The 576,716-nt window shown below is 48.1% G+C and overlaps 2 protein-coding genes and 2 long non-coding RNA genes across 18 annotated transcripts; 2 read left to right on the top strand and 2 right to left on the bottom strand.

Moving 5' to 3' along the window:
- Positions 1–41,227: 41,227 nt before the first annotated feature.
- Positions 41,228–59,222, top strand: CCDC182 (coiled-coil domain containing 182). The gene is made up of 2 exons (XM_082371934.1): positions 41,228–51,077; positions 51,396–59,222. The coding sequence occupies exon 1, from the start codon at positions 43,872–43,874 to the stop codon at positions 44,331–44,333; it is 462 nt and encodes a 153-aa protein (XP_082228060.1). The 5' UTR covers positions 41,228–43,871; the 3' UTR covers positions 44,334–51,077; positions 51,396–59,222.
- Positions 59,223–96,704: 37,482 nt separating this feature from the next.
- Positions 96,705–488,491, bottom strand: MSI2 (musashi RNA binding protein 2). Of its 14 annotated transcripts, XR_014238421.1 has the most exons (16): positions 488,340–488,491; positions 487,992–488,032; positions 487,582–487,663; positions 486,786–486,870; positions 482,907–482,948; positions 352,324–352,416; positions 236,323–236,371; positions 171,847–171,929; positions 155,481–155,595; positions 146,161–146,235; positions 128,504–128,527; positions 127,127–127,189; positions 123,654–123,703; positions 105,728–105,882; positions 103,871–103,943; positions 101,104–101,171 (listed from the first exon to the last, which is right to left on the bottom strand). XR_014238421.1 is itself a non-coding variant. In XM_082371917.1 (15 exons), the coding sequence occupies exons 1-14, from the start codon at positions 488,399–488,401 to the stop codon at positions 105,775–105,777; spliced, it is 972 nt and encodes a 323-aa protein (XP_082228043.1). In that variant the 5' UTR covers positions 488,402–488,491; the 3' UTR covers positions 96,705–101,171; positions 105,728–105,774. The 14 variants fall into 14 exon arrangements, 13 of the variants coding, with proteins under 13 accessions (XP_082228043.1, XP_082228031.1, XP_082228040.1 ...); XM_082371917.1 differs by lacking the exon at positions 103,871–103,943 and having other exon boundaries at positions 96,705–101,171; XM_082371905.1 differs by lacking the exon at positions 123,654–123,703 and having other exon boundaries at positions 96,705–101,171; positions 105,728–105,936.
- On the bottom strand, positions 448,493–482,700 carry LOC309618354. Its single transcript, XR_014238435.1, has 3 exons — positions 481,421–482,700; positions 479,125–479,760; positions 448,493–456,743 (listed from the first exon to the last, which is right to left on the bottom strand). It is a non-coding gene; the product is annotated as an uncharacterized lncRNA (long non-coding RNA).
- Positions 488,492–488,715: 224 nt separating the features above from the next.
- Positions 488,716–497,991, top strand: LOC309618348. Of its 2 annotated transcripts, XR_014238428.1 has the most exons (3): positions 488,716–489,334; positions 490,078–490,180; positions 497,707–497,991. It is a non-coding gene; the product is annotated as an uncharacterized lncRNA (long non-coding RNA). The 2 variants fall into 2 exon arrangements; XR_014238429.1 differs by having other exon boundaries at positions 490,078–497,991.
- Positions 497,992–576,716: the final 78,725 nt, after the last annotated feature.

Raw genomic sequence — 576,716 nt, 5'->3', positions numbered from 1 at the left:
AATAAAGAAAAAAGACAGACAACCCAGTAGAAAAATGGACACAGGACTTGTACAGGAAATTTCTGAATAGTCAATAAATATATTAAAATGTCACCCTGGAAATGCAAATTAAAACTACAATGTGGTACCAATATACACCCATCAGAATGGCTAAAGTAGAAAAGATTGTATGTTGATCCTTTATTCAGTGACTTTGGTAAATTGTTTATTAATTTTAATCCTTCTTCTCTATATATTTTTGGATTTTCTATGTACTCAATTATGTTGCCTGTGAATAATGACATTATGCTTCATGTGTCTTGAAGCTCTGTTATTTGGTGTATAAATCTAGGGTTGGTCAAAAAGCTCGTTTGGATTTTTCATGTTCCAGAAAAGCCCGAACGAACTTTCTGGCCATGACAATATTTTATGAATATTATGTTCTCTTGATGAATTTACTCCTTTATCATTATAAAATGACGCTTCTCTTATCCCTACAAATATCCTTGCTCTGAAATACACTTTGATATTTTATAGCAACTCCTGCTTTCTTTTGCTTAGTGTTAGCAAAGTTTGACCTGGGTCTTTTTAAAAAAAATTTTTTCCATGTCCATCCTTATCATGATCATGTTTTCATCTACCTTCTTGAACATATTGAGTAATAGCTATTTTAGCACGCTGTCTACTAATTCTATCATCTGTGTCATTTCTGGATCTGTTTCTGGTACTTGGTTTTGCTCTTCACTCTGGACTGCATGTTCTTGCTTCTTTTCATGCTCAGTGATTTTTGAATTCTTCCCTCTACTGCGCCCAAATCTGGTTCCCCAACATTTCATCTGTTGATCTTAATTCTGTCCTTTAGAATTATTTAAATTCCAGATTACTGGTGCCTGTAGGACCTTTCCTCATAGCACTTCTCAACCTTTTAAATACCACATTTGACCAAGGTCTGCCTTCCTCACCAGACTCCCTCTATGGTGCAGATTCTAGAAATGATCATAGCCACCATTATATCCTAGTGGAGTGCACAGGCCTGGTACACCTGAGGTCCTTGATAAATATTTGTTGAATGAGTTAATGAATGAATGCTTGGCTTTGATGACTGGCACCCGTTAAGAACGTCATCTGCTACCTGTCCCAAATTTGGATTTTGTGGTTTCAGAGTTCAGAATTCAGCTCTTGTCTTGAGACATGACAATCATTCACAATTATAAGGACCTTATTTGGATCCTGATTCAAACAGACAAAAAAAGTATGATATAATCAGGAAAAATTAAACACTGCCTTGAATATTTGATGATTTTGAAGAATTATTGTTAACTTTTTTAGGTTGAGCATGGTGTAGTGACAATGGTTTTGAAGAGACTTTATCTTTTACAGATGAATTCTTTATGGATGAAATGATGTCACATTTCGAATTTGCTTCAAAATAATTGATGGAGAAGGAGGAGATGGTGGGAGTGCAGATGAAATAAGATTGACCATGAGTTAACAACTATTGAATCTGGGAAAAGGGTACATAGGGTTGATTATACTCTGAAATGTTTCCTTATAAGTTTGTTTTTAAAAAAATTCCAGCTCTTTGATTGGCTGAACAAAAGGTACATGAACAGAGGTGGGATGGGTGTTCAGGGTGGGAGGGATGTGGGCAGGGAGAAAGTCAGAGGGTTCAAAGACCCAGGACCCTCCAAGCCATGTGGAAGCTGCCAAACCAGGGGTGATTCTGACAAAGTGAGGGCCTTCTGAGGGCGGCACCCTTTTTGTTTATTTCCTTATGCATTTATTAACAAGTTCCTTTCACTTTCACAAATAGGACAGTCATAATTAAGAGGCAAGTCTTACAGGCTATCTCAAGCAGGATGCAAAAAAGTGCCCTTTAAGCAACAATCCCCCCTGCCAGGAGCCCACTCACCCTGGGGCCCCTGGGTGACTTGATGATTCTTCTTTGACCGAGGGTATCAGCCTTGGTCCTGTTCCAAACAGGAACTCAGAGCAGGGGCTCACATGGCACCGCTGGGGCTCCCTGTCTCATAACGGCCTAGTGATTCCCTGCCAGCAGCTGCTGGGAGGGGTCTTCTGAGTAATGTTGGGGGCCCAGCCCAGGTTCCTCCTGCTGCTCCTGGTACACAGGTCTTGGACTGTTTCCGCAGGCCTGAAGGGAATGATTTCTCATACTCAGACCCTCCTCCTTCTCCATTTCTGCCATTCCCCCATATCTGCAGGCTGCTAGCCTGAAACACAGAAGGTGGTACTTCTGCAGGATCTGACCAGGAGAATGCGGTGTTTCAGGCAAATCAGGTCACCCAGTGCAAGATTTTATCTTAACTTCTTCTGGGTCTTTTTTTGTAAGCAGGTCTATATTGCACTGTGTACACCATAATTGCTTCTGCCCCACCCAATATCCTCCCTGCTTGGAGGTGGAAGGTAAGGCAATGTGGGCATTTTGAGGGAGTAAAGATGCGTTAATATGCCTGGAGTGGCAGAATTTAACACCACTAACAATGGAATGAAAAAAATTCTGGAAAGATGGCTTCCATGTGAAGCTTTTCATTTAGATGGTAAGGCAAAAACTCTTGATGGGTTTTCTCACTTGAAGACCAATAATTATTTTCCATTTTAAAAATGAAACACTCCTTTAAAAACTCTTGGGGGAAAAAAACAGACAAAAAAAAAAAGGAAAAAATCTAGTCACGGTCCCATAACCAAATCACAAGCATAAATACATTTTTGTCTATTTTATTCCACTAGTTTTTAAAAAAAAATCCACAGTCCCCATCATTTTGTGATGATGGTCGAAAGTTTAGTCTACACAATTTTCTATGTAACTGTCATTTCCAAACTTGTTATAAAATGCTTCCATGTTATCATGTGCTTTTCATAAGAGGCATGCTGCCAGATGGTTCCTCCAGAAGATTTCTCTCACTCTTCCCCTGTAAATGGGCAGACGGGATGCTTCCGTTTTTGCTGTTTTGTTTTTGCTATTATAAATAACACCATAGCAAACATCTTTTTTTTTTTTTTTCCTGTATTTGGAGCAATTTCCTTAGGATCCAACCCCAGAAATGGGATTTCTGAGTCAAAGATGTTGAATATTTTTATGGTTCTTGAATCATTTAGCCAATTTGCTTTTCAAAGATTTTGCATGAAAAAAAAAAAAAAGAAGATTTTGCATGAATTTACACTCCCACAGGAGTCCTGATTTGAGTCTTTAAATCTGGAGTGACTTTGTCCCATATACCACACCTTCTAGAATAAATATTTTCCTGCTCAGATATAAACTTTAAAGGTTCTGACGCCTGTGACAATATCCCTGCCTATTTTAAGCCTTCTGGTTCTTTCTGAAAGACGCTGTGAAGCAGCCTCGTGTTGCATATATGCTTGTCGTCTGTCCTTGTCCTTCTCCCAGTCTCATCTTAGGCCACCAGTGGTCATTCTGCCCTTTCCTCCTCGGGGCAATTCCCTTATCTAAAGTTCCTGCAGCAATTCAGAAACCACCTGCCCATGCTGGACCCTGCCTGGGCCTTACTTCAGTCTGGGTCCATGCTGGTGATTCCCTAGTTTGCGTTTCTTCTAATGCTTCTCAGAGTCTATAGAGCAGGAGGAGGGGGTTAAGAGCTCACTCTTAATTCCCTGGTCAGCTAATTCACCATTCCTATCCCCCAAGGATAGGAAATGAAGTTGTTTTCAGGTTTTGCCAACTTCAACTCCACCCGGAAGGAGGAACACATCCCCTCACCACCCCCTGCTTATTTTGATACGAAGAGAGAAAGAAAAAAGAGAGATTAAAATATTTACAAGTATCTGATCTTCCCCATCTTTTGGAAGGCACATAACAGAGGCAAGCAGACAGACATCTGTGAGCATTTAGACAGCAGAAAACCAAACAGGCAGGTTTCAACCGGAGCCGTCAGGCGGTCGGCAGCACCCGCCTGCCCGCCTGTCCCGGGTATGAAGTTTCTGTCCTGATTATATTGTTTCGTTCTGCCCAAGGGAGAAGGAAAGTGGCCGTGGCTGCAGAATGAAGGGAATGCTGTGGGGCTGAGGGAGGGATCCTTAACTTTAATTCAACTTACTTTGACAATGAGTGAAAGTTGGGGCAAAAAGTTTCTCCAGGACAGAAATTTGGGCGTCTTGAAAATGCCAGAAAAATGAAACTGGAAAAAGATGTTAGACTGTGCATCGGTCTAGAGAAGAAGGTCCAAGAACATAGTGATGGCTCCTTGAGATAGAAAAGAGCACAGTGGTTCAGGGTAGGAGGTTGGGAGACCAGCGACGGTGATGTTGCTGCTACTGACAGTGACGATGGCAATGATAACGATGACGGTGGTGACTGTCGCTAACACTCCCTGAGTGCTCATTATGTCCCAGATCCTCCCAAAACCCTTTACGTCGATTAACTGTTTATTCCTCACTACAGACTTACGTGGAAATGACTATTATTGTCCCCATTTATGGATGAGGAAACTGAGGTACAGAATGGGTATGTGATGAGGCCTATAGGTTGGGTCTGTGCATAAACTGAAGACAATTAAATGGAGCCCGAAGGTGTGGGAGAGGAAGGAGGAAGGGCTGCCAAACCATCTTCCTGGCTGTCCAGTCATCCAGGCCCCAAACCTGGAAGCCTCCCTGGACTCGCGCCTCTGCCTCCCCTCCCGTTACTCCTGTGATCTCTCTTCCGTCCGGTCCATCCCGCAGCAGCAGCTCCACCTCCCACCCCTGCCCTGCCCGTGGCTTGCCTGCACTATTGCATTGACTTCCCAACTGATGAGCCACTTCAGCACCCCCCCGATCCACCTTTTATATCACCCCCTTCCCCAGCCTCCCCCACCCCCCACCCCCGCTCAGTAATCTTCCTCTAGGTTTCCTTGCACCTTGTAAAGCTCTATATTTAGTGTTTCACACATGAATGGTAATTGTCTTTTATATAGTTGTCTATACGGCCACAGGTTTGTTGAATGAAAGTATAAGGTCAAAGCCAAGGAGAGGGATTAAATTTGAAGCCAGAGAAGGTAAGCCAGTTGGCATTATCCAAAATGTTCATTTCTTTGAGTGTATCATTGGGACAATGAAGGACAGAGACTGATGACATGATACAGCAGAAGAAAATCCGGGGTGGATTATTTCACACGTTTGTCCCTGTTCTTAGGATGGAAAAAAGGGAAAAAAAAAGAAATCTAATTGACCAACCCAGAAGTGAAAGAGGCCATATTGTCTTAGAATCTTCGAGCCTTACATAATCAATATGTTTGAGACTGAGAAGACCAAGGTGTTATTGCTCCTGTTCTAGATAAAAGCCTCTCTAGGAGGTTACTGGTGACAGACAAAGCCCAGGGCTGTGAATCTATCTCTGGAATCAGGGCTGAGGTTAACCTTGGGTCTTTTGCCTCCTAATCACAGGGAGGGGTAGCTGGTGTGGACGAATTCATTTCTGCAGTCAACACATATTTACTGAGCAGCTATTATGTGCCAGCCACTGAACTAGGAAGTGGGGATATAGCAGTGAACAAAACAAAGTCCTTGCTCCATGGAGCTAGTATCTAGTTGGAGGAAACAGAAAACAGCTATTAAATTTATATGTCAAGTGGTGATAAAGGCAATGAATACATCAAAGTAAGGAGGAAGGGGTGGGTGGGGTTTCTGTCTTATTTAGAGTCATCGGGGAAGGCCTCTCTGCTAAGATGAGCAGGGGCTGAATGAACTGAGGGAAGGAGCTCTGTGGTGGCCTGGGGTCAGAGCCTTCCAGGGAGAGAGAACAGTAAGTGTAAAGGCCTTGAGGCAGAACCATGCTCCTCATACTCCAGCAATAGCCAAGAGGCCAGTGTGGTCCAAGTGAAGTGAACTCGGGGAAGGAGATGAAGTCAGAAGAGAAGCCAGGGGCATGGTCATGTGTAGCCCCGTGGACCATTGTCTTCTATTCTTAGTGAGGAGGGAGAACTTTAGAGAGTTTTCAGCAAAGGAGTGACATGATTTAACTTTTGTTATAAAGGACTCTGTCCGCTGCTATGTGGAAATATTTGGAGTAGAGACTGGGAGACCAGCCAGGAGATGATTGTGGCTTGGAATGGAGTTAGCAGGGGAGAATTCAAGAAGGGGTCAGATTCTGGATACATCTGGATACATTCAGAGGTGAAACGGACTGTATTTGCTGATGGATGAAAGAGAGACCACAAGGAGGGCCACAGTGTTTCTCCTGAGCAACTAAAAGCATGAAGTTGCCATTTATTCAGATGGGAAAGCGGGAGAAGAGGGGATCAAGGGTTCCACTTGGACATGTCAAGTTAGGTGACTACAGGACCTCCAGGTGGAGATGGTGAAGAGACCACTGGCTGTGCAGATCTGGAGTTCAGGGAGAGGGAACATAAAGATGGGCATCACCAGTGTATAGTAGTTAAAGCAAGGGGCTGGTAGCTGTCCCCTAGAAAGTAAGTGTAAATAAAGACACTGAGCCCAGGAAGCCCCAACATTTAGAGGCTGAGAAGATGAGCATCCAGCCAAAGACAACTGAGAAGGACTGGCCAGGGAGGTAGGAGAACCAGGGGTGGTGGAAGGAAGGAAGTGTTCCAAGGGGCAGGGAGTGGTCCATCAGCTATGGCAATGTTACTAATGGGCGGGGTGATGAGGATGGGCCACTTGTTGAGCCGTATGAGGGTCACTGGTGACCAGGACAAGGGCAGATAAAGTGGAGTGAGCGGTGGGCACAACACCTGATTGAGTGGGTTCAAGAGCTAACAGAAGGGAGAGGAAATAGAACCACTGAGCGCACTTCCAGAAGTTTGTCTATATCGGGAAGGAAAAATCTTGGGGGGAGGCTAGCTTCGGGGGGGATGTGGAGTCAGGTTTTTTTTCTCTATGGGAGATGTTTTAGCACGTCTGTAGTTAGTGGATATAATCCAGCCAGGAGGAAAAAATTGACAATGCAGGCCAGAGTCTCCCCAAACATAACTTTTTTCCTGTTTCTTTATTGCACAGCTTGGAGCGTTGATCAATGTGTTTAGTAATTGTTTGTGGTTGATGTTCCTGCGAATGTCTCTGGCATTTATTTCCCCTTTAGGCAAAGTTGTTTCCCTCAAATATGCCCATGGAGCTAGATCAGATCCATTTAATGATGAAAATGCTTTGAAACAAAACAAAACAAAACAAAACCCCCAAATCCCCTGGCTTTTGTCCATGGGATCTTGTCAGTTATTCTCTTATGACGTAGTTGTAGAGGTGTCAGCTGAATCAATAATAATAGTTACGGTTATTGAAAGCTATGTGCTTTACATTAATTATCTCCTTAAACATCTCTGTGATATACATACTATTGATTATCTCAGTTTAATGATGAAGGAACTGAAGTTTTAGAGGTTAAACCACATGTCCAGGGTCGGCAGGCAGTGTGTCGCCGCGCCAGGTTCTGAACCAGATCCCATACTCTTTTTTTTTTTTTTTTTTAATTTATTCATTTATTTATTTATTCATTCATTTATGGCTGTGCTGGGTCTTCGTTTCTGTGCAAGGGCTTTCTCTAGTTGCGGCAAGCGGGGGCCACTCTTCATCGCGGTGCACGGGCCTCTCACTATCGCGGCCTCTCTTGTTGCGGAGCACAGGCTCCAGACGCGCAGGCTCAGTAGTTGTGGCTCACGGGCCCAGTTGCTCCGCGGCATGTGGGATCCTCCCAGACCAGGGCTCGAACCCGTGTCCCCTGCATTGGCAGGCAGATTCTCAACCGCTGCGCCACCAGGGAAGCCCCAGATCCCCTACTCTTAATCACGCTGCCCTAGACAACTGCCGCCCAAGAGGGGCTGGTCCAGGCCTTGGCCGCTACAGGCGGACGTCGGTACAAAAAGCTGGCATCCTCCTGCCACGCCTACTGTGCAGCTCCCCGGATGACCCGCTCTGCCCGGATGCCGCCCTTCTCGGTGCTAACGCGCTCCGGGCTGTGCGACACCGGCTGGGCTCGGGCAGCAGGGGGCGCTCTCCCGTCACGAGAGGTGAACAAAACGGGCCACCGCTCCAGACTGCGGAGATGCGGAGAGGAAAACCCACCGTCCCCGACCAGCCGGGCTTTCCTCCTCCGCGGCTCCTTCACTGCTGCTGCTATACGCCATTTCACAGGATCAGGAAGAACCTCTTTGGGGAGATTCTTGAAAAACCTCTGCCCCGGTGAAGGGTCCTGGGGCAGGGGTGGGATGGAGGTGGGAGGTGCTGGCCCTTGGCTGGGCGGTGTTGATGTTAAAAGAGTGAGGGCAGAGAGAAGGGGACCAGCACGCTGAGGTCCTCAGCTCTGCCCTGGACTCCAGCTAATGGGTGTCTTGTCCAGCCTGGGGTGGTGTCCCTCTGATACTTGGCTGGCACTCAACAAATACCCTCTTTCTTTCCCAGGTTCCTTTCTGAGATCCCACCACCAGCACCGCTGAAGTATGAATTCCCAGTTGGGAAAGACAGATTGCCCTATCTGCAGGGATGCAACAAAGAAAGGGAGGCACCCTCCTGTGACTTTGAAGTGAATGTCACAGGAAGAAGGGTGACGAGGGAGCAGGTGCTGTTAACCCTTCCCCACCCTCCTCCGCCACGTCTCCAAGGACCCCACTGGCCATTTGCTGCCCTGGTGGCAGGGGAGGAGGAGCCAGACCAGGGGAGGGCCAGGATGAGAAAGGAAGCCATGTGGTGGGCGCCTGAGCCCTGGTGCGACCACAGCTGTCAGCTGCACGTGACAGCTCCTGCCCTGACCAGAGGCGCCCCAGACGCGGAGGGAGGTGGTGACACAGCTGCTCCCGCTGGGGGTGGCACTCCTCAGCCCCCTCTGGGACTCACGAGCCCAGACCAGGGAGCAGAGACGAGAGGGAGGAGGAGGAGGAACCGGACGCTCCCTTTTCGGAACGATTCCAGATTTGGCTTGGCCGCGTGGCCCCTTTCCCCCCACGCTTACTGATTAAGTCCGGCTTCCCTGGGGCAGCCGCTCCCCGGGACCCGCAGAAGCAGCTGTGGGTGGCAGGAAGCAAGCTGTGTCCTGGCATCGCCCCAGACACAAATCTAGCCCTTGATCTGGCAGCACTGGCTTTGTGCCCCGCCAACCTCACCCTAGCCTTCTGCCTCAGAATCAGGAAGCCACGCTTGGAGGGGCATAGAAAGCCCCTACCTGCAGATTCCTGGCGTCTCCCCTGTGGAAGTAGCCCATCGCAGAGCTGTTCTGACGTGTTTAGAGCTGCAAATATTCCACCCTGCACCAGCCAAGTACAGCTGTACTTTCTGTGGGCTAAACCTAAAGAAACACAAAAATCCAGTGTGCGACAGATAAGTATCAATTCCGACTGAAGAGAGAAACAGAGCAAGATGTAGAGGAAGCAGCTTCGTCTTTGAGGGGCTTGTAGTCTAGTTGAAGAGAGGAGATACAGACACGTGGGAAGTGCAGCACCAGGGAATGGGGTGAGCAACACTTCCAACCACAGTAGAAGAGATGTCACAGGTCCCTAGGTGATTAATTACCAAATGAATGGCTCTGACGGTAATTGCTCTCCTGGTCCAGGGGAGAGAGGGAGTGTTTCAGACCCTTGTGCTCAGGAAGGGCTGTGCTGGGGCAGTGGGGGGGGTGGGGGTGGGAGGTGGGGTGCAGGCCTGCATTATTCCAGTTGCTTCTTTTTTTTAAATAATGTGTTATTTTAATAAATAAATTTATTTATTTTATTTATTTATTTTTGTCTGCGTTGGGTCTTCGTTGCTGTGCACGGGCTTTCTCTAGTTGTGGCGAGCGGGGGCTACTCTTCCTTGTGGTGCACGGGCTTCTCATTGTGGTGGCTTCTCTTGTTGCAGAGCACGGGCTCTAGAGTGCAGGCTTCAGTATTTGTGGCACGTGGGTGTCAGTAGTTGTGGCTCGTGGGCTCTAGAGCGCAGGCTCAGTAGTTGTGGCGCACGGGCCTAGTTGCTCTGTGGCATGTGGGATCTTCCCGGACCAGGGATCAAACCCGTGTCCCCTGCGTTGGCAGGCGGATTCTTAAACACTGCGCCACCAGGGAAGCCCCTCGAGTTGCTTCTTGAAGGCTGAGTACATTGGATATTATTAGACGAATTCATGATTCTTTTTTGCTTTGGAAAAGGTACAGGACTAACCATCCTTTCTAGATTAGTACCTAAGTCCAGGGCACTGCCCCCTCACATCTTCAGGGTACCTAGAAAATGTAATTTGTTAAATAAGAATGATCTTTTATGAGCACCCACTATATGGCAATTGTTGCTTGGGACACATTAAAAAAAATTATTTGTGATGTTTACAACAACACTCATTGGAAGATCATCCCCTACCCTAATCTACAGACAAAGCAATTGGGGCCCAGAGTGTAGATCTCTTGCCCAAGGTCATGTAGCTAAGTCAGGGAAAGCTAGGATTTGAGGCCTGTTTCATCTGATTCCAAAGCGGGGGGATTGTAATTTGCAGGAGGGACCCAGGTTATAAATGTTTTCTGAGGGGTTTCCCGTATGGGTGCCTAATTTTCTGCCTTCCAGAAGACTTGGTCCCACCTAGAGGGGTGAGATAGGGAGGGTGGGAGGGAGACGCAAGAGGGAGGAGATATGGGGATATATGTATATGTATAGCTGATTCACTTTGTTATAAAGCAGAAACTAACACACCATAGTAAAGCAATTACACTCCAATAAAGATGTTAAAAAAAAGAAGAAGACCTGGTCCCTTGGAGCCCTCCTAAAACTGTGCATGGACTGAGGACTCAGCTTTGGTGTTATTTTCCTGTCTTTTTTTAGGATAAGGGCAGAGAGGCCCAAACAGATGTAGTTACCGCTGAGAGAAAACAGAACACTAGGAGGAGTGTGCCTGGGAGTCTCAGAACTGGGCAGAGGGTCTGAGCCAGAGGAAAACATCCAGAAGGCAGGGATCTCTGTGCCTTAGAGGCCCCTTGAAGGAAAACGAACAGGCCCTCCCCTTCCCCACCCGAGGTCTCCTGTCCATCCTCTGCCTCCCTCTCTGCTGGTACCCATGGAGGTGATGCTTGATGAGCGTGACTCCTCTTCCTGGAAGAAATGGAAACCTCAGCCCATGGAGTGGGAAGAGGCTTAAGCCCCCACCCACCAGGCCCTCAGCAGCAGAGGACGGGGCAGGGGAAGGTGGCATCTGGTTGAGCTGCATCCACAGGGCACGCTTTTGACCTGTCCGTTTGGTGGAGTGGAGTGTAAATCTCTCCCCTTCCTCTCCTTTGCTTTCCTGACTCTATAGAAGCGAGGTGATTAACTCCCACTTCCTCCCCTCTGCTCCCATGGAAGCTGATCCACTTGGCTCACAATGAACCTTTCAAAAGCCCCAGTAGCTTAAGATGATATACATGTCCCCATAATGAAAATAAAACCAACACGTTCTAGAATAAAAAGATATATATGTGAGCATAAAGAAGAGAAATGTGAATCATCCACTCCTCCAAAGACAACTACTCTGCCATTTGGGGATGCCCAGGTGGTAATGTTGATTTTTTTTTAATACAGCTGTGATGAAACTACACTCAAGTTTGTGTCCTATTCATTCAATTCCCATTTCCCCAAGTTACTTATAAACTCTTTGTGAACATCATTTTAATTACTATATGATATTCTATCATACAGCTGTATCATAATTTGTTTAACTCTGATATGACTGACTAAATGGCTCTAGCCTTTTGCTACTATAAGTCAGCTCACATTTGTGCATAAAGATTTTCGACATTTTAATTTATAGCCTTAGGATGGATTCCCAGAAGTGAAATTATGAGGCCAAGAATACGAGCACGTTTACGGCTCTTGATATATTTTGCCAAATTGATTTCCAAAAGTGCTATATTAATTTATACTTTATTAAGAATCTCTGAGTGTTAAACATGGCACACTCTTTCCAGCCGTCAATGTACTCTGTTAAAAATTAGTTTTTAACTACCCAAGTCTATTCTCCTCGTAAAACAAAATGTTACAGATCAGACTAATGTTGTCTTGGACCATATCCTCATTCTGCTCTTGCCCTGGTCTCCATGTAGGTACCCAGTTCTAGCTGTTGGCTTTGAGTTCTTCCAGGCCCATTTCTGTATCTTTACGTACATTGATTCAAAGTATATTTGATTATGTACACGTGCTGGTATCTTTACAAATATGTTTCTTTTCTCCTCCTAGGGTAGAGGTTGGCAAACTTTTTCTGGAAAAGTCCAGATAGTAAGAATTTTAGGCTTGTGGGGTATGTGTGTCTGTTGCAGCTACTCAGCTCTGCTGTCGTAATGCAAAAGCAACCACAGATGATATGGAAGATGAAATGCTATGTTGGCTCTGTACCAATAAAACTTTATTTATCAAAACAGTTGTTGGGCTGGATTTGGCCCACAGGCAGTAGTTTGCTGACCCCTGTTCTAGACTGTAAATTCCTTGGAGCAAGGGTCAGATGGATGCCCCAAGCCCCCAGAATGGGCTTATGCACGATTAGGGGCTTGACTCTGACTAGGTGGGGGGGCTGACATCTTTAATACTGAACTTAGGGCTCGAGATGCATAGAAAGGGTGGGGAGGCATCCTTTTGCCTGACTTCCTTGTATTCCCTGCACCTCTGCCCTACTAGTGGGAGGAGAGAGAGGCAAGTGAAGGGTGCCTTGAGTTCCTTCGGCCCTGGGAATGAGAAATTAAAGAGATGCATTTCAGAGTTTTCTACCCCCTCACTCTCAGCTGACCCCAAGCACAATTCCTTCTCTGTGGTCAGACAGGCAAGGTGCATACCAGGCAGGGTAACAGTCGGAGCATCAGTAATGTAACTACAGGCAGAGGAATAATAATACCCAGCGCTTCCCATGCACCAGAGCACTGTTGACTCCGAGTAATCAAACAATAATAGTATTACTAACGTACTACGGTTACTCCCATTATATACAGGAGGACAGAGAAAGACAAAGAGATTAGGTAACTTGCCGAGGCTCTCACAGCTGGAGCAAAGCATTTGAACTTGTGGCATCTGATTCCAGCACCTCCTCTATTGACCACTGCTCTGACCGTCTCTGTAGCAGACCCTCTATGCTCTCTCCATTCTAATCTTCCTTAGTATCAGGATCCTGGACAACATGTCCAGCTGACAAATGAGTTTCCAGTCTCCCTCGCAGCTACGTGTGGTCAATGGGATGTAAGTGGAAGCTCTTTGGCTATTTCTCTTTCCTGGTGCCTGGAATGCAAACATGATGCCTGGAGCTCCAGCAGCCGCAGTGAAGCTGCCTGGGGAAGCCATGTGCTGAGGATGGTGGAACAGAAGCCTAGAAGGAGCCTGGACGCTACCAGATCAGCTCTGGGCTGCGTCATTTTTGATGCTTTTTTTTTTTTTTTAATAACACGAGAGAAATATAAATCTCTATCTTGTTTAGGCCACATTGATCAGGTCTCTCTTACAGGAAGATAAATGCAGTTCCTAAGTGTTAAAGCCTCGGAGAAGAAACCAGAGCTGCTCTTATAACACACAAGAGATTTGCTAAGCAGAGTCCATCTGCCAGGATCCAAGCTTGTGTCTCGTACCCTGTCTCTCGGTCCCAGAGTCGTCAAATGCAGTGGAACCCAGTGATTGAAACACGTGCCAGGGACTGAACAGAAGTGGAACCCAGAAGGAGGGGGAGGGCAATGGGCTAAAAGGAGAAGAAAGAGCCTCAAGGGGGATGGAAAGGTTTTCCTTATCAGCTTTGAGAGGGTGGCCACAAAAAGCCAAGAGCTGAGGCTGGAGGCCTTGTGTCCTCTGAGGAGCTGGACCCAAAATTATCTGTGGACCCTGAAAAGATCAGATGATACACCATGAACCTGAAACAAAGGACCTTTGCTTATGTGTTACAGATCCACCTGGGTTGACTGACCGTCAGTAAGGCTGCTTGACAATGACTTGCACCCTCCTTCCTTTCCACTGTCCAGCACCCAAAAGCGAGGTTACCGTTTGGTGGAAATTAAGTCTAATCTGACCCAGCCTGAGGCCCACTTGAGGCACATGCATGCACTTTCCCATCACATGAACAACACGCAAAGTCCATATGTCACCAAACCTGTGAGGGCTTAGAGTGGTTCAGTAAGGCCGGCTACTCAGAGATGTGTTGCGGGATCAGGCTATCACCTTTAAAAGAACAGATTTGCATCTTTTATCACGTCTATGCTTTGGTCTTCCTGAGGGGGACCAGCATAGTCAAAGGAGAGATTCTCCAGTTGAAGAGCCTTGGGATTCCAGACAGCAAAGATAGAGCTGTTCCCTCAAATCATGGTTTTAGGATTCCATTGGGAGAGATCTACTTATCTCCCATTAATGTAAAAATGGCGACTTGGGGGACTTCCCTGGTGGTGCAGTGGTTAAGAATCCACCTGCCGATGCAGGAGACACGGGTTTGATCTCTGGTCCAGGAAGATCCCACATGCCATGGAGCAACTAAGCCTGTGTGCCACAACTACTGAACCTGCGCTCTAGAGCCTGCGAGCCACAACTACTGAGCACGCATGCCGCAACTACTGAAGGCCGTGCTCCTAGAGCCTGTGCTCTGCAACGAGAGAAGCCACCGCAATGAGAAAGCCATGCACCGCAACGAGGAGTAGCCCCTGCTTGCCGCAACTAGAGGAAGCCCGCGCCCAGCAATGAAGACCCAACACAGCCAAAAATTAAAAAAAAAAAAAGAAACTGTCAGATATTAAAAATTAAAAAAAAATGGAGGCTTGGTATCATCTGTGGGACCTCTGAGGCTCAGGAACTCAAGGCCAAGGAACTCATGGTCAAGGCCATCTGAGGCTAGGTGAAGGGGTGAGGGCATCAGTAAACCCATTCCGGGGGAGAACAAAGACTCGATGGAAGGTTTGGTTCCGAACTGAACCACACGGGAGGGGAATCCTCAGCAACGCCTTTGGGAGAGGCCTGCGCAGGGAGGTTGGTTGACCTTGAGAGAAAGTCCCTGCCAAGGTCACACACTCTGCCCTTGTCCTCTGACAAGTGCAGCACTTCCCAGATTCCCCCAGATGTCTCCCTATCAAGACCATCTGTAGAGTTCCCTCCAGTTGGCACCTCAGCTGCAGAGATAATGTAGGTATTTTCAGCCAGCCCGGAGCAGGAAAGATAAGGGAGGAAAGCTGGGCAAAACTTGATTGAGCGACCAAGATAAATATCCTGTACCGCAGGAAATCGAAATGCAAAAATAAGGATGGGGAGCAACTGAAATATTTAAAAAGATAGAGAAGGACGGCAGTCAGGGAGCGGCCTTCCCCCTTCATCGCCTGAGCTCCTGAATATTGCAAAAGATGATAGGGTGGAGAGAGTCCCAGAATAGAAACTAGCCATTAAGGGAGACAGAATGACAGGGTTTGACTCACAAATGGGATTATAATTAAGAACGGAGGAGAAATAAGAGGGGTTTGGGGTTTGATTCTTCGCCTCTGGTCTCACTTAGGTTATGTCTCAGAGAAAACGCTTCCCTGTGTTGTGGTTTCTGCCTCCAAGAGACCTTTCTCTTGTCCTTCCTCCCAGGATGTGTGAAGGGGGCAAGAGCTGCCGCATTCCTGGGTTATCAGCGTGAGGGGTGTATTGGTTAGAAGCAAGGCTTGGCTGCTGTAACCAAGAGACCCAGTGGTAATTGAGTGGCTTGTATAAGATAGGAGTTTACTTCTCTGTGATGTCACAGTTTGAGGTGAGACTTCCACACAGTTAGAGGGACCCAAGTTCCTGCCATCAGGCCTTGGTTCTGGCTACAGTGTTGAGGCTGGGCTACCATGGTTCCAGCCACAGGGAAGGGGAAAGAGAGCATAGTGAAGGCACATCCACACGCCAAGGTTCAGGCTTGGATGTGCGCCCCTCGGGAGTGGCTGGGGCGCTGGTGACAGCTGTGAGCACAGTCCCATCCATCTGGGGCCAGGACTACTCCCTTCTGGTGAATAGTCTGTCCCTCTACCAGCACAGGCAGGGTCTGGGGGCAGAAGCACTTCTCGGCGAAGGTGTGGTGGCATCTTTCCCCATCTCCTTGCAGGTGATCTGCCCACCCTCCTTCTTGCACCAACCTGGGGTGCAGGAGGCTGAAATGCTCGTTTCCACTTCTGAGTGGGAAGCATCATCTTTGCAGAAGGTCTCCCTCTCTTATCCTCCCAAACTGAGAGTAAAATCTAGGATGGAAGGAGCTCAAGTTAAACCATCAGCATCCAACAGGGGCAACTGTGTCTCCTGAATTGGGCTTTCAGGCTCAGGAGGGGAGTAGAGGTCCTCAGAGCACGGGCCCACTCCTTGCCATCAGCAGCAAGGGGGATGTCTCTTTCATGGGCAGGAGTGAGGCTAAGTGGTTCCATCCACCAGGCCCAGGCAGCTTGGAGCCGGCCTGCTCTTTCCCGAGGACAATTGCTGCATGAACAGGCCCAGGTAACACGTGTACTGAGCCCCACGGGCAACCTCTGCAGAGCCAGTGGCCTTGGATCAGTCTTCACAGTATCTTCTCCCCCATCTGCCGCCCCCTCGATCAATACATACACTCCATCGGGAGCTGGCCGCTGGGCAAGCCAGAGCTTACGGTTTCAGTAGTTCCCCCTCAAACGTAACCTAATTCCCCCCTCTATTTTTAAGGATAAAATCAATGCATAAAACACTTGAATGACTCAGAGGGCATGGAACTGCTTCTCTATTCTTCTTCTTTCCCATCATCATCCTGACATTTCTTTAAACAATAAAACTATTTTCTTTCTTTGGACATGAAACGTGGCCTTGGAGACCTTGACTTGTAGACAGAAGACCTGGGCGTCTTGGGGTTCATGAACAAGTCATTCTGGCTACAAAGAGTTCTCTCCTTGAGAGCTCTCTTCTAAGGAACCTGGGAGCAGGCTGAGTGTGCATTTCTAAGGAATTTGCCAAAAAGAATGTGCTTATGCTAAAAGAGTATTTTAATATTCTAAAATGCCAGCTATTCTGACCACACCCCTGGATCCCACGGTTCAGGGTGGCTTGCGTATACTCAGAGCTTGCCACTTTACTTGTCTTTGCTGAATTCTGTAGGCTTATTTAGACACAAAACCTCAGAGAAACCTACTTCCGCAAGAGCACATCTCATCTCCTTCCTCTCCTGGTCCATCTGGGCTCCCCTCTGGACACTTTCTCATCAATCTTAACACTTTGAAATTTAGAGGGCAAAGCTCTTTTCTTTCCTTTTAAAACACAGAATTTATTTTCACTCTCTAAGTCCAGCCTAGTTAAATATAAAAAAATGGAAAATATGGAATCACCAGGTGATGGAATGAGCTGGGTTTGGTGGGGTGAAAGCAGAAAGCAATTTTCTTCTTCCCCCACTGCCCCTGCACTGGCTCTGTGGATTCCTTTTCCTTTTCTTTTGCTTTTTGGATACTCCCAGGTATTAACGAGGAGTCTCATTTCTTCCGGTAATCAAATGTCAAGTCCAGGCTTATAGCAAACTCTCATGCAGCTGGTGACTTCTCCCCTCCCTAAGCTTGTCCTGTGGGCACAGAGTGGGGTCAGCCCCTTCTCTGTTTTCTCCCTGGCCCTTCTCCTCCCCCACTTGGTGGACCGCCTCTGCCTCACCAGTGTGGAAGAAGAATGGGGGAGAGGGCTAAGGGGCCAGCTAGGTCGTGATTGACTGGAACAGTTGTAAGCTGGTGTCCTTTGGGTATATCTTTTTTGGGTCCTTTGGAGACACCAGCTCCCCAGAGGCCAGATCCCCAGAACAAATGTCACATCTAAGAAAGCACCCCAAGGGCCAATGCTGGTACTCTGTGTGTAGGAATGCATCCAAAAAGGGGTTTTAGGTAGGGGGACAAGGTGATTGGCAAGCAGAGAAGCTGGGAACAGGCAAAGCAGAAGGGGTCTAGGTCAACATGGGAGACTGTTTCTGTTGGGGTTAAGGGTGGATTGTGTGGGCAAAACAGCTTCTTTTCAAGGGGCTAGGCTGGAATGGACAATATGTCGCTTTTCTCATGGACCCTAGATTCCAATGATAAATCTTGCCGATCAAGGTCATTGTCTTCACTGGTGTCATGGTTTTCATTATCATCATCATCAACAGCAGCATCCTAAACATGGGAGCAATGAGTTTCTTTGTGGAATTAGGAGACCCCTAGGGCGACCACCTGGATTACATTTGACTGTCCCTTACCCTCTTCCTCTTGCCTCCTAAGGAAGGAACGTTCTGGACCCTGACTACTCTGCAGTGTTTTCTCCTTAGAGGACAGAGTGGCAGGAGGGCCACTTTCCTATTAGTCTCCCAACGTGGGTGCAACCTCACACCTCTCCTCCACCTCCTTCTCCCTGTTAACAAGGGAGGAGATCCACACAGGAACTCAGCATGGCGTTGTTTATAAGACTAACTCACGTTCTGCTCTTTGTTAAAAAGGCAGAGGTGCCTCCCACTTGCATTGTCTTCTCAAAAATTTCAACTCACTTGATCAAGTCTATCAGGACCTCCGAAGCTTTGAACCTTAGGTAGCAGCACAACTCCAACTTTCCAGAGATATTTGGTGCTCTCAATTCAGATTTTTTCTTTCTTTTTCGCCCAGATCATCCAGTGGACAGAGTGGGGGTGGGTTAGGAAAGAGAGAGATCAATCTAAGATGTTGAGGCTGATGGCTAACGGCCTTTAGATCGCAAAGATTGGGTAAACAGACTTAGCACACTGATTCAACATATTAATTGTTTGTTAACCTTTGCCTAACCTTTAGGAAGCCTCTGAATGTGTGGATTTAAAACCCAGAGTACACTGGAGGTATTCCCATGGCACAGCCCACTTTTGCAAGGTGTTAAAACTCATTAATTTTTCCTGAAGCTGGGCAGGAAAGGGGGGCTTGGGGGAACAAAGCCTACCGAATAGAGAACTAATCAAGCAAATTAATGTATGCAGAAGGCTCTCTCCCAGGCTTGCAGAAATATCCATTTGTTACCTATATAAGCTATAATTACATAAAATGCGCAAGCGATCGCGAGATGGAGTGTGATTTAAGGGTTGAGAGAGCAAACATAATAACAATAGTGTAATACTAATAGCCATCATCACTCTAATAATGGTGGCCCTGGGCTAACGCCCTCATTTAGGGATCTCTGAGCATGTCAGCCACATTAATTAACTCTCTCGCTGTACGGCTGTGGGGGTTGCTCAGAGCCATCACCCCCTCTCCCTTCAGGTGGAGAGGAAGACAGAGTGCTGGGAAGAGGCTGTGGGGTCCCACTCCCCCCTCACTCCCTTGCCCCCAGTGCTGGGCAAGTTCCAAGCTGGAAGGGACCTGCCAGCCCAGTGGCAGGCCCTGGCCTTGGTTCTGTGAATCTTGGCTGAGAAGAATGGATCAGTGATGGTCTTCTAGTAACTGAGTCATTCAGCCATTCGACAAACACTCTTCGGGATAAGAGAAACTCTAAGAGGCCATCAGATCTGTCCTAAGGTCTGCAGCCTTCATACTTTCTCCAAAGACCCTTGCCTGCCCTGTCCTTGAAGCCCTGGAGGAACAGACTGCTGATCCTTTGGACCCCTGGGCATCTCAGTTGTGACATCTGAGGCTGTCTACTTCTCTTCCAATCTGAGTCCCACCCACTGCAATCTAATTTGTATGAGTCCATCCTCCCCAGATGACTTGGGGATGTAAGTCCTCCCTCCAAGGAAGGGAGTTGTATGAGTGCTTAAGACTGTTGTTTCCCCAAAGTTAACTGATATGTAACTAGTTATCATTGAACTGTTTTCACTGAAGATGGACCTCTGGAGTCTGCCCTGTGGGATCTGGCCTCCTGGTCTGTGTAAGAGACTCCAGAATCCTGTCCAGTCAGACATCCATCTTGTCGACAATCCCACTGTTCTGAATGAGCCGGACTAGAGCTTGGGCCACTTCCCTGTGCTGGTGGCACGAGCAGGCCCCTGCAGCCCCTTCCCCTGAAGAAGCATTTTCTTCCCTCCCCCTTGTGCTTGGCCTCTTCCTTCTGCACCTCCACCCACCACCTTCTTTAATCAGCTGCATAAAACCTGTGCAGCCGCTCTCTGGCTGTGTGACTTTGAGCATATTTCTTAGCCTCTTTCTGCCCCGGTCTTGTCTCCTGCAAAACGAAATGTCTGGACCAGATGACTTTCTAGGCTGCTTCCAGGACACAGATTCAGGGGAAGATAACACGTTCTTCCCAGCCTCACAAGGGTCTGCTGTAGTGGCCTCACTGCCTATGGCCTGCCTACTCCCTGCCCCTGGAAGTGAGGCCCCCGCCCTCTTCTGGACAGGGCGGTATGAAGATGCGGGGCTTCTGGGCTCGCACAGAGTCCTCAAAGCAAGCAGCGGCCCACAAGGCCTTCCGGACCAGGAGGCTGAGCAGCCCAGCCCAGCATCCTGCAAACGTCCCCACCCCGGCGTCTCTTCCCACCTTTCTGTCGACTAAGACCTCACTCCACATACCTGTGGAGACTGTACTCTTTGTACAGTCTTGGCTTTTGAGCTGCTCAGCCAGCACCCTGGGTCCCCTCAGGCCTCCCTGAGCAGTCTGGGTCCCTCTGAGGATGACCTTGACGAACAGAAATGATGGGGCGATATCAGCTTCTTAAAGCTCTGCCCTAACTCTTGGCTAGAAGCCAAAACAAACAGCAACAGCCAAGACTGAAAAACTAAAGAGAAAGCAAGAAGAATCCCACCTTACACACGCCACAGAAATGTCCTCTAACAAGTCATGGAAAATGCACCAGCTGGGAGAAAGGGAGCCAGGGGTTAGCTGTGGGAGCTTGGGCAAGTCAGTGGGCCTCCCTTCTTCGTGTTTCTCAGCCAGCTGACTGCAAAGGCTGCCTGCAGCTCCAAGGTCAAGTGGATAATGCAGGAAACTGCAGATTGCCTGCATGTAGCTGCCATTGGCGGAGGACATTCTGTGTGCCAGGCAGTTTGTGGAAGACTTGACTTGTGCCATTTCCCACAATGTGACAACTGCCCTGTTGGCAATAGGCACAATTAGCCTCCTCGATTTATAACCAGGGGCTCAGAGAGCAACTTTCCTTGAGTCACATGCTAGTAAGTGGCGGGGCAGGGATTTGTAGCTAGGCTCCCTGTGGTGGCCGTCTCTTAAATGCCGATTCACTTTGCATTGCTGTCTCAAGCTTGCAGTGTTCACTTGGGCTCAGAATGACCAAATAAAGGCTTGTGCTGCAGGTGGTGGCCTAGACGCAGAAAAAGAAGCAAACTCAGCAGTGTCCTTCCCTAGCAGAGCTCAAGGACTCACAGGGCTGGGTCCTCTGACTCAAGGAAGAGCCCCTTGCTGGCATTTGGAAGTTGCTCTTGCCCAGAGAGCTGGCCAGGCCTTCTTTAGGGCTGACACAGCCTCATACCCCCTGGGCTGCTTCTCTGCTCCTTCACGGGTTCTCTCTGTCCCGTGGTGTGGATGCAGCTCTTCGTGGCTCATTTGCATCCGTTCCTAAAGCTATGGGCTCACCCAGTGTCTGGCCTGGCCTTCTGTTGCTGGCTGCCCTCACATGAAGGTGCCTTCCACCCACCAAATTGCACGGATTTCTTTTCTGAGCTTCCTGGTCCATTCCACTAAGCTTGAAATGTGCTTAGTCCTAGTTGAGATGTGCTGTGAGAAGAAAATACACAGCAAATTTTTGCAGACTTAGTATGAAAAAGGAGAATATAAAATATCTCAATCGTTTTCTAGTAAACATTTTTTTCACTGAGTTATAATCGCCGTTACCACTGTATTAATCTTCGGTATACAACATAATGATTTGATATACATATTTATTGTGAGATGATCACCACAGTAAGTCTAGGTAACATCCATTACCACACAGAGTGACACATTTTTTTTCTTGTGATGAGAACTTTTAAGATCTATTCTCTTAGCAACTTTCAAATATACAGTTCACTATTGTTAATAGTAGACACTATCTATAGACTCGAAAAGGAAATAGTATTTTATATATGTTGGGCTAAATAAGATATATTAGTAAAATTAATTTCACCTGCATCTTTTTCCTTTTCATAGTGTGGCTACAATAAACAATCAATAATAAGACTAGAAAAAACTTTGATCTGAGCCAAATTGAGGACCACAGCCTGGAAGGCAGCTTCCCAGATTACTCTGGGAAACTGCTCCGGAGAAGCATGATTTTCAGCACTGTTTTGTATCTTGTCAGAACAAAGAACATTAAACAAGTCAGGGATACATTTCTTCAAGGTTTCAAAAAAAACAGACCAGCACGTACAGAGCAAGTCAGTATTGCCTTGGCACCTGGGAGGGAAGTCTTATCATCAAAGGAGGACCAGCACGGGCATCCCAGGAAGAGGGGCATTTAATCTGTATTTTTAACGTGGACATTATTTACTTCTGGTCAGTGTGCCTTTTTCTTTAATAATTAAAGCAGATATACAATGTATTTTTTTTTAAAATAAATTTATTTATTTATTTATTTATTTTTGGCTGTGTTGGGTCTTCGTTTCTGTGCGAGGGCTTTCTCTAGTTGCAGCAAGCGGGGGCCACTCTTCATCGCGGTGTGCGGGCCTCTCACTGTCGCGGCCTCTCTTGTTGAGGGGCACAGGCTCCAGACGTGCAGCCTCAGTAGTTGTGGCTCACGGGCCTAGTTGCTCCGCGGCATGTGGGATCTTCCCAGACCAGGGCTCGAACCCGTGTCCCCTGCATTGGCAGGCGGATTCTCAACCACTGCGCCACCAGGGAAGCCCTACAATGTATGTTTGATAGGCCACAAACAGGCTATTTTAGTTAGCATCAAATTCAAGTTAAGTGCAGAAGCCAGAATGACTTTCCTGTATCTTAATATGTGAACATTTCTTTATCACGACTAAATGATTTTAAATCACATGTATGCCTCTCACTGTACTTCTCTTGAACAGTGCTGGCCTAGAGACTCAGAGTCACATTCTGCCTGAGCCAGTTCTCTAGAAGAACTGTTGCCTTTTCTGGATCATTGCCTCTGAATACAGTGGCAATCCTAGGGGCTGCCGTGCATCTCTCTCCCCGTCCACTCCGAGGGGCCTGATGTGAGGAGAGCCAGGGACACACTTGTTTTCTTAGGGGTGAATCGTAGGACTTTCTCCCTGTATTTCACTCAGTCCTTCAACATACTTTTAATAAGCACAAACTATGAGAGTCAACTCCTTCTGTCTGCTCAGTTGATGGCTCTCATGGTGGCTTTTCCAAGATAATATTCTTTTGGGGACAGGAAGACACACTAAATGAGAGTGAAGCCCCTTGAGGACCGTGGACCTAAGTTGCCCTAAAAGCCCTTGAAAAGAGAGGTACCCTGGCTGTCACCTACTTCATCATTACCAAAGGCCAATGGGATCCCTTAGCTAACACTGGCCTGGGGACCCAGCCTTTCAACTCCTGTTGCATCGCTTGAGTTTGGAAGACAGGGGGCTAAGGAGAATCACTGAGACCTGTTGGCCCGGAGACAAAGAGGAAGTCGGTGAACCCTTTTTCCTCAGCTTGGCGATGTCCCCAGCTCCTGGAGACTTTGAGACTTTGCTCAAGAGGCAGTTTGGGCTCCTCTGTTGCTCTCTCCCATCAGAGAAACCTTTGGCTTATGACGCTAACGGCTACTCTCCATTGAGGCTGAGTATGTGACAGGAGCTGAGCTCTTTATGTGTATCTCATCTAAATCTTTCAACAACCCTGAGGGGTAGGTACTGTTACTACCTCCAGTCCCCAGTGGAGAAATGGGATACTTTGCCTGAAGGCAGACACCAAGAGAGAGGCATTGCTGGGACTCTGAAACATGCTTTAAAAACATTGATGTTTGTCAAATTTGTATTTTAATTTTTAAACTATGTGAGTAATACAGATGTTTGCATTATAAAAATTAAAAAGTGAAATGTTAAAGATCTCCTCCCCCACCATTCCTTTTGCCTAAACCCTCCCAAGGTAACCACTGTCTGCATTTACATACATATATTTGCTCATGCACCCACATTTCGGTATCTAGGGTTTTTAAAACAAACGTATATGCTATCATGCTTAGGCATTACTTTTTGACCAGTTCTTTTTTCCTCTTAACAAACAATGTCTTAAAGGTCTTTCCACGTCAGTAGGTATAGATTCCCTTCATTATTTTGAAATAACTGCAGAGTGTCCCATTGCACGGATGAACCACTGATTTCTCTAATGATGGACAGGTAAGGTTGTTTCTCAGGTTTTATGAACGGTGTTGCCATGAACACCCTATGCCTACCACCTTGCATACCTCAGTCATATTGCTGTAGGGTGGACTCCAGGCATTGCTGGGTATGGATATTAGCATTTTGATCAATAGTGACACATGGTTTTTGAAAAAGCCTCCGCGTTAGCGTGTCTGTTTCCCATCTTCACCAGAACTGTGCATCTCCCAGCTTTAGCATTTTCGTCTAATAGGCTCTTGCTAATATTCACTCTCTCTCCTGCCTCATTTTCCTGCCTTAGAAGAACCCTTGAAACGTCATACCTCAAATTTCCTGTTTTCCAGCCATGGTGACCATGCCATAGTCCTAGAGTGGGGTCTGGGTGACAAGGTTTCCCACCATGACATCTGGAGGCATCGCCAGCAGCCACTGTCTAATATTTATCGGGAGCCTGCTGTGTGCTGGGCCCACACAGCAACCCAGACCTTTGGGAAGAAAACATGCGGTGATTTGAAAGGCAGAGATTACTTAATAAAAAGTGACAGCCCCATCAGAAGCCACAGAAGTGCCACTGTTTCCCTGGGCATCTGTATGTTCCCGGTGAAGCAGGTGGGGTTGTGTCCCCCTCTGAGAAGCCCCATTAATACGGCAGCTGGTCTCCTACAGGACGTCTGCGACGGAGCTCATCATTTCTCCGTCTATGAGCAATTAAACTGCACCAGGAAGCCCTATATCTTTATATCACTCCCTAATGACTGGGGTGGGGTGGGGGGTATGGATACAAAGAGCTCACATCGTAGTTAATTGGCAAAGTTATAACCTTTCTTCAGAGGCTAAATGTCCAGTGCATTTCCCATTCCTCTCCCCTTGCTGAGGCCAGAAAACAACTGGCTTTGTCCCTGCTGCGCACTCCTGGAATTAAATGTCATTTGCAAAGGCCATAATTGCTTGAAGAGACGGTCGCTTCTTTTTGTCTTTCTCAGACTCTGATCCTTTTAACCCGGCCCACTCCCACTCCCACTCCCCCGCCCCGCAGACTTTTGTTTCCCGAGTCCCATCCCAGGGCCTGTCAGATTACATTTTTTATTGCATCTAAGACAAAAAGCCATCTGGAGCTCCTGGTCTCCACTGTCAGTGGGCTGCCGTTCCCAGGGTCTCCTGCCAGGCCCCCCGATTAAGAGTCACCCCCCCACCCCGGCCCTCTCTATTTTTCACCCCCTGCCTCCACCCCCTCCTCGGCTCCGGTGCCGGGGTCCCTCGGCTCTGCTACCTTGTCTTGGAGGAACAATGTGGGCTGTCAGCTTGCATTAAGCATACAGGGGAAAGCGCCACAATTTCAGGAGGCTAAAATCTTACAGATTCTTCATTTGCTTCTACGAGCCGGGAGTTTCCGCCCTCGTCGCTAATATACTTACTTTAGGCCTCAGCCATTCCTCTGCTTTCTTCTTAGCCCCAAACCCAAATAGAACGTTAGGGAAGAGCCTTTGTGAGGAAAAGAAGCCAAGGACGCAGCACGGAAACTCATCTCTCCTTGGTTCCAACAAACAGCCCAGCAGGCTGGGGGTGGAGGGGTGGAGGGGTGGGGGGATGAGAAGAAAGACTGTCCATCCCCCTCCCCAGCCGGGACAGGGCCCGGGAATTACATTCGTACTCTAGGACCCGTGTGTTGATCGTGCAGGGTTAGAACCCAGACCCAGGTGACCTGCAGTATCCCAGTGTGCAGGGAAGGGCCCCAAGTGGCATGCAGGAGCCTCTGCTTGTAAGGGTGTCCGCCAGGCAGAAGGAAGGCTTTGCCCTTAGGTGGGATGGGTTGCAGGCATGGCTGCTGGGATGCTCCCGTCAGAGCATCGAAGGCATCAGATGTGTTTGGGGAGGCCGTGAGGCCAGCAGGTAGGAGTTGGGTGTCGCACTTTCACGTCTGAGCTCTGTGCCATGGAAGCCATGAGGCCCCGGGCAACAGGCCTAACTTCTCAGTGTTCTCAGCTATGATGATAATCATTACTACCTCGTGGAGCTGATGTGAAGACTGGATGAGATGCTGGTGAGAGCTTTAAGCAACATGCTTAGCTCATAGTAGATGCTCGATCAACACCGGCTGTGCTCAGTCTTAGAGGGTTACGTACTACGTGATCCCTTTTTTTTTTTAATTTATTTTATTTTATTTTTTGTTTTTTTATTTTTGGCTGCGTTGGGTCTTCATTGCGGCGCGCGGGCTTTCTCTAGTTGTGACGAGCAGGGGCTTCTCTTTGTTGCGGTGCGCTGGCTTCTCTTTGAGGTGGCTTCTCTTGTTGCGGAGCACGGGCTCTAGGTGTGGTCTTCAGTAGTTGTGGCTCTCGGGCTCTAGAGTGCAGGCTCAGTAGTTGTGGCGCATGGGCTTAGTTGCTCCGTGGCATGTGGGATCTTCCCGGACCAGGGCTCGAACCCGTGTCCCCTGCACTGGCAGGCGGATTCTTAACCACTGCGCCACCAGGGAAGCCCCACGTGATCCCTTTTATATGACGTTCTTGAAAAGACAAAACTAGAGCAATGGAGAGCAGATCAGTGGTTGCCAGGGATAGGTTTGGGCAAGGGTGTGACTACGGAGGGGCAACTCCAGGTGGCTTTTGGGCTGAGGGAACTGATGTGTATCCTGATTGTGGTGTGGTTACACAAATTTACACATACCATCAAAATTCATACAAATACACACAGAAAAGTCAATTTTATTGCATGTTAATTTTTTAAAATAAGAAAAATAAAGTGATTAATGATATTGTCTAAAATAAATAAATAAATAAATAAAATTAACTACATAAAAAAACCAAAACAAAAACCACACTAGCTGCCCTGATTCTCTCTAGTTCAGGTTGCAGACTCCAGGCCCATCCTCTCTTGATTCCCACTTAGCGGTGGAATCAATCATCTTTGTACTCCTTGGGTAGATGGTCCTTTGTGGGAACTCTTCCCCAGAGCAAGAAAAATGAGCCAGAGGTCCACTGGGCTGCAGGGCATGTCCCCTCTGGCATGTGTTCTAAGGCCCAGCCCCTCATGCCCGGCCGGATGCTTAGGGAGGCACCTCCAGCTCCTTCCCCTCTGCAGATTGCTTCCGGATGGTGGAAAGTTGCAGAAAGGTCAATAAATCAAAAACAGCGTGCCTGAACCGACACTCAGCCGCTTCTCCAACTTCAGATCCCAGGTCAGCTCTGAGCAGGGTGGAAACTCAGTTAAACACATCCGCCACTGGCCTTTGGATCAGAAGCTCGGACAGAAGCATAAAGTATGAATGTGCTCACTGTTCTCTCCTCTCGTTTGACACGAACCTGAACGTGGCTGTGAGCTGATTCATCCAGCACTTACAAGGGTCTGCACACTAGCTGCTCTGGGAACGCCTGTCCACCGGGGACGGGGGACGGGGGACGCGTCCCTGGCTTCCTGGAAGCAGCAGCTCTGTTTCTGCAGGGAACGCTGTGAGGTGGAAGGGAGTGCCCAGCTCCCAGTGCCTGCATTTTCTGTTTAATTCTCACCAAGTGCTACGAAGTTGGTTTTATTTCACTCTCGAGTAACTGGAGATTCAGAGAGTTTTAGAAACTAGCTCACAGCCTTAGAGGAGTCAAGCTCTGTGTCCAAATCTCTGTCTCTTGCACCAAATACAGGTTCCACGCCACACCGGCGCGCCTAGCAGCCTTTAATTAATCACCTAATAAAGGCAGGCATGATAGCTGTCAAGTTCTGTCAGCAGTTAACGTGTTCAAGTGTTCAATTTTCACAGCTGATCAATGATCCTGACCGTAATGCTCAGTGTCTTTCCCCAAACACCGAAATTACTTTGAGCCTCACCCTCTCACTCATGATCACAAACTGCCCCCGGGAGCAATCCTTTTTAAAAATGAAGCTGGTTGCAAACTTGCAATGGACAAATAGGGCCTGAGTTGTCTCAGAAATCGCTCTGTGATGAACACGGGCTAGGGACTCTCTCTGGTGTTGACGCTGCTGACGTTGTTGAAGGATCTGGGAGCCTGAAGGCTCGGATGGCTTTGCTTTACAACCTTTTATAGGAGAAACTTTTCTTGTTTCCAATGAGGTCACAGTGGGAAACTAAAGTGGTCCGCCCAGGCCTAGGCAGGTGGGAAAATGAGCTGCACCTGTGGGAAGGCTTTTTTTTTTTTTTTTCCCCCTCCCGTGGGCCCCTTGCAGGAAATAAACTTTTCTCCATCCCTGTACCTCAGTTTTTTTGTATGACAAACTAGAATGGTTTCTATGGTTCCTTCCAGATTCAACGTCGTACAATGTTGTGTCTCAATATGAGGCACCTTTGAGGAGGAAATAAAATATGATGACATATAATGATAAATTTTTGAGCACTTGCCATGTGGCAGGCTCTGTTGTATGTCACTTTTAATCTTCACAGCAATCTCCTGAGGTAGGTATTGTTAGCAGTCTTTTGTTTTGTTTTTATCATTTTTGTTTTCTTTTATTGAAGTATAGTTAATTTACAATGTTGTGTTAGTTTCAAGTGTACAGCAAAGTGATTTAATTTTTTATATATATATATTCCTTTTCCGATTCTTCACCCTTATAGGTTATTACAAGATATTGAGCATAGTTCCCTGTACTATACAGTAGGTCCTTGTTGGTTATCTATTTTATATACAGTAGTGTTTATATGTTAATCCCAAACTCCTAATTTATCCCTTACCACCCTCCCACCAATCCCCTTTGGTAACCACAAGTTTGTTTTCTATGTCTGTGAGTCTATTTCTGTTTTGTAAATAAGCTCATTTGTATCTTTTTTTTTTTTTTTTGGCTGTGCCACGTGTCTTCCGGGATCTCAGTCTCCCGACGAGGGATTGCACCCAGGCCACAGCGGTCAAAGTGCCGAATCCTAACCACCAGACCACCATGGAACTCCCTGTATTATTTTTTTTAGATTCCACAAATAAGTGATATCATAGGATATTTGTCTTTCTCTGTCTGACTTACCTCGCTTAATATGATAATCTCTAGGTCCATCCACGTTGCTGCAAATGGCATTATTTCATTCTTTATGGCTGAGTAATATTCCATTGTGTGTGTGTGTATATATACACACACACACACACATATATATATATAATCTGTAGATGGACATTTAGGTTGCTTCCATGTCTTGGCTATTGTAAGCAGTGCTGCCATGAACATTGGGGTGCATATTTCTTTTTAAATTAGAGTTTTATCCAGAAGTGGGATTGCAGGATCATATGGCAACTCTATTTTTAGGTTTTCAAGAAACCTCCATACTGTTTTCCATAGTGGCTGCACCAGTTTACATTCCCACCAACAGTGTAGGAGGGTTCCTTTTTCTCGACACCCTCTCCAGCATTTATTATTTATAGACTTTTTAATGATGGTCATTCTGACTGGTGTGAGGTGATACCTCACTGTAGTTTTGATATGCATTTCTTTAATAATTAGTGATATTGAGCATTTTTTCATGTGCCTGTTGGCCATCTGTATGTCTTCTTTGGAGAAATGTCTATTTAGGTCTTCTGCCATATATCATTCTTATTTTTGAAAATGAAGAAACTGAAGCCCAGAGAAGTTGAGTAACTTGCCCAAGGTCACACAGCTAATACCTGGCAGAACCAGGATTTGAACCAGCTAATTTGGCTCCCAAGCCCCAGTTTTCTGCTGTGGTCAAGTAGATAATACATCCACTTGGCTCACAGCGTTCCCTGGCATCCTGCCCCAGACTTCTTCAGCACCCATGCAGAGAATGCCTCAAAGCTGTTTTTTTGTTTGTTTGTTTGTTTCTTCAGGTAGAAAAATTAAATGATATGGTATCAAAGGTAAAACAACAGTCACTTGGGACTTATCTGATTCAGTCCCTTCTCTGAGTTCAAGGTGAAGTTGTGAGATCTAGGCTCTCTTCTTAATTCCAATCACTTTTATTGCCCTTGAGCGAATGTACCTGCTAATCGGTCCCAAATGTGTTCATATATTCAAATTTGGAGCAGAGAGCACTGGTCTGGGAGTCTGAAGCACCAGGCTCTCGAGCTGGCTCCGCCTCTAACCAGCTGTGTGACCTCGGCAGATTAACAGCCTCTCTGGGCCTCACAATCCTTATTTGCACTGAGGCAAGTAGATTAGACCAGTGTCACAAATCCCAGGCATGGGGTCCAAACTGGACCACCGACAGGTTTTGTTTAGTATGCACAGTGATTGCCAACACTTAAAATAGGGAGTGTAAAAACCCAGGTCTCGGGCTTCCCTGGTGGCGCAGTGGTTGAGAGTCTGCCTGCCAATGCAGGGGACGTGGGTTCGAGCCCTGGTCTGGGAGGATCCCGCATGCCGCGGAGTGGCTGGGCCCGTGAGCCACAATTGCTGAGCCTGTGCGTCTGGAGCCTGTGCTCCGCAACAAGAGAGGCCGCGATAGTGAGAGGCCTGCGCACCGCGATGAAGAGTGGCCCCCACTTGCCACAACTGGGGAAAGCCCTCACACAGAAACGAAGACCCAACACAGCCATAGATAAATAAATAAATAAAAATTAAACTTAAAAAACAAAAAACAAAAAAAAAACCCAGGTCTCCAGAATCTCGTGAATAACTGGAAGATCTGATGGATTTGGACTTCTCTTCCTACAGGGCAACAATGAGTAGGGGTCGGGGCCTTGACACCCTTGGGCAAGCCTGTGTGCCCCCCACGTGGGCTTACACTGAGCGCACTTGCCTGGTTCACATTTCTTCTTGGTTCCTTGAGGCATCTGGGTTTGTAGCCCATGGGTTCCATGTTACCAAGGCCCTGGCCCATCTAACTTGATGTAGGTGTTTCATGTGCTCACCTGTTCTCTACATTTCAAAAGTGCTGGAAAGCACCCCCTTCCCTCACGACCCCTACAGCGGCCACTATGGGTGGGCTATGTAGCTACTGAGTGACTGAGTCTATCACAGAATTGCCACAGAGAAGGGGGAGCTGTGTGCTGGGTGCTGCGGCGCGCTGGTTGTTTCATCTCGTCTTGTTGCTGCTGTTGCCACTGGTAGGCAGAAAGTTAGGAGAAAGCTTGTAAGGCATGTTTTTTTCATTCTTTTTCATCACCAGGCCTCAACTTGAGCCTCCTCTGAAGGGGCACGGATGCCTGGGGAAAGGATGGACTCAAGTGTGGATTTCCAGAATCCCTTTTGGACACATCTCTGCCTGTTCCTTTTGACAAAGCCCTGGCTTTTCAGAGATTAATTGTTGTCAAAAGCAACTTATTTTCTAATCCTTTCAGGCTCCATTTAAAACCTTCTGCTTTATTTTACCTTTTTTGATAAAGTCGCTAAGGTTTAGTTTTTCTTTTTTTTATGGATTTGCCAATGATTGTCCAGTTTGACAAATTGGATTCTTAAAGCTGATTCTTTGAAGAAAAGGATGCAGTGTGACAGGACAAGAAAAAGCTCATCCTCAAATTAGGAGGATAAATAAAAAAATAAAAGCAGCTCCATTCTCTGGCTTCCCTGTGACTCAAAGGGTGTCTCGGCTGTCACTGATAATCTAATCTTGCTATGATAGGTGAGGAACAGGACAATGGTGACCCGGCCAGGCTGTGGGTGTGATAGGCCTCTGATTAATAGCACTGTCCAGTACGCCCCCAGCCCCCAGGAGGATGATTAATGGCATTTGACGTGAACTCTGACCTCCCCCGGCAAGAACAGAGGGAGAAAAGGGTGCTGCTCAGACAGGAGGGTGCGTCCTGCAGAGGCTGATTGATTCCTGAAGGCTTTGTTACTCTGAGGGTGTGTAGGGGTTGTGAGGGTGGCCCAGACACCCTGGCTGCCTGTTCCTGGCCTTTGGCAGCCTCCTTAGCCTAGCAACGTTCACACTTAGCATCTCTCCCGTGGACCAGACTTTTCATTGCCCCCGTGATGCTGCGTCTCAGAAACAATTCCCCGTGAAGCCTTGGCCGACCTCTACTGACCTGTCATTCCCAACCTGTGAGATCATTTTGACCCCTCCCTGACCCAAGTGCCATGAATCAAACCAAGGAGGTTTTCAAAGCCGGGCCTCTAAGCCTTCCTTGGGCTTTCTACTCTATCCTCTGTCCCCCGGATGGGCATAGGGTGTCTTGGAGCTGCTAGGCTTATGGCAAAAAAGTGTTTCTGTGGCTGGCGGGGAGCAGCTGAGATGCCCCAAGATAGAAACCAGAAGGAAGGGGGCGCTGTGTGAGGCGGGTATCCACCTGGCGTCAGGGCCCGGGAGGGGACAACCTGCTTGCCTCTGACGGCTCGACCTTGGCGGTTGTGGGGTCTTTGCTTAGCTCTCGAGGCTCACTCTCCAAGTCACTTCCCCTTATCAGCATGGCCATAAAGAGCCTTAAATATTTCTTTCTTCTTGTTGGCCTTTTCTGGCTTCACTGCTACCTCAACTACCATGTCCTTAGCAGCAACCCCACGTCATGGTCCTACCGAGAGGGACCATTCGGTGTCTAGACCTCAGTGGTAATAATGACCAAATGATTACAGCCAAGAGTAGTGTCGATCCTGAGGTCAACTGAGGGAGTGTCAGGCCAGTGACCACCCGTGAGACGGAGCGTGTCCACCTGTGGGTGTGAACAGGACCTGAAAGCCGGTAAAAGCTCACTCTTCCTGGGAGGCAGCCCTAGCTGTTGGCAGCCTGAGAACAGGGGTTGGACTTCTGACACCACTGGGAGTGGGAGACAGAGACACAGGGACCCCTGACTGGAGAGAGGCCAGGCAGGACTTTGATATAACCCTTACTCTCTGACCGCATGTTTCCAGGCCTCTGGAGGCCTTCCATGGACTAGACGTGGCTTTTAGAACCTCAGCTGATGAAACACACTCTCAGGCGTCCCCGGGGGGTGGTGGCCAACAGGTCAGTGTTGACAGTGCTGTGAATAGACCACACTGTGGAAGTCATGCCTGTGTTTAAATATTTTATGGCCTTTTGGCTTTATTCGATAAGTATGAGTGGGAGATGGACAGAAAGAAGCTACTGCTATGGGGTTCACAAACCTCATTCAACTGGGACAAAGGTGAGCGTTGGTCTGCATCTCTGGGCTGTGGCTCTTCAGCCTCAAAGAGATCGTGCATGCAGAGCCCCTGGGCCTGGCACGTGGAAGTACTACATTAATGGTGGGAATCATTATTTTATTTTATTTGTCAATTATTATTAATAATGTGATACTTCCTGGATAATCATTTGACAGTGTACTCCGTTGTGAAGAAGAATGACAGAATTCAGGAACGTATGTGAAATGCTGAAAAAAGTACTGTTGGAGGAAGAGTAATTAGGAATTTTATAATTTCTTTTTTAGCTGAGAAATGATCTCCTGCATAACATGAAGTCTCTTGTTCAGTTTCTGCCTGTTGGACTCTCACTGGGGTTTTGAGTAATTCATTATGTCAAGAAGTAGAGGGCCACCTGGAATATAAAAGGAGCAGAGCTTCCCTGGGGAAGGAGGAGAAGATGGACCAAGCAGAGCTCCCCTGGGGAAGGAGAAGAAGATGAGCTGCCTGGGCCTCCCCGGCTTCTCCTGGGCTGGCCGCCGTGCAATGTGATGTCTGATGAGTGCACGTTTGTGGAGGGTACAAATGCTCACCCGGGGTTACAGGATCAGAAATGTTGCTGTTCACTCTCCCTCCTTAACTGCCCGGCCTACCGAGTTCACTCCTGCCCTGGCTGGTCCTGACCACCAAGGACTTCCTCCCTCCCTCATCACCACATGGCTGTTTAATAACACAGGCCAGGGCTTCCCTGGTGGCGCAGTGGTTAAGAATCCGCCTGCCAATGCAGGGGACACGGGTTCGAGCCCTGGTCCTGGAAGATCCCACATGCCGCGGAGCAACTAAGCCCATGCGCCACAACTACTGAGCCTGTGCTCTAGAGCCCGTGAGCCACAACTACTGAGCCCACGTGCCACAACTACTGAAGCCCATGCGCCTAGGGCCTGTGCTCTGCAGCAAGAGTAGCCACCGCAATGAGAAGCCCATGCACTGCAGCGCGAGGAGTAACCCCCGCTCGCCGCAACTAGAGAAAAGCCCTCGTGCAGCAATGAAGACCCAACGCAGCCAAAAATAAATAAATAAATAAAATTAAAAAAAAAAAATAACACAGGCCAGTAAATCTGACCAAAGCTTTCCACTAATGCAAGACTAGGGAGAAAGGAGAAAAATCACAGGAGGTGAGAAGACTCACCGTTTCATTTTTCAAGCAGTAAAAAGGAAGCAGCTGTGACATGGGTTAAGTTTCAAAGTCTCATCCAGAAGTTTTCAGGTATTAGGGAGTCTCGGGTTAGCTCTTAAACGTTAAAGGTCGTCAGGATCATCTGGAGGGCTTGTTAAAACACAGACTTCTGGGCCACACCTCCCAGAGGGTCTGAGTCAGAAGGTCTGGGTGTGGCCTGAGAATCTACATTTCTAACAAGTGCCCAGGGGATGCTCATGGCTGCCAGTCTGAAGGCTGAGTATACTTTGAGAACCACTGGATTAGCTAGCTTGGTGGAGAGCATCAGAATGATTTGGGGGCTCTTGTTAAAAATACCAATTTCTAGACCCTTTGCAACAGTCATAATATGTTTGGCTGCAGTTAATAGAATACCAAACAACAGCTGTTTGAGCAAGAAAGACATTTAATCACACATCAAGTAGACCGGAGGTAGGTAATTTGAGTTTGGTGAAGTGACTCAGTGAAGTTATGAAAAATGGAGGCTCTTCTTATCTCATTGTTCATCCTCAGCTGAATTTTCATCCTTAGGTTTTGTGGCCTCATGATTGCTGAACGGCTGTCAGGGTTCCAGCCATCGTGTTTTCATGCAACTGCCTCCAAGGCAGAAGAAGGGACAGCCATCTCTCCCTATCCCTGTTTGTCTCTTTTAGATGTAATACCTTCCCATAACGCTTCTCTTTACAACTCACTGGTGCGAAGTGGGTCACAGGCCCACCTTAAATAAAGGACTTCCAACAGGAAATGGAAGTACCTAATGTAACCAGGTTCACCACCTGGGGCTGGTGAGGGCTTACCTTCCCTGAGCATGTTACTGCTTGATCAAAATAGGATTCTATGACCCAAGGAAGAAAGGAATGTTATTAGGTGGAGACTAACAGTATCTACCCCAGGGTGACTTGTCCCAAATTTCTCAGGACTGTCCTGTTTAAAACTCAAAGTCTGTCATGCCAGGGCAAATCAAGAGGATGGGTCACCCTAACTCCAGTTTCCAAGACCTTCTGAATTAGAATCTCTTGAGGGTGAGATCCAGACCTTAAAACTGATTTTTAACACTCTCCCAGGATGATTATTACATTTGCCAAAGTTTGAGAATCACTGGGCTTAAGTTTCCACGAAGCCCAAACAGGGGACTCAAGGTTGACATATTCCCGGTTAATCTCTGAGCAGGAGGAAATCCCGGATACAGGGATGCGGGTGTGACTTGAGACTGGGAACCCTCATGGGATCAGATTGAACCTCAAGCCTAGAGGGGTCTGGGATCTTCAAATTCCATCCCTAGCCCGCTTCTGTCCCTACCACTAGAAGGGATAGTCTAACTTAGAGGTCCCTGCCCTGGGTGGCCTTGAGCACTGCAGCCACCTCTGTCGGGCCCCTTATCACAAAGCCTGGGATGCTGGATTTGCTAGGTTGTCTCCACGGTGGATCCCAAGTTCTTAGGACAGAAACCCCATCTTAACCTTCTTCTGTCGTGGGCATCTGGTGCCATGCCAGCGCCTCTTAGTCATTCGATAAATGTGTGTTGAACGCATGAACGACTGAATGAGTGGGGATGCTGCACCCTTGAAATAATAGATCAACTCTGGCCGCTCTACGCCGAACCAACCCGTGTAACAGCCCAGTGCTGGGAGCCTAGAAACCTTCTCGCCTCAGCAGTGAGCGGGCAGGACCCTGGGTGGGGGTGAGGGTGAGGTCAAACTCTTCCCCGGTACCCTGGGTGACCGCATCCCATCTCCCTGGCCCAGGCTTCCGGGCTGCCATGGGAAGCGATGTGTGTCCCCACTGTGCGAGGCCCTGGGTACCTTTCTGATGGTTTGAGCTCATTACTCATCATTAGGAGTGCCGGTGTCTGGAGTTTCCCAGGTGATCAAAGCTTCTCTGTCTGAGCAGCCAGGCAGGCCCTGGTGTCTGTCACCAGTAATCCCCCGGCCTCGCCAGGCAGACAGTTAAGTAACCCAGGAAGGAGGGGATTTGGTTTTTAAGCCCACATAATTCAGCTTGACACCCCAACATGTAGGCAGCAGCTCTGGCTCTGTGCAGAGGAAGCGTCCCTGGTTAGACGGGTGGGGGACGCGGCAGGGGCAGCTGTCTTGGCTCGGGGTTGATTTAGCACCAGGGGGCGCCCTCCCTACCCTGCTCTCCCGGGGAGGGCTGCGGGTGGGAGGGAGAATCAGCCGCTCCCCAAGCACCGGCACCCATCACACCTCCTGAAGCTCTGTCTATTCTCCCCAGAGACTCGTCTCCAGATAGCACCCCTGCCTCTTGCTTCCCCAGAACAGGAGCTCCCACTGGGACTCTTTGTGGTCCCTGGTTTCTGGCTGGACTCAGGGTCCAATTTGCCTCCCCAGATCCCTCAACACTCCCCACAGTCTATGTGATGGCACAGAAAATGTGTCACAGGCCTGAACTCCAGAGTCAGACTGCAGCCACCATACTTGTGGAGGTTCTGACATTTTGGTAAATACCACAAATTCCTCCAATGATGGGGGAAAAAAAGCATGCTTAAAGCAATCGCATTTTCTGATTTTAAAAAAACGTTGGGATTCAATATTTTGGCCTATAATTTTTTTGATTTGACCTTTGTACAAAAAAATGTTTGCTCACCGCTGCCCTAAACAGTACAGACCACATTTCCTGTTAACCTAGAAGGCACTGTGAATGGACAAAACTTGAGGAGCTCATTAGTCTGGGAAATGGAAATGGAAAAGGGAACCCTCTTGCACTGTTGGTGGGAATGTAAACTGATGCAACCACTATGGAGAACAGTATGGAGGTTCCTTGAAAAACTAAAAATAGAACTACCATACAGCCCAGCAATCCCACTACTGGGCATATACCCTGAGAAAACCATAATTCAAAAAGAGACATGTACCACAACGTTCATTGCAGCTCTATTTACAATAGCCAGGACATGGAAGCAACCTAAGTGTCCATCGACAGATGAATGGATAAAGGAGATGTGGCACATATATACAATGGAATATTACTCAGTCATAAAAAGAAACGAAATTGAGTTATTTGTAGTGAGGTGGATGGACTTAGAGTCTGTCATACAGAGTGAAGTAAGTCAGAAGGAGAAAAACAAATGCCATATGCTAACACATATATATGGAATCTAAAAAAAAAAAAAAAAAAGGTTCTGAAGAACCTAGGAGCAGGACAGGAATAAAGACACAGACGTAGAGAATGGACTTGAGGACACGGGGAGGGGGAAGGGTAAGCTGGGACAAAGTGAGAGAGTGGCATGGACATATATCACTACCAGATGTAAAATAGTTAGCTAGTGGGAAGCAGCTGCATAGCACAGGGAGATCAGCTCGGTGCTTTGTGACCACCTAGAGGGGTGGGATGGGGAGGGTGGGAGGGAGATGCAAGAGGGAGGAGATATGGGGATATATGTATACGTATAGCTGATTCACTTTGTTATACAGCAGAAGCTAACACAACATTGTAAAGCAATTATACTCCAATAAAGATGTTAAAAAATAATAATAAATAAATAAATAAATGTCCAGGTAACAGCTTCACGATGGGTCATTTAAGAAAATTAGTGTTGAGAATGGGGATAGACTATTCCAACTGGGGTAATGCCGGGCCTTTCCCAGCATGCTCTTGGGGTCACTGTCCTGGGCCTGTGGACTGTGTGAGGTTCTCTTTCTTGCAGATGTTTTGCCCCAGCTAAATTCCATGCCTGGTGGAGGGGTAGATGGTGCAAGGCAAGACAGCACCACACCCAGCCTGCTTTGGAGGGCCCTCCTGGCGCGGTGCTAGCTTCCGGGGCTGGAGAAGGGCCAGCTCCACCGGCTTGGCCCGCCGGCACTGCTCATGTCCAAGGACCGCTCCTGTGTCTTCAGATCCACTCCCACCAGGATGTTTTGCATATTTTAATTAAAGTGCCGCCCTGGGCTGGCAGGGCCTCTGATGGATGGCGCCAGTCCGAGTTGCAGGGCTGCAGTGGTGTGAAACCTGGAATGTGGTGATGTGCTCCTGCTTTGGCTCCTACCTCCGGGGGCTGGTTCATTCGGGTTCCAGGAGGGGAGGCGAACTCAGCAGGCAGTGGGCAGGTGGCTGGCGCATCCAGGGGTGGCCAAGGCGGGGCTCAGGAACGGGAGGAGAGTTCAGGTAGGAAAGCGCCATGGACAGTTTCCGTGGACCAGCTTGCTGGTGGGCTGTGGATGAGCCCAATTCTTGTGGGCACTCCTCATCAGTGCCAAATTATGACAAATGGCTACGGGTACAAGTTGCTGGGTGGCAGCCGCTGCCTCTCGGAGCGAAGCAGGTATTTTTAGCACCGTGCCTTGGGGCTCTGGCTCTGGGTTAATTAATCACGGTGAACAGCACTGAGTTTGGTTCCTGATGCTGGTTCCACCCCCATCCCAGCCTTGTCCCCATTCCCCGGACTGCAATGCCAGCTGCAGAGGTGGCAGTCATGCACGGCTAGAGGAGCCCTTGACAGCCTCCCAGGGCACTGGGGACACCACCCCGTGCCCCTGCGGCTGGGGCCCTGTACCTCCCCCTCCTCTGCACCTCTTCCTGCTTCTCTCCAGTCATCCCAGCCTCTTTTAAATTCTTCTTGCTGTTCCTTTTGAACATCACCCCCAGGCACCCACATCCTCCCTGTCTCAGCCCAAATGTCCTCACCTTGCGAAGGCCCTCCCTGAGCATGCCTTCCCCTGCAGGCTCTCCATCACCTTGTCCTGTTTATTCCCTTCAGAGCACTTAGCACTGGCCAGGATCACCTTATTTCTTTTTTTTTTTTTTTTAATTTTATTTATTTATTTATTAATTTATGGCTGTGTTGAGTCTTCGTTTCTGTGCGAGGGCTTTCTCTATTTGCGGCAAGTGGGGGCCACTCTTCATCGCGGTGCGCGGGCCTCTCACTATCGCGGCCTCTCTTGTTGCGGAGCACAGGCTCCAGACGCACAGGCTCAGCAATTGTGGCTCACGGGCCCAGCCACTCCGCGGCATGCGGGATCCTCCCAGACCAGGGCTCGAACCCACGTCCCCTGCATTGGCAGGCAGATTCTCAACCACTGCGCCACCAGGGAAGCCCGACCTTATTTCTTGATGGCTCCACATTATTGTCTGTCTGCTTCCATTGAAATGCCAGTGGCTTGAGAACAGGGATCTTCTCTCTCTTGTTTGCTATCTTAAATCCCTGTTGCCTAGTTCTGCGTACACAGGGCGGGCACTCAGTGGGCGTCATTGAACACGCAACTGGATGGGTGGCAGGGGGATGGATGGGGCGAAGGCTGGAGGGAAGATCCTCTATGGGTTTGCATTTTAAGGTGCAATGTGTCAAGCTTGTTATTGTCAGCAGGGGCACATCTGGGGAGACACGGTTTGTATAGCAGCATCCTCACCCAGGCCAGCAGCGGGAGGCCCGAGCCCAGGGGATTCTGGGAAAGGAGTGTTGGAAATCGCTGCCCTCTCTGCTTTAGAAATGTCCAACCACATGCTCTTTGGTGTTTTTAGGAAATTTCTCTGAATTCTGTGTTGTTTTTTTTAAATAATTTTTTTCTTGGGGATGGGGACAAACAAGTTTTAAGGGACTTCTAGAAGACTCTTTGCACACTCTGCCTGAAAGCTGACATTGGTGGTTCATTTGGGGGAATTAAGCATGGTCCTTTCACTGTTTTCTCTTCAAATACAACTCCTCTTTGTGGAAGCCACAGCTGGTCGCCTACCCTCCCCATTCTTTTTTTTTTTTTTTTTTTTAAAGATTGATTGATTGATTGCTATGTTGGGTCTTCGTTTCTGTGCTAGGGCTTTCTCTAGTTGTGGCAAGCGGGGGCCATTCTTCATCGCGGTGCGCGGGCCTCTCACTATCGTGGCCTCTCTTGTTGCGGAGCACAGGCTCCAGACGCGCAGGCTCAGTAGTTGTGGCTCACGGGCCTAGTTGCTCCGTGGCATGTGGGATCCTCCCAGACCAGGGCTCGAACCCGTGTCCCCTGCATTAGCAGGCAGATTCTCAACCACTGCGCCAGCAGGGAAGCCCCTCCCCATTCTTGCTTGAGAATGGAACCCCAATTTGGTCCTTGTATTGGGAGGCCTCCGCTTTGGGGAGAGGACCCGTGATTAGTCTGAGCCAACTATGGGAACTCCAGTAGTGCTTGGGTTGGACCGGGGACTGTGAAAGTGGCTTTAACTAACAGGACATGCGAAGCATCGGCGGTTTCACCTCATTTTTAAACAGGTACATGAAGGGGTGCATCTGTGCCATATCCCTCTTCTGCATCCTAAAAAGGATGGAGATTTAGCTCACATGCAGGGGCAGAGGCATGGGGAGAGGCACATGACAGGGGTGGGGCGGGGGCACTGATGCATATGGCAGGGCCCAGCAGCATTGTGCCTGGACCCAGCGGTGACCACCCGGGAAATCCTGAGACATGCCGCTCCGGAGCCCCTCCACGCAGGTCGAATCTGATTCTCAGGGGTGGGGCTTGGATCTCCTCAGGGTTGATACCCTGCTTTCGTCCCCCCTTATTCTGAGACACTGCCGAAATAGACCAGGGGCAGGGAAACCCTCCCGACCGTGGCCCAGAGATACCTGGCTGGGAAACATCAGAGTTCCTTTCTTTTGACGCTGTGAAGGGGACAAATAGATTTGCCTTCTTACTTTCCGAGGATATACGGAAGGAAACTCTGAGGAAAGCACAGGGCTGGACTGTAAAACTTCTGGGAAGAGAGCATTCAGAGCACGTGCACATCCAGTTGCCCCTGCTGAGGGCTCCCTGAAGGTCCAGGGAACCCCAGGCCTGGGGTCTTCAGCTGACAGAGCGTGTATTTGCTCCCGACCTCTGCTGAGGTTCACTTGGAAACGCGGTCCTCCCTGGCCGGCTCTACATGTGGAGAAATGAACTGAGACCTCATTAAAAAGCACCAGGGAAATTGAACAATTGCTATCCTTTCTTAACGGCTACTACTTTTCTTTCATAGCACTGGTTATGGCTTCCACCATTCCCTGTGGGAGATGGACAGAAGAGGCAGATGACAAAGAGGCAGAGAATCTAAGTCAGAGAGAGAGAGAAAGAGAGAGAGACAAACAGAAAAACACTCAAAGAATACAGAAACAAGAAGACAGACACACATTCTTCCTGTCGTTGATTCAAGAAATATTTATTGAGAACCTACTGTGTGCCTGACCCGCACACCCCCCCCCCCCCCCCAATGAATGCACCAGCAGACCGCAGGCTGTTTACATCATCTTCCCAAACCCCATCTGGATCTTAGGTAGCAAATAAGGAGGGTGCTGTTTCCACTCAGGCCAGTAGGTGTCATTATGTCAGAGGAAAAGTCAGGGGAGCTGCAGGATTTGATGGCCACCTAAGAACAGAAATTCTCCTTCATCTAGTTTTCTGAGTGCCATTATGTGCAGGGCACCAGGCAGGGTACATAGGATGAGAAATGCACAGTCCCTGTTCTCATGGAATTTACTGTGCCATCGGGACGTGGAGGGACAAGGCCCTAGGTCACAAAATGAGGGGGAGGCAGTAAGAGCTTCCGGAAAAGTTTAAAGGAAAGACTGTGTGGATATTAGAGCATCAGAGACTTCACATTACGCCCTCTCACATTACAGCAGAGAATAGGCTCAGAGAGGGGAGGTGACTGACCTCTGGTCACACAGCAATTCCATACTCCAGATCTCCTGACTCCTAGAGCAGTGCTCTTTCCACCAACATTGTGTATCAATAACTGGTGTTGCCCGACCTTTGAGACTCAAAATTCCACCTTAGTTTAGCCATGAAGCTCCCTGCAAAATGCCCTCTGCCAGGCCCTCTAGATGGGCCGATCTGCCTGCTGGACAAGGCAGCTTCCCTCCTCACGTGTCCTGTGGTGCGGGAGTTGGCTCTCGACACAGGCTCATGAAGGCTCACCGCGAGCATCTCTGCTCAGAGACACCACCTTGGTAGCTTTTGAGCTAGATTCAACCAGCTGTGATGGGAGTCTTTACACCACGGAAATTAGCAACAGCCATAAATCAGAGCTGCTTCTTTTTTTTCCTCCCGGAGAGTTGCCCCCCACCTGCACACCACTGAATTAGTATCCCCACTTTACAGATAAGGAAACTGAGGCCCAGGGGGATGAGGCAATGTATAAAGAGACACAGCCTGTAGGTGGTAGAGCTGAGACCCAGCCCAGGTGGTTTGATGCTGGAGTGTTCAGAGATGGTACAGCCAATAGGACTGAGAGCCACTTGGGTGTGGAGGGGCCCGGGTTTCTCATGTGGGGCGCTGACGTGGGTGCTGCCCCAGGCTGGTCTCATCAACCTGATAGCAACACTGGAACGGGGACCATTTTGGGAGAAATGATAACTAGTCCAGCTTTGGGTGGATTGAATTTGAGGTACGTTGTTGGAGAGATGTTTAGATTTGGAGGCCAGGAGAGAAGTCTGGGCAAGAGATTGAGATCTGCAGGATGGAGGATTGTTCTTGAACAAACCAGTTTCCTTTCTTACAGTGAACAGGTCAGAAGTGGGAAGTTCACCCTTCTCTATGTTTTTTCTCATCTTTGTCAGCATTCAGGCAGGATCTGGCAGGGCAGGGATGACCACGCTCTCTGGCTCACACTCGTTCCCTGGTGCAGGTGCATAGTGAGTGCTCAGCAGGGACCTGCTGAATAAATGAATGAGCGGCCCGATTTTATCCTGCACATACCGAATCAGCTCTGCTGTGGACCATATATCAAAACCTGAGTACATTTCTTCTAAGATTATCGAGAATTCTGGCGTCATTATAGGAGTGTGGATTTGGAATCAGAAATTGCTTTTCTAGAGATTATCATATTAAGTGAAGTAAATTAGACAGAGAAGGACAGGTATCATATGATATCACTTATATGTGGAATCTAAAAAAATGATACAAATGAACTTATTTACAGAACAGTAATAGACTCACAGACACAGAAAACAAACTTATGGTTACCAAAGGGGATGGTGTGGAGGGGGGAGATAAATTAGGAGTTTGGGATTAACATATGCACATTATTATATATAAAATAGGAAAACAACAAGGACCTACTGTGTAGCACAAGCAACCATACTCAATATCTTATAATAACCTATAATGGAAAAGAATCTGAAAAAAAAAATATATGTATAATTGAATCACTTTGCTGTACAACTGAAACTAACATAACATTGTAAATTAACTATACTTCAATTCAAAAAGAAATTAGTTTTGTTGTTGTTGTTGTTTTTTAGCATTTTAGAGCTAGAAGTGAGATTACACATCATCTCTTACAATGTCCTTGCTTCACTGGTGAGGTACTGAAGCCCAGAGACCCTTCTGAGACCATCCAGGCCCCTTGCTGTGTGGGAGACCACCCGGCCTGGCCTTGCTCTGGCCAGTTTACTTTGGTGTGTCCCTCGGGACAAGGAATGATTGAGCTCTGGTTCTGGAAGGGCAATGAACTGATGGGAATCCACATCTCAGGGTGCACAACTAAATAGTTCTTGAGTAGATGAGCAGACGAAGCCCAGGATAACCAGCAAGGAGGTTACCATATGCAAATGAGTGGATTGTGGCTTTCCTCCTGGTTGGCCGGAGAGGCCCTGATGTCACAATATGCGGGGTTTCTCCACTCCAAAGGATTGTGTCTCTGGCCCAAAACAGATTCACTGACCTGGCTGGTCCCTAGCTCCCTCTCTTTGTCCAAAAGGAGGCGACACTATGGACCCCCTCTATCAGGCCGGCTCCATTCTCATGAAGGTGAACACCTTACAGGGGAAGAAGATGGTGGAGAGCGGCCTCCAATCTGGAGACTTCTCGTTCCCCCAGCCATGGCCCTCCTGCGCCCTGCCGCCAGCCCACCTGGAGATCCTGCAGCAGCAGGTGGCCGGGGTGCAACGGGAGCTGGAGGACTTCAAGAAGGAGGCACTGAGGGCCATCCATGACCTGGAAGACGCCCTCGGCGCGATGAACGGGGCGCTGGCGCAGCAGGAGGAGCAGGCGGCCCGCGTGAAGCAGCGGCTGCGGGAGGAGGAGGACCGGGGCATCGTGCGGAACAAGGTCCTCACCTTCCTGCTGCCCCGCGAGAAGCGGCTCCGGGAGCACTGCAGGCGGCTGGAGTGCCTGCTGCTGGGCCGGAGCTGCGAGGCGCTGGGCATCCCCCAGAAGATCCAGGCCAACTGAGGCCCCTACGGTAGAAGCCACGTTCCTCACCGAGCAGCCGAGTAGAAGATTCTTTTCGATAGAAGGACAGACCCTGAGTTTTGATCGATTTGCTCCCCTTCCCCATTTCCACTGCTTTCCTCCTACCTAAATAACACCTTGCTGAGAGGTGAAAAGACCCGGTGTGTTCTTTCGGTGAAGTTCCGTTCACCCGGCATCACCCAAGAAGGAGGCGCTCCAACACTCAGTCTTTGAATGACACCTGTAACTTTCACCTTTAACTCTTTTCCTGTTTGTAATGGTACTATTGCTCAAATGTATACCATGTTTTTTTAATCTTCTTAAACTGATGGCGTTGAACAGCTTTACCTTCTTTTAATGAGTCGAGGCTCTCGTGGCTTGTTACTTCATGCACGGTCTGCTGAAAGGGGTCGATCATCCGCCCGAGCACTGAGTGGCCTCAGACTACTTTTCTTTTGTGGTTCTCATCCTCGCCTAGTTGGCTTTTCTGCCTGCTTTCATGGTTAGACCGTCATATCTCCCTTTGCCACCTTTGCCCACCTCTACTTCCTCTCTGTTTGGTCTGCAGCCGGGCCAGTGAGATCCACAGAGGGAATTAGGCTCCGAGGGGTGGAGTCAGATGAGCTCAGTGCACTGATGAGGCAACACCTAGAAGGTGGGGCTCTAAAGCCATGAAGCTGATTTTCATGTCTGAGCTGGAATTGTTAGGATGCCCGGCCACTCATCAGGTGATGTACCCACACCATCCCAACTACTCCCACGGGCACCGTTAGAAGCAAGTGTTGTTTCCCTGTTGTGCAGGGTGGATAGCCGACCTCAGGAAGCTAAGTCCTTTCCCCAAGGTCTCCGTGCTTGAAAGTTCAAGTCCAGGTCACCTGTGCTTATTTGCTCTCCTGCTGCCCCCTTGGAACCATATCAGGCTGTCCGTGGACCTGTTCTTCTGGAGGGTTGGGATTGTCACATAGGTGAATTGGGTGCTCCTTAGCTGTCACTGTGCCTTTTGTTTTCAATAAGGCTTTCTGTTTCATCAAGTCATATTTTCTCTCTGGTCCCGCAAAACTCTGCCACACAGCAGTGATTCTCCCCCGAACAGCAGAAGGGAGTGCCTGGAGGCTAGGTCAGCACCTGAGCAGAGTGGGCCTCTGTCTTCCCAGGTCGGGACTTACAGCCTGGGCTGCACCCTCTGAGAGCCCAGCTCAGCTCCAGCCTCCCTCCTCTCTCTTTTACGGAATCTCTCCAAACAAGATTCGAACACCTGCAACGCCCAGGCTGAACTTCATGACCCATTCTTAATGGCGACATCCATCTATCAACCATCTACCCTGAAGGGCTGCATCCCTGCTGTAACTTTAGGTAGTTTCTACTTTGGAAGGTTTAGCTGAAGTGGTAACAATAATGTTAATACTAGTAAGATTATTACCACTACTACTAGTTTATAGTTATCAAGAACATGATATAGTCTAGGCACCAGGCTTGGCCCTTTGGAGGTGGGTACTAGTATAACCTTCACTTTAGGACTTTGAGAAAACCAAAACTCAGAGAGGCTAAGTAACTTGCCCCAGGTCACACATCTGATAAATGATAGAGTTGGTATTTGAACCTAGGAATGTCTAATGTCAGCAGCTGTGCTCTTAACCACTATGTATTATTTTTGGAAGCTAAATACTTCTTGAATAGATAAAATATGAGTGTACTGAAATTGGTGAGGTGAGCTTTGGGAGAAAGGATTGTTTTGGCAGTGGGGTCAGAGGGGGGCAGAATTCCTATACCCTTAAACCTTGTGGGATATGTGTGTGTGTGTGTGTGTGTGTGTGTGTGTTTACAAGTGTATCTGAGAAGGAAAGCTTGATTGGCCAACTATAATAAGAGGTTAAACAATCAGCTGCCCTATGCAGAGGAAAGTGGATCTAATGCTAATTCCTATGGATCTGAATCTCCTGCAAGTTCAGTTTGTAATCATCCTACTCAGAAATGACGGTGTTCATGGGAATTCTGAGAAGAGGGGGAGAAATGCTGCTCGTGATTGGTGCCCACCAAGCCACACCTGGAGCATCTGTGCTTAGGTCTGGCCCAACGTTTTAGAGGGTCCTAGACAGCCCGCAGTGCACCCCAGGCAATCCTGAAGAGGGGGCGTGATCGGAGGACCTGGGGACTTGGCTGAAGAGGTTTGAGAGGACACCTGATTGTGCCCTTCCAAACACAGGAAGGCCTGACGGTGTTTGGGGTTTGTGGGGCTAGTAAATGTCACCTCTCTTGTCCCTGGGAAGGAAGCAGGGAAGCAGTTGAGGGGTAGACACAGGAACCAGGCAAACGGAGACAAAATGTCACCTTTATCGCTGAGAAAGCCGCTTGAGAAGGTGGTTTAAACCCTGTGAGCCACGTGGGCTGGCCTAAGACCTCAGCCCTGAGCCTGATGCGGTCTCCAGGCACAGGTGCATGCAGATGTGGACATCTTCCTGCTACTGTAAGCCAGATAGTGTGACCTCTCTATGAAGAAATAGCTCAAGAAAGAGGAAGGGGAGAGCCGTGCAGGAGCTGACCTTCTTCCCAAATCCACCAACTCAGAAAGTTACTTCCTTTTCCTGGGGAGAGGAGAGGGTGAGGGGAAGGAGAGCCAGGAACACTGCTAGGGTGGAGGTCCCTCCATAATGAAAGAGGAATGGGAAATAATAGTCCCCCTCTTAACAGAAAAGGGTTAGACTGAAGCCATATTGTTCTATAGGGTGGCACTAGCGACAAAGGATGGATGCTGGCAGGAGGCCGATTTCAGCTCTATGTAAGACACAAAAATAACATTGGGTGCTTCCTATGTGTCTGTGCAGTAAAGGGTTGACTCAGCAGGTGTGGGATGTTCAAATCTTGCACATTTCAGGGAGAGATCTAACCCCCTGACCGACTCCTGGGAGATAACCTCTAAGCCCTTGTAATATGCTGCCTGATAAAAAGTGTGTCTGTTTGCCTGGGGCCTTGGGTCACGCCAGATTGTTTATGCTAACAACTGTGATTTTAGGTGGGGACCCTTGGCCAAGCTGTTTCAGTTTGACTTCTGTAGAGACCAGAAACTAAGTAACTAAGGTCAGCGGTGGAGGAGTGTTCCATGCCTAGAGATAAACACCGTAAAATACCTGGACACCAAGACAGGTGAGCTTCCCTGGTCGACACTACTTCATAGTGTTGTCACACATCATTGCTGGGGGATTAAGCATTGTCCACACAACTCCCTCCACTGGGAGAGGACAACTGGAAGCTCGTGCCTGGTCTCTCCTGAACTCTCCCCTGTGCTCCTCTGATCTTTGCTAATTAAGACTAATCTGCATGCTTTTGCTGTAATGAACCATAGTCATGCGCATAACAGCTTTTCTTAGTCTGTGAGTAGTTCTAGTGAATCACTGAACTTGAGGATGGTCTTGAGGACCCATGATGCAGCGTCAGATGCACTTGACATTTCATCCTTCTTATCCTCACAATAACCTTGTGAGCTAAGCACTATTATCCCCGTGACAGATGAGGAAACTGAGACATGGAGAGGTTAAGTAACTTGCCTAGGAGTACACAGCAAGACTCCAGCGTTCCCTCTCCTGACCACCACCCTACACCAAAGGAAGGGATTGGAGTCAAGGACTGGAAGGTCCCTTGGGGGTGGCCCCAAGGCCCTCCAATTCCAAGGAGGTGAGTCATCCTGGAGTGATGAGGAGGAGGAAGTGCTAGAGGAAGGGACAGGAATCTGGTGGATTTCCTCTTTAGGAGAGCTCAGGTGCGCATATGCCCAGGTTGGGTTAGACAGGTGTCCTACCTGGAGACCGGGTGAAAGCCTAGGTGTCCTTTCATGGTCTCCCTGCTGCAGGGCTTCACGCTTGCTTCTCCTCTATCAAGAGCTTTCAGCTGTAAGCCACAGGGTACCCATACTGACTTCTTTGAGGAGTCTATTTTTTTTACATAAAAGACATCTGAAGTAGATGGCTGGTTCAGTAACTCAACAATGACAGAGCTCTGGGTTGGCATCTCTGTGATCCTCTTTCTTCCCTCCCTCACGCTGCCCTTCGTGGTCACACAAGGATGGCTACAGGAATTCCAAAAATGTGTTATCACTCGATGACTACCAGGGCAGGAAAGAAGTGGCAGAACTTTCCTTGCGAGCCACCTTTTCATCAGAGAGGAAACCCTTTCCCAGAATCCCCCCAGCAGATTTTCTTTGACATCTCTTTGGCCGGTCTTGAGTCCCTTGCCCACCCTAAACCAATTATGAGCAAAGAAGAAAGTGATTGCCACAACTCAGCCCCTGGGCCTGGGCACCTCTGCTCCCCAAGATCCGAACCAAATCAAAGTCCACTGGTGGCACTGGCTCTGGGGGGGTGACCAACCCCAGTTTCCACACCTCAGTCTTACATCTTCAGCTTAATTGATAACAAGGGCCAGGAAGAAGAGAGCTCTGGGGACAGCATGGCTGGGCACAGTCGGACAGCGTGGCTGTCACATTGCTGCCGGAAGCATGGATTTAGGTCTGGGAACCGGGGAGACGGGCTGGATGGAGGTGTGAGTGACACTTCAGTGCTGTGGGTGTAAATCTGCCGCCTTCACTTACCCCACACTCACCTGCCCTGTACCCAGGTTTCCCCCTTGAAGTCAGAGGCTTAAGATGACCCAAAGAGTGCCAGGGAGGTTTTGCAATCTCTCAGTCCCTAAGACGGGCAACCACTGTTAGAGATCCTCATGTCACCGCCTAGGGTGACAAACTAGTCCTGTTTTAACTGGGACTGTCTCTGTTTGAAAACTGAAAGTCTCATATGCCAGGAACCCTCTCAGCCCTGGGCCAACTGGGTTAGTTGGTCACCTTGCGTTAGACATAAGCCACTGTGGGATGAGCCAGGCGAGGCTGTGGATGGGGTGAGGCACAGGAGGCCAGGGCAGGAAACAAAGATGGTGGTGACTGTCTCTGCCAGGTTGGTGCATCTTTGCTTCCTTTTTTAACCAGAGGCGGCAGCAGTCAAGCTTACCCTTGACTTCATTTCTCCTCCCGGCTCTCAGGTCCCTGCCCACCACCTCAAGTTAGCAAGGAGGTTTGAGAGCGAGGCCTTTTCTGAGCAACCTTTGAGATCCTTGTGAGGACAGTTGGGATTCCCGATTAGGCCGCATTTCCCTGTCCTAGTCCTGGAGCACAGAGCACTCCATGCTCGCTTAAAGAGCCCAGGGTCTGTGAGTGTCACCAAGAAGAGGCAGCTTTTTGCAGTTTTGGAAAACGGAGCTCCTCACTCCAGCTCTTCTTCAACAATAAAGTTGAGCAGCCCAGCTGCTCACTTTCTCTGAAATTCTAAAACAAACAGAAGACAAAATAACAGATGGTTTTCTCCCTGCCTATAGCTGCAGTTCTCAAAGGTCTTCTATGAGCTGCAACGCTCTGCTTGCTCCTCCTGAGCAGTCCCAGCAGTCAGAGGGCTGCTGAGATTTTAGACGCGTGGCTCCATCTTTAGGAAAACCCGTAGCAGGCAAGGGAGTCCTCCCCGGGACCCCAGGTCCTGTGTCGGCTGCAAGCTGAGACGCTTGGGTGAGCAGCAAGATGGCAGAGGTGCGGGAAAGCCAAACGCATAGCGCTTGGCTCGGAGAGGTTACCGACCTCAGCTGCCACGCTTCAGTCTTATCTTTTCTATTTACCTGACCCCAGAAGAGAGCTCTGCGGGACAACGTGGCTGGGCAGAGGTGGGCGGTACGGATGAGAAGCAAGAGTTTGGGTCTGGGAATTGACTTCGTGCTAAACGTAGAACGTTGCCTCCTGGTCTGATCCGATCCTCTTAGTAATTCCTGGAGTGGGAAGGGCTGCAAGCTGTGAACATCTTTCCTGACATTCGCCAGGTATCGATCTTCCCTTGTTTCCCCTGGAAAAACAGTTTGGTAGTGTTTCAACCTGTTGAGTTGGCACATAAACCAGTCATTGCACTCCTACAGATAGACCCAAGAGAAGTGAAAACGTATGGCCATACAAAACTTGTCCATGAATGTTCATAGTACTATTCATTATAGCCCCAAAGTGCCACAACACAAACGTCTATCAACTGATGAGTGGTTAAATAAAATGTGGTCTATCCATGTAACAGAATGTTGTTTGGCAATAAGAAAAAAGGAATGAAATACTAACCATGATGCAATATTATGCTTAGTGAAAGAAGCCAGTCACAAGAGGCCACATATTGTATGACATCATTTATATGAAATGTCCAGAAGAAACAAATCTATAGAGACAGAAAGCAGATCAGTGGGAGCCTGAGGCTGTGGGGTTGGAGGAATAGAGTGACTCCTCATGGGTATGAAGTTTCTTTTCGAAGTGACTAAAGTGCCCTAAAATTATTGTACACTTTAAATAGGTGAATTGTATGGGATGTGAATTATATATCAATAAAGCTGTTTAAAAAATAAAGTGCAAGTTCAAATACACAGTGGGAAGAAAAGAAGCAATGCTACCATTTATAGTTCAAATCCCCTTTAATATTGAGAGATATGAATCAAGACTGGACTTATTTTATTTATTTTATTTATTTTGTGTGTGTGTGTGTGGCGCATGGGCTTAGCTGCTCCGTGGCATGTGGGATCTTCCTGCACCAGGGCTCGAACCCGTGTCCCCTTCATTGGCCGGCGGATTCTCAGCCACTGCGCCACCAGGGAAGCCCTGGAATTATTTTAAATTGTTTTGAGTTTATGGACATTCTGGAGCCACATGGGTTCCCAAATTTATTTGGGTTATATATGTGAAAGGTGCCTGGGGCTTCCCTGGTGGCGCAGTGGTTGAGAGTCTGCCTGCTAGTGCAGGGGACACGGGTTCGAGCCCTGGTCTGGGAGGATCCCGCGTGCCGCGGAGCGACTAGGCCCGTGAGCCACAACTACTGAGCCTGCGCGTCTGGAGCCTGTGGTCCGCGGCGGGTGGGGCCGCGGTGGTGAGAGGCCCGCGCACCGCGATGAAGAGTGGCCCCCGCTTGCCGCAGCTGGAGAAGGCCCTCACACAGAAGCGGGGACCCAACACAGCCATAAATAAATAAAAATAAATAAATTAAAAAAAAAAAAAAAAAGCTAAAGGTGCCTGATTCAGAAACTGGCACATAACAGGTGTATCATAGATGATAACTGAATCAAAATGGCAAGTAAGGCACAAAAATGTTGTGATCAATGACCTTGATTGACCTGCACCATCTAAGAAGTCTCAGGAGTGTGGTAGCATATGTAAGACATTCTTTTGTGCCCAACTATATGCTTGATTCCCTTCTCATAGGAGATGGAACAGCTGGAAAGAGATCAAGTCGCAAGCCTCCCTCCCACCTGGAAGACATCTCTGATGGGGTAAAGGGCAGCATCAGGACCATGTTGCCCAAGGTGCTGTTGACAGCTGTCATGTGACTTGTCGTGTGATCTATCACATGACAGGAGGTGGTAAAGTGGTCTTGTGCTCTTCATATGTCTTGTCTCTGGCCTGCCCTCCAGAAGGCTTCACTCTGGTGAGATTTCTTGGTTGACGTCTTGCTCATCTCACCTCTTTCCTTTTGAATTCCTTTCAACAGCAGGAGAGGGTAGTGGACAGGCACGCAGGCTCTGCAGACAAACCAGCCTGGTTTTAATACCGACTCTGCCCCTCAGTTCTGTATGGCATAGGGATGTTCCTTTGCCCCTTGGAGTGCTGTCCAATAGAACTTACTGTGATGATGGAAATGTTTTCTAAGTCTGAGCTGTCAATATTGTTGTCACCAGCCATGACTGACTGGTAAGATTTAGGAACTGGATTTTAAATTTTATTTAATTTTAATCAGCCATATGTGGCCAGTGGCTACAGCCTCAAAGCCTGTTTCCCCATATCTCCCAATGGGATGATGACGTTACCTACCTACTTAGTGGGATTGTTGGGTGAATTAATGGAGGAAACGCAAGTATGGCAGGATAACTGACTGGGATTTTAATTACAATTTGACTCCCCATCCCACAGATGGGTTATGTTCTCTGCCTCAGGGACCCTTGTTTGTGGGGCCCCAAACAGATGTTGCCAGAAACTCAAAAGGGAACCTTGGCATTTGTGCTTGGAAGTGTAGAGCGTGGAGAGAAATCACGCTGCGTCAACTCAGAGTGCAAGGTGATGGAAGCAGGTGCTTCTGAGTGTGGAAGGTGGAGGAGGCCAGCTCCAAGGGAGAGGTCAGATTGAGACTCGGATTTGCTAGTCCACCCCGGCTGTCGGGGAGCTCGGGACCCCCGTCCTCAGGCTGCAGCTGGCTGAGTCTCTCTCTGTCTTCCTTGGGGTCACACTAATAAACACAAACAGGGGCTCCTTTAGGAGACAGCTGGCGTATTGTCGTTCAGGAAAGCAGTCAAGCCAAAGCTCACTGGGGCTGAGGTTTAAAACCAGGGTCCAAGCGGAAATACCACCTTCCTGGACCAGAACCAGTACTCAGAGGAGAGGTTGCAGAGTGTGAAGTTCAGAGCTTGGGAGCAATAGCCCCAGAAACAGAGCGTACTGGGAGTAAGCAGAAAAAGTTTTTGTAGTTCACCCTGGAGAGCCCGCAGGGTGGGGAGTCCTGCTGGCACAGAGTGGACACCTTGACCTTCAGATATCCATCCTCGTAGAAAATGTTCTCAAAGATGCTCTGATGACCTGGGGTGAGAGGGAGACCCAGAAGGCAGCCTTGTCCCTGAGACTCAGAAAAAGGAAAGAAGCTGGTTCTGGTGTCCTTGGCTTGTCTGTCACCATCCCGGATGTTTACCACTCCAGGAAGGGCATGGCCCCATTTTTGGATTTGACAGTTCTGGTGGAGTCAAACCTGTCTCTGCGAAATAAATGAGGTCTCTTCAGGGCAGATCAATATTTAATGTGGGGTTTTAAAAGACCGACTCAGGAAATGAGTTTAAAAGTGGAGAATTTGCCTTAGGTAGCAATTTCTGAAATACAGTGGTATCAGGGGACAGATTATTCAAACTCAAGCCATGGGTAATATAAAAACAGTTGAACAAGCTGAGTTCTGCTTCCTGTGCATCAGTGACTCTGAATCCCCCGGTTTTTTGTGTGCAACTCACAGAGGATTAGTGTCAAATTGGAAGAGACCATCTACTGTGAGAGCATCTACTCCAGGGACAGCCAACTCCCTGGACAGCTGCCTCCACCCTTACCTGTGGCAGACATCACTAATCAACCCCAGGCCTCTTTCTTCTTGAGTTGGATGCAGACTCATATTTTTTCCCTCAACACCACAATCTAGGCAGCCACCATCTATCAGTCAGAGTGCACCTGATGTGAAATTTATTTCCCATCTTTACCTAGTCCAAACTCCTCATTTAGCAGAGGGGAAGCTCAAGGTTACACAGTGAGTTAGTGGCTGATCTAGGAGAAGAGCCCAAGAGAGACTATTTTTCCCTACATGAATGCTTTAGGTGTTGGGGTTCCATCAGGGATCCTTTTATTGACCCTTTGTGAGCAACATGGGGCTTTCCTTGAACATCGTTGAATAGTAGGTTGTAGAGATAAAATTATAAAATTTCAGAGATAGAAAGCGGCTTAAAGATGCTCTCGGGACTTCCCTGGTGGCGCAGGGGTTAAGAATCCACCTGCCATCAAGGAATTCATGGAAAAGACTCTGACAAGTACAGGTTTCTGGTAACTGACTGTACTGCTGAACTGAATGAATAAGCATTTTCAGAACTCTAATGAAAAACTGATGAACTCATAAAAGTGCTAACAAAAGATCAAGATGAAAAAAAAATTAATTACATGGGATTGAGTGAACTGATGAGGATGATTATAATTTTTGTGACTTTCTGTTTGAATTAAAAAAAAAAAAAATCCACCTGCCAAAGCAGGGGACACGGGTTCGAGCCCTGGTCCAGGAAGATCCCACAGGCCACAGAGCAACTAAGCCCGTGCGCCACAACTACTGAGCCCGCGCTCTAGAGCCTGTGAGCCACAACTACTGAGCCCGAGTGCCACAACTACTGAAGCCCACACACCTAGAGCCTGTGCTCTGCAACAAGAGAAGCCTGTGCACCACAGCGAAGAGTAGCCCCCGCTCTCCTCAACTAGAGAAAGCCCATGTGCAGCAATAAAGACCCAACACAGCCAAAAATAAATAAATAAATAAATAAATAAATAAATAAATAGATTTATTAAAAAAAAAAAAAAAGATGCTCTCGTTCTGCTCGTTCCATCATGGGGAAATTAAAACTCAGAGAGGTCAAGTGACTTGCCTAGAGATGCACAGCTGGTTGCTCTTTCCTCTACATCTGTAATATAGCTCTTATTCTGAGGCCTTGGACAAATCACTCAAATGTTTGGGCCTCCATTTTCCTGCGAGAATCTCAGACTTGCAAAAGGTGTTTGTTTTAAGAAATGTGCAGAACCCATTTTTGATACAGTTTGATGTTTACATAGATACCCTCAGGTTTACCTTTCTAATAATATTTTGTTTGGCTGATGCAAAAATTGGTTTGCATGGCCTAAAAAAAAAAGTAACTGGGAATCTAGATTTGTGGTAGGCCACAGAAAGGTCTCTGAAAATCTTTTTAATGATTTTACAGCAGGAAATGATGGTTTCCAAGACAGGGAAGAAATATTCTCTTCCCAGGATGGAGACCCAGGGAGGTGGCTTTGCAGTTCGAGGTTTAACATAACATTCGTGGTCTCCGTTTCCTCATTCATAAAATGGCAATGATGATACCTGTCCTTTTCACATCAGAGGCAGATTGTAAAGCTCAAATGGAATAATGTCTGGGAAGGAGTTTTGAAAAGTAAGGGATTATGTGACAGGCCAAGGGGGTGGAGCTGGCAGATGGAGGTGAGGGTCTCAGGAGTGGGGGTGGGGAGAGTGGAAGAGAAATAAGACCCCACCTTGGCTTCAGAACTCTGGCAAGAATTTCCATGCCCTCATTACACTAGGTGCTCCTGTCAGATTTAAAACAACTTCTGCTTTACTGCCTGAGACACGATATTTCAGGAATGGCAGCCCAAAGAAATGCCACGTTTGAAAAAGGTTGCTTTCCTGAACTTGCCACTGGGTATTATGTTTATGTCACTGTTCTGTTATCCAACTTCAAAATATACATCATATTTATATTGCCTCTGCTGAGCATATATTTTTATTTTATTGCTTACCATGTGGGTGACATTTGGGTATTGAATGTCTGGAGAATTGGACCTGGTTGTTGTTTTTTTATTCTTCCTTTCGTAAGTGCTTGCTCTGATGTATTAATCTTTACAAAAGGAATGAGACAGGGACACATAAGCATTCGCACTCACACACACACACTGATCACATTGCCATTTTATCTCACTTTGCGGGTGCGTGGCTACGTTTATAAGAGCCGACAGATCTGAAATAGGTGTTCTGAACTGATTCGGGTGGGGAGTGATGAAGCCAGCAGCCTCCTGGGGAATTGGTTGAGGGAGGGAGGGAGAGAGAGCCTTTTGGCTCTGTTTGTGAAGGACACACCAGGCAAGAAGCATAGATGGAACCATTGTGAGTCTGAGCTGGAAGGGACCCTGGGGATATATTTATATGTCTATAAAAATACAGACATGTGTTTTATAGTTATTTTATATCTTATATCTCCGTATATCTATCCAGCACCTCACATAATTCCTGATCTTGGACTCAATAAATTGTTATTGAATTAAGGAACAAAAGAATAGTTATTTATTGAGGTTGGACTCTGTGCAAGACACTTTACATGCACTTTCTCTAAGCCTCCCAGCATCCTCACAAAGTAATTGCATTTTCTCCGTTTTAAAAATAAAGGAAACTGGGCTCCTCAAATAGTTAAACACAGAATTGTCATATGACCCAGAAATTCTACTTCTTTTTTGGGTATACACCCAAAGGAATTGAAAACAGATACTCAAAAAAACACACAAAAAACAAAAAACTTCAACATGAATGTCCTAGCAGCACTATTCACAATAACCAAAGGTGGAAAAAACTCACGTGCCCATCAGCGGATGAATGGATAAACAAATTGTGGTCTATCCACACAATGGAATATTATTCAGCTGTAAAAAAATAATGAAGTGCTGATACATGCTACAACACGGGTGAACCTCGAAAACATTATAAATCAAAAAAGCCAGACACAAGAGGTCACATATTCCATTCTATGAAATGTCCAGAATAGGGAAATCTATACAGACATAGAGCAGAGTAGTGGTTCCCAGGGGCTAGAGGCAGGGGTGAATGGGGAGTAACTCCTTAATGAATGTAGGTTTGGCAGGGGAGTAATTAAAATGTTTTGTAACTGGATAGAGGTGATGGTTGCACAAAACTGTGGATGTACTAAATGCCATTGAATTGTTCACTTAAAAATGGTTAATTTTATGTTATGTGAATTTCACCTCAATTTCTAAAAAAGGAAACTCAGCTTAGAGGGTATGGTAGCTGTATCACATTGTCAGCCCTAACTGCTCTCCTCCCTGTGTCCAGGCCATTTGCCCTCTAACTCGACAGGCCTCTTCCATTCTGACTTGGGCTCGACCAAATGATTCTTTGGCTGTGTGACAGCAGCAAACTTAAAGGAGAGGCTTGAAAAACCCACATGTGTTTCCACTCACTCTCTTGGATTTAAACACCAAGAGAACAATCCCGGACTAGCCTTCTGGAGGTGGAGGACGAGGGACCCTGCAGAGTAGAGCTGACTTATCCCAGCCCAGGCCACCCTACGGCAGGCAGCCCCCAGCGCACCTGCCCACTGCCTGCAGACGCACCAGCGACCTCAGCCAAGATTAGCCAAGCCTGGCTCACGTCAGGAAAACTGCCCAGGCTACTTGTAGATTCGTGAGAAATAACAGCTGATTGTTGTTTTAAGCTATTAAGTTTTGAAGTTTTACAGTGATAGCTAACTGCCACAGAGAGGTGACAGGACTTGCCTGAGGTCTCACATCTAGTATGAAAATGTAGAACTGGTTCCAAAGACTGGTTCTAAAGGCACTGCTCCACTCCACTGTCACCTTTATTTTACAAGTTAAGAAAATGAGACTCAGAAAGGTTGAGGGTCGGTGTCGAGAGAGTAAGAACACCTTGAGCATCAGCTGGGGGGTGGGGGGTGGGGGGTGAGAGTCATTCTTCCCTGTCCTTGGCAATGAAGGAACATCACATACAAACCCTCCCAGCCTTCCTCCAAACCCCAACACAATGTCACGGGAAGGTATTGAAATGCTGGTTTGGTTTCCAGTGTGTGTTTCACGTGGCGGCTCGGTGGCTTTCCATCAGTTTCTGCAAGGCTGCTGTCCTGCCCTGCACTGCCGTGGCCACTGCCTTGCTGGTGGAAGAGTGAGAAAGATAGCTTGTCTATGTGTTATTCTTCTCTCCTAAAGCATTGCCCAGGCGCCCTCATGACTCTTCAGGAGACTTAAATTTTGTGAAGCAGTGAGTTGCTAGGATGATGCTTTCTTGACCAGCTGTGGAAACAGGGTCCGGGGGAGGACCTGCCACTCACACAGGCCATACAGTTTCATGGGCCAGGATCAAGATTATTAATGTGGTGCTACTCCCAGACATCCCTTTCTTACCAAGAGGATGATGAAACTATCAGTTTCCTCTCACCCCCTGGAAAAAGGGTTCCTTGTTTCAGGAAGAGAGGCCATGCTGATCTGCACAGTCAAGTGCAAGGGGAGGCAGGGAGAGGAGAGGGGGAGGAGCTCATGGACTTGGGTGAAGGAAGAGCTTTCTCAGGGGGTCGGGTGTGTCACACCTGAGCTGTGGGCTAAGAAAGAAGTAGAAAGGAGGATGAATGGGATTTTGGTAGGTGCTGCTGGGGTCCATGGATGTGAGTCTGCTTTAATGAGTCGGCAATGGCATTTACTGTGCTCTGGGTCAGACAGTGCTCTGAGATTGAGCCACATGAACCCAAACTTTGTACAGGTTACATCCCGCATGGGGCCCAGCCCATTGTGAACTGGAGATGAGAAATGGGAATTCTATCTCCAGTTCATATCCTGGCCATCATCCTGGCCACCAGGGTTTGGAAAGAGGCTTAAGAATATGAGGATCGCCCTCCCACTGCCCGCTTATAGTCACTGGGGCCCTGCCTGTCCACAGGACTCTGTCTGTCCTCTCCTCACTGGTATTCCGAAGCTGAGATCTGAGGTCACCGGGCTCTTAGCAGTTGAGAGAGCTGAAAGAGCCTGGTTTGACCTTGGTGGGGAGGACTGAGCCCTGTGTTCCCTTCTTGCGATGGCTGCTGGGTCACTTTGAGGGTGGGGCTTCTCTGGTCTTAGTCTCTGAGTCTCACCAGCATGGGCGAAGGTCCACGCACACCCCAGGCTGAGCAGAGAAGCCAGAAGTGGGCGCAGAAAGCGCTTTCTCTTTCCTCATCATCATGTCACATATGCTCACCCGGTACCCAACGCCCACACTCCCTCCCCTAAACCTCACACCAGATCTCATACACGCATCAGTCCACATCTCATAGTACGGTCCACACGTGTACCGTGTACCCACACACACCACCAGTCGTACACCACATCAAAGCACAGGCTATACAGATGTACCATACAGCATGTGTCAAATATGCATCCCATCACCCACAAACCACACACACGGCACACCCACACTTCAACACGCTGCCCACAAATGACCCCCACACACGTACCACCTATGAGACACACCCATCACACCCCAAACACACCTCTCACCCCGCGCACACACTTTATACTCCTCCCACCCCGTGCCCCGCACCTACAGTCGCTATCTCTCCCCCACCGCACACACCATCTGCTGTATCCCGTGACACACCCACCCACCCTGTTCGCCTTCTCATTCTAACCAGGCCAGAAACCGAAAGGCATCTCTGTGGTCCTCTCCACGGCAGGAAGCCCCAGCAGGCAAGGTGAGGGTGGAATGCATGCAGGTGAGCAATCGCATGCTTAGGGCATCAGATAGGCACCTGGCTGCAGTGGAACACTTTATGAGCTTGTGGAATTTGTGAAACTTTATTTAAGTCAGATGATCCTCTTCTCCTCCCTGAAAAGTAAGGCCGTGGGTGCAGTGTTGAAGGGGTCACTGTATGGTCAGAGGACTGACAGGTAAGCAGGTTATGACAGAGCCTTTCCAGAGCTCTGGGGGCCCAGGGCTCGCCAGCCATGAGCATCTTCCTGGACAGACCTTGTGGAGACCCAGACACAGAGTGACCTGCATCTGTTCTGGGACGTGTACAGTAGCTCGACGGCCAGGATGCAAAGACAGGGCACTGACAGGTCAGCCTGCTAGGGAAGTTCAATTTCACGGGCGGAGCAAGGTAGTGACGGAGAGGTGGCCTCCACAGCTAAACACTAGGCTTTGACGACAGAGGGACCTGGGTGTGGGTCCTGGCCCTGCCACTCCGTGGTGTTGGGGATTTGGGCTTTTATTTAACTGCATCTCAGTTTCCTCATCTGAGAAGAGGGACAGCAGTAGTACCTACAGTAAAGCGTTGTTCTGAGGACCAAATCTAAATGAGATGACCCACACGCCTGGCACTTATTAAAGACTCCACGAATCTCAGCTGCCATTATCATTCTCACTATTAGTATCATTTTCTTTGGTGTCTGGTCCCTGAGGTGATGGGAGAGGATGAGACCCAAAGCTTAGCAGAGGGGTCAGCCTTGGAGGAGGAAAGAACAGGTGGGAAGGAGAAGAGAGAGGGGGAGGACAGAAGTTATGAGGTGGAGGAGAGGGAGGAGACACGAGAAAAATGGAACTGAGTTGGCGGGTATGGACTGATGGTTCTCAGCCCTGGCTCTTGCTAGAACCAGTGAGGAACTTTAAAAACACCCCCCGGCCCAGGCTGCACGCCAAGAACCCACGTGGGGCTGGGAGGGCCCAGGCACTGGTATTTGGGAGAGCAACCACGATGATTATAATGTGCAGTTAGGATCGAGAGCTCCTGGTGTAGTTTAAGGCTCCGTGTTGGCTTAAGGCGGTCAACCCCATGAAGCCTCTGGTGGGCATTCTCCATGTGTATTTTGGCCTAACATTTGACAGTGTCCTGCCCATGTTTCCCTCCCTGATCTAAGGGATCCATGGAGCAAACTCCAGCTACAGACCCATCCCGTCCCTGGGAGCCCTGTGTCCTTAAATGAGGCGGACTTTGCAGCTGGACAGGCTAAGGGGTGGTAAGTGGGAGCAGATAAGCTGCGTGGACTTGGCCTCCTGCACCTGAAGGTGACCTTGAGCAGGCACGTGACAGCTGGAGGCTTGGGGCCCCTGTGGCAGCGCATGGCCAGGGAAGGACCACAGAAGATGGACCCAGCGGGTACCACAGGTCTCACTCGCCACGCTGCCTGTTGTCCTGGAAGTTCGCCCGAGCTCCTCAGCCTTGGCCTCACCCACCTCACTTGCCGCCTCCCCTGGTCTCGCCTTCTGAGGTGAGTAACGCCGAACTCCCTCAGTCTCTCCGGCACGCTGCGCTGTTTCCCAGCTCCGTGCGTAGGTCACAGCCCTCAGGGCTGCTGAGTTCTCCATCCTCTCAGGCTCAGTCTTGCGGGAAGCCCTCCTGGACCAGCTCTCCTCCCTGGCCCCTGTGCTTCCATAACACCTTTTCTCACCTGCATCTCAGCCTTTTAAACCGTCTCACCTGTGGTGCTCTCATCGGACGATAGGCCCTTCGGAAGAAGTTTCTGGGTTACACTTATGACTTGGTATCCCTGGACCAGACACCTGTAGGCGCTCAGTTAAATTTGTGGAGAGGCAAGCAAGACACACACCTTGGAATGGACGCTGGCATTTGTGTTTTTCCCAAAGTGGTTCCCCCCGCTGCTTCCTGGGCTTGCACACTCTCCGTGGGTGAGAGAGGGGCTTTGGGGACAGCTGTGTGGGCTGCTGGGTGCTTCAGGGTCTCCTGCTTCCGCTCAAGGTGGAGAAGCAGCCCCGCTCTGTTCAGACCATCCAACTCTGCACCCCTTGGGATGCCCGGAAAAGCAACATGGCATCTCGGTGAGTCTACTCTTCCAGCTCACGCTGAATACCGAGCTCTACCCCGGGTGTGCAGCGTGTGGATAAGCCTGCTCTTCCGTCCCGCTGCCCTCCTCCTGCCCCCTCTCCTGTCCCCTTCCCTACAGCACCCCTCACCCCCGAAGCAGCAGTGGCCAGGGTTTGGACATATGAGAACCTGAAACCCGGGTTTGGCGCAAGGTGGGCAGAAGGAAGATGTCAGAGGCCTCGGTCTCCCTGCTGAAGGCCAAGGCTGACCCAGCTGCTCGCCCTGGCAGGGGTATGGTGTCCTTTGTCTCACTGACTGGTGGCCGAGGATGGTGGCTGATACTTACAACTCCCTCCTGCCACCTTACATGGGGGTCAAGAGGAGGGCTGGGTCTGGGCTCTGCCACTGTCATTGTGTGCCCTAGGGCAAGTCCCTTCTCCCATGTCAAAGGAGGGGGCGGGACCCCACGGTTTGAGATGCCATGACTCCCCGAGGAACTGGGACAAGTGTGCCCCCCCGTCCCGCAGGTGGCATCTGGCTGCCTTGCTCAGGGTCTGAGCTACTCCTCTGTGGTGAGTCACATGGCAGGGGAGCGGGCCGGCTGTGCTCCAGTCCCACGCTGGGACAGTCTTGATGGCGGGGACCGGTGAACCCCTAAAGGCTACCATCTCTCTACCTCCCTCTGTTTCCTGGGGTCTCCTCCATAGCCATGTGCGTGGAGTGGCAGAGTTCTGCTCAGAGTGGACAAAACTGCCCCTGTCTCTACCCCTGACCCTGAAGGTAGAGCAGCCTGGTCTGCAGCCCCTGGTGAGCTGCATCAGACTGGCATGTTCTGCTGGGTCTCCACCTTCTCCCGTGAGGCAGACGGTCGCGCACGACAGACCACGTCACTGCCCTAAGGCCCCAGGCCCGGGAGACTCTGCTTTCCCACCATATGACCCTGCCGGGCTCTTCCCAGCATCCCCCACGGCTCCTCCGAGAGCTCCTGCTTTGGGGACAAAGAGGCCGCAGTTCCTTCGGTCTGGCCAAGCTCAGGATGGCAGAGACAGGTGGTAGCCCCCCTCCTGCCTAAACAGATGCAGTCAAGCCTGTCTTTTTTTTTCGTAATCAATGCCCATGACAAATGGGTCTGCGGGGCAGGGAGCCTGCCCCAGGCATTCTGCACTTCAGTTGGGACAACGGAAAGAGCTGGATTCATTAAACTATAATGCACTATCTGAGCATATTTCCCAGTAACTGGATCCTGCAGAAAGGGGGCTGTCAGGACCTTCCCTCTCATTAGGGGAGGTGGCTTAGCCCTTCACCGCAAGCGCAGATGGAGTTGTTCCACAGCCTCCTGGTGTGGCCAGGAGCGGCTCCGTGTGCTCCACTGACCAGAGGGCGAGCGGGGCTCGGCGGTGACAAGGACGGGGTGGCAGCACGTGGTCTTTGCGGGAACATGTGGGTTTCGGCAAACCTTCGCCGCCAGCAGCAGTGTGACTCTGGTCCTCAGTTTCCTTGTCTGGAAAATGGAGTCTGTAACAACTTCCCTTCTGGGCAGTGAGGGATCAACAAGACAAAGAACACGAAACCCTGAGTCAATGCCGGGCAGAGAGAGGGCATTTCGTGAAAGGGGGCCAACACAGCGCAAGGCCTTTCTGTGCACATGGATGGGGAGGGGATAGGAAGCTGTCCCTCTGTCCTCACAACAAGCGACAAGCTGAACAAACCGAAAATCAGCAATGCTTCTTAGAGCCGGCACAGAATTGAGGTCACTGGGCAGACCGCTGCCCCTGAATTGGAAAGAGACAGGTGGACACAGAGAATCACAATTTAGCTACAGAAACCGCTGCGAGGGCCAGGGCTGGGGTAGGAAAACTCTAACTGTAGTTGGCAAATTGCTGGGGGCTCAGTGTGGACAAGCTGGAGAGATAAGAACTCCGGAGGGACCCCACGCTTTTGTGAGCTTTTCCTCTAGGAGCTCTAGCAAGTTCCTATAGTGAAGATTGGAGAAAGGCACCCTGCATCCCTGCTTCCTGAAGGGGGAGGGGAAAAGAAACTATTCTGAGACGCTTTGGAGGACTCTATTCTCAGCAAGTCCTGCCCTTGAGAGAAACCATTCAACCAGAGCCTAACCTGGGGGTTTTATCAGAGCCTGACACACCTGCGAGAAGGGAAAAACTCAACTTTAGCCCACTCTAGCCTTCCTGTCCCACCTAAGGGGGTGAAAAAAGACTGAGAAGTGCTTGTGAAGGTCACAGCCCGGGGGCATAGGTTCACTAAAAAACAGAGACCTGGTCCTGGGGCTACAGAACGCTTCCTCTCGCCCCACACCCGACCACCAGGCCCCTCAGGACCCAGACAAAAGCTCAGTCCCCTCCACCATCCTGACGCAGGGCTCTCAGGTCCATGTACAGATGAGGCCCACAGGGGTTAACGGGTCTGCCAAGGGCCTCCCAACTAGCAAAAGGGGAGGCAGGAATTGGATCCAGTCTTCTCATCCCTGGACCACAGTCCAACAAGGCACTTGCTCTTGCCCTGGAGCACCTTAACCTGAAATTCTTCTCCCTTCCCAAGCCGGGTGGACACCTTGGCCACACAGGTAATCCAAAGCAGCTGGCACCTGTGTGGCTCTAAGCCCCCTGTGGGGAAGCTAGGGGGCTTTGGGCACTGCTGTTGGAAAGAGGTCTGCGTGGTGCTCCCCTGGGTCACATAGGCTCCAGGGAGCTGAGGCCCTGTTCCAAACCCTGTAAGGGCCAAACCCTACTGCATTCTGGATGTCCAACTCGAGACCCAGGGGCCGAGAGATGTGAAGATCTCCCATGAAAGCACAGGGTCTCACAACTCAGCTTCCTGGAGCCAGGCCTGAGCCCACAGCCCCTCCCGCTGTCAGCACTTCATCAGGCCAACCTGGTGGGACAGATGTAAGGACACCCCTCCCCTGGGACCCAATGCCCACAGCTGATCCTGCCAGGGCTCAGGGACAGCCTTTCTCCATGATGTGGGAGATGACCTTTGTTGAGTGTTTCTGGAAACAATTTGTGTTTCCTGGCAGAGGTGAGGGGAAAGAACTCCAGATCTTCCATCTACTTATGTGGGGATGAGAGTAAGGAGAGAGCCTGGGGGTTAGGAGGACAGGCCCTGCTGCTGGGCAATCTGGATTCAGGTCCTGTTCCAGCTGTGTGACCTTGAACAAGCTCTCTAGTCTTGGTTTTTCCTTATGAAGAGTGAGAATAACAATGATAAACAATTCATGGGGACAGCTGTGCAGATCAAGGCGGGTGGTTGACAGAGCCTTAGGTCCTGGCACCAGGAGGTGATACACAAGTGTTAGTATTACTAGGGCTGGGACCCTTCTTTTCTGGGACATCATCAAATAGTCAGAGAAGAGTCCACGATAAAGCGATGCCCCTGGGTCTCCCTGTCTCACTGACTGTCTGCTGGGTGACATTGAGCCAGTCACTTGGCCTTGCTGGGATGAGCTTCTCCATCTGTGAGATGCCTGTCCCATCCCATCGCAGGAGTGAGCTCATTGGCCGGGCCCGGCGGGGGGCAGGGGAGCAGGCTGAGCCCTCGGGAGGCACCACACGGCCACAATTCAAGATATTGTGGTTTGTGAGCCTGAAATTTCCTGACAGACAGAATGAGCCATCTGAAGCGAGAGTTTCATTTCCGTTGCTGTCCGGCTCGGCCATCTCCTGGGGAAGGCGCGTGAGTGACAAGCTATAATTAAAGCCTCAGCTTCAGTCTGAGTGGGAGAAGGACAGTCTTTTGGTCAAGCCCATGGTGAGGACAGACCTTTCCACCTGCATGTCTCTGGGGCCTTCTCCCCGGTTGCTCTGTCTGTCTGCTGGAGCAGGCCGCCCCGTCCTCACGACCTTTACTGACCTGGCAGGAGTTCCCCACATTCTCGGGTTCATCTGCCCATCTGCCTGGTTCCCTGAGAAGCCTGTGGAGCCGTGGAGCCGCTCTGGAACCCTGCGGAGGCCTTTGTGTGGAGATCCGAGGGGGCCACCTGCCTGGGGAAGGGGCGCGTGGGCGACCAGCAGCGGGGACGGCAAGGCCTGGGTCTGGGGACAGGATTGCTCTCTCTGGGTCCTGTCTGTCTGCGGCCATGCCTTGTGCAGGGTGGGTGTGCCATTAGCCAGAGGGCTCCTGCTCCACCCAGAAGCCCCTGGCAGCCAGGGTGCCTGTCCAACCAGCCCTGCCTGCCCCTAGGTGCGTCTGGCCTGAGATTTCTTTTCCTCCGGGCACCTCCCCCTTGGCAGTGTTTTTCTCTCTCTCTGGACTCCTGATCTTTCATTTGTTCAACATGTTTTTATTAGGGACCTGCGCTATGCCCCCTGAAATACAGCATGAACAAGACAGACGCTTCCCCCAGCTTCTGGAGGGGAGAGAGCTCTCAGTGGACAGGGGAGGGCAGCTCAGGGCCCACCCAGAAGCCCCACACAAACCCAGATCTCCCCCGAGCCTGCTGGGTGACGGGAGCAGGGCTGTCTGCTCCCCACACGCAAGCACGCGGCTCTGTAGACGCGCTTCCTGCTCCGGGACCTACCCACGGAGCCCCACCTTCCGCCCAGGGAGAGAATTTTCTTCTCTCTCCCCAGCCTGGGCCAGACTGTCGAGGCCAATGGGTCATGATCCTATCCACGTTCTCCTCCCCAGGCCATCTTGACCGGTGGCCTGTTTCTTCTAGCTGTGATTTCTCTGGCTGTTCCTTCACAAGGAAACGGTTCCTGTTTTACACTGAGGGCCTGGGGTATCAAACAAGGAAGGCTGGGGAGGTGGCCCTGGCCTCCCTGCCTTGGGTATATTCTTTTCCTGCAGACTTATTTATTTGTTGCACATGTTCTCTTGTGCTTTTTTTCATGCATTTGTAGTCACCTCATGAAACCAGAGCGTCCTCCAAAAGCAGAAACTCTTCCTTCCACTTCTTTAGGGTCCCTTCCTGAATAGCACACGGGTTAGGGGACAAGTACCAGATGTGGGCTTGATTCTGCACCGAGTGGTCGCCAGCCCCGCTGGGTCCTCACCACCCACCCCACCTGCTCTCAGGAGCTGACAGCTACAAACCGCATCACCCTCTGGCCCGCTGTCTCATCCTTCGGTTCAGCCGTCGGAGACACTGCGGGGACACTTGGAGGGAGGGCTCAGGGCGCTTATTCGCCCAGCTCCCTCCTTGAAGGGCAGTGAGGGGCAGTGGCTGGTCACTGCTGCTGTCAGCACGTCCTGTTCCCTGGACCCCGCTCTCCCAAGACTCCAATAGCACAGGCCCCTAGAGGCCTAGGTGTGCCCACAGCTGCTGACATCAGTGTACAAGTTTCCTGGGGCTGCAGTAACAAAACAGCACAGACCAGGTGGCTTAAAACAATAGAAATGTATTCTCCCACATTTCTGGAGGCTAGAAGTTCAAAATTAAAGTGATGGCAGGGAGGAGCTCCTTCTGAAGCCCGTGGAGGAGAATCCGTTCTTCCCTCTTCCCGGCTTCTGGCGGCTGGTTGGCGACCTGGCGCTCCTCCGCACTCCTCGGCTCGCAGCGTATGCAGCACTTCAGTCTCTGCCTTCCTGGTCACAGGGCGTTGTCCCCTTACATCTCTGTGTCTCTCTTCTTCATATAAGGACAACTGTCACTTTGGATTAAGCCCACCCTTCTCCAGGGTAATCTCATCTTTGCTAATTACATCTGCAATGACCCTATTTCCAAATAAGGTCACATTCTGAGGTACTGGGGGCCAGGGCTTCAACAAATCATCTCTGAGGGACACAGTTCAACCCATAACACTCGGGGTTGCTTCCTAGTCCACTGTCGGTTCCCTTAGCTCTGCCCCTAGCCTGTTAAAGAATCCTTTCGTTGAACCTTCTTCATTTACCCCTTTGAGTGTGCGATTCCTGCTCTGAATTGGATCTTGGACCCTTAAGATCTGTGTGACCTTGGGCAAGACACTTAACCTCTCTGAGGTTCCTTCACTTCTAAAACGGAAATAATTTTCATACCTTCCCTACCTAATTCACTGAGTTGCTGAAAGCTCTTTGTAAACCAAAGAGGCCCATAGCACTGACGGGAATCATTATCATTCTGTGGGTGTTGCAAGGTACGGCTAGGAAAGGGCCATGTCTAGATTGTTCTCTTTAATCTGCACGGAACCTAGCACCACGTACCAATACATGCTGAATAAACGCTTCTTTTTTAAAATTAATTAATTAATTATATATTTTTGGCTGCGTTGGGTCTTCGTTGCTGCGCGCGGGCTTTCTCTAGTTGCGGCGAGTGGGAGCTACTCTTCGTTGCGGTGCACGTGCTTCTCATTGCGGTGGCTTCTCTTGTTGCGGAGCACAGGCTCTAGGCGCAAGGGCTTCAGTAGTTGTGGTATGCGGGCTCAATAGTTGTGGCGCTTGGGCTTAGTTGCTCTGCGGCATGTGGGATCTTCCCAGACCAGGGCTCGAACCCGTGTCCCCTGCATTGGCAGGCAGATTCTTAACCACTGCACCACCAGGGAAGTCCCAATAAACACTTCTTGATGTTGTTGATGACATATCTTGTGCATCCTGGCCTGGTGTTGAGAGGCTGAACACTGAACTGCTCCCTGGAATACAATTCATCCAGGGCCAGTTTCTTAGAGTCCTTTTGATTTGGACTTCAGCTGAACCCTGACATCATAGACTCCTCCGTCACCAGTCCTTGGAGAAGCCAGCATCTCGCTGAGTGGAGCCCTTACTTTTAGTGTGACAGCTATTTTTTCTGGGCCGCAGGGGAACAGAGATATTTTAAGATGAGTGTGTCAGCTGGGGTCAGTTTCCGCTCGGCTATCACTCGTGCTGTCAGGAGGAGAGCGGTCTCAGCTGTCCGGCGGGAGCCCATCAATCACTCCCGACAGTCCTTAATCAGACAAAGGAGCCCACACCATGGTGTTTCAGAGGGGGAGACTGTATTATTGTTCACACTCAACAAATAATTTTGGACAGGAGTTTTAAGCCCGCAAATAAGATCCCTTGTATCCTTCAAGCGTTTGGATCTTTAAGGTGTTGGATGGCCTTCCTCTCAGGTTTGAGTGTCTCCCATTTCTCTTTCAGCACAACCCTCCTCTTCTTTCCCAAAGCTACTTTCATTCATTCATTCATTCATTCATTCAACAAACATTCATTGAGACCTCTGTGTGCCAGGACTCTGCCGGGTGAAGGGGATAGTCCTGTAGAGGGGAGAGGCTTATAAGTGAAGAATTCCAAAGCCACGTGAGAAGCACTTGCGCTCAGGAGGTCCATCGTGCTGAGGAACCCGGAAGGAGGTGTGACCAGCTCTCCCGGGGTAGATGGAGAGCAAAGGCTCACAGGGAGAGCAGCTCAGCTGGGCTCCAAGGACTTCTGCAGGGGGATCGGCGAGCAAGGACATTCAAGAAGATGTGACAGCAAACTTATGGACTTGGAAGGGGACACTGGGGTTCTGAGTGGCTTGATAGGTGTGGCGTGGAGGGGAGAGGGGAGGTAGGCGAGGGTTTGACCCTGAAGAAGCTGATAAACTTGACAGGGTAGAAGCTCCACCAAGGCGAGCATCTTGTCTGCCTTGCTCGCCTCTGTTTCCCCTGCACCTAGAACAGTGCCTGCACATGGGAGACATCCAGTAAATACTCACTGAATAAAGGAAGGAAATGAGAGTGCCTGGCAAGGAGGCTGATGCTGAACCAGTCCCTCCGTTACCCCACCTTGATCTCACCATTCTGCAGGGTAAACATCCACCAAGAGTCCCATCAGCCATTCACTAAAATTCATTTTTCTCTGGCTGGTACTCAAGACCTTACTTATTCTATCTCCCATCACCTTCTGCAACTGTGTATTCTAAGAAGGGAGTTGGTAAACCATGGACAGCCGGCCAAATCTGGCCCACCGCCTGCTTTTGTAAATACTTTTTATTGAAACACAGCCGTGCGCATTGGTTTGCATATTGTCTGTGGCTGCTTTCCCTCTACAAGGCAGAGCTGAGCAATTGCAACAGTGACCTTATGGCCCGCAAAACTGAAAATGTTTACTATTTGACCCTTTATAAGGAAAGTTTGTGGATACCTGTGCTAAGTCTTTGGCCCTAGCACCTTGAACACAGCAGATGCTCAATACATAGCTGTTGAATGAATGAATGAATAAGGGAGCGAAGGACTAGTTTACTGAGTGAGCTCACCCTGGCACGGTCACCCTGTCCTTTGGCTGACACCCTGCCCTGCACGTTGTTGTCACCTCCCAGGCCTGGGCACAGCACCACCTGGGGATCTTTCAGCAAGATAGAGCGGAAGGGGCAGGCTGGATGCGTCCCTCCAAGCCACTCTCGTGCACGCGGCCAGGACAGACGATCCCAGGGGCTTCATTCAGATGTGATTGCTGCGGAAGGCTCCAGGGCCAGGGCAGCCATGAAGTGATGGGAAAGGCTGGGGTATTGTTCAGGACTCTGAGTTACGGCTGAGCTTAGGAAAACAGGGACCCTATCAGGGAGGAAGCAGAGGGCAGTTTCCAGCTCTGAAGAAATGCAGGACGTGGGGCAAATCCAGAGTAGAGGAGGCCATGACTCCCTTTCCCTCTGCCCATCACTCCCTCATCTCTGCTCTAGAGTCCACCTGCTTCTTTCTCTCCTTTGGCAGACAGGCTTGCTTCACATGGCAGGGCCACCACTAGTCCTAGGTTCCAGCTTTCCTGTTTTGTAATCCAAAGGCAGGGGTCTCTCCGCATAAACTCTATTAGAACAGTTTTGGGGAAGGACCCTGACTGGTCAGATTGGGGTCACAGGTGCCCATCCCTGAGCCAATCCCTGTAGAGGCTGGAGTGTTCTGATTGGCCAGGCCTGGGTCACATGCTCATCCTCCAACTGTGGGTGGGATCTATTATCAAAGGAAAGGGGCTGGTGCAAGCAAGCTAGGAAGCAAAACAGATGTTCATCAGCAGGTAGCAGTGCCCCAGCAAGTGACGCAGAGTCCTGCCTGCAGAGCTGGGGCACCAACAGAGGGAGGAAGTGCCTTAGAAACAAGCAGAAGCCCTGCGAAGTCGGCAGACAAGGTCAGCTTCCTATCAGCAGCTCCAGTGACATTGCTGTATTCTAGAACCTGGAGCTGGAGTTGCCTAACTCTCTCCTGCTTCCAGTTAGGATTGGTCCTGGGAACAGAGGGAGGACTGAGCCTGCAGGCCTGGAAGAACCAATGGGCTTGGCTGAATGTGTGGGTGGGTGGGTGGCGGAGGGGATGTTGCAGGAGCTGGGAACCAGGCCAGGTTGGGAACAGATCCTGCCACTCATCAAGCCCAGCTCACATCTCCTTCCTCCAAGCCGCCCTCTCTGACCTTCCTCCCTGGAAAGGCTCTGCTCCACTTCTGACCTCCCACAGAGCACTGGTTCTTTTTCCCCGCTGGGTACTTACAATTCCCTGCCCTAGATTGTTCACTGGCTCGCTGTCAGGGTCTCACTCCAACTGGAGAGAGAAGATACCAGACACTTGGTCTTCTACTTGTTTATTTCCCTGGAAGGCTCTAGCACTACCCCATGTGCATAACGTAGAATCCAAGAATTTTGGATTTGGAAGGAACCCTGGTCAGCTGTTCTGACCTGCCACCCAGTGAGGACGTCTCTCCCTGACCTCTCTGTCTGGCAGCTACTTCCACACTGTTTGGGCACCTCCGGCGATGGGGAGCTCTCTCTTCTACCAGACACATGTCCCATGGAGGACAACTCTGAGTCCACCAAACTGGTATCTGCCTCTGGTTCTGGCTCTGCATCCTGAAGGATCTCAGAAAAAAATCAAGTTGCTTTTCTAAATTGTAGGCTTTCAGATATTTGAAGAACATTATGTTACTTTCCTCCCATGGCTTTTCTCCAGGCAAACTCCCCAAGTCGCTGTCATTTTTGTCAGCATCACACTCCAAATGTGATCTTGCTAGGGCCCATAGAGGGGGACTTACCTGGTCTCATGCATTCATCAGGATACTTATAGGTAGGACACAACAGAAAACCCAAACAGAAGGGGCTTGAACAATTAGGGAAATTGGTTATCTCCTCAGGAGAAGTGCCAAGGTGGGCTGGTTTTGAATAGCTCAATGCCTCAATAGTCATTAATGACTGCCGGCATTTCCATTTCTCCACCTTATATCCTCCACATTTGGCTGGTCCTCTAATGCCAGTTTCCTCAAGGTGCCCAGAGGGCTGCTACAGTTCCAGGCCTCACATGCTAACAACTCTAAGAGGCAGAAGAGGGACAGGAGCAGCTATTTCTAGGGATTCTTTTTAAGAAAGAGGAAAACTTGGGAATTCCCTGGCAGTCCAGTGGTTAAGACTCCCCGCTTCCACTGCAGGGGGCCCGGGTTCAATCCCTGGTCGGGGAACTAGGATCCCACAAGCCACGTGGCACAGCCCAAAATAAAAGAGGAAAACTTTACCAAACACTCCCCCATTTTCCAAACCAAAACTGATAAGGAGAAAGGAATCTGTGATTAGTTCAGATTAATCAAGATTTACCCCCTGGGGCAGGGAAAGGATAAAGCATTAGCTCTGGAGATAGGAAGACCTGAATTCAAATTCTGTCTCCATCACTTTGTAGCTTATTTCCAGCAGCTTACTATGAATCACTTAATAGCTTGATATGAACCATTCAATCACTTAATAACATTACCAATCCTCAGTTTCCTCATCTGTTAAATGGGATAGTGCCTGCCCCATAGAAATGTATGCGAGCATTTAAAGCGTTGAGTACAGTTCCTGGTACACCAGTAAAGGCTATTTCCTTTTCTTTCTTCCTTCCCTTGACCTGACCACTAACCATGCTATGCTGGCCCCTACCTAGCTGTCTTTTCTGCTTTTAAGCCCTGTTTCTCACATCTGATATTTATGAAACCTTTATTTTTTTAAAACCTAAATGCAGGAATTTACATTTATCCCTTTTACATGTTTTCAGCCCATTATTTCAACCTGTCAAGATATTTTTGAATCTCGATTCTGCCATTCTTTCTATTAACAATCCCTTTGGTTTTGTGTCAACTGCAAATTTGATAAGCGCATTTTCTGTTCTGCTTCATCCAAGTTGCTGAGGAAGGGGCTGAGGCGGACAAGGTCAAGGGCTGAGCCTTGGGGTATTGTTGGAGATGTCTGCCGGCTGGCACCAGGGCCCCATAGCTGTTTTTGCAGCGCCCGTGCCGGCAGGCAGGCCACACTCCGCCTTCTTGTTCAGGACCTCAGAGGCTTTGACGGATGTCTTCCTTGAGTCACCACACCATGCCCTTTGTCAGTGGCACCCCTGGCCCCGATCCGTGTCCCCTCAGAATAGGAATTCAGTCGGGCATGCCTCATCTTTGATGAACTCACGCCGGCTCCTAGGGATTGTTTTTGCCTTTTCTGTGAGTCCTCACACTTAGGAATTTGCCAGGGATCGTTATCAGACTTGCCAGCCTGTTGTTACTGGCATTTAATGTTTTGTTTTGTTCGAAAAATCAGGACATGGGCTGACTCTCAATAGTCCGGCATTTCTTCACTCTATAATCCCTCAAAACGCCTGCTGGGGTTCTGTACTTAAACCTGAGGCTCTTGTTAAGGAACAATGTGTCTAGAGATCTGAGCCTCCTGAGAGACCAGAGCCACTCTGGCTTTACACAGGTTGGGGCCAATTTTCTCTCTTCCCTCCCCTCCCCTCCCCTCCCCTCCCCTCCCCCTCCTTCCCTCCCTCCCTCCCTTCCTCTCTTTCTCTTCTTTTTTTCATTCTTTCTCCTTTCTTTCTCTACCTTCCTTTCTTTCTTTTTCTCCCTCTCCCCCACTTTTTATTTCTTGAAATAAAAATGTTTAGATTTTTTCCAATATAATATCGTAAATACATATTCTTTGTTAGAGCATTGGGAAAATATCCACCTCCAAGACACCACCCGGTTTACAATTTAGTGTACTCTCTTCCCATTTTCTAGGCATAGTCTGTTTTAGTTAGTTGTAAATATATGATAATATAGTTCAAATATATCTTATAAATATTCTGAAATATATGACAGTTTTTCTAATGTAAAGGTAATACGTGAAAAAGTAGAACATGTTCATAATAGAAAACGTGGACTATGTAAGCAGGTTTGAGTCCTGTTATTTTGTTTTTTACTTAACATGCATGTTAACATGCATGTTTTTTACTCAGCATGCATTTTCCAGGATTTTACAAACTCTGGAGGGGTTTTGATGACTTTGTAAGAGTCCATAGGTTAGATGCTCCCTAGGTGCTTAAATAGTCTACCCCGTCCTCCTTCAACTCGTTTTCAGTTTTTCATTAAACACCGCTGAACTGAACATCTTTGCACACACCCCCTTTTCTCCATTTCTGATTACTTTCTTTACACAGAATTCCAGGAATGAGTCAATTCTCTCTTAACTGTGTTTGTCAGACCTTTTGGGTCTGAATACCCTCCTCTATGATAGGAGCAAAATAGAAAGTTGAGATGTTCTGCTTTCTCCTTACCGACCAGTCCCATCACGCCATCTGCTCTGGGTGGCAGATTCTTCTCGCTCCCGATGAAGCTCATGTGGGTAATATATTTTACATGTTGTCAAGCTTCCCGACTGGAGTCTTCCCTCGTCCTACTGATTTTATCCTCTACGAAGACCAGTCTAAATATTAAATAGGTCTTGTGAAGGCAGACTCCGTCCTTTACCTGTTCATTGCCAAAATTCTTTTGCCAGAGGAATTTCAAAAGAAATTTTCAAAGGATAACAAAAATCTCACAGAGGTTTCCAGAGAAGGCTTGGGGAGATGAAAGATAATTGGAGGCCTCTCTAGCTCTGGATTTTGTCACCTTAGGGTAAGTGTACGCCTTTCTGTGATTCCAACTCCCTCAAGGCCGACACTTCTGACAGCTAGGCTAGGCCCCGCCCTTGGCAACTCCATCAAGAAAGGGCTGAAATTTTACTCTCTGTTCCTACAAGTTTGGCTTTTTAAAATTCTGCATATGTGATATCACACAGTACTTGTCTTTCTCTGACTTGTTTCACTTAGCATAATGCCTTCAAGATCCATCCATGTTGTTGCAAATGGCAGGATTTCCTTCTTTCTTATGTCTGAATATTATATGTATATATATATATATATATATCTCCATATATATAATATATGTATCTCACATCTTCTTTATCGGGTGTTGGTGGAAATGGGGACACGTTGGTCAAAGAGCATAAACTTCCAGTTAGAAGATGAATAAGTTCTGGGGATCTAATGTACAACATGGTGATTATAGTTAACAATATTGTACTATATACTTGGAAGCTGCTAAGAGAGTAGACCTTAAATGCTCTCACCACAAAAGAAAAATCTTAATTATGTGACATGATGGAAGTATTAGCCAGCACTACGGTGGTAATCATACTGCCATACACAAGTGTATCAAATCAACACATTGTACACCTTAAAATTACACAATGTTATATGTCAATTGTATCTCAGCAAAGCTGGGAGAAAAAGAAAGGGCTGAAATTATTTGCTCTTCCGCTTTAGGATAGAATCATAGGATAGCGAAGAGTGGTCAGGAGAACCCTCCTGGCGGAGCTGGTCCAGACCACCTCGGTGACGGGGAAGACACAGCTCAGCTGCGGAGTGTGTGGGCAGGAGCGGAGCAAGAGTTCTGTCCACGGGCCAGGGCAACCTGTCCCAAATGAACTGGGCTCCCCCGGCGCTGACCGCCATCGGGACATTGCCTGTGTCATCCTCAGCCAGATTTTGGGCGCTGCCTGCCAGACTGTTCTCCCTCCAAAGGCACCTACACCTGGATTTGTCCTTCCTGCACCACATCCCTCCACAGGTCAGGTCTAGTTCTTCGTTCCCAAGGGTCTAAGCTCTGCTTCTGTTAGCTGTGCCAGGCTCAAAAGTTCTAAGAAAAGACATGTCTTACACTGCCACGTATGAGGAGTGGGGGTGAGGGGGTGGGAGGAGATTGGATGGGAAGAAGGGTTTTGAGGAGCCTTGAGTCAATGATTTGGAAAACTAGGGAGCCATCCAGGTCTCAGGACATAGGTCAGTGAACGCGTTAGCGAGGAGGAGACTCTCACCACATAAGGCATCTTGGTGTAGTGGAAAAAGTCCCCGGAGAAGGAGCCAAAACATCCGGGGTGTTAGTGTCCGCCCTGAGCTCAGCAGCTGTGTGACCTGAGGCAAGTCACAGAAAAAGGGACCGGGCCTAGACATGTGGCCCTCAATCTCTTAGAGGTTCAAGACTCCCAGCGATCACTCCTCGTATTTCTATTATCCATTGCTCGAGAAGAAATGACTATGACTTTGGGAAAGTTGCAGGTGTGGGCTTTGCTGGAGGGCTGTCACTTATGTCAACCTCTTGGAAGTATCTAAAGGGAAGACTCAGGGTCCTGGGTCTGAGGAAACTCTAGAAAGCCTCTCTTCTCCTGCTTCTTCCCATTCTCCCCCAAAGACTGTAAGAAAAAGGATAAGAGGATGGGGGTGGGTATGAGGGGAGAGGGGGTGGGGATGAGGGGATGGGGGATGAGAAGATGAGGGGATGGGGAAAGGGGGGATGAGGGATGGGGGATGGGGGTGATGAGGATGGGGATGAGGATGAAGGGTTGGGATGAGGAGCTTGGCTATGTATGTGGTAGAGTCGTGTTGTCTGTCCTCTTTACCCTCCTCCTTTTTTCCCACCCTCATGCATGGGGTAGGTTGTTTTTGATACAATCCATCAAAGTTATGCTATGCAAGGTGGTCAGTGTTGGCCCAGAAAGGTGGTTGTCTTGTAGCTGCTCCCCTCTAAGGACATGAGGGTCCCCCAGCCTCTCCCACTCCCATGGGATTCAGGAGAACATCTCCCCAGCTTCAACCTCAAGGAGCAAAGACCATATGTAGCTGGTTTCCTAGGGGAAGGCAGACGGAAGAAAGGAAAGAGGGAAGGGAGAAGTAGCAGACTCTCAGGCCCCCATGTGAGGCTCCCCCCAAGCCCCAGGGCTCAGGAAGGAGACCGTGGCACCCTCCCGTGGACTCTCAGTGTGTTCGTAGATCAGTTACCAGCGAGACCGAGTTCTTCCTGGCTGTGCCTGGGTGTCCAGATGGCTCCCAGATGGGACAGAGGCACAGTATTCCCTTGGAAAATGGAGAAGTAGGGAAGGCCAACAGATCTCGGTGGGGCTGCAGTGTAGGGAAGACTCAGGAAGAGGGGCAGATGAAAGGGAAGGGAGGACACGGACAGAGGTCTATAGAAGAACAGGGGTGGAAAACCCCTGACCGTGAGGATGGCCAAGCATGGGGTGGTGGGTGGGAAGCCACAGGTCCCACCTGGATTGTCACCTAGGTTCTGCCAGTCACCGTCTACATGACTTCAGACACATCCTTCCTTTCTCCCAGCCTCAGTTTCCTCACTTATGAAATAAGGAGACGCAGAGATGAGGAAGGTGGCCCTACCAATCCGCAAAGCTCCCTTCCACTCTTGGGGTCTCCCATGCCTGACGGTCTCCTCTCTACATGGCCTCTGGGGACAGCCCCCAAACCTCACCAGACCAGCAGGGGCAGCCTTGGGACCAGCGCCTCATTTCCTCGATGTAACTACCCATTACACAGAGCCGCTCTCTACCAAGCTGGGCCTCTGGCAGCTTTATTATAAGTTTATTACATGCTAATTCAAGCAAATAAATTTGCCCCAGCTGTGAAGCAGAAGAGATTAATAACCTCAACGATTACTTTGCTGCTTTGATGAGTTTCTTGAGCAGAGTATATTTAGGAAGAGCAACTAGATTAGTCAAAACCCCCTTTTATTAGTAGTGACACTGTGCAAACGACTTTATATGACTGGAATACCAACTACTTAACTCCCTGACCTTCGTATTCAGATAAACACATCTTATTATAGCAACACGCATCCACACATGGTGGCAACTGCTGGCCGAGGACCCTGCACTGGGAGCTGGCACGCAGACTTCATTTGGGCAGGGGGACAGCCTCCAGGTAGATATCCCCCTTTACCTGTCTTCACCCTTGGACTGGCTCAGGGACACAGGGAATGCTCTGGATGTCCCAGGGCTTAGAAGAATCAGTTCTCAAATGAGTGGAAATGATTTGCCCAAAGTCACAGTGAATTAGCCACGTGGGCTCTACAGCTCTGCCACCTGGATCTCCGCTCCAAAATCAGTTTTGCAGCAAGAGGCTGGGTTGGCCTCTGGTGGAAACTGTGAAGGTGACCAAATAAATTCCAGGGACGCTCTGACCCCTCACTGCTACCCAGGTATATGGGGTCTTTATTTGACTCCATCTTAGCCCTCTTCCTCCGTGAAGCCTTATGATGCTTGGGAATCTCACTTCCCCAGGTTCAGAGAACAAAGGATAGAAGAGGCATTTAACCAGCGATGCTGGCATCTCCTGCCAGGGAAGGGAAAGAGTGCCCCTTATGTTGATCCCCAGCTGCCCAACAAACCCAGCACAAGGTCCCATCCCTGAATTCCAATGAGCCCATGAAGGAGGCACTACCCTTGGGTTTTTCTAGATGAAGACACCAGACAGATTAAGCCACTTGCCCTGAAATGCCCTTCCCCCCACTTGTCTACTTGGAAAATACCCACTGGTCTTTCCCGATTCAACACACTTGTCACCTCCTTTGTGAAGCTTCTTTGTCCACTCCTCCCTCCACCCTGTCTCCAGCAGCACTGATTGCAATGGATGGTGCCAATTTGCTTACGATTTGTCTCTGTTATTTGATTGCTTCTTAAGAGCAAGCACTGGGTCTCTATCTTCATGTCTTGCGATCCTGGCAGAGGGCCTGGTTGGTACCAAGTGCTCAACCAACACTGACAAAGACTTGAAATTGTTCTGGATAATCTTGGTCCTATGCGTACTCTATGCAATGCCATCTGTCCCATGTCTGACCCTGACTGGCAATTTGGAAAAAAAATAGCCGTAGTTCCCTGATACTATTTAACAAAAATTGTAGGTGTAAAAGAAAAAAACATAATATAGAAAAGAACTACAGAAAAAAAGGTGAACATGTATCTCAAGTATAGAAACAAAGGCAGAATTCATAAAAGATAGATTTGACTATGTAAAAATTCAGATTTTTTCCATAAGCAAAGTGTAGGTTCCTTTCCCATATTGTGTCTGCCTGTATTCCTGGTTAGCCACTTGGTTTCATCCCAAACTTTGAACAGTATTATCAGGGTGAAAAATTTGCTGGCAGAAATGCTTGGATTATATGATGCCTTATCATTTGGAGGATGTAGCAGGGACAGGTCCCCCAGTATTTCAATCTGTACTTCTTTCCTTAGTAATGGAGCTCCAAAATTTTCAGCAAAATATTACATCTCTCAGTTTTCCACGCAGCTAACTGGTCAGTGGGATATAAACGGAAGTTGTGTGTGCAGCCTCCAGGTCCTGCCCTTGATGAGGAGTGGCCTCCTCTCCCCCTTTCCCCTTCTTGCTGGCTGGCACGAGACAGGCTCTGGGCAGCCAACAAATTGCAAGATGGGAGCCATGTGTGGAGGGTTCTGGAGCAACAAGGTGAAAGGAGCACCACAGAGCCATCACATCAGCCCCAGAGAGCTTACTGACACTGTTAAGTGCAAAGTCTACATTATTGCTATTTCAGGGTCTTTGTTATAGCATCAAGCCTCTATTCTAATTATAGAACACTTTCATATGAATAACTGAGAATTGGCCAGAGTCTTGATATCACAGAACCTCAAGATTCTGGTGCCTACACTTCTCTGAGCATGTTTAGGAGCCGCTCTAATTTTAATAGCTTGGAAGTTGAAGATTTTTTTAGGATAACTTGTTTTGTGAATGTGACTCTGGAGCCTCGTAAATATTTTTTACAACTATAAAAAAAATTTTTTTTAACTAATCCATGAAAATTGGAAAAAAGCAATCTATTTATATTATTTTTTAAGATTATTTTCCATTATTGGTTATTATGAGATATTGAATATTGTTCCCTGTTTTATATAGTAAATCCTTGTTGCTTATCTATTTTATAAATAGTAGTGTGTATCTGTTAATCCCAAATTTCTAATTTATCTCTCCCCCTTTTCCCCTCTGGTAACCATAAATTTGTTTTTTATGTCTGTGAGTCTGTTTTTGTTTTGTAAACAGATTCATTTGTATTATTTTTTAGATTCCACATATGTGATATCATATACTATTTGTCTTTGTCTGACTTACTTCATTTAGTATGATATTCAATAGATCCATCCATGTTGCTGCAAATGGCAATATTTCATTCTTTTTTTATGGCTGAGTAATATTCCATTATAAATATATACCACATCTTCTTTATCCATTCATCTGTTGACGGACACTTAGGTTCCCCCAAAAAGCAATCTAAATTGTGAGAACAGAATGAAAGAAAGGAAACTGTGTATTGATTTGGTATGGTAGCATAATTACAAAGAGAGGAACTACGTCAAGTGACTTAAGGACAAATTAATCTGATTATCATCCCAGGGTGGGGTGTATCTTAACAAAAATAACTGCAAAAAATTCTTAAATTGTTTATCAATATGCATTTTACTGATGATAGTGCTGGTATCTTCATCTGAGACTGTTGGGTGTATATTGTGAGATAAGGAAGTGAGTCATTATGCTGATTTTGTTGGGAATTGGGATGTTCAGTGTGAAAGAAAGGATTATACTATCCAAGACTGATAAGGCTAAATAAAAGCCCTGTAATCCTGAATCTGGACTGGACATATCAATATGAATTTAGGAAGTATGTCATTATTTTCTAACCGTGTCTGTGCTCTGTTCATTTTCTATCCGTCACAAGGGCCTCGGAAAAACAGCCAACCCAGTAGCAGTGAACACCCCTACAGACCAGATTATGGTCTCTAAATAGTATTGCTCCCAAAAATGGGGATCCAGGCTTTTTGGAGAAATGACAGATTCTAGTTCTGGGGCACAAAATGTACAAGCTGAATCTGGAACATCTTGTCACATGAAAAATTACTAAGTAGTAGCAATTTGAAGAGGCTCCTCCTTGCCAATGGTGGGACAATGTGATCATCAGTAAAAATAACAAGTGCAATGAATTGGAGCTTACCATATTTGGTCCTATGGACACTATGCAAAGCCACCTGTCCCACGTCTGACCCTACTGATAGGCAATTTGAAAACAATTAAGATGCATTTCAATCCATGAGTTCAGAATAAAATCTAAAAAGAGAAGAAAAAGAAAAACCACTCGTTGATTACTCTTGGAAGATGTTAGGGAACCTATTAGTTTTTTTGAAAACTGGCAAATACAGAGAGAGAATCAAGCATTTACCTACCTTTCCTATATGAACTACAAGGTAAACTTATGGTTGATGAGGGGGAGGGATAAATTAGGAGCTTGGGATTAACATACACACACTACTATATACAAAACAGATAACCAAAAAGGATCTACTGTATAGCACAGGGAATGCTACACAATATTCTGTAATAACCTATATGGGAAAAGAATCTGAAAAAGCATGAATATATGTATATTTATAACTGAATCACTTTGCTGTACACCTGAAACTAACAAAGCATTGTAAATCAACTATACTCCAATAAAATTTAAAAAAATATATTGTTGATGAGAAGTATCTCTTCATATGAGTGAGAAATAGAATTAAAATACTATCATTTTGCAACCCTAAATGAAATTATGGATAGCCAGATATCATGTGCTACCTGATGAAACACTACCTATGAAGTTTTATTGCCAAAAAACTGGACCTGAATTTTATCAGATGTCTAGATCTAACTATCCATTTCTTGTGAAGGAGGAGGAAAAACATATTGAAGGACACTGTGGGGATGCAATCAGTGAAATCCCAGCTGCGAAAATCCTATAGAACCAAGAACCCATTCTTTTCAATAAGCAAGGTAGGTGCTTGTGTGGGGGTAGGGTGGTGGGAGGGGCCTTGGCACTGGTGACATCAGTCCAGCCCAGGTGTCAGAGACTGAGCAGGTAAGAATGGTGTCCCTGTGGTGGGTATCAGAGGCCAAGCAGGGTGAAGGGAGCCTCTCTGTGGCATGACACAGGGTTTAGAGTCCAGGTGAGGAGGTGTCTGCATTGGTGCGTGATGGGTTTTCAGAGCCTGGGAGTGAGTGGGAGGCGGCAACAGCCCCGCGCGGGTGTCAGAGCCGAATCAGGGTGAGGAGTGTCCTCATGGCTGGGGCATCGCGGGAGCAGGGGGAGGTGGGAGTGTGGAGTGTGGTAAGAGGTGTTGGAGCCCCAGGGGGCAGAAAAGGGCATCTACATGGTGGGGGAGGGACAGCGGAGGCCTCATGGGGGCTTTTTTTTTTTTTTAAGTGGGCATATCCCTTGATCTCTCTTTTTTTTTTAATTAATTAATTTATTTATTTTTTATATTTATTTTTTGACAGTGTTGGGTCTTCGTTTCTGTGTGAGGGCTTTCTCTAGTTGGGGCGAGCGGGGGCCACTCTTCATCGCGGTGCGCGGGCCTCTCACTATTGCGGCCTCTCTCGTTGCGGAGCACAGGCTCCAGATTCGCAGGCTCAGTAGTTGTGGCTCACGGGCCTAGTTGCTCTGCGGCATGTGGGATCTTCCCAGACCAGGGCTCGAACCCATGTCCCCTGCATTGGCAGGCAGATTCTCAACCACCGTGCCACCAGGGAAGCCCCTCATGGGGGCTTTGAAAGCCAAAGCAGGGTAAGGAGAATGCCCGTGGTGGGGGTGAGGTGGGGTGGTGATCACGAAAGTGATAGGAGATTGGTTATGCATGTGAATTCATTCAATAAGTGAATGTGTCCAGGATAATGCGAACCTGGTACCCTCACTGTCAGAGTGAGAAATATGGAAATGCGGAAGAGAGAATAATGAGAATCAACTGGATTGGAATTAGAGGTGTTAGTGTGAATTCAAGTTTTTCAATACATAGCTAGATAAATATGGATATAAATATAGATGTAAAAGGGGGTATGAATGTGTATAAATACATATACCTGTGAGTGTATTTGTGTGAGTGTGTGTGTGTGTATACTTTAGCTTTGTCTACTGAGGGCGCCTAAGAGAAGCCATATTCTGATACCACTGAGCACACCTAGTGCCCATATCCTGATTTGTAAATACCAGCCTCCACTCAAAAGAGCCAGAACTCTGGAGAAATGGATGATTCTCGGGCCGGGGCAGGAGACAGTATAAGATGATCTTAGAATATCTTGTGCTAGAAAACAAGAAAGTGTTCAAAAACCAATGAGGACATGTCAAAAGGTGCAGAAGCCAACTTGAGGGGCTTCTGCTGGGACTCAAATCAGGGAAAATTTGAGTATAAAAGTAAATAATAACTAATTATAACCTTTAGATAAGAATCCCTGAATCTATACCGATATAAATAAATTTCCTGTAGAGTAGAATACCAACTAATAAATATAGATGGAGAGATGGGATTAGAAAATCACCATTTGGCTACCTCCATAGTGACAATTAACTCAACCAAGAAGCATTAGCTGATGCCAAACTTAGTGAGTGAAAGTTTGATGTGGAATGGATATGTACATAGTCTCAAAGTACCTCCCACCCAAAATAGTTAATTACAAAGAAAAAAGAGTAAGTTTAGGGACTTCCTTGGTGGTCCAGGGGGTAAGTCTCCGTGCTCCCAGTGCTGGGGACCGGGGTTCAATCCCTGGTCAGGGAATTAGATCCCGCATGCATGCCGCAACTAAGAGTTTGCATGCCGCAACTAAGATCCTGTGTGCCACAACTAAGACCCGGTGCAGCCAAAAATAAATAAGTAAATATTAAAAAAAAAAAAAAAGGAATAAGTTTACTGGGGAATAACCTGGCAGTCCCAACCCCTATCAAGTGATCAAAGCTAGTATTTGTCCTGGTAACAGGACAAATAGAAATTGTGTGCCACCTGATAGAATACACTAGAAAACCTAGTGCTACTTAATGTGAAATTCTTCTTAAAAGGCATCGCCTAAAACCAATCATGAAGAAACGTCGGAAAACCCAAATTGAGGGACTCTGCAAAATAACTTGCCCATAATCTTTGAAAGTGTCAAGGTCATGACGGAGACCAGTGAAACATGACACAGGCAATGTGTGATTCTAGATTCATCTTTTGCAATAAAGGACATTACTGGTAAAACTTGGATTGTCTGGTAGAAATGAATTGATGTTAATCTCCTAATTCAATGGTTGTATGTGATTATGTAGGAGAGTGTCACTGTGGCAGGAAATATGTGCTACAGTACTGTGTGTATGTGTGTAAGTACAGGGGGCATTGCTAGTGGTGACGGGACATGATGTCAGCCGCTCATTCTCGTGTGGTTAAAGGGAAAAAGCTCTTCGTACTATTCTTGCAAAATATTTTTGTGAGTTTGAAATTATTTTAAGAGTAAAAAAATATCTTTAGCATTCAAAAAAAGAAAGCTGTTCATGATAGCTCAAAAGTGGAAACAACGCAGATGTCCACCATTGGATGAGTGGATAAAATAAAATGTGGTGTATCCATACAGTGGAATATCATTTGGCAATAAAAACGAATGAAGTACTGACACGCATTATAACATGAATGGACTTGGAAAACATTATGCTAAGTGGAAGAAGCCAGTCACAAAAGACCATATATTGTATGATTCGGTTTATAGGAAATGTCCGGAATAGACAAATATATAGAGACAGAAAATAGATTAGTGGTAGCCAGGGGATGGAGGGAGGGTGTAGGTGGGAGTGACTGCTAATGGGTGTGAGGTCTCTTTTTGGGGTGATGAAAATGTTGTAAAATTGATCGTGGTGATCATTGCACAACTCTGTGAAGACGCTAAAATACCATTGAATTATATGCTTTAAATTAAATGGGTTAATTGGATGGTGTATGAATTATGTCTCAGTAAAACTGTTACCGCCCAAAAGGGGAAAAAAGCAAACTGCATAGGCATGATTTACCAATATATAAATTCCAATGTAATCTTAATCTGGTGAGATTTGTTTGGGAAAAAATATGAACCTTCTACCAAATTCAGTTCAATTCAACATGTTTTTGTGGCGCACCTACTGAACAATGGAGTGTTTTTTTGGATTTATTTATTTATTTAAAGAATTTATTTATTTGGCCGCACTGCGAGGCATGTGGGAACTTAGTTTCCTGACCAGGGATCGAACCCGTGCCCCATGCAGTGGGAGCGAGGAGTCTTAACCACTGGACCACCAGGGAAGTCCCAAGTAGAGTTTTTAAAAGGTATCGATAGAAAGTGGCCAGGCTCTGTGCTAGAGCTTGAGACTCAGAAGTAGAAGACACGTGCCATCGATGCCTTCCTGGAGCTCAGGTCAGCCGTTCCACTGTCGTTGGCTCACTGCTGTCGCGGAAGGGAGCACAGGGGCTGTGGGAACCCAGGAGAGGGGCACTCCATCCGTTCCTCCTAGAAGGCTTCCTGGAGGCCAGCACTTAGAGCTGAGTGGAGAGAGGGCTGGGGAGGGGTGAGTCAGGTGGAAGAGGGCACTGCAGAGAGAGGATGCTGCAGGCAGAGTCGCAACCTGAGCCACAGGACGCAGAACAGGCCCTGCACGGGGTGACTGGGAAAGTGTAAGGGGTTAGGTGGGAGGAGTGGGCAGATGGGCAGGTGGGCAGAATGGAGGCCATTAGGTGCCAAGGTAAAGGGAGGCCCTGAGTGGACAGAACCCCTTGTGGGCAGAATGACAACGATAGAGGTCGTTCGCAGCTTCCAGAAGGCTAACGGGAGCAGGGAATTAAGAGACAATAGTCAGTGCCCATCAGAGCAGAGGAGCAGGCCACTTTTCCCCAGACTGTCTGTCCCTTTATGGGTTAACTGGCCCCCTGCCGGGCTTCCAGGCTGTAAGGCTTCTCTGTCACTGTGGATCACTCCACAGAATTGGTCTCGCCATCGGTTCCCTGGAGCCTGACTGTCACTTGATTCCCCTGGAAGCCAGCTGCTGTGCGCGTGGGGCGGGGAGGGAGAGCAGGGCTGAAGGGATGGAGCTCCTTGGTGCGGAGCTCACGTCCGCTTCGTGCACCAGATGGAGGTGCCAGCCCCCCCTCCTGCCCCCCACCTTGAACAGAAGACAGGCTCCGAGGCCAAGTTGGCTCACCTTGGAGGCTCCTGGGAGGGGGGAGGGGGAGAGGCAAATGAAGGAGCCCTTTGATTCTTTGCAGGAGCCCAGCTCAAAGGGTCCCGGGTCAGGAGTTGGGGTGGAGGAGAGGGTGCAGTGGGGCAGGAAGAGTTTGTTTCCATTCAGTGGAAGATTCTGAAAAATATTTACACCAAAGCCTGTGGGCTATAGAAAAGCCTACCCTAGTTCTGATATAGTTGGTGGCATGATTTCCATTTCACAGAAGGAGCAGCTGAGGGGGTGCTGGGAGGTTAAGTAACTTGCCCAAGGCCGCAAAACTGGCTTTAGACCCAGCAGTGGCTGGTTCTAAAGCCCGCGTGGTACAGGATATAGGACAGGACAGTTTCAAAGATTCTCCCAACTATGCAGAACCAAGAAAGGGTCGCAGGCATGAAAGCCATCAGAGGGCCCTGAAGGCAGCAGGAGACGCTTCAGAGCAGTGGGCCTGAGCTCCATCTCTACGAGTGGGCTAAACGGACAGATGGTCCATCCATCCATCCACTCCACATATTTTACTTAGGGCCTACCACGTGTTCTGAACTGTTCCCAGCAGGGCTGCACCCTTGCAGGTTTCCAGGTGTTGGGACACAAAAATAAGTTGTGGAATTGCCTGGAGGCTGGGAGGGAAACGGATGTGTAACCTACATGCAGGGGTAGAAATGAGCACTGCCCTCAATGAGAGGACACCCGAGGGTGGCGGGGGGCAGGCCTTGCAGTGAGGCAGGCATTGCCTTGCGGAATTTACTCCCATCCTGGTCTCGCAGGGCTGCACACCTGGCGTCGCCAGCACCCTGAATGGACCTTTCTCTGCTCACACGCCGAGCCCTCAAGTGGAGGGACAGCTCCCGAGGGCCAGCTCATTGACATCATCCAGGACTACCTGGGAGGCCAGGTTATAACCAGAAGGTTGCTTGGCACTTGTTCAATCAGAGCAAGGCGGGCTGGTGGGAGCAAATGTTTAACTGTGACAACTAAGAGAGGTTGGTGCGCCTGTCTCTCTGCAGGATGAGAATCCTAGAAATCCGTGGGCTCAGAGCCCTGCATCTGCTGCCACCTTGCAGATGTCCTGCCCGTGGCTGCAACACTTGAAGTTTATAGTGTAAGACTTCCTCTCCCCACGAGATGAACTGTGGCCCCGAGACTCTCTTTGGGTCTCTGCTTTCATGGCTAAATGATGCGTCTCTCTGCCCACCTCCCATTTCTAGTTGAACTCCTCTGGAGAGATCTTGATTCCCTCATTGGCCAGGAAGGCCTTACAGTAACTCATCTTCATAGCAACACGCCCCATAACCACCTCATCGAATGACCAATTCACCAAACTTACTGAATTTACCCATTTATACACATCCTTTGCTTCTTTTAGATATGGTCCTTACTGCAATTTTTGGTGAAAGAAAGTTGTTCCACACCTAGACTACCCCCCTTATATAAAAAATTGCCTCCTTTAGCCTGAAAGAAAGTCCTCAAATAATACCATTATGTACATATATGCTTTCAAAAACCTTCAATAAAATGCTCAATTTATAAAGGAGAAATGTAAGGTAAGTGATTTATAATAAATAATGTATTTTTATATGGAAATATTTGGGAATGACTATGGCAGAGGATGTAATGAAGTGGTCAAACGCTCTGACACGAGCAGTCACCGTGAATGTGACGCTGTAAGTGCAGCCTGACTGAGGGCCGTGGCCATCGATGACTTGATTCTCTGAATTGGTGAATCACTTGGTAAAGTTCTGAATGAAGCAAAGCTTGCTCTCCTCTTCATTGCATGGTAGTTGCCTTCCTGCCAAAGTGGTGTATTGAAATTGTGCAAAACATACTTTGAGCTGATTGTCAAATAAAAGGAGACAAAAGACCCAGATAATTATAGATTGGTTTCTCATTTACATGGATATCCTGGTGGACCCTTCGAGGCCACACCCACATTGTGTGAGACCCAGGACAAGTCATCCGCATGCGGGATTGTCCTACACATCGTGGCATCCACAGCTCTGGCCCTGTTCTCTAAGTGTCAGCAGTGCCCTCCCAACATTGTGACCACGAAGATATCCCACAAATTTCCCAAATGCCAACTCTGAGAACCTCTTGGAGGGCATGGGTGGGGGGCAATAAATGTTTGAGGGGCAGTGACACAGTCAGGCTTATAGTGTTGCAGGGTATACCCACTCTGGCAGCTATTGAGGGGTGGGTGAGACAGGGGAGGACACCAGTGGCTATTGCAGTAGCACAAGTGAGAGGTCAGCATGGGGAGGGCATCGGGGGCAGGTGCCCAATCTGCAGCAGAGCCTGGTACACACTGTGGGTCCTGAAGTCCTCCAACACGCGCTCAGACCACGGATAGGTGTTAGAGTTAGGAGCAGGGGTAGGATTTGGGCTCTGGTAAAAAAAGAAATTCACTTTGGCCTGCAATCCCCAGAGCTGGGACCACTGGGTCCTTTGGTAATGGAGCCCTTAGCTGTCACCTGCCCCCAGATCCCCACACGGGCTGCCTTACAGCTCTAGCCCCAGCTTGGTTACACAGTCTCACTTCCCAGGCCTGGCTCCTGTGGAGGAAAAGAGGATGCCAAACGGAGGTAAATGCAGCTGCCCTTCCGACTCAGACCTGGAGCAATTCATTTCTTAGTCCTTAGGGCTGCAGGAGCTGCCCCATCATCCTGCTCCTGCCCCAGCAATGGAACACCTTCATTTCCTCCCGTGTCTAGATTAGTGAGAGGTGAGGGCAGAGGTGATGAGCTCAAGTAGTTCTTGGGCTGAATTCCCAGACTGGCCCTGCACCATCTGTGTGACCCTGCTGCTGGGACTCTCCTCTGGGCGCACGAAGAGGAGGGTCTCTGGTCCCAAATGGCACAGCTTTAAAGCCCTTAAAAAGCCAGACCTTCTTGCTCCTGAATTCTTGCCCCTATTTCCACTCGGAGGGTGTATTCAAGGAAATATCCACAGTCAAAACTTATCAAAAGGCAATTTAAATCTTTCCAGAAGTGTTTCAAAAAATTCCAAATGATGATTCTATTTAAATATTCGAGAGAGAGAGAGAAGGCGTGCATGGCGGGCTTCTTAGATCTTATAGCAACCAAATGAAGGAGGTGCTGTTGTCCCATTTCTTACACACACACACATGCACACACCTCACAATCACAATCATGGCTCTCTCCTTTCTCCTTTTTTTTTTTAAATAAATTTATTTATTTTTGGCTGTGTTGGGTTTTCATTGCTGCACGCGGGCTTTCTCTAGTTGTGGCGAGCAGGGGCTACTCTTCGTTGCGGTGAGCGGGCTTCTCATTGCAGTTGCTTCTCTTGTTGTGGAGTACGGGCTCTAGGCACGCGGGCTCAGTAGTTGTGGCACACGGGCTTAGTTGCTCCACAACATGTGGGATCTTCCCGGACCAGGGCTCGAACACATGTCCCCTGCATTGGCAGGTGGATTCTTAACCACTGAGCCATCTGGGAAGCCCTCCTTTCTCTTTCTAAACCCAGCTCTTGTGGGCTCTGGTCTTTCTCCTCCCCACCCCTCACCTTACACATCTGTTCATTTTTCTTTTATCTGTTGAAGGGGATCCTGTCTTGGGCTCTCGGTCCTTTCTTGGGCAGGACAGTTTTCCCCTCACTCCTAATCCACACAACTGAGACCTAAACTGGCAAAGACCCAATGTTCCTGGGCTGGTGTGGGAGCGGGCAGGAGCTTGGGAGCAAGGTTGACTTTTCATAGTGTCACATGTTGACCGTGGCAGTGTCAACTTTAGTGGAGTTAGACTTCCTATGAGCCCACGCTTCCACAGCCCCCCGACACACACAGTCATTCCTGCGCTCTCACAGAAATAGCCACATGCACTGTTTTGCATAATCCCCTTCACCTAATTCTTTTATGGGCACTTTCATACTTCTTCAGTATCAAGTTCTGATATTCATAGCCATGACTCTGATTAGTGCAAGACGTCAAAGCACCTTAAATTATGCTCAGGATAGTTTCAGCATTAAGCGTAGCTGAGCTAATTCAGATTCTCTGAAAATTGGCAATATGATAAATTGCAACCTTACACAAGCCAGAGTATTCAGATTAGACACACCTAAAAGCTCAGCAGAGCTAGGCCACTCTGACGAGGCTGTGAGTCCACAGGAACCCATAAACACACAGGTAGGAAGCAGAGCTGGAGCCCCAAGCAGCCAAACGCTGTCACTACCCCGTAAATCTCCCAGATATTCAAATAGCCGTTAACGTTTGCCGACGTTGTAAGTGATGCTCTCATAATCACTGCCATCTATCTGGGCTTGGCCATGGACAGGGTCATTTGGTTAATGCAAGATTCCATCTTCATTGCTCTGTAACTAGTTTTTAATCAGCGATGATTGCTGAGCTGGGATGCTGTGGGCCAGCTCGCCTGATCTTTCCTCAGAGAGTGCCTGTCGATATGTCACAGCAATTAACCAGAGACCTGCGGGAGGGGTGGCGAGGGCAGCAGGAAAGCCAGGCCGCTTGGTGCAGCCACAAGCCTCTTCCTCTCCTCTTCCCTGATCCCCATCCACCTTTGGAGGGTTGGTGGAGGGCTTTGGCAGATGAGGGACGCCCCCAAAGAGGCATCTATTCCAACTGTTGCTTTTGACTTGCCCAACAGTTTAATCTCCCAGGAGGTAGAGGAAATGATGAGTGGTCTAGCCACTCTGTAATCAATTCTGACCATCAAAGAAAAATTGGCCGACTGGAAGTGATAAGAATCTGGGAGAAAGGGTCTTTACAATATTGTAGGCTGTAATAGCAGAGGCAGGGAAGGCTTAGCTTACTTCTAAGGGAAGGCAGAGTACAAAACATTCAGAAAATAATATATAATCATTTCTCCATATTACAATACCCTGAAAGGGAAGATGATGTGAGATGATGGGAAAGCTACTAAAAATGCACTTCTGGTTGGGTAATCTCATTGATCCTGATGAGGAAGACATGGGGAATATCCCTCAAGATCCCAGTGATGGCTGAACAAGTTTTCCAAAAAGACTAAACACCACATTTTTAGCAGCAGTGTATAGCAGCAATATAAAAAGTACCCTTTATTTTACAGCAGTAGGTATATAGCTCCTTGCATTTTCTGTCAGATTAATGAGTGTACCTTTAATTTTTATTTCCCATTTTATTTGTGATTTTGAGCACGTTTTCATATGCTTCATATGTTGAGCCATTTGGTGGCTCGTCTGCAAATCACCTATTCCCATCCTTTGCCCATTTATCTATTGGGTTGCCTTTGTCTTGTCAATTCATAAGTGCTCTGTGTGTATTAACCTTTGTCCTCTACATTCATTACAAATGTTTTTTCCCCAAATCTATCACTGGTCTATTTAAGTTTCTTTGTGATATACAAAGTATAAGTTTTCTTTTAGTTCTAAAGGTTTTTATAATATATTTTCTTTTATGGCTTTTGGGCTTCTGATTTTAAGTTAAAAACTCCTAGATTATGCATGAATGGTGTAGATTTTCTTGCAAGAATTTTTTTTTTAAGTTTTACATTTAAATCCTTAATCCATCTGGAATTTACTTTTATGAATAATGTATGTTGGAAGTCAACTTCTATTTTTCTCTCGTTGAAAAGCCAGTTATGGTTGTACTCTATATTAAGTAATCTACCCTTTTTCAACAGAATTAAACTACTCATTACATTTATCATACACTATTAAATTCTTCTATATACCAAGATCTATTTCTGGATTATTTATTCTGTTCCACTTATCTATTTGACTTTTTCTATACCTTTGGCACACTGACGAGAATAAAGTGACTGAGGGTAAGCCTTGACATCTAGTAATACAGGTAACATTATTATCCTTTTTAATACTTTTCTTGCAATTTGGGGGTCATTTATTATTTTATGTAACTTAAAGATTTATTTAAACAAGTTAAAAAATTCTGTGAGAGTTTTTAGAATTGTGTTTTAAATACAGTATATATAAAATCTGGGAGCACTGATGTTTTATAATTAGATCTCTCCATTTAAGAATGTGATCTTTCCATTTTTTCAGATCTTGTTTTAAAGCTTTTAATAATATTTTATAATTTGCTTATTATAGATCATATACTTTTTTTATATAGTTTATCCCTAAATATGTTTTCCTATTTCCAATACCAGATACTTATTACTGGATAGGAGTTCAACTGATTTTTGTATATTTATCTTCTATCCAGTCACCTTACCAAAGTTTTACACCAATTTCAGTAGCAATTTTTATGTTTGTTTTTTTTGTTACTGGAATCTCTTCAATTTCTAGGAATATAGTCATATCTTTATCTTTTCCTCCTAATGTTTATATGATTTATTTTATTATCTTATTGCTTTCTCTAGAACCTCTAAGATAATATTAAATATTAATAGAGATAGCAGCTCCTCTACAAGGGTCTTATTTCAATTGAAATTGGTTTTGTGTTTCACTGCTGAGGATAATTGCTGTTGGGTTTGGTAAATAGTCTTTATTATGTTGTATGTAATTGCTTTCTGTTTCAACTTTCCAAGGTTTTATTAGTAATAGCTGTTGTATCTTCAAATACTCTGTGAGCATCTACTGTTATGATCATATATTTTTTTCTCCTTTAGTTTGCCAATGTAACAGATCATGTTGATAGCTTTCCTGATATTGAAATATCTTGCAACCTTGAAATAAATCCTACTTGGTCATACTATATTATACTCTTGATACATTGCTGGATTTTCTTTGCTAACGTTGTATTTAGAAGTTTTGCATCTGAGCTCATAAGTCTGTAGATGTATTTTTGGTCTTATTTCTATATTGGGTTTTGACATCAAATCTATGTTAGCAAAGGAGAGCTTTCCATATTTTAAAAATCATCTTAAATAGTTTAAATAGCATTGGAATTATCAGTTAGATAAAACCCATTTGTAAACCCATTTGTACCCAGTCCATATTTCAATATTAGATCTTTAATTACTTTTTCAATATCTTTTGTGGTAATAAATTTATTTCGGCTTTCTATATCTCACCAGTTTCAGTAATTTATATTTGCTAGGAAATTTTCTAATTCCTCGAAATTTTTAGATTTGTTGCCATTAAGTATTCTTTTCTCTCTGTTACTTGTGGTTGTCTCCTTTCTTGTTCCTTGTATTTTTGCTCTTTCCTCTCTTATTTAGGGTGATTTGTCTATTTTATTAGTGTTTGGAAAAATCCAACTTTTGGATTTATTTATCCCTTTGATGACTTTATTGTTTTCTATTTTACAGCTTTCAGCTTCTATCAGTTGCAACCTTCTAGTTTCTTAGGTGCTGTTTTGCTACTTTAGGATGAATAATAAGTTCCTTCACTGAAAAATATACAATTTTTCCATTGAAGGCATTTAAAGCTATGCATTTTCCTCTGAGTCACCTTTTGCTGTATGTTATAGGTTCATGTATAATGTGTGCTTTTTGTTGCTTTCTAGACAGTTTGTATTTTTTAAAATTTTCCTCTTTGATCCAAGAATGTACAGAAATGTTTCTTGATTACTGTGCAGTTATAATGGTTATAGCCACACTTTGTTTCTAATTTACTGGATTATGATAATGGAATGTAGACTACAAAATTACTACTTGTTTAAGTTAATTAACATTAGTATTAATATTAATAATAATTATTAACAATTAATTAAAAATAACAGTAATTATTATTTTGGCCAAGTATTGGATTGATTTTTGTATATAGGGATATACAACAAAAAATGTACATTCTCTTTTTAAAGATGCTATATAGGTCATCAGATTTTTTACTAATTGCATTATTCAATTCCTCTCTGTCTTTATTTTTGTCTATTAAAAATGTCTGGTTCTGAGAAAGATGTACTAAAATCTCTATAATTATAGTTTAATTTTTATCAAGTTCTTTTTGCAATTCTGGTTTCTGATTTAATGTTTAGTGCTTCTGGTAACTGAGGCACAGAGTTTATCACCTCTGTATTCTTTCTGTTGTTGTTGTTGTTTTTGTTTGTTTTTTTGGCCGCACTGTATGGCTTGTGGGATCCTAGTTCCCCTACCAGGGATTGAACCCGGGCCCCTTGGCAGTGAAGACCTGGAGTCCTAACCACTGGACTGCCAGGGAATTCCCTATTTTATTTTTTAAAATAAATTTACTTATTTATTTATTTATTTATTTATGTATTTATTGTTGGCTGCATTTCTTTGTTGCTGTGCGTGGGCTTTCTCTAGTTGCAGTGAGCGGGGGCTACTCTTCCTTGTGGTGTGCGGGCTTCTCATTGTGGTGGCTTCTCTTGTTTTGGAGCTCGGTCTCTAGGCGTGCAGGCTTCAGTAGTTGTGGCACGTGGGCTCAGTAGTTGAGGCTCATGGGCTCTAGAGCGCAGGCTCAGTAGTTGTGGCACACGGGCTTAGTTGCTCTGCGACATGTGGGATCTTCCCGGACCAGGGCTTGAACCCGTGTCCACTGCATTGGCAGGCGGATTCTTAACCACTGTGCCACCAAGGAAGTCCCCCCTATATTCTTTTAATAGAGTGTTTTTGTCATTACAGAATATTCTTTTGAGTGCTTTTAATGTTAATACCACTCTGTCTGATATTGACATTTCAATACTTGCCCTTTTTTGTTTACATTTGCCTTTCTCTTTGCTACTCCTTTGTTTTCAGCTTTTTTTTAATCATGTGAGTTTCTATAACAACACATTACTGGATTTTGCTTTTCTAAACACATCTCTCTGTTTTGTAATGGTAGAAAATTCAACCCATTCTCATTTATTAGATAATGATGGATTCCCTGATCAAATTCCTTACTTTGCTTATTATGCTTATATTTATCTTAACAACACTGTTGTTTCTTCTTTTTCTTTTTCCAAGTTTTTGCTGATTTGTATTCTTTTTTTCTTATAAATTTATTTATTTATTTTTGGCTGCACTGGGTCTTTGTTGCTGTGCACGGGCTTTCTCTAGTTGCGGCGAGGGGGGCTGCTCTTCGTTGGGGTGTGCAGGCTTCTCATTGTGGTGGCTTCTCTTGTTGCGGGCCCTAGAGTGCGTGGGCTTCAGTAGTTGTGGCACATGGACTCAGTAGTTGTGGCTCGTGGGGGTCTACAGCACAGGCTCAGTAGTTGCTGCGCACGGGCTTAGTTGCCCCGTGGCATGTGGGATCTTCCCGGATCAGGGCTCGAACCCGTGTCTCCTGCACTGGCAGGTGGATTCTTAACCACTGTGCCACCAGGGAAGTCCTGATTTGTTTTCTATTCTGTATTTTTACTATTCTTCCCTGAAAGTTTGGTTTTCTCTGTGATCGATATTTTTCTGCCTCTTTTGGGGTACCTTTCGTTGGCTCAGGTGGGCACTTAGAGGGGCCCCCTCCCCCACCCCACCCCCAACAAGACACACTCAACACCGATACTGACATTTGTTACTAGGCTTGCACCCAGGGGCAGGATGTCCTGGGTTCTCAGTTCTGCCATTCAGCAATAGTGTGACCATAGCCAAGTTACCTACCCTCCTTGAACAGGAAAACAAGACAGGCAGTGGTGCTCCTGTTGCCCATTCTCTCCTTAGGCTTCTGGGCTAGGTTTGGGCCTTACCTTTCTCAGAGCTGAGCAATCAAGAGGAGGAGATGGAGAAAATGACCTTTTTCATGTCTTTGGCCCACTCCTCTCAGAATTCTAGGAAGGAAGTTCTCAAACTCTCACTGGTCTTTCACTTCTGTGGGACAGCAGGGTTATACTTTCCTCTCCTGTCCTCAGTGTAACGAAACACAGCACAGTGCTGAGGCTTTGCCTGTGGACATACAAGAGGTGGGCCAGGAACCCAATTCTCCTACCTCTGGCCTTAAATAAAGAGGGGAATCTTCCATCTTCTGCTCTCAGCCCTTTGCGTAGCAGAAATGCCCATATGATAAAGCTGGAATAATCAGGAGACAGGAAATTGGAAGAGGGACCCACAGAGGACATGCCCTGGGGAGTATGGCTTTACCCAAGGTCTTGAGGAAGCAGCTGCAGGCCTATACTTCATCCCTTACAAACCGCCTTAAAAGCCAAGAAACCCTCTGGTTCAGATCATGCCTTGACTGCTACCGCCAGGTCTTGGGACTTGCCCTCAACGAACTGTGTCTCAATTCTTTTGTTTTCTCCCAACGATTTGATAGAGTGGGAAGGTGGGAAGTATCGTATACCATCTAGTTCTACACCTTTAATTTTGTGATTCTACAAAATTTTTTTCCATTAGGCAAAACTTTGAACTCCTTGAGGGCAAAAGCCGGGCTCCTATACCCCTTCAATCCCTACTCAAGAGTCACGGAAGTTGGTTTGATGCCGTCTCCTGCAGGCTGCTGGTAACTAGCTGAGACCAGCCACCCGGAAGGCCACCCACCTCCTTCTGCACACTGCCACCATCTGGGTCCTGCGAACTCACAGACCATGGCGCTTATTTCCTGCTCACCCACGGGTTCTGAGGTACTCTCCGCCTGTTCTTCCACTGCAATACTCTCTTAACGCTTCATAAAAATAGTTGCACAATAGAAAAGAATATATATATAACTGAGTCACTTTGCCGTACAGCAGAAACTAACATTGTAAATCAACTACACTTCAATGAAGTCAAAATAAAAATAATCACCACACACACACACAAAAAAGGTCCACAAGCTCCCTGGGGACAGGGAAAGGGCTTCTTCTCTGCTGGAGGCCCTGTGATCAGTGTTCTTGCTGAGGGTTGAGAGGAGGGAGGTGTGACTGGTGACACCCTCTCCAAACCAATCAACAGCTGCCCCCCCCCCCACCCAGCCCTCTTCCACATGTGAAAGAACACCAAACAACTCTGTTCAAAACAGTTTATTTTATTTTATTTTTTTTTTGTCAGACAAACACATTGATTTCTGGACCACAGTAGAGGATGGAAACCTTTCACAAACTTATTTATTTGAAAATACAAATATAAAATTATACTTTCCACATCTGTGATGTGAGAGACTGCCATCCACATAGTAATTTTTTACAACAGGGCTTTAAGAAAGCCACACACAAAGACCTGAAAGATGCTTGAGATATATATATATAGATACATATATATGTATATATATAAAAAAAATACTCACTACCAAAGTTGTCATCAGTTTCATACTAAAGTATAAAAGTAAGGGTGAGGTCAGCCACAGTGCTAGGGAAAGTTTTATTTAGATACATTGATGTACACATGAAACGCTTAGACTTGCATCCTATTACATATGGAATTCCGAGTTTACAATACACCATGAACGGCAGATTGGCTAGCCCACGCTACTCAAGAGGACACTCACAGATTCCACACAGGATGGTACAGTATGTACAGAATACAGTAGCAGAGAGCCTTCTGGAAGGCTCTGGAACTTTTGTCTCTCAGTCCCCATCCCCCTCCCCCCCACACGCCCCTGCCTCCTGGAAACAAACTCTTGTCCGAGACAATACATTCTGATTATTTGATAGCCAAGTGTTTGGATTAAGGTTGCTTCCCCAGAGGGGTGGGTTCTATGTATATATTTTTGTTTTAGTTTACTTACTTTTTTTTTTTTTTTTGGTTAAAAAAAAAAAAGAAAGAAAAAGAAAACAAACATATACAGTATTAAAGTATTGCTTAACGTACAGCATCTCCTTGTGTAGTGTCGTTACCCAGGACTGGGCTGAGCTGACTTCTGCTTCTTTTCTGTTTGGAGTGGGGGATGGGGGAAGCCTGCCAGCGTCTCTCTTCCATGTGCTTGCCTGCATCTGTCCCTCTGCTCCCCAGCCCCCCACCCTGCTTCAGCCTTCCTTGGAAGGTAGCCTGGCTTGTGAAGCACATTCGAGAAAGAAAAAAACTCTTCCCTCCCCCACCCAACCCCCCAGCTTCCCTCTGTCCCTGCGCGCCACTCCCAACTGATAAAGAGAAGTATGTTAGTGTTTCTTTTGTAAACAATTTCATATGCAATATAATACAGAAAGCATGGCTGACCTTCAATAAAAAAAATATAGTAAACTATATTGCTTTATTCTTGATTATGCTGCAGTGAGTGAATGGCAGAATGAAGCAGTGTGGTGGGGTGGTGGCTAAGTCCCTAGCCCTCGTTTGCACTAAAGATCAAAATAGGTTTTGCTCTTCTATTTGGAACCAAAAAAAGAAAAAAACATTTTTTTTTAAAATCCCCAAATGAAAAAGAACCAAAAAAAAAAAAAAAAAAAAGCCCAAGAAACAAAACAAAATCGAAAACAAAAACTGAACACCTTTCAGGTCATTAGAACCAACAATTACCCAATGATTTTTATACTAGTCTAGCAAGATGTGTGTAACATTCACTGGCTGTGAATTGCTGTGCAGTGAAACATTAAATTGACAGCAATAGAGCCATGCTACCTTAAAGTCCAAGCTACGAGTTCAAATTAAGATGAAGGTTATGAAGGATAGGAACATAAAGGCCTGTTGGGACTTCGTTTGAATCAAGCCGATGAGCGACTGGGATAGAGAGCGAGGCTGTTTGGTTTTCCCAGTGGGTGTGAGGAAGGCCACAAGCCAGGTGGGCGGAAGCTCCTGGAGAGGAGACCCGGAACTTGGTCACCCCCGTCAGCTCCACGTCCAGGTAGAACCAGGAATGGGTCCAGGAGCTTACGCAACTCACTCGCCTCTGTGTGGGAGGAGAGGAGTTTGGGGGCCCCAGGCAGATGGATCTAGAAGCCAGAAAGTCACCCGGTGGCTACTTTATGATTCCGGGGAAAAGCCATCAGCCAAGAGGGTTTCTCCCCCAGGGAAGGTGAAAGGTGGTTCCCATGTTCGCCACTGAGCTTAACTGAAACAAAGACAAGGCTGAACGTCAGTGCTAAAATAATTTACAAAAATCTTCCAAAATGGACTTCTAGATGAGTGGGGTACTAACGTGAACCTTAACCTAGGTAGCCACATTAAAACATATCAGATTTCCACGAGATTTGTGCTATGGGCTACTGGGTCTCTTCAAAAGGTATTATAAACATCTAAAACATATTCACACAGATTATCAATTTCTTCTGAGCATTCTTAAAAAAATATTTTTTCTCTTAGTAAAATCATTTTAATATACCATGCCTTCCTCTTTTAAAAAATAAATTAAAAAAATCCAGTTTTGCATATCTAGCGTTAGCATTTAAGGTAGTATGGCACACCCCTTCACAGTTGGGGGGGTGGGGTGGGAATCTACAAAACGCCGTAGAGTCTGCCGGCATCTGAACATCGTGAGACCTTGGGTTAGTTGAAACGACATCAGATCAGCAAAAATAAAATTAAAACTTGAAATTGAAAAAAAAAAAATGAAAGGAAAAAACTGCCCCCAAATTATTAGCATTTTTTTTCATAAATAAGAGAAAGTTCTATCCTTACTGGTCCTAAATCTGAATAACTATGTCTAATTTTTTTAAACCTTAATTACCTTATACCTATCAATATGTACTAGAAGAAAGAGGAGAAAAAAAGTCACTACACTAGTACCAGGACAGCACGCTTACAAGATAGCCATTTTATACATTATTAACAGACAATGATCAACAAAGAGTCTTCTATGAGGTGATGGGGGATGCAGAGAAAGGAAGGGTAGTACAGTACATCATCAACATGGACAAAATAGTAATTAAATTCCCTAGTCTAGACACTGAATTTCTGGGAATTTATTGTCTCTTTTTTTTTTCTTGTTTTTTTGTTTTTTTTTAAATAAAACTTCTATTTTGTTATTTTATTACTTGAACAAGTTTTGATGTTTTAAAAGCGCCCAGCATTTTACTTAACCTGGTTGTTTGGAAATAAAAAAAGAAAGAAGGAAAAACAAACAAAAAAAAACCCCTCACCAAACAACCTAACATTTTATTGGAAAAAACAAAGAACGTGATTTTCTTTTTTTAAAAAAATGTTGCTGTTTAATTAGAATTGAAAAAGGCTTTTTTTCTTTCTTTCTGAGTTAGCATTTTGGAGCCTTTTGCTTGAAGATGCTTTTACCCTACCATGTCTGTGAATGTCTACATTAGTCTACTTTGTTAGTAAAATTTATAAAAATAGGAGTGCAGCAGCTCTTTATAATAAATGTCGCATTCAGTGTCTCATACTGGCTGTGCCTTAAGTACCAAATTTATAAACGTAACAATTTAAAAAATATTAATAAAACGTCAATATCACATTTTAAAAAAGAAAAAAATATATATCCACACTACAATATGTTTTAATGCCATCTATTGAGTTGTACTTCTATAGTTGCTGTTGCCGACCTATTACCAACATTAAAAAAAAGTTAAATTAAAAAATATCCTTCATCATAAGTATCTTTCCCCATCTGAGGACCATATATTATAACAGCCAAATGTTAAACATGTGCAAACAGGAAACGGTCAGTTTTTCCCACCAGTCACAGTGCAGCGATGTTTATACTTTTTATTTTTTTAAATTCTGTTTACATCTACAATAAATTAAAAAAAAAATTCTTCCATAGCCTCTCTGGTGATACTTGCAGCACTGAGGTATTAAAAAAAAAAAAAAAAAAAAAAAAAAACCAAAACAAAACCGAAAGGTTGCTTTCCTAATTGGTAAATAGAAAGTGAATGGAGAAAAGGTTTCATTCATGCAGGCTTATCCGCTCCTGGCCCGCGGGCCCCCAGAGCTGGGGGCGGATGGGGAACAGGGGGAGAAGAGAGGCAAAGTGTCCTAGGGACCTTTGGAGGTGCTGAAATGATTGGACAATAGAAAATGATCAAATATTTAAAAATTAAGACTGAAAAAGAATGTCCCCCCACCCCTCCCCACCCAAGCCAAACAGGTGTGCTTTGAAACATTAAATATGTTAAATATTAAAATTGTAGCTTTGTTTTTAAAAAACGTCTTGGGAAAAGCAGTTTTTCATATTTTAAATAAAAATCTAACTAGACAGTAACGTTGGAAGCTGTGCACAGACGAGAGGTTAATATGCTGGTATGACACTAATACAGTTCTTAGGTCTATCACACAGACAAGAGGACCTAACCAGTGTTCTAACTTGTCGCGGGGTCGGCCTGGCAGCTGGGTGTTCTTCCGTCTCAGTCACTGACTTGGTTCTTGTTCCTCCCCTAATCCATCCACAGACCATCAAACTGCCGGGGACCGACTCCCTCACAAAAATATTTTTGATTCTCTCTTTCTTAATAGTTTCTATGTAGTTAATGGAATTGTATTTACAACATTTCTTTTTTTTAGAATTCACAACTGCAAAAAACCTTATAATATCACCTCTTTCAACAGAAAAAAAGCACTTATAGAAAAGGAGGACACTCAAAACACCGGTCGTCCTTACCTTATTGCCGAAAATAGATATACTTAGGTTAACAAAGAGACAGCACAAAAAAGAACCGCTATAGCCTGTTAATTAGCCTACGACATCTCACTTCTTATACAACGCAAAGTAGAAAGTCGACGCCCACCTCCCCGCTCCACATTTCACAACCTCGCTTCTGTGTGTGCTCAAATTCCACCTGAAAATTCATACAGTCTCAGAATTGGTACCAAAATATTGAGAGTAATATTACCATCTCAGCATCCTTGAAAAGTGAGAACAGAATTAAAACAAGCAAAAAAAAAATTTTTTTTAAGAAAAAAATAATACCTTAATATAACAATTATACTATGGTTAGCTTTTAACTAGATATTAAAGCTATATGACTACTGCACTAAGTCAAAATCACTACCAAATGTGATCTGAAGAGATTTAAAAGGAGAAGGGGGAAGAGAGAAGTGGGAGGGAAACCATCAAGAAAAACAAAAACAAAACAAAACCAAAATCATGGGATATATACACATTTAAAAGCTGTTGTCTTATATTACAGCAGATTCATGAGATGATGAGATGTAGTCAACCCTCGATCCGAAGTGAGCCATCTCTGGTTGGGATGGGGACTGAGGCTGGTGGGGGAACAGGTCTGATGACATCACCTAAACAAAGGGCCACTCAGAAACTTCGCCCAGTCTTGCCTGGACATCCAGGTATGCTCTGCAGGGTACAGAAGGTCGAGGGTGTCGTGTCCAGAAGAGAACAAAAAGTGGGGGTGGGAGGAGAAAGAAGAAATGTCAGGCAAGCATACCATTTACTCCAACTTTTTATTTTTTTCCTATTTCTTTTTTTTTTTTTAACATCCTTATTGGAGTATAATTGCTTTACAATGTTGTCTTAGTTTCTGCTGTACAAAAAAGTGAATCAGCTATATGTATACATATATCCCCATATCCCCTCCCTCTTGCGTCTCCCTCCCTCCCACCCTCCCTATCCCACCCCTCTAGGGGGTCACAAAGCACCGAGCTGATCTCCCTGTGCGATGCGGCTGCTTCCCACTAGCTATCTATTTTATGTTTGGTAGTGTATATATGTCGATGCTACTCTGTCACTTCGTCCCAGCTTAACTAGAGCTTTCAAAGTATGGCTACACTGGGCTACTGAGGACATTTGGAAATGGCCAGGCTAAGCGCTGACTGGGGTCACAGCCTGAGCTGTGACATCGGAGCCACACTTGCTGCTGGGGAGAGGGCAGCTCTGCAGCTCACTTTGCTGGCTTACTAGTTTGCTGATTCGATACGCTACTGTAGAATTCTTGAGGTAATGGTGGGAAATGGGGTCAGCAGATGTGGTCATGCTGGGTTTTCAGGTGGAATGGTGAATTGCACAGTGACTAGCGACTAGCCTTTTCTGGTTAAGCTTCTGTTTTCAAAGCTTAATGTTTAAAAACTTCTGTCTTTATGAGATACCCATCAATGACTGTCAATAACTGAAAATGCTAATTTCTACTAAAAAAAATCATATTACATACCAAAGACTCAAGGTCAGGACACATAAAAACATTCACAACAAATAACCAGCTTTGGTTCTAGGAAATAAAAACAGGCCCGGGATTCACAGACTTGCCAATCAAATCTCCCTGAATTGACTGTGAGCCTGGGCCCCTCCTTCATGGATGGTACTAAATGTCTGAGGGTCACCTGTGTTGGGGACAAACTGTGTGTTTTGGTGCGGCCATGTGACTCAATTGGCCCACTTAATCATTTTGGAGGGGGCAGGTGGTTACCTCCACTCTCGTCTATTCCATCCTTCTGAGTCCTAAAGGTGGATGAGGGAGGCTGCGCTGGGGGCAGCCTCGGCCCTCCCCCGACCCCCATGGAAACGCTGCAGAGGCCTTGGAGGGTGTGGGGAGGAGGTGGGAGGAGACCTACACCACCCTCCACTTCCAGGGGAGGGAGGGAAGAAGCGCTGGCAGTTGTTCAATCCCCTCATCAACTGATTCTACAAAGGGCTGGAGCCACTTTCCATCCCCAACGTTCTTGGGTACATCAGTCTGCCTTGCTCTCAGAGGAATCTTAGTTCCCTTGGGGCCCCCAGACCCAGCTTAATTAGTCGTGAGTAGCTCTCCTTCACACTGTTAGTGGCCTCTGGCTCCGGCCGGCCAGCGACGGCTGGGTCAGTGCTGGAAGGGAAGTGTAGGCGAGGGGTGGGGAGAATTCACACACGGGGTTTATTTGGTTAAGAGAGGCAGTTGCGTTAGTTGAGGTGATTCCTTAGCAGCAATATTAGAGAAATTCAAGAGATTTATGGAGCTCAGCTCCACCTGGTCCCCCAGCTGGGCCCCACCCTACTGAGTCCTGGCTGGCTCAGGGGCCTGAAGCAACCCTCTACAAGAGGGGCATCCTGCTGACTGCAAACCAAAGTGGCAAATCCATCGCCGGCCTTGCTTCTGTTACGTCCCAGCTCCTGGAGTGAAAGGCGCTTATGCCCCAGCTGGGATTCTATGAGTGGGACCCATTCCCAGGCCTTGGCTGTCGCCCTCTCTCTTCCAAAGAAACAGACTCACATCTCAAGACCTCAGACTAACTCGCTAACACGGGTCACGTTTAGCTTTCACGAGAGAACCCCTCTTCCTCCTTGGTGCTGTTCCGGAGAATGACGGATACTCATTTTCAATGAGAACGTGGCAAGAGGCTCCCTCGCTAACTGCCCCAACCTCCCCTCTCCTCCACTCCACCCCTTCCATATCCCCATCAAAGTGATTTAAAAAATGTTTAATTAACTTGAGCTCAGTTTAAAAGGTTAGGAAACTGGCAGGGATCCAAATCCATGTAACGCAGGTGATGTCATTAATTTAATTTGCTTTTCGTGCGGTAATCTGGATAATTACTCAGTAGTTACTGGCAAAAATGTTTTCTTTTCACTAAAAGATGGAGTCTGGCTGTTTGACTGCATGAACCCCACTGGCTGAGCCCAGCGAGCTCTGGGGAGCTGAAAGGGCCCAGCAACCCACAAGGCCAGCTCGCAGGATCCTGCCCGCCTTTCCATCCCCAGGCCTGGCAGAAGCCCAGCGGTTCCCTGCCTCCGTCCCCCTGGGACGGGCACAGCACAAAATCTCCTTCCAGTTTCCCATACTCTTGATGGTATTTCAAGACAGAGAAAGATGAGGGGTGGGAAAGATAAAGAAAAGGAATCAAAAGAATCAAAGAAAAAAAGTGGGGTCATGCTTTAAGCTGGAGGAGGGATGAGAGATTAAAAGACTGGATTTTTTTGCCCCCCACCCCCCTGAAAAGGGGTCCAGAAAGAGGAAGGAGAGATGTGGACGTGAGGAGACCAGGGCCGTGCGTACTTGCATGCCCAGGGCGCATACATGTACGGACAGGCCCAGCGGGCGAGACACGTGGCAGAGAAGGTAATACCTCAGAGTGAGATGGCAACGAAAGCACCTGCTCAATGGTATCCATTTGTAAAGGCCGTTGCAATCAAAGGTCCCTAAAATTGCACAATTGTTAAGGTCATCAGCACACTATACATGGGAACAGATTGTCATATTCTGGGAAAGGAAATTATCTCTAGGACTAGACTGTGGTTGCCAGCATGAATATGTAATTCTGAGACACCGTGCCATGAGGGGCCAGAATGACATCCTTCCCAGCCCCGACTCCCCACCCCCGGCCTGTCCGCTCACCCAGGGGAAAATTGAGAGCCAGATTCACAGGGGCGGGTGGGTGATAGGAAAGCGGGGCTTGCGCCGAAAATGATGAGCGCTGTTGCCCTGAGCCCCAGAGAGCAAAGATAACAGTGACTCTGTCCACAGTCCCAACGGCTCCAGCTGGGGAGAAAGCAAGGCCCGTGCAGACCAAACGTGACTTGATGTGCTTATTTCAGAAACCGTCACAGCACACAGGTCAGAGACCGAGGTTTTCACAAACAAATAGGGTCTGTGTTTCCGGGCACTGACAACGGAAATGAGCTGTGTTCTACGTGGTGACAGACGGTCTCCCAAATTGATGCAGCTCTAAGCTGAATAATACTACTCTGGATTTGGTACTACAGCTGATCCGAGGGTATTTGACTCATCAAACTACTGCCTTAAGTGATATTGGCTCGGGAGTGGAATTGAACAAGGACCCGGACCATGCAGGCCAGGGATGGCAGAAGTGTGTGAATGTGTGTGTGTGTGTGTGTGTGTGTGTGAGAGAGAGCGTGTGTGCATGCATGAGAGTGTGCACACGTGTGTTTGGGGTGGGGATGGAGGACTTCTAACACCAGGGTCAGGGACGGGCTGCCCTGGTGCCCAGACCGTCTGCCCTTGTTCTGTTCTCCCCAGCACAGCTTGGGAGGCAGGGCTCTCCCGACAGGGACATGACCTGGGACAGCAGACACTCCCAACTCAGCTCAAAATCAAACTGCCTCCAAGATGGGGAGGTTGGCCGATTTTCTGTTTTCCAAATGGAAGGGACAAGCGAGTAAGTGGGCTCAGGCACATTCATGCTCACACACACTGCGAGGGGGAAGAACAATACAATCTGAAAACAGCATGCAAATCTGTTAAGCAAATTTCCATTGCCTGGATTAGTCAGATTATAGAACCACAGAGCATTACAAATATCAAATGCATCTGGCCTTCGGGGGCAGGCGCAGCTAAAGAACGCAAGTGGGAACTTACTTGGAACCTGGAAACTGTAAGAAACATTAGCGGAGGAAACCTCCTGGGACAGGGCTTGCACCCCATGCTATGTCCCAGGCCCCGGCGCTGCCTCTGGACCTTGGGCGGTGACTCTCCCGACTAAGCTGCTACCCTGTGGGGCCGGATCTGTAGCTCCAAGGTCCCAGCGCACATGAGTCTCCAGGAGGCCGGGATCGAGGAGAGGGGGCTGATACTGAGGCCCTACTGTGAGCCAGCAGCTGACATATCCTGTTTCCATTTATTCTCTCACAATCTTTTGAGGGAGGAACACTTATATTCGTTTGGCAGCCAGGGAAGCAGCGGATTATATACGTGGCTCAAGGTTGCATGGGCTGAACGTGCTGGAGTGGTGATCTGAACCTGACCTGCCCACACTCCCTCCACTCACCCACGGCTGCACACCGTGCCTGACCCACAGGTGCTCAGGCAGCACCTAAGCGAAGAAGCTTCAGCCCTGGATGGCTGACATGATGTGGATGGGGACCCGCTGCCCTCTCCTGGCCTCCCACCTCTGGGCTTTTCTGGCACACCCGCCCCGGGAGGCCACAGGAGATGGGCAAGAAGGCAGGGGCAGGAAGGTACTTACAGCTATGCCGTGGCCGAAGCCTGAGCCCGGCTGTGGGCTGGCCGCACTTATGTAATTCCCCACTCCGGAGTCCTGGCTGGCAGGGCCGTAGAGATCGGCGACAGGTCCTGGGCTGTTGGCCCCCGGGAAGCCTCCGGGCCGCGCCGGGTTGGAGCCTGCCGGGGAAGCGGGCGCGCCAAAATTCGGTTGAGCACTGTAGCTATTCAGGACTGGTGTGCAGAGAATAGAGCTGGGTATGAGGCCAGAAGCCAGGCATGCACCGGTCATTACAAGCCAAACACTCCAGAAAAACAGCTGAGGCCCAACTTCTAACACTGAACCAAGGCCATGCGAAAACATCAGCAGGGACTCAAGAATACTCAGCCCAGGCTACTACTAAGAAGCTCGGAGCTCCAAAAATAGAGAGAATAAAAAAACAATCATTCAACACACTACGGCAACCAACCGGAGGTGCTTCACTGCCCACCAAATTATCACAATAGAAATAGAGATATATATGGAAGAGAGAGAGAGAAAGAGTTTTTTTTTTTTTTTCACATCTGAATTGATGCTCATGCAGTCTTGTCTAGATCTGGGCACGTTGAGACAGCATTCACATCCCATGCAAACTACAAAGGAACTAGTTTTAGACTACACATTGTGTTAATATTGATATTAAAATGTGACAGGAAACAAAGCAATTTGTGTCCAGGAAAAAAAAAAATCTTCGGGGAGGGGATTTTTGATTTGCTTTTTCTTTCACTTTTTCTTTTTTTGTTTGTTTTTGGATCCATTAAATGACAAATTTGTTTTAAACAAAAAAAAAGACAAAAAAGATCTTCAGCGCCCCTCCCCCACCAACCCCCTCCCCCCTCCCCACTGGCTACTCCCTCCCTTCCCACCCCTCCCATTTATATCCCTGTATGAAAGTCATCAATACTGAACGTGGTCGGAGGATGGGATATGTCATGGAAAATTTGGGCATCTTAACATAACCGTAATGATGGTGGCAGAGGGTTCCCTTCTGGGGTGGAGAGCAGGGGATGGAGGGAGGGGATGGGGTGGGGATGGCGAATCTGGAGGCTCTGGGGCCGAAGCTGAGTGAATGCCAATGATTCTACGGGACACCCACACACTCACCTCCTGCAGTAGAAGGAAAGGGGGGATTTAAACTTTTTTTTTTCCTTTCGTTTTAAAAAAAAAAAGACAAAGAAGTATGAATCCAGAGCATACTGACTGAACCAATTTATCACTAAAGCATATCTGACCGAAATGTCTGCTTTCTGTTGGTTATCTTCAGATATAGACTCCAGACAGGAAAAGAGCTAGGAATGTACCTTCGCTACAGAGAGATGGGACTTCACACCCACAGAACCTGAGAGTGGCAGTGCGGAGGGGGCAGTGGGAGGAGACACTGCCTCGGGCTCCCTCCCTTAGCCTCCCCCAAATTCCATCATTCCCTCCCCAGCAAGGGCCACAGCCTGTCAACCAGGTTAATTGTGTCTCATCTTCATTTCCCCTTAGTAGCTTAAACTTTTTCTTTTCCCTAATGGAAAAAAAAAAAATTTTTTTTTTAACTGTAAAAATAAGTTCTCATTGATTTTTAAAGCTCAAGGTGAGTCTGGGGCTGGCCAGCTCTGGGCTACAGCTAACCCATCTCACAGAACCAGACAATCTGGGTTCCACGCATTTCCATGGCTCCCAGGGGCTGCTCCTCACAACAGTCTTCTCCCTCCTGCCCCCCTCGGCACTTCCCTCTGCCCTGTGGCCACCCGCCCTCAGTGGCAGAAGGGAAGAACATCTGCAAGTCTGCTCTGGGCCATGGCCTTGCCCCGTGGACCTGTGGTTGGAGCCCCTCACTTCTGGGCGGGGCGCTTGAAGAGCCAGATGTGGATTGATTTCTACCCACTTGTCGCCGGGATGGGAAGAGACCGAAGATGCCCTCCAGCCAGGCTGGTGGGAGACTGGGACGGGACACGAAGATGCAAAGGAGAGCAAGCCAAGCTGGGCCTGGCCCTCGACTCAGCAGAGAAAAGGCAAGCTGCTACCTTGGGATGCCCTCTAGGGCAGGAGGCCCCAAGGTCAGGCCCCTTGGAAGCTGTGCTGAGAAAGGAAGAAACTGGCCGATGGAAAGAACAGGTTAAAGAGAATAAAAATCACAGAGGCTTCGAGCAAGTGAATTGCTGATTTGGGAAGGCACTGGCAGACAAAAGGGATGGGATTTTTGAATACAGAAGATTAAATTTGCAGATAACATTTGGCCTTGCTCACTCAAGGAGGCTAGCAGCAAGCTGCGATATTCAAAAGGCAGCATTATCTTGGTCTCACACACTTTCTTCCTCCGGGCTAGGGAAAACTGAGGGAGCTCAGACAGTGGACTCCTGGCTCACCCAGGCAGCTGACCCAGCTCCTATGCCAAGTAACCAACAAAGTATCTAGCCGGCTCTGTTTCAGGGTGGAGAGCAGGGGTGTGGGCAGTGGGGCCACAGTGGAAGATAGGAAGACTTTTTGACTTCTTTCTCCTGTGGCCAGATGAGGCTCCAGGAGGACAGTGGGCAAGCCCGCCTATCTAGAAGCCAGGGAGAAGGGAGGTCTCCGTCTTGGCTCCTTCCAGCAGGGGGAGGGCCATGCAGCGACTAATCCAGCCAGAGGAGGCAGCCTGGGAGACAGGAGGCGGCACGCCCGCGGAAGGAAGGATGCTGTCCTGAAACATGCCCCTCCGGAGGCTTAGAAGACAGGAGGGCTGGTGGTATTCGGCCCAGCCCCGGCTACCTCTCACCATCCTGTGTGCCCAGGGGGCCTGCAGCTTGAGAGTTGGCCTGAAGGGAATTTCACAGTAAGCAGCTCTTCTTAGGCCTACATTGCCCCTCCCCGCTCAGTCTTCTTCCATCAAATGACACCAGTATCACGGTTGAGAAGGCACTGTATTAAAATGCAGCTCTAAAACCCTAAGTCTCGCAGGAATATACACTTGCCCTCCTAATGCCGGAGCCCCAGCTCAGAGTCACCCCGCAGACAGTCCCCAGCCAAGGGTGAAAGATCAGGCAGTGGGTTCCCGCCGAGGGTGCAGCTGGCAGGCAAGAAGCACCTGGTTCTGGGCTGGTCCTTTTTCTCTAGGCTTCTGGACAGTGGAAGCTGCACCCTCAAAGGCTGAGGGCATGGAGGAGCCAGGTCTCTGGGCTCTTTGGTCAATGACGCCCTCTTTCTCTGTGGGCGGGAGACCCAGGCTCCAGAAAGCACGCTAACAAGCCAACGAGATGGCCCGAACCCACGATCTCTGGGAATGCTCTACCCAGCAACGGCTCTGCTGCTCAGGAAGGAAGGGGCAGGGCACTGCGCACGCCAGCGTGTCGGCGGCTGTTCCCGCTGTCTGATGGTGGGAAGGCATTAGGAACAAAGCGATTTTCTTCTTTCGGGAGGTTCGCACTGCACACTGGCTGGTTACACAGTAAAGGAGGAGGCCCTCCCCTCCAAGCTGTGACCTTGAGAGAGGCAGGGGGAGAAGCACGACTCCGAGCCCCTGACCTAAGGGTGCTTTCTGTGCCAGTCACCCCTCAGTCAATTTTCAATGGTCTGTCTCTTTGGAGGTCGCCTCCAGGCTCATTTTGAGGGGCCAGAAATGTCCCACAGGCCAGGATCAGGTCAGGAAGAGGGGATGGGCCATTATTCTTAGTGGGCAAGGACGCCTGTCTCCTGCTCAGCTAGGGGGTGTGGGGGGGGGTGGGGAGGGAGGGAGGGGGTCTCAGTATATGCTGCGGAATAAATAGTGCTGAGATTCATAAATCGGACATTCTGACTCCTGTCCCAGAGGAGGGCAGTGTCCTGCAAACACCCTGGCATTTTTGCAGCAGAAGCTGTGAGTGCTAAGTGGCCTTGGGCAAGCCCTGGGCCAAGCTGCAGTCTGGGGGCTCGCTGTGAGGGAGCAGGATCACTTTCCCATCGGCTGCCCCGGGCAGCATCCGCAGCGGTGGTTTAATACTGGGCAGGCTCCGCTTTACCCCTCGCCCCGTCCCCCAGCATCCTCTTGACTTCCTGGGTCCAGGCAGCAGGTATGCTCAGGGAGGCGGCTGTGGTGCAGAGAAAGGGAGCACTGGACTTGGAGTCAGAAGACCTGAGTGCGACCCTGGCCCTGACCTCCGGCTACACGCCTGAGTGTCAGCCCCTCACCTGTGGGAGTCCTCACCTGCGACACGTGAGTGCTGCCTGCCCTACTCAGCCTGACTCTCTGTGGGCTGTGGCGAAAACGCAAAGGAGACAGTGCTCTGGAACTTGTCAAGTTTAAAACAAATACACCTGTATTTGAGATAGCTGTGTATGCAGAGCCCAACAAGGCAGGTACCATACGCAGATTTAGGAAAATCTGATGTAGGAGAGTACAATTCACTGGCCATACAAATCAGGAAGTGATTCACAAAAGGATCTATTTCATCCACCTGGTGCACTTAATCACCTTGGACCTGATGAAAGGACTCTGGGGACTGGGGGGCAGGAAAGCAAGGACACTACATCTCACTGAGGCCAGCAAGAGGAATCACATTTGAATTAAATTTGGAGGCACTTTGCATCAGATAAAAGGAGGAACTTCCTGCCCATCAAGGGAAGAAAACACCTTGATGGCTGACCCAGGAAAGCCATCCAAAGACCTTATCCAAGGTCTGTCCTGCAGGCTCAGACTCTCACCTGCAGGGGCTGGACCCAAAGCTTGTGGGCCCCTCGGGGTTTTACAGCAAACCCAGGAGATGCCTGCCTTCTGGAGAGCATACAGTCTGCATGTGGTTCTGCCCAACTGTGGTCAGAAGGGGCTGGGCTGAGAGTGGAATTCGTCACCGAGGGTGGGGAAGTTGTGGGAGAGGGCAGTGAGAATCAGGACAGCCTCACTGTAGGTCTAGGAAAGGTATGGAAGTCCCAGTATTTCTGTATGATCCCAAAGTGATGCCACTGGACCTGGGGCAGAAAGCTAGGGCCCAGGACTCTAAGGCGGGCACCCCTGGGAGGGCATCTCTGGCTCTAAGGCTTGAAAAGTAGGTTATTACTGATCCAGAGAAAGGAACTGTTTCCAGAGTCTTTTCCAGATGAGCTCAGCCCACATATCTGGGACAAGCCAGGGCCCTGCCAAGTCCCAGCCTTAGGCCTGGGTCCTCGTTTGGTGGGTCTCACGTTTCGCCAAAAGGCAGGGCCAGCCCTCAAGACAATTTCAATCATCTGCTTGGTGAATTATCTGTTGCTGCCAGGTTTAATCTCAGGAGGGGGCCTCGTGGCCCCCAGGACATTTCTGGGACAGAGTGTGTGGCTGCTCACAAGGCAAACGCAGTTGGTGGGCCGGTCCTCAGCAAGCCCAGCTCAGAAGGTAACCTGCTGCCCGTCAGAACTCATTATGCCTCCATCAGGGACAAGGGAGGGGCGTCTGGGCGGACGGTGTCATGGCCCTGTTCCCAACCCCCGGCTCCCGCAGAATGGAGGGCCCGGAGCATAAGCCGACGTGATACTCTTCGAGGGCAGGGCTGTGTTAAATCATCACACTAGATTTTAGGGGTTTTTGTTTGTTTTAGAGAATTTAAAGAAAGCGACTGAAAAAGGGATGAGTAGAGGGGCTCTGCTGATAGGCTGATGCCAGAGTCACTGCCCCTCCGACACTCACCTTGTCTATATCATGCTTCTCTCCGCCTGGATTAAAACTCCACAGCAGCAGAGCCTGTGTCTCATGTCAGCAAGGGACCCCTCAAGGCGGGGGGCATGTGGAAGGCGGGGGGCGTGTGGAAGGCGGGGACCCTCCGGGTTCTCACGGGACCCTGTGTTCTCCAGAGCAAGAGCAACCTGCTCGATTCCCCTACAACACGGGGGGGGGTCTCGGTGGGTGTTGGGTCCATAATGCCAGGTGGCTGTCAGAAGCGGAGACCTGCCTCTGAACAGCCAGACTCTCCTTGTTCGGGAGCCAGGCAGCCAAGGCCTTCCTTGAAAGAGAGCTGACGACCCCAATCTGCAGTCTCACTGTGCCCTCTGGAAGGCGTGCCTACTGTAAATTAATGCAGGTGGTCTGAGGGGAAAGGTCAGCCTGAAAAGATACACCTGCTTCTGATAACGGAAGGAGAAACACTCAGCTGTGAACTACCAGCAGGGCAAGGAGGGAATTGCATCCAGCAGTCTGCCCGGCCACTGTGTCCCAGGGATCCTGGCTCAAACTTTCCTCCTGGAGCTTAGCCTGGAGGTGGCAGAGGTAGCTAGAGAGGGCCAGCAGTTACATCTAACCTGGGAAAACTGTATGACACACTAAAGTCAAATCAGTTCAGGGACCCAGATGCAGGGACAATCAATTTTATATACAACATTTTTTTTTTTTAAGCTCTGCTGAAATTCAAGCTATTTCAGAAGGCAAGGAGAAGACATAATTTAAAACTGGGGGAGGCTTGAGAGAGCAATGTGTGATGGTATTTCTTTCTCCCTGTCTCCATATACAAACCAATATATTACTGAGAAGGACAAACTCAGCCTGGTATCAACAAGTCTGGACACATCCACAGATGCCTGGCTCATCATAAATACTGCACAGGACACATGGAGAGTGTCAGCTCATTCACTGGGCTGAGGGAGTCAGTGTCACAAACATTCCAATTGTCGGTTTCAGTGATGGCAATCTTAGAAGACTGCAGTTTCTGCTTGTTTGCTCAACACCTAGCCTGCTTCAGACCACTGAGGTCAGTGCAGATGTCCGTTGGTTAGTGCTGGCCTATCTTAAGTAGGGAATTGATGGACAGCGGAACCTAAGACTTGGGACTCATTGTTTTGTAGAATGGTCTCAGCTTCCAGTCAAATCACATCCCCTAAAGAGATAACTTCACTGCTGGTCGGCTCCAAAACCCTCACATCCTGGGTTACTAGTGAACCGGGATACACTATCACTCAGATCAGTGAGAGGAGACAGCCCCAAGCACCCCCAAAGGACCTATCCGAGGAGGGCTTTGTGGCCTGTACTTTATACTTTACGTTGTTGTACAATCTCAGCAGAAAACATCTCATTCTCTTTCCATCTCGATGCTTTTTTATTATCAGCCCTGATTTGGGTGTGGGTGTGTCTCTTCTTCCCAAAGGACTCGGCTGGGTTGGTTGGGATGGAGGGAAGGGGGAGGAAGGGGGTCAGTGGCTTCTCCATCTGCTCATGGGGTAAATTCTGGGGATGCAGTAGCCTTGAGTGGGCCTGGGCCTGGTGGCCAAAGAAACCAAGCTTTTGTCATGAGGGCAAAGAATGAAATTTCTGGAGCCACCATCAGGTTCTTGTTTCTCCCAGACCCCAGGGGTCTCGAGGGACTGACCTTGTTTGCATGTTCTAAGGAAGAAAGGGGAGAGGGGCCCCAGGGAAGGAAAGGCAATGACGTGAGTCCCTGGGGCCTATGTGGCCCTCGCTCTGCCAGTGTGAACTGTCTGCCCGGCTGCAGCAGCTTCCCCAAGGAAGGGACCCCAGTGGCCGCTGCAGCTCAGGCCACAAGTATTGAATGCAAGGTGGTGATCCTGGGATATAAAGCAGGATCCCTCTGGGATATAAAGCAGCCTTTTGACAACACTTCCACCCTGAGCCTCTCAAGTGCTTCAGAAGACGAGGGGAAGTCGACCCCAGAGACAAATGTTTATAGTTTGGCTGAAGCAGGCGGTGTTTTAACACTCACATCCGGCTGCCTCTTCCCTAAATTAACTGGTTTCAGATTCCAGGCCCACACAGGTTAGAATGGGCAAGGGGCAGCACATGGGCGATGCCAAAGCCTCCCATTCCAGCCCCCCCTGACCTGAGAATCAGGAGGAAAGGAGGATAGAGAGTGTGCGGCCTGGGAAGGACTCCCTCTCTCTCTGTAACAGTTCTGCTGCTCCAAGTGTCTCCTAGTTTAATCCTGAGAATCTGCCTGGCTGTGTTTTGATCGGGTGACCCCCTGTGTCCCCGAGGCACACCCATCTCTTTATCTTTTCAAAAAAGAAACCAGTCTGGCTTCTCCCGGCATGTACCCAGGCACCCCAGCCGTGCTGTGTGTGCTCGCTCTCTAAGTCTCACCCTGCCCGCCCCCCAGCCAGGAGGGTCAGGTCCTTGTGTCTTGTAAGTGATTCCACTCACTGCAGCCCCAGCGTACACTTCCTGCGCTATAACTAGGTTAACAGAAAACGCTATGAAATCCGAGGCCAGAACTACATCCTTGTGGTATCCTCAGTCACGATGAAAAGCTCGGAAGGAATGAGGTGATGCCCTGTCCCAGTTAGCAAAGGTGGGGCGGGGGAAAGCCTCATACTAGTTCAGGCAAAACAGGGTCTGGAGGCAAGGGGCACAGGGTTCTAGAAGCTGTGGTTTCTCGGGGTTCCAGGCTAGAAAGGGAACTAAGATTCACTGAGCACCTACTGCGCGCCAGGCGCATTGGCAGGCGTTTAACACCATCTTGTTCACGCTCCTAACAACTTGTAAGATGGGTTTTATTGCCCTGGGGCTGCAGACAAGGAAACCGAGGGTTGGGGCCGTGAGGGGATGTGTGCAGGGTCTCACAGTGTCTCAGACCGACTGAAACCAGCTCTCACTTGGTCTTCAGGGCCACTCCTGGCTGCTTTTTAAACTGAATCATGCTGCCCAGTTGTCCGTCCTTGCATCATAGTTTGACAAGTTTTCTTCTGTTTATTTGGATCTTTCTTGGCCTCACAGAGGTCACAAAATCAACGACAAGGAATCAAAGCTCCAATGTTGGAATGCCAGCGCCCGAGGGCATGGGTCCTGCTGCCCTTTCCAAATTGGGAGCTCCCTGGTGGCGGGGGTGTCTCCCCCATCAGACCGGGGGCTCCCTGAGGTCGGGCCATGCCTGCCACAGGAGACAGGGGTCAGCCTCTCACCTGAGGACCAGACCACCCTCCTCTGTGCCACATCCCAGAACAAGACTAAGCACGAAGCAGGCATGCGGTATTGCTGGGGTCAGGGTGAGGTGGAAAGGGCACTGCCAGAGAGAAAGGAAGCCCTCCCACCCTAGAAAGTGCAACCAGAGGGCTGGTCTCAGTCCCCAAAGACTACTCCAGTCTGCTGAGGGCTGTCCTGTGGGGAGCTGGCATGCCCTAGCACCCTCAGTATTTACTGCCTGATCACATTTCATGGAAACTCACTGTTTGGGGCTCTAGCAGCCAGGGGGTGGGGTGGGGAGGATGCCCAAGGGGCCGCCCCTTGAGGACCTGTACAAAAGGCTTTCCACTTGAGCAGCCTGTCTTTAATGATTATAAAGGCACAGGAGTTTAATCCATTTTTGATGTAAGCGCTAATAGCTCTGTGTCCTTGAAGTTCAAAGCGGGCGCATACATGTCACTAATTGGCCAAGCACGGCGCCATTCAGCTCCCTCTCATGTTTCTAATTAGGTCTTTAATAACAAACAAACTCCGACCTTACCAAAAAGCCCTCATTCATCAGACAGTCAAGGAGGGACAGTCAAGCTGCTTCCCTGTTTATGGTTGCTCCAGGCTGCTGGTTCTATGTGTACATGCTCTCAATCTCAGCCAGGACAGGGCTGTCCTGTGGGGGTGGGGGGAGGTAGGAGAATCCATCTATGAGGACAAAGACCCCTTCAGCCCATCCTGGAGGGGTGGATTTCCTGGCCCTGCCGGGAGGACCAATGGTGGGCAGGAGAGGCCTGGGCTCCAAGGCTGCAGGCTAATGATCCCAGACCAGCTCTCCTGCTTATTAGAGGAGGCTGGGGTGAACTGTCTGGCTTGACTCTATCTATCTGTTTCTGAGGTAGGGATGCTGACGACAAAGTCACAGAGATGGTGTGAGGCTCCATATCTGGCAAGAACCTGATGGTATCTGAGTCCATGGTTACAGGTTGGACTTGCCTGGGGAGCTTTTAAGTAACGCTGAGGCCTGCCCACCGTGCCCCCCACCTCCCGCCATCCCCCTGTAGATTCTGATTTGATGGATCTACAGTGTGGCCTGCACACTAGGAATTTTAAGAACTCCCTAGGTGATTCTAACATGTAGCCAAGTTCAAGAACCACTGCGTTCGCCCCAGTTCCACAGCTCATCGACGACAGCTATTAACAGGTCCACCTTTATTAATGAATACCATCCAGAGTGCCAAACCCTAAAGGGTTAATCAACCACACACAAGGATGGAAATCTGACTATAGGTTTTGTTTTTAAATGATACACAAGTCTGGAAATATTTCTATCCCTCTCATTGCCTTCACACATTAAAAAAATGTGTGACTGATTTTTTCAAATGCATCCCTACCAGTTGCTTCATCACTTGGAAGCCCCTGGCTTTCTCTTCAGTCACTCCTCTCAGATCTTAAGGCACTATCACTGTCAACCTTTTGCTCCCAATGATAAGGGATCCAGAGCTTTGGAAACAGCAGCAATATACAGAGCTATAGAGCTGAATGGTGCCCAAGAACCCAACAGTCTGAAATCCTTTGCCCCCAAATCAACCAGCTTGTTGTTGGCAGAAGCCAGACTGGAACCAAGTCTTCTGATTCCCTGCTCTTCCTTCTACGCTCTTATCATCATCTTCTTCTTCCTCCTCCACCTCCTCCTTCTCTTCTTCTCCTGCTTCTTCTTAAAAGCCTCTTATCACCCTTATCTGATTAATCCACAAGGCAACCCGTCCCCTAGGACGGGGAAGGGATATAAGGGATGTCTCTGAGCTGTTTCCATCGCCAAGGCCAGATGCCAGAAGCTGTGGGGTCAACCCCTGGACAACCAAGTAAACTTCTAGCAAGTCATTTCCAAGTCTGGTTTGTTTCTCTTCAAGCCAGGTGGGAGGGGAGACATTGAAATCTCAGGGGCTACCTCAGTGGAAGGCTTAGAGACTATTTTATGCACCTGGAGCTGAACAACCTAGACCCAGAAAAGTCGAACAACGTGGCCAAGGGTACATAGCAAAACTGGGCGAGAGGTTTCTTCCAACTCGGGTCCATGTTTTCTGGTTTTGCTGCTGTGTTTGTGGTCTTTTCTCTGGAGCCTGGGTTGACACGACCAGACTCTTCTGCATGGGTCAGTGCCTGACCGACCCCCTGATTCCAGGGCATCCTGGGTCCCGTGTGTTGGTAAGGCTGAGCATCTCCTCTCCCGGCCAAGATGGGGAAAGCCTCCCACAGTGGGCTCTACCACAGGCGCACAGGTTTGCGTTAACTGGACAGACCGTTTTATTAATATTAATAAGTAACTAGGAACAAAGGGCCCCTTTATTTTTAGCTTTCTCTAATTGCGTAGTAATTGCTCATCAACAAAACAAATGAGCCCCTGCTCATGGTACTGTTGCCATGGTACTGGGAGCCCAGCCTCCCTGCAGGACGATTGGCGGAGGAGCCCACTGCTCCCGCCTCTGGCTCCGCCCCTCCCAGCCATTGGCTTAAGGCAAAGCCCCAGCAACTGGGCGGCCAATCCCCTCCCAGCCTCAGGGCTGGGCTGGGCTTCCCAGCGACCTTCCAGATTAAGTCCTCACAGCTCACGTGAAGGGATGTTGACTCATCCCTACCGAGAAGTGTCTTGCCCAAAGTGTCCTCCCCTGCTTCATCGTCTAGTTTCCTTCAGGCAGTGGCTAACTTCCTTCAGTTTTGTTTTAGCTAAAGGCTCCTTTCTAATAATGATCTTTAGCCTGGCTCACACTTACCCGACCATGCCTCCTCTGGGCCTCCTTTGTGTGCCTTTGGTCTGAAGAGATTCAGAGACCAGAAGCCAGATCGGAAATGTCAGCTAAAGCCAGACAGAACCGTGATGTCAAGTCTGCAACAGCAGAAGCAGGTGCAAAAAACACATATAATGCCTCCCGAAAATGACTGGGTTCTCTCCTCTACCAGGGATATGGAGAACTGAGTTGATGGCAGCGGTTGGTTTTTGTTGAGGGTATGTTTCAAAGATGCAGAGCTTTGCAGGTATGGCAGGATTGGTACGATGGAGCGTCTGCTGACAGACGCTGTCCAATGAGACAGACCTAGGCTCAGATCCTGCCTCTGCCACCTCACACATGCTAAGCCACAGTTTTTAAATCTTAAAAACGGGAATGGGAATGACAGCACCCATTTCATAGGGCTAAGAGAATAAAATGGGATAAGGGGGGTGGGCTTAGCACAGTACATGACTCACTCATAATATATGTGAGTTATCATTAACATATTACTATTACCATTATTTTATTAAAATTGGCTAGGAAGTGTCTTTAGCATTCTATCCACCACTTGCAAGATATCCTTCCCTCAAGGGACCTCCCAGGTGGGTTTGAATTTTGAGATGCCAGCTGGAACCCTCTGGTCCATGCCATAGAGTGGATTTCGTTGTGGCTCTCTCATCCTGACAGATCTAATTGCAACAGCCAATCACAGCTGTTCAAAAGCATTATTTGCCCACCTCCTGTTGTGCAGGATCCCAGGATGGAAAGGGGAGACCTTTGCATTTATTAATGAGCATCCAGGAACAAAGGGCCCCTTTGTTTTCCGCCTTCTCTAATTGCACAGTAATTACTCATCTATACTAAGAACAGAGGCTGACTGCCTCCTGGAGGATTGATGGTTTGTATTGTTGGAGAAGGCAGGCACCACTCTGAGATAACATGCAAAATATCTTCCAAAGACTCAAAATCCTGCCTTTCATTGAGGAGAACTCACCAATCAGGAAGAAGACTGAGAACACAAGATCACATTGAGAAGCTAGAGCGAAGGAGGGGGCATCCCAGGGAGGGTTAATCGGGTGTGGCTTCCTGGTGTTCTGAGCCAGATTTGAACAGAGGGAGCAAAGATGAGGACAGAGGGAAATGGACTAGCAGAAAGGACGAGGGCAGTGGCTGCCAGGAGGGCACAGGAATGGGAACAAATAGCCCCGAGCAGGGAATGAACAACAACTTGTTGGCAGAAGCAAAGGAGAATTGCTGGAAACTAAGGTGGACTCCCCGTGATGGAATGCCCTCCAGGGTCTGCCTTGCTCTCCTCCCGTTGCTCCAGACCACAAACCCAGCACAGCCGCAGGGATTAAGGGGTCAGATTGTGCTTTGTTGGGCCACTGCCAGGTTGATCTTCCTCACTTGGTTCTGTCTTTACTGAGTTCCACTGCCATAAAGAATATGAGCCTCTCTCTCCCACCAATATGACTATATCAATCGGGCTTTCAAGGTCTCCCTCTCCCAGACTCTAGCCTGTCTCTACCTCTTCAAGCCTATATCCCCACTGCCCATTAGACAGCCTCCCACTGTCCCCCAACCAGCATGACGTTGAGCCCAGAGTTAATCAGCTAATGGGGAAGAGTAAAAGGCCCACAGTACCTCTTACTGGGCAGCTATATACGAACATTTATGGAGTGTTTACAATTTCATGGTTTGTCACTTGCCCTTACGCCTCCCCTCTCGTCTCTCTAATCCACCCTGCTGTCTGGCTTGTCTAACAAACAAATCTGATGTCACTTCTTGGTTTCAGGCCTCTCTGAGGCTCCCAGTCACCTAGGTGAATCCAGGCTCTTTAGCATGGCACTAAGGACCCCCTGCTCTGACTCTGCCCAGCTCTCTAGCTAGCTGTTGCCCTCAACCCCAATGCATTTTATTTTCTAGCCAGAGTGAACCATTTGCAGGACTTCAAGATCACTCTGCTTTTCTGGTGGCTTTGCATAAGCTGTTTCCCCAGGCTCCCTGGGGAGCTCCTATCTGTCCTTTAAAAGTATAGATACTCGCTCCCCTGTGAAACCTTCCTCGACTTCCCCCACAGCTCTGTGCTCCTCCTTTACTGGGCTTAGGCATCATATTGTAAGTACACATTAGTCTCCATGCTAGGCTGGGAGAGCCTCTAGGGCAGGGGCTGTCCTCTGGAGTCATCTATGAGCTTCCAGGGCTGCCAGCATCAGTCTCTTTTTCCGCCTTTTATCAGTACCCAGATTTGCCTTTGGAAATCCATCCTTCTTCCACTGTGTTGGAGCTCCTTTAGCTCCTTTAGCTGGGTTTAGAGGGGTCAGATCCCACCCTCAGTGCTTGCTTCTTATAACCTAGGCCTTAACCAAATAGCACAAAGTTCTGGACTTTTGCTAGAATTCTGGACCACCTGACGCCCCTCTTCTTCTAGACAGGGTAATGTGAAGCAGGAAACTGCTGCAGCCATTTTGCCATCGTAGGAAACCAACAAAAAGACAATATCGAAATGAGAAGGAGGGCAAAGCTAAGAAAACTGCAGAAAATGAGCCCTGAACACATGAAGCTCACTCTTCCAATAGAGCTTCCAGGATGTCAGCCAATAAATCCCGTATAATATTTAATCACATTGAGCTGGGTTTTCTGATACAGCCCAAAGTACCTTGAATCAAGGCCTAGGATGGTACCTATCACATATAATAATAATTACTGTTGTTGAACACTTAATAAATATCTGCCGATTTAAACTCCACGGCAGATGTGCCCTGGGTTTGGTTCTGAAATCTACATCTGAAAGGTTGGACTGTGAGGTCTTGGAGCCTGAGTCCTCAGCCAACACAGAGCTGGCAGCCGAGGCTGTTGGGCTTTCCCAGGACGTTCCTATATGTGCAGGGTGTCTGGGCGGCAGGTGAGTCCTTCATGAACAAACATGGTTCCTCCCAGGGCTACTTAAAGGAGGCCAAAGACCTGGGTTCAAGTTCAGGGTTCTTTACCCTTGACCAAAGCCTCGCTAACCAGGTAACCAGCTGTGTGACTTTGGATATGTCATGTAACCACTCTGTAGCCCAGCTTTCTCATAAAAAACAAACATGTAAAATTGAGCCCAAACCTTCTGCCTTTCTGCCCATCTCACAGGGTAGCTGCGGTAAAAGACATGACAGCCTTAGCTCTGTAGGAACCCATGGAACCATGATGTACCCAGGTATGTGCTCCTTTGGTGATTCTCACCAACACGTGGGTTCACCAACTTTTGGGGCTCCCCAGATCCTGCAGTGCCCCCACCCAGCCCAGAGCACAAGGAGGGGATTCCTTTGCCCCTCTGTATTGGGCTCTATGTGCTGTTATAGAGCTCTCAAGGGCACCATTCTTCCCACCCCTCCTCCAGACAGCAGGGCCTGTGCTCCCAAGCCAGCATGTGAGAAGGCCAACCAGCTCAGGGGGCGGGCACGGATGTGTCACCCACTGAAAATAATTCCACTGATTTAAAAGACCATTAACATTCTCCCACTCCATTCACTTTAGGATTAACTTATACTTAGGTCTGGGCTTTGAGGCTAGTCACTAATTGCACTAGAGTTGATTTATCAAGTGCATGGTATTTCTATTACAAAATTATTGATTAGAGCTGATGTATTTTATCCTCAACAGAGTTGGTCCAAAAGCCCTTGGAAAATGAATGAAGCTGAGGTCAGAGGTGGGCAGCTCTGCACATTATTATAAATTCACTGGGGTTACTGAAATCCAATGCTGGACTCTTTATGGGCAAAGTCCCGGCTCTCCCAGAAATGAAGATTTTAATGACAAACTGAGAAACAAGGTGTCCATGCCCAGAGCACAAGGCAGTGACTGGGAGATATATGTTCCGGGACAGTCTTTCAAGTATCTGGCTGGTTAGCAGTCCTAACAGGCCACAGATTTTCTCTCCCTCTGGGCTACTGTGCTGGCTCTATTCCAATGAGAGGGTGTCCCCATGACCTTACCCACAGATGGGCCATCTTGGGGTCACAGCCCCCAGAGGATGCTTGCTGCTAGCACAAGGGAGCCTGGGCGGGAAAGAAGAGATGCCTGCATTGCACCCCACCCCCCTTTCCTGGACATCGGATTCTGCTGACGGAGGCCCAGGAAAGCCATCTTCAGCAATAAAGGCGGCACAGTGATCCGTTTTCCTTTTTTAAATGAAGCTGACAGTGCCAGAAACAACGCATCGTGGGAAATAGGGGCTTTCAGTGGAAGGAATCTAGATTCTCAGACCACTGAAGGCAAGAAGTGTTACCTGCCTTTATATGCCTTGGTGCCTGGCACAAAGCAAACCTTCAGTACAGGCTTGTTGAAAGCAACACCTGGGAACCCTAAGGCTTGTGCCGCAACCGGTGCAAACAATGTCCGCATTCCTCCAGCAGCTGGAGTGTGTGGACCCCCTCAGCCCCTAACACACAGGGGGCAAAGGATTTCACTGGGGACATGGAAAATGTCCTGAGATCAAAGTGGGGCAGGTCTGAGATCTACTCTCCTCCCCAAAGTGTTTATTTTATGGCTTAAGTTAAACGATTTATTCTATCCCCAGACTTGAATTTTATTCTTGCTCATTTTATGCACTGGAACAGAAACTCAGGGATGTCCAGCCACCGGGCAGCAAAGCCAGACCTAGGATTCAGGCAGGGGTGGGGGGGGGGTGGGGACTTTCTGCTCTCTCTGCCTTCTGTCCCCACCCTCTTCTCCTGCTCCCCATTCTGGGTCAATCCACCGCTTCAGCAGCCCCAATGCCTGACAGTTCCAGCTTCTCCCTCCGCCATTGCCCACTCCCACCCCCATGAAGACTGGGCCAGAAGGCCGGCTCCTCCCGGATCTCCCTTCCTGGGCCTCGGGGCCCTCAACCTGGCCGAACTGCCGGCTCACATTCAATCCTGGTCCACCCCGACTGGGCCACATGCCACGGGCTACCATTTTGCACACTCTTATGGGGACTTCCTGGGCTTCTGTCTCCTCTGATAATAGATAACTTGCACCCTGAACGTTCAGATCCCATCTGCGTCCTGCAGCGTTGGGTCACAGCCACCCACCAGCCTGGCTTTAGGAGCAGGTCCCAGGTGGCAACTACTGCTTCATCTTCCGTCAACTTAAGAAGGTTAGGGATGCCTCCAAAAGCTCCAAGAGACCTCTACACTGTCTTATGATTTGTCACCACAAATGGAGGGGAGACAATGTGTCCAGAGATGGCTGACTGCACACTCCCTGAACCCAGGGCAGAGGCTGCAGGACTGGGAAGTCTTCCTGGGGAGATGCAGGCAAACTGTGGCCTCCTCTTCGGATATTACAGGCCCCCTTCCTCTCCACCACTCCCCTCCCCTCCCCTTACCTCCCCTCCTCATGAAGCTGTGCCAGTAATCTCCACAGCAGGAATGTCACCTCTCTCACCCCACTTGCCCTCCACCCTTTCTCCTTTTACCTTCACCAACCGTAAGAACAAATGCCGACCTTGACTAAGACCAAATGCATCCCCTGTGTGCAGACTAAGGATCTTGAGATCTTAATCCCTTTCCCCATCATATTTCATTTCCCCTCCGACCATGTAGACAGGGCTGCCACAAGGACCTGAATCCTTGAAGGGCTGGATGTGAGCTGGCAAAGGACTCAAGGAGTAGAGGGCTTGGAGGAGCCTTGCTGCTAGGCCTTAAGAAGTAGAAAAAGACCTGATCTGTTCAAGAATCATAGGAGGAAGACAAGAACAAGGAAGAACTGTAAGACTCCTTCCAACCCTGATTCCATTCTCTTTCACTATAGTTGGACACGATCAAGAGAGATCTCAGTTGGGAAGGCTAGAGCTGAGGGTGGTGACCCAGTCCTGGACTCGGGGAGCAGGGAGTGTGAGGGGAGGTGGTGGTGGCTGATGGTGGGAACATGGATCCAAGCCCTTTGGCAACATTGAAAATACGGAGCCCCTTCTCTTCCTGGCCCCCACGCTATCCTGCAGACAGCTGTGCTGTGCCCAGCCGTCCGAGGCCCTGTAATATCAACTCAACAATGCATGTTCTACAACTACAGCTACGGCTACCAGTACATCTACTACAGTGCATGCATTTAGTTCAGTCCCACAGAGACATACAATCTAAGAACAGGCAGGGGGTGTGAAATGTTTTACTGGACAACAGGTGTTTCGGAGTTGTAACTAATAAAAAAACAAAATCGAAAACGAAAGTGTACAAAAAAAGACATTTCTCGAGAGTTGGATATGAGTTTGTTTCTTGAACTGTTTCATCTGAACAAGCAAAAACATGCAAACCAGCTGGTACTAACAGGAAGCTGGACACTGAGAGAGGATTAATAGGTGTGGACAAACCTTCCCGCTGAGCGTGCTCAGAAGAGTGTTTGAGAGGAGGTGTGCAGATCCTAGTGTAAGAGAGGCGGGAAAGTATGCCTCAGAGACACTCTCACCGCAGCCCCAACCAAGCAAGAGAAAAGACAACAGAACATGACTCTCACACTCACCACCACCGTCAGGAGCTCATGTCACTAGATGGGAACAAAGCTGGCAAGTGTAAAGCACAGTAAGGGGTCCTGGCTGGGGCCGGGGATGGGCTGGGGCCGGGGCCTAAGACTGATACACGGACCCACCCGCGATGCCACCCAGAAATCAAATAGCCTGGAGATTCGAACCATTTCCCTCACTTGTCGGGGGAGTCGTTTTCCAAACTTGATTTAGGTTTTGGGGGAGGGGCATGATGGGGCCACTGGAACTGAATGGATACGATCAAAATAAACAAACAAAGTCTCGACTGAGCACAAGAAAAGATGACGTTTCAAACTTCCGGGTGAAGGTAAAAGAAAAGTGACACTGATAGTGAAGTCATCTAGGAGTCGCCGGGACCTCCCCCTGGGGGTCACCCGAGCCCACCCACCTCAGGTCCGGGGCAGGCGGGCCCAGAGGAGTCGGCTGAGGTGGGTGCAGAGCTCCAGGCCCAGGGCCCTCCTACCCTGACACCGTAGCCCTGACGGATGCCGTTGCCAAGCTCATCAAAACCAAAGCTGCTTCCCACCCCACGGCCCCTGGCTGGCGCTTCCGCTCAGGAAGCTCCCCCGGCACGTCATAATAAGGAAGGGAAAACCCACACAAAACTGTGGAGCTTGACAAAAATGAAAGTGCAAAGAGGGCCTTCCATAGTCCACCTGATTCCTAAGCCAAGCCTGAGAGCCCCTGGGGAGCAGAGGCCCTGTTTCCCACTGTTCTGAGTCCCCGGCCAGGTTCAGCAGGGGACCAAGCTCAAGGGCGGCACTCCACAGACTCCCTAGACCAGCTTCTCCCTGTGAGAGAATGCCGTTGAACTTGTAATGCCCCCCAACAGCCGAGGCTGCTTGGGGGGGGCTGGGGGGCTGAAGGAGCATCCCTATCCCCAGGGGAGGAGCTGGGATGGGTGGGGCAGGATTGCAGGAGCCGGTGAAGGTAGAATCAGGCAATCAGCCCTCAGTGAGCCCCCCTGCTGGCCTGGGCCGATTCACACACCCAAATAAGTCTGTGCAGCCCCTCCCGTACATTCCAGGGGCCACTATGACAGGTAAATAACTGGCCATCCTGCCAGACTTGGAGTCCAGATCATTTTCTAGGGGGAGGGAGGGAGGAAGGGGAGAGTGCTTACAGGTCAAAATGCACTAAGAGAAAGACAGGTGGAGATCTTCCTTCCCCAGCCTTGTAACCCTGCTCCAGGTTCAAAGGGGGTAGGGGGTGGGGGCTGAGCTACCCTGTCTACACGTGGGCAGGTGTCTTCCAGCCTGGGCAGTGTTCTGACCTTGGCAGGCACAGCCCGGTCATCACCCTCGGGCACACCCAGGCTGCACTGCGGGGGGGCGGGGTGCCCTATAGCTTCCTGGCTGAGCCTGCATCCTGGGGTGGGCACCTCCGAGCTGAGGATTTACTCCTTGCACTAACCCAGGCTGGTATGGGCAGGGGGTCTGGGAGCACACTCCTGAAGAGAATTCACTAACAGTGCGGTGATGAGCATGGCTGACCTAGAATGGCCTGTGGGAGACTCGGCTCCTGATGGAAATGGCTACAAATAAAACACCACTGATCCTGAAAAAAAAAAGGGTGGTTGGAGATGGCTCTGACTTTTGGGGTTAGGAGTTAGAGGGGATGGGTGGGACTCCCGCCTGGCTCTGGGGGTCTGTGAGAGGGCAGGGGTGGCAGAAGGGGGCAGAGACCATGGGGAGACCACTCTCAGACTCTCAAAGAACCCCATGCTGCCCTTTAAACTTGCCATGAAGTCAAGGAGAATGGGGGTGGGGAGAGAGGCAGGGTTAATTTTGGGTTAAAGTTTAGTTTCATAATCCAAGTTACAATAAGAAAGAAACTGAACGGAGAAAACAACAACCAACAACACTCAAAAATCTCAAGATTTTTCTTTTTGTCGTCCCTTCCCCCAGGCACAGGTAGGACAGAGGCTCATTTATAATGATACCAAAAAGCTCTCAAGTTAAAAAACCAAATGGAACAGGGAGACACTAGGCAGCTGTGCAACCCGCCCCCAGGGCAGGGGGACCAAGAGACACTGGCCAGAGGGCCGGTGGGAGCTTTGGAGGCTGGCTGGGCAGGCGGAAGCCGAGGAAAGGCGCCCGGTGCCCCCGCCCAGCTCTCTGGCTAACGCCCTCAGCAGCCCCCTGAGAATTCCCTGGCCTCTCCAAACAAGCCCCCAGCGGGTGGCTCAGGGGAGTGGGTCCTTTGTAGCTTGAGGCAGTGCCAGTTTGCATGGAACGGATTTTTACTGACATTTCCAAAGGGCCTCACTGTGCCAGTCTCTTACCACCGAGGGTTTGGGTCTTTTTGGCGTTTGCCCTCTGGGCTTTTAATGCCCCATTTCCTGGTACCCTCAGCAGCACCTCCCTCCCCCCGCCCTCCTCAGAGCCCTGTTACATCAAACTAAACTCCCCTGGGTGCTCCAGCGCCCTGGCCGCGGGGTGCTGGGGGAGAGCTGCAAACCATGGCTCCCAGGTTTAGGAGGTGGGGGGCCTCTCGGTGGCCTGGGGGATGGGGAGCACACAGCAGAAGCCCTGCTTGCTCAGGGAGGCAGAGGGCACCTGGGGGAGAGGGACAACGGCCCAGCTCCAGCCTGAGCCCACAGTGCCGCTGGGGAAAGGTTCCCAGCTCACCCCAAGGGTCCCAGACCCCCTCAAAGGTTGGATTTGGAGACCAAATGACCTGGGCAACCTCATGGGAGGGAACACCCCAATTCCCTTGGCGGCTAGAGTCTCGGAGCTCTCTGGTCTCGGCTAAGAAGAGAGTCTGGGATGGACTGGGGGCTTCAGGAAGAGCAGCTTCACTCCCTGGGGTCAGGGTTGGCCTCACGTTTGACCCTCAGGGATTCGGGGTTTAGCCGGATCAGCAAGCCCACTTGCCAAGTGCAGCAGGGGCCGAAGGGGTGGGTTGCTCCAAGGCCAGGACCACGTGGATGGGCTCTGAGTCTCCCTTCGCAACCTAGAACTTCTCTGGCTGGGTCAGAGACTCGAGGCAGGGGGCCTTGTGAACCAGCAAAAGCCCAGGAGGGAAATGCCCACGGGTGCCCTGAAGCCGGCTGTCAGGTGAAGGGGCCGTCCAAAGTCCAAAAGAAATCCATTTTTCTCTTTTGAGTGAGAGAATCACCATCTACCTTTGGTTTGCGGTCCCGCGACTGACCCCCCGCTGGGGCTGCCCCCCCCACCCCCCACCCTCCGGGCTGTGGTGAGAGTGGTGGGCAGACGCAGCCACACGGATCCAACAGGGCCTTTACCTTCCCCTGCACACTGGCCATGCCTGGGAGCCGCCTGGCCCGCACACCTTCCTACCTGACCCTCGTGCTGCCGCCACCGCCGCCGCCGCCACTGGTCCATAAGCCGCTGCCGGGAAGCCTGGCAGAGAGAGAGGAGCGGGGGTGAACGGGGGTCCTGGCAAGGGCCTCGGACAGACGCGTCTCACAGGCCACGTCCCCCGCCCCGACACAGAAGACAGGGGTGGGAAGGGATGTCCGTGGGTCGGCCTTTAGGAGGGACATGGATCTGTGGCTCTCAGGCTTCTGGAAGGCACAGCATCTTTAGGTGTGTTTGATTCCCACACATTTGTCACCCGGGAAACTGGTTCTAGACGGCACACCAAAATAATTGAAGAGGATTAGGAGTAACTTCTCTTGAGAGCAGGGCGAGCTCCCTGCGGCCCCTGCACGGGCACCTCGGTGATTCCCCAGGGCTTGTCCGGAGCTGGGGGGCCGAGCATGGCCCGGTCACAGGCAGGGGTCCCTGTGGAGCAGTCAGCCCTGAGCCATAGGCAGGAGGCCCTGGGGATGGCCTCTTGACACTACAGGCACCTTGGCCAGGAGACGGCTTAAGCCTAGCTGCTCTCCTGAGGCCTCAGGCTTGCTTGGCCATCTTGACTCCAGACTTCAGTGTCAGCAACATCACAGCCCCAGGCCTAGGGGTGAAGCATTCTGGGGGTCCAGCTGGGGGAGGAAGCGTGGGGCTGCAGAGACCTACGTGGGGTGGGCCTGTGGCTCTGGAGGCACGTTATGGGGATTTAGATCTGGCTCTTCTGTCTGAGCTCCACCGTCCCAATCAAGTTGGCATTGAAGGGTCTCCTGGGGGTTTTGATCTGACAACGCACCAGGCAGCAAGGCTGTCCCAGCAGTGGGACTAAACGTCAGAAGGACAAGGTGACCCAGTGTGGCTGCAGAGTGTCCAGGTGAAGGAAGAGGTGGGCAAGTCCCCTCCCCCGGGCTTCTTTCGGCCACAGCATGTGCACACACAGCCACGCCCTGGGACACACACAGACACACTTCCCCACACGTGGAACAATCTGCCTCCAAGCTGACGCTTGGAGGCCCGATCCCAAGACCCATGTCCGGTGACTGTGGTTTTAAATGATGTGCCAGAAGCCAGCAGCAAACAGCCCAACGGAGGGGCTCAGCGTTGGCCACTGAGCCTTCCAGGTAAGGAACTGCTACAGGACGAGGGGGGTAAGGGAACATGCACCGTGGAGGGCGGGGAGCAGGGGAGGAGAGAAAGGAGAGAGAGAGCCGTCCCCCAAACACAGCAAACTAGAAGCCCACTAAACTCTAAGACTATTGCCCTAGCTACACAGAACTACTGGGGAGGAAAGAAGTTCAAAAGGGAAGGAGCTATTCTAGAAACGTCAGGCTAAGCTACTTCAAATGCCAATGAAAAGAGACATACTTGCATTTAAATATGGTAATAGGGCTGTTGAAGGGGGAAAAAGAAAGATCCAGGTGAAATAAATGTACACAGCAATGACCCCTGCCAAGACCAAGGAAGGGACTCCCCCACCAAGTCCTCTCCCCATTTCTTCCAGGCAGGATCTAGATTTCTGAAGATGTGGGTGCTTGCGCAAAGTGCTGAAGGAAAATAAGGAAGATGTCAAGTTATTTCTCCCCATCCCAACTCTACACCAGGCTCTGCTGCAGGCCCGGAGCAGGGCTCAGGGGACCCTGCGGGAGAAGGAAGAGGGCGGGGACAGGAGGAAGGTCCTTATTCTTTTGTACTCTCTCACTTCTTACTTGAAACAGGTTTCCTTGGAAGCATGAAAAAACTGGTGGTGGGGAGAAGGGAGGGGGGACAGAGCTGGGGGAGGGGAGTTGAGTCAATAAGAAGACTTTTAACAAAACCTCTCTTTTCTGGAGTTGAGTGCATTTTGGACAAAAAGTCTGAGAGAAAGAGAGAGGAAAGAGGGAGGAAAAAAAAAAACCTTATCCAAGAAAGAAAATCCATTATCCCTAATCTCAGATAAAGGCTCCTGCTGGAGACTGGGCAGCAGACACTGCTAGGGGCTGAATTTAAACTCAACCATCAAAACGGGGCTAAGCAGAGTGACAGGTGTGGGGGTGGGGAGCAGGGGAGGGGAGACCCCAGTGTGCCCAGAACAGCAGAGACAGCCCTCACAGCACCCCCTCTGTGGCGACACAGTCCGCCATCCCCCCCTCCCCCCGCGCAGCCTGGCCTCCTTGGGAATCTCCTAAGGGGGGAGGAGAGAGCGCTGCCCCAGCATCCTGCCCCGGGGCTGTCTTCTTGGTCCACTTCCCCAGCTCCCTGCCATCCCCCTCCTGTCCTGGTAGGCCGCCCAGCCTCACTGGTCACCCCAAATACGTTCTCCAGATGACCTGGCAGCTAAGCCCCTGATGCTATTTCTAAGGCCAATGGGCTCTCCTTGGTGGCGGGGCTTGTGGGGGATGCGTGAGCACAGATCCAGGAAAGGGGTGTGTGTGTGTGTGTGTGTGTGTGTGTGTGTGTGTGTGTGTGTGTGTGTGTGTGTGTGTGTGTATGTAGCCAGGGGCCGTCATGGGCCTAAAGCTGTTCCCATGGAGTGCAGCCTGTCTCCAGGACGGCAGGAGGGACCTGAGGACCAGGAGCTTCCAGGGCTGGACCTGGAGGAGCTGGAAGAACAGGGAGAGCCTCGCAGATTCGGCTCCTGGTCCTGTTCTCAGCATCTCTCACCAGGCCCTCAGGAGCCAGGGGTCACCTGCGGCAGACTCCCTCCTTGGGAAACCTCTTATTTTATTTTTGAAGGGATGGGGGTCTGGGCTGCCCTGGCAGCGGGTATTCAGGGGAAGACTGCAGGGAATTAGGCAGATCTGGCAGGGCTCAGGGCTTCTTGCTGGGGCTGAGGCCCAGGCAACCGTGGCAGAGCCCCTGGTCCATGAGTGCCCGTGGCCACCCTAGCACCCCACTGCCCAGATGACCGTCCCCCGTCTGCTGCTGGGAATGCGGAGAAGGGCTCCCTCCTCAACACAGCCTGTCTGGCCAACGCGTGAAGCGGACAACCAGGCTTCTCCTCGTGAGGCAGGTTAGCCCAATAGCCAAGTGCACAGACACGAAGCCTGTCTCGGTTCAAATCCTGGCTCAGCCACTTACTAGCTGAGTGACTTTGGGCGTGCTGCCTTAACCTTTCTGTGCCTTGGTGTCCCCACTTATAAAAGAGATGACGATATTAGTCAGAGATTAATAGATGCAAAGTGCTTAGATGAATGCCTGCCAGGAAATAAGCTTCAACAAGTGTTAGCTCTCATTCTGATGAGGCCCATCAGGTCTCTGTCCAGCCTTCAGCCCTGCCCTCAAGACAGGGCTCTCCCTCATGCAGGGCTATTCCACCTTCTTTGTGGTTGGCCACATGGTCAGATGGTCATCAGCACACAGGAGGCCTGAATTCCTACTGATAACAGTGGTCTGGAACCTTTCAGGATGTCCCAACTTCATGATGTCATTTTAGTGCAGCTAAATTTCCATACCTCAAAATTAGAATATGCGTTCCTTTCAGCTCTAACGACTGGGCCAAGCTGGCTGGCGTGACCCCAGTGGCTTAATACCTCCCATTTCTTAGCAGTAAATCAGGCAGCAAGGAGAAAAATGTTTGGCTAATAAAACCTCAGGACTTGAGAGCTATAGGTTGCCTACCTGGCGACTCAGGTGTTAGGAAGGTAGTATGGCCCTCCTGTTAGAGAATCTTGCATTCAAAAAGAGGCTGCCCGGTACGAAAGAATGAAGCACTAATGGAGGAATTCCAGGCACGGGCAGGTGCCAAGGCTCCTAGGAGCTGTCATTCAGACCTAAAGGCCCAATCTCACCAGTCTGGAGTTCCTCGCCCCACCAGTGCAATAAAAGAAGGGTCACTGGGTTTGGCATCAAAGGCTGGCCGCCAGCCTCAGCTGCCCCTGGCTTGCTTTATAACTTAAGCACCGTGTTTCACTTCTCTGTGCCCCGAGTAACCAACTCCTGTCTCCTGCAAGGAGGTCAAGCCAGATGACCTCTAAAATCCCTTCAGCTCTGAGCCTGCAAGAGCCTGTCTTCCTGGTGTAAGAGGATGACAAACCCAAGTCCCTCTGTCACTGGAAAGTGGCGCCTCTGAGGGTGGCACTATCACACCTCTCGGGTAAGTAACTCAAGTAAGTGAAAGCTGTTGCCATCCCACTGACAGTGAATGAGATGCTTTTCTGGACTTTCTGGATCTGTGAGAATTCAGTGCCAATTAGAAGTCAATGGCACTTTTGGTTTTTTGGAGGCTTCTACGACACCACACCTACTTTTTATTGCTTCTGTGGCCCTTACCAGTTTTTGCCTTACCTAAGCACAGTTATTTTTAGGTGCACATCTGATTTCTGCTGCTGGGTGGCAAATTCTTGTAGGGTGGGGACCGAGTCCCATGTCCCACTTGGGACCTAGCCCAGAGTCTGTCCCACATTAGACTCTGGCGGAGCATCAGCTGGTATGATGATGGTCAGATGCCCTAAGGAGGTGGAGGAGAGCCAGGGCTGGGAGGCAGTGCTCTGGGTAAACTGAGCTGAAAGGCAGCACTGCCTGCATGTTTAGCTGCCTCTCCACTCCCGTGACCCTGCAGCCCGGGGGCAGCAAACTCAAATGCCCTCAGGAGTGGGCCAGGAGCATAATTAACCCAGTGAAGGGTACCAGGCAACAACAAGAAAGAGCGCCCTGCTCTGTCTAGCGGACTATCCTTACCGCCGGCCGCTCGCTGGACCACTTGGGGAGTTTTCACAGATGCTGAGGCCTGGGTCCCACCCTTGGAGATTGGGATTTATCTGGTTTAGGGTGCAGCCTGGACAGGGGGACCTTTAAGTGCTTCCCAGGTGACCCCAGGGTGCAGCCGAGGGGGAGAACCTTTGGTTTAAAGGCTTTCAAAAATTGCAAAAGGTTAAATGGTGGCACACATCTGCATAGTCTGTCACCCGCTAACCTTGTGGAAGGAAAGGCCCTCCTGAGAACACGGTGGGGAATCTAATCCTTGCGACCATCTCCTGTGAGATCCACTTCAGGGTCTCCGTTCAGAGCAGCGGGTCTCTAGCCTGGCTGAGGGAGCTTTAGCACACAAAGAATCAGGTAGCGCCTTTGTCTCTATCTTTTAAAGGCCCTCCAGATAATTCTGATGCATGCAGAGATGCACAGGATTCTCTGTGGGATCAAGGACAGAGAATCCTTGATTTAGAGGAAGTCTTGGGGTGTCCTTGGTTTTCAGTAAACACTGAAGGGCTCCACTGTCCTGTCCACCGCGGGGTATTAGGTCACGGACCTCTTACTTTGCGTCCTCTCCCCTTCCTGGTTTGAGAAGATGCCACCTGGGATACAGTTCTGGCTTGGTCCCTACTTAATTCTGTGACCTTCGATGAGTGAATTCCGAGGTTCCTTATGGCTCTGACAGGCTGTGATTTCTGAGGGGCATCTTTATAAAACTCTCTCTTATAATGTGCACTACCATCCCGAATGGTCCATTAGGAAAGACAATTTTTCCTACATTGTGCTCGCTTTAAGCACTCTCCAACCCCTTCCCCAGCACACCCTGAATCTCCAGGAGGTGTGTAGAGCTGCCCAGGGTCCCTCTGAGGGGGGGCACTGTCACCCACCTGCAGCTGCTCCAGGCAATTCCTCCTGCCTCCCTCTTCCTCTGATGCCTGGGCCCTGCCCCCAGAGATTCTGATGATATGTCTGGGTGCAGCCTGGACCAAGGAAACTTCCAGTGTTCCCCAAAGCACGGCCAGAGCTGAGAACACGGCTTTAGGCACTGCTTGCTGGGGTCCTGGGGAGGCAGGAAGCAGAAAGCTCTCCCTGGGGACTCTGGCCCAGCATCCTTCTCCAGGGGGGCCGTATTACCTCCCAACAGAGAGCTGGGGCCCACAGTGCCCTTGCTCACCTAGAACTTCTGCAGGGACCGACATCAGAGGCCTCCGTAACTCCTGACCCGTTCTCAGCCCCTTATCCGCGCAATAAATATTTATTGAGCACCTACTACGTGCCAGGCACTATTCTAAGCACTGGGGTCATAGCAGCGAACTAAACACACACATTCTCTGCCCTCACAGAGCTTCCAGTCACTAGTCCTGATGGGAAAGGGGTCTCCAGTTGTGGGACCAGGCTGCACACAAACCAACTCCCCGGAAAGGAGAGAAAACTGGCTACCGAGAAGCAGGGTTTTGGGCTAAAGGGGAGCTCTGGCCACTCTGCCAGTGAGAAGGGGGGCTCTACCCTGGACCCACCTAGCTTGTAGCCAGGCCCCTGACTGTGTGTACTATAGGGTCTTCTCATAGCTGAGCTCAAGACCTGGGTGTGGCCACACCAAATCCTGCTTGGAGAGGGAAGCAGCGATCAGAAGGCTCAGCCTTGCAGGACGGTCGAGGGGAGGGGTGGCCACTGCAGCTAGTGCTTTTCTCCAAGATCCAGCGAACAAAAGGAAAGGGAATGGAGGCATTCCCATGGCTATGATCTTGACCTAGCCCCTAAAGGTCTTACCACTTCAATTCAGTTAAAAAAAAATCACCAAGCTAGGCCCTTGGTACACATGACCAAGACACAGGTCCCTCAAAATTCTTTTCAGTCAGGACCCACCGAGCTGGGGGCAGGCAAATCCTTCCCTTTCTGGGCCCTAGAGAGTTCCAGCTTTGGCCCGACTACCTGGGGCCTCGGGGACAAGGCAAGGTTTCTCTGCAGTGCTGGCCAGAGGGCCAGTATCAGGAACGGCTGATACATTACAAGTGCTCCGCCCTGGCTCCTGGCCCTAGGAGGACACTCTGTTCCGCATTGCTCTCTCTCTAGCAAGACTTCAAGGGTGAGAGTGGCCACAGGGAGTTCACTCCAAAGCCAGCCTTCGCTGCTCTGTGACAGCAGTTTGTGGTCCTGGCTAGCCCAGGGACACCCACTTGCCCACAGAACAAACGTCAGCCTGTCAGAGACCAAGACCAAGACCTTTAAAGTGAAGGCGTTTCAGACTTTAGTTTCTAAGGAGACATGAGCAAACTATTCTGAGAGTTTCTCCTTCTCTCCTGCACCACCCCTCCCCTCACTCTTCATAAAACTGCCATTTCTGCTTTGCAGACACTCTCCCACCTACCACCAATGGGTGTCAGGACAAGCCACTGGTCTGACCATTGGTCATTCTAGAGCTCGCTGTGCAGATGGCTTTTTACACGTCCTGTTCTCAAAGTTTCAGATGTCCAACTGCCAGTTAAAGAGTCAACATTTTGCATCCTCCCCATAGGGTCTCTCACTGAGCCATTTAAATCTAAATGGCCTAAACTCTCCTGGGCCTCCTCACCTTGCCTACTTTCCCCAGCTTCGTTCTCTATAGGCCTTTGCAAGGGCTCTGCACAATTCCAAGCACCAGCCCTATAGCACCCACTTCTGTGCACCAGGACAGCAAACGTTCAAGTCTTGAGCACCCCAAGATCCCAGGCTCCCAACTTGGCCCCATCACTAGCTCTGTGAGTAAACTAACATCTGTGATCTCAAACTCTCTCTCCTGTAAATGCGGAGTCCATCACTTTTTGACTCCTGAGACAGGCTGTTTTTAGGTGTTGAATTGGGCACTGATTGGTGGACCATGGGATGGTCAGGGGGTCTTGGGGGAGACCCCCGGGAGGTGAGGGGGAGGCATTCTGGGGGCTCAAGGCAGCCGCTATTTACCAACCAGTACAGAAATCATTAAAAATTTGAACAGCCGGCAGATCCCGCCACTGCATGTCAGCCTTAGGTGACAAGGTGAAGTGTAGAACCTTCTCTGTTCCTTTGTCTCCTCACCTTTCAAGCAGACGAGATGATGAGAAAATGATCGTTACACTGATGGTAAGAAGAGCAGCTGCCACTGGGGCGCTTTGCACGGCCAAGAGGCTTCCCCCGACCATCTCGGTGGGCCCTCAGTGCAGTGCCCCCAGGAAGACGTTACTTGGTGAAGGACTCAGGTCCAGAGAGGTTAAAGGAAACCGTGCGCAACATGGCTAAAAGCAAGGCGGCAAAAATCCCATCTCCCACGCTCACTAGCTGCGCCACCCAAGACGAGTTATGTAACCCCCCCTTGGCCTCATTTTGCTCCTCTGTAAGCGCGATTAATGACCTCCTTTTCGGGCTGCTGTGAAATTCAGTGAGATGGTGGCACCGGTGCACCATTATCTGGCACTGGGTGAGCTCTCAGTAAGTGGAATAATAACTTTTATTTCTATTTTTATTATTATTGCCCAGGGTAATAACAGTAGCGTAGCCTTCCTATTCTAAAACCCTATTAATTTACATGACATTTCACATACAAAGGGCTTTAATAGATAACATTTATAATTTGCCTGTGAGTGATAAGGATACGTCTTATCTGAAGTACAAGGTGGGTAACGTGACGGCAGGAGGCGAGGGGCTCGCAGGGGCTCAGGGAGAGCCTGCCTGCGGTGGCTGAAGACCCCGGAGCTGGCGGTCGCTCCTGCCCTTTTGCCCTTGGATTTGTTCAGTTCCTTCCAGCTCCTCTAGGAAGGGCTCAGCCAGAGGGGCCTCTGGGGGTCCTTCCACCCAGTGGAATCCTGCTCTCTCCTCTGTTCCCAGCACGTGCCCTATAAAGCACGGCTATGTCTCTCTGGTTCGTCACTGTGTCCCCAGCTTCTGGGGCAGGGCTGCGAATGGGTGGAGGAGGAACGGATAAGTACAATAGGGCGGGCAAGGAGGGGGCTCTACCTGCTCCAGGCCTTACCTGAATCCTAGCTCGTTCAAGGGTGGTGCCAGAGGTCAGACGAAGAGAGTGTGGAGAGGCCCTAAAGCAGCTCCACCAAGAGAGATGCAGGACAGACCCCACACCCTCCGCTGCAAAACCGGGCTTGCCTTGAGGCCTGCTCGGGCTCAGAGCAGGGCAGCAGGGCTTCGAGGGGGGTCAGCAGCTGCACTCTCGCTCTCCTGTCCTCCTCTAGGTGACTGCATCTGGGCGAGGCTCTTGGCCGCAAAGGAAGCCAGCACCCAGGGCCCACTGGGCCAGCTCAGTGCAATCCACAGAGACCCCGACAGGGAACAGCCTAAGGCAACGGTGGGGACAGGGCCCCTGGTCCACAAAGTGTCTGCCCGTGATTCCCTAGGTCTGGGAAGAAGTGGCATCAGCTTCTCAGTGCTAAAGTCTGTTGTCCAGCTGTCCTGGCCCAGGTAACAGGACAGCACCTGCCCAGATGGGGGCCACGGAATCATCAACAGAGGTAGGAATGCTAGGGAGGGAAGCCATGTAATGCTTTTGGGCCCTTACACTTGCTAATCCCTGGACATGGAGTACCCTTCCCTCATTGGCTGCATGGCAAATTTCTATTTGCACCTCAAAACCCAGTTCAGATGGTGCCCCTTCCTGAAAGCTTTCCAGGCACTCAATGACTCCCCAACCCTGCCACCCCTCCCCCCCCCGTCAGACCACGTAGGGATACATCTGGCTGCCTGTGCGACGCCCCTCCAGGCTCTGACTGCCTCACTCGTTTACTCAGGATCCCCTCCCAATGCCCAGAGAGGATCTAGCCCCGGGCACGTCCTGATGACACCGTCCAGCACACTACAGAGAATGCGCTCGCATGGTCCACCCCCAACTGAAGGCACAGGGAGCACAGGCGGTGACCCCATTGGCTGGGGTCTCTCTGAGGCAGGGGATCCAAGCTGACCTGGACTCAGGGAAGACATCTCGGGGTAGGACTCTGCTCTGTCTTTTCAGCCTGGGGAGAAGGAGGGAGTGGGGGCCCATCTTGGCCTTCTGGTTTGTCCTTGGTTGTCCTGGAGGCATGAGTTGCCCATCCCTCAGGCCTGGCACTGCCATCTGCCTATAATCTCACACTCTATTATTTGTTGTTGTTGTTGTTTTGGTTTTTTTAATGCCTGGTCAGTGACCCTCTCAACAACCTGTGAGGAAGGGGATAAGACAAGGAGATCAATAGCCCCATTGGACAGATGGGGAAACTGAGGCCCAGAGGTGGCCTTACTATCCCAGCAAGCTGGGGGCAAGAACTCAGTCTCCCGACTTCCCTCCTGAGAACCGGGGGCTCTGGCTTTGGCACCCCGAGTCACGTTTCCCTTTTTCATGCAGAGGAGTTTCAAGAGGCATGGAAACCTGATTGAAAGTGAAACCCGCAATCCCGTCAATTCAGACTGCTCCAATTCATTTCCGCAAACATTTATTAAGTGCCTATTAGGCACCATGCTCTGCTTTCATCATCTGGGAATAGCGTCAGCTCCTGATTTTCTACGCGACGGGAGGAGCGTGGGAGGGCGGCCCATCCACAGCTCATGCCAGAATCGGGGGTGTGCTGCTGAATTTTACTTCCTCATTTTCTTTTAAAGCAGCGGCTACACTGTCCTGACTAAGCCTGACTTTAATATTCAAATGAGGGATAAGCCCCCAGTACCCACAGGGCCAGGTGGCGTGGGAGTGGGCTGGCCACAGGAAGAGCTGGCTTGTGATTTCAAATCTGCCTGTGGATCCAATCTGTGAAGGGGGTAATCCCTAGAGATGAAGCTCAGGGCTGGAGGGAGGTGCAGGTTAGAGGGCTGGTGATGAAGCAGATGTGTGCGGGCTGCCACATCAGGCGGGGCTTCCCTTTACAAGGGAGCGTTTCTGTTTAGAGTGCTGAAACATCTAGCTGCGGGCGTCTGGGACTGTGGGCATGTCAACGGACCCGGGAAGCCGACCATCCCATCCTGGCATGTCAAGATGGGCTCCCCTACCAGTAAGGAGCCCACTACCACTCGCTGGGTGGGCTCCGTTCTGGAACCCAGCCAGAAGCACCGAGCCAGGCAGCACCGGCAGGGCTGAGGACCTACCACGTCAGGGTGTACCAGGGTTCCCCCTGAGGGCATTTCTGGGGTAGGGGGTGAGGAAAGAGCCCCGTACAAACTCAAGCAGGGGAAAGTCCTGAGGTTTAAACAGACACCCGAGTGAAGAGTCATCCCAAGCCACTGGTTTTATGATTCCACCACAGTGGCCCTGGAATCACCTCCCCTGACAGAGTCACAGAGGCTGGGAGGGAGGCCTGTTCCTCTCTCTGCAAGAACCTGACCAGAAAAAGCATAACTTTTTCTGGTGGGAGTACGAGCACAGGTTTCCCGAGTGGGGGCTGAGCGCGAGGGTCTCTGCTACGTGGGTGGGCTGGGTGGGGGGGTGGACGGAAGGCCTCTGGAGTCGTTCCCCGCAGTGGCCCAGGTTATCCATCCAGGCAGGGCCCCAGGCCTTTGGCGTGGCAGCTATCAGCACGTCTGAACACTTCACACATGTCGTAAACCGGACGGAACGGACAGGTGGGTGTGAGCTGGCTCAGGAAGCAGCCCCTTGCCCGTGGCTGCTTTCCCCAGTCATCTGGCATAAGGCAAACTCCTTCCCCTTCCAAAAACTCGGGCTCTCTTCACTCTGCTTTCCACATTCAAGCCACGGCCCTCAGGATAAGACAGACCACTAAGACTTGGTCTTTGCTCAAAGACTAGACGATGTGACCGAAAGTTACACTGCAGAGCCACAACTGAAGATGGGCTACAGCAGCTTCTCCGCCAGAGAGAACAGGATAACCTTGAGCTATGGCACCGCTCCTCAGACCACACCTCCTCCCTCGGTGTGGAACAGAATCATCATCTTTTAGAGGGACCAAAAATCAACCAGCACCTGAGAACCATTCATCATTAGACTGGAAACATGGAAGGCAAAATACGTGGTGAGCAGTTGTGAGTTCCGGATCCAGCAACCATGCGGGCATCACTAATTAACCACAGCTCCCTTTCTGCTGAGCTAAGACTTGGCCTCAAGACCATTCTTAGCCAGTGCTCCGGGAAGCCAGTCCCCATCAGTCAATGTCAGCACCTGTTTTCTATCACTGAGGAGGTAGAAGCACAAACTGGCACTTCCAGAACCAGAGTCCCAGGGTTTCCCTGCCTGGAACCTGTACCACCCGGCTGTTCCCACACAATCATCCTAGGAGGGAGGTGGGAGCACCGAGCCAGGGATGCTAGCCTGACTCTCCTGGCCGCCCCGAGGGCCCTGTGTCTGAGGTCACTTCAGTAGCCAAGGCTGTGGCTCACTTCTTTGGCGGTTGGGGCCGCATTAACCCTGCTGTCCCAGTAGAGCTGAAAGACCCCCAAAGGGCCACAGCCAACCTGAGGCAGGGGGAGAGGAACAGAGCCCAGAGGGGAGGAGGCAGAGAGGAGGAGGGGCAGTGCAGAAAGAGGGGAGCATTCTTTTGAACTCATCCACATGGGTCCCTCACTGGAACCCCCCCCCCCCACCCCACCACCTCTCCAAACCCCTTCTGACTCACTTTGGAAATCTGACCGCATCACTCCTCTACCTAAAATCCTCTAAGGGTTTTTCATGTGTTTTGTGGATCAAATGTGAATTCTGGAACCTGCCCCCCTTTCTAACCTTGTCTCCCCTGACCCACCCCCACCCCATTAACTGCTCTTAATCCCTGGGACCTGCACTGCAGCCCCTTTCAGGTTTGTGGCAGAGATTGCTAAGTGTCCCCTAATAAATATTTCACTCTTCTTCCTTAATACCAGAATCCTGTTTTTAGCTGGCACATGGTTACCAGGAATAAAGACATTCCTGGGGTTCCTTTGCAGCTAAAAGTGGCCATGTGACTAAGGCCTGACCAACGGGATCTAAGCAGAGTGCCACACGTAACTTCTAAGAAGTGTTATTAAAGGGAAGAGATGTGTTCTTCTGGGATGAGTACGTAATGGCTGGAGCTTGAGCAGCCTTCTTAGTCTATAAGATGGAGTCTTACATTGAAGAGAATAGGACACAAAGATAAAAGAAACCCAGACCCTTGATAACTGTGGAGCCACATCCAGGCTTCTTTCACATTGGAGAGAAAAAACAAATTCTTATTTTGCCTAGGCATTATTATATTGCATTTTCTTTCTTTTAAAAAAATACTTGATTCAGTGCCTAAGCATGTCATTTCTCTACCTGGGATACACTTCCTTCTCTTCTTTACCCAGCTAATTTTATTTGACTTTGTAAGACCCAGTAGTGGTGTCACCCCAGGCAGGACCAGCAGCCTGTCTTTGTCCCCTTATAGCAGAGAGAGGTTCCCTCTCTCTAGCTAAGCACCTGTCCCGTGATGCTCAATGGGTTTGATCACTGGCTCTCTCCCTCAGCTGGACCATGAGCATCCTGAAGGAGCTAGCCTTATTCACGTCCAGATATTTAGTACCTAATCCACTGCCTGATGATCAGTACGTGGGGAGGGAGGAAGGGAAGAGGAGGGGTGAAGCAAGAAGTCCCAGCAACTCCCTTGGGGATTCTCAATCATTCCTTTCACTGATAAGTAGATCCACCAGCAGGCAGCTTCATCGAGGGTGACGAGGAAGAGAAAACCACTCTGGAGAGTGGTAGAATAAGACCACCAATGCCCACTGTTTCTGAAACTTCCAGTTGTATAGCATTCACCAATTTATAAGGCATGTTCACATATACACATTACCCTAGGTAATTCTAAAAACCTAACTCACTAGGCACTATTAAAATCCCGAGGGCTCAGAGGGCTAAGAGTCACTTGCTCAAGGTCACATGGCTACTAAGTGGCCAAGTGGCACCTGGAAATGAGACCTTCTAGCTTCATGTCCAGCAACACAGGTGCCTCCTCAGACCTGCACCATACAGGGGAGTTAGGAAAGCAAGCTACGTGCAAACCACATGTGGGCAGGTGTGCACAGTGCGTGCATGGGCTCACACACACCTGGTGCACAGATGCGAGGGGCTCCAGATGTTCAGTGGCATTTTCACTTGAGGGCAGGGGGCGATGGCAGAGGAAGGGGCGTGGGAGCGGACCGAGCAGCTGCTGCATGCAAACGCTCTGCCACGGCTCAAGGACAGGGCCACCTCGAGCAAGTGCAGGGGACACGAGGAAGCAGAGAGGGCTGGGGACAGGCGGCAGCCAGGGGGAGTGCGCATGCTTTCAGAAACCGCACTAGGCTGTCACTGGTACCAGTTATTCAGTGCGTTCACCTCCCCCGGAGCGAGAGCAGGACACTGTCAGGCTAAGAGACGGCAGCACACAGCATGTCCGTGGTAAACAATTTATTTTTCTACCTCAGTTGCTTACAGGGGTAAAAATAAAACGGCAATAGGGAGAAGCACAGACGAACTATTTACAGAGATGAAGAAAATGCACAACGGCTAAAACGTCTGTGAGGCAAGCATACTAGGACAAGTTCACCAAAGCAAAGCAATTCATAGCAGAACAAAATAAAGAGGAAAAAAAGCCATACAGATTAAAAAGAAAAAATAGCACTTATGAAAAAGCCCGAGGGAAAATAAAAGGAAAGTAACCAATGATTACATCAAGCATCTTTAATGAGATGAACACAACTGCACAGGTTGGGTCTAAAGGACACTGAAAGGAGGGACTGAATGCATCCGACGGAAGCACGCAGGTCGCTTCTCACAAACCCTGAGCGTGAACAAGGGGTGACTCTTGAGGGCCCAACTGAGCTGTACTTCGTTAATCCAAGAGAGTGGGGAAGTGGACAGCTCAGGATCATTGGGAAAGGAAGCCCTTCTGGAGGTGACCATCGGGGGTACCGACCTGATCAGGATAGACCCTCTGTGTTCGTGCCCTCTGACCCCAGTGGGCCAAGAGGCCCTTGATGCCAGCAGGGAATGCAAGGCCAGTAGGCAGCGAGGTGAGGGCAGAGGTGCTAGGGAAAGAGGGACCCAGTGTGGATCGGTGCCCACGGGGCCTGAGATGTGGTGGCAGCACCTGGGTGCCTCCACTGTCCCTTCCCGAAGACAGATGTGTATTATTATAGCAACAACCACTGAGGGACTGGCCCCCAAAGACAAAGACAACCAGATAATGTTTATATAATTTTTCTACCAGATTAGATCGTTCACATTAGTATTTATACAATAGTCTCTGTGTGTGTGTGTGTGTGTGTGTGTGTGTGTGTGTGTGTTCACTTCTGGTTCTGTCTGCCATAGGACATAGGTGCTCCAAGTCACATATCCCCAACCCCTGTGGGCACCAGCACTTAAAAGCTCACCCATGAAATGCCCCAACAAGCCTATTTGGTAATTATTTAAAATAATTTAATTATTTAAAATAATTAGATTCCCTTGAGGAAGGCTCTACAAAGTTTGTGAGAAGTTTCCCTCTGGCCCCATTACATTCTGGGAGGGTGGCAGGTGGAATGTGTGGGTGGGTGTTCACAGTGCATACGAGAAGCAAACTGGGAGGGGACTGGAGAATAAAATTGCTTTTAAAAAACTGAGAGAAGCATTGAGGACAGGAGTCTTTTCCAAGAATTACAAATGAGAAAAAGAACATTCGTTCCAACAGGCAGCTACGACAGTGTTCAGTGGGCACTGACAGCAGTGGGGTGGCCCCGGCAGGGACTGGGTCCTCTCTCTAGTAATGGTAGCAAACCCCAATTTGTTATGCCTCTCTTAAGAGCTAGTTGATAAAAATTATGTCTTGTGAAATCGGCAAATAGTCTGCAAAGTGAAATAAGAACAGAAATTAACAGATTGAACTGAAATGAGGGTCCAGAGGGGGAAAAAGAGAGGAGACCACCGCTCAGGATCGTAATAAGTCCAGTGCCCACACCGATCCACGAGGGCTGGGCTGGGGGTGAGGGGCACGCGGAGGACCATCTGGGCTTGGGAAGAAGGAGCCACGTCCACGGTGGCTGATCACCACTCAGTCTTTCTGGAAGAGAACTACCCCCCACTCTAATAGTCATCTGAAGCCCATAGCCCCCTTTATTGGAGCAGCTCTCCTTTATTTTCATAGGAGCCTAAAGGTGGGCAGAGACAGGCATTTCTTAACACCAACTGTGCAACCAGAAAGGTCTGCAGCAAGCCCAGGTCACACAGGTAAAGCAGGGACACCAGCAGATGAGACGGGGATTCACAGAAAGGGCCAACTCAGGTGAAGAGGCGGCACCTTCCTGCAGGGGGACGCCGGACACTCGGTGTGTGGTGAGGACACACAGGATGCAGACCTCAGCAGCCCTCCAGGACGGGGGTGTCCTTCCGCTGCTCTTAGCTACCTCGCATCACCCCACAGGATGGATTCAGGAAGGGCTGGGAGGGGTGCGGGAGGTACACGCATCACAAGAGAGACGAGGTGGGCAGTGCGTGAAGTGGGCACCACTGAGAACATGGAAAAGAAAGACCACGAAGAAAAGACACCAGGGCAGCTTGGTGGTGATGAGACCAGCTGTGCTGACGTCGCTGACTCACAGGCATGGGGAGGGGGTCAGCAGAGCCACCCTGACAGGGGCGAGGAGAGGGCAGAGTTGGGCTGCCCTCCCCTGTGTCACCCCTCTGCACCCCAGCCCCCTTGGCCAGATCCACTGAAGACATTCTTTACTGGCACGGGGCAAGAGACTCACGTCAGAATGCTGCAAAGCTTCCCTGCCCGTGAGGCCGAGGCTCCAGGAGGAGTCTGGAAAACCACAGGGGCCTACCTGGGCTCTGTGTGCTAGAGTCCTCGGCTGCTGGAGGCTCCTGGACAGCAGACAGAGCTGCCTTTCCACAGGAGGCCACTCCTCCAGGGGCAGGGTCACCCCAAGCCCATTCCATGTCCCTTTACCACCACCCTCCCACCGGCTCTGTTCCCAAAGCCCTGGCTTGTGGTGAAGGGCTAGGCACCTGGGGGACCCCATCTCATCCTACCCAGGCTCGGTTGGTCACTCTTGCATCCCTGTCTATCCTGCATACGTGTCTATCTAGGGCAGACCCAAGGATGCAGGTCCCTGAGACACAATTCAACCAGATATTTCCTGGGCTGGCTCATGGGGCCCCGAGGGCAGGTTCTCAGATGAGACGGGGGCCTGAGCAAGGGGCCCACTGTGTCACCCCTCCTCCAAATTATACTGTGTTAGGATCCCTAACTCTGTCTGCTGGGACTAGTGCTACACTGAGGGGGCAATGGCAACCTGGTTGTGAAGGGAGGTAGGCTGCACCAAGCCCACAGAGCAGCAAGGCACTCTCACCGAGCCAGGATGTGTGACCCTGCACATCTTCTTATCCCCTGGGGAGGAAGGTAGGGGAGGGAAGAAGAGGAAAGCCTTCCCCCAAACTACCACCAGCTTCTGGGCTGAGCAGGACAGGCAAGGAATGGAGAACAGGGACAGTGACACACAAGGTCTCCCCAGGAGAGGCAGTGCACGCATGCATGTGCGTGTGGGGACCAAGCACCCCTCATCATAACACACCTCTTCATGTAGGCTCTGGAAGAGCTCCATCCAACAGAACTCTATGTGGTGATGGAAACGTTTTATATTCTGCACAGACAGTAGCCACTAGCCACATGGCTGCTGAGTAACTGAAGTGTGGCTAGTGTGGCCGAGGAACTGAATTTTCCATTTTACTTAATTCTCCTTAAGTTAAATTTAAACCTTAGTAGCTGCATGTGGCTAGTGTGACGTACTGGACAGACGGATGCTAGGAAGATGATGGGGTATGGCCGTTGAGACCCAGGCCACCTGGGTCCCAATCCTGGCCCTGCCCCTTACTGGTTGTGACCCCTTGAACAGGGTTTCTACCTCTCCAGGCTTCAGAGTCCCCATCTGTAGAGGGAAAATCTAGAGGAGGTGCAGACCGTGCCTGGCCCAGTGCTGGCTTCTCAGCTTGTGGTGTCTGGTGTCCTGCTTGGAGAGGCCCGTGGCCACCTGAGCTGCCACGTGCAGCAGAGAAGCGGTGCGGAGGGCTCCCTTGGGGCAGCTGAGGATGCTTGCTGAGGGGCCCACCCTGGTGGGGAAACCACCCGGCTCAGGGGACACACTTGTGGGCAAGTCCCCCCACTCACCCCCCTCCACCTGAACTTCTGCTACTGTACCTGCTGTTCTCTTCCGCCTCCCCCGCAATCAGAAAGGTGCACGGACCCCAGCCACCATCCTGCCCAAACCCCTCATTTCCAGAAGACAAAAGAGAGGCCCCGAGATGCTGGATGACCTGCCTATGGTCATGGGCAGCCAGGACAAGAGCCTAGGGCTTCTGTTGATGATTGAGGATCTGTCCCCCATAGAGCATGGCTCTCAGTGTCCCACATGCCTGCTGACCTCCCCCGACACACCCTTCCCCACTCGAAGCTCAGTCTGAGGCACAGGTGGGACCGGCCCCTCGCACGCCCGGCCCTCCACTGCCTTCAGAGCGCCATCCCCCCAGGGCCATGTCCTGCTCGCCTTGCCGCCTCGCAGCTCAGGCCTCCGGGTTTGGCAGGATGACCAACCAGGAGTGGAAGCCCAGCTCCCTAGCGGCCTCTCCCAAGACACAGAACCAGGAGGGCAGAACTCTGCTCCTCGCATCTTTTCTACACCCCCCAGCTGTCCTCAGAACACAGACACCCCCGAGCACCCCGATACATTCTTGCTGTACTCCAGGTCTGGGGAAGGCTGGCTTCCCCCCTTCTAGGGAGAAGCAAGCCCCATAAAACATTACTTCCTTCACGCCCCTCCCCCATCCCTGTAGGACCACGGCCCCCGCTGCCCCACAGGTTGGGGGTCCCAGGCCTCCCAGTTACATGGGAGCTAGAGCAGCCTGGGCACGTGAGTGGGTATCACCGGGCACTCTGCCTTGAGTCTCTGACGCCCACATGGAGGGAGGGGAGAATCTAACCACCCCCCCGCCACCATCACTCAGGACAGAGAGCAGACCCAAACCCAAGAGCACACCCAACAACACACATGTCAGAAGGGCACCGGAGCCGGAGGAGGGGAGGAAGGAAGGTGAGGTCTAGACAGCAAGGCACGTGAACGCTGGGGAGGCACAGGGAGACAGAAAACCCTGGGCCCCAAGTTCAGTCCCCTCCCCAAGGAGAGAGAACCTGGAAGAGGTTTCAGAAAAGGGAGGGCTCCTGTCTTGGTTCTTTCCCTTCCCCCTACACGCCACTCTCAACGACCCGGGACCAGTGAAATACTTCAGTTAATCAGAAACTGGGCTGCATCCTGAGCTGGATACAACGTCATGTGGATCTGAAACTTAGCACCTGTAGGTCATTTCGTGAATGGATGCATGCGTGAATTGGTTCTCCTTAGGGGTCCCCCTCCCCCCAGTGCAGCCCACCTCCCATGTCCCCAAAGCCCTGGGAGACAAAGCCACTCACCTGGGAACTGATAGCCATAGCTAGGAGCAAATCCAGGGTAGCCGCGGCCATAGGTTGCCACAAAGTTGGGGTAGCCTTGAACACAGAGAGAAAGACCACGTCGGTTAGTGCAGCTGCTTCAGGCTGGGAGAGTCCGAGGGAGGGCGGGAGTGAGACACAGTCTGAGATATTTTCCTACACAAAATTACTTGTCTCCCGTGGGGGTCTTTACCCAGGGCCTGGGCCACCCCTCGCGCGTGGCTGGGGCACTGCTGTCAGCCTGCTGGTGATTAGCCTGTATTTGGGCCGAGAGACCCCCCAAAGCCCACGCACTTTCTTGAACCTGCAGAGTAAATGCCACAGGTTAGCCCCAGACCCTCGGCCCACGCCGGGCGCTGACATTTGCAGAGCTTACCCTCTATGTACTTTACCTTAAGGCTATTGACAGTAGGAGATTAAAGTCCTTCGCCAGCACCATGGACAGAGCATAAGGAACGCGGGGTGGGGTCACAGTCTAGGGGCAAAACTCGGGGCTGACTCTGTGCCTCTGGAAAAACACTGGGCCCAATGAGCCATGGCCCGGGGGACACAGGGACCAAGCCACGTCCAAGCAGGGACACTCCACCGTATCTTCCCAGGGCCCTGGGAGAACAGGGAGGGCCGGGCTGTACTAAATGTGCACCACAAGCATGAACCCAAAGCCTCGACAGGCATTTCCCAGCAAGCATGCTCCTTCCAGGAACCCGTCCCAGCGGATTACCTGGGGGTGCTGGCTAACCGAAGGGTGTCTGTGGAAACCGCTGCTGGACTGGGCATGGGGTGCAGAGGAAAGTACTGGCAAGTTCTGGCGTCCCTGTGGTTGTCTCTGATCAGTTACCAGTTACCAACCCCCCATGAGATGCCACTGCAGCTCGCTACCCTTCGTGGTGCCCACTCAGACCCTCACTCCTCACGTCCCGACTTCTTGAGTTCGGCTACAAAGAAGGCTGGGGTAGCCTTCTTGGACGGAAATTCCACTGGCCATAGGAGACCCATGGCTGCCCCGTTCCCAGCCTGCCAGGCTCCCTTTGCTTCCCTCCGCTCAATATAGAAGAAACTCAGTCCATTCACGCTCTTAAAATACCACCCTGGCCAGCCTGAGACCTATTTTACCACCACCACCATTGCCAGCCTGACTTCTGCTTTGACCTCTGAGCGGGACGCCTGTGGCTGTTTTCAGCTGCCCAGCACCTGAACCCCCTTCTCTGTGTTTGCGTCTTGGAGACAGGCCTGCCTCCCATCATGGAAGCAGAAGAGCCTCCCTCCTGCTCTTGCTGAGCCTGGCAGCTGGGAAGCAGACTGTGAACCTGGGCTGGGCCAGTGCAAGTCTTCTCCAGGTGCCAGTGGGGCAGAGGAGGGCGGATGATTCAGAATCTATTCTGGGTTCAGAATCTATTCTGGCGTCAGCAGCAGAGCCCAGGGTCCATTGGTGGCAACAGTGGCCCCCTAACCAGGTCATTCCTGGGTTGTCCCTTGATGGGGCTGTGGCTGACCGCCCAGCTCCCCAGTTCCTGCCTGTTCCCCAGACTTCCTGGCACTTCTGTCCGTTGCCCAAGCCCCTTCCAATAATCTCTTTTACTGTTTATAGCAGCCAGAGTTATTTCTGTTGCTTTGTCACCAAAACGCTAGTAGAAAGCTGCTCTGATGGGCGGGTTTAGGACTGTCTTCACGCCCTCCAACCATAAGGCCGATAAGTGGCGGCTTTCCACATGTATCCTTGTGGCTGCATACAGCAACTTGAACACCCTAAACCCAGGCTCTGGGGTCTCATCATCCACTTCCAAGGTGGGTTCTCACATGTCACGAGCATTTTCTGACCCTGCAGGTGACGGCTGAAGACCAGGATCATTCACTAGATTCCAGCTTGGGTGCAGCATCACGAGTTAGAGTTTGCGGGTCTTCCTGCTGCCTGTTCATAGCATTTTTATGTTGAAGGGGGTCCAGAAATGGGACCCACCCTCCTCCAGTTTCCTCTGCTTGTTGGTGCCACAGCTTTCACCTTGACCGGAAGATCTGTCATCAGACCTAAGACAGAAATTTGCTGGACTAGACATCAGGAGATGGGTTCCAGCCCTGCCTCTGGCCCACGGCCATGCCACTGGGGTTCTTCCCTTCCTTCTGGGAGCTTGAGTCTTGCCACCTGCAGAAAGCTTTGCAGGTCCCCTGAAGTGCTGATGGGCCCCAATTCTCAACAGAGACCAGCTGTGGCTCCTTTCCCTCGCTTCGGCCAGAGCCTTTCCAAATTTGCAGTCACAGCTCACTGGCCAATTGATCTGTTTACACCCCACAAGGGTCTTGCCGCTTGCTCTTTCCGCATGAGTTTATTTCCCAGCACTTGGTGCCTTGCTGACAGAGGGACGCCCAGACCAACCAGGATGACCTGGCAGCTTTGTCCTGACTGCAGAGGAACAGACCCCAGTGAGTTGCTGAGCTCTGGCACCCAACGGGGAAAGAGAGACAGAGGGACAAAGAATAGGGACAGAGACGGGGACTCGGGTGCCTTAAGTGGACACACACATACTGGCTCCTTCCTTGGTATTTATTTCATGGCTGGCCAGCCCAATTCTCCTCCAAATTAATCACCTGCTATCAAATCAGATCTTTCAGCAATAGACTTCTCACCATTATTTCAACAATATTGATTAACGTATTATATGCAAACAGCCAAATCACTGCTGCCCAAGGGCTTTCCTAGTGAAAAATGACTCCTTTGCCTCTAACTTCAGTGCTGGGGGTCTTAAATATTTTAGTGTTAACGTGGCAACAAAAACCTAAGCCCATGTGTCACCTTCGAGACTCCCTCAGGGTGGGTGGGGTGGAGGGTGGTGGAATGCCCAGTCCCTCCCTGATTCGAGTCACCAGTAGGATTCCATTGTATCTGCCTACTTCCTGGCACACTCGCAAGTCTTCAACAGGAATGAGGAAAAGCATGGTCAAGTTCACCCCAGTTTGGGGCCTCACCCCAATCTTCCCGGGCACGTCAAAATTGTCTCCTGTACAACAAAGATGAGAATTTGGCATCTGCCCGAGTGGGGGATCTTATCTCCACCCCCCGTCGCCGAACATCCTCTGGGTCGGGCAGATGAAATCATACATTTATAATACAACATTACTTCAATTTTCCTCCTCATTTACTGCTGTACAGCCCAGCTCCGCTCCAGCGGCTCACAGTTCCAGCCACGTGGGGGAAATTGGCTGGCTGCTTATCAATAGCACATTACAGCAGACCCACTCGGACGCTCCATCAAGCCACATTAGGGTGAGATGACCCAGCCACCACTTCCATTAGCAGCCGGGCCCCTCCCTCACTGGCCACTGCACAATTTATTTGCTCCAGTACTCAGGATGCCTGATCAAGCCCACAGTAATTATCTCTTGTCAAAAAGAAAAAAAACCAAGCCTTCTGCCTGGATGACCACCTTTCTTGCAGACAGGCTTTCCATGGTGGGAAAAAAAAAAAAAAAATCAGAAATCAACAAGAGAATTTGAATTTGCCAGTTGGCTCATTTGGGGCACCCCCCCCTTTGGGGATGCTGGCAGAATTCTCAGAATTGTGGTTCTAGATCTTTGTTCCAACCCTAGAAGATGTTTGCACATGACTCATCCTTTTCCAGGCTCTGTTACTCAGCTACTCAGAGTCACAGAAGACTGCTCCCACCAGGCCCCCACCTTGAAAGAGACGAGAGACAGGGCTGTTTATCCTGGGAGCTGCCAGCGTGTGACACATCTGCTGTGTGGCGTGCAGAGCATTGCCTGGGGCACCACGGTGGCTCCGTGAGGTCTGCACACAGATGCGACACCAAGTGCCAAGGGCCCTTTCCAGCCCATAGTCTACAGGGATGCTGGGCCCCCAGAATCATCTGGAGTTGCAGGGGTTCCTCCAGACCTGTGCTGTCCCGTTAAAGTTTAATTTAATTTAAATGATATAAAAAGAAAACTTCAGTTCTTCAGCCGCATCTTAAATGCTCAATAGCCACATGTAGCTGGCGGCCACCATCTTGGGCGGTGCAGATATAGGACCTTTCTACCATCGCAGAAAGTTCTAGTGCATTGTGCTGCTCTAGATGGAAAATGAAGAGCTGAAGTTTGAGTTTCCTCTGTTTACTAGAAAACAGCTGAACAAATGGAGACCTCCTTGGGGATGACCTCAACAGATATTTTGGGGAAAGACAAATCCCAGTTGAAATTACAGATGAGTCTAGGCATGCGGCTATATGTTCCAGCCAATCTCCTTCTGATCAGTGAATGCCAGCAGATTAGAGCTCCTCATCCCTTCCAGACAAAAAAAAAATTTTTTTTTTTGCTTTCATTTCCGAGGGGCTTAATGTTGGGGAACACTGGGTCAGGATTTCACAGCGCTGCTAAGAATGCCTCTGGCTTTCTTCAGCTGGTCAGCAATGTCTCTCCACTTCTCGTCCCGCAGGGTGAAGCTTTTCTTCAAAGCCTCAGCAATGAGGTATTTCTCTGTCACTGCTACCAAACATGTTAAACAGTGTGTGCCCAGCAAGGTCAAGATAGTTAGAGGCAGTAGGATTATACAGCTGAGAAGGCCAAGAGGAATCAGATATATCAACAATAATCATGTTTGCTTTTATTAAGAAGTCCACTTTCATTAAGAAAAACCAAACAGATTCTAGTGCCCTGGGTGGGTGAGGCAGTGAACAAAGTCTGAGAGCTGCAAAAATACCTTTCCTAAGGGTCTTAGTTGATTTTGGTTTTGTCTAGCTCAAAGGCAGGGAGACTGACCTAACGATGACTCCTCCTCTTCTCTCGTACACTTTCTTAAAGGAATTCCCATTGGGCTGATTATTCCACGATTCTGTCAAAGGCTATGAAAGCTAAAACCAAAACAGCTGTAGGTTTCCTCCCAAGAACGTTTGCTGCCACAGCAAGAGAGATCAAGAAAGAATAACTGCAGCTATATGCTCATCAGCCTCCCTTTGATGAGACCTCCCGAAGTATGGAGAAAATCTTAAAGGGTATTTAAAAATTAGTTCCACAGTTCCCAAGTCATTTATAGACCAGTGTGCCTGCTGTCTCACTAGGATGTCTACTCCCTGATATCAGACTTCTTTCTCTGGTGCCTCCTCAGCATCTAGAACAATGCCTGGCACTTAGGAGGTACTCAATAAATATTTGTTGAATGAATGGAATTAAAAGCTTTAATGGTTTACAGTCTCACTTCTAAAAATCCCTAACAGTGTTATGTATTTTTCTGCTCTTTCGACAATAAAAGTTTAAATCACTGAAACCTCATCTCATTAACAAACTTAAAAAAAAGTGTTTCTGCGTGAGCCAAGTCCATCAGCCAAATTGTTGGTGGTGGCAATGGTGGTGATTCTAGGACTGATATGCAGGCCTAGTGCACCACAGAGATGGTGACCCAGGTGACTGATGAGGTCAGGTCAGGCCGTCTTGCCAAAGGATTAGACTTCATTGGTGACATCACTTTAAGGAAAGAAGCATGAAGCAAGGGCTTCAGTTATAGTACAGCAGATGGCACTCTCCTCGACCAAGAGTCCAGAGGCCCAGGGTGCCAAACTGTGCCAGTGGGTGAAAGAGAGGGCAGCCCTGGGAGTTTCTGGCGAGCGCATCAGAGAAAGCTCAGTGAAGACCCCAGCCTGGCTGGGGAGGCAACAGGCCAATCAGATCATGAGACTGTGAGTTTGTTTCCTGGGTGGTGGTCTGATTCCCCCTTCTGCCTGGACCTCAGGCTGAGCTGGTTCCCAACTGGGGACACATTTGGGGACCTCTCAGGAGGCCCCGTCTCAGCAGGCATCTAGGTGGCCTCAACATAGTAGCTGGGGAATTCAGGAGGGCTGGGAGCTGATGAGGGCTGGAGTCCAGTGCACGGATCTTGTTGGGAGGTAGAAATTCAAAGATAATCCAGCTCCCTTGGCTGGGGGTCCGAGGAGGAGGCTGCAGGTGCCATGGCACAAGTCACACACAGATGCAGGTCTAGCTATGTTCTCGGTCACCAGCAGGAAGGGATCCCAAGTGGCAGGTTGTTGGATACCTACTTGGGTGGTAATTTGCCTGGGGCTCCCCAGTACCTTACTAATAACAGCTCCCAGTTTGAGCATATATTACGGTATTTTGTTGATTAGAAGACACACTTTTTTTTTTTTTTTTCCCCCCCACATCTTAACATCCTGAAAGTGGGATCCATCTCACAATGTGGTTTAGTTAACAGTATATATTTTTTCTTTCCGGATGGTACACAAGGTGCATTCCACCACCCGTGGCAGCTTGAACTTGACAAAATACAGCACTGGTTGGGCAAGATACGGCTTCATTTATCCTCAACAACCCCATGAAGTGAGGGTTCCCATATCCCTAGGGATGGGGTAACTGAAGGACAGAGAAGACTGTCCCTCCGAAGTTACACAGCTGACAAGACAAGAAGTCCAGATCTCCTGATTCTGAAGTCCTGAGCCCTTTCCTGTGGTCCACACAGCCCGCCTGGGTGGAAGCCGGACCCACACCATCAATTCCACCCAAAGAGCTCTCTGCTTGCTTGGGGGTGGAGGAGCGCCTCGGTGACCTGAGGGGGCCTGGCTGGGGCATGAGGGTTTCGCCTGGTGGCAGCCTCAACCAGAGCTATGTGGGCAAAAGGCCAAACCCTTAAGTAGCAAGGGTTTGGGGGATGGGGATGAACTGGGGGATGGGGATGAACTGGGGGATGGGGATGAACTGGGGGATGGGGATGAACTGGGGGAGGCTATGACTCAAGAACTAATAGACTCAACCACAATGACATTTTAAACCAGCTATTACTACCTCTTTACTGCAGCTCAGGGAAGTCATAACCTGCAACATGAGAGAACAAAGTCGGGGAAGATGAGTGAGTACCTGGCATCCATCACATTTCCATCCCTCAGAGAGCAGGAACTAATCAGATGGCGTCTGGAGAAGCACAGGGACCATGTGGGTCTGCCCACCACCAACCGTGGTCCAAGCCACTCGGCCCACCACCTCTCCTCACACACGCGCTGCCTGGACCTGCCCAGCAGCAGCCTTGATGGCCGTCGGGGCTCCACACTAGGACCCTTGCATTCCAAGCTATTTCTTCTGCCTGCATTGCCCTTGGCTTGCTCATCCTTCTCATCCTAGCTGAGATGTCACGTCCACAGGGAGGTGTTCCCTGATTCCTCCAACTAGTTTCCATTCCTCATTATGTGCCCGTAAAGCGCCTCACAACTCTATTATGAGTAATAACGTATCCGTGTGATGACCTGTTAAATGTCACCTCTCTCACTAGACCACAAGCTCCATGAGGGCAGGGACCACATCTGCCTTGTTAGGCACTGTCTCCCAGTGCTGGCCCTGGGCCAGGAACGCAGTAGGTGCTCAAGGACTATTTGCTGTTGAATGCCTCCTGCTGTCAACAAGGCACCTGCCTGGGCTCCCATTATGAAACCATTGGTCTGTGGAGCCCTGAGCCCTTGCTTGGCATCTGGGGAGAATACAGCTGCCGCACCTTTGCTCTTTGGCAACTGACACAAGTGAGCTGGCTTTGCTCCACACCTCTGCTTCCCCAGGAAGAAAACCTCCCCCAGGCAAGCAGAGAAAACCATGGGGTACATGATACCTCACATAAAGGGTATCAAGTGAGAGGCAGAAGGGTGGGGGCACTTCCTGAAGATCTGGATCCTAAAAAGCCCCCCATTTGATGCCCTAGGGACTTTATACTCATCATTTAAAATTCAAGACTCTGAAAGCCAGCAGGCAGTAATGGGCTCAACTCTTTTAAGATTTTATTTTAAAATTTGGAACTATTAATCCATTTGTGGTTTCTTTTGGTATATAACATAAGGTAAAGGCCACATACAAATTATTTTTAGAGCAAGAGCTACACAAGTGTCTTACAGTCAACCAGGAAATAATTCTCATTGATTTTTAAAAATTAATTTCTTTATAATAATTAAACTCATACATAGAAACACATTTAGTTTAGGCTCCTTAACTTTTTCTATCAACAGGTGCCTTACTATATGCCACACTATTTAATTACTGTAGTTTTGGACTATGTTCTGATATTTGGTCAAACTCTCTTTTTTCTCATTTCTCTTTTAAAAAATTTTTCTTATTTATTCTCATGTGTTTCTTCTTCCAGATAAGTGTTAGAATCATTTGGCCAATTTTTAAAGAATTAAAATAGGAATTTTCCTTGAAACTCTGTTAAAGCTAAAAAATTAGCTTTAACATCTTAGCCATTTTGAGAATTCTCATGGCATCCTTTTCCATTTTTTAAAGCTCCTCAAAATAACTTTACCTGCCTTGTTACTTCCTCAGACAAATAGATACAATTCTTTTAAAGATCTAAATTCTAAAGCCAAGAAAAGTTTTATAAATTTAAAACTGAGCCAAGAATGATTTAAACAGCAGCAAATCTGAAAATACATAAAGAGCTTATCAAACAATGTAGAAGAGGGACTCTTAGCCAAACCAAACGAAACCCATTAAAACTAGACAGACCGTGTGCCTGAATGGAATTTTACCATTAACTACCATTTATCCCATTTAATTAGTATTTTCCCGACACACAATAACTTGCACTAAAATACCGTTCTCTCGCTTTGAAATTTCTAATTATTGTTGCGACCCACACCATTATGCTTCTCCACTGCTTTCTCCATCTTTCATGCCATTTAAGCAGCAAGATTTTCAATTATCTATGCAGGACGGACAGAGATACCTTTAAGGACGGGGCATAATAGGCAACTCAATTTCTCTAAAAGCCAGGAGAGATCATTTTTCATCAGAACAAACATACTTTGTCTTTCATCATTTTTTTTTTTTTTGCAAATAAAGAATAAAACAGGTTATTTAAGACATCCATTTAAACACAAATTTCGATACCCCAAGAGAAAAATGTTAATCACTTAAATAGACAGGATTATCACCCACCATTACCACATCCCCTCCTCTCCCAAGTTTTAGAAAATGTAGCCTCGGCTCACATAAGTTAAGCCAGCCAGGAGTCCATAGGTCTTTAAGAACTCCCAGTCAGCAGAGAGGGCTGAGGCAGAGTAACCTTTCCTCATTTTGAAAAAGGGGGTGGAAATGGGAAAAAATAATATCAAATACCTTCTATGAGCCAGGCATGGGACAAGATGCCTATCTATCTAGTTATCGGCCTATCTATCTATCTATCTATCTCTGCTAATTTAATGGTCACAACTGTCCTGTAAGAGGGATTATCACCCTCATATACAGATGGGGAAGCTGAGTCTCAGACAGGTAAAGCAGTTTGACCAACTGGAAGGTGACCCAGTCCCCAGGGTCCGGCCCAGACTCACCCAGCATCCCCATGCCAAGCATGAAAGCATCCATGGTATAAGGCAGTCCCCGGGCCCGGCCTCTTGTCCCAGGTGGGAACATGACTTCCTTCGGCTGAGCCTTCTTACATTCTACCTGTTAAACAGAAAGGCGAACAAATGAGATGCAAATGAATTCCATGTAAATGTCAAATGCAGAACTGATCTGGTTACCAGCTAAGTTATTTTTAGCCTTGCTCCTTACTCACTGTAAAAACAGTCATGCAGAGTAAATGGCCTGCAAAATAAATATTGAAGAAAACACACCACTTGTGCAAATCCTGCAAAAACCTACAAGGATGAGATTGGGTTTGGAGGGGCGGCAAGGACATCAGCTGAAGATGCACAGGCGTGGGCTGGAGCTCAAATTGAAACCTGCGCAGAAGGCGTGAGAAGGCGGGCGATGGCTGTTGGATGTGTCTGTGAATAATAACAACAGCAATAGTAATAATCCGCCATTATTGTTCAGCCCTTTACATGTTTACACATTCCTCTCGGGCTCCATCAGGTCAGTGACTCTTCATAGCAGGCCACTTGATCCTGTCTCATTAAATAGACAGGCCAGTTAGTCTTAGCTCCATTTCACAGATGAGAAAACTGAGCATCAGAAGGCTTCTGTAACAAGCTCTAAGCCATATCCCAGCAGGTGCAGCCCCGGAAGGTGGATTTTTAAAATTTCTAGGTCAGCGATGCCACCATCTCCATAAAACCTGCCCCAGCACATTCCCGAGGGAAGTAATAAGATTAAACACGGATTACCAGTTTCTCACTTTGCAGCTAGGTCTTCAAGTGGTTGCTAATCTTTCCTTTACGTTTCCCCCTCTGCCTCCAAAATTTCTTAATCCTATTCTGCTCACATCCAGAAGTCATTTACTTAACAATCTTAATGATAGGTAATACAAACCCTAAGAAGTAAGTAAAACTGCTGCCTGCTGAAGTTCCTACACTGTTATTAGTAGTGTTCCTTAGGCCCTTGATCAGCGCTTACTTGCTTTTAGTTTACAGATAGACTTAACAAGCCTTGTTAGCCAGTAATCAATCCCATTGCTGATGAAGATGGGATGTTGTAGAGCAAGGCAGGAGTGCTTAAAGCTGCCGGGACTAACAGCATGACAGCCTGATAGTGATGGGGAAAAGACAAGAATCAGGTACCTTATTTTAAAAAGCAGTCTGGGGCCATACAGTATAGGAGCCAAAACTTCACAAAGCTCAACAGCTGCTGAGGGTCACTATCACACAGAAAATTACTATTGCTCACGGCATGTCTGAGAGATGAAGAAAAAGTTAAACTGTGTGCAATGTACTTTGTTTTAAAAAGGACCTACACGAGTTATCCGTTATGGAGATATTCTCATTCCAAATAGTTCAATTAAAAAATATTTTAGGGCTTCCCTGGTGGTGCAGTGGTTGAGAATCTGCCTGCCAATGCAGGGGACACGGGTTCGAGCCCTGGTCTGGGAGGATCCCACATGCCACGGAGCAACTAGGCCCGTGCGCCACAACTACTGAGCCTGCGCGTCTGGAGCCTGTGCTCCACAACGAGAGAGGCCACGACAATGCGAAGCCCGTGCACGGCGATGAAGAGTGGGCCCCGCTCGCGCAACTAGAGAAAGCCCTCTCACAGAAACGAAGACCCAACACAGCCAAAAAAAAAATTAAAAAATAAATAAATTTATTAAAAAAAAATATTTTAGTGCTTAAGGCTAGGGGGAAGCTTTAATTACCTAAAATATTAACTCCTCTTTCTTCAAAGACGCCGGATAATAAGTATTTACTGTTGCTCTTTAAAGAATGATAACCACGCATTCTTTAAAAAAACGGACAAAATGGTTCAACATTCATGACTGATTATGTTTAATACAAACAGTTTTTATAGAGTCAAAGGAAAGAGATGAGCATCTCCACAGAGAAATGGGTAAACGACTCGAACAGGCAATTCAAAAATGGCTAATAAAGAAGCATACATTCCCAAATGTGTGCTTTCTGAAACAGCAAAAGCCATAAATGTATATACTTCCTGCAACCGAGAAATCCTACTTACAGGGATTTACCCTGCAGGGATGAGGCAATTCACCACAAGCATTAATTATAATTTTTTTTTAAAAAAGGAAATATCCTAAATGTCCAAGAACAGGGAGTTAGGCCGAGTTTGGTTCATCCAAGCTGACTGAAAGCTACGCAGCTACAGAGAAGGCTGATAATAACATACGCGGGTAATGGGAAACCCTCAGTCCTGGGCAAACCAGGACAGCTGGTCACCCTAACTGCAAGAGGTGGGGAAAAAAGCAAATTACAGTGCCTTTGGAAAATAAACAAGTGTATATATCATATAGGGGAAAAGTACTAAAAAATTACGCCAAAGTTGTCTTAGAGTGACTTTGTTCTTTACTTCCATTATGCATTCTATTGTTGTTGTTTATTCCTCCAATTTTTTTGCTTCGAGCATTACTGTTGCAAGCGAGGTGGGGTGATTCACAAGAAATAAATTCATCAGAATTGGGTCTTTTCGATTCCTCTCATAAGCCCAGAGCTGACACTGTGCTCCTGGACTCCAGATCCCATCCCTGGGACTCAGAAGCAGGCTGAGAAGCCTCATTTGCAAGAGGCTGCCCGAGCCTGGGGAGACGGGTGTGCTCTGCAGAGGCAGACAGAGGCAGACAGATAATTACCTAACGCCAACACCGGGATCTGGAATAATACGCTAACCAGCTCACTTCCTAATAGCCCTATCGGTGACAATCTACTGCATTGTCTTATGAAAACCTGCTGCCTGTTTCTAGGCAACGTGATCAACGAAAATTTCAGGTTTATACAATTTTCATTTAGGAAACATAAAGGTTAACTGACTGTAATGCGAGTATTTTAAACAAACCCACCTCCTCTCCCTCTCACAGAACAGGGCTGGCAGCTCTGTTGAATTCTGCTCTGTCTGGGCTGGCGATGTTTCGGGCAGCACCGGCTGCATGGGTTCTGTCAACCCCTCGCCGTGTCAACAGTGAGTGCTCCCGGAGGCCAGGGGCCGTGGCACACGCTCTCTCTGGGGGACCCCCGCACGTCCCGGGCACTTGAGTGACAGGCAAAGGCAGCAGTCGCACTAGGGTGCCTGGCCTGGCCTGGCTGGCACGAAAGGCTTCTCGAAAGATTTCTCAGGACCAGGAGGCCTGCCCCCAGCCCTCACTACCTTTGATGATCTCATATGAACAAAGCACACAAAAGGGAAAAGAGACATAGCTTTTCTCCCCCTGGATCCTGAGTCCTTGCAGGGGGCCTGGGGCTTGCTGAGGATGAAACTCTGTCCTTCGCCCATCAGACTGTGAGTTCTCAGGGCAGGGATCAGGGTCTGTCTCTACTTCCTGGTCCCTCAGTGAGGTTCCATACAGAGCACGGATTGACCTACATGCTCCTTCAGGGAGACCCGGTCTACTTGATGCCATGGTGCTGAGGAACGTGACGTGCCCAGCGAGCGCTAGGCAGCGGGGGTGCAGAGACACACGAGGCAGGGCCCCATCCAAGGGCCGTCAGTCTATGAAAAGAACAGGGAACGCGACGTGCCCAGCGAGCGCTAGGCAGCGGGGGTGCAGAGACACACGAGGCAGGGCCCCATCCAAGGGCCGTCAGTCTATGAAAAGAACAGGTCCTGACTGCCTTGTTCTCCTAACATTAAGGCAAATATGCATCTGTCAACCTGTCCTTTGTCACCTCTGGGCCCGTCAGCCTCTGGCACCTCTTGAGTGAGCCTACATTTGAGTCACCCCCATCCCCGCTCTCCTCCCACTGGGCCCTGGGCAAACCAGAGAACTTGGCAGGAGCACCAGAGTTACAGTCAGAGCCGGAACTCGGGGAACCTGTCCATCTCCGCAGCTCCACGCACTCGGTCATCTGGCCACACGCTGTCCCAGTTTTCTATTGTTGTGCAACAAACTCCCCCAAACTTGGTGGCTCTGAGCAATAATTTATCATGCTTCCTGGTGGCTCTGAGTGCGGAGTGGGCCCAGCAGGGCTCTTGCTTGTGGTCGCTCATGTAGCTGCGGTCAGATGATGGCTGGGGCTGGAGCCAGAGGAAGCCTGCCTCGGAGGACAGCCAAGATGCCTTCTTCCCTCCCACGGCGGGCAGCGGACGCTGCTCTGGCTAAGACTGTTCACCGTGGCTTCTCCGTGGCACTCGGTCTTCTCCCAGCATGGTGGCTGAGTCCCAAGAGGGAGTGTCCCAAGCATGAGCGTCCCAAGGGACCGAGGCTGAAGCCACCCAGCTTCTTAACTCAGCCTTGGGAGTCACACTGTTTCTTCCATCACCTTCTACTGGTTACACTGGGCCAGCCTGGATTTGGTGTAGGAGGGGGACACTCTCAAGGACATGAATGATGGGAGGCCTAGGTCATAGGGGCCATCTTTGGAGACTATCTCATGAGATCAATGGAGAGCAGTGAGCAGACAGGACAGCTGGACCCTTGGTGACAGGCTTGCTGGGGGCGGTGGGTGCTGAGGGCTGCCTTCACCATGGGGCACAAGGCAGGGCACTGAGGCTCCCTTCCCAGGGCAGCCCCAGAGACACTTATCTGGCTTCCCAGGTAAATAGAAGCAAAAGAGGAGTGGTTCTCCTGGTGACCAGATCTGCTGCTTCAGCTCTTTCAGCACCGTCCCTTTTACGGTTAGACCCCCTCATTTCTGGTAAAAGCTCCCCACCACCCACACCCGAAGTGCTCACTCTCAGGCAGCCCTGGTGGGGGCAGAGTCTGAGGAAGAAACATCTCCGAGGCTTGGGTCTCAGGTCTCCTCAATCAACAGCTCAGACCCCACCTCTGCAGCTTCTCCCCACGGCTGCCATCAGTACTGTTTCAAATGGCAGCTGGAGAAAGTCATCTGGGTGGAGGGGGGCAGAAGATGGAGTGGGAGTTCCATTTGGATCTGTGCTCGTAAGAAGCCTCAGAGGCCACCTGTGACCAACTGCTCACACCAGGAAGATGAGGTCTCCATTTTCAAGCTTCACGGCTGGCAAAGCCACAAAGGAACCCCACACCGGGGTCCAACTGCCAAGACATGCCAACCCCCCCAAAGCTAGATGGATTTGCTTTAAAATTCCAATCTCCAAATATGCTGCTTTGCTTGGCAAACTGGCCTTGGAGGAGAGGGTGTGGCTTTCCTGTAGCCCACGCAGTGACGGGCTCAGAAGGATGACCTGGCTGAACTCTCTTCAACGACAGGACTTCTAGGCTGGTGGCTGTCCCTCCAGAGGGTGAACGGAGGCTACTGTGAGGGTGACGCGTGGTCTCTAACCCCCTGTGCAGGCTGCTCGTTGGTGTGGGTGCCTCCGCCCATCTGGGTCCAACGCAACTCAGCGAGGAGGTCTGTTTCTAACTTTATATTTAGAAAGAATTTCAAGAGGACAGCACAAAGGACACTGCACACCCCTTATCAGAGTCACCTGTTGTGAACATTTCGTGGCTTCTGCTTTATCATTTGCACACTCTTTGTCTCTGTCTATAACCATGTATTTTCCCCTGAACCGTCTGAGAGGAGGCTGCATACGTTACAGTTTGCGTTTCCTAAACATAAAGACATTCTCTTACATGAGCACAGTACACTTAGCAACCTCAGGACATTTAGTGTCTATAAAATACTTGTATCTAATCTGCCTTCTGTACTCCTATTTTGCCAGTTCACCCAATGATCCCTTTCATAGCAGTATGCCCACCTTCTAGAACAGGAAGCTGAGGCCCACGGACATCATACATGGTGCCTGTGGCTTCAGAACCAGTCTATGTCTGGCTGGGTTTGAACCCAGGTCCGCCTGGTGTCACGGCCCAACCAAGGCAGTGGGCCCCGTGCCACCCCCTCTCTAGGGGGGCGATGCTTGGCATTGGCTTTGCAGAAGGCGCTGGGACTTCAGCGGGGACAGCTTCCCTGAGCTACTCTGAGTGGCCGCTCTTGCCCAGCTGGCCTGCAGCCCTTGCTCAGGCAAGCTCCCTGCCGGGCACCTTTTGGAAGAGGCTGGCAGTCTGAGAAGGATACCACGGTCTGGGAAGTGAAAAGGCTTTTGTTCTTCCTTGGTCTCTACACAAACGGCCCTGGTCAGCACGTGCCCCATGGCCAGGAGGGAAGCCTGGCCCGGACTCAGTCTGGGGAAACCCAAGCCCCGCAGCCGTGGCCTTGGTTTACCACCCAGGACAAGGAAGGTCTGTATGGCCTGAAGAAGCCAGTGTTTGCAGCTTCACTTCTTGCCCCAAACAGGTCATGTTAGAACCATTTACTCCTCTAGGGAGAGAGGGGCCTATTTCAAAGGATAAAATAGATCTCAAAGAGATCAACCTGGACCATGTGGCTGGCAGGAGGGGAGGGGACAGCTGTAGGTCAGGCCTCTTGGGGCGGGCGAGTGCTCGGCGGTGGATGGCTTGTGGCTTCTGCTGTGGGCACCATCCTTCTGGGGAGCTTCCCGAAAGACACAGACACCTGACCACCGGCATCTCCTCTGACTCAAGCTGCACCCCCTCCCCAGCCAGGTTCCGGTGGGCTCCAGGCCAGTACTGCCTCTCTGAAGCCCCAAGCTGACCGTCTCCTGCGGCCCCCAGGCTCCGAGCGGAAGGGCGATGACACTCAGGTATAAAGATTCTGGGGTCCTGCCCCGAGCCAGCAGCTCCCCAGCCTCTCCAGTGAGGCAGGCGGGGTGAGCTGCGCCCCAGAAACCACACACAGCCCCCCACTGTCGTGTCCCCCATCACAGCCTTTCTTCCTCCTGCCCGCTGCTCTCTCTGGCCCTCTCTGCCAGTCACAAGCCTTTCTGGAGACTCCAGGAGGGTGGACCCTTCACGGGGCTCGTGCCCTCAAGGATCCTGCAGAGCAAGACAAAGCCTAGGCAAGCTCCTTGGGGAGGAACTGAGTCTACTGTCCCGCCCCGTGCATGGTGCCCAGAGTCGGCCTCAAGAGCACGGCGGCAGCTGCAAATGAAGATGAGGGCCCTTGTCCCACCATCACTCAGAGTTTCAGGACGGCAGCTGGGTGAGCGCCTGGCCTGAGACACCATCACGCCGGGGGCAGCAACCACACCCTGGAAATCCTGGCAGCCGCCCTGGGAAGACCCAGCCCTTGACTCCAGCGGGAAAGGGCATCCAGCCATCTGGCCATACCTGCGCCTCACCAGTGCCAGCTCTTGTGCCCTCTGCCAATGCGGAGAGGACCCTCAGCCAGGCAAGACCGGAAAGTGAGTGGAAGGGAGGTCCATGTCCCTTCCCTGCCTTCCTCCCTTCCCCAGACATCTCCATCAGACACTGTCCTTGTAGACAGGGAGCAGCGTGTGACCAAGCACCAGAGGACCCACTTGTATGGATAAGTTGTCTTGTTCCAATGCAAAGGGGTCCTCACAGATAGGGGACCCCTCCATGGAGTCTAAGGAAGAGGGGGTTACTGTGCAAACTGAAATGGAAATGCCAGCCTGGGAAGTGAAGGAGGCCAGCAGAAACATCTACCTTCAAAGGACACACACTTGCTACAAGTGGCCCAGACCCATTCGTGACAAGCACTGAGAGTCCCACCGGACATAGAATCTTGACTCCCCTCTCTGGTCAGCAGAATTACTCTGGAGAAGAAGGAACATATTGTTTATTGAGCACCCCCCATATGCAAGGCATGGTCACGACATCCTCGTGTGTGTGTAAGTGTCTGTGTATACATGTATTATATAATGTAGAATATATGTCATGACACATACATGTAATGCACATAAAGCACAGAGCCTGGCACACAGAAGTCCTCCAAGAATGCCCAGTGTTCTCAACACCCTCACTAATCGACTTCCCATTTCCTTTGTGAGTTGGCCTGACTCACCCCATGGTTAGAGTAGAAAAGGAAACTGAGGCTTCGAAGAAGGTTTTGTCCAAGGTCACAAAGCCAGATAATGACACAGCTAGAATTCAATCCTAGGTCCTCCAATTCAAAACCCCTGTCCCTGCCTCTCGGCCTCTGGCCAGCCCTTCCCTACCTCTCTCTATCCACCCCTCAAGGCCCATTTGGAAGTTGTTCCTCCCACAAGGCCATCCCCGATCCTAGTTCCAGAATTAATTTCCCCACCACTTTCGGGACTAATTTCATCCACTGTTTCCTCTGCTCAGTATTTTATTAAAATCAGCGATGGCGAAGTGAAAGCGGTCATAAACCAATACCATTAGCACCTCCTATTCAGCAGGCAGGGCTGGGTGGGGACACAGATGAATTCAGGATGTCGCTCAGAGTCTGGGCAAGGAGTGGAGAGGAGCTGGTCCCTAACCCTGTCCGGAGACACGTGCCCAGTGTCCACCGCAGCCTCCAAGGGGTGCCCAGATCCAAGGGGCCCTTGTCCTGCAGCCTAGCCTAGAGGCTAAGGTCCCTGGTTTCGTCTCTGCTCCACTGCCAGCTCTGAGCTGGGACCAGCTGCCTGACTTCTCTGTGCCTCAATTTTCTCATCTGTATAACAGAGTAACAGCAGTGCCCACACCACAGGGCTGCAGTGAGCTAAGAAATTAAACTAGCTAATCCTATAAGTGCTCGCGCTGGATAAAGTTAGCTGGGTCACACCTGACTGTCCTCCACATGGAGCCTAGGTGCGAGCCTTTCAAGGTGATAAAGCCAGTTCGCATCTGCGCGCTTAAAACGTAAATTCCAAAGCCCGGGGAGCACAGCAGAAGGGAGAAAGTGGCCGCCACCCCCGCAGGCTGAGAGATCTGGTATGCCGCCACTAATTTTCTCCCTGACCTCCCCAACCTGCTGGCTGGATAGGCCCGTCTTCCTGCTTTCATCAGCAAGGTGTGCTGAGGGAGCTTCCCAGGCTGCACTATTTGGGGAAAAAGCTGATGGTGGCAGCAGCAGCTGTTTTTTTTTTTTTTTATTTCTGGGAACCTGCAAGGGCATTTCAAGGTGAAAAGAAACCTCAGCCTCCAGCAGGTGCCCAAATTCTGCCACAAGCTGGGTGTTTATCCCAGTCTGTGGTGGGCTTTGCCAGAGACCCTGCCCAGGCCTAATTTCACTTCTCAATTCAAAATAAAATAAAATAAAAGGGCAGTTGGGCATCGGCTCACACGTCCCCAGGAAGTCGGGCAGGGCAGGTGAGCGCAGTCAAAGGAAGAGCAAGCCCCAGAGAAGGGGAGCAGAGCAGCCTCTTCCAGGCGTCTCCAGGCCCCCTCCCGACCCTGCACCCCCTGGGAGGCAGGGGTAGCACACATGGAAAAGCCCAGAGGCCTTCGGCACTGAGATACTGAGAAGGATGCTCCGCTCTCCCCAAGCCCCCTGCAATGACCTCACCAGAGGACAAATGAAGGGCAAACGAGCCAGAGCTCAGGCAATGGGGAGGCCACCTCCCTGCAGGCCAAATTACTTCTGCCTAAAGAGCAACAGACATTTACCACCCAACCACCGCGGCCCTCCCCGCTGCCTCCCCCCACTTCCCTCAACACAGAGATCCCGCTGCCGGCACAACAGAGCTGGTACAAACAGCTGATACACAAACAGCACGTGTGGATGGGAGCGCACGCGTGCGCGATGGGGGGTGGGCGGGGGAAGGCCCTCCCCCTCTCCCACGTGAACACGAGATTCATTTATTAAGTGCCTCTCTGGCGTTTCCTTTTTTTTTTTTTTTTTTGCCTTCATCCTGCTTGTTTAATGTTACATTTGACATTCTCATTTTATAAATGGCAACAGAAGCAGAATGGATGGCTAAAATTAGCTTACGAGTGACGATACAAATAGGATGGTGAACACAGAAGCCTAGTTAATTCCACCCACATTACCTCCCCCTCTCCATGCCCCCCACTTTTGGGCTGGTGCCCAACTGAGCTCTCAGGCCTCAGGCTGAAGAGGGGCAGCTGGAGGGAGGGGAAGTGTGCTGGGTCACTGGGGCACCCTGCCGGGGTCAGCACCCACCCCAGCCTGGGGCCTCCGCGGACCACCTGACCCAGCACCACAGCCCCGAGTCCAAGAGGCCAACCCAGGACTCTCCTGCTCTCTCGTCCTCCTGCCCTCTCCCACCCAGAAGCCCCCGTTCTGGGGGTTAATCCCCCAACTGTGCCCCAGCTGAAGGTGGCAGGCCTGAGATCCCACCAGGCTTTGTCTGACCTTAGAAGTGGGGCTTTTGTAACCTCTCCAAAGGATGATTAAGCGGAAATGTCCGAGTCAGCTTCTCTGGGACCTAGAAAATCCCATCTGCGGGGGACCCTTCTGCTCTGCTCTGCAGGCTGTGTGCCTTCCCCTCTCCTGCGGGACCCCGCCCCCCCGGCCCCCTGGGCCAAAGCATCAAGAGTACCCACCCTCACCCCCTCCTGCCCTGGAGACTCAGGTCCTAGACCTGCCCAAGTCTGCACACCTGCATTTTACTGACTTGTAATCTGTCTAGGACCGCCTTACCTTATGATTACATCTTTGTTCAATATAATGATTCTAAGAATAATGCTGGTGATGATGATGATAATGATAGTAAGAAGACTTATCACTTCGATAGAGCGTGCTATGGTCTGGTAAAACCCTTCACAAGTCCTAGTTCCAGCAGTCTCTATGGTAGGTGACACGTTACCTGTCTTACAGAGAGGAGGGCCGAAGCACAGAAGCCAAGTAACTTGCCCAAGGTCACAATGAGTAGCAATTAGTGGCTGCATTGTGGGGCATGCAGCAGTGAGGGGTTTGTGGCACCACTGTCGAGAAGGCCTCTTGGATTGACAGCACTCCATTCTGAACATTCCTTCACTCCCCACCTGCTCAGTGCTTGGAGCCCTCTAAGAATGAAGGCGCTGCTACTTTCCGCAGGCTGCTACCCCAAACCCTGGCGTCTATTTGCTGTCCCCGCCCCCCTGTCCCCCCCGTTCCCCCCCCCTCCCCCCGCCAACTAGTAAAATGCTGACTCGATAGTAATGAACCTCGGTGACCACTTGGCTGAGAGCCTTTCCTTGGGCCCACTGAGATGAGCTGTATCAGTTTAGGTCAGGAGTTGAAAACTACGGCCCACAGGCCAAATCCAGTAGCCACTTACTTTTGTAAATAAGGTTTTATTTCAACATAGCCATGCCCATCATTTACACACCATTCGTGGCTGCTTTTTGCCCTATGATGGCAGAGTCGAGCAGTTGTGACAGAGACGTAGAGCCTTTGAGGCTTAATATATTTACTATCTGGCCCTTTACAAAAAAATTTGTTGGTGCCTGGCTTAGGCCAAATGGAGGAAACTTGCAGTTACTAAGGAGGTTTTCAGGAAGGCCTGTTCCTTCAAGGCTACCAGATTATACACCCGACAAGAGAGCAGGCCAAGACCTCCCAGGGCCAGAAACTGAACCAGCACTTCCTATAAGCTGCCAAAGGCAGTGGCCATCATCCGTCCCATCTTTCGGAGGAGGAAACAGGTACAGACAGGTGGAGTACTTGCTGGGTCACAGGATAACCAGTGGTGGGTCTGGGATTTAGGCTTGGGCAAGTCCTGGGTGCTTCTAAATGACCCGGCAGGTCCCAACTTGGGGACAAGGACATGCGACATCACTCAAGGATCCAGCCCATCACCCACTGGATGAGCCTCACACACCTGCAGTCAACGCTCCGAGACCCAAGTCAGAGGGGAGGCCCTGACACTGAGAGCTTCCTTGGGAGGTGATCTGGTCTCTGAACACACAGGGAGTGTGCAGTGGTGCCAAGAGTCCCAGACCGGCCTGGTGATCCCGGGCCAGGCCAGCTCAGCTGGCTGCATGCTCTTCGGGCCTTAGGCCCCTCACTCCCGAGTTCTTTCCTTCTGACACTGGATGGATGATTTATGACCCAACCCCCCACATTATCTCATCAGCAGTGATCCTCGCCAGTGCATTCAGACTTTAATGTGCATACAAATCACTGCGGATTTGTCAAAATACAGATTCTGATTCAGTACATCTGGGGTGGGGCCTGACACTCTGCATTCCTCACAAGCTTGCCAACTGCTTAGTAATTTTCATAAATTGGATCAACTTAAAGGAACAAGGAAAGGACTTCTTAAAGGAATTCTATAGTAATCCTTATTTAAAGCAAATAAAAACCCATCCTTATATTTACCAGTCAAATCAATCCAGATTTTTCAATGATGAGGTTTGTCTAAGGTGGCAGCAGGGTAGAGTGGGAAGGACTCAGGGCTGGAGCCAGAATGACACAGGTTCAAATCCCTGCTCTACCCTTAGAGCCATGGACTGTGGAAGTCCCTTCACGGCTCTGAGCTCTACTGTCCCCCTCTCTACAATGGGACAATGACCACGTGCATGCAAGCTGCTGGCACGGTGCCTGGTGACCGCCGATGTCCTGCTGTGGATCACAAATGCCCCTGCCTGGCCCCTTTCTAAATGCACCCCGAGCTCTCAGCCGGTGAGGCGGGCGTCGCCTCCGACTCCTTGCAGATGGGGGCTGAGCCAGGCCTCTGAGGGGCCTGGCAGGTCTCTGTCAATTCCCACCTGCCTCCCTGCAGCGCCGGGAGGCCCTGGGAGGCTGTGCTGGTGACTAATCAGGCAAGTGTCCCCGCTGCTTCAATCAGGGCCCGCGGCGGGAGGGACGTGTCGTTACTGCACCAGCGCCGGCTCACTGAGTGTCCGGGGAGGAGCCCCCTCGGGACGGTCACCAGGCGGCCCTGCGTGTGCATCCGTGTGTTTACTGTAAGGAGCCATGTTTGCGCCGCGCTCTGACTGTGCCAGGTCGGAGGACGCAGCTGAGTCTCATCGGTCAGGCCCTGAGCTCCGGTGGCAGCCTGCTGCCCCCGTGCCCCTTGCTCACCTGCCTCTGGGGGGTGGGGGAGACACCTGCGGCCGACAGGGACCCCTTAGAAGCTCGGCCCTTCTTCCCAGCTGGGAATCCGGCCCCGAGCGAGCCTGTGTCCTTTGCCCTTCTCTTAGGAGAACTTGGAACCACCCAGGCCACAGCACGGCTGACTGGGAGGGGTGGTCAGTGGCCTTGGAAGGCTGTAGCCCAGTGAGATGACCCTTCAGGTCTCTTTCAGCCTGGAGAACGGGGAACAGCCTACTGGGTACAAATGGTGAGCTCTGGACCTTAGCTTTCTGGGCTTGAAATCTGCTGCTGCCACTCGCTGGCCATATGGCTCTGAGCAAGCTGCCTAACTTCTCTCTCTGCCTCACCTTGCTGATCAGTCAAATGGGGATGATAATTAGTACCTACATCAGATGTGGGTGATAGTCAAATGACATACATAAAGCAAGCACTCAGCAAAGCATGGAGTTAGCTCTCAAAAATACTGGCTGTTCGTGGGATCTCGTGTGGGAGCACCAGGTGGGGCTCTCTGCCCATCCCCCTGCCACCACCGCCACGGAGGCGGCCTCTGCGCTGGCGGTGGGGGTGTGTCAGTTCCTGCGGTCCCGGCTTCCCCGCTCCTCTGCAGCCAGAAGCATTCGTGCCTGCTGCTGGCGGTCCTGGACGTCAGGGAAGGGCCCTCATTTTAACAAATGTCCAGGAGATTCACCAACCAAATTAGATGGGAAATGGCTTTGGGAATGATAATGTGCCTCACTGTCACGTGGTCCCTCACCCAATCCTTTATTCATTACACAATTATTTGTACAGGGCCCACTGAGTGCCAGGCCCACGAGGACTGGGTTAAGGACCAGAAGAGCTGGATTCGAGTCCTATCTTTGTGACTCATCATCAGTGAGACCTCTCCTCTCTGTGAACGTGAGAAAATGGTAGCTCCAAGGACTCTGTGGGGACGGAGAGGGGGGGGGTGGTCCCCGCAGCTCTCCGTTCCTGCCCAATTCACAGAGAGACTGTGAGGCTTCTGGGAGATCTGTCTTTACAGTTTCGAACCACAGTCCAGTTTACACAACACTCCTACGTACGTTCTCACAACCGCCCCTGTTTCTGCTTGGCAGCCTCTGAGTTCTCAGTCTTTCCGATCTCTCATTTGAATTCTGTCCATAGCACAGTTTAAATTCATTTCCTTTTCTTTGGGCCTCAGAAGTAGAAACCAGTATCCCAGAATCCAAAGCAATTCAGGGTTCGGGCTTCTCTACCGATGCGCTTCTAATTCCACCCTTCGGAGGAGGGGAGCTTGCCGGAGAAGTCCTTTCATCGATGGTGATGTGGACCATGGCAAGAGCTAACGTTTATCAAGCCTGACCCTGTGCTTTTGCTTGTGGTATCTCCTCCAGGCCCCAGCCACCCCACGAGGTGGTCATCACAGGCCCTGTGACCAGCAGTGACCCGCTGCTGCTGCCTCCCAGCACCTCTAAGTTCCCCTTTAGGGCGTGTACCTGGTGGGGGTGGGCTGGGCGCCTGCAGTGACGCCTCCATGGGCTTCTGTGCTCCTGACCACTCCACCCCCAACCCATCCCTCTTGCCTGCTTCCATTTCGGCTTCTTCTCTTAAAAACAACTACCAGCCCCAGATTCGAAAGAAAACAGGAACCTCACGCTTTGCACACAGTTACCTGCACCTGCCATAGTCGGCCTCCACCTGAGTGGAAAAGAAGGTGACAAGTGTGAAAGACTGGGGACAATGGCTGCAAACCTCTCTGCCTTCAGGCCAGCCCACCGGCTACCTTTCTGGGGCTGAAACTCTTACCTTCTGATTGTCCCCCACGTCATCTGGGGATTCGCCTCCCCACTTCCAAGCTCAGACAATCGTCTGTACAGTTCACCTGGCAGCCAATACCTCAAGGCCTGTGCTCCTTCACTATCTGGGTGGCCCTGGGGCATATCCCCTGGGCCTCTGTTTCCCCACGGGAACAGTGGGGAGAAGAGAGCCCTTTCCCACTTTGTGTCTCAGGCTCGTTGCCAAGCCAGTCAACAGTGAAGGGCCTCACATATGCATTTGTGGCAGCACAGCGAGGCCTCTTGCCAGTCTACACCGGGCCTTCCCGATGAACCGTTCCGTTAAATCCTGCCAGGATAGGCATGGAGGCTGCCAGCGCCCTGGGCTGCCCCCTCCGCTCCCCGCTGCCCAGGCAGATCTCAGTGGAGTCCGCCAATAGCTGGTCTGGCTAGGAGAGACAAGGTCTCCGGGCACTGGAAGCAGGTTTCCTTTTAAGCCTCCTGTCTCTCTAGACCTGTGTTATTCCTTCACACTTATCTCCCCTATACCATTTTAATGCCTGAGCTGACGCCTCCATACCACAGAACGCAAAGAAATAGTATTTTCATTTCAGATGCAGATGATGGCTAGGAACAATACGAACAATATTATTTTAGTGCCCTGGGAAAAAATTAGCAAGTCAAATATTGAATCAGGCCTGTAGCACCACATGCTAAGCAGACTGCTTTGATCTTATCCATGCTAAAAGCTCTATTATTTAATTTAAAGTCAGTGAACACATATCGGACCAATATACAACATGTATGTGAATGCATGTTTCAGAAGCAAAGGAATGTTTTGACTAAAGGAAGAAAATATCAAAGTTACAGCTGCAAGTGAACACAAATTTGCCCTCCCTCTTCTCTCGGGGCTGGAGGTTCTGCTGGCCAACCAAAATGTTTTGGCTCTCAAGGACCTGCTTATGGCTCCGGAAACACCTGCTGAGCTCCCATTTTTTCTGGAACCAACAAGGAAGGGGTTTCTCACCCACCTACTCAATTTGAAGAAGGGAGTTTGAGACTTCATGCAGGCATGCATGAGCTGCACATGGTATGGCGCCCTCTGGTGGCCATTCCTCTGGGAGGCCTGCTGGCCCCCCAAACTTCAATGATCCAACCCCCTCCTTGTTGAGGGTGCCCCGCCCGGAAAAGGGACTTTAAAGGGCCAAAAGGAGGCCAAAGCGGCTAATCATGAGGGTAAAACTATCTAGCTGATCGGAAGGGAAGAACGTTAATTACCCAGCAGGGCCCAAAGAGAGAGAGAATCTTATGAAGATAAAACTTCATATATAAGATAGACCCCCTCAAAAGCCAATCTAAACAGCAAATGCATACCCTAAGCCAGGGGTCAGCAAATTACAACCTGCAGGTCAAATCTGCCCCCCGCTCCCCCGCTACCACTTTTGTAGAGCCCAAGAGTTAGGAATGATTTTTTACATTTTTAAATGGCAATCAATCAATCAATAAAAATTTGTGACATGTGAAAATTACATGAGATTTCAATTTCAGTGTCCCTAAACAAAGCTTTATTGAAACACAGCCCTGCTTATTCATGTATATATTGTGTGTGGATGTTTTGTAGCTGGACGGTTAGTTGTATGGCCGGCAAAGCTGAAAATATATCCTATTTGGCCCTTTACAGAAAAAGCTTCTCAACTCCTGCCATTCACAGAGCTGAACTGTTAGTCTGGTCCCTACGCCCACCCTGCCCACCTTCTAGCATGACCAGGCTGCAGCCGTCTGCAGGACAAGGGGTGTATATGGGGGAAGGGAGGCATCATCACATTTCAGCGCAACCCCTACCAACTTACCATTTTATTATTGATTTCATGGAAATGAATCTCACAGACTTTCTCCACAACGTCTTCATTCTCAAAAGTGACAAAGCCAAACCCTAAAGGAAAAAGGAGGGGAAAAAGACAGAGAGGAGAGGTGAGTTCAGTTCCCTTTGGCCCGCACGTCTTTCTTTGATGTCCTGTGGTGGTGACAGGTTCCTGGGATGAGGGCAGATGGATCCCTGGGAAGCGCCTCCAGCTTGAGGAAACGATTTCTAATTTGTACAGAGCACCCTTCCAACAGTGAGGAAAAGTTAATGATTTCACCCCCCAGGCGGCGGGCGCCTGTGGCTTACATTTGCCCGGAAGCAAACAAGAAATTTACTTGTCTGTTATTTACAAGGGTCAGAGCCTGCGGCTCATGGCAGGAGGCAGGCGGGTGGGGGACGACCATGGTGGATCACCGTGGGGCCACACTTGCCCTTTCCGCGATTGAATGGCCAGACCTTGGGTCGGCCTCCAGACGGAGGCGGTTATTTGTCCTTTTCTTCCTGAATTACTTCCTCTAATACCTCATCAGGACATCCTGAGGCCTGGAAGAAACTATTAAAAGTTTCAGGCCTCTGTTCTGCGTAGGCATCCTTTTTCTAGTGCTGCTTCAAAAGCACTGTGGATTTGGGGCAGTTTAAGACTGTTTGATGCCTGCTGTCAGCCCGTCAGCTATGCACTGTATTTACTCGGCTGGAGACTGGCTTTGCTAGACAAGCTGCACTGAAGAATTTTGGCAGGCGCCCGCTGCTCAGCATCCTGAGTGCCTCTCGCTACCCTCCTGCCCCTCGCTTTCCTCTCCTCCCGCCCCCGACTGGGTTCCAGCACGCTGCCCCATCTGTGACCCCACTCGGTAAGCACCGCTTTGACACACAGACCCACTCACAGGATGGCACCCTGCCTCGGATGAAACAGGATGAAACGCAGCTGCAGTGAACACATGCAGGCGCACAGACAGCCTGAGGGGGAGGCAGCAGACCTGGGTTCCAGTTCTGACTTTGCATCGAACTTATGTGTCATCCTGGGAAGCCCCTTCCCCCCTGAGCCTCAAGGTTTGAGACTGGACTCTGGGTCCCCCCTCAGGTCACAACCCAAATCTCTGCTATGGACTGAATGTTTGTGTTCCCCCAAATTCATATATTGAAATCCTACGCTAACGTGATGGTGTTAGGAGGTGGGCCTTTGGGGGAACATTTAGGTCATGAGGGTGGAGGCCTCATGAATGGGATTAGTGCCCTTATACAAGACATGAGAGAACCTGCTTTCTCTGCCCTCTGCCATAGGAGGATACAGTAAGACAGCCGTTTGTAAACCAGGAAGAGGGCCTTCACCAAAAACCTGACCATGCTGGCACCCTGATCTTGGACTTCAAGCCTCCAGAGCTGTGAGAAATAAATTTCTGTTGTTTGTAAGCCTCCCAGTCTATGGTACTTTGTAATAGCAGCTCCACTGACCAAGATACTATCTTCCGCAAAGATATGAGCCTGACCGAACACAAGTCTGGGCACACCAACCAGGAACACAAAAATCAGAACGGCTCTTTTTGTATTATGATAATTAGTGCTTCCTGTCAATGAATACAAATACAGATGCTCCCTTTTTAAGCTTTTGTGTCTATTCTGGGCCCCAGAAATCCCAGGTGGGGAGAGAATCTCTCAAGACACTCTTTTCTCCAACCTCCGACTCTACCACCCCAACCTTCTAAGGAACAGCAGGGAATAGGGAGCTGAGGGCACTGCACACCTATATTACAGCTCCTGCAGGATCTAGAAGATTCCTCGGGAAAGGAATGGAAAAGGCCACTCCCTGCTCTCAAACAATTTCTAGTAAAACAGAGGGCTAGGATGACCACAGAATCGGCAATCACGATCCTTATGACGATATGTAATTTATTACCACACACCAAATACCAGGTTGGTATTCCCAGCCTACACAGCCCATGCCCAGCCCACTACAGACATGTAAGGCTGGAGGTCAGATCCGTCGTGAGGGGCACACACAAGCGTTCGCTGCACGGGGTCAAAGTTGGCAAGTTTCTCCCAGTTTGGTCCTGGACAAGCTGGGTCTTTGGACACAATGATATTTTGTTTAAAATGAGGCCCAGCAGGAAACCTTTCACTAGGTTTATACACCCCCTCTAAAGCAGGTCCCTGCAGAGAGAGCTACAATGCCGACCTTCTCTTTGGCCCTTGGTCCCGTGTGTTATGTGCAGAATGGGACGAGACCACACCCAGAGGCAAGTCTCCGAATGATTTCTCTTTGGGCTTTGCTGTGTTGGCTCCCCAAGCCCCCCCTTCAAAGGGGCCTGAAAACCACGGGTTAAACTCTCACCCAGGCTGGAACCCTTGCAGCACACGGAAGGGGACTGGCATTGTTTTGGTTAATCCCCTTTCTGGCCACCCTTCTAGAGCCCAGATCCTAGTAGAAGGGATTAAGATGCAATGCCTTCAAGAGGTCCTCCCTCAAAAGGGAGGGTGAGGTGGCACAGCACAGGATGCAGGAATCTGCTAGCACTGGCTTCAAGGACAATGGCTGGGCTGGGGCCTCATTCACTCTGGGTCCCCAGGAAGCACAGAGCCCCTAACACACAGCAGCTGGTGGCTGAGAACGACAGAACGAGCCATTTCTGCTTCTCTAGGGCCTGAGCATCTCGCTAATCTGCGTCACTGCCTCCCCCTCAAGACTGATTCAGCCCTTCTCTGGGCATAAACTGGCTCCCACCCGTGCCAGGCATCGTGGAGGACCCCGAGACCAACAAGGCAACATCCCTCTTCTCAAGCAATTCGCTCTCTAATAGGCACAGGTCAGAGGTTCCCACTCAAGGGGAGCATCTCTCCTGTGCAGACCTCACCCCTCCCTCTCGACCCTCACGTCTAGCCTATGGGTAATTCCGGGTCTCCTTTGTCTCTGATGTTGCCCCTCTGGCCTGAACTCAGACTGAGGCAACATGCAAACCCCTAAAGGAGCCAGGATGGGCCAGTTCTTAGGTAGGGAGAGAACCCCACTGCTAATTAGGGTGAGTGCAACGGGTTGAACAGTGGCCCCCAAAAGGTATGTCCATGTCCTAACCCTTGGAACCTATGAATGTGACATTATCGGGAAAAAAGGTTTTTGCAAACGTAATTAAGTTCAGAATCTCAAGAAGAGATCACTGTGGATTTAGGGTGGGCCTGCCACCCAATGGCAGGTGTTCTTAAAAGAGAGAGGAGAGGTAGAAGTGAGACATAGAGGGGAGACATCCACGTGAAGACGGAGGCAGAGATTGGAGTGATGCAGCCACAAGCCAAGGAATGCCTGGAGCCGCCAGGAGCTGGAAGAGGAACGGCTGTCCCCTAGAACCTGCAGAGGGACCATGGCCCTGCTGACAGCTTGATTTCAGACTTCTGGCCTCCAGAACCGTGAGAGAATAAATTTCTGTTGCGTTAAGCCACTCAGATGGTGGTAATTTGTTATGGCAGCCACTGCAAACTAAGACAGCAAGGTTGCAGGTTACGGCAGCCTCCACACAGGTGGGCAGGTCCCACAAGATTGCTCCAGCCAGACCAAGCATGCGCTTTGGATGGAAGGCAGGAGAGTGTGGACGAATGAGGCAAACCCATCCATGCCACCGGGAAAGAGCATGAGTCAGTGCCGGTCAAGGGCACCCACCCAGGAGCCGGAGGACAGTGGTTTAATGTCACCCAGTTGCTGAGCACGTACTTGACCTGCAATAGCACCCAGGTAAGTCTAGTTACCTGGAGGCCACGGGTTGAGTTCCCCGCCAAGGAAGCTGCTTTTCTGCTGTAGGCCACTCCTCCCTGGTCCACCGTGCAATAACTATCTGAACTCCAGGCCCCACACCACTCAGGACTCACTGTTGCCCCAATTTCCCATTCCCTGCCACTGCTCAGAGATGGGAAGAGATGTGGCAGAGCTGGCAGAGGGGAATTAAAATGCAGACTGTTGCACTGGGAAGGGAGGGGGCAGGACTCGCGGCGTCATTTCAGATCCGGACTCCCTGCTGGCCCCTTCCCTAATCCCACAGGACTCAAAATTCGAGTATCACAAAAATGATTTTTCTGATCAAAGGAGAGAGCCCGGATTTGAAGCCTATGTACCATGGATGCATCACAATTCAGCGATGTCAAGACTCATTTGCAGCATTTTAAAGATCTATATCGTTTCAACAGCCCTGTCTGTTTGGCCCAAATAGAGAAAACAAACTTGAATATGTCTAAAATATTTATTCATTCCATTTGAAGAAAGCAAAGAAGCAATGAAACACTTAACTATCAATAAATGTTATTCCTGAACATATAATCATTTTTATGTCACAGATGCATTATCATTTACAATGAATTAGAAACTCAGTGGCGAACAACCCCCCCAAAATCAATTAAACTGAGGAGTGAAGGGCAGAACAAGGAAGTCAGAAATCTAGGAGGGATGCGGTAGAGGGCGGGAAAAATCCTTTTTCGGCATCAAAGTCTTTTTCATTTTTGAAATTAATTTTTTATTGGGTAAAATATACGTAACATAAAATTTACCACTTTAACCATTTTTAAGTGTACAGGTCAGTGGTATGAAGTACATTCACGATGTTCTGCAACCATCGCCACTATCCATCTCCAGAACTTTTCACCATCCCAGACTCGAACTCTGTACCCTGTAAGCAGTAACTCTCCCTTCCTCCCTCTCTCAGCCCCCAGTAACTATTCTACTTTCCGTCTCTATGAATTCGCCTATTCTAGGTACTTCGTGTACTTGGAATCATACAGTCTTTGTCCTTTTGTGTCTGGTTTATTTCACTATGCATAATGTTTTCAAGGCATCAATCTTTTGAACAATCTGCCGAATGTACAGCTCCTACATGAGGCTCAGGGAGGTTGAGTATTCCTGAGAAGGAGCAGGAAGGACTGATTATTTCCCTCTCATTTTTTTCCAAAAGAGAGCCTCGCAGAGAATCAGAAATGGAGTCTCATGAAAGCCCATCAAGCAGAAGCATAGCAGCCAGGTGGAAGAAACACAATTATCCTCGCTCAAAAGCAAGGACCAGGTAATGAGCTGTGCGCCTTAGGAGGGTACCTTCACCTCTCTGGGCCTCACAGATGCAGGCAGAACCAGGTGGGGTGCATGGGGGGGGGTCCTGCTCTTGTCCCCACCAAGGCAAGGACTTTGATGCACAGTGTCTACGGGGGCTCCAGCTCCACGAGGGCCCTTTGGGGTGCCCATGTGAACACCCCTGCCCAGTGTCTCATCTCCCTTGGTCCTAAGGAGGTGCCACCCCAGAGCCAGAAAACACGTCCCTAGGTGTTTAAAGTCACGAGCCGCCATCCAGTACGGAGAGGAGCCCTCGGGGCTGAAAACGGGGGGTGGGGGGGAGGGGGAGTGTCAAAAGGCCAAAACTTGGGGGACAACAGGCTAGAAACCCTCTCAACTTGTCATCAGCAAAATGTCACCTGCCTGGCCTCTCACAAAGTCCCCACCTGAACTGCAACTGCGCTTCTGAGGGGCCCCAGGAGTCAACAAAACTGGGACGAAGAAGGTGGTGGGAAGGCTAACCCCAAACAAAAAGGGATTTTAAAACGGATATAAATAGGGTAGCCGTTGACAGCGAGCATTTAAAAATGAAATTCTACAGCATTCTCCTGAATGAAGCTCTTAATCGAAACTAACAAGTAAGCTCTACTTAAGAGATAAGCACTTAACAGTCAAACCTTTTTTCCCTCTTTTATTCAAATGAACTAAACTGAATACTCATCTGAACAATACAAAGCTATGAAAAACCACACACACACAGAAGTCTGAAAACAAGATACCTCAAAATTAAAATGACCTGCTCCAAAGGCAGTCACCGAGGAACATCCAACAGTTAACTTACAGAGAATTCGTTTTTAGGTCAGTGAGGGAAAGATGGGAACGGCCTTCTCCTAGCCTCAAATATAATTTTCGTCTCTTATCATATAGGTCCATGAACACTAATAGGCAATCACACAGTGCCTAACGCATCTTCAGTGAAAATCAATGCAAGTCAGGAGTTAACACACTTGGTTAATGGGGGAAAAAATGAGAGAGAAAAAACCCCAGACTGTCAGGTTTATTCTGAGTGTCCCATGAGGAACTTAAGGTATGTGTACGCAAGGGTATTTATAACCCACACAACCTCCCTCTCTTGCTAATAACCCAGTGTTGGGGGAAGCGGCAGCATGCCTGGGCTGCTTCCAGAGTAAATACGGCATCCCTGGGCTGCTTCCAGAGTAAATACGGCATCCCTGGGCTGCTTCCAGAGTAAATACGAATCCCTTGGGTCTGGGCGTGGGGAGCACTTTCTGGTTTCAAAATGCTTCCCCTACATCATCCTCCCTGGTCCCCAAGGCAACCCTGAGAGAGGCAGGGCAGGCTCCTGTGTCGTCATTTCGCTCGACTGCACAGCTAAACGCCTCGTCCATGCAGGCATGTGGACCCTAAACCAGAGCAGGAGTTGAACCAGGAGTCATACTCGGCTCCTTTCACGACCCCACCCTGCTTTTCTGGAGAAGGTCATCAATCAGGGCCTGCCCTGGATCAGTAAGTGTGCAAAGATGGATTGGAGGCCCTACAGTCCTGGGAAGGTGAGACCTGGGCCACGAGCATGGTGGTCTGTGGGTTTCAGCACGGAGTCAACCCCCGGTAGCTGTGTGTCCATTAGTAACACTTCACCTTGGGCTGCCCTCCATCCCCAACTCAGAACATGTCAGGGCCACTTCCATGGGCTACAGCAGGTTTGGCAAATTGGTTTCATCTCCTTGGAAGGGTTTTCCTGGAGCCCTGGATGGGGTCTGAGGGCCCCCCTACATGGCGGGATGGGGTGGCTTCACATGTCCCTGGGTTTGTCCTTAAGAAAATATAACTCAGAAGACTGATCTGTTCCAAGAAAAAAATGAGCTGCCTTTCCAAAAGAAAGGACATGTTTCTGATGACTGATCCCCATTTTGGGATACTCACTGCGTGTTACCTGGACATCAGTGAAGTCCAGTCTGAGCTGCCATGACTTTCCTGAGCATCTTCAGATGTTAGATACTGGGCAGGAGGGGTGACGGTCCTGGCTGTGCCTGTTCTTACACCCAAACGCTAATGTGGATTTCCATCAGATAAGCATGTCATTTCCCACCAAGCCAGGGATGGGATTCCTTCAGTCATATCTACTGTCCGGTATCCTAAAGGTGGTTGTTTATTATCAGTCCACATTCTAATAATAATTATAAAAAGAGAAAGCTTACTGCACGTATTGATCAGCCTTCTTTAACTCAGTCTTCACACCCGACCCTCGCCAAGTAGGATGATTGTTCCCACTTTACAGACTGAAGAACTGAGGCCCGGGCAGCAGGGGAGGGGGGAGCCTATGTTCGTTCTACCCCAGCCCCCTTTCTTCATATAAAGGTGGGTTACTCTAAATCCAGCATCTGCTGGATTCTAAACGTGTCCCACAACCTGGCTCTGGAACCCCACCCCATCACCTTGCTCTGAGAGACCCTCTACAAACCGGGCGACAGCCCCTCTGCCTAATGACCCAGCAGGAGGGCCAGGAGAGTGGGGGAGAGATGTGCTGTCCGGTCCAGCTGAGTGTTCACTCCTGGGTGTGTGTAGCTGAGCCCTTCTACATAAAGGCAACTCAGGGGACACCGAGGGTTTTCACAGTGACACCACAAAGATGAATTTTATAAAGAAAAACAACTAGAGCATCACCTAAGCTAGTCTAGCCAAGGATGGGCACAGGGTAGGGACTCCTCTGAACGTTTCCAGACCCCAACCATGGAGCTGCCAGAAAACGGGGCTGGGTCATCAAGCAAGATGCTAGTAGACACCTCTTGCAGCAAACTGGCTCTCTAATGGGTCAGCCACCCTGGAGGGATAAACAGAGAAGCACTCACGTCCCTGGCCTTATAAAGAACAAAGAACAGGGACAGGCACACTGACCCGCGATGGACACAGGACTCAGCCTCAGGGCTGGTGGGAACAAAGGTGTGTGGGCCAGGAGGCCATCAGAGGCAGACGCTTGCTACCACCCTCCCTCGTGGCTGGCAAACGAGCCGGTGATGGATTGGATGGTCTGCAGACATCCCTTCTCAGCACAGTCCTCTCTCTGCCCCATACCCTTCTTCCTCCCTGACCTGGAGCCAGCAAGCTGCCTCTTTGGGGGGTCCTTTCTGACCTGGCCTTTCCTCCCTGCCACGTGCCCTTCAGGGTGGCACTGCAGCCCTTCCACTGTGGCATCACTCATGCACCTGCTTCCTTGTTTACACCAGTAGTTTGGCAGCTGGTTGCTGTAAACGATAATAAAATGCCTTTCCAAAAAATGAAGGAATGTGACCAGACACGCCAGACATCATGATATTAAAGCCGTGTCAATTAATTTCTCCCCCTGCTTGATAAACGAGCCCCATTCCATCTCTTAATAATGAGGAGAGAAACAAGAAAAGTTGACACTTGGTTTAATTTATTTTCTCAACTTGCCTGATCATATTTCTTTCTGCCTTGCAGAGCTGGCTGTGGCTGTGGAGAATTATAAGTGGTTGGCGTGCAGGCAGAGACTGGATTGGTGTGAATCGACACGGGTCTCTCTATCCCCACACACCGCTTCATCAGGAGGGGAAGGGACTCGGCGAGCCAGCTGGGACCTGCGCCTCTTCAGCCACCTTCGGGGGCCGGGAGAGTGAAGGCGGGGCAGGGCGGGATCTCAGGTGTTGGGGACCCGGAGGACAGCAGTGGCACTCTCAGACTCCAATCTAGTGCTGAGGAACTGCTCGACGCTGAATTCCCTAAATTAATACTAAGCTAGGCTGGCGGCATTTGCCAGAGGGGAGCCAATTTCTCAACTGGAAAGATGCTTTTCTTTCCCTTTCAGCCCGAGGATGCTCTAACCAACACCTGACCTTGAAATGTGAGCATCAGCCTTCTAAAGGTCAGGTGCCAACCGTGAACCAGCAAGTGTTTCTTTAAGGCTTCAGTTACAAGTAAGTTTTTCATACGACCACCATAAGCTCAGGATTATTTATTGAGGCCCACAGACCATAAACCAAGTTGGGGGTAAAAGTGAAGTGTGCTCCTAAACCAGTGCTTCTCGGTGTGGTCCTTGGGCAGAGTCTTCTGATGGGTGAGGGGCTTGTTAAAAATGCACATCCCCAAGCTCTGTCTGCCCCCTAATGTGGGCGCTGTGGGTGTGGCCCAGGAATCTGCATTTTAACGGGTTCTCTGGTGATTCTGATGCCCACCCAAGTCTGACTCTGCTTTATGTCTCCCAATTCAGGAGGAGCCAAGTGAAGACCATTTGGTAGAAAAGAATCCAGAACCTTCCACTGGAAAGAGAATCTTCAGGCCCCCCTTTCACATGAAGGGGGAGACTGAAGCTGTTCTAAAAAGGCTCTGATATCTCTTTCATGGAGAGCGGGACCTCGCAGCCCCAGGGGCAGCCCTCATCCAAGGCAGGGGGAGATCGGGGCAAAGACGAAGCTCCTCCCCCCCCAGACTCAGGAAAGGACTGGAAGCCAGTTCATACTAAAGTGTAAATGACTGATCTTGCTTCTACTCCCAGAGGTCATGGTGGTTTACTCAGATCAAATCCTTATGTGAAAGCAATTAAGCTCTACTTTAGAATTCCAAACAGGCATTCAGGCGGTGGGAGACGTTTTTTTTTTTTACTGATGAGGGGCACCTCCCTGAGTCTGTGAAATTATATGAGTGTATAGAGAGCTTTACAATGAGGGGGAGGGCGTGTCTGAAAAAACCACCCAGGAAGGAAGAAGGGAGGAAAGGACAGAAAGAGATTCAGGGGCAGGTGGGGCGGAAGGAGAGAGAGTGATACGGCCAACCACCCCGAAACCATTTTTCTAAGAGAGAAATCTGCCATGAATACTGATAGCGTGATTTGAAAGTGCCTGCGGCTACAGCGGAAGGGTGTCTCATCCCAGACTCTTGTTAACCGAGGGGGAAAAAGCACCTGTGATTCAGGCCAGACAACCCCAATCTCATTTCATTCCGAGCGCGCTCCAGAGCAGTGATTCTGTGAATGACACTTGTCAGGGCAGCAGATTAGTTCACAAACCTATTTTTTGTGCGTGGTGTTCCATCTTGGTAGGGAAAATAGTCAGTTCTTGGCGAGAGAGACACATATTACTGCTGTTAAGTGCCAATATAAACTCTGGGACGCAGTGGTAAATTCACCAAATTAAATCGCTAGACAACTGGCTCGGATCAGGACCCCGGCAGAAAGTGCCAGGACGGCAGCGCGGGGGCGGGGCGGGGGGCTGGGCTGACAGAGGCTGAGGTCGGGCGCAGCTGGAACAAGGGCTGCTCTGGAAACACAGGGCCTGGGGGGCTTTGGCGGGCTCCACCGGCAGAAGCGCGTCCTTCAAGGCTTCTAGACCCTGGGGCTTTCTGAGCTCGGGGGAGATGGGGCACCGGCTGGAGGCTCTTACCCACTGAGGTGGACATCTGGTTAGGACCCCCGGGCTCTCCCCCAAAGAGTGGGTTTTGAATCTGTCTGCTTTTCGGACACTCGCCCTCAAGCCCCACCCACACAGTGAGCCTCCTGGAAGCTTAGGGTGGGGTTTCAATCCACCTTAATGCCCCTGCTGAGGCGGCGTAGAAACAGGCTTAGACTTTGGAGCCAGGTGGATCTGGGCTCAAATCCTGGCTCCAGCAATGGCCGGATGTCCCACTCTGACCCTCAGTATCCTACCCTCTGTGAGACGGAAGTTTAAAAAATCTACCTCACCAGCCTGGAGGCTGCCTTGAAAACACCTGTGAGGGGTGAGCTACCCTCTCCCACAATCAAGAGACTTTCTATGGCTTCTCCCCTAACCCAACCTCTATCTCCACAGTCACCTTTACCCTTTGCCGTGAACCTCACTTACTGAAATTCATTTGACATTGACATGTGTGTCAAAGAGATGTTCATGGTGCTTTGCCATCATGGTGGGAACGGGATTCAAGACAGGGAGAGTTAAAACAAGTCACATGGTCAAACTCCCATGCAAACTTGTTACTTAAAAGGACCCTACATCACTTTAGGTTTAAAAAAAAGGACTGATTTTTGAGAGGCAGGCCCTGTGCTGGCTGAGCATGGCCTTCACCCTGATCACTGAGGCGCCACCAGAGCCTCTGTGTTTGCTCCAGCGTCAGAAGCCTGTGCACCGGCTGTTCTGGAGCGGGTGCCCTGGTATCCTCGAGGAGGGGACGTGAAGGAGACAGAAACAAAGGGGGAAGGGGACGCCGACAGGGACAACAAAACCTGTGCTGCAAAGAAGGAGCAGGATCAGTCCGGCACCCCGTTCACCCCAGGATGGAGACAGGACCCCTCGGAGAAGCCCAGTCATCTCAAGATGCCACCGCTTCCCTCTAACAAGTTCTCAAGGAACAGTTACTGGCCTCAGAGAAAGTTCCAAAACTCCATCAGAAAACCACGACTTGGAAGCAGGTTCTCAGCGCCACCACAAATTATATGACTTTTATGATGAGGTATGTTTTCAGAATAGTCCCAACCGACAGAGCCCTGGCTGGACGCCCGCTTGGCCCGCCACCAGCTCCGTGCCCCCTGCAGAGGGGTCATTTCTGCCCACATCGCCAGGACTCCATCCGGCCGGGCGGCCCGTAAGCCTGCCCGGAGTTTGGGGGTAGGTAGCTGCCCGCTGAGGTGCCCCTGCACGAGACACACACGCGTCCCCACCGCGGGCTGGGGGGCTGGCCTCTTTGCTTTTTCTGGCTGTAAAGGAACTGTTCTTAACCTCTGGAGGCCAGATCTCTCCGAGAAGCTGAGACCAGCAGCCCAGGCAGCCTGGTAGCGGGGGGCAGCTCCGTCAGGGATGGCTCCTCGGCTCCCCAGACAACAGCCCGGGTCGGGAGAGGGAGAAGGACGGGGAGAAGCAGGGGCGAGGGCAGCACAGGCTAGAGGCTGGCTACTCAGGGTGTTCCACCAACCAGCAGCACAGGCACCTGGGAGCCTGCTGGAAATGCAGAGTCTCCAGCCCCACCCTGGCCCTCTTGAATCCGAATCTGCATTTTAACAAATCCCCCAGGTGACTTTTATGCAAATTAAAATTGAAGAAGCACGGATCTGGAGCACTGATTCTCAACAGTGATTCTTGCATCAGAATCACTTAGGAAAAATTTTAAGGATACCGATGCCCAGGCCCCATTTTCAGAATTGAGTTAGGTCTGGGGTAGTACCCCAGCATCTGTATGTTTTAAAATCTCTCCAGGTGATTCAGATGTACAGCTGGGTTTAAGAAACATTGGGAAAAGGAAAAAAGCATAATGCTTAATTTTTATTTTTCATCTAAAAATAATTTCAGCTTCACTAATATTTAATATATGGAGTGAATGGTCCTAGTGCCCTCATGCATCCAGACGTCAGAGAGACATTGTCTTGGATGGTATTTTATAGACCCCTGGAGAGAAAAAGGAAACGCTACAGTGGGGGTGAGGTCAGAGTGGCACCTCATTTAGTTACCTGCTGCAAGCGTAGCCGGTACCCAGTGCTGTTCAGGTGTGACCAGGATGTATAAATGGATGTATAGATTATGTGATCTGGCTTTAAGTAAAGGAACCCTTGCAAAATGGACAAAGAAAACCAGATTGGAGATGATGCTAATGATATAAACCTTGCCACTACCAGAAAACAGCGAGCTGACCCTACTCTGCCGCTTAGCAAGACTCCTCACCAGCCACTTCACACCCCCAAAATGTGTTCTGATCAGATGGGAGAGCAGCCGCTGAGTGAGTGAGAAAGAACCCGCTTTTCAACAGAAACTTGTGCTTTAGAGAAAGCACTTGGAAAACAAATGTTTGGAAAATATTTTTGTTGTTCTGTGATTTTGTTGCTAAAAATGATATGACTGGGTTATGTACAAAAGTGCTTGTATCCGCATACTTTTAAAACTTGGAAACAGAACCGTAAGACTCATTTTTTTTTTAAAAAAATGAACATTTCAGTGGATCTTGAACCCATTTGTTAAAAATATAAAAATGCAACACTTGATTAGTTTGCATGAAAAACTGATTGACATCAGGGAAGATGGAAATTTACAAGCTGAATTTCAACAAAATCCTTTGCATAATTGGAGGATGGGATTGAAAAATTAGTATCATGATTTAGTCAGCACAGCAAATGTGATTCTTCCACTGAGATCTGTATATCTCGAAGTGTATTTTTCAGTTATGACAGGTATTAAAACCAAGTATCAAAATAATAAGCTAAACTCAGAATCCAACCTTTAGAGCTGAATCACAAAATGTTATTAAATCAAGAATTTTTAAAAAGCATATTCAATCATACTGCTCTCACCAAAAATTATTTTAATTATTAATAAATAAAATTCTAAATACGGCTTATATCAAATGTATCCCATCCTATTATATTCCTATTTATATAGGTTTTATAATATATATGATATATTAGCATAGTAGTACATGTATATAAATTGAAAATTAAATAAGACATATTGGGGGTTTGTGTGTTAATTTTTTTTCTGCACAAAAATTTTGAAGATATAGAATTAAAAAAAAATTTTTTTTTTTTTGAAGACTCCTGCTCTAGAAGAAGGTGGGGCTGTATGCCCTGAACACCGTTTGTGAAGTCATCCCTTAGTTACAGACACTACTAAAGCCAGAGGATAGGGTGGGAATAGGTACCTTCAGTGCCTGCCAGCTGGTGTGGACCCCTCCGACCCCCAAGGAGGGGCCTGCACGTGGGCTATTCATGGGACTCAAGAACCTGCTAATTCCAGGATCTCCTGGGTCCTCCTGGCTCAGAGCACAGAATGCTTAGAAGGCATTTTGGGGGTGCATCCTTCAAACTGAGACCCCTCCCCCATACGTTAATGGCAGCAATACCTGAACTCTTCTCAATAAATCTTTCATAGTGTCGTATCTTCATTAAAATTTTATTCTATTAGCATTCTGAATCCAAACCACTAAGTACATAATTGCTAAAACATGTGTTAAGCGACGACTTAGGAAATGCCGGTTTTATCATATTGTTAATTAACAGAAAGTAGGATTAATACACTCACAGATCATTAGGAGCATTCAGTTCAGTTTCAGCAGCTCTTCAGCAGGTGGGGGGTTGTTGGTGGGTAACCCTGGGAATTGGCAGCAAGGGAAGAAGAGTTCTTTGTGGTTTACCCTCAGCCCTTCTGCAGGTTCTACGAGCGTGTCTGAGAGAAACTCAAGAGACAGGATATCAAGGTCTATTTTGCCCAAAGGAAATTATTGTAAGATCTGATACCACTCAGTGCAGCCTCCTCGAAAGGGCAGACGTGGAAGGGTTTGGATGGGGAGGAAGAGAAAGAGCCACACATCCATTTAAGTCAGACCAGTAAGACTCCATGGACCACTGGGGAAGGTTCAAGTCTTGAACCCACGGATGTGGTTTAAATCCTGGTTGTGCAGCATTACTGGCTGTGTGATTTGGGACAAGCCCTTAACCTCCTTGACCCTGGGTCTCCACCTGAAGAAAGGGAATAAGGATGCCCACCTCAAAGGGCTGGCATGAGGATTAGATGAGATAATGCCCACTCCTGGCATCATCCCTGCACAAGCCTGTAGTTTTCATATAAGGATTTTGTACCCAATATTGCTTGGAATAAATGGGCCACCAGCTGAGACTTGAAAATAATGTGGATATCAATAGATATGGACTGCAGCGGGATGGGCTCTAGTGGGGTCTACCCTGAGGTGCCAAAGCCAAGTGATTAGAAGTGAATTTGGACTCACCTTGTTGTCATCTCCAATGGAAACCAGGACATAAGATCCCTAGGCCAGAGGGGTTTATTCAAACCTCTGCCCACCCCGTCCTGGGAATTACAGAGGTATCCAGGCACGAAATGGACTAAATGTCTTCTCTTTTCCCAGCTGCCCAAATTGCTTTAGCCGGGCCCGATGGTGGTACTCCTAATTCTTCACGCTTAATAATGAAACAGCCTGCCTGGCTGGGCCGCACGTGAGATCAGGGCTGGAAGCCAGGACTGAAAGAGCCACGGCAGACTGGGGTGAAGGAAGGGGCCAGGCAAGGGTGGCGAGGCCACACCTGGGTTTCCTGGAAGCCGGAGGGTCAAGGCCTGGGTTTCCTGGAAGCTGGAAGCCGGAAGTCAGAAGCCAGGGGTCAGGTTGAAGCCCCAGGTCCGATACATGAGAAAGCAGTCAGGGAAAGCAAACAGGCTCTTTAGGTGGGGCAGGAGCCCTTCGTAGAGGAAGATAAGGGAAAGGCCAAGGCACACTGCTAGAGTGATGATAAATGAGTCTACCTTGCTGGAGCCAGGATACAAAAATCAAAACTAAGGGAAAAAATAAAAAATAAAAATAATAATAAATGCTGACCAGCCTCTGCCAGGCCCAAGTGGGAATACAGAGAAATCACCTGGTTGCATTTTCCTGGAACATTCTTTCAAGGTCCTAGGTACTTTGTAAATTAAAGTTCCCTGTGGCGAGGCCTTCTGAGATGGGTTCTCATTTGTGGGTTATGAGTGGAAAGAACCCCCCTTATTTGTAGAAAAGGTTGTGAGTGGAAAGAGCCTCCTTATTTGTGGGTTGTGAGTAGAAGGAGTCTGGGCTTTGGGTTCAGACGTGGGCTGGAACCCCAGTTCCACAACCGATCAGCTGTGTGATGTCTCTCTGTGCCTCAACTTTCTCATCCGTAAAATGGGGATGGTAATATTTTCGACTGTAGACCTTTTCAACAACACGATGCTTGAGACATGAAGCTCAGCACAGTGCCTAGTTCTAATCAGATGTTGACTCATCTGTGCTCTGCTCTGGAGATCTAGTTTTCTTACTTCTATTGACTTGCTGTATTGATTTAATAACTTAACCCTGTGGGATGCAGCCTCCAGAAAGTGGCTGCTCAGAGGGGAAGCTGCAAGGATTCCTGGGCTTTTGAGTATCACCTTTTCGCACTGAACACACTGGGGCAAAGACGGCTGGAGACAGGCTGAGGGGTGACCCTCCCCGGGGGAGAAGGATCCTCAGGGTGGCTTGGCCTGACGCCCAGTACAACGCTGCCCTTGATGGGAGACAACACTGCCCTTGATAAGAGATGGGCCCTCCACTGCCCAGAGGAGCCCCGAGCACACTTCCAGGCCAGGTAGGAAGGCAAAGGCTGGATCCTCCTCTCATCGTCAACACAAGACCCAGAGCCTCTCTGTTCTCCAGAGAAGGCAACCGAGAAACAGTGGAGCTTCTCCCCGATGTGAAAATCACAGCGCACAGAGCAGCATGTTGGGGCCATTCTGCTACTTGGCTGCAAAGACTAGTAACTTCAATTTATTTGTGTCTGGGGCCTTAAAGAACCTCAGCTGTCATCCCTTCCTTAGTTTATTACCAAATTTCTAAAATATTACATTCTTTATTACATCCAAATTCACTTTATTGCACTTGACAATACAGATAATCACATACCATATGCTCTAATGTTTTGAAACCAATGCATGTTGACAGCGGTTTTTATTCATGATGCATAATTCCATCCCCAGCTCACAATGAGGTCTCTGAGCACCCAGCCTGGTGTTAAGACTTCTGCCTAATAACAGATTAGCAATACAGCAAGTTTCGGAGACACCCTCGTCCCTTGCCATTCTCTCTTTACAATGGGAAAAACGTACCTGAGCCGAGAAGATGGATTTATCGAAGAGAAGAGGAAAAAAACTCTCCCACCACCCTCCCACCATTCCCAGAGGGTTTATAATGATTTGTTATTGTTCCACGCTTATGAAACTTGATATTGAAAAGAGGGATTGGCCTTGTGCCAAGTAGCAAGGCAGCTAATCACACCAACCCACACTGCTGGCCCCTGAGAACTGAGAACACACGATGCCCCAAAGCTCTCATTAGGAGCCTCTCTTGTTTTCACTCTTGTTTTGCTACAAGCAAATATTTATCACTCCTCTACCTTGGTGAGACCTCCCCCACTCGTGTCCCCTCTTCTCATCCCCTGGGCATCCCTTCTGTTCCCAATTAGCCCCAAGCTTCCTGGCAAAATGAACACAGCCGGGGATGATTCCTACCCCCGGCGTCCTGGCACCTCTCAGGCAGAAAGGCCAGCTCGGCGGGAACCGTCTCTGCGGCTCCTTCCACAAAGCCTTCTTGTCCTAGGGTGGCCGAGGCAAAGGGTGGATCATTTGAAGATGATCCTCCAGCTTTGCGGTGGAACAAACAATGCCATTTCATGCGTCTCCTTACTAAGCGCTTTCCTGGGCTTCGCAGAAGCACTCGAACAACTGTAAACCCATTAGATCATGCCGGGCGTTGTGGGAAAGAGCTTGCGCTGTCGCCAGCAGAGAATCAACTCAGATTTATAGATCCTTAAGGCTTTAATATATAGGTATTAGTCTTCCCCTGCAGACAGACAAGGGGACCAGGGCCGTGGCGGAGGAGAGAGAACAGCCCACAGCTCGGCTGCAGACAGACTGGAGTTTCACAATCATTCTCCTGGATAATGAGATTTCTCAACAAGGGGAGGAGGGGGAGGAAGGAAAGCCAGGCCTTTACTTTGCTGAATACTTGGCTATTTTCCCAAGGCTTTGCTGGGGGGTGGGGGGAGAAAAGAGATGTTATCCTTAACAGTGCCTCTGGAGTGCCCAGTGACCTGCTGTCAACAGAAGCAATGGGTACCCAGCGAGGAAAGGGCTGGAATCAGACGATGCAGAAAAACACTTACTTAGCCATCTTCCTCCCTGTAACTGCTGTATATATTAGAACTCTTTTTCATAAATAAAAACCTACTTTCCATTTGGGCTTACATCATGACTCCAAGAAAGGCCTTTTCTTTATTTCTGAATCATCTTTTGCAGGCAGGGGCTCCTCCTACTATCTCAGGGGATTTGGGCTGCTTTTTGTTTGCTTGCTTTTTGTTTTGTCCTTTTCCCTTGCTTGTCTAGCACAAGCTAGTAAATAGCTGGTCAGTAAACCAGAACCCAGAGCTTAAAGACATCATTTCATAAAGAATCCTCCTGAAATATTACTGGTTGGTCTCTATGGGTCTGGAAAGGAGATGGTTTTGGCCATTTCAAAAAGCATGATCCACCTGTGGTTTGCAAAGTAACCACTGAACACACTGGTCCTGGCCCCATCTCACCCCATCAATTCTATTCTCTAACTGTTTGACTACTTCTCGGAAAAGGGACACCACCCCTCACCACTTCACAAAGATGGTTTGTTTAAGAGTTGGGCATCTTGAGGCATTGCTAAAGTTCTTTTTCATCCTGAGGGCCCATCTTTCTCTTGGTAATTTCACAAAGGGCCACCTATAGACAGGGAACCAGCACCAACCCACTTTCCAGAGGCAGGACTCCTTCAAGATCTAACATAGCCATCTTGTTTCTCCTGAATCTGGTCTCCTATGGTTCCTCCTAAATTTCTCCATCAAACTGTTTCCAGTCCCCATCAGACCTCCTCTGATAGTAACCTACCTTGTCAGCGTCCATCCTAACATGGGATACCTGGAACGGAATATGACATTCCACGTGGGGAATACTGCAGGGTCCTAGATATTCGACCGGACTTCTCTTGACGCAGTCTCTCGTGGCTTTCTTAGCAGCTCCATCACCCCACTGCCTCAAAGAAAGCTTATGGCCAACTAAAACTTCCTGCAAACCATTATCCAAATCTCTCCCTGCCCATCCTTCACTTGTTTTCCTTTTTTTAAACTGTAACCTTTGATTGTCATCTTCTGATTATAAAAGTAATACACATTCTAGAGTCTTAGAAAATACAGAAAACGTTTATTCCTACAATAAACATTCACTGGACACCTACTATATGGAAGACACTTAGTCCAGCCTGGAGGATACAGTGGAGAACAAGACCCAGCTTCTGCCTTCAAAGGTGGGAGAAACACACACCCCATCATCCCCACAGCTAGTGTGCAAAGAATGGAGTTACAGAGTGTGCATTCCACGACTGCTGTGGGTCTTGCTCACCACCATGTCCCCCAACCCCTTGATGAGTGTTCAGCACAAAGCAGGTGCTCAGCAAATGATTGTTACAGGAATGAATGGCTTTGGAGGATGGCCTTCCAGTAGATCAGCCCGTCTCTCTCTGCACATACATTTTTTCTCCCCAAAGGCCGAATCAAGACCAGAGACATTCAGTACCAGACCAAGTTTTAAGTAACGAAAAGGACCCTCAGTCCACCAGGTCCCTCCTTTTCCAATTTCTACTCAGAGCCTGGCCCTGAGCACACAGTCTGCTTAGCTGCAAGACTGAGCTGCAGAGGAATAAGAAAACAGTGAGAAGAAGAAAGAGGAGGAAGGAAGTCAACTCCAGGATCCCTGGGCCTGGCCGTCTTGCTTCTCCGGAAGAGCCCCATTGTAAAGGCTTAGGTACAAGTTTCTGTTTCTCCAGGCAGGAGCACCGGGAAGAGCAGAGCAATGGCTGAAGGGTGAGACCGGAGCACACTCTTCGCTCCCGTTGATCCACCGCACCGGCCACGTTTGCTTCTGCCGCTTCCACCAGCAAGACAGGAGGTTTCAGCATCTTGGGGTAAGTGGTGCCGCAAAAACCACAAGCCAGACAAAACCCTGGACGAATGTCCCGTTCTCTGTCTCCCATGAACGAGCTGCCTGGAAGGGAGGGCACCAGCCAGCAAGCAGCCAGGACAGGAATCTACTCCTGCTGGGATTCTTTTTTGGTCCCATGTTGGGAAGTGAACGTCTGTCTCTTTCTAGCATTTCTGTCTCTTTGAAGGCTGGGAGGGCTGTCTGCCCTGCTCATCCTAAGACTGATGAACCGGAAGCTCCGTGGTTACTCGGTAGAAGACAGACAGAAGTCAGGCGCTAGGACAGAACCCACGCTCAGAGAGAAACCTCTGCTCTACCCATTGTCATCTGGCGAGGCTGCACCTAGAACAACACTGTGCCCTACTCAATGCAACCAGCCTTTCCTTCCCAGGAGAGGCTGGGGATGGCTGGGGAGGCTTGAGCACTGGGGAGAGGACCTGAAACAGCGTTCTTCATGTGGGATCAGGGGACTGGTCCATGGGCTGGCCTCTCTAGGCCCCAGCCCAGAGCCACCACTTCCCCACACCCCATCCCTCTGAAGGACGGTCCTACCCGACAACCTGTATTGCAGCTCATGAGAGCCTTGCCTTCTGGTTCTTCATTCCTGGCTTTCTGCCAGCCAGAAGGAATAACGGACCCGCTTATTTTATTTCATTGGCTTGTAAAGGGACATACCCAAATCGTGATGGGGAAAGAAGCTGGCAGTGGCAGAGGCCAGCAAAGCCTGGGGAGACGCCAGGAGTTAAGTAATGCCTTGGCCATTTGTTCTCCCTGAAGACTAGCAGCACTGCTGGACCAGGATGGATGATATGAGCGCTGGGGCTGGGGAAGCACAGAGGGGCAGCGGCTGGAGTTCACGTCCCAACCTGGGACCAAAAGACCCTAGCCCACCAAAGCAGGGGCAGAGCTACCCCTGACTTGCTCTGCTCTAGGATGAGCCACGTTCCTTTCCCACCTGGCTGATCCTTTTTATTGGGTCATTATCATCACACCATTTATTTAGCACCTAAGTCTTAACCCTTTCATATTATCTCCGATCCTTCCAACCTGCCCTCAAGGCAGGTAGTATTATCCCAACTTGACAAATGCAGGATCTGAGATTCAGCACAGTGAAGTCACTTGCTATGGCCTCTCCATAAGTAAGCAGCTGAGCTGGGATGTAAGTCAACATCCATCTGTCTCTAAAGCCTGGACTTTCCTCTCCATCAGCCCCAGGAAGGGCAACCAGGATAAATGGAAGATTTAGTGCTAACAGCCCTGGATAAGCCACCATACAATGGAGGCCAAATGACTGATGGGTTATTCTTGCTGATAAGTGTGGTGGTCTGGGATACTCAGAGGGTCTGCAGTGAGGAGGGGGTTGATCTCCAGCTCCATCCTCATGAGCTGTAGCACCTTGAGTGACTCACGTGACCTCTACAGTCCCAGCTTCCTCACTGAGGCCTGAGATTTCAGTCTGCAGTGCTCACTACCTAATTCCCTGTACCCAGAACCTGCATTCCACAAAAACTTGTCAAATGAATGAATACGAAAAACGGAAATTTCAGTAACATCCTCGCTACCCATCTTATTAATGAGATAACATAGAATACTTTGCACAGAGCATGACACATTTCTAGGGATCAACAAGAAGTTCCTGGTTATTATCAGTACTATTATTATATACTTGTATTATAATACCGCTATTGCTTCACAAGGTTATCACAAGGATCAATGCATTCGCGAACTGTAACATAAGCCAGCGTTTTTACAATAACTAGTAAGCAATGCTGAAGAACAAGCGCAGACGCTGATAAGCGGTCATGGGTAAGACAGTGGAGACCAGCACAGAGGCATCCCAGGAGGCTGCCCTGGCCTTTCCCTCAGCCCCGAGCATCTGGGGCCTAGTAGGTGGAGCTCCTGCCCAAACCCTGTCCCAGGTCCCCGTCCATCTGGGACCCTCGGGTGGAGTTGCTGGGCACGTCCACGCTTGCACAGCCCAGTGAGAATGCCTCCTGTTACCACCGTGCAGGTCACCAAATGCCCATGAGTTACGCCACCTCAGCCAGGTCTCTGATCAGCTTAGTTAAAAATAGAGTTTGTAACAGAAACCTAAATCCAGTCGCCTGTAAATCAGGGCGGCGGGGGAGCAGGTGCTACCCAAATGTGGCGTCACGATGATGTGCAGAGGTGGCAGCCCCGGGGCAAGGCGGGCTCTTTACACAGAAGGGACGGTATTCCCTCCCTTTGGTTCAGTCAGTATTGGCTCAGCACCTGCACGTGTGCCAGGAGGATCCGAGGCTGAATCAGCTGTGCCTCCAGGTGACAAAATGGACAAGAGAAGTGGGCACAGAATAACTCTAATTCGGGACAGATTTCCTTAAGGAAAAGGGTAAACAGATTGGTCTTTTATTTATTTATTTATCTATCTATCTATTTATCTATTTATTTATTATAAATTTATTTTATTTGATTATTTATTTTTGGCTGTGTTGGGTCTTCGTTGCTGCACGTGGGCTTTCTCTAGTTGCGGTGAGCGGGGGCTACTCTCCGTTGCGGTGCACGGGCTTCTCACTGCAGTAGCTTCTCTTGTTGTGGGGCACGGGCTCTAGGCGTGCGGGCTTCAGTAGTTGTGGTGCGTGGGCTCAGTAGTTGTGGCTCGTGGGCTCTAGAGCGCAGGCTCAGTAGTTGTGGTGCACGGGCTTAGTTGCTCTGCAGCATGTGGGATCTTCCTGGACCAGGGATCGAACCCGTGTCCCCTGCATTGGCAGGTGGATTCTTAACCACGGCGCCACCAGGGAAGCCCCCCAGATTGGTCTTTTAAAAGGCTGCTCCTCAGAAGCTTGGATTCTGAGACTGTTCCCCCCCCCGCCCCCGCCCCCAAACTACTGGTAGCCAACCCTGGGCTTGGGAGCTCTGCAAATTCCTCTAATTCCTCCTGGAGGCTCGCATGGCAAGTCCCCACTCTTTCCAGGTGGCCGGTGCCAAATACCATCATGCTTCGCGAACCCAACATTTCCGGAACAGGGTGAAGCTCAAAATAATTCTCACAGTTAGACTCACTGGGACCTAAATAGCTTTGCTGATTAAACCTTTGAATCCTTATCCGAACCGGTGACATTCCTCCTCAGGGATGCCAAATCCTTTACTGCGTCCCAGCAAGCTCAGGCCCGAGGGAGGGTCTGATTCTGCTGCACACACCAGTTAGGGACACCTGCCCTCAACTGGCTATAAACCACTGATTTACTCTTTGGAATGGCCGATCAGCTTTCCAGTTTCCTCACCACACCCCCCAAAACAGAGAGGACCAATAGTTGCCCTCATTACACAGCACCCTTGTTTGGGGATCTGGAAAACAAGGGCAGCTGTGCACAGGTTGAGACCATGTGGAAGAGGAGGGGCCCTTGCAGAGAGACGGCCTGGGACCCTCTCCTGATTTCGGGGGGCTAGAGGCACACTGTCAGCGGTAGGAGGTATTGACTTTCCCATTCGGTGTAAGCCGCTCGCCTGCCTAGTGGGAAGCAGAAAGAGAAAGAACTGCCGAGTATCTGCTTTTGCTCTTGATGTGTCATTATTATAATTACTGTTATTATGTCACCACTGTCTTTTTCAAAACCATTCCCATAGGTGATTTCACTTTATCCTCACAATCATCCAATGAGGTATCTTGAAAGGGATTATTATCCCCATCTGAACCGCAGAGGAAACCAAGGCAGAGACTGGGTGACCTTTGACCTTGGCCACACCATGAATCAAATGACAAGGACAAGAGGAGGCGTCCCCAGTCCCGCCTCGGGCCAGATAGCCAGTGTCTGGAGGTATCCGAGGTAAAGGCAAGAAAACCACCGCTAGCTTGGTCAGAAGCAAGCCTCCAAGACAGACGAGCAGGCAGGCTGCCTGGGGCCCAGGTGACGGGGCCACACTTCCCCTCCCCCCACCCCTCACAGTGCGAGACCAGGCCACTTGGCCTGTGATGCAGGGAGAAGATTTAACAAGCGACACAAGCTAGTGGTGGATTGATTCTCCGTTGCCGGGGGCGGCCCGCCCTCTCCCTCGTCACTGGCAGGCAGTGAAAGGTTAGTGGTGCGCTCCCTGCCACTGGTTCCTCGGAGCTAAATGATAAAATGATGTCAGGACTGGGCAAAAGCTCGATTGCTAGTTAGAGCCACCACAGCTGCAGAAATGAAACTCTGCTCACCATCACTTGCTTCTTCTCAGAAGCTCTGGGCTAGACCCGATGCATCAACGCGAAGCCCACCGCAGCTGACCACACGCTCCTGCCCGGTCCTTGCCAGCCAGACAGCGGGCAGCACCGGCCACGGTGGGCAGAGGCCCTCAGCAGCCCCGTGGCTCGTGCTTCACCCCAACCTGCAGGGGCGAGGCTGTAATCACTGCCCTGACTGCCTGCCCCACGCCTGTCCTTCTCCCAGAAGTCCGGGGGAGGAAAGCCAAGCCCTGCTGGCCCGGCAGACTGGGTTGGGAGACCCCCCCCCCCCCCGCCCCGCCACCTTAGGTAGAGCGCATGCCAAGCTGCCCAGCTCTGGTGACTTGGACACACCCACAGGAGCAAAGGCAGTGGGGACTAGGCTGGCTTCCCCGCTCTGCCTCGCATTGCTTGTTTTAGTTGTTTGTTTTCCGGATAAACATTCTGAATAGGCATTATGGCCGCATTGCTGGGAGCACCAAAATAAATCAACAGCATCTCCAGGGCCAGAAACAAGAAGGAGGGCAAGGAGACTGCAGTCGGGGCCTGGCTGGGGCCTCCAGTACCATCCAGTTATACCAGCTGGCAGAGGCCTCCATTCCATGGATGGCTCCCACGCTGCCTGCAAAGCCTCGGACGATTCAGAAATGATTAAGGCACAGACTTACCTAAACCCACCCATAGCTCCTCCACCAGGGAAAACCACAGGCAACAGTTTGGAGAATTTCTCTCCTTCCACGAACACTGCTTTACTGCAGCAACTCTCAGCCCAGGCTGCATCCCGCACTCACCTGGGGAGCTTTAAGAATCACCAGAAACTCTGATTCACTTGGCCTGAGGTAGGGCCTAGGAATTGGTATTCTCCAAGAACTCCCCAGCTGATTCTAATTCTAATGTGATTCACAGTGTATATACATTTTATAGCTTTTCTCATGCAATATTGTGTCATCAGCATTTCCACATGTCACTTAAAAACTCCCTGTAAACATCACTTTAATGGATGTGTAATAATCCATCACATGAACGTCCCATAATTTCCTTCCAGTTTGCTTTTGTAGGTGTTCTCCTGAGTGGGTGTTGGCAAGCGGCTTGGGTCCAGATGGAAGACCTCCCCCCAACCCTCAAGGCAGGCCCATTTCACACCCCCTCCCCACCTGGGCTCCTCAGAGAGAGCCTGGCCGACGGCACATCCACTCAGGGACCCAGGGACTGGCCTTCTGCACTGCCATCCTGGGATCCTGTGCCACACCCCAGAATTCTTCGCCAGTTGGGTAACTTTTTTGTCTCTGCCAGGAGGATCAACTTGGTTCCGTAGGGAAGATACACCCAGAAGTCCCTGAACAAGTGTCCGGGAAGCAGGATGGGCTATGTTGTTCGTTAATTCCTTGTGAGGTCCTCATGGAATTTCCCCAAGGCTCACTGATTTGGGATAGTTGCCTCCTTAAAAGACATTTTGAATCTTTTCATTTTGGACCAGAAACTTGGTCAGGAGCTGATTCTTCATCTTCCTACACCCATTTCCTCTTACTCCTTCCTCTGAGCGTCTTGAAAACCCTGTATCTCCCCAGAAATGGGTGTCTTATCGGCCCAGGCACACAAAAAGCCTTGTTTTGGAACCTTGGGCTGAGTCTTGGAAGTTCCAACTTTGAGGTGGAGCAGATCCTGGATAAGGACGGGTCAGTTCAGAGGATTCTCATGGCTCCTTTCACAGCCAGAATGTCCAGCTTTTAGAGGATCCACCAGCGAGACAGTTGACCCCAAGACTCCAGGCTGAGGCAGAGATGTCTCTTTACCATCCTCCTTCCAGACGTTCTAGGAAGGAGCAAACACCTGGCAAGCAAACTGGGGCCCGTTTCCAATTCTAAGCTACTTGTTCCCCATCAGGCAAGGCCCCTCCATTTCCCACTCCGGGAACATCTGGCGAGTAGATGATTGGAAGCACATGCTAGCAGTTACCACACACTTCCCAGCAAAACCTAAGCTTAGTCCCAGGAGCCCCATCTTCCCTCTCTCTAATCCACCATCCCACCCCCTTCACCTCCCCATCCTAGCTTTGCCGAGCTTTACTGCAAAACAGATGTTGCACCTGACCCAAGATCTCCCAGGCACGTGGCCAAAAAAAATTTTTTTCAGGAGGCTGCAACATGAAACGGTCCTCCCAAGTCCAAGATAGCTTAGTAAATATGGCCCCCCTTCCAGCTCCATGAGCAGCCCAGGTGCGCTCACTCCCAGCTCCCAGCCTCTTCTCTCGCCAATAAACACCATCACAGCTCTCCAGCCCTCCGGAGGCCAGCCTCAGTGCAAAGCCTGTCATTCCCACTCAGCAGGCATTACAATAACCAGGCCACAGGTACTCGCCTTCAGTTGAGAGTCGATGTCAAGTTTAATATGAAGGAATGTGCTGAACAGGACCCTCCAGGAGTTTAATATCACTCATTTCCAGCAAACCAGGTTCAGTTCTAGGGCTTCTAACAGGAACAAGAATCCGAAGGGAAGAAGGGAGATTAGTGGCTGGAACTAGGTGTTAACTGTTAGGAGTGGAGCCATTAAAAGTCGAGAAGAAAGTTCTAGAATCAGAATGATTTAACCACCTCCTGCTGTGAGGCCCTTGGGAGCCTGCCTCCTACTGGCTTCATATTTCATATTTGCTATTTGCTATGGACGGGGGCAAATGTGCGGGCCGGGACAGGTCCCCCTGAATTTACCCACTGGATTATGCCATGGCCAGCATTCCCCTGGAGTCTTCTCTTTACCCCAACCCGGGGACTCTGTCTTGTATCCTGTACCCACGTTATAGATCGTCCTGAATCATACCCCAAAGTCCAAAGGAGTAGGAACATGATTAAATAATGATTTGGGAGGACAAAAAAATCTGAAGTACACTTCTTTTCCCACATGGTATCCCTCTGTGAATTCAGAACAGAGAGGGCTCCTGTTCCCCTCGATCACAGACGGCACCTCCTGCACCCAGACCCCATCCAGGCCTTTATTTCAGTTTGTCTTCCTAACCCAGAAACCTTGAAAGAACACAGGCTCGGAGTTAGACAAGCTCAGATCCCAATGTCAAGGACAACACTTACAGAGAGCTATCAATCTCCTTGTGCCTCAGTGTCTTTATTAAACTGGGACAGTAATACTTCTCTGACAGGGTTATTGTAAGGATTCAGTAAAGGTGTTTATTGCAACGCTGGGCACACAGCAAGGCGCCCAAGGCATCTTCTATCTCCTCTCTCCCCCTCCCATCATCTGTTCTGTTTGACAGAGAAAACTGGGCAGGCATGCAGAAGAGGGACAAATTCATCCCACACTTTTCTGGGCACAGGTAAGCGGATCATCTCCAAGGCACTGGCCTCATCCATCAGGAAGACACCCGACTGCCCAGTGCTCCGGGGAAGCCTCCAGCGGAGCCCTGCCATCCTGGCATCTCCAAGGCACAGCCCCGTCGCACAAGGCACGCACGTCCCACTGGAGAGAGGGGACTGGCGGTTGCTGGTTAACCGCCGGTTAAGGCAGCTGCACTTTACAGTAACCCAGCATGGACAATATTATGAATGACACTCGCAAGCTGCCAGCCTGGGGACTCATTACAGTCAAGGTACAACACGGCAGCCTGCCAAGCCCCCGGCTTTCACACTCGCTATGCCAGAACATCCACACACAATTTAATTGCATTATAATTTCAAAAGTGCTTTTCAAACTGGAAAAAGGCATTCACTGATTAACCAGCGAAGAGCAAAATTGTTTATGAAATTGAATACAAAAAGCTACAGAAATGTAATTGGGTCGTTCTAGCACCTAATTTTCAAGCCATTTTCCCCACTTATTTAATCACGAGATACAAAAGGAGTGACTGAATTGACTTCATACTAATTAGATTACACCCCGCGATACTCCGGGCCTATATTCCAACTGGTTGATAGCAATGTTTTAAACAGAAACAAAAATGCTGCTGCAGCTTGTTAGTGGGACCGGATGGGTTGTTTTGAACAGACCCTTCCATCCTGCGTGAGAATGAGCATTTGTCCCCCAAACCTCCCAAGCTCCCTGCTACGTGGAAGTGTCCTCGGAGAAGCATCGCCCTCTGGGGCGTGGACAGGAAAAACCCTGGGGCCCTGCTCCCTGGCAGGATGGGTTGGAGTGAGCCCCCTCTATGACATCCTGCCACCTCCCCAGCGGGCACGGGGCCGCCAAGGCAGGCGGAGAAAGACACGCGGCGACTCTCCTAATTGGCTGCACGAGGCCCTTGGTGTCCTCTGAACACTTTCCCTTTCACTGTTTCATAAACCGACTGGCGGCCCCAACCTGCTCGGTGGCAGCCTCAGGGGCAAGCCCAGCTCCGCTGTGTTCTTTTCTCACTTCTGCCCTGAGCTGCGTGAGCTGGGCCGAATCCTCACTCCCTCAATTACTGAGTGAATAAACCACTTTCCTCTGGGAAGGCAATGCTGTGCTACACTGTCCATGCGCGCCTCTGAAAACGCAGGCGTGGTCCAGGAGGGTAAACACCACAGCAGCTGCCCTAGACACTGACGTGGGCTCAGGGTGTGCAAGGGCTACCCAACTGCAGGAGACCTTCTCCTTTTGATATACGCTACAGCCTTCCCGTGGCTTTTGTAGCTCATTTTACATTTTATTAGGAGCAACGTAATTGATTATATAATCAAATGTAGAACGTACATTATCAAGATATCTCAGCACTTCACAGGCCATTTAATCAAGATATCTGGGGCCGTGCCAAAAGGAATCAACTTACACGAAGCCTCAAGTACATATTACTGTGCTGCCTTCGTTTCCACACTGGATCTGGGTCCTGCTCCCTGGGAAGGGGAGCTCCTCCTTCAAGACGGAGCCGTACACCAGCTCTGCGGCTGAGGGTCCTCCGTGCCACTTCTCACCTTCTCCAAACAAGGAGACCCAAAAGGCCGCTCTTCCCCGTACTCTATCTGCCGATGTTACATCTTCAAGTAGCCCCCAATTTCTCTAGTCTGTGAGGATGTCTGTCGGGGTTTGCCCAAATGCCCCAGCACCATGCAGGCAACCGAGAAAAGGAAAGGGGTTTTCACGCCTCTTCACTCATCCTAAATTGCTACTCCCCCCGGGGAAAGTAAACAGATGTTATTTAGGAGGCAACAGAGGTGTCGCGTGACTACAGCCAATTTTCAAAAAACCCGGGGAGCCTGAGAGAGCAAGGAGAGTGGCAAGCGGGGATGTCTGCCTGAAATGCCTTCCCTTTTGAAGCCAACGCGGGTACAGCACTACCTGAAGCTGCTCAAACTAATCCTTTGGATCAGAGACCGTCTGCCCCTTGTGCCAGGCATGGTGCTAGCCCTGCGGGTGAACACAGAACAGGTCCCTGTTTCCAGAATGAGCCCTGCCCTTAGCAGGGGAGGCACAGGCAAACAACCCAACACAAACCCGCCAAGGCTGTGCTGGAGGGGGGACAAAGGATGGATGGCTCTGCGAGGATGCAGGGTTTCCAGGCACTGAAGGGCAGAGAAGTGCATTCCAGGTGAAGAGAGGGGCAGGGACGGAGTCAGGAAGGGCTGCAGGAACGTGTGTGTTGGAAACAGCAAGGCAGGACGATGGGGCTCAAGAACCAGGGAAGGGTACGAGGTGAGGCTGGGAAAACTGGCCGGAACTCTGAGAAGGCTCGAATGCTGGGCTAAAACGTTCAGCACTTATCCTACAGAAAATGGAAAATCCATCATGAACTCTTTCTTCTCCGAAAATGCTATCCAGACATGGCACGAGGGACTGTGGATCCTACAAAAAATCCTAAGACACAGAGCAGTCTCTTGAGCAAGAGTGTGCAGCAGGGGTGCAAGAGTGTCACTCAGTGCCTGCCACGTGCTTGCACCATTTATTGAACGAATGAGCAGATGAAATGCATACAATTTAGCAGTAATCGCTAACTTAATAAGACTCCTAGCTCTGAAGTGAGGACCACACTCTATACCCCTATCCGCCTCCCTGGGCACAGGCTACAAGCTCCCATTAGGGCGGGGACGCCCTGACAGTGTGTCTCCAGAACCTCTCCTAGGACTCAGGGTGCAACACAGACTTTCAATGCCCATGAGGTGGTTGAAGATGGCCTCAGAGGGGCTCTAACCTCTGGCCTCTGACACCACCACCAACACAAACTCCTGGGCTTACTGGTAGTTTCCAGGCTACCGTGCTTGGACCTACTAAGGCCCAGAAACATCCCCCAAGCAGGAGAAGAACCCACGCATCCAGAAATTCCAGACAAAAGAAAGGTATCTGAGGGCACAGGGGCAAGAACGCAAGCCAAAGCCATGCCAACCAATGACAAGGTCATAGGAGTCCTGTGATGTCTGCACAGGTGACCTTCCAGCTGCCCTGACCAATGCCCCCAAATACGTTAGCTCCTGGGCAATTCTGACTTAAGTCTGCGCTTAAACCCAGGCATCCATGCCCAGTGCCAGCAAGAGATCCGCAAACACACAGCACACCCCTCGCTCAGGTGGGGAGGGTGGGCAGCCAGGGACACGGGGTCTTTGTGTCTGGAGCACAACGCACTGGCTGTACAGTGAGGAATACCCACGGGGGCCTGCACAAAGGACATCCTATTCACCAGGCTGTGCTTGGCAACGTGACATGTGTTGGGGGAGGCGCCCAGGCCCCTTCTGGCTCAGGTGCGCTGTTCAGCGGAGCGTGTACCAGGCCAGACAATGCGACCTTTGCAAACTCCTTAACCACAGCAACCTTGGGGAGGGCGGCGGGCCAGGCGGGCTGGGGCCGGGAGGCCGGGGATGAAAGGAAAATGCAAAACCTCCATTCTGGGGACGGGGCCATCTGCACACTGGGGCCTGTGTGTGTCCCCCACTAACATGTGACTGTTATTGATACGTAATTTCTGGCACACCACAGTCCACATTAGGGAGGACTGGAGATCGCCTGACACGGGTTGAGCCTTATTCAATGTCACACTGTTTGTGAAGGCGAGGTGGGACAGCGGGCGGGAAACGGGCTTTGGGTTCGGAGGCCCTGAGCTCACTTTACCACTTTGCTGCCTGGCTTGCGATCTTGGACAAGTGGCCTAACTGCTCTCAGCTTTTTCCATCTGTACAAGGGGTTCCCGGCTCACAGACCAGCTAATGTCTGTGGAGTGCCCGGCATCGTGTAAATGGTCCCCAAGGGTGGGGCTGCAAAGGAACAGAACTTTCCATGGGAACCAGCAGGAGGAACAATTAGCTCACAGTGAAGAGAACAAGCCTCCAAGTCCTGCAGCCTTTGGTACGAAAATATCGAACGTGCAGTCCACACAGCAGGCTTATCTATCCATTAGTGCAGGCCCCCAGGATCTGATTTGTTAACCACCAGTTAGCCTGTCAGCGTCTGAAGTGACTGCATTTCTTTATGTTGGTGAAATATGACCAGGCGTATTTTCCCCCCAATATAATATTTTTAAAAGATGGCTCTCCTCCACCCTCCGGAAAGCTAACCAACGTTTGCAGCGCTGGGTGCATTCTACGGGAACACTGGTGCCACTGTCATCTGCTGTGACAGCACAGAGCTGAGGAAGGGCTACCGCACCAGCTCTGTGCTTCCACTCACCTGGTTCTGGGCCACCAGCAAAGCCAGCGAGGACGTGTGGCGTCCCCTAGGCCAGCGTCCAGGGTGGGCCGGCTTGGGACCAGCGAGTGACACTCCTACATAGCAGGCACTTTATATATGCTTCCTCATTTAATCTGTAGCAATCACCATCTGAGGAAGTATTCTTATTCCTGTTTTACAGATGTGGAAACTGAGGCTCAAAGAGGTTAAGCCGCTTACACAGATACAGATAGTTAAGTGGAAAGAACCAGAATTTGAATCCATGCCTGCTGGACTCCAAAGCTGCAAATTCAAATAATGAATAAACTAAATCTCTCTGGCTGTCAGTTTCCTCATCTATAAAATGAGGGTACTGCCATCAGCTGGTGCTAGAAGGAACCTTCCAGGCCTCTAAACTTCTGACTAAATATGCAGGCTGACCCCTTTCCGGATAATGGGACACTGCTTGTGAGGGGCAGGGAAGGCTGCTCTCAGGGCCGGGCTGTGGATTTCCCACCTTCCTGTCCTCCCCACGGCTTGCCTGTCTCCTCCCCACGGAGGGGCCCAAGAACAGAGAAGCAGCAACTGGGCAAACGGCTCACAGTGCTGTTTGTTTGCAGTCTGGATGAAAGGCCAGGAAGGGGTGGGGACGGAAGAGTCTCTGAACCGTCGGTTCAAGTTGGTTCAAGTACAGTTCATGTGGGATTTCCCAGAATCAACTGCACAGACATGGCTGGGCTGGGCTGGACACAGGAGACCGGTGAGCACGAGCAGAGGTGTGTGCGCTACGCGGGCCTGTTGGGCTGACGGTCCTCAGGGAACTGAGACGCGCGCAAAGCAGCTGCTCCAGGCAGACGGGCAAGAGCACCAAGCACTCCACCCACTGCCTCGGCACAGCCCTCTCCAAAGCACCCAGCCTCAGCCCCGCTGGCGTTTCTCCGCCTCAGGGTTGTGCTTCTTCTGGGTCATGGGGTCCCTGCATCATCGCCCTAGAACAGACAGTGGGAGAACTAGCAGTTTCCAGACTTGACGCCCCAGATGCGCAGATCGGCCTGGGCAGAGGGATCTCATTAGGGGCCTGAGGCACCGACCTCACTGCCATGTGCATTACTGGCTAGAGTGGGCCCCGGAAAGTCACTGTGCCCGCCCCCCCAGCAGGGCAGCAGCTCCTGCATGGCCAGGAGGGCAGTGGTGAGCTTTCCATCCACCCACAGCTTTGCTCCCACCATGATTCCACTAGGGAAAAACCGGCTTGCCTCCTTCCTGGGTGCGCACAATACAGGACTCCACAACCCACCACTCGGCAGAGGTCAGGTTACCAAAAGCAAACTGCAAAGGCACACTTGTCACCGCTGAAAACCACCTCCTTTACTGCGCGCTCCTGGTAAGAGCTGTACAGACATTGTCTGAACAATGCACCTCAAAACCCTAGGAGGCAGGGGTTACTGTTATCTCATTTTGCAGCGGGGGAATCTGAGGCTCAGAGAGGTTATATAACTTGCTTAAGGTCACTCAGCTGGCACGTGGTTAAAAGCTGGGATTTCTGAAGTCAGGCGGTCTGATATCAGAGTTCTTGCTTCCCAACCACTTTTCTACCCAAACACAGTGGTTTGGAAGGGGTGGGAGGAAGCAGTACAGAGGGAAGAGTTTTGGACCCTGTCCATGAAGCAGTCTGTGTAAATCCCCATGGAGTCAAGTGCAAATCCTCCTCCGACCCCTTCAGGGTTCTGTGGAGGGTGCAGGACACTGCAATCCCCCTACCACTAGAGTTTCAGCAGAGGGGCTCAGGACATAAGAAGTCTCCCCCTCTATCACCAACCCCCCCAAATATTTTAAAAGAGCAAAATTTCCCCCCAAAGACTATTGCAAGAGGCCAGCTGGCAAGGCAAGTTATGAAGATGTCATTACTCAATGAACCGCTTGCATGTACTGTAATAGCTTTTCACATTTGCTACTGTACCGGGAGATACCAAACAGCAATTTTAAACTGTCTCCTCCGTTGCCCCATCTCTAGTCTTCCATGATCACACGTGTTTCGACTTTAAAGCCCGTTAACATGGTATGTTCAGAGCACAAATCCAGATGGCTGGGGGCGCTCAGAAAACCCGCTTGGCATTTTGCAGAACTGATTTTACGACCCCTCCTTCTCACCTTCCCACCGACCAATCATGGCTAAGCAGTCACATTGAAAGGGGGACCCGGCAGAGATTGGAGACCCTGCTCCTGCTTTATGAAGCCTCTGCAGGGATGCAGGACAGCCCGTGATGGTGACCACTAGGCCACTGCAGACAAACTCTCCAGATGCCCAGCTGCCTTGGCCCTTGGGGAGACACGGGCTGGCACCGAGCAGAGGCTGGAGGGGTGCTGCCTGAGGAGCGGCAGTGGGGACAGGCGTCCTTTGGGCTGCAGGGCATCATCAGTGAAGCTGGGCCCACGTGGTCCCTTTTATATATTAACCACTAGGGTCGATTACAGGCTGGGAGGCAGGAGCCAGACCGCCCAGCTCCGCACGTATCCTCAGCCTCCACCAAGGGCCTCTCTTTTCCAGCCAGGGAAGCTTGCCTTGCAACAGGTCCCCTGCTGCTGGTCTGGACAGATGAGTTGGGGGAAACCACTGCATCGTCCAGGGAGGTCTGGCTGGGACAGGAGAGAAGGGAAAGGGGGTTTGTCATCTCCCCCCACCATCCTTGTCATTTCCTTAGCCTTAACTTTCCAAACACTGTCCTCACGTGGGTGTCTTTTAGCCCAAACTCTCCCTGCAAAGTAGGTGGAGCAGATATCATCCCATGTGGTAGTTCTCTTGACGTACACGCCTGTTCTGCACAGTAAGTAATGTTCCTTCCGTGGTACCCATAGAGGCTGGGTATGAATGAAACGGCACCAAAGAGCCTCTGCGTTCTTGAAACGTGTCAGCCAAACCAGGAAGAACCTGGAAGGTTCTGTGACTCAGAACTCCACAGAGACGGTGGAATCCAGCGGGCTTGCCTTTGCTCTTGGCAGGGCTAGTGGTTTAGAATTGGCAGAAGGGCTGGTCTGGGGACGAGGCAAATGACTTAGAGTGGTGGCTTTGTTGTTGTGCCACCAGCAAAGAAGCGTCTCCACAAGCAGACAGGGAGGAGGCAGCTCAAGCTGACGAGGGCCTCGCGTCCACCGCCACCTGACAGGCTGGGTCTCACCCGGACGCTGGGGTGTCCAAGAACTCAAAGTCCTTGGGGGGCCCCCAACACTTCCAGGACACAGGGCCCCAACAACAAAGCCCAAGGGGGGACCTACCATCTTTGCTACTGGTTGGAAAGACACTATTAATAGCTCTGATCATTGACTATCTTTTCAAAAAGACTGTTCTGGGGCCATTTTTAGAGCACCTGTCTTCGCTCGGATGGCTGCGTGGTGACTAGAAATGGCAGTGCTGAACAGGTGCAATTATAGAGGCGCCTGATACGCCGAGACCATAATCTAAGCATGTCCTTCTCCCCAGAGCCTTTATTTACATGTTTTGTGAGCTCCCCACGCCTGCAGCAGGCAAGCTCGAACCCTGAGCACTCTCGGAAAACGGGAGGGGGGTTATTACGAAAAACTGCCACTCCTCTCCCCTCGCTCTTAGAAAAATTTGTCGTGAAAACCAGAGGCGGGGGAGGCATGTGGGAGGGCTCCGTGGGCTGCAGTTCTGGGGGCAGTTCAGCACCCAGCGAGACAGCACTTTCTGGAACGCTGACAATCTGCTGACTCAGCTGCCTTGGTCATGGACCTGAACATTTAGAAGAAATATTCAGCGTCCAGGAAACACAGCTCTGCTGTTTCACACCGCATTGACTCTCACCAAAATTGGGGCTGATTCTCTCTCATCAACGGCGTTTTGGAATCAGGGACTCTGCATGCCCAAGAGAAACCCTGGGTCTCCCCCGTCCCCCATCCCAAACAGGGAACGCGTACCAACAGCCTTGCAGAAGGAACACCCCTGCTCAGGGCTGCCGGGGACCAGCCAACCCCCGCTGAGCCTGTCCCCAGCCCCACACCCTCCCAGGCCGGGTTCTCCTTTGGTAAACCAGACCTCTCAGAGTCCATAGGAACTTCAGGGTGACTTAGAAATGATCTGGGTGGTGCTGGCATTCATGAATTCATTCCAAACACATTAAGCATTAGAGTCAGGAGCCGGAGGGAAACAGGGCAGAGCCTTAAGGCTCCATCATGACGTCTTGGGAAAAGCCTTCAGCTCCTGAGTGATTCCTTGCTTTTTTCAGGGATACTTCTGGTCTCATCCTGTCTAGAAAGAGGTGGCATGACTCGGTTCATAGTAAATAGGGAAGTGTATGCTGGGTGGCAACCTTCTCCGTGTCCAGAGGGAGCCTCCAGCAGCGAACACAAGTTCCCCCTCTCCCCGGCCTTAAGTCCCCACCCCAGCCCCGGAGCCTGCCAGTCTAGCCTCGCCCACGATGGAGGAAGTCCCCCAGTGCGGGGTCGCACGGCCTGCCCGTCACCTTAGTAAGACGTGAAGTGCCATTTGCTATTCCTTTGCCTTGCTTATCAATTTGTTCGCGCCTCAGGCAGGGACGAGGGATGCTATTTATTTACAGGGTGCCCTCACTATCCCTATTGTGGGGTCCCTGCTCCGCTCACTGAACCATGGTGGATGAGTCTCTCCATCCATGACACGGGTTAAATCACACACCCCATGTACCCGCACTAGCACGTGGCTATAGCAGTGAACATCACCGAACACCAACTAAGGGCCAGAGACTATATATACATCTATTAATTTGGGAGGGTTGACATAGAAGCTAACTTAATTTCTCATTCCTGTTATAATAGTGCTGTTGGGAGGATCTTGAGCTATCCAAACTGGACAGGTGAAAAGTACCTTGTAGAAGGTAAAACACATTAAAGATAAGGGCATGAACCACCCACGGTGACACACACCCCTGAGTAGCTTTTCTCCCAGAAGCGAGCCAATCACTTCACTTGGGAGATCAATCACATGACCTTTGCCACCAGGGGGCCACAGGTGACAGGAGGCCGTGCTGTTCCAGGATGCCCTGACCTCCCTCCCAATACCCCAGAGGCTGATGTGTTGGGACAGACCTGTTCTGCTTCACAGCCCCACAGCTCTCGTCTGTGCCCCTCGAGAAGCTGTATTCTTGCATTTCTAACTGAGGTCTCAGGGCAATAATTAGATGTCACTACTCCAACACTGCATTACAACTTCTCTGCAGATCCTGGGGGAAGGGGAAATGAGTTATGGCCAGCAAACCAAGCTAAATACAGTTGGTAATTGAAAAAGTGGCCAAGGAAATCAGGAGGGGAAAAGCAAGAAACTCAGACCTAAACGGATTATCAATCATTTCCTTTTAGGGCAAGCTCCACTGCAACTTAATCAATTGCCATTGCTTCCTAAATTCAATAAGAAAACTGATACTGTGGGGAAGAAGGAGAAAAAAAATAGTAAATGTTTACCATCACATTCTTGATGGATCCCGGACAGCATTCCACGTTCAATTCCAATCCAGTTCTGACTTTATCAGCATAAAAGAAATTTACAAGCAACAAAACTCAGATCATGTGTTACCATTACGACCAAGGGTGTAAAGTGTCTCAGGCATGGTCTCCAGGGTCCACTGGGACATGGCTTTAATAGTCACAACAGGAAGTGGTGGTTCTGAAGCTAGGCAGCCTGTTCTGGCTGCAGGGATAGTGGGACTCTAGGTGGAGCTCAGGAAGGGTCGTTGTAGGACCTTGGGATCTCCAAGGTCCCAAGTCACTTGACCTCCAAGGGCTGTGGAGTCTGTTGCCATAGCAATCTGGTGAGGATAAACTCTCTCACTCTTCTAGTTAATAAACACGCACCAAGCACCTGTTATGTCCCAGGTACTTAGGGACACCAAGAGGAATAGAACCTGGCCTCCTACTCTTAAGGTTCTTATAGTTCCTGGGGCAGGGGATGGGGTGGGGAACACGGACAGCATGAGCAAATGATGACAGGAGAGGGAGAAGGAAGGGGCACCCTTCTAGACTGGAGTGGGTCTGGGCTGAGTCCTGGAGGCCCTCAGGAATTTGTCAAAGGAAAGGTGGGTGGCGATTAATGTGTCCAAAAGCTGAGAAAGACCCTGGTGATCAGGGAACTGTAGGGGCACAGGACATACTAAGCAGACAGCCCAGGCTGATAGGGAGCCGAGAGGCAGGCAAGGCTGGGTCAACCAGCACCTTGGAGGCCACATTAAGGCACTTGGCTGGGAAGCCACACCCTTGGCACCATCAGAATCACGGTTCAGGAAGATCCCTCTGAATGGGTTAGAGAGGGGCGGACCTGGAGGCAGGAGTCCCCTGAGAGTCGCTGCAGGTGCCAGGGAGAGGTGACAGGGGCTTACAGCAGGGCGTGATGGCAGATGCCAAGGACAGGGTAATGCTGAGGTGGGTATATAGACAGACTGGCCAGACGGTGCACGAGGCGGGGTCCAGGACTAAGCCGCAGTTTGGCTTGAGCAGCTGGGCACCGTTACCCAGGAGGGAAGTCAGTGAGGCAGCCTGGGCATCTCAGGCTAGTGACCCACCTCCCCACATGGCCCTACTTCTCATCCACAGTCCCCAGAACTTTAAAACACACACGAAAAGCATAAGCTTCTCCAAGGAGTTCAGCACAGTGTAACAAATACCGCGGAGGGAATGAACATGAGCGCAAGCCCCAGGTTCCCTGGGAAGTCTCAGCATGTCCGGGCAGAAGGTCCCAGCAGGGGCTGCAGGAGCTGCTCGTGACTCAGGAATGAGGATTATAGCAGCAGGCGGAGATGGTTGTGAGTAGGGCCATAAAGGTACGGTCCAGGGGCTGAAAGCCCAGGTTTTACAGCCACTCCTGGGTTCAACCCCAGCTCTACCCCCTGGCTGGCTGCGTCCCCAGGGGCGGGTTCCTTTACCCCTCTGTTTCTTCATCTGAAAAACTGGCACAATAAAACTACGCAGCACAGGGTCCGCCGGCAGCTGCAATGAAACAAAGCAAGGAAAGAGCACAGCCCAGGATCCAGGCACAGGGAGCGCTCTCTCTTACGAGTTCCTTTTCGCCTCTCATCATTGCTAACAACAGTAACATCCCAGATGTAAGGCAGGTGTAGAACATTCCCTCATATCTTTCAACACCAAGGAGGCAGGAAACAGAGCTTTTTAACAATTCCCGAGTAAGGGAAGGCATGCAGTGACTCGCTGCTGAGGAGAAGGAGAAAGAGGGAAGGTGTCTCAGGACGCCGCCCCAGCTTCACCAGAGCAAATGGCAGCACATGCTGATGGCTCTTAGCAGCGATGGTGCTTCGACGCCTGTCGGAGGGCGACACTGCAAGCCACAAGGCACTCCAGTAATGCTCTGTAAAACTATAAATTTACTTTGAGAGCACCAAGTCTAATTACCTCGCCAAGACTCTCTGCATTTTTAAGAACCTTTTTTTTTTGTTTTTCCTCCTTAAACTCTTGATCATAAGGACTCTTGTTAGCAATACTCGGCGTCCTTCTTGTTTCGCCTGTTGCCGTGGCAACAAAGCAGTATTTACCAGCCTTTCCAAGCTGGTACATCTTTATTAGCACCCGGATCCCATGAGGAGCAGGAAGCACTGCAGAGGTTTAAAGAGCATTAATCCCCTTAAGCTTTGCAAACCTCTCTAGTTAGGGAGCCCGTAAGGGGGGAAATTGAGGTCTCTGCCATTTTCAGGGCGCTACTAGAATCGTTAAGCCTCCATGAAGCAAAAACTTATCTCTCTGGAGCTTCACTTTAAATTTCTTCCCCTCTTGAAAAAGACAAACTTGTAGACTGCCTGTGCTTCACAAGAAAAATTTGCTCCCCATCCATCAGAGGAGGGCTGCCGGCTCTTTCCTCTACGCTTCTCTGGCCATGCTGTTCTCTTGCGATAAACACAGACTTTCAAACACTGTTATCTCTGGGCCAGAAGGAGGGACGGCCACAAAGGCCCACCGGCCGAGCTGCCGGGGCACCCTCCTCTCTGTCCCTCCGTGATGAGAACCAACAGATGATGGGAGCTGAGATAGATTTCCTGCGTATTTCAAAACACCAACCTCAGCAAGCAGCTCGAGAAAGCACCCCACCTCTCAGCCTCCCTCGGAAGGGTTTTCAAAGTCAGCACCAGAGCAGAAGAGGGGAAGGAGGGAGAAGAAAGGGTTTCTTCACATCATTTAAAAGCAGTTCAATGTCCCAATACCCCTCTTACCAAATAAATGTTTTTTTCATCTTTATCCCAGCCTAGAAAATCAAACCCCAGCTAGGGCTCCAGGAAGACCTGTGGCTGAATTTTGAAAAACTGCACAAGTGAAAGATTGATGCTAACGTTCATTGTGGCTTCACACACAGCTTTCAAATGGGTAATTTTGAGCTGGCCAGGCCTTGGTATTCTTCACGGCCCCCGTTCAGTGTTCTGTGTCCATCAGTCCAGTTCAATCAGGGCTGCTTAACTGAGACACAGGAGCCATTAAGAGCTTGACCCTCGGGGGGAGTGTGCTGGCTGGGAGACAGATAACCAAAGGCTGAGTTTCCAACCTGGCAATTTCTGATGCCACTTTTGAACCTACCAGGAATCTCCCATCATTCCCAGGGATGCTCAAAGTTCTTAAGACAAAAATAATAAGTCATTCAGATCCTTTTTCTTTTCTTGGTGGGATAAAGAGTTCTTTCAAAGACCAGCAGCAGCCTCTCCAGAGTGAGGACTCCCCAGCTCCAAGCTGCATCAGCACTAAAAACTTGGGACAGCTTGCTTCCTCGACTCTACAAATTCTGAGCGGTCCAGCAGTCATGCGATTATTGAGTTATTTTTTACTTGATGTCTTCCCCATGTTTTCTAAAAGTACTTGAGGTGCCTTACAATGCTCAAGCACATACCAAGAAAAACATGAATCAAAGCTGTAAAAGATGAGCTCTCCAGATGAGAACAAGGGTCAAGCACATCAGGGCTCAGAGCAGCAGGCTGAGGCTCAGGGCCGGAGGATGCGAAGGCCTGTAACTGCTCCTGATGATGGAAACACTGGAAGCAGCAAGTTTCTCTAGGAAACCGAGGAAACACATGAGACTGGCTCTAACCTAGAGAGTTGTCACTGGGCAATAGGTTTTCTTTGTTTGTTTTGTTTTGTTTTTTTCCATGTAGCTTACTTTATTTATTTATTTATTTTAACATCTTTATTGGAGTATAATTGCTTTACAATGGTGTGTTAGTTTCTGCTTTATAACAAAGTGAATCAGCTATACATATACATATATCCCCATATCTCCTCCCTCTTTGGGCAATAGGTTTTTGGGTTTTTTTTTCAAAATTCAAAAGGTTTATTACTCATCTATTAATTCTATTACATTTATTTATTCAGTTTTATTGTTTTAAAATATATCAAAATAAATAGAGAAATTTATACCTATCTTATCTATATATGGAAGAACAGCTGGTACCCAAGGTGGCACCAATGGGTTTTTAAAGCAGACACGCAGGGCTCAGTGATGCCGATCAAGACCTCCAGGGACGGAGGGAGGACCAGATTGGCGACACCTAGCGTCTGGCCCAATTCCTTCAGGCTTAGGCTCAGAACATCTGGGGACAGAAGACACAGGGTCTGGAGGCAGCAGGGGGTGGAGTTAGGGGGCCAGATGGGGGTGCTGGTCGGCTTCCATGCTCAGAGACTCGAAGCAGGCAGAAAGCCAAGCTGGGCTTCCCAGGACCCTCTCAGAAAGGGAGTGAGGAATTACAGACCCGTAAACATGACTCTGAACTTTAATTAAACTGCTGCAACTCCCCCATGGCTTATGCGGGTTACTCTGTGGTATCAGCAATTAATCTTCACGAATGATGGTCTGAGGGTCCAGTGAGGAAGTGGGGGGACAGCACCCCAGTGTGTAGCTAGTTCTGGGACAGCTTGGGGAGAGACCAACTGAAGGTCACATGGCCTGGGTCCCGGGCACCCTCCATCCAAGCCCCTCAGTGCGGCAAGTGGAGGGAAAGGGTCAGTCCTTCTAGAAGCTGGAGGATCTAAGTGTGGGCACCACAGCAGCCAAAGGGTGAGAGAAGGCTGGGGTGGGGACGGGCAGGGCCCACTTGCTGCTTGAACTGCTCTTTTTACTGGTCAGTGTGTAAAAACACCTCCCAGCCAACCCTCGACCCCAGCAGTGGACACCATCGTTTCCAGCTTTGACGTCTGTGGTCTCTTTAAATCCTTTCCTTTCCTTTGGAGCCCAGTGAGAAGCTTCTCTAGCAAAGGGCCAGCTGAGAAATGTCTTGTTATTAACCTCAACACCTGCACTTGCAAGCTAAGATTTCAGCAGTGGGTGGGGGAAGGGAGGTGGGTCATGGCAGTGGGGGAGGGGAGGGTCTGAGAATGCACTCCTGTGCACACGTGTGACCCATGGGTGCATCTGAGGATGGACAGTCTTAACACAGCAACCCGTCTGCTTCACGCACCTGACTTCTACCCTCGGCTGAAGACCAATTTCCAATCCAGTTGCCACCTCGTGCCGGCTGCCGCCACTCTGCCTTTTCCAGCCCCCCTGGATCTGGGATGCTGGGGCAGGCCCCTGCCATCCTGGCAGGAAGCAGTGAGGCTCACACCAGGTCTCAGGCCGATCAGATTCTCCAGCCCAGAAGTCTGAGGAGGGCTTGTCTCTCAACGGCAGACAAATTGGCAGGAAGAATTCAGGATGTAGCCTGGGACAGGGAAAGGGAGGCCCTGTACACACATACACTCAGGTTCAGCCTCAAAGGAGGAGGCTGGATTTAGCCTGAGAGATACTATTGCTCCCTTTGCCCCCCTACCGGTTTACCTACAGGCACAAAAACAAGAGGATTTTATTCCTTCTCAGTTCAAGGTTTGCAAAAACCCTGGTGGCTCCACAGAAACAAGCCACTATGTGAGTTTTAAACCACTTTGAATAAACCAAACCAAACAAAAACAAAAACAATAAAAAACACTGGGAGAAGGTCATTCATGAGACTAATAACCATTCTTTCTCTTCACTCGTTATAATAAACAAGTTTTAATTATATCTTCCAAGAGCACCCCCCGCTTTCCTCATCCATTCTTACTCTTTAATTTAATAGAAAAATGGTTCCTGAAAAATCCTGAGAGGTGAAGCCCAGGGTGAAAGACGTCTGTAGTGTGGATTTAATCAGACAGAGACAGAGGGATACATACATGTGTGTAGATCTTGGATGTGCAAACTTCCTAAGCCCACTCGAAGTCTTCCTAGGAAAAGGAAAAAAGGTCCTGGGTCTCCCACTTCCCTGGGCTGAGATTTCCAAAAATTTCCAGCCAGGCTTCAAATATATCAGACAGAGAGATGAAAACAAGAGAAGGGAATTAAAAAGAAAAGACAGAGAAAGAATTTGGATTTCTGTTTAACTTTCAGTTCTGTCCCCCAAAATCCTTTTGGAAGAGAAAAGGTAAAAAAAGGCAAAAAAAAAAAAAAAAAAAAAAAAAATTAAAGAAAGAAAAAGGAGGGAAAGAGACATCATGTTCTTTCCCTATGACCCCCCAAAATCCCAACCTTGCTATTTTAAACAACGAAAAGCACAGTGTGTAAGGAACAGCTTGCAGACAGCTGAAGCTGGCATTATTTACCTCGGGTTCTTATACTAACTTTTATTTCTTAAGCATTTTTTGCAACAAATGAGAAGAAAAAGAGTAAAAGACCCAAATAGGTGCATATCAAGGAGACTGTGCTCGCATGGGCCCTGAAGGCTGCCCGGATGGTCTCCTGCCCAGGCTGCCCACGAGGCCTCGCCAGCCACAGCTTCCTGATGCCAGCCAGTCATCAAATCTAGGTCCAAAGATGGATCTGCAAGCTCTTCCCCCGCACGGATCCTGCGGCATTTATTCTCAGTCCTGTTGAGATTTCTCCTAATTGACTCAGAAAAGACGGGTTTGCAGACAACTGAGGCTAGGGTAGGGGAGGAGGCAGGCCAGCCTCCCCCCTCGCTCAGGGGTGACCACGGCTGGCAAAGTTGCTGCGGCTGCTCCACTGTCAACCAGTGTCCAGTCCCAGGTCTCAACTGACCCACTGAGGGACAGTCTCCAAGCCTAACTCCTTTTTCCACTCAGCCGGGCCTTGAGCAACAGCTAAAATATCTTCACCAACTGCAGATGCCTTGTTCCTGAACACAACACAAATGCACGAGCCTACCTGGGGGTCAAGGAGCTACCGTCAAACAAATTTCATTCTTCACCTCCCACCGGCTGTGTGACCTTGGTCATGTTACTTAACCTCTCTGAGTATCAATCCCCCATCAGGTAAATGGAGTGGCTAGGTGGTAAATAAAAAATTCGAGAATACATGAAGAAGCCTCCAGAGTGCCTAATAACGACTACTGTCATCATTCATCCATTTACCCAATTAAAAAATAATATTCATTCAGCCCTTAATTCTTAAAGGTGAATGGTTTTACAGCTGAGGATGGGGTGAAGGTGAGGTGGAAGAGAGGGCAAAGAGCTATCACAACAGGAGGGCCATGGTGGCGAACACTCTCAGAAATGAAGGGAAAACAGGATTCCTTCTCCACACACTCCACCCAGACTTTATTCGCTGGATGGAAGCCCACACCGGGCACTGTGCAACTAAACTCATTCGTCACAAAAAGGGAGGCGAGGGCTTCCCTGGTGGTGCAGTGGTTAAGAATCCACCTGCCAATGCAGGGGACACAGGAAGATCCCACATGCCACAGAGCAACTAAGCCCGCGAGCCACAACTAATGAGCACGCGCGCCTAGAGCCTGTGCTCCGCAACAAGAGAGGCCACCACAATGAGAAGCCCGCGCGCCGCAGCAAGGAGTAGCCCCCGCTAGCCGCAACTAGAGAAAAGCCTGCGCGCAGCAACGAAGACCCAATGCAGCCATAAATAAATAAATTAATTAATTTTTTAAAAAGGGGGGAGGCAAACTTATTTTCCCAGAATACAGACCAGACCCACATGACGGGCCAAGTCTTAGATGGCACCACGCACAACTTGGCGCTTAATACGTGCTTTTTAACAATTGTCTCTGGAAACGTAAAAAGCCTGGGGTTTATGCATGGGCGGGCAGCTTCCTAGGGCTGGAGAGAGTAACGACTGTATACTGCAAAGACCGTTTTGGGGGGAGGGGATTTTTTTTTTTAAGGGAACAATGAGAAGAGGGGTGAGGAAAGAGCACAGACACAAAATGTGCTGAGTTATCTCGGAGGACTCCTCCAGGTGAAGGTGTGGAAGTGAAGTTCGAGAGCCATCACTCTCCCTCCCTGCCCCCCAAGCCAAGCTTATTTGGCCCTACTGTTTACAACTCACCGCACCACAAATCTTTATTTCTTGTCACCCACTGGTCTGAGCCATTCCCACTCCCTGTTTCTCCCAGACAAGTTAATAAGACGGAAGGCTCCCTAGAGGCCTGGAGCCGGTGAACATTATCACTTGGAAGCAAGGCAGAAATCCTGACACACTGGAAATGACTTCAAGCCTATTAAGTACCCTTTCTTCTTTGGCAGATCTTTTGAAGGAAAGCTTGACAAATTGAAAGGAAGGCTAGCCTTGCCCCTCCGCCCCAATTAAGCCCCAATAACGCAAATCTGATTTCTGGGTTTTTTTAACCAATTAATTTGTCAGAGTGACACCCACCCCAGGGATCCCCACATATGAATTGCATGGTTAGGCACACAAAGGGTTAGCCCCTCTTTACGGGCTACGTCTCTGAAATCTAAGAGATCCAGGGGGCTGGAAGCAGGGAGTGGCCAGGGCTCAGGGCCCCAGGGTCTGTCTTCCAATGACAGTCACAGTGAACCCAGGCCCCCGGCACACACTCCTGAGAACAATACGGGCGTACCAGAGAGTGTCCACGGGGTCTCTAATCCCTGCTGCAGCAGATGCAATGATGCTTGATTCTTAAATGCAGCATCTTTCCTGAGACTCCCTGGATGAATCACCAACAGAGAAGCACAGGTGGAAAACTGGAGTGTCGAGGGACCAATCACTCCATCTTCTACTGCCCTGACATCATCTACTCAGGGTTCCCCTGAACCGATCCCTTCCTTAGTGAGGTTTATGCAAAAATGATTGGATGGATTATTTTAATTCTCCAGAGACCTATTCTTTGGTGCACTTTTGGTATATCCATCTATTCAAATCACCAAATGGATTCTAATGGGAATTTCAAACAGAACTATTGATTTTCTTCCTGAAATGTGTTCCTTCCACCCAAGGAGACCCCGTATTATTGAAGGGCACCACCATTCCCTCAGCTGCTCAACCCAAGAACCTACAGCCACAGCCCTAGTTTCTCTCCCCCACCCCCATAACCTCATAACCCCCAACCTATCAGAACATCTTGTGTCTCGTCTCCAAAAACATATCCCGAATCCCACCGCTCTTCTCCACCCTTCCCTGCCTCAGCCCTAGCCCAAGACGCCATCCGTTCTCACCCCACTTCTGCAGTGAACTCCAACTGGCCTTCCTGCTTCCAAAAGTGCAGCCCTGCCACCCTTTCTCAATTCAGGAGCCAGTGGATCTTCCCAGAAGGTAGATCATATGCCTCTGCCCTTCTTACCTCCTTCCGATGGCTCCCATACGCCTTGCCCAGCTCACAAACCCTTCGCGCTCCAGCCCTGCCTACCTCTCACCCGACCACTCTCCCTCTCAGTTACTGGCCTTCTACCTGTCCTTCAAACAGGCCGCATTTGTTCCCACGTCAGGGCCTCTGCCTTCGCTGTTGCCTTCTCCTTGGAATGCCTTTCTCGCAGTTCTCTGCCTCCCAATTAAAATGCCTACTCCTCAGGGAGGCCACTGCCACCCACCTACCTAAAGATGCCCTAGGCCCCCTCACTAACAGTATCCTGTTTATCTTTTTCAGAGCACTTGACAGTCCCTGAAATTACACGATCGATGTCCCTTCTCCCCAAAAAAGGGGAGCTCAGGAGGGCTGGGATTTGGCCTGCCTTGTTCCCTGCAGTATTGCTAGAACTAGAATAGCTCCTGGAGCACAGAAGGTACCCAGCACAAAGTGGTCACAGGACTAGAGCATGAAACCCAAGAGCCTCGAGCACAGGATATGCCTCTGCTGGTACAGGGCGGGTTACTCGGCCCCGGCCAACCTGGGAAAACCCACAGGGATCTTGCGGCTGGATCAATGCAGCACAGCCCCCAGCCCTGGAAATACCAATACTTCAAGCTGGAATCTTCCCACTGGCTCACCATCCTTGGTAAGCATCACTCTTGCCTCTGCAGATTCCATACAGCCTTCCAAGGGCGGCACTCTGGCTTTGACTGTCTATGCCTGGGTTCGATAAAGGCAAGGCCACCCACCAGGGCTCTATTTTTCTGATGCTTTTCTACCATATCTCATTTTAAACTCAAAATCTTCAAGCCATTACCAGGAAATCATTAAATCATTTGTTCATTTTTATTAGTGTCGCTGTAATTAAAGAGAATCGTATTTCCAAAATCTTCACCTGCACTTATCAAAACCCACCCTCCAACCAATCAATTAGTATTACAATAACCTCGTTCCCTGGTTGCCGCCGCTATTAGCATTTTGATTGAATGTCTGTTGAAAAGTGACTGGTAACAGAAGATTGTCTTCAGAAAGTAATGTTTCTTTATTCATCACCACCGAACCTTGTCTGGTTGTCTCCAGTCTCAACTCAAAAGAGACAAGACAGTTTCCAAAAGCAGTCATTTTGGTGGCAGATTATGTTTTCATGAGGCTTGTGATCAATTGGGCATAATGGCTCCAGTATCGCCAGCTATACCCAGAGGCCTCCCACTGGCTGTGGCCTCAGCATACGGCAGCCGCAGCTGGACTGCCAGAGCCCCGATGGGGTGATATGTATCCCTTCTGCTGCTACATCTTCCCCACTCCAATAATCTAGGACAGTGACCAGCAGGTCTGCACACATGACACTCCAGAAGACTCAGATAGAAAAACGCCCATGCCGGATAAGCCAGTGGGCACTGGGACTCCTACAAAAGATCATCATTACATACCCCCCTCTCTGCCAGGCACTTGGGAAACCTGTTATTCTAACATAAGTTCTCTAATCGTCACCATCTCCATAAAAGCACCGGTCAGTAAAGAGAGGGGTTAACAAGCTCCATTATGGGGAGAGAATGATTGTCTTCTCCACGTCACAGGAATTAAAGAGTCCATTAAATCACTAATATTAGAATTAACAACTTGCTAGTTCAGAGAGCTCTATTTACTGCTGCCCCCCGCCCCCAATCACCGATGGCTTTTGTGGCTAAATGGAGATCTCCAGACACACAACGCAGCCAAACACAAAAAAGTTTTCATCGCAGTGTACAATCTTACCCAAGGCAAGTCAGCTACCACAGCTTTGCATCTAGAGGAGATTCTGCTTCGACTTGTCTTAAGCAGAGTAGCAGAGGGCACAGGAGAGGGCATGTCCGGAGTTAGGAAGGACATGTGTTCCAGGATATAAATATGGAGGTGCTTAAATGCCATCCATCCGTCCATCCAGCCAGCCATCCATCCATCCACCCATCCATCCAGTTTCAACCCACAGCAAAAGACATGCATGAGTTTCGCCTTCACTGCAGATGACCCTTGGCCCAACAAAACCCTCACTGTTGTCTTCACCCACCTCCCACCCATTGTTCACATGCAATGGTGAGAGGCATCAACAAGGTTGTATTAATGTTCCAGTCAAATTTAAAAATCTTCCAGAATTCAAGGAAAAAAAGCACTATACGTTTCCTTTAAAAATCTTTCCTTTCTCTAAACTTCGTCTCCTTTTTCTCCCCCCAGCTCTTGTTTCTCCCCTGGCTGCCAGCCAAGATTTTATAATAGTGTCAGGTAGCAATTTCATTTTTTAAATGCTCTTATCAAGGATTTAAGGTGAAAGATAAGAACAGCACAGTAAATCATCATAAAGGAGTGTACTGTGAGGCATAGCATTTTACAAATCAAAACAGTTAACAAAATGAAAAGACAAGGACGGGGAAACAAAGTAAGTTTAAGCATGGTCTGAAAGGGGGAGGGTAGAGGCCAAATTGAATAGAAAGATCATCCTTCAGATTTCCAAGCTCCCTCTGGTAATGATCTTGGCATATTTGCTAAGAATTGCATGAACAGTCCAATTTCCATTTTAAAACAGGATGTTTTTAGAAGGCATATATATTGTCAAACCATTACACACACTTAACTGGGGGCTTTCATCGGAGTCATCTGACCTGCAAGCGTGTGTTGCTAATATCACTGCTTTATTATTTATCAAATCAATTTCTTCATGGAATGACTAATAACCCAGCCACAGCTGCTCTCCCTCTTCCCACCCCAGCTGCTAACACCCTGGCAGCAGCAAGATTTGCTAGGCTACCTGCAGTGCTTCACTCCCTACATCTTGCTAAAGAATCTTATTTTTTAACAAAAGGAAAAATAAAGGGATGGACTCAGGAGGTGCCACTTAGGATTCAAACCATTTTGTGGCAGCTGCTTATAAAGTTAATACTGCTAATTGACCAGGCCAGGGCACCAGTCTATTTTACCAGGGGATTTTAACTACAGTCCCATAATAAAGGAACCACAAACCTAAAATAAAGTAAAAATAGAGACAGGTACCTACTTTTCTATTTTGATCCTTTATAACATCTTTGATTCCAGTCTATTTTTTAAAAACCAACCAAGGGCCACATCCAATTCAAATGTGCACCACTGCTCCCTCTCCCTGCCCCCCCCACACAGCTGTGATGCAACCCAAGGGTGGTAACTCCAGAAAATAGTCATTATATTACTGTTTGCTCTTTTTTTATATGCTCACCAATCTCTTCTGGAGCCTACCTGAAAATTCACAATAAATAAAAACATGCAATTAGATGATTTCGCATTTGCCAAGGAATGATTCCATTGTCCATTAGAAGCTAGAGTTCTAAAAATACAGAAAGGGAAATTATTAGGTATTGTTGATACGTATTTCTGCTGTAAAACAGGATTAGTACCATGGGCAAAATACAAAGCCTCTTTTGTAAATCTTACCAAATTTTTTAAAAAGGTAAGACATCATGGGGGAAGGAACAAATTAAATCATAATTTTCAGACTATGTTTCCTTATTGTCACTCAGAAAAATTGCCAGGTGTTTCCAGAGTAGTTTATACATAAATATACTAGCTGAATCAGGAAATCTTTCCAGGGCAAATGAATCAACTTAATTAAAAGAAGACTTAAGATGCCAAGCCTAGTGATTTTGGAAGTGAGGAGGAAATTTAGGAATCCATCTGTAAGTACACACCTTTCGCATGAGCATTTTAAATCCTGGTACAGACCCCAGGTTGGAGTGAGCCTTCTCACCAGCCCACGAGGCGGCACCAGGCATCATGGGTTAGGAGTACAGGACTGATCCTTTTTTTAAAAAAACTGAACCAGTATTTTCAGCCTTTCTTCCAGATCAGCTGTAAAGGGTGACTACAACACCACCAATGAACCAACCTAAATGTCCATCTACAGATGAATGGATAAAGAAGATCTGGCACATATATACAATGGAATATTACTCAGCCATAAAAAGAAACGAAATTGAGTTATTTGTAGTGAGGTGGATGGACCTAGAGTCTGTCATACAGAGTGAAGTAAGTCAGAAAGAGAAAAACAAATACCATATTCTAACACATATATATGGAATCTAAAAAAAAAAAAAAAAGGTACTGATGAACCTAGTTGCAGGGCAGGAATAAAGATGCAGACATAGAGAATGGACTTGAGGACACGGGGTAGGAGGGGGAAGCTGGGGTGAAGTGACAGTAGCATTGACATATATACACTACCAAATGTAAAATAGTTAGCTAGTGGGAAGCAGCAGCACAGCACAGGGAGATCAGCTCGGTGCTTTGTGATGACCTAGAGGGGTGGGATAGGGAGGACGGGAGGGAGGCTCAAGAGGGAGGGGATATGGGCACATGGGTATGCATATGGCTGATTCGCTTTGTTGTGCAACAGAAACACACACAGTATTGTGAAGCAATTATACTCCAATAAAGATCTATTAAAAAAATTAATATTTTAAAGTGAACAATCCATTTTGACTCTAGTTTACAGCAGTAAATTCACTGACTTACAGGAAATCAAAAAATTCTTTGAAAAACAAAACTTTCTTGTACACTTTGGTGTACAACAGAAACTAACACAGTATTTATTGTGAAGCAATTATACTCCAATAAAGATCTATTTAAAAAAACGAGGAATATACTTCAGTCATTGGAAAATACTTCAGTCCTTGGGTTACGATCAAGAATTTTTCACTTTAATGAGAATTTTAAAATATAATTATTTGCAGAATATTTTGTAGAAGATATTATTTTAATAAATATCAACTTTAGAAAAAAACAATACCAAGGGCATTTGTTTTTCCCTCTTAAGAAAGAAAGAACTCCCATCAGTTTGCTGGATAACTGTTCCTTCCTAAGGTGCTGGAAAAACAGAAGTGTTGAGAACCATCTCTTCGGTTCTCCAAAGCCCTCTCCAGAAAACACCATCCTCCTGACAAGGCTTCTACACACACACACACACACACACACCCCTTTTGCTAGAGCAGGTCTCGGCTGCGGTGGGGAGTCGGGGGGAAGCACACAGCAAAGCAGAGCAAACTGCTTACTCTCCATCTTCAGCCAAATGAGACCAAGGTGAGAAGGGCCTGCCTGTCCGCCAGCCGCCCTCTGGTCATATGTTAATACTGTTTGCCAAGCTCGGGAACTATAAGGGGGAAGAAGACACAGAGAAGAACCAAATAATCAAGCAGATAACACAATCGTTAAGAACCGAGAGATGCCAAAAAGGAATTACGAGGAGCACAGTCATGGCTGGAGCTAACCTTGTCTGGGGCTCGAGAAGATGTCCCCTGGGGAAAGGACACTTAAGCCCAGGCCTGAAAGCTGAGGAGCTGGCCAGGAGTGAGAGACACACTGTTCCTGGCAGCCCAAGGAACAGCCTGTGTGGGCGGCCCTGTGAAGGAAGGGCCCAGGTCAGCGGGGCTGCAGGGAGCATGTCTGGGGTGAAGCTGGAGACGGAAGAAGGGCCGGAAATCAAAGACTCTGCAGTGCAGCGTCAGTGCTTTAGGCCTCATCCTATCGGTGATGGGAAGCCAGCAAAGTGTTTCGGGAGGGGGTAGCTAGATTCACACCCAGCACAATGGGATGGTAGTTATTCATACCTCCCACTCCCCACATCCATCACCGGAGGCCACCACCCTTCCCGGGCTTACACACCAGGGCACAGGCCACCCCACTGCCCAGAAAAGGGTGGGGTCAAAGGCTTGGTCCAAAGCACAGCTTTTTAAAAGGTTTTAAAGCTGGAAGGGTCCTGGGAGATCACGTGACCCGGGGGTTCCCAGCCCTGTTGGCACATGAGCTTCAGCTGGGGGAAACGTGAACACTCAGCCAGGGCTCCGACCCTGAGTCTCACTTAATTGATCTGGGGTGGGCCCCAGACATTAGTATGTTTTTAAAACTCCCCGGCGATTCTAATGTGCACCCAAGGCTGAAAACTGCTGATGCAGTCCAGACCTCCGACGTGACAGCAATCATTCATCATACGGGCGTCTAATGCTGGGCTGTGGGATGGCTTATGTCCCCCAGACCTTCCCAACCAACCCTGTCTCCAAGTGAGAAAACCAAAGCTGGCCACAGCAGTTACGGAGCTCTTAGGGTTATGAGTAAAATCTAAATGCCAACTAAAAGAACAGAAGGGGAAGAGGTGAACTTTGGGCAAGTACCCTCCTCCGCTTTATTGTGCAGCTACAGCAGCGTCGAAACACATTTTTAGCCTCCGACTAAGGAGATACTTCCGACGGGCTCTCTGGGTCCACCCACCACCACTCTACTCAGCGAACACACAGCTGCTGGGTGTGATACGGCAGGGAGCCCGGGGCTGGTGAGAGACAGAACAGGGGCCACTGTTGCCTCTGTATCTATTCTGGGCCCGGGATGGATGATGTCACCTCCAGCAGCAGCGGAAAGCAGAGTCATGAATAATCCATGAACCAGCCCAGCCTCCGAGATAATAAATCGCATGTCGGCACTGCGTGCTTCGCAGATCTGGTGCAGAGGCGCCGGCTCCGCCTGGGGTGCTGGAACACAGGCACCAGCGCTGGAAACATTCAGAGAGAAGGAAGCCCTTTCAATTATCTCCTGATATCAAGATGGGGTGGCAAGTTGAGGAAGAAATTTCAAATTTGTAGGGAGTGCTCAAAGGCACACAACTTTGATCACAGTAAAACCATGGCAGTTATTTTTGCGCACTGCCAGGTTTGCCAACCAAACCCAGGGATTAAGAGAAGCACATCCGGGGCTGAAACTATTAATTACTGCTGTGCCTACCAGCGTCCTCCGCCCGGAGACCTTGTAGGTGTTACCACTTTGACCCTCAACTGCATTAATTTAGCTCAGAAACTCACTCTAGGATTGAATTTGGCAATTGTTCCTGCCTGGAAGGGTTGCTGGGACAACATAAAGAAATCAAGAAGTCTGTTTGGCAGGGTTTGAAGTTCAGTGTTGTCTTGCTGTTTTCTTTCTTATTTTTTCCAGGGTGGAAGTCGGGGCAGGTATGTAAGGATGGTAAGGTTTGTGTTGTCATACATATGCGTTCTCCTGATTTCCTTCTCTTTCTCTCTCCCTCTTTTTTTTCCCCTAAATAGCCAAGTTGAATGAACCAGCTGGAAATACCAGTCTGCTGGGTATGGTTTGCATTCTTGGAGTTGGGGGTTCCGACACCTCCTAGGTGTATTGGTAAATCCTTGGCTTAGAAAGAAATAACTGCGCTCCGAAGGTTACAAATTCAACATTAAACCTCAGAGTTCTTCAAGTGTCTTTCTCTACCAAAAAGTCATCTCTAACACCCTAAGGTCAATTTCACGGTCTTTGGCCAAATTAGACTTGGGCAAGCCGGGAACTACGTCAGGATCTGCGGGCCGTGTTCTCTTAAGTAGAAGGTCTTTTCTCTAATTTCTCTTGCACATAATTTTGCGGAGGCAGCAGCTGTGACGTGAACAGGAACCTGCAGGGAGAAACGGCTGTGTTCGCCCACGGGGGCTGCAGGCCACCGGTGAGCAGGGAACTCGCCCGACAGGAAGCACTGCTTTGTCCTCTGTGTGCGCTTCCTAGGGCTGCTGAACAAAGCACCACCAACTGGGGGGCTTAAAACAACAGCAGTTTGTTCTCTCACAGCTCTGGAAGCTGGAAGTCCAAAATCAAGGTGTCGGCAGGGCCACGTTCTCTTGAAGGTTCTAGGAGAAAATCTGTCCCATACCTTTCTCTTAGCTTCACCGATCCTTGGCTCACGGCTCCACACTCCAATCTCCACCTCCATGGTCACGTGACCTTCTCCGTGTCTCCCTTCACATGTCCTCCCTCTTCTTAGAAGGACACCCATCGTATTGAACCAACTTACTCCCGTTTGACCTCATCTTAACTTGATTACATTTGCAAAGACCCTATTTCTGCCTAAGGTCACATGCTGAGATACAAAGGGGTTAGGACTTCCACATACCTTTTGAGGGGGATTCAATTCAACCCATAAGATGAAGGAAAACCTAACAGCATCTGCCAACAGCTCCCTAGAGTGTGAATATTTTCTCCAGTCAGCAAGCTTTAGCCTTCATTCCTCAAGGAGTGATAGTAACAGTATTATTAGTAGTAACATAACAGTAACCTAACTTTATTATGATAGTAATAAAGTTAATATTTACAGATAGTATAAACATCAGATGCTTCACATAAATTCTCTCTCTTAAACCTCACAAGTTCATAAATTAATAACAATCCCCATTAAACAGATGAGAAAACTGAGGTTGAGAGAAGTTTAATAACTTGCCCCAAGGTCACACAGCTAGTGAGTGGTGGCGCTGGAATTTGAACCCAGCAGCGTGACTGGAGACCTAGGCTCTCACCTCTTTGCCACCAGACACCTCACGAGCTTCACTAACTGGGTACCTGCCTTGACTCTTAAGCTATAAGCAACAGGCGCACAGAGGAGGATTCTGTATGTGCCATGTTGTATAAGGTCCCCACATGTTTAGTAATCATAACTTGGGTGAGGAAAATGCTTTCAACTTTTTTTTTCTTTAATTAAAAAGACCTTGGACTCCTGGAACGAAGGGTTTCTCTGTTCTGACCTCTCTCACCTCTGGTCTGGGATAAACTCAAGCAAACGGGGCTTCTTTTCAGACTGGGGCCGGTCTGGCTATTCTATTAATAGCACGTTGTCTGGAAAGAGCAGAAACTACTAAGAAAATCCTCATCTATCCATCCGACTCTCTGTTTATGGAAAGAAAAAGACAGAGGTGACTCAGAGGCAAAGGATTCTCGGCTGCATATAATCAAGTCTTGTTTGGAGCTCCGAGGGCCCCTCTCTCTGGCAGGACAGAAAACTCAGATGAGGCGGGACCCATCCCTCATTCAGCAAAGTCTGAGATGCCACATGCTCTACTAACCCCATAAAGACAACCAAGTTTAAAAATATTTACGCCAGTGTCAGGAACAAGGTAGAAGTGACAACAGTTATTGTGTTAGCATACTGAGATGGGATGAACTTTTTCCTTTTGAAAATTCTCTCATGCTGTTCTATCACTAAATTTACAATTCAAATTGGGATGAATTGTAAAAGCTTACACTAAAAAAAGTATTTGTTTGACTAGGTAATAAATGCATAGGGTACAAAAATTCGAAAGGTAAATGAGTATAAAGTGAAAAGTTTTCCTGTATCTTTGGACCACTGGTCACTTAATCCTCTTCCCCAGAAGCAAATGCTGTTTTTTATTTATGTATACTTGAATCGATGAGTATATATATTCGTGCATAAAACATATTCAAGTGCTTTCTATAGCTAGAGATTATTCCAAGTCCTTTATACTTATTAACTGATATAAGCCTCAGGCTAACCCGATGTCATCATTCCTGTTTTTTAGATGAGGAATCTTGAGTCACAGAGAGTGTAGGTAACTTGCCCAAGGTCACACAGTTATGAAGTCACAAACCTTAGATGCAAACACCAGCTGTCTGACTCCAGAGCACGTGCTCTTAGCCACTTGGCCATTCTCACTCTTTGTTACCAGTTTTGTGACTATCCTTTCAGAAATATTCCATGCACAGGCAAACATATGTTTCATGTGTGAAGGGGAGGGGAAAACTTTTTTTAAAGACTAGGTCTTAAAAAATTCAAATAAACATTGTAACTTGCCTAAAGAAGTTAAATCGGCAGTTCTTTAAAAGGGGGAAAGGAAAGAACTAAGACTACTGGCACTGACCACTCTCTGTGGGCACTTCGCAAGTGGCTCACTAATTCATGCAGAGCAGATGTGCTGTCTCCAGAGAGCGAAATGGGGCTCAGAGCCCTTCGGGGACCACCTGAGATCACGCCCAGGGAAGCTGGCACTGAAGCCAAGTATGGGCAGCACTAAACTCAGGCTCCTTCCCGTGTGTCCTGTGACAGAGACACAGATGGGCCAGGGAATGTCCTCCGAGCCCAGGGCCCAAACAGAAGCTCAAGTCCAGAGCTGAACAATCCCGGGGGCTCCTGGAGTCCCAGCAGGAAGCAGGCGCCCCGGCTTCTGGTCCCCCGGCTCAAGCCCTAGCAGCGCCGTGATGCTACAAAAGGGGACGCTTTTAACCAAGTGGCCAAGCTGAAGGCTCCTCTCTCTTCAGGGATCTGAAACCATGTGAGAGTCGGAGCTGGGAGCTGGGCCTCTACGGGAACAGGGCCGAACAAAAGCCTCATTGTCTCTCTTCACAAAAAACCATTTCTGGGTCAATGAAGTGGCTGACCCCGGGCCCACTCCCTTTCTGCTTCCGTGGGCCACAGCCAGGAGGGAGGAAGGAAGATCTACTAGCTCACCACCCTTTTGGTGCCAGGGCTTTTATTCCGAAGGAAAGGAGTTTCAGATTTATCCTCCAGCTGGGACACCAAGGGGCATCCAGGGGGCCATGACCGCCCCCCACCCTGGCCTCCCCTGTTGCCAGGGCGCTGCGGGCTCCGTGTGCGTCCCCATCCACAGGGAAAGCAGGTGAACAGAAACTGAGCTCCCATGTTGATGAATATCTCAAGAGACAGCGCCGGAATGGGCGCTTCCGGAATACAGTTAGCTCAGGGAAGAAAAAAATTAAAGTGTGCTCCTTGCTTTCCTGTCAGAAATAAAATTAAGGTCTCAGATCGATGTTGCCAGGGCTGGGGTAGCTACAGGCGTCTTTAATGGCCTCCTCTACATGTTTGCAAATTCACAGTCCCCTTCAACCCTGCCCTTCTAATTGGTTATTTGCGAGGTCATGTTTGCACCAATTTCTCAGGAAGGCTAATGGTGTTTATTTAACGAGAAAATAAAATGTGCAGACAGCTCCGGGGGCTGGTCTCTGAGAGACGGCTCAGGGTAGGGGCTGCAGCTCTTTACCCCGCTCCCGTCCTTTGCCCTCTGTGGCCGCCCTTCCTCTGGAGGAGGTCCTGAGATGGGCCCGGTGACAGGTCAGGCCTTGAGGGGACTGTGCTGGGGGCCAGAGGCGGGGGGCCAGTCTGCATAGCCTCTGGGCAAAGCCCTAGATGCACCCTCCTGGTGGGGACCACCTTATACAGCCCAGCTTTAGAACGAGCCCGCCGGGAGCACAGAATCTAGTAGAGAGGCATGTGGCTGTCCATTTGCACCGCTGTGGGACTTGGCAGTTCTTCCTCGTTCTAACTGAAGTGTGCCCAATTTCAAGTCTGCACGTAATTGTTTTCTAACAGAACCTCTCCAAGAACCCAAAGGCAGCAAATTACACATCACTGCCAGCACCCCAACCAGTCTCTTCTATCCAGGTGGGATGGGGGAGATTCAATTGTATCGAGTTTCTACCCCATTCTAACATTCTCCCTTATAGACTCCACATTTATCAATACCCTTTTCTTTTTTTGGCCACTGCGCGGCATGCGGGATCTTAGTTCCCCAACCAGGGATCGAACCCTCACCCCCTGCAGTGGAAGCGTGGAGTCTTAACCACTGGACCACCAGGGAAGTCCCTCAACACCTTTCTAAAACAGGTGTCCCACACTGACACTGGTCCACTCTGGGAAGAGAAGAGGATTATCACCTAAGCTGATCTAACTCTCTACTTGCATGAACAGAGCCCACAGACATGCCTGGTGACCACATCACACTACAGCCTAGGCTGAAAGCTCTATCCGACCAAGACCCTTGGCTGGTGTTAGTGGCCTGCGACAGACCAGCAGCTTTCCTGTTGACTGGCTTCCAATTCAGGTGCAGAATTGGGATCAATATCAATTATAATCAGCTACTGGCTTACAGGTTGCCAATAAACCCCTTAACACATCTCAGACTTGGGTTAGAGAGTGATGGGTACCTAACAGCATCAGCGGACGAGAGACCAGATCTGTGAGGTGGGGGAAATGCAAAGGGCATGACTCCAGCAAGGTAGACCCTGCAGCAAATCCTGCTCCAGACCCTGACCTTGGGCACCGGTGCTGTGCAGGATGCCATTGTATCACATCGGCACAAGTGTCCTCACCAGCTGTGCTTCTCCAAACCCTTATCGTGCTTTCCACCCCATCCAACAACCCTTTCCCACCCAGAGGGACTTACCGTCTTTGTCAAACACACTCCTTCCTCCATCCTACAAAAAGTCACATTTATGGGTTGTAGAGTCCCAACCCTCTCTTCCAGATAAATACAGTCAAAATGTTAGAATCTCATTAGGAAAAACACACATACATTATCTTTGACACCCCACACCTACAAATGAAGCAATGCTTTTTTATTTTTAATTTAACTTACGCCTTGTGAAACTCTTTTTACATTTCCCCCTCCCCCCTTGGGAAATGGGCATCAATAAACAAACGATTACAGTGTGATTTTTAATCATCTTTAGTATACAAGAAAGAGTCAGTCTGGACTTCAGAGGTCAATTTCAAAAGTGAGTGTCTGGCAGGCAGTCAGGACATTAAGGGCTGTTTTTTCTCCTTAGGAAAGCATTATCGGGATTTCCCTGGTGGCACAGTCACTAAGAATCTGCCTGCCAATGCAGGGGATACGGGTTCGTGCCCTGGTCCGGGAAGATCCCACATGCCGCTGAGCAACTAAGCCTGTGCGCCACAACTACTGAGCCTACGCTCTAGAGCCCACGAGCCACAACTACTGAAGCCCGCGCGCCTAGAGCCTGTGCTCCTCAACACGAGAAGCCACCACAGTGAGAAGCCCGCGCACCGCAACAAAGAGTAGCCCCCGCTCGCCGCAACTAGAGAAAGCCCGCGCGCAGCAATGAAGACCCAACGCAGCCAAAAATAAATAAATAAAATAAGTAAATTTATTAAAAGAAAAAGAAAAGCATTGTCTTCTATCACAGCTTCAGCTACATCGCACAGGCACCGTTTAAATAAATAAACTAATTACGCAAATTACGAAGACCTTAAACTTTGGCCAACTGCTTTTGGGGATAGAGATGCTGTACGAGCTTCTTGGGAGAAGCCAAGCTCAGTCTTGCTGCCTTGAGGTGAGACTGCAGAAGGCTGCTCCCTCCAGCCACAGGGCCCACCACGGCGCCCTTCCAGCCTGGTAGCTCCCGACGGGCACAGCTGCCCTGGGAGAGGACTTTCTTTGTCCAGGGAACCTGCTGGGGATGGTGCTCTCTGAGCTTCACAGAACAGGAGACTGCCTCGGAGCTGTTGTTCCTCTCCAAAGCCATTAGCACTGCACTTAATAAGCAACTGCTAGCAGTCGGGAGAGGAGTCACCATCACACTGATCTTTATTTTTCTCTCTGTATCCTGTTCCTTCGCCTCTGGCAATGTTCCGGAGCAAACAGGCCTGCTGGGTAATGGAAGCCACTGGGAGTGAGAAGGCCTGTCCCCAGGTCTCTCCTCTGTACTCGCCAGAAACCCCTCCTTCTCCAGCTGACCCTCACCAGGCCACCTGATAAGCTTCAAAGACAGCCAGCTCATTTTCCACTGGGCCCCCAGCCACCCAGCTCCCCCCTGACGCGCCAGACTTGGAGGGACCTGGCTGTGCAGGCCCTGAGGTCAGAGGGAGGCAGCACATCTGAGGCTCCCCTGGAATGAGCTCTTGGGGGGCTCCCTACCCCCACGAGGAGGTGAGTGAGAGATGTATTTCAGCAACCAGCATCCCCGCCGTCCACTGTCTCAAACAGGGCCGATGCAGGGAGAGTGGAGAGAGAGTGCTGAACTGTGTCACCCTCCCTCCCGCCCCCTGGCTCTCAGCCAGCTTCCCCCCAACCGCCCGCCAAAGAGCGAATCAGAAAGGATAGCACCTTGTTGCTTCTTCCCTCCCTGCCCATCTCCAGCCCCACTCTGGGATCAATACCTAATGGTGAATTCAAGATCTTATCTGAGTTTTGCAAGGATAAAGCAACAAACTTTTCCCCAATGATTAAATCCTTTGATGATCAGTCCAATATTTGTCAGCCCACCTCTAAGAACGTTTAGAGAGCAAATGCAATGACTCTGAAAAGACCGGAAAGCCATCATTCTCTCTCTCCTTGGGCACAAAGGATCTCAGAGAAGGCCACGAAATGAAGCGATGGGCGGGGCCAAGGAAGGCCCTAGCTTCTACCAGTAGCTCCGCTCCCCAGATGGCTGTAGGAACTGCTGTGCAGCTTTCCAAAACTCCACATGCCTTAGTTTCTCCATCTGAAAAATGGAGGTACACCGTAGTCCAGCAAGAGGATAGGTGTGGAGAAGGACTAATAATAAGGAGGTGCTCAAGTCCTTAAGATCACCGATTCTCCTGCTTCAAACCACTGCCTAGCCCCGTGCTTGCACAGTGGCTAAGAACACGGGCTCAGGGTTGGACACGGTGGGTTTACGTCTAAGCTCTGCTCGGACTAGTGTGCAACTCTGGGCAGCTCAGTTCATAAAGATTCCACAGTACGTGCTAAGCACCTGGTTTAGGGGCGCTCAGAAAGTGGCTGTTTCCACCGGGAGTCTTAACACAGAACCCTGTACCACTATGGTGTGCACTCTGATGGGGGCGGTCAGACCCCCCTTCAGGAATGAAGGTCATCCTCCCCAGCCGCTGGGAGCGCTGCTGGATGACGGCCCCAGCTGTTGGTCCCCTCCAGGACTTCCTCGGTACAAGCCCAAGATGACACCTGCTTCCCAGGTGGGCTGCCTCCTATGACTGATCAACATACAGGGATAACCGGGGCAGCTGAAGGACCACCCTCTCTTCAAACTCCCCAGGGCACCGCAGGTCGTCATCTCCCCCTGCCCAGTCCCCGGGAAGAGCAGCCCCAACGAACCTCCTGCAGACCCAGCCCCGTCTCAGGGACCCCTACTGGAGACAACCGCTCCCCCTCCCCTAGTTAGAAAAAGGAAACAATCTGGAACATACTTCCAGTTAAAAAGCTAAAAGCCAGAAGCATACTTTAGGTCCTGGAGCTCATCGGTCCCAGTTCATGTATTTTCCAGAGGCAGAGCCTGAGGGGTTCAGAGAGGTTAGGAAAAGTGCCCCTGGCTAAACACAAAGGGGCAGCAGAAGCTGGAAGGCGGTCCCTCTAAGGACGAAGGTGGGAAGACTTGACGCCTCTGTGAGAGTCGGATGCTGAACGACCTTCCTGCTTCCAGGATAGAGGATGCACCTCCCTGGAGGGCTCACGGTCTGCTGGACTCTCCCCTGGACTCTTTCCCACGCTGCTACCGAGGTCCGAGTGCAGATGTAAAGTGGGAAGAAACACAGGCTGGCGCTTCTGCGAACAGGAGGAGCAAACTGCCGTGCAGATGCAACTGAGGGCCACCCTCGTGCCTACGGGACCAGTGGCGGACAGGGCAGGAGGCGGCCGCTGTGGGGCCGGAAGTGGAAACGCTGCCCTGACCCCTGGTTCCTAATGGCAAGTGCGGCCTGACTCCCAGAAGGCCAGGCCCCGTGCCACAGAGTTCTACCTGACAGCAGTGGTCACGGCTCAGGGGCACACAGGTGGTTTTCAAAATGCCTGGGGCAGAGGACAAGTCACCGCCCAGGCTGCCCAACGGGGCTGGGTTAGAAGTTGGCGGAAAGCACTAAGCAAGTGCCCTGACGACACGGAGGGGTTAATGGTCTGGGCCTCTTTAAGCAGAAAGCTGGCGGCAGTGCCAGCCAGAGAGGTGTCCTCGACGTCTGCTCCGGCAGCACTTTCCTCTTGATAAGATAATGGAAAACAGGAAGCCGAGGAGGTGAAGGAAAGGTTGGGGCAAGGTGGCTGCACGAGGATTTTATTTTCCTGTGCTTATCTCCTGATTCCAAGTGCACATTCCATCAGGCCAGGGCTGTGAGGCCCGCTGGCTCCACATCTATGATTTGTGCTTCTCTTGCGATACGTTCTTTCTTTAGAAAAAATTCTTTCCCCCCCTAATGCTCTGGATCGCTGAAGTATTACCCCAGCTTCAGCACCCCGTCCAGAGAGAAACTCCTCCTCAGCTGTTTGGAGGGGCTGGAAAGCATGTATGGGCCAAAGCCCGCCCCCCCCCCCGACACAGGAGGAACAGCAGGGCAGATTTCTGTACAGGGGCAAACGGGCAGCAGGTGTCAGGTCCTTCCTGTTGAAACCTCTGGGCACACGGTCCCTCCTGCCTTCTCTTCCCCGCCCCACCAGCATCAGGCCGGCCACAGGCTGCATCCATTCAGGCCGGCTTCCTGGATGGGCGGCCTGAGCTGTCACATACACCCCGTGCTCAGAAGGGCTCCGCTCTTGGTTGAATGCTCTGCTGTCATCTTGAAATTCTTAATAGTTTTTGAATAAGAGGCCCTGCCTTTCATCTTGTTGTGACTCCATGAATTATGTAAGGGGTCCTGCACTGACCACAGGAATCTTAAAGGCGGGCAGGGCAGAAGGAGGCGGGGCAGGCCCTGCCTTGGCTGGGGGAGGGGGCAGCGCCGTGCACGCACCAGGGGCTCTGCCCGCCCTCCATCCTGCCATCGCCACCAGGAGTCCTGACTTGGGGGAGTGAGCGACCACGTTCCTGAAGCTACTCTGAGTGCTGGGCCACAGATGACCTCCCTTAGGCTCACAACAGGGAACACTTCCCTCACCCAGCCACAGAGGGACCCCCACCCCATCACTGTGCCCAGCGCCCTTGGAGAAGGGGAAGAGGCTTCAACCACAGCAGGAGGCATCTGCGTTAGAAATAGGGGAGAACTTTCCCTGGCACCTCCTCTGCAGTGTGTCTGGGCCTGCTATCCTGAGTGTGAATCCACCTCTGTCAGTTACCAGCTGAGTGACCTGACACGGAGGGTGACCCGCCCTCTCAGGTCCCTCAGATGACGAACCTCTTTCCTTGCTCAGTTGAGAGGGTTCAGTGAGATGATCTGTCATCTCCTCCAACACAGGGCCTGACACAGAGCAGGAGATCAAAAATACCTTTATTCACTGATATTCAAAAAAGAAGGATAACAATACTGCCTAGAAGCCGCTCAGGAATCTTCCAGGATTATGAATTCTAACACTGAACACCAGTGCCACGTTCAGATGGACCTCGCCCATCCTGAAAATAAAAGGACGAAAACACCCTTCTCAACAAACCTGCCCCACGTGGATACAACAAAGAGCAGATTTTGAAATCAGCTGTCCGAGGTGTGAGTCTCTTCTCTGAGCCTGGATGTAAGGCACCTCCTCTGAGCTGTGGTTATCTCATCCACAAAATAGAGGTGATGGTAATAATAATAATACCTAACATTTATGCACAGTTGATGTGCTTGGCACTATGCTCTCCAAACAATCCTATAAGGAGGTACCAATATCATCTCCACTTTGCAGATGAATAAACTGAGGCATAAAGAACTTAAGTGATTTTCCCTCCAGGGGCTGCTGTGAAGATCGTTAGAAGATGCACGTGGAAGCAGTGCTGGGAAAACCATAAAGATCGACGCAATGCAGACGATGATCAAGGGTCATCAAGAGTTGCCCATCACGGGCACCACCTTCCTCTCACTCCAGAGCGTTGCAGAAGACAAAGGCAATCATTCCACACCTGTAAGCTCTTCTTTTCTCTCCTTGCCTCCCCCTACTCCTCATCCTCTACCCCCTCCCCATCCCTTCCCCAACATATACACCCCTGACGCCCCAGTCTTCTGCCCAGTTTCTATTCTTCCTTTTAAGGATGCTGTAGGTGGATGCGTGAGATGCTCGATTCCCCAGGCACACTCAGGACAGCCCCTCCTTCTCCCACCCTCGGAAGCATCGCTTCCCACCCACTCCTTCCTCCCTTTCACTCAGCCTGCCTGCTCAGAACAGGGAGACGTGCAGTCAGCACTGGGTAACTGCTTCTAATCACAGGGGACAGCAAGAATGTAAACAACACAAGAAACATCTAAATGCCATCCAAGTGGCAAGGAAACACTGCTCGCTGGCTCCTTCTCTCTAGAACACTGCTTCCTGCCACCCCGCTTCAGAAGCTCTGCTCATTAATGCCCCGTGAATAGGAACCCCAGAAACCAGGAGCTTCCGGAGAACGGAACGCTAAACCATAACTTATGACCCTGCTTCCTCTGGGGAGGATTTTCTAGAGTCATCCAATTTTCTGGTTAAAGCAATAATTTCAATGTGTGGTTTTTTTTTTGTTTTTTTTTTTGGAGGGGGGGGTGAGGTGGCAGAGGTCAGCGACCCTTTTGAGAATCTGTTCAAAGCTAGAAAGCCTCTCCCAAGAGAAACATAAAACATCCTGCGTGTCATTTCAGGGGTTCTCAGACCCCAAGATGAAACCCATTTTCCAAAACATGGACAGGACAGTAAGTACAGGAGAAAAATACAAGGAAGTGCAGACGTCCTCCAAACATCCAAGAGGCACAAAAGGGCATTTCCAGGTCTGTACTCACTGTATACATCAAACATCGAGTAAACCTAGGATGAGGCTTTTTTTTTTTTTTGGCTCTTTGGATTGACAGTGTGCTTCTCAACCACCTCCTTCAATGCAAATTGAGAACTCAATTGAGTAATTGCTGTGAATAATTTCCACCTGGATCACTTAGTGCTGTGGTTTAGCAAGGACTAAGAAAGCAAGGATTGGACAAGTGTATCAGAACGCGTGTTGGGCGTGGCTGCATAATTAAATGACAGTTCCCAAGCCAAAAGGAAATGGTGTTTTAACTGTCCAGTATCAACTCTCCACACGATCGTGGCCCTCTATTAATAGAGATCCACAACACATGTCACCTCCACCTGCCTGATTTTGGAACAGTCACTGCATCTTTTGTCTGCAGGACGGGGGGTGAGAAGAGATGGAGCCCGGAGAGGATGAAGGGGCAACCTCCTCACACTGGGGTTCTTACCTCTGTGCCTGTTGGTCGTCTTATCAAACATTAGCATTGCATCCTCCACCTGCAAAACAAATACAAAATAGAGTCTGCTTTAGGAATTTTAACAAAATACACAAAACATTATATATTGGGGGGGGGGGGTGGCGGCAGTTTCCATTACAGAAGTCATGTTGCTTGTTAAAACCTATTTGAAAATACAAATATTGAAAGAGAAAATAAATCACTGTGTGTCTTTCCAACCTAGCATAACCACAGTTAACATCTGGTGTACTTCCTTTTAGTTTTTGCTTTAAAAAATATATATATGCCGATTTTAATATAGTTTAAATCATATTGTATATGGAATTTTCCCCTTGTTCTTTTTTTTAAGATAACATTACAATATTGCAAACAATTTCCAGATGACTACATTATGAATACTATCTTTTTTTCCCCATCCTTTTTCCACTGTGGTAAAAATACCCATAACATAAAAGTTGCCATCATAACCATCTTTAAGTGTACAGGTCAGTGGTATTAAATACATTCATAACGTTGCACTAGCATCACCACCATTCATCTCCAGAACTTTTTTCATCTTGTAGAACTGAAATTCTACCCGCTTTAAACAATAACTCCCACTCCCTTCATCCCCTCAGCCTGTGGCAGCCACCTGTCTACTTTCTGTCTCTTTGTGTCTCTGTGACCACTCTAAGTATTTCACTTCATATAAGTAGAATTACATAGTATTTGCTTTTTTGTGACTGGCTTATTTCACTTAGCATAATGTCTTGAAGGTTCATCCATCTTCCATCTATGTATAGACCACATTTGCTTATCCATTTGTCCATCAGTGGACACTTGGGTTTTAGCTGTTCTGAATAATGCTGCTATGAACATTGGTGTACAAATATTTTGAGTCCCTGCTTTCAATTCTTTTGGGTATATACTCAGAAGTGAAATTGCTAGATCATATGGTAATTCTGCTTTTAATTTTTTGAGGAACTGCCATACTGTTTTCCACAGAGCCTGTACCATTTTACATTCCCACTGACAGTGCATAAAGGTTCCAATTTCTCCACATCCTTGCCAGTACTTGTTATTTTCTGCCTTTTTTTAAAAAAATAGTAGTCATCCTAAGGAGTGTGAGGTATTATGAATACTAGCTTGACTGCCACATAATATTTCATGGAGGGAGAAGCTATAGCTTACTTAATTATCCTTCTGATAGATATTTCAATTGTTTCCAGTTATAAACAATGAAACTTCAACATCTTGATTGTTGTGGGCTGAACTGTGTCCATCCCCCACCCCTCGAATTCATATATTGAAATCCTAAATGCCCAGCATCTCAGAATGTGACTTCATTTGGAGATAGGGTTTAAAGAGGTAATTAAGTTAAAATGAGGTCATTAGGGTGGGCACTGATTTGGTACGGCTGGTGTCCTTATAAGAAGAGGAAATCTGGACACAGGTACAGAGGGAAGACCATGTGAAGATGCAGAGAAAAGGTGGTCGTCTGCAAGCCAAGAAGAGAGGCCTCAGAAGAAACCACCTGCCGATGCCCTGCTCCCGGACTTCTAGCCTTCAGAATTGTGAGAAAATAAATTTCTGTTGTTTAAGCCACCCAGTCTGTGGTACTTTGTTATGGCAGCCCCAGCAGACAAATACTTGATGCTAGGACCTTTCCAAAAACATCAAAGAGAGGAAAATACTAACGGCATCCTCTGTCTCTCTTCCTAGTCCCTTCCTCTGTCCTCCCAAGCACACTGCAACCCTTTTAGTCATTTCTGGACAGTCAGGATCCACACTCAAGTCCCACACAGACCTCGAGAAACTCACACTTATGAAACCAGATTTGGCTTTGAATTCCGCTCCTTTTACTTATGATCCAATCCTTTATTTGCTCCACAAAAGACACATCTTTAGTGCAGGTGCTGTCCTAAACCAATCAGCCATTCACTTGCAGACTGTACCTGGTTTGGCCAGGCGAGTAGCCTGGTCTCCTCATTCACTTTGTGCCCAAAGTTGGCAGTAAAAATACAATCCAACCACATGGTTGTGGGTGGACAGAACTGTTAGCCAGAGGGCTCCGGGCTTGGAGCAATTTCAGCGTGTGTGTGTGTGTGTGCGCGCGTGTGTGTGTGCGCGCGTGTGTGTGTGTGCGTGTGCGTGTGTGTGTGTGTGGTGCGAAGGACCAAGCACTGTTCACTGGAGCTCAAAGGCTCAGAAATGAGCTTGGGGGCCTGAGCTAAGCCAGCTGAGAAAAAGAACCATCGGCTATTCATTCTTCACTCCTCCCAGATGACAGTCTCCAGTGGAAGGGAAGACACTGGGCAAAGCAATAAAACCAGGTTTAAAATGGTGCCTCCAGACAAATCAAATCTATTTTTCTAGATGCTATCAAATATAATAGGGGGAAAAGCAAAGTTAAGGTAAGAATGGAAGAAGGGGTAGGCAAGCCAGACACAAACCTCCAAGGGACTGGTCTAGCTTAAAAATCCCTTCTGGAGTCAGGGCCCCTTGTGTTGCTAAGCAACCGAGCCTGAGCAAACAGGCTCCTGGGGCCTTCCCCTTCTGGTCCCCATTTCTGTAGTCAGTTACTGGGAGGGAAATGGCCTTGCACGGTGACTGTTCCTCCAGCAAGGAGCTGTCCTCTCTCTCCCAGGAACCAGGCCTAGGGGAGTAGGGGATGCTAGTTTGGAGAGGGGGTGCCTTCACCAGACCCCTCCCCGGCCAGGCAGGATTGATGAGTCCCTAAGGCACCTGCTGAGGCCAAACACACCATAGCCAGATGCCTCCCGTGCACCCCTCAAGCGAAACCACCAGAAGATCAACTGGTTTGTTTCTACACAGAGCCGTCACATTCGAGCATATGGCATCGCAGACTCCGACCCGGGGCCTCGAAGAGGATTCCACTGCCTGGGGTGCGGGTGGGTGGTGGGTGAAGCCTGCTGGGTATCGTGCAGGTAAACATGACATCCGTTTCACACCCACTGCCATATTTTCTAAGATGTTTGCCAAGTCCTTATTTTGAGCTGAAAATGCCTAACAGTAAGAAAAACAGCCCCCCTTCTGTGTTGGCCATGTTTGGGTACTGAAACTCAGATCCCCTTAGGAAATAAATACTTTGAATTAAAAACAAGTATTTTCAACGCCCCTCCTTTCCACAGTGCGTAATTGGGTCCCTCTTCTCCTTCCTACTTTTGGATGTTTTCTGATGCTGCCCTCCTAATATTCGCTCCACCCTGATGAGTGAGGAGGGGGCTCTGTGTATGTTTTTTGGGGCAACCATTGTCGTAAAGAATAGAGCTCTTTCCTCTATGGGCCAGTGTACAATGGGCCTCACAAAGACCTCCTGAATAGATACAGCGTCGGAGCGCAAGAAAAATTCTATTAACACTTTACAAAATAGAACGTCTAAGAAGTAGCTAGAGAGGAAAGAGAAAGGGGAAAAAAAATCAATATGGATAAGTCCCGGTGCTTGGGGGAAGAAAACTTTTCAGTGATTGCAAAACACTTATTAATTCAGAGAAGCCATCAATGCGATGGAAATCTGGCAGAACAGCAAGAGCCGAAACTGGAAGAATCCGAATATACAAAGACTGAATAGAATGAAAAACACGGCCTCACATACGGGGCTGTTTCTCACGGTTCTATGTGAATCAAACAGAAGAGGCTTGTGTGAGCCTCCATCACAGGGCTGTGAGGGATACGGGCAAGGTAGCTGGTATTCAGCCCCGGAGAGAGCAAACTGATAACTCTGTCCGTCTCACACACACACACACACACACACACACACACACACACACACGTAGATTAGTTGGCTGTGCCGAGTGCAGCCTGCAGGCCAGGCCTCGTTCACGGAGCTAAAAAGAACACAAAAGAGTTAGGGGGCTGGACACAGGCGTTTCTCTGACTTCGGGGAGAAAACACCACTAACCCTGGTGAAATGCTGCTTCAAAGGCTACCACCCTCCGCTTCATGATCAGCGCTGGTATTTATTTTGTGTTGACAGTGCCCTCACCAGCCATACAGATTTCTTTGTACCAGAGGTGGGGGCCCACAGGCCTAGTGGTCCTGGGGGGTCCCCAGAGCGAGGGGGCAAGAAGGGGAGGAGGTGTCTGAACCTGAGCACACTTTGTCCCACGTCTTGGCACCTGCCCGGTCTGTCTGGGGAGAAGGAGCTTGTTCCATCCTTGAGATCTGCCTTCTAATAAAGTTAGGTATAAAAGTTAGGTGTAAAGGCAGGTATAAAACGCAGCCCTGGCATTCTCAGTGGTGTACCCTTGCAAAGCAGGGCAAGTGACTTTGAGCTGGTTGGAGATGCCGCCGTTGGTGTCCAACACCAGGAGGTCCTGAACCTGTAATCCTGACTATTGCAAGGCTCAGACTACATCGTGACCTCCTCAGAGGTGCCCCATGCACGCCCCGCGTCTGAGAGTCAGTAGTGGGAGCCACACTGTTAGTTTGCACGGCCCACGGGGGTTAGGCAGGGGGTCTCAAGCCTCCTCCCTGTCAGAATCACTTGGAGCACTTGTTAAAACACAGATCCCCTGGGCCTCAGCCCCAGGGTGTCTGATTCAGGAAGCAGCGCCTGCATTTCTAACAAGCTCCTGGGCGATGCTGATGCAGCTGCTGGCCTATGGACCCTACTTTCCATGTGCTGCTCTAAGGGGGCAGAAACAATAACAAACGTTAAAGACACTGGACAGAGCTGCTTCTCCCTCTTTACATACATTCAGTGCTCAATACATGAACCAAATTTCCCTTCCAGAGGCAACGGAGACACGTCAGGGTGATAACAGTTCTCCCCCGCTTTGTTCCCTGACTCTCAGCCATTTATACTCCAAGATCCTGAAAATGACAACAGCAGAACCCATGACAGAAAAGATGACAAGAAGAGGGACTTCTTAGTGGCAACCAAGCTGTCCCTGCACCCAATGCGGGGAAAATTCAGATTCTACTAGGATGACAGAAACTTCCCTTCCAACAAACTCCAGCTAATGGCTACATCATTCAGTCAGCTCAGTTGTGATTAGAAAATCTAATCAATTAACTTTGCTTTTATGTGACATGTATTTATTAAGTATGCACTATTTGCAAAGTATCAGCCTAAGTTCCAAATAAGAGGCAAATTATATAGGTCCATAGTATATGGATTGCATTAATGACCCCATACCCTTTACCCTGTAATTTTGCAGTTCCTCTCAAAAAAGGCAGTCTATCTCCCCACCTTTGTATCTGGACTTGACTTGTTATGGTCAATAAAAAAGGTGGAGAGAATGGTGTGCCTGTTTTGGGCCCAGCCTCATGAGGGTCTGTGTGTTTCGGCTTGTTCTCCCTTGCACCTCTGCCGTCACCATGAGAAGGGCATGGCCAGGCTGGCCTGCCGGAGGATGAGAAACACGCAGAGCAGTGCCAAGTCCCCTCAGTTGCCCCAACTGAGGCCAGCCTAGATGGGCGAACAGCTGGTCAACCCCAAAACATGCAAGTGAACCCAACCAAGATCAGCAGAACCGCTCCCAGTGGACTTTAGACTGCAGACTCGTGAAATAAACAGCTATCGTCTGCCACTGAGGTTTTGTGGTTGTTTGTTACATGGCATTCTTGTGGAAACAGGTGACTCATACATGGTCCCTGCTCTCAAAAAAAAAAAAAAAAAAGCTTTTAGTCTATAAGCAGATACACAGTCTCAAATAATACTAGACAGTGAAGAAAGGCAAGAAAATGGGTGGAAGGAGGTAAAAGGCGGAATGTCAGCTGAGTATTAAACTATCGATTCCACCTTCCGAGTGGAATACACGTATTAGGATGTGAAGGGACCGTCTCTAAATCTCACCTCAGCAGCGAGGTTGGAGACCGAGATCCTGGAAGTGCCAAGAGAAATTGGCAACATGTTCCGCCCTAAATGAGCACCAGGAAAATCTGCAATCGTTAGCACTCAAGTCAGTGGGTGATGCCTCTCTAATCCTAATTCAGTTAATGAATGAGCGAACCCTCTTTATAATGAGTCTAAAGATTTACTGTGAGCCAGACATTCTTGCTGGGTGATCGTAGAAGTAGGCAGAAGATGTTGACCATATCCAGAGGTGAGACTTTAGCCATCTCAGCTCACGTACTAGCTGAAGAGGAAAACTTTCAAGTCACAGAGCAAAGAATCTGCTCGAAAGAGAGGTCAGAAATTCTCCTTGTCAGGTTGGTTGGCCAAAGTTTGGGACCCTAGAGTGTGCCCTCTGACCACCGCCGTTTCTGCCAGAGGTTTTGGCTCCCCAAGTACATAGCAAGCAGGTGAAGCTGATTTGGAGATGGCAGAAAACTTGTTCCCAGGAAATGGTAAAAGGGAAAAGAGTTGCTGGTAATAACTAAGGAGGTGCTGGGACACAGCTGAGCATGGCAGACAGCGTGGCACAAAGCATGGGCAGGATCCAGGTTCCAATCCCAGCTCCATGAGGAGCTCACTGAGGGGAAGTCACCTCCTTTCTTGGTCCTTAGTTTCTCATCTGTGAATGGAGGGAAGGAACTGTATGGGATGGTCACCTACGATCCATCCGTAGAGATTCTGCCTAGAATGCTGAAACGGACCACAGAACCTGCTGGGACCCCATCCAGGAGCATCAGATTCACCGCTGGTCCTTCACAAATTCTCTGTGACTGAGGATATTCCAGAGCTTTGCTGTGGCTGGCCAACACACCCTCAGAAATGTCCTAACCCTCTTGGGATACAAATACACACACCCCCGCACACCACAGGTATGAAGAACAAAGCAGGAAATGGCACTTCAAATGATCCTTAAATTATCTGGTCAGACACAAGGAGGGAGAGGAAAAGGAAAGGAAGAAACGCAGCTCTTCAAACTCCCCCAGAACAAATGCCTTTCAATTTCACTTCCTGCTCCCACTCAAATACTTCAAGCGTTAGTTTAAATAAACGCCCATAAATGCGATACCGTGACACTACAGTGCGCGGGGTTTAACAGGCCTGCTGATGCTCTATAAACTCAAGGCACTAAAGTCATAAGAGTGGAGTGAGTCTCGTATACGAGGCAGGACTGCCCAGAACAGAGAAGCCTGGGATCCCTGCTGGAGACGGCGGCTGCCTTATTCCGGGGATTGTTTCTGCACATAGGACGGCACTGCCCTCCGCTCCTCCTCCAACCAGCCTGCACAAAACCAAAATCCACTCCTGCCCTACAGCTTGGTAAGGGCGTCTAGTTTATTGAAATGAAACTTCTCAGCATGCTTCAGCCTTGCAAAGGGTAAGGACAGTCTATCTTTAATCACTGCCCAGAAGGAAGAATGGAGGAGAAAAGAGAGCAGGCAGGAAAATCCCATTAGTTCACGCTGAAATCTAGATCAGTAGTTTTCAACCTTGACTGCTCACCAGAATCACCTGAGGAACTTAAAAAAAAAAACAAAATCCCTGCTGCCGAGGCCACACGCTGACCAGTGAAATCAGCACTCAGGAGCGGGTGGGGATGGCAGAGGAGTGTTTAAAGCTCCCCCAGGGATTCCAGGGTGCAGCCAAGGCTGAGAACCACTGATCTAAATGGCTAAATCCAGCTGAGCTGAGCCTTAATCGCAGTGTATGTGTGTGGAGATGGGCCCTAAATAAAAGGGGCTTTACCTGGATCTTCAGCTGCCTGAAGACTGGCTGTTTGTCCCCTGCCAGATCCGCGGACCCTTTGCCACAGGTGGCTTTTGGGGGCGTCTCCTCACCTTGTCTTGGTCTTAGGAAAAGAGAGCCAAAGTTCTGTTCTGGAAGGAGCTGAGAAGGGCCAAAAACTGAACACAGGACTTGAAGAAACCTAAAGAAATCACTGGGGTTTTTTTCATGACCATCAATATTTTCACATGTATTACTGCTTCGGTCCTCACACAACCCCAGAAGACAGGGATTATTACAAATTCTCTGAGCCGCAGTTTCCTCCCTCGTGGTTCTGGAGATGGCGGGGACTGGGCCCCCAGGACTCAGCGGCTGGTCTTCTGAGTCCAAATCTCAGCCGGCCAGCCCCGCCTGCCTGCCGGGGCTCAGGTTCTGATACGCCTGGCTGCAGGCACCCGAGCCCCTCAGCGCCCCAGCTCTGTGCACTTACTCCTGGAAGGCTGCGGCAACAGAGGCGCGGTCTGAGTGGTTTTGCAGCTGCTGCCACTAGGCACTTCTTCCTTCATTCCAAGTCTCAAAAATTTCTAGTCTGCATCCACCTGAAAGCTTGTCTATTTTAACTCACGCCCATGCCTTAATTAAGTAACAAGACAGACAGTCTGCTTAGTTTCTCTTTTTTGGGTTGTAAAATAGACATAAAATTTGCCATTTTAACCACTTTTTGATAAACAATTCAGTGGCATTAAGTACATTTCCTAAACTCTTCATAGAAGGCTCCTAAGTCTAACTGTGGCCAGAATGTTCAATCCCCATTTGGCAAGACTCGTCTTTACTGGCCCTATTTTTTCTACTCTTTACTGGCCCTATTTTTTTACTCTTTTTTAATTCTTGTGGGGTCATTCCATTTTCCCATTTAACTTAAACAAAACAAAACAGAAACGCAAACCCTGGTGTTCATCAGATAGCAGTTGTGAATTTATAAAATAGATACTTGCCAAAGGGTGTGGGATCTCCAAACGACTCTATTCTGGAGATTCAGATATTTTACTTACATAAAGGCAGGCAAAACCTCCTGCTCAGGGATTCTGATTCCCCACGTAAATATCAGGCTCTGGGCTATGAAATGTCTGTTCCCCCCGAAATAATGATTACTGTAATAGCTACCATTTACTGGAGCTTCATAGGCAATTTGCAAAGCTCATTTAATTATCACAATAGCTCTGAGGTAGATATTATCACACCCATTATATAGGTAAGGAAATTGTGGCTCATTGCGATTAAGTGACTTGCCTAGGATCACACGTGCAGCAAATGATGGAGCCGGGATTTAAGACCAGATGCATCCCTACCTCTTTCTACTGGTCTCCCTTAACTGGGTTCTATTTTTTGAATCCCTGGGGCTCAGCGCAGCTCTGTTGTCTCCTGAGTGAACCGACAAACACTGCCTTAAAACTCTCCCAAAAAGTTAAGAGAGGTGATGAGGTAGCCAAGGAGATAGCTGTACATCACCTCCAGCAGGCTCAGGAGAGGAGGGAATGGTCAGAGAGAGAAGCAAAGAGAAAAGGAGGCTGAGGGGTCTCTTCCTTCTAGATGGGCAAACTCAAAAAGCCTAGAGCTCACTTGTCCGCTCTTTGGTCACCGAGAAAGCTGGTGGCAGGGCTGGAACTGGCAGAGGGGTCCCAGAACTCAGTCCAGGGCTCAGACCACCAGAATCCGTGCTGCACACGAGCCCTAAGAATGCTGAGTGAGCATGCCCCCCAGAGTTGTTAGGAAGCCTTCAGGTGGTGGGTGGTGAGTGCCTGACACACAGGATACTCTCATCATAACATTTATTGCAAGTCACTGCCCCAGCCCTGGCAATCCCCGCATGTGTGCACCTACACACACGCCTGTGCACACGTACACACATAACCCACGCAGTTAAGTGGGGGGAACTGCACCCAACACCGTGCAACTTCCCGCTGCCAATGGGTCACATCCAGGGACAGCCACTAATGAAACCAGCACGTCCCTGGGGGAGCAGTCCCGGGGGCACCATCTCAAAACCGAGCAAGGGAAGCAAGAGTCTGCCTGTACAGCCTCGGGTGGAGTTGGGGGCCCTGGCTGTGCGGGCAAAGCCCAGGCCCGGCGTTACCCCAGAGGGCGGGGCAAGAGGCTCTCTCTGGGGACACCCCAGCCGGGATGAGACAGAAGGCTGCGAAGGAAGGGAGGCGGTGGGAAAGGGACACAGACAGAGGCCGGGCACAAGCTGCTGGAGGAGAAGCAGTTGGTTCCGACAGGCTTGACAGCTGTCACGTGGAAATGGCATCTGGTCTCACGGCCTCTCGTGCGAGGCGCCTTTGCGTGGCGGCTGCTGGGCTCTGGAAATCCCCGGCCCGTGTGCAACACCGGTTGTGAACGCGTGCGTGCATGCAGGCATGCGAGTGTGTGCCGTGGGTGCGCGAGGGGCAGGCAGGCTTCCTAATGTGCCTCCCCCCACCCCAGCCTCTCCCCATCAGGCCTCCCCCTACCGCGAAAAAGGCCCAAACCTGCCAGCTCCGGAGGAGACAGGCAAATCATTAGTGGAGCACTGATGTGCCGTAACACTCTCTTGCATTCCCATTAAACAAATACTAAACTGCTAATTGCCAAAATAGATCTCCAAGACTCTGACCAAACAGGGGAAGGGTTTATAATTACCAAGTGTGAAAATGCACAGCCTGTAAATAACCACCTCATCTGTCCTCATATGGGCTGATATTGATGGGCATGAAATAAACATCGGGACCAAATGGAAAAATCATCCACATCTCCTGTGGCCAATGCAATCTCGAACGATGACAAGCATAGCTGCAGCCATACGCTCGGGCAGGGACCGGGGAGGGACAGGGGAGAACGGAGTTTTGCAGGCTTGGAGAGTCTAGGCTCCCAGCCTGATTTCAGTCCCTCGGGCTATTTGCATTTTCCTGCAGCCTGGAGGATAGGGAGGGTAAACGGTGTGGCTTGATGATGCGATGGAGGGCTTGCCTGCACCTTGGAAAGGCCAGGGCCGTGGACCCTCTGGGACAGGCCTTCAGGCACGTTCTATCCTGCCCCCTTTAACAGACTGGCTGACGAGGATGGAGAAGGAGGCAGAGGGAGAGTTTTGCCAAGGTGACACATTTATTCATTAACCCATACGTATCAAGGCTCTCCTGTCTGGCCGACACAAAGAGTTGGTTGCAGAGCATGGATGAAGAGAATTTGGGTTTAAAATGACCTTTGGCCTTTCTGACACCCCCATGCCATGGTGCCTGCCTACCACTCCGTCACTGGGATGGGAGGTAGATGGGTCTATCAGATTCCAAAGCCCCCCCTCTCTCCTGGATTGCACCTGAGGAGGGGGAGGTGATCTGCCAGAGGTCATAGGAACGGTCCCCCTTCGCTCTCCACCAGCCTGTGACTCTGAGGGATTCAGCGGGGCTTGTAATGAATGCCTGAAGCCGAAGACGGAGGTTCCATTTATCTCGGAATCAATCCTCAGGAATTAGAGGTGACCCAGAGGTCACCTCTCCCCTTCCCCCCTGGTACAGGAATCCCTTCTCCAAGGCTCCTTTGAACCCCTTCTGGAGCTTCAAAGACTCAGAGCATCTCTGGCCCATCCCTCAGTCGAATTCAGGAGCAGCAGTGCTTAGATGCCTGAAATAACAGCTTCCTCTGATCTGAAGCCCAGTTTTGGCACACGGCAGAATCCTGCAAACTGCACGGCATCAGGCATCTGAATCAGGGCACCAAGCACCACCCACCCCAAAACTTCTTAATGGGGCTTAATGGCATCTCAGGAAGCTCCTGCTCCTTCCCCTTCTGGCCACGTGAGGGCCAGTCTCCTCGGCGCCCTGGCCCCTGAAGTCACCCCCTAAAGTCCTGGGTCAAACGCTCCATCAAATATCAGCAGAAGGAAGGAAGTTCTAAACAACAGACGATTTTTTTAAAGGAATTCTACATTGCTACTTTTAAATTCCCAAAGTGTCTTCAAATAATGGCTAATAGAAACAGAATGCTGCTGGGAACAAAGTTCACTTGCGGCAACAGAGGCTAAAGGACTCTGTCACTCAGCAAAGTTACTTCTTGTTCAGAAAGGATCATGAATATCTGAGCTAGAAAGGACCAAAAAGATATGCGTCCAGGCCAGTCGTTCTGCAGAGGAGCAAACTGGCTCTGAGCAATGCCGGGCAAACTGAGCCCTGGGGTCAAGGGAGCCTGCTGGGCGTCAGGAGTCCTGGGTTCAAATCCCAATCCACCACGTCCACCTCCACACCATCAGGGGCAGGGCTTCTGGCGGCTCAGTCTCCTTGTGCATAAAAGGGGTGATGATCACTGGGAGCCTTCACCCCAGCCTTGGGAAGCAGAAAGTAATGACATAACACACAGGAAAGCGCTCGGGTCGGTGGTAAATGACTGCCCCTTGCTATCTCCAGTACTTGGCACACACAGTTTCTTGACGAGGATCTGAGGGCTGGATAACGGAGGAACGGACTTCGTGTCCATGACCGCAAATTCCAATTTAGTGAACTCAGTGTGGATGAGCGAGGGTCACCCTCATAAGGGTCCCTTGCTGTGCTGTAATGAGTCGGACGCAAATAAACCATCTTTTAGAGAGCAAGGGGAATGGCAGAGCCAACTGTGGCACATCCGACAGTAGAATATTCCCCGGAATAAAAAGAAATAAACCACTGGTACTCAACGTGGATGGATCTCGAGGGAATTACGCTGACTTCTCAATCTCAAAGGCCGTATGATTCCATTTCCGTAACATTCTCAAAATGACAAAATTATAGTGATGGAGAAGAGATGAGTCATTGCCGGGGGTCAGGGGCGGGGGAAGGAACAAACCATTACGTGAGGAATTTCTTTGTGGTGATGCAACACTTCTGCACCCCGATTGTGGTCATGGTCATTCGAATCTACACGTGATAAAATGTCAAAGAACAGCGTGTGTGTGCGTGCACGTGTGCACGCACACACACACACACAAAACCGATGATGTACCAGCATCAATTTCCTGGTTTTAACAGTGTGCTATGGTTATGGGAGATATTATCATCGTGGGAAGCTTGGTGAAGGGTACACAAGAGTTCTTTGTACTATTTTTACAACTTTTTGTGAGTCCTACACTATTAAAAAATAAACATTTAAAATAATAATTTTTAAAAACCACAAGGGGGCTCATTATATCAAGAAACTCAGTGGCAGATCAGTTTATAATGCAAATAAGTATGCCCTAATTTCTCTTGACTTGGATAGCGTGGGCACAAAGAAGGTACACCTATAGTAGAAAGAGCTAGCCCCTACCTGTGTCCCCAGTTTGGCACTGGCCTTTACTACTCTGAACTAGTATTGTGTCACATGAGTATCTGTTTTGGTAGTCCCCACTGCCTCTGTCTCACCATCTACCCTGGTCCTCAGGAAACTTCATACACAGCTCTGCAAATCCACAGCACCTGCTAAAGTAACTAATACAAAAATGACTGCACACAGTAAGTGCTTGCTGATTGAGTTTCAGAAAGATTTTTGCAGGATAAAGAAAAAACAATTCAGATACAGAAGAGCCTCAAATCCAGTGGTTTCCATTTTTTCTTTTTGCAGCTATCAAGGCCCTCTCTTTCATTTAGGTTTTGAAAACAGATCTTATATCTTTTGAGATATTTCATACACCAAATTGTACTTATTACTAATTATGAGATTCAGAAATGTATTTATCAACACTTGTCATAATTGTCAGTTGGGGCTTTTGGCAGCATGGGGTGACCAGGGGCAGAGTGAGTTGGGTATTCTCCAAAAGCAAGCACACTTGACATTTTAGTTGGTCCTCATGCCGTCTGGGGTGGGGTAACCATAAGGCCTGACAGGTTTTTTGATGTAATGAAGTCAACCTGAAGACCCACCCTCTTTCTCTTGACCCCGAGGTTGGACCCCTCTGGCCTGCTCAGAGGTCTGGCCTGATCTCTGAGTCAAGATCTGACCATGACTCAGATCTTTGCAAATGAGTATTGACAGAATAACCAACCTCCCACTTAATCCCCGAGCCACACAAATCCCTAAAGGGGAAAATAGAAAAGGAGAGGGAAAAAGCCTCATCTACCCTTAAAAAAAAAAAGTACCAATTCAAGCTGCTTCAAGACCCAACAAGCATGTTTTTCTTTCATTTATTTCTCCATCAACACTCTGAAGGATAAAGATCTTTCTCATTTCAAGAGCTGTCAATTTGCTTTAGTGCCATGTTTTTCATCTGTTTGAGGTAGAGAGGAATTACAAAGCAGGCAAATGAAATAATGTACCGCCATCTAACATATTTTGGCAATTCAAATTGGGACCAGGGTAAAAGGAAATTAAAGACGGACGACAGGCCACACGGCACATCTGTGCTGTACCTCAAGGCCCACCCCTGCCTGCCCTCCATTCGCGAACTCTATGATTTGATGAAGCCTTCGGCTCTTTGCTGAAACCTGTACTATGTGCTGTACCCTAATTCTTCAAATCATTTATACATGTTGCACAACTCATACAATATTTTGCTTTCTGAAGCAGAAAAACCTCTTAGCTGCTGGTAAACTGTCAGGTGCTGTTACTTTAAATACCCCTGTGAAATAGCACAGAAGCCGGCAGCGCATTCCTGGATTTACTACCCTTCCCCATGTAAATTAACAGAGACAAATGCTTGCCACATGCCAAACTGTGAGAAGTCCTCACCCCCTCAAGCCTAAGGGTTCCACTACCACGGAACTTAATAAATAAAAGGCAGCCTTAATCTCCTCCTCTCACGGCCTCCTCTGCCAATGACGACGCCCCATGAAGATTGTTGGCGAATTCATTTACAGTTCTTTTTGCTTTTCATTAAATTGCTCCTCAACTGCTCAGATCTGTAATTTCTCCCTCTTTAGCTCCAGGGCTGGGGAGTTCTGAGAGAATGACAGAAATTTCCAGGGCCAAGATGCCTCAGAAGACTTCAGGTGCTATGTGGCACTCAGGAACCTGCCCTTGGCCATCACAGGTGGGCTACAAGGAACTGGCCACAGGCTATGAGAGCCCAGGGGGCCAGGCTCCTTTGAGATACTAGAGTTAAGGGATCCCCACCACCACCAATTTGAAATCAAGTGGTAAATGTGAGAAGGGACCCGTGGTACTGTCTTTTGTCAAATCCCATCAGCCTGTGGACACCATCGGAATCTAGCTAGGTTTATAAAAGGCCTCATGGCTCTTCTGTCAGTGATGCATGTGCCTACAAGCAGTGTTTAGTGGGGCACCTGGACCTGGGTCCCAGCTCGGCAGTGATAACTAGCAGGAAAGACCAGTAACTCTGGAGGCAAACTCCCTGCTCTCACATTCTGGCTCTACCACTCACTAGCTGTGTGACCTTGGGCAGGTGACTCAACTTTGCTGTGCCTCCGTTACTTCACCTCTAAGTTGGTACCCACGTCACAGTGCTGTTACGAACATTAAGAGAAGTTAACTCATGTGCAGCATTCTGGCACACAAGGAGAACTAAATAGCTGTCATCCGTTATTAACATTGCCTCAGTGAGCTGGTCAGGAGAAACGTCTAATATTGTTCATTGTACCTGAGGCCTTTCCTATTTCAACTGATGTTGATGCCAAGTGAAATTAAAACTAGAGGACAGATTGGCTTTACCTGAGCGAGCAGGACCAAGGATGAAACAACCTCCCTGGGCTGGCCACTTTCTCAAACATCTGTCCAGCTCTCCCTGCCACACGCGGGGTGGCTATGCCCCACCATGAGGGTTCAGAAGCATGGAAAACCAGCCAAGACAGAGAAACAGGCAGGCGTGTGCTAGCACAAGATGGCTCCTGCTACCTGCCGCCAAGCCTTAACCAGGCAATGCTCTTCTGCTTCTAAGTTCTGTGGTAAAGAAATGAACTCACTGAGGTCACTCACCCTCTGGACCTGAGTCTGAAGCCCAAGGCTAGTCACGACCCCTCTACGCCATCCTGCACCTGAAGAGGTGCTTTAGCCAGATGCCAACAGGTTACAAGCCTTTCAGAGGCCTAGGCTTCCATCCTAGGCCAGTTATGGCCCTAGCAAGTGGGCAGCCCCTCACTTAGAAAGAAATGAGTTTGTCAGAGGCAAACTACTACCTTTAGAATTCATTCATTTGTTGTTCATATTCATTCAATCAACACGTATTTACTAAGTGTACCATAAAAGGCACAATGATTTTAAAATGAGGAAGACTTGACTCCTGGGGGTCCAGGGGGCAGAGACAATCCCTGCACGATATGTGAGGAGAGCTCTAAGAGAGATGCAGACCCCTGCAGGGCACGTACAGACATCTGTAGTCTTTAATCATTCATTCCTGCCCTCCAGGGCTCTGAAAACTCAGAGTGAAAACTCACTCACTTGGCCAGAGGAGACAGACAGTTTGTCATGGAAACGGCAGGACTGCATTCCAGGCAAAGAGGCCCCATGGGCCTGGCACTAGAGCAGCAGGTCTGGGGAGACATCTAAGCCAAGAGAGCAGGGCAGGGAAATCGGTGAGAGCCTGGGCCACGTGAGCCACGGAGGGGCCGGGCCTCCATCTGGGCTTTCCTGAAAGGAACCGGAGGGCAGAGTAACATCAGAGGGCCCACCCTCAGTCTTGGCTGAAACCAACCTCCCCCAGTGGATTGGGAGGAGATCCCAGAGTGCTGGCTAGGGCTGAGGGGTCAAGGGCTTAAACCTCCGCCACCCACGGTTACAGGGTGGGTCAGAGGCATAGCTGGGGGTTAGCAGACTGCAGCAGCCCCAGGAAACGGCGTCGCCACGACCGTGAGAACGAGGCAGAAAGGAACCTCCCTCCTCGAGGCACATCAGATCCAAGGAGCGTCCCTCGTGGAGAAGTGACATCGTCCTGAGCCGACAGGCCTGGAGCCCCGTGGCCTGGAATCCTGAGGAGCCCCATCTCTGGGCACGCAGGAAGGAGAAAACTACTCCAGCTCAACGAGCCTTCCCGCTGTTCCTGTGCGGGCAGCGGCGGGGAAAGGGGGAAGGGGTGTCAACTCAATATATCTGAGTGAGGGGGTTACTGCTCTGCCTTGTGTTACATTCGCTTCCTGTTCTGAGCTTGTTAACTCCCACTCCTTGCTCCACAGATCAGCACCCCATTGTCTGCATGACTGGGTGTGCTCCCACTGGAGGCTAAGTTCCCTGAGAACTGCGTCCCTGCGTCTTCTCCACCTTCCAGATCGTCCTGTTTGCCGGATGGGTGGCGGGCGCACGTCCACCGCACCTGCGGGTGAGTGAGATGGTGAGAGGCAGAAGCGGGGCGAGAGGGGACCCAGCGGCTTTAAACTGCCTGCTCCTAATCCCAGTTTATGTGTGGAGGGCTAAAGCCAGAGAAAAACGCAACGTGCCATAAACCTATATATTTAAAGTTATTTGCAGATGCGTGTACCTGCCCCAGCCAGCTCGAGCAGCTTCAGAGCTTGTGTGACTTTTAAAACTAAGAATCCGGTGGGGAGCTCAGTATTATTGAGGACCCCACACCAGTGGAGCCAGGGCTTATTAGCATCTTGCTAATCAGGGTAGGAAAAAATGGGAGGGCTGTGTGGGGATGGAGACACCATTCCCAACATCCTCCCCACCCAGGACCAGCTCCCAAAGAGGCCTACAGAAAACCCTACCACCCAAGAGGCTGCAAGTTCCACTGAATGAGACAGAGGAAGGAGAAGAGAGAGAAGCCGCCAGGGACAGAGCAGCAGTACGACAGCCCAATTTAATAATCAACGGACATGGGGCTTCCCTGGTGGCGCAGTGGTTGAGAATCCGCCTGCCAGTGCAGGGAACGCGGGTTCGATCCCTGGTCCGGGAAGATCCCACATGCCGCGGAGCAACTAAGCCCGTGCGCCACAACTACTGAGCCTGCGCTCCGGAGCCCGTGAGCCACAACTACTGAGCCCACATACTGCAACTACTGAAGCCCATGCGCCTAGAGCCCATGCTCTGCAGCAAGAGAAGCCACTGCAATGAGAAGCCCACGCACTGCAACGAAGAGTAGCCCCCGCTTGCCGCAACTAGAGAAAGCCCACACGCGGCAACGAAGACCCAACACAGCCAAAATAAATTAAAAAAAAAAAAAATCAATGGACAATCCAGAAAGAGAAAGACAGATACCATATGATATCACTTATATGTGGCATCTAAAATATGACACAAATGAACCTATCTACGAAACAGAAACAGACTCACAGACATAGAGGACAGACCTGTGGGTGCTGAGGCAGGGTGGCATGCGGGCAGGGGAGGAGGGGCTGGGAGTTCGGGATGAGCAGATGCAAACTATTATATATAGAATGGATACCAACAAGGTCCTGCTGCATAGCACAGGGAAGTACATTCAATATCCTGTGATACACCATAATGGAAAAGAATATAAAAAAGAATGTATACATACGTATAACTGAATCACTTTGCTGTACAGCAGAAATTAACACAACACTGTAAATCAACCATACTTCAAAAAACAACAATCAGTGGACAATTAACAAACACATGGCAGGCCCAACACAGGTCACCAAGGCACCGCTCCTGCCTCCCATGGCCCGGGTGGACAGGCGAACTGAAACAGACATGTACAACCAAAGGACAAAAACAGCGGCTTATCACAGCAAAAAGAGTTGCAGGAACAGAGGGATGCAGAAATCACCGTTCGACCAAATCTTCAAGCACCGTTTCCCAGCAGAAGATGGAATGAAGCCAGGTCTTGAAGGATGGGAAAGTTTAGAAAAACCAGAGAAGACCTTGGGAAAGTGTTCACATTGTGGGGGGCAGGGGGCAGGGGGGCGGTGCTGAGTTAACATTGGCGGGACTTCATTTGGTTGGAAATGCCTCGGCTCTGGAGTTAAAGGAGCAAAAGAAAGCAGGGCATCCCTAGAGCATCAAGGCTTCCCCGCGTCACATCCACATCCGTGACGCCACATTCTTGCCTCCGTGGGCGGGATAATGCCGGGATGAATGCTCCTGCAGCAGTCTCTCCCTCGCTCCTCCTTTCCACGTGAGAGAAAAATATTTAAGAGAAATACTCTCTAGACAGCTGAAATTTCTCCCTCGCTGGCCCGATTTAGTTATTTATCAGAACGCTTCAGCGAGGTTATTTTCAGACTTCCACGTGAAATAGTAGTACTGAGCACTTCCAATTCATCTCCCCAGCAGTCTTCAAATGTCAGCTCATTAATCCTCAACCCCCCCGAGGAGCAGCGCTTTGCCCCATCTCTCAGACTGGGAAGACAGAGGCAGGGCTGCGCTGGGATCCCCGTCGATCTCCGCGATGAGTGATGCCTGTCTGGCGCAGGTATACTCTCACCTGGACCCCAGGCGCCGTGAAGACCACACTGTGCTGAGGATTCAGCGCTAAAGGGCCAGGTGCAGGCCGCCTCTCCCAGGACCCCCGCTGCCATCAACAGGTGCCCCCATCTCCCGGGTTCTATCATCTCCCCCGCATCCCCGACCCAGTCCCGCTGGGCTCATCAGCGTAACTGTGTGAGCTGCACTCTTAGTTCCCATGTCATGTCAATCCCACACATCTGATACCTGATATCATTTAGAACTAAAACATTACTTTCTGGGACAAAATACAGGCTTCAGAGAAGGCCTTCTAAAAGGGGACTTATGTCCCGAGGTGTAGCTTTTCTTCTCTGCCTGAAGGAAACACCCGTGGACTTCTTTGCAGCTGGCATCAAACCTCTCAAGCCCTACTCAGGACCCCAACCATTAGCCCTCAGATGGACTGTGTGTGCATCATTTCAAAAGGACGTTACGGTTCCTGTCGTTTGAGTCTTCACTTCATTAGTCATTCATGTAGCAAATGGATTGATTTTCCTAGGAGCACAATGAGGAAGAATGGGTTGTCAGTGTGGATACCTCGATTTCTGTGTACCACGGGGCCAGAAGTCTGAGAAGTCCACGCAAGTGAGGGCAGCAGATGAAGGGGCAGTTGGCCACAGCGTGTGGTCCTGGGGGCGGTGGACTCCAATCAACGCAGAACTGCATGCCCAGCCCACCAGGGTGGCCCTTCCTGAGCTGCCCACAGGGGAGGGGGTGGGGAGGATGCACTCGGGGTGGCTTTTCCTCTTTCCTGGCCCCTGGTGCTCCCCAATACAGCCCCCGCTAACCTGCAGCAGGAGTTGCAAAAGGACAGTTTCTGCTGATCCCAATGCCCCATGCCAGATCTTCACTAATTCATAATGACCCTGGCCCTGAATCTCTCATCAGCTGGCTTGGTCTGATGTCTAATGCACAACAAAGATTAAATCAAATACAATCTCCACCTTGTTGCTTGATAAACAAACACACCAGGATGGACACCAAAATGGTCACTGTCCTCTTCAAAGAACTTACCACGAAAAGCCCTGCTTTACTCACGAACACTTCAAATATATTTTTGAGATTTGGGGGGTCGGGGTGGGTAGGGATTCCCTTCTAGGCATTTCCCAAGTCATGCAAGACAACTCGTCTTATTATTTTATAGTCCTGCTGCGTTCCGATCCAAAAACAGCATAATCAATCTTGGCCACAAGTTATTTGGAGCTAAGGCTGGTGATGGTTTCCAAAAATCACATCCACTTTCAAAGGCCAAAGATTTATCACCAGTGAGGATATTCAGAAGAAAATGCCACAGAGTCTGAATATGAGTTCACGGTGAAAGCTTTGAAAATGCTCAGAGCAAAGGCGAGATCTTTGGAATAAGTACACAGACTCCCACTTTGAAGAGGACACATTGCATTTGTAGGAAAAAGCACATGCTTCTAGTCACTGTAGAGGGAGAGGGAGTGGGGGGAAATATAGACAGAGTGAGACAGAAACTGACAGAGAGGGACACACAGAGACAAACAGAGACAGACAGGAGACAGAGAGAGAGAGACTGAGAAAGGCCGATTCATCATAAAAGAATCTTGGGGGTGTGGACTTCCCTGGTGGCGCAGTGGTTAAGAATCCGCCTGCCAATGCAAGGAACACGGGTTCGATCCCTGGTTCGGGAAGATCCCACATGCCACGAAGCAAGTAAGCCTGTGCGCCACAACTACTGAGCCTGTGCTCTAGAGCCCGTGAGCCACAACTACTGAGCCCGCGTGCCACAACTACTGAAGCCCGCGCACCTAGAGCCCGTGCTCCGCAACAAAGAGAAGCCACCGCAATGAGAAGCCCGTGCACCGCAACAAAGAGTAGCCCCAGCTCGCCACAACTAGAGAAAGCCCGCGCGCAGCAACGAAGACCCAACACAGCCAAAACTAAATTAGAAAAAAAAAAAAAGAATCTTGGGGAGTGAAATAAAAGGAAGCGAAATAAGAAAGGATTTTTCATAGCCTAATACCAAATGAATTACGGATTCAACTGTAAGAAAACATTTGCCACCTCAATGCACAACGACATCAGCATCCTCAGGATGTGTTTCCCAAGCACCAGGAGGTCGTGAGTCTGGGCTGGACCCACACTTGCTTGAAAATCACTGTACAGACCACCCCCTCCCCACCCTCCGCTCCAACACACACCATTTCCATGCATTCCGAGCTGTCAGAAATCTGCCTTCCTGCCCAGCCGCCCAAGCTAACCCTCGTGTCCTGTAACCTGTGCACGGAGGAGGGCATCGGAAGGTTTTCCCTCAGCAGGCATGACAGCCAAGCTCCAGCTTTGCTCAACTGGAATCCAACAGGCTGGACACATCCAGATGTTCAAACAGCTCGATAAAGCCTGGGGGAGGCCCTAGGACCACAGGGCCTCCTCCTGTGGGCAACCTTCTCCCCTCCCCCAACTCCAGGCTCCTAGTGCAAAGGGCCGCTCCCTGGGGAGAGCGCAGTGACCACGCACACCCCAGGGGTGGTGGCGTTGCAGAACCACAGGGAGAGGCCGCGGGCAACTACAGAAGCAGCGTTGATCTGCTCCTGAGACATCTGCAAAATGAAAGAGGCCACCAGCCAGGTATATCACATCTCTGTGCATACAAATACACCACGGAAAATTACAGACTTCTCTCATCTACCAAATGAGCCATAATAACCGCACAGGTTTTCCCCAAGTCCTCCGGATGCACCACCCATCACCAGGGAGACAAGTTGGGGGCCTGAGAAACACCTTTCAGAAGGTGGGAACTGGGGCTCGGGACGCAGCTACCTGCCTGTCAGGGTCTCACGCGGGACAGACCCAGGTGGGGACGTCTCAAAAAAAAGCATCCAACCTTCCCTGGCTGCAGTGATATCTGAGGTTCGCCGACTGTCCTTTTGTAAATGCCTGCTGGGTACATGTGAAGATAAGACGAGTATTACATTATGATGCTTCCTCATGCATGAAAGTCTATTTTAAAGAGAGTCGGGAGGAGGGGAGGGGCCCGAGCAGCAAGGGGGACAGGCCTGAGGAGGGGAGGTTAAAAGGAAGGCTGCTTTACTTAGAAAAGTCTCGGCTACAGAATAAAACTGTGCTTTACCTGCAAAGGAAAAACTCACTAAAGTTTCTCTTTGGTTCCAGAGAAAGAAATCTATAGGCACGGAATTTCAGAGAAACTGATTCTGTTTCTTTACTTGCTTCCCACTTGTCCCCCACCCCACCCCGACTTATGTACTAACTCTTGGATAAATACACAAACACAGATGCCACCCAACCCGTACCAAATAGGTATGATCATAGTCTTCACCTTCAACTTCATTCTTAAATTTCACCTTCAATTTCATTCCCTCCCATGCAAAGTAGCACACACACTACAAAGACGTACAAATTCCTGCTCCAGGAACTCTGGTGAGGCATTCTTTTGGAAAGCAAGGAGTATCTGCATGTATCAGGGAATGACAGTTAACTCTGTAAATTTGTCCAGACAAATCTGGAAGCCCCCCCCCCCAACCCTTTATTAAACAGGAAAGCTCAGCATCTCCCACAATCCTTCACCAGCACACTGTTGCTTTCAGGGTCTCTCGAGGCACCATGGGTTCTGCTCCTTTCTCTGTAACCTTGCCCGACTCCTCTTTTTTCTCCCGCTCCATAAACCTTCAGGCTGTCACCCACCCTGCACTGTTGCTACCCCCTGTCTCGCCCTCTGAATTCTTCCCCACGAGAGGACGTGGCTTCCACAGTCAGCCACCTCTCTAGAGTCCCCTCGCACGCCTGTCCCCAGAATGCCAGCCTCCCTCCTCTGCCTGCCATTGTTTCCTGCCACGTGGATACTCTGGGACCTCAAAACCCAACCCATCCTAACGCAGATGTATGTGCCTTCCCCCTAAAACTCCATCTCCACCAGTGGACCACTACCTCCCACGGGCTGAAAGCTTTATGCCCTCGCTGACCCCTCCCTCTCCCAAGCGACCCTGCCCCCTTCTGCCATATCATCCTCTGATGCAACCTTCGGCCCACCCTTTCTTACCTTTTCCACATCCCTCTTAGCTTCAGGGCTTTGTCACTGTAAGTCTGGACCTACCACATGATGACCTCCTCGCTGCGATCACTGACCACCCTTGTTCACCAGTTCCACTCAGTAAGGCCTGGTTATTTTTCCCGAAGGGCCACTTTGAGCCATCCACGCGGCCGAGTGTAGCTGGCCTCGACCCTGCCTGCCAGCCTCAGGTCTCTCTGTCCCCCCCCGGATACGTGTGCTCCTCGGTCCAGCCACTGGTGGATCACTCTCCCCTGAACTCCCTCCGGCCCTCTTGCTTACGGGAACACACCTTTGTCCAGCCTCTGTGGTGCAGAGAACAGAAGGCAGGCCACAACACGAGGACATCCATGAGGACACCAGGGGAGACTGGCCCTGGGAGCCACGTTCTGAAACCATGACAGGACACAGGCTTGGGAGCTTTCAACAAGGAGGCTGGATGTGAGACCAGGGGAGGGGAGGGGAGGGGAGGGGAGGGGAGGGGAGGGGACTGCGCAGGAAACAGCACGACCCAGTGGGCAACAACCCGGCACCAGCTCCCTTTACAGCGTCAGGAAGGAGAAACCAGACTCTGGGGAAATGCAGAGGACAGAACCATGGTCTAGGGAAGAGAGAGTTTGAATAGAAACCTCTCTCCCCAGCCATGAGCGCCTCGTGAACAGAAACCACATGTTATGCCTTCTCTGCCCCTCACCCCATGGCAAGGGCTCACGGCTTTCTGACTGACTAACAGATGAAGGGCAGCTCTGGGGACAGAGCAATTGCTCTGGGACTTTCAAGACCTGGACTCTTGCTGATGTGTGGAGTGACCTTGGGCCAGCTGACAAATGTACCGTGCCTAATCTGTTACAAAGGAGGGCTTGCAAAACATTTATTTTTTAATACATGCATTGCATGTACGTAGCAGAAACTGCCAATGAGTTGGCAAATTTGGCAAAATTTGGCAAAGTTGGCAAACTACAAATCACCATTGTTAACATTTTGGTGTTTATTTTTCCTAGCAAAATGTATCTGTGTCTGTGTGTAACGACATCTTTAATTTTTTAAGAAAAGGAATTAATAGGGAAATAGAGTAAAGCGTACGTATTAACGTACCTTGCCAACTCCTCATTGTCCTGAATTATTGAGATTTCATCCCCAAGTGTGTATCACTATCTGGTAGCTGAATATAACAAAACTCCCAGTCAGTTCTCTTCCATTCCTTAGACTCACATCAGTCTCTAAGCCACCCTTAAACTGTGATTTATATGACAGCTTGGGAAAAGCCAACTGGGGACAATCAATGGAACAGACGGAGACAGGCCTGGCGAATGTGCATGAATTAAAAGGGAAACTCCACTGTAATAGGAACAAGATTCTAATCACTACACCTAATTACAAACAGGGGTAAATCACTGAAAAAAAAAAATTAAGTGTCTCCTACAGAACAAACAAAGCAATTAGTCATCAATGGAAGCTCAGGGTGTGGCGAGCAAGTCAGAGCCTGGACCCCAGTTATCAGCTGCACATCTGCCCCCCCAGGCCACGTTGGGGCGGAGCGTGGGCTGGAAGGTCAGAGCTGGGGAAGGGTGGGAGGCGGGTCCCCATATGCCACGCCTGTACAAACACACACACACACACACACACACACACACACACACACACACACAGCCTCACCAGACCTTCTGACCACAGCAGTGACCCCCCCATTAGGTGCTGGAAAACCCAAGCCTGGAGCCCCGACTTTCCTGGATGCCAGAATAATGACTGGGGATTCAGTATATGACAGAGCCACCTCCTTCACTCTCTGTCCCCATCCCTAGGTTGCTAATAATAACAACACAATAACAATAGCAGTTAATTCTTATTACAATCACCATATACCCAACACCAGGCTCGGCGATGCACAGGGTTATCTGGCTTAATTTTCACATTAACCCTTTCAGGGAGCTACTATTATCATCGTCTCCATTTATAAGTGAGGAAACAGGTCTAGAGGGTTGAGCAGCTGGGCGAACCTCACCCTGCTTACGAGGAGCAGAACCTTGATTTAAACCCCACAGTGGACTTCGGGGCCCTCGCTCTTAAGCTCTGTACCATGCTGCCCATAAAACGGGAAAAGAGATGGCCATCTCACCAACCTATAAGAAAGGAGGTGTCAAGTGTGAAACGCCTGGTGGACACAGAATAGTCAATAAATGTTACCTGTTGCTTCTCAGCCCTTTCCCTCTCCGCTGCCCCCCGACCCGTCCTCTCTCCTCTGGGTGTCCCTTCCAGAGGCCCTCGGACCCTCTCAGTCTAGGCTACCTCCTTCCCGTATGCCTTACAGTCTGCAAGGAACCTCCCTGAGAACCCCACCACGTGAGATGGCTGTGACATAAGGGCAGGCCTTCTCGAAAGGGCCGTGGAATAAAATTTCCAGGTCCATCTCATCACCAAAAGCCGACTCGGGCTCACACTGACAGTAATGAGGGGAGTGAATCGGCCAACACATGCGCTGTTCATTCGGTCATTCCAGAGAACTTTCCGGAGCACGCCAGGATCTGCTCTAGGCCCTGAGAGAGAGGGAGAACAGCACTGAGGCTGCAGGGAGCCGGGGCGGGGTGACCTGGAGGCAGGGCCACCACTGGGGCGGAGGCAGTCCTGCATCCCTAAGAGCTGACTATGGCCTGGCCTGGGCCGGTGGGCAGGAGAGAGGTGGATGGAGAATGAGCCAGGTCCTCGTGATGGAGCTTCCTCCCCTTCAAGCTGAACTAGATGAAAAGCAAGAGCTTCTGGCTGAGCATGTGTGGATTAAACATAGACAAGTGTTTGTTTTTGACAAGTCTGGCAAAGGAGCCCAGTTCAGCCCAGCAAACACCCCCGTGGGGTCCTCAGTCCAGCGGGTCCTCTAGACCAAGGCCCAGCAGTGGCCAACTTGGACACTAGCAAAGAGGCCAAGGGCTCGGGCCCCAGGGTCACAGAGACTTGGCTTCACATCTGATGCTGAGGGACCACAGAGTGACCTTGGGCAAGCAACAAAACAAGCTACTTAACTCTGAGCCTCGGTTAATAGAATGTCCTTAACAGGGAGATGAAATAAGATTAAATGAGATAGTGCATTTACACACATGGAAATGCATAGAAAGGGTTAGCTGCTGATGCTATTATTGTTATTATTATTAATAATAATATTAATATTGGTTAGTCTTCTTATTTAAAGGCCGCAGGTGAACCTGTCCTTAACTGAGCACGCTCAGCCTCAGAAGGGACAGGACAGAGCTCTGGGTAAAGCCTGGTCACACACACACTGCATATACCAGCTGGCCCTTCTCCACCAAGAGTGGCTGTCAAACACTGGCTGGTCTACCAAGAGGGCACCTGCCCACCCTCCTCCTCCCAGCTCCCCCACCTCCTCCTCTTTCTGCACCTGAGAGCCTCAGGAAGAGGAAAAAGGTGCAACGTCAGCCCCTCATAGACAGCTGAAAAGAGATCTGAGGTATAGAGCCACTGAGTCCCACCCTCTCCCAAATGTCACCTGGATGAGCTAACTGGAGATGTCTTCCTTCCCCACAGCCTTCGGGTAACCTGGCGAATGGGAAGAGCGCAGGGTTTAGCAGCTCAAGACCCAGGTTCAAATGACTACTCCGTAACCGAGTGACATCAGACAAATCACCTCTCTGGCTTTACTTCTCTAGTTTGTAACATGGTGACAGCAACACCTCCTAAGTGTGTCAGAAGGTGATAACGTGTAGCAGATTGCACTTTCCACAGATGGCCACATACGTCCCCCACCCCACATGCGATATATGACCTTGATATGCTTCCTATCAAGAGAAGAGGTCTGTATCCTCTCCCCTTTGTTCTAGACGAGTTTGTAACTTACTTGTGTGCCAAGACTTTCAAGGCTAGGTCAGAAAAAGTGAGGTCACCTCTGTCTCACGTGCTGGAACACTTGTGCTGAAGCCCTAAGCCGCTCCCTAAGGAGTTTGACTGCCCTGAGGCCGCCATGATGTGAGGAAGCACAAACCAGTTCACAAGAGAGAGAGACCACATGGAGAAGTGCTGAGACCACAGGAAGAGAGAGAGAGATGCTCAGTCAGCCCTCTACTGCACTAGCCACTGTCTGACTGCAACCTCATGAGAGGCCTCCAGCCAGAACTACCCAGCCCAGCCCCTCCCAAATTCCTGATCCACAGAAACCATGAGAGATAATGTAGCGATTGTTGTTTTAAGCCAGTAAGCTTTGGGATGATTTGTTCTGCATCAATAGATAACTGGAACACTATGCATATGAAAACATGCTGTAAACTGATGGGTAAATATTAAGAACTACTAATGCTATAATAAGTTTTAGGTTCATTTCCTCTTCAAGTCTGCCCTTGATTTTGTCTTTGGAAAAATACATGTGTTGGGGATGGGGTGAGGAGAATGCATACAGAAAAAAAGCTGCTGAGAAAAAAAGCCCAATTAGCTTTAGCTGCGGAGAAAAAAAAGCCCAATTGTCACCAAATGAATGGTGTCAATATGCAAAATGACATCTCAATTCACCTGGAGGCATTGTTTAGAAATAAAAAAAATCTATGAACTCATTAAATAGTGACTTGCAGCAAGAGGATTTCCCCCAGCAAAGCCAAGCTAATTCTCTGCAAAGATTCTCAAAACCCTAGCGTCCCATGTTCTGTAGAGGAGCTGGGTTCTCTGAGCGCACAAGAAGAACCCATCTTGTCTGCTCACAGGAAGAGAGGAGGATCCTTGCGAGACTGAGGATGTAGAGCTGGAGTCTGGCTTCCACCCCACAGCTTGGTGCTGGGGTCAGGGAGCTGTTCCCCACCAACCACAGAACAAGTGTGCCTGGGGAGGGGGGTGCCTTGCTTTTCAAAACCACAGCTTCCACGTTCTCATCACGGCAGTTCCTGGGAGCAAACTGAGACGGTAAGGCTGTCAGCAGCCTAGGCACTCATCATCTTGACAGATACTTAGCTATTCATTTAAAAACAAGTGAGAGAACAAGCATCAGCTGAATTTTTTAATTACTCCTGGATAGGACTGGGAATGCTTTGGCATAATTGGGGTACTGAGTTTTTCTTCCCTTTGAAGGCCTTGTTGTAGCAAGAAAAATACTCTGTTTATTCTAATTAAAACCAACCCTTCTTTTAAATCATCTCAGCAGTGGCAAGGCAAAGGACAACAGACGTTTATTTTGTTTCAGGTAGTGGGGTGACAGTCACCAGGGCTGGATCTGCTGAACGTGTGCCTTTCGCCATGGACCTCTCTTACTTCCAGTCTCAGCTCTCGTTTATAGAATGGCTCTAATGTAACACGAGGTCATCACTCCCACTCCCTGTCTCCACAGCCCACTGAGGTATAACATACCATGGACCAGCTCTCCTGGAACGGAGAGTATTTCAGGGCACGTGGTGCCCAAACTCATCACTGGCCTCCACGGGACGCCAGGGCTGCAGCAATGAGCTGACCATCTGACACCACAGTGGTTCCCAACCACCTGCATGTACACGGATCACCCGGTGACCTTGTTACGTGCAGAGTCCCAGGCCACTCCCCCGGAGAGCATGATTCAGTAGTTCTGGGGCGGGGCCCAGGAATCTGTGTTTTGGATAAATACAAGCCTAGGTGAAAAACATGGCCTGCAGACTCAGAAAGTCCTAGTCTCAAATCCCGACCTCCTGATTTCGCAGCCTTGTAAACCTGAGCAAGGCACTCCACGTCCCTGCCCCTTTCCGTTCCCAGGAAGCACAGGAGCCTCCCGGCCCTGCCAGGGCCAAGGCCACCAAGTCCCCGTCCACTGCCTGCCACACGCGGCTGCCTAACCAAGACCTGTTCCCTTCTCGCTCTGAAAGCGGGACACTGCAGAGCGGCTTTTCAAAATCCTGAGAACAACAAGCTCTCAGAAGACAGGTTGGGCAGGAAAAGCTGCACTGCAGAGGGCCAACGGCAGCTCTTGGACCATCGAAAATAGCCACATGGCTCAGTTAATAGCAAAGGTGAGGGTGAGAGCCAAATGTAGCCCCCAACAGAAGTTGTAATCCTACACCTGGCAGCTGGAGAATACAAAAAAAGAGGATTATGGTCCAAGTAAATAGTATTTCTAAAGGCTTTTGGTGCCCCGCCCTGTTCAGTGCAGAGCTGTCTTGTTCCCACCCCTCACCTCTCGGACCTGACTCAACCTCCAGAGGAATACGGATGCCCAGCTGCCCCAGGCTTGTCTTCCGGGGGGCAGGCGGGGAGGCGGCTTACCTGAGCACGCCCACTTGCAGCCAGACACCTGGGCTGGCCACGGCCGGGCTCTGCCACCAGATGCTTATCAGCTCGCCTCCTCCGCTGGTCAAAACAATTACACTCTGGAAGGTGGCAGTGGCACTGCAGCCGAGAAACCGCCATCAGTGTATCAGCCCATTCATCAGCCTCAAGGATGGCTCGACAGGCCGGGTGGGCAGGGGATCTGTAAATGGGGGGACAAGGGAAGGGGCTGTCCACCTTGGGACAGGGGAGTCATTGAGACCACCTGGCAGGAACAGTACAAAACCTGGAAGCACCACATACCACGGAGGACCCGAGGTCTCAATCTCCGTGGACCTGTTGGGTACGTGGCCAGGACTGTGCTCAGAAGACGGAGGAGTCCTGGCATCCACCAGGTGATTGACAAGCTGGCCCTCCCGCACTTCTACTCTGCTCCAGTAACTACCCGTACTTGTGTCATGCCGAAATGACACAAGTGACAATAATTAAGCCCAGATCTCTGTGGATCGTTCGTTCGCAGTGATAATTCCACCTTTGTAATTCAGCTTCAGATAAACCCCTTTTGTTCTGCCTTATAACACAGATTCTAGTATCATTCAAGTATATTAACTGTAGCCTATTACTGTCACAAAAAATGCTCCCTGAGCCATAGCAAAAGACTCCCCAGACAAAACTTTATGTCATGTTAATCCAAGCTTTAATAACTATGAGGATATATAACTGTATTCTAATTGTGCTCCGCGTTCCCGCATACAAAAACAGAAGATATCAAAAATGACAGTGGCAGATCTCTTCAAATAAAAAAGCATGAATTCCCCACTCAGGGTGCTGGGATGCTAGGGTGAAGAGATGCGTGTTTACGGGGGGAAAGAAGCAATATGGGGCTTCTGAGGATAGGGAAGGCTTTGGGGCTGGTGTGGGACCACCAGAAATCAATGCCACCCAATGCCGAAGGCGGGGTCATGGAAGATGGTGGGAAGTAGCCATGGCGATGGGATGAGACGGGAACCAAGTCCAGAGAGCCAAGTCAGAGACATGCAGGGGAAAAAGAGGCTGAGTGGGGCCTTCCAAGGCAGTTACACAAATCTCCGGGTTCATGACCTGGCTTGAACACTAAGTGTTGTGGTGGTGACCTTAGCCAAGTCATTCCCACTCCCTGGGCCTGCCTTTCTGAAAAGAGGGCATTACGTCAGACCCATATGACTCATCTCCTTGAAGCCCTCTCCTGGAGGCTCACCAGGACCAACTGATGTAAAACTGCCCCCTGAGCCAGGTGCTCGCAGCCTCCTTTACTCTGCTCTACTGTTGTTCCTTTCACATGGTCCTCATCTTCTAACACGCTATGCGATTTACTTAGTTACCATACTTGTTTACCATATGTCTCCCTCCACTTGAATTCCAATCTATAAGGACCAAGATTTATATGTCTGTTCTGCGTGTTGATGGATCCCTGCCGCCCTGGATGGTACTCAGCACACAGCATGTGCTCCATAGATGTCTGCTAAATGACTGAGGGGCACCACCACCAGCCAGGTGTGTGACCTGGGGACAAGATTTTTCAATTCATGGAGACTCAGTTTCCTTAACTGCATAAAGAAAATAACAACTACTTCCTAGCATTGCTGAGAAGATCGAAGAGCAGATGCGAAAGCACCTAGCACAGTAACTGGCACAACAGAGGCACTCAGAGCACGTTATTTTCTAGAGGAAAATAAGACCCTTTGAGGCTAAAGATGCCATTTTCACTGCTCAGACCAAAGGCAGTGGTATCATTCAGTCACTGGTTTCAAGGCCATCACAATATACCCTTCCTTCTTCTAGAACCTTCACCTCCTCTACTCCTCCAGCCCCCAATCCCATTCCAGGTCCACAGTCCGGCACCTTTTCTACCACCAGAAAAGGTCCGAAACAGCATCAGGCTCTTGCAGGGCACTGCTGCCCCATGGACTTCTGGCACAGGAGTCCAGGAGGCCAAAAAAGAATCTGGGCAAAACGTAAAATCGGGATGCTGTATTTTAATGGGTCTCCCTTACTGTAGGTGGTGAGGATGAAACACAACAAAATGAACATACTCTGAAAGGAAGAATTATTACTCTCTGTTACTTAACCTCTCGGAGCCCTGGTTTCCTTACCTGTGAAAAGGGGGATTATAATAACCCTCACGACCACATCTCATGGGGTGATTATGAAAACCGGAAGTGCTGGCGGCGGCTTCTGCTATTTAGAGAGTGACCAGCGGCAGACGGCAAGGGGCCAAGCACGTGCAGTTTGTGGCAGGAGACGTGGCATGGAGCGCCAGCTCCACGGCGCACGCAAACCACTTACCTTCTCCAAAGGGCCACTTTCTTCTCTGTACGAGGGGGATTCAACTTTCCCTGTTCCACCTGCCTCACGATGCTGAGTGATGCTGGGGCAGGTCCCTCACAGCCTGCCAATCACTTTCACACCCAAAGGTACAGGACATGAAAATGCCCCCAGGGCCTACCTGCTCCCTGCGGTTTGGGCAGCTGACAGAGGTTTTACTAATAACAACAGGCAGACTGGAAGATCCGATAGCTAATATTTCTTCCCTCCGAGGACACAGATCTTCAGCCAGTTCAAGACTAGATCCCGCCTAACGTGGGATCTTGAATGCTTTCATCAGGTGGAAGGGACAGGGGAACGGAAATTTTGTCAAACATGTCATGACCCAAAACGCAGGCCAAGCGCTGGTGCCCATCTGGACCAGAGCTCCGCTGGGAAAGGACTGTCCCCAGCAAGCCTTCGGTGACTGAGATCTGAACAGACAGCCTCTTTATTGATATTTGTGCTGCACTTAACAAGCAAAGAATAAAAGAATCAGGAGGTGGCAAGTGAGGACAGTGATTTCATTCATCTCTTTCTTCTTTTCTGCTGTAGATCAACTATGCAACCAGATTTTACCATGAGACAAAATCAGGAATCCCCAGCGTAACAGCAATCATCCCTTTTACCTATCTTCTGACAGAGGCAAATGACAAAACCACCCAAAACTCCCACTTCCAAAAACTCCGGAAAGGCAACAGACAGAGTATGGAGGAAAAACGGTTGCTCTCCAAGTGTCCATGGCGCCCACTTGATCTTGAGCGCCCATCAGCTGGTGCTCGGAATTCTGGGGGCCTGGATGGGATGAGAATCCAGAATCCAACCTTTGCTACAGGAGCCTGAGTCTCCTTGGCGCCAACAACGACTAACTACAGTGGGCTTCATTTTTCAACCCATTCCATGCTGGCTCATCCCAGTCTAACAAATTTTCAGCTCCCCAAACTGGAAAACCGATGGAAATGGAAGCAGGACAAAGATACTCCAAAAAAGAATCCCAAGGGACCACCCCCTCCCACCCAGAGACTGGCCTGGGCATGTCAAATGCAGGGGAAAGAGGTGCTGTATCCACAGCTGCTCCTGTGACATCTTCAATACTATCCAAAAAGCATGTTTTCCCCTGCCCATCGGGCACTGGCTGCCAAAGACTTAGTTATCTGTTTGAGAAGCCTCCATATTGATTAGGTCAAATGTTACAAGGTTTTTCTTTACTGATTTCTTGACCTTAGAGGGTCCCAGAGGGCTTACCTAATATAGCAACGCTGCAGTGAAAATAGCTGTGGGGAAGAAAGACACTTGGTAATTTACATTGTTCTGATTTTACTTGTCCAATCACCTCCAACGCTCCCGTGGCATCTCACAAATCCTTCCCCCGTTTTTCACGGGGATTACTGAGACCCTGACAACAGGACGGATGCCTCGCTTTACTCGAGAAATACTGCTGAGAAATACAAATGAAAGACTGAAGCAATTCACAACATTATAAATCAGAAACGATCTTTTTCATCTCCGTTAATATATGAACTCCAGGCGGCAAACCTGGTTTAAAAAAAAAAAAAAAAGAAAGAAAAAGAAAAAGCTTTAATCACAACTGGTTTAGGTGGTATCAGGAGCAAATTACAACACTAATACAGTCCTCAGAGAAAGAAAAATAAGTTTTAAAAGAGCAAAATGATGACTTTCAGAGCAATGTTTATCTTCCTCATGGCCGACATTATGAATTCATCATCCATCCAGGGAGAAAAACTGAGGCAGAGGCTGCCATGCTAGAAGGGCTGAATGAATGGCAGGAAGAAGGCAAACTGTGGCGCCATGCTCCTATCATTAGTTGAGTTGTGAAAACTTTGAAAAAAATCATCATCATCATTACGGTGCTGGCCTTCCTCCGCCAGAACGCTCGGTGATTCCTGAGAACTGGCAGGCAGTTTCTCTTCCCCCCGCCTCGTGAGAGCAAGAACCGCCATGATCAAAGTCCCTCCCTTCCCCAAACACACACCTTCTCTGATGAACTCACGCTCATGTACACCCCCAGCTGACCTCCACGTTCTCCCAAAGAGCCCCCAAATGGCCAAGACCCTCTGGCTGCCAGAGTTCTGCATCAGGAGCGATGCCGCACCTACATTCAATTTATCCAGGGTCCACGATCAGCCACAACTGTTTAACCCGAGGCTGGCTGCCTCTTCGCCCCAAGTGTTCTCCTGGGCTGCTTTCCAGCACCTCAACTAGTCTGAAAGTTACTTTTGATGCCGAGGTCAATGTTCGCTGAATTGCAGCTACATAGGATGTGGTTCTTCTAAGAGCTAACGTCTTAAAATCTCAGGGGTCCTTCACTCGTTCACTCCATGACCCCTTTTCTCCAACTCCCCTGCTCAGCTCTGTGCCTGGGCATGATCTGAGAGAGGCCTCCAGCCAGGTCTGCTGATAAATGAACTAGGAAGAAGCAGGTTAGTCCCCTTCGTGGTAGAATCCAAATAAACTGACCAATGCGGGTGCTTGGCAGGAACACTCCTGAGGTCAGAGGGTAAGCCCTTTATCCTGGCGCCAGGGCCACCACGAGCTGTGAGCAAAAGGCCCACGAGGGGCAGCGTGGCCCCTCCCACCCCGGAACCCTGGCCAGGTGCTCGATGGACGCTGCCAGCACGCACCTTGGCGCCAAGGAGTCTGAGCCATTCTAAGTTACTGGTTCCAAGCACTAAGCTGCTGCCGCTGGCTAAGGCGAAAAAAAAAAGCAGAGGGGAAAGGGGGTGGAGTGGGGATAAGAGTAAGCAAAGAACAAAACAATCCCCCCAGAAGGCATTTCAGACACTCAGAACAATCTGGAAGACCAAAGTGTTTACTCAAAGTTCTTTTAGGATGTGCCCCCGCTTTTACTCTATGGAAACAAAATATCGGGGCATCTCACCAAGACCATGGTCACTTCTGGGCCTTGGTATCGTGAAACAAGAGCCATGACATTTTATTCCAAATGCATCCCCTTTGGCAAGGATAATCTATTTGCTTTGGAATCAGGACATGCGTGTGAATCCAACCCAACCGCTGCCCCCTTCTGTGCTCACTGGCCTGTACTGAAGGCAACCACAAGCCCTTCCGGGATGACTGAGGGTGGCTTTCAGAGGCAGAGGGCTACCTGCAGTGTGAGAAAAATTTTAAATAGCCCCCAATTCTCCAGGCTCTAATTAGAAGGTGTCTGCAGAACTCCTGCCAAAGGAGATCTAAGAAACGGACAATATGGCACGTGCCAAGGACAAGCATTTTGGCATGATGGCCACCCCAAGACACTTGGCAAACTTCATCAAGTTTCAACAATAGATCTAAACATATCAGGCTTAGCACAGCAGAGGAGAGGTCCCTTGGGTACCTAAAGGAAGGCCTGTTGCTAAACATTCTAAGCAGGCAAAGGAAAGAACTAGAGTTTATTGAGTGCTACACGTTTCATGTACATTATTTCATTCACATCTCTACTATGACCATTCCAGACAAGCTTGATAATCACCATTTTGCAGATGAGGAAATTGAGGCTCGGGAAGATTAAATAGCTTGCTCCAGGAGAGCTCCAAGAGCCATGATCTTTCTGCCAAAGGCTGCTCCCCTTAGGAATATTCTTGTTTGCTGGAAGTGGAAGCTAAGAGGGCTTTTCCAAAGAAGTTTTTATGTCTTTGAGTCTCCCATTAGATAAACTCAGGTGAATCTGCAGCGAATACAATTTGTTTCTAAGGTTCTATCACCTGGACATCCCAAACACCCTTTCTTCACCCTCCTGTTGACCCCAATTCTTCATCCTTCAGATAACATACAGTGTTACAGTTTGCAGTGCCCACCTGGAGATACTAAGATTTATAAGCGGATCAATTTGCCGCTTTTGTCCTTCTTTCTGAAGTCTTTCTTAGCAAAGGTTTTACCATCGGGAGAATGGATGGTAACCATCTGTCCCAGGGCAGAGGTCAGCAGCCTTTGGGTGCCCATTCCAGCTGGGTTAATGGCCACCCCTTCCCCAGGTGCCCAAAGGTAAACACACAATCAGGACGGCAGGTGTGCCTGGTAACCAGGATAAGGACCACACGATGGCCATAGTCACCAGTGTCCAGCACTGACCACTCCAGGCACACAGTGGGCTCTTTATTGATGCTGCTGATGATAAATCACTGAGAGGGAGCTGCACATGCTAGGGAGGAGTTACAGGAAAGAAGCTTCAGAGGATACAAGAAGAGGGGCCACAGCTGATGGAGTCTTGCCAGGCACTCAAACCACAGTGGTCCTGGGAAGGCTGCTGAGTGGTACGAGCTGGCCACCCGGACGGGTGCATACAGGGGCTCTGTCCACTGACAGCTGGGCTGTGCGGTAGCCTCCCTGGCCAATTTGGAATTCCAAAGCTCGTGCTCAGAACCCCAGAGCCATTTGGCTCCAGTTCAAGGGCTGCTTCTTCCCTACAGAGCAGACCTGCTTGGCTCTCCCACACCTCTCTCCCTTCCTCTCCTTCCACACGCACCAGAGAGCATCTCTTCCTGCCCCCCGCAGCCCCTCCCATCCTTCCCCTTGCTACTGCTCCCCTCTCCTGGTGATACATTCTCCCTCAAGAAGTTTCATCAGGCCCCACTGCCAATCCCGCACCCTGGGTTTTTCACAAATGCATGGAATCGGGAAGCTGGAAAGCCCTCCGAGATCTCGTCCAACTCTCTCCTTTAACAGACGACGGCTACCTGGGCTCCAGAAGCCATGTGGCTTGCCCAAGGCCACTCAGCCAGTTGGCAGCAGAGCTGGGACACAAACCCAAAGCTCTTAATGACCCTTAATGACTCTGATGACACATAAATGAGCAGGAAGGGGCTGCATCTCTGGGCAGGAATTGAGAGTGAAGGCCTCGGGCCACCGCCTGACTCCTGGACGCCTGTTCCTTCTCAGACAGAGTGGCCCGCGTGGGAAGGGCGCTTGGAGCCCTCTACCAGCACATCTGATTTCCTCTCCTGCCCTGTCTGCACCTCCAGCTCTAACGTGCCGTCATTTTGCAGGATCTGAGCACATTTCGAAGCTGCATTTCTGGCTCTGAAAAATGCACGATACACAGCACTGCATCCCAAAAGAACTAAAGGGAAGAATAAGCCAGCCCCTAGTCCAGAAACGTAAGCTCCAAAGGCCCCAAGGGGTAGGTGGAGAGAGTTACATATGATAGTAGGAAAGAAACGATCTGCCCAAGGAGAGGAAATTTCAGCCCATTGCTGATTATCTTTCATTATTCCACTGAGCTTCCGCAGATGCTGAAAGGAGACGGATGTTTAGGATGCATGAAAATATCATTTCCTCCTGGGACAAGGAGGAGGGAGGTGGTGTCGTTATATACGAATGAGTTTTCCCTCGGTCGTTTTCTCCAGAAATCTCTCTACCACCCTCAGGAGGAATGAGGCACACTGGGTCCAGCAAGGTTGTCGGGAGAAACGAAGGTGGGTTGCTGCTGCGCTGGGATCCATATGGGTCCTCCTCTGACGCGCGCTCTCCTTCTGACGCCTCCCGCGCGTGTTCCGAGGGGGCCCAGCACAGGGCGAGGCGCTGGGAGGGGCTCCGCGTCTGGTGACCCAGGGACAGGCAACAGAATAACGACTGAACACGGGGCCGTGCGCACAGAAGGGGCACAAAGTGCTGTGGGAACAGACGGAGGGGGGCGGGCCGGGGCGGGCAGGGGGGGGCTGCCTCGGCCTGCAGATGTCTGCCGCCTGAAGGATGGATAAAGTAGGGGGCACAAAGGGAAGAGAGCTCCGAGCAGAGGGCACAGCCCCATCAAAGAGGCAGAGGAGAGGGGACATCCGGTTTGGGGCTGGAGCTGAGGGGTGAGAAGGCAGAGGCAGAGAGGGCCCACCTTGAAGGGCCCTGAAGGGCCCCTCTGCCACACAGGGAGCTGGCTCTGCTCGGGGGCAGGGACGGGGGCCGCTGGAGGGTGTTGAGCAGGGGAATGACGCGGCCAGACCGGCCCTTCAGAACTTTGCTCCGGCAGCATGTGAAGGATGGAGCAGAGGACCAAGCTGAAGGTCAAGAGAAGAGTTGCGGCACTTGAGGAATCGCACAGATGAGTGACGAGGGAACAGGGGCCAAGGGCAGAGTAGCTGAAGAGAGAGACGAGAGTTCAGCAGTATGTTCAGGGATGGAAGGAATGATGAGTGTAGATGGGATGCACAGGAACAGGATCTGATCATGGCCCTCACCTGAGGGGACACCCTAATGGCTCCCAACAGGGCAAGTGGAACTCCTACCTGGGCACCAAAGCCCACCACTGTCTGGCTCTGCCGTCTCAGGGGCTGAGGCCTATTCTTCCCTCTCATCGCACCTCCTCACAGAGCCTGTGAGCCAGCCCTCGCCAGGCGTCCTGCACTTCCCGCACCCGTACCTCAGGCCACGTCCCACCCCCGCAGCTGCAGACACTCAACCTGTCCTTGGGGTCTAGCGTCAGCTCCCCACCCCACGCTGGGTTTCGCCGCCTCCCCCTTCCACTTCGCACAAAGCCAGCACCCTCCTCGTAGAATGGAGTTGCCACTGTTTCCCCTCCAGACTCGAAGTTCCCTGCAGGTATCTTGGCAGCCCTCGTGGAGTCCGGACACACCAAGTGCTCCATAAGTCCAGCCATACACCGAAATATCAGCAGACAGTGGAAACCCCAGGTGGCAGAGATAAGGGAGCTCTTTCAAACTGATTCTCACTTCCACACTCATGACGGGCCGCCACTTACATCCCCCAGAATCTAAAAGAACCACAGAGCTCGGAATTTATTGCCTAAAAGACAGCTTACCCAGAGGAAACACAAGACACCCTGTCACCAGCGAATAAGTTTTCTAAACACTCACATGTGGAAGGTGAGTTTGACAAAAGTGGGTGCTCGGAATCCCATATGTTATTTGCATATCCTGTAAGGAAGCCACCATCAGGTGCCCTGCAAGAGAGAGGATACGGAAACACCATTTCTTTCATGATTCTAATGACCCAGACTATTTTCAGAGCCCAATTTTGGCAGCAAGAAAGCCTTGTTTTGGACTTCCCTGGTGGCACAGTGGTCAAGAATCTGCCTGCCAATGCAGGGGACACGGGTTCGAGCCCTGGTCTGGGAAGATCCCACATGCCGTGGAGCAACTAAGCCCGTGCGCCACAACTACTGAGCCTGCGCTCTAGAGCCCACAAGCCACAACTACTGAGCCTGTGTGCCACAACTACTGAGCCCGCGTGTCACAACTACTGAAGCCCGCGCGCCTAGAGCCTGTGCTCTGCAACAAGAGAGGCCACCGCAATGAGAAGCCCGCACACTGCAATGAAGAAGAGTAGCCCCCACTTGCCGCAACTAGAGAAAGCCTGCGCGCAGCACCAAAGACCCAACCCAGCCAAAAGTAAATAAATAAAAATAAATCAATTTATTAAAAAAGAGAAAAAAGAAGAAAGCCTTGTTTTTTGCTGGGTTGGGTTTTGTTTGGTTTTGCCCTTCCCCATAGAAAGGAGACTCAGCTCGTTCAGATTAACTGAAGTGAAAAGAAAGCAATACCTCTGCTCTAATTCCACAAGCCTAGGAGAGCCCCTTACAAATTCATTTCTGGTTCTCAAACGCTCGTTGATTAGAGGAAGGGTAGTATGTGCATTTTCCATGAGGAGAAACTATCGCTGTGATATTCCTCCTTCAACAAGTGGGCAGTGAAAACACTGCCGGCAGACATGCGAGTGTTTAAGTCAGAGAGTAATCTGCATGAGGGGAGAAACCCCATTTCAGAGGCAGTGGAAAGCTGTTATTCTGGCACTGCATCCTTGGGAGGTGACAGAGGGAGTGAGTCTGGTCAGAGAAACAGACTCCTAAAGGCCTCCCAGAGCTCTGACTGAGGGAAGCCGCGTCTGGGGCATTCACGTAACACAGGAGTCTCGGCCTGCAAGTGTGGACCGGGCTTAGAACATGGGTGTCCGCTTTGCTGCCAGGTTCCTCGATAGCCTCCTCCACCCCATGATCCCTTCCCTTCCGTGGCCGGAGGAGGGGGGCTACATGAAGCAGGTGGCATGAGAATTGGGTCTTCAAGCAAGAATGAGAGTTCTGATGGGGCAGAAATGGTGCTGTTTCCGACACTGGAGTGGCAAGAACAACGCCGGCAATCCGGAAGAGACCGGAACAAGTCAGGAGAACCATTAGTAGCCCATGGGGGCTGGAGAAGTTGGGAGGATAACACGGAAAGGAGACGGGGTCCTACCACCAAGCAGTAGAGACACACTGCCCTCTGAGAGGCCCAGGCTTTGTTCAGGAGGCCGCGGGGAACCAGCAAGCATTTTCAAGTAGAGAAATGACATGAATGAAGTTGTTTTTCAAGCACATTTCTCCAATCACAGCTTATTGGATCAACTGGGTAGAAGGGAAGTACGGAAAGAAGGCACTAAGTAGGCTACTGAGCCAGTCTAAGTAAAAAATGTACATAGAATCTGAAATAATCAGGAAAGAGAGCTTCTGAAGCTGATGGCACCACAGTCAGGGAGAGAAGTGGACTGCAGAGGTAATCGCATTTTTAAAATTAATTTGGGGAGGAGGGTGATAGAAAAAGGAGGGAAATATTTGAGGTTTCCAAGCTTGGCTTAGTCCGGGTTAGAGGTACAGATGTGGGCCCATTCACGTAATGGTGATGCTGGAGATAGGGGTGCAGGGAGAAGATGCATGGGATGGAGCCATAAGGACATGGACTTTGGGGGCAGGAAAAGAGAAGCAACCACCAATGGAGGTCAAGGACAGCGAGAGAGAGGAAGGAGGACAGCCAGAGAGACCAGCATCCTGACAGACAGACTGCTGGAGGGGTAAAGACCAGCCTCTGGAGCCAGACTCAAGTCCCAGCTCTGCCACCTACCGGCCGGGAGACCTTGGGAACGTTTGTCAATGTCTCCATGCCTCGGTTTCCCCAGCTGTAAAATGGGGTCTCAGCTCCAACCCCACGTGTTTATTACACTTGGTATTGTGGCTAGAGCTGGGACCCTGCAAACCTCAAACATCTCTGCTTTGCCACTGGCTCCCTGCTAGCCTCTGCCAGTGGGGGGCGCTAGAGAGAGGCCCTAAGGCTGGAGGAAGAGACTTGCCCCTTCCCATCTGCTTCCTGTCAGCATGTGGTTCCTGTGACCATCACCGCAGCAACACTTCATCCTGGCAGAGACGTGCCTTCCTGTGCTAGTTGCTGAACCCTGTTTGCAGCTTCTCCCAACGCCCGCAGAACTGGGGACATGGCGCCCCGCCCCCCTCCTTCAGAGACAGCAGCACCGGGGCAGAGACCCCCTCCTCAGATGTCTGGGGCCCTCCTTCTCCAAACATCGAAGTTTTAGTATTTCCAACCTCGTTAGTCCTAGGGTGGTGACTGCTTCCTGCAGTGGCTACTACCTCTGTGGTACCTTAGAGCAGCGGTCCTCAAAGTGTGCCGCCAAATCAGCACCGGTTATCACTTAAAAACTTACTAGAAATATGAATCTGGAGGCCCTTCTCCAGACCCACTGAACCAGAAACTCTGTAGCAGGGACCCGTAATCTGTGTTTTAATAAGCCCTGCAGATGTCGGATGCACCCTAATGTTTGAGAACCTATGCCTCAGAACTTTCTTTTTACCTTCACAGTTACCTAGTTAACTTTATATCCCAAGTCTTTATTTTAACTCCCTGCACAAATAACTGGTGTGGTTTCTGTCCCCTAAATAGACCCCAATTCATGTCATAGGGATAACAGTATCTACCTCATAATACTAATACTACTTATCGTTAGCATATTAGGTCACAGAAGCCAAAGGCAGAATTAAGAGATGTTATGGTCAATAGAATCAAATATAAAAGGCTATTGGATTGGGTTATTATTATTGCCTTTTAGAACAAAATTGGGGTGGGGGGAACCTAACATAAACACGTAGCCAGACTCTCTCTTAGAAAAGACTTCCTTCTCAGTCAGTTCCTTCATGAATGCCATGCAAAACCACTCCATCGGTCAAGCTGTCAGAATGAATTGCAAAATTCTTAACAGTCTCTCTCACACAAAATGTCCACATAATCCAATGCATCTGGGGGGCCTGGCCCTAACTTTCTAAATGCAGGCACATTCAGACGGCCTTCAGAATCCTCACAGCAGCACTGCTGTTCACAAACAGGGAACCTATATAAGTAACAGGCACAGAGTCTCAGATGTTAGAGGAGAAGGGACCACCCAAATCGTCCAGCCCAAACCCCTCACACTTCAGATAAGGATGCTGAGACCCCAGAGATGAAGGGACTTGTCCAAGGTCAAAGGGGTACCAACATCCCAGCCAACACCAGTACCAAGTTTCCCAACTCCCCTTGCACCCAAACACCCTTCCGCTCTGTCAAACGTGAGTGACAGGCTTGGCCATGGCACTCTATTTCCAAAGTACAATAATTTATCAATGACAAGCAGCAAGAAACCCAATTGTAAATGGGGAGAGGAGGACTACAAAAGTAAAGCGGGGAATTGCTTAGGAGGGGGCATGACTGTCGGTAGGCAGTTTTCTTTGCCCATCAAAATAATAAATGAAGTCAAGCTTTACTGTAGCGTGGACGCCAAAGCAACTGTGAGCCCACGGTCTTTTCAAGATCTCGGGAGACGGGCAAGTCACTCCAAGACAATGCATTCTTAATGCGTTCTTAAACAGATTCTGACTCAAACCCTGAGACAGTTGGGCCTCTTCCAAGAAATGTTAGTCACTGTGAGATATCTCTTTCAGTTCTCTCCAGCAGATCTCCTTGGAATTTGCCAGATTAAAAAGGCATTTTATCATGTGGCCGAAGGTTATATGTAATGCATTATCTGCCTTCCACCAGGATTTGTGCATCCGTGTAAGACCTCTGGTTGGGCCTCCATCTTGAGGTGCCATAGCAACATGAAATCAACAAGGAGAGGACTGTTAAATGAATAATTTACTGATTTCATAAGAACCTGTCTTGCAATTTATAGTTCTATTATCTTTCCTACCCGTGTCTTAACTCCTTTGTATAAGAGCTGCAATCAGACTGAATAACAGTTGGGAATCTAATAAGCATATACAACCCTGGACCCCAGCCGACAGGTATAGGCTGGTTCCGACGGTAGCTACGTGCCTTTGAGGCCAAGTCCTACCGCTGCTGCCTTTTCCTCGCCCCTTCTGCAAAGGGGTAAAAGTTAGGGAGCAAATGTCCTCCAATAAGCTTTATATTTTCAAATGAAATGTTTTTCTTCCTTGGGATATCTGGAGCCAATCAAGGCAGAGTTGAGTGGCATTCAGAACTACTATATGAAAGAAATATCACCGGCTACACTCTACCAATTGTCACTTTTAAAATTCCCCAAAGAGACCTAGTTACTAGCAAAGGAGAGAGAAAATAAAAGCAAAGTATAGTTTCAGTGACAATTGTGCTATTTTAAAAGCTCTTTCAATATCATCAGTGATGCCATTTTAGTGGCAGAAGCACATCTTGTCACTCAGCCTCAATTTAAAGGACATTTATGAAGAAAATACAATGAAAGTAGACTTATTTGCTGACTTATTTATTTGGGTGGAATAGGTTACAGATTATTTTGGTTCTGTGCTTTTCAGCAGAACGGATGTATACTTCTGAAACGCATTACCTGCCACCTGCTTCTCTGTAGTCTTCTCAAGAAAATCAACCCGAGAAAAGACCACCAACTATGGGGAGATGCAGTCTTTTAATGGTTACAGTCTTGGGGAGGTCACTGTAGAAGTGCACAACGACCATGAACCTAGAGGAAATGGGTCTCCCCTTCTCCAGTGCCCTGTGTGCACTTTCCTACCCTTCCTGGACAGCCACTGGAATCCTGAAATGCCATCCGTTTCCCTATCAAGGTCATTTCCTGCCTCCAAAGCCCAATGGCCACTAGCAATACAAACCCACCCCTTTGTCTCATTTTTTAAATTTTTTAATTTTTAAAAAATTTTATTAACGTAGAGTTGATTTCCGATGTTAATTTCTGCTGCTTATAGCAAAGTGACTCAGTTATACACATATATTCCTTTTCATATTCTTTCCCATTACGGTTTATCACAGGATATTGAATATAGTTCCCTGTGCTATACAGCAGGACCTTGTTGTTTATCCATTCGATACATAACAGTTTGCATCTGCTAATCCCAAACTCCCAATCCTTCCCTCCGCCATCCCACCCCTTTCTCTTAGCTGGTTAGCAAGAAGTGCTGTACCGTCTTCAGGACACTGAGGGCCAAGGCTGAAGTCACCTCCTTGTTGATGCTCACCTCCTATTAAGTGACTGCAGTGTGGGCTGGCATGAAAACAAACTCATGTGAGTTACTTTGCAAACTTCACGTCTCCAAGACTAGGATGGCTTGGCCCCAAAGGTAGAATGTGGCAGTTCTGAGAACACAGGATTTTTGTGCTAAATCTCTTCCCCTCGTCTATTTATAGTGCCTCGTCTCTACAGCTGAGGTCTGAAACCCAGCCAAGCACAGGCAGAGGTAGGCCTGTTAAGTCCTGCTCACATGATTCAATGTCAAAATTCTGAATATATTACTCAAGGGCTTAGGGTAAGGCAGATACTCTGATGAAGGCGGCAAGAAATCTCTTCTCCAGCTTCAAAAACTCTCACGCTCCTGGCTGGAGCCTGACCCTCGGCTAACGTCAATGTGGGTTGTGTTTACTGGCTTTGAAACACTAAGGAAGTTATACTCCTGTTTGGTTTTATTTTGTTTTTTGCTCTTACTAGTTACATTGACAGATGCTAATATTAACTCTTTACGTCTTACCTTTACAGGCTGACATTTAAAGAGCTCTTTCTCCTGACGATTGGACCTTAGTGAATTGCTAACGTGCCGTGGAAGGATTATTGGCATTTCAGGGGCTCTGACCTGCATGTGGCTGCCAGCAGAACCCTGGACATGTTACTTGCCCTCCACAAGCCTCAGTTCCCATGTGTAAAACTTAGATTCTCACTCCTCAAACCTACCATCAAGGATTAAATGGGTCATGTTTGTAACAGGCTAGGGAAAGTGCCTGCCAGCACGTAGTAGGGCTCAAAATGGCTGCTCAAATGTGGCCACGGAGGACCCTGCTGTCCCCACCACACAGAACAAACCCAAATGCAAAGTTCACTGGCTCCGATCGGCGCAGACATGCCTGAACCTTTTACCACTGCTCTGCCTTCACTTGAGAACCAAAGATTCTAATCTTGATACTTTTGACTTGTCTTTCCTGCTCTTTTCTTGGAGGAAATGATGAATTACCCGTTATTAAATATAATGCTGTTTGAGATTAAACCATTAATGTAAAAATGGAACATTGAGGAGGTTTTACACAGAGCACGGATGAGAAAACAAATCCCATTCCAGCAAAAGACAACGCAGACAGGATCAGTGAGTCCAGAGGAGAGGGCTGAGACCAAAAAGCCAGGGTTTAGGGGCCTGGGAGGAGCTGGGTGACACTCTCTTTCCCCATCCCCACTCAACAGCTTGAGGCTGCAAGACTAATCTCAGAGAGCCTCTATCCCTGTTGCCGTCAGTCTCCCCAAGCCCCCAGCAGCCCAGGACTCCCAGGTCACCTACAGGGCTCCATGGGCCAGGAGGTCCCCACACCCCTTCCCTGTGGTGCCTGCCCCCATATCCCTCGCCCCCATCAGGCACCACTGTCTTCTACTTATTTGGCTGGAAGCTCCATGAGGACTAAGGTTTCACCTGTTTCGTTTGGTGCTGCCTCCCCAGTGCCTAGGACATGGGCACGGAGCAGGCACGCAATGGCTATTTGAAAGAACAAATGAACAAAAGCAGTAACAACGAGACCAAGTAGCCATTCTCCCAAAGGATTAAAAGTTAAGTCCTTGCTTGTTTTCTAAAAGAGAAGAAATCCATACTTTAGCGGTAGGAAGAGGGAACAAATAGCTTGGCCTCCTACTCAAGGACAAAAACAGGACTGGCTCGCACCAGAACCTAGCAAGGGATCCCTGAATTCCTTCCGACTCAGAGAACCACCCCGTGCTTCTCCCAGGACTGCCTGGGGCCTCATGGTGGCCTTCCTCGCATCTCTGGCTCAATAACGTGAGAATTCAGAAACCCAGTGACATAAGTGCTGGCCTTGAACGTAACAGAGAGACGTCAGTAGAACTCTATCGGACTTGGATCTGGAGGGCAGATAATATTATAATACATACTTCAGAGGCCTACGGCCTTTTCTTTCTTGAGAAAAGAAACTAAAATATTTGGCAGTGCATCCTAAAAGCTTCCAGTCCTGTAACTTAAAACAAAACACAAGAAGTAAGTAACAAACCGAGGCTTCTCCATCAGATTGAACCCGTGCTTCTGAACCGGGAAAGCATCTTGAAGGATGCTGAGGATTCTAGAATCTGGGGCCCACTGGGCACTGTCAGTTCTGACTGGCTGATTCTGATCAATGGGTCCTTCTCTTCGCTAGAGGCCAACCTCCCCAGAGCTCAAGAGGGGTTGTATGATTGGACCTTCTGCTGGCTTCTGGCCTGCAGCCCAGGCATGGCCCATCACGAACATGCCCAGGCATGTGGTTCACCCTGCTAGGAGGCTGCAGAGCCAGTGAGGAGATGCCAGTAAAAGCCCCTCTGGGTGGGCGGGTCCTCACAGGACCAGTCTCCGGCCCCATGCTCTCTACACACTGAACTTCCCCCTCGAGCCGCAGCCAGCATCCTTGTCGGGAGGACAGGGCGGGGAGTCGGGGCGCTTAGCTGTGGCTCCCTCTGTGCTCCAGGCTAGGTAAGGGCTGGTCAGATGGACTAAACCAGGGCTGTGACAGCCTCTCGCTTTCAGGCTTTTCCAATGCCTCCCACTTATGGTGGCCACATGTTCCTGACCAGGAATCACCCAGGACACCACGTCCCCCAAATGGAAGGAGAGCAGGCCTTCTCCAGAAAAGCTCTAGAGTCTGCAGGGGCTGTTCTTTGACCAGCCGCACCTACCCTCCAGCCCCCAGCACACAGCATGGAACCTCCTCTTGGCGGCCTCCCTGGCTAAGTCCACTCCCCTCGGGTGGATTCACATCGGTGCACAAGCAGAAGCCACATGCAGAGGCATTCGGGAGGCTCTGCAGGAACGTGTGAAGCCTCGCAGGGCGGGGGGCGGGGGATCCTGGGAGCTGCCCAGGGATGGGCTGCGGTTAACCACTTCTCTGTTTGAGAAAGCCATCTCCGCAGCAGCGCAGGGCTCAAAAGGAAACCTATTTCGGATCAGCAGTGTCAGGCGTCTGGAGCAGCCCGGCTCATTGGCAGTCGGCTCTCCTCGGAACTGCCAAACTCTGAATCCATTATAGGCAGTTGTGTCAGGAGAAAGCCCAGCTTGTCAACAGAAACTCCTTCCATGGAGGCCACATGCTGTGTTTACCTCTCCAAAGTTGAAATAAACAGCTCCCCTTCTCCACCCCCCCCAAACACACACACACATCTGAGGCCGTGTGGGGCTGAACTCTGCACCAGAGCTTGGGAACAGTCGGGAGTCTCCTCCCCACCCCACCCTGCCTTTCCAAAGTCTGATGGGATGCCTCTGTCCCTCCCCTCTGAGCAAAGCCCCCAAACCAAAGACCTGTTCAACCAGTCAAGAGATCATGGGACAGCTGGCCATGTGGGGATGAAGCTTTGTAAAAAGAAGAACTAGGCTTTCAAGTTTTCAGTGGCAAAGAGTGAAAACAGATAGGTCTACCCAAGTGCCTTGTGTTGCGGGGTGGACGAGGGGGAACCAGGTTTCTCCTCACTTGGCTCCAGAGCACCTATGATGCTCCCGTGTGATCCCGGAAAAATGACTTAACCCTTTTGAACCTCAGTGTTCGCATCTGTAAAATGAGAACACTACCATCTTCTAAGAGTCATTGTGAGGATTAAATGATACAGCCTCAGTACTTAGCTTCTTGCCGCAGAGACCCTGAGGCCCTCAGCAATGGCAAAGCCACAAGATGGAACCTGGATCCCTGAATCACTGCATGGAAGAAAGGCCAACCAGGAACCTCCAAACAGAACTGTTAGGTGAGCAAGAAATACGCCTCCATTGGGTTAAGCCCTGAAATTCGGGGTGGGTGGTTAGTTATTTCAGCAGCCAGCATTACCCTAATGCAGGTAGCCGTAAGGACAGCTTCTTGTTCAGGATTTGAACCCAGGCAGGCAATTCTGGATTCCTTGCTCTTAACTCCGACAAAATACTTAAATAGCTGAAGGCTTCCACCTACACAAGAGACCCTTTCTGCACCTCCTCTTGCCCCCTGATGAGCTCAGCGGAAGGTGCCAGGAGGTTCCCAATGCCCGGAATGCAGAGTGGATGCAAAGGAGGGGAGCCTCATCTTCCCATGGCTTCTGCTCAGGCTCCGCAGGAAACATACAAGGCTATTAACCAGAGGGAGCCGCTGATGCAAATCAGCTTGGAGAGCCCTATATGTTGTGAGTGGCAGGCACTAACCGTTTGCATGACAAACCTCCTACAAGAAGCCGGCTAAACTGCCCTTTTGTGCCAATTAAAGATTCTCCAGAACACAAAGATTACACACCATTCTGCAGCGCTGACAACAATAAAACAATTTTAAAGGCTATTCAGATCTTCAGTTCACAGCTGACACTGTCGGGAGGGGGAGATGGGCTGTGGCTTTGTTCTTTGTTGTTGTTGAGTCTTAAGACTTAACCGAGGATTTGGGGCGGGGAGGAGGGGAGACTGGCAGACAGGAAGAGTTTGAAATGCATTCTTGGGAGTTTTTATAGGAGAAAAATGAACAATCTGATGTTCTTTTCTTGTGGGTGTGTGTACACACACACACACACACACACACACAGACACACTCTCTTTCTTACTAGCTCCTCTCCTGGGGTCTTCAGAAATAATTCCCAAGGAATCCTGGTCTCTCTGAGGGTCTGATCTACCCAGAGATATCGGGTTATGGGTGGCACTAACAGATATTTTTGGCACCAATTAATTGAAACTACAAGGGCAAAGGCCCAGGAGCTCTTCCTGATGTGTTTGTTTTAAAGGCACATTTCCAAAACACTGAGAGATTTTTTTTTTTTTTAAAGGTCTTTGGTTTTCAGAAATGAAAAATGGAGGCTTTATCCTCAGATAAAGCAAAGGGGGAAGTTTATTAAGTGACAGTATATGGCCTATTAGGTCCTGATGACGAATGACTAGAAGCCCCACAGACATCACATGAGTTTTATTCTTTCCACCCCTGTGTGTACACGTGTCTTGGGGGCACCCCCAGTACTCACCCACAGTCCTCACCATCCAAGAATGGGAAGTGAGCATCTGTTACCCAATAAGCTCATGAGTGTCCACTCAACTGGACCCTCAGTGAGGACAGGGAGCCCCTCCTAGTTTTTTGGTCCATCCTTTAGCTCCTGGACATAGTCAGAAGCTCCTGTCTGTGGTTTCACTCTCAGCCCCAATATCTTACAGTGCCTTGAACACAGTAGATGCTCAATAAAAGTTGCTGTGTTGGACACGTGTAGACACATTTGCATCAGGCACCTCAGATGTCCATAGGTCGCCTCAGAATTCACAAGTACATAGAGTCCTTTCTATTCCCACCCAGAGCAACAGGGCATGGGGTAGGCACTGGGTAGAAGAAGGAGCACAGGTTCCAAGTGACGATTCTCAGTCAGGAGCAATCTGGTTTCCCAGGGGACTCTGCAATGTCTGGAGGCATTTTTGATTGTCATGACGCGGGATTGGGGGGGGGGAGAGGGGTGCTATAGGCATCTAGTGGGGAGAGACCAGGGAAGTCACTAAACAATCTATAAAGCACAGGACAGTCCCACAGCAAAGAATCATCTGGCCCAAAATGTCAGAAGTGCCGAGATGGAGAAACCCTAGCTTAGAACCTGAGCTGCCTGAGCTGACTTGCCACTTACCAGCTTTGTCACTTTGGGCGGGATAACTGACCCCATTGAGACCTGGCTTTCAGACACGTATAATGGGGATAGTTACAGCTACCCTGCGGAAGGATTGAGGAAGATGCTGAATGTCTAGTGCCAAATAACTGTCTAGCGCCAAAAAGCCAACTGCTATTACTGTTAATACATGTCTAGAGGCCTCGGGAAGCACCATTCCTGGCCCATTTTCAAGGGGTAGAAAGGAGGAAACTGTCACCCTGGATGCCACCGATCAGCAAATACCCCCAACTTCACGTGAGGGCTCTTGTGTCCCATCTTCTGCCTCCATCCCGACCTCTGTCTCCTGAAGCAAATTCATTCATAAGAGAAACATCTTCCCCATAAAGAGGAGGAGAGAGAAGGAAAAAACAAAACCAAAAAACAGTCAAATTGTAATAAGTCTGGGTCAGCTCCCATCAGCTGGTTGTGATCAAAACCACATTCATAGTCTGTCTGCTGGGGCTAAACGGAAGGCTTCAGACCATCTCAGGAATCTGAGCTCCCAGAGCCATCCCTACCCCAAACTTTTACAAAGAGTGGCTTCCAGAAGGCCAAGGAGAAAGAGCTCTCCCAGCCTTGCCACCTTGGGGCGCCTGCACAGACGCGAGGGTAGAAGCTGGATTCTGGCAGCACCAGCCCTGCCCCATGTCAAGCAGCCCCCTCCTCCCCTGCGTCAGTGGCGAGAGGAAGGTTCTGGAAGAGAGGCCAGCGCACAGCTTCTGCCCATGCCCTCCCCACAGAAATAATTAAAGAGCTCAGGCCATGGCTGCCAAGTTCCTCCGTCCAATTTGGTGGCTATTTTAACAGAGGAGAGAATTCCCAGAGGCCCCCCAGCGGAAATGCCCCTTGTCAGGGAACGTTTGTTTTCATTTCCTTTTGCCGTCAATGAATTCTACTCATGGCAACAGCTTGGGGCTGGATCGCATCCACACAGAAGCTAACCAGAAGCATTTGTTCCCTGAAATAAATCTCTCTTTGGGGAATGAGTTATATATACATCTGTGCGGGGGGGTCTACGCATACATACTCACACACACACATATATTATGCATCACAGACAAAACGCGTGGGGCGAAGACCCCGCCAGGCAGCCCTGAGCCTCTGGCAAGAGAAGTCAATGTGCTGGCTAGCGTCAAAGGGCATTCAGAGAAAAGTGGCTTGATGAGAAAACCCAATGATGGGCAGTGCCCTGGGAGTGGGGAAAAGGTCATGGAAGCAGAGTCCTGTACGGTCCAAAAGGACAAACAACAACCGCAAGAGCCATGGCCACAGAGTGTGTACTCTGCACCAAGAACCCGCTAAGTGCTCAGTCACTGCCTCGTTTCAGCCTCACAACAACCCAAGGAGAGTCGATACTATTATCATTACTATTATTATTTCCATTTTACGCGCAAAGTAAGGCTCAGAGCAGTTAAGGGACGTGCACAAGGTCCCAAGGCTAGTAGGTGGCAGAGCTACGATTCAAATCCGGATGCGGCTGATCCCAAAGCCAGTCCCCAGCCTCTGAGACACAGTGACCCTCTTCCCACCACCTGCAGTTAGAGGTCAGAAGGCCTGCCCTGCCCCTCCCCCTGTCTACTGTGGCCAGGCCATTTGAATTTTGGGCCCCCAATCGCCACTCCCTCACTAATGGGACCTGCAGGCTTCTCCCTAGAACAGCTATCAAGGACAGCCAGTGTCACCTGTGCTCTTCCGACAGCCCTCCGAGGAGGTCCGTCCCCAAGGGAACACAGGTATGCCTGCCGACATGCGTGTGAACCTACGCTCACTTTGGAGACTCATGGGTATGTTTAAAAGACTTCTTCTGTAGAATGGATAAAGAAGATGTGGTACAGATATACAGTATACAGTGGAATATTATAGATATACAATAGAATATTACTCAGCCATTAAAAAGAATGAAATAATGCCATTTGAAGCAACATGGATAGACTTAAGAGATTGTCATACTGAGTGAAGTAAGTCAGACAGAGAAAGAGAAATATCGTATGATATCACTTATATGCAGAATTTTAAAAAAATGATACATAAGACTTCGGTAAGATGAAGATCCCCACCTAATTCGTCTTTTGTGGGGCTCCGTCCTTTCTGCTCTCAAGCTGGCTGGGGGCTTCCCTGGTGGCGCAGTGGTTGAGAATCTGCCTGCCAATGCAGGGGACATGGGTTCGAGCCCTGGTCTGGGAAGATCCCACATGCCGCGGAGCAACTAGGCCCGTGAGCCACAACTACTGAGCCTGCGCGTCTGGAGCCTGTGCTCCGCAACAAGAGAGGCCACGATAGTGAGAGGCCCGCGCACCGCGATGAAGAGTGGCCCCCACTTGCCGCAACTAGAGAAAGCCCTAGCACAGAAACGAAGACCCAACATAACAATCAATCAATCAATCAATAAATAAATCTTTAAAAAAAAAAAAATTCCTTAAAAAAAAAAAAAAAAAAAAAGCTGGCTGGGAGCAAGGTCCATCCACTCACAGGCAGGAACAAGAGGCCCTCACCGCCCCAGGCTGGCTCTCCCAGGCACCTGGCCGCCTGGCAGTGAGGGCAGCCCCGCGCAAAAGGAGCGAAGCCGCCTCACTCTCCTGTTCCCAATCCCTCTGCTTCTCCTCAAATCCAGAGGACAAGCCCCCGGGGAGCTGTGAGAAGGGGACCAGGCATTTTCCCCCTTCCCCTCTCCTCCCTTCCTCCCCTCTTCTCCCCCTGTCCCCACCCCCTCTGCTCTCCTCTCCTCGGGATGCTTTCCAGGAAGCCCGTGCTCTTGGGTACAAGTGAGCCTGCTGCAGGGTCAAGGGCTGAGAGGGTCTCTGTCCATCTGCACTGGATAAGCCAAAATGCTCAAAGGCAGACCTGGGGGCAGGAAGTGGGGGGGAGGGGGTCCACAGCTGCATCGCCTTGAGCTACTCCCTGGCTCAATTTCTTCATCTGGAAAAAAACAAGATGAATACCAGCCTGGCCGACCTCGCGGGATTAGGGAGCAGATCAAATGTGCTCTTCAAGGCCATCTATGCCAAACTGGTCATCTGTGAGTACAGCTTGTACACAGAAGGTGCTCCATAAATGCCTCAGATGGGCTGGCTGAGTCTGCCAGCAGAGCTAGCTCGATTCAAGAAGCCTTGACCGGGCTAAAGGTCAATACAGCAGTCACACACTCCAGCGCCCAGCGGCCAGGCCGGTGTCATCAGTGAGAGAGCGGGGTGGTGGGGTCTGGGGCCACCTGCTGGAAGGGGCCGCCTCCACCCAGAGGGTCAGCAGTGTGGTCCACGCCACGCGCAAAAGCACGTTTCACGTGAGGGCCCCGACTTCTGCTCCAAGCAAGGCCCTCAGAAGCCTGAAGGCGGCTGGGGCAGAGCCACCAGAGCAGAAGCCCCAAGAAGAACAGCAGCGGCGACCCTGCTCCGGTCACCCTGTTCCAGGCACCGTGCTGGGTGCTCCACGCACCGGGAGTGTGTTCAACCTTCGTAACAGCCCTATGACCTCAGCACGGTGATCAGTCCCATTTTGCAGATAAGGGAACTGAGGCACAGAGAGTCGAAGTGACTGGCCCAAGTCACAGTGGCGGGGCCGGGACCTGAACCCAGGCAGCCTGACTCCAGCGTCCTTGTTCTTCACCACGTTGCTCTATCGCCTTCCACCCAGGGGGGTTGCTGGCTGCCACGCACACCACCCTGCCCACCCTGGCTGTGGCCCCCAAGGTGCTCGCACCCTCTTTCCCAGCCTGGTCTGGGGACTCATTCGTTCATTCTACAAACACTCACTGAGAAGGTACCACCTGTCAACAGCTGTGCTGGGGCACTGGGATACAAGGAGCTTACACCTGACTGGCGTTACCATACAGAGCCTGAGGCCTAGAAGAGATCAAACCCCATGCAGCAGGGCTTCCCCGGTGGCGCAGTGGTTTTGAGAATCTGCCTGCCGATGCAGGGGACACGGGTTCGAGCCCTGGGCTGGGAAGATCCCACATGCCGCGGAGCAGCTGGGCCCGTGAGCCACAACTACTGAGCCTGCGCGTCTGGAGCCTGTGCTCCGCAACAAGAGAGGCCGCGACAGTGAGAGGCCCGCGCACCGCGATGAAGAGTGGCCGCCGCTCGCCGCAACTAGAGAAAGCCCTCGCACAGAAACAAAGACCCAACGCAGCCAAAAATAAACACATACATACATACATACATACATACATACATACAAACCCCAGGCAGCATGGGACAGGCGTGCACTCAGGTTTGGGGTGAAGGCAGGCTTCCTGGGGGAGGCAGCGCCTGAGCTGGGTCCTGGAGGATAAAAAGGCCTGAGGCCAGAGGAAGTGGAGAGGTGGGAAGAATGTTCTGGGCAGAGGGGAGGATGCAGCACGGCATGGTCAGGGAACTGCCAGAGGGTCGGAGTAGGAGGAGTAAAGAGGTCCAGGTGGGCACTGCGGGGCAGGAGCCCGAGGGCCACACAGGCTGTCTGGATTTTATCCCAGGGATGCAAGCAACGGGATGCAAAATCAGATGTGCACTACAGAAAGATCCACCAGCAGAACCGCCTGGAAGAAGGGAGGAGCTGGGGACAGGGGAGCCCGGAAACGCACCAAGTCCAAACTTTGGGCTCTCGGCCCCTCACTTCAGCCCTAGCGTCCCATCAGCTCTTCCCTATTCCCCAACCTCCCTCCCAGCTCTGGATACACCAGGTTCACAAGCCAGGGCCTAAAGATTAATACAGCTCTGAAGCCAAAGACTCGAGCCCTGGGTAAAATCGTAATTCCCCTGTAGGCCTTAACCCTTTCCTCACCTCTGACCACGGTCATGCACTCCCCATCAACTAAAACCTGCTGGGGAGACACTGTCTGGGCACCCTCATCATCTGTGTCCAAGCGTAATGGAAAAAATTGACTGTTTGCTTGGTGCAATAGGGCATGACACTGTTTACACGGAAATAATAGCCCAACTGTGATGGATTCTAAATCTCCATTACAGTGCAAAATTTGAAGAAGTAAAGCAGTTAGAAAAATAATTGGTTTTCTTGTTTAGTTTAAAAATCCTTTATGCTTACAGATCATGGTCTTCATACTTCCCTTCTTAAGGGCTATAAAATAGAAAAGAGCAGGAGGAAGGGGTGGAAACAGAAAGCACAGAACTTCAGCTTTTCTGGGAGGCTCTCTGGTTGCTCTGTGATTGGGAGCACGGTGGGGCTCCGACTGGAAGCGGCCACTGTCTTCCTGAGGCTGCTGCGGACCTGAAAGCAGCCTCTCTCCAGGGCAGATATGGAGGCGAGAGCTGGTCCCAGGCAGCCCGTGTCTGGGGCCCAACCCCAGTGAGAGGCCGCTAGGGAAGAGTTCAGGGCTTCTGCTTTCAAGGGAGGCGAAACAGTCAGAGAGGGTCATTTAAAATAACAAAAGGAAAAGGGAAAGACTATGGCCTCAAGGAGGGAGAGGCCGGCTAAGGACTCCTCTTGGACCACTTTGCAGTATTTTCGCAGAGCCTCCACTGTTCACAGAAACAGCAACAGAGCCACAGAAGACGCCCAGATGAGGCCTGAGAGGTGCGTTCTGAGCAGCCTGAGCTAAACTGATCATGTGCGCCGCCCCTGCCCCACGCTTGAGGACACCTCGGCAAGCTGTATGCCTGCTGTGTGTCTGAACAGGACAGGAGGGGGGTCACTGTTGGTGCCCTCATCTTGGCCCAGGATTCTTCATGTCTCTTCCCTAGGAGACGACAGTCCGTCCCCCGCCCCGCCCCAACCTCTGTGATAGCAAAGCTATAGGTCACACGTGCTGCCTAGGGTGGGTACCACATGCCTGGCACCAATTATTCAAAGGCTTTGTACACATCACCTCATTTAATCCTCACAATGTCCTTAGGGAGAGACGACTTCCCCCCATTTTACAGATGGGGAAACTGAGGCCCCAAGAGGTTACATAACTCACCTAAGGTCACACAAGTAGCAGGCGGTGGCCCCAAGGGGTTCAAATTCAGCTCATCTGCCTCTAGAGCCTGAGCTCTCATCCACTATGCCTTACACTCCTGAGCTTGAAGCAACTGCTTTAGTTAACAGATCACAGTGCCAAGGATGTGACATTAGTTGGCTGGACCCAGAGAGGGTACATCTGGCTCTTTGGCAGGGGACTTTCAGATACTCCAACCATGAGCCAGAGAGTGCCAGCGTGCAGGTCCTGCAGGAAAGAGGCGATGGCAACAGGGTACAACACTATCCTTTTAAAGGGAAAGAAACTCCAAGAGAATGGCCTTCTTAGGGGTCAGTCAGTAGTGGCCTCTATGAGTATTAAAGGACAGGATGTTGTAAGGGTCCCCTGGCACCAGAGTTCTAGGTCACCTCTCCCCAGCTTCTAGAAGCAGGCCTCAGGAATGCTGTCTGGTTGAAAATCGCATGAGAGGACAAATACTAACAGGGAAACCAAATATCCACCATCCCTCTCTCCTTCCCTCCATCCATTCTACACATCCACCCTCCATATGCCCTTCTACCCATCATCTGTCCTTCCTTCCCTCCATCCATCTACCCATCCATCCTTCATCTGCCCTTCTATCCATGATCTGTCCTTCCTTGTTTTCCTTCCTTCCATTCACCCACCCATTCATTCTTCTTCATCCCTTCCTTCCATCCACTTAATACTGATGATCAAGAGGTACAATAATCTCCCAGGTACAATAATTTCCATCTGGCCAGCCAGACTCCTGGCCCTAGGACTTCTAAGAGACCCAGAAATGCACACCTATTTGAGAGTTCTTCCAAGAAGGGCTCTGCCTGTCTTCAGGGGGTGAGGATTGGGTGGATTTGAGGGTTTTCCACCTTGTACACCCTCATCCTGGTCTAAGCTCCTGGCTAGCCAGAGGCCTGACCACCTCCCTCCCCTCTCACAGTGAGAAGGACTAAAGGTCCAGTCCTGACTAAGTTCCTGGAAGAAGATGGGTAGTGATCCCACATATAAGACATCATTCCCTTCTGCTCACAAGATAAGGGACCCTTTTGAAAAGAGTTAATGGGATGAAAGATCACAGCAGCTAAGATTCACTCCACCTTCTCGTTAAACTGAAGAACAGGGGGCACAGAACTCAGAAGAACGAAAACTTCGGTTGGTCTGACTTAAGACCAGGATCTCAAATATGATTTTCATTTGAAAGTTGGACCTAAATGTTGCCAGCAGCTACCTTTAAAAAAAATTCAATAAAGAAAAGAGGAAATGAGAGTATAGTGAGAAAAATGCAGACATTTATGAGTTCAAGACCCTGTGGGACACTCCTGAATATTTTAAATATCTTGCGGAAAAAAAAAAAAATGAAAACAGTTTCTCCCAACTTAAACCAGAGAAGGGTGTCTCTTTCTAGTCTGAAAATCCTTTGAGGCAATTCTCTAAATTATTTACTAGCTTTTTGATTACATTTTATGGTGGGGTAGGTGGCAGGGGAGGAGGAGAGGAAAAAGAGAGCCTAGCTGGGCAAGAAGTAAGTGGGAGAACCCCGCTGCTGACATTTTCAATATGTCTGGAATATTTTAAAAGCCGTGTGTGTCTGTTTGAAATCGCACCGTCTCAGGCAACAATGGACCGCTACCTCCGGACTTCTTTAGGTCATATTTGCATACAAAACACCAGCTGCTGAGCAGCTATTATGTTGCGAAGCCACAGAGCGCCTGGGAGAGGCGAGGTTACCAGCAAGTGTAAAGAACCCACAGAGACCCCATTAATTTTTCAAGAATTCTCAGGCTCTGGCCTTTTAAAGGCCAGTGGGGAGAAATTCCAGCCAGAAGTCTCCCCACAGTCACCGCCACTATATGTTGGGTCCCAGTTGAAAAATGAAGAGTGACAGGGCCTCTCCCCTCATTAGGGGAGACCCCACTCTTGATGGCCGCGGTGAGCAGAGCCGGGGAGAGGCCACCGTGGGCACCCACGTCCCCCTCCCAGGTCCAGTTTCACAAACTGTATTCCAGCTGTTAGGCCACTAGGTGCCAATTTTCCAAATCAACCTTATGATTCCAAAGCCGTGAAAGCGTTTGCCGCCTGATTGACTTTAGAAACCTTCTACGGGGCTCAGAGCGGAGCAAACGTTCTCTAAAAGCATCGCAACAAAGCCGCGCGTTCTTCCGGTCTTAAAAGGAGCGGTTGCAATGCAAGGACAGCTTGGGTTTCTGGGCTGCTCCAACCCCACGAAGTAGACAGGAGGGGGCGGAGAAGAGGCTGGAATTTAGGAAAGGACGGTCACTCAGGCTGAGAAGAGCCGGGCGCAGCCCCATCTGCACCTCCCACGGGACATAGGACGTTCCCTGTCCCCCAGCCTAGAGGCCCCTGTACAAGGGGACAGACAACACCCGCCACCCATGGGCTCCGGACAAGGTTTAAACAATGCACGTGGAGGCCTCAGGAAAGCCTGGCCCAGACCCTACCACACACCGGCTCCTGCCTCCCTTGCCCCGCCCTCCAACCACCCCAGGACCCCAAAGTCCGATCGTCCTTTGAATTAAGAGCAACTTATTTCATGGGAAAGCAACAAAGCAGTTTTTGATGAAACCCAGGCAGGGATCTACCTCATTTTCCCTGCTTAGGATAAGGAGTCCAGGACAAACAGGTGCGTGTGAAGTGACTCGGGGATGGCTCTCGTCTAAACAAAATGCCTCCTCCACGCTTTCCTTGAGGTTTTCGAAACAAGTCACCGAATTACGTTAAACAGAAATATGAAGGTAATGAAAAGGATAATCATAATATCACATGCTTAAAATGATTCTAGGCGGTTACATCAAAAAAATATATTTTTTTTCCTATGAGAAACATTCCCATGGTCCAAGATGGGGGCATTTCCCAAGTAGGTCAGGAAGCAAAGAAACCACACCACTTAACAGGGAGGCTGCAGCCAGGTTTCACACAGGACCTCATGCCAGGTGGGCAGTGCTCACGGGCCTCTGTCCTATCTGATGGTGGAGAGGGACTGTTTTCAGCTCAGAATCCAGGAGCTTTCAACAAGGTCAAGGCATCTTCCTGCGTCTTCCTGCCAAGCTGAAGCAGGAGGCTCTGCAGGACGCCTGCTGGGCCAATCTCAGGGAAAGAGGAAGGGACGGAGATCAATCAGGGCTCCTTCCTTACTCAATGTCCCACCCCATCCCCAATATCAACTAAAGAGTTATAATCCTATTGAGACCAGAAAATACTTATTGACCATTGTATGTCTGTTAAACTGAACCAAACTTAGACCAGGAGACAAGGTGGAGACACTGTGAGGGTGACAAAAACAGAAGACATTCAGGGCGAAATCTATTCAGTACGGAATATTCCATTCTAAGAAGTGTCTAATAAATGACAGAGAAGAAGGGCTTCCTGTTTGGGTAACATGGCAGGTGAGTGAACAGAACTGGCTTTGAAGGATGGGCCTAGTTTGCCTAGATGGAGGTGGGGGACCACTCCGAACTGGGCACATCAGACATGCTGTCTGGGACCCGGGGCAGACCAGGGGGCTGGAGCAGAGAGTTCACACTATAAAGCCGACGGAGAAGAGGCTGGAAAAGTAGTGTGACTGGACTGGTTTCCCTTTCGGGCTGGAAGGACAGGTAAGAGAATACACTGGAACATCGTGAAGGCAGGGTTCGTGGAGAAGCAGAGTATCTGCAGCGGGGAGGAGACCAAACCCGCTGGAAGGCTGGGGCAAAAGCCCTGGGGGGACGGGTGATCAGGGTCCGGACTAGGGAGACCCTCAGGAGGAACCAGAAGACCTGGGCTGAGGGGATAGATTTTTCAGACAGAAACTGGTGGCTTTCTCAAAACTTTGAGAATCTTCTAGGTTTTACTCACGATGGAAATTCCCCAAGATCAAATTTTTTCAAGTCATTTCAAAACTATTGGTGCTAATCAGACACAGCTTCTCCCCACTCTGCCCGCTACCCTCCACCCTTCCATACACAATGCTGGGGGATCCAGCCCGGCACCAACCCTTCTCAGCGCGGGCTTGGCACTCCAGACAGAAAACGACCTGTCGGGGGAACTGAGCAGACCAGGGCTCCAGCAGAAGGGAGAAAGCAGGCAGGTCCAGGTGTCCCTCTGCATTCCTCCCAGAGCTCAGGTCCGGGGTCCACCAAAATGCAAGCAGGAGAGGGTGTTCACAGCTGGAAAAAAACAGCAGCTCCTTAATCCCCAGACCTGATGGCCTCCACTGAGATGCAGTTAGAGAAAGACCCAAGGGGGGGGTCACCTGGCTACTCTTCAAACTCCTTTATCAACACAGGTACACAGGAAGGGAGCAGGACCAGGAACACGTGTCTGCGTGCTAGTGGTTATGACACTGAGTGTAACAGGATGAGAGCAAGGTATTCCCGTGATTAGCAAGGAAAGAAGGAACTCCAGCTACCCAGAGGCCTCTGCTACATTACAGACTTAATGGCCCATAATGCTTTAGGGGCCAACATGCCCCTCTGGCTGAATTTCAACGCTGCGGCTAGCTCTGCATTTGGCCTAAATTGATTGCCTTGGAGGAGGAAATGCTTTAAATGATAAGGTTCTTCCAGGGGATGTCCCTGCCCTGTACTGGAATATTTTTGATCAACAGAAGGAAATTCTCTCTTGATATACAGGCTCACATAGACACCTTTCTTTCCTGTCCCCACCTACATAACCCCCTGCCTGGAACTGAACTCTGGACAGGGGACTTCTTAGCCTCCCGGAAGAAAAGCTGTGTCTGAGAAGGGCGGGGGAATCTGGTGGCTGCACGGCGAGACGTCCCGGGCTCACGTGGGCACAACAGCCACTCGGCAGAGGGCAGGGGAGGAAGTCCTGGCGGGGCTGGCACACCGCAAGGCACCCATCCATCGCTGGTAGACGTGTGTGGCCCAAACAGCAAGGAGAATCATGAGGGCTAAGGCAGCAGAGGGGGCAACAGAGAAATGCAGAGCAAGGTCAAGGGAACAGAGGGTGGAGAGAACGAGAGGGTATCGGGGGAGGAAGAAGAAGGGTAAGAGGGGAGAGGAAAAGAAAGTGGCTGAGTCGTGTTCCCGAAAACTGGTATGTGAAAGTCCCAACCCCCAGCACCTCAGCATGTGACCTAATTTGGAAACAGGGTCATTGCAGAAGTCATTAGTTAAGATGAAGTCATACTGGTAGGGTGGACCCCTAGTCTAAGTATGACCGGTGTCCTTGTAAAAAGGGGAGATTTGGACACAGACCTGCACACAGGGAGAAAGCCATGTGAACATGAAGTCAGAGATGGGGTGATGGGCCGACAAGCCAAGGAACGCCAACGGTTGCCAGCAAACCACCGGGAGCCGGGAGGAGGCGTGGAAGAGGCTCCTTCACAGCCCTCAGAAGGGACCAAGCCTGCTGACACCCTGATCTGGGACCTCCGGCCTCTAGAACTACGAGACAGTAAATGTGTGCTGTTGAAGCCTCCCCGTTTGTGGCTGTTACAGCAGCCCCAGGACACTAGTACAGAGGGGAAGGGAAGGAGGAGGGAGGATAAAAGGAGACATCTGTGCAGCGCTGCCATCTCCTTCCTAAAATCCAGCCGTGACTGGGAGGGGGGCTCAGCGCTGCGCCCTGCTGTTCCAGCAACCCTGGGCCCACCTCCCTGCACGTTCCCTCCACCCCTCCGCCTGCCTTCCAAGCCCTCCCAGTGTGGCGGCTCCTCTGCGCTCCCTTGGCCAGAGCTACCTCTTACGAGGATTAATTTTTAATAAATCAGCACTCTGTGTTTCTGTACTTATTAAAATCTAAGACAATGAGTCATGGAACCTGCAAGGATTGGGTTGACTAATTACCGCTGAACAGCTGCCTGGGATGACTGTGTGGCCCTCAGGGAGCGGGCAGGGGCTGCTGGTGCGCAGCTCTGAGAGAGGCTGGGTGATGGCTCTGTGGCCGTGTGATCTGCACCCGAGTCAAGGGCAGGGAGCCGCCAGAGGGCCCTGGGGTCACATGCTCAGGCACCTCGGGAGCATAGCCGATCCCAACGCTCCAGAGGAAACGGGGCCCTGAGAGGAGGGGAGACCAGTCCTGCCACTGGCCCATGGGGTGTTCAAATCTAACTCTCCACTGAAGTGCTCAAAAAGAGGGGTGCAGGGTCTTCTCTGGGGGCACAGTGGATAAGACTCCGCACTCCCAATGCAGGGGGCCCAGGTTCGATTCCTGGTCAGGGAACTAGATCCCACATGCATGTTGCATCTAAGAGTTCGCATGCCACAACTAAGGAGCCCACGTGCCGCAACCAAGGAGCCCACGAGCCACAACTAAGGAGCCCTGGAGCTGCAACTAAGGAGCCCGCCTGCCTCAACTAAGACCCGGTGCAACCAAATAAATAAATAAATTTTAAAGAAAAAAAAGAGAGAGAGGGGTGAGGCCCCTGCAGAGTCTCAGCCCTGGGCCCGGTGAGCGAGCTGGGTACGTGGGACACGCAGCCACCCCCTCCTCTGCCACTCAGCCAAGCACACGGCCTGCACTGGCCAGACTGTCACCCTCCCTGGAAGACACTCAGCCCAAATGCCCTTCTCTCTTTGCAGCTCAGTGGTGCTCTCTCCTCCGCTCTCCTGGTTAGCTCCCCTCCCATCCCGGATGAAGGGCAGGTTTCAGCCTGCAACAGCAAAAGGGCCATCACTTCCCACCTTCCTTTTGTAGGTTCAGGCACTGCCTGTAGTTCTGCAAACTCCTCACTGTCACCCCTTAAGGCCTTGGCAGCTCCTTCCCTCTGGACCCCTCACCACCCCGCCTCTACCTGCTGAATCAGGTTTGTCCTTCCAACCTCTGCTGCGGTCTCATGTCCCTGCAAGGCTCTCCCCGGATAAGCCCTCCTCCTGTGCCTGAATTCTCTGCCTCCCAGACGCTTTTATCATGGCACACCCCACACTGTACTTTAATGACTTGCTCTGCACAAGTCTAGCTTACCTGAGGTCCCCAGGGACTGTGTCCCCATCTCTGGTACCTAGCGCTATGTCTGACCCCTGGTCAGACTTGACTGGATGCATGAACACACACACACACACACACATACACACACACACAATGGTGTTCACTAGAACTCCTCTAATCAAGCCTTAGGGTTCCAGCCTAACAAGCGTGGGAACCACGGGAGATTTACAGACCTGGAGCCAGAGGTCAAAGGTTCAGGGCCTCTAACATTCTGACGTCAGCGGAGCCAAAGTCACAGCGGATGATTCAAATCTCTCTCTTCCCATCTCTTGGCACTTGATGCCTTTTCCAGAAAAGTCTGAGCACGGACAATGGCCCTGCATTGTGGTCCCCATGTCCTGCCTCACCTTCTCTCACCTCACTCCTTTCCCACTCCTGGCCCCCGAAATAAAGCAGGGGTCACTTCAAAGGAAAGTTGACAAAGACCCAAGTTTAACACACAGGCAGTCTTTAAAAGGTCAGAAGGATGTTTGTCAGAAACATTTAGCCCAAGTCCCAAAACACTGCAAACAGTTTAATTCTGTGCCTCGTAGGTACCCCGAAACTCAAGCTTTACTACAGCCTCATTAAATGGGAAGAAAACATGAAGCAGTGTAGGCCTGTCTCTGCTGTGCTCCTACCCAGCTCTTACAGAAAGGGCGGCATTCTCCTGAGAGATGCAGCAAAAGAACCCGTGTGAGACCAGGCTGAGGTCACTTGGTGGCAATTAAAAGGAGCTGCCACATCTTCCCAAAGCAAACAACCAACACACTCACCAGGCGCCTGGCAACCGCCAAGCAAGGGATAGGCAAGGGAATTCTCAAATTATCCTCCCTTGGCCTGCCAGGGTGCCTCCCCACACACCAAGCCTGGTACAAGACATGGGATTGGGAGCAACTAAAGGCCTGGTTATTTTCTGGAGTTATGCAGTGGCCCATCTGAGTGATGGGCGGGGCTGCCAGGCTTCCTGCTGACCACTCAGAGGCAAGCAACACAGAGAATATCAGGGCTGGAGTGAGGCTCTCCACCCACTGATCCCGGGGGTTCCCAATCAGACTCCTTGTGTTTCTAGAGACGATACCAACAATGAAGCTTTGCGGCTTCCAAGAGTCAACCAGAAATTACACAATGACTCAAAGTTCTTTGACTTTGACTAAAGCACGGTAACAGTAGTTGACCTGACCTCTGATGGCCTTTGAGAGATTATATTTATATGTGTATATTTATTTACATGTTTATATTTGTCATATTTATAACATTATGAATAATAACTTTTAATATTATATAATATAGTATTTATCATATAGTATATGTATTATATTGTATATTACAAAATTATATGCTTATATGTGTATGTGTATGTATGTACATATGCACATAAATATGTATGTATATGAAAATTATATCAATTTGATATATTTTTATTTAAGTATACATTTATATATGCAATATGATATCAGATAGATATATCTATATCAACTTGATATAGATATATCTGATTTGAATCTGTCAAGTCAAAATTCATCTGACTCCCTAATATTTATTAATTGATTTTTAAGAGAGAAAAGTAATTTAAAAAGAAGTAAAGGTGTTACAGAACACTCTAATAACTCCTATCATTTCACAGCTGATGAATCTGAAGACCTAAAAGGGGTAGTGTCTTTGGAAAGTTTCTCAAGGAATACTCCAATAGACATTAGTCCCCTTAAAGTAAGTTCAGTGGCCAAATAATTCCAGGAAACAGTGTCTACCTTAACCTGATCTTAGAAAATCAGGACACTTGTTAGCAGAGTAAAGCCTCTGAGATGTCCTGCATTTAGGGAATTCAGCAGTTGCTATATTTATTTATAAATAAATTTATTTGGCCATAGAGTCCTTGTGTCTCTTAACATATCACACTGCCTCTGGGAAAACGCAGCCCTAGGGAGAATGTCCAGTCTTCCAGTCTAATTCTGCTCCCAAGAAATGGTGAACTTGGCAGGAGTGGTCAATCTGACCACACTAAAACTCTGGGCCTTGGAACATGACACTGACAAACTTCCCATTCCCCTCCCCTCCCAATAGCTAGGAACTTTCCAAATGAGATGCCAATAAAAACACAGGGCCCAGGGTGCATGGAGATTGGGTGGAGGAAATATCATGCCTTGTTCCCTTCTCAAGGAGCTTTGGAAGGTTCAGGTGAGTCTCCTGCCAAGGATACTGAAACGGTTGAGAATGACATAGAAGGCAATCATCTGCCTAAAATAAACTGCGAGATGATGCAGCCCTGAGAACTACATCAACATTCTGCAGTGAAGATTTGCTGACCCACAGGCAGCAGGCCTGAGATTTAGCCCTAACTACGCTCCTGACCATGGTCCTTGACCAAGACTATAACTGCACACCCAGCTCCAAGACAGGGGAGTCAGCTCTGGTGCCCCTCACTCCCTCTCCACTATAAAAGTGCTCTGCACTCATCCCATTCTGTCTGTGTCTGTCTCCCCCGCCTCCCACCCCGGCACCACGAGCTCTCTGCCAAAAGCAGGAACTACTCTTCAACCTCCTCATATTCCCAGGGACCAGCTCAGAAATGTCGATGACTGCTCCTGTTAAACGGTGGTGGTTGTTTGATGGTTTTAGTCGACTGCCTGGAAATCCCTCACTCTGCCGTGTCTGCTTCAGGTGAGAGTTCATGAGGGTCGCCTCCGTGGGGCAGCTGGACCATCTTCACATGTGATGACAAGGCATGCAATAAAAAGCTTCCTGGTGATGTTTCTACCACATCTCTGCCCCAATTAATCTTTAAAGCTTTGTCCAGAGAGCCCAAAGCCTTTTCAGACATCAGCTTGCACAAAACACCTGCACACAGGCAAAGACTGCGATGGGAGCGTGCGTGTGTGTGTGTGTGTGTGTGTGTGTGTGTGTGTGCGCGTGCACGGGGGGAGGGGGGGAATGCCTGCGTGTGAAGGGGAGGGGCGAAGCTGAAGTTTCCCCAACATCAGGCAGCAAATCAGCCCGGGGCAGGGTCTACTGAGCTCTCCCGGTGTCCTATTTCTCAGAATACAAACAGGAGGCCAACGACGCAACCTGGGCCCCCCACCCCGGCCCCCAGCTCCCTGCACTGGCCCAGTTCTCCTGCTGTGCTGGGCTCCAGCTCACCACATCTCTCAAGGCATCTCTGTTTGTTTTGGACTCACTCTACACAAAAACTTAAACACTCAGGGGGCATGAGGAGTGAAAACGGTGCTGGCTTACAGTCGATCTCTTTTTATCGGCTGTAATCTTTAATTCATAACGGTCTCATGAACTAGGCAGGCAGTGGACAAGGGCTGAGGGCCACCCCCTTCCTTGCGGAGGGTGGGGGGGGGGCGTTAAACACAAGCGGCTGTACAGGAAGTTGGTTTTCACAAAAGCAAAAAAGAGAGAAAAGCATGCTCATTTATAAGCAATGGCTTCAAGCTCCCCAGTCTTGTTATTGGTGCCAAGGGGTCCGACAGTGACCGTGACCACAGCACCCTGCGCATGAGGTGAGAGGCAGGGGCGTCACTTCATTATTCAGGGGCGATGACAAAACCATCTCTTCTGCAAAGTTACCATAGAGAGACAGTTTCATATACGAGGAGCAAGAGACAGCTGTCTGTACTTGAAAAGAAAAAGAAGTTCTTTTCACACACGGGCCCAGAGCCATATGAAGAGGTACGAGGAGGGAACTCACAGTCAACGGGCGGCTCTCACGCACCTGAGCACGTGCTAGGTGCTTTACGGGACTTTCTAAGGTAAGCGGGGGAAACCCAGGCTCTCAGAAAGTTACTTAACAGTGTCAAGGTCATGAAACTGACAACAGCAGGAGTAGGGGTCCCGCCAGGCCCTCTGACCCCAGGGCAGCAGCAACCACAGGCAGGGCCAGCACGGAGGACGGGTTGGGACCCCCAAATGGAGCCGTGCCGGCACCCCTGCTTCCCAGGCCGGGGGCTGGACTATTAACTCTGCTGGTTTTAACCTGGTCAAGAGTTCAAGTGCCACGTGGGCTAGCTGGCTGTGAAGAACTGTTCCATTCTGTGGCCAGAGTCTAAAGCACAGACCTAGGCTGAAGTGAGTCTCAAAACAATATGCCATTGGCAGCTACAAGGAGAGGGAGAGGGGGGCTGGAACCACTCGTGATCACCCTTAACAGTCAGTGGATGCACATGGCCACCCGCACACCCGCAGCAGCGTCTGGACCCCTGAAGGAAGCAGTCCTGGCTCTCTGTGGTTCCTGGTCTCAGGGGCCGGCAAACACGTAGTAATCATCGCTCAGCCCGAGGCTCCTTCGGGTCAATGACACACTTAGGGAACGTGCTCAGGATCCACACAGAACTCCTAGGGGTGCAGTCCTCTCCACTCAGCCTTTCGGTGGCCGTTTATTTCATTGAGGGTTACGCCCTAGGAATGAGGGCTCCCCTCTAGGTGTTGGTCTAGGCAGCCAACTGGATACCAGAACACGGGGCCGTGCAGCCCCTTCTGCCCAGCACAGCAACTCATCCAACCAGCGGTGTTTGATGAGGAAGATGAAGACAGGAGCCCTGGGGTCAGACGGTTTGGATCTGGGCTCTGCCAATTCCCAGCTGTGTGACCTTGAACAAGTCACTCAACCTCTCTGTGCCTCCACCTCCTCCTGTGTAAAGTGAGAAATAATAATAGTACCAACCCCAAAGACTGTGTGAGGACTAAAGGAGTGAATACAGAAGAGTACACAGCATAGGAGACATGCTCTACACAGGCAGATGTGTTTGCTCTTGCTGCTATTCTTTTTTTTTTTTTTAATAAATTTATTTATTTTTGGCTGTGTTGGGTCTTTGTTGCTGCACATGGGGTTTCTCTAGTTGCCAAGAGTGGGGGCTACTCTTGGTTGAGGTGCGGGGGCTTCTTACTGTGGTGGCTTCTCTTGTTGTGGAGCACAGGCTCTAGGCACGTGGGCTTCAGTAGTTGCAGCACGTGGGCTCAGTTGTTGTGGCTCGCGGGCTCTAGAGTGCAGGCTCAGTAGTTGTAGCGCACGGGGCTTAGTTACTGTGCAGCATGTGGGATCTTCCAGGACCAGGGCTCGAACTCGTGGCCCCTGCATTGGCAGGCAGATTCTCAACCACTGCACCACCAGGGAAGCCCTCTTGCTGCCATTCTGATGCTGGAGTTAAGCTTCTTGCTTTGTCCCTCTACCGCACTGGGAAGAGCAAATGAAATCAAGTATCCCATGATACCACTGAACCCTCACCACGCAGTAATTTTAGGGATACGGCTCAACCCCAAATTATCAGGTTACAGATGGGACCTGTGGTGCCCATTGCCGGGGCAGCAGGCCTCATGAGCCGTCACGAGATGCCCCCAAAACCAGGAAGGTGGCACCACAGGGACTATGTGCACAGGTGAGAAGCCCCTTGGTCAGGACTAGCCAGGAGGTTCTGGTCCACATCTGCCACGCAGGAGTCCCCTCCTCTCTGAGGTTAAACCCTGTGTCCAAATCCCACTTCCTCACATCTCAGCTGTGTCAGCTGAGGGCAGGACGTGAACCTCTCCCCAGGTCCTCATCAGTGAAACAGGCATGAGGACAGTACCAGCCTCATGGGGGCGGGTAGGAGAATTGGGTAGGATGGTGCCCAAGTAGTGTGTGGCTCAGGGCCTGGCATGTTGTGGGCACTCAGTAAATGGTAGCTGTTCCAACTGTAAAAATGAGAGAAATCAGGCCTTCTCTCTACAGATCAGAACCCTCTTAGAGACCAGCCTTTTCAAGAACAACATCCCCCTTTGTTCTTTCAATCTAAGTCCAGAAAAGACAGTCCACGTTTAATGATCCTAATCTATGAAAGTGTGCAGATGATCACGACAATAACTTGTCTGCCCCTCAAGAGTCCGCGACACACAGGTCGGGGGTCTCTGGCCTACGGTGGGACACACATAGCCAGGAGGCAGAGGTCTGGTTTCGAGACTTGATTCTGCCAGCGGCAGGCAAGGCAGTCCTGGGCAAGTCATTTTCCCTCTGGCAGGATGGACACAGGCCCCTGGGGCCCCTTCCAGCTAAGAGTGTGCACCTGCTCCCCATCTGGAGGAGAGGGTCCCTGTCTCCCAGTGAAGAGGAGGGAGATGCATGATGCATTGTCTAGAGCCAAGGTGGAGATGGCCGGAATCTCCCAGCCGGACCCCAGCTGGACAAACCTCCACTGAGCGTCTAGGGAAGTCGCTAAGCTGGTTTGCAAGGTGCTGACCATGGAAGCCCTTACCATGCCCTCTACCTGGAGCCTGATGAAAGGGGTGTGGTCAGAGGGGCCCACCTCCAGGTCAGGTGGATGTGCGCACACAGGAGAGCTACTCTCCAGGCAAGAAGGAAAGGGCATCACCGTTGGTCACAGTCAACAAAGCTTGGAGGGGTCCAGGCTTCTCATTTTCACAACCCCCAGATCCCTCAGTGCTCTTCTTCCCCCTGAGAAGCTGGGACCAGAGAGCCAGCTAATAGAAGTGACAGATCACACTTGTCCCTTCCCTCTTTCTGAAAGGCCCAAAGTGCCCCGCTGGGCAGCAGTTTTGAAAAGTCTTAAAGACTGTATGCAGCCCTATAAAGAGGCGAGGAGGAGGAAAGTTGGCCAGGCCAGACAGCTGTGCCAATTTCACTGTAATTCCCGAATCACACATCTGCCTTCCTAAGGCTCTGCATCTTCAACATCCCACCTTAAATCGCAGAGAGAAGCAAAACACCAAAGCAATTTTCTCTGCTGGCCTCGGCAGAGGTAGAAGCAGGCGAGAAAGAGATGAGGGACCCGTCCTCTGCGAAGATCCAGCAACAGCTACAGGATCTCCGCTCTTGGAAAAAGGGCAAAGTGTCTACTGTTCAGAGACGGGAGGCCCAGACTGCTGTTGCTGCAGAGATGTCACAGGACAGGCGCCATGGATGCGACCGCTCGCGGAAGGTCCTTGGGCGTCCACTACGGGCAGATCGGCCCGCTACTTCGGAAATAACAACCAGCTCTTTGAAGGAGCCTTCCTCAAACACCATCATTCATGTCTGAGGACTGACTTCCTCAGCTAAGGATCTCATTTGTGCACTCCAGAATAAGACTGTCTGCCGAGGAGATTGAGCCTTCTCCATAAAATCCCTACCGTTAGTGTGCACCCACATATGCACGGACACACCCACACTCTCACACATTTACACACTCAAAACCATGCCACGGACACTACTGTCTGGCAGACAGTTTTGGGCCCTCCTGGTTCAAAAGACTGTCAGGATCTTAAGCAAAGGAAGCTTAAGTCTAAATACCTGGCCCGCAATGAACTCCCCAACACTTTGCTCCTTCTGGACACTTAACTGCACCATACACCATACAACCACCCATCTCCCCAACCTTCTTAACCATCCACCTTCCCGGATTCGTAACAGTGAGGAAGCTTCATGGAGCCCAAGGAGAACTAAGAGGGTACAAACGGCACCAGCACCTGCCAGGCTATCCGATCCCTACGCTGAGCCAACCAAGCTCCCTCTTCTCCCAGCTAAGCCTCAGGAAAGGAGAGAAGAAAAAGTGAAGGTTTGGGGGAAAGTGGAAAGCCTACCACAACAAAACAATACTCTATTATTTCCTCCGAGTATATAGAACAGTACATAAATGCACAGAAAAGGCTCTGTATGAATATTCACCAAAATGATAAAAGCAAGTTCGGGGCGTAGGGATGAGGAACAGGGAGGGGGAGTAAACTGTCCAAAGGGAATTCACCTTTTCTACAGGTCTTCATTTTTCCCAAGGAGACTGTCTTCCTGTGTTACTTTATGTAATTTAACAAAGCTGTTTTGCCTTTCTTTAAGCTGGGGGATGCCATTTCCAGTTGCTGCTCTAGCCCCAGAAGGAAATAAATCTTCTTCCTCCCTCTCATTTTTCCTTTTGAAGAGGGAAAAGGAAACCCTGTTCCCTCTAATGTTGAATTTGCTGAAGGTCAAACTCTAGTGCCTATAAACTTTGATAACGTCTCCATAATTTACTATTTTTTTACAGGCTCCATAGCTTTTAATAGCATAAGTGAGTAATTCTTCACTGTTCATTTGCAGCATGGGAAGGGAAAAAAATCTGCCGTGTCTGACGTGTCTGCACTAAAACACTTCATTTTCTTCTCTAGTCAGTAAGTGAACTAGAAATTACTTCTTGCAAACAGATGCAAAGGTCTATAATGGACACACAAAGTATGTGTCTATGATCAAGCCTGGGCAAAGCCGAGGAAAACGAAGGCAGCCATCCAGAGGGCAGTTAGCACACTGCAGCAGCCGAGGTACATCTTATGAAATGTATCTCTGCTGGTCTACAAAGTCACAGATTTCTTTGGTCATCAACCAATTAAAAAACAAAAAAACAAAAAACCCCCCAGCAACCCCAGTCCTTCATAGATGTGAAAACAATTCCAAAGTGGGGGAGACCTGTTACTCTGGGACTATAGACCAGGACGTGGGTGAGAAGGGATGGAGGTGGAGATGAGACAGGGAGAAAGCACGGCAGCCTCACCCTTCCCAAGAGGGGCCTCACCCCAAGCAGGAGGAGGCTGAGTGAGTGCACCTGGCACCCACACGGGTACTACGTGTGCATTCCTGTAAATCAGGAGCCGTGACGGGGGCACACAGGATGGGTGGGTGGTATTGGCATTGGCGCATCACGAAAAGGGCATCGGCCTGGGAGTCAGATATCTGCGTTTCCACCCTAGCTTGGCTTTCAGTCAACAACCCAATAATGAAGCCTTTATTGATGACAAAGGCTATTTAACATTTACTAAGCACTTACTTCCTGGGTGCCAGACTCTGCACGCATGATCTCGGTTGACCCTCTCTCCAACTCTCCACTCATTCCTAACCGTGACCCCCCATTTTGCAGAAGAGGAAGCTGAGGCTCAGAGCCGCTGTGCAGAGGCCAGCCCAATGTCCAAGCCAGTAAATGGCTGATGGCACCATGACCGTGCCACCTCACCCTCTCTAGGCTTCCTTTTCTACTCCTCACCTGGTTTTGAGGCTCCCAGAGCCAACACAAAGTCCTTATAGAGACAGCCAAGTATGACCGTTCCTCGAGCCATGAGAACCTTGGAGCAAGCACGCCTCTGCCCCAAAGACGTGAAAGCCGAACAGGCTGTCCTGGACCTCACAGATCCATTCCTCACCCCTCCCCAAGCCACACCCCCCACCCCGGCTTTCTGCAACAGGGAAGCAGCATGAGATTTTTCTTATTAACCGTTTCGATAGCAGAAATCCACGTTCCCCGCCGTTGTGTCGTTCTACTGGGGGTGAGGGAGATGCGAGTGGGGTGAGGGGGGGGGACCCGCTCCACAAACCCACGGGCAGGGTCCCTGCCAAAATCCACCGCACACTGTCTTCCTGTTTATTTTGCCCCACGCATGATTTTTAAAGCTTTTTAATTGTCCTTAATAAATTACCTACACGCACACGATTGTTACAATAGTTTCATTAATTTTTCTCGGTGCATCTAAGCTGTTTATCACAGAAGTGTTAATGGAAAAGAAAAACATGCCAGGCAGGCTCTTTCTCACACACTCTGGGCTTAGGCAAATTAATGCTTGTGGGACTGCTTTCCCGCACCACAAACAATTAGAGACATATTTTACTTCACCGCAGCAAATCGGCTTTCAGCAAGGCCAGGAAGAATATGCCCACCAGAGAGCCCTGGAACCGCCTGCTCTGGATCCGGCACACAAACGCCTGCCTCGTGTTCCGTAACTTGTAACTTTACCTCCGCCCTCAGTCGGCTGAAACCTACACTGAGAGTCTAGTAGCTCACTGCTTGCCCCGCACCAGCCAGGAGAGGCGTGCCAGTGATGTTTCAGATGACGCGCGTCTTGGTATTTCAGGCTTTCGACCAGAAGTAAATGATCAGGGGGACGGGCAAGAGCATGATGATGGCCAGAATTGACATTCTGGAGGCTAAGCAACAAGGAGCAGAGGATGTGGGCCCTGGGGTCAGGCAATCAACAGGGGACTGATTGTCTGGCCTCCCAGGGGCTGGAGGAAAAGGGCATAGAGGCTGCTGGGAGCGTAGCTATAAAACCTGAGACGGCCTATGTCATTCCACACACTCACCATCTGACCGAGAGCTCGGCAGGACAGCTGGGTCAGCTGGGCCTTACTCATGTGACAGCAGGCTCGGACAAAACATGGACCAGCCCTCCACAACCAATCCATCTGTCCAGGGGTCCCCCTTCCCGAGCAGGGGGCTTTAAAATTTAGAACAAACTGCCGCAGCTGGCTTCAGAGTTGCTAAGGGGGACGGTCAATCTCCTTGGAGCAAATGGATTTGTTGGATTCAGGGTTTATGAATCAGCATGGCATCAAAGCATATGTGAGTGCAGCTAAACAGTAACGTCCTAAGCTTCAAGGCGTGGCCCACTCTGGTCCTGGCGCTTCTTCCCAAAAGGCTCATTTCTTGCCACACCAGATTACTTGGTGTTCCCCTAACACACTTTTGCCCAAGTGGGTTCTCCTTGCCAGAAAAGTTCTTCCCATTTTCATCTGTCCTATCAAGCTCTTACTCACCCTTCGGATTCCAGATGGAGTCACTCAGAATCAATGATGCTCCTAGAGCACGTGGACCCATCGCTTTTACAGCCTAGTGGGCACTTGAAGAACATTCCCTGAGTTGAATGGATGCTCACCCTTTTCTCTAACTGGTGTCCCTCGTGGTGCCTACACTCCAGTAATTGACTAGGTCCTCAAGGAGGGGCCCCAACTGAGAGCACCTCTCCAGGGCCTAAAGGGCTCACCTCCAGGGGAAAACACCCATTCTGTGTGCTTGGCACCTCTGACGTGGAAGCCCACGTGGCAGAGAGCCCCAAGGGGGGCCACGTGGGCAGGACCGGAAGAGCCCCCCAGCACACTGAGGATAAACCCACACTCCCGAGACTGTCCTGCCCACCTCTCCAACGTCATCTCCCAGCCCCTGCTCACTCTGCGCCAGCTCCAACATCCTTCCTCCTGTTCCCTGAACTCACACAGCTTGGGCACTACACGGGCCGGCCATCTGCCTGGAAACCCCAGTCCTTGGATGGTCCATGGCCTCAGAAGCCTCTGCCCGCCCTGCCTAAACGAGCATCCTCACACGCCCAGCCCGGCCCTCAGTCCCTCTCCAACCTAACGCTCTATTCCATTTCCTCTTTACCCGGATCAATATCAGTAAGTAGCACGTTCATTTATCTTTCTTGTCTACAGTCTTGACTCTCCTTTAGATTACAAACTTCACGAGAGCGAAGAGCCGGCCGTCTCGTCCACATCTCCACCGCAATGCCCAGGACCATGCCAGCTACAAGGGAGACACCCCTAAACAGCTGTTTCACGAATGAGGGAAACTCACGCTGTCGTAGAACAAAGTTTGGTCTCCTAAATCCCTAGAGAAAGGCTCCGTATTCTAAGAAAGTGGCGTGGTTCAGCTGAAGGCAGCCCAGGCAGCGCGGAGAGACTGGGAAGACTTGGGAATTTGGGGAGAAACCTCCGGGGAGCACTGGGAAACACTCGGCATGAATGAACAAAAACTAGTTGCATGTCAATATATGCTGCCTCTGCCTTATGAACACTGTAATTTTCTTCACTAAAACACTGTCTAACAGAACCAACTCCCCTAATTACAGACGTTTGTATGCATTATAATCTTTATACAATTAAACCTACTTAAAAGAATAAATGACTAAATGCCCCCCTTGCCCTGTCACCAACCCATCCCTCCTCTACCCACCGCCACCAAAAAACAAACAACACAAGAACAACAACAACAACAAAACAAGGGTGCTGAATTAGAACGCCAAGTTGAGTTGTAGACACACAAAAATCCCAGGAAATTGAAATTCGGGCTGACACAACATTGTAGCTACAGGGGGGAAAGTCAACTTTCAACTTCAAACCCAGCATCTGACAGCTCAGCATCTGACTGCAATGTCAAATTAAAGGCTTGCGTGGATCGTACAAAATGTCTTATTCCAGGAGCAAACATCTTCCCTTGCACAGTTCATCTCCAGACAGTTTGGTGACCAGCTAAGGCTTTTCTGGCATCATCCCCGGATCCCCGGAACAGATCACAAAAGCATCCCTGGCCCGCGGGTGTTCACCAGGGAGTCAGCAGGGACACCTCTGAAGGCAGACAGGTTTAAAGGATAAATCTCCCTTTGGGACCCTGGCTGTGCATCCTGGGGAAAACATCCATCATGGAATTTCTATGACAAAGGCCCTGATGTCAGCTACTCATCTGATGCTAACACCCCGCTTTTTAAAAATTCAGCCTCATGGAGAGAAAAAGGGGGCACCCCAGACCAGACCCATGTCCTCCTGTTTCAAGTACTGAAAGGGTCCTGTGCACAAAGCCGTGCTATCTGAACCCCCGAAGAGCTGGTGCTTGAAAAGGAGACCAGGCAGGGAGGTTTAATTACAGCCACAGAGGGGACCTGCCCCCACAGGGCCTTCTCTCATCACTCTAGATGTGCCTTGAAAAGCCCTCTTTTCTGCCTGGGCCTCGCTCGGTGCCAGGCTAACCAGATGCGGTATGTGGAGGGCAAGCCAGGTCCCGGAGGTCTTCAGACAGCCAGAATCATCTTCCCACTATTCTGGGGAACAAAGTTCCCAGCACAGAAGAAGGACGGCTTAGCGGAAGGATCTGGGTCATCTTGTGGCCCTGCAGTGACCACCACTGGGCAAGGTGCACCGCCCACGCTGAGCCTCTGCGCTCTGGTCCATAAGCTGGAGGTGACAGCAGAATCTGCCTTGTAAGGCTGTTGATGGCGTAAGTTCCACGAGTAGTAGCCGTGATCATCAGGCAAAGAGTACCTGGCCATTCTTCGGGAATTCTGTAAATTTGTCAGGAATTCGGGTCCCTCGCTTGAGTCCCTTCTACAACTTGAAAGCAGAGAGGTTTGGGGAGGGGGTAAAAGGGCAGGAATCAGCAAGCACTTAGTTTCTCCTGTTTCCTTTCCCATCTCCTTCCCTGGCTCCGCGCCTTGCCCATCTGCCCCCCGGGGCTAAGCAGACGGCAGCTGCAGTTCCTTGGATGGTCCACGAGGGCACCATTGGATTTATGGCGAGACAGGCATCCAGCCTAGTTTTTCAGTGAGAACGAAAGGAAAGTGGCTGTGCTGGGCACATCCCCTTTGGCCTCTGAGGAAACTGAGGCTCAGAGAGGTGAAATGCTTTGTCCAAGGACACACAGCTAGTGGGCGATGGTGTGCAGCCTGGGACATCAAATGAGACCAACCCCACGACAGGCCTGCCTCACAGAGGGGGAACGGCTTAACTCAGAGGGCTGAGAGCAGACACAGCTTTAAGTGTCAGCTCAGCCCCTAACTTGCCCTTTGACCTCAGAGTCTCTCCTAGGCACCACGGAGGTTGGCCCTCCCACTGTTCTGTGGATCCCTGAGTCACCGAGCTTCTGGGCTTCCCCACAGGACAGCCTCTGTCTGCACTCGGCCTGCAGGCACCTTCCTCGGGTGCTCCGGGTAGGGTGAGTGGTGGAGAGAGGCCGCCGGAGCCAAGTGTGCCCAACGCAGCTGCCAGGAAGTCTCATTAGTCAGCACCAACAGCTGCTGCCACGGAACACGTGGCACCAATGGGGACGCACCCGAGATGCTGCTAAACCTTGGGGGTGGGTGCAGAGCAGGCGCAGCCAAACTAAAGCAGGTTCCAGAACCTCCACGGGCTCCGTGGGGTCCTCCTCTCGTCCGTGGCTCAAGCCAAAAGGCCCCCCAGCGCATGCTTCCCTCTGCCCCAGCTCGGAGGCTGGTTCCGGAGTGGGCCTGCGCATCGTCAGCCAGGTGGACAGACAGGCTGCCAGAGTCACAGAGTGTCTCCAGGGGCCCTGTTTCCCAGGGCTGGGAAGGAGCTAGTCAGGTGGGAGGCAGCTCCTGCCCCTCTCCGGTTGGTTTGAAAGAATATGAGTCTCTGTGCTCACCGCCTTTCCTCACCCCCTCATGCTCCGACAAGGGCAATTTCTGTAAGCATTCTGGTGCTCTCCGGTCCTCCGCAGAGTCTGAGCATCCGAGTTCCTGCACTGTCTGCCAGAGATATCCCAGGCCCCACGGAGGCCGGCAGGAGACGCCATGCTCTACACCTGCCAGAAAGAAAGGCAGGGGAACATGGCCCCAAGCCAGCGCCACCTCGTGCGTCCCCACCCCCGCCCGGGCTCCCAGCCTTCCACGGTTCTTCAGCATCCTCTCTCCATTCTCATCCGCTCTCATCTCGGGCACCTGAACCCAGTCTGAAGAAGAGAGGACAGGAGAGGCCAGTGGAGAACAAAGCGCCCAATTCCTCCGGGGAGACAGCGAGGTGGCTAACCGAACAGGCTGCATCAATCCCTACAGAAGCCAAGGAGCCCTATGCTGTTTAAGAAACATAAATCCCCAAACAAAAACCTCTCCAAGTTCTGAAACTTTACAGCAGCTCCCCTTTAGGGAAGTGAGGTTATTCATGCTTGAAAACCAAGAAGGTAAACATCTCCAGAAGGTTCGTCAAAATTGGCAGTGAACGTGACACGGAGCCGAGTTTAAAAGTGGAGGCTTCAAGGGGGCTGCGTTGAGGCAGATGGAGGGGATGCTTCACTTAGATCCCTCTGCCCTAGCATCCTCCCCCTGAAGCCACCAAGCTGCTTTTCACCAAATGAAATAGTAATAAAGGAGTAATAAAAGAGACCCTGCAGGTGTCCCTTTTACCCAAAGAGACAACTATAGATACAATGACTACTGTTGCTTGTGGACCTACTGTGTGCCAGGCAACCTGCTAAGTGCTTCTCATATCCCAGTTAACCAGCGTCATGCCCCTGATAACACTGAACTTACATGAATACGTTTAAATAACACCACCACTAAGGAAAATAAAGACTAGAATCAGGCTGAGAAAAGGAAAGAGAGAGCAACCCTGATAGGACACGCCTTCTGTACCTCATGCGGGGGCTCTGTCTCACAGGATCCCCTTTTACTCAAGATGAAACAGACTCCAAGAAGCTCACAGACGTACCAAATAGCACCCTGAAGCTGAGGTTCAAAGCCAGAGGTGTGTCTGCATGTTGATGTTTATACCTCTCTTAAAAAAAACAAAAACCAAACAAACAAAAACCACCAAAACCCTACTTCCCTGCAGTTAAAACCCGGGGCAGGCTGCAGCGCGAGCAGGACAGAGAGACACTTCCCAGGGGGTTTGGACTCTAGGAGAGGCAGAGAGGAAGGCCAGACTTCACAGATACGCAAGAGCCTCAGGGCTAAAAGTCAGTGACAAATGTCTTAAGAAGCATCAGCTTTGGGCCTTGGAGGGGGTGGGCAAATCTCTTTTAATGCAGACCCACTGGGTGACAGGCTTACGCCTGCACACCATCCTCTCTGAGTGGTGGGAGGCCTCCCAGGGCTGTGGGACCCCCTCCCACTCCCTGGTCAGCCATCTTGTGCACATGAAATCACCGGGACCAGGCAGGAGCGCGAGTGGCTCTGCAAACCCATCCTGGTCAGTGGAAACAAAATACAAAGACCCCATCCTCCCATCAGTGGACTGCCCGCGTCACTGCCTCGGACAAAGGGCCTGAAGATGGGGCCTGCACACACTCTGCCTTCAGGGCGGTGAGGTCCCCGCAGCCCCGGCAGAACAGCAGGGGGCAGTGTTGTCAGGAGCAAGCAGGCCGGGCCACAGCCCCCCTGACCCAGGGGGCCTCTGGCCTGAGCCTGCTTCTGTTTCCCCAGCAGTAAAGAGAGATGGTCCAGGCCCACTGCCTCACTGGTTTCTCCAGAGATGCCAGCTCTTCCCCGCACAGCCCGCGCCCCCAGCCCCTCACTCCTCACCCCGGGCGGCTGGGAAATCATGTCCACTCCCAGGGCAGAGACACATAAAGGAACAAACACACTGAGATCCAGCGCCTGCACAGACTGCCATTCATCAAAGGCCCATGGCAGCAGCCCAATTAGAAATAGACCGGCTCATCTTGAAGATGACCAGCCCTTCAGCAGAGTTCTCTGGCCCTTAGCAGTGGTGTGAGCTCTGCCTCCTCTTAACCTCTTTTAGCTCAATGCCCCACAAACAGGCCAGTGCCAACCCAGCCAAGCGCAGAGAACGGTCGCGCGTGTGCCCACACACACAACAAACCCGGGTAAGACTTGATAAACAGGAGCTGACTGACGTGAAGCCCAGAGAAACGGGGTCCAAAGAGGTCTCCAAGTCCCAGGGATGACAAACACAAAGCTGTTTAAAAAGGAATGAGGGGCATGGCTTCTTACACCCCGGCCGGCGCTGAGCAGAGGGGCCCAGCTGGCGACCCAGCCGGCTCCGAGGACCTTCATCTGCACATGGCATACCCATCGCCGCCGCTTCGGCTCACAGCTCAGAGCAAGCCCTGCCTTGTTTCCAAGCACAGTTCAAACCGCCTCGCATGGCTTCCGGGACAAAAAGAGAGGTGATCCAAGGTTGACATAACCACCTAACTCTGGAGAGACCGGACAGGGCAGACAGCTCACCCTGATCACCACCCACAGCCAAGGACAGCCTGCTGGTATTGAGTCTCAGCCAGAAGAGACCCCCTCCCCTCCCCACCCCAAGCATCACAGGTACGAGTTTTACAGTGTGCGTCTAATTACAGGAGAAAGGCATACACACTTCCACCCAGTTATGTTCATTCAAACACATCTATGGTATCAGAGACACATGATCAACATTTATATTCCAGGGAACCAGGCATGCTAGGATCCCTTCACCTGTGGGGTTATTAGTATGGATTGAATATGTGTCCCCCTCAAAATCATATGTTGAAGCCCTAACCCCCAATGTGATGGTACTTGGAGGTGGGGCCTTTGGGAGGTGATTAGGTTTAGATGAGGTCATGAGGGTGGAGTTCTTGGGATGGGACTGGTGTCCTTATATAAGAATAGGAAGATTCTGGCGCTGGAGAGAGCTGGAGCTCTCTCTCTGCACCATGTGAGGACACACTGAGAACACAGCTGTCTGCAAGCCAGGAAGAGGTTCCTCACCACAGCCCAAAGACACACCCTCATCTCAAACTTCCAGTCGCCTTCAGAATTGTGAGAAATAAGTTTCTGTTGTTGAAGGTGCCAGTCTATGGTATTTTGTTACGGCACCTAAGCTAAGACAGTTATAGACCTCCAATTTCTCTTCATTGTTCCAACTTCCCTCTCTGGCCCTCAAACACTAACCCAGACTTTGGCCCATCCCATAAGAATCCTGGAAATTTATTCACTCATCAGATTCTTAGGAAATGCCCCCAAATCTGGGCCACCTTCTACGCTGTGAGCTCCTTCAAGACAAAGACCATTTTGCCAGTGCCGAGCACATAACCTGCAATAGCCGCCATCCATTTATAAATGCAAGTCACCTCAGGATACATCTTTGTGGTCCTGATGAGGAAGACTTGGGTTGGCCCAACTCTTTGCCCCCAGAATGTCCACTCTCTATCTAATCAGCCAAGGAGACTCTTCTGCAGGGCCCTCCCACACCCGCTGAGTCAGGCTAGGCCATAGATTGACTAGAAAATTCCACAAATTTCTGGATGTGAATCTCACCTGTCAGCCTCTACCCTGTAGAATCCCATAAAATCACACAGGCTTGATCAGATCAACCATAAATCGCCAGATAAGCCAGGACCTCTGCAGCATCACCAGCAAGACAGAGGACGGGTCCTCCGATCGTGTGTCAGGAAATTGACACCGAACATCAACTAATTGACAGTGACAACTAATAGACACCTAAGGTCTACTCAACAAGTCTCAAATAACTCAACTGCACGAACATACAACCCAATCCTCTCTGATGGAAAAGCTAAAATTCTCAGGCTCCGGTTCCAGATTGGTCTGGGCTTTCCACAGCCGTGACCTGCTCTATCTCCACGACCCTCTGATTAAACCCCTCACCTCAATTCACTTCCGTTATTTCCCCTCAGATATTGTAATTTTTAATTCCTTAGGGGGAGTCTTTTGTTTCTGTAACTGAACTGCGGCTTTCAAGCTACTCCTGACCTTCCTGTTCCCCGCCCCCTGCCCAGTTGCAGAGCAACAGAAATTAAATGGATTCCGCTATCAGTGCTCTGCATCTCAATGATTACACCCCGCCACCAGGAGTCAGCTTTCTGCTCCATCCCAAGAACAGGAACCCGGTTGCTAAATCCAACCCCACAGGCTCAGGAAGGAGGTGATGGAGGAAGAGGGGGTAACCGAAGGGCACAGGTAACAATTTATGGCCCCCTTGTCACTGCGGTCTTATCTCCGTGGCCAGCCCCTTCTAAGAAATGGTGCCCGTTACTGAACCCCCGGGAGGGCTGCCCCCTGGGACCCAGCCGTTTGGGGACAGGTGGCCCAGCCAGGGTGCGGAAAGATTGCTGTGGAGAGCCCGCCTCGCCCTAGGCGAAATCCTCCTCTTCTCAGCGTGTCACCCGCCAGGCGCCCTAGCTCAAACGGCCTCTAATGGTGAACAAGCAGGGAAGGGAGAGGAGGCAGTGAAGAATGAAGGCTAAACATCCTTGGAGGGACCCTTCCATGACCACCCAACCCAGACTAGGCCCCCTCTCCCACTCAGAGAGCACACTGGCCTTTCCCTGCAAAGCGCCCACGGCCATTTAACGGCATGTGTGTATCTGTCTAATGTCAGTCTCCCCCACTAGACTAGACCCCCTGCGAGCAGACCCTGACTGCCTTCTTCCCCACAGTATCAAGCACTCAATAAATATTTATTGAATGAATAAGTATAAAAAAGAAACACTTGACCGCAGGCTACTAGAAACAGGATAATAACTTATTTTTGGTTGGGCCTCTTTGGGAATCGTTTGGTCCACGCTGCAATGCAGGGAACAGACTATATGAACTTACAGGGTTCTCTTTTTTCCTTCCCTCGTACCTCTCCTTATTTTTGACGAGGTAACATGCCAGAAAAATGTAACCCTGCCTCACACTGAAGAAAAGACAGAGCCAAGGACAAGCGTTTCAAAGCTTCATTGCAGCGAACACTGGAATTCTACCTGGAAACATGAAAGCATCCTTTCCTTCTCCCCAGCCCCTTGTGCATGTTTCCCCCAATTCGACCCCCAATTCATCGCACTCCGTGCCAGGATCACCAGGAATGGCAGACCCACCGTCGAACCCTTCCCTGAGTTGGAATTCGAGTTTTGACCTGACACAAGCTCGTTACTGGCATCTAACAGGTGTGCCTCAGGGAGTCATCCTTCTGATAACCCAGGAGCAAAAGCCAAGAAACTTCATTTATTTATTTATTTCTACCTCATTTTGTTCCAAAAGGGATTGGAGGTGTCAGAAAAATGCCTACAGCATGATAAAAGGAGATGAGGAAATGAGTGAGGATGGGAAATAAAATAAATCCAAAAGCAAGGTTACTGCCCAAAAGTATACATCATAATTGATAAAGGCATTCCCGAGACATGAGATCCACAAGGCTCCCTTCCCAAATTCCACCCTCAACAGGAAGATGGGAAATATTTCCACTGATATTCAACAGACACTTTACCCACCCTACGAGCGTCTGGGCTTGGCCTTGGGGATTCATCCACAGGGCACACACCAGGCTCCAGGCTGCAGGTGTCTCTGATGTCCTTGAATCCCATGTCAAACACTCGCAGTTGAAGGGGAGAGGCAAGTTGCTGGAGTCAACCCAGGAGAAGGGACAGAAAGGGTAGGGGAAACGCTTTCTTCTAAAACCTGGGCATGTCAGCACTCAGCTCTGCCTGCAAAATAAACCCTGTCTGACCTTGGGCAGGACTGGATGCTCTCCTCTGTCCTTCCAGTTCTAAAACTTTTATGACTTTATGATTCACGGTTGTCATATTCAGAGGAGCGGTTTTATTGGAACACCCATGGCAGTCGGTAAGCTTTCACTTCCACATTCAAGCTCAGTTCTGCACGCTCTCACTCCTCTGCCTCCTGTTAGGATGGGCTGCCCACACCCAGCGGCTCCTCCGTCCCAGTCTCTTAACTCTCTAAACTTCCATTCCCACGTCTGCCAACCCGCATCTTAGCAGAGCCAGGCCCAGGCTGGATATCTCTCCCTGCATCCCCCAATGTGACCTCAGTTTTCTTTTGTCCAGACTTTGCAGAGAACCCAACACCCAGGACACAAGTACAACAGTTTATCCCAGAAAATCTGTGAATGTACATTCCTCCCTCTTGTATAATCTGTTCTTAGTCCTTGTCATAACTTACTGAGCACGTATTCTGCGCTACACACTGTACTGAGCCCCTTCCATGAATTCTCTCATTTAATCCTCACCACATCCCAGTAAGGTAGTTACTTCACTAGCATTCTTCTCATCTTACAAATCCGTATACTGAGACTCAGTGAGGTCAGGTCACTTGCTCAAGGCCAAGCCAGGATTCCACCCCGTGTTATTTCATTCCAGAGCTCTTAACCACTGCATAGAGGTGCCTGCTTCTACAGTCCATTAGGCAATTTCCCAGTTTTAATTGCTTCATCACTCAGTTACAGGTTTTTCAGACATGCACTCCTTCCAAGAGCTAAGCCTCCACCAGCAGCACTGGGGTGCAGGGAAGCAGATGTGGGCTTCAGGGTAGAGCAGACCTGGGCTCTAATCCTTATTCAGGGCCCCAGAAGCTCTCAGAGTTTCAGTTTCCCATGTGTAGAGCAGAGCTAATAAGCCCCCAGGTCTCAGGTCACAACTTGGTTATCACATGAGTCTGGCAATTCTTGGACAGATAAACAATTTTCTAGGAGGGATGAGAATACTCCCTATGCTTTGGGAAACTCCACATAAAACATGAGTCTGTCACTCAGTCCCATCTGAAGAGCAATGACTCCATCACCAATGCCACGGGGCATTCCAGAGGAGCCACGTGTGCAACGGCACAGCCCGTAGGCCCTCCTGGCTGGGGAGGCCCCTTTAACACAGGGAAACGATTTTCTAATTAAGTGGTGTATTGACTTTATGTGCAAGAGTAGCTCAGGGGAGGATTAGAGACCCACAGAAAAGAATCACGCTGGGGCACTAAGGCCAGATCACCTTTGGTGGTCCAGCTCCCCACTATCCAGACTCTAGAGAACAGTCCGAGTAATGTTTAAAAATGCTGATCATGTCATTTGTCACTTAAAACCTTTCAGAGACTTTCCTGGCACTTAGAACACAATTCAAACTTCTTTCCACGGCTCAAAGGGCTCAGTGTCACCTTCCGCCTCTGCTCCCACTCTCAGGCTCCGTCACACTTGCCTTCAGTCCTGTCACAAGGCCTTTGCACTGCTGGTTCCCTTTGCCAGGATGATCATTCCCCAGATCTGCACACATCTGGCCCCTTTCTTCATTCAGGTCTTAGCTTCAAAGCCAGCTTCTGAGAGAGCCAGCTTCAAAAGTAGCCCCAAGAACTCACTCTTACATTATCTGATATTATTTTATGCATATTGATTGTTTATTTGCTTGCCATCCGAATGCCTTCCCCTCAACCCTCCATGGAAATGTATATTCCATGAAAGCAAGAACCTTGACCATCTTTTAACCCCCAGGGCCTAACACAGCACCTGGCATATCACAGACGCTCAATAAAAATTTGTTGGGAGGGAAGGAGGAGGGGGCCACAGGCATGAACAACAGTATGAGCAAAGGACAGGAGGTCCAAATGAGCACAACACATGGAGAAGACGCACTCCTTTGGGGCTGATCAACTCCAAAGACAAATACTAAAGAATCACTGCCATTAAGACTTCACGGGGAGGGTTTGCATTAGGGAGGACCATGAAACCAGGCCGGTGGGGGGGACGGGGGGTGGCTGTGTACAGTAAAAAGATCCTCGGACTCAGAATTGGGGGACCTGGTTTTAAAACACAGCTTCCCCACTGTATTCGTTTCCTAGGGTGGCCACGACAAAGTACTGCCAACTGGGTGGCTTAAAACAGGAGAAATTCCCTTACAGTGCGGAGGCCAGAAGTCTGACATCAAGGTGTGGACGGGGCCAGTTCCTTCTGGAGGCTCTGAGGGAGAATCTGTCCTGCGCCTCTTGCCCAGCTTCTGGGGGCTCCACAATCCTTGGTGTTCCTTGGATTGTAGACGCATCACTCCAATCTCTACATCCGGCTTCCCCTGGAGTTCTCCCTATGTGTGTCCTCTATGTCTACATTTCCCTCTTCTTATAAAGCCATCAGACATTGCATTATAGGGCCCACCCTAACCCAGTACAACCTCATGTTAGCTAATTCTACCTGCAAAGACACTATTTCCAAATAATGTTGCATTCTGAGGTTCCAGGTGAACATGACTGCCCACTCAACCCAGAGTACAATCTCACGTACAGCATCTAAGCCTTCCTTTCCCCATCATTCCACCACCGGTCTCAGATCCCTCCCCCTTAAGAGAGGGGGCGGTACCGATCTGATGCCTGTGCCATAGGAAGGCTCATCTACTTGAGCTGAGTTGAGGAGACTGCAGCTTTGCTGTGGCAGGAAGCAGAGGGCCACCGCAAGTTGGGGAGCAGAGGACAGTCCAGTAAAAACAAGGTTTAAGGGAGGTGAGTGGAAGACAGATTAGAGCAGGAAGGAATGCGGCGAGGAGAAGCAGCAGTGAATCAGCCTGGCCTGGATGAGGACAGCAGGCAGAGGAGACAAGCGAGCACAGAGCCACTTAGCAGATAAATATCAGGAGTGAGTCAGGAAGAGCCCTCAGTAACACCACTGTTCTCCCAGACAGGAATCCGAGCAGGAGACCAGATGGGAGTGGGTGAGGTCAGTCGGAGGGGGTGGAGGAGCGAGAGGGGAACATTCAAATGGAAATGTCTGGTGGTCCGGAGTGTGCGGAAGTCAGGTGGGGAGAGGCCTAGGCTGCAGCTGCAGGTAGACAGTGTGGAGGGGGAGGGATGGTGGCTGAGGCTGAGCATTTCTAGAAAAGGGCCAAGGGCACAAAAAGAGGCCCCGAAGCATCTCATCCCAAGGACAGACTGCCTGATTCCAGACAGGAGCATCAGAGCTCCAAATGATGGATGTGACTGTCTCCACCTAAACCCAACTCTAATGCTGCGAACAACTAGAAAAACACAAACGGCAGAGACCTGAGAAGGGCTATGCCCCGGGGAACAGAACAGGAAACAGGGCAAGCCAGGGGAAGAGAGGTCACCGACCTGGAGCAGCCTGTCGCCAGCCCCCCTGGACCCGACACACCCTCTAAGTCACAGAGGAGGAAACTAAGATCCTTCCCGACGCTGGAACTCGTGATTTGCATCCACCAGAGCCACATTAAGTGCCTGGTAATTCAATAATTCAATTAAGAAAGCTCGATTTTTAAAAAAAAGCTTAATATTTAATGGAAGGGTTAGGAATTGCTACACAACTCGGGGTGATTAATAGTTACAATTAAAGGCTGAACGTGTTGAGGGGAGAAAGGCAAGGCTTGATAGAAACACATGTGTGCTGCAAGGGACACAGCAAGTCACACCCACAGACTAGGGGAAGCCTCTCTCCATATTCCACACCGCAACCAGGTGCCCAGCAGACTCTGTGCTCCAAGGGAGAGCCCTGTGGACAGAACTACCTGGCAGATTCACCCAGGTACAGCAGGACACTACTGGGGGCAGAGTGCCAAGTAGGGTTCCTCCCAGCCTCCCCAACAAATCAGAGCTTATTTGCTGCAGAGCTGGCATGAGGCCCACCCTGACCTGTGGTCCCATCTTCTTTGCAGTCAAGTCTTCCAGGAGGTCGTATAAGTCAGACAAGGACTATGATTGGTCAGAAGGGAGAGGGGATGGGCTGAGCTCTGGCAAACTGCTCCAGGGGCAGCAGGGGGCTGTTCTGGCATCTCTGTCTTCTCATGTCAGGGAGACCCTCACCCCTAGACCTCCAGTATCGCATGCAGAGGGTGTGTGAAAGGACAGCCACACTACGCCTGGCCTCCTGCCCCCATGGCTGCTTCTACCCGTCAATTCAATGGAAGATGTGACAGCCACAGTGCAGTACTCAGGGCCTGAGTCCATCTGTGACCCATTTCACACCTCAGGGGCTGACCTGGCCAGGCTGCCACATGGCCCCATGTAGCAGGGGCCACGCCACATCCTACATGGTGGCCATTTCGAACCACAGGGCTCTGATTTCTGTGCTCAGGAGAGGCCTGGTTCTGATCCCCAAAAAGCAGCCTGGCCTCCCAGGCTGTGAGTCTGTGTGGGTGACAGCAAAGCCAGGCCTTGGAGGGACTGATTGTTCAAGGCAGGAGGGTCACAGGAAAGAATGGCTCGGACACCCAAAGCAATCAGTAAGAAATAGCTTATGTTCAGTGTCAGCAAGAAAACATCTTCCCCTTCTGGAGTGACTGGAGAAGGCCACACCTGTTCTTTGGTGCACCCACCTCAGGCCCACACGGGACAACCTGCTGATCAGAAACTGAAGCTCTGCAGGTACGAGATGCCCAGAGGCAGGACCGAGGTCCAGGGCAAAACACGGTGGGCAAGGGTAATGTCCCTGGAGCTGCGGGCCCACCGATTTCAATCTCTTGCCCTTCTGTTAACCAAGAGTGGTTAGTTAACTTTATAGTATCGGGGAGAGCAAGTCTAATGGGCAAGAGAACAAAGTCTCCACTCCCCAGTTGAACCAAGATGAGCTGGAACTTTCCATGAAGGCAGTAGGTATCAGGCACGCTAAAATACCCCCATCCTCATAAGGGTATCCGATGAGAAACCAACACTTACTGAGCATCTACTATGAAGAGCTGTGACAGGGATTCTGTTTAAGTTCTCTCTCCTGAGCCTGACCCCCACCAGGGGAGGGAGGGGACTATTGTCTTCACTTTTCAAAGGGAGGTAACTAAGTTCAGAGGAGTCAAGGAACTCACCCAAGGTCCCACATCCCACAAGTGCTGTTGACCTCAGAGCGTGAGTTCCAACAGGAGTGAGGTGTCCAGGCCCAGGACAGCGGAAGTGCCGTGCTAGGGTTGTCATGCCTCCCACCTGCTTGGTGGTGGCACTTCTACTGGCCTTCCAGCTTACCATCCTCCACTTGACCAACAGGGAAGGGGGCTGCCCTCAGTTACCACTGGATGTTGACTGGGTCTCAGCAACAGGGGGGCCTTTTATCTCTAAGAGTGGAATAAAGAACATGGTTTCCAGCTAAAGGCTTTACAGACAAGGGCACAGCAAATGGAGTTTCCTTTGGTTTGTGGTCCTTGGAGGACCTTCTGCATGCCCCTGAGATGATAACCAGGGCCAAATTCAGGAAGAAGAGGCAAGCAGAACAGCCAACACTGACCCTCTAAACAGCTGAAGCCCTGTGACTTCCATGACCAGAGAACTAGAGCCGCCTCTTGCCCTCACTCTGACCAGTCCATCAGCGCCCCACCGTGGCCTGGCCCCGCTTCTTCTAATCGCCCCAACCAGGCACCGACACCCATGGGTGAGACAATGGGCCACAGTCTCAACCCTCAGGCAAGGTGCTGCCAGGAAGGGTGATGAGTGGGTGCTCAGAGACCTTCAGCCTTGAGGAGAAGACAGACAGATGGACTCTGTTGAGGGCAGCCCCAGAGTCTCTTACGTGGCCAGATGAGGGGCGAAGAGCTGGCATAAGAAAAGTAAGTCCAATGGAAACAGCACTGTTGCCGTTAGGGGTATATGTGTTAGGTAAAGACTTGTGAGTGAATGATGAACAAATGGACCGCTGTCCTGGATCACTAGCATGTCTTGAACCCCAACGTGCCAGACCGTCAGGGTACAAAGAAGAAACCACCGTTCCTGCCCTTGAGACACATGCCCACAAGGGCGGCATCAACACCGTCATTACCGATACTGTGGGGAACCACACGAGAAGAGAAAGTGAACTTGGATTTGGCTGCAAAAATATTTAAAAGCAATACTAATTAATTATAATCACTGACATGAACTGTTTGCCATTCATGCCTAATTACCGTGCAGCAAAATGATGGCGTTTACCGTTAAAACGCATCACGCTGTCACTTTGGGGTGAGTTTTCTTTGGTGGCAACAGAATTTCCAGTGAATGGGCAAACGTGTAGATACTTTTATTCACGGTCATCTGCTAACAAAACCTCCAGGCTTTGGAGGGAGTCCCGATCTTATAAATAATAATGCACGAATGATTTAAATTAACATGGTCCTGAGCACTCACTGTGTGTGAGGTCCTCTGCTAAGGACGCACCTGCAGCCATCTCCTTTAAGACTCCTCATCCTATGAAGTACGTTCTACCAAACAGCAGCATTTTATAGAGAAATTAACTTGCCCAAGGTCACACAGCTGGGAAGTAATGGGGCCAAGAACTGGCAGCCAGGCCCGCCTGCCTCTAGAATCCACGTTCACCACCAATATGACAACTGCAGAGCGAACGTGCAGAAAGCAAGTCGGGAAGGGCGCACACCAACATGCTACTGGGGGCTAGCTCTCAGTGAAGAGACTATAATTCTTCCTTTTGTTGAGCTATATGTACGTAATTTTTTTAAAAAATTTATTTATTTATGGCTGTGTTGGGTCTTCGTTTCTGTGCGAGGGCTTTCTCTAGTTGCGGCGAGCGGGGGCCACTCTTCATCGCGGTGCGTGGGCTTCTCACTATCGCGGCCTCTCTTGTTGCGGAGCACAGGCTCCAGACGCGCAGGCTCAGTAGTTGTGGCTCACGGGCCCAGTTGCTCCGCGGCATGTGGGATCTTCCCAGACCAGGGCTCGAACCCGTGTCCCCTGCATTGGCAGGCAGATTCTCAACCACTGCACCACCAGGGAAGCCCTACATAATTTTTAAAATTCTACAGTATAATGAATATGAATTACAGGGGTGGGTGGGTGTTGGGGGGTTACTGCTGGGTTGGTTTGTTATTAAGGACCACAGCCACACTAGCCATGACGCTCCCTGTCCAGAAGCCAACTCAGTGGTGGGGAGGTGGCAGTCCAGGCACGCAGGGCATGAAAAATCCTTGCTGGCCATCTAGACCAACCTTCAGTGAGCTGCAGACGTCCTTGCTATCTGGCCCTAACAGATGGTCCTCACTTCATCACAGCCTCCCCAGATGCTGCGTGAGTGGATGGAAGCTCCAAAAACAGCTAGCCGGGAAGGGCCGCGGCAGCAGGAGCCACTGGACGATCAATGCAAAGATCGCCTTACAAAAACGCCTTTCCGAGAGTCTGACAACACACGATCGGCTTCCCTTCCTCTTATTGGAAGGACACGACTACGGAGGTTAATCTCTTAGACACAAAAAAGCAAAAACCTTCCAGAATCAGGGCCAGCCTCTTTCCCCAGTGATCTTAGAGCAATGCTGTGTATTTGGTGGCTGAGTAGATAAGGCTGAAATTCACACAGGGCTAACTCAGAACGGCCCAGGTACCACTAGACGGTCCTATCCACCTGCAGCCAGGTCTGCCGGGGTCTACCCTGGCTAGACTGAGGACACTTCTCAGATCCAGGAAGGACTGCTCCCCACTTTAGGAAGAGCCGAGTATGCTAGGAGAGGTCTCCATGACCCCACAGACAAGGGCTCTGGCTAAGTCGCTGTGTGTGGGTTGGGAGATTTCTCTTCTGGACACTCTGAATCTCCAATGCCCAGCCCTGTATCCGGCCCACAGAATGCATCACGACTGACTCACAAATATATACTAAGTGGCAAACATGTTCTTACCCAGGAGAATGGAGGGCACTCAAAATCATAGCATAAGAAGAACTCAAGTCACTGGGGCTATTTACCTTAGAAAACAGGTGATGTGACACAGGTGGGGGACAAAGGGGAACTCATAATTGTGCTTACCGAATTAAGCTTCATGATAAAGTAGCCAAAACATGGTTTGAGACCCAGCTTTTTGCTACTGAGTTAATTTTTGTATGCCCCCAGAAGAGTTATTCTAAATATGGAAACAGGTAATCAGTGGTTCCCCACCCTAGCTGCATACTGAGGCTTTTAAAAATAGATGCCCAGGCCTCACCCGGTCCTACCACTTAATCCCCAGAGACAAGTCCATGAGTTTGTATTTCTTAAAAGCTCTTTAGGTAATTCTGGTACACAGCCAAATTTGAGAACCACTGTCATATATATAGCAAACCACTGATATATATATATATATATATATATATACACAATGTATATACCTATATATATATATATATACATACTTATATGTGTAAATATGGCTATATTTATAGCTATATCTATACATATTAGAACACTGTTCATAATACATTAAATACAGAGTTGTTCCCCTGCAAACCTCAGAAAGCCAAAATAAGGAACTATGTGCTCATCAAAAGAGGGAAGCAGATTTTTTCCTGGAAAGTTCTTCCTTAAACCATTAAAAGCCAGTCAAAAATGGAAGTTAATGCCTTGGAGGGTTGAAAGAGATACCTAACAAATCAAACGTGGGAATATTTGGGAATATTGTGAATACTGCAAAGAAGAGATTCCCATATGGATTGGATGAACAGGGTAGACTAAATAACTTTTCTCTTTAATGTAGTAACAATGACACCATAACATTTATTGACCCCCACTTCCCATCTGGCACTTTACCTATGTTGACTTGTTTAATCCTCAGAACCATTCGATGCAGAAGGTGGTTGTGCACCTTTCACTCATCAGCTGGAGAGAAGTTGCGTCCCCATCACACCTTCTACCCCAGCCAGACTGCCTCCCTCACATCCGAAGAGGTCCCTATACACCTTCTCGCCTTTGCTCATGCTAGTCTCGCCCCGGAGAAATTCGGAGCTTCTCTCAATCAGAATCTTGCAAAGCAATCACAGTACCTTTCCTGGATCCCCAGCTCAGCCCCGGTTCAGCTGTGGAAGCAGAGATTTTAGAATTCTGGAGCCCTGGGCCCTGAGGGCATCTGGCACTGCTTGCTTTCGGCTTGGATGAAAGGAGTCGGCTTCCTCTTAACCCCTTCCCCAAACACTTCTCCACCAGGCCCTACTTAACTAAACCTTCACTCTATTGAAATAAAGGTTCTGTGGACTCTGAACCTTTATCTGCAAAGGTTTTTTTTAATCAAATGCAGGCGTAAAAACTAAAGAGATGAGGAAGGTGGTGTGCGCCCCGGGCGGTGGGCTGCATGCCAGGCCTGGCTTTCTGCCCCCTCACAGCACTTTTGACCATCCTGAAGCCCCTCCTGCTCTGTCTGTAGCTCCCATGAAGGTGGAGACCCTGTCACAACACAGTCCCCTCGGCACCTGGTACACAAAAGCACTCCACAACTATTTATCGAATAAAAGAAATAAATTAAAATGGGCAAAGGATGAAAAACATGTCTACAGTGGGGGACAACTTGACTCTTAGAGACCTTCCAATGCAAAAACTTTGTGATTGATTGGACAAAAGTCACAAAATGGACCCTGGGCTCTACTGAGTGTGAGGCACTGTACCAGGGCCTTGGGGACACACACAAAAGCAGAGGTCTGTAGTCCCCACTGAGCTGGAAGGAAAAGATAAAACAGGTAACAAGCTGAATCTTTATCTTAAAAGAGCAATGCAAAATTTAAATAACAATAGTAATGCATTCACAAGGCAGGATGGAATTGCCAAATGTATTATACGAAGGAAAAAAAGTCACCATTTGTCTTCAGTTATATCCTTTCTAGGACAAAACGGGTCGAAGCTAGGAACAATGATCAAAAATCCACTAAAAAATCACAACTGCTCCCTCTTGCATCTCCCTCCCACCCTCCCTATCCCACCCCTCTAGGTGATCGCAAAGCACAGCTAACGTATATGTACAGCTGATGTATATGTACAGCTGATGTATATGTATAGCTGATTCACTTTGTTATAAAGCAGAAATAACACACCACTGTAAAGCAATTATACTCCAATAAAGATGTTTAAAAAATAAATAAATAAAATAAAATGAAAAAAAAAATCACAACTGAACATTCCCACTTGAAAACATTTTATCTGCAGCCATTTTTGTTTCAAGATGATGGCCTGAAAACACACACTCAACTCTGGGTGGATCCTGAAACCCTCCCGATAATTCATGACTTCAAGGATCAGCAGTGTAAAGCATTTAAAAGTCACGGGAAAACAGACGCCTCACTCTTCGATATACTTTTTTCGATGTTTCAAATGACAAATTTCAGAGAAATGTAAATTTTAGGAAAACTTGGGTACAAAATTTGGAGCACCAAAGCTCAGAATCGCACTTTTACCACCATTCACTGGTAGAAAGGTAAATCAGTACCACCTCCCTGGGGGACAGTTTGACACCAAACAGCAAACTGTACACTGTATTATTATCTGCTTATTGTCAATTCCTAGAAGTGGAACTGCTGGGTCAAACGTATAGCACGAGCAGGAGAGAAATGCATTCACAAGGGCAGTGCTGACAGCACTGGTTATAAGACCAAATAATGATAACGATACAGAAAACAACCTAAACGTTCCTAACTAAGGGCTTGAGTAAGTCAATCACGGTACGTTGGTATCACAGAAACAATACAAGCGTCCAATATGGTGATACAGAGTACGTTGACATGGAAAGATGTCTCCGACATGTCACTGAACAGAACAAGCAGTCTGGCAAACAACACAGAGGATCCCATTTCTCTAAACGTGTACACAACCATTTATATAAACATACGTATGTTTACGTACGTGCAAACTGATCTGGAAAGCCACACCAAAACGTTACTATGGGTTATCTCGGGGCAATGAAATACGAGGGGAAACAGTTTTTAGTTCTTTGCTTACTTCTGTATTTAATTTTTTCCAGTACGCCTTTTGTTTTTAAACAAAATCATAACAGTGTTAAAAATAAACTTCCTTCATGTACAGATCACCCATTGCAGTGCGAAGTGCTGCACTTGCCTCATTCCTGATCCCAGCGGCTGATTTCCAGCTCTCGTTTTGGAATATTCCAGGACGCTTCCTCGTGACCCAACCACAGCCATGGCCCTCCCCTCTTCAGGAAGCTGAGTGGGATTGAAAGTGAGGGTAACGCAACTCTGCCGCCTGGGAAGAGATGCTCGCCGGAGCCAACCGGGATTTTCAATCCACAGCAAGTGCTTCCTGAATCCCTCGGGGCCGGATCCTGTAGGATGACTAACCCTGCCCCAGGAAGGAAAAGGGGCCTAAAGATCAGGAGTTGGGCCTCATCAAATTGCAAAGATCAGGAGTCAGTTCCCAGGCACAGCCTCAAACACGACCCAGAAGCTCTGCTGGGCCCGGCCCCGCCCCTCTGGTTCTAAGCCCCCTCACCTCCAAGGGCAAGAATGCTCCTGCGGGACGTGGAGTCGTCAGGCAGAGGCAGCCTGAGGGGTGGGGTGAGGCAGGGGAGGCAGCTGTCTCCCACTGTGCCCCACAGAGGCACCTCCATGCACGTGGCAGGTGTAGCCCTTAAAACACAACACAGAAGCCCCCCCCTCTCCGGAGACCACAGGACACACAGATCCCACAGCTCCAGGCCTCACGCCACATGCACTCTGGGAGGCCAGGAGGCAGCTCTTCCTCCAACTTCTGGAGCTAGGAGAACGTTTTCAAGGGAAGGACAGAGGGTGGGAGAGGGGGGAACCTGCCAGTCAAGCCCCAAGATGCACGGAACTACCGTCCCTCAGTTAGGAAACAAATGCTCAGAGAAGCTAAGAGACTAATCCAAGAGCACAGAGCCACTGGGTAGAACTTCAAAGGTACGGCTGCTTTTGCTCGTCACCCCACAAGGCAACCTGGCAGTATGGAGAGAGAGTATTCCTCTCCTCCTGAATCATTCAGTCCTTCATTCTTTGGTTTGAAGAGTTTTAACAGAAGACGGCTACCATACATGGCTCTTTCTTTCCACGTAAAAAACGAGCTCTGAGAACATCCCAGATAGTTCAGGGTTCACGCCGCCCCAAAGGATCTGTGAGAAGAACTGGCCCTCGACACAACCAGCTGGAACATCACAGTGATTGCCCCTGCAGGAGATGTATATAATAAAAATTGAATGCTGCAGCATGAACTTCATACATACTTGTCCTCTTGGTTTATTCATCAGAAATAATTATCTGTGCTTGCTTTCGCAAGAGCACATATTTTACAGGGTACATTAAAATTTAATGGATTTTTAATAATATTGTAACCACCACAAGAGAAAAAAGTGGAAAAAGCCACACCACACATTTTTGCCGCGTTTGGGTGGTTTGGCTCTAGCGCTGCAAAGAAAGAACTGATTTGGCGTGGAGTGGCAGGCAGGAGAGGATGAAGGGCCCTGGGGAGGGCAGGTGAGGATGGAGGCATGAAAAGCTATACAGCTGACCACTGGCATGGGAGGCCTGCGCCAAGGGCGGGAAATTGAGGAAAAGAAGATGCCAAGTTAACAGACTACCCTCCGTGGTCAATTCTGCTTGATTTGACCTGATTCTGGGCCACGTGGGAATCTAGTTCAGACCCAGAAGGAAGCAATGGTCATGCGTTAAAAAAGACACTTCAATCGTGTCCCGGCCAACAGAATACAATTCTAGGGCCAGAACAGACTCAAACTGTCATTTAGCCCAACTTTATAGAAGGGAGAGCCGAAACCCAGAGAAGATAAATGCTGCCCAAGATCACAAAAGGGGGACTTCCCTGGTGGCGCAGTGGTTAAGAATCCGCCTGCCAATGCAGGGGACAGGGCTTCGAGCCCTGGTCTGGGAAGATCCCACATGCCGCGGAGCAACTAAGCCCGTGCGCCACAACTACTGAGCCTGCACTCTAGAGCCTGTGAACAACTACTGAGCCCACGTGCCACAACTACTGAAGCCCGCGCACCTAGAGCCCGTGCTCTGAAACAAGAAAAGCCACCGCAATGAGAAGCCTGCGCACCGCAACGAAGAGTAGCCCCCCCTCGCCACAACTAGAGCGCACAGCAACGAAGACCGAATGCAACCAAAAAAAAAAAGTAAAAAATAAATACATTTATTAAAAAGAAACAAAGAAAGACCACAAAACGAACTAGCAGGTAAGTCTTCAAATTTCTGCTGGGGCTTTTTCTATGACCTCCGTATGGCCCAAGTTAAAAGCATATACTTAAAAGCTAACTCTGATGGCAAAGATCATGTCAAGTCTTCAATAACCTGCTGGGTTTCAAGTTTCACATTTTTAGCCATTTCTGAGAACTATTATTTTTCATGAGTCCCCCAATGGTTTTTAAATTTGACATGCATCACGAAAAAACCACTCTATTTTAACTTTTCAGGGAAAAATTTTTTCTCTCTCCGTACTGGACTCAAACCCACACATTTGAGAAACTCTTTACAGAACAGTGTCCTGTCCCGAGGACAGGATGAGTTGCCTCCCTTGGGGCTTGCAGAAAAGCTCCTACACAAGTGCCTGGTTCCGCAGTCCAGGGCTCCTGACGTGTCACCAGCACACACACCGACATCTATTTCTGACCGAGGAAAGAAACATGTGGTGTCCGGCCACCAATGATACATCCACCACCAGGCTGACTCACCCATTCGTGAGCCTGCTGCCAAAAATAACACCTTGCCAAAATTGCGTTTCCTAATCATTGACAAAGAAATGTCCAAATTAAAATGAAAAAGGCTTAAATGTCAAGTGAGGATGGTGATTTATCCTGTGCTTATTTATATAATGCACCATGTCTCGGATAGGCACATTTTTCCATGACATCAATTCAGGCAGCAAGTGGGCTTAACGATGACAATGATGACTCCAGAACGAGCATGGGATTGGAGTTCGCTGGCCCCAGACTAACAGCTTCCCCTGTCCCTGGGCAGCTCGGGCTGCTACGCATGTACCTTCATGCCCCCGGGCCTCATCTTCCTCATCTATGACAAGGGATGTAAGAATATGCACCTGGCACGGGCACTTTAAGAACTATATGAAGAATTATATTTTAAAAATTATATAAAATGAATTGTACTAAAAAATTATGTAAAATAAAAGCAATCAGCGCAGTGCCTGGTACACAGCAGAGACCCAATTAATGATAGTTGCTATTAAAAGTACTCAGCATTGGGCTCCCCCGGTGGCACAGTGGTTGAGAGTCTGCCTGCCAATGCTGGGGACACGGGTTCGAGCCCTGGTCTGGGAGGATCCCACATGCCGCGGAGCAACTAGGCCCGTGCACCACAACTACTGAGCCTGCGCGTCTGGAGCCTGTGCTCCGCAACAAGAGAGGCCACAACAGTGAGAGGCCCGCGCACCGCGATGAAGAGTGGCCCCCGCTCGCCGCAACTAGAGAAAGCCCTCGCACAGAAACGAAGACCCAACACAGCCAAAAATAAATAAATAAAAAAATAAAATTAAAAAACAACAGCAACAAAACTCAGCATTTACTATCACTAAATAGGATTTGAATGGGTTGGTAGTTCCTTCCATCTTTCCTATCTCGAACTATAATAGTAAAACTAGTAAACCACTGTGTAATATTAAAGCCCCAAATATTGAACATTGCAGCAGTAACTGCCTGCCGGGCCTCCATATGCCACTTTGCCAACTTGTGATTTTGATTTATTTTGCTTTATTTATTTATTTTGTGATTTATTTATTTTGCTTTAATGAAAGAATATTGTGCCCTCTTAGGAAGCAGGAGGAACGGTAGCAGAAGAATGAATTGGGGAAGAGGGAGAGAGGGAAAGAAGGAGAGAGGAAGGCCAATGACCGTCCAGAAGGTTCTACATGTCCAGGCCTGCCTCTCACTGCTACCTCCAGGGAAGACCCCTCTTCCCATCCTCTCCCTTCCTGTACAGGCACCAAGCCCCCCCCCATGACACCGTGCACTCCCCCCATGTGCACATGAGCCATAACTGTCTACAGCTGGAGATAGCAAGGCAAAGCAATCACGTGACCTCGCAGTGCCCACAGGTGCTTCAACTGAGGGTGAGAAGGACGGCCACGGGGCCATTAAGTGAGGACATTAAAAGCATCGATGTAGCTAAAACACATTAACCTGTAGAGGAAGCCAGGCTATAAGCTGCAGCTCCAGCGACATCATAAAAAGAGGCCTCCGTAATGGAACCAATATTACAGCCATTGATATAAATTATACCTCAGAACAGGGGAGAAGGGGGTGGGATGTAAAAATGGAACAAGTTCAAACTTCTTTTATTGTAATAGTCTCCAGTTGAGCATAATCACCAAGGCTGTAGTGCGATACGATTGCCAAAACTAGACAAACATCTGTGAGATGGATTCATCTCAGAGGGAAGGCCAACAGCTTGTTATCATTAAAGCAGCGAGGCTCACTCTGCGCCTGAACTGCAGGCCGCCTTGTTACTGCGTTTGCAGAGGCAATTGTACCAGATGTTGGCAACTATCTTCAGATAGATGACAGGCACCTGCTGCGGAGGAAATTTAGCTCCTCATTGGCCTCCCTGATCAGGGGGCAGGGAAGAAGGGGCAAGAAGGAGTGACCCTTCCAGATACCACTGGTGAGGCACTGGTGACCAAAAGTGACCAAGAGGGTCGGTTAAGCCTGCTCGCCCATCTGCTCCAACTCAGCTCCTGGTGCCAAAGACCCAAGAAGGGTCCACAAGGTGCTGGAGGGAAGAGGCAGAAATGGAGGAGGCACCTAATTCAGGCAGGGGAAGTACAGAGCTCTGCATGACCAACTCCCTCCCCAGGTTGCTCTTGGTAACGGTCTCCCAGACTCTTGAAGAGATCCTAAATTTGAAACGTGGCTATGGACATTAATCATCATTAAAAGGCAAACAGGCAATTTTCAAACCATGTCATGCTGACTCAGATGGAGACAAAGGCTCTGAAAGCAGGGAGAACAGGGACAAGAGAGATAAATACCACCCATGCCACCATGGACAAATAAAAAGTCATGAGCGCCCGTAATTCATTTTTCAGGGCGCCCGGAACATTGGCCGTTAGTTAGCGGGCAGAAATGATTCACTCCAAAGTCGGCGGGGCCCACCCAGGTCCACCTTGCTGGGGGTTGGCCTAGCAGAAAGACACCCATAAAATGCAACCACAGATCCCGAGTGCAACTTGACTCCTTTTCAGCCAAGGGGGGGTCACCAAGAGCCACCCAAGGACTCAGCAGATGGGTTCAGCCCTGGAGGGCTGATGTTCTGCTGGTGAGGGAAAGTCAAATCATGGCTGCTGCTGTTAAAACATTCTCATGTGGCCCCGCAGCTGGCCTCAGGGATGATTTCTGAACACGTGGTGATTCCCCTTCCTCTTGCGATTATCAGAGTTGAGCCAGGATACCTCATACTCGACTCATTCTTACCATGTTTGCTGAGACAAGAACACAAGACACTGAAAACTGTCTCCAAAAGAGGCAGTAGCTGGGGCTTGGGGGTGGTGACAGGCCCAGCCAGGACGCGGGGGTCCTGGGGGAAATGACCAGGTCACAGTGTTATACTTGAACTACAGTTTTCTCATCTGGGAAAGGTCTCCAGAGCCTTCTCTGGAGGTCTACACAGCTAGGAGCCCTAGACTGTCCTAGCCACAGCTAAAGAGATTAAGTGGCTTGGTCCAGATAGTTGAAAAATTTAATACACGTTAAATTCTGTTTTCTACATCGACCAGTAGCCCAATTTGGGCTTACTCTAATATTTAGCCACAAAACAAAACAAAACATCTCTTTAGCCTGTAATTAAGGTTGTGTCATATCCTTAACCAATAAGAACTTCTTCGCTCTGTTAAAAAAAAAAAAAAAGCAACCCATACCTCAAAGTTCCTAGGGCAGAAATGACAAATTTTCAGAAAAACACTTACTAGAGAATACAGAAATCAAGGCATCAATTTAATTTCACACTCTACCTGCCTTGGACTAATTTGTGTAAATTACATTTCATACTAAGAACCTCAGCCCACGTGACCACAATGGAGAAATAAGCAGCTGGCATCCAATTGAGTTTTTTCAGGTATAAGTATATAGCTCTTTTTAGTGTGAGAAGGTTTAGCTGAAATTTCAATGCAGGTTTTATATAAAAATTTCCAAGTGTTAATTTCCACATTTTCATCAACATGTCCAGGTCACTGGGTGTTTTTACAGACCTGAGGAGTGCAAATTAATCCACACGGATCGGGTTTTCTTCTTTTAGAGAAAAGGATTATAACGAAATTCTCAGCTCGTGGGTGTGAGTTTGCAGGGTAAAGGGTGGCTGTAGGAAGCCGCACACAAGTTTTCATTTGTGCCTTCCACGTTTTGGCGCATGCAATGCTAGCTGGAGCAGGAGCCATCAGCTAGCGTTCCCATGCACGTTGTCGGGTAGAATCCTCTAGCTGTGGCTGCTACGGCCACATGGAGCACCCATCACGGAGCAGCAGCACCGGGTCACCCACGAAGAAGCAAGACCCCAGGGTCCTCGCCCGTCCACCCTAACATCGCTTGTGGGCTCTACTCTCTCTAGCTGGCCTTATATTTGCAGCTACTTACTTTGAAGGAGTTTTCCAAATGGATTGAAGGGGCAGCGTGAGACCACACGAAGTACCTTTCTGATGCATGTCTCCATTAAAAGGGCAAGTATTCTTCCAAACAAGTATACGTATGCCCTCCCCCCGCCAAAGCAGTTTATGAATGGCCCTAAAAATATCCACAATTCTAGGAAATCACTGCTTTCTTTTAGACTCCAGTTGGGGACTAGAAATGTCTACAGCAACTTGGGCCAAATCTGGCCTGCTGCCTGGCTTTTTTTTTTTAATGTATTTATTTATTTATGGCTGTGTTGGGTCTTCATTGCTGTGCGCAGGCTTTCTCTAGTTGCGGCGAGCGGGGGGCTACTCTTCGTTGCCGCGCCCGGGCTTCTCATTATGGTGCTTTTCTTGTTGTGGAGCCTGGGCTCTAGGCAGGCGGGCTTCAGTAGTTGTGGCACACAGGCTCAGTAATTGCGGCTCGCGGGCTTAGTTGCTCCATGGCATGTGGGATCTTCCTGGCCAGGGCTCGAACCTGTGTCCCCTGCATTGGCAGGTGGACTCTTAACCACTGCGCCACCAGGGAAGTCCCCCGCTGCTTGTTTTTGTAAATAAAGTTTTACTGGAAGACATCCATGCTCACTCATTTATGTATTTCCACGGCTGCTTTTCTGCTACAATGGCAGAGAGTCTGGCCCACAGAGTCCTGCTATCTGGCCCTTTACAGTCAGTGTGTCAACCCCTGCTCTACATGAGCATATAGCTAGGAATGAAAATATGGATAAGAAAGTGTGACTCTATGATTCCTAGAAACTGGGAGGACTCAACACATCTGAAAATAAATGGTATTTTTTATTGTTGCCTTTAAAAAAAAAAAAGGCATCTAGAATTAACACATTTGATCTGGAACATTCTATATAAACTTTCACTCCAGTGATTACAAGTTATGGGTTTTGCAGAAAACCACTAACCTCAACTATCATTTTGTTCTAGGTGCATCTGAGGAGTCATCTTTGTCAATTTTCTTGGGCTGCCAAATCCATCCACTGGCAGGGCCCAGGGTAAATGCATCTGGGAAGCAATAATGAGACGGAATATAACTGAGACACCCTAACTAATGTTCTGTGAGCTTCTCCGGCACTGAAAAGATACTGTTCACTGTCCCACCCATCGGTCAAATAAACAAACTGAGCTTGTAGTTTCTGGTGAGGTTGAAGGGTAAGATCTCAGAGAGGAACTTTAAACTTGGCAAGAAGGGGAGAGTCTTTAAAATCCTGGGGCATCTCCTCAGCAGTTAATACGTTTGGGCAAGGTGAAGGCAAGGTGAATCCAACTTGAACTTTGCCTTCTCCCCTGCTCTCCAGCTGATGAAAAGTCAGATTCACTATTTCAAGATCTATTGAAGTGAACATTCTCCTTTGGTTCTTTCCAAAGTGGGCACAGGCAGGGTTGCTGTCATCAGGAGTGTGTGGCCAAGACACACGGTGGGCTTCCTCCCACCCTCCATGCGAACTCTGATGGAACCCAGAATAAATGTCTGTCAAGCACCTCTTCCAGGTCAGCACTCAGGTTGGTGCTGAGGCAAATGAAGATATGACCCGCCTTCAGAGGCTGCCCTGGGCAACAGGCAAGATGGTAGATGTAAAGCATGGGAGGCACAAGAGCTCAACAGCGGCCACTACATCCCCACCCATCAGTGATGGTCAGCAGGCTCCTGGCCTCTCTTCACTGCACTGCAGTTTTGTTTACAGGTGTCTCTACTCCTTGACCTTTGTGGGCAGGGACTCTTCCTCTGATCTCTGACCCCAACATGGTGCCCTATACCTAGTAGGCACACAAAAATCAGGTTACGGAATGAATGGAGGGTTGGACAAGCATAACCACCTCAGGGCCTTTGAACAGCTGATGAAGACCTCCTTCCTCTGCCTCCATCCGGCCCCATGGTCCCAGCCGGCCAGGGTCCTGACTGGCCCTGCATCCTCAGAGCTCCTGAATGTATTCTCCAGCCCTCCAGGAACCACCCCCCGCCACCCCACTAACCTGCAGGTGTCCCTGAGCACAGGTCTATGAGGTAGACCAGCTACACGGAACAGGCTGAGACAAATCAGCATAAAGCACCCCCAAAAAGGCAACCAAAAGCTGAGAAGCCCTTTGAGGGAGTGGCATTGAATTAAATACAACCAGACATGCCCTTGTCAAAAAAGGGTGCTACAAATAGACAGTTCTAGAAAAATCCTAGTCCGTGAGAAGGCAGAAATTTCTATCAGAACAGGCTTTTTGAAATAACTTGCAAGTGAATTACAGCAGCTACTTCCTATGGGAGGGGAAATTATATTAGGCGGCTTTCCAGTCCCACATGCTCCTTGAATCTAAGTCATATGCAAGAAATATTTATTGAGGGTGGAAGTCTCCCCATAGGTGTGTTTTAAGTGCAGGCCGCACTGGAGCACTCCAGATAGCTCTATAAAGCTGCCTAAAAGAACATTTTTAATGCACTGACTCATTTGCTTTAAACTGATTTCTCACTGCAAACAAATAAACCCCCTACAAATATCGGCTTTCCTGCGCCGACGGCCTCTGCTGCCAGACATGCGCCGAGTTCTTGGGGACGCCACCATTAAGATGGTGGTTTTCAATACAAACTTGGCATTTTTCATAGCGAGAGCATTATCTTCTCAACAGACGCTGACAATTTGTCCTATTCCTCCCTTGAGAGAATCCAGTAAGATCACGTTTGCTTCCCCTGCCTGCTGTTTCTCCTACTACAACATTTCTTTGCCTGGAAAGAAAATATTGTGACTCCTTGCCATGTTCACTTCATTAGCATAAGAGGAAAAAAAGCCAAATCCTCCCATTGGCCTCCCCCCACAGTAGCTCCAGCTGGGTTAAATCTAGCAGGATCTCAGATGCAGGACTTCTGTGGCTCGGGATTTGTCGTACAGCTGATGGTTACAGAGCGATGGGGCAGAGGCTGGGAGAGGCCAAGAAACTAGTCCTTTTAACAACTGAAAGACATCCATTTGACACATAGGGCATGTGTCGTGCAGACTATGGTGGGGCGTTTACAGGATGGGGGGGTGAAGTCAGCAGTTTGGGACTTTGGACGCACGAGGGGCAGGGGGTGTGAAAAATAGAGAGAGAGAGAGAGAGAATATGAATGTGGGGAGGGGAGATTCTCATGGAGCAGACATCGGCAAACTTGTCTCTTTTAATTCTTACAATGCTTCTCCCCACCCTCACCGTAAATGACTGTGTATCCTCACTTACGAGACAAGAAATGAGTCTCAGGACAGTGAAATCACCAGCCCCAGGGCACAACACTAATAGCAAATGATGGCATCTGGATTCAAACTCAGGTCTACCTGATCCCAAAGTCCAGAATCGTTCAATTTCATCCCACGCAACCCTGACAATTCCCAAGAGCCGGGCAATAAACGGCAGCGGCATCCCTCTGTTCTTTCAAGAGGGAAAAAATGTACCCACAAATGAGTTCTCTCTGTCCACAGCCAGATTTCCCAGCATCAGAGATGTCCGTGCTTTGGCTTAATGTTGTTGAACCCGTTCTCACCCCCTAGCCTGGCTGATCACAAAAAGACAAGTCCGGGGAGAAGATGCCGAGAGCCCACTTGCTACCTGCACCCCAGGGAGAGCCAAGCATCCACGGGCCACAATGAATCAATGCTCCTGCCGGCTTCTGAAAACCACAGCCCCTACTGGACACCTGCCACTCAGCAGGCCCATTGTTTTTCTTAGACCAAAGACAGAAAGAGGAGCAGGGGAAGATGCAACCTGAGATGCATTAGGGCCCACTTCACCCTCCTCTGATCCGTCCCTTCTCTGGGGCAGCTGCGCGCCCACCCTCGACACCAAGACCTGCCTGAGAATCTACCGGCCCCGGAAAAGGCCTTGCTGACCAGCTCCACCTGCCCAGATAGCCTCTCAGTTCTAACAACCTTTTACTCCAGGGTGGAAAAAGCTCATTTATCCTGGGCTTCAGGGGAAAGATAGGATCCACATAAGGAAATGCTCCCGATGACTGAATATATTCTCTTAAAGCCCCATTTTATAAAAGAAAAATCATAATTTTACCATTTGAAACGCCTCCAATGTCTGGCATAGCCCTGCCCTCTGATACAGAGACCCATTCATCCCACCACTATTTACCGACTACCAACTACGGCCCAGCCCCTGGGCCCATCCTGGCGCTGCACACGGTTAGGAAACAGACCCAGCCCCACCTCAGTGGAACCTGCAGTCTACTCGGGGCAAAGAGGTTACATGTAAATTTGATTCTTTTTCTGATAAACCAAGATCCCCTCTTTGGTGCTCCTTTATGGAGTCTTCCAGCTCCTGGTTTGTTTTCTTTATGAGACAATCTGTAGTTACTTTACGTTTACTATTTACTCGTTTGCTCTTGGCTGGTGCTCTCCAACCTCATCTGAAAACATCTACAAGTAAGCAGGGACTTTGTCTGTTTTGTTCATGGCTGCGCCCCTGGCTCCTAGCTCAGGGCCTGGCATTCAGAAGATCGGGTGAATGAATCAATGAACAATGAACGATGTGCGAGGCTGCAGACGAGATGCCTTCTGGACCTAACGAGGAAGGATGGCCGTTTCCCTGCAGCAAATGGTCCTACAACGTGGTGCTTTTTAAGACTGAAATCTTTTTGTTTTCTATAGGTTTCTCTCCCTACTCTTTACATTGAATTTATTAACAACATCTTCCCACCCCTTAATGTTTGCAATAAATTCAAAAACCAGAAGACCAAGCTTATTAGACTCAGGAAAGAAAACTTAAATGAGGATGTGGAAAGCTCTCTCAAGAGGCTAAATAAGCTCAATAAACAGGTTAGTGGATCAATATATATAAATATATTTTAATAAACACCAGTTAAATGATATTGGGACAATTTCCAGACCATATCCTCTACTCTTCCCCCCGCCCCCAAAAACAAAAGAGTTTATTTATTCAAGCAAGTTTAAAGAGCTCATCAGCAGGGTCCAACCGAAAGAATTCTCTTTTGGCCCGTATCAGTTCAATGTTTTCCATCAAAGCCAGAGCAGCCTGAAGTCAATTCCACAAACTCAAGGCATCAAGGTAGCTGGAATGAACTCAAGATACGTGCCATTGAAAACTAAAGGAAACTCCATCTTCATCTTCAGGCGAAGAGGACCCAGGAAAGACTTTCAATTTGTGTTATCCCCGAGGTGGGTGAAAGAACTGAGTGGTAAGCCCACCCAAAAGACAGATGGGAGAGATGGAAAAGAGAGAGAGAGAGAGGGTGTGTGTGTGTGTGTGTGTGTGTGTGTGTGTGTGTGTGTGTGTGTGTGTGTGTGTGTGTGTGTGTGTGTGTGTGTGTGTGTGTGTGTGTGTGGCGGGGCTACTGCTGGAGACGATGGGAGCGGCAACGCCAGAGGCGGAACCTGAGTCTTAGGATGAAAATAACGGCAGCTCATGTTTCTACCGTTTATTAAGCACTTAGTTTCTGGCAGGATGCTAGAACTATATATGCCTTAGTTCATTTACTTGTCTCGACAGTCCTATGCAGTATCATCCCCATCCTACAGATAAAGCAACTCAGGAAGAAAGAAGTTAAATGACCTGCCCACGGTTACAGAGCTAATAAATAGATGAGCTGGATTTGACACCAGACAGTCTGAGTATAAAAAAAAATCTATGCCCTTATTACCAGGCAATATGCTAAACCAGGGGGTCGGCAAACTCTGGCTAAGAGCCCAATCCTGCAGCCTTCTGTTTTTTGTAAATAAAGTTTTATTGGAACACAGCCACAACCATTCATTTTCATACTGTCTACGACTGCTGTCATTCCTGCTACAATGGCAGAGTTGAGTGGTTGTGAGAGACCATCTGGGCCACAAAACTGAAAACAGTTATTATCTGGCCCTTTACAGAAAAAGTATGCCAACCCCTATGCTAAACAGTAGTGATTCTCAGCATTTCTACCCAAGTACTCCTAGTGATCCAGTAAATCCTGGGACAGCCCAGAATGACGGGGGACAGAGCCTAATGCAGCCAGGAGCCTATCCTGAAATGTCTCCAAATCTCAAGGTTTTTCAAAAACAATTATGCAAATTCTGCAGTCCATGCCATAATATTTGTTCTAACATAATATATGTTTTAAACAAACAACCATAAAGTCACAGTCGGCTTCCTGCAAGATATGTCACAGAAATCCTATGGCCCAGAACACTGCTAGCCGCAAGCGCTCACACACCTGAGGGAGGTGGCCCAGCCCAGCAGCCCTCACGGAGCTACAAGCCCAGGCCTTCTGGCCAGGGCTCAGGTCTGCACCTCGGCCCACCGCTGTCTGGCTGTGGCTCCTGAGCAAGTCATTTATGCTCTCCCAGGCTTCCTTTCCTGACTTGCAAATGGGGATAATCCCCCCACCCCACAGGGCCGCTGGGACAATTACAAGTCAAAAGGCACATGAAAAGTTTGGGCAAATAGCAATCTCTGACTCTGAACATATGCCAACTTAGCTGGAATGGAGACCTGCAACATCAATAAATCCTCCTTTTTGCTCCTAAAACACATCTATCAATAAAGGAAATGGGTGGTCTTTTTATCTTTTTTATTTTTTATTGAAGTATAGTTGATTTATAATGTTGTGTTAGTTTCTGGTATACAGCAAAGTAATTCAGTTTTATATATATGTAAATATATATATATTCTTTTTCATATTCTTTTCCATTATGATTTATTACAAGATATTGGATACAGTTCCCTGTGTTATACAATAGGACCTTGTTGTTTATCCATCCTATATATAATAGTTTGCATCTACTAGTCCAAACTACCAATCCAACCCTCCTCTGCCCCCCCTTCCCCTTGGCAACCACGAGTCTATTCTCTATGTCTGTGAGTCTGTTTCTGTTTCATAGAGCTCATTTGTGTCATATTTTAGATTCCACACATAAGTGATACCATATGGTATTTGTCTTTCTCTTTCTGACTTACTTTGCTTAGTATGAGACTCTAGGTCCATCCATGTAGCTGCAAATGGCATTATTTCATTCTTTTTTATGGCTGAGTAGTATTCCATTGTGTTTATGTACCATATCTTCTTTATTCATTCGTCTGTCGATGGACATTTAGGTTGCTTCCATGTCTTGGCTATTGTAAATAGTGTTGCTATGAACATAGGGGTGCATGTATCTTTTGGAAGTATAGTTTTGTCTGGATATGTGCCCATGAGTGGGATTGCTGGCTCATATAATAACTCTAATTTTTAGTTTTTTGAGGGACCTCCATACTGTTTTTCATAGTGGCTGCACCAATTTACATTCGGGGTGGTCTTTTTAAAGGAGAACAACTTTTTTTGGTTTTTTTTATATCAGAGAATCGGCAAGCTCCCTCACAAACCACCCCAGCACTTCTCTCTCTGGCGCTAACCCTTCCCTCCTGCCGTTCCCTAAGAACCCTGACAATAAGATCAGAAAGACTGCCTCTGATCATTCCATACTCTCGTTTGTATTTCCTGAAGGGAAAAGCACCTTAAATTGTCTTTTTTTTTTTTCAAACAATAACACTCTACAAACAATAAGCAAGTCTGAAAATATTTACGTCTGCTGCCAATTATAAAGGATCGTTAGCGACCTCAACTACCAAAAATCTCTAATTTACAACTAATCTGATTCTGCAAATTACATTTTCTACTACAGACCACCTAAAAACGACTTCCTGTAAACAAACCACTCTGCTGGGGTTTTTTTTTTAATATAATTAAATCCTTATTTTGCTCTTTAACTACACAAAGCTCACTTTTTTGCTACATGGGGCAGAACCGTTTATTTTCAAAAGATGTAGAAATAACCCCCAAGCAGGAGCCCAGATCGGAGCCCAAAGGAATCCTACACTCCAAGTCACTGATGAGCTAGCTGCCCTTGCCCAGGACTGTGTGTCTGTCTGTCTGTCCTGCCTTCCGCAGGCCACTTCAGGTAACACTACACTTACTGGCCTGTGCTGGCGCCTGACCCCAGTGGCTGAGTTAAATCAGGAAGGCAGATTGTAAATAGGTATGAAGTAAGTGTTCTGGAACATGCAGGAAGGAATACTTAAATCTGCCTGGAGGTGGTCAAAGGTTTCATGCCTTTTGGAGTTTGAGGCCAAGCGTCTCGCCTTCTCCCACCTCCCATTTATTTAGGGTGAGCAACTTATTCTGGTTTGCAAGTCCTGAGTTCCTGGAAACCCCTCAGTCCTAGGCAAACCAGGACAGTTGGTCGCCCTACCTTTATCCAGCCTAGTTCTTCTCCTTACCATCAGGAATCCATCAATAATATTTCTTGTTTGCCTGCTGTGTGTTACCTTCCATCTGTGCCCACCCCCCATCCCCAACCACTGCACTTTGGAACCAGTAATCATCAACCTTTCACAGTAACGGCCCCTCCACCCAGATTCTTCCATCCTGGAAACGTCCTGGTTACACCAACGTCCCATGAAGAAGAAAGGACTATCACCCTGGCTGCAGAAGGTATGTGGACTTAAGGCAAATCAAATCCCACTCTGCCAGCAACTCAGCTCAAGGAAGACAATACGAAGTGGAGAAAAATGGAAATAGCATATACAAATTCAATCTATCAAATCTCCTATTTATTTTATGCAAAGTTTTCCTGCTGCTTATTAATGCCAGCTTTCCCTCTACCATTTAATCTCTGCTTCCATTTCATTCTTGGAGGCCTGCGATTATTCTAATTCAGCATTTGGATGACTTCATTTCCGCTCAAGTACACCCAGGTCAACTTGGATAGAAAAGAAAGAGGAGGAGAAGAAAAATAATCAGCTAAAAGCTATTAAATATCAGCCGTGTGCCTCATGATTGGTTTGAAAGGCAGTGGTGAGGTTAGCAACAGTCAGAAACTCAACCCTTCTGCCTCTTCCTGCATATTAACATTTTTTCTGGGGCTCTCACTCTTATGGCTTCGAATGTAAATAAAGTACCGATTGGCAGCCCACTTTCGGCTAATTCACGAATACCAAGTCTGAATATACAGAGCTGTAAAAATTTAGAGGGTGGTAACTTGACAAATCCTGCTGCTCTACAGAGAGCCTAATTCTCAGAGGACAAAGGAAGCTAGAAAAAAAAGAAGAGAAAGAAAGAAGAAAAGCATATGCGACCCATGTAATGGGGTATCCTATTGATGGGCTGGGGGATGGGTAGGAATCTCCATATCAATGTTCACGCCCCAAAACAATGGAATCCGATTTCTATGCCAAGTCTAAATGAACGGAGCTTTCTCCTCCATAAGAACCACTCCTTGCACCCACTGGCACAAGCCTGAACCGTGATTTCTCAGACACTTTCAGTTCCCACTGAAGTACATCCAGGGGTAGAAAGGCTTTCTTTCTCATGCTAACAACTCCATTGTAAGTGACGTCCTCAGAGCCTGCCAGGAGGGCTCTGGGAAGGTAAGCTGGTGGAGCCCTTAAACCCCTTCTCCCTCTGCCTCCCCAGGCTCATTAACTCCTTCCTGCCCAAGGGCTCTCCTGCCCCCTACAAGAATTAAATAAAGCTAAACCATACTGGGAAACACAGTTAAACAGCAGAGCCAGAAAGTCCGAGCCTTGTTCCCCTACCTTACTATGCATACGCATGTGATTAGCATAATCTCAAACTTTTCCCAGCTTGCTACCCAGAAGGCATCCTATTTTTCTATTTGTATATTTTAAAACACTGTTAACAGAGCAATAATAATGTCTGATGCATTTGCCTAACAACAGCTGGCTATATTTTATACACTAAAAGGGAAATGGGCAGTTTTCCTAGAAACCCACTCATCTATTTCAGGAACTCCTTTTTGAAGCGGAATACAAAAAGAGGATTTAGGAGAAGTGAGGTTGAGGTGCTCAATCTGTTTCGAACGCAGCTCTCTCCACCGGCTGCAGCAGAAACGGAGGAAAAAGTTCATCAGGAAGACACAAAGTCCTTTGGCAAGAGGGTTTACCTGCAAAGCCCAAGGCTCATATAACCTGTGGGTCCTGCTTGCTCTTTTGCCACCACCTGGCCCAGGAGGCCGAGGCAGGCAGATGAGGCAGGAGTCACCTGTTTGCTAACTGAGACTTTTTGCCCTCAGCAGCTCTGCCAGGGGTCACAGGGCAAGTAAAGTCCCCTCCCCCGTATGACAACTTCCAAAGGGAGAGATTGACACAAACCAGGCAGAGATTTAATCAAACACCAGGACAGTGTTGGCCTTGTTCTGGGCTATTACAGGAAGAAAATTTAAACGTGCAGGTAGCCTTCAGCGTGACCGGCCAGGGAGGGGAGAGCCAATGGTCCTTCCTGGTCCACTCTAGAGTTCTAAGTCAAGGTCTGAGGAACGTCACGGCCCTCCAGAGCAAAGGCCAGCAGGTGAGGGGCGAGGCCCAGGCACGCCGACCACCTTCCAGTGAGTCCGCCTGTACAAACCACTTCAGAAGACGCAGGCCTCGTGGGAGCTGTGAGGCCCACGAAGGACAGACAGGACTTTTGTATTCCAGGCCCAGTCGGAAGGAACCGCACACCTCATGGAGGTCTGTTTATCTGCAACTTGCATTAGGAAGCAATACAATCAGAATCCACTCTCAGGAATATGGTTAACTTGCTTATTCATTTTCTCACAAATCTCCTGCCTTTCACATTTCAAAGGCTTTATGATATGTTTATTCTAGATCTTTCTCTCCTCACACATACAGCATCAAAAGGGGCATCTGAGCGGTGGCCGGGGGTGCCAGCATCGTACCTGCACATAAAGCCTGGAGCTAAAAGATAACAGGCAGCCAACACTCCCTCAGAGGGCCCTCTCCCGAGACCTCACACCAGTGCAATCAATGAGATCTCATTATATTAAAAAGCCAATTCATTCTTGTTTTCCATTTTTTTCCCCCCAAAGCTTTCGAGCACCATTCTCTGTAGCTCAAGTTAACTTTTATAGCCCACACACAACCCCAACCCAACAAAAGGACTCGAAGGCCCCTTTTCGCCCCATTTCCACGGGGCTCCCCTAAAGAGCTGGAACTTTCCAAACCACCACCTCCTTTAGGGCCTTGGCTTCCCATCCGCCACAGTGAGGGGCTGGCCCAGGAAAGGGTTAAAGCCCTCACGTCAAACCGCAAACTCGGGCACTGGCCCAGAAGGGACATGGGAACCAGGGCAGCCGAGTGATAAAGGCCGGATTGTAGCAGCCCACTGAATTGGAAATGACTTGTAGGCCTAATGAAACAGAACTTTGGCAGTAAAACAGAATGAAAGGAATGAGACAATAAAAGGCTGGAACAAAGGGTGCAGAGTCGGTTCAGCTTAGCAAAATAAGCTCACTTTGTTGGTGGGGAAAGCCAAAGCCGATTAGGATAAACCAATGACTAAGCGTAAGTCTTCCAAACTAATTACACAGTTCACCATGTGAAGTATAATTGGGAGCCTCCAGATGCGGCCTGCTCTGCTTTCACAGGAGTTATATAAAGTGAGAATTACCTAGCGAGCTCGGCACCGAGCAGCCCTCTCATCGAGGTGAACGGCTGAAAGGTGCAGAACTGCTCCATCCGGGACGAAGCCGAGAATTCATTAAGTTTAAAGGCCTCTTTTTGATCTCCCAAATCCTATAAGTGAGAATTTAAGAAGGAGGGGCCTACAGGGAGAAGGAGGAAGCCCTGGCACATGGAGTTGCTTTGATCCCAGGGCTTTTTAATTACCACGCTGGGCTCGTCCGGATGGCCGTGCAGGGGGAACGGAGCAGAACAGCCCGATGGACGGTCTCGGTCTGTATGTGCGCATGTAGAGCGCTGTTTACACGCCATTTTTCGGAACGGTCTGTATACATCATTCCTGTAGGCATGAAATCGTCAGCACAGATAACGTCCACTAGGAAACCTGAAGCAGTAAAATAAATCGCCATAGATCAATGTTCTTGACAAATGAACCAAACCTGCTGCCTCTGAGGACGGGGCTGCTCAGTGGTAAAGTGGGAGATGAGGTTTTATAAATGCTGAAAATGAGTGACTCTCCAGGTTACATGATCTTGGACAACATACTGACCTTTCTCTACATCAGTTTCGTCATCGCTTAATAGATATTTCACCTACCTCACTTGACATCCCTGAGAACCAATTTTTTTTTTAATGTATTTCTTATTTATTTATTTATTATTTATTTTTGGCTGTGTTGGGTCTTCGTTTCTGTGCGAGGGCTTTCTCTAGTTGAGGCAAGTGGGGGCCACTCTTCATCGCGGTGCGCGGGCCTCTCACTATCGCGGCCTCTCTTGTTGCGGAGCACAGGCTCCAGACGCTCAGGCTCAGTAGCTGTGGCTCACGGACCTAGTTGCTCCGTGGCATGTGGGATCTTCCCAGACCAGGGCTCGAACCCACGTCCCCTGCATTGGCAGGCAGATTCTCAACCACTGCGCCACCAGGGAAGCCCAGAACCAAATTTTTAAATGCATTAAGAAGCTTAGCACAAAGCACACGACCCTCTAATTCAGAAACATCAGAACACCGTAAAAGAAGTTCATACTAAAATCTGAACTTCACAAATTCTGCGTCTTCATGGAGATCTAGCACATGCAATAGGAAATTGGAAATACTTTATACTCATAGGATAAAGATTCCAGTTTATAAACGGTAGCTTTTTCTGAATAGAGAGTCTTTCATTGCCCTTTGATATTGAAGTGCAGAAATTAACTCTACCACAGTTACAACTGTTTTATTTGTTACATCACGCTCATTACTACCAATAACATCTTGTCTTGGTTACAGTCTATAGGTACCGTAGATACCTATCTATCCATCCACCTATGTATGTTTACTTAAACACTTTCTAAATTTTCAAGCTTGAAACCAACCATAGGAATAATCTAGTACAGAGGTTGGCAAACCACAGCCCATGGGACAGATGGGGTCCCAAACCTGTTTTCATAAAGTTTTATTGGAACTCAGCCACACCCAATGGTTTATGTGTTGGCTACAGCTGCTTTCTCCACATGACAGAAGTGAGTAGTTGTGACAGAGCCAAAAATATTTACTATCTAACCCAAGTTTTCCATGCCCTTCCCTCAGGTGAGAAACTGAGGCCAGGAAAGAAGTGGCCTGTTAAGGTGCCTCACCTTAACCATGCGGTCATGCCCAGTACGAGGGTCTGGGATACCTCCTCTTACCTTCCTCCAACGAGGGGACCAGAACAGCTACCCAGGGGTGAGGACGGCACCCAAGTCAGCAGAGTCCTTATGCCGATGGCTGCACTTCATGATCTCATCTTAAATATAAACAAGTAATGACATCCCTAACCTGGGGGTCAGGGGGAAGGGGGTAAATCTTCTGGGAGGAAGGTGGGAGAAAAGCAAAAAAGGGTTTACAAGCCTCCAACTTGAGTCATTTCAAGCTCTCAATGTGCCATCCTGCACCCACTCCGCTTACAGTAATGACATGTTTAGACTCCCTTAGCTCAGAGCCCCAAGACAATGCTCTTACCCATCTTGATTGCCACCTGAAATAAACAGCCGAAACAGCTGCCACCTCAGGCAAGATGGGAAGAGGAAGAGGAACGAAGCATGACAACGAGGGAAACCTAAAAAGAAGGTGGCAAACTCTGAATGGAGCCTGTGGAAAGATGGACAGTTCTAGACTTGGAGGAAGTAGGGTGTGAATTCTGGCTGTTATACTGTCTTACCTGGGTGACCTTTGCTGAGACTTCACCTCCCTGACCTGTATTGTCCACCTTTGTCAGATGGGCTGGATGATGCCAAAATCCGCTGTGCAGAAGCAATGAGGCCACGTAGGCCCAGTTCCTGGCACTGTCCTTGGGCATCCAGAGGGGACACCATTTTTTCCTCTCTTTTGCATCCTCCCCACCCTAAGTCTATCTTGGGGGTCGATCAGCAGCTGGAACGGGCCCAGGGTTTGGGTTCTATGATCAGACAAGCCTAGAGGGGAAGTCTGTGAACTTTCATAAGGCTGCGACCTTGAGTCAAAGGTGCAGTCCCACCAAGACTCCATTTAACAATCAACAAAATGGGCAGTACATCCACCAGCATCCCAGAGAAGAATTAAGTGAGCTAACATAAGTCAAGGGCCTGGCCCGTATCCAACACTTAACATGTACTCACTAAATTACTCACTGAATTACACCTTACTAATGTGCAGTTAACCAACTGAAAAGAGCCCCAAACAACTTGACACAGTTGGGAGTGTGTGCCTATGTGTGAGTATACTTTATGCAAGTGTGTGTGCGCGTGTGTTTTCCATTTCCTTCAATCAGTTTGTCAATTTACTGTTACTCCTTTCACAGCCACTGGATTTACTCACCACCCCTGAGGCCCAGTAGCAGGGTCTCCCCTCCTTTGACCATTCTGGAGTCAAATGAATTATACCAGAATCCTGAGAGGTGGTGGGTCCTGCCCAAGGGAACACACATGTCACACCAGCCGCCAGCCAAACGGGGAATAAGCTATTCTGAAGACAGACCCAGATAACACGCAGAGCATATGTACGCAACAGGCCACTAACACATGACTATACAGCGTGAGGGTTGTGATACATTCAACGGCCTCCTTAGTCCTTTAATAAAACACTTGATAGGTTTATGCATCCTTCAGGAATCCACGGACGTTACTGCACAGTTAACTGAGCGGCTTCAGACCCGGCGAGTGCCAAGCCAGGGAAGAGTCTGTGGCCGCCTCCCAGTCAAGAGGACGGCTGTTCCCGGGGCAGAGATGGTCACTGCTGCGGGCTCGCGCCCCCCCACCAACTGCCGCTGGACTGAGTCACAACGCTAAGTGTTAATGAAGAACAACGGAAAGACAAAGAGAGAGAAAGGAGAGAGAGAGGGAGAGACCCAGAGCTGGGCATGTGCGGAGGTGTGGCGAGTATGAGCCTGTGTGGAAAATTCTAACAGCCCATCTGGGCAGCATCAACTTCCCCGACACCCGCAAATAGGCCCATGAGATTCCAAGGCAGGTTATGGCTCGAAAAAGAAATCCCACCTCATGTTTGCAAACACCACCTCCGGCCTGGTTTTAGAGGCAGAACGGTAGCAAAGAGGGCTCGCACTCCAGAGCCTTCCATTACGCAAGCTGGATTTGTCTCATTAAATTATTTCCAGTCTCTCTCCCTAGGCAGGGTGGGGCTGGGGGATGGACCAATCCCCCTTAATGCTTTAAATCAGTCTCGAAGAGAAGCGCCATAGTGTACACAATCCCCAACACACCCAGCTATTTTTTAGAATCTGCCAGAATGAATCAGCCCCCAACCGGCAATGCCAGACAGTGCCGTGGGGAAGGAGTCTTTCATAACCGACCCAGAAGGGCAGCTGAGTGCCATTCCAAACGCAAGGCTGGGCTGCAGGAGGCTGGGTTCTCTGAAGCATGGTCTCCCATCCATGCAGAAATTGATTAATACCAGAGACAGGAAAATCTCTATTTTGAGGCTAAATAGAAGTCACAGCACTCATCCCAGAGAGCAGCTCACAACTGGACACTCCTGGAGATGGGATCATAGCTGCCCATTGCCTTGGGCAAACAAATGAAAGCACAGAACTTTCAGACTGGCCAGTGGGCGGCAATGCCTTCGTACCACCCAGGGCAAGTGTGACAGGTGTCATGGGGCAGATGAGTGACAGAGCTTAGAACAGCCGCGGTGTCTTCTCAGGATGCCTCGGCGGCCCTCTGCCACATCAGTCCTTCGGTGGAGGCGGGAGACACATGACGAGACACACAGAAGAAAAGTATCCCACACCTGTGCTCCCAGGACAATGTCCACAACTGCCCAAAGATGCAGGAGGCGTAGGCCCTGTGCACCCACCCACCTGCCAGCCTCCTGGGACACAGGAGCCGTAGGAGGGGCACCACACAAACGCCAACAAGGCTCAGTGCCCAGCAAGCTGCCCTGCTGGAGCCCTGGGGTGACAGAGTCATTGGAGGAACGTGTCACCCTGGGGAAGAACCCACTCTCCAAGGCAGTGGGTCCCCCCCACCAACTAGAAAGGGGCTGAATTAATCATCCATGGTTACGTGCCCTGTCTGTCTGTGTGACTCTGTCTGTCACACACACACTCCCACACTCCACTTCCTGACTCATCTGGGGCATTCTGAGTTGCTCCCAGCCCGTTCCCGCAGCAGAGCCCAGGGGATAATTGTACTGCTGTCTCACCGACATTCTGACAGGTACGAGCCTAGCATCTTTCCTGAGTTTCCTCGGGCATTTGACAGGGGAGGGTGCAGCCGCAAGGGCCCCAGGGAGCCTCCTCTCTCAATGCATTTTCCAGAAGGGCACAGAGTGAAGTCCAGCGCCAACTTACAGGCCAGCTTCTGCGGGAGCTCCTGCCCTGTGACTCACAGCCCTGAATCCCTCGCCAGGAGCTGCCACCGTCAGCTCCCAGCCCAGGCCCCACGTGGCCGGCAAATGCCAGTGAATCCGCACTCAAAGGCCACTCTGTCTGCTCCTGCAGGCACGTGGGGTGCCGTGCCCACCACAAGCCGGACTCTGCTATCTCGACTCCTGCCAAATTTCATTTACATCTTGACGGCCGAGTCCAAGGACAAGGTTCTTGCGGACACAGCAGCGGCAAAGGCAGGGGCCACGGCAGCCACTGCTACGGACTGCGCAGGTTTCTGCACCTCCACGCACCGCTTACCTTGCCGAACTGCTCGAAATACTGCTTCACGTCTTCCACCACCGTGTTCGCAGATAATCCGCCTACGAAGATTTTCTTTGTTCTTGTGACCATCTGCAAGAAATGACAAGAGGAAGCCATGGGTTAACTAGGTTATCTGAAGCCACACTCACCGAGATGCTGAGCAAGCCACTCTCCACACTTCTCTAGAGAGGAAGGCGATGTTAGGAATATGCCAGCTGCACCAAGCGGGCCCTTTGGACGTCTCAGGATACCGGAGACCGTCACTCTGGATACCTTAGGCCTTCGGGCCGCAACCTGAAAGCTCGAGTTTCATACAGATGGAGAGTGAACCTCTTTGGCTGTAACACACAGCTTCACTGTGATGTTAAGTCACACGTCAAAGCTATTTTAAACCTAAGAGACATGAACAAAAGAGAACTACGTGCATAAAGGTCTGCTGCCCTGAAAGTACCCATAAAGTGTGTCAGTAAGAAACTCACACATAATTCAAAACCACATGCAGACTACCTACACAGAGCCGTTCTGGGTGCTGGCTTACTTCTGCTAACAGGACAGACAGGACCTCATACACCAGGACCGCCCTCCAAGCCCGGCCCCCAGGGCTCCTTCCCCTCTGGATTTCTCACCATTCACTTTGATTTGTCCTACACTCAGCCAAGCGCAGCTGGTCCCCAGGCCTCCACACCTCTGTCCACGCAGGTCCTGCTCCTTGGGAGACCTCTCCACTCCTGCACCTCCCTTGCCAAGTTGTGACTTTCCTCCGAGATCCAGTGCCCTTCTCCAAAATTCAAAATACCTGTATAGCCGCCCCAACCAGAAGCTGTTTCTCCTGCTTCTGAACCCCAAACGCTGCGCCCCTCTGCCTCTCACACACTCACTACTTTCCACCTCGCACTGAAGTGAGTGATAATCCTGCCTTCATTCTAACCTCCTCCCCCAGACCGTGGGCTCCTGACTCCTCTCGGTACCCACCGGGGTGCAAATACAGGGCCAGGCACACAGAAGTCCACAGCCAAAGTCTGGTGGATGCAAAAACAAACAAATTTCTGCAATGGCCACATTTCAGAATCCCACCAGCCCTAAAGCAAAGGGAGGAGGGAACTCGATGATGTCCACTCTTCAGAGTGGGACCAAAAATCTTACATGGAAGAGTGAAAGACAATAAAATACCATAAATTTTATTCTGAAGACTAAGTTAGGCTGTGTGGGGTTTGGGGTTGGTTTTTTCTTTTTCTTTTTTTGTTCTTCTTTAATGTCAAATAAAAATTTGTAAAACTCAGTGGATACAGGGTCTCACCAGTTTGGTTTTATATAATAAAAGCACAACGTCTTAACTCAATGGCTAGATCTTGCCACAATATATAATACATACATACATCAAATCATCACATGGTACGCTTTAAATATCTTACCATTTTATTTGTTAATTACACCCCAATAAAGCTCGGGGAAAAAATTTTTGATGAGAACATACAAAGAAAAGCAAGACTAAAACCCAAAAATAAATGAATGAGAGGAATCTGAAAACATTAAAAAAAAAAAAAAGAAACAGCCACAATGTCACGCATGTCTATTGTAAGTCGATGCAGGGGGTACTTCCCTGGTGGCGCAGTGGTTGGGAATACATCTGCCAATGCAGGGGACACGGGTTCGAGCCCTTGTCTGGGAAGATCCCACATGCCGCGGCGCAACTAAGCCTGTGCGCCACAACTACTGAGCCTGCGCTCTAGAGCCCGTGAGCCACAAATACTGAGCCCACGTGCTGCAACTACTGAAGCCTGCGCGTCTAGAGCCTGTGCTCCACAACAAGAGAAGCCACCGCAATGAGAAGCCTACACACCACATCGAAGAGCAGCCCCTGCTTGCTGCAACTAGAGAAAGCCCACACGCAGCAACAAAGACCCAACGCAGCCAAAAAATAAATAAATAAATAAATTTATTAAAAAAAAAAAAAAGTCGATGTAGGTTGCCTAAGTATGGGGGCCATGGCTGCCTGGATCACGTATCACCAAGTCTCCTGACACATGTGTGGAGAGAATGAACCAACCAACCCACTCCCAACAGTAGAGATTCAGCAGAGTGACACCTAAGGGCACAGCGGTCCCAGGCAGGCTGTTCTAAGGAGTGTGAAAGGCTCTGGAAACCTGGCTTCTGTGTCTAAGTCTGGATGTGACCCTGGACAGGACTCGCCTGAGGGCTGGGTTCTGTGCTCTGCACGTGAAGTCCTGGACCAGAGCTCCCTGTCCCGCCTAACCCTGAACTCTCCCGAATCTGTGAGCATGGTGGGCCCGACAGGGAGGCTCCCAGACCTCAGGGACCTGACACTTTAACTCAGCAGCTCCCAGAGGGGACACATGCCACCTCAGCCCGCTGACTGACCCCCGACCTGGAATACCCTTGTAGTGGACATCCTGTGCTGTCTCAGGAGGACACTGCCCTGGTGACTCTCATACATCTCACTGGCCACCATGCAGTGGTTTGCACGTGTGTTTAAAACTGTTGTTTACTATTTTTTCATCTCTTTTCAGATGAATGAGAAATTTGATGAGATAATGTACGTGAGGACATTCTATGAAGATCCCACCAGTGTCCACACCTCCGAGCTCCAAGAACCTCCGGTTAACTGGTGGGCATCTTATCCAGCTCCTTGTTCATCTCCCTCCTTATCCGTCTCCCTGCTTATCCCTCAGTTCCCCTGGTGGATCAAGGTCACCTTCACGGTGATGCTCCATCAGGCCCTCTCCAGATTTAAATCTCTCCCTACACTCACTAATCACCAAATTTTACTTATCTAACTTTCCTAATGCATTCATTCAACAAATAGATTAAGTGCGAGGTGCTGGAACTCACATTCAAATACAGTGTGGAATTTAATCCCCTTTAAAAACAGAGATATAATAATTAGCCGACCACACAAGGTTCCTGCTGCAACTAAATTAAATAACATATGCCTAGGGCTTCCCTGGTGGTGCAATGGTTGAGAATCTGCCTGCCAATGCAGGGGACAAGGGTTCGAGCCCTGGTCCGGGAAGATCCCACATGCCACGGAGCAACAAAGCCCGTGCGCCACAACTACTGAGCCTGTGCTCTAGAGCCTGTGCGCCACAACTACTGAGCCCACATGCTGCAACTACTGAAGCCCGCTCGCCTAGAGCCCGTGCTCCGCAACGAGAAGCCACAGTAATGAGAAGCCTGCGCACCGCAACGAAGAGTAGCCCCCGCTCTCCACAAGTAGAGAAAGCCCGCGTGCAGCAACACCAAAAATAAATAAAATAAATAAATTTACAAATAACATATGCCCAAGAGTCTGGTGGGACAGCGCGTAGATGATAAATAAATGGTCACTAGCTGAATCCAAAGTCAGTTACTAAATTCATCCTTCAGCCTCAGTAGAAACGTGCAGCAGTAAGATACCTTCTACCAAACACTTTGATAAATCAACTCTTATTGACCATTCTCTTCCACTATCATTTCAAAAACACTTTCCTACATCTCTACGTGATTTCAGATGGGCAAAGACTCCCAATAGTTTCATTTTAGATTTTTCATTCCTTTTTTTTAACCCCAGCCAAGCAATTAAATATCTATAAAGAAACACTAATGTGATCTACAAACATGCACTCGTGGAGTTCTCAACTTAAAGAAACTCTGGAGAGATATTCCATAAAATGAACCCCACGGTCTCATTCAGACATTGTGTAGAGCCAGGTGGGTATAGACAGCAGGCCCTCTATATATTCCAAACGTTCACAGGGACGCAGAGAATTAAACAACCAACGTGTCTTCATTCCAAATAACAGAAGTCAATAGAATGTTCATTCCCCAGTAACTGGTAAAAAGAGAAGGTCCCCTCTTACACCCTCCACCGTTGCCCTACAGCCGTAAACCTGCCAAGACAGACCCCTAAAGGCTGGGGAAGACATCCAGCTATAAATCTACACAGTCCCAAAACAGTCTTTAAAACACTTTTTTTAAAACAAGGATGAGAAATTCCAGGCCCCAGACAATGTGGCCAAAGTGTCCAAGTTACTAAAACATACTTTCCAGGAACCAGCTCAGATACAGAGATAGATCCCACTCTTCAGCAAACACGAAAAGGAGACTGGTTTAATCAAAACCTTCCAAACGTGAAGAGGCCAGTGGGAAGATGGGCAACACCTGGTTAGCTGCTCACCGACGTCTCAGCTTCAGGAGAGGGGAGCATGGCTGGGGGGTGATGGGGCTCTGCAGGTGACCCCTCCCACCAGGGGTGCTGGGGAAAATGGGAGTGATTTACTTTGGGAATTCTGATGGCATCACTGCTAAATGGGCTGTGCACTGCTCCATGGTTTGCATTCTGGAGAGGGACGCAGGGGGCAGGCAGAGGATGCTAGAATCACACACTCTTCCCTCCATTTCCCTCCCACCTCCATGGCTCCTGAGGACAGCAGGAAGGGGGCAGCGTGGGGACGTGGTGTCCAAGGTCTCAGTGGACTAAACGGAGGTCCTCAAATTCCCATCAATACTGTCAAGGTTTCATTTCTGTGTACATGTTTGCATGCGTGTGTGTGTGTGTGTGTGTGTGTGTGTGTGTGTGTGTGTGTGTATTGGGGGTACCTCTCTATTCCCAATCCTTGAGTCTTGGCTTCTGTGTGCCCCAGGAACCATCCAGCACCCCAGACCTTTAACCCTCTCTGACCCTAGAAACAGCAAGCAGGACCAGTTACACACTGGCCCCCGACTCTATAGCCCTCTGTGTTATAAAAAGTCCTCTCTGCCCACAGTGGAGAGAGCCACCTGTGTCTTCTTCCTGTGCTAGGCCCTTCGGGTAACTGTTTCCCAACCCACAGCCTTCACACCGACACACAGCCGCTGCACACCACAAGGCTCAGGGCCTCCACAGCACACTTAGATGGAGAGAGCCGCCCATCTGCTCCAGAGAGAGCTCAGTCCGAAATCCACAAGCAAATGGGTCTGAAACATCCTTGGCTTGGAGTTTTTGGTGGAAGGCTGCACCCAGAGCGAGGGCCCTACACCCTTGGGGACAGCCCCTCCCCTAGCAGATACCTCCCTTTTATGGTCTAGGGCGGCATTCTGGGAAGGCGTGTGTGTGTTTGTGTGAGTGTGTGTGTGTGTGTGTGTGTGTGTGTGTGTGTAGCACGCATAGGGGCATGGGGAGGGTTTGGGCTGTCACAAATCACTGCTGCAAAGTTTTGTTATCCGGACCCGTAATTTAACTAAACACTACTGCTCTCCACACAACTCTTGGCTCCAGAAAGAAAACCCCAGCATCCATTCCAGTTCGGAAAATTGCTGTTTACACATAAGAACTGGCCAAAGCCAGCTGCTAACTAGAGCTGCAAAGAACACTCCACCTTCCTGCCTCTAACCAGAGAGCTGGCTTTTTTTTTTCGAGTTTCAAAAATTCTCTTTTAAAAAAATGTGTTTCCATCTGAAGTGGTCACTCAGAGTGGAGCCACTGGCTGTATTTTTATAAGATCGAATAAAGCAGGTGTGTGTGTGTGTGTGTGTGTGTGTGTGTGTTGAAAGCAGAGGGTGGAGGTGTTAGAATCTTTTATGATGAGATCGAAGAGGAAATTTTAGCTCCAACGGCACTGGCCCAAAGATATTAGTTGTCACACAAGAAAACAACAGAACAACAACAAATATTTCTGATCCTAATAAATGCATGGAAAGGCAGGAAATGGCTCTGAAGAGTCTTAAATGGGTGTGAGAGAGGCCCAGAGAAACTCAGTCAGCTCTTGCCATAACCATGCTCCTGAAAAGAGTTCAAATTCCCCTCGGTGAAAAACCACGAGCCATCTTCAGGGCCCAAGAACGCAGGCTCTTTGCAGATGCTCTCCCATCTATGGGAATCCCAAGGTTGAAAGAGCCCAGGAAGGATAAGAATGCTAGCATTGGACGAGCTCTCGCAAACCTGATTGTCCATCATCCCCATTATGCAGATGAAAAAATCAAGTCCCAGCAAGGTGACTCATGTGCTAGTTAAAGGCAAGGCAGAGTGACAAAGGAGAACTGGTAAGTAAGTTGAAAGATACCATGTGATTTCATACTAGATTCTGAATTTGGTGAGCACTTTGTTCTTCAGGATCTGGGATGAGACTGTGTGGTATCATCAACTCTGCATTTGAGAATTAAGCCCAATCTTTAATGGTAAAGAAGCTCTAGGAAGGCTGACTGAGATCCTAGAAGTCCCAAACTCCATGGCCCCCTCCCGTGAGGTGTTTCTTCCAAGGGACCTGTCCTCTAAAATTCTTACATTCTCCCAATATTTTCTTCCATTCTGCCCTCCTCCCCCTGAACTACCACTCTTGCCACCACCAACACCCCAATCACATCCGAATCCAATGGCAAAACTCATGTAACATACAAAATCAGAACACATGTCAGGAACTGGGAATCTTCTCCAAAAATTTCTAGAATCATATGTGGAAAAAGAGACTACAGTGGCTTGATGAGTCCCCCCCAAAATTCATGTCCACCTAGAACCTCAGAATGTGATCTCATCTGGAAAGAGGGTCTTGCAGCTATAATTAATAAAGGATCTTGAGATGAAATCACCCTGGGTGTAGGGTGGGCCCTAAATCCAATGAGGTGTCCTTATAAGAGGAGGAGAAGGGACACACACACACACACACACACGAAGGTTGTGTGAAGACAGAGGCAGAGACTGCAGCGATGTGTCTACAAGCCAAGGAATGCCGGCAGGTCCCAGGAGCTAGGAGAGAGGCGAGGGACGGTTTCTCCCTCACAGCCTCCAGAAGGGAGCCTCTGTCTCCTCCAGACTTGTAGACTCCTAACTATGAGAGAACACTTCTGTGGCTTCAACGACGCAGCGTGTGGCAGCCCCAGGTAACTAACATGGGGACCTCCTTGGGACAGGCTCTCAGACACCACGGCCTCAGTCTCACCTGTCCTTGGTGACGGTGGGGCATGGCCCACAAGGACGCCTCCACCACCCTGGGGGAGAAGAACGCTACGCCCCAGGTGTGACCATCTGAATCTGCCCCCTGAGGAAGGCAGGTCACACTCATCATTTGCACAAGCACTATGGCAGGGGCCGCAGGGTCAAGGCTCTGTCCCAGAAGGTGAGGTGGGAAGGTAAAGGAGTCAGGAGAGCAGAGCCAGCTCTTGAAGAGAAGTGGCCCAAATGCGACTTAAGTTCCTCTGATAAAACATGTAGGGCCAGGGTTGACACGTGGCAGGGTCCCTCCTAATAGCAGGTCCTCTTCTCCTACGGAAAGCCGTGGTGCCCACGTCTCCTCCACGCTCAGAATGCGCTGTCCTCCCTGTGGAGCCACTGTGGGCCCGGCCCTGGGCTGAGCCCTCCTCACAGTTGCCCTCCTCAGGCCTCACGTCAGTCCTCAGACGGGTCTCAGCTTCTCTTCCACAGCCAAGGAGACAGGCTCAGAGATGTGAAGCATCCAAAGTCACACAGCACTAGCGGGTGACAAAATGGGGCATCACAACCCCGAGCTTTCTTTTCTGGGGGGGGCGGGGGGGTGGGGCACGCCACGCGGCATGTGGGATCTTAGTTCCCTGACCAGGGATCGAACCCAGGCCCCCGGCAGTGGAAGAGTCCTAACCACTGGACCACCGGGGAATTCCCCAACTTGAGCTTTCTATTCGTTGAATCTCCTACGCCTTTACTTGTGACATCCCAGCAAAAAGAGACAACTGGGGACAGGGAGACGAGGGGACGTCATGAGGAGCAAGTCTGATTCTGCCCTTTTCGATTCTGAAGGCAAGATGCAAAACCGACAGGCCAGATGCTGCTGGTGGGAACGTCAAATGCTGCATCCGCTCTGGCAAACAGTCTAGCAGCTCCTCAAATGATTAACTGTCGAGTTACCATAGGACCCAACAATTCCACTCCTACTATATACCCAAGAGAAATTAAAACGTATGTCCACCCAAAACCTTCCCCACAAAATGTTCACAGCAGCCTTGTTTGTCAGTCAGAAAGTGGAACACCGATGGATGGATGGATGGATGGATGGATGGATGGATAAATTAAGTGTGATCTATCCATATAATGGAATATTATTTGGTCACAAAAAGGAATGGAGTGCTGACACGTGCTACAACCTGGATGGATTTTGAAAACATTGTCTGAAGTGAAAGAAGGCAGTCATAAAAGACCACATGTTGTATGACTCCATTCATATGAAAGTTTGATGGGGAAACCCATAGGGACAGCACGTAGAATAGGGGTTGCTTAGGGCTGAGGGAGAGGTCAGGAGGTGTGGCTAAAGAGTATGGGGCTCCTTTGTGAGGTGGTGAAAATACTCTAAAACGGACTGTGGTGATGGTGCACGTATCTGTGAACAGACCAAAAACCACTGAACTATGCACTTCAAATGGGTAAATTACATAGCATGTGAATTGTATCTCACTAAAGCTGTTTTCGGAGTTTTTCTTAATGACAGGCCCAAAAGATCCCCAAGTCAAGAATCTGAGCGCAAAAAGGGCTTAAAATAAATCCAAGCGTCCAAGAAAGCATGCTTCCCCTGTTTCATCCACCAGCTAATTCCATGTGCCTCAATTCACCCACGGTTGACCACTGGACAAAGGTGTAACAATATCTGATGTCGTCAACTGCAGAAATTAATTTAACTTCAGAGGAAACTAATTATAAATATAACCCCAAATGTTTCTTAGAGCACTCGCTCCCCATCTGTAGCTATTAGCCAGAGAGCACCAGTGTTCAGGCTACAATTTGGCATTCCCTCTAAATAGCTTTAAAATTGGAAGGAAGAGACTAGACTTCATCTATATGGGGCTAGAATATAATGTATACACAATTAGCCGACATAGCCAGGGTACAGCATTACCTCTGATTAAAACAGTAACTCACCTAAAAGAAAGTGTGATCTCCTAATGAAGGTGATCAGGGTGCTTCAGCAGGGAGCTGACCCCCGAGCCCTTTCCAAGCCCTCACCCAGCTCCCTCCCAGGCTAATTTAAAAAATACTACTTCCTCTTACCCTTGGGGGAAAATCTGTAGCCAGAGAGGGTGACCGGTCCACAGATTGGTATCAGAGAGTAATATCCTAGCCAGTGGCACTCAGACTGGGGGCTGGGGGGTAACAGAAAAAGGTGCAGAGATGGAGTGCCGCCTTGGAAAGCACAGGAAATTAAGGATCGTGACCTGATGCTGAGCGAGGTGGCTGGCTGGCCATCACACCATCATCCCAGGTACCCAAGCTGCTCTGCATCCACTGGTAGTGTCTCCATCCCTCCATCCTTTTCAGAGCCCCCAGCCCCCAATACTTGTCACAGAGTGATGGACTCAGTACACGGAAGGCCCCAAAGACTCTCTCTCCAGGGTTCAAATGATTACCAACACACAGAGGCAATTAAAACCCATCATCTTTTACAGCAACGGTATTAAGTGAAATTTAGTACCCTTTACTACTGCTGAATTTTCGAGGAAGCCGAGCATTTCTGCATACGAAAGAGGTGCCTCCACAGCCCCAGCCAAGGGACAGGCAGCCAAAGCAGATTCTTAATAAACCCCAGAAAGAGGTGGGAAAGAAGGGCCAGACAGGACAGCAGGCTGGGATGAACTCAGTTCACTCCACCTGTGCCTGTCCCTCCAGCAGTAGGAGCCCGATTCACCCACCCAGGGTGGACTTCTTCTGGAGACAAAGAGGAGGGCTCCCGGGGAGGGGGAGGGCCCTAGACATGGTAACACGATGGTCCCGGGGCCCCGTGGCTAGAGCCTAGGTCCAAGGCGACCCTGCCGACAGAAATGGTCCAAGGGAAACAATAATCACAAGTTTAAAATTCTTTGTCCACCCGGTTTCACGTTTTCAAGCACATCTGTGTACACTGAGACATACTGAATAACTCCCCTGGTTGGTCAGATGAAAAGAGGTCAAGTCTCTCCACAGCGCTGGGAGACACCTGCCTCCTTTGAAAAATGGGCATAAGGCCCTGGCCTGAACAACACAAACTGAGATGGCAAACGTGAAATCCTAACTCCAAGACCATGGCCCATAGGAAGCCCCTGTACCTCGAACCAAGCCACCAAGGCCAACCCAACCCCCGAGCCCACGCCGCTAACACACACCTTCCTCAGTGCCTCTCCCCTGGCTCCAGCCTCGCCAGTGCCAACCTCCAGGCAGAGAGGTGCCTGAGGCCCGGCTCACAGCCGTGCTCAGGGTTACCTGAAGGCAGCCCGTGTGCAGGCCCCGGGACTGAACACACAGCTGAGGTGATGGGTTCAGACCGTCCCTTCCTACTTCCCAAACCACTCTTTTCCTGAACCATTTCAGGGTGTCTGGGTAGCAAGTACCAGAGAGGCAGTTTCTACTCAGAAGTTAAGCATTTCACAAATCAAAACTACCATGAGGCACCACCTCAGACCAGTCAGAACGGCCATCATCAAAAAGTCTGCAAACAGCAAATGCTGGAGAGGGTGTGGAGAGAAGGGAACCACCTACACTGGTGGGGGGAATGCAAATTGGTGCAGCCACTAAGGAAAACAGTGTGGAGGTCCCTTAAGAAACTAAAAATAGAGCTACCATATGATAAAGCAATATGCCATTCTGGGCATATATCCAGAGAAAACCATAATTTGAAAAAAATACACGCACCCCCATGTTCACAGCACCACTATTTACAACAGCCGAGACATGGAAGCAACCTAAATGTCCATTGACAGATGAATGGACAAAGAAGATGTGGTACATATGTACAATGGAATACTACTCAGCCATAAAAAGAATGAAATAATGCCATTTGCCGCCACATAACCTAGAGATTATCACACTAAGTGAAGTAAGCCAGACAGAGAAAGACAAATATCATATGATATCATATATATGTGGAATCTAAAATATGATACAAATGAACTTATTTGCCAAACAGAAACAGACTGACAGACATAGAAAACATATTTATGGTTACCAAAGGGGAAAAGCAGGGAGGGAAAAATTAGGAGTTTGGGATTAGCATATACAAACTGCTATATGTAAAATAGATAAACAACAAGGTCCTACTGTATAGCACAGGGAACTATACTCAATATCTTGTAATAAACCATAATGGAAAAGAAGATGAAGAAAAATATATATATGTAACTGAATCACTCTGCTGTACACCAGAAACTAACACAACTTTGTAAATCAACTATACTTCCGTTAATTAATTAATTAATTAATCAATCTTTAAAAAGAAGTTAAGAATTTAAAAGTTCCCTGAAACCAGAAGAGTCTCTGTGTCCTGCACGTGACGTGCAGGAAAGCTCAAGGCGCACGCTGAAAACCATGTCAGGAAGGATGGTCAGAAGACAGACCCTTGGTTAAGGAAAACGAGGCTTAGTAGGGCACCACTGTACTCTGGGGAAGACTGGTCGATAGAGGACCTCAGGAACAACGACACAGCTCTTCCTGGGAAAGAAAGGATAAAAACTAGGCTGGTAGGCAGGCTCTGAAGCCAAGGTATCCCATCCCCCAGGCCCTCCAGTTGATTTCATGAAAAGAACAAATGGCAGCCTTAACCCTTAGCCTTGATTACCTTCATTAACATATTTTAGATGCACATGGCAATCAGTTCTTGATGAGCAAGTTTTACCTAATCCACGGAGCTGAACCAGGCTGCGGGTTCCCTGACACTCCCGGAGGACAGCAGGGCTCAACCCTGGCTGCACCTTAGAACAGCCTGGGGAGCCCCTAAAACCTACAGATACGGGCCCCACCCTCGGGGATTCTGATTTCATTGGTCTGTGGGGAGGCCTGGGCATCAGTATTTTTTCAACATTTTCCAGATGACTCTAATATACAGTCAGGGCTCTGCAAGAAGCTGCTTGTGCCATCTTACAGGAGAGATAGTGGGCGACGGAGACCTCAACAAAAGGTCTCGTTATTACCATCCTGCACACAAGAGTGGGGAAAAGCCAGGGAACAGCAGAAGGAGGCTGGGACTTGAAACCAGGGAGCGCTGGGCTTGAGTTCCTTGCAGGTGAGCCATGGGCAAAAGTGAGGGCAATACCTATACGTCACAGAGCTGCCATAAGCATCACGAGAGATAAGGATGTGAAAGCACCTGGCACATGTCATAAAACATTTGCTTGAATCCCAGGAGAGTGAGAATGCAGACCAAGAGGGTCAGAGAAGAAAATAAATTGCAGAGGACTGTCTGTGGTGGCAAGCCATATTCATTCAGTCATTCTCTCATCAAACGTGTTTTGAGGACCTACTATGTGCCGAGCGTGGTGCTCGGCTTGATGGATGTTAAGTGGACCAAGACCTGGTCTCTGCTCTGAAGGTGTTTACAGTCAAGCAGCAGGCTCATTACTGCAGCCTGGTGAGGCTTTGGGGCGCAAGACTGGGTGTGACCTGAGGCTTGAAGTCAGCAGTGGGGGAGCCAGGAAAGGAAGGGGTGAAGGGCCTCCCCAGCTGAGGCTGTAGCATCTTCAGTGTTGGCTGAAAGGCTGCAAGCGAACCTGAAATACTGTAGCTCAAGGTATCAATGGAATGCAAGGAGAAGGGGGGCCAGGCCAGGCAGGGAAGGACCTGCAGGCCATGACAGGAAGCAACAGAAAGCCTCCACAGGGTTTAAACAGGGGAGCAACTCTTCAATCGGCTGTTCAAGAGAAAAGCAGGGCCACTGTGGGGGGCTGGGTCACCTTAACACTTAGATGCTGGCAAGGAGGCAAGAGTGGCGAGAAAAGCATGAACCAGAAGGAAGGTTCCCAGACCTAGTGACCTGCATGCAGCCTGGGGTTCACTTCCCCACGAGCAGGTCCCTCCCTGCTCTGTCACTCATTCTACTGTTCCAGAAACATCCCGGGGGTGGGAGGAAAGGTCGGGGCAGGTGGGGGAGGCACAAGGAGAGGGAAGCACATTGCACCCTTGGCATGGTCGTCTTTGGTAAACACACTCAGCCACCTGTTGGGCCATAAATTTTACCTGTCAAGAAAAAAAAAAGTCAAATTCCCCTCCCAGGATGTGCTGGTCTGGTCCCTGCCACCCGCCACAAGGAACTTCCTTTGAGGGAAAGAGGGTACCCAAAGAAGTGTTTGCAGTAAAAGAGAGAAGCCAAGATAATCATGAGCAAGTCCCTCTACCTGTTACTAAACGCCTCGCCCCTCAAGAGAGGGGGGGTGATCTTTCTAAACCAAAGAGATCCTTGGAGGCAGGAAAGAGCACCAGATTTGGAGATTCTGGCGATGGGAGGGCCAGGTTCCAATCCCAGCACCCAGAGCAGGTCAAGTGATAGAGCAGAAAGAGGAACCCAGGAATCTCCATTCTGACGCGTATATACTAGGTGACCGTGACAAGTGACTAAGCTTCTCTGACCTTGACTTTCTCCCTCTATAAAATGGGATTAAAAGAGCTAACACATGAAACATGCTTAGCACGGGGCTGGAACGACAGGCAGACAAATTCCCTCTTCCCCCTTCCCCGCCGCCTGCCCTGCCCCACCAGTCACTGAACTCTCTCGATTTGGCCATGAACGGGAATCAAACCTTTCCTGCCTGTCCCGCAGACAAAACAGAAGGAAAAACACTTGGAAAAGGCAAGAAGCACACTTGTAAATTTAAAGACTAGTTATTATTGATTCTACTTTTTTCAGATTTCTCGGACACCAACCTGAATCAGCCCACCCCCAGCAGTGGTCCTGGGCAACCACAGTATTCCAAGGACTGAAGATGCTCCAGCAAAAAGGATGCCATCTCAGTGCAAAGCAGCGTCTTTATCCGCCTTAATCTAGGCAGCCCCTTACCCTACAAAGAGAAACAGACTATTCCACACGAGGAAGATCATTCTCTATAGGAGATAAAAGCTGTCCATGCCTTGGAGGTCATATTTCTCTGCAACACCAATATCCTAACATGCCTGTTGTCTCCTCATGCCAGGAACATATTTCTATAAATCCTCACATAAAAGAAAACTTTACTTTCCAGAGGGGTAAACAGGGGAGAAAAAGGAAACAACAGTCGCAGCAAAACCTCACCAATCAAACAGAACTCGGTCCACCAGGAACTTGACTAAATGTGCAATGTTACAGATGTTTTATAGCCATGATGTCTGTTCTATTTAAAACACTTGCACTCGGCCAACCCAACCACGGGAAAGAGAGAAAGAAAAGATATGTTCCCCAGTGTGCCCAACCTAGCTAACTGGTCTGGGCTGGCTGTTTGTTGACGTAAAGAGGTAACCGGGGACCTGTAGCTGCCGGCCGAACGGTGGAGGGCTCCTTTTGTAGTTCACTCTGGAGGGCTGTCAAATCAGCCTCGCGGCCCGACAAACGGCGCCCGGTCTCTCTGAAGGGCACTTCTGCCTGGAAGACCAGGGTCTTCTGTGGGGAACTTACCCTGCACCTGACAAGTGCTTCATAAAATCGAGTTCCCTTCCCTCAAGGAAGAAAAATCTGCCCAGTTAAACCTCATTTGTCCAACAACACTCATTCATTCCCTCCACAAACATTTGTTCAGTGCCTGCCATGCATAAGGCCCTGAGTTAGAGGCTCACAGGCAAATCAGCCATGGTCAGGATGCCCCGTGTCCCCCGAGAATGGAAGCCTCATAAGGGAGAGTCAATTCACCCTCTAGAATGGAAGCATCATAAGGGTAAGACTTTTGTCTGTTTTGTTCGCCGCTGCATTCCTAGCACCTAGAAGAATACCTAGCACACAGCAAGCACTCAATAAATATGGGTTGAACAAGAATGAACGTATACTCCCTGCTCTTGAATTACCCAGTTTGTGGATGATTCAAGGTCCCCGGGTACCTTCCTTGTCTCCTCTCTGGACCCTTGGTAATTCCCAGCACTCCTGGTTGCTAAGCTGGACACAAGCTTCAGGAGATAAAAGCTTCATTCCTAAGCAGAACAGCTGGCCGCCGTCCTGTTCAGGAGGCACAGACAACACAGGGCACTGCTCTGAAAGGTCCTGCCGGACTGAGTCAGACAGACCTTTCTCTGGACGAACACAGTTAGTGATTTGGTAGGGTCATCTTTTATATATAAAAAAGACAATTAGTGACTCTTGATAAGAAACCACTTAAAGGGTCAAATGAAACAGGGAGGATCCTGAAACCCCTGGCAGTCACAGATTCAGTGACAACAACCAGTGTCTTTATTACTGGCTCTTGATTCTATTGGACATCAAACATTAATGACTACCTAGTCCTCACCAGGCCCTGGGAGCCCAAACGAAAAGATTTAGTTCTCTGCCCTTAAAGATCTCGCAGGGGCCCGACAAAAACACACAATGGCAGGAGTGGGCAAAGTACGACAGAGGGAAATACGATGAATCGTGTCAGGTGGGTCAGAGAAGGCTTCAAAGAGGAGATGCCTGACTAGGGTTTTCAAGGATAAGCAGGAATTTCCCAGGAAGACAAAAGAGAAAGGCAGACAGAGTCATAACAGCATGAAATATCCTTGCCCGTTTCAGGCACTAAAAGTTTGGCACTGCTAGGAATCGAGTGGAGAGAAGAGTTTAATGGGAGATACGGATGGAGACGTGGAGTCTTGTAGACCATGACCAAGGAGACTGGACTTCATCTTGAAGACAAGAGGTCAAAGATTTGCAAGAGAGGATTAACATGACCAGCTCTGTGTTTTAGGTAAGTCACTCTACAGAGGATAGATCGAAGGGCTTGAAAATAGACACGGTAAGGACAGTCAGAAGCTTATCATAATAGTCCAAGATGAAGGGGCCCTGAACTAAAGCAAGGATATTTTGCATAACAAAGCAGGAAGAGATTTAAGAGTGAGCAGAAGACAAAATTATCAGAACTGGGTAAATGGCCAGATGCAGAAATGAGGGAGAGGAAGGAGTTTTGAATTTACTGGGTGGCTGAGTCAGGGGGGTTTCACCAACAGAGATAAGGAATGCAGAAGAAACAGGTTTGCAGAGGAATGATACATGTGTTCAGTTTGGGTGTATTAAATTTGCAGTGTCCATAGGACGATTTGGGCATCTGTTCTGCAGCTCAGAAGAAAGATTAAGCCAGAGGACCCAGATTGAATTTACCAGTGTCTTAAGTGGCCTCTAAAATCGTGGGAGTGAATGAAATGAGAGGGTAGAGTAAAAGCAGGGACAAGGACAGTTTCAGGAGGAATCCCAACATCTTTTGCAAACCCAAAACAATGGCCAAAGAACCAGGAGAGAAATGAGAGAAAACTGTTTTGCCAAGTGTGGCATATGGCCCCTTGGTCCACTCCCCTTCCCTTAAATCTGAGTAAGCTTGTGACTGCTACAACCAATAGAATACAGAAGAAGGGATGGTATGTGACTTCCAAGGCTGTGTCATAAAAGGTGCTGTAGGTTCCAGCTTTTTCTCTGGGGCATGCATACTTGGAGCCCTGAGCCACCCAAGTAAGAAGACCAACTACCCTGAAGCCGCCATGTTGTAAGGGAGCCCAGCCACATCAACAGACCACATGCCGGAGCTCCACTCTTCAAGTCATCCTTGCCCAGGCACCAGACATATGAGTGATAAGGCTTCAGATGATTCCAGCCCTTTGCCCTCCAGTGACCATCCAGATGTCAAGTCTTCTGGCCTGAGGTCCGAAACATGGTGAAGCAGAAACCAGCTATCCCTGTTGGGCCCTGTCTGAATTCCTGACCCCGTGATTCCCTGAGCATAATACAATGGTTGCTTTAAGCTGCTAAATTTGGGAGCAATTTGTTACAGAGCAATGAGAACTGTAACGCCAAAGTTAGGGCATTTCAAACAGAAGGGAATGGTCAATGGTGTTCAACAACATAAAGATGTTTAGTACGGTAAGGAAGAATCAGGTCTCCGTTTCATTGGCTCCAGACCGCAGTCACACACTTTCCACGACCGATCTCAGTACCTGCGGGGCCAGGAATCTACACGCGGCTCATCCACAAACTCCAAGCTGCCGTGTGAGCCACTGTCCCAGACGGGCCCCTGGGGGTGCTGAGGGCTGGAGTGACTTGCTCTCTGTGGATGGTTTTGAGTATTCATTTTGGGGAAACCTGACTGCTGATGGCAACTGGCACTGAAGATTTGCCCATGAACACAACCGTTCCAAGGCACGCTGCCATATGCTCGTTGTGGTCAACTTTGCCTTTAGAAAGGTAGAAGTCTAAAAAGTCAGGTTTTTCTGGAGAGAAGTGGTTAGCATTGTATATATCAGTAGTTCCAAGCAGCCACCTGAAAACAGGCTGATAAGCAATCTGTTTTAAAAGCCCTTGCTTGCCCTTGGCCAAGGGTACTCCTCTCTTCCTGAGTGAACGCTGGATTTTTGATGCTCAGGATACATGTGAAACTATGATTGTCTTGCACAGTCTGCATCTGCAGCTCTAGGCAACTCACTTCCTGTCCAGCCATCAAGTCTCTGGGTCTCCTGACTTGCTGGGAAATGCAGCATTCCTCTCCCTGGCCACAGCCCTGCCCCCTAAAGGCCTGCTTGGTCTTCCACTCTGTTCTTGCCCTGCTCCCCCCAGACCTTCTCAGTGCCCCAGAGATAATCCAGGTCAAAGGAGTGTGTTAAAACACGGAGACTGAGCCACGTGGGACCCTGCAGAATACTCAGTCTGCACAAAGAGAGACCTAGAAAGGAAATAAGACCCAGTGGTACAATTAACCAGAGGAGAAACCTGATCTTATCACACCTTTCCTTTTGCAAAAATCTCATCATAAGAATATGGCTGAGTTGTTTTTTGTTTTTTGTGGTTTTTTAAATTTATTATTTATTTTTGGCTACATTGAGTCTTCATTGCTGCGCGTGGGCATTCTCTGGTTTTGGCGAGCAGGGTCTACTCTTCGTTGCGGTGCCTGCAGTCTTCTCATTGCAGTGGCTTCTCTTGCTGTGGAGCATGGGCTCTAGGTGCGTGGGCTCAGTAGTTGTGGCACACGGGCTCAGTAGTTGTGGTGCGCAGGCTCAGTAGTTGTGGCGCAGGGGCTTAGCTGCTCCACAGCATGTGGGATCTTCCCGGACCAGGGCTCGAACCCGTGTCCGCTGCACTGGCAGGCAATTCTTAGCCACTGCGCCACCAGGGAAGCCCATGGCTGCGTTTTAACTGTCCCTTTATCAACACAATTTCTGAGTAGCTACTTGGAATGAAACCTTGTGGGAAGAGAAATGAAGAGTAATAACAGGAATCACTGTCCTGGGGGTGGGGGTGGGGGGGGCTAATATTTTAATCAGGGAGACAGGATATCTGCAGAGACACTGAAAATCATCAACACATTTTTCAAGGTTTCAGCCTTCATTACTAGGTTCCAAACTACCTCTGCAGCCCCGCCTCCCACTCTCTCTACACCCCATGCTCCAGCCTTGCTGCTCTCACCACTACATGCACTTCTACACCCCCAGGCCTTCATTCAAGCTGCCCCCTCCCCCAGAAACCTCCCTCCACCTACTTTTGCCCATCACCCTTCTCCAAGCCCTCACCCCTCGGTCCAAACGTCTCTGCTCAAATGTCATGTGGCCGGGGCTTCCCTGGTGGCGCAGTGGTTAAGAATCTGCCTGCCAATGCAGGGGACACGGGTTCGAGCCCTGGTCTGGGAAGATCCCACATGCAGTGGAGCAACTAGGCCCGTGAGCCACAAATACTGAGCCTGCGCGTCTGGAGCCTGTGCTCCGCAACAAGAGAGGCCGCGATAGTGAGAGGCCCGCGCACCGCGATGAAGAGTGGCCCCTGCTCGCCGCAACTGGAGAAAGCCCTCGCACAGAAACGAAGACCCAACACAGCCAAAAATAAATATTAAAAAAAAAAAAAAAAAAAGCCACGTTGCCTACTAGGCCTTCCTTGACCAACCTATTCAAAACTGCAAGCCACCCCGCACCCCACCACTCCCGAGCCCTTCTTTTGGCTTATCATCTTCTAACAACTACAATTTACTTATTTTATTTATCATGTCTCCCTCCCACCAGAAAGGAAGTTCTGTGAGATCAGGAATTTTGTCTGTTTTGTTCACAGATGTACTCCTAGTACCTGGGTCATGAGTGATAGTCAATAAATATTTGCTGAGTGAATGAACGAACATTCTAAAGCATTCCCCCATCTCCCTTCAGACACCATAAACGATTCCTGTCTCTACACCCGCACAGGATATAAACTGTTCCTAAACAGTGGCTTCCCATTATCACTACATATTTACTCATCATGTTCAAGTTCCTTGCAGGAAAAGACCATTGTTTATTCATCTTCGTATTCCCCAAAGCATTGGTGGTGCTCAAGTATATAATCTACTGAATCCAACTTAAAAATCAAATTGCATGGAAAATGGGCAAAGAATACACAGCTAATGTAACTCTATACCTAAATGATTCTCGTATCCTTCAGCAGTACTTATGAGGCTTGTCTTGGGTGCAGACCACAGTGCTAGGGTTTCTGAAAATACAGATAAACAAGACACGCACGTGCAATGTCCTATGTGATAGCCACTAGCCACATGTGACCAGCCCCATTTCAAATGCGCGGGGGCCGTATGTACTGGATGGCACAGAACGTATAGCTCGTCGAATAAAGTTTCACTGGACGGCAGTGACATAGATAGTCCTGGTCCTCAGCGTCTAAACCTCTAGTGGGGCACACAGGACAGGTACAGGAAGGACCAGGGAAACAATATGTTAACCAGTCACACAGGAACCAGCAGAGGGCTGCAAGAGGAAAGGTAAGAGCTGTCACTGCTTGAGGGAAAGGAAGAAGTGCGAGAGGCTTCAAGAGAGGGGAGGAGTGGGCTTCCCTGGGGGCGCAGTGGTTGAGAATCTGCCTGCCAATGCAGGGGACACGGGTTCGAGCCCTGGTCTGGGAAGATCCCACATGCCGCGGAGCAACTGGGCCCGTGAGCCACAATTGCTGAGCCTGCGCGTCTGGAGCCTGTGCTCCGCAACAAGAGAGGCCGCAATAGTGAGAGGCCCGCGCACCACGACGAAGAGTGGCCCCCGCTTGCCGCAACTAGAGAAAGCCCTCGCACAGAAACGAAGACCCCACACAGCCATAAATAAATAAATAAATAAAAATTTTAAAAAACGAAAAAGAAAAAGAGAGGGGAGGAGATACATGAGATGACCCTCTAAAAATGAATGAGTTTTTCTAGGCAAGAGAAAGGAAGGTCATTCCAGAAGCCTGGACAGGGAGCACACACACACAGAGGGGTCCAGGGCCCACTCCCTAGAGCAGAGGTGCCTGGGGACCTGTGTGACATGACGCAAGAAGGTGAGGCTGGACTTCCAGCTCTGGAATTCCAGACCCCCTGGGCAGTCGGGAGCAGGGGGCATGTAAGTCTGGAGTCAGAGACAGGCCACCAGAGAGAAGCCACTCGAAACCAGATGAGAGGTCTTGATGGATGATGGCAGCAGAAGTAGAAATGAGGGAACGGACACGTGGCAGTAGCAGGCCAGGGATGAGGCCACCAATGACCCTTGGGGAACACCCAAATTTAAAGGGTCCAGGGAGCTCGCAATAGCACAGTCCCCCTGAGACTGTAAGCAGCTGGAAGGCAAATCCCACATCTGCTCGGAGTCTGGGGCTGGGGGGTTCACAGACTAACCAACACGCAAGTCCGGATGGCTCGGCCTCAGAAGCTGCCGCTGGGAAACCGAGGGGTCCACCCTCTGTTCAAGTTCAGCAGGCCAGCTTTCCTCGGTCCCTCCCAGGCCACCCACTGTGGGTTAAAGACGTATTTACGCGCCCTCTGGGGGCTCAGCGTGGGACAATTCCAGACACAGCACGAGGCCTTAAGCAGGTGGTGAAGATGCAGGGCACAACTTGGGTGATGCTACTGTAGGGCTCCACAAAGCCTAGGATGCATTTCGGGAGCAGCTAATAATAAAAGCAGGAGGAGGGGGAAAGGTGGAAAAGTCAACCTGGCATTTCCTGGGGACCCTCCTCCTCCCTGCCCCGCCACAGGCACCTTTGTGACAACTGGCTTCTATCTCCAATTAGCCTATTTTCATCGGCCAAGGGCCAAGACCCAATGCGGGCGAGGCCCTCTATTCAAGAGCCTTTTATCTAGCAGGCACATACTTGACAAAAAAGAAAAAGGGAAGGATTTCTAAAGCGGTCAGGCCAAAAAAACTAAGAGAACTGGGGGGGGTGCTGTATTCAGAACAAAGAAAATTCTGGAAACCTCCCGAAAGGACCCTGCCTGCCTCTAGCTATTCAGCAATCAGGAGCTGACAGGGCTGTGGACACGCAGCGGCTGAGGAGGGCAAGGGGCCGAGGGCCACGCGGGGGCCACCTCCCACCCCCAACCCCCAGCACCCTGCCTCCCCCTTATCGCCAGCCTGCAGGATGGAGCAGGGCCTCTGCCTGTGTAACGGGGGCGCGGGGGGGAGCGCCGCAGGGAGAAGTAAAAGGGGGAGAAACCCACCCGAGAAACAACTTCCTGCCAGGCCAACAGCTGACATTCGAAGTGCACACAGGATATGCCAAGAAATTATCAGGCCTGGCTTTTCTCTCCCTGATAGATGACAAAGCAGAAGAAAAAGAAGCAGCAGCAGAACATGCAAAAAGCAAGAAAACGAAGAAACAACCGCAGCCACACACATCTCATAAATCACGACTTTTATTGAAAGTTTCGCCACATAATAGCAACAGTCAAATTGAATAAAGACACCCTTCTGTAAAGTAACAGGGAGAGACTGGACATCTCCCCCAGCCCAGGGTGGCCGGGAGGGAAAACGACTTTGAGACAGAGAAGGGTTGGGGGAAAGGAGATTCAGCAGTAGAGACGGGTGGTGGGTTGTCTCCATTATTCTCAAAACATGGGCACCTAGAAGCTAGGAGAGACGTGGGGTAAACACAGCACAGAGGAGAACAAACACGTCGGGCAGGGCTTTGCTCTGCAGGGTGTGGGGTGGGTCTGTCTGATGAGGGGGTCAAGAGTGAAATCAGGACTTGGGATGGGTCTGCAAAAAGCGTCAGACGCAAGGAAGGAGGAGAAGCATCTGTGGTTGAACCCCACGGGAGGAACATCAGACTGGGGGCCAGCAGTTAGTGCATCAGCGGCCAGTTAATACATGAAACCAGCCCAGCCACGCCCAGCCACTGCCACAGGTACCACGGTGGGCCCACGTGGTGGCAGAAGAAGCCACTTCCGCTCATCTCACCGGCCCCCCCTGCTCCAATTCTGTCGCAGAGTCAGGGAGGGGGCTTCAGCTGGAGGAAGGCCTTCCTTCCTCAAGGAAGACTGGTCACTCCAGAACCTTCTCCCCAAGTTACTCACCCTGAAAGCTCGACACGCTGCCGTCCCTGAACTGGGAATGGAACTAAGATGTTCCTCCAGTGCCTCAGCCTGCGAGGTGGGAGGAGTGACTGGATGAGGGGTCTTTATCTAGTTCCAGCCTCTCCTCTGCCTGATTCATCTAAACAAATTAGCTTCGTGGGTGTTTTTAAGTGATGACGAGCAGGGAAAGAAATGAATGTATTTCTTTCCAAATTATGCCGTTTGCAGAATCCAGAGAAACAGATCTGTGGTCAAATAGATTTGAAGGCCTTGTAGTAAGACAACTACTTTCAAGGGGCAAGTGGCCACTGAGATGAACCGGCCGGAAGCCCTCTGCACACACGGCTGAGTGTATGGGAGCCCCGCTCAACCTGGACAGGCCCCTGCCCTTTCCCTGACACAGGATTCCAACTCAGGAGCCAGCCCCAGCGATGTGACACCAGAGGGTGATGTAACAGCCGGGAGTGTTTCTAAGCAAATGCCCTGGAGAACTGGACATCCCGACTCCAGGCCGAGTTAACGATTACCAGACTAGTAGTAGTACCTGCAGTCAGGCCTGGTACACTCCTTCCTTTCTGACCCCATCCCAAGCCCCTTAAAAACAGCCCCCAGAATGACCATGTGCTTCCCCTCCCCAGGGTGAGGGTGGAATCTCATTCACACGGAGGTTTTAGCAGCACATGTGTCATAAGGCAAAAGGCAGAAATTCTTGATTGTGGAAAGAGATAGGGAGGCCACATTTTCCCAAAAGATTAAAATACCGTTTCTGAAATGTTAATGTTTAACCAATCAGCTGCTCACCAACAGACCCACTCCTCAAGGTGGTTAGGAAGACAAAGAAGGGCCTCAGAGCTTTGATTTCTGTTGTCTAAAACTTAAGGAGAATTAAAAATCACAAACTATTATTTTTCATTATGGTGTATCACAAGATATTGAACATAATTCCTGCAGTAGGACCTTGTTGTTTATCCATTCTGTATATACCAGGATAACTGAGTCACTCTGTCGTACAGCAGTAATTAACACCACACTGTAACTCAACTATATACTTCAATAAAAAATAAATTAAAAAAAAATCACAAACTAAAAACTAGACCACCAGTGACTTCATGTAACAGAAGTTTCTCCAACTCCAGAACACGGGGTCATGGAGAGGTCAAGATCTCACCTCACACGCCCATTCCTGAGGCTTTCCAGGGACTCCCTACGGAGGGGAAGGGGTCTGAGGGCTGGGCTGGCAGGTAGACAAGTGCTGTCGCGGGGTGGGGTGTCGTACTGTGTGGTGTTGAAGAAGTAATACGTGGTTTCAGAACATGCTTGTTGAATTGTACTGAACCAACAGTGAAACTTTATGCGCAAGCAAGTGTAGATGGACTCTGGCATGACCCGGAGGGGAGGGCAGTAAACTGGACCCAGACCTGGTTTGCGCTCCCAGCTTGCTGCCTGCTGCTAGCTGTTTGACCCTCAGCCAGACACATCAGCTCTCTAAGCCTTAGTTACCCCACCTATGAAATGGGGCCATATTCCCGGTATTTTACAGCATTGCTATGAGGATCCAATCAGACAGTATGTGAAAGTGCTTTGTTGGCCTGAAAAGGCACTGGAGGCATCAGTCCCCTGGACCCTCCCAGTGACTCACTCATCACAGACATGTGATTTTTCTACCTCAGATGTCCAGTAACAGGGCCTGAGGGAAAATGGGAGCAGGAATTCTAATCCCTCATTGGCATCAATAGCGGCAATCACCTGAAAGGAGAAATCCTCTCTCAGGAAGATAAGGGAAACCGAGTATCATCTAATTAAAGCAGGCAGGTGAGCGCACATTCAAAAGCAGGCAGCCCTGCTCAGCTGCTGCTCCTGGGCGGCCGGGGCAGACGGGGTCTGGGGTGCCTATGCTGGGGGAACGGGCACCTTCCAAACATCAGGGCCACCACCCACGTGGAGGGGAGAAGGAAGGGGCGGGAGCACGGCCACGCGCACCTCTCAACGCATCCCTTTGTGCCCTCCACCGGCGCCCCACTCCCACCAGGCTGCTCATCCCAGGGGCCCCCAAACACACTCACTCAGAGGGGCCTGAGCACCTTTCTTCTCACTGGGCGCGCCTCAAGTGCACTGCCCTCGGTCCTTGTGGAAGCCTTACGCGGCAGGGTTGATAATGTTACACCATCGCATCTTTAGCAGCGGCAGCACATCAGCTAACCTGCTGGGGCCCTCACTCCACGTCAGGCACTGTTGCAAGCACCTGACACATACTGACCTGTTTAACTCTCACCACAACCCTATAAGGTGGGAATTATCATTATCTCCATTTTACAGATAAAAGAAACAGAGGCACAGAGATGCAGAGGCAAGGACATGAGCTAGACCACGAGCCCAGGCAACATGGTTCCAAGCCTACACCCCACCGGCTGGTCTACACTACCTCCTCTGAAGGTAGTACATGGTGTGTCTCATCTTCTCCCAGAATGCAACGCCTGGGTATCCCTTCTTATCAAGCACCCAGCAAGTACTGGAAGCAAACTCCAGATTCGGTAAATGGAAGAGGAGGAAGGGAAAGGACTGAGAGGACAGGATGAGGAAAAGAGGAAGGAGAGGAGAGAGCGGGGAGGAGGGGTGTCACGTCTTGGCTGTGAGTCCCGGGATCAGGAATTTAGAACCGGGTTCCTATTTAGGCAGGTGTCAAGAGGAGTCAGGAGTCCCACACCCACTACCACCTCCCCAACCCCCCACCCCCGCCAAGAGTGGGAGGCGGTAAAGGTCGGAAAAACAGGAACAACAGCAGCAGCCATGACAGATGCCGTGTACAGTGTGTGGGCCACAAGGCCAGCTCCAGGCTAAGCATTTTATGTGCATTATTTCACTGAATCCTCCCCAAAACTCTATGAACTCAGGGTCATCATTATCCCATCTTACATTTGAGGAAACTGACGCTTCCAGTTGTTAAATCACTTGCCCAAAGCCAGATATCTACCAGAGCTGAAACTACCCAGCCTGGTCCAAAAACAGTATCTACATGACTTTTCCCTAATCGCATGGTACCCACTGTCCTCCAGCCACGCGTATGGATGAACAGAGCACAGGATGTCTTTAACCCCAAGCCATGCATCCTTAGAATACACAAAGCAAGGAGGGCTCATGTCCAGGAGGTGAGAAGTGCGAAGAGAAAACTGAAGACAATTAGGTGCCCAGATGACATTCCAGATGAGGAGAGGCCTGGCCGTAAGATGTCATTCATGGTCAGCAGATGCAGCCACTGCCACCCAAGGAAAGGCCAACTCAAGGGTTGATGGCCCCAAAAGCTTGCTTGATTGCTCCCAAGTCCTCGTCAAAGGCACTCGGACTGGGAACAAAGACCAAAAATGAAGACAGCACCCACTTATCCTCTCCCAGTCTAGGTGATCCCTTCTTTCAAGTCTGTTCAAACCTCTGCTGTTCCAAGAAGCCCTGCCTGGCTTAACAGCCCCCGTCTTCACCCCATGAACCCCTTGCCTTCACTGCTGCTCAGAAATCCACTACGTCATTGGACACATGACCCCATATGCCATCACTGTTTCTACATGCTCAGAGATTGTTTCCTAGCAGGGCTTAACCATCTGAGCAGAAAAGGAAACTCCTCTGGAGACAGAATCGTTGCTTTACTTTCTTAGGTTGCCTCTCCCTTGCTCCTTGCTATACCCCACCAAGCAGAATGTTCTACAGGCAACCACTCAGTAGGAGTAGCTGACCCACCTGAGCAGCTCAAGGCCTGGGAAGGTTGCTGGTCCCCTGTTGCCAGGGAATTAAACTTGCTAACCACTACCCGTCATGCCATCCATCTCTGAATTTTTGACGCTTTATCTATTTATCCCCTCCTTCCTCTCCCAAATGTCTCATTTTCAACTTAATCATCGCTGGATGTTCTTAAATAAACCTCATATTAACCCAGCCAAATCTAAACTCAGGGCTGCAAACACTAGGCACTCAGCTGCCCCACCAGGAAGCTGGCAATGACCAAGAAGTAGCAAAGAATGACAGGGAAATCTGGGGAGTGACGTGAAGTCCCAGTAAAGATACTGAAGATATGAAAAGCAAGATGATCACTCCAACAACGTGCAGGACCTGCAATCTGTTTGCCACCTTGTCTAAAGCACTTCCCAAATGTCAACCGTGCAGAGCATAAATGCTAAGTGATAGATCGGAGGTACACATCTTCCTAAATTATGGACTTTGAGAGGGAAAGTAGGGTTCCTCAATAGTATGAAGGGAATAAAACCAGAAAAAGGGCAGGGAAAAATATGTAGGATGTTAAAGTTTTAGTGACAAATATCAGGATACAAGTTCAAGAGCTGGATGGGAAACACCTTCAATCCTCTGGCTGGATATGGTCCTGAATTTACTGTTAGCCAGGTCAAATACTAAATTACCACACTACGCCTATGGCTGCAAAAATGCAATATAACTTCAAATGACATCTCCTAAAACAATACAAGTTAGTACTGTCACCCCATGATAATGTGTTTCTACATATAGCTTCTTTCTTGATCTGTCCTTTTATATTTTGTACAATTCTCCTGCTGTTTTTTTGCTTCTCTGCTAGTCTACCTTCCATGACCATAATACAGAACTCAAGCATATTTCTTATCATTTGATCTGTTTCCTATTGCTGAGAACACATGGTAAATAGGTGTCCATCATCCAATCCAAGCCTTTCTCTGTTACGCAGAACTGAGAAACTGACGATGACTGTGTCAGACTCCCTTGCAGCTAGCCGTGAAAAGGGAAATAGGGGACTCTGTGCTTCTGTTGTTTGCTCTGGCAGAATGGCCAGGGAGGTGTTTGGATGTTCTGCAGCAACATCCTGCATCTCAGCTGACTCCTCACGGAGAATCTACTTTGCTGGTGAAGATCACAGCAAAGCAGCAGCAGTGCTTTCTGACCAGGCAACATGGCCATGGTTCTGAACCCTGCAGCTGTAGCATCAGCTTCCCAGTTTGACAGGTGGCTCCCAGATGACAGAAGATGTAGCAGCTACTTGGAGACCCAGATCTGCTGCAAGGCTCTGAGCCGCTTCTGAGAGCACAACCTAGAGGTTTTTCTAGATCACCCAATGATTTCTGTAAGCATTTCGATGCCCTCCAACAAATTCCTTTCTGCTTAAACTAGATAGGAGTGGATTCAGCTTTCTGAAACCGAAACCAGACCAAAACTTGGCTTTTGTTCTTGTTTTTAAAAGTAGATCAACATCTTCATTTAAAAAGAAGACACAAACCAGAACCCTGTAATTTCAGTTAAGTTTCGAACTGGCTGACTGGCCTGCGACAAGGCATTTACTAATGTTTATTAGGCCACAGTTTTTCTCATCCATAAAATGAGAGGGTGAAACAGGATGACCTCCAAGGTCCCTAACAAGCCTAACATTCAGTGATTCTAAATCCGAATGCCCTTTACTTTCGTAATTCTGAATTTATTTTCGCAATCAGTAAGATCAATGCCCCTCAGTAAGGAGAAAAAAAAAGTCCTCATTCTTAATAGGGTGGTGGCTTTCAAATCATGTTCTGGGACACAGGGTTCCAGGCCAAGAAACTCCACTTTCACCTGAAGCTGAACATTTCCTTTGAAGAAATGGGTGGTAGGGGCAGGTGGGTAGGGATGGTGAATAATATTCCATTATAGTTTGTCCTAGAATGGGAAGTGGTAGATTTGGTTTCTTCATTGTTTATAATTTTTTACAGCAGAAAGTACTCATCAATTCTTTGTATAATTAAACAAATAGAAAACAGGCATAGCTTGCTTTCAAATTCTGTTTACCCATATGTACTATCTCCCCCCACCAAAAAAAAAGAAATAGATCAGTATGTTGATTATGATTATCTCTGTGCAGTGAGATTTCAGGAACGTTTATTTTCATTTTTGTACTTTAGGACATTTTCCAAATTGGCCACATTTATTAATCTAGTGGGTAAAAAGGACATTGAAGAGCCTCCGCGCTCTCTCCCCGTCCCTCGTCTTTGCAGGCGGCCCCTTGGAATGGTTACTCCGAAAGTTCTGATTCAGAGGAAAGCTATTTCCATCCTCAAACTTGGATAAATGTTAACCAAGTAAGATAGACAGGTGGCTAGGTCAGCCTGCTGAAGATAAGTAGGTAGGTAAACAAACAAACGCTAAAGAGAAAGCTGGACCAAACTGCACTGAAGAAGGGGCAAGTTTAAAGAATAAATTCGGTCCAAGTTGAGTCAAGAAACACTGGTCCTTTAAAAATTAAGCCTTACCCTGTAGCACAAATAAAACTGTTTATTATAAACACATTTTTTTAAAAATCTAGTTAACTTTTCAAAATCAAGTTGAATCTCTCAAACTTCTGTTGAGGGTATACAGTAGTTGCATCCTCCTTATAGGATCAATCAAGATAAAAATATATTTTATAAGGAGATTACATATGTAAATATATAGAATACATTATGGGTATATTTAAAAGATTATAATTATTTATATGTGTGTGTCCATATATATCATCTCATTTAATGGGAATTCCCTGGCAGTCCAGTGGTTGAGACTCAGCACTTTCACTGCCGGGACCCGGGTCCAATCCCTGGTCGGGGAACTAAGATCCCACGAGCTGCACGGTGTGGCCAAAAAAAAAAAATATTCATAGTCTGTAACCCCAAAATTCCACATCATGGTGTATGTTGTATGAAGGCAATCAGAGATGGTGATAAGGGGGTCACGTACAAGGATGTTCACCACGGTGTTATTCATAATTATAATAAATCATTAACAAGCTAACTATTCAACAGTAGGCTTTGGTAAAATAAACTATACTTATAAGTCACAATACCATGGAGACAGTAAACACCATGCCATAAAAAAAAAAAAACAGTAAATTACAAAGGGAAAATATTCATGATACAGTTATTAAGTCAGATTAGTGAGGGACTTCCCGTGTGGCACAGTGGTTAAAAATCCGCCTGCCAAGGCAGGGGACACAGGTTGGAACCCTGGTCCGGGAAGATCCCACATGCCAAGGAGCAACTAAGCCCGTGCGCCACAACTACTGAAGCCTGTGTGCCTAGAGCCTGTGCTCCGCAACAAGAGAAGCCACCGCAATAAGAAGCCCGCGCCCCGCAACGAAGAATAGCCCCCCGCCGGGGCAACTAGAGAAAGCCCGCGTGCAGCAACGAAGACCCAATGTAGCCAAAAATAAATAAATAAATAAATTTATTTTTTTTTTAAAGTAATAATCATTTTTTAAAAATCAGATTAGTGAATAGCATGTGTGGGTGTATGTTTTCCCATTTTTTTTTTTTTGCCATGAAAAGATGAAAGAAAATGCACCAAAATGTTAACAATGGTCATTCCTAAGTGGTAAATAGTAGAGTTAGGGAGATTTTTACTTAGTTCTTGTGGTTTTCCACACACTTCCCAAGTTTTGTAACTGGAGGAATAGGGCCAAAGCAGTAATCAATGTCCTAAATAAACAAACTGCCCAAGTCTCTCCTTTCTGTAAATGCCCAATTGGAGTCAAAAGCATTTTTTTTTAAAATCACAGGCCAATCTTGTAATTTTACTCCATCAACTGTCTGAATGGACAGACATTACTCATCTACCATGTTTGTGGCTGGCATGGTGTTTTATGCTGTTTTTTAATTAATTAATTTGAGTCACAAGCATTTGAAATGAGACTATTTTATGGAGCTGAAATTTACATTTATCTCCCTTTTTAAAGCCCATTTAGCAAATTAACAAGAAAACAGCAACACTCAGGGAAGTTACTGTGCCCACTCCCATGTGTCACATATAAAACAGCAACTGCAGGAGTCCCATGAGGGTCAAGTGAGATTGTCTGGTAAAGAACTTGGGGGGAGGGGGTGCCTTGGTAATAGTGAAATACTATTAATATGCTTAAAGTCCAGCTGTTTGGTGACTTTGACACAGGATTTCTTAACTCTTAGTGAGGTAACGTCTGAGCCTTCCGTGCAAAGCTCCCTGGGACTGTGCATCCAGCATCTCTCTGGTAAAGGGTCCATAATGGTCCCAGCATGATCCATGACCCAAGATAGGTTAGAAATACAGTTCACAGAAGGGAAATCGATGCAGCTGGCTGTTAATGAATTTTATCTATAATCAAAGTAGGTCCAGCAGGGTCTCCCTCTATTTAAAACAAACCTAGCAGAAAGAGCTGGTGGCCAGTTGGTCCTCACTGAACACCCCAGAGGTCTCAGTGCAGAGCAGACTGTCTTAGCGCCAAATCCTGACGACACCCATCCCAGCACCTCGGTGTCTTTGGACAGAAAGGAACACCGAGAGCAATGAAGGCAGTGGGTGGGACACCAGCCTCGCGTCGAACACTGGAAGCCAAAAGAACTTTAAAATGGGCCCTTTCTCCCAAGGACTCTGTTTTATTGCAAAGCAGAATGGCCTTCCTTCCATTTGGAAAGATATATGTAATCCAACCCCTTCCTGATTCAAACTGCCCTTTTCCACAATCGATCTGAATTTGTGAAGTCTGCCTAAATGTTTAAGATATTTCAACTAAGAATGAAAGCAGCAGCAATAATAATGACCTTGGATGCCAAGGCAGGTCCAAACAGGCACACAAAGGGCACACAAATTTCCTTTCTTCCAATGGTGGCTTTCACTGCTACCCCAACTGATGGCTTGAAATTAACTCCCTTGGTTAATAATTCAAACCCATGGGCTGGGCAAGTTTTAACGTTTCAGTGTTGGTTTACAATTAACGCAGCAACAGTGTTTTAAAGATGTTTGATTTTTAATTAGTCTATTGATTTACCAGTCTGGTTAACGATACTTTATTCCTGTGCTTTTATTGTCTTCTATTCTTATTCAGAAAGAGTGGTGGTTACTCAGGCTCTGGTCTCCTCTGAACACCTCCAGACTACAGCCCCCGCCCTCTCCAGGGACACAGGATATGATGTTAACAACAGAAGGCATAAAGCCTGAAAGCCTGGATTCTGTGTGGCCTTGGGCAAGTTAAGGGAACCTGTCTGTGCCTCTGTTTCTTCGTCTATAAAATGGGAATGACGGTACTTAACTCACAGGACTAGTGTGTCCATTTAATGAGATGACCCACAAAAACCCCTCAGATCAGCGCCTGACAGAGTAAGCGCCCAGAGCCTCAGGCCCCTTTTTTCCCTTCCTTGGTGGTTCAGAAACAGTCTAAATTGTTAATCAGAACATTTCAACATCTTCCTTTGCGAAACCAAGAGCAGCTGAGAAGGTGGCGTTCCCCATGGAATACTTTCTAGGAACAAAACCAGGATGAATTATTCATCAATAGGAGGGTCCTTTACAATGGCAGATTTAGGCTAGTCTATTAAATAAGGTCTGTCCAACATGCTTTATCCCCAGGGGAACAGACAGGCTCAGAGATACCAAAGCCCTTCTCAAGGTCACACAGATCAAGCAGCCGGAGGCAAACAGGTCTCAGAACCCATGGTCCCTGAACTATGTACGACTGGCGGCCCCTCTTGTTATGCTTTTTACTCATCTGTTTCCCCACTGGAGGCTGATGGGTGAGGTGACGAGGTAATGCATGTGTCCAGCGAGGCCTGCTACACTTGTGTCACAGAGCCAACTGTATGGCATGGCCTAGGCTTGCTGTAGGGGGCAATGGTGATGTCACTCTTGACGAAATAACTAAGAATGGAACTTAGTCATTCCCACCACCGGAAAGAAGCAAACAGTGCTACCAATCAATGGGTCAAAAGCAGGTCTGAGAACCAGCTTCACCAGTGTTTCCATAAAGCTCACTGAGTGATTCTGAGATGCAGCCTCATTTTGAAATCACTGGCAAAGATGGTGAGGCCAGTATGAAACCATTTCTCCCCCACAGATGGGTGAAAAAAGGCCGACACGCCATGATGTCTGCTATCCCAATTCCCTCAGACACGCTGTTCCTTCTTTCTAGAATGTTTTTCCTTTCCTTGTCTATCTGGAAAATTCCTATTCATCCTTCAAAGTCCAGGTCCAAAGTCCAGGTAAGAAAACAACTCACCCTGTTTTCAAACAAGACCTTCCCTGACAACTCCCTGCCAGACTCACCCGCTGGCACCTGCCATCTACCCCTGGAGCTGTGCTACCTCAGTACCTAGTACATAACTTCAACATGCCACTCATCTGCCTATTTGCTAATTCTGTGGTTCTCAAGCTTTTTGGTGTCACAATACCTTTACGCTCTTAAAAAGCAAGGATCACCCAAGCATTTTTGTTTATGCATCTTATATCTATCAATGTTTACTGTATTAGAAATTAAAACAGACATTTTTATTAGAAATTAAAACAGACATTTCTAAACAAGAATACACACATCCCATTAGCCATCAGAACAAAGATGTCAACACAGACCATGTGGCCTCTGGAAAATTCCACGGTACAGTCATGCAAAGGATGAGAGTGAAAAAGCCAAATAAAGTCTTGGAATTATTATGAAAAAAAAAGTTTTGACCCCATAGACTCCTTGAAAGGGTCTCAGGGATGTCCAGGCGTCCCCAATCAACACTTTGAAAACCACTGTTCTAGTGCATTCTTTTGCCATGTGTTTTCCTACTCTGGAAGCTGCTTTTGCCATGTGTTTTCCTACTGTGTTTTCCTACTCTGGAAGCTGCTCGAGCCAGGGCCTTATCTTACGTCTTCCTGTGTCCTGATGCCCACACTGGTGAATTCCTTTAACCTCCCGCTCCCTGGAACCCTGCAAAACCCACCGCAGCTCCCCTCACGGAGGCAACCTTGCTTCACGCCCCATCTCCCACCAGGCCTCCAGGACGCGGCACAGCTGGAAGAGGGCAGTCTGGCAGGTGCATGGGTGCCTCTGGGCACAGGCCTATGCTAGGGTCACCCTGACCCTCTCCCAGGAGAAGCTTCTCTGCAGATAAGCAGCTCGGGAGGTGAGCGTTCATAACATTTATTTACAAAAGGCTGCTCCCTGGAGAACGCAGGATACCTTTCAGGTGGGGATTTTAAATCTTCTGATTTGCTTTCCACCGATCCCCTGTAACAAGCCTCTGGGGAAGGACCCAGGAGCTGGGTCCCACGGTTCCTAGGCTACAGAAGCTCAGGCAGCACCGAGAAAGCGGCTGTTCGGGTCCAGCGGGGCAGGCAGGCCACGGAACCAAGGGCCTCTGTAAGGTCCGAGACTCTCCCTGAGTTCTCAGCTAAGACCAATCACCACGGTGGCCAGTCCTCCTAGAAAGGTCCCTAGAAAAATGCCCCAAACTCCATCTGCCTCTTCCAGCCACTCCCCCACCTCTACCTACTACACACACAGTATTTTCTACCAGCCGCCAGTTTCTCGTTTTCTCTCCTCAGAAAACTTCAAAAAAAAACCCCACAATTCAGGAAACGACACCCACGCATCTTGCTCACCGAGCGTGAAGCCATTCCCCCCATGTGGCTTTGTCTCTACTCTACAACTGCCAGTGGAGGAGAAAGAGATGCCTTTTTTTATACCAAACTGCTGCCTCATTCTCCCCCTCCAAAGCCCCTACCTGGGCGTGCGTTTGCAAGGTTAATGCTGATATTGCTATTTGAGTACACACTGTAGCTCAGAAAACAAGCCAATAGCTCAGAGGATCCAAGGCAAACTCGGTCTGACAGCCACAGCCCTGACGGCTGCCAAGTCTGATTGACTAGTTGGATATATTTAGATACGGGGGAGGAGGGGGATAAAACACTGTTGTGCCACTGAACTCAAGAAGACTGTGTTGGTAACGACAGACTCGCAAATAAACAGCCAGCAGCCATTCAACTACATCATCTGGCGTCCCCGGCACAGAACCCTCGCCTGTAAACTACAGGGAATTTCAAAAGCCACCCACGCGAATGAAAAAAAAAAAAAAAAAGGCAATTAGAAAGGGTTCTGCCACAGCAATCCCCGCAATTATCCTTTAGAAATAAACAAACAAATAAGTAAATATGATCTGTTCCTTGGCTCTCTGCACCACCCCACCCTCACACCTTCCCAGTCTAGGACAAATGGATTATTGATTGAGCAAGAACCAGGCCAAGGTTACTCAATTACGCCTTGGACCCTATGTTTCTGCTTTTGCAAAGGTTCTGTTTGAAATCTGGCCCTCTCCACCACCAACTACTACATGTGTGGAAATAAAAGTTAGGGTTATTTTAATTTCTTTCTTTCAAGAGATGGAAATATTTAGAGTACAGGGTGGTAACAGTTATTCATTACAGATCCCTTCACCAGGTGGTTCATATACCTCATCCCTTCAGGGGAGGGAAGGGTAGGGGAGAGGAGCAGAGAAGGACCCAGCTGGGGAGTCAGACTCCAGCACAGAGACCAACTCTATCAGAGGGTTTGGACCTCAGGCAAATGGATTTACACCCTATCAGTCTCAGTTTCCTAACCATAAGGTCAGGAAGATAATACCCATCATTGGCAGGACTTATTCATTCATTCGACAAACATTTATTGTGACACTACTATGTGCCAGGTACCACAGAAAATGCTGAGATCCATACACAAATAAATTAAAAGTTAAACAAGATGGGCTATACGATGCTCTGAACAACACCAGGAGTACAGGAAGTGCTCCGTGCATGGGGCTACCCTGCCGCTATGACCCTTCTGTTTGCCCATCTCCGGCCTCTCACCCCACTTCCTCCCTCCCAAGGCCTTCCTTTGGCTATTCTAGCTCACTGAGCTTTCACCAGATTTTTCTTTTAATGTTTTATTTATTTTATTTTTATTTATTTATTATTATTTTTGGCTGCATTGGGTCTTTGTTGCTGCGTGTGGGCTTTCTCTAGCTGCGGCGAGCGGGGGCTACTCTTCATTGTGGTGCGTGGGCTTCTCATTTCAGTGGATTCTCTTGTTGGTGGAGCATGGGCTCTAGGCATGCGGGCTTCAGTAGCTGTGGCACACGGGCTCAGTAGTTGTGGCTCACGGGCTTAGTTGCTCCACGGCATGTGGGATCTTCCCAGACCAGGGCTCGAACCTGTGTCCCCTGCATTGGCAGGTGTATTCTTAACCACTGTGCCACCAGGGAAGCCCCTCACTGAGCTTTCGAGCAGACTATTCTCCTGCTCTACCCCTCCTGACCTAACTCCATTCATGCTAAGTCACTCCTGGATGCCTCCCAACAGATGCCCTGATACTTTGCTCTCGTGTCACCCTCTACTCTTCCTCTACAGCACTCGTCACAAGTTGTTCTGATGCACCTACTTGCGAGATTATTTTCGTGTCTGTCCCCCAGTTTCCTGTAGGCTCCATAGAGGCCTCTTCCTTCACCACTGAGTTCCCCCTTGGCACCTAGGAAAGCACTAGCAGGTACCTAATGCATATCTGTTGGTGGAACGAATGAATGAACCACTTAATGGAGGTAGTCCAGGTGTCTTTGAAGGCCTCTCCTCCACCTCTAGAAACACGATTCCAAGAACTAGTCCCAAGGCATATGAAACCACTGTGCCTCAGCATTCTCACCTGCAAGATGAAGGGCCGTGAACATCCAAGACCTTCAGTTTTTTTTAAATTAAGTCTCAACACAGGATACGTTTCTCTGAACAGGGCTAGATCTTTAAAGGCAGCAAATATTTTCTTATGAAATAAAAATAAGTTGGGTATCAACTCTTAACAGACAGGAAGTGCCACAAGGTCTTGAAAACAGAGGTTCTATTTTTTTTTTTTTAAGAATAAATACAGACTTTTGTTTTGGGCAAAACCTTGTGCTACGAGGGATAAAAGCCAGTAATACGAAAAAGGAAAAAAGAAAGAAATAGCCCAGGCATCCCTGAGCAACACATCCGGGTTCACAGAGCAGAAAGGATGTACAGGCCCAAGGAAGCCCTACGGTTTCTGTTTTTAGGACAAGACTCGATCCCAAATGGGGGCTCTGGGGTTCAGAGTAAAAGAAGCCGGAGGCTGTTCACACCAAATATTCCAGACCGGATCCTCCGGTCCCAGGGGTTCCCGAGTGGTGTTGGGGGGCGTGATGCAGGGTTGAGGGAGGTGATGGTTATAGTATGGGTGGAAGACGAGCCCATTAGAGAAGCAGAGCCTTAATTTATCAATTAGACGCCATCTGTGGATTGTGTTCCTTGAAATAATTGTTGAATCTGACAATGCACTGCAGCTTTACAAAGTTTCTGCCATCCTTGATGCCGTTTAATTAAATTTCTGCACTTAACTTTGATTGCGCTGAAGCACTGATGCCTTCCACAGATTGAGCTCCTCGGCCACCTGCTGTGATGGAGCCAAGCGCGTTTCCAGAGCAGGGGGAAAATATGTATTTTCTTTTCTTTTTAAGCCTCAGCCTTTTCTCAGTCTTCACCCAAAGGGAATCAAGTCTCCTGCTGCACAGGTGAGACCGTGTCTCTAAACCCAGCCAGGAGAGCCTTCAGACGGGACCACCTGCAGCACTGGGTCTCTCTGTCCTTTCACTGTGTCTCACGGAGAGAGTTAACAAAACAGAATCCCAGACGGTTACCAAACACGAAGAAGTGGCTTAAAATAGAACCCACTAACTATCACAGAAAGCAGCTAGGCACACAGGCTTCAGATGTGAGCTGCTTCAGCTCCCAAAGTCCCCAGCCAGGAGCATGCAGGTCAGCCCAGGGACGGACCCCACGCCCGAGGGAAGCCTGGGACCTGGGGTCCACGTTAGCTGGCTAATCTTGACTGATGAGCCTGGGCAAGGCTACAATTGCCAATGCTGGCAATTGTCAAGGGACATCCAGAGGGCAGTTTCTCACCTGCCTGGTTTCAGAGAGACCACGACCCCCAGCCACATAAGGCTTCCCCGCAGCCTTCATTTATTTACTTATTTATTTTGTGGTGGCAAAATATACATAACATAAAACCACCATTCTGCTTTCTGCCTCTATGGATTTGACTAGTCTGGGAACTTCATATAAGAGGAATCATACAATATTTCTCCTTTTGTGCCTGGCTTATTTCACTTAGCATAATGTCTTCAAGGTTCATCCATGTTATAGTAGGTATCCGAATCTCCTTCATTTTTAGGGCCAAATAATATTCCATTATATGTACACACATATTTTGTTCATCCATTCATCTGTCAATAAACATCTGGGTTACTTCCACCTTCTGGCTACTGTGAATAATGCTGCTATGAACACTGGTGTATAAATAACTGTGCAAGTCCTTGCTTTCTGTTCTTTTGGGTATGTGAGCAGATGTGGGACTGCTGGATCATACAGTAATTCTAGGTTTAATTTTTGGAGGAAGCACCACACTGTTTCTCATCGTGGCTGCACCATTTTACAATCCCACCAGCAGTGCACAAGGGCCTTCATTTTTAAATGGACACTTTACAATGATAATTCATGCACTGGGGGTGGACACTGCCTTCTCCAGATTGTTTTTTAATATAAATATTCTGCAAGTGGCATTACATGAAGACGAACACTTTAGTGTGGATTTCTTCAAGGGGGACATATCAGAGCAGGGCGGGCGTGTACAGAAGGAAGAGAAGGTGGGAAAGGCAAAGCTAACAGGTGTGAAAAATGAACTCGGCGCGTGGCTCCTCTTACTCAAAACCTCAAGTTCAAAAGATTTATGGACTAAAACTTCAGCTATAAAATAAATTTCTCAGGAAATGCAGTTGCAACAGTCGATGGATCATTGCAACAGTCGATGGATCATTACGACAGCCGCTTATTCAAGCCATAAACTCACAGGGCAAATGAATTGGGTCAGGTATTAATTTCCACAAAGGGCAGGGTAACTAGAGACAAGTTACTTCACCATCTCCCTTTTCAGATCATCCAGGGAGCTTTCATCTCAAGAAAGCCCTAGGTCCTCAATTTAGGGAATCAAGCCTGAGCCCCCCACCAAATACAAGCAAATAAAGACTTCCCAGTATAGTGCTCTATAACAATATTATAGAGCAAAATGGAAATGGAAATTTACATTTAATGTAAATGTCTGAATCCAACTCTGCTTCTACAAACTGCAATTTGGTTTCCACATTCATTCACTGAATATTGAAAGTCAAACCTCATTTTGTTTACAAAGATCCTGCCGCCCTTGGGTTCCATGCAGTTTCATGTTGTTCCACAGGCCCAGGTAGAGGTAAGGGTTTGCTCAATTCCAGAAGGGAAAATCAGGATGACAGATCATCAAGGTATACTCCCTTCCTAATAACCAACACCAGAGATAAATTCTGGCTTCCCTAAGAGACTTTTTTTTTTTTAATTTTTTTTTAGACTTTTACTTTTTTTTTTAAGTATTTGTTTATTTATTTATTTATGGCTGTGTTGGGTCTTCGTTTCTGTGCGAGGGCTTTCTCTAGTTGTGGCAAGTGGGGGCCACTCTTCATCGCGGTGCGCGGGCCTCTCACTATCACCGCCTCTCTTGTTGCGGGGCACAGGCTCCAGACGCGCAGGCTCAGTAGTTGTGGCTCACGGGCCCAGCTGCTCCGCGGCACGTGGGATCTTCCCAGACCAGGGCTCGAACCCGTGTCCCCTGCATTGGCAGGCAAACTCTCAACCACTGCGCCACCAGGGAAGCCCCCCCTAAGAGACTTTATATATTTTCTTATCGTTAGTAAAGATAATTTGCAGACTATATAAGAGAATGGAATTTCATTGGTTCCACCGTTGTAAAGCTAACCATACACAGTCAACCCTTGAATGACATGGGGGTGAGGCGTGCAGTCAAAAATCTGCATATAATACTCTGAAGTTGGCCCTCCATCTACGAGGTTCCTCCATATCTGAGGTTCTGCATCCTCAGGTTCAACCAACCTCAGATCGTGTAGTACCTATGTATTGAAAAAAAAAAAAAAACCCACATATAATTGGACTCGTGCAGTTCAAACCCATGTTGTTCAAGGGTCAACCGCACAGAGTCTGCCCTTCATATCCACAGATTCAACCATCACAGGTCATATACTATATTTACCATCCACAGTTGGTTGAATCCCTGGATGCAGAACCAAGGATACAGGGCTGACTATGGGACTTGAGCATCCATGGATTTGGGTACCCGAGGCAGGTCCTGCAACCAATCCCCCAAGGATACGGAAGGAGGACTAAATAGATTGACACAGGGGAGGGATCTAATATTAGGCCATGTGCTCCAGTTTGGGGTTCAGAAAGTTTATTAACTGTTTACAACATACACCCCATTTAGTTCAACTGAGCTCCCTTCAGAAGAGAAGCAATATGGGAGATACTCTGGACCTCCCCCCACATGGAGTTAATATTCTACTTGTTACAATCCATAGCAAATTTTATGGACAAGTTATAAGCCATCAGAATTAAGCAGTTCACACAGAAATCCGCATCTTCACCTTAGTCGAGCTGCACCTTCGCACCCTGTAATTAGCCTCTGCCGCGTGAATATTAAGTCCTACGGTGGTATGAAGGGTCAATTACATCATCGAATGAAGAAAATGAAGACACTTGTCATGGCCTCTGGTTCTGTCTTAAATTAACTTTTCATCTGGAACAAAATGTTATATTCACTTTTCCTATATTCTAAAATTTGTCTTCTGTGGATGATGCAGTAAGGTGTATTAAAAATTTATGAGAACTGAGAAATCAGAGAAGAATCACTCCATGGGCATAAAGCTTAGTTCTAACATTTTCTGTCTGTGAGTTCGCAAGAACATCCAGGGACAGCACTGACCTAAGTGCTACCAGATTAAACGAGTTGGGATCCAGCGGCCCCTCTCGGGCTGGGGGAGATTCGGGGACATGGGGCAAGTCAGCTCTGGGGCAGCAAAGTGGGACTCACGGCCCCTGGACAGGTTTCCTCTCACTGATCACCAAGCCACCTCTCCTCAGCCTGTTATTCTCCTCAGTGAAGCCAAACCCAGCAAGGAGAGACCCTAAACCTACTCTGAGTGGCCCTGCTAGAGATGAGCGATGCTCGGAGAGAAACTGGGGGAAAGCAAAATGGTAAAACAGAAAAAGTTTCAATTGTTGCATCCTGGGCCTCAAATCCCTTGGGAAGTCAGACAGGGTATAAATCACGTCGATATACAAATTAAATATGTAAGCACCAGCCTGTAGCAGCCACCCAGCTCCTTCCCCAAACCCTGAAACCTCAGTCTATGGAAGATTCATGGCTGGCTCCCAAGGGCTGCAGGCACCCGGCTCCTAACAAAACACGGGTCCAACCTCTGTACCTTTTCACTTGCTTCAAGCATCCGCTTCTTCAGCATGCATGAGGGCACAGACCTTTCTGGAAAATCGTGTCTGTGGCTCTTCTGTGGTACTGAACCCTGGGACACCCCGAGGGGATTTCCTATGCGATAAAACAGGGCCAGGCTCCCTGAGTTACCCCTGAGGAGTTTCCCAGAATACCCTAAGTCACAAATAAAAGTGCTGAGTGACAGCACATGGGGTGGGGAGCTTAGCATGGGGTTGACAAACTGGGGGGTGACTAGGAGAGCAATAACAAGGGAACTGAAAATGATATTCACTGCAAAAGAGAGCAGAGTAAGTCAACTATAGAGTAAATGGTAGCAGTGGTCCCCCAGGGCCCCACAGGGCTTCAGCAACTCAACAACAGGGATTTCCCGGGGCGGGGCCCTGTAGCTTGGGGTATCACTGGCTGCAGGTGGTACAGACAATTCCCCCACCCACCCTGCCACTACCGGCTTTTCTTGTTGACTCACACAGCCCTGGGGGAAATGAAGTACTGGGAGGCCCATTTAATAGATGAAGAAACTGAGGCTCAGGCAGGTAAGTGTCTGTTCAGAATTACCCAAGCTGCTACCTAGATCTGGAGCCCTTGTCTTCGTAACTTAGAGGCCCACGCTCTCAATTACCAGCCCTTACAGCTGGATTCATAATAACATTAAAATACCGACAGTGAGTCAGAACAAAGATCTGTCACAGTGGGGGCCTGAAAAGCTTTTGACTGGAGGCTCTCTGCTGAGATTTTCCCCACCTCCCACCGCAAGCAGTGGGATTCCGGGGTTCTGGGAAATAGGGAGGGTGGATTAGGGGCAAAGCCTTGTCTCCTGCCACTAAGATGGCAGGACCACCTGCTAAACCATCTGAAAAGCAGTCTCCTGCCCAGGTTCTGACGGATAGTGGCCTTGGGGGACTTTTGTGGGTGAACAGAGTTGCCTTCCATAAAACCAATCTCAAAGAATTAGGAATAGCCCTCAAAGAGCCCTAGTCATAGCATCCTTGAGCATGCTTCCACTTCAACTGGTACAACACTGCAGGTATAGGAACTTCTACACAACAGTTAGAAGTGCTGTGGAAATCAGTACTTCTTTTATTTGCCCTAAAATTATTTCCCTCAAGCCTCATACTTCTTGTATTCACAGAATCACTGTGTGACCTTCAATCTTTAACCTCTCTGAGTCCATTCATGTGCACAATGAGAGCTCTGACCTAAGAAATCTCCAAGGTCCCTCCAAACTCTAACAGTCAGGACCACACATCCCATGTTCACCTTCTGGTACACCACTCTGATGTTCAACCTAACCCAATCTCACCTTTCCGAAAGATCCTTGTGTTGAGGGATGCCTTTCCAGGGTGACTGCTAGCTCACATGACGTCTTTGTGTGAACTAGAAAAATATGCTACTTCCTCCAAACAGACACAGCCTCACCTTGGAGCAAAACTTGGCTTTCAGCCCTCAGTCAATCAGAAGCCTTGTTAGTGGACCACCTGAACAACCATACATGGCAGCCTTGTACCTTTCTATTGAACATTACTGGGGCCTCAGCACTCAATTGTGCCAGCAATAACAACAAAAATAGCAACTAATATTTGTTGATTGTATTATACGTATCAGGCACTGTGGTAACTTCTTTTTGCTTTAAATGCTATGGAATAGACATCAAAAACAGTAACAGCACATATGTACACTATAAAGACAAACAACCAGGGGTTTCCCTGGTGGCGCAGTGGTTGAGAATCCGCCTGCCAATGCAGGGGACACGGGTTCAAGCCCTGGTCCGGGAAGATCCCACATGCCACGGAGCAACTAAGCCCGTGCGCCACAACTACTCGCGCTCTAGAACCCGCGAGCCACGACTTCTGAAGCCTGTGCGCCTAGAGCCCGTGCTCCGCAACAAGAGAAGCCCCTGCTCACTGCAACTACAGAAAGGCCGCATGCAGCAACGAAGACCCAAAGCAGCCAAAAATAAAAAAATAAATAAAATAAAAATTATTAAAAAAAAGACAAACAACCAACACCCATACACCTATCAGGCAGTTTAAGAAACAACAGAATGTTAACTTTGCCTTTTCCTAATCCCATCCCTTTCCTTCCTTACTCAGAGGTAAGCATTACCCTAAATTTTGTATATACCACTCTCCTGCTTTTCCTGAGCATTTCGCCACTATCAATTTTGCATATTTTTGGACTTATGTAAAAGGAGTCAGAGTGCAAGGCCTCTTCTAGGCTTGCTGGTCTCTCTCCTGTTAAGTCAGTGAGTCATCGGTGTTGCTGCAGGCAGCTGCAGTACTGAAGCTGCCATTCACCACTCACAACAATGACAGTGTGGATAGTAATGGCTCCATTCCGCAGATGAGGAAACTGAGGCTTCGGCTTCGGGAGGTTAAATGACTTGCCCAAGGCTGCGTGGTTGGTTAGTGGCCCAGCTGGGATTCGAACTCAACTGATGAAAACTCATAATGCAATCAGTATTAACCAGGCAGTGTGGCTGAGGGGAGAGGCATGAAGGAGGCAGACTCAATCCTGCCCTCAAGGCACTTACAGGCAGGCCTGACTCTGTACACAGATCTGTCTGAATGCAGACCCCCGTTCTTGACTCCTAGGTAATGCTACCTTCCCACCTGTTTGAGAAGCTCAAATCAGAACTGCAACTGAGGATTCTGTAGCAGACATGCCTTCAATGGTCAGCACAGACCTCTTCTAAACTCCTGGCCTTTGATCCTGGCCTTTACATTCTTATTACAACACACACACACACACACACACACACACACAGAAAAACAAACACCCACATACGGAGAAGAGCTCTAAGTTTCCAAGAAAAGGCAGACTGTCATGAATGAGGCTCCAGCTATAGACTTGAGTCATTAAACGTGTTACCTGGCAAACACTTAACCTTAAACATCCCTGCAGCCTTCAGAAAAGCCAACTTCAGCCCAGGACTGGAACCAGCCTGGAGAAAAATGCCCAAAGGAGTCATTCTGGTTTTACAGGTAAAACATGCTCTCCAGAAAAAAAAAAAACAAAAAAAAACCATAAAGACTTTCTCTTCTTCCCTTTGCCCTCAATTTTTCACTGATGCTTTTCAGGGGCAAAAAGTTGCCATGGTCCATCACTGGGAGCCTCGGAACCCCCTTTGAAGCCAAGCCCGCCAAACTCTGGGTCCTTAGATCAGCAGCCCCCATCAGCTACCTCCTGAGGGTACAGGGGTACATGGAAGCACCATTCAAGAAAGACGCAAGAAAACTGACCCCAGATAGGAGATGGGGATGGACAGGAATTCTGGCTGAGTTACCAAGTCAGCCAAGGTCAAAGGTAAGATCAAAGGCAGACTCAGTCAGGAGAAACAGCAAAGTGCCTTTGGCTGATCCAAAAAAAAATAATAATAATTAATTAATTAATTAATCTGGACAGCAAGCATTTCTCCCTGAGCATTTTCTCTCCATATTTACTGATCAAATCTTTGTGAATGAAAACACAACCCTCTTACTGGATAAAGAAAGACACACACAAAAGCCCCTCGACTGAAAAATCTAGTCCAGCAGGTCGTGATTTCACCTTTGAGTGAACAGTACGCGGCCACAAAGGGCTGGAAAGGGAGCTGGTGGCACAGCTCCCACTGGCGTCATCATTAATAAGTAAGCGGCAGTGGCCTGTGCAAAGCTCGCCTGGCCTGGCAAGCATGCCAACCGGGCTGAGCGGGCACAGCCCGTGGTGCCAAAGAAGCACGGGGGCTGGGGCTGAGCGGGAGCACGGAGGTGTCCCAGTGACACTGGGAGGGCTCCATCCCGCTCTGAACCCAGAGAACCCTTAACGAGCCCCACCTCAGCCGCCCACTTCCTACTGTATCTCCCACCAGTCACAGCCCCCGACTCTGGTGGCCTTGGAGGGTCCCGGAGCTGAAAGCCACCCAGAAGCTGTCGCTCGGGAGACCAGAAGTTCAGGACTCCCGAGAGATGCTAGGAGCGTGGTTGCCTGGGTCTGCAGTGCTTGGCTGCTCTGAGAGGCCACTCTTCTGCCAGGGGTGAAGGGGGCCTTTGTGGCACTGAAGGAGGCTGTTCTCAAGAAGAAACGGGCCAAGCCTGCTTTGTTTGCCCAGGAAGGCTTGCATCATTAGGGAGAGAGCCTGTGCTGAGCGGGCCAGCAGGGAACGAATCAGCCTGGAGGACTGGGGCAGGGTCCGCTGCACGGAGGGGGCAGCTGGCCGGGAGGCTCGCTGCTGGCGCATCTCAGGGCTCCAAAATAACCACACCGATTTGCACACGAATAAGCAAACACAAAACCCCAAAGCGAGGACATTCAAAACCGAAAGCAGCTGCTAATCACCTGTTTCATTTTTTTTTTTCCTTAAATTAGCTGCAACGAAGAATTTCCAAACTCTCAAGCACAATACACAGCTTAACATTTTCATACACCTGTAAAACCACTAAGTTAAATCCCATTACAAAAGACTTCAACTTATAAAGGAGCAGTTCAAACAGAGTTCTTATCAAATACAAACAATGGAAAATGATTTAGGCAGAGAACATCAGTCACTGGAAATTAACATTTGAAAAAATTTTTTTACATAAAAACCATCTGTGTATTGAGACCATGCACTCTGCTAAGAAACTAGGAACCAAGGCGTTACATAGTGATGTATTGTTTTGTGTTTTCTTTCTTTCCTTTTTTTGTTTACTTTGTTTTGAGTCTTGCTGAAATCTTATTAATACAGAACGTGGTGTCCTGTCTTCTCCGCAAATCTAAAATGATGTCTATGTCACATTGCTAAGGGTGCTTGCAGCTGTCAGACAAAACACACTTGTCTTAATCTGGGCTGGTTCTCCCATGCCAGCATGCCCACCCAAGGCTATCTGCTTAAAAGCCCAGCCAGGGCATAAAAGTAACAGGAAGATAAAAATGAAGAAGCATGCCCACTGGAAAAGAAGTTACACAAAGAGGGGAGAGCTGGTATGTATAGGTAACAAAGTCCAGAATTAAAATATAACATCCTTCTTTCCCCCAGTCACTCTCCCCCTTGAGCAAGGGATTAAAAAAGACCAATTAACAGCTATCATCCAAATGGCGCTTTACATCTTAACAAAGCGCTGGGTGGGGTAGCTTAGTTGATGCACACAGCAACTTGGTAACACAAAGATAAGGAAACTAAGTCTCAGAAAGGTTAAATGGCCTATCCAGGGTCACAGAGCTAGTTAGTAAGAGACAGACCAGAGCCTGGAACCCAGCCAGGCCCTGCCTGTCCCACTGCTTCTCAAAATAGCACTGCCAGAACAAGGGAGGGGTTCTGGCCCAGCCTTTGGAACAAGAGAATCATGTGGTCTCAACAACGGTAACCAAGAGTCGGCCTGTGATTGTACTTCTTCAAGAGTCTTGTGTTTTGAGGGTAATAATACAGGTTTCACCTGGGTTTTGCCATGCTCCCCCACAGAAAGGTCCCAGGAAAAGAAAAATATGGGAGACCAAAGGGGACAGACCATTGTGTCATAAACATACAGTGTTTTGTCTGCTCAGCACCCCTACCTTTGGGGAACCAACCCTTCCTCACCCCATGCAGTTCTAAAGGGACTGGCAATCAGAGACTGGTCCAAGGACCGAGCCTGTGACCTAAGCAAGGCCAATCAGTGAACCTCCCTGACAGTGGCATGCGGATGCTGAAAGAAAGCAGTAACATTTCCACTGGAGTTGCCAAGTTAATATGTGAATCCAAGATCCCAACAGCCATCTTATCCACAACCCAAGGAAAACATTTATCTACAAAAGCAGTGAGTGAGGGCAACCCACAGAGGGAAGGAAAGGGGAGAGATGAGGGCCAGAGGGGGCCATGATGATATCATTTGCGCCCCTGGAACCAACTGTGACAAAGCCAGGAAAACTCCTGGACTTTACAGTGACATGAGCCAATACATTCCCTTTTCTCCTTGAGTTCGTTTGAGTGGGGTCATTTGAAACCAAAAGGATGCTGACTTATGACACATAAGACAATGTTAAATATACACTGACCACAAACTCCACGTTTTTCAAACAACCTCTGTTTTCAATATTCAGTTTTGTGGCCCCATAAAACCACTTCCACTCTTGCCTTCTAGAATCAACTCTCGACCCAGCAGCTGGAGTAATCTTCTTCAACAGTTAATCATATTACATCATTCTCTGGCTCAAATCCTTCCAAGGATGTCCTATCACAATCTCTTTTTTAGGGACTTCAAGGTTCCTCTTATCTGGCCCCTGCCTCCCTCTTCAAACTCACATCCCACCCCTTCCCCATCGTACCCACTCCGCTCCCACCCCCAAGCCTGCTCCTGCCTAAAGATACCCGCATTTGCTGTTGCCTCTCTCAACAGGGCAGTGACCTAAATCATCTTGTTCACTTTTGCATCCCCAGAGCCCAGCCTCTCTGCCACTATTTACTGAATAAATAAAGAAAATTCCAGTCCTATGGCATCCACACAACACCTCAAATAAGGACAGCATGGAATCCTGGGCCATTTAATATCCTCAGGCTTTTCACCCCGAAACTTAGATCATCAGAGTTATGCTATTGCCAGGAGTTGGCAAACCACATTCTGCAGGCCAAATCCAGTCTCCCGTTTGCTCTAATACAATCTGTAAACTAAGAATGGTTTTTACAGATGAATACTTTAACTGATTTGATAAGAGAAAACAGTAACTTTGAACTCCAACTCAGTTCCATTCTTCTCATTAGTAAATCTGTATTACAAAAAACTGTACTGTTACTGTTATTACATTTTGAATTTCATCAGTAAAAAATCTGTATAAATTTGTTTTCTCTCTCATTATGGTAAGTACTTACCTAATATCCTCAATATCGCCTCTTGACCCACAAAGCCTAAAATATTTACCATCTGGCCCCTTTACCAAAGAAGTTTGCCAACCCCTGCTATAGACTTACTATTTATCAAGGGGAAAAAGAAGAGTTACACGTCAGTCCAACCATGGCACCATCCAGGACTGATAGCTAAAGAGGAAACAAGACCAGGTCATAAGTTGCTCTTAATGTCCTGGGGCCCAGAAAAAAAAAATCAGATTAAGTCTCTGACGTACAGAAAACTCTTAAATTCAAAGACCCTCGACAGGAAATAGACATTCTGGTTCAACAAACACCCCTACAAGAGAAATGACCACATTACCTGCGCCACCGTCCATCTCCACTTACCCGCTAAATAAGTAACTGAGGAAATAACAGTCCACGTTTTACCTTAGAGTCTCTCTTTGTTCCTAACTGGACTGTGCACCAGTGCTTTGAGTCTGCCATTAGCCATATGCTACCGGAGATCCTACAGGACACAGACGCCCTTAGGACAACCCCAAGAAAACCCAGCGCTTCGGAAGCCCGTCAAATCCATCAACACACCTCCATCCAATGTGGAAGGCACAGCTGTGCTTGCTCCCACTGCACCCCACAGTTGGTCCAAGGATGACTTAAACAGGCAAAGGCTCCACCCCACTCCCATCTTGGCCAGCAAAAGCGCAATAATGGTCTGGGAAACACAGGAGCCCAGACTCTACCTGAGTTGCCAGAATAGTGAAGGAAAGAACCGTGTCCTTCCCTGGAAGGGAGCACATAGACAGGGAACTGTCTGGGCAAAGATGGGCCAGTGGGCTGTTGATATTCAAATCATCATTAAATGACTCAACTTTCCAGAAATAAGAGGCCTCACAGTGGGAAATTCTCCATCTTGACTTTTCTTTCTGGCTTCCACGGAATAACGCTGCAGAGTAGAGAACCAATTAATTTTTAAGCATTTCTTTAAAATTACAGGAATCACCCTCACCCAGTCCAGTCATTACTAATTTCCTGCTTTCCACACCCGGATCCTTAACACCGCCCTGCAGAACTGCTCTGTGCCCGAGAGGACATAGGAGGAGGTGGAGGAGGAGCCTTCCTGGCCAGGGCAAACTGGTAGCCTAAGGAACCCCATCCAAACGCAATCCACCCAGTGAGACACCGAGAAGCTTGAACACTTGAAAACAACTCCCTCAAGACCTAAAACCTAGTCCAGGTACAGCCTTTGCAAGGTAACAGGTATTCAGGGATCAGCTGACATCTACTCCCAACCCTCCCTTTGTCTCTCAGCAGGGTCCCTCGGTACCTGTTCCTAGAATTAAGATCCCTGTGAGCCTGGAAGGTCAAGAAGACACACTGGAGCTCCGCACTGGGCAAGGCCACGCAGACATACGCACAGTAGGAACAGGGGTTCTGGCCACCATCACCAGGAGCTCCCCCCTTCATCTGCCTCCCTTCTTTTTTCACCAATGTCTTCAAATCCTATTTTCTCCCCTTCTTCCTCTCCAAAACAAGAGGAGCAAACTTAAGAGTCCTCTATTCAAACTTCTGAAGTCCAGACTTCTAAAGAACAAATAGGAAGGGCAGCCACAGATTTCTCTACTTTGGAAAAAATACCAAAGTGGCCTTAGGTCCCCAAAGATTCATGCCCGGTGCAGCTCAGAGATTCCAAAAGAAACCCGCCACGAACTCACACCCACGTCCCTCGACAGATATTTGCTGAGCGCCTACTACGTGGAGGTGCTGTGCGGGCGACGCAACAGTAAACAAAACACAAGAAATCCCCTACCTTCCTGGGCTTATATTCAGACACCTCATGTACCCTATGGATTTGAAAGGCTCACAAAGAGAAGACAGCCTACATCACACCTTTCCCTCAGTGTTTCTCCACACAACATGCCTTCTCATTCATTTACCATCTCACTCACTCACTCACTCATCCATCCATCCATCCATCCTCCCATCAACACTCTGTGTTGAACACAAACCTTGGGTCAGGCACTGAGCTAGGGGAGTGAGAGCTCCAGCATTTATAGACAGAAGGGGCTTCGGAGCTGCAACCTCTGCAGTGGGAAAGGGGAAGGGGTCATGGATTTGTCCTAAGGCTACACGAGCACTCAGTTCCTGCTTAGATGGTGCACTTGTTTGTGGTGGCTGGGAGGCATTGATGGAGACTGGGGGAGGGGACAAAGCCCCTGCCCCACCTCTAAGAGGCCCTGGGGACAAGGAAATGAGGATAACGTGGCCGCTGCCCTTCCTGAGGTTCTGCTCTCACTGGTGAATGTACTCATGTACTGGTTACGCTCTGTTTGACTCTCCAGAGCCATCACTATCTGCTCTTTTCCTCTCTGCTTGGTGCCTGGCAAGACTGATCTCTGCAGGATGGGTCTCCTGGGCTCCCCTGGGTTTGGCCAAGAGAAGACACTGTCAGGAGAAGGTGGGAAGAGAGAAGTTGGAGATCCGTCCCTGCATGGTGAGCCTAATTCTCCTTCCTCTGCCACAGCTCCTGTAGGGGACCCCTTCCCATGGCTCCATTCCACTCACTGCTCCCTCCTCTGCCCCTCTGGATAGAAAGGCAGGAACTGCTTGGGCTGCCATGATCCCCGGGTGCTTCATCATTCGGGTGCTTCATCATTCCACGCTGAACCTTTAACTCTGTCTACACTTCTGTAAATAGACCCCTCATTCAATCTTTTCAATGACCCCCTCCCGTGAGGCATCAGTTTCCTACAGGGACCTTGGCTGATATGATTCAGTGGGTGAACAAAAAGTCTGAAGTGCTGTGCGCGTCAACAGAGATAAGCCCAGCCTTCCAGGTGCGGGAGGAGAAGGGAAGCAGGATTAGCAGAAGCTCACAGACAAGGCGATACTTCAGCAGAATAAGCAAGATGGAGGCAAGACCATCCCAGGCCAAGCAGCCCATCAGCAGCACAGAAGCAGCAGCAGCCAGCAGCGTCAGGGAACTGCCAGCAGCTCCGTACAGTGGGGTGTGAGCAGGACAAGTGACAATGCTTGAGAGGAGGGGGGGACCAGATAACTCGGAACAACGCTAAGGCATTTGGACTTTACCCTGAAGCAATGGGCAGGCTCCAAATGCCAATCACATGGTGATTCCATCCAATACTCCATGTGTTTCCAGACATACCCCTTCCCTAGACAAACTGAAAACCGGCATCCATTTGGGACAAATAAACATAATCCCTAAAACGGGTATTCCAGAGAAATGTGTCTAAAATCTAAGGCAAAAAAATAAAAGCAATCAGACCATGAAATATAATGCACAGTAATCTCCTTCTATGAAAACACACACACACCTGGCACTGTTAACAACAGGCTTTGGAGCATAACCACCTCGGGTGAAAACACACCAATCATTAACAACAGATTTTGAGGAGATTACAACCTAAATAACTATCATTGGAACACACAGGTTACTTAATATATAAAGTGGTTCCACATGGTTCATTTATAATTCACATGGCATCAGTCAGCAAACATCCACTCAGATGACATCTACTAGAGTCACTAGGTGTGCTTTTATTCTTCCAAAAGGGTGTATTCAAGAGATTTTCAGGTACCACTGGATTCTAGAATATTCTTGGGTTAAAAAACTACTTCTTGGCTTCCCACCCCCCTCCTTTGGGTTTTTATGTATATATATTCCTAAAATTGGCTTTGAAAGGCTTCAAGAAGAATGACTTCTAAAGTCCATCTGCTTGATAAGCTCACCGTGACCGGTGTTCTCACTCTTTTTGTTGTTCCTGGGTCATAGCAGATGGGACGGAACACAAGCACACATGTGTACCAATCAGCTACTGAAATACAACTGATTAAAAGTCATCTGTTAGCCTATTAGAGTATTTATACCACTGTTACTCACTACATGGCACTTAGATACAAATGTACACAATTCACGCTTCTAAAGCAGATTTTCAAATGTTTCATTTTTGTTCTTCTTTGTTTCTTCTTTCTTCTTCCCCCAGTGCATATAATGGACTCAAATGCTGAGAGCTTTCCCCGTACTTCTTTAATCACTGCCAGGATGGCTCATAAATGTTAATTAAGAAGAAGATTTAAATGTTACTCCCCAACTGTGCCAAATTGAGAAGCTCTGAGTTTCCCATGCTCTTCCCGTGAGCTTTCATTCTCCAGGTCTGCTCCTTCAGACCCCCTTCCAATGAGCTCACGCACATGCACATGCATGCACACACACACGCGTGCACACACGCACACACAGACACCCCACAAGAGGGAGGATGATGGGCAGAGGAGAAGCCCAACAGTTAGGACGAGAGAGGGTTCAGAGACAACAGCCTGGACCCCTCAACCTGGGCCTCTTAACCCCAGACAGAGGAAAAGAGCGGCCGGCCAGGAACCCTGATGGATGGCGAGCCCAACACTGCTCTTACTTCAGAAACTTCAAGAAGGCGTCTGTGTGCCCCCAATATCTCCTTAGCCTGCAGGCCAAGACTCCAAGCCTTGGCACTAGAGACAAAGCCTCTTGGTCCATAATTTGAGGTAAAAGGCTTACCTGGCAGAGATAACCTGCGCAGATGTAGACAATATCAGATCTTTCCTAATTGAGGTGAAGCAGTAAGCTAAGAAGGCAAAATATCCTTAGAGGGGATGTGACTTGGGGAGCAGAGGTAACTGACGAATGTTACCCACCATGCCCCTGCAGGTCATCTTCCTGAATTCCGGAGTCTGACTGGTGGCCTCTAGTCCAATGGGGCAGCTCAGGCGTCTGTCACTACCCACCCAGCTCCCAGACTCCCCCATCTCAGCCCCTCCATCCAGCCATCCCCACACTCGTCACCACAGGTGTGTCCAAGCCATTTTGTCAGATGCACCGAAAGTCACTTGTGCCCCTAGTAAAGCACCGAAATGCGCAAGGAACTGAGCATTTAAGAAGGCACAGCTGGGGAATTCCCTGGTGGTCCGGTGGTTAGGACTCCGAGCTCTCACTGCCGTGGCCCAGGTTCAATCCCTGGTTGGGGAACTAAGATCCCACAAGCTGCGCAGTGCAGCTAAAAAAAAAAGGCACAGCAGATTCTAGATTCCTCCTAGAGAAGAATCACCCCTTCTATTGCAATGTGTGCATCCATGAGTAGGAAAGAAAGGGTTAGACACGCAGCAAAGCACAGAGGAACTGTGCACGCATCCTACAAATGAGCCACGAGCTCCAAGAAGGCAGAAACCAAACGTGCTTATCCTGCTCACCACTGGATCCTCACAGCTAGCCCAGGGCCTGGCAGAGCGTCAGTGAATGAGGGAAGGAAAGGACAGCTGGACATGTCCTGAACCCAAAGTCCTGACAAAGACTAAAGGATCACTTGGACAACCTGAGGAGGAACCGAAGCAGGTGATGTGGGAAACCCTGCAGAACCTACTCTGCCAAGAGAGACCGCAGGACAAAATCCCACTTTTCTGCTTCCCAGGGGGTACAGGTGCCAGAGGGAGAAACCCTGGGAGGTGACCTCGCTGAACATGCCATCGACAACCATGAAGACAGAACAACTCAATGAAGGAGCCCCGGTGGGGAGAGAGGGACAGGGGACCGCACATCTGCAGCACAGTGACACCCACACAGGTGGGTCTGTCCCGATGGGGACACGGTGCAAAGCAAGGAGACCCACGGGGAGGATGGGTCTCCTTTTCTTCTCTTAGAATTTGAAAAGGGCTACTATAATGCTGCATTCATTATTTAAAAACAGGAATAGTTAAGAACATTTTAAAAGAGCTATTCTGGAATAAAAGTCTCATAATTCAAATTTTGATAAGACGGTACACTGTGGAGTAATCCATTAATTCCCACTTCCTTTCTAGAATGCAAGTCCAGAACACATCACATCATTATCATCTATGCCAATATAAGAACAAGTGGGAGGGGCCAGGACTGTCATAACTCATTTCCAGGAACTATGGTGAACAGGAGTATTGACCACTGGCTGATTAATTAAGGAATTTGCTATAGTAAAATGCTGGCAAGTTTTCCCTTTGGAACTCCATGACAAAGACAGAAACACAACTGGTGTGTATTTGATAAGACTACGATGTGGCCCAAAACCTTTAAGGCATTGTCTTAAAAATAATCAGAGTAAATTTAAAGTGCATGCGTGGGCACGCACACACGGAGGCTCTGGACCCTCTGTGTATTCTATTTAAATTTTGTTAGAAATGGGACACTTTGTCATATGTTTAATTAATGATTCAAACAACCGCAAAAGGAATACTTGGTCTTAAAAGCATTTAACTTACAGCACAGGGAACTCTACATAATACTCTGTAATAACCTATATGGGAAAAGAACATGAAAAAGAATGGATATATGTATAACTGAATCACTTCACTGTACGCCTGAAACTACCACAACATTGTAAATCAACTATACTCCAATATCAAATAAAAAGTTAAATTAAAAAAAAGCATTTAACTCATTCAGCTTGGACTATAGTTATTCATGTTTTTATTTTCTGCCCCTATAAGAAACAACTCTTTCTCAAACCCCCTGAGGGGCCCAGCCTCAGTTTCTCACACATATTCAATCAATGGGTTGGACTGATGAACTCAATGGCTTTGCATCTTCATTAAGAAAAAATGAGATCCAAATATATATATATTATTATTTACATTTCAAGTCTTGTTAAGAATAAATATTAGAAGGGGCTACTTTACTTGTTATGCTTTTTAAACTTCAAAAGGTTGCAATTTTTATGCAACTCTCAAGAAATGCAAGAGGCCAAGTAATAATAAGACAATCTATGGTATTGATGTAAAGTTTTCTTATAAAATGCCCTTATGGTCAAAAAATGAATCAATGTTTTTTAAAAGTATTAAGTCCAGGAATACACGTAGCATGAGGATATGGTCAAAAACGTGAAGGTGATAAATAACATTTGGCAGATACAGACCTAACACTTTTCATCTCCCACCTTGGACCTTCCTCTTTCTCCTTCTCCATCCACCACCTATATATTTCAAAAAGTAAGATGCAACCGTCACAACCCAGGCGAGCCTAGAAGACAAGACTACTAAATGTAATGTGGTGTCCTGGATGGGATCGTGGAACAGAAAAATAGGCAGAAAAGAAAAACTGAAGAAATTGAAGTGTGGACTTTAGTTCATTTTTAAAAATAAGATGCTTTTAAGAATATATACTGTGCTACATTCTGCATAAAAAAGAAGAGGAAATAAGAAAACATACAAATTTGTTTATCTTTACAAAAAGAAACACAGGAAAGACAAACCAGAAAATAAAGTTGGTTACCTCTGAGGGTAGGGAGATGGAGGCAAGAGGGATAAAATATGGGAGTGGCAAACCCTAACTACAAAATCCAAGTAATCTACGAACACTTGTTATTTGACAATTTTGACTATACACCTCAGTTTCCAGCTGGGGGGTGGGGTGGGAGTTGGGAAAGAACTGCAAACAAATCCTGAACTCTGTAATAGCTTTTTGGTAGTGGAAGGGCAAGCAATTCTGGTTCTGTTTTCAATGTAATTCAGGACTGAGCAAACCAGAAAAGTGGGCTGATGTTGAGAGCCAGCCTTCTCCCTGCGGAGGGACGGCTGCCCAAGGATGGCATGGAGGAGGCAAGAAAGAACCCTGTGCAGGTGCACTGGATGCAGGTATGGTATGAACTCACGATTTCTAAAATACCTATGGGTATTATGCATGTATACGTCCATATGTGTATGGGTGTGTGTGCATATGTATCTTTACACTCATATATTTCCTAGAAGTCTCCACTGACAAGACCTAGAAGCAAAGACCCGCGGTAACCATGAGCAAAGGCACTCTAGGAGCAATGAACACACCCAGCACTCAGAGCTTGGTGTCTAAATCCATTCCCTGGAAAAAGAAACCATCTCCTTGGAGAAATGACGAACTCCAGGGCTGGGACGGGGTACACACAAGGTGAGCCTGGAACATCTTTTTGTGTCAGAAAGTAAAGAAGGGCTTAAAAAAATGTTGGGAACCAGAATGAAAGGCCACTCACTGGCCAAATCTGGGACAATTTGAGCACCAAATAATTAGGTACCGTAATGAATAAGAAGCCATTGAAAAAAGAGGACTTCTCGAGTCCATACCCATAATAAACAGATTAACAGAGGGAATGGCTCTTGCTTACAGCAGAAAAGTGCCAAGTGGTAAGCATGGAGGAAGTGTAGTTTTGCAACCACCAGAATAAAGACTAGATCAGGCAAAAATCATCAGCGCACGCAAACTCTCAGTGGAAATTCTAATGAGAAGCATGGTCTTAAAGGGCTTCCCCCCCCCAGACGTTTTTATTAGTTACAAGGGAAAACATCACAACTACATAGTGGTGAAAACTAAACAACACTTGACCAGGTGATCAAAATTAACATCAGCAAAGAGGGGCAGATGGACCTCAAGTGCCTCCAGATGTGACACCCTGAGAAGGACACAAACACATTTGTGTAGTGTCCTGGCCAGGAATGCGTAACTTGAATCTAATCATGAAGAAATATTAGGCAAGTATGTTCTCCTGGAAAAATGGGATTATATTCTTCATAAACGGCAATATCATAAAAGGCAAAGAAAAGCTGTGGGAATATTCCAGATTAAAGCAGACTAAAGAGACATTAGCAAACTAGATATAATACCTGATCCTGCCTTAGTCCCTATATAGAGGGAAGAAGGATTCTATGAAAGACATATTGGATCAACTGACAAACTGGAGAACAGATAGTAGATTACATAAAAGCACTGTATCAATGTTAAATTGCCTGAAGTTTATAACTGTACTGGAGTTATGTAAGGGAACATCCCGTTCTTAGGAACAGGGATTATTTAGGAGTGACGGGTCATGATGTATACAATTATTCCCAAACCACTCAGGGTAAAAAGTGTGTCTACAAGGAGAAAGAGAGTAACTGATGGAGCATGGGGGGAAGAATGCTGACAAAAGATTGACTAGGTGTCCTCCCTACTTATTCTTAAAAATTCTCCTGTAAGTTTTAAGTCATTCCCTAATAAAGAGGAGGGGGAGGGGAATGGAGAGAGGGAGGGTGGATGGTTTGGTGGCTAAACCTGGGGGCTGTACCTACTGGCTTAGCATCCAGTTCGTCTCAGGTCACCCACCCCTGCATCTAAGACGGGCTCGTTTCCTCATCTGTAAAGTGGGTCCAGATGGCTTAACCCTTACCTATCTCACAGGTTTTGGAGAAACATAAAGTAACAAACGTACAAAGACAGTGGAATGATTTTAATCACATTTTCTGAGGGAGAGCATTAGGATCTGTATCTCTTTCTTATCTGGTATCAGATGTTGTGAGATTTAATATTGAACTTTTTGCTAATTTGGGTGACCTCAAAAAGGAATCAAGGTCACAGAACTCTTAAGTTAGTATTATTTAAAATATATACTTGCCTAAACACAATCCCCAAAGTCATCGATGTATAGCCTAGGATCATTTCAAAATGTGTGTGTGTGTGTGTGTGTGTGTGTGTGTGTGTGTGTGTGTGGGAGAGAGAGAGAGAGAGAGAACTGCAAGGACAAAAGATTGGGTAATAGACTAAAATTAAAACCGGTGGTTGTCAAGAGTGATACAATTGTAACTCATTCTCCCATTCTATTTTCCAAAGTTTATATTATGTTATTTTACTTTTTTACTTTTTTTTTTAAATAGGAAGTTTTTTGTTTGTTTGTTTGTTTTAATTTATTTATTTATTTATGGCTGTGTTGGGTCTTCGTTTCTGCGCTAGGGCTTTCTCCAGTTGCGGAGAGCGGGGGCCACTCTTCATCGCGGTGCGCGGGCCTCTCACTGTCGCAGCCGCTCCTGCTGCGGGGCACAGGCTCCAGACGCGCAGGCTCAGTAGTTGTGGCTCACGGGCCCAGTTGCTCCGTGGCATGTGGGATCTTCCCAGACCAGGGCTCGAACCCGTGCCCCCTGCATTGGCAGGCAGATTCTTAACCACTGTGCCACCAGGGAAGCCCACTTTTTTACTTTTTAAAGATATTTTTGTGGTCACTGAGACATTACTGAAAGTCTTCAAAATTCACTCAAGTTTCACACAAGTATATGACACCACCAGATGCGGGTAAACTCCCGAATGAGGAGAACATAACTGTGTGAGTTGATGAAACAATTTCTACGTATAAAATGGATCTAGAGGTTTCCACCAGATACGCTGCCGATTTCCTAGCCCAGATTTAGATCTTCTCCCTCTAACCAAGGTAAAACGGCATTTTCCAACTTCACTTCCTCACTAAAATACCACAAAGTAATGACTAGACATTTCTTCACTAGAAGTCAAACATCAGCCAAGGAAGTTTCTACTGAACCTTGCCCTCTGAGGCTCCCCTTGACAATACCCATGGGCTTCCTCCAAACCCAGAGGGCAGAGGCCCAATCCAAAGGTTTGGAGAAAGATCACCAGCTCCGGGGTGGCCCATCAGAGCACTCAACTCAGAAGGTGAACTGAGTTTCAACACCACCTCTTACAGCCCAATCCTCCCGCGGATGGGGGGATAGGATGTCCACATCCCAATGAGGTGTTTTGCCAACATCCCTCAGATCCACATCAAATATAATTTTCAAACCAATTAGCTCAAAAAGCATGACAACCAAAGCAGTATCTCCCACATCCTCATTTCAGGGCCATCCTATTCAATTCCTAATGAGAGGAAAGACAAAGGCAATAGACGCAGTAGGGTCTACTTCAAAAATTCTTTTTCTTTTAGAAAACAGATCCTCTTTTGTTCTGGTTAAACACCAATTACTCTGCTCTCTCTAACATGCAAATCAGCTGAAAATAGGGCAATCTGTAGCTCACTCCGGTTCCACTGCAAGTTTGAATGAAGAAAAGAGAAAGAGGACAGGAAGGGAGGGGGTGAGAAGACTGTGGAGATGAAGAAGAGGGAGAGGAGAGGGAAAACAGGAGCCACGGAGGCCGATCCCTGGGGGTCTTCAATTCTAAGTACTTTGTGCTCAGATAAAGCTCTTTTCAAAGGGCTTTTGTGTAATATTTGTGGCGGTGCCCACGAGCGGTGATTTTGCCATTATCCCAAAAAACAAAGCAAGGAAAGAAAAAGCACATTAAGGTCTGAAATACAAGCAAGAAAAGCAAACGTGGCCCAAAGAGCACTTACCCAGAGCTCCCACTTGCTACAAACACTCTCCCTAAAGTCATTCATCCACATCATGTACCACGGAAATAGAACAGAGAAGGACTGACAGACAGCATTCTGGCCTTACGTGGTGCAGGTCCCCAGCCAGGTGAGGGTGTGAAGACCAAGCAAGGAAGCACCCAACTCCACCTCTCACTCAGGCACCAGGTGGTGCTTTGTTGTATCTTGTTTTCCTTCGTTTTAGTTAAGCTGAACTGATTTCAATCTTCTAAACGCATTATTACTTCTTAATGTTTTTTAAGGTAGGTGTGTGGAAGAGTACAATCTTAGTTCTTCACGGCTCCAAAGAAAATCTCGAGCAGGGCTGCTCAGACCTTCTGGTGCCCAGGAATCATCTGGGGAGCTTGTTAAGATGCAGATTCTGACTCCAAGATCTGAGGTGGGGTCTGAGCTTCTGCAATTCTAACAGGCTCCAGGGGTCACCTTCCCGGCTTCTCCCCGCCCCCCCTTCCCCCCATTTACCTTCCAGATTCTGTCCTGACTTGACCTCCTTACCTGATCCACCTGGAAGAACAAAAAAGAGGGCTGGGAAAAAGTCCAGGAGCTTCCTCACACCAGGCCCGGAACTCCACGCTCCCCCAGGTCGCCCCTGAATCTCTCCACAGTGTACCACCAGTTTCTCAGTCCCACCCGGGCACCTTCAGGACAGACTGGGGTAGAGCAATGCAAATCCAGGTTCAGAGGAGAAACCTGTTCCTGCTGAGGTCCCCTCCTGGCAGGTTCGTGGGGAGCAGCCCGACATGGCAGTACTGACCAGAGGCCAGGCCTGCCAGCACCGACAAGGGCATCTGGGACACCGGGAGTTTCGGCAGAGGGGCACACGCTCAGTCTCCAGGGCCCAGCTCCAGGCCTGGCCCAGAGTCAGAAGGACCAGCACCCAATCTCCACTCCAATAAGACTCAAGTGTCTACCTGGCGACACTGCCGACTGCAGACTTTTCTCCAGGAAGAAGTGTCCCGCTGCACCCCATGTCCCGGAAGGCTGCCGGCCACAGGGAGGGGGACCCCCACGCTTTCCCTTTCTGGTCCTGCCCTCCGTACCACCAAGGCTGCCAAGCAGGGCGTGAATGTCCCTCTGTTTCTCGTGCCCCACCCCCTTGTCCCAAGGGGACAAAAGAAGGGAACTAACATTTGCTGGGCTCCTCCTATGTGTCAGGGACTGAGTCATTATTACATTTCATCTCATTTTAGCCTCCAAGGAGCCCTGCAGTGTTGACACCGGATCTCCATCTCGTAGGCCTTCGGTAGAGTCAGCAAATCACAGCACAGCGGTTAGGGCTGCAGGGTGCAGTGGCCGTCAGGGTGTGGGATCGAGAGGCAGACGCCACGTGTTTGGACACTGATCCACCATGTCTGGCTGCGTGTATCTGGGCCTCATGAAGGCTCGTAAAACGGGGGAATGAAACCTTTCTCATCGGGTTGCCGTAAGGACTAAATGGGACTTCTTCGTGGAGTTAAGGTGAGCCGGCCCATGGCAAATGCTCAAGAAATATTTATTGTTATCACGCAAGGTCAACAAGCGAGGAAGGGATAGAACCCACACCTGGACGCAGGGGGCTGGGTTCCAACACCCAGTTTCAGGCAGGCCTACAACTTTAAAGAGAAGAATCTATTCTCTTTTACAGGGGACAGGGGACCCTGGGGGCAGCTCTCTCCAGGAGACCACGATCCAAATCACACAGAGCACAGACCATGAAAAGCTGGCAGAGGCGCCTAGAGCTGTGAGGCCCAGAAGTCCTCACCTAGTGATGGAGCCACAGCGCCACAGACGCAGCCCCACCGACCATTCTAAGCACCGGACAGCCACAGCTCCCTTCCCTAAACACGTACTTGAAGAATCTTTCCTGGGAGAGAAAAACGGCCATACTGGCCATCATGGCGGACTGGAAAGGAGAAAGGCCGAGAAACCTTATCAACCCCTCTCCACCATGGACCTTAATCCACGACAGCACAGCCAGGACAAATGGGCACCAAACACTGAAGGAAGGCAGGCGTGGAAGGTGCCAGATGTGCCAGTTCCTGAGCCAGAAGAGAAAGAATCCCACAAGTGGAACAAGAAGCTGAAGGCTGGTCAGTGCGGAGCAAACCCAAGAAAATGGAAATGGCTTTTACTTTAAGTGCACCTATAAGATGAAACATTTGGAAAACTAGTTGGCTTTTTTCTTTCTTTAAGATGTTTTTATGTGGACCACTGTTAAAGTCTTTATTGAATTTGTTACAATATTGCTTCTGTTTTATGTTTTTTGGCCGCAAAGCATGTGGGATCTCAGCTCCCCAACCAGGGATCGAACCTGCGCGCCCTACACCGGACGGCGAAGTCTTAACCACTCGACTGCCAGGGAGGTCCCAACTAGTTGGCTTTGAAGCTGGTCCTGAATCAATCCGTGAGACAATGACCTAAATATGCCGACCCCCTGGAGGCCGCCCCAAAGCCAAGCCAGGCTCCCCCATCCGGCTGTGCCTGCCTGACTGCTGTCCCCAGGAGCGCTGTGTGATGGACAGTTCTAAGGAATACCCTATAATCTGCATTTATGCCATTTGTCTTTTTGAAACATAAAATACAGATATTTGCATCATTTAACATGCGTGATTTTCTTCTGAAAGCCACAAAGAGAAAGAAAGTCTGCTCCGTGGCCCCTCCCCACCTCCACCATTCCCCTCTTCTTCAGCAGCCTGAAAACTTAAGCCTGGCACCCCTGACAAGCCAAATTGATCTGGAAAGGATCTTCAGAGGCTGGTTGCATTAAAAGAAAAAAGAAAGGACTCTCCTTGGGAAGAAGACAAGGAAGACAAAGGGAGGCGTGAACGGGTCTCCTTCCCCACCCAGGAGGTGGCCTCCTGGAGGTGACAGCAGGGAGGACGGAGGGAGAGCAGGAAGCCCCACATTATCTGCCTGCGGTAGGACTCAACTGCGCGCCCTGAAACCGCAGCCTTGAACAAAAAGCCATACGGGCCAAAATGAGGAAGAGAGGTTTCTGCACCAGCAGGACGGGGAGGCCTGCGGGCGAGACCCGCCCCTGGGCCGGTGCATCCAGGCCAGCTCCCCGGGCAGAGGCCGGCTCCGAGTCACGCAGCCTCAGGGTCCCCGAGCAACTGGGACCAACCATCTTCAGAGGGGCCTGAATCACTGGTCTTTATTTACGCTCTCGAGGACTCCTGCAGAGAAACACAGGCGAGGACCGGCCACGTGCCCCACGCTTCTCCGATGCCCCAGAGGCGCATCCTCTGTGCCCGGCTCAGCAGCCTCCTGTTTGCTGAAGGGTAACGGCACCCATCACAACCGCCAGGCCTCAGAGACAGCACCGGGCATTTGTGCGCATGGCACACAATCCCCAATCCCCACCCCTGCAGGGCAGTATCTTCCCCACTCCTCCCAGGAGCAAAACGAGACCAAGGAGACGGACCAGGGGGCCCCAGCCTTCTGGACAACTGTGCCTGTGCCCTAGACAGGCCCTCTGCAGCTCACTTCAACAGCCCCTGGTCTGGCGGGTCACTTGTCCTCTGAGCATCTCCTGTCCTCAGCCACTCCGCCACGCTCAGTGACTGAGCGCCTACATTCTGGGCACTGAGGGTAAGGCGCCAGCAAGACAGGCGGGGTGGTCCTCTCATGAAATCTACCTTCAACACAGACACGAACAAGAGGAGCAAAATAAACAAAAATGACCGTCCACGGTCACCTCCGGGAGTCCACACATGCCGACAGGTGCTCCCCCATCACAACAGGGAGCAGAGACAGGCTCTAATCTCCCCCTCCCCTCTCTTAACGCAAGACCAGCAGACCCTGCCCGGTCCCTTCTAGAGAAGCCCCAGCCCAAAACGCAGGTGAGGGGCAGGTACAGGATGCTCCTCACTGAGGAAAGCACCCCTCAGCCAACCTCTGCCTGCATCTCTGCCAGGAAAGCCTCTCTCCCTGTCCCCTCCCCATTCCCAGGTGTGTCCTGCTATGGCGATTACCTGCCCACTTGACTGGAAACCGTTGATGCCCACAGCTAACAACGCCCCAAATCACGGGCAGGGTCAAGTTCCCCTTGGGCACCTCTTCCAGCACCAGCCACTCACAGTGCCTCCTGGACCTGCCCCAAGCTCCCGACACCCTCTCCATCATCAAAACTTCCTGGGGCCAAATTAACCACACCTGGCTCTCTGCTCTCCAAAGGGACTACCATCTAACCTAGTAAGATATCTCCCTGACCACCCTGCCCAACCTAAACATAATCGCCTTCAACGGGTCTTCTAAGGACGACACCCAGAGCAAACAAACATTGAAAAACCATGATTCCCAAGGCATGAGTATGGATGTCCGGAAGACTGATCTGGAAGAAATATAACGAGGGTCTTGAACAAAAATAACACAACTTGCAGTTTACTAAGGATTTATACAGGCATTATCTCATTTAGTCCTCACAACCGTAAGGCATGTAATATTATCCACATGTTACAGATAAGGAAACTGAGACTTAGAATTTAAATAATTTGTCAACGTGGTAAAATCAGGTCTCAGATCCAGGCTCTCTAACTTCAAGCTGCACCCGTTTTCTGCTCTACCCTGTGCAGTCTTGTGGGGTATGAAATTAAATCCTTTCACATCTCGTCCTTGCAGCTTTTACATCAAAATGATGGCATGTTATATAGCAATTAAAAACCATGTTTTTACGATCATCTAATGACGTGAAAATTATTACAAAGCACGATTAAATGAAAAAAGCTGAATACAAAAACGCACACATGGAACTTCCCTGGTGGTCCACTGGTTAGGACTCCACAATCCCAATGCAGGGGGCCCAGGTTCTATCTCTGGTCAGGGAACTAGATCCTGCATGCCGCAGCTAAGAGCCCACATGCTGCAACTAAAATACAGATCCCACATGCCGCAACTAAGACCCAGTGCAGCCAAATAAATAAATAAATAAACAAATATTAAAAAACAAAAACAAAAACGCACATACACACACGCACCTCAGTGTGATTCCAATTCTGGATTTTTTCCAATTCTGTTTTTAAATATACAGGTATACACAAAATGATAACACACCAACACATTACAAAGCTGTTATGTCTAAGTAGTGGGATTATGAACTTTTTTTTAATACCTTTCTATATGTTTTAAATCTTCTGTAAGGAGCAGGCATTCATTCTCTAATTTGGAAAAAATATTAATAACCATTACTTCTGGAAAGGAGGACGCCACAAGTTTGGGCTTGTCAACAGACCAATCCGGGTTGTACAGTAGGACCCCCTAACCCAAGTCACCACCCAGACAGCAACCCAACACCACCACTCGTTGCCAAGGGGGTGGTCACCACGGGAACAGCCGCCAGGGATTCTCGGCGCGCCTGAGCACCTTGGCTAGCCAGTGACACAGAGGCCAGGGCCTTCCCAGAGGACAGAACCAGCCTCTGAGACTCCCCAGTCGTGACGGCTGGAGAATGAGGAAACAAAGTGGGGTTGGGAGTCAGGGCTGAAGACAAAGTGAGTTTCAGACAACACAGTGTTTTTAAACATGGACCACGCCAGCGTCATCAAACAGTTGAAGTGAAAGATAATGACCCCAAAGGGGTTCCTGGCATCAATCCTAGACCACAGCATCAGAAAAACACAAGCAACCCTGTGGGGCTTCAGAAAAGAAAACGATGCTGGAGTCCACCTCACCAGGGATGGCATCCCGGTCTAACTGCTGGTTTCTGTGTAACCAACCTCCCTGAGCCTCAGTTTCCTCACCTGGAAGTCCAGGTTAAAATGCCAAGCCTATGGGGATTCCCTGGAGGTCCAGTGGTTAGGACTTGGCGCTTTCACTGCCGTGGCCTGGGTTCGATCCCTGGTCGGGGAACTAAAATCCCACAAGCTGCACAGCATGGCCAAAAAAAAGTGCTGAGCCTAGAAGATAACTGTAAGAGCTAAAAGAAATTGTGGTTGTCAAGCTCGGGGGGAGCCAGCTGCAATACTGTGAGGACCCCTGGAAAAGCCCATGTGGACAGGCCCTGAAGCCTCCAGCCAACAGCCCTGCAAGTGAACTTGGAAGCAGACCCTCTGGCCCCAGTTGAGCTTTCAGGTGACTGCAGCCCTGAACGACTGCTTGACTTCAACCTCATGAGTGACCTTGAACCACAACCACCCAGCTAATCCCACTCCAGATTCCTGACCCTCAGAGGCTCTGTGAGATAATCAACGTTGACTTATTTTAAGTTGCTAAATTCTGGGGTGACTTGTTACGCAGCAATAGATAACTAATTCAGATTTTGGTTCTTGGCATACAAGAGCTCAGTGAATGGTTCCTACAATATTCCCTCATTCCCTGTATGTCAAAACAGTCATGAGATGCAACACTGATTACTAACAGCTTTTTCAAGAAAAAAGAAATGCTGCTGTTTTAAACATATACATTAAGATGCATCCAAAGTGGAAAGTTTCCCAAGTCTGATCTTCACCTCCAAAGCTATTCCTGCCAGTCTTCCCCATCAGAGGTTTCTACTTGCTCAGGCCAAACACCTTGGTCTTTCCCTTGACTCTCCTCTTCCCACACTTCCCCCTTCCCCGTCTTCAGCAAATCCCACAGGCTCTACCTTCAAGACATACCTGGAATCGAACCACTTCTCACCACCGCCACCCTGGTCCTTGGACAAGCAGAGCAGCCTCCTAACTGGCCTCCTTGCTTTCACCTCTGCCCCTCTGCAGTCTCCACGCCACACAGCAGCTGGTGGTCTTCCTAAGATGCAAGCCCTCTCTTATCAATCCTGTGCCCCAAACCCTACCGAGGCTCCCCCTTTCACGCAGTATCAATGTCCACGTCCTTACCAGAGTTTCAGGTGATCTGCCTATCCCACCTCGGCTCCTTCTGCTAGCCCCTATCTCAGCCCACGCGGATCTTCCCGCTACTCCTCACACAAGCAAGCTTCTGCCTCCAAGACTTTGCCATCACGGTGCCCTCCACCAGGAGCACCGTCCCCAGACAGCATTTGTAGAGTTTCCTCACAAACGGCATCTCCGAATAAAGGTCTTGCCTGACAATCCTATCTAAAATGACACTCGCCTCCCCATTTCAGTCCCTATGCCCTGCTTTATTCTTCCATAGCACTGATCTCTAATTGACATATTATATCCCTATCTGTTCACGTTTCACTGTCAGGATTTTGTTAAGTTCACTGTTGCATCCCCAGTGCCTAAAACAGCTCCTGGTACATAGCAGGTACTCATAATATATGTCAAGAGTCAGCAAACTTTTTCTATAAAGGGCCAGATAGTAAATACTTGGCTTTGCATTTCTTACAATCTCTGCCGCAACTACAGTCGGCCCTCTGTATCCACATATTCTGCATCCCTGGATTCAACTAACCCAAGGGCCAACTCTAAGGGACTTGAGCATCAAAGTTTGGTATCTGCAGGGGTCCTGGAACAAATCTCCTGTAGACACCGAGAGACAACTGTACTCAGTGCTGCTGTTATAGCATGAAATCAGCTGCAGATAATACACAGCACAGCATGCTAAGAGTGGCAGGATTCCAATAAAACTTTATTTATGAAAACAGGTGGTGGGCCGGATTTGACCCACAGCTGTAGTTTGCCAACCCTGACCTATTTGATTAATTAATTATTAAAAAATATATTTGCCTCTCAAATATAAGACTGTTTTTCCATCTTCAAACTGAACAATACAGGGGAGGGAGGATGGGTTGGAAAGGCATCTCTGAGGGTTCTGGGCAGAATTCAACAAGAACTTCTCCCAAGGTGAAATGGTTGATAAAAACCCAAATGGACAGCAGGCTGGCCCATCACTTTCTGGGGTCTTCCAGCACAGATCAGATGCTCTTATGCGTTTAGGAGATGGCTGATGTAAAGGCAGGTGGTAGGCCAGCTTGCCTCGCTCACATCTCTTAAGAACTGCTAGGCAGGTACAGGTCTTAGATTCTAGCACGACCCACCATCACCAGAATGACATCAACCAGTTCTTACGCTATCCACTTACACTATCTTTCTTCCAGAAGAAAACCTACGGAATCATGCTTGCTGACTTCTCAGGGATGGGGGCGGGGTGCAGGAGAACACCAACAGAGCCAAAATATGTCCAGAGAAAAATATCCTGGTACTGACAGGATCCTGTGCAACACAAAAGAACAGTCATGAAAAGAAAAATATGCAACTCTGGCAGCCAGGCTACTAGACAAAGATCACGCTTCTTTGAAATTAAGCACCAAGAAAAAAGGTAGATAACCACAGGGCACGGTTTAAAAACAAAAAAACAAAAAAACTCGTGCTCAAGTTTTTTCTGCTTTAATTGCCAATAATTTCATAGTTCAGTGTCTCCTACCAGCTTTAGCTTGTTTCTCTTCCCAAACCATTTTGCTCCAGCTCAGCCCATTGGAGGAAGCATTTTAATGAGAACTTGGGGAGCGCTGCTTTCAAAGGCACTCCCCCAGTCGCCCTGTCAATGCTCAGCCGAGCCCCCTTTGTACGCTCACCTTCAGCACCGCCCCAGACAGCCCTCCCAGGGAAGCTGTGACGCCTGCCGTTTTTAATCACCACCTACCCAGATGGGAGGGGACCCTGACGGGCTGTTTCATTTCATCCAACTCTCGGATTTTATCAGCATTTTGCCACTGTCAAAGAGGAGGGAAAAAACAGGAATCAAAAGCCCTTCCATTTGAGGGTAACTTTGACTTCCTAAACCCACTCTCAACTTCGGTTTTCTTATTTCAAACTCAGAAGAAACGCATAAGGCAGCAGAGCAAAGCTTAACTCTCCATCCTTTCAGGTGTGCAGCAAGTATCCACCGAGTGGCCACCGTGTGTATGTTGTGGCAGTGGGGAAGGATACAGTCCTTGCTTCCCTGGAAGTACCAATGAGACGGAACAGATCCCCACGGTGCCAGAGGGACACTAAGGCACAGAGAAGCAAAGTGACCTTCCAAGGTGACAGACTGGGGTGCAGCCCTCACTGCTCAGCCAAACAGGTCGATTTGGCCCGGGCGGGCCACATGATAGCTTGAGACAAGGAAGAGCTTCATCTTTTTATCTTCCGGAAAGGTACGCCAAACCTAGAGGGCACATTGTTTTCTCCTTTCTTATTAAAAAAAATTTTTTAATAAGAAAAAGTTGGCTTGGTAGATCAAGAATAAACCTGTTAAAGAAAAATCAGAGTTGGAGGAAGGAAAGAAAAGACATCAAATGCTATTGTGAAATTTCCAAAGGGGTAGAAAAAATAATGCTAGATACAGTAATAGTAATTTGCTAGTGATATATATAAAAATATATGTGTGTGTGTGTATATATATATACACACACACATATATACATGCGATTTATATGTGCTAGGAATAGTTCTTGAGGTCTTAGGTATTAACCCACCTAATACTCACTGCAACCCTATGAGGAAGAGATATTATCATCCCCATTTTGCCGATGAGGAAAGTGAGGAACAGACAGGTTAAATAATTTGCCCAGAGTCACACAGCCAATAAAGTGATAGAGCCAGGATTTGAGCCTTGGCAGTCTGGCTTCTGAATCCATCCATGCTCTTAAATATTTCACTAATCTATCCTTTCTCTCTCTATCTGCCTCGGAAACTTTTTGCACTTTTCTAACAGCATGAAATCCTTGTAATTTACCATGTATTTTTATATGTGTTTGTTTATAAAGTATTCTTCTTAACCCATTTCTTTGTACAAAGGCTCTGAGATAACTAACAAGAGACATAAAACCAACAATAAAATTAAAATTAAGGAAAATCACGCCCATGGAAAGGGGATATTATTAATACACCAATAAAAAGGCCAATGACTCTTCACACCTTGCTCTAAGCTTCCTGGCAGCCCAGGTAAAAAGGGCAACATGATCAGTTACAGAATTTTCTTTATCAAAAGGAGAAAAGCTTATCAAGTTCCTCAGAGAGAACCAAACTTTTCTTGTCACTAAATTTCCATAGAATTTTTGCATTTAGTAATAAGAAAAAGTACAATGAGGTGGTAGATAAATGTCCTTGCTGATATATTTTCACTCTGATTTTAAAATCAAGGTTGTAACCTTAAAAGGAACTCAAGAGAAGGCAATTCTACAAAGAGCCTGGAGTAATTTTGTCCGAGTGTGTAGCCTTCCAGTGGGACAATATCACCCTACAGGTTCCACGAGTGTAAAGTTACAAAACGGAGAGGATTACAGAAAACTTTTCTCTGTAAACAGGCAGATCCTTGGGGTGGCTGACAGGCCTTCAGTGCTCTAAGACAGCTCCTGAGAAACCAGGACACACCAGGCAGGCAATCTGTCCCCCCATCACATGAAACGGGGCTTCAGGAACCACTGGGGCTTCCGTGCTCACACTGCTGCGGCACAGATGCGTCTCTAAGAGCTTACAATCTTGCTCTGAGGTGGCAGAAGGAAAGCCACAGCCCTTTGAATGACCAGCCCCAATGTGACCTGTGGTAGAGTTCTCACCTCACAAAGTCCCCTTCTTGACATCTCAACTCTCCTACAGAAGAAGCTACTGGAAACCCCCTCCTACCTCCTCCGCCTGCCCGTTTCCCGGCTCGCAGGCCTGAAAAAAGAAATGTCTGCGTATGGTTGAGGGTTCACCAAGGAACCTCGTAGAAATGTGTACATGGGAAGACTGGACATGGGAAGGCTGCGTCCTGGGTCGGTTCTTCAAGACAGTTTCATTATTTGGTTTAAACTGCCTGGGGATACCAAGGAACAAAACCTCTTTGAGTTAGAAAAGGAATATAATCCAACCCCTCATTTTACCAAGAACAGAAATCAAAAGTCTTACTGAAGGTCACAGGCACTAGAACTTGAACTCCAGGGTCCCGCCCCTGCCTGGCCAGGGCTCCTCCTACCACTTTGTGACGCTCTCCGGAAACAGGCAGAGTGAAACCCAAGTGGGTTTTGAACAATCCACCTCCCTCAAGACACTGTTAGGCAAGACACCAAGGACTCCTAGGGCCTGTGGATCAGGAACACCTGAGGCCAATGTCTTCCCGGGCTCTGAATCACACAAGTCTTCACCTGTTTACAAGTCCAGCATTAATGAGAGGCTCTTGGGAGTAAAAGTGAGGAACAGAAGGGCGACCAGGAGACACGGCCACGCTCTGTTTAGCATTGACTAACCCCAGGCCCAGCAAACTGCAGCCGGGCCGGACTGAAGGCCCAGGCCTACAGTTTGCCTTTGGACTGGCTGCCCTCGGTCCAGTTTGCTGACTGAAAGAAGTTGGAAACTCTACCATCCGCCCTCCCGAGTCATTATTTAACAACAAACAGGAGCTATTTTTAGAACTTTTTCCATGAAGGCGCCATAGGCAAAGGCCACCAACCTCTGAGACACAGAAAGGTTAAGTAAGGCTATCTGACCAAAAAGAACAGCAACAACAACAAAAAACCCCACTTTCATAGGCAACTTCCACCTCATATTCATCTGCTCAACACAGTTTCTAATTTTATAAATGGACCTTAAAATTAACAGGAGGACAGGCAGCTTTTCCCAGGAGCCTCTAGTTCCCCTCTGCAAAATTACGTAACTCAGAAAACGAGGATTCTGATTTTATGATGCTCTCCACAGCACGCTGGCTGAGCCGAATTCGCGGGGCACACCAGCTTCCCACAAGCGACTCAAACACAGAGAAGGTGAGCAGGAGACAGGGAAGCAGGACAAACACTTTTTCACTAACTCATGTAAATGAATCTTTGAGAAACCTTCTTTACACCCTCAGTGACTCCCCCCGCAGCCACGCTTACTCCCCAGTAAAACCCCACTATGGGTTTCTGGCCCACCCAGATTGGGTAAGAAATTGCACATTTCAGAGCTTGGGTTTACCATGCCATCCGCCCTTAACGGAAGTTTCTACATGCCTCCCACATAGGGCCACTGTTCGAAGGATTCAAATAATTTACTGTTGAACACTCCGTTTAAAGGACAGAGCATGCTCTAGGGAATGCAAAATATTACCATTTACCTTTTTTTTAAAAAAAAAAAGGTATTTACTTGTCTTTTACAACCAAGCCAAAGGAAATACAGCTTTTACCAAATGTAGTCGGAGGTGCTGAAAACCTCTTCTAATAATCCTATTTCTACAAAATGTAGAGCTGTTTTGCAGGGAGAAATTCAAATAAGCCCCTGGAATGCGTTCTCCTCACCAGGTGAGGTAACCCACGATCCCCACATCCTCCAGGTATCTCATTACTGGGGTACCACCCATAGCACAATCTCTGGGTGCGTGTAGCTGCTACACCCCACCCCCCAGGAGAGATCTCCTTTCCTAATCATTTACAAATATTTAAATGAGTTGAGGTTCCTATCTGAGGACCCCCAAAACCAACTGAGTGAGGAATCAGCAAGGTAACTAAAATTCAGTAGTATAATTTGGCAAAATGTATCGCAAGCCCACACACACACACACACACACACCCCCCCAAAAATACACAAACTTTGACCCAGCAATTCCACACAGAGGAATGTCTCCTCAGGCAATAATCAAACAAGTGGGTTTAAAAAAAGTCTCTTCAAGGATGTTCACTGTCACACTGTTTACACAGCCAAAGCTGAGCCACCCAGCTGTCCAACCACAGAGGATTAGTTAAATGAGGTTAGAGCTATGCATCCTGCTGCCCCCGAAAGCACTGACACTGAGGTACGCGCACAGGCTGAAAACGGCATTCAGAGCAAGTTAGAAAACTGGTGTGTAATGTGGTCTAAATGTTCTTTCAGACAAATACACGCTTATCAGTAAGTGAAAGAAGCCAATCTGAAACGGCTGCATACTGTGTGACTCCAACTATATGATTCTGGGAAAGGCAAAACTATGGAGACGGTAAAAAGATCAGCAGAGGCCAGGGGTGGGGGCTGGGAGGGGGAGATGAATAGGTGGAGCCCAGAGGATTTTCAGGGCAGTGAACAGACTCTGTGTGAGGTTACAACGATGGATACATGTCACCCATAGAACGTACAACACCAAGACTGAACTTTAAGGTAAACTATGGACTTTGAGTAATATGATGTCAAGGTAGTTTCATCAATTGTAACAAATGCACCACTCTGCGGGGTGGGGGGGGGACATAGATAATGAGGGAGGCTGTGCATGTGGAGGGGGGCAGGGGGGTTCAACAGAAAAATCTCTGTATCTTCCTCTCGAATTGTATTGTTAACCTAAAACTGCTCTAAAAAAATAAAGTTTAAAAATTTTGGTTCATTAAAAAAAGAGAGGGACTTCCCTGGTGGTGCAGTGGTTAAGAATCCACCTGCCAATGCAAGGGACACAGGTTCAATCCCTGGTCTGGGAAGGTCTCACATGCCGCGGAGCAACTAAGCCCGTGCGCCACAACTACTGAGCCTGGGCTCTAGAGCCCACGAGCCACAACTATTGAGGCCATGTGCCGCAGCTACTGAAGCCCAAGCACCTAGAGCCCGTGCTCCGCAACAAGAGAAGCCACCGCAATGAGAAGCCTGCACACCGCAACGAAGAGGAGCCCCCGCTCACCGCAACTAGAGAAAGCCCACACGTAGTAATAAAGGCCCAATGCAGCCAAAAACAAATAAATAAATAAATAAATTTTAAAGAAAGAGAAATATAAACAAAGTTATGTCTATATTTACACTGGAAAGCCTAGAAGGAGAGAAATGTAGGGGATGGCTAGATAGGTAAGTGAACTAGATAGATAAACAGATAGAGATAAACAGATAGATAGATACAGATAGATGGGAACTGATATTTGTATTCTGGGAGATTTTATCATCAAGAAGCAGTTACGGGGACTTCCCTGGTGGTCCAGTGGTTAAGAATCCATCTTCCAAGGCAGTGGACGCAGGTTCGATCCCTGGTCGGGGAACTAAGATCCCACATGCCGCAGGGCAACTAAGCCATGCGCCACAGCTACTGAGCCCACGCGCTCTGGAGCCCGGCGCACCACAACTAGAAAGAAGCCCGTGTGCTGTAATGAAGATCCCATATGCCACAACTAAGACCCCACGCAGCCAAATAATAAAAAAAGGAAGACGCAGTTATGTTACTCTAGTACTGTATTTTACTTTTAGTACATTAACTTTGCTGAGGAAAACAGGCAATTAAAAATTAATTATATTAATAAACGAAATTAGTAAAGAAACCACAATCTGTGTGCCCACATGCACACACACACCCACACCCGAACAGCAGGGCCTTTGCATACTGAACTCTAAGGTGGGGAGAGGAAAGGTCTGTCCACTCCCAGGTAGAGAAGGAAAGAACTATTGAATTAGACCCATTTACAGGCCTGGTAGTGGACTCCCAGGTACAAAGCAGTCAAGAGCAAATTCCCTGTCCTGAACAAAAAGCCAAGCATGCACTACAGGCCCCTCTGACACCTGGCTTTACTTACAAACTAGGGTCTCCCCAGCACAACCACATCAGCCAGTGATCTTGGGGGACATGACTATAAAAGCAGCCACTGGGGCTTCCCTGGTGGCACAGTGGTTAAGAATCTGCCTGCCAAGGCAGGCGACAAAGGTTCGAGCCCTGGTCTGGGAAGATCCCACATGCCGCGGAGCAACTAAGCCCACGCGCCACAACTACTGAGCCTGCGCTCTAGAGCCCGTGAGCCACAACTCCTGAGCCCGAGTGCTACAACTACTGAAGGCTGCACGCCTAGAGCCCATGCTCTGCAACAAGAGAAGCCACCCAATGAGAAGCCCGCACACCAAAACAAAGAGTAGCCCCCGCTCACCACAACTACAGAAAAGCCCGCGCACAGCAACAAAGACCCAACGCAGACATAAAAAAATAAAAAAATGAATAAAATATATAAATTTATTTTTAAAAAATATGTAAAAGAAAAAAAAAAGCAGCCATCACTCAACTGTTGGAATACACACAGTCAATCCTCAGCTTTGTCTGCAGGAAGCTCAGAGGGTAGACAGGACTGCCCCACACATACCGCATTCCCCTTGATGCCACAGAGCAAGCATGTGTTGAGTGGAACACTTCTTGTTCTAAAAGTTTGTCTGATACCAATTCACAAGTCATGTGGTCAGCCAGCAAGCTAACCAACCAAGGGTAAAGTTTCCACGGTCTGGGCTGAAATCCATACAATGACTCAGCCCTCGTGCTCAAGTACCTCCCTGGAGCAAGAGAAAAGGTACCCACTGAGGGGTATCAGATTTGGGTCCCTGCAATGCAATGCTCTGGCTGTGTAACCTCAGGCAAGTCACTTGACCTCTCTGGGTCTCTGGTTTGTCATCCTTCTAAATGTTGGACAAGATGAAAGCAAAGACACATTACTTTGGATTGTCTGTAAGTGCTGAATTCCATTTGGCACTCGGTAAAAACTCAATGACCATTGAGATTTTTTTCTTTTTAAATTCCCACATCCAATCATTTTATTACCCTCTTAAAAATGCTCTGGGGATGAGTGGTACTATTCCAACTCCACGACAGCAAGAAAGCACGAACACTGCAGTGGGGAAGGCAAAGTCCTTAAAATTGTTTCCCCCTTATCCTACAGCTTTGCCTGAACTGCTAAGCGCAATGTCCTCACGCCTCCAAGGAGGCAGGAGAGCCCAGTGGTTAAAAATCAGGGCACTTGAATTCAAATCCCTCCTCTCCACTTTCTGGCCATGTGATCTGGGCAAGTTACCTAACCAACAGCTGCTTCAATTTTCCCATCTATAAAGCAGGTATAAAATAAGCACCCTCTTGAAACAGGAGGGAAGGGGGCAGGGCACAACCTCTAAAAGAATGACACAGCCCTTGAGGATCCGACATAAACTGGTTAGGACCAACTAGGTCCAAGATGGCAGAAGATTCGACTTCCAGTAGACCTTGAGTCCATTATATGCTCATTGTAATACATTACCAGATGCTAAATGACACACCCACCAGGGCCATGACAGTCCTGAGGCTAACCATAAAAGGTCAAAAGGTGGGCGGTGGCCCAATTCCTGGAAATCTCCACCCCTTCTCCAAAATAATTGGAATAATCCTCCCACTCGTTAGCCTATGAAATTACCCAGCCCATAAAAACTAACCACCCCATATTTCAGGGCCTCTCACCTTCTGAGATGGCCCACACTCGGTGGAGTGTGCTTCTCCCATGGCCGCTCTTACTTTCCGAGACAACCCCATGCCCTGGAGCCGGCTCTCACCTTTCGAGACGGACTGCATTCTATCTGTGGAACGTGGATCTCTTTAAATAAAGCCACTTCTTACCTAACACTCTGTCTCTCACTGAATTCTTTCTGCGATGAGACATCAAGAACCTGAGCTCCAGTAAGTCCTGAGACCAGGTGTGTGATTTCAATTAAAAGACAGCGGCAAGGGGCTTCCCTGGTGGCGCAGTGGTTGAGAGTCTGCCTGCCAATGCAGGGGACACGGGTTTGAGTCCCGGTCTGGGAGGATCCCATATGCCGCGGAGCAACTGGGCCCGTGAGCTACAACTACTGAACCTGCGCGTCTGGAGCCTGTGCTCCGCAACAAGAGAGGCCGCGATAGTGAGAGGCCCGCGCACCGCGATGAGGAGTGGCCCCCACTTGCTGCAACTAGAGAAAGCCCTCGCACAGAAACAAAGACCCAACACACCCATAAATAATAATAAATAAATAAAAAAGACAGCGGCAAGACGGGAATAAAGACACAGACCTACTAGAGAATGGACTTGAGGATATGGGGAGGGGGAAGGGTAAGATGTGACAAAGTGGGAGAGTGGCATGGACATATATACACTACCAAACGTAAAATAGATAGCTAGTGGGAAGCAACCGCATAGTACAGGGAGATCAGCTCAGTGCTTTGTGACCACCTAGAGGGGTGGGATAGGGAGGGTGGGAGGGAGGGAGATGCAAGAGGGAGAGATATGGGGACATATGTATAACTGATTCACTTCGTTATAAAGCAGAAACTAACACACCATTGTAAAGCAATTATACTCCAATAAAGATGTTAAAAAAAAAAAAAAAAAGACAGTGGGTTCAAGTTCCAATCTGGGTTTCGGCTGGGTTCGAGTCCCCACCCGTGGGTTCAAATCCCAACTGAGTTGTGCTGTTTCACTCTTAGAGGGCTGCTGTGAAGATTAAATGAGTGGAAATAAGTAAAGCATTTAGAAGGGAGCCTGGCACACAGTGAGTGCTTAATAAATGTTAATAAATGCTAGCAATTATTATCCATTCATCCAACAAACTCTTACTGAGTATTTATTCTAACAGTGCCAGTTACTCTTGAAGACTCTAAGGAAACACAAAAATATTGAATAGGACACAGTCCAAGACCCTTACTGTCTAGTGGGAAGGGGCTAACTTGAACCAATAAATATGAGCCCACGATTCCTTCTCCAAAGCCCCAGGGCCAGATAGGTTTGAATTTAGATGTTTCTGATTTCAGACAGGTAACAGGTACATGTACTTTATTATGAAGCATCAATCTCCCCTTCCTTCCTCTCCCCCTCCCTGGGGCCTGGAGCAGCGCCTGTGATCAACCACTTGTAAAGCCATGCTAAGTGGGATCAAGAAATACCACAAAGAGTCTCAAGACAGTTCACATCAGATTTTGCAGCCGAACGAGTTACAAAATAACTTCTGGTGTTCAGAACTTTTTGAATATCAGAACCGCAGACAAGGGTCTGCAGACCTGTTCCATAAGTAACAAGGTCTTGGGGTCCCACAAAGGAAGCAACGGCAAACAACTAAATGGGGGTGACAGGAAAGGCATCACCAAAAAGGCACAGTTTAGGCTGAAACTTGAAGGAGAAATAGGAGCCTCAGTGCACAAGGCAGGTGAACATTTCTGGCAGAGGGGCTGGCAGAAGCAAAGGTGAGGGGGTTGGAACCAGCAGAGAACGGTCAGGAACGAAACAGGTCATAAGGTGCAACCTGAGATGTGTGTGCAGGCGTGGCAAGAGGAGGGGCCGAAAAGTGAGGGCGGAGTCGCATCCTAAAAGCACATTGGCCCCGCTGAAGACCTCACACGCACTGCAGGCCACAGAGAGCCCTGGAAGAGCTGGAAGAAGGGAGGTCATGATCAGATTTGCATCTTCGTAAAATGCTCTGGGGTGGCCACCTGGTAAAAGGACAGGAAGAGGAAGAGAGGGAGGAGGTGCCCAACTGGGAGACGGTGCCAGTGTCAGGGAAGGAATGTTGATGATGCCAACTCAGGCAGGCAGCAGAGGGGGTAAAAGAGAGGGAGGCCACCACAGCCAGCCTGGTGCACGCATGGACCTCGAACATCGCTGAGGATGGTGCTTAGTGCCAGAGACAGCCCACACCCCTCACAAGGACTTACGGACGCCCCCTTCTAGAGGCCACTTTCTGAAGGACCAAATGACATCACTGTTTTAACAGGATCTGAGGCAAGGCAGCCTCCCCGCCCCGACACCCCCTCCCTTTCCTCTTCCCGGTTATAGCCCGTGGGCAAAGTACACAAGTCATGTGCTTATGGCCTGAGTCTGTCCTGGCCCCTCTGGCTCAGAAAGCAAGTCAGAGAAGACCTAGCAGTGGGTCAGGGGGTGGGGACAGCACCTGTCACCCATCCTTCTGAGCCACAGGGCTGACACTAGGTTTACCAAGCAGGGTGACCGGGAGAAACCACAGGATGGTCCAGGCTGGGATGCATCTGGTCTCTGCCCACTCTTGAGGACGACCTACCACCACCCGTTCTGAAATGGTCACTGCTCCCCCAATAGCAACAAGCACCAGCCCGAAGTCAGGCAGAAGAGGAGGAGACAGCTCAGGGCGACAAACAGAGCCGGGGGGCCACGGCCGTGAAGAGCGGCCACCTGGGAGACGGCAGCGGCAGCTCTCCCCGCACTCCCCTGCCAAGGCCTCTGGCTTGAGGTCCCTCCGCACAGTCAGAGCAGCACAGCCTGTGCCCGCGCCGGCACGGCAGCCACGTGGGAGGCGAGCCCTGACACTGCCATCGAGGAAGGCGTGCCCATCAGAAGGAGGGGACATGCCCCAAGGGACTGCTGGGGCAGCAGCAAAGGCCTCCACTAGACTAGGAACTTGGGTCTTTGGGAGCGTCCACTAAGTGTCCAGCTGGCCTCCATATTTCCCTGGATGTCTACCCTGGAAGCAGGGAAAACCCAAACTGCTTCTCAGACATGGATCTCCAGTCCATGGAAAAGTGATGCTCTCAGTCAAAACCCTGATAAAAGTCTGTCTCACATCTTTCCTTTTCCACTCTCCATCAGGATTTGGAACCCAGGTCTTGGGAGAGTCAGTCTGTGTAGAAGAGATGAGGAAACAGACCTACGCTAACACAAGGGGGGTGATGCCCAAGAGGGTCAGCTGTTCTTTTTTTTTTTTTATGACCTTTTACTACGGGCATTGGCAAACACTCACCAAATTAAAGAGGTTAATATAATGCACTCCACTGCACCCATCACCCAGCACCAACCATCACCCACGCAAGGTCCATCCTACTTCACCTAACTCCCCTTCCCCCCACTAGATTACTCTCATCAGCTGGGTTTTTCCCAACCTGCTTCTAACCTACAAAACAACCAACTCCCAAGTGGGCTTTTGCTCACCGCTGTACGCCCCTTACATTTTCACCTGGAAACCTGCCAGGTGTTGAACTAAACCAGAGACCTATAACCACAACTGGATTTTCCAGCTTGAAAGCAGGGAGTGGGTATGAAGGAGACAGGCACGCATCAGTGACTGGACGCCCCGAAAAGGTGCCTGCCGTCAACAACTCTCGTGCGCAGGAGAAGAGAGAAAACCCAGTGCTTCTCCCCTAGTGTGCAAAGTTCTCCTGGCAGCCACTCACCCCCATAGCCTAGCACAAACCGGTGAACGGGACGGGGTGTGCAGCTTATGTTTGATTAAGGGTTGGTTTATGTTCCCTTGGGGAGTTTTTTATTTCCACGCTGTTATGTCACCCCTAAAATTTACAGTTTTCAGTGCCTGAATTCGTCCGCCCTGTTTGAGTCAACCCACTCCCTCCTCTTCCTAGTCTGTGAATGGCCAGAAATAGTTTCCATTGTCATCGACTTAAATTTCCACTTTGATGATGGGAACAAATATTTTTCTTGTGCTTTCCTGAAGCAGGAATAAATTTTTCCATTCAAGTTCTTTTTTTTTTTTAACTTATTTATTTATTTTTGGCTGTGTTGGGTCTTCGTTGCTGCGCATGGGCTTTCTCTAGTTGCGGTGAGCAGGGGCTACTCTTCGTTGCAGTGCACAGGCTTCTCATTGCAGTGGCTTCTCTCGTTGCAGAGCACGGGCTCTAGGCACGTGGGCTTCAGCAGTTGTGGCACGCAGGCTCAGTAGTTGTGACTCACGGGCTCTAGAGCACAGGCTCAGTAGTTGTGGCGCATGGGCTTAGTTGCTCTGCGGCATGTGGGATCTTCCCGGACCAGGGCTCGAACCCGTGTCCCCCACGTTGGCAGGCGTATTCTCAACCACTGCGCCACCAGGGAAGCCCTCCATTCAAGTTCTGATTGGACTCCACAGGCCAATCCTGAGCAGAAAGTGCAGAGGACACCAGAACAGACTAGATCCAGTACATCTGCCTCCTGCCCTGGGGGCTGAAGGAGCTGGCCAGGGCTCCCCGCCTCGTGGCCTCAGCACAGGGGATCCAGTCCCAAATCCTGCTCTCACAGACACATACTGGGCTCCACTCCAGGTTCTGTAGGTACACCTGTGAATGAGACTGAACCTGTCCTACCCTCATGGAGCTTAAAATTTAAAACTAGGGCAAAGTTTCCCAGGCCAACACAAAAGACAAGTCAGAGCAGCCAACAGCACGGCCCTGGCCTCCCCTTCCTATGACCACATCTGCCTCTCCAGCTCAGCCCTCTCCCCGTGTGCTTCTCCAGCACACACCCAATGGCTCCTGAGGCAGGGGTGGGTAGCAGACACAAGCCAGAAGACAAGCCAGCCCCCTCCACTGCAGGGAAACCCATGTGCCTCGTGCAGGAGAAAGCCAGAGTGACTTCTGGCTAACAGAGCTCTGTCTCCAAAACGCATGCTTTGGAGTGCTGGAGTGCCAGCAGATCGCAGGAGGGTGGGGCAGGGAGCTTCCGTGGATCGTTTTTTTTTCTCCTTCTCTAATTCTGATCTAATGTTCTGAATCACTTTGCCGAGGCAAATGGCAGCTCTCAAAGTGTTGATAATTACAGTTGCTGTCTGCTTGGTGGTGCACAGTAATAACTGAGAGATGAGGCCTGGAAGCCACGGGTGTGAGCTCAACAGAAACACAGCAGGCTCAGACGCTGAAACAAGAGGCTCCTGGTCCCTTGTCCCAGCCTGTCCGGCTGAGCCATGTTCAGAGGGTTCAGTGGTACTCAAGAGTCCATGGGAAGCTGCTAGAGCCCCCGAGGCTCCAAATCCAAGGCTCCCCATTACAGGCCAGAGTAAGGGAACAGTGGAATGTCCTTACACCCTCCTCCGCTTGGTCCAGGTGGGCGGTGCAGAGTCAGGAGGGCTGGATGACGGAACCCTGATGGAGGAAGGGCAGCACAGCAGAGAGCCGGTGAGGGGGAGGCTCAGATGGCCCTTTCCCATCTCTGGGAAATGAATGACCACAGGACAGGGCTCAGACAGCTGCCAAAACCCCTTATGCCCCCATGTCTCTTCCTTCTCCTTCCCTGGGTCACCCTCCACGGGACGACCCCCCCCCCCCCGCTTGGGCACAAAGACAGCAAGAGTCTGCTTAGCGTTCTTTCTAACTGCACCTAAAGGTGGGAGTGAGAGGCAGCCCTCCCCACGCCTGCCTATTTCAACAAGAAGAAAGCTTAGAACTAAGAATTCTGGGAGAATTATTCATCCCCTTTGGGCATCACTTAGCTCTTTGATGACACTCTAAGGGTAGGAACCTCTGACCCTCCCCAACTGTCTTAAAATATTACCTCCAAGTGCTTTGCAAACTGGCGAGGAACATCTGATGGTGCCTCCCCTCAGGTCTTCTCCCTTGAGGACTCTCCAAACAGCCCGGCATCCCTAACGATCCCCTCCGCTACCCTGCGACAAACTGGCTTGCGCCTGAAAAGGCGAGATGTCACCTCTGCCCCGGATTCAAGTCCCCACATTACTGCCTAGACAAAAAAATAACTCTCCCCCTCCCCAAGAGAGATGAAGAGCTGACCGTCCCCATCCCCGCTATAGGGCTGAGGCTGCACAGATCACTCTCCACCCAAAGATGACTTTCCAATCCTCTCCAGAGAGCTCCTCCAAGCGAGTATTGAACAAGAAAGCAGGCTGCAAGTGTTCACAATTGCCCTCGAGTCTCCAAGAGTAATCGTGTTTCTTTCGATCAGAATAGAGTTCAGCGGCGAGTGTCCGGAAAACTCGCAGGCAGTAGCCTGGTGACCACTGGAAGGAAGAAAGCAGTCTCGTTCCAGAGACACTGACAGTGGATGACGCGGGGGGAAAGGACGAGGACTCACACCGTCACCCCATCTGAGGCCCAGCACCGAGGAGAAATAAAGAGGTCTGAGGGCCCGTCTCCCTCTGAAGAGGTCTCCCTGGAGCTGGAGCTCTGCCACTGACCAGCAGCGTGGCTGGAGAGAAGCTGAGGTTTCTCATCAGAAATGGGTGTAAAGGGCTTCCCTGGTGGCGCAGTGGTTGAGAATCTGCCTGCCAATGCAGGGGACACGGGCTCGAGCCCTGGTCTGGGAAGATCCCACATGCCGCGGAGCAACTAGGCCCGTGAGCCACAACTACTGAGCCTGCACGTCTGGAGCCTGTGCTCCGCAATAAAAGAGGCCACGATAGTGAGAAGCCCACAAACCGCGATGAAGAGTGGCCCCCGCTTGCCGCAACTAGAGAAAGCCCTCGCACAGAAACGAAGACCCAACATGGCCAAAAGTAAAATTAATTAATTAATTAATTTTTTAAAAAAAGAAATGGGTGTAAAAAAAGCCCTACCCAATAGGATTTGGGTTCGTTTTGGATTAAATCAAGCAGACATGTCCGAAGCAATTTGCACACCAGTCATAAAGCAAGCCCTCGAGAAACAGGCTCTCCCTTATCTGATGGACCCGGAGCCCCACAGATGGTAAGGGTCACCATTCTGACATAATGCCATCCATTTGTCAGATGCGGCCTGAGTTTCAACGCCGCAAATGTGAGCAAAAATGCATCCTGAATTGAGGAAATGTGGTATTTCCAGTGGGAATCGGGGTGTTCAAGCCCCTGTGCTGGCTGTGCCTCCAAACCACTCGCGTGATCTTGAGACGGTCACTTTACTTCTCTGAGTCTCCATTTCCTCGGTTTTCTCAGTAAATAACCATTGGGCCTTAAAAAACTCTAACAAGATCCCCAGTCATCAGTGACAGTGCAGGCTTTGCGTATTGCGGACCACTTTCTTCACAACTGTTTAAGGAACTGTCTCCACCCACCCAGTCACATAATCACCAGCTGCTCCTTCTCACCAGCTTAGAAAAAGACAAGACCAAGGCCATGGGCACAAGCATGGGCCTAGGGCATGGGGAGCTGCAGCCTTGGTCTCACCTTCTTCAAGGCTGGCCCCGGAGCCACATGCACCATATGAAGCTGAGTGGGGAGAGATGTTTCCCCAGCCAGCCTGCCTGCTTCTCCCCTTCACCAGCTCCATAAGCTACATTAGGAAATTTACATTTAACAAATCAGCCACAGAATCCTGAGGAGCACAGATGTTCCCGCTGTGCGGCATCTCCTTTGCACTTAAAAGGCAAAACAACACAAGAAAACAGAAAAGGGGAAACTTGCACCTCAGACACTCCCTTTTCTCTAAGAGTTGGATTTAGGGATGTGCTCCGGGTGCTGTGATGTCTGGCTCCCTTTTCTCCCCAGGCCCTGCAACCCCAGACCCCTACAGGCACCACGGGATCAGACAGGAGGTCCCCACATCCTGCTCCACTCAAGCTTCTCATGAAGAGCACCCCAACTGCAGCCAGCCCCCCAAGTTCTCTGGCCCCCACCGTCCATGGTCACGTGGCCGCCCTCTCAGAACAGGGAAGAAAGTGAAACTGGAGCAGCTCCCCAAGGCCGGGGCCCAGGGCTGACATCCAAAGTAAGGCAGGAGCCCTCCAACTATCTCAGAACACTGTCTGATGATGAAGACTCAGATAAAACCAGCCTAGAGTCTAGAATGGGGAAAAGGCTCCACTAACAGAATGTCCAGGGGAGATACCACCCACCAGCACCGACACCCTCCCTGCACCTCCTCCCTTGTTCCCAGACATGCTCACCTTGCCCACCCTACACATCCTGTTTTAAACCCCTCCTGGGCCCTTTCCTGAGAAGCACGACTGAGGCAGGTCGTCACTGCCCTGACGTCCTGGGCTGCATTTACCAGCTGCACGGCCTTAGGAAATAAGTCCCCATCTCAGCAGCCTGACTTCTTTCTCTGCCACATAAGTTCTTTTCTGTCCTATGCACTGCATGTTGTCAAAACCAGAAAATGTGATAGAGTGTTAGAGGGCAGTTATTACTAAATGATGCTAATAATGCTAATTGAGATGGTTGAGATTCTTTGGGCTTCAAGTCCTCTTCGTGCATATATTCTGCCTCCCTGATGCGACTGTAATTTCCCCCAAGGACAGAGGTTATGTCTCTTTCCTTTTCCAAAATGCCTAAAATAGGATTCTCCACATGTCAAAATCTCAACTGGTGATACAGACAGAAGAGATGGTGACGGAGAGCAAGCATACTGCTGCCCCCACCCCCTGGCCTTGACAGGCATGGCTAATCGAGTGCACACTCCGCCCACTGATCAGCAGCACTCCAGGAGGCAAGCTACTTGCAACCGATCAGAGATGGCAGAGGGGAAGCAAAGGGAATCTAAACCCTTGGTCTGGACGGTACCCGTGATCTCTAACACACAGGTCCTATCTTATCCACAGGCACGCTGAAAACAGAGCCCACCTATAAAAATGGCCCCGGAGCGCTCCTCTGAACAGCCTGATTCTATCTACCTAGCTCCCCTTTCTTTTTTGCTGCCTCCAAGCCTTTTGAGAAGAGCAGCAGGATGTAAATTATTAAATTATGATTCCTGGTGTCATATCACTAACAAGCAGTCTATAATCTCTGACACGGGAGAACACGAACAAAGGACAGAATTTGTGATGAATCCATAAAACTGGACCCCAAGCTGTCACTCAGTTCCTAGAGATGCCTCTCAAATATCCATACACTCAGATTAACCTCCCTCCCCACCTTTCCACCCAAAATGGGGGGAGAGGGAGATGAGGACACATGGGGAAGGAAGAGAAGCCTATGATTTTCCAAACTCAAATGCAGGACCCTAGGCCTCAGTTTCCTGGGCTTGTAAAATGCGGACCTGGCTGAGATAACTCCTACAGTCCCTCTCAGTTCAAGAGTTTAGGGCTTGCAAATGTATTACTTTGCATTATCCACTACTTTATACTCTCCAAATAGACCCCTTCTCGTTAATGTTATAACCCCAAGCTGACAATACACCATGTTGGATTTCGAGAGGCATTTAACAAGGCCACTGTGCAGTCACATGATGATGCCCTTCTCCGAAGAACACCTCTCCCCACTCGGTGGGACCTCAGATATCCCTTAATAATGATGATGATGACAAATGGTGATTTCAAAGCCCTCTCCTGTTTACTGTCTAAAGGCCTCTCGATACCCCTGTGAGTCTATATTCACATATCCCGGGTACACCCTCTGCCATAGCAAAGACCTAATTTAGACAGAGGCAAATTAGCTCTGTGGGGTGAAATGCATTAACCGAGTCTCCCAAACAGCACAAATCTAATTAACTGAAAATCAAAATTGCAAAGCTGCCGAAAAAGATTTCCACGGAAGAAGTCTCCTAAGGGTTGAAGGAAAGTTTGGGTCATGTGACCTGCCTAATCCACGTCTCGCAGCTAAACTGGGATAAATGCTGTTTGGGTGTTTGGATTTATTTGCTTTTTCACTGATGTTTGTTTTCTGTAGATCACCTTTATCAACAGTGGGCTTTGGAGAGCTTATCTGGTGCATGCAACCGCCATGAAAAGCATCCTTTCCGAGGAGTGGGCCCAGCCTTCAAGAACCTCCAGTGCAATGGGAAATAAGAATACCACTTCCCGACAACCTGGCTGGGAATTCCGCTCCAACTCCTGCACACCTGCCCTACCTCCCCCAGTAGAGGCTCATCTCCACTCACAGACCCCCATCACTCAAAAATGCTGGCAGCGGTGGCGTCAAATGTCCCCACCGAGGGGCCTTGAGAAGACTGAGCCACATTCAAGTCACGGCCTCCGTCATAGGCAGGTGAGCGGGCTTTCGTCCTTCGCTCCTCTGACCTGCCCCAGGCAAACGACAGCAGGACGGTCACTGGGGGGACAGGGCTCCTTTTGGTTCCAAGGCCTAGGATCTGCTCTGGGAAAGAGGACAGAAGCCATCTCTGTGCCTCCTATCCCACGCCACACCCTGGCTCCCCACTGCCCAAAACAGTGACTCTCAACCCTGGCTGCAATTAGAATCATTTGGGGAGATTTAAAAAAACCAAACAACAACGAAGCCCAGGCCACACCCCAAACCAAGTAAATGAGAATTTTGAAGGGAAGAGTTGCAGGCAACCAAGGCTGAGAACCACTGTTCTAGATCTGGTGTTTCGCAAACTTAAATGTGCCCGTGAATCACCTGGGGATCTTGTCAAAATGCAGGTACTGACTGAGCAGGTCTGGGGTGGGGCTTGAGATCCTGCCTCCCAGAGGGGCTCCCGGCTGATGTTACTGGTTCAGAGATGACTCTCTGAGCTGCAAGCCTCTAGGATCAAGTTCAAACTCTTGATTCGCATGTACGCTGACCCCTCTACTTCCCCTTTTTCACCACGTGCCACTGTCCAACTCAAATACCCCCAAATACATACAGCTCCCAAAATACACAGGGCTATTTCTCTCCTTGGTAGCTATGCACCTGCTACGCCCTTTTGGGGGGAAAGCCTTTCCTACAACTACTCCACCTCCCTGGAAAACTCCTACCATCTGTTATGGGCTGAACCATGTCCCTCCCCAAAGTCATAGGTTGAAGACCTAACCCCCGCTCCCCAAAACGTAACCATTTGGAGGTGCAGGCTTTAACGAAGTAATTAAACTAAAATGAGTCATCGGGGTAGACCCTAATCCAATATGACCGGTGTCCTTATAAGAAGAAGAAGAAGAAGAAATTTGGACACAGACACACATACACGTGTACACGCACCAAGGGAAGACAATATGAAGACACAGAGAAGAGGATCACCTATCAGCCAAGGACAGAAGCCTACAACAGATCTTTCCCTCATGGTCGTCAGAAGGACAACCCCACTGACACCCTGATCTCAGACATCTGTGAGACTATAAGTTTCTGCTGTTTAAACTACCCAGTCCATGGTATTTCGGTACGGCAGCCCTAGGAAACTAATCTGCCATCCTTTAAGACCCAATCCAGGTATCACCTAGTCTGAGAAGTTGCCCTGGTGGCCCAGCACTTTGGTCTTCCTTCCCACCTCCAGGGTGCCCTGTCCCGCAGGCACCTGCCCACCAGACACCCAGCTACGTGTGAGCTCTTGGACGGCAGAGACCTCGCACAGTGCATGGCACATGGGAGGTGGCGACGTATGTCAACCGGGTTGAACCGAAAGAAAGCCGTCCTCCCCTCGAGGGCAGTTCCTTCCCAACAAGGTCCCCTGCCCTCCTGCATGTCTGTGCCAGGGCCTCCCAACAAGGTCCCCTGCCCTCCTGCATGTCTGTGCCAGGGCACTCTGCAGCTTCCCCTACTCTTGTTTCCCTCTAGGCAGCCAAGAATGATCTCTGTTTTGAGCTGGGTTTTGTCTTTATTGTGCGTGTGTGTTTTAATCTACCATATTGAAATGCAAACTGCCAGGGGTTAAAAATGCCGCCCCCAGGCATAAGAGGCAGCTGGTTTCTACAGACTAGCATTTACCACATTTGCAGTAAATACATAAAAGGTCCTCGATTCGAAACCAGGAAGAGAAAGTAATTCTTTTGTCAAAAGGTAGTGGTAACTAAACACGGGGCAGGGAGGGAAGGCAGATTTGGACGGTTGCTTAGACCTCACCCAGGTGTGGACATGTTTTATGCTGGGAAAGGAGACCAAAGAAAGTCACACGGACACGTTCTGAATGTGCATTACGTAACTGAGCGCTTCCGCAAACCCGCTGCTATGGTTAAACTTCGCTGCAGCCCTAAAAGGAGGGCTGAGACGTCGGAAAGGGAATGCTCACATCTGCAAAGGGGAATCTTACCCCCTCTTTGGGATTAAGATGGTACCTGGAAACCTGTGTTCTAGAGGAGGGTCCAAAACAAGGCCATGAATTCATATAAATAGAAGATACCGAAATCCTTCATGGTCAAAGAGCAGAGAGTCAAGTTAAAAGCTACAGTGTCCTCCAAGCACAGCCTGGGTACCATCATAGAATTTTTTTTTTTTTTCCTTTCTACACGGAACCTGAAACATAAAGGGTCACTTTCTATTTGGTGTCGATTTCTACTCCGGAGACTTCAGAGGTTGCTCTTCTGAAGGTTATGGGGCTGCCAGTCTTGCACCTCCAGCACAGCATTTGATCCCGTGTCAGGAGCCTCCCTGGGGGAGTCTTCTCAACCTGGGCCCCCGGGGAGCCTATGGCCTTGAATCCAGAGGTCAGTGCCCACCCTGAGCCCCTCGAGTGTACCCACATCAGGTTTCCTCCACTTTGTGGTCTGAAAAAAGAAAAATTGGGAAGGGGGTATAGAGAGTAGGCAGGAATTGCTATACGACCCAACAGAGGCTTCAGATTTAAGGCACTTTCTTCCTTGCAAAGTTGCCTTCAGGCCACACGAAACTGTAAGAGAGGGTAGTTCAGTGCTCTCCAGGACCCTCCGACAGCAAGGCCAGGGGCCCCTTGGGCAGCTGACTCCCTGCTGCTACACTGTGCCCTGCTCCCCCCCGACCTCACCAGTCGTCCCTCCAGACAGGAGCATGGTGGCTTGTCTCCCGACAAAGCAGGGATCAAAGATACTACAATGGCTTGAATTCTCTCCTCCTGCCTTCCCACCTCTCTTGAGCCAAAGGCATTTCACCACCAACCCTCAGTATTTAGGTCCCTTTCAGGGGCCTCCTAGAACCTTCTAGAACGGTGATGAGTCTCTTATTGCATGTGCAGCTGCTGACTGCCTTCTATCATCTCTTATCATTCACAAAATAGGATTTCAAAATCGAGGGCACCCTGCTCCTGGCAAAGAAGCACGTCCATCCCCAAGCTGTTCAAGGGTCCAGCACCCCTTTATCATCTGCTCAAAGGTCACCGCAGACATGATGCTTCAGACACGCCCACAACTGGTCTCAATGACCAAAAGCCCTCCTGCAGTTGATTTCCTACAGACCACCACTGCCGCAACAGTAACAACAATAGTAACAAGGGCCACTTACTGAGCATCTACTGTGTTCTGGGCACTGTAGCAGTTTGACACATGCTACACAGAAACTCACCAAATCCTCAGAGCAACGCTGTCAAGCAGGTATCACCATTTCATTCAAAAACTTATATTCCTTGTACATTGCTAAGAAAACTGAGGCTGAGAAAGAACAAGCAACTTGCCCAGGGTCCCCAGGTAATTAAGAAGCCGAAATGGATCTGAACTCAGGTCTGTCTGACACTGGGACTCTCTTCACCTACAAAGGTTTTGGGGCTGCTCCTTGTCTGGCCTCTATCTGCACAGCACCCAACATGGGGAGGGGGACGGGTGGGACACTCATTAATAATATCCCCATTGCCAAGGACCTCTGTTCAGTCCTGAACGGTGGGTTTTTCCTCCAGTTGTAGGGCCTGTCCCTATACTAGTGCTACTAAGTGTATAAAGGTATATAGTTATACCACCCCCTAGATTTTCTCTAATTGTTGAATATATTGTGCAATGTTAAATACATAGCACCCTTAAAGCTATCTGTCCATTTATCTTTATTTTTAAAATCTGAACACAGGGGCCAGCATATACTTGAGCTCATTGTTTGACGGGGAAATTTAAACATTAATAAAATAGTATACCCCCAAAAATTAATAATAATAATATCCCCATTGCACTGGTGGATGAACTGAGGCCTGCTGAAGAAGCAGAGTGCCCATAGCACTTCACTTGCGGGGAGAACACAACCCCTTCCTGTAGTTCAAATACAAGAGGACAATGTCTACAGAGGTCCTGTCTCTCCGCTGGGCTCTGTTCACAGGCCTGAGGGCACTCCCAGGTGCTCTGCTACTGCTCCGTTCTGGCGAGCCATGAGCTAACTGCCCCGGGGCCAACTCCACGGAAGGTGCACCTCCGCCCCCATCACCACCCTCTGCCGGGCGAGAGGCTGAAGCCCAGTGGACAGAGACCTACAGCCCATATCTCAGGCTGCTCCTGAGTCTATACTAATAGCACTTAGCTCTGGCCGCAAGAACCCTTCTGCCACTGAGTTGTGACTTCCCTCTCCTCCACTCTGGCTGTTACTGGCGAGACTCCCCAGGTAGGGCCTCCCTGCCTCCCATTCCCGTTCTCCTATCTGAGCTCGGGTCTCAGGTAACTGACACATGACCATCTGGAACCAAGACCTGCTTTTCTGAGAAGGAATTCCCCTCAAGGACGATCCAGTCACAGCAACTAAATCCTCCTTTATTTGTGCAAATATTTCCTAATATTTATAGCATACACTTTTCTTGCAATACCACACACATATACACATGCAATACACATGACATGTACAAATCCCCCCTACACATATTCATGTTTTATTATACACTTTTCCCCATGGTAGAGATAACATGTGGCTGACAGAGGTTTGAAGCCACTTATTCTGCAAGCCCATCCTGGAAGCTGACTGGTGGCAGAGAGGAATATGAGCTGTCAGAAAGGCCAAAGCAATTTCAGAGTAAACTGGCAGGGGGTGAGGGGTGGGCATGATCCAAGTAACAGGAGGGCCTTGCTCAGAACAGTTTCCAGCTCGTAGGAAAGAAAGATGCACTTACAACTTGCTTAGCCTGAAACTTGAGGCTAAAATTCCCTACGATGATTAAGCCCAGTAGACCAGATGATCTACAGACTTGCTTATGTTCAAAGAGTCTCTGTGCAGTGCATTTAACTTATTAAAAAACATTAACTTTTCTTTTCAAAGGCTTTCTCTAATCCACAGAAAACCTGGGTTGACATTCCCAAGAAGACTCAGTAGGCGTCTCAGTCCTATTGAGCCTGTAGGATCACACAGGCTAACAGCTGAGGATGTGATGTTGCCACACTGATGAAAATACAGGCAGCCCTCAACTTGGGAAACCTACCAGGTGATAGCAAGTGACCTTGGACAAGTCACTTAGCTCAGCTCCAAGCTTCAGTTTCCTCAGTGGTACCACAGGACCAACAGAAGAGTCCAGTCGTACCCTGGCCTCTGTCATCACTGAAATTTCCTCCTACTGGAGCCTGCAATGACTAACAGTAAAACCTACTGTTTTAGTGTTAGGAAAAGGGGCTCATCCCCAGGACAATATGGAAGAGGGAGGTAGGAGGATGCACCCTCCCAAGGCGCCCATCTTAGAGAAGAAGCCCCAGGGATGAGTAGGTGGTGGCGGTGTCAGAGGAGAAGGGAGTAGGCTGAGTCCCCGGGGGCCACATCGAGGAAGAAAAGGAGAGCCAAAGAGTCTACGGGCTTATCTGTGGCATGGCCCGAGGAATTCCCTGAGCTTGAGGGCCATCTTCACCCCATCGGAGCACACTGCAGTTGACTGGATGGTGGTGATTTCTCCTCCACCAGCCTCCCACCCCACACCCGCTGGAACCCAGTTCCTCCTTCATACCAGCTGAGGTTCAGGGAGACTCGGGCCTCAAAAGGATGGTCTTCTTCCAGGCTTCATGGGCTGCCCTAAAAACTAAAGCATTATTTTTTATGCTGTTTCCATGGGAATCCTCACTCCCAACAACCAACTTAAAAAGGACCTTTTGTAAGAAAAACAACCCACTTTCCAGTCGGGGGCCACCCGAGCCCATGGAGCTATAGCGAAGTACACACCTTCCCATACCAAGCAGAAGCTGGTGGTAATGAAATGACAGGGGAGGGGAAAACCAGGGTCAAAAATAACACAGACTTCCCAAAGCAACACGCCAGAGAGCAAAGACGACAGGAACTGGGCTTGGTCCGGTACCAGTCTGAATCCCCGCCACTAAGTAGGCACACAAGAAAAATTTGCTATTGAACTTTGGGTAAGTCATTTAGCTCTAGCCTTCAGTTTCCTCATCATTAATATGGGGCAATTAAAATGGTGTCATAGGATTTAAACAGAAATTAAATTTAATGAAAAAATGCACATGAAAAAGCTTGGTACTTCGAAGGGAACCAGCACATATGACCCTCTATTATGTGCTAGGAATAGCACATAACCTGGAAACAACCTTAGAAAGTGATGATGATGGTGGGGGGGGGCAGGGTGGTAACAGTAATGGCTGTTGCTGTCTGGTTTACTCTGTCTTACAACTACCACATGCCAGGCACATCATCTCATTTAGTTCTTACAACCACTTGGGAGACAGATATCATGTCCCCTCCATTACAAATAAGGAACCTGTGATCCCAGTGAAGCCAAGACTGCAACTCAGGTCTGTCTGACCAAAAATCGATGAATACAGACCCCTTCATTCACTTAGTGAATAAAGATGCCTTCATTCATTCTTCATATATTTACTGACCATCTTCTGTGTGTCAGGCTTCTGTGGAAGGCACTTGAAATAGAGCAGAGAAGAAGACAGACACTGTCCCTACTCCCATGTAGCCTGTGGTCCAACAGGGAGAAAAAGACAATTAAGCAAGCAATTACTATGATAGCAGGTGGTTAGTCAGGGTTCTCCAGAGAAACAGAATCAACAGGAGATATGTACGATATTATAGAGACACAGAGAGAGACGAAGGGAGGGATATTTATTTCAAGAAACTGGCTCACAATTAGGGGAGTAGGCAAGTCTGAAATTCATAGGGCAGCCTAGCAGGCTGGAAATTCAGGTAAGAATTGATGTTGCAGTCTTAACTCCAAAATCTACAGGGAAGGCAAGAAGGCTGGAAACTCACAGAGGGTTTTCTATGTTGCTGTCTGAGGTATAACTGCTTCTTCCTCCAGAAACCTCAGTCTTTGCTCTCATGGCCATGAACTGATGAGGTCAGGCCCACCCCACATTATAGAGGGCAATCTGCTTTTACTTAAAGTCAGATGATTATAAATGTTAACCTATCTACAAATGCCTTCACAGCATTATCTAGACTAGTGTTTGACCAAACACTAGTTTGGGGGGGTTGGTATATGGAGCATTAAGGAAACAGAGAAGAAACCTGAGGATTTAGGAAATGTTGAAAGGTTTAAGAAATAAGCAAGAATCAGAAGCTCAAAATGTTCCTCAGAAACTATGGAAATTTACTTATCAAAGACTTAACTCCTCATACAAATGTACCTGGGACTCCCTAGTTAAAGGAGCCCCAGTGAATCCTTTTGAGAACCAAATAATTCCTTAATCCATCAGTCTGCTTCCTAATATGATATGAGGGGGTATCCTTACACCATATTTTCATAAAGTGAGTCATGGTGGTGTACGCCAAAGAATCTTAAAGGCTGGGAGCAGAGCGTCTGAACAGTAATGAGCCAAAAAAGAAGGGGGTGCGTGTGCATCTAGCTATTACCAGGTGCCCCCAATTCCTGGGAACACTAGGGGTCAACAGAATCTCCCTCCTCCCCATCCACTAAGGACAAATGGCCATGTCCCACTTAAATCTTCCAACCTCATCCTCACTTGAGGACCAGAACTCTGGGACCTACAGCTGAGGAGTGGGAGACAACAGCGTGGGGAGGGAAAGAGGCGAAAAGGACTGCGTTTTGTTATTCGGTCACCATAAGGTCATCTGTTTGGTGAAACCGCAGATGAGTCTAACTTTTTAACAAGCAGCTCTCAGTGGGAATCACTCTCTCTCTCTCTCTCATTAGCAGGCAGGAAGGGTTCTCCGCTGTGGGCGGCAGTGAACTCCAAGCCCCAGAAGGCCTGCGGGTGGAGAGGAACCGGCAGTCAAGCACAAGAGGCAGGAGATAACTCTTCCTCGTCAGGCAGAGGAACAAGTGGCCCCTGATCCAGTCTCCCCAGGGGCCACTGCTGCCCCAGCCCCGCCTCCACCCCACCCCAGGGAAGGCAGGTGCCAAGCTGCTCTCTCCTCCACGTGGACGGCTGCAAGGAAAGCCAGATCGGCGTCCCTGTCAGTTCTACTCAACTTAGCAGACATTCCATAAATATCTGCTGAATGGATGAATGTATCTAGACCGTACAACAGGAGCACCGTATCCTCTTTAAATACAGATGGAGCAGATGCCTGGAAATGCTTTTCCAGTTGGAAGTGAGGATTCACAGAGAGCCTTTCACATACTCTATGGGTCGTGCTACCTGTTTATGAAGACCTAGGATCAAGGGAAGGCCACCTAAATCGTAAAGAAGCAGCAGAATCTGCAGCCCTGGCCTCCCTGGAATGCAGCTCTGACTCGAGCAGGTCAGCCTTAACCTGTGTGTCAGATTCCTCGTCTGTGAAACGGGACCGTCTCCTCCCAGGGCTGAGATGGGGGCCAGCTTCACACTGGCTGCCCTTCCCCTTCCAGAACCCAGCCGCACGCCAACCACAGGGAGGGCCGGGCATCTGAGGTCCGGAGCCAGCTGCCCAGACCTCATCGGCGGCCACGCACCGTCATCGACGTGCGTCTGACTCCATCGGCCGAGTCCCCGGCTGGGCGGGTTACTGAAGGCCTCGCTGGTGCTGCAGCAGATTCTCTGCCCAGAAGATTAATTTATTAACTCTTCCTGAAAGCTGTCTGTTTGGAAGAAGAATGCACAACTGGCTCCAGGTGAACGTGTGTTGCTAAAGACAAAGGCCCAGAAGACAATACCGCTCTTCCCCTTCTCTTCAACACCGGAGACCCCTGGCTTTCTGCAAGACCCTGGCTGGACCACGAGTAGTGAGAAGGTACACCACACACCCCCCGGGGGCCCTGGGGCTCCCCATGCGATTCTGCACCAGGCCACCCCCATATCCCAGCCCTGAATCCCAGCTGAGGGGGTCTTTCCTAGAGGCTAAGGCCAGCATCAGTCGTCCCTCAATAACACCCCTGCCTGTCACTGCCCCTCCACGGTCTGTCCTTCCCATCAGACTGGAAGCTCCCTGAGGACAAAGAGCCGGCTGGTCTATTTCTGCCACATCCCCAAAGCCCCATAAAACACCTGGCACACAGTAGGTGCTCAGTACATGTTTGTTACTCTGGACTGGGACCCCCTCCCCCACCAAAATGAGTTGCAGGGAGTCCTCTGAAACTGTATGCAAAGGCCTCTGTGTGAGGGCCTCTTGTGGTTGAAGTGCATGTGCACTGAAACATTTTTCTAGGAGACGTCCAAAGGCTTCATCAACTGCTCAAAGAGGACCAAACCAAAAATAGCCTCTGAGGGCAGTCAAAGGCTGAGCTCTCAGGTGGGAATTGTGGGTGAACCCGTAACACTCACCCCTTACCCTGAGAGGCAACAGTCCTTAACGGCCTCTCCCCACTTTGAACAAAGTTCCCCCTCCATCCCAACTGCCTTCCCTCCTCCCTCCATTTAGTCAGACCCTCCCTCCCTTCAGGAACTCCCTCCACACCACCTCCTCTGAGAGGTCCCCCCGGAGCCCCCAGTGAGAGCCTGCACTCTCTCCCACTTGTGATGACCAGGTGACCAGGTGCCACCAGCATGACGCCCACCCCTCTAGTTAACTATAGCTTAGCCCTAGGGCACTAACATCCTGGGACCCCCTATAGTCTGTGAGCTTCTTGAAGACAAGCACTTCCTCAAGGTGTGCATCATATCAGGAGCTCAATAATTAAATATGCATTAAATTCAGGCATTCAGGGTGGTGTGATCAAATAACAGATTGCCAAGTCCAGGCTCATTTTTAGTAAAGACTTTTGCTTACACAATAATACCACAAAAATTTTTAAAACACTATCCCACCATACAAACAAAATCAACTAATATGTTTTTCCCTGTTCTCTCCCAGACCTTGTCCATAAGCACAGGTAAGATTTATATAGTTATATTCAAAATATAAACACAATGTTAGCCTCCAATATCTTTCCCCTTAACACTGCCTCTCTAAACATGCTTTCACTTGGGACTGAAAGCCTGTATTTTGTCCTGAGATTCTCCTCATGGGGTTTCTAGAACAACCAACCCAGCAGATGTCGAGCTGTGCAATTCCATTCTTTCGTAACGGAACATTTTTTTCCCATAGGCAACTTCTCTTCCCCAGGTGTTAAAGCAGATTTTCTTTTCTCGTTTTCCAGAACATCAAAGGTCTATTTTCACATGAAAGCACTCAACTGAATATGTAGTAAAACAAACTGGCCTCCCCCAGAAGCCTCACCCATGCAGGATCCTCCCTGGTGAACGGATTCCCAGTACAGATTTGGGAACCACCCCGGGAATACCCAACTCCTGGACGCCAGAATCCTGCCCAACGCTTCTCAGATCTCTGACCACTCCTGGGAGCCTGGCCCCTTTTCCCTGGGCTCCCCGCACTACAAGTGTATGATTCCTCCCTCTCTCCTCTCTCCCTCACCAGTGAGCCCAGCCAGGCCCAACCCCATCCCTGATGTCTGCCCGGGGCTGTCCCCAGCGCCTCCCCACAGCCACTCCCCTGCCCAGGATGTGCTGCCACCACACACCCCGGGGACTCTGCCTGAGCTCTCTTTTATCTGCCTATTTACATTAAAAGGAACAATATGCTCCCATCAAACGAGGAAAAGGCTGGCTTGCTGTCATCTCAGGGCTTTTTATAAAATAAAGGGTCAACAGGACTGCGCATCATCTGGCTTCTCCAAACACAACATACAGAACCCCAGAAAAGCGTGACAAGCTAAACAGATGCTCCCCAAATGCTCCCAGTACATTAAAAAAAAAAAAAAACCTCTGACTCTGTCCCAAGGCAGGAAAACAGCATTAGGGAAGACGCGTCCTACCAAAGCAGCAGTTTTTGTGTCACTGAATAAGAAGTATGTTTTAGTGTCCGAATTCCTTTCCCAGAAAAATAAGCATGACGTTCAACCTCATTATTGACTGGGGAGATGCAAATTAAAACCACAACGAGCCACCACAAAATTGGCAACAGTTAAAAAGTCTGATAATAACAACTGTTGGTGAGAATCCGGAGCAATGAAAACTCCTACCTATCTACTCCTAGCCATACAAATAATGCAAGAAGGGGATCTTTAAACACAGTTTCTAGCCAACTTCAGTTGTCCGGACCCTATGACTTGGCAATTCCACTTCTGGATGCATAGTCTTATGAACTCTCCCATATATACACCAGGAGGTATGCATGAGGATATTCACAGCAACACTGTCTGAGCAGACAAATCAGCAACTCGAATGTCCATTGAAAGGACAAAAGACAAATCGTGGTCCCAGTGAACAGCAGCTAAAAGGCATCAATGGGGCAGCCCATGCAGACAGCAAGCTAAACGCCACAAAGTATTCTTCAAGGGTGGAAAGAAGCAAACCTCATGTGGTGGGTGGGTCCGTGCTTCAAACTAGGGAGAAACACACAGGGGTGTGAAGGGGGCTGGGAACAACATTCCACTTCTCAGCCATGTGGTGATTATGTAGGTTACTGTTTTATTGGTGTTCGTCCTTGACTCGCGCACAGCACGTGTTTTTGTACCTATGCAATATTCTACACGTGGGGGAAAAATAAACTCAACTCAAGGCCTCTCCCCTCCGTACGACCGTTTTTTTCCTCTGGGACCTCTTGTTCTCTCTAAAGGAATCTTACGTGTTAAGGGCTCCCAGTACTGACTACCGCCCTCTTCCCTTGAGCCAAGTCAAAATTCTATCAAGGAGACACAAAACCAAAAGGGAAATGAATCTATTCAGACTGCAAAGCCAAATGTACTCTAGAAAAATCTCTGCACTCACAGCACATGCTAACTGGGGTTGTACCGGCAGAGACAGTGCTTCTGGGATGTTTGACCAGATGTTGTCCTGCCCCCTGAGCCAACTGCCCCCTCCTCCACCACAGCGCCACCCCCTACCCTCCACCCATCTGGTTCAGCTGATTCACACACCACCTGGGACACCCCCTACACCTCAAGTCACCTCCTCGGACTCCCAAGAATCCATCCCTATGCTGCCATCCCTGCTTCCACCCGAGCCAAGTAATCCAGGGTTCGGTCTCTACTCTTCCCTCTCCCGATTCACTCTCCTACCATGTCACAGTCCTAGCTCCTGAAATTCTAATGCTGTTCAAGGAAGCTGACCCCACGTATTAAGCAGATAAAGTCTTTCTCACAGCAAAATCAAAGCTGTATCGTAAACCACCCCTGCCTCTACCTGCATCTTCTCTCCTCATCTGAGCACTCATTTACTGTCCTCTGAATCAAGTCACCTGATATAATAATATAAACAAAACAATAATAATAACGCCTACCTACTGCATGTTTACAATGCACCTAGCAACGTGCTGGTCAACATAAGAGTACACAAAAAAGAAAGAGACACAGTCGCCCATATGCATAACCACAAAAAGGGATTTTGTTAACTGAAAAAAGCAGGCTGCAAAATTATACATATAAAAGGATCTCTTATTTGTAAATCATAATATATATTTTTAGTACACACAGAAAACATATGGAAGAATATATTCCAATTCATTAACTGTAGTAGTGGAGGACAGGCAGCCCTATATAGGTACCTTTACTTTGGATGCTATGAATTCTCTAATGTTTGATTTTTTATTATGAGCATGCATTATTTATGTAATAGGGAGTTTTTAAAAATAAATTTTAAAAGAAAGAAAGCCAGACAAAATTCCAACTCTCAGGAAGCTTCCATTTGGCTGCTAAAGTAGAAGTTAACACACAGAATGAGAGTGAACAAGATAGCATAAAAAATCCAGTTACCGGCTCCTTCCAGGAGAAGGACAGGATATCACAAGATGCCAGTTGCCCAACTCGCACAATGAACGCCAAAGGAATTAGAAGCAGAGATCAGCTGGCCACAAGTTTTCAGAAGGGTGTGCAGGCAGAGAGGGATTTGCTACGGCGATGGATGGAGAAGGGAACAGAGGGATGGCATGAAAAGGGGGCCAAGCCAGGAGTGACAACCTCCCTGGACTCTCTCAGGCCTTAGTTTCCCAGTTTCCAAAGCAGTATGGAATAATCTGCCCTCCCTATAAGTAGATCATTTTGAATGCACATAAGCCAAATATAATCTCAACCAAGCCAAAAGGAATATCCCAAATATACCTTTTTTAAAAAACTTACTTTAGGGACTTCCCTGGTGGCGCAGTGGTTGGGAATCCACCTGCCAATGCAGGGGACACGGGTTCGAGCCCTGGTCCGGGAAGATCCCACATGCCGCAGAGCAACTAAGCCCGTGCGCCACAACTACTGAGCCCGCGCTCTAGAGCCCGTGCTCCGCAACAAGAGAAGCCACCGCAATGAGAAACCCGCGCACCACAAAGAAGAGTAGCCCCTGCTCCCTGCAATTAGAGAAAGCCCACGCACAGCAACGAAGACCCAACACAGCCAAAAATAAATAAAATAAATAAATTTATTAAAAAAAAAAACTTACTTTAAAATAATTTTAGAATGACTCTAAGAAATGCAAAGAGAGTTTAGAGAGTTCCCCTATACCCTTCACCCAGCTTCGTCTAATGTTAGTATCTTACATGAACCATAATACATTTATCATACTAAGAAATTAACATTAATTCAATACTATTAACTACAGACTTTTTTTGGATTTCACTAGTTTTTCCACCGATGTCCTTTTTCTCTTCCAGGATCCAATCTAGGATACCACACTGCTTTTAATATAACTTGCTTTTAAACAAGCAAACATGTTATGATTATTTATTCTCTCTTGCTAAGAAAATGTGCTGGCACTCAGGGCAAAGACTTCGTCCTTCTCCTCACCACCAAAGCAAGCAATCTTTGACAGATCTGCCAGCCTCCAAAGGGAACAGAATTTGATCCACAGTGAGATAAAAACCCAGACAATGACCAAACCTCTTAACCCTCCATAAGCAGCCACAACCCTGGCCTCTCTCCACGGCAACTAACTGGTATTTAAAAGTAATTTATGTTAATTGCAATCGGGCATATATGAACATTACAAAGCAAGTTGGCTTCAAACAAAAAGGCTCGAGAGAGGAGCCTAACAAAAAATTAATTTTGTAAAAGACCTATTTCTTATTCCAACTTGTTTTTAAATATATGTTCTGAGTCACACCCCATTAACCAACTCAATTTATTAATAATCTCAGGGCAACCAACTACCTTAGATCATGCAAAGATGAAATCTTGCATTAAAAAAGAAAATGAAATATCTACACACAAACATTAAGCAGGTAGTCAGCTGTGATGACCAGAGAGGATTATAATTTTTTTTTTTTTTTTTAACCAGAATTTGTGGTAGGGCAGAAAGAAGAAGGTACCTGAACCAGTAACTCAAACTTTGCGAAGAAAAATTTTCTCCCTGAGCATGAGACTATCAAATACGACTGGTTCAAAGAAAGTTCTCTGGAATTCCCTCCCCATAACAGAAGTCTGTGATGGGAGAAGGCCCCATATTCTCAAAGACCCTTCTTTTAGCTGAGGAAATGACGGTGCTGTTTTGGCATTTTAAAGCAAGAACAAATACTTTAGCTATAAAATCCACTTTGTAGATTGAATCAGCAAGACAGCTGTTTATACAGAAACCCTTTCCTCTCTCCCTCCAAGCCCCTCAGTGATTCCTATCAGTAATAAAACACTGGCTAGAACAAAGAAAAACAGAGTTTGAAAAAGAGAAAAAGGCACCAAGAGCACACCCCACCGTCTTAATACCAACACAGCCCCCTGCTCTGAATGATGCTTCTCAACCTATCCTGCTTGTAAAAGAAAAAAAAGAAATGTCCCCAAAGCAGACCAGCTTTTTGTGGCAGAGCCAGAAACTGGGTTGTTATTTGTGTAAAATGCTCCATGGGTGTGACACACTGCATCTTTGATATGCCCTAGGCTTTGAAGTTTGCTCTCTTTTTAGCCACAGGGAAGCTGCATGACCCACCAGCACTCTTCCTTCTCCCCCGCCTCCCCACCATGGGCCACCATACTAAGCACGTATGGCAGCAGGACCACCGGACTAATTCCTGAGTGACAGAGGCTCGAGGAGAGAAGGAGGGACGGGAAGGCACATGACCATCATCACGGGAAACGAAATCCCAAGAATCCTGTTTGTCCTGGAGGGTGAGCAGTCTCCCACACCCCAATTCTCTCCTGCTGACCCTTCAAGGCCCAAGTCCAATGTCCTTCCTCTGTGAAGCCTTCCCAGCTCTCCCGCTACTCCCCCCTCGCAGGTTCCGTACCACCACCTTCAGCATCCTTCACCTGTTGATTTAGCACCTACACCTGTGGATGACCTGCCTTCCCAAACAGACTGCAACTCAAGGGCCAAGCAGGCCCCTTCCTCATCTCTGTAACGCCAGCACCATGCCCTGCACCCAGCCCAGAGCAGGGGATCAACAAATGTTTGTTCAGTGAATGAACACAACTCAGCTACCCCCAGAAACCACATTACTAAATGCTAATTACCACTCGCTGCATGAATAATGAATGAAGAAATGAACTAACAACTGTCTCCTTGTTAGCCAAGTTGCCAAGTCCTTCAGGAGCACAAAGAAGGGACCAACTGACTTGTGGCCTTCGTCGGATGGTTCAAAGACGAGACGGCCCGTCTTGAAGGGGTGTGCGAGAGGCAGGGAAGAAAGGCCACGCCCGTCCTGCAGCTGGCAGCACACTGAGATTTTACCAATCCAGCTCACTTCCCCAGGGCAACAAGTCCCCTGGAGCTCGTCTTTGTGTGGCAAACTCAGGGATGTCAGCAGGACAGCCCAGCTGTCCGAGGACAGACTCAACCGCGCCTTTGCCCACAACCCACCCCAACAGGGCCACGCCTCAGCTCACTCATCTGCCACAGCCCCCTGCACCTGCCAGTACTTAAAACTCAAAGCCAGATGCTCAAGCAGCACCCAACTGGAGTGCTGTACCGGAGCAAACAACCAGGCAAGATTTATGAGAAAGGAGGCACCAATCTCTTCCCCACTCACTGGAATAAAAAGGTCATATTCATTCGATCTGGTGCCGGTTAGACCTGGATGTTCCCAAGTCTAGGATTCATTCTACCCACCAAAAAAGAAACAAGTCCGTCTCCAGCATTTGTTATTTGTAGACTTTTGAATGATGGCCATTCTGACTGATGTGAGGTGGTACCTCGTTGTAGTTTTGATGTGCATGTCTCCAATAATTAGCGATGTTGAGCATCTTTTCATGTGCCTCTTGGCCACCTGTATGTCTTCTTTGAAGAAATGTCTATTTAGGTCTTCTGCCCATTTTTCGACTGGGTTGTATGAGCTGTTTGTATATTTTGGAAATTAAGCCCCTGTCCATTGCGTCATTTGCAAATATTTTCTCCCGTTCCGTAGGTTGTCTTTTCGTTTTGTTTATGGCTTCCTTCGCTGTGCCAAAGCTTGTAAGTTTGATTAGGTCCCATTTGTTTATTTTTGTTTTTATTTCTATTGCCTTGGGAGACTGAAGTAAGAAAACATTGATACGATTTATACTGGAGAGGGTGTGGAGAAAAGGGAATCCTCCAACTTGTTGGTGGGAATACAAGTTGGTGCAGCCATTATGGAAAACAGTATGGAGGTTCCTCAAAAAACTAAAAATAGAGTTCTTATATGATCCAGCAATCCCACTCCTGGGCATATATCCAGAGAAAACTTTAATTCAAAAAGATACATGCACACCCCTATGTTCGTAGCAGCACTATTCACAATAGCCAAGACATGGAAACCACCTAAATGTCCATCAACAGATGACTGGATAAAGAAGATGTGGTATATATGTACAATGGAATGCTACTCAGCCATAAAAAAGAACAAAATAATGCCATGTGCAGCAACATGGATGGACCTAGAGATTATCATACTAAGTGAAGTAAGTCAGACAGAGAAAGACAAATATCACATGATATCACTTATATGTGGAATCTAAAATACGACACACATGAACTTATCTATGAAACAGAAACAGACTCACAGACATAGAGAACAGACTTGTGGTTGCCAAGGGCGGGGTGGGAGAGAAGGGAAGGACTGGGAGTTTGGGGTTGGTAGATGCAAACTGTTACATATGGAATGGACGGAAAACAAGGTCCTACTGTATAGCACAGGGAACTATATTCAATGTCCTGGAATAAACCATAATGGAAAAGAATATAAGTAAGAATGCATATATACGTATAACTGAGTCGCTTTGCTGTACAGCAGAAATTAACACAACATTGTAAATCAACTCTACTTCAATTAAAAAAAAAAAAAAAGAAAAGAAACAAGTCTGCCTCAGGAAGCCTTCATTAGGGTCATCTGTAGGGCCCGTCTATCCCCGTATCCCACACCACTGGGGAGAGGCAGAATCAGAGATGTACAAACACACTTGAGAGAGACAAAAGAACTTTTTTCAGTTATTCTGAATAATCCTTAGAGAAAGTAAACATGCATCACCTATGCATCTACATCTAATATCCTATATTCCTTAAAAAAAAAAGTAGAAGCACTGATTATATATTCAGAGGATGTGCTATACATCCAGGAAAAAATTATGATCAGATACTTGAGCCTTTACTGATTATGCAAATAATCAAGTCATGGCAAGGTACCACCGAGCTCTGTCCCTGTTTGGGGGGGAGGAGGAGGCGGGCTCTCACTGCCCAGGAGCTCACAGCAGGCCTCAGCCCACCAGCACCCCCTCCTCCCTACCCAGGCCAGGAGCTTCCCAGAGCTCCACACATACCCCTCAGTGGCTCCGTACTCCAACTGGAAGCAGGACATGTCGTGTGAAGGTCCTTCCAATGGTCAGGGCCCTGGGTCTCCCTCTCCCCAGCCTGACCTGCCACCCCAGGCTCTGGAGCAAACACCACTCCTGATTCACCAGGAGCAGCTCTGAAAACCACAGGAGCTCAATACTGCCAACCAAGTAGATGGACTTTTTTTTATTAACCTTGGTGAACCTAAGCAGTAAATTGTTCAAATGTCCTCAGTTTTGCAATCGAGGCCCTCCACCAAGAAAATAAAATCTTACATTTTGGTTCAAAAGATTAGCTCTTTACTTAAAAGGCCCTTATTCTGGAACCTTTGGTACTGGGAATGAACTCTCTCCTTGACCTCGCTCGTTCCGTAAGCTAATGGGTTTTCTTAAAGTGGGGTACACCTACCATAAGCAGGGTCCTTTCTCAGCGTAGAGCATGCATCTCCTTCACCTCCCTAAAATCTTAAGCTCCTAAAGGCAATTGACAGAAAGGCTGTAGAAACTCTCCCATCATTCCTGGCCCCAAATGCTCCCAAGGGCAACATGGGGCCACCTCTCCACATGGCATACCTCGAGGACCTGGTTACGGTCCCAGACAGGGGGGAACGCCAGCAGCTGGAGATGCCAGGGGGGTTCTTACACCAGTACTGGCTCAGCACTGACTCACCATCTCTCCAAATACCCCCGCCCCCCCGCCCCACTCCCCTGGAGTCTCCAGGCCTAAGGCACGGGGGCGGATGGGGGGGGGCGGTTAACTCTCACTGCCACCTTGTCACACTCACTCGGCTTCTGCTCTTGTCCAGGCCCTGTTCTCTTAGCTAAGTGGTCTCCCTCAAACCCCACAATGCTGCTGAGAATTTTCTTTCTAAAAGATGAATTTGGTCCTGCCGTTCCTCACAAGCCTGCATGACTCCAGACTGGCTTCGGGTACAGGCCCTATCAAGCCATATCTTGGCTTCAAACGCAGAATCTTTCCTGTTCTTGCCCCCACACCACCTGTCCAGCCTCTTCTCCCACCCAAACCCTGACCCCGCCCGCCGCCAGCCCCCTTCCCCTGAGACCGCTGCCCCACCGCTCTGTCCTGCACTCATGGTGCCCCCGAGGGCCTTCCCAGCCCCCAACCCAGTCCCCACGAAGGCACCTCCTCCAGGGATCCATCCCCTCCTGTGTCCTCCTGCCTCTGCCTCCATCAGAGCATTCTCCCAACCCCGCTGAGGATGGGGGCTATTTTGTGTTTCGCTTGCATCCCTGTATCCCCATCTCCGGCACAGTGCTCAGCCTACGGCGGGGGGCAGGGGGAGGGGCTGGGGGAGTGGCCTCAGTCTGTGAATTTACCAGCCCTCTCTTGCCTGTCCCGGTTCTTAGGAGAGGGTGCTAGTGAGGCTGGGGCCCTGAGTCCCAACCCCCTGGGCAACCTTGCCCTACACTTGGAAAAAGCCAGTTCAATGGCCAGCCACCTGACTGCTGGTCACAAGGGGGGCGAGGCCAGAGTGCACAGACAGCTCGACACGACCCAGTCCTAGTGCGGGGAGAACAATTCCGGTGTGTGCCCTGCTGGTGACAGGTCAGGTGTGTCATCTCTGCACATAAGAAAAAGCAGCGGAGTCAATCCATCTTTCAGCATCCTATAACGGTACTAAGCAGCATGTTTAGCTGTTATTTCAATAAGCCTTATTAAGACCCAATTTTCTTGGGTCTTCTTTCAGATTCTGCAGCATTAAAAGCCTCGCTGCTTAATTACATTAGGAGCACCTGTATATATTATGTGCAATAAATCAACTTTAATTTACCACCACACAAGGCTATTCATCTTCTCCGGGTTATTTATTGCTCAGTATTATTGGTGCTGAACTGTATCCTCTCCGCTGTAAGAAAGAACAGTTGGGGTAAGAAAAGGCAAAGCTGTATTCCAGAACGCTCCAGGATCCTGATCACACGGGTACACAGCAAAAAGGCAAGGAAAAAAAGGAACATATAAGCGAATCTTGGCAATCTGCTCCTTGCTATTTTCCCTAAACACTCCCCAAACATTGTGATGTTTTCTTTTGCACACGTGCACACACACACATACCAGTTACCCACTGAAACAGGCCCACAGCTCTTGCCAGCAAAGTGAGAACCAGGCGTGGGGCGCTGGTTTGGCCAGAAACAGGGACACACTGCAGGCCAGAGCAGACGATCCTCCTGTCACCTCACTGCCGCCGGTGCTGGCCCAGCCCTCGGACGACGCAGGCAGGACCCGACAGACAGATCCAGGGGCAGAGATGAGCAGCTTGCAGCCATCCACACCCGCCACGCCCACGCAGCACCCAAATCGGGCAACCTGGAGCAGGCAGAACTGTTGCCAGATAATCCGAGCTGAAGACGGACACTGTGATGACACTGGGGACCCTCGTTCCTTGAGAATCTGAAAAACGCTGTCGTTAAGGAGTCACAAAGCTCTGTGCAGACCCACACCCTCACCACCCCCCACGTCAGCACCACCTGGGCCTTCAACTGAGGCCTCGATTTCAACACATCCAGGGAAGGGCCCAAGTGATTCTTCTGCACAGTGAAGTGTAAGAACCATGAACTGTCATAAAGCCTCAGGAGTAAGGCTGACCATCCATTCCAGAATAACATACTGGAATAATTTAAGTAAGAGTAGGTTCCTTCCTCCTTGCCTGGTTCTAGGCTCAGCCCTTTACTTCCATTAATTCCTCGCAACCACCCCAAAGAGGGCACTATACTCTCACCACATTTTACAGGTGAGAAAATGGAAGCACAGAGAGATTAAATAACTTGCCCAGAGTCCCATCTTCATACCTGGCCAGGTAGTCTGGTCCCAGCACCTATGCTCTCAACCACTAGGCTATACTGCCTCTCCCAGCCCTGATCCCCACACCCGCTCCAACTGGACAAGCGTCTTTTGTTCTAAATGAGAGGGAGGCCAAAGTCACTGAGACATCACGGGGCTCACATGCAGCCCGTAAAGCCGTCTGGCTCCCCCAAGTTCAATATCTAAAGCTGGGCTTCCCTGATGGCACAGTGGTTAAGAATCCACCTGCCAATGCAGGAGACACAGGTTCGAGCCCTGGCCCGGGAAGATCCCACATGCCGTGGAGCAACTAAGCCCGTGTGCCACAACTACTGAGCCTGCGCTCTAGAGCCCACGAGCCACAACTACTGAGCCCGCATGCCACAACTACTGAAGCCCGCATGCCTAGAGCCCGTGCTCCGCAACAAGAGACGCCACCGCAATGAGAAGCCCGCGCACTGCAATGAAGAGTAGCCCCCGCTCGTCACAACTAGAGAAAGCCCGCGTGCAGCATCGAGGACCCAACACAGCCAAAAATAAATTAATTAATTAATTTAAAAAAAAAAAAATCTAAAGCTACTGCTTGGCAACTTGCTGGCAACACCCAGGTCTTGTCTCTGAGCTTCCCACGGATCAGAGGAAGCAAGCTTCTCCCCCACTCACTTACCGAAAGCTAGAAACGTCACGGTGCCAGGTGCCGATGGGCTCCCTTCCTCTAGCGTGGCAGCCGAGACGCTGGAAACTAAGCTCACATCACTATTTCGTGGCCCTCCTCCTTCTCACCAAGGGAACCGTGATGAATTCTATGGCACACAACTGACTTGTTTACAAGCACGGCGGCAACATTCACCTTCCATTTGATAATCTGCCTTTAATCAGGGCCTAGGAAGATCCCTGGCCAACCAATCTCACCAGACACCCTCTTAAGGGCTCATCTTACAGACGACAGAGAAGAATAAAAGGGGAAAAGAGAGAACAGTGGAGTCCTAGCAAGAGAACCTTTTTTTTTTTTTTTTTAATGAATTCATTTCAAGTAAAAGTCCATTTTGTGCATGCAGCGGGGCCCACTCCGGAGTGATGAATGTGTGTGTGCAGAGGATGAGAAGGCAGATCAAACTCACAAGCTCGTAACCAAACTCCTAGAGGCCCGAAACACGGGACTGCCGGGAGCCCGGGCGCAAAATCCCTCTGCAAAAAAGGTCTCCGTGAAAAGCTCCACAGGGAGGCTGGCCTGGGGGAGCATCTCTCTCTCTGTCTTTTCACTTGACCGCAGAGAGAGGACTGCCAGGGTCATGGCCTGGCCCAGGTGACGTGCCTGAGTGCCTTCCCGCTCTTGAATTCCATGACTACTTCATGGTGCAGGTTCAAACCCACAGACCCTCAGCACGCGTACAAACCTTTCCCGTTCTTCCCGCACAGAAGCCACCTGCGGGGCTAGATCAGTGATTCTCAACCAAAGGTGACTGTGTCCGCCAGGAGACATCCGACAATGTCTGGAGACATGGTTAGGTGTCCCGGCTGGGGAAGGGGTGCCACGGGCGTCTAGTGGGTAGAGGGCGGGGATGCTGTAAAGCATCTTCCAGTGCACAGCGCAGCCCACCATACCCAAAGAGCTGTCCAGCCCAAAACGTCCACAGCGCCGAGGCTGAGAACCCTGGGCCAGAGCACTGAACGTAATCACACATCCACGCTCAATACAACCCTCCTCGGCCCCCACTCCTTCTATCACCGCTCTCTCCCATCACCTCACTAGATCAAGCAAGAATTAGAAACCGAACCGGAGCGATCTATAATCTGGATGCTGAGGACCACCCTCAGCTCTCGGCTGAGGGTCTGCACGGTTAGAACATCCCTCAGTGTCTGGCGAAAGCTGCTCTCAGACAGGGGTCAGAGAAAAGGCGGGGGGACCCAGGAGAAGTTGGGCTGCCAACCATCTCGAATTGACTGGGAAGTTACCCCTAACTGAGCAGATCCCACGCGTGTGAGGATGGGGGTGGATTCTGCAGAAAAGAGAGGAGGGCACAACGAACCTTCCAGGGCCTGGAAGCCCAGACAGCACACTGCAGCCCCTCCGTCCAAATGAGCAAAATTAACCGACTGGTATAAGGTCTGATACCTGCACAACCTCTGGCCTCTCCCAACAGCAACAGCCTGGCTGAACAGTTGGCACTGTGTAAGCACCTACTGAATGCCAGGCATCGTGCTAGGTGCTCTAGAGAAGATGTTTCAGTCCCCACAACCGCCAGGCAAGTCTATTAGTCTCACTTTACATATGACACACATGAGGCTCAGAGAGGTCATGTAACCTGGCCAAGTCACACAGCCAGGATTCAATGCCAGAACTGTCTCTAAGAGAGGCCCTATCTACCAAACCACATCGCCTCTCTTCTGCCAAACATGCCTCTGGAAGAGGGATGGAGAAATAAAGCAGGAAGAAGCCCCAAATCCGCCCTGGGCCTGCTCTCCCACACTCAGCCCTACTGCTGTTTGCAGAAGGGGATAGATAGTCTGACCACCTCCGTCTGGTCTATAGCGTCCCGCCAGGAAGCTGGCCCAGCACGATCCTCTCGCTCCGGGCTCTGTCCTGGGTGCTCTGACCCTGGGACTGATTTCACTCACAACCTGCTGAAACCTATATCCTGCCCCCTCCAGGTAGGGCCTGTGATGGAATCCATTTGATTGCATGTCATTAACAAAAGAACCCGGGCTGGCCACGCGTGCAACTGTGAGGGTTTAACGAGGCAGGGAGAGAGCTCTCTGATGCCCTAGTTAGGAGAAGAAAGGCCTAAAGTCCTAGAAGAGCCTCGAGCCTCTTACCTGTGCTGAAGCCCCAGCCCCCACCTGTGTTTGGACACCCAACACAAAGCAGAACATCAAACACCAAACACTAACCAACAAGTGCAGAACAGAAGCATGGGACCAACCAGGTCAGGGGAGAATCAACACCCAAGACCCTGGGATTGAGGAACTGGAGATCCTCCCTCTGAAAACTGTCCCTAAGGCTCCCTGTTCTCGCCGCGCCCCTTCCCCAGGGCTGGCCGCGAAGGATTTATGGAAGAGATGATCCACCAGCCAACCATACAGCACCCACACTCAGGTATGACAGGGCTTCCGAGCTCAGCAGCCCGTAAGATACTCGGGGTAGCCCCCGTGGGGCTCAGTGTTCACCGAGGGGAGCAGTGTTGAGCTTCTTTTCCCTGCGCGGCACTGATTTCCCACATGAACACGGGAAGGAGGCATCCTCGAGCTCCTCATGAGGCCCTTGCAAAGGGTCTTATTATGAAGGTTTAGAGAAGGAAGGGAGGGAGGGAGAGGGGGGGGAATAGAAAGGAAAGAAAGAGAAGGAGGAAGGAAGGGAGGGAGGGAGGGAGGGAGAGAAGGATGGAAGGAAGGAAGGGAGGGAAGGAAAGGAAGGAAGGAAAGGAAGGAAGGAAGGATGGAAGGAAGGAAGGAAGGGAAGGAAGGAAAGGAAGGAAGGAAGGGAGGGAAGGAAGGAAGGAAGGAAGGGAGGGAAGGAAGGAAGGAAGGAAGGGGCTTTTTGAGACTACTTATTTGCAGAATATTCTCAAGAGACCATGGATGTGCAGCGAACGGGGCTGCTAATTCCCAATGCCAAGAGAAATGTTACTCCAAAAACCTCTGCAGTCTCTCCAGGCTGGCCCCCCTCTTGGCCTCTGCTGTGTCGCCGAGCATTGCATTCTACCCTGCAGGACCCTGCACTTCCTAGCAGGCCTCATCCCACCGCGGCGTTTTAATGAGTGGTACCCGTGTCTCTTCCCAACGCTGCCTGCTCTCTACCAGAACACACCCTCCTAATTCTGTTTGTTCACTCTAAAGAAGGCGAGGGGTGGGGTTTACTGGGAGGTCATTTTGCCTTAGGAAAGGAAGAAATTAAGTTGAGGCCCACAGTGGGCTGGGGAATCCGCTCTCCATCAGACAGGCGACCTTGGGAAAGGTCAGTGGCAGCCCCTGGTTTCTGGAACCTGGATACCAAGGCATGGTCACCTCTGAGAAGCACAATTAGTAACAGTGGCACGCCGAACTCTTGTATGGGGTGCCTCTTAAACACTCCAGAGATCCGTCCAATTCCTCGCAGAACAGTGAAAAACAAAAGTGCTCTCAGCAGGAGGGGGAAGCCAGGAGGCGATTATGAGCAATTAGTAAATCAATGATTCTCAGAGACACTGATCTAGGCCAGCAGTTCTTATTAGTGACCCTCCAGGAAAATGCAAGGACACACCGCTTCAAGGAGAGGGAGGAAAAATCGCCACAAGCCACCTTCAGTTTTCCCCTCAAAACACTTAAAATCTGTGCTCAGTCTTTACTTTTTTATTATTTTTTAAATTCATTTGTATTGGAGTATAGTTGATTCTCAATGTTGTGTTAGTTTCAGGTGTGCAGCAGTGAATCAGTTATGCCTATGCATACAGCCACTCTTTTTAAGATTCTTTTCCCATATAGGTCATTACAGAGTATTGAGTAGAGTTCCCTGTGCTATACGATAGGTCCTTATTAGTTATCTGTTTTACATAGAGTAGTGTGTGTATGTCAACCCCAATCTCCCAATTTATCCCTCCCCCCCATCCTCCTTGGCAACCGTAAGTTTTCTACACCTGTGACTCTAGATTCCACATACAAGAGATATCATATGATATTTGTCTTTGCCTGACTTACTTCACTCAGTACGACAACCTCTAGGTCCATCCATGTCGCTGCAAATGACATTATTTCGTTCTTTTTTACGGTGCTCAGCCTTCACGGAAAAATCTATTTGTAAGTTATTTCTTTAAATGCCAAAAAACAAGTAAAACTACAGCCACCAGTTCTGTTGGTCCCCATGAAATTACTCTCCCCAAATCCTGGCAATGGGACAAGGAGTTAGGTGTCAGTCAAAAGAAAGAGAGAAAGAAAGAAAGAAAAAGAAGAGCAGAAGGAAGGGGGGAGGGGAAGAGGGAGGGAAGGAGAGAGAGAGAAAGCTACCCGGCGGGTGTGAACAGCAGGGCCCTTTCCTTGCCCTCACCAGGAAAGCGAGGTGGGGGGGGGGGGGGTAGAGAAAACCCATTGGGTCTCCACTCCCACTGCGTCCATGAAGGATGCAAAGGTATCGATGCCTGGGACAAAAAGTATCCTTCAGTATTTTTTTTTTTTTAACACAACCCCTCATCCTTCCAAACACCTGTTCAGGAAATCATATCGGCATGACAGAAAGTGCTAGGAGCCTTACTAACCGATAGGCAATCAGGAAAGAAAACATTTCTAAAAATATAATGATACTTGCTGGGAAAACAGGGTTCCGTTTACACAGAAATCCTCAGGAATACCTCTTCGGGGTACCTGTAACTGTTTTTAAACGTTCAGTTCTATACCACAGAATTCAAAACAGCTACTAAGAACACAGCAGCTTCCCAGGCACAAATATGGGGCTTCCACAAACGATTTTATTTGAAGGTTGCTAACAGCTCACAGCTATGCATACTCCCCTCTGCGCCTCTCCTCCGCTGAAAAGTGTCGTGCCGCCCCCTCCCATTTATTGTGTGTGTGTGGCTTTTTTTCTGATTTGCAAGCACCCAGAGAAGCGCCGAGGAATGGCGGGTCAATGCGAAAATGTAAAAATGCTAACTAGCCTCCTAAACAGAGCCCCGTCTATGCCACTGCAAACTTCTTTAATGGTTCATCTGTTTGGTTTCTGCCGGTTTGTTTATCTAGTTACTCCAAGCAGTTGGAAGAAGACAGCAAAAGAAAACAAAAACAAAGGCTTTCTTCCCAGGAGGGGAGAAAACGGGTATCCTTGAACCCAAAGAAGTCCCCTCCCCTGCCTACCCTCGCCTCGCTGAAAGTTAGCTGCTCCCTAACCTTGAAAACAGAGTATGTTCGAGCCGCTCCTGGCTCAACAATCAAGTTGAGGAATCCTTATCTTAAAAGGCGAGTCCCAGCTGAGGGATGCAAATCATCTTTTAAAAGTTGGAAAGAAGAAACTTCTGAGAAACCGAAGCTACTCTGTGCACCGAAACCTTCCGTCCCTTCCTCCTACAAGGCTCCTAGAAAGGGGAGGGGTTAAGGGCAAAAACAAATCCAAAACCTGATCCCTGCTCAGCTCAGAGCCTCAATAAATTGTTACCAACTTGCCTCCCCAAATCCTCCACCTCTCTCCTCCCATTCCCACCAAGCAGCTGCCTCCCCCAGTGCGGGCAGGAGATGGCACCCTTAAGCCCTCCCCCCCATGCTTCTCATCTCTATGGTGACCAGAAACACTCTTCACTCGGATAAACAGGAATCCCAAACTTAAAAACTTTCTTCTTCCCAATAACTGTCTTTGACCATACTTTAATTAAATGATTTCTTTAAAAATTGGGGTCAGGAGATTTCCCTGGTGGTCCAGTGGTTAAGACTCCACGCTTCCACTTCAGGCGGCACGGGTTTGACCCCTGGTTGGGGAACTAAGATCCCACATGCCGCGGCCACAAAAAAAAAATTGGGGTCAGAGCGTTTTATGTGTGATTACAGTCAAACCACACCACCCCATCTCCTCCTTCAACCAGCCTTACCCACCCCCAGTCACTTAAAAACATGTATATTTTCTGGATTTCAAAGCCAGCTGTGGCTACACAGCTGCAGGCAACAAACTTGTCAAGAGAAAACACACTTACACACACCTGTAAAATACATATCTGGAGCACACAGGTTTATTTTTTGTTTGGAGTGAGAGACATGAGTGCGAGTCCTGGTCCAGCGGCTGAACTGCAAACACCGTGGGGGCAGGGCTGGGGACAAGCACAGGCCTGGGCCTTAAGGACGCCTGAAACCAGGGCCACCTGGGAACCTCACAGCCAGGCGTCGCCCGGATAACCCCTCGGGGTGGAGGGCCGGAGGGGCCTTCATTAAAGAGAAGCAAGTCCACAAGGATGAAAAGAAACCAACACCCCAACACCGCTCAACTCTGCAGGCCCCTTTTTAGAATGAAAAAGGAAAATAAACCTTGGGCCGTGCTGATCAGGGCATCAGAGCAATGGGCTTCCCCGCTGAGAGCCGCCCTGAACACACTTGAAATCGCCTAAAGTTGCCTATTTTTGTTGGCCTCACGCCCCTTTAAGAGTGCTTGCAAATACAGAGCGATAGATATTTCCTAACCGAAGGGTCTCCTGAGAAGGAACAGAGCCCCGCTGGGCACACTGTGAACGCCTCCCGAGTCCCCACCGACCTGCCACCTCAGCTGGGAGCCCCCAGGCTCCGGGAACGCACCCCTCCCCCCTACCAACGACCATGCTTCTGGGGCGGCCACGTGTGTCCTCCACCCTTTCACATCCTCCACCAACTCTGATGACTCGAGCCAAATGTTCTCTTCCCATTCGCTGCCTTTCCAGGGTCTAGATGGAGTTTTTTTTGTCACTGTTGTGTGTTGTGGTTTCGAGACTTTTTTGGTTTGGGGGATTTCGAAGAAGACCCTTCTCTGCTAGCCCTTCTTTATTTTGTATCTAAATACATGTTCACATGCTCTTTGAGTCGCTTAAGGCTTGGCATCCGTCTCAAACACATCTATAATGGATCAGGAGGCAAAATCTGTTTCTCATTATCACAGACAAATCAAGCCCCCCTGAGCTGGAGAAAAAGATAGGAGCTCTGGTTAAGGGTCCGGGACACAAAATGACTTCTGGGTCCTCCTGCCCACAGAGGAAGCATTTCAGCCCCAGGGGCTGACATTACTGCCTGATGCCTCTGCTTATAAACTTCCCAGCCACCCACTCTGGAGAGTTTACAGGTGGGGACTCCACAACTAGTGTTCTCTAGAAATCCTGGCGAGTTTGAAAGCGAAAGAAGGGGAGTAGGGAGAGGCCCAAGAGCTCCCTCTCCCCGCAAAAAAGGCGAGCCCTGACATAGAGAACACAGCTGTGGGAAGATGAAAAACATTTTATTGTCTAAAGAGCAACAGAGGGTTGCCGGACATGGGCAATTTAAAATTAAATACAACTCCAGTCACAGCCGTTGGCAGTTAAAGGTGAGCACATTCTTTCAAAAGCAGAATCATCCTTGCCAGAAGGGTTGCCTTCCACTCAGGGATCCAGATGCCTCCTCAATTATTAAAGCTTTAATAGGTGGCCACTCAACTGCCCTGGACGGCAAAGCCTCTTCTACGACGTATTTTCTTAGGAAAAAAAAAAAAAGTTTTGCCCTCCCGCTCCGTCCACAAAGCATAAAGTAAACGCTTTAGGGAAGGTGAGTAGTATCTTGTCACTGAGGTAAAGGACTCAATTATAAAACCTTCAGAAGGACTCTCAAGGCACATCTACCTACGGTGACAGCGACTTAACGCAAAACCGAAAGACAGGCTAAAACATTTCCCCCTACACACCCTTTCCTACTCCCCTCCCACCTTTGCAGAACACAGAGGGGAGAGAGGAAGCAGGGAAGGGGGCGCCCTGAGACCTGGACACTCCTCTGACCTGAAGCAGCATCCTTTCCTCCTGAAAGATGAGCCGGCCACACACGTGCTGTTTGATCACACCGGCGAGAATCGGGGATTGGAAGCCCGCACTAATTTTAGGATGGGATTCACTGTGCAGCCGGGGTGGGTGGCGGGGAGGCAGGCATTCTCCGGGCCTCTGCCTTGTCTCAGTGCAAAATGAACACCCTGCAGGATGGCCCCTCGGAGGAGCAGCAAGGCTTGCAAAGAGAAATTTCCAGACTCCTGCTATCTGGGAATCCTTGGGAAACATGGGGCTGGCCTCCAGGCTGCTTTCCAGCCTCTCCGAAGCCCTTTGTGAGCGTTTCCGTCTAAGCGCTCCCTCCGATCGCAAGACCAAACACGCCTCGTCTGAAACGAACCCCAGTGACCCCAAGCAAAGACACGAGACCCCAAGGTCACCAGGGAAGGGACACCAACGCAGCCTGCAACCGAGCCTCATCTCCCGGCTTTGATCTCAGAGGAAATAAAGCCAGAGCAGTCAGCGCAGGGACAAACTGCCAATGCTGATGTCCCCAGTCGGCCACTTCAACCTGGCTCTACGGAACATCCGAACTGAAGACGCATTTCAGATTGTGTTTTATCTCCACCACGCTCCTCCACCTCCGTCCCGGGCATCCTTTGTCTGCTCCTGGCCCTGATTTCTCCCCGAGTTACCCCACGGAGCAGGTCTGTTGCTGGGCAGCTCTGGCAGTTTTCAGTCAACCTGACTGCTTTACTCCAGAAGGTCCTTTTTACACAAAAGGCCTCACTGAGGCAGAAGGGCTCACCTTTGATTTGCTCACCTCTCACATGTAAAGATGGCTCGAGGCCTCTGCTGAGCACGGCTGCACTCGGGGAACGCCTGAAATGCAGTCTGTTGGGAAACAAGGCTTTTTAAAGCGTTCTCTGGAAGGCATGATCCTAGCTTGGGTTCTGCTGGAAGGGAGAGCTAAGTGGAAAGGGCTGCAGCAGAATCAGCCCAGGAGAACCCAGCCAGAGAGGGAGCAGCAAGGCCGGTTTGCTGGGAGGCACTGGGAGAGGGAACCAGAGGCAAAGATACACGCCCTGAAACACCCTATGTGTTTTTGTAGCATTTATGATCATCGTCCTCCAATAATGGATGCTGTAATAAGTTGTTTAATGGATATGTCCCCTGCCAGATGCAAACGCAGGGACTGTACCCCACTCCCCAGCTGTGGTCTGACTCGGGGTCAGAGCTCCAGTCACTTGCTGTGTGGTGAGCCAATCAGTCTTTCACCCCATCCTCCTCCGCATGGTGAACTCCGGACCGTAAGGAACAATTTGCCCCGCCCCACAAAAGCCAAGCTGCCTAACTGCTCCCACACTTCCTTCGACTTGGAGGATCTCTCCTCTCGAGATGCAGCTCCCGGAGGCCTCCTCTGATAGGCCTGCCCTGCCCTGCCCTCTCCTCCTCTGTGCCCCTCCTGTGCATGGTCCAGACAAGCCGGGCCACTGTCCCCACCCTAGCACCCTGCCTGGTTTATACACCTGCCTCCCTCCAGCCTGGGAGCTGGGAGGGCAGGGCCAGTGCCTGAGTCTGAGTCTCTACAGGGCCCGACAGCACCCTAAGAGACTATGTTTGCCCAATACATGGCCTGGGCTGTGCTCATCTGCATAGACCCCCTTTTTCCCCTCCCACAAGATGCTTTCTGCCACACTCCCTCCTTCTATCCTCCCTTCAAGAGAATAACAGTAATAGTATACCCACACCTCCTAAGGCTTTTCCACCTACAACACCTAATCAGACCCGCCCCCGAAAAGGAAGTCAGGCTGCAGCGGGTGGGAGCCGGCTGGCCACATGATGCCACGTCCACCGCTCCTCGGGGCAGGTGGCCGAAGAGGGCTGGACCCGCCCCCACTGCAGACATTCCTCCTGCACACACCAGGCATGAGAAACAGGTGCTGGTGCCTGTTTTTCACCAAGAGGGGAGGACTGTGGGAGAGGAAGCAATCAAAAGACAGACCCTTTTGTCTGCCCAACACACTTAACATTCTGAAATCGCTAATGGCCTTTGACCAGCCCTGCCTCAGTCAAGCGAGGCCTCTGAATTTCAGAGAGTACCAGACGTGGGCTTCCAAAATCTAATGTGAGTCTCCACATCACTTGGCGATTGGCCCTCCTTTTCTCCCTCTTCCCTCCTGCTGCAGCTGAGATGTCACACAAGGGGAGGATGCAGTCCCCACACCCGTGGGTAGTCTGGTGCCCGGGAACACAGGTGGGCCCACCCCACAGCTTCCTCTGCCCTGCAGGGTACAAAAGGCAGCCGGGGACCACACCCTGGGCAGTGGCGGATCGCAGCCCGGGTATGTCGTCATCTAAGCTCTGGACCAGGCATCTCAGGCAGACGTCACCTCCTTGACCGCAAATCTCCCTCCGCAGGAGGCTCTGTCCAAATCAGAACGTCAATCTGTGCAGCGCGGATGTCTTCTGGAGGTGGCCACACCTTGGCGAATGTCTCGGGCACCTTCAGTCGGACCTCTGCAGAGTTGTTCACAGTAAAAGCAGCTCCCACTTATCAAAGTGCCAACCACGCCCCAGACACCACGCTGAGCTCTTTATGAACACTCTCAGGCAATCCTAGCAACAACCCTGTAAGGGAAATACTAGTCTTACATTATCCCACTTTACAGATGGGGAAATTGAGGGCCAGCAAAGTTAAGTGAACTTCCCAAAGTCCCACAGCTACGAAATTATTAGGCCAGAAAGAAAACTCTAAGACTGCCCGCCTCCTAAGCCTATTCTCTCAAACCCTAAGCGCAGCTGGTTCCCACCACATACTCCCCCATCTTTCCTCAGTCTACAGATGAGGAAACGGAGGCAGAGGGCTGCAAGGCAACTAGCCCAAGGTCAAGTTCAGCTACTCAGCACCGAGCTAAGAAGGAGAAGCCAGCCCTCTCCGGCTGCTCCTGGAACATTCACATCCGTGGTCAGCGGCCCTCCCTCCTGCCCACTCCACGCCTGGCAAAAGGAAAACCAACCCAAACCCACAGGCTAAAGAAGAAAGGTCCCTCATGTGATCCAACCTGAAGCGAGCAGCTCACTTGCTGTCTAGGGCTCCTCTCCCCTAACTGGACAGTGGAGCTTGCTGGCTCTCTCTGTCCTTGTCCTTTCTGCCACCCTCCCCAAAAAGACTGAGTAAGCACTGGTACGGCTTGGAAGCAAGAACCTAGCGCCTCAGCACATAATGAAGCATCTGCCTGTGACCTGGCACTAACAGGGGCACTTGCCTCAGAGAAATTCAAGCATCACCCAATTTGGAAACTAAGGAAATGAGTCGTGCCTCTTTGAGGACCTTCCCTTACAGAGAAGGAAACTGAGGCAAAGAGCAGTGGCGGCAAACCGGTCACGGCCCCACGATGCTGGGGACAGGGAGAGGTTAGACAGAGTCAGAACTTCTTCCGGACCCGGATGCCCAGCTCTCGTCACGTTCCTCCCTGAAGGCCCAGGAGAATCTGTTTCATTTCTTTAAGAGACAGGCCCTCATCCCTTTCTCTCTCTCTCTCTCTTTATTCCCTTGGCTTTTAAACCCAGAAACTTTCACCAAAAGCAGGCACGTGCAAAAACAAGCCACCTTTGTCACGACATGAAGCTCCCTCATCAAGCCACTGAGGTCTAAACTGGCTCCTAATTAATATTAACCCTCCAAATCAGAGTCATGCTCAGAAAACCTTGGATGAAGAGACACAGGGCGGGAGAGGAGTCTCCAATTTTCTTCTTACTTCATCTGGAAAATTAAGAGCACCGCTGATTTGAACAAGAAATCATCAAGGAAAGCAATCACAACTCCACACGGCCCGTAGCGCGATGGACTTGGATGTATATAACCTGCCACTCTCATGCCCTGAAATTAAAATGACTGTGGCAAGAATAGCAATGATGGCCTGGGTTTGTCCCTCCTCCTTCATCCTTAGCAAACATAAAAACCCCAATGGAAGAGTCTGGAGGAGATCAGGCTAGAGATCTTCCTTGTGGCTGTCACAGTAAACCAGCAGAAAACTGGTCGAAGACCACACCTCAGTCCACCAGAGGCAGGCGTCCCCCAAGGCTCTTTACCTACAGGATAATGACGGGTGCAGTGAACACAGAGCACTGGAGGGGGAGGGGTGTCTGGAGACCCTCCACTCCAGACCCAACATTTATTTGCTGTTTCTGCATTAATTACAATAAACTGCTTCATAGCCTAGCGATCACTTAATGGAGCAGCAAATATGGCTTTTTCCCTATAATTAGTCAATGTAATCTACTACTAGTTCCCTCCTCCAGGCCACCCCTTTCCATCCTCTACATGCTAACACTCACACACACCCCATTCCCCCAGCCCAGGATCCACTTAAAATCATAATCTTGCTCTCCGTTTCCAGCAACACCTGGCCGGTGGATTCCTCCTGCGAAATACGAAGTGGAGGGGACGAATTTGGAAATGAGCAAAAAGATGAGGACAGGCAAACTGCAGGTGCCCTAAGATGTTGGGGGCTCTCCCATCCCCCACAGAAGATTTGAGGGTCAGGGACCCAGCAGGCGATAGCTGGGACCCGTGGGCATTTCCTGGAGCACTGCCAAACAGACTCCCACTCACATGACTGAACCCACGGGCTCGTGGATCAAAACCTAATATTTCAAGTCCCCAAGTAAAAGTTCTGTGAAAAGGTCACACCCCCCCATCCCAAGGTTCTCCCTCCCTCCCAACTGTCCTCACTCACAGCTGGGAGCCCATCTTTCCCTGAAGTTATTCCTTCCTTCTAAGCATCCCCCAAACCTCTTCAACCACCCAGCCAGTGCTTCTAGGGACCACCGGGGGTCAAAGGAACAAGCCCACCTTCAAAGACTTGCCGACTCCATCTAAGGTTCCTGACAAAATAAAAGTACTGCCTTAACGCTTGAAAATTTGGGTAGATTGAGGCTACCAACATCCCTTTCTTAAGATCTGCTTCTCTCCACTCAGCGCGCTAAGGACTTATCAGCTGACTTTTATTCGCATCTCCAGTAAGAACAGAACATTGTGCATCTCCCTCAGTTTCAAGATACAAAAGAAAAAAAAAAAATTCCCTGGTCACGGGGAAGAAATTAACATGTTCTGAGTGTCAACCATACACCAGGTGCCTTATCTACAGTGTCTCATTTCAGACCCACAACTCTATCATCCAGTTTTTTAGGTGCAGAATTGAAGCTCAGAAAAGTGTGGACACCTTTCTAAGGTCACAGAGTTAGTGCAGCGAGATTCAGACTAGGTCCCTGTGAGCCCAAAGGCCGTGCTCCTATCAAAGCACAAGCCTCGTGTGTTACAGCACAAGCGCTTGTCCGGATCCAAATCACATGCAATTCCACTCAAGTCGTATATATTCACATACGAACACAATCCACGTGTGTGTGTATATATGCTCTTTTGTAGTTCTCGAATATTACATTTAAAAAAATAGTAAGGCAGAAGACTGCTGCCCTTAAAACAATTCTCCAACTACCAAGGCAGTCATTTTGCCAAACCTGCCATAGGACATCACCCTTCCTGACAACATGGTAACTCACATGTCATAGCGCTGTGTGCCAGACACTGTCCTTAACACTTTAAATGTTAAGTCATGTAATCCTCACAACAGCCCCACGAAGGCAACACTACCTCCATTTTACAGATGACAAAACTAAGGCACAGAATATCTAGATAACTTGCTCAAGGTCACATAGCTGTTAAGTGGCAGAGCAAGGATTCAAACTCAGCCTAGTTCCAGAGCCCATGCTCTTAAACATTAAGCCATACCACCTCAATAGAAAGGAATAAAAATAACAAAGTCAATGATTCAATGCAGGGTGGGGGATGGAGTGAGATCAGGCCTACATTTGGAGCTTTTCCCCCATATTTTCAGCCCCAAACCTGTATGACCCCAACTCATTCCCAAGCTGTTCTCACGATTTCTCTAACATGAATAATTGTTCTATTCAAGCTCTCCTGTCAGTATCTAAGACAAGAGCCCAGAGGGTCTGAGGAGCCGGTCTCTAGGCAGCTTTTAAAGCCCCTGCACAGGGGGAGATGTTTGAGGATGTTTAAGTTCAAACCCCCAAAGCACTTCCCGACACTTGGGGGATTTTGTCTAGATAGCCCTGAAAAATGGTCATTTCCCATAAGCACAATCAGTCCTTCTCCGGGGATGCCCGGGGGGTCTGATCATTCTCACTCCATCATCTCTTACAGCTTGGGGAAGAACTCAGGTGACTGTTTCCACGGTACCTTCTGCTTAATCCACTGGGGTCATGCTGAAGAGGGGCAGCGAGGAGAACTAACGCTGTGAATGCACAGGCTTTGAGCAAACAGGATGATGTGGCGATAAAGGCAATCACAACATGCTAACATGGCAGCGAGCCAAACGCGAGCTGCCCGGGCAGGACTTGTGCTCAAAAGCACTTTAATAGAATTCTTTCAGCAAGTGCAGCAGAAAAATTCATAATGAGGTTCCCCCTCCCCACTGTGTCAGTCAGGTTCTACAGTTGTGTGGATCCAGTGAAAAATCACTTTTAACAAGGATATGGGACACGTACGGACGTTAACCTGAACATCGTGTACTGCAGGGAAAAACAATGATCAAATCCGTGGATTTTTATTTTCAAAGTGATTTAAGTAAGGCGTTCTGCCATAATCAGCTTTACTACCCCTATTAGCACAGGAAAACAAGTTCTGAACCTGGCTCCCTAGTGAAAAACGCAAAATTTGTATAATTAAAATTATACTTGTGAAATTCAAACACACTTTAATTTCCTAAGGGTCCCCTAATCAAGTCAGAAGTTCTTACTAAAACCAATTATCTGCTTTGAAAACAGAAGAGGAAACAGATACATGTAGCAGTCTTGTGGAGATTCACAGCCCAATCTTTTCCTAGGTTCAAGCATCCTAATTTGATCCTTTTTCCCCAGGTGAAAGAGACAATGAACCTGGCTGGCTTTTATTAAGTGTTATGTGTGTAAGTTTAACCATTTTTGTTTGCCTTTAGCTACAAAAATGACACATTCAAGAGATATTCCAGAGGGAACTGAGTTGAAAGGAAAAAAAAACAAAAAACAAAAACAGGCATGTGCCAATAAATACACACTGTATTTCCACCCACCCACCCCACTCCAAGATTTTTTTTCTTAAAGATCTCACAGCAGATTTTCAAACACTTGCCCATTACTCTTTAGAAGGCTCATGTCAACACTAGGATGAGGAATCAGATAGAGATTCCAGCCTCATTTCTGGTAGTGCCTGACAACCGGGCCAGGTACGCCCTCCCAAGGTCCTATCCAGTAAGGCAGCAAGACCCAGGCTCCTCACCTCCTTACCAGGTAATCTACCTGAAATGTTGCAGCTTTTCTGGAGTAACTGGAAATTCTTGCACAAGAGCAACATGGAAATACTCTCTAAGGCACTAAAATATTTAAGAAGCAGTTGTTGCAATGTTCCATCTATACCATCAATATGAAATGTTATCAGGCTAGGGCTTTAAAAAAAAAAAAAAAGCCATTGGCCAACAGGCCTTCTCTTCCTGCCTCCCTGGAATCCATCTCAGAGATGAGGATATTGACTTTTCACACTCTTGGCCCTGGTGCTCCAAGGTGGCCTCACCAGCCACCCACCCAGGCCCCCAGCAGATGCTCAGAAGGTAAAACAAAATGCCTCCCGGTTGAAAACTTGACTTTTCAGTAAGTGGGAATACAGCCCTCGCCACACATGGCCTCTCGAGGGTGGAGAATACTGCAGCCACCTGAGCAGGATTTGGTGTTACAACTTTCATTGGAAGATAGGAAACTCGAGTGTGTCGTGCACACACACACACACGTGTGCAGAAGGAGACACGCTCAGCAGAGGGCAAGTCCTGGGAACCGCTCTACCTCGCTGGACAGTTGCCCCCCTCCCACCGGAGCCGTCACCTCATTAATGTCACTCAGCATCACGTTTTGCTACACTAGGTCTTTCTGCACTCTGTTCCTGCATGCAGCCCGAAGCCAGCTGCCATTGTAAACTTCTGCTCCTTGGGAAACTATCAAAAGCTTGAATTGGAGAAAAGAAAAAAAAAAAAACTTTCCGAGGGCCTCTCTGCTCACACTTTCCCCTCCTCCAGTTTCTTCTCTTTGGTGCTTTATTCAAAATCACTACACACACAAACCATACTCTGAAAGTCACTTACAACAGGCCGGCTTTAAGAAGAAAAAAAAAAGCTAGCGATTGCAGGGGCCTATCTATTTGCAATTGCCCAAAGAGAATAATTCATTTCGGTGGAGGATACAGATGAAGCCCTGAATACATTCCCACACCGTTTTCTGCCCTTCAAAACAATAAAAATGTAAAAACCCAGACGAAAGAAGGCCTGGGGTGGCATGAACAGACTCTCTTGACCCCCAAGGAATTTATTCTCCTGGATCTTCTAAAGCACTCTGTCCCCAGAATGCATCATCAAGACCATTTTATTAGATTTTTCTAAACCCTTGAAATTGTCACATAATTGAAACAGAAACAGCAATTTAGAGCTCTGAATGGATTTCTTAAAAAGAAGACTCTGGGCTGGCCCAATATCCCCTCCTTGGCCGCTGTTGTCCCTAACCTAAATTTAAGGCCCTTGCGTACAAAACCCTATTTATCTTTTAAATCCTCCCCTGCCATAAAAGTTACATGTTCCCCTAATGCCTTAGATTTCAGGACATTTGGGTGAAACTCATCCCAGACAACAGGCTAAAAAAAGAATCCATTAGCATTAACTTGCCTGTCACAGCCAGTGACAAATAAATGAATGTGATGCTTTCAGATCAGTCATTGGTGGAACTACCCCCAGGCAGATAAAGACCAGGACTGGGAGACAGAAGGCTCACAGGGACACCTCTCACACAGCAGTGTCTCGGCTGTCCCCCGGCTGCTCCCCAGGACTCCACTCTCAGAAGCAGCAAAAACAGGCATCAGATGCAGAAAAGGAAATGCGTTCCCAATGCCCATGGAGCATCCCCAAGATAAAGGATGCTCCCTTCGAGAGCCAGGACCCCAGGAGGAGACCGAGCCACTGACATAGAATTTCCCAAATCTCAACGTGCTGTTCTATCCATCACCCCTAGAAAGGGCCAACGGTACCAATCAACCCATGAGCTACTAGGTAAGGGCCTGTTACAATCTGGGCAGTGCCGTCTCCGGGGACGGTAACAGATGACTACACTGGACCCTCTATGTGCAGATATCACCCTAGGCCCTTCATAAGTGTTAACCTACTTAATTCCCTGAACAATTCTAGGATGTAGGAAATATTAAAATCCTCATTTTACAGATGAAGAAACGCAGGCACAAAACCATTAAGTGATTTGTCTAAAACTCCGTAGCTGGTAAGTGGCATTTAACTGTGCTAAACAGGTTCTTAAAAAATAGGCAATAGAAACTAACTTGAAACTTCCTGACCAGAGGAGAACAAATGCGACTCCTCAGCCTGAGCGTTTTATAATAGTCAGGCAAAGCGCAAGAACCTAAAATCTACCCACTCGTGTTAGATGCAGTGGGGCTGAGTGGTTAAGAGGGCAAAGGGACTTGGGATTCAGACAGACTTCAGACCAAAGGCCAACCCTGACCCTTACTAGTTCTGTGGCCCTAGGAAAGCTTCTTATTCCCCTCGGACTCAGTTTCCCCATCTGTCAAATGGAGAGAATACCAACTATTGCCAAGGACTGTTGTAAGGACTAAATTAAAGATTAAGCAGATAGAGGCTCATATAGTTCCTTGAACATATACTGAAACACAGTATGTGACAGCCATTATTCTGAGTTTAAGACTTTTCTTTTTGATTATTCAAATAAAATAAAGAAGTACCCTCTCTAAGAATAACTTCCCAGAGAGCTGGGAGCTTGATGCTATCTACCCTTGAAGGAGAGGGTGAAAAGGGACACCTTGTTGTATTTGGGAGCCAAATACTGTCCCAACTGGACCAACCATCCTCCGCTGCTACTACAATGTACTGCGGGGGGGCTCGGGCCCAAGACCCCGCTGGTTCACACCTCTCACACCGCACGGAGGGCAGAGGTCATGATTCCAAAACCTCACGTCCCGCACACTAGTCAGCCACTCACCCAAGGTGACCCCAAGCAGACACTACCTATGAAATCACAGGTCAGGATGCTCTGAGCCACAGAGCAGCCATTGGTGTCATACAGTCTGTGATTTCCAAACCTCAGGGTCTACACACGGTAAGGTCAAGATCACAAGTACAAAACTTTGTAATTCTATCTATATCATGGTCCCTTGTTAAGGAGGCAAAAAGGAGAGGAGGGGAGAAGGCGGAAACAAGAGAATGACAGAGCTCTCTGTAGCTGCCACACACCCCACAGATCAGGGGTGGTATCTGCCCAGAACATCACTCCTAAGAAAGGGTCGAAAGAACGCAGTATGAATTACACTTAAGGCTCAAGTCCAGGGCGGGAAGTTCTCCATGAAACAGCAGAGCCACAGTCCTATCAGGAACTCAGCTTCCACATTGGTCCAAAAGAGCTCAGCACGTGGTACGGAGCAGCTCCATGGTCCTGCACACACACAACAGGTTCCCCAGTGCCTGCCCAACAAAGCACAGCCGCATCTGCTTGGCCTGGCGTTCAAGGCCTTCCACGAGCTGGCCCAGCCTGCCAACGAGGCCCCATCCTAGGGCACCCGGCAGTACACACCCTTTCCTGCAGCTGCACGTCCTGACCTCCCGACCTCCTGGGCCCCAGTAGGAAGAACTGCATTCCTGCCATTCTTCCTTCCTACCTGTTCTTCAGAATCTGGGGCAAAAACCACCTCCCCCAAGGGGCTAGCTTCAGTCCTCCTTCTTCCAAATGCTGTTCCGACCTCTCTTACCGTGCTTATTGAATCCTCTCCTGTAGCACGGGCAGCACCCCGTCCTTCCAACCTACAGGTAAGACCCCTGAAGACAAGCGCTGTGTCTCCTTTGTCATCCTGCATTCACTCTATCTAAATGGAGGTCACAGTGTGCAAAAGAGCACGACTAAACGCTGAGGGCTATTTTTTAATGAGTAAAATATGCTTGTGCCTTTATTGTCCAGTAGAGGCAATAAGGCATGAACCTAAGGAACTACAAAACCCAGAACAAAGCACCTAACACAGAGATTGGTCCCTGGTGCTGGGCAGAGACTGGGAAATAATTACTGGACACTGAATGTGGCATCTGAATGTATTAAAGACATGGCCAGTGCCCACCCCCTTCACTCTTACCCTGCTGAGGTTCTCACACTGGCCGGTGTGTTGTATACTTTGCTCACCGCTTCTTTGCCCCACCAGAGTGAAAGCCCCACGAGGGCAGGGCCTTTGTCTTATTCTCCACACCATCCCCAGAACCATACACAAGTGTCTGGCACATGGCAGGTGCCCAGTAACGTTTGGTGAATAAACGAATGAATGAGTGCGTGGCACAATGCCGAATGGATGTATCAATACGGTTTTTGCTTATTTATTATTGTTGGAAGGGCCGTAACCGAAGAAAAGGTAAAGTGCTGTGAAAATCCAGAGAAAGAAGTATTACGTCCAAGAAGAAGCAGGGACAGCTTCGTGGAAAAGATTAACGACTAACTCGGGCTTTGAAAGAGGGGTCTCTTTTGTACAGTAGAGAGAAGGAAGGGCAGTGCAGATGGGGACCCACAAAAGGGCAGCTCTTCAGAGAAGGCGGAACACTCAGGTTCTAAGCAGCAAAAGGTTAGAGGAGTCGGGGAATAGGCTGGAAAAAGACCTCCATACAGATCTTGAAGGACCTTGCCTCCCAGGCTAAGTTTAAAGTTTGTTCGGTGGGCATTGTGAAGCCAAGGAGGGTTTCCTAAATCCCCCCGAAAGTGGGTGCACACACAGACAGTCAGCAAGTACAAACAATGAAAGGAGCTCTTAGTAAATGAACACACCAGATCAAACAAGAGGGCAGAAATGAGGAGCCCCATCTCTGTTTTGTGTCCTCGGGGCTCTTGGCTGGAGAACGTTCGGGGTTTAAAAATACAGAATAGGACAAAAAGAATGGATGCAGCCTCAAGAGGCACCCAGGAGGGTCGGCTGATTCCTCAGAGCATTCCTCCTTCTCCTTCCCCGGAGGGGCACAGGCGTCTCACCTGTCCGCCAGAAACATCTGACATAGAACACGGGCCCTCCAGCATCCGCGTGGACTGACCTTAACACTGAAGCGAAAGCACATGAGGAGAGGCAAAAATCCAGGGAAAGGACATTTGTAGGACAAGGTGCCCTCCCCCCTGAGCTGACACCTGCTGCTACCGGGAACGAAGGAAGAAGCCACGCTCCCCGAAAAGAAAGAAGCTAAGCCACTAATCCCCCGAGGCCCTCACTGCTGCGGACGAGGGCTGCAGACACCCCACCACATCCCTGCTGGGGACAGAAACCCACCGGCAGGTCGGTTAACTGTGGCTGCCCAGATGACAGCTGCACATCACCCAGGATCTGCAAGACACTAGGAGGACCCGACCCGCAGCAGCAGGGGAGGCCAGATGTCGAAAACTCACCCCTCGCCCTTGAGAAGCTGCCAAGAAACTGCTCCCCCGGAACAGGACATGGGTGTGTGAGACACTCAGCCTGCACTGAACCCATCTGGAGAGCCTTCCAGGGGGCAGGAAAACCCGGCTTCTAGCTCAGCCTTGCCACAACTTAGCTATGTGGCCTGTGGCAATCGACATAACTCCCCTGAGTGTCAACTGCCTCCCCTGTGAAAAAGGCAGGCTGGATTCCACGCACTCATTTAACAATCAGTCACCAAATGCCAACCATCAGCAGCCCCCTGCCGTCAGGGGGCTTACATTCCAATGAAGAATTTTCTTAGGGCATTTGCACCATCGTAATGTTTTTTATTCTACAAAAATAAGTCTATAATAATAGTATCAGCAGACCTTTGCCGGGTGCTACTTGGTGCCAGGCTGCCGGCAAAGACTTCTGCATTCCTCTTGAAAACAGCTCCAGGGACTTCCCTGGTGGTCCAGTGGCTAAGACTCCACGCTCCCAATGCAGGGGGCCTGGGTTCAATCCCTGCTCAGGGAACTAGATCCCACATGCATGCCGCAACTAAGAAGCCCACGTGCCGCAGCTAAACATGCTGCAACGATGATCCCGCGTGCCGCAATTGAGACCCACCACAGCCTAAGTAAATAAATATTTTTGAAAAAAGAAAACAGCTCCATGTGGGGTGCTCCACGATCCCAGTTTTAAAGGGGAGGAAACTGAGGCTTGGCGGGCCCGAGGTGATTTGCCCAGGGTCACCCAGCTGTGACCAAAGGCAACTGGAGATACGTTGAACAAATGAGATCTCTCTTGATCAACAGATAAGGTTCTGGCCTCGAAAACTGAAGGAGGAAAATGGTAATCAGGGGAGTGGGGAATGCTTTACTATACATGAGGATAATTAGGGCAGATGGTGAGTTACGCCCAGACTCACTCTCGCCCCAAGATGCTAGGCTGTCTCTTGGTTTCTCCATACAAGAAAAAGAACCCCAAAAGCTTGAGCGAAATTCTTCCAGGTAGCGAACACTTCTGCCCAAAAAGACCGACAAAAGGATACGACATGATTGATCCCAATCATCCCCGTTTCTCCAACGGCTTCAAATTAAGTCATCTTTTTAGAGTAGCATGACCACTTTAATCTTTAAAGATAGAGGGGAGGGAAACTCTTACATATTTTACCAAATGAAGTCATCATCCGGAGAAATAGAAAGATACAGAACAGACCTATCTTCTTCTGATCAAAATGTGCTTCACTAATTAACGGCCACTAGTCTCCAAAGAGCTTCCCCTCGACTAGTTAATAATGCCCATTATACTTCACTTGAGATGTGAACATTTCTATCGCAAAGAGGGAGAGATGAACTGCAGGATTCAAAACCCTTCCTTGGGTTGCTCATTAAAATTCTCGTCAAAACAGATTTTTATTTATGTGATACATTAAAGAATATTATGACAGTCCTAATACGAAATCTGTTCTTTGCTGCCTTGGATTTTCTTTTGTATCCAGTTACAGTTTCTTTCCACCAGTCTTGTTTTAACACCTCCACGGAATATTTCTCTGGCAAGTGTTAGCACGGAGGGACGGCCAGAGAGCAGGGAAATGAGTCTTAACTGAGAGACACGCTGACGCATCACTGACAAGTTCTTCACCCAGTCCCCGAGGAGGGGCACGGCTCACCTTGCCACTGAGACCCTGACGCAAACGCACACAAGTTTTAGTGGAGACAAACAATAAATAAATAAGGCTTGAGTTAACGTTCTACTCTCCTGCCAGCTGGGTCTTGGCCTCCAAAACTCCCTTCAGTCTGAAATCCCCCTGGTCGGACTCAAATTCTACTGGAAAATAACCATTGACAAGGAAGACGCTCTCTCCACACCCTGCCCCAGTTCCCAACCACCACGCCACGCCCTCAAGCCCAGAACCCTCTGAAAGATGCCCCGAGGGCTCGGATGGAGAGACACACCAGTGTCACACAATGGTATGACATCACAGGGGTTGGGCGAATCACCGAACCATGGAACATCGAGGTCCGGAGGTGCGGTTCTGCTCCTCACGGCCTGGTGACCACTCAGAGCTGCCGCCTCCTCCGTACCCCTCGGGGCCCCCGCAGGACAAATGCCGGGAGAGGGCCCAGTTCTGGGGCCACGGTACACCACTTCTCAACCCAGCTGCGCCTTGGTTTCCTCATCCAGAAAATGGAGATAATACTAGCACCCACCTCACAGGGCAGAGGTGAAGACTGAGGGAGTGAATACACATCATGTCCCTACCACAGTGCCTGGCACATGAACTCAATGAACGTCGTCATTATTACTAGACCTCTCACAGGATTAGCGTGAGGGCCTCACGAAAATAACAAGAAAAACATTAGGTAACTAAACCAGAATGGAAAAGAATACGAAAAAGAAAACATATATATGTACACATATACACATATACAACTGAATCACTTTGCTGTACACCAGAAACTAACGCAGCACTGTAAATCAACCGTACGTCAATAAAAGAAATTAAAAAAACTAAAACAGCAGATCCCACATATGGTATTACCATACGCTAGCTCTTTTTTTAGGCACTTTACCTTTCTTAATTTATTTACTTCTCACCAAAACTCAATGAGATAGGGAAACTGAGATTTGAGGAAGTTAAATGATTTGCCCAAATTCACAGTTAACAAGTGGCACAGTTCGGATCCAAACACAGGCTGTTAAGCTTGAAAACAACAACAATGGTGATTAAACCAACAGTAATGGTGCTGGTGAGGATGAGGATGGTAAGTGTCAAGGCCCTCACCCTGCGCCAGGCTCTTTTACTCTTCACGACCCCCTTTTGAGGGCGTTACCGTCATCACTCCCATTTTACAGATGAGCAAACTGAGAGTAGATGATTTCTCAGTGTTGCAGGACCTGGGATTCAGACGGAGACAGTGGATAGGAAAGCTCCTTGTAAAGTAACGTGTGTCATAAAAAGTAAAGTATTGTTATGAAATTCCTAGAATTCCATGGAAAGATGTCCTTCCCCAACTGGTTTAATGTTAGCTCACATCCAAAAGTCTGATAATTCACCTAAGCCAACCCAGACTCCTGGGTTGGGGCAGGGGTGGGGGGCACACTTTGACAAGTTTGAGAAATATTGTCTCGTTTTTAAGTTCAATGCATCAGTGAAAAACCAAATGCCAGAGTATATTAAAATAAAATATTGTCCTTCTGGTTTTAAAAAAAATGGGGGGTTGGGGAGGAGCAGCAAGGGAGAGGAGAAAACAGGTCAAACCCATGGTTTGACCAAGTCAGGGATTTTTCCAGTTTCCCTCTAGGGTAATCTGATCCGAGTTCTCGGTGATCAAATGACTAACCTGGAAATTTGAAGATTCACATTTATGGAAGAAACAGCAATTCTTCCAAACTGAGGAAACACTGCTTATCCTGGAAGCCTTCTGAAATGTCAAGGATCACACACAGTTTGGAAAGCAACCTTTAAACACTTAACACGGTCCCAAAGTTTGTGCGCAGTACAGAAATAATCTAACCTCTTTGGTTCATTAATTCCTATTATTTGCTTAAACTTTAGGGAAAAAAATGCCTAAAGAAAATATTTCACTATTTTTGTTTAGAGATTTGTGTTTCCTTCGAAAGAGGGAAGGGGAAGGGAGGGGAAGGGAAAGGAAGGGAAGGGAAAGGAAGACATGGAAGAAAGAGGGGGGAGAGAGAGAGAGGGAAGGGAGGGAGGAAGGAGGGAAGGAGGAAGGAAGGAAGGAGGGAATCGCATGGTAGGCTCCAACCTGAAATTCTCAAAATACCATCCACAACAGCCAACTATTTCTTCATTAATGTACAAAACCATTCCTTCCTTTGCACAGCTAAAAGGTTCCACTTCTGGGAGACCATGCTTAAAGAAATAAACTGAATTTGCTAAAACCACAGCACTATCCCTTTATGACCTACAGTCAGACGCTTCACCTTTTCCCCTTTCCCTTAAAAGAGTGCCAAGACCACAAGATGCGGAAAAAGTATTTCTTCCGATATTACCCGGGGAAGAAAAAAGTATAATTAAAAAGTGAAAATTTAGCGTGGAAGCCATAGGCCCTTTAAATTTCACCTTAAGCTTTACGCAGCTGTGATATTGTGGCCACACCTGGCAAGCTCAGTGAAAATTATGTTAACCACACACTTGGGAAAAGGTGAAGGCCTATCTCAAGCCTTTCAGCAAGGCTTGTAGTACCACTCCTACAAAGGGACAACGTTTCCAGCACTTCTCCGCCCAGGCACCAGCACCTGCACCAAAGGGTAGCACTGCTGGCTTCAAGTGTGCCCAGATTTACCCAATCTACCTGAAACCAATACATCCAACCACTTCCTCTGTCAGATTGAGGGCTTCATGGGTCTACAAAGTTGTTTTTCCAAGAAAGGACAAGTTGTTTACTTAAATTCTACTCCTCTACATAAACTCTAAGTTGTAAGACCTCAGAAGAGTACCCTCCAACAAAGAGTCACGAGGAAATGTCCAACTTTTCCTGATATGATCTCAGCGATGCTTAAAAAATAAATAGAACACTTGCATAAATATTGCAACAGATGGAGCTATGTCCTCCCAGGAAGGATCGGGCTTGCCCCTGCCCCCAGCTGGATGCTCAGAACCCACCTGGGGACGGCTGACTTGCAGACGCACGGTTATTTCACAGAGCGCGCCTGCCCTGGCCTCTCCACAGCCACGTGCTGATACCCTGAAGAAACGGTGTGCACCAGGTTTCAACGCTTCCTTGCCAGTGCTCTGTTGGAAACTTGAAATCCTTGGCAACCACCTCGGAGGGCTAAAATCCTATTACTGATTCTCCTACTTACCTTGGGTTGCGCTCGACGAGGAAATGCAACTTTGGGGTCAATCTGGGGAAAAAATGCAAAAGCAGGAGTCAGCTGCATGACTTTGAGGGGAGAAAAACAATTCTGACTAATCACCTAGTTATTAATCACTCATTTCTCAGGCTTTTAACCCAGCTTTTAGTAACTTCTCAGGCAACTTAAAAGCTTCCTTAAAGTTTGATCTAAACTGCAACGGTCTCTCCCAAAATGTAACAAACACAGCGAGCCTTTCTGAAACATCCCACCATGAATTTCAATGTGTAATGCTGTAATACACCAGATCTCATGTGTTCTTATTTAGGCAAGGGCTTCGCTTGCATTAGGGCTTCATGCATCTAATTTGCATCTTTTCTGGGAGAAAAGATGAGAACATCATCACTGAAAAAAAATCATAACCTGAAATTTACATGGAAGACCCTTCCAGCAGCACGTAACTGGATGGTAGTTCTTCTCCTCAATGATAACTAAACAACACAGGTGGGGAAGGGGATTCCAAAAATTTTTTAAGTCAACAACGTCCAAAAAACTCCCCATCAACATGCAACACCATGCTCTGCTTGAATTAATTCACTCATCTTGGCAAAAGTAAAATTACCTAAGATGAATCAAAAGGATAGTTCGTTCTGTAGTTATACCTCAAAAGAAAGCAGGTGTCAAAAACTACAGAGACTGAGTGGGTTCTTAAAAATAATAATAATGAATAAAAATAAATGGAAACATTGGAGATAAATGCACCTGGATTTTCAAAATCACAGGGGGTAAAAATCTATGAGCAACCTAAACCCATGTTAGAAAAGTAAGGCCGTTATGGGGAGAGGATACAAAAAAAAAAAAAAATTACTGTAAAAAAGCAGTCAGAATCTAGTGCAACATTTAGGATATTCCCCCTACCCCAACCCCAGTCTGAATGGAAAAACAACCAGTACACCAGATCAGACGTCTGCAGATCTGAATCAGGGACTGGCTTTAAAACTCTGAACAATTCCCACAGAAGCATTTGAGTCTAATAGGCTGATTTGAGGGGGGAAAAGTTGTTGGACAGAAAATATGGGTAAGGAAAGAATGAAAAAATATTCCCATTGTTAGTTTTCATTAGATTTCTAAATGTCACAAATCTCTGGGTAAAATTCAACACGGAGCGTGGCATGAATACAGCTACAAGTTATTTATTTATCCGCTTTGGCTTTCATATTAAAATTTTCCCCTTTTAAAATGTAAATCTCAACCTTGTTTTCAGTTCTGCCATGGGGGGCGGGGGCGGGGAGAGTGATGCTTTGGGAAAAAGCACAGAGGAGGGGGAAAGTCACACCAGAGCTAATTCTGTTCCCAGACTTAACAGCCCCTAGGACCTAACCAGTAAGACATAGTCACCACTTTTATTAAGGTAGTTTAAAGACCTCATAAAAGCCTGCAGCATGTTTTCCACCTTTAAACATCACCTGAGAAATGAGAGATTACTTTGCAAAAACTAAAACAGACAAAAATCTCTGATCTAGGAAACTACCCTTTCATGGAGATTAACATTACCACAGTTACAGGTATATTCAGCACTGACTAGGAGCTGTTGACAGGAGAAATACAACAGGTGTGGATTTTCCATTCTGTTGACCAAACGTAAGACAGATATGTCTTCCCATAAACACTCTCCCAAAGTTGTTTTTTTTTTTTAGCTGATCAGCACACAACTGCCATAATAAGTCACCTTGTTTGTGGGGCAAAAGGTGAGGAACATGTCAGAGGTGAGGGAAAGGCCAGGAGCCAGAGGAGAGTAGGGAGAAGTAAAGAAAGCAGAGCGCTAAAAAATTATATATATCTAAAGTTACAAAACTCGAAGCCAATTCAGATCTCCTGTATAGGGTATTGCGGTAACAACATGTTATACCACAATGAGAGATCTTCTGTGGGCCAAGTGTACACGCTGAGATCTTAAAAGGAGAGGACAGGTCAAGAGAAGTAAGGCAAATCCCAACCTTTTGTACATCCCTGTCAACTGTTTTTTAAAAACGAACGAAAAAGAAAACTACCAAAAATGAAAACATTAGTTAGTTAAGTACAACTCTACTTACTGTAGCTACAAATCCTCTAGGAAAAGACTAGGGTACTATTTTGGATGTGAATGGCCGTTACCTAAACAAAGCTTTTAAGGTAACAGTAAACAAGATCCTCGTTTCCATGTCAATAAACCAACCGCTTCTGCCTCCGGCACTGAACGTTGAAACAAAGTCAAAAGCTAGGTTATACTAAATAATAGTGACCAAAACATGTCTACAAACAATTAGTGAGGGAAAACTGCAGGCGCTGCATCTGATACTGAGGGAGATGACCCACCAGACACCATAGAAATCAAATACTATAATACTTCTCCCACCCGGGGTGGACAGACGGGTGAATAATAAATTCCCAAATTTGCCTTGAAATATCTTTCCTCTTTAATTTTACTAGCTTTTTGAACTGTCTAGCCAAGAAGTCAAAGAGATAAAAATTCTTCAGACATCCGTTATCACCCTGCAAATGATTGTCCCTGAAATTAAATGATCTGAAAGTGCAAAAAGGCTGGGCCACAAGCTAGGACAAGTTCAGTGCAATTAATAAAGCAACTTAAAGTGTGGGCCTCTTTTTTTTTGGTGGGGGGGTGCGGGGTAGGAGGCATGCACCTGACCTCTGATCAGAGAAAAAGAGTAAATTTGCAAAATCAATTCAAGGGTACCAAAGGTGGCCAGGTTCTTGTCTTCTCTGCCATTCAGTGTTAAAGCCAAAAGGGACATGAGAAGATCACTTGTTCCACTCCTTTATTTTACAGAAGAGGAAACTGAGGCCTAGAGGCAGGGAACAACTTGCCCAAGCTCTGCACGGGCAGCTGGGCCTAGAGCATGATTTTCCACCCCACCCCTACCCCGGCCCCCATCCCACTCACCCACCACAGAGAGATGAAGTCCCCAGCAGCCCAGCACTGCATCCCAAAGTCACCTCAGGGCCCCTGCCTTAAGGCGGATGAATAAAAACCATGGGGAAATTCTAGTAGACAAGGAAGGCAGGAGAGCCACAATAAAATGCTATGAACCCCCCTTCCTCTCCCCCATTAAATGTATTATTATACACTGATACTTTCTTCCCTTCCTCTTCTGACCTTAGAGACTTTTATCCCCTCAACAATGGACTTTAAAACCTTCTAATGCTGTAAAAGTACCCACACTCAAAGGATCTGAAAAAGAAAAGAAAAAACAAACAAAAAAAAAAACCACTTTGAAACCCAAGACCTTATCAGCCTTAGATTTCACACCATCTGGAGTCACCCACTGGATGCCCAGCTTGGATCTGGGAGGTATCCTTCCCTTCTCAAACCACCTTCCAAATCCGAAGTGCCCAAGAGGAACCTGTTGCCTGGACTGTGGTTAGCGCCCCCTCACCTCCTCGCGTCCCCAGTCCCCCTCGGCCCCCAGTCCCCCTCGGCCCCCTGTCCCCCTCAGCCATGAAGCAAGCTGTGCCTTCTAAGAGCCGATTCCCACAGCCACAGTTGGTTAACGCGGGCTGGGCTCGGCTGACAAAGAAAAGTTGCCTCTGATCGGTGGTGGAGTCTCTTCGCAGGGTCCTTTGGCCCGGAAGATAGCCTCTCCCCAAGCCGACCCCTCCCCCAAGCCTAGGCCTGGCAGCATCTGGGGCTGCAGTGGGACAGGCTCTAAAAAGAAAACCCCAAATCCAGCCTTTGCGGCAAACTTTAGGACCGACTTGCAACCTCGGCTGCAAAGTACCCAGTTCTCAGCACAGAGGCAAAAGAAGACACTGTCTCTTTAAATTGGGCTGTCAATGCCCAGATCGGTCCTGAAAAGGGGCAAACAACAACAACAAGGAAAAGCAACCTACCGTCTTGGAATCTAACTCGTGGTGGGGCTGACCTAATACTTTATCTACACTTGCTGGGTCTGCGAACGTGACGAAACCGAAGCCTCTGAAATGAGACAAAGAGGGAGAAAAACAAACAAGAAAATGTGACACCATCGAGAGCAACAAGGAGCGAGCCCTAATGCAGAATGGAGAGCAAAGTTGCCCCCGCTCACCCCCACTCCCCACCCTCCCCACCCCCTCCTGCCTACAGCCCTCGGCCTCGCAAGGAAACACATCAAGGTTAATGGGGGAAGTGGAACGGGGGCAGGGCGGGTGGAGGTAACTTGGAGAACGCTGGTGTCTCCACTCTTTCGCCACCTCAGTTTCTCTCCTCCTCCTCCCCTTCCCTTTCTTTAACGCTTTGTTTTATTCCGAAGAAACCCAGGCACTTAGAGGAGATCCAACCAGCTTTCTAAAGGGGCTTAAGAGTTCGGGGAGTTGGGAGTGCGGGGGAAGCACACATTAAAAAAAAAAAAAAAAAAACAACTATGTGGAAAGTGAATGAAGCTGAATGTCATTTGAAACAGAAGAAAAAGAAGCGACGGGAAAATGACTTAAAGCGGAGATGTGGGCATCTGTGTATCCAGAATTCAGCCCCAATTAACAATAACCTTTGGGGTTAATGGAGGAGGGGGGAGGATGGAGCGACGTTCGAAACCAGCCACATGCCTGAGCCCCATTCTAAATCCGCTTAGCTACTTCCGAAGACACCTCCAAAAATAACACTTAAACTTTGTTCTAAAATAAAGACAAAATCCAGAAGGGAATGCTTTACCTGGAGCGTTTCGTAGTGGGATCTCTCATGACCATACATTCTCTAATTTCTCCAAATTTGCTAAAATAGTCTCTAAGGCTATCTGTAGAGAGAGAAAGAGAGAGATTGGGGGGGGGGGGGGGGGAGAAGGTGTGGAAAAAAAAAAGCAATGCAAATTTTGATCAAGGACAAAAACCAAAAGTAGTTTTCTGTTGTTATTCTGGGTTTTTTTTTTTTTGCACACGCGGGGGAAATTCGGCAACAGAGGTCGCGTAGAGGGCTCGGAAAGGATTTGCTATTTAAAAAAATAACCTTGCACAGGAGAAGTGGGGAGCCAATGGCGAGGGGGGGGGCTCCTACACCGGGATAACAAAGAGCAATAAAGAAGCCAAGAAGGGGGGGACCCAGGCGTCCCCCCCTCCCTCCCTTACCTGGTGAGGTCTGCCAGCTCAGTCCACCGATAAACATTTTACTAGAGGGAGAAAACATAACAGAAGTGAGCACCGATGTCAGATCGGCCATTTTGACGTGTAACTTACAAAAGCTAAAAGGAAAGCGGGGAGGGGGGGGGAGCGAGCGAGCGAGAGCCGGGAGGTGGGGTGGGGGAGAAGGTGACGGCGAAATGCAATCCAAAGGTGTGTAACTTCCACTGGGGGGGGGGGGCGCGCGGGAGGGACTGGGGGGGGCGCGGGAGATGCCCGGCTCCGCGCACCGCCGTCCCCGCCGCTGCAAGGAGAGCGAGCCCGAGGCGGCGCGGTGGGCAGCGGCTGGAAACTTACCCGGGGTCGTGCTGGGAGTCGTTGGCGCTGCCCGAGGTGCCTTGGCTCCCATTTGCCTCCATATCTGAGCCCCCCCGCCCCCCCACCCCCAAAAAACCGAGCCCCACAGCGATCGGAGCGGAGCGGCGGCCGGCTCCGAGCCCCGAGATCTCCCGCTCCCTCCTCCCCCTCCTCCTCCCCCCCGCCCGGGCTCCTCCGAATCTCTCTAAGAGCGGCGGAGCCGGGGCAGCGGCGAGAGCCGTCACACGTGGGCTCGGCTTAGCTCAGCCCCGCTGCTCGCACACCCCCCGTCCCCGCCCCCCCGGCCCATCCCCACCTCTCCCCCTCCTCCTCCCCACCCCCATCCCCTCCTCCTCCTCCCCCTCCTCCGCGGCGCACGTGGGGCGGAGTTCTAGAACGTCGTGTAACCAATGCCGGTGACGTCACGCACCCCGGTGCGGCCCCCGCCTGCCCGCGCGCGCACACTCTGCCCCCCGCTGCCCGACCCATGGGGGCGGTGCGCGAACCCCGCGGCCCGAGGAGCCCCGCCTCCGGGCGGGCCGAGCCAAGGGGAGCGCACCCCGACTTCCCTGGGTCACATGGGCTGCGGGGGGCGGGTGGATCGGGGGAGGGGGAGGCGCGGGGAGCTCGCCGCGGCTCCTCACTGGGGCAGGGGAGAAGATGCCCCCCACCCCTCTAGTTCGGCCTCTCCATTCAAGTTCCCCGGACCCGGCCGCCTGGATCCGGGGATGGCAACAGCCGCCTGCCCGGCTCTGCGCCCTTTTTCCAGCCACCGCGCAGAAATTTAGGTCAAGGACGTCGGGATCAAATCCAAACCCTGGCGCTCCTCGGGCAGCCGCCGAGACCCCTCAGGATCGCGGGGCTTCAGGATTGCGGAGACTCTCCCGCACAAACACCAGCCACAAGTTTTATTTTCCTTTCGCGCTGGAAGTTCTCTCTGGCTCTCGCTCCGCACCGGCACGTCTTGCGCGGCTCCCCGCCCTTCCCCGGCAGAGGTACGAATCCTTGCCCGGGAAAGGTTATTTTGGAACTTTGAGGAAACTGTCGCGATTCCAGTGGTGAGAAAATGCCGAAGAAAGGGTTTCCGCGTTAATCATAAGGCGCTTTAAAAATATAAGAACATAGGGTTATAGAGGTCAAGGTCAAATGATCGGAGTTCAAATCAAATTTTTTTATATAGTGAGAAATAATTTGGGAGCATCTCTGGGAGGGCCGGGAAGGATGGTTATTTCAGGAAACCCCTCTCCAACCCGTTTGCTATATCTATGTTATTGTTTCTATGCCGAGGTAGTAAAATGCATGAGATGTGAATAGCCCAAGCCCCCCACCATCTGGGGATGTAGCTGAGGGTGGCAGAAGGCTTCAAACACACACCCCCGCCACCTTGGGAGCAGTGTGGTGCGGCACAGGTCCTGGCACACAGTAGGTGCTTAATAAATGCTGGCTTTTATCCTTTCCGGCGCTGAAAATTCCTAAAAGATAATTTTGTAGCTTCCCAAAAACAAAGCCCACTTCTCCAGCGGATTTCAGGCCGGCTAAATTCAGGCTGGATTCAATTTGTGGGGTATTTAAAACAATAAGGATATAATTATCCTTATTGTTTTTAATTATTACAATAAATTGAGTTAATATGGCTTAAGGGGGCAACATCATTGGGTATTTGTGGTTCATCAAATACTCAAATTAATGTTAAGCATGAATTGATGCCCAATTAACACTTTTCCACTAATTTTCATAGGATTAGGATACAGTGGAATACACTCAACACCAAAACTGCACCAAATCCACTGTGGGTCTTTGAAAAATAGACTATTTGGAAAATACCAACATCAGCCAAACCCGTGAGTGACCAGGCTCTTAATCTCCCTGTCTCCTAAATTGGGATAATTCTTCCTTGACAGCATTGATAGGGTGAGGGGAGGGTTTGAAATGAACACATGTAAAAGTCCCTTTTTCATTGCAAGCCTATATGGGCTGTGCTTGTTATCATATGATTTTTAGAAGGCACTTTAAAACTTTAAACCAGAAGCCCAAGCATTTTCCAATTCACTCCAAGCTGCTTCCCAAATCATCTGGGGTCCCATGTGTTGAAGAGCCAGTTGTTATTATGGTAATTGTTTATTATGACTATTCTCAATAACAAAATGCAGACAACAGAGCTAATGGGATTTTTGTGGGGGATTTTTACACTAGAACCACAGATCATCAGAGGTGGAAAGGCCTTTCCTGATCCACCCCCCTCATTTTACATCAGGGGCCCAGAGGAACCAAGTTTACCAGGCTACACCCTACCCACCACCTGTCAGTTCCTTAGCGGAGCTCTGGCCATCAGTCCCATGCCCTTTGGCTCTGCTGCATGCATATTTATTCTGCCCTTAACAAGGTGAGAGTGGGGTGCCCTTGTTCCCTGTTGTAGACCTACACAAGCTGAACTGAATTAAATTGCAGGAGCTAGCCCTGCAGTTATAAAGAGGAAGTTAGATCTTAAATCACCAATACTGCATTGTTTTTATTTATTTATTTTTAACTTACATGCAGTAACATTTACTCTTCTTCGTCTATAAGTCTGAGTTTTGACAAATGCATGGAGTCTAGTAACCATCACCATAAACAGGTTACAGGAAGAGTCTCATTGTCCAAAAAATTCACTCTTGCTGCTCTTAGTTTATTATCATTATGCATTTCTCCTCCAGCTCACTCACTTAATGTAGCCCCTGGGTTAGGAGAATGCCAGGAGCACATCAGTCCTCCACCCTCTTAAAGTTTCAACAGCCCATGACACTGTTGGACACTCCATTCTTTGTAACTCACTCTTCCCTTGGCATCCTTGATGCCCACATTCTCCTGCCTTTCCTCCTACCTCTCCTGCCTTTCCTCCTCTCTTTGCCCTGACTCCTCCTCCTCTGCCTTTCCTTTAAATAGTGGTGTTCATTCTCTCCCCTAACTACACACCCTCTCTGGATGAGATCCTCTGAAGGATGGGTTAAATACCACCTACGTTCTGATGCCACTCAAATTAAAATCTCCAGCCTGCTCTCCCCACAGAACTCCAGGCTCTGGTTAATTTCCTATTCATCATTTCCACTTAGCCTTCCTAAAGTTACCGCCAAACTCCACATTTCCAAAACCACATGCATGCTCGTTTCCCCTAAACCTGAACCTCTTTTAAAGTTTTCTCGATGAACAGAGCCCCAGCCATCTTAGAGACAAGGTTGACCCCTCTTCAGGTTGACACCTTCCCATGTGCAATCCATCATGAAGCTCTGTTGGTTTTACTTCCTCAATGTCTCTCAAATTCCTGCTACTGCATCTCAGATCTCCCACTGGAGCCCCTGCAGTAACCTCCTAAACGCTCTTCCCACACTCATTCTTGCTCCACTAATATGCCTGGAAAGCATTCCCTGACCTCTCTGACGAGGTTGAATCCCCCTCGGTATGCACTGTTATCCTGCCAGAATGCCCTCTGTGTACCCTACCCTGTGTGATCATTTGCTTTATTGCTTATCTCTTCCACTAAGCCATAAGCTCCTGTCCATTTCTGCTCTCCAAGTATTAGCACAGTGCCTATTGGTGCATGGTTAACACTAAGCAAATATTTGTTGAACGAATGAAAGGATGAATGAATGAATGAAGGTCAACATCTAACTTCATTGTAGGCATTTTTGTATCCATGTCCATAAGTCAAATAGGCTGCAGTTTTCCCTTCTCATATTGCCCTTCTCTGGTTATACTGGCCTCAAAAAATGAACTGGTTCCTTCTTTTTCCATTTTCTCGAACAGTGTGTATAAAATTGGAATTATGTGTTCCTTGACTGTTTGGTAGAACTTGCCAGTAAAATGTCTGGCTCTGGGATAAACATTTCCTAGGTTGATTTTTAACTACTGATTCTATTTCTTTGATGGCTATGGATCTCTTTAGGTTTTATATTCTTCCTAACTCAATTTTTACTCATTATATTTTTCAGGGAAATTGTCCATACCAGCTAGGTTTTCAAATTTATTTAAAAAATGCTGCTCATAGTTCTCTCTTAATATATTCTAATCTCTGCTGCATCTATCCATACCCTTCATTTTTTTTCATTCCAAATATTATTGTATATGTATCTTCTCTTTTCTGGATCAGTTGTGTCAGAGATCTCCCTATTTTTATCTAGTGTTTCTTTCTACTTTCTACTAGTGTTTTCAAAGAATCAACTTTCAATTTGGTTAATACTATTTTTTTGTTTCATTAATTTTCACTTTTATATACTATTATATATTTTATGTTCTTATGTATAAGAATATATACCATATATAAAATATAATCTAATCAGTGGTCCCCAACCTTTTTCTTTCCACGGTCGTGGGGGGGGGGGGATATGGTTCGGGAGTAATGCAGTAATGCGAGCAATGGGAGCGGCAGTTGAAGCTTTGCTAGCTCACCCGCCGCTCACCTCCTGCTGTGCAGCCGGATTCCTAACAGGCTTCAGACCACTAGCAGTCCGCGGCCCAGGGGCTGGGGACTCCTGATCTAATTGTGTATTGTTAATATATCATGTTATTTTCTTTGTTCTGTTCTCTGGATTTATTTTGTTGGCTTAAAAAGATTCTTGATGGCTTAAGTAATTAATTTCCACACTTCTGTTTTCTTTTTTTTTTTAACATTTAAGGCTACAGATTTCACTCCAAGTGCCACTCAAACTACATTCCACAAAATATGTAGAATTTTTATTACCATCCCAGGCAAAGAATGTTTAGATTTCGATTATGATTTCTTCTTTGCCTCAATACACATGTATTTTTACATTTCTAAACACAAGTTTTTGTTTTTGTTTTTAGTTATTTATGTCTAACTTAATTAAGGTCAGAGAGGTGGTCTGTATGTAGCATATTCTTTATTATTTGTTGAGATTTGCTTTGGTAAATAGTTTTTATAAATACTCCTGTGGTTTTGAAAAGAATGTGTATATCTTATTTGTTGTATAGCATTCTGTATGAGTCTGTTAAATCAAGCTTGTTAATTATATTATCCAGATTTTCTTTAGCCTTACTAATATCTATCACTTTTTATAGTGGCACATTAAAATCTCCTTATATGATTGAATTTGCCAATATCTACTGTAAATCTCTCAAATTTTGCTCTCTATATTTTAAAAGTATGCGATAAGGTACATCAAAAAGGGCTATGAAAATCTCATACTATGACTGCATTTTTTTATTTTTTAACATGTTATTTCTCATTTTGCTTTATTTATTTTGAAGCTGTGTAATTAAGTGCATACAAGCTTAGATTTACTGTTTTCCTAGTGAATCATTTCTTTAATATATGCACAGATGATCTTTAACCCTAGTGCTTTTTGCTTTAAAGTCTACTTTGCCTGCAATAAATATAACTACTCTCACTTCTAGCTGGCATTTGTCTGGCATATCTTTTTCCATCCTTTTACTTTCAACCTTTCTATGTCTTTGATTTTTAGATAAGTCTCTTATACAGCATGTTCCTGGATCTTATTCATTTATTTATTGGGTTGACTAGTAAGTTTAGTCCATTTACATTTAATGTAATTGCCGATATTTTTAATGAAACTTAGGGGCACAAAACTATATTAATCACAATCTCTGGCATAAACATACTATCATCATTAGGTATATCCATGGCCTTATTTTATTTTATTTTTTGATATTATGAACACTTGTAAACCTACTATTCAACTAGAGAACTAAAACAGTAACAGTGACTTACAACTACTTATATGCTCCTCCTCTATCTGTTCCCCCACCTGAAGAAACCACCAGTCTCAATCTTGTATTTATTATTCTTCTTTGCTTTTTAAAAAGTTTTATCAAATTTTTATCATATACTCGGTTTAAAATTTTACAAAAATTTTCTGAGGCCTATATTTCTTACTCAACATGGTATTACTAAGATTCAACTAGACTGTTGCTTCTGGCTGTAGTTCATTATTTTCCATAGTTGTATAAAATTCCATTTCATGACTGTCCCACAAATTAGTTTGTCCATTCTCCTGTCACAGGCCTTTGAGTTGTTCCAATTTTTTGCTGTTACAAGCAGCTGTGATAAGTAGTCTTACCTTCTGGTGTATGCGGGCAGAATTTTCTCTTTGGAGTGATTCCTGCGTTATGAGCTATGTAAATGTAAAACTTTACAAAATAACGCTAAACTGTTTTCCAAAGTTGCTCTTCCAATTTGTACTCCCACTAGCAATGTATAAGACAGCCTGTTGATCTACTGATTTCTGACATTTGCAACTGATGTCTCATTTTCTTCTGCTTTCTCTAAGTTTTTTGTTTACTTCCTTTCTTTTCTTCTATTGAACTGATCAAGAATTCTTTTTTCCCTTTTCCTCTTTAACTCATTTAGGAGTTGTAAGATATATTTCTATTCCTTTAGTGATTACTTTACAATTTTTAACATGTACACTTAATCCAGCCTCCCTGAAACTCTACAATAAACAGAGAATTATTCAACTTCAATTACATCCTCCCTTTTACATGTTATTATTGCTTCTTATTTTAGACTCACCTGTTTTTATACCCCTAAATTTAATCACTACTGTCATTTTAGTTTTATACAGTCATTGTTTCGATTTGCCCATGTTTACCAATTTGTTCACCTTTGTTTCTAGCATGTTTTTCTCCCTTTCTTCTAGGTACCAGCCCTTTCCCTTGAAACATATCCTTTAGTAGTTTTTTTTTAGGGAGGTTATGTGAGTGATGTGCTTTCTCTATTAGTATAAAATTGTCTTATTTCACTCTTATCCTTGAATGATGATTTCTCTGGCTGTAAAATTCTAGATTGAAAGTTATTTTATCCTCAGCACTTTTATGAATATGTCATGTCTTCTTGTTTTCTATTTATTGTTGAGACATTTGCTGTCAGTCTAAATGTCATTCCTCTGTAGGTAATCTGTTTTTTCTTTCTGGTTTTAAGATTTTTCTCTCTTGTCTTTGACTTCCTGCATTCTTACCATGCGGTGTTCAGGTGTGAATTTATTTTATTTACATGGTTCAAGATTCATTGCATATCCAAAATCTCAGGATGCATGTTTTTGATCAAACCTGGAAAACTGTCAGCAGTTGTCTATGTAAATCCTGTCTCCCTTACACCCTCTCTATTCTCACCTTCTGGTGCTCATATTAGGTGTACAATGCACCTTCTCTTTCTGTGCAACATAGCCTGAACTTTTCTCTCAGACTTTCTATCACTTTGACTCTCTGTGCTGCTTCCTGGGCATTTTCTTCAGATCTATTTGCTATTTTTTCTTCAGCTGTGTCAAATCTGCTGTGTAACTCATCCACTGAGCTTTTCATTTCAATGACTATATGTGTCATTTCTAGAAGTTCTGTTTAGTTATCTTTCAAATCTACCTTTTTTTATAGTGTTATGTTATTTTCTGATGGTTCCAAATGTTCTTTTATGTCTTTAATAATTTTTTAACTTACTTATTTTATAGTCTGTCTGATAGTTCTGTTATCTGAGGTTCTTGGGACTCTTGTATCTACTACATCTTGGTCATGGTGGATTGTATCCATGTATGTTTTGTAGTTTGGTGTTGGGTCAGTATTTTTATCTTTTTATTTCCACTTTAGGGTTCCTGGACCATAGAGGAAGGGTAAATTTCAGTCCCAGATTTACATGAGACTGGGCTGTAGTCCCAAATTCTCAGTGAAGACTTTTTTCTCCACTTTCAACTTATGCCAAGACAAATTTTCTTGTCTCCCTGTGCCACTAGGGAGATTTTTTTCCAGTGAATTATTTCTATAATGATTCATCCCTTTCAAGGTCCCACATTTACTCGGGTATCTCAGTTCCATCTCCCTGCTTTACTGGACTCAAACAACAGTCTTCTTTCCATTTTGATGCTCAAACTTCAGCCTTTCAAGGCCAACAAACCTGCCTGAGACCAGCTCCGCATCCTCCTTCTTGCTCACCATGCTGTCATCTTTCTCTTGCTTCTGGCACTGGAGGCCTTTCTTTGTTGCCCCATGAGCTCATTTCAATGGGTGTTTATTACATCTTGACCAATATTTATACATGGTTTATATTTATAAACCAGTATTTATAGTGGGAGGATTTTCAAGTTATTTAGTCTGCCATATTGACAGAAATGGAAACTCACTTCCATTTAATTTTTACTATCTTCCATTTCAAATGCATTTTTTCTTAGAATACTGTGGCATCTAGGATTTCTGAATAATTTTTCTTCTGAATAATCTTTTACGGGTGAGGCAGCATTGGAATTATCTCAAATGAGGCAAACACTGGTCAGTGTGACTATTCATTATAATCACCTGGGAACTTTAAAAAATACTGATGCTTGCTTCCACCCACAAGATTCTGATTTAATTATTCTGGGGGACAGTGTGGGCAGTGATCTTTTTTAAAACTTCTCAACTGATTCTAATGTGCCACCAAGGTTGAACATGACTATTGGAAAACATACTGATAAAAACAAACAGACCGTAATGATCCCTAGGCCCCTTCCCAGAATGTCTGATTTATTTTGCCTGAGGGGAGCCCCAGACATCTAAAATTTCCCTGATGATTGTAGCAAGGGTCCAGAACTGATGATTTACCTGGGTACATCCAGTCAGAAGGGAGGAGTTAAAATAACGTTAGAGCTGAAAGCATGAGCAATAATCTAGTCCAGTGGTTCCTAGTGTCTGCACACCCGTCCATTGGACTCCTGGGGAGCTTTTTAATTTTACAGATTCCTGGAGGTTGTGACCTGGTAGATTTAATGTAAGGCCAGAGAGTCTTTTATTCCCCAGAGGACTGTGATGGCCAACTAAGTTTGGAAACCACTCAGCTAGCCCCTCTTGTTTTACAAAGGAGGAAACCAGCCCAGAGAGAAGTGGTTTTTTTCCTCAAGGTCGCAGAGCTGATTAAGAAGAAAGCTGACTCCTACCTTCCAGTCTTGTGTCCATTTCATCCATTTCCAACATAAAGTCTCCTGCTGCTTTTAGAAGAGCTTGGCCAGTTTAAAAAGGCAGATTCTGAATTTGTGTGCAGTGATTTCAGGAATGTGGGGTCTTCTGGTTTGTTTTGTGTGTGGATGGCACAGCAGAGGGAAAATAAAGCAGTCTGCTGCCTTGCATGTAGGGTCTTCTAGTAGCCAGGTGACCTTGAACGGATAAGCCACCCTCATCTGTAAACGGGGTCATGATGGTTTTAAAGTATCTCCACACATTCTTTAGTCCTCCTGTAAGAGGTGGAGTTTAATTCCCCTCACCCTGAGTGTGGTCTGTACTTAGTCACTGGCTTCTGATGAATAGAATGTGGAGGAAATGATGGCGGTTGAATTCCGAGGCTGGATCAGAAAAGGCACGCGCCCTCCGCCTGGCTCTCTCTCTCTGATCACTCTAGGGGAAGCCGGCTTTCATGCCGTCAAGATGCACAAGTAGCCTGCTGGAGAGGCCCACGTGGAGAAGAATTGCAGTTTCCTGTCAGCAGCCCGAACTAACCTGCCAGGATTGTGAGACATCTTAAGGGTGCATCTGCCAGCCCCAGCCATGCCTTCAGAGGACAGCTACCCCAGCTCACGTCTCAACAACTTCCCGAGAGACCTGGAGCCAGAACCTCCCAGCTAAGCCACTCCCAATTCCTGACCCTCAGATACTGGGTGAGACATTAAATACTTGTTTGAAGCTACTACGTTTGGGGCTAATTTGCTGCACAGAATAGATGATTAATACAGAGATACTTCAAAATGCACGAAAACAGAACTGCTTACTTCGTAGGTTTGTGGCAGGATTCCTACACTAACAGTTCTAGAGTGCTTTAGTAAGACTCTAGCCAAATGAACTGCATATTAGATATAAAGTAGTGACTGCATATTATTAATGTTATCAGATTGCAACATATTTCATGTTCAATTACCTACAGTGCTCTTTCTGGAGCACCCCTTTGCTCATCTGCTTATCCCCACTGCACACTTATAAAAGGTCGCTGTTAAGATATAAAAGTATACGTATGATTTAAATGTCTTGACTCAGTTACTAACAACCGTGAGCACGTTTTCAAATTGGAAAAGCAAGATCCATTTAAACTCTGTCTTTTTTGCAAAAAGCTCTTTGTTTACTTCTTGGTATTGCATTTTTTTTTTAAATTATTTATTTATTTATTTATTTATAGCTGTGTTGGGTCTTTGTTTCTGTGCGAGGGCTTTCTCTAGTTGCGGCAAGTGAGGGCCACTCTTCATCGCCGTGCACGGGCCTCTCACTGTCGTGGCCTCTCTTGTTGCGGAGCACAGGCTCCAGACGCGCAGGCTCAAGTAGTTGTGGCTCACGGGCCCAGTTGCTCCGCGGCATGTGGGATCTTCCCAGACCAGGGCTCGAACCCGTGTGCCCTGCATCGCCAGGCAGATTCTCAACCACTGCGCCACCAGGGAAGCCCTTGGTATTGCGTTTTACCGGCAGGCCAAGTGCCTCTCTAATTGAAGAGTCCGGGGCTTCCCTGGTGGTGCAGTGGTTGAGAATCTGCCTGCCGATGCAGGGCACACGGGTTCGAGCCCTGGTCTGGGAAGATCCCACATGCCGCGGAGCAACTGGGCCCGTGAGCCACAACTACTTGAGCCTGCGCGTCTGGAGCCTGTGCTCCGCAACAAGAGAGGCCACGACAGTGAGAGGCCCGCGCCATCGCAATGAGGAGTGGCCCCCGCCCGCAACTAGAGAAAGCCCTCGCACAGAAACGAAGACCCAACACAGCCAAAAATAAATAAATAAAAATAAAAATAAATTAAAAAAAAAAAAAAGAGTCCGTACACTTTATCTGTCTCGGTAGCCTCACAAGCCTTACTGTTCAGAACAGACATGGCGGACTTTGCACCAAAAAAGCAAACCGTATTTTTAACCAGAAAATCTTTAATAAAATGAATTTTTATTCATGAAAATTCCACCAAGCATAAATTCCCTGTCTAAAGGTAATGGGCCCTTTGTATTTCCCGTAAATAAATAAACAGCTTCTTTCCTCAAGAACTGACTTCTGAGCATGCTCTTAAATTCAGGGCTAGTTTGTTTTCTTCCAGGAAATAAAAAATAAGCATGTGTGTACAGATCCTAAGTCAGTCCTTCTCGAAATGTATAATATGGGAAAGCCAAGATGGTTTCTTTCTAACGGTCATAACTGGAGGTATACAGTATCTGGAAAAGACATGAAAAAAGGCAGAGGGTGTGAGGCTGAGAGAAAGTGAAATTATATTTTTCAAACACTCTTTACTGATCTAACACACAAATATCTGTAATTTATTTACTCCTAACATTGTTTGATATATTTAGAGACATAAAGTTTTCCTTTATTTAAATGATGGAGAGAATACATTTTGTTTCATTATTTCTTTTCCAAACTGGGGATGGAAATGCAAAAAGCTCCCTAATGAAGGCGGGGGGAAGTGTTTAGCCAAAAATTTTCCTTTTTTCCTTTCCATTTCCACATTGGACACAGCTAGACACCTAGTGTGTGGTTGCAGAGTGTTGCTGTCTTTTGTTCCCTCTGCCTTCTTCTGTCCTCATCTCCAACTCAGAATTACCACGCCAACCAGGGCAAACGCTCCCTACATGCCTAGCTGAAGAACAGGTCACACTCGTAATGAATCAATATCATTAATTGAGTGACCACAGCAGAGGATCATTCTAGCTATAGTGGGGACAGGGACTGAAAATCTTTATTCTTCAGAAGTTGCAAGAAGTGGACGGTAGCTTGGGATTGGGTGTGAGGCTGGCGCCAGTCCCTCTGGGTGACAGCATCCTGCAGGCAACACCTTCTGCCAGCCTGGTGAGCCCCCTCCCCAGCCACGGCTCTCTTATTTGAATGTGGGTACGGTTGGCGCAAGACAGAAGCCTCAGGAATTAAACAGAAAGTCGCCATTCTCATTAAAAAATATCCAGGGCTGGGACTTCCCAGGTGGCGCAGTGGTTAAGACTCCATGCTCCCAATGCAGGGGGCCCGGGTTCAATCCCTGGTCAGGGAACTAGATCCCACATGCATGCCGCAACTAAGAGTTCTCATGCCACAACTAAGGAGCCCGCCTGCCACAACTAAGACCCTGTGCAGCCAAATAAATAAATAAAATTAAAAAAAAAAAAATCCAGGCCTGCTCTCCCACGTACCTTAAAGCTATTGAACTGCTGTTCGTCATTCTGTCATCATTATTCTTATACACGTGGGTAAATATTTTACTAAACGGCTTCACTGCTTGGCAGTGACAGAGCCCTTTGCCTCCTAGCCCTGGCCGGTGCCCAGCACTGCCTGGGAGGGTAGGAGGGCAGTGGGCTCCTTGAACACTCAGTGGTGTTAATGAAGTAGCAGCCCTCTCCACCTGGAAACCATTTTCTCCTCCAGCCTCTTGGGCTTAATCTTCCATTTCTTCTTTTTTTTAATCAGTTACCAACTTAGTCTTAATGAAGGGTGCGGGGGCGGCCCCCAAAGAAAACAGCTATGCCTTTTAACTCCACCTGGAAATCGGTGACACGGTGCCACCGTCACCTTCCCTTCCACCTGTGTCTCCACTTGGAAACTTGCTCTAGCCCCCCCGTGAGCTGCCTTGCCAAACAGAAATTCTAAATGTCATAGGTGGAAATATGACGGGCCCCTCCAACCAGGCTGGCTCCCATGCTCTACAGGTTACGTCAGAGAACGCCAGACATTCTCATCGTCATTTCCACCACCAAGCCTCATGGCCCCATCAGCTTTCCAATTTGCCAGCCACACGTTCATAGCCCAGGCCCACAAACCCACCCATTAATTTGGACCAACGTTGGGTCCACTTCTTCAAAATTCTTAGCTTTTTACCATTACACAGTATTGGAAGTGGCCAAAGCACCAATAAGTAGCATGGCTGTAGTGTCATGCCATCCCATCTTTGAGTCTTCAGGAGGCCACCGGGACAAGACTTATTTCTGTGGCAGAAATTCCAACTTTGGAGGACCGTGGGTATGACGCCCTCTTCTGGTGGATGCAGGGAACGCCCGCTTGCACCCCTGCGTTCCGGTTCCCTCTACTGGCTGAGGAAAAAGCAGCTCTCTCTCCCTTCTGGGCCCAGATTCCAAAGTTCAAGGCCCTGCTCTCAAATTCTGAGACCCAAGTCCCACAAATCTAGACGTTTCCTGAAGTGGAAACCAAGACTCACCACAATAGCCCACACTGCGATTTCTACAATTACCAATCGGCTAATTCCAAGTGGCTGAAAAACTAATGAAGGGAGGGTGGGGGGAAGCACTGTCATCTCTGAAGGGGGCATTCACGCAGGTTGAAATCAGAGCTATGTAACCAGACACGATACTGACACACATACAGAGACAGAGGGAAGAAAAAAGATTAGATAAGATAAAAGATTAGACGTGAGGACAGTAGAGGACAGACCACAGAGCTGAGTTAGACACGCTAAAAAGAATACTGCTTGGAGAGGGCAGAAGAAATAAAAGCATGGCTGTGCCCATGGGTGGGAGGAACAAGAGGCTCCGCGTATAAACACCCAGCATCAGAACAAGATGAAGAAGAGACTGTAATCTCAGAGGAGAAGAGATAAGCCTAAGCATTATCTGAAGCGAGTCTGAAAATGAATTTCATCACCATCCTCTTGCTTTTGCGGATTCCGGAGATTCCCTTGACAGTGGCTAGACACGCCTCTGGGTTCTGAACTGGCCCCCAAGACCCCGGCACCTACTCAGCAGATCCCACACGAGAAAGAAAGGCAAGACCTGGTTTTGTATCTTCTAGTTTGGGTCATGGATAATCACGAGCATTCCAAAAATCAGTTGCCCAAGTGGCTGATGGGGAGGCCTGGCTTGACAGAAGACGTTCATGAGGAAGACCCGGGGGGTTAGCTGATCACAAGCTTGATGCAAACCTACAGCGCAAGGAGGCTGTTGAGAACCCTAATGCAATCTTCGGCTCTATTAATAGAACAGCAGAGTGTGAGGAGGGAAGCAATAATCCCAGCGCGTGCTGCCGGGTCAGGCCACATGCAGTTTTATGCTCAGTCCTGCAGGCTGTCTTTTAAAAGAGACACTGGCAAATTCAAGCCTGTTCAGAAGAGCACGAAAAAGATCGGACACCGGTATCTAGACAGCATCAAGATTAGCTTGACAGTCCTTTTACGATTGGCAATATCAGAATGATGATTGTGCTGAAGATACAGAATCTCAGTAGCTAACACCAGGAATCATGTTTTCAATGTTTACTTAAATTCCCTGATATTTGGGGGGGGGGTCCCCTCTCAATATAATGGGTATAAGACTCAACCCAGTCTACCTGCAAGTGTAGTTTGAAGGATAGAGTCTGCCCAGTTGGGCTGGTGTGTCCTGAGCATCTACTTACTGCCAGCTCTGTGCCAGGCCCTGGGGCATCAAGAGGAGCTTGAAGTCTAGTTGACAGAGAGGCCCATAAACAGGTACTTTGCATAGAATGTGACTGATGGTGAAAGACACATGCATTGATTTGAAATGAGATGCAGTTTATTTCTTATAGGGAAAGAGTGATAAGAGAGAAACACAGAATCTGTGGCATATGTATTTGCAATCGCTGGCAGTCAGGGAGGAGAGGCCATTAGTAGAAAAGATAAGAACCAGGCGAGTTCAGAGTCAGAAAAGACAATCGAAGGATCTCAACTGTGTCAGATGCCGTCAAGAAGTCCAGGAGGAGGGGGAGGAAAGCTCCAGACCACTCCCTAGATGTGGAGATGAGGGGTTCACCCTTAGTGGTCAAGAGACACATTCCAGGAAAATGCTAGAGACAGAGACAGACTTCATTTAGGGAGTTTGAGGAAGGTTGCATTTATCGGACACCTATTACATGCCTAGCATGGTGCTATGAGTTATGGAAGTTCAAAAAGCATTTGGAGTTCACTTCAGTGTTGGTTGGTGAGTTAAGACTAACACCTATAGGTCCTTTAGGGAATAGTGGAAGATTTTTGTATGAATTGCTCAAATGGGTGAGACCGACAGATGGGGGTTTAAGTTGTTGGGCGTCCGCCTGTTGGTTGACCTAGGGTGATGTTCCTTACACTGATGGTGCCAGAAGAAAAAAGAATGGTATTAGTGTGCTCCAAAGATGGTCAGCCTGATCTTTGCCTTCCTCTTCTCCTTGCCTCTTGGCAAGTTTCCTTTCCCAGAAGTGTTCAGAAACACAATTCTTGTCCTGATATCCCTTGGGTTTGCTTCCTTTTTGTTATTTACCCGTGAAATTAATATTACTCTTTACCCTGCACACATTCTCAATCCAAGGTGTGTTTTTTTCATCAGTGGGTTTGTGTTTGGTTGATTAGTTATTCATGTATAATGTAAGATGACAAGAGCTGTGATACAGAGAAATGATTGTGGTGAGTGCAGGCATACAAGCTCTGTGGTTGGCTTCTTTTCCTCTTTTTTTTTTTTTTGGTGGGTGTGGGTGGGTAGGCAGGTTAGTAAGGCATTTGGATTACTTGCAGATGGTTGAAATTCTCCTCTTACCAAACTGGTGACTGAAGCAAAATAGAGGGAATTAAAATAAATGGCGTTTGCTGCACATCCCCTCAGCCTCCTTGAGCAATCGTGAGCTCCTCATGGACTTCTGCATCTGTCCTGTGCAATCGCTCAAGTCACTTGACTTCTCTAGACTTAAGTTTCTCCATCTGTTTCACATCCAATGTATCTTTTGTATGTTGGCTTCCTTCATAGATTACATTTTTGCAAAGGGAATCCAAGTTGTAGGCTAGCTCTTCCTCTGACTTGCCCCATGGGACTTCCCAGGACATGATCCCTCACAGTAGCCAGAGAGGTCATTGCAAATCAGATCGCTCCAACGGCCTCTCACTTGTACTCAACCCTTTTGGTGTAGCCTAAAAAGCCCTGAATGAGCTGATCTTGGCCTGCTTTTCCAACCTGTATCATGCCACTATCTCTCAAACAAAATGAATAATTTCCCTCCTCGGGCCTTTTGCATGTGCTGTTCTTTCTCTCCTCACTGTATGGATATCTCCTTATTACTTTTCAAATCTTAGTTCAAATACCACCTCCTCAAAAATACCTTTTCTCATCAACGTCTCTAAAGTTGCCTCCCATCTACTGCTTTCTAGTTCATTGCCTTAAATTTCCTGCTGGGAGCTCAGCTGACGGCCTCAATTATCCTCTATTTGGGTTTTTCCATGTGGCAGCATGGGCTTCCTAATAACATGGAAGCTGGATTCTAAGAGGGAAGAAGCCGAAACACCAAAATCTAAAATATTCTCTACCTATTCCCAAATAATTTTCTAGCACATTATCCTATGTTATCTATCTTCTCACTCTCTGAAATTATTGTGGTAATTTATGTTTCCTTGCTAATTGCCTGCTCTCTCCCCGGATCTATAAGGATATAAAATCCATGAGATTAGAAACCTTGCTTATGTTCACTGCACGCGCCAAGCACAAAGGAAGCACCCAGTAAACCTTCGATGAATAAGTGAATTTTAAATGTTTAGAAATAAAGAGAAAGAAACAATTAAGATGGACACGAAATGCAATGAAACATACAAACAAACACATGTACACAGAAAAAGTCAGGCTGCAGGGAACTTTTCAGGAAGGGAACTACAACCTGAAGGGTAGAGAGCCCACCACACAGTGAGCGAGGCACGAATGAGATCCTATTGGCAGCCCCTCTGCCTCCTGCTGTTCAGAACTTTCAGAGTTGGACAGGGAAGGGGGTGACTCAGGCACAGCGACCCAGGACACATAGGAACCTGTAAGTGACCAGGATCAGCACACAGAGCTAGAACATAAGGGGAAGTAGGTTGTGCCCAGATGTCACAGGTCACCTGTGGGATGACGTCAGTAACACTTCCTTGAAGTTCTCTGCCTGGTGTGGGAGGGCTTTGGTTGCTTTACTTGAGCCTAATCCTGCAGAGGAAGATGATCTTGGTTTAGCGCAATTCAAATCAGCACCTACTATGTGAAAAACACTGTGCCACATGCAGTGGATAATGGAGAGGTGAAAGGACTGGGACATGTGCCCAAGGTGAGAACAGCCAGTGTGTGGATCAAGCAAGTACAAGGACGGCTCCTAAACGGGACGGAGGGGTTAAGTGGCAGAGGAAGGAAGCCAGCAGCCCCAAAGTTACAGAAAAGGGAGACGCCGAAAGGCTTCCCAGAAGGGCCAGTGCGGGAGATGACTGGCAAAGAGGGCCCTCCAGAGTCAGGGAAGCCAGGGCACATTTGGAGACCTCTAGACGCTCCCTTAGGTTGGAGGAGGGTAGGACCTGCAGGTAAGTGCAGGAAGAACAATTTACTACCAAAAGTTGCCATAACAAAGCCCTGAAGCCAATGGTTGGAGTCTTGGGCTGAGAGCAAAGGAGACGTGGTTTTCCAAGTGGAAGATGGGAGACAGTTTTACTAGAAGCTTTACTAGAAGAAGGGGAGTGCATGCTGTGCAGGCAAAGCCACAAGAGGCACTGCAGTGATGACATGTAAGTCCAAAACGGTGTCTGGGGTGTGTTGTGATTTGAACAAAATAATAAGTGACCATTGGGAGGTGCGTGTATGGGGGGCGGGGAGTAGAGGGTAATTATAAAAGCAGTAAAAGGATTTTTTATTTGGATCTGGACAAACTGATTCTGAAATTATCGTGGAGTACACCCACGTTCATAGCAGCATTATTTACAATAGCCAAAAGGTGAAAGCAACCCAGTGTCCATCCACAGATGAATGGATAAACTAAATGTGGTCCATACATACAATGGAAAACTATACACTTACAACAAAGAATGCTACAATGAGGATGAACCTTGAGGACATTATGCTAAGTGAAGTAAGCCAGACACAAAAGGACAACTACTATATGATTCTATTTATAGGAGGTACTGAGAATAGTCCAATTTATAGAGAAAGTAAAATGGTGGTTGCTAGGGTCTGGGGGGAAGGGAAAACAGGAGTTACTGTTTAATGGGTATAGAGTTTCAGTTTGAGATGATGATTAAAAATAAATTCTGGATGAGTGGATAAAGAAGATGTAGTATATATACACAATGGAATATTACTCAGCCATAAAAAAGAATAAAATAATGACATTTGCAGCAACAGGGATGGACCTAGAGATTATCATATTAAGTGAAGTAAGTCAGAGAAAGACAAATATCATATGATATCACCTAAATGTGGAATCTAAAAAAATGATACAGGAGAATTCCCTGGTGGTCCAGTGGTTAGGACTCTGCACTTCCACTACAGGGGACATGGGTTCAATCCCTGGTCAGGGAAATAAGATCCCACAAGCTATGTGGGATACACGAAAAAATACACACAAAAAAAGGTTAAAAAAAAAACTTATAAAAAAATTAAAAATGATACAAATGACCTTATTTACAGAAACAGAAATAGACTCACAGACATATAAAACAAATTGATGGTTACGAAAGAACCATAATTTCTTTGGAAGGAGGGATAAATTAGGAGTTTGGGATTAAAATATATACACAATTATATATCAAATAGATAACAACAATGGACCTACTGTATAGCACAGGGAACTATACTCAATATCTTAGAATAACCTAAAGTGGAAAAGAATCTACAAAAGAATATATATGTATGTATAACTGAATCACTTTGCTGTACACCTAAAACTAACACAACAATGTAAATCAACTATATTTCAATTTGAATTTCAATTTAAAAAATTTTTTTAAAAGTTCTGTAAATGGATAGTGGTGATGGTAGTACAATAATGTGAATGCACTTAATGTCACTGAATTGTACACTTCAAAAGGGTTAAATGGTAATTTTTATGCAATGTATATTTTACCATAATTTTTTAATTTAATGTGAAGAAATAAGTCAGGAATATCCAGGGTAGTACTGAGGAAGAAAAGTAATGAGGAGATGAAACCCTACCAGATATTAACACCAGTTGTAAAACCTCCAGAATTAAAAGTGTGGTGTTCGCACTTGATTACATAGACAATGAAACAGATAGAAAGTCCAAAAATAGACTGAAATAATTCAAGACTTTTGTGTGCGAGAAAGGTGGCATCTGGAAACAGTGGGGAAACTGAGCTGAGACTAACTGGAGCCATCGGGAAAAAGTGAAGGTGGGTCCTTACCTTGTACTTATAGAAGGAAGACCTCTCATCAGAGATGAGACTCAAATCTGAACCACGATACCACACAAATAGTAGAAGGAACCAAGGGAGAATTCTTTTTTAACCTCAGAGGGTGAGCATGTACCCGCTGTGACTTGGAGTCAGTCCTTTAGCCTTCCCATCCCTATCTCATGGGGTTGTTGTGAGCACTGTGGGAGTTAATACCTGAAAAGTGCTTAGAAAAATGTCTGGCACCTGCAGCAGATTCAGTCGGTGACCACCACCACCAGAACCACCGCCATCACCACCACCATCACCATCACCACCACCATCACCACCACCACCACAACCACTGCCATCACCACCACCATGACCATCTCCACCACCATCACCACCGCCATCACCACCACCATGACCATCTCCACCACCATCACCACCACCACCACCATGACCATCTCCACCACGATCAACCACCACCACCATCATCACCACCACCACCATCACCATCTTCACCACCATGACCACTCCCACCACCATTCCCACCACCACCATCGCCACCGCCATGGCCATCTCCACCACCATCACCATTTCCACCACCATGACCATCCCCACCACCATCCCCACCACCACCACCACCATCACCATCATCACCATAACCACCACCACCATCGCCACCACCATGACCATCTCCACCACCATCAACCACCACCACCACGACCATCCCCACCACCATCACCACCACCATCACCACCATCACCATCACCATCATCACCATCACCATCACCATCACCATCAAAAAGAATGAGGATGTTTTATAAACTGATATGGAAAAAGTCCAGATGTATTATCAAGTGGGAAAAAAAGCCCAGGTGCAGAGGGGTGTGTGCACAATACACTATTCCTGGTTTTAAAAAGAGGGCAGTAGAAGAAAATACACATGCACGTATATACCTAAATATTTGTTGTAAGTGTATAATTACACATATCTACATATATTTGTAGGTGTATATTTACACACACACATACACAATAAACATCTTTGATCAGGCCACTGCAGTGCAAAACTCCAGGGGGCACTGTTCCATTGTGTTCCTTGCCAGTGACATCCTAGGAGCTCTATATAAATGGTGTCCCTTGGAGTTGTGTACCACAATGATCCTGGTCACTTAGCTGCACATGGTAATATGTCTCTGGGAGAACACAAAGTACCAAATAACACTGGCTACCTGTGGGGAAGGACATAGATGGCTTGGAATAGAGGAGTGAAGGAGAATTTTCACAATACAGCATTTGTGTCTTTTCAGTCTGGAACCACATGCATCTGTTATGGAAACTCCTCCTCCTGAAAATAAATAAATACAAGGAGTGGTGAAAATACATAAATGCACACATACATAAAAATAACAATACATGTTAGAGAATTTGGGAAATACAGAAAAGTATGAAGGAAAGAATTATAATTAAGCATGATTTTTCTGGTTGTCTCTGTGTCTGTCTGGAGTGCTTTGAAAGACAGCTTCATGTAGGGCAGGAGGGCCCCAAGGCCATCTCCTGCCCCACAACCTCGTTTGCAAATAAAGTTTTATTGGAACATAGCCACACACATTCGGTTATTTAGCATCTATGGCTGCTCTCCTGCTACATGTAGTTATTGAGTAATTTTGAGTAGCTTTCTTGTTCAATCTGTAAATCTAGTTCAATCTATAAGTGCCCTGGCATAATTCCACTAAAAGGCACAGTGAAGAAGTAAGATGATAGCACAGAGTAAAAATGAACATATTAGTTTGGATTTAGAACTTAAAAAAAAAAAACAAACAGCAAAGATGTTCCCCACTATTAAATAATATTAGGATAAGTGATAACAACTGGACTTGTTTGCATACAATGAGAAACAGGAATATAATCTGAATTGAAGTACGAATAACGTGCCAAGACAAATTAAAGATTATCAAAGTGGAGAAAATGAAAAAGAAAATATTCTTAGAAATGAGCTGGGCCTCATTAAGAAGTGTAATGTTAAAATAATTCCCAATGTTATGATACAGGATAAGATACAAGAAATATGAGAAAAAACACACCTCTTATGTTAAAAATCTCACCAGACATTCAGTCTCTCAATGAGCAGGGGGGAAATTCAAAAGTCATATGAGACACAGGACAATTATACTTTGGGCAGGGCTGTCCTGTGCATTGTAGGAGTCTAGCATCCCTGGCTCCCCACTAAATGCCGATAATGACCCCATTCATAATGATAACCAAAACAACTCCTTCAGCTTTTTTAGACTCCCCTGAAAGGCAGTACCACCCTCCTTGAGAACCACAGATACATGTGAAAGCAATTTGAAAAGTTAAAAACACTTTTCAAATATATAGTATGATTAATCTATAAAACTGCAGTGGATTTTCAGTGAATACTGTATATCTACACTATTTAAATGAAGACTATCGAATTATAAAACATGAGTGTTTTCTTTTTTTGTGTGAAACTGATTTCCATTCCCAGAAAAACAGCAAGTGAATCAATATACTTACTGAAAACAAATAAAAATTCGGGATTTTCTTAACAGCATCAATGAACGAGCAGAAAAGCTAAGAATTCTTAGTCCAGGGATCGAGTGAAGTGGAGCTCAGAGGTGTAAGTAGAGGCCAGCACTCCAAGGGCATTTGCTGAACCTGGTGAACTTGAACTTTGGTATTCATGGCCTCATAAGACTTTGAAAAAGCAGCCAAAGCCCCAGGGCTGTTAAAGATGAGGAGTCTAATAAGACATTTTCCAGCATGAACATGGGACATCTGAAAGGCTATGCGTGGAGTATAAGGGTGAATTTAGAAACACCTTACAGACCCTCCTGGAGACTGCAAGGAAAATCTGTCTCAAACTTTGCACTGGAGAGGATAAGATGTGTGTGTGTGTGTGTGTGTAGACACATGTGCCAGTAATCTCTATAAAACATTCAAACCTTAAGCTGTCCATGACACAGTTTATAGCAAAAGATCCACACTATCTGGGTGGTCTGAATACCCCAAGTGGAGGATATAACTGGAATCATCCCAGGAACTAGTAATGCCTCCAGCACCTGGCAGAACAAAAGTGAATCCTCTATAGAGGAAGCCAAGTTTATCCCAGACCTCAAAGTATTCCCACATATAAAATGTCAAGGAAAATGATCAGATTAAAGTTCAAATACACATGTACACACACAGAGAAAGATAGATCATGAGCAAATGACTACATGATACAAAAGCATGGGGTGATTAAGTGGGAGGGAGGAAGAGAGGGAGGAGGGAAGGAAGGAAGGAAGGAAACAGTGGAATAAGGCACCAAGAACTAAGAGCAAGAAGCAGCAGATGGCTGGAAGAGACCTGCAAAAACTTCAGATCCTGGAATAATAAGATGAAGACTATAAAATAACCATGTTTAACATGTTTAATAAAAATAAAATACACACATGAAAATATACAAGAAAAAGAAACTATTAAAAAATGATCAAGCATTTTTGAAAAAGAACCAAAAGAACTTCTGGGGAAAAGAGAACTCCATGGACATATTTACTAGAATAATCATATGTGACAAGAATGAGTACACTGAAAGACTGACCTGAAAAAAACATTCCCATAATACAGCATAGAGAGAAAAAGTGAAAATACAAAAGAGGAAAAAAAAGACATGGAGGATAAATCAAGAATTTTAACAAACATCTAATTAAAGTTCCAAAAGGAAAAGAGAAAGAAGATGGGGCGGAGGCAATATCTGAAGACATAAGGGCTGAAATTTTTCAGGACTGATGAAATACATCAACCCAAGGAATCAAGAAATCCAAGGGATCCGAAGAAAGTATATATATATAGTCCACCAGAGTGAAATTGCAGAACCCCAAAGACAAAGAGAATATCTTAAGAGCAGTGAGAGAGAAAAGACAGATTATTTTATTTTTAAAGGAGTGACAGATAACTTACAACTCAGGAACAATAGCATTCAAAAGACAATGTATGATATCTTCAATGTGCTAAGAGAAAAATGATTGTCATTTTCAATTCTATATCAATAATTAAAGGAAAAAAGTCACTTTCAGACAAACAAAACTGAGAAAATTTGGTACCAACAAAACTTCACTTCTGGCAGAAGAAAAATTAGTCCTGATGAAAGGTGTGAGGAGAAGCAAGAGGGAATAAACCACACAAAAATTGAAACATAGGTGAAATATTGAGTGTATAAAGCAACAATAGATGTATTGGGGTTTCAAAAGAAAAGTTGATAGGTTAAAATGCACAGCAATAATAGCATCTAAATCAGGAAGATATATAATGGAAATTGTAAGATTTTTATATTTTTCAGAAGAATAAAATTATTGAGTAACTTTGATAAGTTATTTGCTGCTATTTCTAGAGAAACCACTTACAGGATACAGAGTTCTGAAACCGATGAAAGAAAAAAATAAAAAAGGACAAAACTATAAACCAATTTAAAAGAGGGCAAGAAAGGATAAAATGATAAATGGAACTTGTGGGAAAAAGAAATAAAACAGAAAACACTATAGCTATAAACCTGAAAATATTAGTAATTATGACAAATATAAATGAACTAAATGCTCCACCTAAAACACAAAGCTTGTCAGAATGTATTTTTTTTATCTGACTATGTGCTACTCATAAGAAACATATCTTATGCAAACATATTTTATAGAGAGATTGAAAGTGAAAACGATGAGTGTACTGGGTTTTAACTATCTTGATATTAAGCAAAATAGACTTAAGACAAAAAGTATTGCTAGAAACAAAGAGGGTCACTTTGACCTGTTAAGCAATTCAGTTGAACAGGAAGACATGTTGATGTTAAATTTATACACTCAATAACTTTCCAAATTTATTAGGCAAAAACTGACAATTACCAAGAGAAATAAACAAATCAGCAGTCATAATGGACACTTAACCCCCCTTTTCCAGTAACTGCTAGAACAAACAGTAAAAATACATCAATAAGGATATGGAAGATTTGAACAACACATTTAATACAACTGACCTAGTGGACATTATGTGAGTTCAGGAAACAGATGCCAAGATGGGATTAGATGTGCCAGAGGTTTATTGGGGAAACTGCCTGTGAAGGATAAAGAGAAGGAAGCAGGAGGAGGCAGGGAGAGCCTTCTGACCACAATACAGTTCTGAAAGGAATGAGAAGGAAGGAGAAATGAGTAGGAAGAGTCTCAGTTTACAGTGCGGTTTTTCAAATGGTTTGGCCAGACTGATGGGGTGGCCTTTAGCCAAAGTTGCCCATTTAAAGGGGTCTCACACCCCACAGGAATGGACCTGCACTAATACCCTGTCATTGGCTGGGAACAACCCGGGGAAGAGTGGTCTCAGCACAAATGTGTTGGTGGATCCTGAGTAGTAGCAATAGGGCTCTAGTCAACTGTGCTGTCCGCAGCAGGAGAACTGAATTGCACATGTTCATGACACCATAGACATATTTAGAACACCATACCCCAAACTACAAAAACACATTATTTTCAATATTTACAAAAATTGACTGTGTACTGGGTCATAAAGCAAATCTCAATCCATTTTTTAAGGATTGAAATCATACAGACTACATTCTCTGACAATAAAAAAAGTTAATAGAAGACCCTTCCCAATATACCTAAAAATTCAGAATTACCTATTCAAATAACCAGGGAATCAAAGAAGAAAGCATAGTGAAAACTGGAAAATATTAAGACTTGAACTATAATGAAAATACATAACAAAAATTTTGGGATAGAGCTAAACAATGCTGAGAGAAATGTATGATCCAAAATATTGTTTGAAAAAAACTAGAAAAACTGAACATTAATGAGCTAAGCATTCATTTTATGAAGTTAGAAAAAGATCTGCAAAATAGACTCAAGAAGGGTAAGAAAAGAAATAATCAATAGTCAAGGAAATAATTAATGCAATAGAAAATAAACACAGTAGAGAAGATGAACAAAGCCGAAAGTTTGTCCTCTGAAAAGACTAATAAAAGTGACAAACCTCTGATAACACTGACTGAGAAATAAAGAGAGAAAGCATAAACAATATCAGGAATGAAACAGTGATATAAATGCAGAGACTACAGACCTTGAAACAAAATAATAAGAGGATGTTGTTGAAAATTTTTAAGCCATTAAATTTGAAAACATATATGAGACAGACACATTCTCAGGAAAATCTAACTGACTCAAGAAATAGAAACCCTGAAGAGTCATATAACTATGAAAGAAATTGAATGTATGAATTAAAACTTTCTACATATTAAATTCCTGGTCCTGATGGCATCACTAGTAAGTTCCAGATATTCAAAGAATAAATAATTATAATCTTATACAAGCTATTTCAAAGAATTTAAAAAGAGCTCCCATTCCCTCAACTAATTTTGTAAATCTATCATTAACTTGATGCCCAAAACTGGCAGCATAAGAAAGGAAACTTTCAGGCAAATCTCTCATGAATGTAGATTGAAAAACCATAAACAAAACATTAGCAATCTTAATCAGCAATATATAAAAAGGATAAAAAAAAAAAAGGATAATACATCCTGAGCAAAGCAACATAATAAATAAGAAAAACATATGATCATTAGAAGAAACACTTGATAAAATTCAACATCCATTCCTGATTGTTTTTTAAAAAATCCCTTAGAAAACTTGAATAGCAGGAAACTTCCTTAACATGATAAAGGCTGTCACCAAAAAGAGTGTAGTGGATGTCCTAACCAGTGCAACAAGGCAAGAAAAAGAAATTAATGGTATAAGAATTACAAAGGAAGAAACTATCAATATTTGCAAACAACATGGTTGTGTACACAGAAAAGCCAAAGGAATATGCACACAGTATTACAGTTAATAAATCAATTTTATAAAATTGCTAGATACAAAGTAAATATTGCAAAAACCAATTGAATTTCTATAATCTAGCTATAAACAAGTTGAAATGAAATTTTAAAAGATAATATTTAGGGGCTTCCCTGGTGGCGCAGTGGTTGAGAGTCTGCCCGCCAATGCAGGGGACACGGGTTCGAGCACTGGTCTGGGAGGATCCCACATGCTGCGGAGCAACTGGGTCTGTGAGCCACAATTGCTGAGCCTGTGCGTCTGGAGCCTGTGCTCCGCAATAAGAGAGGCCGCGATAGTGAGGGGCCCGCGCACCGTGATGAAGAGTGGCCCCCACTTGCCGCAACTAGAGAGAGCACTCGCATAGAAACGAAGACCCAACACAGCCAAAAATAAATAAATAAATAAATATATAATTCCCATTTAAAAAAGAAAAAAGATAATATTTATAATAGTATTAGAAAACATAAAATGTAGGAATGAATCTTCATTTGATGTGCAAGAGTTCTACACAGAAACTATAAAACATTATCGATAAATATTAAAGAAGATCTATATATGAAGAGGGTTATATCATGTTCATGTTTTGGAAGACTCAAGTTAGTAAAGATGCCAGTTCTCTACAAAATGATCTATAGAATCAATTTAATCCCAATCAAAATCCTGTCAGGATTTTAAAGTTTCAATTTTCAATTTTTTGTTGCTAAAAATATAGAAATACAATTGATTTTTGTATTTTGAACTTGTATTCTGGGACCTTAACTGAACTCATATATTAGTTCTGGTGGCTTTTTCATAGATTACTTAAGATTTTCTACATAATCATGTTATCAGTGAAAACAGAAAGTTTTATTTCTTCCTTTACAATCTGTATGACTTTTATTTTTCTCTTTCCTTATTCTCTTGCCTCCATTAAAATGTTGAAAAGAATTGGTAAGAACAGACATACTTACCTTGTTTCCAATCTTAGGAAGAAGGCATTCAACACCTATCTCACCAGCAAGCGTAATTTTTGTTTGTTTGTTTTTCGCTTTTTTAAAATAAATAAATTTATTTATTTATTTATGGCTGTGTTGGGTCTTCGTTGCCGTGCGTGGGCTTTCTCTAGTTGTGGCGAGAAGGGACTACTCTTTGTTGCAGTACACGGGCTTCTCATTGCGGTGGCTTCTCTTGTTGTGGAGCATGGGCTCTAGGCGCGTGGGTTTCAGTAGTTGTGGCACGTGGGCTCAGTAGTTGTGGCTCACAGGCTCTAGAGTGCAGGCTCAGTAGTTGTGGCACATGGGCTTAGTTGTTCCGTGGCACGTGGGATCTTCCCCGGACTGGGGCTTGAACCCATGTCCCCTGCATTGGCAGGCAGATTCTTAACCACTGTGCCACCAGGGAAGTCCCCAAGCATAATGTTAGCTGTAGATTATTTTGAAGACACCTTTTATCAGGTCAAGGGAGTTCTTTTTTATTCCAAGTTTTCTGAGAGTTTTTTTGTTTTTTGTTTTTTAATCATGAATGAAGGTTGGGCTTTGTGAAATATTGTTTCTATTTAGATGATCATATGGCTTTTCTTTTTTACTATGTTAAAATGACTTACATTGAGTTTTGAATGTTAAACTAATCTTATATTCTCAGGATAAATCCCACTTGAACATGATGATTATTCTTTTTACATACTTCTGCATTCAGTTTGCTAAGTATTTCTTAAATTTTTTTTGTTTATATGTTCATGAGGAATAGTGATCTGTAGTTTTCTTTTTTAGTAATGATTTTGTCTGGTTTGGTAGCATGGTAATTGTACCATAAAATGAGTTAGAAAGGATTCTCTCTTCTATTTTCTGAAAGAAATTGTATATAATCAGTATTATCTCTTCCATAAGTGTTGATTGGAATTCATTACTGAAATTATCCAGGCCTGATGTTTCCTTTATGGATAGATTTTAAGTACACATTTCTTTAATTGAATTAAAGCTATCCAGGTTATCTATTTTTTCTTGATTGTGCTTTGACTGTTCTTGTCCTTTAAGGAATTTGTCCATTTCATTTAACTACTTGAATTAATCCACATAAAGTTGGCATAATATTCCTTTATTATCCTTTCATGTCTGTAAGATCCACTCCTGATACTCTTTTATTCCTGATGTTGATAATTTATGTCTCTTTTCTCTTTTTTCTTCATTAGTCTGGCTAGTTTACCAATTTTATTGATCTTCTCAAAGAATCAGCTTTTGGTTTCACTGATTTTTCATGTTGTATATCAGCAATTTCTAGTCTTATCTTTATTATTTCCTTCTTTCTATTTACATTGGAATTAATTTGCTCTTTTTTTTTCTAGTTTTTTAAGGTGAAAGCTTAGGTAATTGCATTGAGGCTTTTCTTCTTTTCTAATATAAACATTTAGGGCTATATACCTCCCTCCCTCTTACCTGCTTCCCACAAAATTTCGTATGTTCTATTTTCATTTTAATTTACTTCAAAATATTTTCTAACTTCCATTCAGATTTCCTCTTTTGAACCATGGATTATTTAGAAGGGTATTGTTTAATCACAAAATGTTTGGGGATCCTCTAAATATCTTTCTGTTATTGATTTCTAGATTAATTTTATTATAGTAAAAAAAATAAAGCACACGGTGGATGATTTCAATCTTTTTAAAATCTATTGAGACTTGCTTTATCATCCACAATACATTCTACCTTTGGTGAATGTTCCATGTATACTTGAAAAAAATGTATATTATGCTGTTTTTGGATAGTTTTATAATGTCAATTAAGTCAAGTTGATTGACTTCTATATTATTACTGATTTTATGTCCACTTGTTCTTCAATTACTGATAGAGAAATGTTGAATTCTCCAAATATAATTGTAGATTTGTCTGTTTCTTTGTTGAATTCCATGAGTTTTTTATTAACGTATTTTAAATCTATTTTATTAGTTGCATAACATTTAGGGTTATTATGTCCTCTTGATTTTGTTGTCCTTTATCATTATGAAATGTCCCTATTAATCTCTGGTGTTATTTTACATTCTGAAGTTTATTTGATCAGATAATGTTTTCATCCTATTTCTTCTTTTATCTATTTACTCTAAACCTATTACATCTTTATATATGAGAGTTTCTTATAGACAGCATTTTGGGTCTTCCATCTTTCTTCCAATCTGAAAACCTTTGCCTTTCAATTGGAGTATTCTCCATTTATATTTAATGTAATTATCAATGTGGTTGGGTTTAAATCTACTATCTTGCTATTTGTCTTCTATTTGTTCCTTTTTTTTTTTTTTTTAGTTCTTTTGATTCTCTTCTCCTGCCTTCTTTTGAATTGCTTGAGTATTTTTTAATGATTCAATTTAAATTTACACTATTGTCATCTTAGTGACTTTTTAGTGATATATTTAGTTATTTATCTATCTATGTATTTATTTATTTAGTGATTGATCTGGAATTTTTAATATACACCTTTAACTTAAAGTACTCTGTCTTCAAATAAGATTAATTCTACTCACATTTAATGTAAGAGCCTTACAACAGTATATTTCCATATCCCTCTTCCCATCCTGTGCTATTTTTGCCATATCATTTACTTCTACATATATTATAAATCCCATAATACATTTATTTTTGCTTTAAGCAATTACCTTTTCAAGGGATTAAAAAATGAAGGGAAAATTCTGTTATACTTTCCTATATATTTATCATTTCTGGCACTCTTTGTATTTCTTTGTATAGATTGTAATTTTCACATAGTATCTTTTTTTTTTCCCAAAGAATTTTTAATATAGTTTTTGTAGCAAAGGTTTACTTGTGATTATTTCTTTTAGCTTTGGTATCTTTGATAAAGTTTCTATTCTTCATTTGTTTAAGTTTTTACTCTTTAGAAAGATATTTCTGCTGGCAATAGAATTTTAGGTTGGCAGGGGTTTTTACTTCCATCAGTAATTTAGGGATGCTGTTCCATTGACTTTTGGCATGCATAGTTCCAGAAAAGAAGTCCAAAATATGCAGTATGAGTTGGCAGGCTGGAGACTCAGGAGAGACAATGATGCAGTTGCAGTCCAAAGGCCAGCATCCTGGAGACCCAAGAGAGCTGATAGTGCAGATGATGTTCAAAGTCAGTCTGCTGGAGAATTCTCTCTTGCTCAGGGATGCCAGTCTTTTAATTCTATTCAGGCCTTTAACAGATTGGATGAGGCCCACTGACATTATAGAGGGCAATCTGCATTACTCAGAGTTTACCAACTTAAATACTAACCTCATCCAAAAATACCATCCAATTTGACACATAAAATTAACTTTCACAGTGCATTACAGGCATCACCACCCCAGCTGGCAGAAACACAAACTGTTCTCAGCCCTGTATGAACTACTGGAATTGTTTGGCCTATTGCTTTCCAGAGGTTCTTTCTCCAGCCTTGTGGAATGACAATCCCTACATGCACTGATCAGTTTTCGCCCAAAGAATCGTGAAGACCTCTCTGTAAATTCCTGGATATCTCTCTCTCTCACTCTTGTTCTCTCTCTCTGCCTCCTCCCAGTACTCTGCTTTGCAAATTCTAGGTGCCTTGGTTTCCCTGAACTCCAATATCTATCCCCTCCATTCAGTGAAAATCCTGGGCTCTCTTCGGATTTTCCAGACTTGAGCTTCAGCTGGAAACTGTCCACAGCCAGTAAGCTGGGGCAACCAAAGGGCTTGCCTCATTTGTTTGTTCTTCCTCAGGCATCATAGTCCTATGCTACCTGTTGTCCAATGTCTGAAAATGGTGGTTTAATATATTTTGTCTGTTTTTCTAGTTGTTTATGGTGAGAGATCAATCCTATATGGTTAATCCTTCGTGGCATATATTAAACTTTTTTTTTTTTTTAACTTACAGTAACACCAGCTTCATGTGTTTCAATCTACTATTTCTTGACCAGGTTAGTAGTTTCATAGATTTGTTCACTTTGTGATCATTCATTGAACTCTGCACTTATGATGTGTGTACTTTTCTGTGTATGTAAACTTCAGTAAAACATACTTTTAAAAATAAAAAGCAATTGTTCATGTTTCCTGCAGCCTTAGGCTCCACAAACTCCAAATTCACCCAGTGTTTTTTTTTTTTTTTCTGTCTCCTCTCTTGACTTTGAGCTTCTTCAAGTATTCCTCTTTAGAAAGTGTCAGTTTTTTGCAGCTCTTTCAGCTGTAATCCACTATTGTTATACTGAAGCCCTGTTGATGTGGTGGTAAGATGAATGGGGGGGAGGCACCCTATTATCTAATTAAATCCTTTCTTTTGTGTAAATAAATAAATAAAATAAAAAGCAAAATAAGTTTATATGAACATGTAAATGATGTAGAATAACCAAGACACTCTAGAAAGAAAACAAATTCGAGTGACTTTCCTGACCAGATATCAGATAGCAAGACTAAAGCTATTTTGGGACTTCCCTGATGGTGCAGCGGTTAAGACTCTGTGCTCCCAATGCAGGGGGCCCAGATTTGTTCACTGGCCAGGGAACTAGATCCCACATGCATGCCACAACTAAGGAGCCGGCGAGCCACAACTAAGGAGCCCTCGAGCTGCACCTAAGGAGCCCACCTACCACAACTAAAGGAGCCCACGTGTCGCAACTAAGGAGCCTGCCTGCTGCAACTAAGACCTGGCACAACCAAATTAATAAAAATAAAAAAAAAAAGACTAAGCTATTTTAGTGAAGAGATCATAGTATTGACACAAAGTTCAAAAAAAGACTAGAAAAAACAGAGAAACCCCTTTTCAAAGAAGACCCACACAATTGTGAGCATGATGTATAATAGAGATGTCACCTTAGAACAGCAAGAAAATACTGAAGTTTTCAATAAGTGATGCTGGCATGATTGGTTATCTATAATTCATAAAACCTTGCCCCTATCTCACACCATATACAAAAATCAATTCCAGATGAATTAACAACTAAATGTGAAAGGCAAAATTATAAAGTTGTTAGAAGATAACAAGAAAAGGTATAAATATCTTGAGAGGCAGGAAGGATTTCTTAAGTAGGACCCACAACAAAACAAAGCATAAAGGAAAAGACTGATAAATTAGTCTTTATTATAAGAACTCTATAAATCAAAAGACACCACTACGAGGGTACAAAAGCAAGCCAGAGTTGGGAAAATAATGTTTTTTTTAACACATACAGCTGATGGAGGACAAATATACAGGATATATAAATAAATGTTATAAATTTATAAGAAAACAAATAGTCCCCCCCAAATGAACAAAATACTCGTAGTTTACAGATATATATATATATATGGAATACTACGGATTACTATTAGCATTGGAATACTACATACAATGGAATGCTGTATAGCATTGAAAAGGAATGAACTGCAGTTTCACCCATTGACATAGAAGAGTATCAAAATACAGTGTTGAAGCAAAAGGTGCCAAAGAGAAATGGATACATAAAGTATGATTTGATGTTGATAAAGTTAAAAAAAAGATAAAACTAAGCTATATTATTTTGGGATGGATACATAACTGGTAACGCTGTAAAGTGAAACAAGAGAATGATTGTCACAGAACATTGGGATAATGACTACCTCTGTTGGGAGAGAGGGAATTGCAGTTGGGGAAGGGCATCAATATTCATTCTTGACCTGGTTGCTAGTCACTTGCATCTTACCACATTATTATTCCTTAGCATGTACTTACATGTTTTATTCACTCACCTATATGTATGACACATTTCAAAATAATAAAATAAAATTAACCTCAATTAGTAAATTAATAAACCTAAAATAAAATTAACCTAACCGATGTATATTTTCTTTATAAACAGAGATAATGTGATGATTTCAAGGTTTGTGTGTCCTTATTCATTCATTCATTCATTCATTCACTTATTCCACAGGAATTTGTTGCATGTTTACTATTTGTTGGGCATTATACTAGATACCGAAAATACAGATATTAATTTATTATCTATCAGGGAGTTTTAATAATAAAAATTAATGTGATTATTATCATTATTGTAGCAAACGACATTTAATTGAGTGTCTACTTTGCACTAAGCACTTTAACATACATTACTTCATTTAATTGTTTGATGTCCTTGAGTATGGACTAGTATTTTCCCAATTTAAAAAATGAGGAAAATGAGCACAGCAACATTTAATAACTTGCCCAAACTTTCAGAGCTCAGAAAAGCCAAAGCCGAGATATACTGTTAACAACTGTAGCTTTTCTGCCAAACATCCAATCCCTTTCCTTCAGATGACAGCACCCTCAATTTTCTTTGGGGTGCCCTACCCCTTCCCACATTTAGTCTTGTGGTTCGGTTGGAGCTGACTACCTAGTCCTGGGTTCAAAGACTGAGGAAATGACCCAGACTGGGTCATTCCTTATATTCTAATGCGTGGATGCAGTGATTGGTTTAGGCATGAGGCAAAAGAAAGAGAAATTAAAGACTGAGTCTCGAAGCCTTGATTTAAACCCTTGGATCCAGCGATGCCTGAAGCTTTCCTCAATGTCTGGTCTTTTCAGTTACATGAGCCTCAAGTTGGGTTTTCTAACACTTGCAAAAAGGAGTCCTAGCTGATCCAGGGACACAGAAAACTAACCCAATACTTATTGTACCAGCTGAGAAATGAGGACTAAAATTAATATGAATATTTTTTATATGCACTTAGACACACTCAGGATACACAGAGTTGAGATGTTTTGTACTTTCTTCCCTTCCCCATCCTAGGTCTGAAGCCAAATCTCAGGGGAGATAAATTAACACTAAGAGAGAGAATCATAGATTACCTTCATGTCAACACAGACCAAGCCAGTCATCCTTCACTGAGGGGACGGGGAGTGGGGTGCAGCTGTACTCAATATCACAAAAGATGATCACAAAAGACCGGATCTCAGGGATGACAATCACAACAAGAGTAATTTAGGTTCTGGGATACACTTTATCACAGGTTTACAAAGTCCTTGGCAGCAAAATTAAACTGACATCACTGCTTGGGTTGATAAACACTGTTGCAGTCTCCCAGTAGAGTGAGCTCAGACACTTGAGGGCTCTCGCTCCCTGAGGATTGGAGTGACCTTCTTCAGCTCAGCTAACAATACCCCAGTCACCTCCAAGAGTGACTGAGCCTTTAGAAGCCCCTCATCATGAGAGACAAACACAGCCCTTGGTGAAAATGGAGTCACTTACACAGGAGCTCAATCAAGCCATGGGCTCAAATCCATCCTTGGATTTAACTCTTTGGCCCCATGACCACCTCACCTTCACTCCCTTCCCACCCAGGTTCAGAAAGAACTTTACCCTCTGACTTCACATGTTAAGGTCAGACTTCAGAACCAGCAAGTAAGTTGAGTAGACCACTAACATCCTTTTAAAAGAGTGTAACAGCTGAACCTTAAGATCATCACAAAAAGTCGTATATTTTTCTCTCTGTTGGCGAGAACGATTCGCTACTTTCAGGCAGCAGAGGCATATGGGCATTATCATTCACAACGGTTACAAGAAGTATGTAAATAACCACACTGTTTAGCACCCTGACCCATGGTCAGTTCACCTCTTCCACGATTAAAGGTGACCATTACACTCAATGTTTGTAACACTGAGCAAGCTGAGGTCATACTTCCCCCCCCAGAGATGGAGACAAAAAAGGAAAAAAAAATGTTTTTTTCTCCTTGATAAATGTGAAGCTGTAACAAAACAAAATTTAGATCTTTGGTGAATAATTCATGTTTATCTAAAAGAAAAAATAAAGACTTTCATTATATTTCATCTCCCTCTTACTGAGTTCTAGAAACTGATTCTCTGATCTGGAGCTTCCAGAAATCCGTAGCAGCTTTGCTGGCTGCTTCTCCCTTGTGAGTCCTTCCCATTACCTCTACCCGCCTCACCAGGTTCCCTTTGGCTCCACCAGGGTCATGGAAGAGGGATGAAAAGTCTGATCTGACCGTGGTGCCACTGCGGTGGATGCCTAGGGCTGGCATGTCTCTCATGGGCTGCCATGGGGTCCTCTAGGTCCCCCACCCCCGGATCCCTACAATGGAATCCTTTGTCCAGGTAGTAGCTCTCTTAGGCTAACTGCTTATGCCCCGCCCCCCTCAGCTGGGCACCTGACAGTTTTCCCTCTACCTGCTTCTGCTCAGGTCTCCTTGCAGGAAGTTTGGTGGACAGTGTCCTTTTAAAACAACCCCACCCTTCCTAGAGGGATCTGGTACTGCATGCTTTCAGCTTTTGTAGTAGTACAGTGATTCCTCCAACATAGTGATTTCTCTGCTGCCCAGGCGGCTTCAGCCAGCCCCGTGACTTTGCTTTCAAACCTGAGTTAAGGTTCCAGTCCTTGTGGCCTTCCAACCACAAAGGGCACATAGTGAACTCTTAGTGGGTGGTCTATTTGGAGCTTCTCTTACTGGACTTCAGGTGAGGGGGAAGCACCCCCTACTTTTTCCCCAAGAGGAAAGTGAGACACATCACACCACAACTGTCTCCAAAGAAATTCAAACCTCTGTCCTTTTCATCTTCAATCTCCCAATGCCCACTTAAAAAAAATTCAATTATATTTTTTTAAAATTGAAATATATATATAGCAACATTCACCTTTTGAGTGTCAAGTTCTATGAGTTTCTACAAATGCATACGATAATATAGCCAGCATCACAGTCAAGATATGGAACAGTTCATCACCCCCAAATTCCCTCTCTGTCTTTGAAATCAGCTCCTTCCCTCTCCCCCAGCTCCTGGCAACCACTGATCTGTTATCTGTCCCTAAAATTCAGTCTTTTCCAGAATGTCATATAAATGGATTCATTCAATACATAGCCTTTGAGTTTGGCTTCTTTCACTTAACATAATGTTTTTGAGATTCATCCATGTTGTCCTGAGGATTAGTAATTTGTTCCTTTTTATTGCTGAGTGGGATTCTGTTCTATGGATGTACCACAGTTTGTTTACCTATTCACTAACTGAAGGGCTTTTGAATTGTTTCCAGGTTTTGGCAATTACGAATAAAGCCAGTATAAACATTCGTGGATAGGTTTTTGTGTGAACATAAGTTTTCATTTCACTTGAGTTAAGTACCTAAGAGTGGGATTGTGGGATTTTGGGATTGCCTGGTCATATTATAAGAAACTGTTTTCCACAGCAGCTGTACCATTTTGCATTCCCACTGGCACTGTGTGAAAGATCCAGTGCCCCATATATTTATCAGCACTTGGTATTGTCAATTTTAAAAAATTAGCCAGTCTAATAGGTGTGTAGTGGTATCTTATAGTTTCAGTTTGCATTTTCTTAATAACTAATGATGCTGAGCATCTTTTCATGTGCTTATTTGCCATCCATAAATCATCTTTGATGCTGTGTCAATTGAAATCTTTGCCTTTTTTTGATTGGGTTGTTTGTTTTCTTATTATGGAATTTTGAGAGTTCTTTATATATTCTGGATCAGATATGTATTTTGCAAATATCTTCTTCAGTTGTGTGGCTTGTCTTTCATTCTCTCTTTTTTAAGATATTGTAGATGATTTATTTTTAGTAAGATTTAAATCTCATCTAGTAAAGAATAAGTAAAAGGTCTGGAAAGTATTTTCCTCTACCAGCTCATTTGTTTAGATACTATGAGATGACCACTTAAAATCTTCCAATTTGTAAATCAGTTAATAATTTGAGACTCAATAACAATTTGGTGTTTTTATTTGTGTGTGTGTTTGTGTTGACTTTTTCTAGTTTTCTTGAGATATAATTGACATCACTCTATAAGTTTAAGGTGTACAGCATAGTGGTTCCACTCACATGTATTGTGAAATGATTGCCCCTATAAGTTTAGTTAGCAACCGTAATCTCATAAAGATACAGTAAAAAGAGAAAGAAGAAGTAGAAGAAGAAGAAGAAGGAGAAGGAGAAGGCGAAGAGGAAGAGGAAGAAGGAGAAGGAGAAGAAGAAGAAGAAAAAGAAAAAGAAGGATGAGGAAGAAAAAGAAAAAACTTTCTTTTTTTTGTGATGAGAACTTTTTGGATTTACTGTCTCAACAATTTTCATATATATCATACAGCAGTGTTAACTATAGTCATCATGCTGTACATTACATCCCTAGTACTTCATTCTCTTAACAGTGTCTTTCAAAGAGCAGATGTTTTCACTTTTGATGAAATCTAATATATCAATTTTTTCTTTTAAGGGTCATGCTTTTATTATAATTTTGTAACTACAGACTTTGCCTAACATAAGATCACAGTGATTTTTCTCCTACATTTTCCTGTAGAAGTTTTTCAGGGCTTCACATTTAAGTCTATTACCCACGTGGGGTTAATTTTTATATATGGTGCAAGGTGTAGATCAGGGTTCACTTTTGCGTACAGATGTCTAATAGTTTCAGCACCATTTATTGTAAAACTGTCTTCTCCATTGATTTGTCTACACCTTTGATGGAAATCAGTTGACCATGTATGTATAGGTCTATTTCTGGTTTCTCTATTTGGTTTCATTAATCTGTGTATATCCTTTAGACAATACTGTGCTGTCTTGTTTACCCTGGCTTTATAGTAAGCCTTGAAATCTGTTACTGTGAGTCCTCCAATTTTGTTCTTCTTTTTCAAAATTCTTTTGACTGTTCTAGATCTGTTGCCTTTCCATGTAAATTTTAGAATCAACTTGTCAATTTGTACAAAAAAAAAAAATCCTCCTGGGTTTTGATTGGGATTGCATTGAATCAATAGATCAGTTTGAGAAGAACTGCCATCTTAACAATAATGAGTCTTTTAATCCATGAACCATCCATTTATTTAGGTCTTCTTTTTTATTTCATGAATGTTTTGTACATTTTAGCATACAGATCTTGTACAGATTTTATTAGATGTACACCTAAATATTTTGAGTTTTTGGATGCTATTGTGAATAGCACTTTTAAAAAATTCTTAAATTTCCAATTGTTAATTGCTAGCATATAGAAATAAAATTGATTTTTGGCTTTTGACCTTTTATCTTGCAATCTTATTACACTCGCTTAGCTCTAGTGGCTTATTTTGCAGATTCTTTGAGCTTTTCTATGCACAAAATTATGTCATCTTTGAATAGAGAGAGTTTTGTTTCTTCTTTTATAATCCATGTGACTTTTATTTCTTTTTCTTGCCTTATTGCACTAGCTAAGACCTCTAGTAAAATATTTGATCGGATTGGTGAGAGTACACATTCTTGCCTTATTCCCAATTTATAGGAGTCAGAATTTCCTTAGAACCGTCTCACCAAACTTGTAACAAGAGGGAAACATTCCTTAGGTCTCTTTCAGGGGAAGAATACAACTCCTACCTACTGACAACTCTATCCAAAGAAATCTAATTTCAACTTCTGGCCTTTACAACTTCAGCTTCCATATCACTTTGAGGTAGGTAGGTGTAGGGGTCACAAAATCAGTTTCAGGGTGCCTCCTTATAAGTCCTGCAAATGTATTCTAGCACCTTCATTTTGGAAGGAGAGAGATACTTGCCACATGTTGGGTTTTTTTCCTCAGCACTTTGGGGCCTCAGTCAAAACCAAAACATCCTGATATCGATGATATTACTACTTTTCTTTTACAGATGATGGATGTTAGGCTCAGAGGTCAGATGGCTGGGAAATAGCATGATTTAAACTCAGTTCTGTCTGTCAGGTCCACTAGGCCATACCAGTACAAATAGAAAAATTCAGGCAGCATTTATCACTCCCCAAACTCACATAGAAAATCAAGAGGGCTAAGGTATTTCTAAATTTAATTTGGCCATTCTAGAAAACCATACCAAGGCTAATGGAGGAAATAGTGTTACGTTTGTCCTCCAAATGTCCATGGAATGACAATCATCCAATATCTTGAAACAGGTGCTGAGTTCAGAAGCTGAGAGTCTCTCATTATCAACACTGGTCCCCTCAGGCCTTCCTTGAATTATCTAGACAGGAAATCAGGACTGACAATATGCACTCTGTTTTAGTCAAGAGATTTGACCATATGTCTCTAGGTCAAGGAGTCCAAGCCAATTTGCCTCCATGGCCACTTCAGAAAACCCAGACCCCACCTGGAAATCAATTCTTGCTGAGAAGGAGGCAGGTCCTAAGCAAAAGTTTAGGATTAAAATTGATCCCACTAAGATCACAGCTGAAAGGAATAATACCACTCTCCATCATAATCCTTAAGCAGGGAAAGAAAACTTTTCTGGAAGTGTTTCAAAAAATGGATTTTCTTGGGAACTACCAAGTTTAAGTTAAAAAGGAGTCTCAGCAGTTCCACTCCCTTGTATATACCCAAAAGAATTGAAAACAGGAGTTAAAAAAAACTTGTACATGAATGTTCAAAGCAGCATTGTTCACAATAGCCAAAAGATAGAAACAACCTAAAAGTCCATCAAGAGATGAATGGATAACAAAACATGGCACATCCATACAATGGAATATTATTCAGCCATAAAAAAGGAACAAAGTACCGGTACACGTTACAACATGGATGAACTTTGGAAACAGTGCACGAAGTGAAAAAGAACAGACACAAAAGACTACATATTCCATTTATATGAAATATCCAGAATTGGAAAATCCACAGAGACAGAAAAAGGGTTAGTGGTTGCCAGGGGATGGGAAGTGACCGCTTACTAAGTATGGGGTTTCTTTTAAAGGTAACAAAAATGTTCTGGAACTAGATAGTGGTAATAGTTTTACAACTCTGTGAACGTACTAAATGCTACTGAATTGTACACTTTAAAATAGTTAGAATGGTAAATTTTATGTTTTACCACAACAAAAAAAAGAGAGAGAGAGAAATCTTCACTATGGAGTCAGGGTGTGGTTGTCCAGCCAGATCATTTGCAAATCAGGCAAACCTCTCTTGCCTAGTTTAGACCGTTGTCATATCCTCCCTGGATTATCACAGTAACCTCCTACTTGGTCCCCTGTCCCTAGGGTTACCCTTTTCCATCCCATCTTCCACCAACTTTCTACCTTGTCAAACTGAGCACGACATTCCTTTGTTTAAAATCTTTCCATCTAATTTCCTACTATGAAAGAGGAGATTCCTTCACACAGCATCTGAAGACACTTCATGACATGGCACTGACTACTTCTCTCCTTGTGTATTTTTCACAGTGGGCATGCCCAGAGGGGGCAGGGACCACGGTGGTCTCACGCATCCTTGGCATGGTCTCGCATGTGTGGTAGCTCCAGCTCTTGCTATTTCCCCAAATATCCTGTACTGTAGCCAAACCAAATTCTCCAACAAGCCAGGCCAGTCCATGCATCTGAACCTTTGCATGCATTGGTGTCTCCATTTAGAATGTTTTCTGACCCATCTGCCAACCTGGGCAAATGCTGATTCATCTTTCAGACTCAGTTCAAGGGTGCACTCTAGTGACTGTCAATCACTCATTTCTCATGTTCCCGCAGCACCTCGCCCGGCCCTTTGTGGCAGGACTTAACACTCGTCCTGGTAGGATTTATCTCCATCCTTGTCTCCCCTACTGGACCACGGGGACTGAGGCGCTCATCTTAAACATCACCTTCCCCTCCCTCCACATGTGATGTGGGGGGAAATAAACAAACAAGTAACTCAGTACGTTTTGTCTTGAAGGGTACACCTGGGGAATTTTTTTTTCTTTGCACAGGAGGAGACTATCTGAGTTAAACTGGAGATTGAGGGCAGTGCCGCTGAAGCTCTCCGTGTCATTCTATTTACTGCTGTGGCAAAGGGCGAGAGGTGGAGTCAGGAATTGAAGCAGGCAGAAAAGGTGGGCAATTGTAACGACACAATGGACATTTCACCCTCACCGAGCACCTCTCTTCCTGAAGGATCCCGCCACGCACTGGGTGAACTGACCAGAAAGCGAATCTTACCTGTTTCTCTGCAAAGGCCGAATGCTGGGCGCTGGGTGCCCCGTTCGGCAGAAGTGTGCCCTCCCATGCAGCCTGAATAATTGAGGATCAAGCCTGAAGGTGAAATCCCAGGTTCCCTGCACATCACTGTGCCCTTATCACTTTGTCCCTTTTGCCTGCTCATGTCGGGAGGAATAATCCATTATGACTCTTCTTAATGATGGTGGTCTTTTCAGTTTCATCAAAATGTGCTGTGCCCTCTGCACCCTAGTCTGCCCCTCATGTCTGCTGCCGGGTCCCTTTGATTAATGTGCCCTGCCCTCCCCAGGCTGCGGGGGACTGGGACCTCGGGAGAGCGCCTCTCCTGCCTAAGGCTTGGACCGTGAGTCACTCTGAACCCTGGGCTTCAAGGGTCAGTAGGGGAAGGAAAGGGAGAAATCTAGGAACAGTTTGGGCCCCAAAACAGAAGGGAGAGGAGTTGATATTTGTGCATCTGTTGAGTTACGTCACTTAGTTCTGTCTTTCCTATGAGGTGGTGGTTTTCCCTTTGACGGGTGAGGAAACCGAGATGAAGCAACTTCCCCAAGGTTACTCCCCTCCCAGTGCCAGAGCCAAAGTCCAAGCCCTGATCTGTCCACCCCAGTGTCTGACTGCTCTCCTTCCCCCCCTCCTCCCGCCCTTCACCTCTGGCTGTGGGAGTGGGTTGCCCAGTGGGCTGAGGGGAGGGAGAACCAGTAGACACTTCAGGTGCCTAAAGGGGCAGGTGAATGTAGATGTGAGGGAGGATCCCATTCAAGTCCAAAGGGTCCCGTCGGCCATGGGATTCCATGGTGCTCCTAACATCAGGCTATCTAAGGCCCATCAGGCCCGGGGGTTTTAGAGCTGGGGATGCAGAGTACCACAAGAAGCCCACAGAAGAGGGGGATTGGCGAGGAGCTGGCAAAGGCGAGGCCGCAACCAGTAAGTGGATGTGGATGAGGGCCAGGCCCCCACTCCTGAAAATGGAGGTGGAAATCAAATCATCAGATCTGATTAAACTTTTTGATGTGCATGTATATTCATAGTGACGGAATCAAACGGGGAAGATAGGAGAGACTCTCCTGCAGAGAGAGCTTCACTGGGGGGAAAAACAGGCGGAAACAAAACTGAAAAAAAATAAAATAAAATCATCAGATGGGACTGTCTAGTGGGGATTGGGAAAGGCCTCAGTCTGGTGGAATAGAGGCTGGAGACACCTCAGGTGAAGGGGCTCCTAATATCCATCCAGCCCCACCCGGAGGGAGCTCAGTGGTATCTGATGCAGGACTTGGGTTTGCATTTTCCCACTTACATTTTGGTGTCCCTGCTTCTTTTTTTAAAAATTCTATTGAAGTATAGTTAATTTACAATGTTGTGTTAGTTTCTGGTGTACAGCAAAGTGACTCTGTTATACACGTATATACATTCTTTTTCAAATTCTTTTCCATTATGGTTTATCACAAGATATTGAATATAGTTCCCTCTGCTATACAGTAGGATTGTTTAACCATTCTATATATACTAGTTTGCATCTGCTAACACCAAACTCCCAGTCCTTCCCTCCCCCCCACCCCACCCTTGGCAACCACAAGTCTGTTCTCTATGTCTGTGAGTCTGTTTCTGTTTCATAGATAAGTTCATTTGTGTCATATTTTAGATTCCACATATAAGTGATATCATATGGTATTTGTCTTTCACTGTCTGACTTACTTCACTTAGTATGATAATCTCTAGGTCCATCCATGTTGCTGCAAATGGCATTATTTCATTCTTTTTTATGGCTGAGTAGTATTCCTTTGTATATGTATACCACATCTTCTTTATCCATTCCTCTGTCGATGGACATTTAGGTTGTTTCCATGTCTTGGCTATTGTAACTAGTGCTGCTATGAACAAGGGGGTGCATGTATCTTTTTGAATTATAGTTTTGTCTGGGTATATGCCCAGGAGTGGGATTCTTGGATCATATGGCAACTCTATTTTTAGTTTTTTGAGGAACCTCCATACTGTTCTCCATAGTGGCTGCACCAATTTACATTCCCACCAACAGTATAAGAGGGTTCACTTTTCTCCACACCCTCTCCAGCATTTATTATTTGTAGACTTTTTAATTGATGGCCATTCTGAGCGGTGTGAGGTTTGGTGCCTCTGCTTTGCTGGTTCTGTAAACATACGCACACTTTACTTACAGGAAAGGGACACCGGCCAAATGCAGAACAATGCTCACCTGCTCAACGTCACCGATTGAACTCCTGTATTCATTCATCCATCTGTTCATTCATACAGGAAACATTTGAGGGACTAGGCGATGGGAATAACCAGCCAAATAAAACCAAACCCCTCCCCAGAGGGTAGGCCACAGGCAGGCAGGGAGCAGACGTGTTTGTGAACAATTATAGCACAAGGGACCAATGACATAGGAAGGTATGTCTGAGCCATCACAGAACAGTACGTCTGTTCCTCAGGGTTACCTCAGGGAGGTAGGAGAAAGCATCACAGAGGAGAGGGTGTTTTCTTGGGCCATCAGGGATGATAGGAATTTGCCAGATGGCAAAGGATGGTGAGGGGTTTGCAGGCAGAGCAAACAGCAGAAGGAAAATAACAGACGTGAGAAAGTCAAGGACACGTTTGGAGAGCCATGGGAAGCTTGGGAGTGGGGCGTGGGGTGTGCTGGCAACACTAGGCCTTGGTCAGCACGCCTGATGGTGCAGCAAGGGTTCAGGTACAGAAAGGTGGAGCTAATAACAGTAGTGAAGAAAGAAAGTATTTTTATGGTAAAGTTCTGACATGATGCCTCCGTAAGGTCCAGGCCACCTTTGTGAGGTACGGGCCTCTTTTGGCCACCCCCCCCCCCCAAAATGCTCTAAAAGATAGCAAGTCTGCTCCTCTGAATTACCAAACCCCTCCCTTCGTGCAGGGCACGGAGATCACCAGCTGCGAGGTGGAGGCCGCCTCCGTGGAGTCCAGGCGCGCAGGAGCAGCTGCAGCCATTTACGCCATCATGGCTGCTTGACCTCATCATTCTTCGCACAGCTTCTGTGTAGGTTAATGAAAGTAACCCAACAGGCTCAGGGTGATTTTTCTTCCTGAGCTTTGAAGTTGGGCTGATCTCTGTTTCTGACCTGGTGTAGATGACAATGTCAGTGCAGTGCCCAGACACCCTTTGGGATGTTTCTGAGGTGAAACTTACACTCCCCTGTGGGGTGAGGCAGAAGCACCCTCTGCAGGGGCCTGTCTGAGTCTTCACCCTGGCCCTGCCTTCTTCTCCCAATCTCCTACTAGTCTCTCCTGGGAGCACTTCTTTAAATAAGTTACTTGCACATGAATCTTCATCTTAAGGTCTGCTTCCTGGGAACCTGATCTAAGACATTTAGCTCAAGGAGTATGGGTGAGAAGCCTGCAACTGTAGTTGGTGCCAGCCGGGGCCACACTGACTTGCCCTTAGCGTTGCCAGATTTAGCAAGTAAAAATTTGAATTTCAGATAAACAGGATGCCCAGTTAATGTGAATTTCAGATTAAAAAAAACCAAACCACTTTTTAGAATAAGTATACCCCCATGCAATATTTGGGATATACTTATACTAAAAAATTATTCACTGTTTATCTGAAATTCAGATTTAACTGGGCGTTCTGTATTTTACATGGCAATCCTTAGAAAGAGCTCTCAGTAGTTTTGCCTTCACGGGCCCCTTCAACTAAGAAAAAAAATTTTTAATTATATTTATGACTGTGTGGGTATAATGATGAATACAATTCAAGCTGGATTCATTATTACATATTCATTACTATTATTATACTCATTTTTCTTCCACTCTGAAAGACATTAAAATTAAATATGTTCATGGGTCTCTGTAAGTATCGTGGGCCCCAGGCACCCCACTTGCCATGCCTAATGGATAAGTAGGCCTATAAAGAGCCTTGAATGCCACGATTAAACATGACTGGACCAAGACCTCTGGGATTAGACTGTGTCTCAGGAAGCTAGTCCTGGTTGGGAGAGTGAAGAAGAGGCCAAAGAATGGAATTTTTGGACCAGGGAGAAGATGATCACCATGACTGAGGTGGGGCATTAGTAGGGCCTTAATAAGCGCAGCTGGAAAGCTCACTAATTTGAGGGTCTACATGCTATAATGCTCGCCAGCTTTTCATCATGCAAAGGTGTAGCCTGGGCACAGGTCGGGTGGTGCAATGCACTTACCTAAAAGGGTCAGATCCACTGCTGTGCTCACTACCTCCTTATGAGAGCAGGCAGGGCCCCATCCCTCAAAAAACTATGACCTGGGCCCGCTCCCGTCATTGCTCAATGCTCTCCCCCTCCTTGAGAGCCAGGGGTCTAAAACTCACAACCTGTTTTTGAAAATAAAGTTTTACTGAACACAATTATGCCTATGCAGTTCCATGTTATTTAGCACTGCTTTTGTGCAGAGTTTAGTAGTGGCAACAGAGACCAAATGTCCCACAAAGCCTAAAAAGGCTTTCTGGCCCTTTACAGAAAAAGTTTGCCAACCCATGCTCCAGGCTATGGGGAGACTCACAGGATGAAGTTTTATGAGAAACTGCTGTTTCCGAGTACATGAAATTTGAAATAAAGCCCTGCCCCTCAGTGTTTGCTGGCAGCGTGTAGTGTGGGCTCTGTATTCCCCTCCCCATGCCCACCAATCTTAACAAGTCTACAAATTATCTCCAAGCAGATGGAAATGGCTTAGCTCTTTGGTTATTGGGGAAACACAGCAGAAAAACTTGTCCAGATGGTGTGTATGAATCCAAATGAGAAACCCACCCGCAAAGAGCGGGGTGTGCTGCTGGTGGGAGCGTCCAGGGTTAGGGAGAGGAGGAGGAGGGATATTTGGGGAGAAGGGTGGCCATGCTGTTCAGAAATTTTTGCTTGTCCTTTTGCAATCATTTAAATAATCTGTGGTGTTCAGTGGGTACTTTACCTGACGTAATTAAAAATCAGATTGCTATTTTAACTGAGAAAAATGGTACTTTCAACTGTTTTAGAAAGAAGAAAAGAATAAACACTGTCAAAACCATCTCTTAGAAGATTAGGACAAAAAAGTCCAGGAGGAGAGGCTTCAAAGCTGTTTGTGTTTTCCCTGGCTTTGAAATACATAGACAGTCCTGATAATTTTATCTTCCTCGAAATACAGCAAATAAAGTCTATTTACTACTCCCGGGCAATTCCATACATAAATTAAAAACACAAAACAAAACACAAAGCACTTTAAACGAATCCTCCTGTGAGTCTCAAATCCATCATTTCTCTTCCTGTGGAGAGGGCTTATGCCACAGATCAATGCAATTCGAAAATTTTGGAGGTGATTTTGTTCTTCCTACCTTGCTATTTGATGAGTTTTCAGATGGCCATCTAAAGAACAGCTTACATGCTGTCTCTCATGGATCTCAGGGAGGCTGCAGAGGACCTGACATGTTGAGAGACGGTTAGCAGAGATATAAGTATATTTTATCTTGTTTCTTTGTCAGCTTTTAAAGTTAGTTCAAACACACTACTTAGTGAATTTATGAAAAATCTTTTTTTTTTAACTCTGAGAATAATATTTCCACTTCTCGCCTTCACATTTAGTAGGAGAACTGCTTTAGGAAGCATCATCTTTCCCATTAAAAAAGGCTTTCTAGGCACAAACTACGCCTCAAAAAGCACATGGAAAGATGGGCTGATTCCCCTTAAAGTGTATTTTTGGATGTGTTAGGTTTAAAAATGGGATAAGATATTCTAATATCCCTAATTAGAGTTTTTTCAGGCAGTCAGATAAAAAGTAAGTCATTCTGTGGCCATAAAAGTCATCTACTCTTGGTAGGACTTGCATTTACAAATAATTTTGTATATAATTCATTCTTTCTGTCTTTCAAAAAAATCATCTGTGAAGCACACTGTATGGTCCAGATCCTGTGCCAAACTTAGCAATACTGAGATTAAAGATATGGTTCCTGCCATTGAGTTGCTCATAGGCCGACATGGAAGATGGACACAGAAAAAAAAAATTAAACAATTACCATACAGTGGAGCAAGTGTGTCCATAGACCCTGAAGTTACCTCTTGGTACTGAAGGCACACATCATCAAGATTGATTGGCTGTCTGGTTGACTGATGGATACCCAAGCCTCATTCCTAAAAGAGACATTATCAATATGGCTACTCAAATGGTATAGCAAAAGAGCAAATGGGCAGATTAGGTAGAAGTTCGCTAAATCTCCTACGTTCTGCCAAAGAGGATAAATTTCTATCTCAAACCTTCCATGAAGAGCAGATACAACACACTGATAGAACTGCAATAGCTTCCTTTCCAGACCACAGACGTTAGATAGTTTGCCTTTACCTGCCACTGCCACCTTTTATATATATACACACACACCTCAGGGAGATACTGCAACCCCCAAAGCCCTGCAAGTGAAATAGCCATACGTTCAGTTCACATGTTACAGAGTTTCCGTGATCCCTAACTGCATTAGTTAGGATGTTTTTGGCTGCAAGTAACTTAATATCTAATTAATGTGGCTTAAACGATAGGGGTTTCTATCCCTGCTTCCAGCTTGGCCCTGCAGCTCAGTGGTGTTGGAGCTTGGTTGGGTTACCCTCGAGAGATTCTCTTGGCCTTTCCTTTGTGGTGAGAGGTTGATTGCCATGCCTCCAAACATCACTTCCTCCCCTAACAATGAAATCTAAAAGCAGGAAGGAAGGAGTGAAAGTTTCTCCTAGTCCATCTCTCTTTGTATTAGGGGGAAATCTCTCTCAGAAGCCCTCAGCCGACTTCTTCCTAAGTACTATTGGCCAGAAAGTGGGTCATATGTCCATCCTTAAACCAATCACTAGCACAGGAGAATGTGCTACATTGGTTAGCTTGGACCAATCCATCGTTCACTCTCTGGGGCTGGGGAGGGTTCCACCTTGCCAAAACACATTGCTACCTGTACTGGAACTAAATTAAGGTTCTGTTGGCATGGAAGAAAGCAGAGTGTGGGGGGCAGTGAGGAACAACTTATAGGCAAGCAACCAGCCACATTGACCTTTTTGGTGAAAAGCAACTTTTCATTTTTCCATAGGATCACCCTGGGGTGGGGTGAGTGTGGGGTGATCAGAGAATCCAGCCATCCCACTAGTGTTGCTGTTTTTCTCTCCAGAGTTGGAGGCATCACTGGCTTGTGCAGGTGGTCCTAGAGATCTTCAAGGTCATCACTGAAGACCAACTCATACATCCAAGTTGAGTGCTTGAGAGCCCTGATCTCAATAACTGTAGACAGGAACCATGGTTCACTACTGTTCTTAGTAGGTCACATTTGTGCCCCAGATTTATGAAGCTTGATTTATAACCCTTAAACTTCAAAGCTTATGTTACTCCTCCTATCTCTTCATGTATGCAGTGTCTTAGGGAGTCAGCAGGAACCCATGAAACTACAGAGCAGACATACTGTGATCTGGTGTTTCCAAAAAAGAAGACTTAGGTAGTTCAAACCTTGTTTCAAAAAGAAAAAATTGAAAGGCTTGATTGTATGGTTTCCCTTTCTGTGAAATGCAGGAAGCACTCAAAAGGTACTGAGAGAAGAATTCCTAGGCAATATTTTGAGTGTGGGAAACCCTTTGGCCCTACAATTGCTTGCTTAGGGACATGGCCTCAATGAGGTCCAGGCTGTGGTCTGATTCCTCTGTGAGTCTAGTCTCTTCACACAGAGATGACTTGGGTTCCAGGGCATACATCACACCCATGGGCTGGGTCAGCCATCTCACAAATACAGCTAATCCATTTGTGTACAAGCATGGCCTTAATTCTCCACATCTGATTACAAACATGGCCTTAATTCTCCACATCTGCCTTTACTTACAGCACTGATAATATGACTTCATAGTTCCTCCCATCAAGGGGTGGAGATGATCGCCCCAGTCCTTGAATCCGGGCTGACCTCGTGACTTGCTTTGGTTGGTAGAAGGTAGTAAAAGTGACACTGAGCCAGTTCTGTGCCTAGGCTTCAAAGCCTTTCCCACTTCTGCTCGTTCTCTGAGAATAAGCCTGGGCTAGCCTGCTGGATGATGAGAGATTCGTAACTCAGTCACCCCCATTGCTGCAGCCAAAAGCCAGCAATGTGAGGGAAGCCATCCTAGACCAGCTGGGCCCAGCCATTCCACCAGCTGACAAGAGAGGCATGAACAAGGCAAGCCATGATCAGCCTAGGCTAGTTTGGGGTGGTTTGTTATACAACAATCGCTAACATATACCCCATCAGTTATGGAGGTGACTTGAGCCTCTTCCCAACTCATCCTTACTTTGAGAGAAAGTACCTGTGATACCAGGAGCTGGGCACATCCTCTCCTCTGTGTCAGGACAGCATGTAGTGGAGAGTCCTGCTCAAAGTCTTGCAGGTGACGTTGGGGTTTCTTATGCCTTTATGAATCCCACAAGCTCTAAAGAAATCCATGTCTCCAACCTGGATTAACTTCTTAGTGCCGGTGAACACCATGCTGTTAAATCTGTTCATGGCTAGCTGATTAGGGTCAAAGGCTGAATGTGAAGAGATTAACCCTTGAGTTCAGGGTGGGATGCTGTTCAGGGGAAAGTCTCACTCCTCTAGGGCTCTGTGATTCATCTTGTTGTCAAGACTCTAGACACCTCTTAGCATCTGACTATTCAAGCCATCTCAGAAATCTCGATCCAAGTCCAAAGATATGAAGCCCCATCCAACCTATAGCATCTGCCTCTCCCATGGGCGAGGTAGCAACACTACCTTCTCTACCATGCAGAGAGCAACCCAGACACCCCAGCAGACTCACCACCTGTGGGTGTTTCCGCAGCTGTCTTGGCACACTCTTATTTTACGTTTTCCAGCCCACCAAGTTTTTCCCCTATTCCTGATGCCAGCTTTGCCCAGGCTAGGGGATGGTGGTCCCTAACTTGTACACCTCAGAATGGGCATGGAGGTGGAGAAGAGCCTTTATCAGAAAACCACACCATCCCTCTTTTAAAGGGAAGTTCCAAGAGGAGCAGGAGGCAATAAATCAGCTTTTGAGAAGCAGAGCTTTATTTATTTTTTTTAAATTTATTTATTTTTATTTTATTATTTATTTTTGGCTGCGTTGGGTCTTCGTTGCTGCACGCAGGCTTCCTCTAGTTGCAGAGAGCGGGGGCTACTCTTCGTTGCGGTGCGCGGGCTTCTCATTGCTGTGGCTTGTCTTTGTTGTGGAGCACGGGCTCCAGGTGCGTGGGCTTCAGTAGTTGTGGCACGTGGGCTCAGTAGTTGCAGATCGCCGCTCTAGGGCGCAGCCTCAGTAGTTGTGGCACGTGGGCTCAATAGTTGCGGCTCGCCAGCTATAGAGCACAGGCTCAATAGTTGTGGTGCAGGGGCCTAGTTGCTCCACGGCATGTGGGATCTTTCCGGACCAGGGCTCAAACCCATGTCCCCTGCATTGGCAGGTGGATTTTTAACCACTGCACCACCAGGGAAGTCCCAAGCAGAGATTTTGAGTGTGCTTTGGTCCAAATCAACTTTTTTTCATTAACTAGTCCCCAAATTATAGCCTGGAGATCTAGAAATCCATTTACGGAAAAGCTCAGGTAGGGAAACTGTCAAGATAAAAACGAACCATCTAGGGCTTCCCTGGTGGTGCAGTGGTTACGAATCTGCCTGCCAGTGCAGGGGACGCGGGTTTGGGCCCTGGCCTGGGAGGATCCCACGTGCCGCAGAGCGGCTGGCCCGTGCGTCACGGCTGCTGGGCCTGAGCTCTGGAGCCCACGAGCCACAACTACTGAGCCCACGTGCCACAACTGCTGAAGCCTGCGCGCCTGGAGCCCGTGCTCCGCAACAGGAGAGGCCACAGCGGTGGGAAGCCCGCGCACCGCAACGAGGAGTGGCCCCCGCTCACCGCAACTAGAGAGGGCCCATGCGCAGCAACGAAGACCCAACGCAGCCAAAAATAAATAAATAAATAAATAAATTTATTAAAAAAAAAAAAAAAACGAACCATCTAGTCTACGGGACTTTCAGTGATTTTCCCTGCTTCCCCCCACCCCTTCCTTCCACCATCAACTTGTACAATTTTCTTGTTCACATCCAGTATCAAGTTCAAGGAGTTCCTTTCTTCTCTCTTCTGCCTTTGTTTCCCACCTCCTCCCTTCCCCTGCTGAAGTCCTGTGTAAAAATTTGTGAGGGGCCCTTGAATGGTTAGGTTTATGCCAGTGTCAGGTTTTTGGAGGATTTTTTTCCCCTCGTGAAAGGGGCCCTTGAAAAAGTTTTGCTCTCTCCCAGGGAGCCAGCTGGGACTGCCTGGGTTTCCTGGAGAAGGTGGCCATTCTGCCAGACTCTGAAGTGTGAAGCAGACAGTCAATGTGCCCTGGGCTCCCGGATAATGCGGACCCTGTTCTGCTAAGTACACAGCCCTGAGGTCTGAATCTCGCAAGAAGCCTAGAATTCCTGCACAAAGGTGAGACTGAGGATAACGTCCCCCCGCATTCAGGAAATGGATTATTCAGGCCTCTAATTCAGAAAGTATGCAGCATTTAAACTGAACATTAATTTTTATGCCCAGTTTGGCAGCAGGAGTTGTTGGGCATTGACAGTTACCTTTTTCCTCCTTTTTTGCTAAAGCATGGGAAGTTAGGGGGCTGGAGGATACTTATTTTGTGATACGTCAGACTCCAAAGGTAACAGTCAGAAACGTAGTACTATGTGCCGCTCCAGCTAAAAATGGAATTAAATGAGAAAACCCCACGCAGGAGGCCAGTCCCTTGTGCACTTCGGTCGTGGTGCCAGGGAGGCTGGAACTGTCTCATGGGGCAGCTACTTGCAGTGAAATGAGCAAAGGATTCAGTCCTGAGTTTGAAATCTGGCTCTGCTCCCCCTACTGGCTGTGCGGTTCTGGGAAGATGACCTAATCTATGTCCTCATCACTTTCTAGGAAAACGAAGTTAATTATAAATCCAGGGTGTTGATTAAATATTAGATGGCGTGATGCATTGTTAAGTAAAATCTATTTCAGACACAAACACCAGCAGCTAGGATTACGTTTGACGATTATATCAGTCTGAATAGACTGGGTTATGTGTTCAGAAATAACTTCAAAATCTCAGGGGTTTGCAAGATTCAGTGTCTGCTCACACAAGTGGTCCATGGTGAGGTGGCTACAGCTCTGTACCCTGTGCCCTTCACCTTGCGACCTGGACTGTTAGAGCATCTCCTATGCAGGGCGTTGCTGGGCTCATGGCAACAGAAAAGAGAAAATGGTGGAATAACACAGTGGCTCTCAAAGGTTCTCTTGAAGTGGCAGAGGTCTCTTCTGCTAGGTTTTCAGTGGCCAAAGCCAGTCATATAGCCAGCCTGTCCTCAGTAAAGTGGGACTATGTAATTCTCCCACAGGGACAGAGAGAACAGTATAATCTATCACTGCTGCATGTAACAGAAAATCCCAATACCAGAGGCAGAAAGGGAAGCTGTTCCTCTCTCTTGTAAAATAAGCCCCAAAACAGACTGTTTTGGGTTAACAATGAAGCTCCCCAGTCACTGGGGACCCACACTTTCTATATTTCTGTCCTATCATCCTTAGTTGGCGTGTTATTTTCAAATAATAGGAGAGAAACATGTGTCCTTTTAGGAATGAAAGGAAAGGGTGGGCCCCCATATTTAGCTGCATTTAGGAGAGGGCAGGGAGAATTCCTTAGCTGAGCAAGTGGGAAACAGAATCAATGGGAACTTGACCCAACCAGTTGGTCAGGGAACAGAAAAAGAGGAAACAGCAACGTAAAAAAAAAAAAAAAATCAACATAAAATGAAAGCAATAAAAGCACACAGATGGACCTAGATGCCAAACAGGTCCACACTGAAGAGAACGCGGAAGTGAGCCTCAGCACTCAGAAGGGACCGGCAGCCGGAGCGAGATCGCACCTTTGTTGTTAAAACTGGCAAGATTCGGGGGTCACTTCGTCTTTGTCCTTCCCGAGGTCTCTCGTGGATTCATGTGTTGCTTTGTCACAGTCTTTCTCAAGTGTTTTTCACAGATGGGGATGTGAGTGATACACTGGACTTTTGCACATCTTCACATACCTTTTGTTTTCAGCTTCCTGTGTCTTCCTAAATATCCTTATTAATTTTGGCCAAAGTTGATGCCTGCCTCTATTTCACTTGCATGTATTCTGTTGTTCTGATCGGCTTTCCCAGGAGGGCCCAGGAACCCAGCCCACAGCTCCAGCTTGGGTCTGGCCTCTGAGGGGTCATGTGTGAACAGTGGTGTGGGAATCCTCCCATCTCTGAGGGAGATCTGAGGGGGGAAGCTCCCCACCCCCGCCCTGCCCCCCACGCTCTGCTCTCCGGCCTCCTACCCAATCCTGGGGAGAAAGTCCTCTTCCACTTCTCTCAAAAGCTAGAGCCTCACCTGCAGGAAGTCCCGCCTCAGGAATGCAGATAGACTGGACAGGGCACAGCAGGGGGACGGCCCTGTCCAGGTGTCCCCTACACAAGGGACATTTTTGAACAGGCAAGTGTTTTGTCCCTTCAATGTGCACGTAGAAGCAGGGCCCAAATGTCCTGTGGCTCCTACAAAGAGATGAATCAGAGCTGTTCTGACTTCTTGAGGCAGCTTGCAGAGAATCCCCATGGCCACCCCCAGGCTGGGCAGGCCGACTCCCAGACACCAGCCCAAGCCTGCATCTCTGCGCTCAGGCCATGGCTGTTCCTTCCCCTTCTCTGGAAAGTATGATCAGTAAAGGTGACCCCATGGCTGCCAGGATGGAGCCACCTCAGCCCGAGGGCAGACCTGCCTCGGGCAGCTCTTGTGTGGCCCTCAGTTCCCGTGGGGACCAGGGAAAGGGTCCAGTGTCCCCAGTAGTCAGGCTGGAGCCTGGAGACGCCCTGTTCCATCCTCACACAGCAGCGCGTGTTAAGGCGGGTCTGCACAGGCCTGGCTGGGCACACACTGGTCAAGCAGGAAGAGGAAACTTCCAGTTTGATTAGTCCCCATACAGAGGGGTTGTACTTTATCTTTGGAAGAATTATGCAGGCAGCCCTGTCCTGCAGTATTGACTTTTTAGGACCATGCCCGCTGGAGCAGAGAAACTGAAAGTGTCTAGCAGATGTGGCACCACTCCAAGTGCATGTGGCCTGTGGACCATACTTGAAATTCCAGTACTGAAAGTAAAGGTGAAATGTGCCTGGAAGCCCAGTACTGACTGAACTAAACACCATCATTAGATACATCTAGGTTCAAATCTCAGACTGCTTCCCACTGTACAATGTCACAAGAGCACATTTCTGCTAGGACCAATCCTTGGATGCTCTGCCTCAATCCCTACCCAAAGTCTCCACTTTGCTAGAAATGTCAGAAGGCCAGAGGGCTCCTTGTGCTTCTTGCTGATCCTTCTTTCAGATAAGGAGGTCATTGTTTCTGGGTCTCCCACTTCTCAGCCTTTTGTCAGAAGCTCAGGATTCCCTTGCTCTGGCCCTTTTCCAAGAACTTAGGCAGGAACTCCCTGGAAAGCAACTCTGCAGGGGGATCCATACACCAGAGCCTAGGGACCTGCTGCAAATGTGGGTGGGCTGGTTAAGTGCATGGGCTGCGGATGAGTTTTCTGTGCCATGTGACAGATCATCACGAACTTAATGCCTTAAAATAATACACTATTATCTCACAGTGCCTGTGGGTCAGGAGTCAGGCATGGCTTACCTGGGTCTGCCCAGGGTCTCACAAGGCTGCAATCAAGGTGTCCCTACCAAGCCGCGTTCTCATCTGGAGGCTCAACTAGGAAATAATTTGCTCCCCAACTCATGCAGGTTGTTGGCAGAATTCATTTCCTTGTAGCTATATGAACGAGGGCCCCAGCCTCTTACTGGCTGTCGACTGGAGGTTGCCCTGAAGTCCCAGAGGCCACCCAAAGTTCCCTGCCACCTGGTCCTCTCCACAGGCACTTCACAGCAGGGTGCTTGTTCTGTGAGGCCATCAGGAGAATCTTGCTCCAGTTGGCTAAGACGGAGTCATATATTATTATTTTTTTTTAATTTATTTATTTTATTTATTTTTGGCTGTGTTGGGTCTTTGTTGCTGCGTGCGGGCTTTCTCTAGTTGTGGCGTGCGGGGGCTACTCTTCGTTGTGGTGTGTGGGCTTCTCATTGTGGTGGCTTCTCTTGTTGCGGAGCATGGGCTCTAGGTGCATGGGCTTCAGTAGTTGTGGCACAGGGACTCAGTAGTTGTGGCTCACAGGCTCTAGAGCGCAGGCTCAGTAGATGTGGCGCACGGGCTTAGTTGCTCCACGGCATGTGGGATCTTCCTGGACCAGGGCTTGAACCCGTGTCCCCTGCATTGGTAGGCAGATTCTTAACCACTGTGCCACCAGGGAAGCCCGAGTCATATATTATTGAATAAATAGCATAACCTTGGGAGTGACATCCATCACCCTTGCATTTTCTATGCATTAGAAGCAAGTCACAGGTTCTGCCCAAACTCAGGGGGACAGGATAATGCAAGGACATGACTCATTGGAGGTGACCATAGGGTGGGTCCACCACCACTGCCCCCAAACCTGCCTGTGTTTGTATCTTACCTCCTCCACTAACAACTTAGGTGACCTTGAGCAAGTTACTTAGCTTCTCAGCCCCAGGTCCCTCATTTGTAAAATGAGGGTAAAACCCATAGGATTCTCGGGAAGATCAAATAAAATGTTCCATCTCAAGTATTTCACAGAGTGCCTGGCACATAATAAACACTCAAATGTTAGCTATGATGACGGTGGTGGTGATTAATATTAATAGTACTGGCACTGATTCCCAGGTCTGTCTTGGATATTAAGAAGCAGAAATGTAACTCTGACTATGGCTACTTCCACCCTGGTTACAAAACCCTCTGTGAAGGCCAGATCCACATCCTTGGCTGCTCCAGAAATCTTAAGAGGGATCAGTTTCAACCTCAGCTGGGAGCTGGGACATCATAGGATGCCAGGCAACAGCGCCAGCTTCCCAGCCACTGGAAGTCTGTTGAGTGATGAACATGCTCAGGAAAGAGGTTCTTCTCATCTGTTGTGAGCCGCAGGGCAGCTGAGACTGAGGGGCAAGTGGCCTCTCTGGACCCTGTGGGACAGGCCACATTAAGCATCCCTTCCAGTTGGCTATGATTGGTGCCTCACCTATATCCTATATAGGTGATCTCTCCTATATCCTATTCATCCCTGCATCTATAACTCTATTACCTGTTCACCCAGAATAACGAGCCATGTTTATTATCACTAAAAATCTCATAAATTCCATGAGAAATTTAAAAGATCAAGTAAAATACACACTCAACCCCAGCATCACTGTAACAACAACCTAAACACACAACCATCAAATACACAAGCCAAAGAGAATAGGTTACAATAACTCACACCGATACTAACAATAATTACCCGCGATGAATTTTTCAAGTTCAGCAATACTGTGATCCGGACATTGGCTCATGGAAGGATGTACTCTCCTGGCCGGGTGCCTTCCTGAGTAGTGCCTCATGGGAACTCAGCTGTTCTGGTGATGCAGTCATGTGACCCCTCATTTGCACACCATTGTTCTGAAGGATGCTTGGAAGCCTAACTCAGCGTTAGCCTCTCGACTCTGCGATGTCCCTGTGCAAGAAACACGTACTGGACACTCAGTACCTCTGAATTTTTTTGTAGGGAAATTTGGGAAACTTTGAGCTATTTGTTTCTCAGGGAGCTACAAATATTTTTCTAATTATTTTCATTTTTGGAACAGCTGCACCACCACTGGAACTTGAGGGGGTGGCTGTTTTGAAACTCACAGGCTTAGGACAAAACCCATCTTGCTTTATTTCAAAGAAAGAAATGATCTTTCAATAATATCCAGGAGAATTGGATGGGAGATAGTCATCAGCTTTTTTTGAATCTGCAGGCAGCTCTATTGTGTGAAGGGCCAAGGGTCTTCAGTCTACTTAGCTTTCCATTTGGGGAAATTTCCTCCAGAGGATTTTCTTTAGATCCTTAAAGCTCTATGTTTATGAGGCGTGGCGTCATATACTAAATAAGCCAGGATACACAGATGAGGGCTGCAGCTTGGGTTTCTCCTTCTTTCATTCTGTTGTTTAACAAAAGTTATGGGCACTTTCCATGTTTCTGGCCATGTGCTAGCCTTTGGGGATAAAATCACAAAGCCATGGTGGAAATAAACATGGCTCCTGTTCTACCTGTTCACTCTCAGAGGATATAGACACATCATTCCCAAAACGGTGTGACGAGAGGTAAACTCAGCATCCCACAGAACACTAGACAAGCAGAGGGAAGGGAAGGACACAAAACACAGCTTGGAAGAAGGACAAAGTAAGGCTTTCCACAGCAAGCAAGTTCAGGAGGATAATAGGCACGTAGGGGTGGAGTCTGAAGCAGTATTTCCTGGCAGAGGGAACAAAGTGAAAAGTCTCTTAAGACTGAGAAAGCAAGACATGCGTGAACTAGAGGAAGTTCTGAGTAGCTGGAGAACAGAGATGGGGAGTGGAGAGGGAATGCTGTGGACGGCCGCAAAGGGGCCACCCCAACGCCCTTTCTTGGAAAGCTACTGCAAACTGCAGCCTCTGAAAAGCCATAAGAAAAATAAGGCCATCCGGCAATTGTGAAGAGCCTGGATTGAGGGTTAAGGTTAAAGTTCAATGTTAAAGCAGAAAGTTCCTTTATTTTTACATCACTGAGCTTTAAAATTTTCTTTTATATACTTGTTTTAACAAATTCAAACAGTACAAAACTACATGAATTAAAAAGAGAATGTGCCCTGTCCCCTGCCAATTCTATTCTCCAACAGAAATCCCTGTTAGCAATTGACTGTCTTTCCTAACAGACCTTTTTCTATGCATATACCAACATATATCTGTATATCATTGTCGATGTTATTATTATTATATAAGCATTTATTATTATATATATTATAAGCATTTGTTATTATTATTATATATTATAAGCATTTATTATTATTATTATTATTATTATATGAGCACTGTTCTAAGCCCTTTACATGCATTCTCATTTCATCCTGACATCAGCACTAAGAGGTAATTATCCCCGTTTCAGAGACAAGGAAACCAACACACAGAGAGATTAGGTAACTTGCCTATGGTTATACAAGTGGTAAAAGGCAGAAGCAGGATACAACCAGACAGTGTTAAAAAGTTTGTGCATCTAACCATGATGCTCTAGTATGTATTTGCGTACACACACACACACACACACACACACACACAATGTTTGCTATTTTACCAAATTGGGATCATAGTATCCATACTGATTATTTTCACTTAAAATACATCATAATTTAAAATTGAGCAAAGGATTTGAATAGACATTTCCTAAAAGAATATCCAATAAGCACATGAAGAGATGTCCAATGTCATTGGTCATTAGAGAAATGCAAATCAAAATCACAATGAGATACCACTTCACCCCCACTAGGATGGCTATAATTTTTTTTTAATGGAAAATAAAAGTGTTGGCAAGGATGTGGAGAAATTGGACTACTTGTATATTGCTGATGGGAATGTAAAATGGTGCAGCCACTGTGGAAAATAATTTGGCAGTTCCTCAAAAAAGTTAAACATTAGATTTACCGTATGACCCAGCAATTCCACTTCCAGTATATACCCAAAAGAATTGCAAAGAGGTACTAAAACAAATGCATGTACATACATGATCATAGCAGCACTATTCACATAATTTAGATGGAATATTCAGTTGGTGTCCTCAGAAAAGTTTTGCATCAGAAAAAGCTGGACAAGATTAGCCCGAGAATAAATGCTGCTTTGGTACACCTGACGAAGCTTAAAAACAAACCTAAAAGAATCAAACTCTGTCTGAGTAACTTAATCATATCTCAGAACAAAGGTCAAGAAAATTTATAGGAATAGAAAAATGGGTAGTGGACTTCCCTGGTGGCGCAGTGGTTAAGAATCCACCTGCCAGTGCAGGGGACAGTTTCGATGCCTGGTCCGGGAAGATCCCACATGCCGTGGAGCAACTAAGCCCATGTACCACAACTACTGAGCCTGCGCTCTGGAGCCTGCAAGCCACGACTACTGAGCCCACGTGCCACAACTACTGAAGCCCACGTGCCTAGAGCCCGTGCTCCTCAACAAGAGAAGCTACTGCAATGAGAAGTCGGCACATGGCAACAAAGAGTAGCCCCTGCTCTCCTCAACTAGAGAAAGCCTGCACGCAGCAACGAAGACCCAATGCAGCCATAAATAAATAAATAAATAAGAAAAAGAAAAATGGGTAGTAATTTTTCATTACATTCTTGGTATTATGATTGATGTAGCATGGAGACTGGGTTTTTAAAAGTCTTTTGACTTTTATTAAAAGTTTTTTGAATTTTATTCTGTCAGACAGTTAAATTTTTGATGGGTCACCTTGGCCTTGTTGAAGCTTGGTTTGAGTCTTTGCTAAGGTGGGTCTATTTTGGTTTTGCCCTTAATCCTACAGCATGGTGCTTACCCCTGGGGCATGGTCCTTATCCCTAAAACACAGTCTTCCTGGGATCTCCATTGAATGCCCTGTGTTTCTCCACTCTGGCTGGGTCGGAACTCCAATACTGGGTTGCCCCAGTATCCTGAAGTCTCTGAAATCTCTGTTTAACTCTCAGCCCCTCAGCAGCTATTTTCTACCAGACCTTGTGAACTATCACCCCGGGCATAGGCAGCTTAGCAGTTGTCTAGGTCCCTGAAGGGAACCCCTTTGCAGATTTCTGGGGTCTCTTTCTGCAGTTTTCTCCACTCCGTACCCTGTGAGTTCCCACCACCTTAACAGCTCTGAACTCTGGTCAGTTTCCTCCACGAAGCCCCTGCTTTTCTACCCAGTGCAACTGCTGTTCTATGCTTGGGCTCCACCTAACCCTCTGAAGCTTGGAAACCACCTTCCCTGCAAGAAAGCTGGGATGAATATGGGGTTTGCCTCTTGTGCTACCCTTCTCTCAGGGTAGCAGCTCAGCAATTGCCCAAGGCCTGAAATCACTTGTTTCATATCTTTTGTTTGCTTTTATAGTTATTTATAAGGAGAAGTTAAGGCTGATCACAGCTACTGAGTCATGGCTGGAACTAGAAAATCCACAATATATTTTTATTCATTTATTTTTATTGAGGTAAAATTCACATAAAATTAACATAAACCACAGCAAGATCTTTTTTTGACCCACCTCCTAGAGTAACGGAAATAAAAACAAAAATAAACAAATAGGATTTAATTAAACGTAAAAGCTTTTGCACAGCAAAGGAAACCATAAACAAGACAAAAAGACAACCCTCAGAATGGGAGAAAATATTTGCAAATGAAACAATAGACAAAGGATTAATCTCCAAAACATACAAGCAGCTCATGGAGCTCAATATCAAAAAAACAAACAAACCAGTTAAAAAATGGGCAGAAGATCTAAATAGACATTTCACCAAGGAAGACATACAGATGGCCAAGAGGCGCATGAAAAGATGTGCAACATCACTAATTATTAGAGAAATGCAAATCAAAATTACAATGAGGTATCAACTCACGCCAGTCAGAATGTCCATTATCAAAAAATCTAGAAACAATAAATGCTGGAAAGGGTGTGGTGAAAAGGGAACTCTCCTGCACTGTTGGTGGGAATGTAAATTGATACAACCACTATGGAAAACAGTATGGAGGTTCCTTAAAAAAACTAAAAATAGAACTACCATATGACCCAGCGATCCCACTACTGGGCATATACCCTGAGAAAACCAAAAAGAGACATGTACCACAATGTTCACTGCAGCACTATTTACGATAGCCAGGACAAGGAACCAACTTAAATGTCCATCGACAGATGAATGGATAAAGAAGATGTGGCCCATATATACAATGGAATATTACTCAGCCATAAAAAGAAACGAAATTGAGTTATTTGTAGTGAGGTGGATGCACCTAGAGTCAGTCATACAGAGTGAAGTAAGTCAGAAAGAGAAAAACAAATACCATATTCTAACGTATATATATATGGAATCTAAAAAAAAAAAAAGGGTACTGATGAACCTAGTTGCAGGGCAGGAATAAAGATGTAGACATAGAGAATGGACTTGAGGACACAGGGTGGGAGGGGGAAGCTGGGGCAAAGTGAGAGTAGCATTGACATATATACACTACCAAATGTAAAACAGTTAGCTAGTGAGAAGCAGCAGCATAGCACAGGGAGATCAGCTCGGTGCTTTGTGATGACCAGAGGGGTGGGTTAGGGAGGGTGGGAGGGAGGCTCAAGAGGGAGGGGATATGGGGACATGTGTATGCATATGGCTGATTCACTTTGTTGTGCAACAGAAACTAACACAGTATTGTGAAGCAATTATATTCCAATAAAGATCTACTAAAAAATTAATATTTTAAAGTGAACAATCCATTTTGACTCTAGTTTACAGCAGTAAGTTCAATGACTTACAGGAAATCAAAAAATTCTTTGAAAAACAAAACTTTCTAAGACTGAACCAAGAAGAAGTGAAAAATCTGAATCACCCAATATCTGTTAAAGAAATTGAATTTATAATTTAAAACCTTCCCACAAAGAAAACTCCAGGCCTATGTGGCTTAACTGGTGAATTCTATTAAAAAATTTAAAAAGAAAATTCCAATTTTATACAAATGTTTTCAGAGAACAAAGGAAGAACAAACAATTCCAAACCAGCATAACATAACCCTAATATCAAAATCTGACAAAGGGTGCTCGTTTTGGCAGCACATATACTAAAATTGGAATGATACGGAGCAGATCAGTATGGCTCCTGCACAAGGATGATACACAGATTCTTAAACTGTTCCATATTTTTCTCTCACTTCTTCCATTGGATGGAGGAAAAACAAGCCATGGCTCCCCACCCAGCCCTCCCCTCCTCTCCCTTCAACAGTTTCTCCATGGGAAAAATCAACATGTATGAATAAAGACACCAATTGAATGGCAAAAAAAAAAAAATCTGACATAAGGCATCATAAGAAAAGAAAATTTCAAGCCCAAATCACTTATGAATATAGACATTAACATCCTAAACAAAATATTAGCATATTAAATCTGCCAATTCATAAAAAACAATACATCATGACTAAATGTGGTTTATCCCAGGAATGCAAGGCTAGTTTCATATGCAAAAACCAATCAATGTAATTCACAATGTTAATAGAATAGAGGAGAACAACCATCTGAACATTTCAATAGATTCAAGAAAAGCATATAACAAAATCAAACTGATTCATGATTTTTTTAAAAAGAGAAAGAAAACTCTCAGCAAACAAGGGATAACATGAAACTTGCTCAATCTAATAAAAAATATCTATGAAAATCTACAGCTAACATCATACCTAGTGGTGAAAGACTGAACACCTTCCCCTAAAATTCATAACACAAGGATTCTTACCACAACTCTTCAACATAGATTCAGGGATCTTAACCAATGTAACAAGGCAAGAAAAAGAAATAAAATATATAAAAATAGATATTGAAGGATAAAACTACTTGCAGATAACATGATTTAATGCATGGAAAATTCAAAGGAATCTATAAAACCACTACTATAACTAATGGGAGGATTTGCATAATAAAAAGACAATGTAAAAAAATCAATTGCATTTCTATATATTAACAATGAATAATTGAAAAATAAAATTTTAAAAGAACTTTTACAAAAATACCAAAAAATGTTAAATACTTAGGGAAAATTTTAACAAAATAAGACTAAGACATGTACACTGAAAACTACATAACATTCCTGAGAGGAATTTTAAAGGTTTACAATGTCCATTGATTGGAAGACTCAATATTGTTAAGATATCAATTCTGCAGATTGATCTATAGATTCAATGCATTGACCTATAGATTCTAATCAGAACCTCAGCTGTTTGGTTTTTTTTTGGTAGAAATCAACATGCTTATTTTAAAGTTTATATGGAAATTCAAGTGACCTAGAAGAATCAAACAATTCTGAAAAACAATAAAGTTGGAAGACTTATATTACCTGCTTTTAAGACGTTCTATGTTATTGACATAAGGATCAATGGCAACAGAATAGAGAGTCTAGAAATAGATCAATACACAAATGGTTCAGTTGAATTTTGACAAAGTTTCAAAGGTAATTTAATGGGGAAAAGATAATCTTTTCAACATGTAGCTCTGGAACAACTGGATATCCACATGGAAAATAATGACCATCGGTTCATACCTTACACTATACACAAAAACTAACTCAAATGGATTAGAGGCCTAAATGTGAAAGCTAAAACAATGAAGCTTCTTGAAAAAGCTTCTAAAACAGGAAATATCTTTATGACCTTGGGGTAAGCAAAAATTTCTTGAGACACAAAAGGCACTAACCATAAAAGAAACATAAATAAATTGTACTTCATCAAAATTAAAAACTCCTGTTCTTCAGAATATAAAATTAAGAAAGTGGATAGACAGCCACAGACTAGAAGAAAATACTTGCAATACATATAGCTGACAAAGAACTCATATTCAATATATATAAAAACTCCTACAAATTAAAAATAAAAGACAATGCAATAAAAAAGAACAAAAGACTTAAGAAAGTATTTCAAAAACTAGATATCTGAATATCCAATAATCATGTGAAAAGGTGCTCCACATCATTTGTCATCAGAAACATACAAATTAAAACCACGATGAGGGGCTTCCATGGTGGCACAGTGGTTAAGAATCCACCTGCCAATGCAGGGGACACGGGTTTGAGCCCTGGCCCGGGAAGATCCCACATGCCGTGGAGCAAATAAGCCTGTGCGTCACAACTACTGAGCCTGTGCTCTAGAGCCCATGAGCCACAACCACTGAGCCCAAGTGCCACAACTACTGAAGCCCGTGTACCTAGAGCCTGTGCTCTGCAGCAAAAGAAGTCACCGCAATGAGAAGCCCGCGCACCGCCACTAAGAGTAGCCCCCGCTCACTGCAACTAGAGAAAGCCCGTATGCAGCAATGAAGACCCAAAGCAGCCAAAAATAAATAAATAAATAAATTTATTAAAAAATCCACAATGAGATAGACCTTTACACACACTTAAATGGATAAAATTTAAAACACTGAAAATACCCAGTGCTGGCAAGGTTATGGAGCAACTGGAACTCTCATTTATTTCTGGTTGGAATATGAAATGGTACTACCCCCTTGGACAACTCTTTGGTGCTTTTTAATAAAGTTAAACATACATTTATCATATAATACAGAGATTCAAGTTGGTCACACAAATTTGCACATAATGGCCAAAAACTTGAACAACCCAAATGTCCATTTATAGGGAATAAACAAACTGTGGTATAGAAATAAACAGCAGAATGCTACTCAGCAAGTCTGCCCAGCCTGGGTAACTTAACAAAATACCACAGACTGGGTAACTTAAACAGCAGACATTTATTTCTCACAGTTCTGGAGCCTGGGGAGTCCAAGATCAAGATGCTGGCCAAGTAAGTTTCTGAGGCCTCTTCTTTTGTCTAGGAGGTGGCCACCATGTTGCTGTGTGTTCACATGACCTTCGCCTTGTGCCTCTTCTTATAAGGACACTAATCCTATTGGATCAAGGCCCCACCCTTACCACCTCACAACCTAGTTATTTCCTTAAAGGCCCCATCTCCAAATACAGCCACACTGAGGTTTAGAGCTTCAACATATGAATTTGGGGGGAACACAAGCACTCAATGTACAATAGCAACAACAAGGAAACTACTGTTACTTGAAACAACATAACTGAATATTTTAAAAACTATAATTCCAAAAATATGAAGTTTAAGGAGAGACAAAATGGATCTATGGTGTTATAAATCAGAATAGCGGTTACTTCTGCGTGGATGAGGAGGGATCGATGGAAAAGTGGCATGAGGGAAATTTTTTAAGTGATGGAAATGTTTTTTCTTGATGGGAGGGATGGTGACAAGTGAATACCTTTGCCAAAATGCATAGAGCTGTATTGCATTCCCCCAAATTAATGCATTTATTGCATATAAATTATGGCTCACTAGAGTACATTTCTCTATATCAACTCATATGGAGTTACCTCTATCTTTGTAGCAGCTATATTGTCTTCTGTATATGAATGCATCATAATTTATTAAACTATTTCCCCATTGCTATATATTTATATGGCTTACAAGTTTTTGCTATTATCAGTAATGCCGTAGTGAACATACTTAAGGATAGATTCCTAAGTGGGATTGTTAGAGCATTTTCTCTGTAAAGATGAAGAATCTGAAGCCCAGAAGCAAGAAGAGACTTCTCCAAGGCCTACCGCAATTACGCACTGTAAGTTATGGTGGAAGAAGTTGGAACTGAAGAGGTCTGTGTGGCTCCACAGAAATACTGTTGGGGAGCAGGAGGGCAATGCTGGGCTTCCAACCAGAATAATAGAAACCATTTAGACTAATTCCACTTCCCTCTTTGTCTAACTCCTACTCATCCTGTGGGTAAAAAATGCCTTTGAGCTGCCTTAATTTAACATTATGCTAAGTTAATTCCTGGGATCCCGTAATACCCTAGGCTTAATAATAACTCACTATGTGCCAAGTAATGCAGTAGCACTTTAAATGCATTATCTCCTTTAACCCTCACAACTCCATAAGACATAGCTGTTATGGATTCCATGCCCATTATATAGATGGGAATACTGAGGCTTAAACAGCTTAAGTAAATTGCCCAAGGCTACACAGCCAAAAAGTAGTATAAACAGGTTTCAAACCTAGGTCCCTGATATAAAAGGGACTCTGTTATACTATACTACCTCTCAGGAACAGTACTTCACAGGATGTTGTTGTGAAGGTTACATGAAATGGTTGCAGTGTTCATGACTGGCCTCTCAACAACTTGAAGGCAGTTACTGCATCTTTATCTCTGTCCTCCTAACATCTGGTGCACAATGGAGTTCAAAGAGCTTAGCACTGTGCCTGACACAGAGCAAGCACTCAATGAGCGTTAATTATTATCATTATTGGAATCCAATAGAGATTTGTTGAGTAAGTAAACATTTGCATGAATGACTAATTATCTAAAGTATTCTTTCAGCAAATAAACAATGAACAGAGGGACAACAGGTTGCAGGCCTCCTCTCCTGCCAAGCAGCTCATTTGGAGGCAGCTGACCCATGAAGGAATCGCCAGCCCTCTTCTGTTCACATGTCTGCTTCCCCATGGGACACGGAAGCAGGAAGGGCATCTGACTCAGTGCTGCGGCTCCAGCCCCAGCTCAGTGTACCACAGCGTTGGGCAGAGTGTTCTTTCCTCATGCACAGCATATTTGTGCATAAGTAAAGAACCAGCTGGGGTGGTGGTGATGCTCTGTGTGTGTCTGTGTGTGTCTGTGTGTATGTGTCTCTTCCTTCCCCTCACAGTGAAGCCAACTGACGATGGGGTGGTGTTGAGGGGGTGCTTAATACAAAGCTCTGGGCAACATCACAGCACACAAAGGACGAACACAGGCTTAAGGAGGACCACTCATGTACTCAGGGTCCAAGAACATCAGGCCCTTGAACCTCTGTTATATGTTTTTATTCTGTTGCTTCATCTTCTTCAGAGGAAGACCCTGCATCATGGAGGTAATGGGTTTAGGTTGGAGAAGAGCCTGCTCAACCTCATAAGCCAGATGAATGCTGCTTCCCTTGACCCACACGACCTTGGATGCTGGTTAGCATTCAGACCCTCTGTCAGTGTATTAACTGACCTCGACATCCACTCAAACCTCACTCTGGGCCCTTCTCTGATTCTCCTGCCTAGTGCCTTGATTAGCTTCTATCCTTGGCAGGGAGGCACCCCCCTGCCCTTCCCAGTCCAGCTGCCTTGCTCAGGGACGATCCCATCACAGACTTGAGATTTGACCCTTTCAGTTCCTCTGCCCGATTGGCTGACCCTACCCACTTCTTGGCATGGGTGGGGAGCAGGGGGCAGCATGCCCCAAGAGCATGGGGACCAGAAGTAGCACCTGAAGCACTTGCCAAGACCACAGTTTTCTTTCTCCTCCCTTCCTCCTGCCTCACCTAGTTACTGCAGTCTTCATTTTAGGCCGCTAAAAGCCCTCACTCTCATTTTTGTAGTGAAGTTTTCAGAGCCTCGCTCACTGAAGGTAGTTTTGATTTACGTTTTATGGTTATCCTAAAAGTCTTAAGTGAACATCTCTTGTTTGAAATGTCTGTCACTCTGTTATTATAGACACAATATAACAAGAAATACATTTTCATATAAGACTGTAAGTGAAAAGACAAATTATTCTCGAGCTTATATATCCTTGTGTGATTTGAAAACATCAAGACAAAGAGATGGAAAATACAAGCCAACAGAGGAGAGACAGGGAGGAAGGATCAAAAAAGTATCCAAGCATTAGGAGTTTCTGAAAAAAGAGGATGAAAACACAGAGGAGAGGAAATTATCAAAGAAATAATAAAGGAAAATTTCTCAGAGATGAAGGACACAAGACCTCAGAACAGTGTGTGAAGCAGGCCCACACCTGAAACAGGGAACATCACTGAGCTAGAGGTCAGCCAAGATAAGGAGAGCACCTTAAAAGCTTCCACTGAGGGTCAGGTCCCTAGAAAGTGATAGAATGAGAATGAATCAGGGTTTTCAATAGGAAAATCTATATAGCAGGCAACAGATCAGTGCCTTCAGAGTCTTAAGGGAACTTGATTTACCACCTACGATTCAATGCCCAGCCCAAGTATCAATCAAGTCTAAAGGCAAAATAAATACATTTCCAAACATAAAATATTTAGAAATTTTACCCACCATACACCTCTGCATAAGATGTTACTTAATGGTATGCTCTGGCAAAATAAGGAAGAAACTCAAGAATGTAACCCAAATCTTCGAAAGTATGGATCGAGCCCAGGAAATCAGTGAAAAGAAGTTCCTGGATTATTACTGTCCAGATTGAAGCAGGAGCACAGAAGACTCTAGAAGGTAGATTCTTGGGGAGGGGGAAAACTCAATAGAACACCTGTTGGGATGGAAAGTTAGGGAGAAATTGAGAATATGATGAAGCCAACTAGTGCTAGAAAAAAAGAAAAGCTATTTGAAATTCCTGATTCAAGAAAAGTACTGCAAGAAAGCAAACATAAGCAGGTATGTCACTGGCTGGGCAACGAGCCATATGTGTATGTATATAAATCTCAGTAAGGTAAACATTTTTTATTAGTTTTAGAATCAATCTTTAAGCAAAGCATGGAAGGCTTCATTACAGTTACGAAACAATGGGAATGCTATGGATGGAGACGATGTAAAAGTACATATGACCGAAACGGGGGAGAAGAAGAAGGAGGAGAGATGAGGGGAGGCTGTGGCATGAGCTGCCCTTTCTCAGGAAGCATCGGTGGGGATCATCGTCGGGAGATAACAGTAGTGTGTTTCCTAAAGTGACAATTGGTGATATAATCCAAAATAGTGATATAATTGTGTTGGGAAAATGAGACAAAGGGAGAGGGAGGCTGGGCTTGAGTGAGCTAAACCCTCTTCCAATAGCAGGAAGTCAATGAATATATTGTTAAAACATAAAATAGAGAAACAGTAGTGTTTGCACAGGGATATGCAGATAACATTCAGAAGAAACAGCTAAACAGGTGAGAGGTGGTTGCCCTGGTGATTGGAATAGAAGAACGGGGGACTCTTACTTTGACTGGAAAAAAAAGTATGTTAAGGAAGCACATTTATGTCCCATATGTTGAGCGGCCTGTGGTCCGTCTCTCATTTGAAGATGTGAGTGTGGAAGGGCAGGGAAGGCCAGGGGGCAGGACAGACAGGGCAGGGCTTCCGCAGGGCGACGCTTGCTGTGGTTTCGGTCTCCAGTGGCCGACAAAGCCAGTGGGCATGAGGGCCGGAATTCAAGTGCAGCCTGTCCCCAGACAACCCCCCGCCACACTTATTTTTTTTTAAATCATATTCTTACTGTAAAAACATGACGATGACTTTCCAGGAATGTGTTTCAATCGCCCATAATCCTCCCGAGGCCTGTGCCCAATAATTACTTAATCTTTTCCGTGATCCCGTCTAGTCTTTTTCTATATTATACGTCATTGGGCATAGTTCTGATACTTGTGTCCATATAACTTTGTAAGCATTCTACCTCTCATAAATGGTGCCGCCTGTTTCTACATAGTCTGCATAATTATCCATGTTAATGGCTGCATATTATGCAGGATCATTTTTAATTAACAACACCACTCTGGGTTAACAGTTCATCATTCTGCCAAGTATTTCTTTAATTTCTAATCTCCATTTTGTATAACATTGTTCCTTTTACTGAACTCTTTCTTATCAACCTCACAACTTTACAGTATGTAATAGGGGCAGGTGTTAATATCCCCGCTTTACAGACAGGGAAACTGAGATCTAGAAGACCAGCTTGCCCAAGGTCGTACTGGCAGCAGAGATGGGGCTGAGAGGAAACCTTCCTCTGGGTCTTTTCTCTCCAAGTTGAGAACCCCTTTCATCACACTGCCCCAATGCTGGGCATGGCTCAGCTCATTCTCTTGTTGAGCCAGGGCCCTTCTCAGGAAGGAATTATTACCACCTCATTGTACAGGTGAGGAAACTGAGGCCCAGAGAGGGAGGTAACTTGCCTAAGGTCTCATGGCAGAGCCAGGAGTCAAACCCAGGCAGGCTTACTCCAAAGCCAGATCTCTTTCCAATAATTTACTTTTTGTGTTACTGTCTTTTGGCTACTTCAAATAATGCCGCTCTGAGCACTGGTGTACAAATATCTGTTTGAGTCTCTGCTTTCAATTATTTTGAAAGAAGTAGGTGAGCTGGGCTTCCCTGGTGGCGCAGTGGTTGAGAATCTGCCTGCCAATGCAGGGGACACGGGTTCGATCCCTGGTCTGGGAAGATCCCACATGCCACAGAGCAACTAAGCCCGTGCACCACAACTACCGAGCCTGTGCTCTAGAGCCTACACGCCGCAATTACTGAAGCCCGTGAGCCACAACTACTGAGCCTGCGAGCCACAACTACTGAAGCCCATGCGCCTAGAGCCCATGCTCCGCAATAAGAGAAGCCACCACAATGAGAAGCCCACGCACTGCAACGAAGAGTAGCCCCTGCTCGCTGCAACTAGAGAAAGCCCGCACACAGCAATGAAGACCCAACGCAGCCATAAATAAATTAATTAATTAATTTTTAAAAAAAAGAAGTAGGTGAGCTTTTAAAAACAAATCAAAACTCTGTTTACACTCTCTGTTTCCAGCTTTTCTGGGTGGCAGTGGAGGGCAAGGAGAGGGAGGCAAGCACTATATCAGAGTGCATGGGTGGGTAAAAATATTGCAGATCATATATATGATAAGGGGCTTGTATCCAGAAAATATAAAGAACTCTCACAACTCAATAATAAAAGGACAAATAACCCAACTTAAAGAAGACAAAGGATCTGAATAGACATTTGTCCAAGAAAGAAATACAAATGGCCAATAGGCACATGGATAGATGCTCTGCAACATCAGTCATCACAGAAATGCAAAACAAAACCACTAGGAGATACCACTTCACATCCACTAGGATGGCTAAAATCAAAAAGTCAGACAATAACAAGTGTTAGTGAGGATGTGGAGAAGTCAGAACCCTCATGCACTGTTGGTGCGAGTGTGAAATGGTGCAGCCACTTTGGAAAATAGTTTGGCAGCTCCTCAAAGTGACTAAACATAGAATTACCACATGACCCAGCAATTCCACTCTTAGGTAAATACCCAGAAGAATTGAAAAACAGGTGTTCAAACAAAAACATGTATAGGAATGTTTCTAGCAGCATTATTCACAGTAGCCAAAAGGTGGAAACAATCCAAATGTTCATCAGATAATGAAAGGATAAACAAGATAATAATAGTATAAATTATAAAATATAATGGAATATTATTCAACCATAAAATGGATGAAGTATAGGAGTCTTATTCATAATTGCACAAACTTGGAGGTAACCAAGATATCCTTCAGTAACTGAATGGGTAAATAGAGTGTGCTACATCCATACAGTGGAATATTATTCAACCATCAAAAGGAATGAGCTATCAAGCCATGAAAAGACATGTTACTAAGTGAAAGAATACAATCTGAAAAGGCTACATACTATGTGATTCCAGGTATGTGACACTCTGGAAAAGAAAAAACTATGGAGACAGTAAAAAGATCAGTGGTTGCCAGTGGTTGGGGAGAAGGAGGAATGAACAGGTGGAACACAGAGGATTTTTAGGGCAGTGAAACTATTCGTATGACTCTGTACAAGGAGAAGGTGGATACATTTGCCAATATCCACAAAATTTACAACACCAAGAGTGGATCTTTACAATACCTATGTTCAACTTTAGGTTTGGGTGACAATGAGGTGTCAATGCAGGTTCATCGACTGTAGTAAATACATCGAATGTAGTAAATGAATTTACATTTGACAGTAAATGTCAAATCCGGTGGCAGATTTAACAGTGGGGAAGGTTATGAGGGCAGGGGAGGGGACCAGGAGGTATACGGAAACTGTACTTTTCCCTCAATTTTGCTGTAAGCATAAAATGACTCAAAAATAAAATCTAAAAAAATGAATGAAATATTGACACATGTTACAACATGAATGAACGTTGAAGCCATTATGCTAAGTGAAAAAAACCAGTCACAAAACACCACATATTGTATGATTCCATTTATATGGAATGTCCAGACTAGGAAAATCTATAGAGACAGAAAGGAGATTAGTGGTTGTTTAGGGCAGGGGGATACAGGGTAGGGGTTGGGGAAGGGGGAGTAATGGCTAAAGGGTATGGGGTTTCTCTGTGAGGTCACGAAAATGCCCTAAAATTGTGGTGATAGCTGCACATATCCATGAATAAACTAAAACCATTGAATCATACACTTTAAAGAGGTGAATTGTATGGTATGTAAATTATATCTCAATAAAGCTATTTCTTAAAAGAAGAAGAAGGAGACCAAGGAGGAGCGGATAGGATTGCAGCCTCCCAGAAGTCCCTACTAACTGCCTTCATCTGCAGCTAAAAGGCTGCCCCCAGCAAGCCCAGCCCTACCCCAAGCCTGAGGGAAAACGCTCTGTCTCGAGTGATGAGGGATAAGGGTAAGCTTTCTGCCAGGAGGTTTCAGCAGCATCAACACAGCTCAGCTTAGCTGCCGAACAGGTGCTCTTACCTCGGTGGGCACCTCGACAACCCTCTCCATCATAACACTGTGACACAGACCATTACGGATGGGACACAGTGACCTATTGCCATTGAATCAGCAAAATGGGCCCACATGAGACAAAAGCAGACTGCTCCAAGGAAGTGTGTGATTTATGAGACTTCTGTCTTTTTCTCAAGTTCAGAGAAGGCAGCCAACCCTGCATCCCTCCCTCAGCCTGGAGGCAACCGCAGGCCAACGCAGATTCCTGAGCCCCATGGAGCCTGTTACTTGACCTTTAGAGTTTGTTTTTGTTTTTTTTTTTAATTTATTTATTTGGCTGTGTTGGGTCTTCGTTGCTGCATGCAGGCTTTCTCTAGTTGCGGCAAGCAGGGGCTACTCTTCGTTGTGGTGCGTGGACTTCTCATTGCAGTGGCTTCTCTTGTTGCAGAACACAGGCTCTAGGCGCGTGGGCTTCAGTAGCTGTGGCACGTGGGCTCAGTAGTTGTGGCTCACGGGCTCTAGAGTGCAGGCTCAGTAGTTGTGGCGCACGGGCTTAGTTGCTCCGCGGCATGTGGGATCTTCCCAGACCAGGGCTCAAACTCGTGTCCCTTGCATTGGCAGGCAGATTCTTAACCACTGCGCCACCAGGGAAGCCCTACAGTTTTTTTTAAAGTTATAAAAGTTTAGAACTGAAAAAGACATTGGAAGTCATCCAGGTAGTGGCTTCTAGACTTTTCGATTTCATAGCCTATATCATCCCCAAATATCTGGGGAGACAGACAAGGTTGACAACTTTTTCTTTTGCTAAATTAAGAAAAATTTAAAAACTAACATCATTATTTGATTTCAAAAAGAACAGTTGACAAGATAGAACATCAGAATAAAGAGAAGCCATTTAAATGGAATAAATTGAGCTTTTTGAAAAACTTGCTGCATTTCTCCTTTCCCCTCCCTACCTCGCCCCTACCCCCAAGTAGAAGAAACTTGCCAAATCCTGGAGAAGGAATGGTTTGGGGGCCCAGGCCCACTCCCCATTCAGTACTTGAATCCTCTTGAAACCATCTCTGGACACATGCTTCTCCAACAGCAGGAGTTTAGTGTCAGGCAGACCTGGGTTCAAATCCTGCCTTGCAATTTACTGGCTATGTATAGATGTCTGCAAGTTTCTTACTTTCTCTGAGCCTCAATTCTCTTATCTTTAAAATAATCCTTGCCTCACAGACTTTTTGGTGGAAATTGTCTCACAGTAAAAGAAAAAAATAGGAGAGTCCTTGGCACAGAGTAGGCACTACATTGTTAGTTCCATGCCCTCTGGTGATGAAAATTAGTCTGAGGTAATTCATGCCATTTTCCTGGCGCTTCGCTGGATGAAAAGATCTTCCCCAGGTAAAGCTAAACACGCCTCCCTGTATATCCACCCACTGATCTCCTACATGTACTTTAGGATCACATGCAATAAACTTAATCCTTCTGTCATGTGACAGACTTTAGTTTCTTTTTAATCTTCTGTTCTGCAGATAAGTATCCTGTCTCTGTCAATCATTCCTTAGAGAAGTCCTCACCACCCTGCTCTTATTGGTCAGCTATTGCCAGAATAATGCTGTATAACAAACCTCTCCAAAAACTCAAAGGCAAAACAAACAACTCAATGGCATAAACTAGGCTTAGTGGGGTTTGACTCCAGGATTCAAGATGGGTCCAGGTCTGCTCCAGGTGTCTCTCATCTTCCTTGGACTCCCCAAGGCTTGTTCTTTTAATAACAAAAGGCAGAAGTGTAAGGAGTTATATTCATTTGTGCCTGCATATTTCCAGCCTTTGTTGCCTTCACATATCATTGGCCAAAGCAAGTCACAAGATGAAGCCCAAACTCAAGAGGCCATGGCAAGGGTATGGATGTAGAATATGGAGGAGTGAAGAATTGAGGCCAGTAATTCAATCTTTCCACTGCTCACTTTCCCTTTGTCTTATTTCCATTGACCTTGACCTATTTCCGTTGGACACATTTTTCTAAGAGCTCACTGGGATGTGGGGAGTAGGAGGCTAGGGAGGAAAAACAAGACCTTGCATGATCTGTCCCCTACCTACCTCTCTGGCCTCACCTCCTATCACTCTCCTCCTTGCTCTCCACTCATTAGCCACACTGGGTTCCTTTCATTTTCTTGAAGGCACTAATTTCTTTGCCACCTCAGGGCCTTTGCAGTGCTGTGCCTTATGCTTTGTGTGGAAAACTCTGTTTCTCCTAACCTCTTCCTCTGCTCCAAGATGGCTTTCTTCTTATATTTAAAATAGAATTTACAAAACAGATGTAGAATCATGGATGTAGAAACAAACGTATCGTTACGCAGGGATAAGGCGGGGAGGGATAAACTGGGGATTGGGATTGACATATACACACTACTACGTATAAAATAGATGACTAACAAGGACCTGCTGCATAGCACAGGGAACCCTACTCTGTAATGGCCTATATGGGAAAAGAACCAAAAAAAAAAAAGTGGATATATGTATAACTGATTCACTTTGCTGTACACCTGAAACTAACAAAACGTTGTAAATCAACTATGCTGCAATATAAATTTTTTAAAAATAAATAAATAAAATAGAACTACATGGCATGTCCTAAAAGAGATGTCTTTCTGATCATCGAATCCAATTAAGTCTTCCTCTTTTGTTCTCTAGGGTCTTGTTTATTTTCCTCCTGGTACTTTACCTTGATTTGTAATTATTTGTTTATTTAATTTTGTTTTTCTTCCTCTGCTAGACTCCAAGTTCCACGAAGGCAAAGACCATGTCTGCCTTGCTCACTTCTGTACCCCCATTGCCCAGCACAGACCCCAACACACAGGATATGCTTCATACACATTTACTGAGTGAAGAAATGTAGGATTAAATGCAAAGGAATAAGTGAATGAATGGCTTTCATCATTTTCTTTCCATCATATTCATTCATATCCTCTTGCCCTCTGTTCAATGACAGAAGGCAAAGGAGGAAAGGAAGTATAAACCTGCTCTCGGAACACAGCCCAGCAAAGGCTCCTACTCTTTTCTTAGGTGTATGGCCTTTGCCACCAATGCTTAACTACTTTGGGTGAGGATTTGCTTCCACGACTCATTTTGCTTAGACACTTGCTCAGAGGAATTCATGCCTTCTGACCACATGTTCACTGTCGAGGGAGGTGACCAGATCAAAAACATGCTACCAATCATTCACCAGGGAGACAATTGACAAGGGTCAGCCTAGGGGAATTATGGATAAACAGAGGTCCAGGACACAAACTGCTGCTTGCAAGATAGAGAGGTCTGATTTTCGACGCTAAATGTGTCCATTCCGGTGCCCACTTTGAAACCCTTCTCTGTCCTCCCACACAGCCTTTCACTGAGACTTTGCTCTTCACACCCCCATGAACCACTGAACCAAGGAGAAGGCTTGGACTTTTCTGTCTGTGGTCCTTTGAAAACATCTGCACCTGTATGATGAAGCCTTCTGTAGCGTAGAGAACAAGCACAACGGGAGCCAGAAGGTCAAGAAGTTTCTGAGTCCCATCTCTCTGCCCATTACCAGCTGGAGGATGCAGGCGGGTAGGTGACTTAACCTTTTCAAACCTCAAGTTTCCTCACCTGACAAACGGGCTCGGTCATACCTACTAACCGGGCAGTGATGAGGATTGGTTGAGACGGGACAACATCAAAGTGCTTCCTGAACCGTGAAAGACAATTCTAATACGTGATGTTATTTACCTTCTTCAGTCAAGTAGGGCTGTGTCGTGGAGCATAAGGGGTTAAGGATTCAGGAGCCAAAAACTCCCTCTACGATAGAAGAAAAGAGAAAAATAATGCCCACTTCCAGATGCACTTGAAGGACAGATTGCTTAGGATGGGATTGCAATCGGGTCTCCAAGTGGGAGAAATGATTGCCATCCTCATCAATATTACTGCCGCCTAAGTCTACGGGGAACAGGATCAGGTAATTGAGGTCCCCAATTCAGTTTTTATCCAGACACCAAGATTAATAGGAATGACTTCTTGGAATTAACTCTTTGTAGCTTTCTAATGTACAATGCACTTAGGATTTGACATTAACGTTTTAGACCTGCACATTTGGAAGGCAAAGATCTGTTGTCTGGTTTAGCTAGCCCAAATGTTACAAAGGCCAAGGTCATAGGATTTCTGTATAGTTGTCAGTTCTGGTTGACCTGAGGAGGTTCAACTACCTGAACCCCTAGATAGCCACTTCCAAGATGTCATTGTAGGTCAAAAGGACGCTGGGAGAGAGCGGACGGTGATGACTGGGGCAATCCAACTTAGATGCCATAAAAACAACAACAGACCAGCAACACAGAAAAACATAACTAAACTGTACAGCAACACCACTCTGCTGTTGTCGGGGCAGTGGCACTTATATCATTAACTCAATAAATATTTACTGAATCTTTATCATGCACCCAGTACCATATTAATAGAAAAAAAACCTATAGTAGATACAGACAAATCCCTTGGGGAAAAAAAATCCAACACCTTTTCATGATAAATACAATCAACAAACTAGGCGTTGAAGGGAACATTCCTCAACCTTTATAAAGGCATCTATGAAAAACTCTCTGCAGGCTTCCCTGGTGGCGCAGTGGCTGAGAATCCGCCTGCCAATGCAGGGGACACGGGTTCGAGCCCTGGTCTGGGAAGATCCCACATGCAGCGGAGCAAGTAGGCCCGTGTGCCACAACTACTGAGCCTGCGCGTCTGGAGCCTGTGCTCCGCAACAAGAGAGGCCTCAACAGTGAGAGGCCCGCGCACCGCGATGAAGAGTGCCCCCCGCTCGCCACAACTAGAGAAAGCCCTCGCACAGAAACGAAGACCCAACACAGCCAAAAATAAATAATAAATAAAAATTAAAAAAAAAAAAAAACTTTCTGCTAACGTCACACTTAGACTGATGCTTTCCCCCTAAGATCAGGAAGTAGACAAGGAAGTCCACTTTTGCCCCTTCTATTCAACATTGTACTAGAAGTCCTCGCCAGGGCAATTAGGCAGGGGGGGAAGTGATCCAGGTTGGAAAGGCAGAAGTAAAACTATCTCTATTCATAGATGATATGATCTTACATATGGAAACCACTAAAGAATTCACACACACCAAAACAAAACAAACTATTAAAGCTAATAAACAAGTTCAGCAACGTTGCAGGATCAATACACACAAATCACTTGTATTTCTATATACCAGCAGTGGGCAATCCAAAAATGAAATTAAAACAATTCCTTTCACAATAGCATCAAAGAGAATAAACTATTTAGGAGTAAATCTAACCAAAGAAGTGCAAGACTTGTACTCTGAAAACTACAAAATGTTGTGCTGTTGGTGTTATATTTAAGAAACTGTTGCCTAATCCAAGGTCACAAAGATTTATGTTTTCTTCTAAGAGTTCAATAGTTTTAACTCTTATGTTTATATCTTGGATTGATTTTGAGTTAATTGAAAAAATTAAATAAAGCAAATAAATGGAAAGACGTCAAGTGTTCATGGATTGGAAGACTTAATATTGTTAAGATGCAAAATTCTCCAAAATGATCCACAGCTTCAATTCAATCTGTATCAAAAATCTAACTGCTTTCTTTGCAGAAATGGACAAGTTTATCCTTAAATTCATATGAAATTGCAGGGGGCCCCAAATAGCTTAAACTATCTTGAAAAAGAAGAACAAAAGTGGGGATCTTGTACTTTCCAATTTCAACACTTACTACGAAGCTACAGTAATCCAAACATTGTGGTACTCATAAGGATAGATATATAGATCAATGGAATAAAATTGAGAATCCAGAAATAAACCCATACATCTATGTGTGATCAATTGTTTGTGACAGGATGCCAAGACCATTCAATGGTAAAAGAATAGTCTTATCAACAAATGTTGCTGGGAATTGGATATCCACATGCAAAAGGATGACGTTGGATCCCTATCTCACACCATAAACAAAAATTAATTCAAAATCAACCCAAGACCTAAATGTAAGAGTTAAAACTACTGAACTCTTAGAAGAAAACATAAATGTAAATCTTTGTGACCTTGGATTAGGCAACAGTTTCTTAAATATAACACCAACAGCACAAGCCAATAAAAGAAAACGCAAATTAAACTTCATCAAGATTAAAAACTTCAAGAAAGACAGACACCATATGATTTCACTTATGTGTGGAATCTAAAAAACAAAATGAACAAACATAAAGCAGAAACATACTCAAAGATACAGAGAACAAACTGGTGGTTACCAGAGGGGAAGGGATTGGGCAGATAAGTGAAAATAGATGGGGGAGATTAAGAGGTGCAAAATTCCTGTTATAAAATAAATAAGGCACTGCAATGTAATGTACAACATAGGGAATATAGTCAATAATGTTGTAATAACTTTGTATGGTGACAGGTGGTAACTAGACTTATCATGGTGATCATTTTGTAATGTATAAAAATACTGAACCACTATGTTTTATACCTGAAAATAATACAATACTGTAAGTCAATTATACTTCAATAAAAATTTTACACTCGTGTATCAAAGGACATTATTGAGAAAGTAAAAAGACAACACAAAAAATGGGAGAAAATACTTGGGACTTCCCTGGTGGTCCAGTGGTTAGGACTCTGTGCTTCTACTGCAGGGGGCACAGGTTCCATCCCTGGTCAGGCAACTAAGATGCCGCATGCCTCACGGCCAAAAAGTAAAAAATAAATAAAATTAATTTTTTTTAAAAATGGGAGAAAATACTTGTAAATCATACATCTGATAAAAGTCTAGTATCTAGAATATATCCATAACTCTTACAACTCAGCAACAAAAGGACAAACAACCCAATTTTTAAGTGAGCAAAGGACTTGAATAGCTATTTCTCCAAAGAGCATATACAAATGGCCAATAAGCACATGAAAAGATGCTCAACATCATCAGTCATTAGGGAGATGAAAATCAAAACTACAGTGAGATATCACTTCACACACACTAGAATGGTTATAATCAAAAAGGCAAACAGTAACAAGTGTTGATGAGGATGTGAAGAAATTGGAACCCTCATAATTTGCTTGTGGGAATATAAGACGATGAAACAACTGTGGAAAATGATTTGGCTTTTCCTCAAAATGTTAAACATAGAATTTCCATATGTCCCAGCAATTCCACTCTTCGGTATATACCCCAAAGAACTGAGAACAGATGTTCAAACAAAAATTTGTACACAAATGTTCATAGCAGTGCTGTTCACAATAGCCAAAATGTGGAAACAAGCCATATGTCCATCACTGATGAATGGATAGTCAAAATGTGATGTATCTATACAGTGGAATATTATTCAGTCATAAAAAGCAATAAGTACTGATTCATGCTACAACATGGATGAAACTTGAAAACTGCTGAGTGAAAGAAGCCAGACAAAACAAGCCACATAGTGTGTGATTCCATATAGACGAAATTCCAGAATAGGAAAATCCATAGAGACAGAAAGCAGATTACTGTTAGCCAAGGGTTGGGAGAAGGTGAAAGGGGGGTGACAGTTTGAGTGGGGGATATCTTTGGCAGGTAATGACTATGTTCTAGAATTAGATAATGGCGATGGTTGCACAATATTGATACTAAAAATCACTGAATTGTACACTTGAAAGTGGATTAAATGGTCACTTTTATTTTACTTTTTAAAAATATTTATTTAGCTGCACTGGGTCTTAGTTGCAGCATGTGGGATCTGGTTCCCTGGCCAGGGATCGAACCCAGGCCCCCCGCATTGAGAGCACAGAGTCTTAGCCACTGGACCTCCAGGGAAGTCCCTAAATGATGACTTTTAAATTATAGTTTAAAAGAAAAAATGTATGGCAAGTCAAGATGTTTGCTGATGGAATACAATAAAGGGAATCAAACTCTTCAGTCCCTGCATGTACAATTTGAGGTCCCTGCTTTTAACCCTGTTATGACTTTGATCACACGCAGCTCTCCACAAGACTGTAAGCTTAATGAGGGTAGGGATGGAGTCTGGATCCCAGAAGTCTTTCTCAGTGCCAAGAAAACAGTGGGACCTCGAAAACTTAGAGATGCCACAGAGACAGCCGATCAATAATTGACCCGGGGAGGAAATAGGACAACCTTTATTCTTGTCCAAATCTAGTGGTCCCTCTTAGAGTAACAGTACGAACAGAAAAAAAGAAACTCCCGTAAAACATGTGATAGCACAGAAGAACAATCTGAATTTCCTCTTCTACTTCCCTTCCTCCAAATTCTAAGGCATCAGGGCTGAAAAAGAAAGCATCTATTGCAATGAATGCTAAGGTTACCGAAGGGAAATCACGTTGATTATTGAAATGTGAAGATCTATCCACTCAAAGCACCAGGAGCTGTTAAAAGCAGAATGAGCCATCTCCATGGAAGAATCAGGCAGCCTTTCAGGGGTTATGATGGCAGTGCTAGAATGCTTGTTTCAGAGCAAGTAGGAAGAAAGTAAAAGCTAAAACTATACTTTATCACCTGACATTTTCACCCTCCTCTCCGGGCATGGCTAAGCCCCACTCTCAGATTCTCAGACACTTGACTCATCGTTTTCCTGCACCACAGTGAAGGCACATCTTTGAGTGTGGACTAGAGTTTCAGCCACGTCAAAATCTCCCAGTTGCCCGTTCAGGTTCTTACCTGGGTTCAGTCTTACAGCCTCTGCATTTCTCCAACCATACATGTCCCTAGGTCTTGGCTGAAGCTGTCCTCTCTTCTAACACCATCGTTCCAAGTGGCTGACCCTTATTCTTCTGTCAAGACTCAGCTGAGATTTCCTCTCCAGAGGGAAGTGCTTCCTGATCGCAGGCCGGATGAGACCACCCCGTCTCCGTCCTCACAGCCTCCTGGACCATTCCATCAGAGCCCACCCCTGTTTCCTGCCTTTTCCTCACCAGACTGTGAGTGCCTTGAAGGCAAAGAGCTCTGAGTTGACTGCCGTTATTTAAATCGATAACCAAGTAAACCCTCTAGGGCACATTTCCTCCTCTGTGAAATAATGGGGTTGGACAAGATCATTGATATGGTCTGAATATAGCCCACAGACCTATTTGGCCAACACAATACTTATTGCATTTAAACAAGCCTTTTAAAATTGGGAAAGTTTATATTAAAATCTTGATCTCTGCCTTGTCTTGAAAACTCAGGCAATTTGGCAGCATTGGGCCCCCATTCGTGCATGGAGCAGTCAGCCGCCTTTTTAGGTGGGGTGCACGCTGGTCCCTCACTCCTTTAGGCTTCTGAAGGCATTGAGCTTGAGTCCCTGGTCTAGATGCCTTCTGCAGCTCCAGATCTGAGGCTCTACCACCCCCTGATTCCAATTTCTCTTCTTCCTCCCCCATCCAGTCAACATTATCACTATTTTTTTTTAATCTTGGTGAGAGCCAATGAACTGAGACATTCAACTTTCCTTGTTTTTTTAAAATAATTAATTAATTAATTAATTTTTGGCTGCATTGGGTATTTGTTGCTGCACGAGGGCTTTTCTCTAGCTACGGAGAGTGGGGGCTATGCTTCGTTGTGGTGCGCGGGCTTCTCATTGCAGTGGCTTCTCTTGTGGTGGAGCATGGGCTCTAGGCACGTGGGCTTCAGTAGTTGTGGCTCGTGGGCTCAGTAGTTGTGGCTCGTGGGCTCTAGAGCACAGGCTCAGTAGTTGTGGCGCACGGGCTTAGGTGTTCCGCGGCATGTGGACTCTTCCTGGACCAGGGCTCGAACCCGTGTCCCCTGCATTGGCAGGAGGATTCTTAACCACTGTGCCACCAGGGAAGTCCCCTTGTTTTGTTTGATTGTTTGTTTGCTTACTTTCCTTGTACTTTAAGGCAGTAGTCACAAGCCTCCCCAGTTATTTCCTAAAAATTAATCACCAGATACGAGTTAATCATCCTTGGAAACAATGCCAGCCCTCTAAAAAGCACTGTGGCTTTTAGGTTATACAGAGAACCCTCCTCTTTCCCAGCACTGAACTGGGAATAGCAAACTCCAATTTCCAAAGCACATTTCAAAGGTAATCCAACTGAATACAGAATTCTTAAAAGTACCTCAAATGCTTGAACAAATCCTACCTATATATAACCATTTAAGCAATTTCAAATACATTTCCGTTGCATAATTATGCAAGGGCTTTGGTCATAAAACATGCTGCTGCAAACTTAAGTGAAATCACCACAAATGTTATTCGTAAGAAAAATGCCCAGTTACAAGGATACCTGTCATCAGCTCCTCAGTGGATTTCCATCCTTCATTTCCCACCAACCGGCTGGTCCCAATCAGTCCAAACTCAGGTCGTTGGAAAAGCTGCCCAGAACAAGCACCCAGCCCAAAGAGGAAACTCAATTAGCATCTAGCTGGGCCCTGAGTAGATTGGCTCATAATGCTGGGGATTTTCAGCTTGAAAGCAGAAGTCATTATGTTTCTATATATTAGTGAAAAGGGACCATTCTTTCCTCCAGAAACCCGCTATTTCTCCTGTATTCCCTATTGACAGAGTTTAGAGCAGCAGTTCTCAACCCTGGCTGTACATTAGAAACACCCAGGGGGCTTTTTTAAAAATGCCAAAATTCGGACACCACTGATGACCAATTCAGTCAGACTTTCAGAGAGGGGAGCCAGCTGGCATCAGAATGTGTAAGTTCTTAGATGATTCCAAGGCACGGCCTTGTTATTGGGATGCAGTGGTACCCAACATGTGGTCCTTGGATCAACCGCATCAGCATCACTCAGGAACGCATTAGAAATGCAGATTCTGGGACTTCCCTGGTGGCGCAGAGGTTACAAATCCGCCTGCCAATGCAGGGGACACGGGTTCGAGCCCTGGTCCGGGAAGATCCCACATGCTGCGAAGCAACTAAGCCCGTGCACCACAACTACTGAAGCCCATGCACCTAGAGCCCGTGCTCCACAACACGAGAAGCCACCGAAATGAGAAGCCTGCGCACCGCAATGAAGAGTAGACCCCACTCGCCGCAACTAGAGAAAGCCCGCGCACAGCAACGAAGACCCAACACAGCCAAAAATAAATAAATAAATTTTTTTTAAAAAAAGAAATGCAGATTCTCGGGCCTCACCCCAGACCTACTGAACTAGAAACTCTGGTGTAGGTCCCAGTCATCTCTAGTTGAACAAGCATTCCAGGTGATTCTAATACATGCTAAGGTTTGAGGGCCACTGGTATCATGGATTCAGTCAGGCTTGGGTTTCCATACCAAACCACCATTTACTAACTTTGTGACCTGAGTGCTTTCCTAGCTGAGGCTCAGTTTTCACATCTATAAAATGGGCATAATGAGGAATTAAATGTAACAAAGCACAGAATGCACTTAATATACTATCCGATACAGAATCAGCACTCAATTAAATGTCAGCTAATATTATCCAGGTGTCCAAATTGGAAGTTATCCCCCATTTCCCTTCCCCACCATGCCCCCCATCCAGTCCTTGACCAAGTCTATCCATCTTTTACTCAATATTTCTTCCCTTCTTCTCCTCTCCTTCCACTACTGCCTTGGAGTCCAAGTTCTCATCACCCCCCATTGGAGTGAAATGCAGATTCTGCACAAGGGCTGAGACTAGGAATGAGATGACAAAGGAAAAGAGACAAAGGAGCTCAGGGCCCCTCCCTGACACAAGTTCACAAGGTCATCAGGGGCAGGGTCACTTCTGAGGAAGAGGATGAGCCAATGCTGGCCAACTGTGCCAATCCTCTCCTCTTGGGATTTCATGCTGAGTGGCAAGTTCGGCCTGAAATTTTTTTTTTTCAATCAACAGACAAGATTTAATACAAATAATTTGTTAAATAGATATTGGAGAACTGAAAAAGCAGCTCGGCAAAACAGAAATAATAAGTATAAGAGGCAGCTATTATTTCTAAATCTGGGAGAACCAAGGAAAGATTTCTCCAGAACCCTTTCAGCGGAATCTAGAAGCTTGGAGAAGAAGCCCTGTGGAGTTGGGGAAATTCTAAAATTGCAAAATTAGAAATCTCATATTAGCTAATTTACATAGCTTATGGCATATTGATCCAAAGTCATTTGTATCCCTAAGCTTTAAACCGGCCCTGAAATTTTAAGAAAACCCTTAAGACTGCAGTACTGTTGCCCCTGCAGCAGAGTCATTTCCAGAACTTCCCGTGTTATTTATTGGAGCTCAAGGCATCCTTGAGACCTACTGCTCTGTTCTCAGCAGCTACCCCCCAGGAAGTGAGAAAGCCACGTCGGAGATATTGGCCAAGGGGCCTCAGTTCTAAATGAGGCCCGATCAATTTATCCACAAAGCCCACTTTCAGGTGGGTCCTCACGCCTTCTCCCTGAAGGGCACGATTGCTCATCGAGAGAAACAGCCCCTAATTTGTCCTTCTTGGGTAATGTTCCCAAACTGTCTCCCCAGGTAACTGTCACGTGGATGGAATAAGCAAGAAAAGGGGATTGGGATCCAGAGCCTTGGTGACACAGGGAATGTGACTTCACTATTGCCGTACTTGTCTGGGCCCCAGTGGCCTCCTTACTGTCCCTCAGGCTCACCAGGCACATTCCCACCCTCGGGCCTCGGGGCTGGTCCTTGCTTCTTCCTGGCTCTTGCTTCCCCTCACAAGCCCAGAGAGCACCGCCCCATCTCCTTCACACTTGGGTTCAATCATCACCTCTCACCGAGCCCACTGTGACCAACCTATTTACAGCTGCAGACCAACCCCCCCAAAACACACACACACACACACACACACACACACACACACACACACGCTCTCCATCTCCCTCCCACCCTCCCTCCCTCACTGGGCTCTTCTTTTCGTTGTCTGTCATCTACCATCTTTTAGCTCAGAGCATCTCTAACTTGAGTTGCATCAGAATCATCTGGCGGGCTTGTTAAAACACAGGCTGCTGGGCCCCACCCCCAGAGGGTCTGATTCTAGCAAGTCCTCAAGTGATACTGACGTTGCCCATCCAGGGACCTGGCTTTGAGAACCACCGTGCTGACATACCACATACCCTGCCGGGATACAACCCCGTGACGGGTTGGAGTGTATGGTCTTGGGAGTAGGACAGCCCTGAGTCCAAGTACTAAGTCCACCACTTCCCAGGTGTGACCTTGGGCAGATTATGTATAGGCCTTGGTTTGCTCGTTTGTAAATTGAGTATAATCAGGACTGGTACCGAATTTGCAGGGCCCAGTGCAACACGGAAACACGGAACCCTTTGCTAAAAAGTTATGAAGAATTTCCAGGTGTTGACAGCAGAGCATTAAACTGAGTGCAGGGCTCCTTCTGAGACCAGGGACTTGCGTGACTACGCTTGCGTGTGTACCCAAGCCGCTGGGCCTGGGTGTGATAATAAATAGTATCTGGTCCATTGGGTTGTTGTGAAGACCAAACAGGATTAGGTATGTGGAAGACCTTATACAGTGCGTGGCATATAGTAGCTGCTAAAAGAACACGAATTTCCCTCCTTGCATCTTACCTTCCTCTTCCACCCGTCTGTTACCCCTCAGAATAAGCCTTCTTGGCTCCACGGCTCCAGTCCTCACCCTTGAGCTTGGTCCTGCTGGGACGCACAGCAAAGCCCTCCCCTGCCCAGGACTTGGCCTTGCCCTGCTGTGGCTGCCGGCTGCCCCTGGGAAGTGAGGGAGGGACCCCCTTCCAGCGACCCTTTGTTGCCTGGGTAGTTCAAGGGGCAAGTTCTGGGAGGAGCAGGCTGGGCTGCAGGAGTGAGCAAAGGCCAGCCCACAGCTGTGCAGCTGGCCCCGGAGCTGCTCCCCTGGAATGAACGAGAGATCACAGGTGGGGAGGGCACCGCTGTGCCCCCTGCGAGGCCGTCGACGTCCCACAGAATGACTGAGCCCCACACAGGGCTGGTGACTTGCTCCTCCTACCCATCCGAGGGAACAAGCAGAGGGATGGTTATTTCGGGACCTGGAAAGCATCACTTTCTTTCTTTTTTTTTTTTTTAAATTTTTATTTATTTATGTATTTATTTTTGGCTGCGTTGGGTCTTCGTTGCTGTGTGCGGGCTTCCTCTAGTTGCGGCGAGAGGGGGCTACTCTTTGTGGCGGTGTGTGGGCTTCTCATTGCGGTGGCTTCTCTTGTTGCAGAGCAAGGGCTCTAGGCCCGCAGGCCTCAGTAGTTGTGGCTCACGGGCTTAGTTGCTCCGCGGCATGCGGGAATCTTCCCGGACCAGGGCTCGAACCTGTGTCCCCTGAGTTGGCAGGTGGATTCTTAATCAATGCGCCACAGGGGAAGTCCCATAGCATCACTTTCTATAGCTTTACTGCGCTAGCTTACCTCACAGACTCTGAAATAATCAGACCTGGCAGAAATGACCAGCCCCTCTGTGGATGCTGAGCTGGCAAGGGTGGTGGTAAGGGGTGGAGAAAGCAAGACCCTGGCCCTCACGCACCACTCCGAATCCTGCAGGCTGTGGACGCCTCCTACCCAACCAGGCCAAGGCAGAGAGCCAATCGGGGGCCTTGCCCACTTCAGGCCACTGCAGACCAAGGCAGGACGCCGAGCTTCCCGCAATGTACACGTGATGGCGGCAGATGGGGTGGGTGGTAGGGGGAGGGGGGTCCATGCACCCCTGCTTTAAGCAAGTGTCAATGATAAAAACCTATAGATTCACACCCAAGAAAAGACAGGGTCACATTTTCCAATGGCCTCACCCTATATCTCCTATTAGATCTTTTGTTTAAAAGTCACCTCTCCTGGTAAATAATGTAATGCAATTCACAAAACATCCCTTTGTGCTTCGTCTTTCAGAAAGAGCCATGCCTGTCACAGGAGGTAGTGTTCACACGCACACGTCTGTGTGTATGTGCACACATGTGCACACGTGTAACTCACAGTCACAGGGGCTCTGCTGGCCCAGGAACCATGTGGCCTCCCCACTGTGCCGGGCGGGCTGGGGCAGGTCCTGTGTTGGTGCTTCCTTGCTCTGTGACCCTGCGTGAGTTCCTTGTCTTTCTGCTTTGCCTTTTTCTCTTTTGTACGTGGCGCAGTCGTGAAGATGGGTGATAATGAACATTAACGAGGTGCCTGACACAGGGTAATAGCCAATCATGCCAAATTTGCAAGGCTGGTGGAATGGTCGCACGAAGTAACAAATGCACCTGGCATGTGGGAGCTGCCCAAAAAATGTCAGCTGAAAGGAGTCAAGGACCCTGAGTTAGGGTCCACGTGGCTTTGCCTGATCCCACAGTGAGAAATGGCAACTCGGGATCACTTCCTCTCCTTTCTCCCATCGGGCCGTCTCCTTCTCGGGTTAGTTGCCCTTTCCCGACCTCATTGATTGGGAGAACACTTCCCCCACCCCCATCGCTTGGGTGGCTGGAGGATGAGGAAAGGCTGAAGTACAGCAAGGTGATGGTTAATTTTATGGCTCAGTTTGCCTGGGCTGAGGGAGGCCCAGGTAACTGGTAAAATATTATGTCTGGGTGTGTCTCTGCGGGTGTCTCTGGAGAAGATTAGCATTTGAATCAGGAGATGGAGTAAAGAAGATCGCCCTCCCGGATCCAGGTGGGTATCATCCAATCCATTGAGGGCCCTAGTAGAGCAAAAAGGCAGAGAAAGAGTGGACTGCTCTCTTTGCTTGAGCTGGGACATCCATCTTCTCCTGCCCCCAGACATCAGCGCTCCTGGTCTCAGGCCTTCAGAGTCAGACTGAACTACACCACCTGCTTCCCTGGGCCTCCAGCTGGCAGACAGCAGATAGTGGGACTTCACATGAGCCAATTCCTATAACAAATATCCTCTTATAGAGACCAATCGGTCTCTGTTTCTGTTATATAACCTACTGGTTCTGTTTCTCTGGAAAACCCTAATACAGGCAATTCCTAAGACAAAGCAGTGCCTCTGTGGCGTTTTCTTAACAGATAGGAACCCAGTGGGGCACCAGGAGGCTGCCAGGCCTCAAGGAGGTCCTGAGTAAACTTTGACATCTCTCCAAAATACTCCATTCACAGCGTGACACTGAAAGGACTAAGGACATGACATTTGTCCTCCATCTCTAAATGTCTATTCCATACTCATGTGCTGCTGTGAGAGTGGTAATTGGTACAACCACTTGGGAAAACTCTTTGGCCATATCTTTGAAATCTGAACATACACATACCCTGTCCAAGGGAAACGAGTGAATATGGCCATGAAAAAAGCGTGCAAGAACATTGTTTTAATCTGTTCAGGCCGCTATAACAGAAATGCCACAGACTGCGTGGCTCATAAACAACAGAAATTTATTTCTCCCAGTTGTGGAGGCTGGGAAGTCTAAGATCAAGGCACGGGCAGAGATGGTGCCTGGTGAGGACCTGCCTCCTGGCTCATGGACAGCTGTCTTCTTGCTGTGTCCTCACACGGTGGAAGGGGCAAGGGGCCTCTCTGGGATCTCTTTTATAAGGTCACTAATCCCACGACCTAACCACCTGCCAAAGGCCCCACCTCTATACACCATGGCACTGGGGATTAGGTTTCAACATAGAATCTTGGGGGGAAACAAACATTCGGTCTATAGTAAGTGCTCATAATAGTTTATTCGTGATAGCTCCAAAATGGAAATAACCCAGATGCCCATCTATAAGAGAATGGGTAACTAAATCGTGCATATTCATACAATG

The sequence above is a fragment of the Balaenoptera borealis genome (assembly GCF_965194805.1).
Source record: "Balaenoptera borealis genome assembly, chromosome: 20".
NCBI lineage: Eukaryota > Metazoa > Chordata > Mammalia > Artiodactyla > Balaenopteridae > Balaenoptera > Balaenoptera borealis.
The sequence above is the reverse complement of the archived record's forward strand: the minus strand, read 5'-3'. Positions and strand labels throughout refer to the sequence as shown.

What these genes read in the sequence shown, in the direction of transcription:
- CCDC182 (XM_082371934.1), top strand. Translation starts at nt 43,872, where the DNA reads ATGGACCCCCTCTATCAGGCCGGCTCCATTCTCATGAAGGTGAACACC.
- MSI2 (XM_082371905.1), bottom strand. Translation starts at nt 488,401, where the DNA reads ATGGAGGCAAATGGGAGCCAAGGCACCTCGGGCAGCGCCAACGACTCC. An exon ending in GAGCTGGCAGACCTCACCAG is followed by an intron (nt 487,664 to 487,991) that starts GTAAGGGAGGGA and finishes CTCTCTCTACAG; the next exon opens with ATAGCCTTAGAGACTATTTT. An exon ending in CTATGGCTATCAGTTCCCAG is followed by an intron (nt 128,528 to 146,160) that starts GTGAGTGGCTTT and finishes CCCCTTCAACAG; the next exon opens with CCCTATTACCATATTTAAAT.